This window comes from Malaclemys terrapin, chromosome 10 (assembly GCF_027887155.1).
Source record: "Malaclemys terrapin pileata isolate rMalTer1 chromosome 10, rMalTer1.hap1, whole genome shotgun sequence".
In the NCBI taxonomy this organism is placed as follows: Eukaryota; Metazoa; Chordata; order Testudines; family Emydidae; genus Malaclemys; species Malaclemys terrapin.
The window spans coordinates 43,746,313-44,315,774 of NC_071514.1; the positions used below are offsets into that span (position 1 = coordinate 43,746,313).

The following is a 569,462-nucleotide window of genomic DNA, read 5'->3' on the forward strand; positions in this document are numbered from 1 at the left end:
ACAGCATGGGGAGGAGGTGACCAGCCCTCTGTGGAAAAAGAAGTGGTTCACTACTTAGAAAAGCTGGACAAGCACAAGTCCAGGAGGCCGGATGTGCAGCATCCCAGGGTTCTAAAGGAGTTGGTGGATGTCTATAGTTATCCTTGGGGACCCAGTCTACCCCTTAATGCCATGGCTCATGAAGCCATACACAAGCACCCTGAACAGTAGTCAGGAGTTGTTCAACTATAGGCTGAGCAAGTGCAGAATGGTGGTAGAATGTGCATTTGGATGTTTAAAAGCTCGCTGGCACAGTTTACTGACTCAGTTAGACCTCAGTGAAACCAATATTCCCATCAAGTATCAGAGGGGTAGCCGTGTTAGTCTGGATCTGTAAAAAGCAACAGAGAGTCCTGTGACATCTTTAAGACTAACAGATGTATTGGAGCATAAGCTTTCGTGGGTGAATACCCACTTCGTCAGACACATGTAATGGAAATTTCCAGAGGCAGGTATAAATATGCAGGCAGGAATCAGTCTGGAGATAACAAGGTTAGTTCAATCAGGGAGGGTGAGGTCCTCTGCTAGCAGTTGAGGTGTGAACACCAAGGGAGGAAAAACTGTTTTTGTAGTTGGATAGCCATTCACAGTCTTTGTTTAATCCTGACCTGATGGTGTCAAATTTGCAAATGAACTGAAGCTCAGCAGTTTCTCTTTGAAGTTTTTTTGCTGTAAGATGGCTACCTTTACATCTGCTATTGTGTGGCCAGGGAGGTTGAAGTGTTCTCCTACAGGTTTTTGTATATTGCCATTCCTGATATCTGACTTGTGTCCATTGATCCTTTTACGTAGTGACTGTCCAGTTTGGCCAATGTACATAGCAGAGGGGCATTGCTGGCACATGATGGCATATATAACATTGGTGGACATGCAGGTGAGTGAACCGGTGATGTTGTAGCTGATCTAGTTAGGTCCTGTGATGGTGTTGCTGGTGTAGATATGTGGGCAGAGTTGGCATCGAGGTTTGTTGCATGGATTGGTTCCTGAGTTAGAGTTGTTATGGTGCGGTGTGTGGTTGCTGGTGAGAATATGCTTAAGGTTGGTGGGTTGTCTGTGGGCGAGGACTGGCCTGCCTCCCAAGGTCTGTGAAAGTGAGTGATCATTGTCCAGGATGGGTTGTAGATCAACCCATCTTAAAGGTGCCACAGGACTCTCTGTTCCAATATTCCCATCGTTATTACTGCTTGCTGTATGATCCACAATATCTGTGAGAGTAAGGGGGAGATGTTTATGGTGGGTGGGAGGTTGAGGCAAATCATCTGGCTGCTGATTACACGCAGCCAGACACTAGGGCAATTAGAAGAGCACAGCAGTGTGCGGTGCGCATCAGAGAAGCTTAGAAAACCAGTTTTATGACTGGCCAGGGGGCTACGGTGTGAAAGTTCTGTTTGTTTCTCCTTGATAAAAACCCGCCCCCTTGGTTCACTCTACTTCCCTGTAAGCCAACCGCCCTCCCCTCCCCCCTTTGATCACTGCTTGCAGAGGCAATAAAGTCATTGTTGTTTAAAATTCATGCATTCTTTATTACTTTGTCACACAAATGGGGGGATAACTGCCAAGGTAGCCTGGGAGGGGTGGGGAAGAAGGGAAGCAACAGGTGAGGTGGTGGAGGAGGGGAGGAGGGGAGGAGGGAAGGATAAGGCCACAGTGCACTTCAAAACTTATTGAATGCCAGCTTTCTGTTGCTTGGGCAGTCCTCTGGGGTGGAGTGGTTGGGTGGCCAGAGGCCCCCCTACCATATTCTTGGGCATCTGGGTGAGGAGGCTATGGAACTTGAGGAGGAGGGCAGATGGTCACACAGGGGCTGCAGCGGTGTTCTGTGTTCCTCCTGCTGCCTGTTCTGCTCAACAATACACCGGAGAATATGAGTTTGATCCTCGAGTAGCCTGAGCATTGCTTCATGCCTCCTTTCATCACGCTGACACCACATCTCCACTCGCTCGTCCCTCCTGTCCTTGTGTTCATTTTGTGCTTTCCTGGACTCTAACATTGTCTGCCTCCACACATTCTGCTGGACTCTTTCAGTGGGGGAGGACTGCATGAGCTCAGAGAACAGGTCATCACGAGTGTGGTTTTTTCGTCTTCTAATCTTCGCTAGCCTCTGGGATGGAGACGATACAATGAGTGTTGAAACATTTGCAGCTGCGGGAGGATAAAAAAAGGGAGAGTAGTATTTTAAAAGGCACATTTTAGAGAACAATGGGTACACTCTTCCACGGTGAACCAAGCTGTTAACATTACATAGCACATGTGCTTTCTTTACAAGGTCGCATTTTGACTCTTATATTGAGGGCCTGCCGGTTGGAATTCCATGTTGGAATAGTTTCAAACAGCAGCACCCTCATGTCCCATACCAAGCACCCGTTGGGTTGGCCATTTAAAATGCAATGGCCATTTAAAAGGAGGGGCTGCGGTTTTTGGGTTAACATGCAGCACAAACCCAACTAAAGCCCTCCATCCCACCCTGGGATGATCGCTTCACCCCTCCCCCCCATCGCGTGGCACACAGCGGGGATGATTTCTGTTCAGCCACAGGCAAACAGCCCAGCAGGAAAGGCCACCTCTGAATGTCCCCTTAATAAAATTCCCCTATTTCAACCAGGTGACCATGAATGATATCACTCTCCTGAGGATAACACAGAAAGATAAAGAACGGATGTTGCTTGAATGCCAGCAAATACCGGGACCATACGCTGGCATGCTTTGTTATGCAATGATTCCAGATTATGTGCTACTGGCCTGGCGTGGTAAAGTGTCCTTCCATGGCAGATGGAATAAGGCTGCCCTCCCCAGAAACCTTTTGCAAAGGCTTTGGGAGTATATCCAGGAGAGCTTCATTGAGATGTCCCTGGAGGATTCCCGCTCCATCCCCAGACATGTTAACAGACTTTTCCAGTAGCTGTACTGGCTGTGAATGCATCTCAAGTCTTCAGGGCAAATTAATCATTAAACATGCTTGCTTTTAAACCATGTACAATATTTACAAAGGTACACTCACCAGAGGTGCCTTCACTGCCTTCAAGGTCCGTGAGCCCGCCTTGGGTGGGTTGGGACGGTACTGGGTCCAGGATGATAAACAGTTCCTGGTTGTCGGGGAAAAAGGTTTTTTTCACTTCCTTGCTGTGCGCTAACTTCAATGTCCTCCTCCTCCTCTTCCCCGTCCCCTAAATCCACATCCCTGTTGCATGAGAGTCCATTGACGGAGTCAAAGCATAGGGGTGGGGTAGTTGTAGGGGCACCCCCTAGAATGGCATGCAGCTCATCATAGAAGCGGCATGTCGGGGGCTCTGCCCCGGAGCTACCGTTTGCCTCTCTGGTTTTTTGGTAAGCTTGCCTGAGTTCCTTAAGTTTCACGCGGCACTGCTGCGGGTCCCTGTTATAACCTCCGTCCTTCATGCCCTTTGAGATTTTTTCAAATATTCCAGCATTTCGTCTTTTGGAACGGAGTTCGGATAGCACGGATTCGTCTCCCCATACAGCGATCAGATCCAGTACCTCCCATTTGGTCCATGCTGGGGTTCTTTTGCAATTCTGGGACTCCATGGTGACCTCAGCTGATGAGCTCTGCATGGTCACCTGTGCTGATCAGCTCGTGACGCTGGGCAAACAGGAAATGAAATTCAAAAGTTCACGGGGCTTTTCTTGTCTACCTGGCCAGTGCATCTGAGTTGAAAGTTCTGTACAGAGCGGTCACAATGGAGCACTCTGGGATAGCTCCCGGAGGCCAATACCATCAAATTGCGTCCACACTACCCCAAATTCGACCCAGCAAAGTCGATTTCAGCGCTAATCCCCTCGTCGGGTAGAAGTACCAAAATCGATTTTAAGAGCCCTTTAAGTCGACAAAAATGGCTTCGTCGTGTGGACGGGTGCAGGGTTAAATCGATCTAACGCTGCTAAATTTGACCTAAACTTGTAGTGTAGACCAGGGCTAAGATTCTATGATTCATTTAGGTCTGTCACATTACCCGCTGTTCTCTCAGCCAACCACCAGAGAGAATCGCATTCTGGAGCAGCTCTTGGACCTGAGGGTAGTCCTAAAATGCCGCTGCTGGACCTATGATTCCGACCATCCAACTGCTGTTTGGGAAGGGGTTATGTATGCCATGTCCCTCTCTAGTGACTGGTCCATAAAGGGCACAACAGTCTACTGGTGCTACTGGTTACTCCTTCAGCTTATTCAGTAGAGCTCTGTGCTGTGGATCTAAAAGACCTAGTTCAAACGCTGCAATAGAGCCATAGTGACTGCTGATATGCAGTAGAGTCAATGTGGTTACATACGATGGCCTTTTGGGGATTTCCCCCCAACATTTTCTTTCTTTAAAGATAGGGAGGTCATGGAGTGCCCACCTTGCCCCAGTCAGATTCCTGCTGTTCTGTCCCATGCCGGTTGCTCCTTCACCCCACTCCTGCTCTCACTTATTCTGCACTGCACCCCATGCATTTGGGGCCACTTCCGGGGTGGGCGTGTCTTATTGCTGGTCTCTTTTTGCACTTCTCTGCCAGACATTTTTGCTCCACTGCTTGGGCTCTCCTGCTCTGCGGTTGAGGGGGGGGACACCAACAACGTTTGCTGCCTAGCTCGCAATATGGCTAGGCCCACTCCTGCAGTTATTACTGCTTTGCTTGGGCCACGGCCGCTCACTTCATGGTGGCAATCCCAGCACTGGTGGACGAAGCATCCCCATGGGATGTGCCTGGACTGTGGGTGCAGGAGATAATGAGCATTGCACATCAGTGGCTCTGTGCAGCGGCAGCGCTAGGTATGTGCAATCCACACTGTCTCAGGGGCCCCAGGAAAGCTAGATACAGCCCACCCGGGCGTCAGCTGCTCTGTGCCACCACGGCTCAGGATGGCACTGTGACGAACTGGGACTGTTCTTACTGTGGTGTGTGAATGCTGACAGGGGAGTGTGGCTAGGATAGTCTGCATTGGGGGATGGGAGTCTGCCCGAAGGCGAATACCTGAGCGTGTAACATGAGAACCCAGGAAGGGGTTGGAGGCCAGGTGACACCTTGGCCCGGGAAACTGAACAAAGGCTGTGGGAGGGGTCGCTGAAGGCAGAGTGTTGGAAGCGGGCTGGAGAGATGGCTGGGAGGCAGAGATGGCTTTGACCCCCCCCCCAAAGGGGGGGGGGCTGGGATGCCCTGGGACCCCAAGCTGGACCTAACTGAGGGGGGCCCTGTTGTCTGTGCCTGCAAGACCTGTCTTGGACTGTATTCCTGTCATCCAAATAAACCTTCTGCTTTACTGGCTGGCTGAGAGTCATGGTGAATCGCAGGAAGCCGGGGGTGCAGGGCCCTGAGTTCCCCCACACTCCGTGACAACTGGTGGTAGCAGTGGGATCTACTGCACCCCGTGGACGGCGCTTCCTGCAGTAAGTGACTGGGGAGCAGTAAAACGAAGGGGGATTGACAGGGACCAGGCGGGCTGAAGAGTGAGAGAGAGACGGCTATTACCCCTGGGAGTGTGTGACCAGCGAGAAGGACTTTTGCGGTAACAGGGTCCCCCGGGGGGATCGCAGCGAGTGGTCCCAGGGGCGGAGGAGTCTGCAGCTCGACCCTGGCAGAGAGGTGGTGACCTCGAGAAGGGCTGGCACGCTAGGGGTCTCCCTGGGAACTGTGGGGAGCTGTGAGCACACAGGCCGGTGAGTGGCCAGCAGGAAGATGTATGCCAAGCGGCTTAAGAGCGACCTGGTGGAGCTGTGCAAGCGGAGGGGGCTGCGCAGTGGGAGGCTCACCAAAGAACAGCTCATTGCCCGGCTGGAGGCGGGAGATCGCGCGAATGAACTGATCCCTATGTCTCAGGGAAGCAGCCTGGCAAATGCAGCGCAGGCACCAGTGTCTGTCCCAGCTGGGAGTGGTCAGCCGGCTGCTGAGGGCTTCCCGAGACCCCTCCTTCCTATGCCTAGGGGAAGGGTGGGGAGGAGCCCAGCAAATACCGAGGGCGCCGTGACCCCCCCGGCCAGCAGGGGATCCTCCCGGCGAAGCTCGCCGGCCAGCAGAGGATCCTCCCGGCGACGTTCGGCATCCGTGGAGCGGAATTGGCTGGAATGGGAGAAAGAGCTAAAACTGAGAGAGCTGGAGGATCGTGAACAACAGAGACAGCATGAACGGGAGGAGAAAGAGAAACAGAGACAGCATGAAGAGAGACAGAGACAGCATGAAGAGAGACAGCGTCAGCATGAACTGGAACTGGTGAGATTGAAGGGCAGCGAACCCCCGGCTGCGGTGAGTGAGGGGGACCCAGGACTGCACGGAGCTTTGATAAGTGCATCCTGGCCCCACGCAAGGAGGGGGAGGACATGGATGACTTCCTGGCTGCCTTTGAGACGGCCTGCGATCTGCACCGGGTTGATCCCGCGGACAGACTCCGGGTCCTTACCCCCTTACTGGACCCCAAAGCCGTGGCATTGTACCGCCAACTGGAAGAGGCAGAGAAAGGGGACTACGAACTATTCAAAAAGGCCCTGCTACGTGAGTTTGGGCTGATTCCTGAGATGTACCAGGAAAGGTTCCGGAGTCAGGATAAAACCCCTGAGATCTCATATCTGCAACTAGCCGTCAGCATGGAAGGATACGCCAGCAAGTGGGCTGATGGGGCCCAGACGAAGGAGGACCTGGTCAAACTGCTGGTACTGGAGCAACTGTATGAGCGGTGCCCATCCGACCTGAGGCTGTGGTTGGTGGACAGAAAGCCAGAGAACCCGCGACATGCAGGCCGGCTGGCCGATGAGTTTGTAAAGAGCCGGTCAGGAGATAACAGGGAGGAGTCCCAAAGGAACAGTCCCACCACAACGCAGAGAGAGAGTCACCATGGGACCTCCCCGTGGGAAAATACAGAAAAACCCCATCAAAGGGGAACATCCGGCGTCAGGACCATCCGACCTACTCAAGGGGACCCATGGGACATGGGCTGCTACCACTGTGGCCAAAAAGGCCACATACGGGCCCAGTGTCCCAGGCTCAGGGACAGACTGAACAGACCGAACCCACAGAGGGTTGACTGGGTAGAGACCCAGCCCGGTGAGAGGCAGCATTCCCAGGGAAGGGGGGCTGGCAGAGTACCACCTGCTAAGGAGGGAGGAGAGCTCCAGGGCAGCTCCTCTAGGGGGCTGGATGCTCCAGACTCAGGGGTTTTGGTTTATACGGTAGGCGCGGGGCTGTCCCTCTGGAGAGAGTACCTTGTTGCCCTGGAGGTGGATGGGAGGAAGGTCAATGGATACCGTGATACGGGCGCAGAGGTGACGCTGTCCCGGCCCGAGGTGGTGGCCCCAGATCAGGTGGTGCCCAACACCTACCTGACCCTGACGGGGGTGGGCGGAACACCAGTCAAAGTGCCCGTGGCAAGGGTACACCTGAAGTGGGGGGCCAAGGAGGGCCCCAAGGATGTGGGGGTACACCCGTATTTGCCCACTGAGGTATTGATGGGGGGGGACCTGGAGAACTGGCCAAGCAACCCCCAAAGGGCACTGAATGTGACCCGCAGTCAGAGCCGGCGAGGGGCACTGCGCCCTGGCCTTGGGGGGGTGCCTTGCCTGAGGCGCAGGACCCTAACCTGGTGGGGAGGGAACGCCCAGGGACACGGCTCAGGGAGGCTGCAGCTTCAGACCCAGCGGGCGAGAAAGAGCAGGTGGCCATCCCTGTCCCAGCTGCTGAGTTCCAGGCCAAGTTGCAGAGAGATCCCTCCTTGCGGAAGATAAGGGACCTGTCCGACCTCAATGCGGTACAGACCATGGGACGAGGTGGCCAGAAAAGGTTCCTGTGGGAGAAGGGGTTCCTGTACCGAGTATGGGCTCCCCCAGGGAAAATGGAGTCAGGGGGGATCAGGAGGCAGCTGGTGGTACCCCAGAAGTATCGCCGCCAGCTGCTGTGCCGGGCCCATGACATTCCTCTCTCAGGGCACCAGGGAACCTGGCATACCCAGCAGAGGCTGCTACGGAGCTTTTACTGGCCTGGGGTCTTTGTTACTGTCCGACAGTACTGCGGATCCTGTGACCCCTGTCAGAGGGGGAGGAAGGCCTGGGACAAGGGGAAAACAGCTTTAGGACCCTTGCCCAGCATAAAGGATCCTTTCCGGAGGGTGGCCAAGGTTAAAAGGGCGGCTCTAAACCAAGAGAGCCCAAAGCACAGACCTCCAGACTGGAATGCTGGGAGAAGACCACAGCCCAGTTGGAACCCCAGAGGTATGGGGGTGGGAAAAGGGCACAGGTCGCATAAACCTTCCCACATGCGAACTGCGAGTGCCATCAAGCACCCCCGACCTAAGGGGGGGGCGTGAAACTGGAGGGGCCTGGTGTAATTCTCACCAAGGAATGGGAGGGATGCGGGGGCATCCATGGGAACGGGGGTAGGTTCGAACTTCCCCGGGTCACTGGCTAAAGTGACCCTGCTCAGTTCGGTCTCGAAGGGGGGAGATGTGACGAACTGGGACTGTTCTTACTGTGGTGTGTGAATGCTGACAGGGGAGTGTGGCTAGGATAGTCTGCATTGGGGGATGGGAGTCTGCCCGAAGGCGAATACCTGAGCGTGTAACATGAGAACCCAGGAAGGGGTTGGAGGCCAGGTGACACCTTGGCCTGGGAAACTGAACAAAGGCTGTGGGAGGGGTCGCTGAAGGCAGAGTGTTGGAAGCGGGCTGGAGAGATGGCTGGGAGGCAGAGATGGCTCTGACCCCCCCCCAAAGGGGGGGGGGCTGGGATGCCCTGGGACCCCAAGTTGGACCTAACTGAGGGGGGCCCTGTTGTCTGTGCCTGCAAGACCTGTCTTGGACTGTATTCCTGTCATCCAAATAAACCTTCTGCTTTACTGGCTGGATGAGAGTCATGGTGAATCGCAGGAAGCCGGGGGTGCAGGGCCCTGAGTTCCCCAATACTCCGTGACAGGCACCTTTTGCACAGCCTGACTTGGCATGCACAGTCTGTGCGAAGTCATTGGCGGGGCCCTGGAATTGAGCTTTGCAAGGTGGGCTGGTACCAGCCAGGGCAGTGCAGTGAGATGTCAGGGTCTCAGCAGGAGAGATCGAGCCCCAGCCAGTTCCCACTCCCATGGCCCACACACAAGGAAGCCCAAGAGAGATTTCCTTGGAGTATCTGGAATCATGAAAGATACCTCATCAAAAAGCAACAAGGGAAAATCGTGCCTGCCTTGGGAGAATGGAGAGGCACAGCAGACAGTGCTGTGCTATGGAACAACCTGCCCCTGGGGCAAGAGTGGACAGGAGTGAGAAATGGACCTGGATCAGCCCCTAACCCCTAGCCAGGATGGGCTGGGCCTACTCCAGCACATGCCTTTTTCTTACACATTGGCACCGCTTATCATGCCAGTAAAACCTGATTCAACTGAACTGGGATTGTGCGTGTGCATGGAGGTGAGTGTGAGCAGCGTGGGTGAGAGAGTGTGTGCACGGCAGGGGTGTGTGCATGTGTGCCTCAGGGTGTGTGCACATGTGCGTCACCACCGCCCCGCCCTGTTGCAGGGCTGAGAACCCTTTCTGCGTCTCTTGGGAAGCATTTCCAGACCCAGTTTGTCTGGCAACTCCCTGCAAACAGCAGTCACAACTCTGAGTCTCCACTGAAACCAACAGAAGAGCATCACTAGCATGTCACCATGGTAACGACCAATCAGAGCCCTCCCTGTCACAGCGTCTCCATGACTTCAGCCCACCTGTAGCTTCTCCAAGTTCTCCCTTTAGCTCCCAAGCTGCTTCCCCCAACAACCGCCCCCCAGTACCGGCCCAGGGGGCTCAGCTGTGCCATGGGATCCTGGAGAGGCCTTATAAGTGCCCCATTGCAGGAGGCAGCAGCAGTGAGAGCGCAGACTGAGTGAGGAGACGGAAGCGCCAGAGCTGGGGTGGGGGTGGTGAGAGGGCTTGCTGGGTGCGAGCTCTTGGGCTGATGGCAGAGTCACCTGCTGTCTCTGCTTGGGACAATGGTACAGGATCTGTGAGCTAGAGCGATTCACTCCCAAACATGTTGTGCTCTGATTGTCACAGGGAGCGGCTCACAGCACATACACCCCCTCACACACCCTGCAAAATCTCCCTGAGCCTGGGCACCACCTCACCATGCTGCAGAGCTTCCCAGCATAGCGGGGACAGAACTTGGGACCTCCTGCTGCAGAAGGCCCGTCCCCTGCCACTTGAGCTAAAGGGGATGCCCCAATAGCAGGGTTGGATCTATGTCATGCTGCTGAGCGGGTCTGATTCTACCCAGTAGCAGGCACACTCTGGCCAGCTCCGGGCAATGCCGCTAACACCCTTTTCTCAGGTGGAGCACATGGAGGGCGAAGGCAAAGCTCTCAGGAGCAGCCACTGGTTTGGGGGCCCCACATGCAGACAGAAGAGCTCAGTATCCGGCGTGCTGCATCTCTGCGGCTCCAGCTGAAGTTGTTGGAAATTGTGGGTGCTCAGCCCCCCTCAAACTGTCACCCCCCCCCCAGGTGTCTCAAGCAGGGTCCCCAAAAGAGGGTGTGACATTCCCCTGGTGTTATCAGGACCAGTGATCTGCTAGGTCACTCCAATCCTTGACTCTGGGAGCCAGCCTTACCCTGCTCTGCTGTGAGAACCCCCACTCCTGGGCTGTTTGCACACAGCCTCTGGCATGTAAACTGCTCCTTGGATTGTGCAACCAAATGACACTAGCCAATATCTCCAGTCCCAGACACAACCCTAGGAACCTCCGTCTTGCAGTGTCCAGTTATGCCTGCTGGATGCTGCAAGCTTATATGAGTTCGTCAATTTAACAAAGAAATTGATATATACCAGGCTTGTTATCCCAAGGGGAGCCTCTGACATGCTTCAAACCAAACACACTGCTTCAGGTAGAATAAACAAATTTATTAACTATGAAAGATAGATTTTAAGTGATTATAAGTCAAAGCATAACAAGTCAGATTTGGTCAAATGAAATAAAAGCAAAACGCAGTCTAAGCTCATCTTAACACTTTCAGTGCCCTTACAAACTTAGATGCTTCTCACCACAGGCTGGCTGGTTGCTCTTCAGCCAGGCTCTCCCCTTTGATCAGCACTTCAGTCGCTTAGTGTGGTGTCTGTAGATGTAGGTGGAAGAGAGAGTGAGAGCATGGCAAACATCTCTCCCTTTTATCATGTCCTTTCTTCCCTCTTGGCTTTGCCCCACCCCTTCAGGGTCAGGTGAGCATTACCTCATCACAGTTCCAAACTGACCAAAGGAAAGAGGGTGACTCTCTCGAGAGTCCAATAGATTATTTTTTTGTTGTCTAGGCCAGTGTCCTTTGTTCCTATGAGGCTGGGCTGGCTTTGTCCCATACACACCCTGATGAGGTGTGAACTGCCTCTCTGTTCTTGGAGAGTTTTTGCCTGGGCTTGCTTTAAGCCATGAGGATACATTTTCAGCCTCATAATTATATACATGAAATTCTAACCTATAACCTTACTATAACATTACTGTAACAATTACTATAACAACCATGCTCAATGCATCATGAGCCTTCTGAAGACACCCAACATGACAAACTTTGCATTGGATACCACACAATCATTTTATAAAGATGAATATTGGGGTGTAGGGTGTTCCCCCGAGGTACAGAGCGCCACACCGGGCCCCCACTTGTAGTAACTTGGGAAAATGTGATCCAGAGAGGGCAGATCCTCTCCTCCACTAAAGGCAGCAGGAGAGCTACCTTCTGCCCACGCACTGCTGTCCTGGGCCAAGTCTCCTAAGAAAGTAGGACCAGAACCCAGGGGTCTGACCCCAATGCCCTGCTGCATTCACTGGGCCCCACTGCAGCTCTTTGGTGTGGGGTGCACGCGCGCACACACACACACACACGTGGCATCCCAGCTGCTCCATCAAGCCTTGCTCACCCTCCAGCTGCCAGCAGGTGGGTATTGGGCCTCTCAGGCCCCCACTAACCCCCATCACACCTGTACATCCACACGCACATGTAACCAGCAGCGATCCCTATACACACACAGGCTGTAGGTCACAGTTACACTTGTCATCATCCATGTATATATAAACCCCAAGGTGCAGGAGCAAGGTCCTGGCTCTCTGATCAGCAGGGACAGGTTGCAATGTGGTCCCTGTGCAGGGCCCCTGCTCTGATACAGGCTGCGCAGCAGCTCCCCAACCACCCACTTCCCCTTTGCCACAGTCAGCAATTGGGGTTCCTGTTTCCCTTTCAAAGGATCCTTTGTGACCCTGCACCCACCCAGGAGTCTGCCTTCAAAAGCCAATCACTCCCACACCTTGGGGGAGTCCAGCCCTCCATCCTCTGCCCCCACCTTCCTGGCATGAGGCAGGACCAGCTCAGCAGGCAGAAAGCTGGGAGCCCATCTCCAACCAGGTATCGGACGGGGTAACACAGCTAGCCTGTCTCAGTCAGCACAGACGCTTGGCCCTTAACAGCCCTGCAGGAGGCAGCAGCCAAAGCTGAGGGGAATTCAGGGCTAATGAACATGACGCCCTAGTGAGGGCTGGACGGGGCTTAGTGTCTGCACAGCTTTGAGTTTTATATAAAGCAACATCTTTCTCTATCTAGCCCTATACATGTCTGTCTGTCTGTCTCTCTATCTATCCCTATACACAAACCTGTCTCTTTCTCTATCCCTATACACTCCTATCTGTCTGTCTGTCTCTCTATCGATCCCTATACACACCTGTCTGTTGTCTGTCTGTCTATGGTGTTTGCAATTTACCAGCCATCCCAGCATGGTTTCAATCTTGCTTTGTTTTTTAATTCACTGTCTGCCGCACCCTCCTTAGATCTTGGGAATAAGGTATATGCAGGGATTGGTTGGTTCAGGGATTGGCATTGATCTGCGGAGCCTTTCCCCACTGGGTCAGTAGGTTCAATGCATCCCTTTGGATGCAAGGAGTAATAACTGGCGCCATCTGGTGGAAGTGAGGGGATCTATGTGACGTGCGCCACCTCCCAGTGGTCAAGGCTTTCACACAACTGGCATAGACACACAACTGTGTGGGATCCCAGGCCTGGAGTAGCAGGAGGGCTGTGGGTTGGAATTGAGGAGCACTGCAGCGTTTACCCAGCATCTGCACATTTCAAAAGTGACAATAGAACAGAATAGAAAAAAGCAAAATCAGGATGAAACATTTCAGTTTATCTAAACAGAACATCTCAATTGACCTGAAACTATTTTTGTTCCAAAAATTTCATTTCCAGGGAAATTTCCAAATCATTTGGTTTTGCTCCAATTCGATAGGAAAACGACTGTGGGAATTGCAGGCTTTCCTACAACTCATGAATTCCAGTGCCTGCCCACCTCTGTTGGCCACAGTCTGTTACTGTTCCTGCAGCAGCCTGGATTAAAGCTCCTTTCTCCTGCCCTTTGCTCTGGTCCCGAAGGTGCCTGCAGGCCCTGTGCATTCCTTGGCTCAGTCCCGGCCTGAGGAGTGAAGGTGGAGGAGGCGGAGGGAGGGAGCTATTGGCCCTCTGAGCCCCAGACAAAATCATTGCACCGTTGCCCCAGACATGCAAGCCGCTCTCACCTTTTCTTTGCTTCTAATGACCTGCCTGGGTGCTGGGGTGTGGAGGTGATGTGCAGCAGTGCATGGAGAATTCCAAAACTTTAGGAAAGCAATAATGCATTGAAAAGGTAAAGATTGCCTTCATTTTGGCAATTAACAGGAGTGGGAGACACCATGGGGAGCCTGCTTTAGGGAGTTAATGGCCATTATTCCAAGGCATCCAAGTTAATTTCTGACAGATGTACTGTAGCGGCTCCTAATGCTGACTGTGCCACACCCCATTTGGAAGCAGGAAATCGGCCAGGGTGTTAAGGGAGGAACTTCTGAGGTTCCTCTACAGTGAATTAACTCTGCCATGTAACACTCTTCCTGCACCTCATCATTTAGCAATCAATGGCTATAAGCAAGGATGGGCAGGGATGGGTCCCTAGCTTCTGTTTGCCAGGAGCTGAGAATGGGTGATAGGGGATGGATCACTTGATGATTACCTGTTCTATTCATTCGATCTGGGGCACCTGGCATTGGCCACTGTTGGAAGACAGGATACTGGGCTAAATGGACATTTGGTCTGACCCAGTATGGCCGTTCTTATGTTCACATTGGGCTAACTGGGCCATTAGCTGCCCTTAACATGCCAGCTGCTGTGTTTGCCCTCTACTGGATGGAATCAGGTCTGCTTAACTGTGTCTCACGTCCCTATACTGCTAACAGCTCCTGGGGATCCTTCTGTAGCTCAGGGCAATGGGATTTTGGAGCAGAAGGATCTGAACTCTGCCTTCCACAAAGTTCCCAGGGCCCAGCTGAGTAGATTGAGGACAAGGAAGCGAAGGGCCAGATTCAGGCAGCTCCAGAACGTCGCAGCTCAGCACCTGTCAATGGAAGTTGGACACCTAAGCTGCTTAGGCACTTCTGAAACTCCCACTGGGCATCTCTCTGCAGCGTGAGGCACCTAAACCCCTTTGTGAATCTGTCCTTATGTGACTTGCTCAAAGCCATACAGCCCAGGCTAGTGGAAGAGCCACAAAAAGAACCCAGGAGTCCTGGCTGGCAGCTCCCCACTCTAACTGCTAGGCAGCACTTACATCTGCAGAGATGAGAGCCAGGCAAGAACACATACGAGGGTGTCACTTAGTGCTTTGGGAGCTGTCCTCAGCCCTGCGTCACACTGGTCCTTCCAGGTGGCCCCATGGCACTGACTGCAGAACCTGGGCTGTCATCTTCAAAGGGATTTGGAGAGGAAGGGCCAAAGGGACCCTGCCAGGCCAGCAAGTATCATTATCCCTGCTCTAGAGAGAGGGAAACTAAGGCACAGAGGTAGCAAGGGACTTACCCAAAGATTTGTGCTAGATTTCAGGGAGGCTGAATTCTTAAATGAATGCAGCTGCACTGTGCCAGGTCCTGCACACACACAGGGAGAGACGATGCCCTCCCCAACAAGCTCAAAGCAGACAAAGCATGTGGTTTGCCCAAGGTCACAGAGCCAGGGAACAGAAACCAGATCCCCTGTGTTTCTGTCCATTCCTCTAGCCACTAGCCCACACTGCTGCTCCTAGCCTATCCCATCTGCCCGCTGTGATTTGAACCTGAACCTCTTCTGGATTGGGCTCCCAATCCAACGCCCCCGCCACCCTCCGCCCCTGCTTTGGCCCACCTATGCTGCTTACTCCAGAGGGGACTGCATCATGCCACTGGGGGCATGAGAGCTGCATTCATTTCCCACAGCGCCGCCCCCTTCACCCACACCTGGCCGTGAGCTCTGCTCATTTACTAGTCTTCTCCCTTCGCCACTCAGAGGAGCATCCCTGGCCCCAGGGAGCAAGGGCCCCCGCTGGGCACGTTTAGCCTTTACACTGCTATACAGCCAAAATGCTTCTGAAATAAATGTAGTCAAACTTTACTAATTCTGGGTCACTGAGAACGAAAATGATGCTTAAAATTGTTGATTGGCTCTAGTTTTCAAGATATGCTATTGGGTCAGTATATACGACCCTTGACTTGAGAATGGCAGAGAATAAGTGAGTTATAAAGGGAAGGGATCTCAATTTAAACCAGAAATGACTAAAATACATCTTTGACTGGATCTATGAATAAATCTATGACTGGGTTTGGACAGTACATGCTTTTTAGGTAAAACAATGAATGATGCTATCTGAAGCTGGTATTGCATCATACATGATATGAATTGCATCATGTTATTCCTAGAAGTCATGGATGATGCAATCATAACAAAGCTTACATCACTCTGCTGAACAAATTGCCCTATATCAGCTCTAGAAATCATACAGTGTCATGCTCTCTTATTTGTCAGTGTTTGATTTTGCAAAGGGACACATTTCTGTTTAGCCAAAGTGAGCAGAGATGCCTCGTACTTGTGTCAACAGTGCAGATAACTTCTGCTATGTTTGTGGTGAAGTGACTTTTGCATCACAAAAGCGCAGTATAACCACTATGGTTAAGAAAGCCTATCGCCTTTATTTTGGCGGCAAAATTGGAGATCAGGACAAGAGGTGGGCCCCACATATATGCTGCAACACTTGTGCAACAAATCTTCGCCAGCGGTTGAACAGGAAAAGGAAATCTATGCCTTTTGCAGTGCCAATGATTTGGAGAGAGCCAACAGATCATACCAACAATTGTTACTTTTGCATGGTGCCTCCAGTTGGGAAAGGTGTGTCAAAGAAGAAAAAGTGGACTGTGCATTATCCAAACATTCCATCAGCTATACGCCCAGTACCCCACGGAGAAGGACTGCCAGTTCCTGATGCACCAGAATCATTCTCACTTGAGTCAGACGAGGAAGAGGATGAAACTTCTGGTCCTGAACCATCAATGTCACAGGACCCACATTTTCTCCCATCCTCCTCCTCTGAGCCACACCTCATAACACATGGTGAACTGAATGACCTTGTCAGGGATTTGGAACTACCCAAGAGTAAGGCAGAGCTGTTGGGCTCCAGATTACAGCAGTGGAATCTCCTGGCAGGTGATGTTAGGGTTTCCAGTTCCGTGACCGTCAAAAGGATCTTGTCCCATTCTTCTTCATGGAAGGTGATCTTGTAGCCTGCAACAACATCAATGGTGTGATGGCAGCCCTCAACATCGTTCACGATCCAGATGAGTGGAGACTGTTCATTGATTCATCGAAGACGAGTCTTAAATCTGTTTTACTGCATAATGGCAATGTTTTGCCATCAATTCCAGTTGGTCATGCAGTCCATATGAAGGAAACCTATGACAACCTGAAACAAGTTTTGAAGTGCATAAACTATGACCAACATCAGTGGCAGCTTTGTGGCCATTTGAAGGTTGTTGCTCTCTTGCTTAGTCTGCAGACTGGATACACAAAGTACTGCTGTTTTTCTGCAAATGGGATAGTCGTGCAAGAGATTCCCACTACATCAAGAAAGATTGGTCACTCCGACAGTCATTGGAGCCTGGGAGGAAAAGTGTTCCGCCACTTGTTGAATCAAGGAAGATTTTGTTACCACCCTTACACATCAAGCTGGGTCTGATGAAGAACTTTGTCAAGGCCATTGACAAAACACAAGCAGCTTTCAAGTACCTCGGTGGAAAATTTCCAAGGTTAAGTGAAGCTAAGATAAAGGAAGGTGTCTTTGTTGGTCCTCAGATTCGTGAACTTCTTCGAGATGATGCATTTGACCATGCACTGCGTGGCAAGGAAAAGATGGCATGGAAAGCCTTCCAGTTAGTGGCAATAAATTTTCTCGGAAACAACAAGGCAGACAACTACAGGTTGTTGGTGGAAAACCTCTGCAAGGCATACAAAAGCCTTGGTTGCAACATGTCACTAAAGATACATTTTTTGCACTCTCATCTAGATTTATTTCCACCGAACTGTGGAGCAGTGAGCGACGAGCATGGCGAGCGATTTCACCAGGACATTGCAACAATGGAGAAACGCTTTCAGGGCAAATGGAGCCCATCAATGCTTGCAGACTATTGCTGGACAGTGACAAGAGATGCTCCATTTAATGAATACAAGAGACAAGCCAAGAAGTGCCGAGTAGACACTGAATAGGACTAAACTATGTACATAATAATTTTTTGCCTTTTGTTTCATAATAAATTTTATTTATATAACCCTTTTGCTGATTTTTAAAGTGTTACATAAACAGGACAGGTGAAATATTATCATGTAAAGCAACCATAAACACATGAAAAGACCTAGGTTTACAATTTATGATTAAAACTCTACTATCTACACAATATACATAGACATAAAATGTAAAAACTTAAATATCTTAGAAACAGTAGCCAATCAGTTGTTTTAATTGTCATATTTGAATTCAGCACAGCAAAATACATAATAAATAGCACATTTTATCTCTGAAGCAGACGACTTCTCAAAAATTGTAGACCAGTGTTATCAGCCACCCGTCACGATCTATTCCACTTCACCATTTCTGCATGGCTCAGCTGAGCAGCCGAAAGTCTCCCCCGGCTGGGTCCTGCTTGCACTGGGGGTCGTCACCCTTTGCAGGCAGTGTTCACATCTCATGGTCCCCTCAGCAGGCTCCACGCGGGGCTTCCTCTTCCCTAAAACATTCTCCTGTTGGCCCACAGCTGCTGGTGGTGCTGCATCACTGGAGTGCAATCAGGCTCAGCTGCCTCGGCTGGTGCCGCGTGTCCTCCCGGGAACAGCCTGTATCAGTGAAAGATGTAGGCATCCCCCAGTCCCTGTATTACCATTCGATGCACTACCTTCTGGGAAGATTTTTGCAGCGCATTGTGGGATACCAGCACTACTTTCAGAACATTGTGGGGTCAATTTCCCACAGTTCCTCCTGTTCCATCCCATAATCAGCTCTGGTTTTCAATCTCCCTGCCATCTTGCTGTCGTCACATGGATACTGAACAGATCAGCACAGCTGGCTTGTGTGTTTTAGAGACAGGGCAACAGATTTGTCTGCATTTGAGGAACTATGACAACTATCGCGGCACCAGGTGTGCAGCAGTGTGAACATGAGACAAGTAAGCTGGAGTGGATGCCGTGGGCAGTGAATGAAACTGACCGGATGCTGCAGGCATTCACTGACTAGCTGCACAGGATGGAGGGGCGCTGCCGAGCCGGTGAAAGGAGCCCTGAGTGCTGGGATCAGGTTGTGATGCAGATCTGAGATGTTTGGCAGAGGCTGCAGAACTTTAAGGACATAAGAACGGCCACACTGGGTCAAACCAATGGCCCATCTAGTCCAGTATCCAGTCTTCCAACAGTGGCCAATGCCAGGTGTCCCAGAGGGAATGAACAGAACAGGCAATTATCAAGTGATCCAGCCCCTGTTGTCCAGTCCCAGCATCTGTCAGTCAGAGGCTTAGGGACACCCAGAGCATGAGGTTATGTCCCTGAACATCTTAGCTGATAGCCATTGATGGACCCATCCTCTAGGAACTTATCTAATTCTTTTCTGAACCCCGTTATGCCTTTGGCCTTCACAACATACCCCCCAATGAGTGCCACAGTGTAACTATGCATTGGGTGAAGAAGCAGAGGTACTTCTGGAAGAAGGGCTTTCAGACGTGAAAGGCTACATTCCTGGATCTGCATGCTGAGCTCACCCCAGCCCTGCAGCGCAAGGACACCAGAACAAGAGCTGCCTTGGCAGTGGGCCATCACATCGGGGAAGCTGGCAAGCCTGGATCGTTATTGGTCAGCGAGCAACCAGGTTGGTGCTGGAAAGTTGATGGAGGGGGCAGTTGTCATCCAGGTGTGCAAGGCCCCCACGTGTGTCCTGTTACACAGGGCTGTGACTCTGGTCAATGTGCAGGGAATATTTTGATGGATTGAATGAAATTAGTTTCCCGATCTGTGCTGGGGGTGGTAAAGGGGACGTGTCTCTCGATTCTGGTGCCCCCCCCCCACACACACACACTTTGCTTCTGAGCACATAAACAGAAAGAGGCACTTCTCCGGGCTGTGCAGGCATTGGTGGATCACTAGGACGGTGGCTGGTTGGGGATGGTGCATGACACTTGCATCTTCAGGTACATGGGCCTTCCTGACAAGCTGCAAGCAGGGACATTTTTCACACTGGCACATTCACATTGGTGGGTGTGGCCCAGGGACCTCATTATGCTAAGTAGCAGAGGGCACTGCAGGCACAGGGATTCCCCTGGGCAGACATATCCATAATAATTCACCAAAGGGTGACATGTGAGGTCCTGCCAAGAGCCCATAGCCCACTGGGCATCAGGATTGTCATAAACATAGAAATAAGGGTAACATAAAATCCCTCCTGGGAAGCTGTACTAAATCACTTTAGCTGTAAGGGGTTAAGAACCTCAAATAAACTAGTTGGCATCTGACCAGAAGGGCAAATGAGGAAAGAAGATACTTTCAAATCTCGGGGGGAGGTTTTGTTTGTGCTCTTTTTGTTTGTTCCCTCTCCAGATGGAGAGAGAGACCAGGCAAGTGAAACATCTCCTGAAAACATACCTGAACTGAACCATCTAAAATTACAAAAATTGTAAGTAAGGCAAGGAAATGCGTTAGATTATCTTTTGTTTTATCTTGTGAATTTTCCCTATGCTAAGAGGTAGTTTTATTCCTGTTTTGTAACTGTGAAGCTGAGTCCAGAGGGAAGTCCTCTGTGTTTTAAATCTTTTTATTACCCTGTAAAGTTACCTTCCATCCTGATTTTGCAGGTGTGATTCTTTTACTTTTTTCTTTATAATAAAGTTCTTCTTTTAAGAATCTGATTGATTTTTAGTGTTCTAAAAACCAAAAGGTTTGGTCTGTGCAGACTTTGTTAACCAATTGGTTGGTATATTATTCTCAAGCCTCCCCAGGAAAGGGGGTGAAGGAGTTTGGGGGGATATTTTGGAGGAATAGGGACTCCAAGTAACCCTTTCCTAAATTTTTGTGTAAATCACTTGGTGGTGGCAGCAATACTGTCCAAGGACAAGGAAGGGAATTTGTGCCTTGGGGAAGTTTTTAACCTAAGCTGGTAAAAATAAACGTAAGGGGTCTTTCATGCGGGTCCCCACATCTGTACCCCAGAGTTCAGAGTGGGGACGGAACCCTGACAAGGATCACTGCAACATGTCTGCACACGTAATGCTTATGAAGTTACGTATCTAGGCTGGAAATTATGTTCTTAAAGCCTTGAAGTTAGAGGCAGGTTCACTGCAGGGATGTGCCTGGACCGAGTTCTGTTCAGATGCCTGCCTCTCTTGGTTTGGTCACGTGTGTACTGGGCACTGGATGTATCCCAGCAGAAGCCTGTCTGCATAACTGAGCCTGATGCTAATGAAGAGATTGTGAAATCACAAGAGATGAAAGCTGCAGGAAACAACAAAGCCAGCAGGGAGGGATTGTCAGTACTAGACAATGGATTTGGGGGGTACAGCTGGGGGGTCTGAGGTACACCCAGGATCCTTCACCAAGGAGATGAACTACCAGAGGGGTCTGTCTTACAAAAAGCGGGTCCCAGCCAGCCTGGCTGAAAAACACTGCACAGACTTTGGGTGAGCTACACGTCCTTAGCCAACCCAGTACCTTGTGAGGTAAGTCTAGGCTCCAGAAAACTTCTGAGGATTTCCATGTAAACATTTGTGTCCAGTACTTCTCTTGTACCGCTCAAGGCTCTGTTCTCTGGGAAACAAACATCGGAGTGTTCACAATATAAAACATCTGAAGTGCAGGGCATTCAGCAGGGTGGGGAGCTGCGGTGTAACTGGTTAGCTGGGGTCACCGTTCCTTTGGGGAATACCGCAAGTGCCCAGAGGCCAGGCGCTGACTGCTCCAGGGAGAGGCTCAAAGGGTGCCTCTCGCTAGCCTGCAGAGGTCACCCAGTGCCCATTGCAGAGTGGCGTGGTCAGGCGCTGGACTATGGCTAGAGACAAGCTGCTCTTCCTAGAAATGTGCAAGCCAAGATCAAATAACACTGGCCTGAAAACTTCACCAGCTGACAAAGGCAGATCCAGGCCAGGCTGAACCAGAAGCTCTACAAGTGCAGGAGAGCAGTGGTTGCCGACTAGTTCCATGGGTCAATCCCAGGCAAGCCCTCTGAGCCAACAGCAGTGTCTACCTCTTTCCTGAATCTAATGCAAGGCAATTGTTGTGTACTAGCAAAATATTATGTCTTGGACTAGCAAACCTGCCTCCAATAATGTTAGAATGGGATTTCTGCAATGCCCAGCACTGGATGGCTTGCAGGCATTGGACTGGATTTCTACTGTATTGAATTTGAATGCTCGGGAGTTGCTTGGCTTGGCTTTTGCTATCAGTTTTGAACAGCGGCTCTCAAACTTTATTACTGGTGACCCCTTTCACACAGCAAGTCTCTGAGTGCGACCCCCCTTATAAATTAAAATCACTTTTTATATATTTAACACCATTATAAATGCTGGAGGCAAAACGGGGTTTGGGGTGGAGGTTGACAGCTCGTGACCCCCCATGTAATAACCTCGTGACCCCCTGAGGGGTCCCGACCCCCAGTTTGAGAACCCCTGGTTTTGAATGTATTGAATTGAATTGCTTTTATTTTACTAGATTTTTTTCAGCCTGCAAAAGACCCTGCTTGTGTAGCCCGACGCTCCCAAATTCATATGCCCCAGACCTCGGGCACCTGGGCAAGGAGGGGGAAAGCTGAGCAGGGGCCAGTCTACCTAGGTAGAACCCCCACCCCCAGCAGTGTTTCTCAAATGTAGATTTTGGGGGCAGGGGGCTCAGTGCCCAGAGCTCTGCAGATCCAGCAGCAATAACAGCAGCTGCCTATGCATTCTGGGGGTGCCACTGATGGGACACAGAGGCCGTGGATACAAAGCCCTTCGCCTGAGGTTCTCCAGTGCCTGTCTCTTCCACCACGAGGGCTGGCTGTGCTCAGAGCCCTTTCACCCTTGCCATGCTAGGGTCATGGCGGTGACCAGTCACCATGCCGGGCTGAGTCGGAGCTCGCACCGCATGCTTTGCAGCATTGCAGCTGATAATTAATAAATGCATTAGCAGGGGGAGGCCCTTTAATGTGATGTACAGTTATGGATTTTATGCCATGGTTAAGAAGTTATGGATTTGTTTTCCCATGGGCCCGTTAAGAGCCATAAACAATCAGCTTGACCTATTCTTACTAACAGCTGTTTCTGCTTGCTTAGAAAACAGCACCCAAAGGGACAATTGACGACCTTGTTCTTCTGCTTGCGAAGCAGCCATTTTATGCCAGGTGACTCCAGCCCACACCCTATGGCCATTCTTGGCAAACAGACCGATCCCAGACAAGGCAGGAGGAAGCAAAGAAAGGGAATGCGCTGCTGAGCTACAGACTCTGGGAAGGAGACCTCCAGAAAGGAGGATGGGATGAGGAGTATTTAAAAATTTTATTAAGATGATGTTAAAAAAACAATTAGTGAACAGAGTTTGAGCATAGAAATTTCTGGTTATCCGGGAATAACATACAGATTATCGAGGGTGCAAAGTTTGGTTTAAGATAAGGTGGCATGAGGAATACATAATCTGCAATATCCCCGATTGGGGGTAAAAGGTTGATGGGTCAAAGTACAGACATTGAGATATGAGGGTATGAAGTTCATAAAGTGGCTATGTTCGGGTGTGGAGTATAATGAGTGGATATGATGATGAGGATGGATTGACCCTCATTTGGTGAGATTTAATGTTTAGGGAGTTTATGGCTCCAGTTCATATAATCCAACGAAGAAGGTCACTTGGTCCCTTTCTCGTAGTGGGAGAATGATGTCACTCTGGCTCACGCCTCCTGGTACTGTCGGTGGCCGGTGATGTGCTCAATGTAGATGTACCTGGACCATCGGATGGCATTTGAGACCATGAGGCACTGCATGAGATGTGCGTACCGTCGACCGATCCCGCAGGTCTGCAGCACACGCTAGTTGCAGGGGTCCCAGGCGCCCAGGGCTCCGACAATCAGGGCGTCCATCTGCACCTCATAGCCCTTCGCTCTCAGGGTGTCAGCCGGGGAGGGGCGTACTTTTCCAGCTTACGAGCTCAGGCTTCGCAAAATGCCGGAGTCCTGTTCTCAAAGGAGACCGTGACGTCGACGAGGATGATCTTTTTCTGGGCCTCGTCGGTGACGACCACATCAGGTCGTAGCTGGCTGTCAGTACCGGGGATGGTGCAGTTCACGGAGATCTCCCCCAGGCATGGCGCGATGGCTTTCACCAGGCGGTTCTGGATGGCATTGTGGCACAGCTGCCAGGCTCTGGAGTGGGGTTTGCAGCTGCACAGGATGTGGGGCAGGGTCTCGTTGGGGTAGCCGCACTTCCTGCAACGCTTGTCTCAGTTCCCGTGGAGGACGGCTCCATTGAGCGGGACGCAGTTGAGCCGGGCACGGTGGATGAACCGCCAGTCGGAGAAACGGGTGAAGCCGTCCCCGGCAAGGAAGTGCTTGCTGGTATCCCACTTGCTGGTCAACTCAAAGGCTTTACCCTGGTCTGGTTTACGCTTCAGGGTTTCCACGTACAGCGAGCGGATGGTGGCCTTCAGAGTCCTCTCCAGCAAGCCTCTGGCCGTCGCGGTGACGATGGTGTTGTCGTCGGACCTGATCTGCGGCACCCGGACTCCCAGCTCCTGGCACTCCTCGCACCACTTCCAGTGGCAGAGGTTGTGAAAAAATAGGGGAAGAGGGAAATCAGGGGGAAAACTGGACTTTTTTCTCTCATTTAAAAAAAATACAAAAATTTGCACACAAAATTTTCCAAAAAATGGCAAATTTGTACAAATGTTTTGTGGGTGTTTTATCCTCATTAAAAAAGAATGAAAAATGTGTATGGACTTATTCTGGACATGTTTTATGTTTTATATCAACATTTTCCCACTCAGAAAATGTTGGCTCATCTCCATTATTGTCCCAGTCTGGCTTCTCAGTGAAGGCTGTGGGTTGTGATGCTGACGCCTGTTTACTCAGAGCTGGACTCATGCTTGTGATTAATTTCCCATGGGGGAACTGATGCTCTCCAAATGGTTAGAGCTTTGGGTGAGTTCCCCACTGAGCTCAGCTAAAGATCAAGGTTCAGTTCAGAGCTGGTGGCAAAGCTGGGATAGAGGGGGAGGCTGTAGGTCACAATGGATGTTTGATCACTCGCTTGTCCTGGGTGATCTCAGGGAGATGACGAATGACCTCAGTCTGGGCCTGAAAGTGGGGACATTTGGAAACTGAACATAACTCAGCGAAGCAGGTTCATCTTGCTCAGCTCACAGAAAGGCAGGGCTCCAGGAAATGCTCCTACTCCCTTCAGGTTCTGTGCTAGGGAATCTCGCACTATCATGGGCACACTCCAGCCACAGGGCTGAGTTTACTCTGGGCCCTATGCAGGGAATCTATGGAATCTGGCACCATCGCCACTCTACCAGAAGGCCCTGAGTGACACCCAAAGTGGGCGGTGCTGGTGGAATGTGGGCATGGCTGTGGCACCGGGAGATGCATGAGTCAGCTGCCACTCGATTGTTGCAGCGGAGATGTTTGCTCCACACGGGCACAGCGCGCTTCACCGGTGTGAATTGCAGGGGTGGATCCAGCCCACATCTGGGCCAGATCCTGGGCCAGACTGGTGCAAATCAGCATTGTTGTATTGATTTCAGTGGGGTTCCCTGCATTTAACCAGCTGAGTATCTGGCCTGCCATATTTCCCAGCTGGTGCTCTAACTGGGAGAGCGGCTCACAGCTCCAGCCCACCTGTCACTCTGCCCCAGCCCAGACATTGCACACAGCCTCTGTACCACACAGACAGAGCCCCCAAATTACTTTCCTCCTAGAGCATTTCCACCTGTAGTTTGTGGCTCCTGCCTGGAATCTCCCGACACAAGCAGTTCAGGGGGCCAGGGCCCATTTTTTCCTCCTTTGTGTGTGTTTTTGTTGCTGGTCTGTATTTCTCTTCCATACGCGCTCCCCTGCCTCTTTCTTCTTCTGACTTATTTGGTTCAGAGAGTTCAAATTACACCCAAATTCACTGTAATGCAGTCAGTGCCCTGAGTGGGATTATTCCAGCATAATTGACTCTGTGGGTCATGAAAAATTCAGAACATACAGGAGCCAAGGCCCAAAGCTCTGGAGAAATTTACAAAGACAGTTCATTGGAAGACAGGAACAGAACGCGCTGGCTCAGACCCTCAGCACAATATCACAGCCCTTCTTGGCCTGTAGGATCCCGTGTCACTGCGTGGCTGCCTGGGACATGCAAGAAACAAATGCATGCAAATGCACTGGGAGAGTGGCTCAGTGATTCATGCCCTACAGTGGATCTGTGCTGTGACCAACACAATTAGTCTGCGTGTTATAACAAGACGGACAGAGAACCAGAATGGGTCCTTGCTGGAGAAGGGACCACTGGCGACACAGCAGTTACCAAGTAAACTCACAAGATGTGCTTTGCAACCATTTTCCTGCAAGACAGCATCAGCAGAGCCCTCTGGCTGGGTCCTTTGCTTGAGGTGGAAGGGGGTCCTAAGGTCATCTGGTGAATGGCTGTTCCCAATCATTGTCTCTGCTACGGAGCACACCGAGGCCAGGCTGTGCCTCTGAGGGTCCCAAGGGAGAGTCTAGATCCATCGCGGGGTCTAGACGGGGCACATCTGGGTTTCATGGCCATTTGAGTGTGGTGTGTCCTGTGGATACTGTCACCTCCGTCACAGGAACCAATCTAGCTCTCTCCTGACCCAGGCTCAGTCCTTCTTTGCCTGTGTTCACTGAGAGCCCTTCACTCCCTTTCAAGGCGGTAACGTGCACTTTTCCCCTGTGGGGAAGGCAGAGCTGAGGCTGCCTGGGAGCCAGGCTGCGCTGTGTGAGGGGGTGGTGCAGGGAGACCCCAACTACACTCACACTAACAATAAGGGCTAGTTTGGAGGCAGCACAAAACTTCCCTGCTTGAGAGACCCCAGCCAGCGGGGAGGGGCAGGATCAGATCCCTGGGGAGGGGAGAGGGGCAGAGGAGGAGGACTTGTGTTGTGGCAGCCCGTAAGGCCCCAATCAGGGAGCAGGAGGCCGTTGGGCAGACAATCCCTGACCCAGAGAGCTTCCAGTCTGGGTCGGTCAAGGGCCTGCTCCCTTTGCTGAGGACCTGCCTTCTGCCCCATTTCCCTGCAGCCTGAGTGAGCGGAGAAGGGAACACAGCCCCTCTGGCCACTGCCTATGGCTGAACTACTGTGACAGATTTCAGTTACCAATCTGCCTGAGGCGTCAGGTGATCAAGCTGAGGCCAGAGGATCGATTGGGGAGGAGATGATGAAACACACCAAGGGTTTAAATTTTAAAGCTTTATTAATAAAATAATAAAATAACAGTGGACAGTGATGGGTGCTTCCCACGTCACTCAGAGGAAGGAAGAAAGCATTAATGTCCCAAGCCCTAACCCACTTTCATACTAACACACGCTTTACCCACGGCTGGCCAAGCCTGGGTGTAACATAAGAAGAAGCGGGGGTAGGGTGGACGGGAGTTCTGTCCTGGGCCCAGGTTGTCCGGGGTCCGCTGTAATCTCCGACTTGCTTTGGCTCTTGGGAGGGTTTTTAAGTCCTGGGGTTTTTTTGGGGGGGGGGGTTGTCCAGGGCCCTCTGTTCCTGGTGCTCTTTGTACCAGTCCAAACTGGCATTCTGTGGCCTTTTCAGCTTTCCCCAAAAGACACCAGCTCCAGGGACTCACAGCTCTGCTTTGCCCCCTCCCCTTCCCCCCGCATCGTCTCGCCTGTGTTTTCCATCTCTGCAGCCCTGGTTCACTGTACTTTTTCTTTTCTCATGGCTGTCTGTGGCTGAGGAAAAAATAAACGCCACTGCAAATTTCTGTGACCTTGGACTGGAGCCAGAGTAGCATCTTATCGTCGGACTAAGCTAGCTAGCTACAGTGCTAAGTTAACCCGTTCTCTGCTCTCTTCCTTTTTTCCCCCTCTTGGCCTCTTGCTACCTGTAAAGGAATCTTCCATTCTACATTTACACCTTTGACCTTCTCTTCCCCCCCCACAAAATGCCTGGCAATGCTTACAACCACAATAGCAACATACAATGCTGATCTGTCTTCCCATGGGACCCCCTGAGGGAGGGAATCCTTGGGCCTGTGACACTATGTCCACTGATCCCCCCACCTGCCCTTCCCTCTGAACCAGCTTCACCCCCCACTCCAGCACCCCTGTTGGGCCCCAGCATGGGGCCTCCTAGTTCACTCTCTGCTGGGTTCGGCAGAGCTGGGGGCAGACTGGTCAGGACTGGGCAGCTGAGCATGCTGTGGTGAGGGGTGGGACACTGCTGGGATGTCGATGATGCACTCACATCAAAGTGAGCTTGACAGCGGCTCTGGATGTCACTGTTCCTTCTAGGCAGGGTTAGGGCCATGCAACCAGGGGTGCAGCTTTCCTCATGGACGAGCCCCAGGAAGGGTTTAACTCAGCGTCCCAAGGCAAGCGGGGGCCGTTATATGGTGGGAGGGGGTAAATGTGCCTCAGTCCTGGCCCACTGCCCCTTGGGTCCCCACCCCTCGCCCAGCCCTGCCAGTGACCCTCAGTCCTGGCCCACAGTCCCCTGCTTTTCCAGCCCGGGGTCCCCCAACCCCCACCAGTGCCCCTCTGTCCTGGCCCACCACCGCCCGCTCTCCCACCCCTTGATCTGCACCATTCTGTCGATGTCCCCTGACCAATGCACTCACACCCAGCTATTCCAGGCCTCCTGGACCTCCCCAGCTCTCCGAAGCAGCCAGGTGTGCAGCACTGTACTGGGCTTGCTCTGGCAAAGCGGCCCCCAGTGGTCACTCCGCCAGCTCATTTCCACTGGGGTCCTAAGAGGGGTCAGGAAGGATGAGGGCCTCGTCCCAGGCTTGCAATCCACCAAAGGGAGTCACACTGCAGCAGGAGCCCAGGGCTGATAGCAAGCTGCATGGGCTGACTCAGAGCTGGGAAGCTCTCCCTCTGGCAGGGAACAGGTGCTGGGTCCAGGGCTGGCCTTACCACGTGATGAACTGAGGCGACTGCCTCAGGTGCCAGACTGTGGGGGGGCGACACTAGGACCCACAGTGTAGAAAATTGTGTCTGCTGCTGGTGCATATGTATTCTCTCTGCTCTAGATGCACAGAGATGGTGGAGTGCTGTGCTAGAGGAAGGAGGGCACAAGAGACATAAGAGGCAGGCAGGAGAAAAGGTGAGAGGGAATAACAGAAAGCAGCAGGAGCTGCAGGGAGAGAGAGGAGGAGGAGCCTCTTATCTACCTCTCTAGCACCCTCAGGAGCCTGGACTGATTAACACCAGCTTCTCAGGGAGCTTCCTGTTTCCTGCTGCTTCCCTGAACCCACTTGAGGAGACCAGGCAGTCAACTGAAGTAGTAGGAGCCAGTTAGGCCCTTAAGACACTGATATCTTCCCTCACTCAGGCCCTGCTACCAACCTGCTTATTTGACCCCTTCAATTGAGTGTTGAGAGCCACTATAGCTGGCACAGAACAAAAGTCATGAGTGAAAGAAGAAAATGCCCCTCTGGGGCAGCATTCAAAAAAAGAAAGAAAGCAAAGGAAGCTTTTCTATCTAAGCAGGAAGGAGCTCTCCTGAGATACATAGACACACGTGTTCACGGTGACCCTTCCGGCCCCAGTGAGGATGTGAGTGGTGAGGAGATGCCTGATCTTCCAGTTAGTCAGAGTTCAGGTGACCTGGCAGCTACTGCAGCATCCATATCTCCATCTCAAATGGGTGTAAGAAAAGTGTAGATCAAAGAAGAGTGTGGAGGAGGTGCAAGAAACAGCTGCTGCTGAGTTTAGTTCCTTAAGTCTAGATGATCCAGGACCATGGACCCACTTGAGCAGTAGCCTGAGGGACTTCCTTGTACTGCATGGGCCACAGCAAGTGAAAAACTTCATGTTCCCCAAAGACAATGAAAATAGAAGTTTCCATCCAACACATTACTGGCGTGAAATCCCCAATGGTGAAAAAGTGGAGAGGCCATGGCTTATGTACTGAAAAACCCAGAATGCTGCATACTGTTTTTGTTGCAAACTCTTCCAGTCTAATGTTCCAGCCACATTGGGTTCTACAGGAACAAAGGACTGGAAAAATTTGGCTAGAAATCTGGCATGCCATGAGAAGGCAGCAAATCACCAGAGAGCATTCCATAGGTGGAAAGAGCTTGAGATGAGACTAAGGTTAAAGGCCACCATAGATGATCAGCATCAAGAGAAGATTGCATCAGAGTCTCTTTACTGGCAAAATGTTCTGAAAAGGCTCATTGCCATTGTGAGAATGCTTGCTACCCAAAACCTAGCACTGCCAGCTGGAGTGAGGGACCGTCCGCCAAATTGCCGCCCCTCTCCAGAGTGGCCGCCCCAAGTACCTGCTTGACAAGCTGGTGCCTGGAGCTGGCCCTGTCAGCGATGCAGCATCAGCTTCTAGTGAGGCTGCTGAATTTTTTAATGTAATTCAAAGCATCTATGTATTTTTCTCTGCATCAACTCATCGATGACAAATTTTGAAGCAACATCTGGGAACATCCTCTCTGACACTGAACGCACTGAGTGCCACAAGATGGGAAAGTCGAGTGAAGGCAATAAAGCCTATCAAACACCAAATTGGGAAGATAGATGATGTCATAGTTGCCATTATGGAGGATAATCCTATGACAGGAACTGTTCGTGGGAGAAGAGCAGCAGAGGGAAATGAAATTACCAGAAATATACATAACTTCAAATTTCTGTGTGGCTTAGTGTTGTGGCATGACATACTGTTTGAAATAAATGTTGTAAGCAAGAGACTCCAAGGTGTTGACCTTGATATATCTGGAGCAATGGAACAACTGGACAATGCAAAGTCATATCTACAGTCTTACCGGTCAAATGGGGGATTTCAAAACATTCTGAAGAGTGCACAGTTGTTGGCAGAAGAACTTCACACTGAAGCTATTTTCCCACCCATTCAAGAATACAAGAGTCACCGAAGAAGAAGACATTTTGATTATGAGGCACGGGATAATCCCATAAGAGTCCCCAAACAACAATTCGAAGTTGAATTCTTTAACCAGGTGCTAGATTGTGCAATACAGTCAGTTGAAGAATGTTTCATGCAGCTCAAGGAACCAAGCGGTATATTTGGGATGTTGTATGATATTCCAAAACTCCTCACTATACCTGAAGAAGACCTACACCAGCAATGCAGGGCACTAGAGACAGTGTTGACACATGATGACATGCACAATATTGATGCAAGTGATTTAGATGATGAACTGAAAGCCCTTTCAAGATACATTTCAGCAGGATCAACTCCAAAGGCTGTTCTGGAATATATGTGCACAAATATGATGACCACCCTCTTTCCAAATGCTTTTGTTGCTCTGCGCATACTTCTAACACTTCCTGTAACAGTTGCCTGTGGAGAACGCAGCTTCTCCAAGCTGGAGTTAATAAAAACATCTATGCTCCACAATGACACAGAAGAGGCTGGTCGGCCTTGCAATCATCTCAATAGAGCATGAGCTGGCTGAGACTGTGGACCTTCAGCAGGAAGCAGTTCAAATCTTTGCAACCAAGAATGCACGGAAAGCACCACTTTGATTATTGAAACGATAAAAATGCCAGTGTTTACTATGCAGACAAGAAAAGTGACATTTGCTGTTCAGGCGTTTGAAAGTTAAGTGTTACTTAAAATTTTGGAAAAGGCATTTTAAGTTGTTAGTTCTCCTTTATTGGGGTAGGTGGCAGAGCAGTACCATGCAAGGAGTAGAACAGGAAGAAGGCAGAATTGAGACCTTTCAAAGTTTTGGCCCAAGCAAAGGGGATGGGGGCATCATTTGAGCTCCCTGTCTCAGGTGCCAAAATGTTGTGGGCCAGCTCTGACTGGGTTGCACTCAGCCCACAATCACCCCCAGGGACTGCGGTTGAGACGGGAAGGTCTCTCTTAGCAGTTGTGTGAGCTGGAGAGAGACCTGGGCAGCTGGGGATGGAACAGATGCCAGCAAATACCATTCATTGCTTGGGCTGCATCCATATGCCTAGAGGCGAAACTTCACAAACTAATTGTGGATTTGCTTTCCTAGTGGTATCCTGGCCTGTAACCTGTCCAAGCTGGGACCAGAGCTGGGTTTAAAGAAGCCATATGCCATTTGTAGCAGCTCTCCGAAAAACATCTTGCTTGCAAAAAAACAGAGATTTGTTGAGGTCATAAATTAATCAATTCCAGAATAATTAACCTTTTTGCAGTCTCCGATTTCCCAGGCTCTCTCTGCATCAAGCGCGTACTCAGTGCTTCAGCCGTGATTAGTTTATGGAATTAGTGGAGAGACCACTCAGTCAGCAGCTTGTGCGGGTGGGAATGGGAGGCTTAGCTAGCACACCATTCACTGGGAGAGCAGCAGTGCCTTCCAGGTGGGTGCAAGAAACCAGCCAGGGTCTCCTGCCAGGGGCTGCACTAGGTTAGCACTGGAGTCCAGGACAAACTTAGGAAGAGATGGGATCCACCTAATGAAGAGAGGGAAAAGCATCTTTGCAGGCAGGCTTGCTAACCTAGTGAGGAGGGCTTTAAACTAGTTTCACTGGGGGATGGTGACCTAAGCCCTGAGGTAAGTGAGGAGCTGGAATACTGGGAGGAAACACAAGGAGGAGGGTGCAACAGGGGAGGCCTCCTGATTCATATGGAGAAAGTAGGGCAATCAGCTAGCTATCTTAGGTGCCTGTACACAAACGCAAGAAGCCTGGAAAACAAACAGGAAGAATTGGAAGTCCTGGCACAGTCATAGAACTATGATGTGATTGAAAATAACAGAGACATGGTGGGGTAACTCACATGACTGGAGCACTGTCATGGGTGGGTATAAACTGTTCAGGAAGGACAGGCAGGGGAGAAAAGGTGGATGAGTTGCACTGTATGTAAGAGAGCAGTATGGCTGCCCAGAGCTCCAGTATGAAACTGGAGAAAAGCCTGTTGAGAGTCTTTGGGTTGAGATCAGAGACGAGAGCAACAAGGGTGATGTCATGGTGGGAGTCTACTATAGAAACACCAGACCAGGAGGATAAGGTAGACAAGGCTTTCTTTGGACAACTAACAAAAGTTTTCAGATCACAGGCCCTGGTTCTCATGGGGGACTTCAATCACCCTGACATCTGCTGGGAGAGCAATACAGCAGTGCACAGACAAATCAAAGAAGTTTTTGGAGAGTGTTGGGGACAACTTCCTGGTGCAAGTGCTGGAGGAACCAACTAGGGGCCGTGCTCCTCTTGACCTGCTGCTCACAAACAGGGAAGAATTGGTAGGGGAAGTAGAAGTAGGTGGCAACTTGGGCAGCAGTGACCATGAGATGGTCAACTTCAGGATCCTGACAAGAGGAAGAAAGGAGAGCAGCAGAATACGGACCCTGGACCTCAGAAAAGCAAATTTTGACTCCCTTAGGGAACTGACGGGCAGGATCCCCTGGGAGGCTAAAATGAAGGGGGAAAGGAGCCCAGGAGAGTTGGCTGTATTTTAAGAAGCCTTATTGAGGGTGCAGAAACAAACCATCCCAATGTGCTGAAAGAATAGCAAATATGGCAGGCGACCAGCTTGGCTTAACAGAGAAATCTTCAGTTAGCTTAAACATAAAAATGAAGCTTAGAAGAAGTAGAGACTTGGACAGATGCCTAGAGAGAAGTATAAAAATATTGCTTGAGCATGCAGTGCTGTAGTCAGGAAGGCCATAGCACAATTGGAGTTGCAGCTAGCAAGGGATGTGAAGAGTAACAAGAAGGGTTTCTACAGGCATATTAGCAACAAGAAGAAGGTCGGGGAAAGTGCGGGACTTTTACTGAATGGGGGAGGCAATGTAGTGAGAGATGATGTGGAAAAAGCTGAAGTACTCAATGCTTTTTTTGCCTCGGTTTTCACAGACAAAGTTAGCTCCCAGACTGCTGCACTGGGCAACACAGTATGGGGAGGAGGTGAGCAGCCCTCTGTGGTGAAAGAACAGGTTAAGGATTATTTAGAAAAGCTGGACATGCACAAGTCCATGGGCCTGGATCTAATGCGTCTGAGGGTACTGAGGGAGTTGGCTGACGTGATTGCAGAGCCAGTGGCCATTATCTTTGAAAACTCATGATAATCGGGGGAGGACCCAGATGACTGAAAAAAGGCAAATATAGTGCCCATCCTTTAAAAAGGGAAGGAGGAGAATCCGTGGAACTACAGACTAGTCAGTCTCACCTCAGTCCCTGGAAAAATTATGGAGCAGGTCCTCAAAGAATCCATTCTGAAGCACTTGGAGGAGAGGAAGGTGATCAGGAATAGTCAACATGGATTCACCCAGGGCAAGTCATGCCTGACCAACTTGATTGCCGTCTATGATGAGATAACTGGCTCTGTGGATATGGGAAAAGCGGTGGATGTGATATATCTTGACTTTAGCAAAGCTTTTGATACGGTCTCCCACAGTATTCTTGCCAGCAAGTTAAAAAAGTATGGATTGGATGAATTCACTATAAGATGGATAGAACGCTGGCTAGATTGTCAGGCTCAATGGGTAGTGATCAATGGCTCAAAGTCTACTTGGCAGCCAGTATCAAGTGGAGTGCCCCAGGGGTCGGTCCTGGGGCCAGTTTTGTTCAACATCTTTATTAATGATCTGGATGATGGGATTAATTGCACCCTCCGCAAGTTTGCAGATGACACTAAGCTGTGGGGAGAGGTAGATATGCTGGAGGGTAGGGATAGGGTCCAGAGTGACCTAGACAAATTGGAGGATTGGGCCAAAAGAAATCTGATGAGGTTCAACAAGGACAAGTGCAGAGTCCTGCACTTAGGATGGAAGAATCCCATGCACTGCTACAGGCTGGGGACCGACTGGCTAAACAGCAGTTCTGCAGAAAAGGACCTGGGGATTACAGTGGACAAGAAGCTGGATATGAGTCAGCAGTGTGCCCTCGTTGCCAAGAAGGCTAACGGCATATTGGGCTGTATTAGTAGGAGCATTGCCAGCAGATCGAGGGAAGTGATTATTCTCCTCTATTCAACACTGGTGAGGCCACACCTGGAGTACTGCGTCCAGTTTTGGTCCCCCCACTACAGAAGAGATGTGGACAAATTGGAGAGAGTTCAGTGGAGGGCAACAAAAATTATTAGGGGGCTGGGGCACATGACTTACAAGGAGAGGCTGAGGGAATTGGGCTTATTTAGTCTGCAGAAGAGACGAGTGAGGGAGGATTTGATAGCAGCCTTCAACTACCTGAAAGGGGGGGGGGTTCCAAAGAGAATGGAGTTTGGCTGTTCTCAGTAGTGGCAGATGACAGAACAAGGAGCAATGGTCTCAAGTTGCAGTGGGGGAGGTTTAGGTTGGATATTAGGAAACACTATTTCACTAGGAGGGTGGTGAAGCACTGGAATGGGTAACCTAGGAAGGTGGTGGAATCTCCATCCTTATAGGTTTTTAAGGCCCAGCTTGACAAAGCCCTGGCTGGGATGATTTAGCTGGTGTTGGTCCTGCTTTGAGCAGGGGGGTTGGACTAGATGACCTCCTGAGGTGTCTTCCAACCCTAATCTTCTGTAATTCTATACAACAACAACAACAACTACTACTACTACTACTACTACTACTACTACTACTACTACTACTACTACTACAGCCTGCCTGCCTGCCTGCCTGCCTGCCAGGCCATCTCTCCCCCTGAGTGACTGCAGCCTCTCTCTGCAGCCACCTTCTGCTTGCAGTTGCTGGGCTTTATACAGATGCATCTTGTTCCTGCCCAGCTGAACCTCCTCTCAAATTAGTCCTCACTGCTCCCTGGCTCCTCTTCCAGGTGCAGCCTATGCAGTTAATTGGCCCACCTGGTCCCCTTAACCCCCTCAGGCCTTGTGTGGGGTGGAGCCCCCACCACATTGTTATACAGGGCATTCTGAGGCAGCACTCTCATCCCACCACGGTCACCAGAAAATCCCAGCACATATGTGTATAGCTCAGAAAACATCAGTGCCATTCCCAGATGTGGAGCACCCATGGATGGCCTGCAGGAGTTTTAGATCTGTCCATGGAAATGGAAAGGGGGGTTGTCACTGTGCACACAGATTTTCACTCACATTTGACACACCCACCCCTGTAAGTCTGGGCCCGAATGTGGATGTTTCCAGCCCAGAGCTCTCCCCTCACAGCCAGACTGGCACTGCTCACTGACTGCTGCTGTGCTTCCCTCTCCCCGTACAGCCGGTTCACACCACAGCTGGAGTCATTGTGCAGTGGGAGGCTGCCTATCCGTACACAGAGGGCCAAATTCCATGCTGCTGCCTTACGCCCCTGCAGCCCGACTGGGGCTATGAGAGGTGGCTGGGAGCAGAACTTCCCAGCCGTGAGCAAATGGAGGGGGAATTCCCCTTCTGAGTCCATGTGCCAGTCATAGGACCGGCCAGATGGCTGAGCCGACACGTCTAGGATCTTGGCTCCAGCAGCAGCTACCTTAGGATAGACCAAAAAATAACCCACAGACAGCCCCTAATGCCTAGCAGCTGTGTTTCAAATGGAGAAGGTCAAATGCAGGGCCGGCTCCAGGATTTTGGCCGCTCCAAGCAGCCAAACAAAAACAACAACAAAAAAAGCCGCGATCACGATCGTGATCTGTGGCAGCAATTCAGCGGGAGGTCCTTCGCTCCGAGCAGGAGTGAGGGACCATCCACCGAATTGCCGCTGAACAGCTGGACACGCCGCCCTTCTCCGAAGTGGCCAGTGCCTGGTAAGCTGGCGCCTGGAGCCGGCCCTAGTCAAATGCCTCCTTATTCCTGTGCGCAGGCTGATAGTGTCTCTTAACTATACCCCTGAATAACTAGCTCTGAATCCCCCAGCTCCCTCTGGGAGGGTGCCGCAGACCCCAGGTGTCTAACACAGTCCATGGCCAAGCCCAAACTAGCTCCCACCATGCTGCGCTAAGGACAGATAACGTGGCTCTTCCTGCTCCGAAGGCACTGGAGCTAACTGCTGTGCTCATTAACATGGCTATTGTACTAACACTGAAGGCCTCTGTGGGGTTGGGCCCCATTGTGCTAGGCGCTGTACAAACCAAGAGTCCAAAGACAGGCCCTGTCCCAAAGACAAGGGGGAATGGGCAGATGAGGCAGAGATGAGGCAGAGAGGTTAGAGGTGGGTGTGGGCAAGGGGGTACTACATGGCATAGCTGAGCCAATCAGTGCGCGCACCTCGCCACCCGCCATGAGTTTGGGAGAAGGGTGTCGCAGGTGGATATGGGGGTGTCAAGGTTCCTTCCCCACTCTGAACTTTAGGGTACAGATGTAGGGATCTGCATGAAAACCTCTAGGCTTCTCTACCAGCTTAGATCTGCTTTTGCTGCCACCACTCCCAATGTGCTAATTCCCTTCCCTGGGTAGCCTTGAGAGACTTCTTCACCAATTTCCTGTTGAACACCGATCCAATCCCTTGGATCTTAAAACAAGGAAAAATCAATCAGGTTCTTAAAAAGAAAGCTTTTAATTAAAGAAAAAGGTAAAAATCATCTCTGTAAAATCAGGATGGAAAATAACTTTACAGGGTAATCAAACTTAAAGAGCCCAGAGGACCCCATCTAGCCTTAGGTTCAAAGTTACAGCAAACAGAGGTAAACACCCTAGCAAAAGGTACATTTACAAGTTGAGAAAACAAAGATAAAACTAACACGCCTTGCCTGGCTGTTTACTTACAAGTCTGAAATATGAGAGACTTGTTCAGAAAGATTTGGAGAGCATGGATTGATGTCTGGTCCCTCTCAGTCCCAAGAGCGAACTCTCCCCAAAACAAAGAGCACAAACAAAAGACTTCCCCCATCAAGATTTGAAAGTATTTTGTCCCCTTATTGATCCTTTGGGTCAGGTGTCAGCCAGGTTACCTGAGCTTCTTAACCCTTTATAGGTAAAAGGATTTTGGTGTCTCTGGCCAGGAGGGATTATAGTATTGTACACAGGAGGGCTGTTACCCTTCCCTTTATAGTTATGACAGGGGGTGACTCTGGCTACAAGCGGGGTGGCCAAAGAGAGAACATGGAGGCTGGTGTCACTGGCAGAGCGAAGGCAGGCGCTAGCCTGGCGAGGAGCAAGTGGGGGGATGGGGAGGGCGGGAGGTTGCCAGGAAGGACTTTGCGTCTGATGCAGCGGAAGATGGGGAACCACTGGAGTGTGGGGTGGTGGCAGAGTCTGAGCATAGTCTGAGCAGCTGATCTTAGCAGCCGCATCAGGAATGAACTTGAGAGGGACGAGGCTGCAGGCCTCAAAGCCAGAGGGGAGGAGAGGGAAGTGCCATTACCAAGGAGCCAGAGGGCAGGGGAGGGCATTATCGAGGAGCCAGAGGATTGGGACTCAGAGGAGAGGGTGTCCGTGTGGGCAGAGAGGAAAGCATCTAGTAACTGCAGCGGTTTTCAAGGCTTATTCCCCTTCCATCATTAGAGGGCGAAACGATGGCAGCTGCTGGAGCCATTATGACATTCCAGCCAGCCAAGGGCAGTGCTGTGCGCATGTGCACATAGACGCAGAGCCTGTCCATAATGGAGGACGCTGGCACACCCTGTCATGGGGGGATGCTGGCACAGCCCATCACAGGGACATTGGCACAGCCCGTTATGGGGGAACGCTGGCACAGCCCATCACAGGAATGCTGGCACAGCCTGTCACAAGGATGCTGGCACACCCTGTCATGGGGGGATACTGGCCCAGCCTGTCATGGTGGACGCTGGCACAGGCCATCATGGGGGATGCTGGCACAGGGCGTCACGGGGGACACTGGCACAGCATGTGACAGGAACGTTGGCACAGCCCATCATGGGGGGATGCTGGCCCATCCCGTCACAGGGACACTGGCACAGCCTGTCATGGTGGACACTGGCACAGGGCATCATGGGGGATGCTGTCACAGCTTGTAATGGGAGCACACTGGCACAGCCTGTCATGGGGGGATGCTGGCCCAGCACATCACAGGGATGCTGGCACAGCCTGTCATGGGAGACGCTGGCACAGCCTGCCATGGGGGACGCTGGCACAGCCTGTGACAGGGACGCTGGCACAGCCCATCATGGGGGAATATTGGCACAGCCTGTTACGGGGGGATGCTGGCACAGGCCATCATGGGAGGACATTGGCACAGCCTGTAATGGGGGATGCTGACACAACCCGTTGTGGGGGGATGCTGGCACAGCCTGTCATTGTGGACACTGGCAGCGCCTGTCACGGAGATACTCTGACACAGCCCATCACGGGAATGCTAGCACAGCACATCACGAGGGGACGCTGGCCCAGCCTGTCATGGGGGGATGCTGGCCCAGTCTGTCATGGGGGGATGCTGGCACAGCCCATCGTGTGGGGATGCTGGCCCAGCCCATCATGGAATGATACTGTCCCAGCCTGTCACAGGGGATGCTGTCACAGCCCTTCATTGGTGATGCTATCACAGCTGTCACAGGGGGATGCTGGCAGAGCCCATCATGGGAGGATGCTGGCCCAGCCCATCATGGGGTGACTCTGTCCCAACCTGTCACAGGGGATGCTGATACAGCCCGTTATGGAGGGATTGCCAGCTCAACCTGTCACGGGGGGATGCTGGCACATGCTGTCATAGGGGGAAGCTGGCACAGAGCATCACAGGGGATGCTGGCACAGCCTGTGACAGTGATGCTCACAAAGCCCATCATGGGGGGATGCTGGCCCAGCCTGTCACAGGTGTGACGGGTTAGGTCACAGAGACCCCCCCTTGGGACTGTCACCTGATGTGATGAGACTACCTCTGAGCCCGTTTTCTCTGCCAGTTTGGGCCTCCTGAACCCTGTCTTGTTGAGCCAGATAAGCTAATCTGCTGCAACACAGACCCAGGGTCTGACCCACACCCCCAAAGCTGCAGACTTAACTGAAAATGGCTTAGCAAGTGCTCCTGTCTCTAGCACCCAGACACCCAGCTCCCAATGGGATCCAAACCTCAAATTAATCCATTTTACTCTGTATAAAACTTACACAGGGTAAACTCATAAATTGTCCACCCTCTATAACACTGATAGAAAGATATGCGCAGCTGTTCACTCCCCCAGGTATTAATCACTTACTGTGGGTTAATTAATAAGCAAAAGTGATTTTATTAAGTATAAAAAGTAGGATTTAAATAGTTCCAAGTAATAACAGACAGAACAAAGTAAGTTACCAAGCAAAATAAAATAAAACCCGCAAGTCTAAGCCTAATACATTAAGAAACTGAATACAGATAAATCTCACCCTCAGAGATGTCCCAATAAGCTTCTTTCACAGACTAGACTCCTTCCTAGTCTGGGCCCAGTCCTTTTCAGACTAACACTGTGGATTATGGCCTGGGTCCAGCAATCACTCACACCCCGATAGTTAGCCCTTTGTCTCAGTTTCTTTCAGGCATCTCTTTGGGGTGGAGAGGCCATCTCTTGACCCAGCTGAAGACAAAATGGAGAGGCTTCCAGGGCCTTTTATATTCTCTGTCTTGTGGGCGGAAATCCCTTTGTTCTTCTGTGCAAAATCACAGCAACAAGATGGAGTTTGTAGCCACCTGAGCAAGTTGCATGTCCATGAATGATTCAGCTTTTTGCAGGCTGACCCCATTGTTTATATGTTAGTTTGAACGTTCCCAGGAAAGCTCAGATGTGGATTGGTGTCTCCCAAAGTCCATTGTCAGTTAAGTGTTTCTTGATTGGGCACTTACTGAGAATAGTCCTTTCTCAAGAAGCTGACCAAATGCTTCACTGAGGCTACTTAGAATCAAACACATTGAGATACAAGTACATAGCCAATATTCATAACTTCAAATACAAAAATGATACACACATACAGACAGCATAATCATAAACAGCAAATTACAGCCTTTCTATAGATATCTAATTTGACCTCCTTTGTACAAGATTTGGTGCAACTATAGGACCGTGGTTGCGACAATGATCTATACATTCATAGTTCATGTCAATAACGTCACAGCGTGGTGACCCTGTCCCAGGGGACACTGGCACAGCCTGTTATGAGTGGATGCTGGCACAGCCCATCATGGGAGATGCTAGCACAGCCCATGACGGGAGGATGTTGGCACAGCCTGTCATGGGGGGACGCTGGCACAGGCCATAATGAGGGATGCTGGCACAGCCTATCATGGGGGGATGCTGGCACAGCCTGTCACAGGGACGCTGGCACAGCCTACCGTGGGGGGATGCTGGCACAGGCTGTGACAAAGTGGAGATTTTGCCTTGTTATGTTGTATGAGAGTCTTACTGTTTTGCACGAATGCTGTGTGTGCCTCAGTTTCCTTTGTATTGCACCAATGTCTAGGTGGTGGGAATAAGCTTGTGTGACTTTTGTGGGGGTTGCTCCAGCTGCCTGCATGGATGCTATGGCAACCCCTTTGTAACCTAAGACCCAGGAGGGGGGCAGCGAGACAAAGGCCGGAGGAGGAGCAATGGGCAAGGCAGGAGCCAGGCAGCTGGAAGCGAGTCAGTCTCTGCTGGCTTGGGGCACAGAGGACGGCCAGAGCCCTGGCTCTGGGCTCTCTTCCCCCCAAGATGGATTTGGCTGAAAGTCATTGATTTCTGTGCTAACAAGTTCTGCCCTACACTGTGTTCCTGTCAACTAATAACCCTTCTGTTTTACCAGCTAGCTGAGAGTCACATCTGACTGCGGAGTTGGGGTGTAGGGCCCTCTGGCTTCTGCAGGAGCCTCGCCTGTGCAGACTCACTGTGGGAAGCGCACGGTGTGGAAAGGGATGCTGAATGCTCCGAAGCCAGACCCAGGAAGGTCAAAGCTGTGTAAGCTTCTTGCCTTGAAGACAGTGTGCTCAGAGAGAGGAGGCTCCCCCAGAGTCCTGACTGGCTTCATAGGGAGTAGTTCCAGAGCATTGCCCCGGTGACTCCATGACGCAGGCCAGGGGACACACACACAGCCTGTCACAGGGGGACGCTGGCACAGGCTGTCATGGGAGGACGCTGGCCCAGCCTGTCGCGGGATGACACTGGCCCAGCCTGTCACGGGGCAACGCTGGCACAGCCCATCACAGGGGTACGCTGGGACAGCCCATCAGGGCGGGGGTGGGGGGAACACTGGCATATCCTGTCTTGGGGATTGCTGACCCAACCTTTCACAGGGGGACGCTGGCACAGCCCATCATGGGGGGACACTGGCACTGCCTGTCACATAGGAGGATGCACAGCCCGTCATGGGGGGATGTTGGCCCAGCCCGTTGCGGGTGACACTGGCCCATCCTGTCACGGGGGGATGCTGGCACAGCCTGTCACAGGAGAATGTTGGCACAGACTACCATGGGGGATGCTGGCACAACCCATTGTGGGGGGTATGCTGCCACAGCCCATCATGGTGGATTCTGGTACAGTCTGTCATGGGGGGGACACTCACACAGCCCATCACAGGGGGACACTGCCACTGCCTGTCATGGTGGACGCTGGCATAGCCTGTCACAGGGAGACGCTGGCAGAGCCCTTCACTGGTGATGCTGGCACAGCCCATCTTGGGTCGATGCTGGCACAACTTGTGGGGGCGACGCTGCCACAGCCCGTCGCGGGGTGACACTGGCCCAGCCTATCATGGGAGGATGCTGGCACAGCCTGTAATGCGGGATGCTGGCACAGGTCATCACAGGGATGCTGGCACAGCCCATCATGTGGGGACCTGGCACAGCCTATCATGGGGGGACGCTGACCCAGTCCGTCATGGGGGGACGCTGGCCCAGCCCGTTGCAGGGTGACACTGTCCCAGCCTGTCACAGGGGGACACTGGCACAGCCCATCGCGAGAGGGACACTGGCCCAGCCTGTCACCGGGGGATGCTAGCACTGCCCATCACAGGGGTATGCGGCTTAGAGAAGTCCTCAGAGTCCTTCACAAATAGCTTCCATAAGAGAGCTGGCTGAGAATGGCCCCAGAAGGCACTGCTGAGTAAAGGGCATGAGGGGGAGAGCTCAACAAAGCTCATGCAATGGAAGGGCTGCATGATAATCCCAATGGGCTAGAACTGCAAACAGCATAAACAATTAAACCTCATTAACTCCGCAGACAAAGAGCAAGACCCTTCTGAGAAGAGGACGCGAGAAGTACACACACTGGTTACACAGACAGCCATGAAAGGGCTCTTGAAAAAAAACACACAGCTTTACCGGGCGGCCCAGTTGGAAGCATGGTCCTCTGGGAGCCAGTCTACCAATGGCCTCCAACCTTGGAGTGGTGTCTACATTGCCTGTTAACAAGCTGCAGTGACCCGCAACCTTCTGTGTGCTTCATCAGCGGGAAACTGCGAAGGGCCCAATCCTGCTCACCATATGCACCCCAGCGGGCCCTTTATGTCTGGGGTGGGCAAACTACGGCCGGTAGGCCGCATCTGGCCCATCAGATCTTTTAATACAGCCCTTGAGCTCCCGCCAGGGAGTGGGGTCGGGGGCTTGCCCCGCTCTGTGCGTGCCGTGACTCCACGCGGCTCCTGGAAGCAGTGGCATGTCCCCCCTCTGGCTCCTACACATAGGGACATCCAGGGGACTCTGCACGCTTCCCCCACCCCGAGTGCCGGCACTGCAGCTTCTATTGGCCAGGAATCATGGCCAATGAGAGCTGCCGAGGCGGCGCCTATGGATGGGGCAGCACGCAGAGCCATCTGGCCACACCTCCATGTAGGAGTCAGAGGGGGGACATGCTGCTGCTTCCGGGAGCTGCTTGAGGTAAGCGCTGCCCGGAGCCTGCACTCCTGACCTCCTCCCGCACCCCAACCCCCTGCCCCAGCCCTGATCCCCCTCCCGCCCTCTGAACACCTCAGTCCCAGCCCGGAGCACCCTCCTGCACCCCAAACCCCTCATCCCCAGCCCCATCCCAAAGCCCGTACCCCCAGCCAGAGCCCTCACCCCCCCCGCACCCCAAACCTCCTGCCCCAGCCCAGAGCCCCCTCCCGCACCCAGAACTCCTAATTTCTGGCCCCAACCCAGAGCCCGCACCCCCAGCTGGAGCCCTCACCCCCTCCTGCACCCCAATCCCCAATTTTGTGAGCATTCATGGCCAGCTATACAATTTCCATACCCAGATGTAGCCCTCAGGCCAAAAAGTTTGCCCACCCCTGCTTTAGGGCCACGGTCTACTCACCGTTACACTGCTTATCGAGCCAGAGTTGACAGTGGGGTGACTGAGAACACCAGTGGCGTGCTGAATTCCTCTCCCTTTTGACCAGGCACAGGAGATCCCAGTCCAGGTTAAGAATTGCCTTAGGAGCCTCACCAGGAAGCTCTCCATGCGACTGAGCTCAGTCCTTGAGGGATCCCTGGTGATTATTTACTGTGGCTTTTCCTGCTCACACTTGCTGGGTTTAGGGCTGCAGAAGGCTGCCCATCCAGCCAGCCATTCTGCCTGTGCTATGGAGCTCACAGAAAATTATGACACGGCTTCTTCCCCACCCGTTGTCTGTGACCTCACAACCATCACAGCAACAGCAGGTGATGTCGCAGCTGATGATTATGACGCCATGAGGACCAGCATTTTCAAAAGTAGCCTTGGATTTGGGGCACCTCTGTTTTCCCTGGGCCTGATTTTCAGGGGTGCTGGCACCCTCAGCTCCCCATTCACTGTAATTAAAGCTGGGGGTACTTAGCGCTAGGTGCCTCAGACTGGGCACCTGACCCTGAGGCACAGGGGCTGCTGTGGCAAGTGCTGGCTTGCGGGCGTAAGTGGAGAGGTGCTGAATGCCCTGAGTTGCTACTGACTCCATGGGGCATGGTGGGGGCTCAGCACCTGTGACTGTAGGGCAGAGAAGATCTTGGAGGCTGCCCGGTACCACCTCCCCATTGCATCTCCGCCTTCCATCATCCGATCCATTTGTGAACCTTGCAAGCTGGAGCCTGATCCTGTTCCCAATGAAACCCATGAGAGTCTTTCCACTGACTGCAGTGGGCTTTGGGGGCTCCTCTGTCCCCTCATGTCTGGGCTTTTCTTTCAGGCCCCTGCTCCCGTGTGGGTTATGTGGTTAGCTACATAATATCCAGCTACTCCGGGCCCCTGCTAGTGCAGGGAAACTCTTATGCCTGCTCCCCAGGAAGAATTGCCCACTGACACCAAGCCAAGGGGCCCCCACTGCTTCCTTGTAGCAAGAGGAACTCGTGAGACCTTCCAATGGCCATTTGGGACCCAAAGACAGCCCCCTGGATGGCCCAAGGGAGGCCACTCAGATGCAGTATTGCATGCTGGACCTGTAATCTTCTCTGGCAGAGTTGGACAAGGGTGGGTATAGATTACATTGTTGGTCCCTTTGTGCATACATTTTCTGTCCCCAGTGAATGACAAGCAGCGAAAGAAGATGGTCCCTTCAAAACCCCAGCTCCTGTGTTCATGCAAATGGTCGTATCTCCTCGACAATAAAGAAGCAGGGAAGAGTCGGCCATGGTGGAGAGGCGAGAGCAGCATGTAATTATTCTGAAATAGAATGTCTCTCAGTGTTGTGCAGGAAGCATCAGATGCTCTTTAATGATGCCTGGGTTTATTTTTAAATGCCTTGGCCATCCGTGATTCGCACGCTGTATGTTCTTGTGTATCCCTTGCAAGCCTGGCATGACAAATACAAGTTAAAAATAGATGTTCTTGAAGGAATCAAACATGTGGCGAGGACACAAACTGTCGTTCCCCCTGTATGTGTGGGGAACCAGACTGCCAGGCAGATTAAACACATCAGCGGCTCGGCTGACAACGTGGTGCAGACCCGTTGAGAGGTGCGTAGTGAGAAGGCACCGTCTGGAGGTTGGTTGCTTTCCCCAGTTCAGCCATCAGGGCGGAGTGCAGCAATTAGAGACTGGCAGAGGCACTAGAACACGCCTCACAGCAGAGCTGGACAGGAGCAGATGTAGGATGGCCTCATTAGAACAAACCACTGGTGTCTGTGAGCGGGAGCATCGACAGAGACAACAGCTGAGCCGCTAACTCCCCTTCTGGTGCTTCACCTGATGCCCCGATTGCCTGCTCCTGCCTCCTGCTGCTCTTTACTTCTCTTGACTCTAGCTGACCCTTTCGCCTCTCTCCCCCAAGACACAGTCACTCTCCGAATCTTACCACTATGTGCCTTACTGCCGTGTCTCAATGACAAGTCACCCTGCTCCCTGGGCCGGGACAGCAGCTTTGTGCATGTGGGGGATGGCTATTCCGTCCCATCCTGTTCTGAGGATGATTGGTTTTTGGGACATGTCCTAGTGCTTTATGGAATGGCAGATAATACCTGCAGCAGAGAGATCATTTCACCTAGCACCTAAATGCAGTCACCTCTCAGGTGGGATGAAGCATCAGTTATGAGAATATTAGCCACGTTACAGAGCAGCTTGGGACAGGACAGGAAGAGGAAAACCTTATCTAAGTGAAGCAACAGCAGAATATTTTCACTGGCTCGGCTGGAATCTGGCCAGCCCAGCAGGGTTAACACCCTGACTCACATGAAAAAGGGCCAGGAGCAGAAGTCAAGATTCCTCTTTTATGCATCATCTGAAAGATGATGCCTCCTCCACTGCAGGGCCCCCTAAAACTAGGCTGAGGCATTGGGTCAGTGCTCTCTGTCAGAGAAGCATACCCCTGCCTCAGCCCCCCCACCCCCAGGGCTCAGCACCCAAGTACCATGTCAGTGCATTGGGCCAGTACAGCCTCTTCCAGTGTCTACCGGGTTTTTCCTTGGCAGCTCCCATGCACACACTGAGCAGACACAGATCTTCGTAGCTGATAAGCTCATGGCCCAATTTGCCAAGGACTTTCCCCAGCCATTGGGAGCCTGCAAAGCATCTCTGGATGGAGACCATCATGGCGCTAAAGCACAATAGCACCCAGCACTGATTTTCTCCTTGGGAGGATGGGGCATTCTGCACGGCTCCTCCTACCTCTGCCATTCGTTCTACTTTTAACCCCCCCACCAAAGCCACTGTGACACGGTGACCTCCTCCCAGGGTCCGTTTGTATCTGCACTGCCCCACGGGGCCACTCGACATTACACAACAATCACAGCTTGGGATCCGGGAGCAGAAGCCATGCTGGGTCCTCCCAGCCAACGGGTCTGCATGCTCCCACTAGTCATCGCAGCCAGCGGATATAAAGCACCTGTTTGATCTTGAAAGAAGTGGGGGATAGAGGAAAAAAAATAACAAATGTAAATGCAAAAGGAAGGCGATATTTACACCTGATCATAAATATCACCTAGTAATTGCCTCCCTGCAGCTTTATTGGAACAATCTGGGTTAGTAATTAAATCCCCAGCAGGGACCCAGTGTCATTGTGGGTAAACACACGATAAATTATCTGATACTTAAAGGTCAATTGCATGGAAATTTTCTTTTGTTAACTTCATGGCAATAAAGAGCTCCCCAGGGACCAGGGGAGGCTGGTCACTGGCTCTCAGCAGAAGGAGGACCAAGACGTTCTCTTCCTTCACCTTTGGGTAATCCATGTCTGGGTGCAGACCAACCCAACCCCCATCATGGGGGTGGCTGGGAAAACCTCTTGAACTCATTCTCTGGTCACAACATCTTGGAGGGCTGCTGGTGACCTTTCTGGTGCCATACTGAGGTGCATGGTTTAATGCCTGGACTCATGTAGGCCCAAATTGGGTGCTGAGCATGCGCAAATCCCATTACCTTCAACTGGAGCTGCAAGTTATCAGCCAATCTCAGGGTCATTGTTACTGCTGGGCTCTAAATCCATGTAGTGTTCAGGGATCCAACCCTTGCCCTCTTTCCTGTCTCTGTGCCTTCTCCATACAAATGCGAGAAGTATGGGGAATAAGCAGGAAGAACTGGAAGTGCTAATAAATAAATACAACTATGACATTGTTGGCATCACTGAAACTTGGTGGGATAATACACATGATTGGAATGTTGGTGTGGATGGGTACAGCTTGCTCAGGAAGGATAGACAGGGGAAAAAGGGAGGAGGTGTTGCCTTATATATTAAAAATGTTCCCACTTGGATTGAGGTAGAGATGGACATAGGAGACGGAAGTGTTGAGAGTCTCTGGGTTAGGCTAAAAGGGGTAAAAAACAAGGGAGATGTCATGTTAGGAGTCTACTACAGGCCACCTAACCAGGTGGAAGAGGTGGATGAGGCTTTTTTTAAGCAACTAACAAAATCATCCAAAGCCCAAGATTTGGTGGTGATGGGGGACTTCAACTATCCGGATATATGTTGGGAAAATAACACAGCGGGGCACAGACTATCCAACAAATTCTTGGACTGCATTGCAGACAACTTTTTATTTCAGAAGGTTGAAAAAGCTACTAGGGGGGAAGCTGTTCTAGACTTGATTTTAACAAATAGGGAGGAACTCGTTGAGAATTTGAAAGTAGAAGGCAGCCTGGGTAAAAGTGATCATGAAATCATAGAGTTTGCAATTCTAAGGAAGGGTAGAAGGGAGAACAGCAAAACAGAGACAATGGATTTCAGGAAGGCAGATTCTGGTAAGCTCAGAGAGCTGATAGGTAAGGTCCCATGGGAATCAAGACTGAGGGGAAAAACAACTGAGGAGAGTTGGCAGTTTTTCAAAGGGACACTATTAAGGGCCCAAAAGCAAGCTATTCCGCTGGTTAGGAAAGATAGAAAATGTGGCAAAAGACCACCTTGGCTTAACCACGAGATCTTGCATGATCTAAAAAATAAAAAGGAGTCGTATAAAAAATGGAAACTAGGACAGATTACAAAGGATGAATATAGGCAAACAACACAGGAATGCAGGGGCAAGATTAGAAAGGCAAAGGCACAAAATGAGCTCAAACTAGCTACGGGAATAAAGGGAAACAAGAAGACTTTTTATCAATACATTAGAAGCAAGAGGAAGACCAAAGACAGGGTAGGCCCACTGCTTAGTGAAGAGGGAGAAACAGTAACAGGAAACTTGGAAATGGCAGAGATGCTTAATGACTTCTTTGTTTCGGTCTTCACCGAGAAGTCTGAAGGAATGCCTAACATAGTGAATGTTAATGGGAAGGGGGTAGGTTTAGCAGATAAAATAATAAAAGAACAAGTTAAAAATCACTTAGAAAAGTTAGATGCCTGCAAGTCACCAGGGCCTGATGAAATGCATCCTAGAATACTCAAGGAGCTAATAGAGGAGGTATCTGAGCCTCTAGCTATTATCTTTGGAAAATCATGGGAGACGGGAGAGATTCCAGAAGACTGGAAAAGGGCAAATATAGTGCCCATCTATAAAAAGGGAAATAAAAACAACCCAGGAAACTACAGACCAGTTAGCTTAACTTCTGTGCCAGGGAAGATAATGGAGCAAGTAATTAAGGAAATCATCTGCAAACACTTGGAAGGTGGTAAGGTGATAGGGAACAGCCAGCATGGATTTGTGAAGAACAAATCATGTCAAACCAATCTGATAGCTTTCTTTGATAGGATAACGAGCCTTGTGGATAAGGGTGAAGCTGTGGATGTGGTATACCTAGACTTTAGTAAGGCATTTGATACAGTCTCGCATGATATTCTTATCGATAAACTAGGCAAATACAATTTAGATGGGGCTACTATAAGGTGGGTGCATAACTGGCTGGATAACCGTACTCAGAGAGTTGTTATTAATGGTTCCCAATCCTGCTGGAAAGGCATAACGAGTGGGGTACCGCAGGGGTCTGTTTTGGGACCGGCGCTGTTCAATATCTTCATCAACGACTTAGATATTGGCATAGAAAGTACGCTTATTAAGTTTGCGGATGATACCAAACTGGGAGGGATTGCAACTGCTTTGGAGGACAGGGTCATAATTCAAAATGATCTGGACAAATTGGAGAAATGGTCTGAGTTAAACAGGATGAAGTTTAACAAAGACAAATGCAAAGTGCTCCACCTAGGAAGGAAAAATCAGTTTCACACATACAGAATGGGAAGAGACTGTCTAGGAAGGAGTACGGCAGAAAGGGATCTAGGGGTTATAGTGGACCACAAGCTAAATATGAGTCAACAGTGTGATGCTGTTGCAAAAAAAGCAAACATGATTCTGGGATGTATTAACAGGTGTGTTGTGAGCAAGACATGAGAAGTCATTCTTCCGCTCTACTCTGCTCTGGTTAGGCTTCAGCTGGAGTATTGTGTCCAGTTCTGGGCACCGCATTTTAAAAAAAATGTGGAGAAATTGGAAAGGGTCCAGAGAAGAGCAACAAGAATGATTAAAGGTCTTGAGAACATGACCTATGAAGGAAGGCTGAAAGAATTGGGTTTGTTTAGTTTGGAAAAGAGAAGACTGAGAGGGGACATGATAGCAGTTTTCAGGTATTTAAAAGGGTGTCATAAGGAGGAGGGAGAAAACTTGTTCACCTTAGCCTCTAAGGATAGAATCAGAAGCAATGGGTTTGAACTGCAGCAAGGGAGGTCTAGGTTGGACATTAGGAAAAAGTTCCTAACTGTCAGGGTGGTTAAACACTGGAATAAATTGCCTAGGGAGGTTGTGGAATCTCCATCTCTGGAGATATTTAAGAGTAGGTTAGATAAATGTCTATCAGGGATGGTCTAGACAGTATTTGGTCCTGCCATGCGGGCAGGGGACTGGACTCGATGACATCTCGAGGTCCCTTCCAGTCCTAGAATCTATGAATCCTCCACCTCCCCACCTGCTCTAACATCTCTGTTGCAGTCATCATGCCCAGGGACTTGCTGCCCTTGAGAGCAACACTTGCAGGAGAGATGTCCCATTGTGAGGTGATGTCTCTTGGCCAATGTCGAGATGTTAGAGTTGAAACTGTCGACTTCTAGGCTATGGCACTGCAGAGAAGGATGGAAGGGTCACTGCAGGCCCCGCTGGCTCAGAGCCACCAGGGGTAGTTTGGAGATGTTGAGGATGCCCAGGGATTCTGGGTACAAGCAGCTTGCCCTGACTCTAGGGTTGTGGTCTGGTGGTATCCAACAATGCCATCCCATCCAGCCTCCCAGCACTGCACCGGAAGGGCTCCTCAGCACTCATCCTGTCAAGTCAGCCACAATGTTTCTGCCCTAAGAGAGATGCCAAGCTGGCTATATGTTGTGGTGATGAAGACAGCCTTACTACTCCTGAATGTCTCTCATCTCACACCTGATGGAGCCACCCTAGGGATGGCCCACCCCAAAATATAGTAAACCAGTTGAAAACAAGCCCATTTCCCCTGTTTATGTGGGCGGTTCTAAGGCTTTGTCCTCAATTTTCCCCAGGTTCCCATGGTTACTACCGCTAGTGGTTAGAGCCGTGAGGGCGCAAGGCTGGACTCCCACTGGGCCAAGTGACCCTGCTCAGAACTGGTCTCAACAACATGATGGCAAAGCTTCTGTAGCCGGGGCCTTCTGCCATTGTTCCAGAACAATAGCTAGTGTAGACAAGCTGAGTGTCCCGCTATGCCCCGGGTCCTGGCAGAACATGTTGCCCTGAAGGGGGTAGGGAAGCAGCTTTAACATCTGCTGGGGGCATCATAGGACCTCCCCAGGTGGAGATTGCGGAGGCCATGCCCTGGCTTAGCATATGCGCCCAGCACCTTGGCCAAGCCTTCTCCACAACCAGTGCCACTCACTCATGGCAGGTTCCTTGGTGAAGAGAAGGTTGTTGCTGCTTCCTGCCTCTGGTATAATAAAGGCAGGCTGGATTTAGCTCTGTAGCATCTGGTATGGCAGGGGACAGGCAGGACTTGGGGTCAGCGAATACAAAAGGGATCCTGTATTGAGGTTGCTGGACACAGACAACTCTAGGCTGTATAGCTCCCAGACACCACAGAGGTCTCCCTAAGTCCTGGCCGGGACTCGGCAGCTCTGGAATCCAGGCTATAGCTCTTCCCAGAGTTCCAGTCGTCTGAGCAGCTCTGGGGCAGGGAAGGATGTCACTGAGGAGGGCTGGATGGACGGCATACGGGAAGCCTGCCACCATCTCTGACCCCACCTAGATCAGCAGGGGCCAAAACTCATCCCTGGGCGTGATAGCTGGGAAACCTCCAGTCAGTGCCACATCCCCAAGCCCACCAAGGCCATCTGCACTCACTGGCCCCCTTGTGGGCAGCCCTCAAGGACTGGCTGGGCCATGGACACTGAAATCCCTTTGTCCCTCCAGGGTAGGGCTCAGGCACATGGTGGGGGAGTCTGCGCTGCCAGTGCTCCAGGTGCCCAACTCAGAATGCAGCTGTCACGGAGTGTGGGGGAACTCAGGGCCCTGCACCCCCGGCTTCCTGCGATTCACCATGACTCTCAGCCAGCCAGTAAAGCAGAAGGTTTATTTAGATGACAGGAATACAGTCCAAGACAGGTCTTGCAGGCACAGACAACAGGACCCCCCTCAGTTAGGTCCATCTTGGGGTCCCAGGGCATCCCAGCCCCCCTTGGGAGGTCAGAGCCATCTCTGCCTCCCAGCCATCTCACCAGCCAGCTTCCAACACTCAGCCCTCAGCGACCCCTCCCACAGCCTTTGTTCAGTTTCCCAGGCCAAGGTGTCACCTGGCCTCCAACCCCTTCCTGGGTTCTCATGTTACATGCTCAGGTATTCTCCTTCGGGCAGTCTCCCATCCCCCAATGCAGACTATCCTAGCCACACTCCCCTGTCAGCATTCACAGACCACAGTAAGAACAGTCCCAGTTCGTCACATCTCTCCCCCCTTCGAGACCGAACTGAGCAGGGTCACTTTAGCCAGTGACCCGGGGAAGTTCGAACCTACCCCCGTTCCCATGGATGCCCCCGCATCCCTCCCGTTCCTTGGTGAGAATTACACCAGGCCCCTCCAGTTTCACGCCCCCCCCCCTTAGGTCGGGAGTGCTTGATGGTACTCGCAGTTCGCATGTGGGAAGGTTTATGCGGCCTGTGCCCTTTTCCCACCCCCATACCTCTGGGGTTCCAACTGGGCTGTGGTCTTCTCCCAGCATTCCAGTCTGGAGGTCTGTGCTTTGGGCTCTCTTGGTTCAGAGCCGCCCTTTTAACCTTGGCCACCCTCCGGAAAGGATCCTCTATGCTGGGCAAGGGTCCTAAAGCTGTTTTCCCCTTGTCCCGGGCCTTCCTCCCCCTCTGACAGGGGTCACAGGATCCACAGTACTGTCGGACAGTAACAAAGACCCCAGGCCAGTAAAAGCTCTGTAGCAGCCTCTGCTGGGTACGCCAGGTTCCCTGGTGCCCTGAGAGGGGAATGTCATGGGCCCGGCACAGCAGCCGGCGGCGATACTTCTGGGGTACCACCAGCTGCCTCCTGATCCCCCCTGACTCCATTTTCCCTGGGGGAGCCCATTCTCGGTACAGGAACCCCTTCTCCCACGGGAACCTTTTCCGGCCACCTCTCCCCATGGTCTGTACCGCATTGAGGTCGGCCAGGTCCCTTATCTTCCGCAAGGAGGGATCTCTCTGCAACTCGGCCTGGAACTCAGCAGCTGGGACAGGGCTGGCCACCTGCTCTCTCTCGCCGGCTGGGTCTGAAGCTGCCGCCTCCCTGAGCCGTGTCCCTGGGCGTTCCCTCCCCACCAGGTTAGGGTCCAGCGCCTCAGGCAAGGCACCCTCCCCAAGGCCAGGGTGCAGTTCCCCTCGCCGGCTCTGACTGCGGGTCACAACCAGTGCCCTTTGGGGGTTGCTTGGCCAGTCCTCCAGGTCCCCCCCCATCAACACCTCAGTGGGCAAATACGGGTGTACCCCCATATCCTTGGGGCCCTCCTTGGCCCCCCACTTCAGGTGTACCCTTGCCACGGGCACTTTGACTGGTGTCCCGCCCACCCCCGTCAGGGTCAGGTAGGTGTTGGGCACCACCTGATCTGGGGCCACCACCTCGGGCCGGGCGAGCGTCACCTCTGCGCCTGTATCCCAGTATCCATTGACCTTCCTCCCATCCACCTCCAGGGGAACAAGGTACTCTCTCCAGAGGGACAGCCCCGCGCCCACCATATAAACCAAAACCCCTGAGTCTGGAGCATCCAGCCCCCCAGAAGAGCTGGCCTGGAGCTCTCCTCCCTCCTTAGCAGGTGGTACTCTGCCAGCCCCCCTTCCCTGGGAATGCTGCCTCTCGCCCGGCTGGGTCTCTACCCAGTCAACCCTCTGTGGGTTCGGTCTGCTCAGTCTGTCCCTGAGCCTGGGGCACTGGGCCCGTATGTGGCCTTTCTGGCCACAGTGATAGCAGCCCATGTCCCATGGGTCCCCATGAGTGGGTCGGATGGTCCTGACGCCGGATGTTCCCCTTTGATGGGGTTTTTCTGTATTTTCCCACGGGGAGGTCCCATGGTGACTCTCTCTCTGCGTTGTGGTGGGACAGTTCCTTTGGGACTCCTCCCTGTTATCCCCTGACCATCTCTTTACAAACTCATCGGCCAGCCGGCCTGCATGTCGCAGGTTCTCTGGTTTTTTGTCCCTCAACCACAGCCTCAGGTCGGATGGGCACCGCTCATACAGTTGCTCCAGTACCAGCAGTTTAACCAGGTCCTCCTTCGTCTGGGCCCCATCTGCCCACTTGCTGACGTATCCTTCCATGCGGACGGCTAGTTGCAGATATGAGATCTCAGGGGTTTTATCCTGACTCCGGAACCTTTCCCGGTAGTACATCTCAGGAGTCAGCCCAAACTCACGTAGCAGGGCCTTTTTGAATAGTTCGTAGTCCCCTTTCTCTGCCTCTTCCAGTTGGCGGTACAATGCCACGGCTTTGGGGTCCAGTAAGGGGGTAAGGACCCGGAGTCTGTCCGCGGGATCAACCTGGTGCAGCTCGCAGGCCGTCTCAAAGGCATCCAGGAAGTCATCCATGTCCTCCCCCTCCTTGCGTGGGGCCAGGATGCACTTATCAAAGCTCCGTGCAGTCCTGGGTCCCCCCTCACTCACCGCAGCCGAGAGTTCGCTGCCCCTCAGTCTCGCCAGTTCCAGTTCATGCTGACACTGTCTCTCTTCATGCTGTCTCTGTTTCTCTTTCTCCTCCCGTTCATGCTGATGCTTTCTCTCTTCATGCTGTCTCTGTTGTTCACGATCCTCCAGCTCTCTCAGTTTTAGCTCTTTCTCCCATTCCAGCCAATTCCGCTCCACGGATGCCGAACGTCGCCGGGAGGATCCTCTGCTGGCCGGCGAGCTTCGCCAGGAGGATCCCCTGCTGGCCGGGGGGGTCACGGCACCCTCGGTATTTGCTGGGCTCCTCCCCACCCTTCCCCTAGGCCCAGGAAGGAGGGGTCTCGGGAAGCCCTCAGCAGCCGGCTGACCACTCCCAGCTGGGACAGACATTGGTGCCTGCGCTGCATTTGCCAGGCTGCTTCCCTGAGACACAGGGATCAGTTCATTCGCGCGATCTCCCGCCTCCAGCTGGGCAATGAGCTGTTCTTTGGTGAGCCTCCCACTGCGCAGCCCCCTCTGCTTGCACAGCTCCACCAGGTCACTCTTAAGCCGCTTGGCATACATCTTCCTGCTGGCCACTCACCGGCCTGTGTGCTCACAGCTCCCCACAGTTCCCAGGGAGACCCTTAGTGTGCCAGCCCTTCTCGAGGTCACCACCTCTCTGCCAGGGTCGAGCTGCAGACTCCTCCGCCCCTGGGACCACTCGCTGCGATCCCCCCGGGGGACCCTGTTACTGCAAAAGTCCTTCTCGCTGGTCACACACTCCCAGGGGTAATAACCGTCTCTCTCTCACTCTTCAGCACGCCTGGTCCCCGTCAATCCCCCTTCGTTTTACTGCTCCCCAGTCACTTACTGCAGGAAGCGCCATCCACGGGGTGCAGTAGATCCCACTGCTACCACCAGTTGTCACGGAGTGTGGGGGAACTCAGGGCCCTGCACCCCCGGCTTCCTGCGATTCACCATGACTCTCAGCCAGCCAGTAAAGCAGAAGGTTTATTTAGATGACAGGAATACAGTCCAAGACAGGTCTTGCAGGCACAGACAACAGGACCCCCCTCAGTTAGGTCCATCTTGGGGTCCCAGGGCATCCCAGCCCCCCTTGGGAGGTCAGAGCCATCTCTGCCTCCCAGCCATCTCACCAGCCAGCTTCCAACACTCAGCCCTCAGCGACCCCTCCCACAGCCTTTGTTCAGTTTCCCGGGCCAAGGTGTCACCTGGCCTCCAACCCCTTCCTGGGTTCTCATGTTACATGCTCAGGTATTCTCCTTCGGGCAGACTCCCATCCCCCAATGCAGACTATCCTAGCCACACTCCCCTGTCAGCATTCACAGACCACAGTAAGAACAGTCCCAGTTCGTCACAGCAGCATCTCAGCAAAGTGACAGCATAATGGCCCGTTCCATGGGGCCATCTGATGGAGAGAGGGATGCAGGGGCGGGAGTGGGGCGGGTGCTCTGGGGAGACGTTTGTGTGGGGGTGGGGAGGACAAGGAGATGGCACTTGGGGATTCTGCCTTCTGGCCAGTGAAATGCCTTCCTGAAAGAGCAGCAGTGGGGCGATGCAGGATCTGTGAGCTCTGCCAGCATCACTTACCCTGCTCAACAAGGGGGCTGGGGAAAGCCACGGAAACAGCAGGAGGGGCCGCTGAGCACCTGGGCTGTTCCATGCCTCCCGGACCGCGGCAGCCTGCTTTCAGTGGGGTGTTTAACAAGCTAGTTGGAGACCCAGATGGGCTTTGAATTACCAGCGAACCACTAGCCAGGGCTAGATCAATAGTGTCATTAACAGGAGGTGATGGGAGCTGGAGAAGGGAACCGAAAGCTGCTAACAGCACAGGAGGGAGTTTGAGCAGTGTTCCGCCTGTCAGCATCGTCAATCACCTTAACGAGGGAATCGGATCCGGATTAAGGAATTGGGGAGGATAAATAATTTTTATTGGGCTTGCAGCTCCTATTTACTAACTGGGATCAATAGCAGGGCAAATTGAGTACACAACACACAGTGCAGCACAATTATTTAGCTCTGGGTTAAGATCCTTAAAGACACTGCAGCTTGCTTGCCTTGTTCCCTGTGTTTCCACCTCTTCTTTTTCTCTCGTATTGTGTGTTTCTCTCTCCCTTTTTCTTCTCCTTCTCTGCATCTCTTCCTCCCTCTGTCTCTTTCTGCATGTACATGTCCCTCTCTCTCACTTTCTAGTTTACTCTGTAATGGCTGGAGGGAGGAGGCTAGAAGCAGCAGCCTGTTCCAGGCTGCTATTTATAAATGTAATCCTGAGCAAGAAGCAATCTGCATACTTTCCAGGCGGTAAGGTGGTTTGCTTGCAGTTCCTCTCCTTGGCAAATGTGCATGGCTTGGGATCTCCATACCATAGGCTTGGTATGCAACATCCACACACCCCATGAAAGTTACCCACTAGCAGAGCAGAGCCAGTAATTCACAGGGGGTGATCTGATCTCCCAATGTTGCCCTTTCTTCTCTCCATAAACTCTTCTATGGAGCATCTTGGCCATGATCATCTAGTACAGGGGTAGGCAACCTATGGCACATGTGCCAAAGGCGGCACACGAGCTGATTTTCAGTGGCACTCACACTGCCTGGGTCCTGGCCACTGGTCCGGGGGGCTCTGCATTTTAATTTAATTTTAAATGAAGCTTCTTAAACATTTTAAAAACCTTATTTACTTTACATACGACAATAGTTTAGTTATATATTATAGACTTAGAGAAAGAGACCATCTAAAAACGTTAAAATGTATTACTGGCACGCGAAACCTTAAATTAGAGTGAATAAATGAAGACTCGGCACCCCACTTCTGAAAGGTTGCCGACCCCTGATCTAGTCTGACTCCTGCAGAGTACAGACCAGAGAACTTCTTCGCCCCATTCTTCCTGTACTGAGCCCAATAACTTGGGAAAGCCACTTTCAATTTCACAACATTCACAGGCATGATCAATGAACATAACCCACAAAAAGAACAGGAGTACTTGTGGCACCTTAGAGACTAACAAATTTATTAGAGCATAAGCTTTCGTGGACTACAGCCCACTTCTTCGGATGCATATAGAGTGGAATAAATATTGAGGAGATATGTATACACACATACAGAGAGCATAAACAGGTGGGAGTTGTCTTACCAACTCTGAGAGGCCAATTAAGTAAGAGAAAAAAAACTTTTGAAGTGATAATCAAGATAGCCCAGTACAGACAGTTTGATAAGAAGTGTGAGAATTCTTACAAGGGGAGATAGATTGAATGTTTGTAATGGCTCAGCCATTCCCAGTCCTTATTCAATCCTGAATACCATACCATCAGGGGCTCGTTCACCTGCACATCTACCAATGTGATATATGCCATCATGTGCCAGCAATGCCCCTCTGCCATGTACATTGGCCAAACCGGACAGTCTCTACGCAAAAGAATTAATGGACACAAATCTGACATCAGGAATCATAATACTCAAAAACCAGTGGGAGAACACTTTAACCTGTCTGGTCATTCAATGTCAGACCTGCGGGTGGCTATCTTACAACAGAAAAACTTCAAAAACAGACTCCAACGAGAGACTGCTGAGCTGGAATTGATACGCAAACTAGACACAATCAGCTCAGGCTTGAATAAGGACTGGGAATGGCTGAGCCATTACAAACATTGAATCTATCTCCCCTTGTAAGTATTCTCACACTTCTTATCAAACTGTCTGTACTGGGCTAGCTTGATTATCACTTCAAAAGTTTTTTTTCTCTTACTTAATTGGCCTCTCAGAGTTGGTAAGACAACTCCCACCTGTTTATGCTCTCTGTATGTCTGTATATATATCTCCTCAATATTTATTCCACTCTATATGCATCCGAAGAAGTGGGCTGTAGTCCACGAAAGCTTATGCTCTAATAAATTTGTTAGTCTCTAAGGTGCCACAAGTACTCCTGTTCTTCTTTTTACCTGGTAAGGGGCGGCGGGGGGAGCGCGGCGCGGCATTCCGCGGGGGGGGGGGCGCTCCGGCGGCGCGGCCCGGCGCTTGGCAGGGGGGTGGGCTCCGGGGGCCCAGCGCTCGGCGGGGGGCGGCGCGGGGGCGGCGCTCCAGGGGGTGGTTTCGGCGGGCTCCGGCGGCGCGGAGCTCGGCGGGGAGGGGGCGGGCTCCGGGGGCCCGGCGCTCAGCGGGGGGGCGGCGCTCCGGGGGGGGGGGTTCGGCGGGCTCTGGCGGCGCAGAGCTCGGCGGGGGGGGCAGCACAGGGCTCAGCGCTCAGGGAGGGTTCCGGCAGCGTGGAGCTCGGCGGGGGGGGGGGCAGCACGGGGCTCGGCACTCGGCGGGGGTTCCGGCGGTGCGGAGCTCGGTGGGTGGGGGGGCAGCCCGGGGCTTGGCGCTCAGGGGGGGTTCCGGCGGCGCGGAGCTCGGCTGGGGGGGCAGCACGGGGCTTGGCGCTGGGGGGGGGTTCCGGCGGCGCGGAGCTCAGCGGGTGGGGGGGCAGCATGGGGCTCGGCGCTCAGGGGGGGTTCCGGCGGCACGGAGCTTGGCGGGGGGGGCAGCACGGGGCTCGGCGCTCAGGGGGGGTTCCGGCGCTCAGCGGGGGGGCGGTGCGGGAGGGCAGTGCTCTGGGGGGGGGATCCGGCGGCGCTCGGCGGGGGGCCTCGGGGGGTGGCGCTTTTTTTGCTGCTTGGGGCAGCAAAAAAGCTAGAGCCGGCCCTGGCAGTCGGACACTGGCTGGTTGTGCCAAGTGTTGGCTCTTTGTCAGGATTCACCCTTGGAAACGCTCTGGTTCACAAAGCTCTTTGGGCAACGAACCCAAAAGGATCCCCAACACAACTGAACCAAACTTAGTTTTCAATTTCAAATGAATGTTCAGGGACTTTTTCCCTTCTCTTCTCTCATCTCTGATACCATAGGACAGGTCCCAGCTCTTACTATGAACTATTTGTATTCCCGCAGGGCCTAGCAGCTACAGTCACAAACTAGGGCCCCTAGGGACTAAGTGCTGCACAATACACAGAACAGTTGGGCCCAAAAGAGCTGGCAATCTAAACTGTGAGGCACTTGATCAGATAAGGATTTTGTACCTGAACCTCCAGCCCTGTTTCTCAGCCCCATTCAGGATTTCAGAGTTACTCTCCCCACCAAGCCGATGTGGAAATTTACCAAGCACGCCAGTGCAAATCAGCACTCTTCCTGTTCGGATCCTTTTACCCTGGTGTGGATGACCACACAAGGTCCAGGGACAATGGCGGATCTGTCCCCTCGGCCTTGTCTAGACTAGGGCACATCTAGGAGACAGGGATTAGCATGGCCTAGCGACAGTGCTGTAGCTATGCTGGCAGAACTCTGTAGGTGTAGGAACAGCACTTCCCTGAGCAACAGTAGCCAGGTCAACAGAAGTATTCTGCTGCTAGGTCGGCATTGTTACCTCATTCAGCGATGTGGATTTTTCACATCCCTGAGTGCTGTAGGGATGTTGACCTAAATTTAAGGTGTAGACCAGACTAGGATTTAATGGAGCAATGTTACAGCAAGTTACCTGGCTTCTATTTAACTATAAGGCCCAGCAGCAGCTATAACTAACTTGCTCTCCACTACCTACAACCCACTGTGGACACAGAACACAGGAAGTTTCGCCTCAAGTGTTCTGACAGACACCAACCTCATGAGTCTCCCCACATTATATAAACCCAAGGGGCATTCCGGGAAGTATCCAGGAACAGCATGAGTCTCCTGTAGCTACCATGATGATTCCTGCTGTTTAACTCCTGGCTTCGACCTCGGCTTGATTTGTACCTCGCCTCCTGACCGGGACCCTGAAACCTGACTCTGACTCCAAGCCTTGGTATCGACCCTGGCCTGGAATTTGACTATGAACTCCTCCACTTCCCTCAGCCTCAAGTTTGACCCTGCTCTGAGTCTTGGTCCTGACTGTCTTTGTCACAATCCTGACTGTAACATCTTCTAAGGCCTTGTCTTCGCTGCACCAAGGGGTGTTAGCTAACTCCAGTTCAAAACATCCCTGTTCTTCTCAGTGAAGACAAGGTCAAGAATTCTAACAATTGTACTTTAGCACATGGTAAACTGAGTCAGAACCTGTAGCGGAGCCATAACTCTCCCTGCTAAAATGGAGCTAAATTTCTAATTCTGTGTCCCCATGGGGTTTCCAGTCAAGTTAAGATGGCTAGATTTAGCTGACTTCATCAAAAATCACCTCTTTTTCTAGTCTAGGTAAGTTCTAATTTGGTCCTTTCAAAGGGAATGTCTTCACTGCACAAAACCCCCAAGGTGTGTTCTTACCCCCCATTAACTAACTTGGCTTTGAATAGCAGTGATGACCCAGCAGCTTGGCTTTTAATTTGGGCTAGCAGCTATAGAGGACCCTGGGACTGAACTGGAGCTGCTCACCCAAGATAAAACACATGTTAAGAACACATCAGGTTTTTTTACAGTGTAGATCTACCCAAAATGTTAAGCAGGTCTTGCCTGCTAAAAGGGGCGATGTTAGCACAGAAACATATTCTAACGAACACAGCGGAAGAGTCTAGTGTAGACAAGGCCACGCTGGCTTTAACACACTCAAAACTGGTCAAGTTACAGCCTCTGTTGTAACTTGACCAGCTTCTAGACAAGGCCTGTGATTGGGTTTGCCTCTGGCGCCCCCTCATGGCCCATCCAGTTACAACTCACCCAGCCACAGGTCTCAACTGATTGATCGCTGTCTCGTGCGAGGGCTGACATTGTCCTTCAACCAAGGCACGCTTGTTGACAGAAATCAGGAAAAGCCACGACTCAGAACAAGGTTATCCGATGAACCCTCAGTGGGACCCCACCCTTCTGTTCAGGACTGACTTCCAATAACCAATACTCTGGCCACTCTGCCAGGGTCTGTCCATCCCTTCCACTGGCCATCTGTTCTGGCTTGTCATACTGGCAAGTTACCACAGTCTCTGGACTTCTCTCACATAAGAGAAGCTGAGCTTAGCTTTCCTTCCTGGCCAGCCCTGAAGTAGGCTAGGTCTCCTTCTTTTAACTCCCTTTCCTGTGCCTGACATCTGCTGCAGGTGTAGCGTTGCCAGTTTTGATTGGATGTATTCCTGGAGGTTTCATCACAGAACATAATATTTAATTAAAGATTAATCTTGAATTCTTGGAGACTCCAGGACAATCCTGGCAGGTTGGCAATCCTATGCAGGTGTAGCAGGAGGGCCCAACTGGGTCCACAGGCCCTCATTAACCCCTACTTGCCAGTGTGGGGTGTATGGGCCCCATCACAAGCTGTCAGTTTAGACGAGAGCTGGTCCAAAAAACAGAACAGTTTTCCATGAGAAAATGCAGCTTCATAGAAATCGAAACATTTTCTGGGAACGTGTCCATTTTGACAACATTTTTATGGGGAAACCATCGAATGAACCATTTTGCCTTTTTCATTTCATTTTAATAATGTCAAAACAGGTCATTTTGATACGAGAAAAACATTTCTGTGGTGTTTTGCAAACTGTTACAATTACAAGCTACCACTTTAATTGTAAGGGGTTTCCTGACTGCTTCGAGGTCTGCAGGGAAGCTGTGGGATCTGGGTCTGTCAGCTGTCACTCTGCGAAGAGTCAGGAGCAGCCTGCTTTGTTTCTCTCTGTTTTTGGTCCTTGTATGTTAAGGTTTTTACATTAAGTTGTGTTACATTGCAACCTTCCAGAAAGATAAAAACATAAGTAACTAACTTCTCTTATACTGTGAACATAACACTTTTGTTTCAACTTTATTGTTTGGCTTCATTCCATTTAGATTTTTATACCATTCATTTTAATATTATAATTATATTATACTATATTATATTATATTGAAATAAAATCTTTTTATATATCAATTTTTTTCTCAATTTCCGTTCCAGGAGAAATTTCAACTTTTTGTTCCAATTCAGAACAAAAATGAATTTCACATGTAAGAGAAATCCCATTTCCCAACCATTTCTAGCCCAGACAAGGCCCTGGGACAGGAGAAAATGTGGCTGGTTGCCCTTTGGACAAACCAACTAAAAAGGCGAGGAGAAGGCTGGTCTGGAGGGAACAATGACTGAGTGATTCACACAGAGAGCCCCAAGACCTGGCTTCTACTCTTTGCTCTGTCACTGCCTTGCTGAGTAACCTTGGGTGAGTCACTTTCCTTTCAATTTCTCCCCCCTGTGGAATGGGGACAATGCATCTGACCCATGTGACTGGGGAGGCGCTGTTTGTAAAGCACTTTGCAATGCTTTGGTGGGTAGATGCACACTGCAGCTTGATTCATGGATCCTGTCTGCTGCCTGCCCAGCTTAGCAAGAGGTGTTTTATTTTTCCAGAGCTGAGTTATTTAAAGGTTCTCATTAATTTTATATCCATTTCCTTGGCTGAACCAGTTCATTTAAACCAGGGCTTCCTGCTGAGCCCCAAGGACGGATTGGCCAAAACACTGGCTGTGTGAAGAATGAATTTGCTTGTCAGGTAAATGGAACACTTAAATAGGAATGCTGCTGTGATGGAGGGTCCCGGGTATCTAGCAGCCTCCGTCCACCCTAAGCCAATCACTGCCAACAGCCAGTTCCATGTGACACCTGTCCAGGGGCCTATGGACAACCCTAAACTGAGATATTTACCCAAGTCAATCCCATTTTATGCAGAGAGAAACTCCTCCCCCAGGCCCTGCAATGATAGGGGCTCATCTCTAGAATGTCCCGTCATCACTGGGATGGAACACATCGGCTCTTTAGCAGGGTGTAGCAGCACTATATAAGAACTGTGGCCAGGAAGTGAAGAAGAATCTCCTGTGATGCTGGTAAACCAAGTGCCAGCTCTGGCCAAGGCCTTAAGTGTTAGCTAAGAACTGACAAACTCATAGCTGGAAACCAAACCAGCTCCCCTTCACGTTAGTTTTGTTCAAGATCAGTATTAATCTTATAAGAATGTATTTAGTGTTCAGACGCTATGAAATGCTTGTAAGTTGCTGCCTGCATTAATCTCACTGGTAGTGTCTGTATCCCAGGCTAGAAGGAAATACATACGTTTGTTTTATAACTTGGAAAATGTTTGTTCTGAACTTGTGAACCCAGGCACAGGAATCACACCCCCCACCCCCCATTCAGGAGGGCCTGTCAGACTAAATGGGCCATTAAGGAGCATTGCAAAACAAAGGATCGGTGAATGGTCGTCTCCTGCCTTGGAAATGTTACGTACCAGGGAGCTCGTCGCATAGCCTGGAAGGCTAAATGTAAAAGATGAAGCAGGATCACAAGAGAATTTTTCATCTCTTTGCTGTTGGAACTCTCCCAGGGCCAGAGACTCTAAACTGAAGAGAGAGAACGCCCAGGGTTCTCCTGGGTTTGCCCTGAAAGACATTTTGAATTGACAGATCACTCCAACTCAGTCACTCATAGGATTTAGATTTCAACTCATTGGTGTGTATATGTTTGCTTGCTTTAACCTGTAAATAATTCTCTTATTTCTTTTTCCTAGTTAATAAACCTTTAGATAGTTTATTATAGGATTGGCTACAGGTATTGTCTTTGGAGTAGAATCTAGGGTCCCAACTGATCTGGGGTAAGTGACTGGTCTCTTGGGACTGGGAGCAACCTGACCATTTTGTGATTTTTGGTGCAAGTGACCATTTATCACCAAATCCAGTTTACCTGGCAAGACAGACTGGAGAGCCCCAGGGGAATGTCTGTAACTCCATGATAGGACTGTTACAGTGATCCAGGAGCGCACATTTGTTATAGGGTTGATGAAATCTATAGAACACACCACCAGTTTGGGGTGTCTGCCCTGTTCCTGACAGTCTGCCCTGAGACTGGTGCTCACAGCCATGAGCCCCTCCAGACAGCGGGACACCCCCATGCAGCTGGACCAACACACGGCATTTTCCTTTCTCCTTTGACCAACAGGCTACATTAGCAGCCACACTGTCCCCAGCACAGATGGCGATGCCTGAAGACTGTTCTTCTGGCGACCCCTGCAAGCAGGGCCATGGCTGCAGCACTGAGTGCAAGGGAGGAGGGACCAACCACGTGGCCAACACCCTGGGGTTTCCCTAAGAAGGCTCCATCCTGACCTGACACCAGCCTGCTTTGCACCGGGAATCGCCATGCTCCTGCAGGGGAAGAGTGGTATCTCACGATGACAGAACAAGGCTCCTGAGAATTCATATTAGAAGGGTGCTCAGTGGCCCACCCACATAGCCTCATTAGCAAGGGGTTACTGCATGCCTCCTGCTCTGCAGGACACGTGGGTCCTAGCCCTGCCACTCACTCACTCTTACCTCGGATGAGTCCCTTCTCTCTGTGCCCAGGCGGGGAGCAGCATGAGGCTCAGTGAATGCTGGTGGAGCACCCTTAGTTCCTGGCAGGGAAAGTGCAGAGGGTGCTGACCCTGGAGGTCTCTGTGGAGCCTTAGGGCAGGTCTCCATTCCATATGAGCCCAGCAAGCCGCAGCACAGGGAGGGGCGATGAGGCAGCAATAACTAATGCACCAGTCGAGCTGCCTCTTGCAATGGGAACCTGTGAGTGGGTGAATTCTGCAGGAGCAGTAGCGCTGGGCAGGAAAAGTACACATGAAGTAAGCAGGGAGCAAAGCTGTCCACTCTGATCTGCATCCCAGCCGTCAGCAAGCAGAAGTGCCGTTGCCCCTTTGGTGACCAGGGAGTGGACCAAAGAGGAATTAAGTTAAGATCCTTATTGTTGCATCAGATCTAATCACGGTGCCATGTGGGTGTGTGAGAAAGCCAGGCAACGGGCAGGCGGCCTGACAGCGATCAATGAGCGAGAAAAGCCAGTGGAGACTAGCAGCAAGATTCTCCAACTCGTCCTGGGGAACAGTGTTATTGCTTGTGACGGGGCACCCAGAGCAACAGAGCAAGGGCCGACACGGCCAACCGGTGCCCAACATGGTCTTGTCAGGCCCAACTGAGGGAAGCAGGAACACAGAGCGTAGTCACGTCTTCCTGTCTAAAAGACAGGAGCCGGTATAGCATTGCCTGGAGCCAGGGGGTACTACAGGGAGATACGATGCACGCCTCATGCCTCCTGCTGCTGCCCCTCAATCCTGCCCCACCCGTGTATCCGACCCACAGCCCCACTTGCCATTCCAGCTCAGAGCTGTGCTAACATGGAGCCAGGGAGGAAGGCCCTGGATAGGCCCAGACCAGGTCTGCAAAGGTGGCCTAAAGCCCAGGAAACAGAGTCAGGGCCAGAGAGTCTCTACAGCCAAGGGGTGGGGGAGGGGAGCAGACTAGGAGGCTGGATGGGGCTGGCAGGTGGTACGGCAGCTATCTGAGAGGGGGATGGCCCTTGAAGAGCACATGGCCTCAGCCAGCCTGCAGTCGGTCTTGCTGGAGGCTCTGCAAGAAGCCCTCCGCTGGCAGGGATCAGACACCTCGGAAAGATGGGGGCAGGCCCAAGCTGGAGACCCCTGGATGCCCTGATAAGACTTTCCCACCCCCTGCCCCTCTGATCATGTGGCCCTCTGAGATATGGTGAGGAGGCTCATGTTCATTTCTCCTTTCATTATTGTGAGATAGGCTGGGTATTGATTGCAGACATTGTTCAGCCTGGGACGAGGGAATCTGCAACCTCAGGAATGGGATGTCTCTGGGCTGTCCCACCAAAGGTCCATGGCCCAAGAGCGCAGCCACCCTCCCGCAGCTGCACTGGGAGCAGAGAAAGACCCCTTTGCCCTTCCCCTGCACCCCTCCCCACCGCCCGTCCAACAGATTAAACAAGTTGCAAGTTTTAATGAAGTCAGACAGGCCCATAATGCAGAACAGAGGGAGAACAGGTACAAGGAGGAAATGCAGGATCAATACCCACAATCCAATTCATTAGGCAGCTTTTAAAGAGACACAACCTGCTAATAGCACTGTAGTCATCTGAAGCCCATTAACTCTTAGCGGATGGTCATCTGGCTGGGTTTGACAGGCAGAAATTGGATTTCCAGGGCCCTGCATGAGTCTTCCAATTTAAAAGGCAAAGTTACTTGGCAAGCCAGAGGGCTGGAACCAGTGCTTCATTTGTAACAAAAGAGGTGCCAGGGCTCAAACAATTAGGTGCTGGGGCGCAAGCAATTTTTTTATGTTCATAACTGATGCAGCAAGCCCAGAGGTGCTGGGGCTATGAACTGCCAGGCCCAGAGGTGCCAGGGCTATGAACTGCCAGGCCCAGAGGTGGCACAAATTAAGCACTGGCTGGAACTGGGGAAGGCCCTTGGCAGCCATGGCCTTCAGTGTAACACACATGCTCAGGCTCCCACTAGCTACATTGAAAGCCAGGCCATGGGTTCTGGGCTCGGCAGTTCATGGCCCCGGCAAGTCTGAGCTCGGCAGTTCATAGCCCCGGCACCTCTTGGCCTGCCAGTTCATAGCCCCTGCACGTCTGGGCTCGGCAGTTCATAGCCCCGGCACCTCTTGGCCTGGCAATTCAGAGCCCCGGCACGTCTGGGCCTGGCAGTTCAGAGCCCCAGCACCTCTGGGCTTGGCAGTCCTGCTACTGGAGAAAGATGGGCCATGAAATTGTTAGTTAGCACTCTGCAAAAGTGCAGGGCCCCAAGCAACTGCCTCCTTTGCTTGAGGCCCTGCTCCCTTTTTCCCAGCCACCCCCTGTGACGGTGCACTCCATATGATGTTATGAAAATATGATCATGAGTGTGAATATAATGTAACTGGAATATGCTTCATGCAAAAGGTCTCTTGTAAAGTATCATTACAAAGCTTGCATCTGAAGAAGTGAGGTTCTTACCCACGAAAGCTTATGCTCCCAATACTTCTGTTAGTCTCTAAGGTGCCACAGGACCCTCTGTTGCTTTTTACAGATTCAGACTAACACGGCTACCCCTCTGATACTTGATTACAAAGCTTATAATCTACTGAATATATTCATCCTATTTGTTTGCATGTATAATTTTTGTATTCGAAGTTATGAATATTGGCTATGTACTTGTTTGATTTTAAGTAGCCTCAGTGAAGCAGTTGGTCAGCTTCTTGAGAAAAGACTATTCTCAGTAAGTGCCAAATCAAGAAACACTTAAGCTGACAATGAACTTTGAGAGACGCCAATCCACATCTGAGCTTTCCTGGGAATGTGGCGTCTGCCTGTAAAGTTCTGAGTCATGCATGGACATGTGACTTGCCCATGTGACTCCAAAACTCCATCTTGCAGATGGATTCTGCATAGGAGAGAAGGGGGTTCCACCCACAAGAGAAAGGCTATTTGAGCTCCTGGGAGACACCTCCATTTTGTCTTCAGCTGGCTCAAGAGATAGCCTCTCCACCCCGAAGGATACCTGAAAGAAACTGGAACAAAGGACAGTAACTACAGGGGTGTGAGTGTTTGCTGGACCCAGACTAGAAGGAGGCTAGTCTGTAAAAGAGGCTTATTGGAACATCTCTGAGGGTGAGATTTACCTGTATTTAGTTTTTATACTGTATTAGCCTTAGACTTGCATGTTTTATTTTATTTTGCTTGGTAATTCACATTGTTCTGTCTGTTATTACTTGGAACCACTTAAATCCTACTTTTTGTATTTAATAAAATCACTTTTTACTTATTAATTAACCCAGAATATGTATTAATTATCGGGGGGGGGCAAACAGCTGTGCATATCTCTCTATCAGTGTTATAGAGGGCGAACAATTTATGAGTTTACCCTGTATAAGCTTTATACAGGGTAAAACGGATTTATTTTGGGGTTTTGACCCCATTGGGAGCTGGGCATCTGAGTGTTGGAGACAGGAGCACTTCTTAAGTTGTTTTCAGTTAAGCCTGCAGCTTTTGGGGGATGTGGTCCAGACCTGGATCTGTGTTTGCAGCAGGCAAGTGTGTCTGGCTCAAACAAGGCAAGGCACTGAAGTCCCAAGCTGGCAGGGAAAACAGGCTCAGAGGTAGTCCCAGCACATCAGGTGGCAGTTCCCAAGGGGGTTTCTGTGATCCAACCCATTCCCCCCCCCCCCCCCCCCCCCCGCTCTGGGAAGCAGGTGTAGGGAGCTGCTGTGCCAGCTTTACACCTCGTAGTGGCAATTCTCAGCTTGCTGAATTCACCAGGTTTCTGGCTGCTTTGCATCTCTGGAACGTGAACTGGGACATGACCCGGTCATGCTGCATGGTTTATACTGAGCCATTATCTAAGCAGCCATTCTTTCATGTGACTGCTTCTCTGTTGGGAAGGGAGTGGTGATCAGGGGATTCACGCATAGCCAGAGCTGAATCAAACAGCCCAGTCCCCCCGCCTATTACACGGGGAAGAGAGGGAGGAGGACAGCCATGAACAAGGGAGTGCAGAAGAAGGCCTAGCTGCTGGAGTACCCCTCATGGCTGGGTACGGCACAGCAGCTCTTTCCTCTCCAGCACTCCCTGCTGACAGCCACTCCAGCCCTGTCTCTCTCTTCAGAGCCCTTCAGGCAGGATCAGTCCCTTCCGTGCTAGGGTAGCAAGAAGTCCAACAAATAGTCGCAATCCTTTTCCAGGATCTTCAGCTCCAGGCCCTGTGGGACCTGCTCTCCTTCTCTCTGGGTTTTCAGTCATCCTTATTCTCTTATGTCAAGAGCCTCATGCCACCTTCCCAAGGGCTGGGTGGGAACCAGGCCCTCCCTCCACACTGGGCTCCAGTCCAGGAGCCTAGGACAAGCAGCTACGGTCTGCTCCATCATGCACCTTGCTACTGCCTCTTGGATTCCTTCGTACCTTTCTTCGGACCTTTTCCCCACCCCCTCCCTGGGCTCTTTGTGACAAGCACCACCACCGAGGGCTCCTCCCCAGCCATCTGGTTCCACCTGGTGGATCAGCTGCAGGAGCTTGCGCCAATCCTGTTCTTCCAGCTATTTTCCACCTGTCCCCTCCCAACACAGCAGGAGTCTACCTCTTCCCCTCAGCTCTCTCTAGTGCCCAGCGTGGGATGACAGAATTCTTCCCACCAGCCCCCCTCTCTTTATAGCACCCCCCAGCTGAGCTTCAGCTTTCCTTAGGCCTGGCCCACCTGCCATGTGCAGCCAGGTGAGCTAACGGGCCTCTCAGGCACACATTAACCAACACACATCCAGGAGGAAGAGTTGTGCAGAGCAGGCAGCTTCACAAGGTCCTGAAATCCAGCCAGGGAGATGTCTTGTTGCATGACTGCCATATTGCATTGTATTAACAGGGGAACACTGGGGGGATGTGTGTGTGTGTATGTGTGTGTGTATATATATATATATATATATATATATATATGGCATTAGTGAGACCATTACTCAAGGACTGTGGCCAGTTCCATAGAATATCAGGCTTGGAAGGGACCTCAGGAGGTCATCTAGTCCAACCCTCTGCTCAAAGCAGGACCAATTCCCAGACAGATTTTTGCCCCAGATCCTTAAATGGCCCCCTCAAGGACTGAACTCACAACCCTGGGTTTAGAAGGTCCATGCTCAAACTACTGGGCTATCCCTCCCCCTACATGCATCATAAAGGCTGTTGGAGATTGGAGAGGGTTCAGAGAAGAGCTACAAGACTGATCCGAGGCCCAGAAAAGCTCCCTTACAGGCAGATTCTAAAGGAACTCCATCTCTTTAGCTTATGGAAGAACAGGTGGCAAAGTGACCTGAGCAGGGTTTATGAAGGCCTGCCTGGGGGAAGATGGCCAATATGAAGGGCCCTTTAATCTAGCAATGATATGACCAGGAGCCAATGGCTGGAAGTTGAAGTCAGCAAAGTTCTATGTGGAAACAAGGCACCCATTTTGACCAGTGAGGGGAATTAACCACTGAAGAGATCCCCAAGGTATATGGTGGATTCTCCTTCACTTGGCATCTCTGAATCGAGACTGGATGTTCATCTAAATGACCTGCTATAGCTCAACTAGACGTGAGGGGCTTGAATGCAGGAATCACTGGGTGCAGTTCTCTGGCCTCTGCTATAGAACCACAGAAATACAGGGCTCGAAGGGGCCTCAAGAGATCATAAACTCCACACCCCCATTCTGAGGCAAGGTAAAGTAAACCTAGACCAACCCATTCTTAAAATCCTCCAGTGCTAGGATTCCACATCCTCCCTAGGTAATGGGTCCCCTATGCAGGAGGTCAGACCAAAGGATCACACAGGTTCCTTTCTGGCACTGAAATGTATGAAGGAAGCTGCGGTTTCATTCAGTCACACCCCCAGTTGCTATCTGACCCCTACACAGGCACCCTGCAGGACAGATCTATGGATCTTCTGCCCCCAAAACACACCCCTCCCTGATTGAAACTCAAGAGAAATCACCGCTTGCTACAGCAGTGGCAGTGCGGCACAGCCACTAGGGAGTGCACAAATATGAGATTCTCTCCTGCCATTATGGTGCATGCTGCATGTGTAAGCAGGGGAATGGTCCCGCTATTGTGGGGAACTTTCCTGGCTTCTGCACTACCCCGGTGAAGTGGGCTAGTGAAAGGATCTGAGTCCTCGCTCCCACTTCCTTTACCCAGAGGCCTCCCTGCCCTTGAGGGCTCCCCTTCCACTCTCCTATCTGGCAGAGTCCTCGTAACCCTGACAAGGCTAGGCCCAGGATTCCTGGGGGGCTCAACCCCCAACCCTGCTGTGGTCACCTAGGACAGGGGCTAGGGTGTCCCTATTCCGGGGTGCTCTCTCACACTGGGCACCTCCCTGCAGGGCCGGCTCCAGCATTTCTGCCACCCCTCTCCCTTGGCCGCCTCAAGTACCTGCTTGTTAAGCTGGTGCCTGGAGCCGGCCCTGCCTCCCTGACCCACTGATCATTTCATACAATTTAAAGCAAATACAAGTTGTTTAATTAACAATTAATTTAAAAAAAAAAAAGGAAAAATGGGAAAGGTTAAAGGAAACACATCACCCCACTCTGTGGCAGGGAACATTACAAACTGTGTCTCTAGGATGTCAGGGCAGTTCACAGTCTGTTCCTTGTAGGTCCCAGGCTGCCTCCTCAGGCCCTGGTTGTGCTGCAGAGACGCTGTGGATTGGACACTTGCTCTGGCGGTGGCCACATGTTCTCAGGCTCTAGGTGGCAGGACCCTTCTTCCCAGCATCGCCCCCCGCCCTGTCAGGGTTACGATCCCCCACAAGTCTGGCCTGCAAGGCCTCTTGGCTGAGGCGTCTCCCTGTGCTGGGCCCGCTGCCCAGAGTCCCCCTCACTCTCCCCAGCTGCTCACTGCACCCAGCTCCGGACTGCTCCAGCCCCACACTGCCTCAGCTCTGCTGCTGCTGCTGCTCTGCCTTCAGCTCTCTGGGCTGCTTGTCTGGCGCCTCTGGCTCTGGTTGCTGCAGCTCTGCTCCCAGCAGCTTAACTCAGGCCCCTGCTCTCCCCTTAGCTCTGCCCCACTCTGTCTGACTCAGGCAATTCCAGCTCACACACGGAGGATGGGACCCCCCGGCCTCCTGACTCCCTGATTAGCCTGCCTGCCCTGTCAATCAGGTTGATCTGGAGCATTGGCCTCTCCCCATTGTTCCTGGGGACTGTCAGTCTCAGGTTCCTGATTTCCCATTGACCCTTCCCCTTTTAGTGCTGGAAGCTAGCCAACCAAAACACCCCCACTGAATGCTAGTAAGGGGACAACAGTCCCCTTACATATGCAGACGGGAAACAACAGAAGAAACAGGAATGACAAGTGGGGATGGTGGGTTGTAATAATCAGCCAGATGCTGGGTCCTAGCCGCGATGGGGCAAAGCCGCTCTGAATCATCGGGCTGCCTTTCCAAGGAGTGCCTGCTTACCCTCCGTAACCAATCCGGTCGGCCACACATGGGGGCGGGGGCTCAGTGCTGAAATACAGGAGACAGGGTGAGTAGTGACTTACAAAAGGCATTAACCAGGCCTGGATTCTATTCCCAGCACTGCCACCAACCTTCTGGGTGATCTTGGGCAAGTCACTTATCTGCCTCCTGCCTCAGTTTCCCTTAGGGTTGCCAATTTTGGTTGACTATATTCCTGGACATGTCATCACATGACACAATCTTTAATTTCTGGAGACTCCAGGCCAATCCTGGAGGGTTGTCAACCCTAGTTTCCCCTCTCAACCTTTGTCATGTCTATTTAGTTTGTAAACTCTTTGGGGAAAGCTGGCAAGCTCAGGAAGTTTTGACAGGGCCAGCCATGGATCCAGCCTTCAGGGCTGGTCCTCATTTCTGGAATGGGCTGAAGTTCTGGATCCAGATTCCGTAGTTCAGGCCTCTCAGCCATCCATCCCCAGGGTATCTCCCCTACCACCACCATAGTGTCTAAGCACCTCACAGTCTTCACGGCCCAGCCTCCTCAGCAAATCCCCTTTTCACCAGCATCACTTCTTTTTGCCTCCTTCTTCTCTAACTGCCTTCTCTCTACCTCCTTTGGGCGGCTCCCAAGCCCTCTCCCCAGCTCAAGCTGCCTCTCAGTGACTGTCTCTCCCTCCATGCTGCTGCATCCCTGCTGGAGTGGGCGCTAGAGCCAGGATCAAGGACATTGCACTCAACCTCCCTTAATGGTCCATGTCCTCATGTATACCCTACTATTTTAATCATTGGATATATTTAAACCGGTGACATTCTACTGTCTTAACATACATTTAGCAGATTCCACCACTCCCAGAGCTCCGGCACTTCTACCCCAGTCACCTCTTCAATCAATCCTTTCAGAGGGATTCCCAGATTTGACCTCACACTTGCCTGGGGATTTGCCAGCGGCCCCATCTCCAATACCAGCCTGTTTTCGCTTCTAGGTGTCTGCCCTGGTATCAAAATCCACTTTTCTATCGGACCCCCACATCATTTCCCTACATCAAGAGCGGGACCCGGAGCTCACGCACAGTGCCAGGGTTCTGAGTCACCGTTTTCACTGGGAGATTAACTTCCACAGGTTCCTGTGTCCAACATTAGTCATGTGCACATTAGATTCTATTCCGATTTCGTACGCAGGTAAATTTGCATAAAGGATGTCAGTCATGATATATGGCTCAGGCATCCATCTGTCAGCTAACTTTCCACGCCCCCGTGTGTTTCAACAAGACTTTCTCCCATTATCAAGGCTCTGCACTGGCTGTTTTATCATAGTACTCTTTTGTGGGAACTTAACTTTTTCCATATTCTGTTGCACTTCGGTTCTTGCCACGTTCATTCGTTTATGCTGTTCATATACCCAATCAGACAGATTAGGGATGTTTTACTCTATCTTAATCCATAAAGCTACATCCATTGGCAACCTTCCATGTCTACTGAACATTAGATAGTATGGAATGTAACCAGTGGAGCAATGCACTGAACTATTATAGACATAAATTAACTCAGGTAATAACCTAGGCTAGTCTGCTCTCTGTTCCTGTTGCAAATTGTGAATCCTTCCAATTATAGTCCAATTCATTTTTTCACACAATCCATTTGTTTGAGGGTGATATGCTGTTGTTCTCAGTTTATGATCGCCACAAAGTGTACAAAGTTCTTTAAACAACTGGGAGTCAGAAGCAGCTCTCTGATCTGTCAACGCTTTCATTGGGTATCCTTAAGACCTTGCAAAATATGCCTAGAAGGCCTGGCCCCTAGTCTGCGCAGACAAATCCTTCACAGGAACAGCCATCACAAATGTTGTGCAATGATCAGTCATGATAAGTACCTCGGTAATTCCATCCCGGCTGTGTTCCAATTGTAAATGATCGAAGGCCACCAATTCCACTGGATAGCTCTATCAGAACTGCCGCTTTATTTGACAGGTTGCAAATTTCATATTTCTGACACCACTGTGTGATGTCTTCCTTCATCCCAAGCCCACAGAACCTCTGTTTTAAATTTAATTCTGATTTTTATGTCCAAACTGTCTAGACACATTGTGATAAGCTTCTGATGCCAGCTTTACTCTCTCTCTCTGGGCAAGACAATCAGTATTGGCGCTTTGTTAGATTTAGGATCTATAACCTTCCTTACTAACCTCCCATTCTCTTCCTGGAGGTGCTTTTGTTTTACTACCAGTTTTACTACCTCAGCTGGTAACATTTTCCAGCAATCAAACATCAGCACTTGATTTTTTCTCAGATGCCTTACTAATTCCTGGATTACCGGACTTTGTGATTGTATCTCCTTCCATAAATCTTACTGTACGTCAAGTTCTAGCTCTTCATTCCCAACCTCACACCTTACATAAAATTGGCAATAAACCCGTACCTCTTTGATAGGAACATTCAGAAATGGAGGCCTTTCCAAATCCTCCCTTTCATCTGAGTCTTCATTTGGAGTCACCTTTTGTGGAGGCCTAGACAATACATGGACATTGACATTAATTCTGCCTCATCGGTACCTGATGGTAAAGTTACAATTCACCAGATGAGAAGCGCACCATTTCTCCAATGCCCCTAGTTTGCCTGGTTGCAAATATGTCACCAGTTTGTTAACTGTAAACGCTTCAGATGGGGTTGCTATAAGATAATGGTGAAACTTTTCTGCCACTGCCCAGACCAATGCTAGGAATTCTAATTTGAAAGAACTGTATTTTTCATCATTTCTTTCAGACCCCTTTAAGCCCTGACTTGCATAAGCAATCACTCACTCCCTACTATCTTGTTCCTGAGCAAAGACAGCTCCTCATCCATTGTTGCTGGCATCAATATGCACTCTGAAAGGTAGTTCCTAATCAGGATATGCCAGGATCAGTGGTTGCACTAGGAGAGATTTTAATTCTTCAGTGCTACTTGGCACTCTGAGTTCCATTTTACCTGGGCAGCTTTAGAAATGTTCTTGTATCCAGTGTCTCATAACAATTCATGTAATGGCAGAGCAACTTGAGCAAAGTCCTTAATAAATCAATGATGCTAACTGAGAAATCCTAAGCAGTTCTGAATGTCTTATACTGAAGCAGATACTGGCCACTCCTCTGCCACTCTGCCACTGTCTGGGTCAGGAGCCTTCCCTGCTGCAGACATTGGGTGTCCCAAATAGTCACCTTTTCGGTTAGGAAATGACACTTTGAAGGTTTTATTTTGAATCCATACTGTGTGAGTCTATCAAATACAACATACAAATGTTGCAAATGTTCCCCAAAGGATTTTGAATATACAGCGATGTCATCTAGATACATTAAAATGGTATTAAAGTTCTCAGAGCCTAGACAATGTTCCACCAATCTCTGAAAAGTCCATGGAGCATTACATAACCAAAATGGCATTCTTGTAAATTCATAAAGTCAGAGAGGTGTTACAAAGGTGTTTTTTTCTTGCTCTTCTGGTGCCTCTGGAATTTGCTAGTACCCACTTGCTAAATCGATAGTAGAGAAGAAACTTGCAGACTTTAATGCCGTTAAAGAATTTTTAATTCTAGGTAAGGGATAGACATGGTTCCATTTTTGGGAATTAACACAACAGTGTCATTTCCCATCTTTTTTCTTAGCTAGCAGAATGGACTCTGACTCTCTTTTATTACATTAGCTCCAACATCTCTTTTTTCATTTCCTTCACCGGCTAAGATAAAGCTGTATCTATTGGTCAAAATCATTCCCTAATTGGAGGATGTACCCCTGTGAGTATGATGTGCTTTATCTGGGAGGCTCACCCAAGATCCAAAGGATGTTAGGAGAAAGCTTTTTCATGTTTCTTAATTAATTGTACTAATCCTTCCATCTGCTCTGCAGATACTGAAGGACTTTCCAAGTCTATTTCCTTCATCCATGCATATGGATCTATCTATTCCACCATCCCAGATCACTGTCTGACTTCCTCAATCTGTTCCCCAGGCACCAAGATCTCTGCCCAACTTGTGCACATCAGATGCCAACCACCTGATTTCTATATAGTGTCACAGGTCTGGCCCCATAATTCAGACCCTAACTCAGGAGTGGCCAACCTGTGGCTCCTGAGCCGCATGTGGCTCTTAAGAGGTTAATATGCAGCTACTTACCTAGGTACTGATTCCGGGGCTGGAGCTATAGATGCTAACATTCCAATGTGCTGGGGGGGTGCTCACTGCTCAACCCCCTGCTCTGTCCCAAGTCCTGCCCCCACTCCCCACTTTTCCCAAGGCCCCTGCCTCTTCCCGTGAGCCTGCCATGCCTTCGCTCCCCACCCCTTCCTCTCCCATAGCCTCCTGCGTATGTGAAACAGCTGCTTGTGATGGGCAGGTGGAGTAGGCATTGATTGGTGGGGGCTGCCGGCAGGCGGGAGGCACTGGGGAGCAGATGGGGGGCTGCTGATATATTACTGTGGCTCTTTGGCAATGTACATTGGTAAATTCTAGCTCCATCTCAGACTCAAGTTGGCCATCCTTTCCCTAACTGGTACTAATCCTGTTTCCACTGTGACAACACTTTTTGCCACCATTGTGGGATCTCCTTCTGTACCCCAACAAGGTTGCAGTAAAGCAATATACGCCTGACCCTGAGACCAACTTGTGGTTTACACATGAGAATGGTTTCTGTATTGGGTGTAGCTTATGGGGATGCAGATCTTTTATTCTCACTTTCCAAGCTTCCCCACATTGACTGGCAAAACATTGATAACTTCTTACAAGCCTAGTGGAGTTCTGCCAAATGTTCTTGTTTTGACTGAGGAACTGCTGCCCCTGCTTCTTTAATACTTGTAACAACTCCTTGTAACAATGCTGCCATGGATCCAGACCGGTGATTGCTGGGGGTAAACATTCACTGCTGACATTTGCTAACAGAAATACCCAGGTCTGGAGATTAAGTAGTTCCAATTTGAATATCAGCTTCCATATAGCCAGCCCATGGGATAGCCAAACCATTTCCTGCTACCAGTCTCACCCTGTTCTTGGCAGTCAACAACCAATCAGGAGCTCAATGTTTCTTAAAATGTGGCTCTGTAAGGTGGTGACTTGAGAGCCAGTATCTAGCAAAGCCCACATGTCTATCCCATTAGCCTTAACCAACACAGTCGGGCACCTCCCTACAGCAGTAGCCTGCCCTTTAATGCCATTTGGGTCTATTCTTTGTCTCCGCAAAATCCGACCCCTGATCCAGGACACTTTGAGTTTAACACCCTAGCATTATTATCCTCAGTGTAACAAGGTTCTCCTGTTTTCCCTCGCACTTTGTAACCCCTACGCCCACAGATCAGCCAGAGACCTCTTCTGGGTGCATCACCAGTGCCTTTTATTTACAATGTCAGTTCCCACCACCTTCTATTTACAGACTGCTCCAAACTGGCAAGCTGGGGGACAGCTTGCTTCTCCAGCCAGCAGGGAGAGACAGCCCTTGGCTCCTCCCTTTTCTTTCTTTCTTTCTTTCTTTCCTCTCTCTTCCCCCCCCTTCACTTCCTTCCTTCCTGCCTAACAGCCCTATATAGCCCCCTGACTAATGAGGCCCACAGGTGCTTTCCTTCTATCAATTAGGCATGACATACTCAGCCAGCCCCAATTAATGCTTCTTAATTGGAGCTGGGCTAACGGGGCCTGGGTCAGGACCTCCTGGCCAGCACCCTGTTACACTCAGACGTGCCCCTCCTTCTTATATGTCCCACCTCACCGCATCTTCTGCAAATAGGGTTACCATCATGATCAAACTTACCAGTTGTCCTGTGCCCAATTCTTCAAACCCTCTAGCTCCCTTCTACATCTCCTCTGAAAAGTATCTTCCATTGCAGAATTACCATCCTCTGACTTCTGGCTAGCCTGCACCTCACCGTGCCCAGGATCTCCCAGCTATGAGGCAATGACACATTTGTATCCATGCTGGGGACACACCACAACTGCCCTGTCTGGTCCTTTACCACCTAGAAATTGTATAGCATCCTCCTTAATATCTAGAAAGGAAATGTCTGGATTCTGTCTTTGTGACAGCCTTAGTTCTCTCTGTAAAGTATCAGCATGTAACCCCTCAACAAATATCAGGGGGTAGCCTGGCTCTCAAGTCACCACCTTACAGAGCCTATGCATCCGAAGAAGTGAGGTTTTTACTCACGAAAGCTTATGCCCAAATAAATCTGTTAGTCTTTAAGGTGCCACCAGACTCCTCAACAAATGTGTCCTTTGGCATTAATCTGTATCTTGGCCTTCAGGCAGTTCTAACTTTTCTGTTGCTTGCAAAGCCTCTTGTAATCCGTTGTGTGTTCCCTTAGACTCTACTGGACTCTGGGGAAGAACCTTTGCTTTAGCTCTGACAAGGTGCGAGTGTCCAACATATAGCCCAGTCTTCTAAATATCTGCCCTACTGCCCCTTCACTTTCCAGCCACATCCGCACTTCCCTTCTAGCTGCACCTTCTAACTGCCCCAGCGGCAGAACCTCTATTTTCTATCTTTCCAGCAGCTCATGCCATCTAAACACTGCCTTCAATTCCTCAAAGGAAACAGCCCAACTTTCATAGTCTTCTCCAGAAAACCTAGGTAACCGGGGTGCTCCAGAGAAATACGGCATGCTTAGGGGTGTCTGTCTGAGGGGCGGTTGGAACCCACCTGTCAAGTCTTTCTCCTGACTGACTCGTGTTTGTAATGGTAACCTCCTGCTTTGGACTCCTCCAATCCTATTTGTGAGGCCAATTGCAGTGACCCAGGCCTCATCTAGGCTGAGCCTGCTCTGAGGAGCGGAGGAGGCAAACCAACACAATGGAGATAACCTTCCATTTTAAATTTTATTAAAGGAAACCCCCAGAAATTTGGCAGGAGCATCAGTAACAGAACAATAGAATAAAAAATAGCATCCAACACTTGCTTAGCAAAATAATAAACTGTAAATTACCAACACCATGAAAGAAGGTTTCCAACCCCACGCTGTGTCACCCGAGGAAGGGGAGCAGCTCTTCCTCTGCCTGGCTGCAAACTCCAGTTCACCCAGTTGATCTATCTTCACCTCTCTCCAGCTTGCCATGCTCCTTTGCTCAGATCCTGCAGCTCCACCTGCAGCCCATGGCTCCTCACCTGCAGAGCCACGCCCACTCCCAGGCGCCCAAACCTTATCCCTCTATCAGTGTCCCAATGGTCAACCTCACTGGAGATAGCTCTGAGGTCCTCACAGCCCAGCTTCCTCAGCAAATCCCCTTTTCACTCAGTGCCACCTCTTTTTGCCTCCTTCCCTTGGGTCCCAAGCCCCTTCCCCAGCTCAAGCTGCATCCCAGTGCCTGTCTCTTCCCTCAGGCCAGTGTTCTGTGCTGCTGCCTCCCTGCTAGAGCCAGGCCTACTACACCGAGAGACTTGCCCGACGTTACTGGAGTCTATGGCAGAGCAGGGAATCAAACGTAGGTTTCCCATGTCTCAGGTGAATGCCCTGGACCTAATCAAATGGCCATCCTTCTCCCAGTGTAATGTGTTGCTTGTAGCTCTGGCACCAGATGACTTTGGAAAGCATGTGTCTGCACTGCAATAAAGCTGGCTCGGGCTCACGGGGCTCAGGCTGCGGGGCCATAAAATTGCAGTGCCGACATCTGGGCTTGGACTGGAGCTGGGGCTTTAAGACCAGGTGAGGGGAGAGGGTCTCAGAGTCCAGGTTCAAGCCCAAGTCTCTACACAGCTATTTTGAGTCCTGCAGAAGCCAGCAGCAAAATCATAATGGCCGCCACTGGCTCCACAGGCCCCACTGAACTCCATGGGCCCCAAGCATGCCCAACTGAGGGCAAAATCAGCCCCAGTGCTCATTCAAAGACAATAAGCCCTGCCTCATCCTCTCTGAAGCTACAACCATGGAGGCGCGGGAGCCGGCTCCCTGGATGGGCTCCCATCTCCTTAAGGATGCAAATTAAGACTCAGACATCAAAAGAATTGAGTTCCGCTAATCCTTTTACAAAGGTGTAAATTGCTAATCTAATTTCAGTGTAAGGCTGGCTGATTTGTTTAACAATCAATTGAATACAAAGGTATCCCTGGGGCGTCGAGATGCTGCGAAGCGTGGGGCTCGTCCCAGAGACAAACTGTATTATTCCCCACAGTGGCTTCTTGCTGGTGTTTGAGTCCCCCGCCCCTGACATCAGCGCCAAGGCCTGGAGTCCAAGCTGTTCCCAGTTGGAGAGGCGAGAATGGGGAGCCAGCCCCTCCCCTGACCGATCAGCGCCTGTTCCAAAGAGGAGTTAAAGGAAGTGGAGTGGCACGGCAGATATTGGCACAGCAATTGTCTTTGTGGATGAGCTCTTCGCGTGAGCATTCTCTGCGTATAAAGCGGGCTTTAATGCTCATTTCTTCTCCGTTTAGAGCCGCCATGAATAGTAATTCTCTCCATTCCCCGCTCAGAAACTGTTTGTTTGTTTCCACCTTTTGGGCGAAGAAAAGTGACTCAGAAAAGAACTGCAGTCACGGTCTCTGGTCCCCACTCTGGCATCTTGGCTGCTGCCTAGTCCCACGCAGACGCTGCTGAGCTTCCAGCAGGGACTGTGGCTTGCCTGACGGCTGTTCCTCTAAGCACACTCTATCTGGCTGGCTCTACACAGGGGTAGATGGCTAAAGCTCTCCCAGCTAGCAGTCTAGGCTGGCGTTCAGCACTCTGGTATGTCTGTGTTCACTTTCCAACACAGCAGCTGCAGCTGGAAATTATTATTATTACAGTAATACCTACAGGCTACTTAAAATCAGGGCCCCATTGTGCTAGGTGCTGTACACAGAGAAGAGCCGTGCCCCAGAGGGTTTACAATGGAAGCTTCTCTGCAACATCTTTATCCTCACTCATTGTCCAACATATAGCCCAGTCTTCTAAATATCTGCCCTACAGCCCCTTCACTTGGTGCCCGCGGGGATCCCCCCAATTCCCACACAGCCACCTGCTTCTGGAAGGCCTTCCTTGTGCAATGGGGTGTGGCGACTCTCAAGAGAGGGGTGGGCATGGCCACAAATTCCCTCAAGGTCCGGAGCCACCTCCTATTCATTGCTGATGCATGTTTCCTGCTGAGGCAGATCTGCTCCGCCACTTGAAGCAGAGTCCTGCTCGGATACCAGGGCTCACCCCAGCTGCTCAGGGCGGGGAATTTCCCTTCAGCCTCCATCTCCCTCTGGCAGTCACTGAACGCTTCCCTTTTAATTAAAGGGCTCCTTGGAGATCCAGGCCAGGATCTCAAAGCACCACCTGTGTGCAAGCCCTGGGCAGCAGGTCAGTGTCATCATCCCCGTCTCACTGATTGAGAAACTGAGGCACCGAGAGGGAGAGTGACCTGCACAGTGTCACCCAGCACACCAGTGGCAGAGCTAGCAACAGATCCCAGTGCACAAGCCCAGGCCAAGGGTGGCAGCTGGCCAGTAGGAGCCAAGGCAGGTTGCAGAGCAGCACTGCCTGTCTCACACGTTGCTCTCTCCCTTCAGGCTGGGAGCAGGAACAGCTGGCTGACATGACAGCTGTCAATCACTTGGTGACCTCATTGGAAGGGTTGGAAGGAAGGGGCCTGCCAGACACAGCCAGCGAGATCCACTGTCTCCAGCCCACTCCTGTCAGCGTCACTCTCCCTTACATCTGCATTGGAGCATGGACCCCGCTGCTGCGCTGGGATGCTGAGCAACGGGGCGTCTCGCCCAGGGGTCACAGGCAGCTGCCTGGCTAACAGAGGGAGCTGCCCAGCCGTAAGTGCATGGACCCTGTTTGACTTGGGTGCCCCCGGCAGGAGCTATTATTGATGATTATCTGCCTGGTTCCCACCACCGCAGTGTCTGGGAACACGGCCCGTGGCTCACATGAAGGCACAAACACTCCCTGGCTTAGGAAGATATGCCCCCCCCCCCACCTCCCCAAACCTCTTGGCACCAGGACCTAAAGAGCGGATGGTGGCAGAGTCACTGATCAAAGGCTTGGAGAAACAGCTGCATTCAAGGGCATTTTCTGTCTGGGGCCAGACTCAGGCTCTGAGGAACTCCTGGCCCTCGTGAGAGCCAGAGGAGGGCCCCAGCTCCTGAGGATATGCTACCCCCAGTTAACTCCATGATGCTTCCCAAGGCTGTGCGGCACCTCGCTCCAACCAGCCCTCAGCATGAAGCATGGGTCAGCTGCCTGACTCCACCAGCCTCTGGCGACACAAGCAGGCCTCGCTTGATCATCCTCCAGTGCCTCGCCCCGATCCACTGAGCACTTCCTGGACTCAGACACACTGTTCCCAAAGGAACAGCACACACCAGCTGGCAGGAGTCAGCTCAGGATCCTGGCTCTGCTTAGCACAGCACTGAGATAAAAAGAGTGAAAACAAGACTCTTACCAACAGATTTGAGCGATAGAAAGTCAGAATACTGGAAACAAAAGGCTACATATAAAACAAAATCCTAACATGCTTTCTAAAGCCTGCACTTAACTCACAAGGCATTTCCCTGTCTCCTACAGCAGTGGTTTTCAGCCTTTTTTCATTTACGGACCCCTAAACATTCTTGAATGGCGGTGCAGACCCCTTTGAAAATCTTAGACACAGACTGTGGACCCCCAGGGGATCCATGGACCACAGGTTGAAAACCACTGTTCTATGGTAACGACCACCCCCACCCCCCTTTATCTCTTCCCCTTCATTTCCTCCTGAAGCCTCTGCCAGCTCCTCATTAGCATTTGATTCAGTATGCTAATAGGCAGCTGTTGTATAACACACAATACACAATGGTCCCCCAGGGAAATAAATGTTTCTCCCCCGTCCTGCTTGGAGAAGTTTGTCTCAAGACACGCTACCTTTGAGCGACCTGCTTTTACCTACAGACGAAGAGCACAGAATTGTTAGTGTATGTATGTGTACCTCTGTGCCTTCTGCCAGTTGGCCTCTAGAGGCCTTTGGGTCACTAGCCCAGGCTGGAGGGCTGAGCAGGTAGGGCAAACTGGCCCTAGGACTCTAAGAACCTGCCCCTTGAATTCCAGGCAGCATAGAGCACAGAGCAAAGAGCAATGGGCTCCCCTAGCCAGCCCGGTGGGGAGGTGAGTGTGCACTGCTGTTGGCTGGCCCCTGCACTTAGTCCCAGGTGGCAGCAGTGCTGTAGCCCAGCATGGGTGATGGAGGTGAGACGTTCGTCACACAGGAGATCCCACGCAGGCAAAAATGTCTCAGGCCACTTTGACCATAGGTGGGGAGGGGGGGCAGATGCCCTAGAGTGCTGAGGCTATGCCAGCCTTTGCCAGGTCTCAGGATGCTTCCCCCTCCCAGCTGGCCTCACCTTCATCTCGTCCTGGTTGAGCTTAAGCCAACTGGCTTTCATCCAGGTCTGTGTCTCTGCCAGACACTGGGAGGGCAGGCAAATGCCTTTGTCTGGATCTGATGGAAAGGAGATGTAGGGCTGTGCCATTAGCATACTGATGGCCCCTGGAGCCCCTCACCCCAACAGCTCTAGGAGACCCCCCCGCCCCCAGCCAAAGGGGTCGGGCAGGCCCCTGAGATGCTCCCTGGGATCTCTGCCACAGGATGAGTGGAAACACTCTGAGCTTCAAAGTCACGACCCCTTTTTAGGTCACTCGTATTCCCCTAAGCCTGACTCCTGGATAATGCCTCCCCCGCCCTCAGATAAGCTACTGGATGAGACTCCATCAGCCACACGGCATGGTAGCAACATATGTAGTGCTGTGGGTATATTTGTACAGATCTGCACTCGCGGTCTCGTTCCACGGAACGACTTGGATCTCCCACGTGTTGGTGTGAATGACTTGGGAGCTGGGTGAGCCCATCGGGAGATCCAGATCCCTCTGAAGCCTGACGGATACACCAGTAGATCGTTCTCCCCACTCAGCCATCGACTGCCCTCACTGTGGGGTGAGCGGGTCTGTCACTGTGCCAAGGCGTGCCAGGTAAGCCTATTTTCAGGAACGGCTCCCATCTGATGGCAACTGTATGCGAGCCATCACGGCGATCGCACCAACTTCACACAGACCCCACATTGGGACGTGCCTGCCACAGAGGGCCCGGCAGCTGGCACTATCTGTGCGCCAATGGACCAGGCAGCGCCCAGATGGCAGGCAGTAGTTGCACAATGCACACAATCCCAGCAGGCAGCCCATTGCAGCCGCAGCTCAGAGGGGCCGGGGGGAGCTGGAGTGGGAGGAACTGAGGAGGGAGATCACACCTGATTGGGTCCAGCCAGACATCTAAGCCCCACCTCTTCCCACCTCCCGTTTCTCAGCACCGCTAGGGTGACCAGACAGCAAATGTGGAAAATCGGAACAGTTGGTGGGGGGTAATAGGAGCCTATATAAGAAAAAGACCCAAAAATCGGTACTGTCCCTATAAAATCAGGATACCTAGTCACCCTAAGCAGCGCTTATTGGCCCAGTGCCCTATAGCCGGGGCTCCTTTCCAAACTGGATCTCTCAGGGTATGACTAGGCCTCTCCAGAGGGGTGTCCAGAGGTCTGCTTTCCACTCCCTCTCCCCCCATGTCTTGCTTACTGCCTCCCTCTGCCCGATACTGCTCTAGGGATGGCATGGCAGCCCCAGCAGATCTGTAGCCAACATGTCCCCACAATTTCCCCAAGACTCCTGTTCTGGCACCAATTTCCTTCCCATTCACCAACCCCCATCTGCTGCTCCTGGCGCTGAAGGGGTTAACACTGGGATATGCACTACGTCAACTTGCCTGCCTTTACCCAGTCTTGGTACTGAATGGGTTAATGTTGTGATACGCACTAGCCCAGTCCCCTTCCTCCAGATGCTGGCACTGAAAGGGTTAATATGATGGTGGGCCCTAGTCCAGCTCAGCTCCCTTCCTCCCCCCTCCCCACCCACCAAAGGGGGTAGATGCCGTGGTATTCATTAGATCAGACCAGATCTCCTCATCCCACTGTTAAAGGGATATTGTTTGGAGGGATCTACCCGAGCTCAGCATGGCTCTCTACCCCCTCCAGTCCTGGCACTTAAGAGATTAATGCAGTGCTATACACTTGCCCAAGTTAGCCACCATTCTTCAGTCTTGGTGCTGACAGGGTTAATACTTCGAAATGAACTAGCCCAGCCTGGCCCTCTCCCCCTGCTCCAGTGCTCAAGGGGTTAACTCAGTGGCAGGCCCTAGCCCTCCCCCAATCTAGTGCTGAAGGGGTTAACCCAGCGGTATGCCTCCCCACATCTAGCGATGAAGGGGTTAACCCAGTGGCACGCCCTAGACCTTCCCCAATCTGGCAATGAAGGGGTTACCTGAGTGGCATGCACTAGCCCTCCCCTGGTCTGGCGCTGAAGGTGTTAACTCAGTGGCATGCCCTGCCCACATGGGAACAGACGGTCACAGCGATTTCACCTGTACTTTTCAGCGTTGACACTTAATCCATTCCCATAAATCACAGGGGCCACCTCGATTATTCCTTCATTATCTCCTTCTATTCAGGAACATGTTCCCTTGCTCAGCCCAGCCCACACAACACTGAGCCAGGCCTGGCGCATGGTGCTCTGCAGCTCCCGCCCCATCTCTGCCCCTGCCCAGCCAACCCTTTCAATAGCAAAAGGGTCACCTTGAGCTGGCCCTTGCCCCGGGACTGGGCTAGATCCCCAACTGGGCTGGCTCCCAGCCCTTTCATCTCTTGCACAAGGGAAGAGTCTCAGGCTTAGAGAACATTGCAGTCATGACCATACAGGAAACAGCTATAGATGATCCTAGACAGGCTCCTCTAGATCCTAGAACCCGCTCCTTCTTACTGCCATTGACACTTGGCAAAGGGTCACACTAGGTAAGAGCCTCTTGATTCTGTGTCCACTCATTTCTCCCTCAACAAGGAACTAACCCACACTAGGGCCTGATTTTATGTTGCTCCCCAAGGTGTAAATCAGAGGTAACCCCAGTGAAGTGGCTGGAGTTATGCACATCAGGGAATCAGTACTGACTCTTATCCCTGGCACCCAGCTCTTTCCTGACTACTCAGCAGTCATGGCGATGTAGTGTGAGCGTTGACACAGCAATATGCTAGTAGGCACAAGTAAAATGATGCCATGGTTGAATAAAAACTAAGGGATCCAGCGTGGGAGAGGTGGGCTAGCCCAGGAGAGACAGCAGAGAGCAGCTGTTAAGGAGATAAATTAAGGCCTCAATGCCTTGTTGCACCTGGGACTCTGAGCCAGTCACTCAAGCCCACACAGTTGGGAAGGAGGCTTGGAAAACTACTGATTATCCGATCAACACAGCAGATTCAATTGGTGATTCAAATGACCCGCAGCTGTCATGTCCCATTCTGCAAGTTGTGGGAGTGGGAGGAGCTAGAAAAAGTCCAAGTCCCAGCTGAAATGTCACCCTCTCGAAATGCATCAGAACTGACATGGCACCTCGGCATGATCGACTTTTGGTGCTAATTCAGACCTGATCTAGCCCCAATAGGCCAAGTGCTCTATGAATGGCTTACAAAAGACACTCAGGAATCAAGTGCAGTTGAGGATCTACAGAATCAATTGACCACCTCCCACCATTTGAATGTTATGTTGTTTTGGAGCCTACAATCATTTGGGCAGTTACGGGCAGGGTGGAGTGCTACTCCACTTATACTGAGATGACTGGGAGCCCTTAGCATGTTTTTCCAGGTGACTTTCTCTCTGCAAGAGCAGGTATCTCCTGCTAGAGAGACAGGGTGAAAACCTGGCCCCATCAAAGTCAGGGGAGATTTGCCATGTTTCCTCGATTGTCTGGTGCGGGCATGGGCAAGCAAATGGATCCTAAACTATTTTCAGGGTCTTGATAATATCAAGTTTGTGACAGACCATGAGCCACCCACACCATTAATAAACAGTAACAGCCTCGTCAAGGTGCCCTTTGGTCCCAGAGATCTCTCATGCATTTGGAGAAATTTAAACCTGTATGAATCATAGAATAGAAGATTAGGGTTAGAAGAGACCTCAGGAGGTCATCTAGTCCAACCCCCTGTTCAAAGCAACTAAATCATCCCAGCCAGGGCTTTGTCAAGTTGGGCCTTAAAAACCTCTAAGGATGGAGATTCCACCACCTCCCTAGGTAACCCATTCCAGTGCTTCACCACCCACCTAGTGAAATAGTGTTTCCTAGTATCCAACCTAGACCTCCCCCACTGCAACTTGAGACCACTGATGCTTGTTCTGTTATCTGCTACCACTGAGAACAACTGAGCTCCATCCTCTTTGGAACCCCCCCTTCAGGTAGTTGAAGGCTGCTATCAAATCCCCCCTCACTCTTCTCTTCTGCAGACTAAACAAGCCCAGTTCAGTCAGCCTCTCCTCGTAAGTCATGTGCTCCAGCCCCCTAACCATTTTAGCTGCCCTTCGCTGGACTCTCTTCAAATTGTCCACATTCTTTCTGTAGTGGGAGGCCCAAAACTGGATGCAATTCTCCAGATGTGGCCTCACCCGTGCCGAATAGAGGGGAATAATCACTTCCCTCTATCGCTGGCAATGCTCCTACTAATGCAGCCCAATATGCCGTTAGCCTTCTTGGCAACAAGGGCACACTGCTGACTCATATCCAGCTTCTTGTCTACTGTAATCCCCAGGTCCTTTTCTGCAGAATTGCTGCTTAGCCAGTTGGTCCCCAGCCTGTAGCAATGCATGGGATTCTTCCATCCTAAGTGCAGGACTCTGCACTTGTCCTTTTTGAACCTCATCAGATTTCTTTTGGCCCAATCCTCTAATTTGTCTAGGTCACTCTGGATGCTATCTCCCCCCCCCAGCTTAGTGTCATCTGGGAACTTGCTGAGCATGCAATCCATCCCATCATCCAGATCATTAATAAAGATGTCGAACAAAATCCTGAGTGATCCCATCGTTTCTTCAACTCTGGGTGATAGAGAAGCCCATGTAGTTACCACTTTGAGGGGCAGGTAAGCCATGGCAGAAATTAGACCTGATTAAACTAGCCCCTCGTGTTATACAACTAACTGTCCTCATAGCTACCAGACACGGTTGGCCCAGTCACCAGTGGGGATCCCACATCCAGCCTGTGACTCCTCTGCAATGAGACAGGAACTCTCCAAAACTGCAGGGCTGATCCCCTATGGCCATCATGTTGTAGACCCACAGACCTTGCAGGACATGACAGAAAGGCTACATGTGAGACACCAGGGCCTCACAAAATGACAGGCATGAGTCTCAGTACTGTGGCCCAGCACAGAGCAGAAAACAGTGAGGAAGGATGACCCAGTGGTTAGAGCGCTAGCCTATCGCTTGAGAGACCAGCTCTGAAGTCCGTGTTCTGCCACAGACTATGTGTGTGACCTTGGGCAAGTCACTTGTCCCTCAGTTCACCCTCTGTACTATGGGGATAATACCCTGCTTTGCCAGAGGATGGATAGATTAAGGATTTGTGAGGTGCTCAGGTACTATGGCAAAGGAAGCCCTACAAGCCCCTAAGATAGTTTGACATAAAAAGGAAGGTGGCATCACGTGACTCTTACCAAATGACCAGAGAGACACAACTCGAAGGAGCTCTTAGCATGACGTGAGAAGTTTGGAGGAGCCTAGCATGAGAGCTGTGTAAGAACCAGGACTGACCTATAAGGGAGCCATTGACCTAGGGCCATACAAATTGTACTTCACGTTGGATCACCAGGTCACAGAGCAATAGAAAGGCAACTTCTCTCCTTCTGGCATCCAGGAGGAATAACCCTGGCCAACAGGCCATTGTCTGCCCACTTCGAATGCCAACCTTGGGGGATACAGTATTTTTTCAGGCATGTTTATGCCAGCGCCCACCACCCAGCGGGGGATGGACTGGCCAAGAGAGCAGCACAGAGAATTCCACCCTAAACCCCCACACTAACACTGCTGAGTTACACCCCACCAGTCCCTGCAGTCAGCCCAGGGACTCATCAGAACTCTGCCCCGGCCCTAGATGTAACCTCCATCCCACACGGCTCTGAGGAAATGGCTCCAAATCCAAGCATACTCAGGCCTTCTGTAACTGGAGGAGTGCAGCCCGACACTTAAACCAGCTTTAGTTATCACCTGTCCTCATTGCACCCTGACACTCTACCTGGCTCAGACTGGCTGAGACTGGTACCAAGTACTCAGTGCAATAGACCAGGGCCATCCTCAGCTGCCCTGAAAGCCCATTGATTGGCCGTGTGACCCTCAGAGAAAGGGCGCTAACCCCACAGCTGGAGATTGTTATGGTGACACATGCCCTCATCCTCTGGAACAGACTTTGCACATTGGGATGTGAAGGTCCAAGTGCATCCACTAGACAAACCCAAGTTAAGGCCAGAAGATGAGTGGATCAAGGCGGGGGCTGAAGCCGCTGGCTTGGCTGGATCTCTACAGGCTGTTGGTAAGTATTTATTCTCGCTAAGAATATTCTGTGCCAAAAATGGTGGGCAAAACGTGTGTGCTGTGTCTTTGAATTGGTAGCAAGAAGCCAGGTGGGATGGGGGCTGGGGAGATTGTAGCGGAAGTGACAGAGAAGCAGGGAGAGGGAGGAGCTTCCGGGATAATGCTGGTTCCCTTATTCTAATAAAGCTCCTTGTTCAGTATTAGACGAAATTGACTCTGGGATTCTTTACCATTGGCACATAGCAAAGTATTAATCTGAGCCATTCGGGTGTGGGCAGGGAGAGCATCTCTGGAGGTGGCGGGGGCCAGGCACAGCCTTTATCTGAGCCCCTTGGGTGGGTATGGGGCAGGGTTTGAATGGTGGTGATTGGGGGGGGGGGAGAGCTGGGCACAGGATTTCTCTGAGTCCCTCCAGTGGGTGTTGAGTGTAGGTAACTAGGGAGCCAACCTTAAACAGCGTGGCCATGGCAACCAGGAGCCCGAACCGCCTGTAGTAATGAAACGCCACCTGCAGCTGGACCTGCTGCCCCCTCCTGGGCCAGGCACCTGCCAGCTTTGCGGCACGGGAACTGTTGTATCACAGCAACTGCCCTAGCAACCAGGAGGGGCCCTGCCAAGCCGCTTGGCAAGCAGCTGCTGGGAAGCCAACTGACCTCCTGGGATGTGCCCCCCCAGCAGCCGCGCCCAGTGCTACAGTAGAACGGCCCCCAGGGGAGGTGGTGCGGTGGGCCCAGAGAGTTCCCCTCTCGGCCTCATGCACAAGCAGCTGCCAGCAGGACTCCGTTCCCTCCAGCAAGTCCCCAGCATGGACCCTCCTGCCCGGCCTTGGGCCTCTCAGCCTGCTATAGGGTGGGATGGTTCCGGGGGAGAGGCGGGAGGCTTTCACTAAGTACAATGGTGGAGGAGGAAGAGGCCGTGCAGCCCAGGGTAGGCCGCTGGGAACCAGAGGCGCCTGTGAAGGGCATTCCTCGAGATCACGGGTGAGAGCATTTGGAGAGGGAGAGGAGAGCTCTGGGGACTGCGGGACAGGAGCTGGGAGGGGATGTCACATGGGATAGCCCATACAGCCCTTGGCAGAGGGGAGGGGAGCAGTCCGTCACCGCACACACCAGCATGGCTGGCTCCTTGGGGGCAGTTGCATTGAAGGCCAAGGACGGAAGGAGCCAGGGAGTGGGGTGTTCTGCCTTGGGCTGATCCCTACAGGGCAGGACAGCCTGGGGCAAGTGGGCCCTGCTGCCTGCACTGCACCTGCCCTGTGGATATGCAACAGCCGCCAGGTGCTTTTCACTCAGCATCCCCACTGCCGAGCTCTGAGCAAGGTAAATCAGCTGTCTGCTCTTCCAGTGGAGCAGGGCTGGAGGATGGAAAGGTGCATGCAAGAGCCACACACAGCGGGCACTTGGGCTCACCAGCTGTGCTCTCCAGATCTCACTCTGAGGTCCCAGCGGGCATGGAGGCCAGCAAGGTGTGGGTTCATTTCTCAGGGGGTTACACAAATGGCTGAGGCAAAATCAGGAGAGCAGCAGCTTTTATTTCAGTGGCAAATACCTTTTCCTAAGCATGATACAGAGCTCTGGAGATTTCCCAGCTCCTGGGGGGCAGGTGAGAGAGCATGAGGCTGCAGGTGGGGTATATCCAGGTGTGTTTGGGCACAGCTGAGTGACACATTGGATGTGTGCACACCATGCACGCTTAGGGGCAGAGTGTGCAGGCATACCCGCAGCTCTGTGAACGTACACGTGTGCGCACGGTGCTGTGGGCATCTGACAGCATCTGGCTGTGTAGGTAGCTATAGATCTCGGATGGTTACATGTGGCTGTGGCAGGACAGCTGGGTGAGCGTGCCTCTGGGTACATGGCTGTGTGTGCGATGGGGCATGGCAGATGCAGGTATTTGGTGTGAGCATCTTTGTGTCTAGTGCACTGGGGGCACTGACACATCTTCAGTGGAGCTGAGTCCTGCTTGCCAGCCGACAAGGGAGAGACTAAGGCTGCTCCTAAAGGCACTAGTGGCATGGGTAAATGCAGACTCCAAGGCAGAGACTGCTCCACTCCGAGGCTATAACACCGGAGGTTGTGTTATTGCCCACTCTGGATTACTGTTTGCTTCCTGGAATTTTTTTCCTCTCCAAAGAGAAGGAGCATTTTCACTCCCCCTAAACTGTCACCGTGCCGGGCTGTCAGTCACTACTGTGGAGTGCCAGTGCTGGGATGGGCTCGGCACACTGCTGATGCCATCGGTGCCAGCAGACAGGTGGTATCATTGGCTGTGCTTTGCCTCCCCCACACCAGATGCTGCAGCAATGACTAACTCCATCTGCTTCTCCCCAGCCCCCTCCATGCTGTGGCCCCTCACTTCCATCCCCTCCCATCTTCATAAGAGCCTGGGAACACCAAACCCCAGTGTGTGGAGCCTGGACTGAAGTCTGGCGTGAGCTTCCCGCCACAGGTAGCATTGGCCAGAGCCCAAACTTGCTTCACAGGGGAGGCTTCCCTGGTATCGCTCTCGGGGGAGGGCCTTGTGTGCTGGATGGGGGGGGATACATCGAGTCCCATCCATTGACCTCAGTGGTGTTACACCAGGGATGAATTTGGGCCTTGGCTCTCAACTTCCCAGGAGTCAGCGGTCACCCTCCCGAGCTGTCTCCTTGCCTTAGCAGTGTTGGGCAGCTTTCCATAAGGCCAGGCCGCAGTAGGGACAGCTTGTGGGACATCAACGTCTGCTCAATTCTGCAGCCGAACCTGGGCCCCCATCTCACAGGCAGTCCGAAGCTGTGGGTGCAGAACGGGGCGATGCTAGGTCAATCACGGCCTCCCATGTGTGCGCAGGACCATTGGCAACACCTGGGAGTTCCCCCTGAAGCACCCACGGCTGCAGCTAAAGTCAATGGGAGGTGCTGGGGCTCAGCACTTCTGACAAACCAGCCTATAGGCAGCGAGTCAGTCACTCCAAGGCCACCGCTGGAAATCTCTGAGTCTTACCTAAGCTTGGGTAAACCAAACTGATCCTGGCCTCTGGGTTAGCCCAGCCTGATATTCGCAGCAAATCCCTGATGTGGATCGGGCTGCTCTGTCCCACCTGCACCTCCATCGCATCCTATGGCCTCTGCAGCCCTGGCCAGACAGGCAGCAGACCGTCCTCATGCTATGGAGTGCAAGAGAGACAGCAAGGTAGCCCAATGGCTCTAGGAACAGGGAATGGGACAGCACCTTTGCCTCCAGGCTGGCAGGGCAGATCCAGCCCAGGCTGACACCCTTCACAAGTCAACCCCAGCAGATGGTCACTTGGTGGCCAGTGGGTGGGGTTCTGACTCCACATTACAGCTGGCCCCATATGGGCAGGTGCAGCAGAGAGACCAAGGATCAAATGGAGCATGGGAAGTCTCGTCTACTCTCTAGAGGTTCTCATACTGTGCCAGTCACCCCATGCCAGCTAGGTGGTACTCTGATGGGTACTACAGGGGAAAGTGATCCTGCTGCTATCTGTGTAGGGCCGGGCCGGTCCTGTGTCCATTTAGCTCCGTTCCCAACTCAGCTCTGGTTTGGCAGCTCCATGCTGGGCTAAAGACCCCCTTAGAGGCTGCTGAGCTGCGGTGAGGGGCTGGCCCTTAGACAGCAGTGTAAGACATTTTACCAACAGTCCCAGAGCAGCTGACACATGGGATGAAAGAGACGGTGTGGGGAGGGGAAGAGAGGCAAGAAGTGAGGGTGAAAAAGGCTGAGAGGAGGGAGACACCCCACTCTGGGTGCTGGGGTGGGGGAAAGAAAAGGCCGGAGGCAAAAGGTGAAAGGAGCAGTCAGACAGGAAGGACATATAACGGGAGGCTGAACCCCTCTCTTCCGTGCCAGACAACAAGCAAGGCCCTTTGCTACCAGAGTATGGAAGAAGCTCACCCTGCTACCCCTCATGCTGTGCACATGCTGTGGTGTAGAGAGAGCTCCCCAAGGCAGCCTTATGTTCATTGGAAAGCCAGCCTATGGGAAGTGTGTGGGTGGGGGGAGGCTCAGAGTCCAGGTAGCCAGGCCTGACAGCACAACCAGCAACCCCAGGGCTCTGCACTTCTATGGCTGGGCGGGAGGGCCCCCTCTCCTCACCCCCGAGCTCTGAAGCCAAGATCGGGCACAGTACAAGGCAACCCCTGCCAGTCAGCCTTCACCGGCTCGCACCGGCTTCACGCGGAACCAAGGCGCCTGCACTGCATGGTAACAATTTATACTGCATGGGACAAGCTACAGCTACTTTTAAAAATAGGAAGGGATGAGAATCCCTCTGCTCCATGTGGGCCGCCCCTCGCAGCTCGGGAGAAGACTCTCGTCCCCAGAGCAGCACTGCCCCCAGCTGGCACCTCAGCCACACTGCCTGAAGTACAAACAGCCATTCCAAATGTGATCATTGTCTACTGGCATCTGCGTCCCCCAGCCCTGTGACTGTGCCAGGAAGCCTAGCTGAGGGGTGACTGGGCAGGGTTACACTCTGGAATCACTGCCACAAAGGGGAAGCCAGGCATGATCCCTAGCAAAGTCACCCAGAGCTGGGGCATCAGGCCAGGCGGCGTTTGGCCTCCAAAGCAGGGAGCGGCTGACCCCAGATTGTTCTGGTCTTAGTGCTGTCTCCCTCTTCTCTCTCCCCCCCCCCCCCCCCACTGCTCCCAGTGCTTGTGCTACCATGCAGGCAGGGCCATCCCTACCAATTATGGTGCCCTATGCAGCCTAAGCACCTGCTTCCCTCTCTGCCCCACCCACAGAGGGTCTGGGCTGCGCTCAAGGCCTGCGGAGCTGAGGAGACAGGAGGCTTTGGGGGGACCCCCAGGCCCAGAGTGGCCTGGGGGATTAGCGGGGGGCCTGGCGCTGGCAGCAGGAAGTGGAACGACCCAGACCCAGCCTGCTCCAGCCGAGTCTTTGGGGGAGGGGGCTTGGGGGAAGGGGTCTGAGCCCCCCTCACTCACTGGCAGCAGGAAGCAGAGCAACCCAGCTGGGAGCTGGCACAGCGGAGTGGGCTGGAGCCCAGTTGCTCCACTCCCCACTGCTGCCGATGAGTGCGGGGCTGCTGGGGTAAGAGGCTTGGGGGGGAAAGAGGTGGAATGGGGACAGGCCAGGGGGGAAGACTAAGAAGCAGGGCCGAGGGAGTTGTCCCAGACCCCACAGCTCCCTAGGGACGGCCCTGCCCCTTGCAGTTGGCACAGCCTGTGGGGGGCCAGCTGGGGGATAGGGCTGGCCGCCGGAGCTGGTGCTGCAGCGTATGCAACACGCAACTGCTTAGGGCACCATGAAATTTGGGGCAATTTGGTGCTGCAAATTTCATGGTGCCCTACGCAGCTATGTATTCTGCGTATGCTAGGGACGGCCCTGCAAGCAGACCTTGCAACTCCCTCAGGAGTCAAAATGGCCCCAGTGCATCCGCTCTTTCTGGCTGCCGGGGGAAAGATGGAGGCAAAGGAAAGAAGCAAAATGTTGCCACAGTCCTGGCTCCCTGTTGTAGCTTTTACCTCCCCCACTCCCCATGGCAGTTATAATGGGGGGTACATGGCTGCCTTCTGAAGCTGGGCTCATGCACCTTACATCTGCCCTCTCTCTGTGCAGCACACAAACTTTAAATGGCAAAGCCCTCTCTACATGGCAAGCGGGTGTTTGGTACGTGCCCTTACAGAGCGAGCAGCATATCTCACCCTTCAGCAAACATCCAACATAATTAGGCTTGGAAGGAGTAGATTTTCAATCGATCAATGTCAGTTGAAGTCACCATACACACACAAAGTGAGGAAAAAATATTTCCATCAATAATAATCAAAATTTATAGCTAGGCAAAGTAAGAAAAATGCTGCTTGAGAACTTGATTTAAGGATATTTACTTTGTATATTTTGACATGTGATGTTGATAATTTGTGTTTTAACCATTATAAAACTAACTTTTTGAATCTCAGTATTGACTGTCATTAAATAATTGTGTTGCCCTCCCCCCCCATAATTTCCTATACCTGTGAAAATGTAAATGGATAAAAACCAAAAAAAAAAAAAAAATGCTTAAACAAACATTGATATTATCTGACAAAATTATATTAAAAGAATCAAATTCTGCTAAGCGTAAACATAACCATGGAAAGGAGTATAACACTTTATATTGCTACAAAGGCATTTAATCAAGTATTAACAATATCAAGCATTCCAAAATCATGACTCAACACCCACCCCACAAAAAAAAAAAAAAAAAAAAAAAAATGTTGGGATCTTTTTATTCCCCTTGTGGAGTTTTGAGCCCTAAGGGGTCATGTTTTCAAGCTTATCTCCGCACCAATGAGGGCTTGAAGTTTTTAAAATGAAAGCTGAGATCTCACGTAACCCCAGGACTCCAGGAGCTGGGACTTCAAGAAAAAACACCAAGTAGTGCCAGTATCACGATGAAATCATGAGAGCTGGCAACACCTTTTAAAATAAAAATGTATCTGGATTTTTCAGAAAATTTCTCTCAATAAGTTGAATGATGTTTAAAACAGTTACAAAGCTACATGGATAAAAGCAATACTATTGCCTAGCTCTTCTATACTGCTTTTCATCCATAGACTTCAAAGCGTTTTTATCATCCCCATTTTACAGATGGAAAACTGAGGCATGGAGAGGGATGTGACTTGTCCAAGGTCACCCAGCAGGCCTGAAGCAGAACCAGGAATGGAACCCAGGTCTTGAGTTCCAGTCCAGTGCTCTAACCACTAGGAAACACAGCTTTCCAGTGATCTTTATCATAAAAATCATGCATATTAAACCACTTGCAACTAAAGGTACCAATTTTTAATACTGCATTTGGGAAGTCTGCCTCATTCAGCACAGGTTGTGTGACACAATCCAATGTACTTTGAAAACAGCAGTTTCCTGTTTTCTTTTTTGTTTTGTTTTTAGTAACATACGTTGTAGGCAGTAAATTAATTTACCCCAGTCTTTAAATTAGATAGAGTGATTAGGCTGTTTCAACCGTCTTACTCTGTAGGTCACGGCACTGCCCAGATTGCTGCCTGGAAGGGGCACTCTGCTATGGAAAAGGTTGGGATGTGCAACACTATTTCATATTATAATGCAGGGTCCCTGGAAATGCTCCCTCTCCTTGCCTCCATTTAATAGCACCCTCCATGCATATGGGCCAGTACTGAGGGCTTTAGCTCGGCAGTGACTTTCAACCTTTTTTCATTTGCAAACCCCTAAAACATTTCAAATGAAGGTGTGGATCCCTTTGGAAATCTTAGACACAGACTGCGGACCCCCAAGGGTCTATGGACCACAGGTTGAAAACCACTGGCCTACATCAACAGCAGATCTCCCAAGCCAGTTCCCTAGTGGGGACAGGAAGGACTGCAGACAATCATCCCTTTAAGAATATACTCTAGAACTAGAGATGAAAAATAAATTCAAACTCAGCCACTTCCGGATATTTTTAATGAAAATGTAACAATCATAACATCTGAACAGTTGTGAGAAGTGACAGCCAGAAGTGGCTCATTTAAAGCAAAGCTGCATAGCGTTCCTGCAGTGCAGCATCTTGTCCAGTACAGAAAAATTAACCCAAAATCAGATACCAGTTGGACTTTCACCAGGAGATCCTAGCTGTCAAAGACAAGTGTCTCAACTCACTGATCATCTAGTGAACAGCTGAGGTGGTCCCTGCCTCTAGGAGTGTACAATCAATTCAAATGAAGACAAGAAGATAAATCTGAGCCAACCCTCGCTGCAGGGACTCCACCGGGAGGTTGGATACACTGACTGAGTCCTGTGTGAGGCTGCATACCCAACAAAGGGACTGGCCAGTGAGGGCCCAGCTGGGATTGTAGTATCATTGGGCAATTCCCTTAGAGCTTCCTAAAAAGGAGAAGGCAAGAAGGAAGCTGAGGGAGGAATCTGGAGTGATTGCCTCATAGAGGCTTTAGGGGGCCACACTCTTGAGACAGGCAAGAGAAGACGACAACATCCAGGGTAAGGAGCAGAGAGAGAGGCATGAAGAGGAAAGCACAACTGGGCTGTAGGCAGAGTGGTTAGGAGGAACAAAGGGAAAAGAAACAGCAGAACAAACATGGGCTGGGCTGAATGGCCTGGGGTAGCTAGCCCCCACTAACAGCTTGTGCATTGTTGCACAGAAAATCTTACATGCCAACGGTATGTCCACACTAGGAAACAAGTGGGGGGTGTTACCACACAGTAACAGTTTAGCATGGAGAAAGTAGTCTGTAGTTTTAACACCTTCAGTGGTCAAGGTAAAAGCTAGGCAGAGCCTAAGGTTTCATCTGACCAACTAAGACTACAACTGCCTGCCCCGCCTGGCTAAACCCTTTGTGCCCCCAAGATCAGTCACAAGTTATACAGTTAGGCACACAGGACGAGCCAGGCTTCCCAGCAATATCATCATGCTCAGGCATGTCCAGGGCAGGGAGCAAACCCTGAGTTGAGGCCTCTGCTCCCAGAGGTAGGCAGGCATGGAGGTAGATGGGAGTGGAGCTGTTCTGCTGCACTAGGAGTCGGGTGCAGTAGCACATGCAGTGCACAGGCAGGGCAGGGTCTGCAAGTTCCCCTGCTGGTGGGAGGTGATGGGTGTCCGCTCTGAAGTGACTCTCACACTGGTACTGTGGCGCTGCATGTGTCACTACAAAGTAAAGAGGGTTTGTAGCTGCCAACCCAGCAGGCTCCAGCCTGGGCTCTTCCACACACCAAACCCTGTGCATCCCCAGTGCGATAGCTGACTGGAGCCCAGCAAGCAACCCTGCTGCGGATGGGCCAGGAGCCTCTCACTGCCTGCTCTAGCACTGGGACAGACTGGAGAGGCACCTTCTCTCTTTGGGACTCCTCCTTTATTGTATTTAAAATTCAAACAGTAGAAAAAAAGCAAAATATCTAAATCGGCTCATTGCAAGAACAAGAGCAACAGGGACGCCCTGTAGCACATGGGAGCAGCTATCGTCAGAGATACACACACAGCATGCAGGGCGAAGGGGTGGGGGCAGCTGAGTTCTCCATTCAGAACCCACTGTATTCAGCATCACAGTATCCTGTAAAGAGAGGCTGCGCCTGGATGCCTCGCCTGGAACAGAAGAGACACAGGGATGTTACACAGAACCCAGGCATTCAGGCTTCCAGTCCTTAAAGGGGAAGGAGTTACTCTTAAATTTTTGGTGCTCTGATGAGGGCGATGTGCTGAAGTAAAGGGTTAATTTCTTCTCTCCCCGGCATACTGAAGTTTTGAGGTATCTGATGATATTTTAGGGCTCAGGAAAGTGAGGGATAAGATCAGTTTTCACAGGCTAAGCAGGGTGAAGCCTGGTCTTTACTTGAAGGGAGACCTCAAGAAAAATTCATATGCTACAAGAAGCAGTGTTGGCAACTCTGTAGGTAGTGCTCTGCCATTGAATCAATACTGAACCAATGCTTCAGCATGGCACTAGGGGTGCTGTGTTGCTGCGTGGTGCCATCTACCAGAGTTGGCAAACTAAGGTCCGGACCACTCATGGGTATTAATGATGCCATGGCACTTTGCATAAGCCCAGTGCCCTGGTGAAATCCCAGCTCCCAGTTACAGTCTGCCTCCCTAGATTCCCTAGCAGTTCCAAGAGGACTGCTCACTGCTGCTCCACTCCAGAGGTGACTCAGTGATTTCCTGTGTCTAGCTGGGGTCTTGGATGAAAGGAGCTAGGCCAGTCACCATTACCTGAGCAGCATGCAGCGGAAATCTGCCAGTCGTAGATACGCATCTTGCAGATCTGTCACCGTCTTATTGCTCCACAGCCTCTCAGCTATGGCCCCAGCTCTTGGCCTTGAGGAAATGAGATGCAAAGATGTGTTACTCTACACAGGAAGTCAGAGAGCTGCTAAGAGTAGGCACTCCCAAACACTCCTGCACTGAACTGTGAGATGAGACTTTTTCTACTAAGGCAGAAATGCAGGGATGTCAGCAGAAAAGCTGGACTAGCCTCCTGGGGAACGCAAAAGGCTACAGTAGCAATCCCTGAGAGCAGAGAGGCATTACTAACACCCAGGTCGCTATACTTTGCTATTCGTGGGGTCAGCACAGACATGATTTAACTGAACAAAAGCCTCTCCAAGGCCAGGAAAAATTGGAACAATAATGGAGGAGGTTGGGGAGCTGTGAGAAGAAGATTGTCAAATATGCCTTGAATATTATTAGTAACTATTAGTCCTTAAGACCTTAAAAGAGAAAAGCAACCATTCTATTCCCTTCTCCATGAAAACTTGTCTGTTCCAAATGTTAGTTTCTCCTAAAGCAGATGTGGGCAAACTACAGCCCACAGGCCACGTCCGGCCCGCGGGACCGTCCTGCCCAGCCCCTGAGCTCCCAGATTCATAGATTCTAGGACTGGAAGGGACCTTGAGAGGTCATCGAGTCCAGTCCCCTGCCCGCATGGCAGGACCCAATACTGTCTAGACCATCCCTGATAGACATTTATCTAACCTACTCTTAAATATCTCCAGAGATGGAGATTCCACAACCTCCCTAGGCAATTTATTCCAGTGTTTAACCACCCTGACAGTTAGGAACTTTTTCCTAATGTCCAACCTAGACCTCCCTTGCTGCAGTTTAAACCCATTGCTTCTGGTTCTATCCTTAGAGGCTAAGGTGAACAAGTTTTCTCCCTCCTCCTTATGACACCCTTTTAAATACCTGAAAACTGCTATCATGTCCCCTCTCAGTCTTCTCTTTTCCAAACTAAACAAACCCAATTCTTTCAGCCTTCCTTCATAGGTCATGTCCTCAAGACCTTTAATCATTCTTGTTGCTCTTCTCTGGACCCGCTCCAATTTCTCCACATCTTTTTTAAAATGCGGTGCCCAGAACTGGACACAATACTCCAGCTGAGGCCTAACCAGAGCAGAGTAGAGTGGAAGAATGACTTCTCGTGTCTTGCTCACAACACACCTGTTAATACATCCCAGAATCATGTTTGCTTTTTTTGCAACAGCATCACACTGTTGACTCATATTTAGCTTGTGGTCCACTATAACCCCTAGATCCCTTTCTGCCGTACTCCTTCCTAGACAGTCTCTTCCCATTCTGTATGTGTGAAACTGATTTTTCCTTCCTAGGTGGAGCACTTTGCATTTGTCTTTGTTAAACTTCATCCTGTTTACCTCAGCCCATTTCTCCAATTTGTCCAGATCATTTTGAATTATGACCCTGTCCTCCAAAGCAGTTGCAATTCCTCCCAGTTTGGTATCATCCGCAAACTTAATAAGCGTACTTTCTATGCCAAAATCTAAGTCGTTGATGAAGATATTGAACAGCGCCGGTCCCAAAACAGACCCCTGCGGAACCCCACTCGTTATGCCTTTCCAGCAGGATTGGGAACCATTAATAACAACTCTCTGAGTACGGTTATCCAGCCAGTTATGCACCCACCTTATAGTAGCCCCATCTAAATTGTATTTGCCTAGTTTATCGATAAGAATATCATGCGAGACTGTATCAAATGCCTTACTAAAGTCTAGGTATACCACATCCACAGCTTCACCCTTATCCACAAGGCTCGTTATCCTATCAAAGAAAGCTATCAGATTGGTTTGACATGATTTGTTCTTCACAAATCCATGCTGGCTGTTCCCTATCACCTTACCACCTTCCAAGTGTTTGCAGATGATTTCCTTAATTACTTGCTCCATTATCTTCCCTGGCACAGAAGTTAAGCTAACTGGTCTGTAGTTTCCTGGGTTGTTTTTATTTCCCTTTTTATAGATGGGCACTATATTTGCCCTTTTCCAGTCTTCTGGAATCTCTCCCGTCTCCCATGATTTTCCAAAGATAATAGCTAGAGGCTCAGATACCTCCTCTATTAGCTCCTTGAGTATTCTAGGATGCATTTCATCAGGCCCTGGTGACTTGCAGGCATCTAACTTTTCTAAGTGACTTTTAACTTGTTCTTTTTTTATTTTATCTGCTAAACCTACCCCCTTCCCATTAACATTCACTATGTTAGGCATTCCTTCAGACTTCTCGGTGAAGACCGAAACAAAGAAGTCATTAAGCATCTCTGCCATTTCCAAGTTTCCTGTTACTGTTTCTCCTTCTTCACTAAGCAGTGGGCCTACCCTGTCTTTGGTCTTCCTCTTGCTTCTAATGTATTGATAAAAAGTCTTCTTGTTTCCCTTTATTCCCGTAGCTAGTTTGAGCTCATTTTGTGCCTTTGCCTTTCTAATCTTGCCCCTGCATTCCTGTGTTGTTTGCCTATATTCATCCTTTGTAATCTGTCCTAGTTTCCATTTTTTATATGACTCCTTTTTATTTTTTAGATCATGCAAGATCTCGTGGTTAAGCCAAGGTGGTCTTTTGCCACATTTTCTATCTTTCCTAACCAGCGGAATAGCTTGCTTTTGGGCCCTTAATAGTGTCCCTTTGAAAAACTGCCAACTCTCCTCAGTTGTTTTTCCCCTCAGTCTTGATTCCCCTGGGACCTTACCTATCAGCTCTCTGAGCTTACCAAAATCTGCCTTCCTGAAATCCATTATCTCTATTTTGCTGTTCTCCCTTCTACCCTTCCTTAGAATTGCAAACCCTATGATTTCATGATCACTTTCACCCAGGCTGCCTTCTACTTTCAAATTCTCAACGAGTTCCTCCCTATTTGTTAAAATCAAGTCTAGAACAGCTTCCCCCCTAGTAGCTTTTTCAACCTTCTGAAATAAAAAGTTGTCTGCAATGCAGTCCAAGAATTTGTTGGATAGTCTGTGCCCCGCTGTGTTATTTTCCCAACATATATCCGGATAGTTGAAGTCCCCCATCACCACCAAATCTTGGGCTTTGGATGATTTTGTTAGTTGCTTAAAAAAAGCCTCATCCACCTCTTCCACCTGGTTAGGTGGCCTGTAGTAGACTCCTAGCATGACATCTCCCTTGTTTTTTACCCCTTTTAGCCTAACCCAGAGACTCTCAACACTTCCGTCTCCTATGTCCATCTCTACCTCAGTCCAAGTGTGTACATTTTTATCCAAGTGTCTATCCTTCCTGAGCAAGCTGTACCCATCCACACCAACATTCCAATCATGTGTATTATCCCACCAAGTTTCAGTGATGCCAACAATGTCATAGTTGTATTTATTTATTAGCACTTCCAGTTCTTCCTGCTTATTCCCCATACTTCTCGCATTTGTATATAGGCATCTAAGATACTGGTTTGATCTTTCCTCCCAGTTTTGTCCTGACCCTCCTTTCTCTCTGACAATATAGCCCACACTCCCTCTCGTTTCCGACCCATCTCCCCGGTCTCCATGTTCCCCACTTACCTCTGGGCTTTGCTCACCTGTCCCCGTCGAACCTAGTTTAAAGCCCTCCTCACTAGGTTAGCCAGTCTGTGTCCAAAATGTTCCAGATGGGGAACTTATTCCCCGGTCCCTCCCCTGCAGCCGCTCCGGCCGCGCTCTGGACCACGGCTCCCACAGGGCAGTGTGGGGAACGCAGCTGGCTCTGGCCGGGTGTCACGGCTGCGAGCTCCTGCTGCTGGTAAGGAGGCGGGGAGCCAGGGGGTTGGGTAAGGGAGTGGGGAGTTCTGGGGGGCAGTCAGGGAGGAGGGGGCGGTTGGATAGGGTGGAGGTTCTGGGTGGGCGTTCATGGGATTGGGAACATGGAGGGTTGGGAGTGGGAGTCCCAGGGGGCCAGTCAGGGGGCAGGGATGTGGATAGAGGTCGGGAGGGCAGTCAGGGGACAGGGAGCGGGGGCTCCCGGGAAGGGGCGGTCAGGGGATGAGGAGCAGAGGGCAATTGGATAGGGGGTGGGAGTCCCAGGGGGGCTGTCAGGGGACAGGGGGGGTTGGATAGGGTGCAGGGGTCCCGGGTGGGGGCGGTCAGGGGACAAGGAGTAGGAGGGGTTGGATGGGTTGGGAGTTCTGAGGGGGGCAGTCAGGGGGCAGGAAGTAGGAGGGGGCAGATAGGGGGTGGGGGCCAGGCTGTTTGGGGAGGCACAGCCTTCCCTACCTGGCCCTCCATACAGTTGCGCAACCCCTATGTGGCCCTCGGGCCAGAAAGTTTGCCCTTCCCTGTCCTAAAGGAACTCAAGACAACAAGAGATTAACATCCACCTCCAGAGTGCAAGACAAATGGGGTTAAGAAACCACAGATCCCCAGAAATAAGCAATAGGAAACAAACTCTGCAAGCTCTTGTTACTCAGACAAGTTCCTCTCATGACCTGCATGTGTATAGAGCATCTTGTGACGCCAGCTGGCTGCTATGAACACCCCATTTCTCTTGCCCATCAAATCCCAAAGGAACACCTTGCTTTCCTACAGCAGTGATCATTAGCCTGTTTCATCCTAGGAATGAATTAAGTGCCAGAGACTTTTTTTTGGGAAGGGGTTGGGGGGGAAACTGAGCAACTATAAATCAAATAAACTGTTCAAATAGTAGCTTACTCAGAAAACTAAAGGTTCCACAGGCCAAACTTCCCAATACTCCAAGAAATCCAAAACAACTAGCTTTCATCCCAAATTTGAAGCTGTACATTTGCTTGCTTTATGAATCAAATACACCCTCTCTCCAGTCTTGTTCCTTCAAAATATTTTCTCTTGTATTGCAAGCCCTCAAGGATATGAAATGCTGTATATATAAAATCAAAGAATGAATGGACTAGATGACTGGATCCACTAAATTTAGTAGAACTATAAGGGATTTTGTTGGTTTTCTTTCTCAATGATTGTTGCACTCTAGAAGTGATATTAATTGTAAAGAACAAGGAGGAAAAAGACCATTGACAGATATAAGCACCTATACAGGGTACAGCTTTGAAATATTGAAAGAAATTGCTTAAAGGGAGAAAAGTCCAGTTAACAGTAGGGATTAATAGAGAAATACAATCCTTGAAATAAAGAACAAAAACTTCTGATAAAAAAATCTCTGATGGAAAAACACCATTTACTGGATATGAGGGAAGCAGCAGGAAAACCGAGTGCTGAAATCTGAGAGCTTGTTTGGTCAGTATCCAATTGGAAATAAGAGCCACGCCTCCTCCAACACTCCTTTTACATCTTTTCAGGGACAACTGAGGTCACCGTAGGCAAGGCCGGCTTTAGGCCGATTCCCCCGAATCAGGCCCCGCACCTAAGAGGGCCCCGCGCCCTAAAGAACAGCGCCTAACTTAGGCGCCTTTTTAATTTTTACTCACCCGGCAGTGGTCCGGGTCTTCGGCGGTGGGTCCTTCATTCGCTCCGGGCATTTCGGCGGTGGGTCCTTCAGTGCTGCGGAAGACCTGGAGCGAGTGAAGGACTTGCCGCCGAAGTGCCGCTGAAGACCCGGACCGCCACCAGGTATTCGAATCAGGCCCCGCACTTTCTAAAGCCGGCCCTGACCATGGGGGGGGGGGGGGGGGGGCTCAGTTTGCTGAATCTTCTCTCCAAAAAAATGCTGCAGAAGTGAGATTCAATACCAGACACCTGACCAGCCCCTGGAATGGGAAGACTCTCCCTTTCCAGGGTTCCCAGCACAAAGGAGGGGTGAGATTTCATTTCAGAGATTGTATTTCTTTCTGTTCTTTAAATAAAAACCTGAAAGTTCCCTTGTTGCATCACCAGCCCTTCTAGTGAGACCTCAAGGAACCCGATATTGAATATATAAAATTGGCTTAAGAGAACCTCAGATAATAACTTGAAGCAATTGCTTTTGATGTTTTAAACTAGTCCTTTGTGTACCAAACACTAGGACCACACTGCTAAGATTGCCTTAAAACAAGTACATCCTAACTCTTTGCAGAATTACTTGAAATATGACAAATGTACTACAGATACTAAAGAACTGATAACTGACAATTATAAGCATAATAAAGAAATATTGGTTATTTGTACTATTCTATTATATAAACAGCATGTTGTATTCAGCATACGCTAGAACTTCAGACATCTAAACTTGACTATAAACCATTGATTATATACTTATGTGGTTCTGGCTGAATAAATAAACTTGTTGATTGGTTAAGAACAACTCAGTGTCCTGATTAGAAAAGCACTGTCCCAAGGTAAAAGTGGATCTGAAAAGAAGGCAGTGTTAATGAGTAAGCTATTGCTCCCTGTACTCAATAAAAAGGGGTTGTCTGAATTATTTTCCATTCCAATATTGGCTAGAACATTTATTCAATTGACAAATCTAGTTTGTTAGGTTTCAGCTTTAAAATCTAACTAGCACCTGAGCACATTAATAACATTGACCCATTCATGCTTCCAAGTCACTGGGAAAGCAGAGCGTCATTTGCCTGCGGGATTAATGGTGTGGCTGCAGCTCAAGCCAGCACACCCAAAGTAGCTTTAATCTATCTAGCTCAGGGCCCAGATTAGTGAAGTTGTGGGAGCATGAACTTCAGCACAGGCTGTACAAATCTTCCCACAACTGCCATGGCTTCGCTGTTACTGGAACCTGAGCTAAATTAAAGCTAGCTTGGATATGTCTACACGTGTGGCAATCACACCCTGTGATTGCAGTGTAGACAGACCCTAGAAGGTGGGTGATGGGAAAGAAGAGAAATAGGAGTCTCTTAGCAAACAGGATGTTATGCCAGTCCACAGCCAATACACTGAGTGTACTTAAGGAAACCCACCTGCTGGTTCCTCGCAGATGTTCCCTAAACAAACAGCACACTGCTCGTGTGCACCAACATGCCTATCACTGCCATACCTGGAAACAGATTGAATGGGGTGGGATGGCAGAGCAGATAACACAGGATTACATGCTCACTGACATTTTGCAGCAAAAACATGAGCCCCCACCCCTGCGTAGTAAAGTGTAAGTGGAGAAGAGGAGAAAGTCGAGCTGAGGTTGACCAGTCTTTCTATAGAGAATTTAAGACAGGAAGGTTGGCTAAATCCTGTATAAGGGCCCCTGGATCAGGTATTGACCAACAGTTATATTCATTCATTTAGAGCTTCATAAAGGGGAGAAGGCAGGAAGGAAACAAAAGGAGGACGGCAGCATGACAACCTCATAGAGGTTTTACAATGCCTCCCTCTTGGAGGAGGTAATGAGTCCCACAGGGCCAGAGAATACTACTGACCCCTCTCCTTTGCCAACTGAGCTGGGGGGCCTGGAACAGGCCAGTTTGGCGTGAGAATGACAGGAGCAGAGCAAGGCCACTGGTTTGGTGGGACAACATTTTAAGTCAATGTAATTATTTTTTATTTTTATAATAATTTAGCAAGTGTTTAAAAAAAAGCCCTTGGAAAACAAGAGCTCAAGGAACCACTTTGGGCCCAGCCTACGGTAACAGCCAGTTAACTCTGCTCCAGCGGGAACTGGAGACTGTAAATAATTAAGGCCATTCAGTTCAGCACAAGGCAGTTAGATGGAGGTGGATTTCACTGTAAGGCACAAGAACCAAAGCCTGGTACCATTCAGCACCCAAAAGATGGGGACTCTAAAGCACTGAAGCAGAGCTGCTCATCTACAAAGGTTGCATGTCGGGGTCTGTGCAGTTACACTGGATACATACCCACCTGGAAGGCCGCTGTCTGCTAAGATCTGCCAGTACATCTACATTCCGAAAACCGGGCATCCTGCACTGCATAGTCTTCCTCTCATAAAGTGTTGTGCTAGGCACAGGTCCCTACACCCTGAGCTGCTATGGATGCTGCGACGCACTCACACAACGTGGGGCTTCCCTTTTGCTCCCTTCTGTGGAGTTTCACTATATCCAAGCAGACAGTCATAAATCCAGGTTTATAGGTGAGCCAGCCACTGATGGGAGACAGATCGGGAGACCACCACACCTGCTGTACTCCCACTGAGACACAGGGGCCCAATTCTCTTCTTCCCACAATCTCACCCTATCGGCCCCAACGGAGTGGAATTCCCTGCAATTTACACAACTCAGTGGGCAATCGGGCCAAGGACAGTCGCCCATGTTAGAAGAGAAGGGCTCAAGCCAGCCCCCCACCATAGAATATTAAGGTTGGAAGAGATCTCAGGAGGTCATCTAGTCCAATCCCCTGCTCAAAGCAGGACCAACACCAACTAAATCATCCCAGCCAGGACCTTGTCAAGCCAGGTCATAAAAACCTCTAAGGATGGAGATTCCACCACCTCCCTAGGTAACCCAATCCAGTGCTTCACCACCCTCCTAGTGAAATAGTGTTTCCTAATATCCAACCCAGACCTCCTCCACTGCAACTTGAGACCGTTGCTTCTTGTTCTGTCATCTGCCACTTCTGAGAACAGCCTAGCTCCATCCTCTTTGGAACCCCCCTTCAGGTAGTTGAAGGCTGCTATCAAATTCCCCCTCACTATTTTCTTCTGCTGACTAAATAAGCCCAGTTCCCTCAGCCTTGCCTCGTAAGTCATGTGCCCCAGCCCCCTAATAATTTTCGTTGCCCTCCGCTGGACTCTCTCCAATTTGTCCACATCCCTTCTGTAGTGGGGGAAACCAAAATTGGACATAATACTCCAGGTGTGGCCTCACCAGTGCCGAATAGAGGGGAATAATCACTTCTCTCTATCTGCTGGCAATGCGCCTACTAATACAGCACAATATGCCATTGGCCTTCTTGGCAACAAAGGCACACTGCTGACTCATATCCAGCATCATCCACTGTAATCCCCAGGTCCTCTGATGGGTTCTCTTACCAGAGCCTGGGCGCCAGGTTAGTTACATCCACATATTCACCCCACATGCAGGCCTCTCCGCCAATCACCAGCTCCTTCTGCTCGAGGCTGCCTGTCAAAAGAGACACTTGTTCAAATGACAACGGATCGGAAGATGGGGTGTGACCCATGGAGCAGTGTGTGCCATGTCCCCTCTGTCTCCAGCCCACAGAGAAGAGTCTGTTACAGCCTCCAGCTACAGAGCCTGGCTCATCAGCTCAAGCCGTAGAGACTCAGGCTTCCCCTGGAGGTCCCCGATGGCAGCCATCAGCTACATGTGCTGAAGGACTGTTTGACTGTTTCACGCCAGAGGGGGGCTGTTCAGTGCCCATCCCCTGACTGGCAGGGCAGCTGCCAGTCACTGGAGCCAAAGCCACAGGCACTTGTGCTCACTTGGTTCAGCAGTAGGAAGTACTCGACTGGCCTGCTTGTTAGTTGACTGACCAGCCAGGATTGCCACATCATCCCGTTGACAGCTAGCTGTGTGTGAGGCCCTGCAGGGGAGGCTGACACAGCCCACATGCGCAAGGGACACACCTTCAAACTCCAGAGGCTCCACCTGGTAAGCTGTCTGCCAGTCCTGCCCATATGAGATGCGGTTGAGATACCAGGGGGCAGACAGCAGGGCCCTGTAACCGGCCTTGGTGACTCGAGCCACCTCCTGCTGGTACGGCCCGGCGTTCTCCCGCCACACGTGGATGATGGTGTCTGGCTTCACCTGGCCACACATGACAGAAACACACATGATGCTCCATGCAAGGGGTCAGCGTGCCCCACTCCCCTAGCACGTGAGAAGAGCCAGGCCGACAGCCCCCGAGGCAATCTGCAGCACACAGCACTGCAAGGCACACACCACCCACGTGGGGACCTTCAGCAGGGACATGGGAACAGTGCAACTCAAGGAAGACCCTCAGTTCACACTCCCCAGAGCCACACACACCCCTGAGCTGTACACACTTACCTCCTGCTAGCTCAGCCCGGGACCCTGCAGCAGAAATGGGAAGTCACTGCTGCATTGGTAATGGCAAGAGTTAGCAAGACAATTCTTCTAGACAACCACAACCTGACAGCAATGCAGCACAGGCACGCTGCGCCCTCATGTGAAACTGACCCCATGGAGGACACTTCTGTCGTCCTTCCTACTCCATGCGCCCAGCCCAAAGGGTGAACTAGGAAGGATGCTCTAGCAGTCAGGGCACTGGACTGAGACTCTGGACTTCCTACGTGACCTTGGGCAAGTGTCTGAGCTCTGCCTGCACCTCAGCACCCCAAACTACACCCCGTGCAAGCCTCCCAGTGAGAAAAGAGTGTGAGGTGCTCAGTTTCTATGGCAATGAAGGCCGGGTAAGTACCTAGACAGCTCGCTCCCAGGGGAGTCCCTGCTGCTCTTCCCCTAGCTGACACCCTCTCTGACCCACACAATCCCCTCATGGTACCAGGCAGAAGTGGCTGGCTTCAGCTGGGGAAAGAGAAGCAAAAGGGGCCTGGAGAGAGAGATGCTGGGAGTGCCTTCCCTGAGTGGGTAGCAGCGAGGCTGCAGCAGCAGGGCAGCTCTAAGTTCTCAAATGCCATGCCAGCAAATGACAGTGCCTGGTTGTATTCCTCACCCATCCCCACCACCAGGAGGGCCGTGGTGTGAGCCAGCGCCCTGCGCTGGCCTGGAGTGGGTATAGCGAGTAGCTGATACAGTAGGCTGTGACCGAATAGCCACAGGTCGCGAACAGCACACCTGCTGTGGAGGAAGCTATGGGCCCAAAGGGAGAGCGTGCCCGGGACAGGATCAAAGATCTGCCTCTTATGGGATCAGGCCACAAGGAGCCAGGGGAAGAGCCATGGCCAACAAAAGAGGGAAAAAGCCCATGGGCGAGGGTGGAGGATTTCCCCCTCCTCCCCCACCAACCCCTGGCCCAAGAGCAAACCCAGTGCCTGGCAGAGCCCAGCAGGGGATGGGGCAGGAGGAGACCATGCAGTAAGCAAACATCCCTCCATCAACACGCAGCCAGGCCCCTCCCTTCCCAAGGCACACTGGGACACACTGCACTGGTTGTTGCTGAGAGCCAGGGGCCTGTAGTAGGGAAAACAGAGCAGCTCTCACCTTCACACCATTATCAAACACCTCCTGCCACACCACGTAGCCCTTGCCATAGGAAGAGATGATATCCAGCAACCTGGAGCCAGGAGAGAAGCAGTACAGAACAAACAGGGACAGCTACAGCCAGAGCCTCCATCACTTAAGTAAGAGCCTGTGTCTAGACAGGAACATTACCTAGACCAGGTGCTTGCAGCAAGACAGGAAGTTACCTTGGTTCTCTCCCTTCCCCATTCCAAGACAGGTCCTAAGCAGGGCTCCCAGTCCATCCCCCACCCACTATCCAGAGCCATCACCAACCCTGGACCCCTTTGGGGTAAACTTCACACAAGCCTGTGCGGGACAAGATATGGTGGGGCCATACCCAGGTACCAGCTTTGGAGTGGTGGTGGGTATTCTCAAGGGGTCCTGCTCCCCAGGAGGAAATAGAGTGGTGGGGTGGATGTGTGAGCCACAGAAGGCAAACTGGTTGTGCTGCAGCTGCTGCTCTCTGTAGGCCCCTGTCACGGCCCTCACCTCTGGATGTAGAAAGACTCCAGCTTGGCGTAGTCTTGGCCAAACCCCATCTGCTGCATGAAGGCCTGGATTTCGGGATTCGACCTCCTGCACGCCAAAAAGAGGAGCAGTATAAAATCACAGGCCACGCTGCAGAGTGTCCAGTGCCCTGGGGACATGTGCCAAGAGTGACAGGAAGGAGAGCAAGTCACGGGGTTGCTATGCCACGCTGGCCCTCTCTCCAGAGTGGGAGGGATCGTCCCCGATGGCCCCATTGATGCAAGCCTGAGAGCTGTCTCTGGATGAGCTGGTGGTGTCTGCTTCCCTCAGGCAGCTGCTCAGCGCTGTCTCTTGCCTGTGTAGTTAGACAAAGACTGGGGGCTGATTTGTTTTATTAGGCCAAGAGTGACTGCTAGTGAGGAAGGATGGTCTGTGGCCATGGCACAGCTCAGGGGACTTGGGTTGTGTTCCCAGCTCTGCCACAAACACACTGTGATCTCATGCCTCTCTGTGCCTCAGTCCCCCCTCTGTGCAATGGGGATAATAGCACTGCCCTGCCTCCCTGTCTCTCTTTTCTATTTAGCCTGGAAGCTCCCTGGGGCAGGGACTGTCTCTTGCTGTGTTTACGTACAGTGCCTAGCACAGCAATGTGCCAAGCTCATTTGGGGCTTCTAAGCACTGCTATAATCCAGACCCTTCCTAGCTAGCGATCAGAGTCAACAGTCCAAGGCCATTTACTCCATGGACCTGTCCCTGCTATCCCGGCCCCCGAGCAGCTACAAAGAAGTGTAACCCACCAGCAGGTGAAGTCAACCTCGTCGCCGCCAAGGTGGAGGTAGAAGTCTGGGAACACGGTGCTGACCTCCCTAAAGAGCTCTGTCATGAACTGGTAAGTGGTGTTGAGGATGGGGTTGACCGGCCCGTAGGCCCCGGAGGGAATCGAGCCTGCATAGCAGGGCGTCAGCAAGCCCGGAGCACCTGGGTCAATACCAAAGAATGCTGTAAGGAAGAGTTTATGTGCCACCAAGCTCTGGGTCACTGGCTGGCCGATGCCGCCTGCTGCTCCCCAACACGGGAGGGGACAGCCAGGCAACTCCAGGCAGAGCAAACAAGGGGGGTCAGGAAGAGGAGAGAGCAAAGGCTCCACCCAGGACAGGCAGCTGCTTGGTTGGAGCCATCTTCTCCCATCTCATGATTCAGTGACACATATCCCAGAGCACAGCCCCCAACACCAAGCGAGCATGTCCCAGCCACAGATCTCAACACAGCGCACAAGTGGGGTACGTCCCATCACCCTGCCGGACGGGGCAGACTGTGGCACAGAGAGGGGAAGTGATGTACCTAAGGTCAGCCAGCAGGTCAGTGGCAGGACTGGGAATAGACCCAGACCACTGGACTCCCAGTCCAGTGCTTCATCCGGGTCAGGCAGCCTCAAGCATGCCAAGTAAGGCTGAACTATGCGGCTGCGCTGGAGCGGGTAGCTGGGTGCAGGGAGTCATCTCTGCAGGATGGGAAGGGGCCAGAACCTGACCCCCTCCACATCAGGCTCTTAGCCTACGTGGGGAGATGAACTGGGAAATGTAACAGTTGCATGGATTAAGGTCCCACAAGGGGGCCATGGCTCCAGACTATTGTGCTCCCGAAGGAAAGCACAATACTAACCGACTGGAAGCATGTGGACTAGCCAAGATCTGGGCCTAGACTGGATTACAGGCCCACACACACACACACCCCATCCCCTCCCTTACAAATTCAATACTTGTAAAGCAGATTAGCAAGCAATGTTCTGAGACAGGCATGGAGCAGGTCTGTGCTGAGATGAGATGAGGTGTACTGGCAGAGGCGTTGGGGGCCCACGACTAGGATAGCAAGGATGCTGTAGATCAGGAGTGAGATGCGCAGTCAGGTGAGGACAGCACAAACAGCGCCTCCCTGCACTATACCTGGTTATATCCTCCCCTGAATTCCTCACATCCACCAGACAATCAGACACGATAGCTAAGAGCAAGTTACTGGCCAGACCCAGGCTCTGACAAAGGGATGCACACACATCTAGCTAGATATCAGTGCTAAGAACTAGATCACGGAGACCCATCTTTCGGCATAACCCCAGAATCCCCAACCCACCCTTTGCTCTGGGTCCCCTGGCAGGCCCAGTTCCTTACCTGGGCCCCAAGAGAGAGTGTGGCCAGGGGTGTCAAACTCCGAAATGACTCGGATCCCACGTAGCCTGGCGTACTCGATCACCAGTTTCACGTCGTTCAGCGTGTACACGTGGGTGGCAGGATTGTAAGCCCCCTGGGAGGGCACAGGAAGCATATGTCCCTATTGCTCCAACGTACGCCCATTTAGACCCACCCCGCTCTACTGTTAGCCATTGCCACTAGTCAGCTCCCCGCTGCGCTGACAGGAAAGGCCCTGTGCCCAGCCCAAGCAACCTATAACACTGGTCTACAATTTTTGAGAAGTCATTTGCTTCAGAGATAAAATGTGCTATTTATTATGTATTTTGATGTGCTGAATTCAAATATGACAATTAAAACAACTGATTGGCTACTGTTTCTAAGATATTTAAGTTTTTACATTTTATGTCTATGTATATTGTGTAGATAGTAGAGTTTTAATCATAAATTGTAAACCTAGGTCTTTTCATGTGTTTATGGTTGCTTTACATGATAATATTTCACCTGTCCTGTTTATGTAACACTTTAAAAATCAACAAAAGGGTTATATAAATAAAATGTATTATGAAACAAAAGGCAACAAACTATTATGTACATAGTTTAGTCCTATTCAGTGTCTACTCAGCCCTTCTTGGCTTGTCTCTTGTATTCATTAGATGGAGCATCTCTTGTCACTGTCCAGCAATAGTCTGCAAGCATTGATGGGCTCCATTTGCCCTGATAGCATTTCTCCATTGTTGCAATGTGCTGGTGAAATCGCTCGCCATGCTCGTCGCTCACTGCTCCGCAGTTCGCTGGAAAAAAATCTAGATGAGAGTGCAAAAAATGTATCTTCAGTGACATGTTGCAATCAAGGCTTTTGTATGCCCTGAGGAGATTTTCCACCAACAACCTGTAGTTGTCTGCCTTGTTGTTCCCAAGAAAATTTATTGCCACTAACTGGAAGGCTTTCCATGCCGTCTTTCCCTTGCCACGCAGTGCATGGTCAAATGCATCATCTCGAAGAAGTTCACGAATCTGAGGACCAACAAAGACACCTTCCTTTATCTTAGCTTCACTTAACCTTGGAAATTTTCCATGGAGGTACTTGAAAGCTGCTTGTTTTGTCAATGGCCCCGTTTTGTCAATGGCCTTGACAGAGTTCTTCATCAGACCCAGCTTGATGTGTAAGGGTGGTAACAAAATCTTCCTTGATTCAACGAGTGGTGGATGCTGAACACTTTTCCTCCCAGGCTACAATGACTGTTGGAGTGGCCAATCTTTCTTGATTTAGTGGGAATCTCTTCCATGACTATCCCATTCGCAGAGAAAACAGCAGTACTTTGTGTATCCAGTCTGCAGACCAAGCAAGAGAGCAACAACCTTCAAATCGCCACAAAGCTGCCACTGATGTTGGTCATAGTTTATGCACCTCAAAAGTTGTTTCATGTTGTCATAGTTTCCTTCATATGGACTGCATGACCAACTGGAATTGATGGCAAAACAATGCCATTATGCAGTAAAACAGCTTTAAGACTCGTCTTCGATGAATCAGTGAACAGTCTCCACTCATCTGGATCGTGAATGATGTTGAGGGCTGCCATCACACCATCGATGTTGTTGCAGGCTACAAGATCACCTTCCATGAAGAAGAATGGGACAAGATCCTTTTGACGGTCACAGAACATGGAAACCCTAACATCACCTGCCAGGAGATTCCACTGCTGTAGTCTGGAGCCCAACAGCTCTGCCTTACTCTTGGGTAGTTCCAAATCCCTGACAAGGTCATTCAGTTCACCTTGTGTTAGGAGGTGTGGTTCAGAGGAGGAGGATGGGAGAAAATGTGGGTCCTGTGACATTGATGGTTCAGGACCAGAAGTTTCATCCTCTTCCTAGTCTGACTCAAGTGAGAATGATTCTGGTGCATCAGGAACCGACAGTCCTTCTCCGTGGGGTACTGGGCGTACAGCTGATGGAGTGTTTGGATAATGCACAGTCCACTTTTTCTTCTTTGACACACCTTTCCCAACTGGAGGCACCATGCAGAAGTAACAATTGCTGGTATGATCTGTTGGCCCTCTCCAAATCATTGGCACTGCAGAAGGCATAGATTTCCTTTTCCTGTTCAACCACTGGCGAAGATTTGTTGCACAAGTGTTGCAGCATATGTGTGGTGCCCACCTCTTGTCCTGATCTCCAATTTTGCAGCCAAAAAAAGGTGATAGGCTTTCTTAACCATAGTGGTTATACTGCGCTTTTGGGATGCAAAAGTCACTTCACCACAAACATAGCAGAAGTTATCTGCACTGTTCACACAAGTACGAGGCATCTCTGCTCACTTTGGCTAAACAGAAATGTGTCCCTTTGCAAAATCAAACACTGACAAATAAGAGAGCATGACACTGTATGATTTCTAGAGCTGATATAGGGGGCAATTTGTTCAGCAGAGTGATGTAAGCTTCGTTATGATTGCATCATCCATGACTTCTAGGAATAACATGATGCAATTCATATCATGTATGATGCAATACCAGCTTCAGATTGCATCATTCATTGTTTTGCCTAAAAAGCAAGTACTGTCCAAACCCAGTCATAGATTTATTCATAGATCCAGTCAAAGATGTATTTTAGTCATTTCTAGTTTAAATTGAGATCCCTTCCCTTTATAACTCACTTATTCTCTGCCATTCCCAAGTCAAGGGTCGTATATACTGACCCAATAGCATATCTTGAAAACTAGAGCCAATCAACAATTTTAAGCATCATTTTTGTTCTCAGTGACCCAGAATTAGTAAAGTTTGACTACATTTATTTCAGAAGCATTTTGGCTGTAGAGCAGTGTAATGACTGGAAAGCTTTGGTGCAGCGCACAGAGATCTGCCTCCCTCCCACAACAGTACCAGCTGGGCAGCAGCCACTGCCAGCACCACTTCCCACTTGGGGCGGAGGAGTCTGCATAGATAACCCCTGCCGAGTAACTGGCCACACTTTACATGCTCCCCCAGCAGGCCAGTGTGTGGTTGGGAATTCCTCCTGCCAGGCTGCTGCCCAGTCTGGGTTTCCAGCAAGTTTCCAGGAACTGCATAAGTTCTTTCCTTACATCTGTTCTGACACGGTCACGTAAGAATGAAGGAAGATGGGGAGCTGCCCCTGGTGGACTCAGATCTGTTCCCAGGGCTGCTAGCAAGGAAGCTCTTGCTCGTTACAGGTCACCAGCATTGCTCCTTACATTCTAGGGTGAAATTAGAGCAGGGGTTCTGAAACTTCATTGCACCGCGACCCCCTTGTGACAACAAAAATTACTACAAGACCCCAGGAGGGGGGACTGAAGCCTGAGCCTGCTCAAGCCCTACTCCCTGGGTGTGGGGGAGGGCAAGCCAAAGCCCAAGGGCTTTAGTCCCAGGCAGGGGGCCTGTAATTTGAACCCCAATGCCCAGAGCGAAAGCCCAGAGGTTTCCGCTTTGTCCCCGGGCAGTGGGTCTTGGGCTTCAGCCCCAGCAAGTCTAAGCCAGCCCTGATGATCCCATTAAAATGGGGTCGATACCCACTTTGGGATCTCGACGCATAGTTTGAAAACCGCTGAAATAGAGAATGCGGTTCTTAAACGGAGACCGACATGCCAGCTAAAGTGCAGCCCATGGCCACGGTCTCCCCATTCGCAGCCCTGGACCTGCATTCCCCACTATCCCAGCTCTGACCCCACACAGCATTGCCTGTGCACCTCAATCCTGCCCTAACCCCCACCCTGCTATCCCAGCCCTGGATCCCTCAGACACCAACAGTGCCAATTATGCTAAGTTATGCATGTTGCGATTCAGTGATGCAAATATTGTCCAGGGCCTGGACTGAGACCACTGGACTCATTTCACTTGTGATCCAGGCTTCTATTTCAAACCTGATCTTTCCTTGCAACACAAAGCCAAAGAACGCATAATGCTGCTGTCTCTAACAGAGGGGGTACTAACAGAATCAGGTACTGAGGGCAGCACAGAGGTTTGGCCTGGTGGCATATAGGCTGAGGACCACTTTTTACATAGAGAGCACATGCACAGACATCCATCAGGAGAGGATAAGAATACAGGGCCCACTTCTCCTTTGCAGGACACGGGATTCCCACTGGCTTTAATGGGGGCCTCATATATCAGTGGTGGGAGAATAGGACCCCTGAGGGCGCTTGCTCTGAGAGCATGTCAGAGTTTAGGGTGCCGCACAGGGAAGGGGATGGCTACCTTTCGGCTGAGCTCCGGGAAGGCTGCGCTCTCATACGGGAAGGAGGGGTCATCCACGATGTGCCAGTGAAATACGTTGAACTTGTTATAAGCCATGACGTCCTGGGGAGCCATAAGAGAGCAACAGTTCAGACAAACACACCCACGCCGTACTCTGGCAGCTCAGCCAGCCTGCTTTCACACACCCTTCTATGCCAAAGTGGCCTCCCAGTGGGGATCAGGGCACCCAGGGCTATTCCCTCTCGACTTCCATTTGGAATAAGCTGCAGACACAAGGACAGGCTCATACACACACACACGAGCCCTTCCTGTTCCCTCTGGGATCTGAGAGTCATGGGGGATCTACCCATTGTCACTGGTAAGAGGTTCTGCAGGTCAAGGGCTGCCCTTGACACTTGTGAAACCACCACAGGATCTGCACAGGAGGAACTGATGGAACATAACTGTGTTGCCAATGCAAGGGAATCCTGCACTAGCCTGTTTACCTTGGCTTGGCAGGGCTACAAGCACAGTAAAGCCTGGGATTTGTCACTAAGGTCGGCAACTAAGACTCCAAGCACAAAGGGGGCAGACCAGTAAGGGCCATTTTTCAGAGTCAAACACCAATCTGAGGAGTGGCTGGAAATATTCTATTTCAGACTAATGGTCTGGGGTCCCTTGCTAAGGGACAGAGTTACCCAGACCTTCCCACGGCTTCTTACATCTCTCCAAGCCCTAGATCACTCTCTCCTTCCCTGTCATTTTCAGAGTCAAAGATTCGAAGGGCAGAAGGGACCATTATATCATCTGGTCTGACCTCCTGAATAGCACAGGCCAGGGAATTTCACCCAGTTTCTCCTGAAGCGAGCCCAACAATTTTAATCCATCTTCTCCTCCCTTTATTTCAGTTAAGTTGGGAATCATTTAAAGAGACACTAGTCCATCTCAAGACTGCCCCACACTTGTTCCTGTAAACCGAGCTTGTCCTACTGTAGGAACTGCTTTGCATTTGGCTCTATGAAAGGGACGCCAGCATCAAGAGAGAGGTGAGAGAGATTAGGCAAGGAGGTGAACGAGTCCCTCATTTACAAAGATCCTATAAATAAGGCCAAGTAAGGAAATTCCCTAGGCACAGCACAGAAAGGCCCCGGGGTACTCCCTTTATACAGAAAAGGGAAACCCATGTGGAGGCAGGTGAGGCCCCTTCATTAGTCACACTGGTTTATAGTCCTTTACTCCCTGGGGCTGGCAGGAAACATCAATGCTCCCCAGCGGGGGGGGGGGGGGGGGGGGGGGGAGGGATGGGTGGGGGGGAGGGAGACTTGGGGAAAAGATACCAGAAGCATAATTCCAAGGGACTATCTGCAAGGATTCCATCTGGCCCCATTCTCGCTGGAAAAGCACAGAAACATCAGCCACTGTGGCTTGCTCTAAATGCAATGGGCTAGTGTTCCTACTGCCTAGAGAAAAGGCCAGCTTTGAGGGGAGGGGAAGAGTCTGTGGGGCTCTCTCTTTCTCCAATTCATCTGCACAGAGATTGAAAACAGCCCAAATGAGGCAGCTGAGAGTTCCCCAGGAAGTGAATCCACAAGGGGCCTAAGGAGGACAGCAAACCAGAAGGGGTACAAGGCATTAGGAGCATTTGTCCTTGGTTTAGATCCACCCCCACCCAACTCCCTTCCGACAGCCCCTCTCTCCACTGTGGCTGAAACCCAACAGGCAGCTTCACTCTGTGAGCTCCTCTCCTCGCCCTTGAGTGTTGCCATGGTGCTTTATCTATACCCAGCTGTAAGGTCTGGCCCTGGCTGGGAAGAACTATCTGACCCTGTAGCACCATCCAACATGTCTGCAGAGCCAATGCAGTGCCCAGGCCAGAGGCCCTCAGAAAGCCCCCAGCTGCCCTGCAGAAGGGAACAGCTAGCCAGACTGCTCTGCCTACAATGCACATCAAAGGCTGGCAAGCCTGTCAGCAAGAGAGGGCATGTGCTTGAGCACCCGGGCACACACCAGAGTCTCTAGGATGGCTCTCAGAGGAAGATAGTGGCGAGACGTGTCCAGCAGCAGGCCCCGGTGAGCAAAGCGGGGAAAGTCCACGATGTCCGTCTTGTTGAGGTAGAACTGCAAGAAAGGGCATGTGGGAGATAAGCAGCCACTCAGGAAAGGGCCAGAGCAAATACACAGACACCCTAACATCACCAGGACAGCGCTTTCTACAGCAGGGTTAGCTGCCTCCCCAGGCAGAGATCTCCACCTCCCTGGAGCACAGGAGGGCTGGGCAGGAGCACCTTCATTAGCCTGAAGATGGTACTTTGGAGAAGCCAGCTAGAAGAATCAATACAGAGCTCCAGGACATGGCTCCTTCCAGCCAGTGGCTGGGCACTATTCAGAGCCTTATACTGTCAAATCATGTGGTCCCCAGCCCTACTTGTGCTATCTCATTGGTGCTGCAGGAGTCCACTTGTGTCCCCGGTTTCAAAATTCCCCCCTGAAGCCCCAATCCTTGAGGCAGAAGACTCAAGAGAATTCTCTTTGCAGTCCATCCACAGCGCGGCCACATTTAGCAGCTAAGCAATACTTTCCCCATGAGGCAGAACAGGGCAGGGCATCCCCACCAGAGTTTGCACCAATGCCTCCCTCCAGCTCAGCAAGTGTCACACTCACCATCCCGTCCTCATCTCTCCAGACGAGCTGGCTGAAGGTCTCCAGGCCTGCGGGAAGCAGACAGACAGAGTTAGGCTTTGGGCCTGGATTCCTCTCAAAGGAGAAGAGCCCAATTAACAAAGCAAGCTAGAACACACTGGAACAGGCTCCATGCAATGGGCCTGGGAGTAGAGGCAGCAATAAGGCTCAGCAGAAAGCACTAATGGGGACAGACACCCCAAATGGAAAATGCAGCCTCACCTCGGAGAGCTCCCCAGACACTCTCTGAAGACAGCAGCGAAAGGTCCTCCGAAGTGGACAGCTTGTCTGAAACACAGCACCACACAGGATGTTAGTATCTCTAGGACAGCCCTCCCCAGCCAGGTGAACCCGACGGCGAGTTATTACAGCCCCAGCTCCATGACCTGGATTGAACCAGGCGCTGCCAAGTTTTAGATAGCTTAAAGAGGAATATTTCACCAGGAACTCTCGCTCCCACCCAGGGTCCAATCCACACTGCTTGCCTAGCTTAGTGCCTTTGGCACTCTTGGGTCACTTCAACAATAACTGGTGTACACCAACAGATGAGAGACTGAAAGGTGGACTTCTGAAATAATGGAAGATGTGTGGGAGCTAGATATAATCAACTCCCTCTCCTTAGCCTTCCCATTTATACAGTCTCAGGTGAAAATGTTTCAAGAAAGAACAGGGCAATAGTAAACTTGACTTTTGTATGAAAAGCAGCATAGCCTAGCAGATAAAGCACTAGAGATGGGGTCAGGAGACCTGGGTTCTACTCCTGGTTCTGCCACTGACCTGCTGGGAGACCTTGGGCCAGTAGTCACTTCCCCGCCTGTGCCTTGGTTTCCTCAAATGTAAAATGGAAATCATGATACTGTCCTCCTTTGTAGAGGGCTTGGAGATCTAGGGATAGAGAGTACTATATAATCCTGACAATTGTAGGCCCAGAACTAGCCCCACAGAGCCACTTGCTTGCCAGTGAGGCAGGACTCAAGATCCAGGGTATAACAGACAGAGCTCTGAAGTTTTCCACAGCAGTGACCCGGGGTGGACCACAGCAGTGTGGGTTCCAGGGAACAGGAGACTCCCTGGTTAAGTGTCTTATTGACAGCTGCCAGAAGTCATTACTCCCTAAAAGAGGGCACATTCTGTACAGCTGTGTACACACTGCATTTGTTACACTGCATCCAGGGCTTCCTGGCAATGCTATTTGGCTGCAGCATATCGCCTCCTGATTTAAAGCGGGCCTAGAACTTTGGTCCTGATCATTGCTACCCAGCCAGCCCCGTTCTTGCTTTGTGATGGACTGATGCTTACAGCTCTCCACAGAGTCCATGTTGGGAAAGCCATCACAATGCGGCGTGGCAACGGAGACCAGCAATTCAGCGCAAAGAGGCTCCCAGGGTCGCGTATCCTCTGCAACACACACAGAATATGGATTAACCAAACACTGATTCAGCACACTCTGCCTCCCAAGCCCAGCTTTGCAGGATACCTACTGCCTGTTAAGTGATGGAAATGCTGACCCCTGCTCACGTGTGTGGTAGGTGTGGCTTTTAACTACAGGCTGGGGCTAAGGAAGGTTGGAAGGGCTGTCAGGGAAGAGTGAACTAAGGTCTGGAAGAGAGGTCCTGCAGAGAAACTCTACAAACAGCCTAGTTAAGGCGACAAAATTTAGACTGAGCTGAATGTCATGTTACTATTGCTTTTTGTTTGCAGAGTAGTTCTAAGGAACCACAAAAAATACTTCCATGACAGATTGTAGGATATGAGGAGGGAAGAAGGGGTGGGTGGCAAGTTTTTTAATTTAACTCCCAAATACAGAGAGGTCAGTAACAAAGGCTGCCACATTGGCCAGGCTAGGCAAAGCAGAAAACCCAGATCCCTGAGTGTATCAGGGATGGGAATGTCCCTTTCACACAACCCCACTACTGGAGGGAGAGACACAGCAATGAACTGAAGAGGTAGGGCCTTGGCTCACCCCAGGACTCTTCCTGGGACCAAGAGAAACAAGGGACAATATTTCCCAGCCTAGTCAAGTGGAGAATCGAGTCAGGTGAATAAGGGATTTTTTTAGATGGACTTCTTTTTGAGTAGGCAGAGTGCAGGCTAATAGTGCAGGCTATAAACAGCTCTCTCCAAGTGCAGAACAATAGCTGTGGTTCTGCTCTTGCAAGGCTGAACCAATAAGGGCAGAACTGTTTCTAATGCAAAGGCCTTTCAGAATTTTCCATCAGGCATCAGCTGTTCTTGAAGCAGGCTCGCCGAGAAGCAGTAGAGTTGTCTGCTCAATGATGAACCGAGAGCTGGCAGGGCACCCACTAGCCAAACAGCCCATACGATTCTAACCTGTCCCAGAGAAAAACGAAAACCACTGCCCCAGCTCTCCAAGGAGCATGTGAAGGGGAATGCTACATGCAACAGAAGTGGGTTATGTAAAGAAAGCACTGAGCCTTGATGGAATCTCTCCCGACAACCTCACCCCAGTGAGATCTAGCAACCAACCCCACTGAACGCAGATAATCCTCTAATACAGAGAGTGCAGTGATCATCAGCAGAGCAAAGTGCACCCATATGCCTTTGAGGGAGGGCCATCCCCAGGATAGGACGAGATCCTCAGCCAGCAAGAAATTTAATGGGGCAACAATAACCAAGCAGGGCCTGCAGCGGAGTCCCACCCAGCCAGCCCCATGGATCTCAGCTAGAAAGAGTATGTTTGACTGTCAGAGAGCAAGCAAGCAGCAGAGCAACCACACCCCTTTGAAAAACATAGATAAAGCCGGCATCCAGAGGGAAGGGGACATGCTCACCATTTGAGCTGAGACCAGCTCTGGGACATGGAGACAATCACATAATAACCCTGTTGGCCAAGGATCCAGGCTAAAAGCAGTGCCAGGAAGTTGTTGTATGAATCAGCTATTGTCAAGGACTGGAACACAAGCAAGAATCTTAAAAAAACACACAATCACAGCAAATTAGGAACAGTGAAGCATCAAGGATGATTAGAACCGGGAGTGCAGGGTCCTGAGACCTGCACTGGCCACACCTGATTTCCAGGAGTTTAAGACGTTGGGTTTGATGTTGTTTGCTTTCTTCAGGCAAGTAACAGAAGTTACTAGATCACAGGCCCTGGTTCTCATGGGGGACTTCAATCACCCCGATATCGGCAGGGAGAGCAATACAGCAGGGCACAGACAAGTTTTTGGAAAGTGTAGGGGACAATTTCCTGGTGCAAGTGCTGGAGGAACCAACTAGGGGCAGAGCTCTTCTTGACCTGCTGCTCACAAACAGGGAAGAATTAGTAGGGGAAGCAAAAGTGGATTGGAACCTGGGAGGCAGTGACCATGAGATGGTCGAGTTCAGGATCCTGACACAAGGAAGAAAGGAGAGCAGCAGAATACAGACCCTGGACTTCAGAAAAGCAGACTTTGACTCCCGCAGGGAACTGATGGGCAGGATCCCCTGGGAGAATAACATGAGGGGGAAAGGAGTCCAGGAGAGCTGGCTGTATTTTAAAGAATCCTTATTGAGGTTGCAGGAACAAACCATCCCGATATGTAGAAAGAATAGTAAATATGGCAGGCAACCAGCCTTGCTTAACAGTGAAATCCTTGCTGATCTTAAACACAAAAAAGCAGCTTACAAGAAGTGGAAATGACCAGGGAGGAGTATAAAAATATTGCTCAGGCATGCAGGAGTGAAATCAGGAAGGCCAAATCACACTTGGAGTTGCAGCTAGCAAGGGATATTAAGAGTAACAAGAAGGATTTCTTCAGGTATGTTAGCAACAAGGTGGTCAAGGAAAGTGTGGGCCCCTTACTGAATGAGGGAGGCAACCTAGTGACAAAAGATGTTGAAAAAGCTAATGTACTCAATGCTTTTTTTGCCTCTGTCTTCATGAAGAAGGTCAGCTCCCAGACTGCTGCACTGGGCAACACAGTATGGAGAGGAGGTGATCAGCCCTCTGTGGAGAAGGAAGTGGTTCAGGACTATTTAGAAGAGCTGGACAAGCACAAGTCCCTGGGGCCGGATGCACTGCATCCGAGGATGCTAAAGGAGTTGGCGGATGTGATTGCAGAGCCATCGGCCATTATCTTTGAAAACTCATGGCGATCGGGGGAGGTCCCAGATGACTGGAAAAAGGCTAATGTAGTGCCCATCTTTTAAAAAGGGAAGGAGGAGGATCTGGGAAACTAGAGGCTAGTCAGCCTCACCTCAGTCCCTGGAAAAATCATGGAGCAGGTCCTCAAGAAATCAATTCTGAAGCACTTAGAGGAGAGGAAAGTGATCAGGAACAGGCAGCATGGATTCACCAAGGGCAAGTCATGCCCGACTAACCTAATTGCCTTTTGACGAGATAACTGGCTCTGTGGATGAGGGGAAAGCAGTGGATGTGTTATTCCTTGACTTTAGCAAAGCTTTTGATATGGTCTTCCACAGCATTCTTGCCAGCAAGTTAAAGTATGGGCTGGAAGAATGGACTTCACTATAAGACGGATAGAAAGCTGGCTAGATCGTCGGGCTCAATGGGTAGTGATCAATGGCTCCATGTCTAGTTGGCAGCCGGTATCAAGCGAAGTGCCCCAAGGGTCGGTCCTGGGGCCGGTTTTGTTCAATATCTTCATTAATGATCTGGAGGATGGCGTACATTGTACCTTCAGCAAGTTTGCAGATGACACTAAACTGGGAGGAGTGGTAGATACGCTGGAGGGTAGGGATAGGACACAGAGGGATATAATTAGAGGATTGGGCCAAAAGAAATCTGATGAGGTTCAACAAGGACAAGTGCAGAGTCCTGCACTTAGGATGGAAGAATCCCATGCACTGCTACAGACTAGGGACCGATTGGCTAGGCAGCAGTTCTGCAGAAAAAGACTAGGGATTGCAGTAGATGAGAAGCTGGATATGAGTCAACAGTGTGCCCTTGTTGGCAAGAAGGCTAACGGCATTTTGGGCTGTATAAGTAGGAGCATTGCCAGCAGATAGAAGGACGTGATCATTCCCCTCTATTTGGCGTTGGTGAGGCCTCATCTGGAGTACTGTGTCTAGTTTTGGGCTCCATACTACAAGAAGGATGTGGAAAAATTGGAAAGAGTCCAGTGGAGGGCAACAAAAATGATTAGGGGGCTGGAGCACATGACTTATGAGGAGAGCTGAGGGAACTGGCGGTGAAAAAAGCCAATGCGGTCTTGGGATGCATTAGGCGAGGGATATCTAGTAGGGATAAGGAGGTGCTGCTTCCGTTGTATAAGGCGCTGGTGAGACCTCATTTGGAGTACTGTGTGCAGTTCTGGTCTCCCATGTTTAAAAAAGATGAACTCAAATTGGAACGGGTGCAGAGAAGGGCCACTAGGATGATCAGAGGAATGGAAAACCTGTCGTATGAAAAGAGACTAGAGGAGCTCGGGTTGTTTAATCTGACGAAATGAAGGCTGAGGGGGGATATGATTGCTCTCTTTAAATATATCAGAGGGATAAATACAAGGGAGGGAGAGGAATTATTCCAGCTTAGTACTAATGTGGACACGAGAACGAATGGATATAAACTGGCCGTGGGGAAGTTTAGGCTTGAAATTAGACGAAGGTTTCTGACCGTCAGAGGGGTGAAATATTGGAACGGCCTTCCGAGGGAAACGGTGGGGGCGAGGGACCTGTCTGGTTTTAAGATTAAGTTAGATAAGTTTATGGAGGGAATGGTTTAATGGTAAAACATATTAGCTGAGGAATACAGAGTAATGGAAGGTAAATAGTATAATGGCTCACAAGGGTCAGGCTGGTGACTCTTGCCTACATGCTCGGGGTCTTGCTGATCGCCATATTTGGGGTCGGGAAGGAATTTTCCTTCAGGGTAGATTGGCTGAGGCCCTGGAAGTTTTTCGCCTTCCTCCGCAGCATGGGGCAGGGATCGCTGGCAGGAGGGTTCTCTGCCAATTGAAGTCACTAAAACACAGGATTTGGGGACTTCATCGGCAGAGTCAAGGGAAGGGTAGGGACGGTTTTGTGGCCTGCAGCATGCAGGGGGTCAGACCAGATGATCATAATGGTCCCTTCTGACCTTAAAGTCTATGAACTGGGATTATTTAATCTGCAGAAGAGAAGAATGAGGGGGGATTTGATAGCTGCTTTCAACTACCTGAAAGGGGGTTCCAAAGAGGATGGATCTAGACTGTTCTCACCTGTACCAGATGACAGAACAAGGAGTAATGGTCTCAAGTTGCAGTGGGGGAGGTTTAGGTTGGATATTAGGAAAAACTTTTTCACTAGGAGGGTAGTGAACTACTGGAATGGGTTACCTAGGGAGGTGGTGGAATCTCCTTCCTTGGAGGTTATTAAGGTCAGGCTTGACAAAGCCCTGGCTGGAATGATTTAGTTGGGGATTGGTCCTGCTTTGAGCAGGGTGTTGGACTAGATGACCTCCTGAGGTCCCTTCCGACCCAGATTTTCTATGACCTACAAACCCTTAAATGGTTGGGGTTCTGACTACCTAAGCAACTGCCTCTCTCACCACCTGATACCATGACAGCTGCCACCAGCTAAGGCAATTTGAGTTTACAGCCGCCTGTGTGGATGAGAGAGTACTGCTGGGAGGGTGTTCTCAGTATCAGTGTGAAACAACTCCTCCATCTGCCAAAGGCCAAGTTTAGCAACCAGGTGGTCAGGCTGCAAAGTTTATTTGTTTGAACAGGTTCTTTCAACGAGGGCAAGAGGAGGTTGAGTAGATGGGAATATTTTGGGGAGCTCACAGAGGGTTTAGTTTGTGGGCACTGGATCCTCACTCCAAATACAAATAATCCAGACCAACTAGATCAGAGTTCTGCATGGGCACATTTTGAATAAGTAGCTAATCCACATTGAAGTCTCCCCAACTCTCTGAAATATGATCACTAGGCCCCTTTCTAACTGGAACTCCACTTCAACACTAGTTCAATGGAACACAATATTCCTTTCCATATATGGCTTGGATTTTTCCCTTTTCTCTGTTATAGCTAACAAAACCTTGCAATAAGATTTTTTTTTTAAATCAACACAATTAGACAAGTCACAAGGGAGTAATTTGAGCACTGCATGAGCCACTGTACTTTGGAAAGAATGCGAAGACATGTTGAAGCTGAGGAGGAAGATGTGGGCACACACAATCACGAGCCCAAACACTAAGAAATGTTCCAAGTGATTTGATGGTCATATTTTCCTGCTGGTATAGATGGTGAAGTGTGAATAATGGTTTTATTCTTTGTTTTCAATGTAGTTGTAGCCATGTTAGTCCAAGAATATTAGCAAGACAAGGCAGATGAAGTAAGATCTTTTATTGGACCAACTTCTGTTGGTAAAAGAGATGAGATTTTAAGCCACACAGAGCTCTTGTCATAGAATATCAGGGTTGGAGGGGACCTCAGGAGGTCAGCTAGCCCAACCCGCTGCTCAAAACAGGACCAACACCAACTAAATCATCCCATCCAGGACTTTGTCAAGCCTGACCTTAAAAACCTCAAGCAGGACCAATCCCCAGACAGATTTTTGCCCCAGATCCCTAAATGGCTCCCTCAAGGATTGAACTCACAACCCTGGGTTTAGCAGGCCAATGCTCATACCACTGAGCTATCATGACAACAAGGGCTAGGGGAATATTTTTAAATGGAAGTTTAGATTCTGGAGGACATGACCACAGCCACAACAAAAAGGTACCAGCTTACTGGGAAGTCATGAGCCATCCCACACCAAGTTTCTGCCCTTCAGCACTTGATCGTGTAGCATGAACTCGGGAGTAAGTCATGTCCCCTTCCTGCCAGGATTAGAAAAACCTTGCTTTTTGTCTTGGGGACAGGGGTGCTTGACAATTTCCTGGACGGAGAGAATGTGCTGAGGATACAGATGCCTTTGTGAGGGGTAACATGTGGAGGGGAATCCTTTCAACTACTCTTCAAATAGCGAGCAGCATGTTCAGGGCCAGGGCTGTGCTAGAAAGGGAAAGAGCTGAGACAGTGGAGAAAACCAAAGCTGGTGCAGTTACAGCAGCAGCAGCCACCACAAGGGAGGGGCGGGGAAGCAAGGTAAAAAGTAGAACCCCGATTCCATGGATGGGATTTGAAGAGAATGAAAGAAACCAAGAGACCCAAGGAGAAAGCGACAGAGAACGTATTCACACATAGAACCCTCCCAGAGAGCGAAGTGAGGCAGCTGATTCCTTATTGCCTCTGCACTGACAGCATGAAGGCCTGGAACTGACCCAGCTTGTTTTAATAAGAGACTAGACCAGTAGTCCCCAAACTTTTGAAGGTCACCCCCCACCCCTGTCTACAACCACCTGCCCAAGGGGATGGGGGGAGACGCGGACAGGGGTAAGGGGGCCGAGGCTGGGGCCAGAGCTGGGAGTGGGTCTTGGGCTGGGAGCGGGGCCAATGGCCAAGCCTGGGCGGGGGAGCGGAGCTGTAGGAGGGCTGCGGTGGGAGCCGACAGCCAGACCCACAGCCAGGTGCTCTGCTCCCACCCCAGCCTCAGCCCTGGACTGGGAACAGAACTGCGGCCAGTGGCCGAGGGCGAAGTTGTGCTGAGGCTGGGAACGAGGCCAGGAGGTGGCTGGGGACAGGACTGGAGCAGAGCTGAGAGGGGCTGGGTGGTGTTCCCTCCCTGCCCCCCATAGGGGCTGGCCCAGGCCCACCGCACCCTCTCCCCAACATTTCTCCACACCCCCTATGAGGGCCTATCCCACACTTTGGGGACCTCTGGACTAGACACATTCTCCTGCAGTGAATGCCCTCCTATATTTACAACAGTAATGAACTCCAATAAAGGGCAATCCTCCAAGTACTGACCTTGGGTTACAAGCACACTTACCAGAATTGTAGGCCTCACACCATCTATGCCTAGGTTACCATCACACCCTGTGAACACCCAAAGGGGGTGTGGGTGGAATAAAATAAGTGCCACTTTCATCTTCAGAGCAGGAGCATGGGCGAGTAGTTGAAGTCTAGTGTGGAGGACTGCTCTGGATTCTGTTCCCATACTTATAAACAGTTATGAGTTTGGGCAAGTCACTTACGTCCAGATCCTCAAAGGCACTTAAGCACCTAACTCTCATTGACTTGGCGTTAAGCAAGGATCTGGCCTGTCAGCTCTGCCTGTTTCTCCATCTGTAGAATGGGGGTGACACTTCCCTGATGGGCAGTACAGGTTAATTCATTGATATTTATGAAGCACCTTGAGGCCCATGCACAAAAGGGAGGAATGTATTCAGAACAGAACACACAGGCCAATTCAGCAGCCTCATCCCATACAGATGAGAGCTCAATGAGTGTTCAGGTTACTTCCATAGTTAATCAGGTATGGTCAATTTATCATCACTCTTAGAATTAAGACTGGATTGCCAATGAAAATGGGATCTAGTGTCTGCCTGTGTTTGACAGAACTGACGAACAAGATCCAGGAAGTGAGATGGGGAGCGAAACTGCTTTGTTCACCTGTCTGGAGGCTTGGGGGTGGAGGTTTGGTAATCATTGACTTTAATAAACCAGAACAAGCTTCTTTTATTTAAACAATCTACAGTGTATTGTTTGAGTGTGCTTGAATTTTATATACACATGTTCAGGAGATGTTTGCCAAGTCACTGCTGTGCTTCATCTGGTATTAAGGATTGGGATATCTGTTACAAATGTTTAACCTGACATCTCAGTGTGATTTTGTTTGTGTTTCTTACAGTTTTATGTTAAAATTGTTAACACTTTGGTGCAGGGAGAACACTGAACTAGGAATTAGAAGACCTGGGTTTTACTCCAGCTCTAGCACTAGCCTGCAGGGTGACCTTGGGCAAGTCATTTTACCTTCCCGTGCTCCAGTTTCTCCATCTGGTAAATGAGGATAATGTTACTGACCTCCTTTGTGAAGCACTTTGACAGATACTGACGAAAAGTCTGATGTAAGAACTAGGTATTATTTTCATTCAGCAACTAGTACAATGGGACCTTAATCTATGACTGGGGCTACTAGACTCCAATAGACAACTAATAGCCAGTTTTGGTCTCAAAGGAAGCCAGTTTGGGTATGAGTCAAGGGAAGGGACCCATTAGGAGGGTTGAAGCAACTTACTTTCCAATGTCTTGAAAACTCAGAATTCACAGCACCGTACCAGATGTTTTAGTGCATGGGTTCGTTTTAAATGAGGAGCCCACTTTGGCTCCCAGTTTATCAACATATAATCTTACTATGAAATTTAACAAGATTAAGCTTTTTAGAAGACAGAAAACAGACGTGCGTGCATTTAAAGGAAGAAATTATATATTACTTGTGTGACCCAGGGAGAGGCAGCTGGGCTCATATATACAAATCTAACTGTACCCACTCTCAGCCTCCTACCCCAATTAGGCTAACATGGTTTTGGCTTGTAGTATTTGTGGGATAACAGCTATAGATCTGTGTTACAGCCCAACAAGTCCAGTACTCACTACAAATAAAAAGTTGTGTTAGAACACAGATGTTTCATAAGCTATTATTATAAAACACATACCATAGATGTGATCTAAAAGTATCACCTGAATTATTTTTGTGCAGCTGCTATTTGTTGCCCTCTATCCATACATGTTAATTTCCAACTGTAAAACCTGCCTTGAGGAACAAGGCCATGCACAGACTTTTGGCTGCTGTAACCAAAAGCCAACCCAGTGCATGCACTTTTCATAATCAGACACGCAAACACTTTGAGGACATCTTGCCCAAAGGCTGCAGTTTTGCAACTGACAGGAAGAGGGGCTACTGGTTAGTCAATACAGTCACATTATTAACCTACATTGTGATAAACCAAAGCACTCCATTTCCCTCAGTCTCAGAATCAGGAGTCATGAAGCCGGTAGCATCTTTGTTTGTAGTAATTTTTTATTTCAAGTTTGCCAGTGCTGCAAAGACTGCAGTGGAAGATGTGTGCCTGAAGAAGTGTCTCTATAGGTCTCTCTTTTAAAACTTCATGGAAATAGTGCTACTGGTCTTGAGTTTTGAAGTCCCTTGACATGCATTAATTCAATGTCCAGTGCTGACATAGAGCAAGCTATCCCAGCCCCATCAGCCTCCAGTCCAGCCAAGCACCCCACTTTACAAAAGGAGTTAGTGTTTTATTTTGCGCTTCCCGAACAGAAGGGAGGTAGCAATGTGAAGCACCCCAACACATATAAGCACTCTGGTCTGCAGTATTCCTGAGACCAGGCTGAGTACCTGCACCACAGGGGAAGCAAGATGGTACCTGGCCTGCCAGCCTCAAGTCTTCATTGGGAATACCAAAATGTGGGGGCTTCGCACACTGGGGAACCATTTAGTACAGCAGGATCACACCTTCCACTCTAAAGCAGTTCACCACATCCTCCCCCGACTATACCCCCTGCTTCACTAGAACATCACACCCCATCCCCTTCTCACCATAACCCTCTTCCAAACTCCACGGCAGCCCGCCTCCCCCCCCCCCCATACCGCTCCCCCCCACCAAGAAGCGCTATAACCGTGGAGCCCCCGCGGCCTCGGGCCCCTCACCTGGCGCGCGCGGGCCGGCGTCGCGTAGCAGCCGCCAGTAGCGCCGGAAGGCCTGGTCCAGCACCGCGCATCCCGGTCCCACCGCCGACGAGCGCGCGTAGCCGAACCGGAACCGGCCGGGGCTCAGGCGGCAGCGACCCGGCGACTCGCGAACCAGCTGGGGTTGTGGCCACACGGCGCCCGTGGGCACCAACCCCACCAGCAGTAGCACCAACGCCAGCTCGGCCATGACAACCAGCACCGGTCATGTGACTCCACACTGGTCAGGTGACGGCGAGCCGCGTGACAATCGCCCCCGCGGGCCACTGAGAGGAGCGAAGCGTCCACCGGAGAGGGTGGGGCTTCTCCAGAGGGGGCGGGGGCAGTGGCCGTGGAGTCCAGGGCTCTGGCCGCAGGAACCAGGTCTCCCAGGAGTCTGTCCAGGGGGGCCTAGAAAGCAGGGTGTTCTCCGGTCAGGGCCTCGGCTTCACACCCCATCTAGCCAAGGGTCTTGCACAGCCTCTCACCACAGCATCTGGACACCTCATTCCCTCTAACCCTTCAGCCTCCTGCCCTGGGGGTAGGGGAGCGCCTAGCCCCCTGTTACAGGAGGGTACAGAGCCTCTAGAGGGCCTAGTCCACCCACATGGTGCACATTTACCACACAAGGCTGCTTATACTGGGGCCTGGTTTCATTTGCACTTAAATATTAGATCAACCAGCTGCGTCGTTCAAGGCAGGCGCTGAGTACTGTACTAAGGGTGCATGACACTGCTAGGGGGACGTAAGAATTCTATCTGCCACCCAGCTACTGCCTCCCAGCGAGATAGATTAATTACAATGGCAGAAAGCCCCCTTCCATCGAGGTAGGAAGCATCTACAGTGCCATGTTGTAGCTTTGCTTCTGTAGCATAGATGTAGCCTTATACAGCTATTCCCCCATGGGAAGGAGAATGTGCTGTCCCAGTGTAAGAGAGCTTTATAGCTATGTCCTATGTAGGGGCTGTACAGCTATATTGGTCAATAAAAATTACACCCCTAATGGATATACCAATACTCTGTTTACACTTGACTACACTACTGGCTGGGTTTTATAATTACAGATTAGACACTGTCATTAATCTCACTTGTCAGGGGAGCCTTTCAAGGAGCCCCAAACTGTCAGTGTTGGTAGCAATCTGCAATGCCTTATAGTTAACAGGTTCAGCTGAAAGATGGCTCCCAAAGGCCTCTCGGTTGACTCTGTAACTTGCAATGACAGAAAAATAGTGCAAATAATATGTCAATGATGAAGAGAGCTGCTTGGGAGGGAATGAAGAGTTTGAACACCATGAGCACTGGAAGGGGTTGCCTAGGGAGGTGGTGGAATCTCCTTCCTTAGAGGTTTTTAAGGCCCGGCTTGACAAAGCCCTGGCTGGGATGATTTAGTTGGGGATTGGTCCTACTTTGAGCAGGGGATTGGACTAGATGACCTCCTGAGGTCCCTTCCAACCCTGATATGCTATGATTCTATGAAATAAAACAAATGTGGTTTTGGACTGGAACATGAAGCGTGACTTGTCTCTACTGCCCTGGAAATGACTTATCAGTCACATGGCAACATCCAGGGCATATTGGAGTTGGCAGGCCCCTAAGTTTCTTCTGTTTTTCACCTTATAACAATGCCACATAGCTTCACACACACACTTTTTTTCTTTTCCTTGCTCCTATTTCAGGAGGAGGAAACCACCCTCAGTTTACCCTGTATTTCTATGGTGGCTGGTCTGTCCAAAAGCAGTACTAATATTTAATCACATAAGAAGAGCGGGCTCCAGAGAAATAGCAGAACTGCACTGTCCAAACTCCAAACATCGCTATTGCCTCTTCTATCACATATTGCTATGTACAAGATGGCAAGAAGCCTTGTGACCCCTGAGCAGGTTTCAGACCAGAATTAGATGTAGGATCCATTGCTCAGCTGTTCTTTTCAGCTTTTCCATTGGGCTGGAGGGGGCTGAGCCATGGGGAGGGAACTGAGAAGTGTCCATAGTGCAGATTGGGGGTGAGTCCCCTGATTCCTGCTGCTTTGTGTTTGTCCTTGCGGAAGGACCTGTTCTGGGGATGGGGAGGGACTCGCACCCTGGTACTCTGGGCCATAGGTGGGATGGGAGCCACTTCCAGCTTGTTTTGTTGGGCAGACGGGAGCTCAGTGGTTTCTTTGGGGCCTTTGCTGGGGAGATTGGGTGGATCCCCAGGGGGCACAGAGGCTGGGGGGGGTATCAGGCTGGGGATGGGAATAGGTCAGTTCTCACTCAGTGGGGCAGGGGGCAGCCTTAACTAGGGATGAGTGGGATCTGGGATGGGGTGGAATTTGCGGTTTTCCCTCATCATATCTGCAGCTGGGCCCAGCCCATGCTTTGTGTCCCAGCTAGAGGTGCCCATGAGCAACACCAGTGTGGACAGAAGTGTAGGGTGGTTTCGTGCCTCTGCGATTTCAGGTTCTTAGGCAGGAGCTGCTTCTGACTTCGACTTGTTATTGAGCTCCCGGGAGAGGGAGAGCTGCAGTCGCTGGCACCCAGAACCACAACCAGTTCCTGCAAAGGGATGGGGACTGTGGTGAGGCCCAGAGAAGGTCAGATTGTGGGGACCCCAAAATCCCCTGGGGTCAGCGTCTGTAAGGACATACAACTCACCCCCATGGGAACAGCCCAGTGGGTCCCCAGGGCCAGTGTGACTCTTCCCAGGAGTAGCCAGGGTGTGAAGCACCTCACTACCACCTGCCCTTAGTGTGAGAAAGCTGTGTCTGTGCTGGGTGGGGGTCAGCTCCCCAATGCCACTGGCCACGGGCCCTCCGAGCACTCCCTGGAGTGTCCAGCCCCTGATCCACTGGACACTTGCAGTATTCACAGATCCGCTGCTTTCAAAACCCAGCACACCCTAGCTTACCCATCCCACCTGAGATCATCACTCTGCTTAACACACAGCACTTTGATTTGTTGATAGTGAAATCAAGGATAAGTTTATTTAGCAAAGCCCAGAGATTCAAGTGATAACAAGTAGATAACACCCAGAGTCTTTGCAACACTTTACAGCCAGGTTGGCTGTGACGCTCTTTTTATGAGACAGATAAACTGTCAGCTTGCCTCCTCGGCAAAGGGTCCCCTGTGTTTCCTTTTACCCCACATACACCAGAACAATCCTTTGTCTTTATTCATAATCAGGACCCTTGTCCCTCCTACCCCCGCTGTTTCTTTCATCTTGTAGATTTTGCAATCTCTTATGTTGCTTAGAGGCCTCCACTGTGAGGCAGACAATACACCCATGGCCAGATGGGGAGATAGTGTCAGTTATCTCCTGCCTGAAAGGAACATCTCTGAGGTATGACACCTCCTGGTGACCTGCCTTGACTCCAAGACCTTAAGAGTATAATTGGCTGTATAGATACAGTAATTCCTCACTTAATGTTGTAGTTATGTTCCTGAAAAATGCAACTTTAAGCGAAATGATGTTAAGCGAATCCAATTTCCCCATAAGAATTCATGTAAATAGGGGGGGTTAGGTTCCAGGGAAATTTTTTTCACCAGACAAAAGACTATATATATATGACTCTATGCATCCGAAGAAGTGAGGTTTTTACTCACGAAAGCTTATGCCCAAATAAATCTGTTAGTCTTTAAGGTGCCATCAGACTCTTTGTTGTTGTTGTTTTTATATATAGTCTTATATATCTGGTGAAAAAAAATTTATATATATACACACACAGTATAAGTTTTAAACAAACAATTTAATACTGACAAGTTTCAGAGTAACAGCCGTGTTAGTCTGTATCCGCAAAAAGAAGAACAGGAGTACTTGTGGCACCTTAGAGACTAACAAATTTATTAGAGCATAAGCTTTCGTGGACTACAGCCCACTTCTTCGGATGTATCCGAAGAAGTGGGCTGTAGTCCACGAAAGCTTATGCTCTAATAAATTTGTTAGTCTCTAAGGTGCCACAAGTACTCCTGTTCTTCTTTTTAATTTAATACTGGTACACAGCGATGATGATTGTGAAGCTTGGTTGAGGTGGTGAAGTCAGAAGGTGAGATATTTCCCAACCTCTAGGGCTCTGCAACAATTACACACCCTTATTCCACCACCTAGATACTTCAGACATGCATAGGGGAAACTGAAGTACCCACACAGTATTCAGAGAAAACATTAAGAACATTCCCACTTCGTCACAGAAACATCTGGCACCGGCCACTGTCAGAAGACAGGATACTGGTCCTGATGGAGTCATAGAGTCATAGACTTTAAGATGAGAAGGGACCATTATGATCATCTAGTCTGACCTTCTGCACAACACAGAATCTCATCCACCCACTCCTGCATCAAACCCCTAACCTACGTCTGAGCCACTGAAGTCCTCAAATAGTGGTTTAAAGACTTCAAGGTGCAGAGAATCCTCCAGCAAGTGACCCGTGCCGCACGCTGCAGAGGAAGGCGAAAAAAACCCAGGGCCTCTGCCAATCTGCCCTGGAGGAAAATTCCTTCCTGACCCCAAATATGGCGATCAGCTAAACCCTGATCATGTGAGCAAGACTCACCAGCCAGACACCCAGGAAAGAATTCTCTGTAGTAACTCAGATCCCACCCCATCTAACATCCCATTACAGGCCATCGGGCATATTTACCGCTAATAGTCAAAGATCAATTAATTGCCAAAATTAGGCTATCCCATCATACCATCCCTCCATACATTTATCAAGCTTAGTCTTGAAGCCAGATATGTCTTTTGCCCCCACTGCTCCCCTTGGAAGGCTGTTCCAGAACTTCACTCCTCTGATGGTTAGAAACCTTCGTCTAATTTAAAGTCTAAACTTCCTGTGTAAGGATTTTTATCTCTCTCAGGCCGATCTGATCAGAAGACTTCGGGGAGCCTTACAGTTTACCTCCTGCTGAGTCCCCCTTTTAAGCCCATCTATCAGAGCTGGATTCCAAATGAATAACACACGAAAACAACCAACAACACTTTATTTACTAAGGGACCAAAGAAAGGAAGGAAAGAGGAGTGGATTAATGATTTTGGAGATTCAAATAACACACAGGCACACACATGCACTTATAATACAAGATGTTCTTCTACCTTTACAGACGTCCGTGATAACGAGACTGCAGGATCCAGGTGACAGAAGCCAGCAATGAACACCGACCGTGGACGACAGATGAAATAGATAGGTATGTATCCCTATATTAAGTCCCACCCTAACCCGCTTTGCGTCGTCCTGAGTGCACGATTGATCTAACTTAATCGGACCAGGTCCGTGTATGCAAGTTTGCTTTCCCAAAACAACAAACAAACAACCCTAACTTAATTAGTAAGTAACCATTGCAGGCCAATAGTCAGTGCCAAGATGGTACTGCACTACGAGAGAGAGAACTGGGCACTTGAACTCCTGACCGCTTAAAAGCTCAAGAGCCCAAAAGCTCCTGACTCCTCCCCTCATTGGTCTTTATAGGGAACTGTTGCTGGGCAAGGTCAGATTCCCGCTCTTTCCATTTTCCCGCCTTTTCTGAGGAACAAGAACCCGACCCAAAATTGAGATCACCTTGTCCTTTTACCAAAAGAAAATGGCCTTTTGATTTAACTTTTATACCTAATAATTTGGCAAACATGTAAACTGAAATTAACATTTCCCCTCCTTGTTGGTGTTACACCTGTTTTAAAAGGATGTAACTGCTGACACCTATGGCTTTGCCAAATTATGACCTACCTGATGAATGAATTGTCACATAGCATAAAATTTACAGTGGACCCAAATAGTAAGTACAGTTATAGTTAAAACTAAACCCACTTCAATTAAAACTATAATAACCAAAGGATGAGAAATCCAATTTACAAGATTGGAGGATTCTCCAGGGAAGGAAAAGAAGCGATGCCACCAATAAGAAAAGGTAGCTGTTTTCTGCACTCTATCTAATATATTAGTGATGGAATTTATAGAATGATGGACTGTAGCTTCTAATATTTGTCCTTGATGTTGCAATTGGTTTAATTTAGCTTCCAATTCAAGGTGTTTGAGTAACTGATTTAGTAAACTTAAATTCATTCCCAAATGGATTGGGTTGAGATGCTTATATAGCTTATAAGATAATGATAAATGTTGACTTTCTCACATTCTTGAATTGAAATTAATATCACATCCCATCAACGTAAAGACAGAGCATAAACACAGATTACTGTCCTTTGGACTGATTACATTATATACTTGATTTACAGTAAACTTTGGACATTTACTTCGTATGCAAACACATCCCAGTTTTATGACGACTATCTCTGACATGGTATTATTTTGTATCATGAAACCATAATGGCATTTTCCCTCTTTAGCTAGACATATATGAGGACCTTTGTATACTTTTGAGGGACAGAGGTACCCTGCTTAAGGATACCACTGGCATGAGTCTGTGATGATATGGTGGTACTCCTGATTGTTATAGGTGACCCAAGGTGGGATGTCCTGCGGAATCATAAGAGTATGGTTGACATATATTCCCAGGGGTACTATTGGCCAGATTTGTAAGTTTTCTCCATCCCTAACAGTAAGTATAATATACTGTATTCCTTTTGCCTTCGGATCATATGCAAAATGCAATACTTTCCAAAATGTATGATGTTCTTGTTCAAAGGGGCTAACCTTATTTATGATGGCTTGCTTTACTTCTGGAGCAATGACTCCGTTATAACCCTCTCGAATGATATTATGCAAAATGATTTGTAACCACATCTGTATCTGAGTACATAAGATGGCCTCAGAAGAATCTCTTTGCAACTTTCCCAATTCCTGTACCACTTTATCAAAGTTGAACTCTTGTATGGCATACCAGGAGTGAAGGGTATCTATAAGGTCCAGATTCAAATGAGTGATGGAATTAAATGAATTTGAGAAAGGTTCTTTTAATTCGGACAACCTATGTCCTAGATTGGATAATTTACTGGCCACAGATCCAGAATTTAAAAGCCCTGCAACTCCTACCCCTGTTCCAATTCCTCCCAAAATTGATGCTGTGTCTCGAGTCTAAGGTGGGCAGTAGATACTGTACCGAGCCACGCTTCCCACCCAAGGTCTAATAATGGCACAAACAAAGCACATGCCGGGTATAAATTAATTACAGAGGGGGTAGTGATGATTAAAACATTTTTTATCGCAAACTGGGAATGTGTAATAACTGTTTGATTCGCTTCTTCCCTAATTGCCACAGGACCAATTAAACTAGAAATAGGAGAAGGAAGAACCAAAACGAATTGATCTATTCCTATTCCATAGGGACCTACCATAGACCATTTACCAGAGTCTGCCATTGTAATGTTAATTTTAAACTTCTCTACACAATTATAACTATTTACAGGAAAAATTAACTTTGATCTTACTTTAGTAGAAAGTTTTGCAATGAAAAGACCTCTTCCTACTTTACAACCATTTCCCTGCATAGACGAGCTATCACAACAAGGTGTAGAGGCAACGTTACATTGAGAGCCGAGAAGGAAGGACTGTGCTGGAGTACTAATTCTGAACATGGCAGTAGGACTTCCATGAACCCAGAAAGCTGATATATTTCCAGAAATCCACCCCATGGGTACATGCTTAGGTACTTCCAATTTAATGCAACCACAAATTTGAGAACTGTCGAGCACCCTAACTTTGGTACAATTCCCAAACAGAGGTTTTACTATCTCCCACTTACATGACATCTTTGGCTTTTCTATGCATCCCACAGGTGCAGCCTTATAGTTACGGTAAGTTTCTGAAATTATTGCTTGAATTATACCTGCCTTGTTTGGTCTTTCTTTGACCCATTTTAGCACACAGTACGGTTCTTCCTTGATAATTAAAACAGAAATAGGTTCATTTTGTTCCAAAGGATCCGGGGTGGCCATGGGATCCTCTGTGGCATAATGACTCCCTGTTATACAGAACAGATGGTCACCTTCAACCAAATCAATAAAAGCTTCCACCTTAACAAATACAATGCCAACTATATACACAGAGAATAGGACGATCGTACTCATGTCGATCTAGGGGTGGAAGAGAAAATATGATTAGCACAGTTAAATGGGTTGATTTCCTTTCCATTCCTTTAACTGGCTGCTATGGAACCACTTCAACTTGGTCCCCTTCTTTCCTGGTATTCGAACCTGATATACAGAGGTACTTGCTCTGTTTGTTATAATAACTGGACCCATCCAACGAGGACTAAGGACATGGCTTTTTTCTGTATAATACCGGAACATTACCTTTGTACCAACTTCCCATCCTACATCATTAACGTGGCCTAAGCGAGTAGTTAGGGCCTGGTTGTTGGCTTTTAATTGAAGAGCCACCTGATGTTGGATATTACTGATGGTGTTCAGCACCTGTCGCATGTATGAGTCTATTTGCACCCTAGGTTGGTACTCATTCGGAGGGACTCCTCCCACCCACCAAAGTTCAGGGGTACGCATTACTCTCCCAGTTAACACCTCGTGGGGTGAAAACCCATGCACAGTTTTAGTAGATCACATGGCCATTAGGATATATGGGAGTTTGTTATCCCAATCCCTTCCCTGCGCATCTATTAATTTCCTTAGAGCAGTTTTGATGGTTCTCTTAGCTCTCTCGACGATACCAGAACTTTGCGTGTGAGCAGCTATGTGCAACCGCTGTTTGATGTTTAAGGCTGCACACAGCGCTTTTGTGATTTCACCCACAAAGTGTGGTCCTCTGTCTGAATCTATTTCTGATGGGATACCGAATCGAGAAAAGGTTTGTTCCAGTAGAACCCGAGTAGCTGTTAATGCCGTGGCATTTCTTGTAGGATAGGCCTCCACCCACCACGTAAAGACATCTACCACTACTAGACAATACAGGTTAGCCTTTTTGGATCGAGGGAGGGGCCCTATGAAATCAATTTGAAGGTGGTACCAGGGACCATCCGCCACATGGTGATACATGGGACGCTTGATGGGCCTGGTATCGATGTTATTTTCCACACACCAAAGACATGATTTAATATGATTAATTATTTCTTCCTTCATATTAGGCCACCATGCCACTCTGGACATCCGTTCCAGAGTTTTGGATGCCACATAGTGTCCCTGGCTATGAGCTAAAGTCATTAGTTCTTTTCGTAGACTTACTGGCATAACCAGTACAGGTAATTCACAGTTCGGTGATGTTGGTATAATCAATCCATTGTTGTCCTTACATATAGTATATCCTTGATGTTTCCCTGCTGTTAAAAGGGCCTGGAGATCTTTATCCTGGTTTTGCAGGGTCAAGATGTCATGGCCTGCTGACACATCTGGAGACGGCATCTTAACTACAGCAGCTGCAATAGGGGTCTTATCCCATGTATATTCTGATCCTAGCCTTGCAGCTTGTTTTGCTAGCTTATCGGCCTGATTGTTGAGCATGGCCAGAACCGACCTCCCCTTTGTATGGGCTTTTACTTTCAACAAATAGGTATGACCCTCTCTTGATGAAGCTAACTGCCAAGCATGGTTTAAATAAGATGTATATTTGACAGACTTCCCATCTGTGGTGTTCATTCCTCTTTTCTTCCAGATGGGAAGCCAGCTAGTAAGGGCTTGAACCACCCAACTAGAATCAGAACACAGGCAGATGTTTTCCTCATGTGCTACCTCAGACAATACTGCCAGTACCACAATTAATTCTGCAGTTAGGCCGATGGCGGCCTAACTGTACCCTGCAACACTTGCTGTGTCCCCTCCTTGATTGCAGCATACCCTGCAACAGGATGCCCGTCGTGATAATATGCACTCCCATCGACTGCCCAGAGTGTTAATCCTTTTCCTTGTACTTCTTCCCAGGATGTTGCTAATAAGAACGGGAGATAGTAAGTCTAAATCAAGATCTGGCAACGGACATTCATGCCCATCTTTTTCGGTGATTAGAGCATAGGGAAGGATTCCCATATGGGGGACATTTTCAGTATGAATATCCCGATTGACCAGACTCAGAGTCCATCCTGCCAGCCGTGGTGAGGATACCCTGCCCTCATTAATTCTTCCAGAGATGACATATTTTACTGGATTAAATGGGAGCTTTTACACACCACAATGGGAGCTGTGCCAGTTAGATACTCTCAATGTGTTAGGGACCATACCAGGGCGAATACCTTGCATTTGCAAGCTGAAAACCTCGCTTCCACCTCACTGAGAGTTTTGGAACGGTAGGTCACCGGTCTCAACTGGCCAGCTTGTTTTTGCAGCAAAACAGCTCCAATGCTTGCCGGAGTAGTTGCAAGGTGAAAGTAAAATGGCAGGCCTTGTTTTGGATAGGCTAGCGCTGGTGCAGCTGCTAGAGCCTTTTTAAGATCATTAAAAGCATTTTCTTCTTCTGTTCCACACCTCCAAGAGGCACCCTTTTTAAGGAGCTGATATAAGGGCTTAGCAATTCCTGCATAGTTCTCAATGAATTCACGAGAAAACCCAGTTAATCCCAGAAACGACCGGAGAGTGGAAACATCTCTAGGGACTGGCAGTTTGGTAATAAGTTCTACCCTGTTCTTATTCAGGGACTTCCCTTCTTGACCCAAGGTAATACCCAAATACGACACAGTTTGTTGGACCAGTTGTGCCTTTTCAGGGTTCACTTTAAATCCGGTGTTTTGAATCGCCTTTATAACTTCTTCAAGGGCAGATAGATTTTGTTCCCGAGTCTCTGTGGCTATTAGAATATCATCGACGTAACTTAAGATGCTCCGACGACACTCCAATGCCTGACACATAGCGTACACCCACTGGTGAGAGATAGTGAGGCTGTTATGTAACCCTTGGGGAGTACGTGTGAATGTTAATTGCTTCCCTTCAAAGGTAAAAGCGAATTTATGTTGGTCAGCCTCCCTGACTGGTATGCTAAAGAAAGCATTTGCCAAGTCCAGGACGCTGAACCAGCGAGCACCTCCATCGATAGTTGCTATAAGCTTCTGGTACTTGGCTACTACTGGTGCTAAACGTGGGGTTACCCTGTTTAATTCCCGATAGTCTACAGTCAGTTTCCACGTACGGCCATCTGCTTTCCTTACTGGCCACACTGGGGAGTTACAGGGACTATTGACAACTTTTAACACACCTTGGTTTTCCAGTATCAGGGGGTAGCCGTGTTAGTCTGTATCTACAAAAACAACAACAACAAGGAGTGTGGTGGCTTGAATAGGGACTGGGAGTGGCTGGCTCATTATAGAAGCAGCTTTTCCTCTCCTGGAATTGACACCTCCTCATCTATTATTGGGAGTGGACTACATCCACCCTGATTGAATTGGCCCTGTCAACACTGGTTCTCCACTTGCGAAGTAACTCCCTGCTCTCCATGTGTCAGTATATAATGCCTGCATCTGTAACTTTCACTCTATGCATCCGAAGAAGTGAGGTTTTTACTCACGAAAGCTTATGCCCAAATAAATCTGTTAGTCTTTAAGGTGCCACCAGACTCCTTGCTGTCTTGGTTTTCCAGTGACTCTACTGCCTTTTTGACACTGGGAATGGCTTCCTCTGGGAACTTATACTGTTTTAATGATCGGGGATCTGGTCCTGGAATACTGATCTCCCCTTTTACCAACCCACAGTGAAGCTTGTGCCTAGCGAAAGCATCTGGGTATTTAAGTAGAAGCTTTTCTACTTCAAGTTCTTGGGGCGGTGCACTATACCCTTCCATGGCTTTTATAGCTGCCACTCTATGTGAGGCAGGAACAATTGTTCCCGCTTGGTTAGTACATTTTGAAGGTAGCAACTGGCAATTGGGCAAGTCAATTATCACCTGTAACCGTTTTAAAAGATCATTGCCCAATATGCCAGTGCCCCCTAAACGGTGGATGCCAAATAAAGCTGTGACAGTGAAAGGTCCCATTGTGCAACTAATTGGCACAGTGAATGGGATAGTGGTGGAATCCCCTCCTGTATACCCTTCCACAGTCTGCGAAAAGGCCACAGGAATTTGTCCCACCCTGGCGTTCCCATCCTTACAAAGAATAGACATCGCTGCCACAGTGTCCACCAAAGCTTCTTGTTTTAGGCTACCAAATTCCCCTTTAATAACTAACAAGGTGACCAGCCAACCCCAACGGTCGTTGTAAATACGGGCAGTACTAGGAATGGCAAGGGAATTGGGTAAGCGTCATAAGAGGTCAGGAGGCCCATCCCCCTGTGGTTTCATGGCCCGCTGCTGATGGTTGACAAGCCGTCTTGTCAGCTCTGGAGTGGGAAGGCCATCGATGTCCTGCTTGTGCTCGAACGCCAATAACTGTCCCCACACCAGCCTACGAAAGGCCTTCCAATCATTTTCAGGTTGTCTTTGTGTTTGCTATCTGGGTTGTTCCTTACGGAAACCTCTATTCTCAGTATATCCTTTCTGTTGGACGGATGGCTGGCTCCTTTTCCCCGTCTTTGGGCTACCACCCCCGCCTTGTTTTTCACTGATGACAGCTGCTGTTCTCTTTCTTTTGGATTAGAGAATGCACCCCTCTGCAACTCATAACCCTCCCTCAGTTTATTTTCTATTTCGCGGATGGTAAGAGAGTAGGGATCAAAGGATCCTACCACAATCCGAAGGGCTGGTGCTAACCCCTGGACCATGGAATCCTTGAATTCATTTGTATCCCAACTATTACTGCCTGCTAGTAGATATAAAAGTTTTTTCCTCCCCAAGTAGCACTCCGGACGTTCCTCTACCCTCTGTCGTTCTGAATAGAACCGACCGATTACACTACTTCTGGGATAAAAGAACTGATACAACTCCATGTACATTTGGATAGGAGTCTGCACATTGGCTCCCTGGATCTCTATTGGGAGGCACAAATACTCCTCCAGACGAATGCATTAAGAACATAAGAACATAAGAAAGGCCGTACCGGGTCAGACCAAAGGTCCATCTAGCCCAGTATCCTGTCTACTGACAGTGGCCAATGCCAGGTGCCCCAGAGGGAGTGAACCTAACAGGCAATGATTAAGTGATCTCTCTCCTGCCATCCATATCCACCCTCTGACAGACAGAGGCTAGGGACACCATTCCTTACCCGTCCTGGCTAATAGCCATTAATGGACTTAACCACCATGAATTTATCCAGTTCTCTTTTAAACTCTGTTATAGTCCTAGCCTTCACAACCTTCACAGGTAAGGGGTTCCGCAAGTTGACTGTGCGCTGCGTGAAGAAGAACTTCCTTTAATTTGTTTTATACCTGCTGCCTATTAATTTCATTTGATGACCCCTAGTTCTTGTATTTTGGGAATAAGTAAATAACTTTTCCTTATCCACTTTCTCCACATCACTCATGATTTTATATACCTCTATCATATCCCCCCTTAGTCTCCTCTTTTCCAAGCTGAAGAGTCCTAGCCTCTTTAATCTCTCCTCATATGGGACCCGTTCCAAACCCTTAATCTTTTTAGTTGCCCTTTTCTGAACCTTTTCTAGTGCCAGTATATCTTTTTTGAGATGAGGAGACCACATCTGTACACAGTATTCGAGATGAGGGCGTACCATCGATTTATATAAGGGCAATAATATATTCTCAGTCTTATTCTCTATCCCCTTTTTAATGATTCCTAACATCCTGTTTGCTTTTTTGACCGCCTCTGCACACTGCATGGACATTTTCAGAGAACTATCCACAATAACTCCAAGATCTTTTTCCTGACTTCTTGTAGCTAAATTAGCCCCCATCATATTGTATGTATAGTTGGGGTTATTTTTTCCAATGTGCATTACTTTACATTTATACACATTAAATTTCATTTGCCATTTTGTTGCCCAATCACTTAATTTTGTGAGATCTTTTTGAAGTTCTTCACAGTCTGCTTTGGTCTTAACTATCTTGAGCAGTTTAGTATCATCTGCAAACTTTGCCACCTCACTGTTTACCCCTTTCTCCAGATCATTTATGAATAAGTTGAATAGGATCGGTCCGAGGACTGACCCTTGGGGAACACCACTAGTTACCCCTCTCCATTCTGAGAATTTACCATTTATTCCTACCCTTTTATTCCTACCATTTATTCCTTCCCTCTCTTTTAACCAGTTCTCAATCCATGAAAGGACCTTCCCTTTTATCCCATGGCAGCTTAATTTACATAAGAGCCTTTGGTGAGGGACCTTGTCAAAGGCTTTCTGGAAATCTAAGTACACTATGTCCACTGGATCCCCCTTGTCCACATGTTTGTTGACCCCTTCAAAGAATTCTAATAGATTAGTAAGACACGATTTCCCTTTACAGAAACCATGTTGACTATTGCTCAACAGTTTATGTTTTTCTATGTGTCGGACAATTTTATTCTTAACTATTGTTTCGACTAATTTGCCCGGTACAGACGTTAGACTTACCGGTCTGTAATTTCCGGGATCACCTCTAGAGCCCTTTTTAAATATTGGCGTTACCTTAACTAACTTCCAGTCATTGGGTACAGAAGCCGATTTAAAGGACAGGTTACAAACATTAGTTAACAGTTCCACAACTTCACATTTGAGTTCTTTCAGAACTCTTGGGTGAATGCCATCTGGTCCCGGTGACTTGTTAATGTTAAGTTTATCAATTAATTCCAAAACCTCCTCTCGTGACACTTCAATCCGTGACAGTTCCTCAGATTTGTCACCTAAAAAGCCAGCTCAGGTTTGGGAATCTCCCTAACATCCTCAGCCATGAAGACTGAAGCAAAGAATCCATTTAGTTTCTCCGCAATGACTTTATCGTCTTTAAGCACTCCTTTTGTATCTCGATCATCAAGGGGCCCCACTGGTTGTTTAGCAGGCTTCCTGCTTCTGATGTACTTAAAAAACATTTTGTTATTACCTTTGGAGTTTTTGGCTAGCCGTTCTTCAAACTCCTCTTTGGCTTTTCTTACTACATTCTTGCACTTAATTTGGCAGCGTTTATGCTCCTTTCTATTTGTCTCACTAGGATTTGACTTCCACTTTTTAAAGGAAGTCTTTTTATCTCTCACTGCTTCTTTTACATGGTTGTTAAGCCACGGTGGCTCTCTTTTAGTTCTTTTACTGTGTTTCTTAATTTGGGGTATACGTTGAAGTTGGGCCTCTATTATGGTGTCTTTAAAAAGCACCCATGCAGCTTGCAGGGATTTCACTTTAGTCACTGTACCTTTTAACTTCTGTTTAACTAACCCCCTCATTTTTGCATAGTTCCCCCTTTTGAAATTAAATGCCACAGTGTTGGGCTGTTGAGATGGTCTTCCCACCACAGGGATGTTGAACGCTATTGTATTATGGTCACTATTTCCAAGCGGTCCTGCTATAGTTACCTCTTGGACCAGCTTCTGCGCTCCACTCAGGACTAAATCTAGAGTTGCCTCTCCCCTTGTGGGTTCCCGTACCAGCTGCTCCATGAAGCAGTCATTTAAAGCATCAAGAAATTTTATCTCTGCATTTCGTCCTGAAGTGAAATGTTCCCAGTCAATATGGGGATAATTGAAATCCCCCATTATTATTGAGTTCTTAATTTTGATAGCCTCTCTAATTTCCCTTAGCATTTCATCATCACTATCACCGTCCTGGTCAGGTGGTCGATAATAGATCCCTAATGTTATATTCTTATTAGAGCATGAAATTTCTATCCATAGAGATTCTATGGAACATGCGGATTCGCTTAAGATTTTTATTTCATTTGATTGTACATTTTCTTTCACATATAGTGCCACTCCCCCCCCCTCCCCCCCCGCACGACCTGTTCTGTCCTTCCGATATATTTTGTACCCCGGAATGATTGTGTCCCATTGATTGCTCTCAGTCCACCAGGTTTCTGTGATGCCTATTATATCAATATCCTCCTTTATCACAAGGCACTCTAGTTCACCCATCTTATTATTTAGACTTCTAGCATTTGTGTACAAGCACTTTAAAAACTCGTCACTGTTTAGTTGTCTGCCCTTTTCTGATGTATCAGATTCTTTTTTATGTGAATGTTTATCATCTGATCTGGCCCCTACTTTATCCTCTTCCATCCTCTGCTCTTGACTATAACCTGGAGATTCTCTATCATTAGACTCTCCCCTAAGAGAAGTCTCTGTCTGAGCCACATGCTCCTCTGCAGCAGTCGGCTTTCCCCCCATTCTCTTATTAGAGCAGCTATGTCTCCCACTACCAGATTAGGGATGGCCGCTGCCCTAGCCATCCAATCCAAAATGGTTTCCCTAGTTAACGGGCCCAGTGATTTTCCCAGAGCACGCGCTTGCTCAGGGGAAAACACTTTGCTCTCTTGTCTTGTTTCTCCACCTTGGCCCTGCTGACCATCTCAAGTCACCACAGTAGTAGTGATCGGAGCCAAGGGGAGTGCTGGGTCCATTGCAATAGAGGCTGATGGAGTGGTCCCCTCCCTCGCAATGTCTTTGTCTTGATGAGACTCGGGCCTCTGCTTGGGACTTCCATGGCTCTCCCCTTCACTCTCACTCTCCGAGGAACTAAACCTTTGAGGGAGAGGATCAGCCTGGAGAGCCCTGATAGTTCCCTTAGAACGGGCCAATCAAGCCCTCAGACGTGCTTCCCGTCTTTGGCAGCCTGAATGGTTCGCTGCTTCACTCATACCTTCCTGCATAGTTTTAATTAACCGACACAGAGCGGCCTGAGTTTCCTCGAGCTGCGTATTAAGGATTGCAACCTCCTGTTCTTTTCTAGATAATTGATCGGTCAGGTCTTGAATTTGACCGGTTAATCTGCCTATTTGTGTCACACCCGCTGAGGCCTGATCATTAAGCGTCTCAATTCGGGAGGACAGCCTACCTACTTCAGCTTCCTGTGCTGAGGTCTGAGCTTTAGCATTCGCTATTTGGTCGTCCTGCGCAGCAATCGTGACTAACTCCTCAGTCACTGACAGGAGTCCAAACAGTAGTGCTTGTTTTTGTTTCTTGTGAGGTGGTTTTGGTCGTCCGTCGACAAAGCCTACCCACAGTTGTTGTAAAATATTCCAGGCTTCCAGCCCCTGGAACACTCCTAGCCTCCAGGGATCATTTCCCTTTGCTAGTCTTTTTACTGCTGCCCTAATGGGTGCGTCTCCCTCTGACGTTACCCACGACCTGAAACAGTTTACCCAAGCACACATCTTAGTTAATGATCAGGTAAACTCTGGCAAAGTGTTTAACCACCCCCTAAAAGGAACCTTGGTTCCTTCCCAGCAGGTCTTGTTGTTACTGCGGCTATATGAGAGCGGTTCCCCTTCTCTCAGGCCTCTGGGATTGCTTAGTGCAGTGGGGAATGCCCACTTACACCTAAGCTAGGCGACAGCAACGCTGCACTGTCCTTGAGCGCCCCCCTACTGGACCCTGCACCAGTACTGCACTGTGTAATGAGGTGTCTGCCTGTCAGCACCCTCACCACCCCTCCTTGGGAGCGAGAGACCTCTCCCGGTTCCCTGCCAGAGAGTACACGTGCTCCTGAGGCTACACTCACTCAAACCTCCAACCATCAGCTGCTATTTAGCGATTGGTCACTGCAGAGAACTGCGTCCCGGGTAGCTAATCCGGTCACCAGTACCTCACACAGCATCCCTTCTCTTGGGCACCTCAACCCAGCCGAGAAATTGAGACCTTAAGTCTCAAAATGGCATTGCTGCGCCAGATCCACCCTCCCAGCACCGTACTAGACGGGAAGATCCAGAGGCGTAATCACCTCAATGGGGTCTCAACAGTACAGCGATTCCCTGCGGCCAAGCTGCTTACTGCCCCTCCGTACTGCCAGCCACAGTGGCTTACCCCGAACGGATTCAACGGCCACTGTCGCCGGCTGCCTTGCCACCTCCGCTCACTCCCAAATTCCACGTATGCTGCGGAACGGGACTCTCTCTTGCACTCACTCTCACAGCCCAAAGGAGCCTCGAATCTCCAGTAGTAAAATAAAATAAACAGGGACAACTGAAATAAAGGGAAGGGAGTCCTATTGACTGATGGAAAACAAGGAATCCCCTAACAAATCTATTAGGGGTCCCTTAGTGGTCGCCAAATCTGTAAGGATTTTTATCTCTCTCAGGCCGATCTGATCAGAAGACTTCGGGGAGCCTTACAGTTTACCTCCTGCTGAGTCCCCCTTTTAAGCCCATCTATCAGAGTTGGATTCCAAATGAATAACACACAAAAATAACCAACAGCACTTTATTTACTAAGGGACCAAGGAAAGGAAGGAAAGGGGAGTGGATTAATGATTTTGGAGATTTGAATAACACACAGGCACACACATGCACTTATAATACAAGATGTTCTTCTACCTTTACAGATGTCTGTGATAACGGAGCTGCAGGATCCAGGTGACAGAAGCCAACAATGAACACCCGACCGTGGACGACAGATGAAATAGACAGGTACGTATCCCTATATTAACTCCCACCCTAACCCGCTTTGCGTCGTCCTGAGTGCACGATTGATCTAACTTAATCGGACCAGGTCCGTGTATGCAAGTTTGCTTTCCCAAAACAACAAACAAACAACCCCAACTTAATTAGTAAGTAACCATTGCAGGCCAATAGTCAGTGCCAAGATGGTACTGCACTACGAGAGAGAGAACTGGGCACTTGAACTCCTGACCGCTTAAAAGCTCAAGAGCCCAAAAGCTCCTGACTCCTCCCCTCATTGGTCTTTATAGGGAACTGTTGCTGGGCAAAGTCAGATTCCGGCTCTTTCCATTTTCCCACCTTTTCTGAGGAACAAGAACCTGACCCAAAATGGAGGTCACCTTATCCTTTTACCAAAACAAAATAGCCTTTTGATTTAACTTTTATACCTAATAATTTGGCAAACATGTAAACTGAAATTAACACCTGATGGCCAGTTTATATCCATTTGTTCTTGTGTCCACATTGGTACTGAGTTTAAATAATTCTTCTCCCTCCCTGGTATTTATCCCTCTGATATATTTATAGAGAGCAATCATAGCTCCCATTCCTCGGATCATCCTAGTAGCCCTTCTCTGTACCTGTTCCACTCAGAACAGGGCCCTATCATACTGAGAGGCTCTATCCCTGTTGTGAGGAGGAGGAGGAGGTAGGCATCTGCCATGGCTCCTTACAGCTGGGACAGCTGGACATGCTCATTTCAGGAGTCTGATCCTGGAAAGTGGACAGTGACACTGGGCTAATGCTGGGCAGCAGAGTCACCACTCGGAGGGGGGGGATGGGAGAGCTCAAGTGAGCATGTTAGTGTGGACCCCATGGCAAGGGGTAACTAGGTCTCTGGGCGGTGCAGGCCCGTGGCTAGGGGTGCAATGGCCTCATGGGTTGGGCATTGGTTGCAGGAGCCCTGGCCCCCACGCTGGGTCTCATTTGCACTCATTGGCTCTTCCCTTGGCTTCATTTTCCACATTGTGGCTGTTTGGAAGCGTCAAATCCCTGGTCCAGCGGCCCAAACCCTTTGAGGATCTGGGTCTGGCTAGGGGACTCCTCTGCAGGGCTCTCAGGGCCCATCTCTGGGGGGAAGGGACTAGTGTCAGGGAACCCTGGAGTAGAGTTTTGGGCCCAGCTTTGTGGCTGCAGATAAATGACTCTTGGTTGTCGAGGTTTCCTGGGGGGAAGGTTACACTGGACGAAACTGAGGAGATACTTGGGGGAGGAGAGCTCCAACCTGATGGTTAGAGGGGGCCTTTGAGGAAAGTGCCTTACTCTCTGGGATGCAGGTCCCTGGCATTCTCCTGATTTACAATAATCTCTCTGCAAAGGCCCTAAGTGTGATCCATTAGTGTCAACCCCAAAATACAGCACAGGGTGACTGAGTTAAGGATCCTCGGGAAATGGTAACTCAGGCACTTCTGAGCTTGTGAGTGATTGGCTTTGCCACCTAAATGTCTGTTTAACATCAGGGTCTGGGGTGAAATAGGGAAAGAGACAGGGCCCAAATTTGGGGGTTTGTCTCAGGAACTAGCCCATATTGTATAATACATAAACTGATAGCAGGAGCACCTGGAGATGGGTACTTCATTGAAATCCCCACATAAGAAATGCTTTGGGAAATATCTGTTATATTTTCCATGTTTCCATGACAACTAGCATCTCTGCCTTTACCCAGGGAAGCTGCTGTTGCAGATAGTGACACTGGCCCTTTTTCTCCTCCCACTCCCTCCCCCCAGTTTCACCCCTGTGCCTGCCATTCATTTCTGTGGAGTTCCTCCTGATTCCTCTGGTGTGAGATCAGAATCAGACCTGCAGGCCCAAGTTAGGGGAACCACACTTCTGCAAATGGGGAATGTTTCTATGAATTGGCTTTTATGGCATCAGAGGCCCTGGTTCAGCAAAGCAGTTATGCATGTGCTTTATTTAAAGCATATTATAAATCCTACTGAAATTAACTGGAGTAGAGTTTAGGTATGTGCTTAAGTGCTCTGTTGAGCTGGGACCTGAGGGTCAGATTTTTAAAGGGATTTTGGCACCCAAAGATGCAGATAGGTGCCTAACTCCCCTTGATTTCCAGAGTGACCTGTGAAAATATGCCCCAGGTGCCTCCCAGACACCCAGGGCCTCATTCCCCAGGCTCCTGTGAGGAAGGGAAGCACTGAGGGCTTTGACAAGGTCACCCCAGGGTCTGTGGCAGACAGAGCTGGGGATGGAGCCCAGGTCTCCCAAGGCCCAGGCAGTGCTTCAACTACAAGCCCATTGGTCCCTTGCCGGCTATTCCAGGGGAGCCTCGTGGAGCTGGGATACTTGTTCTCTAAGTGCAGCTATATGTTCAGAGAAATGGACCACACTTTCGCTGCAGACACTGTCCAGAATGAGGCCAAAGGGCCTGATCCTGGGAGAAGCTGGGAGGGACGGAGTTTCTGTGGGAGTTAGGCATCTTGCAGGATTGGGCTCCAAAAGAGCTGGCTGATGCTGCCATGACACACCTTCATACAGCTGTGTCTCCTCACAGAGCCCCACCCCTGTGGGTAGCTGCTCCCCATTCATGCCCCAGCTCAGCAAGGCACTTAAATATGTGCCCAAATGTGCTTGTGAGGAGTCCCACTGACTTCAGTCCCCATGGCACTGGCCTATTCCTCCCATACAGCAGTGCTAGGTTACTCAATGGTGTAGCAACGCCTGTGGAACTCAGTGGGTGGAGCACAGGTTGCAGGATGCACATGGCTGGAACACTAGTTGCCCTGTCTCTGTAAATAGTTCTCTTAATGAAGAGCCAATTTAGCTTTAGAAACATGGAGTCCTCTCCTATTATTACCCAATGTGTGGTACATGAAACAAGGGGCAGATGCCCCAAAAGGTGATGCAAGGTTGGGTGTTACTGAAGGGTCTTTCAGTCCCTCTCTGTGTCTCTTCCTGCCTAAAGGCAGCCTCCAAGTTATTTAATATGGTTTGTTGCTCCCTGTTAAATATGGTTTTTGAAACTCCGGTTTGTTGTAATAATTCAGGCAAGAGTAAATGATTTTGGAGTTTCCGAACAACACTGGACTCTTAACATAAGAACACGAGAAGGGCCATACTGGGTCAGACCAAAGGTCCATCTAGCCCAGTATCCTGTTTTCTGACAGTGGCCAATGCCATGTGCCCCGGAGGGAATGAACATCCCCTATCGTCCATTCCCAGCTTCAGGCAAACAGAGGCTAGGGACACCATCCCTGTCCATCCTGGCTAATAGCCATTGATGGACCTATCCTCCATGAACTTATCTAGTTCTTTTTTGAACCCTGTTATAGTCTTGGCCTTCACAATATCCTTTGGCAAGGAGTTCCACAGGTTGACTCTTCCTCCAAGGAACTTAACCTTGTTCATGGTTTTTTAGTCTTTAACAAAAATGGGCCCTGATCACTTTTGCCCATTTTATGTCAGTGAAATTCCATTGACTTCAGTGGGGTTACTGCTGATTTACACCTGTGTGAGAGAGGAATCAAATCCTGGGAGTCAAGGGGCCTGTCTACAACCCTAAATGTTGCCCTAGTTAAAATCACACCTTTGGTTGAATCTGTGCAATGTTGTGTATAGACCAGACCTAAGTTAAACATTCTGCAACTGGTCCTCAGCAACGCTAAAGTCCCACTTTTTGTGTATTATTTTTTGTTGTTGTTTTAGGGGACTTGGTGTCTCTCAAGTGTGAGTCAGAGAATTTCACCTCCCAATCACTGGCTTAATTTGAGGCTAAGACCCCGATTCACAAAAGCATCCTTAGTCAAGAAGGATGCTTAAGCATGTGTTTAACTTTAAGCATGTGCTTAAGTCCCACAGCCTCAAGTGCCATCTGAATCCAGCCTAAATCAGTCATGGCCAAACATGGTTAGCATCAGATAGCTCTTTGATGGCCTGTGTGAAATGAATTGATGGTCTTAGTACACTACCTAGGGGAGAAGTTTGTGCCTAAAAAAAAAAAAAAAAGATAATGATAATTGGCCTCATTTGGGTAGTTATTCAGACATCCAGTACTGAATTAATAGACTGAGCCACCTTAAGCCTGGGGGTCCCTTAAGATGACTGATGAGCAAAGATGGGGGAGGGGATACTGTGGGGGATTTCACCATCGTCCATTTTGTACCTGTTGTCCAGATATTTGAAGATATATGTTGTGATCTCTTCAAATTGCATCAGCTGTGCCATGGTCCAGGAAAAGTTGCTTTAGGAAATGGTGCTGCTGAATCAATATGCGACATACTTCCCCTTGTGCCAATGCTATATTAGTGACCCAGCTGTGCTGCTGGAAGACCTGCCTGATAATAAGAATCCCTTGCCATTATTCTCAAGAGAAAGGGGAGGAACTCCACTGTCCTGCCAATTTTAAACTTGGATCATTTTGGGCTGTCTAATTTCAGTGGGATGAAGACAGTCTGTGGGCGGTCAAGTGGATCCTCTAGCTTCAGCACTATATTGTCTTCATTTTTTCGTAAAGCATAGAAATGTCTGTTATCATCTAACACTTAGGGTATGTCTATACTACGAGAGTAGTTCGATTTTACTTAAAGCGAATTTGTGGAACCGATATTACAAAGTCGAACGTGTGTATCCACACTAAGGACAGTAATTCGACTTTGTGAGTCCACACTAATGGGGCAAGCATCGACATTGGAAGCGGTGCACTGTGGGCAGCTATCCCACAGTTCCCGCAGTCCCCGCTGCCCATCGGAATTCTGGGTCGAGCCCCCAATGCCTGTTGGGGCAAAAAATGTGTTGAGGGTTGTTTTGGGTAACTGTCAACATTCAACCCTCACTCCCACCCTCCCTCCGTGAAAGCGCCGGCGGGCAATCAGTTCGCGCACTTTTCTGGTGATTGACAGCGTGGACACCACAGCACTGCAAGCATGGAGCCCGCTGCAATCATCACTGCAGTTATGGCCATTGTCAACACCTCGCGCCTTATCATGCACCTTTTTCAGAGGCAGATGCTGAGAAATCGGGCGAGGAGGCTACGGCAGCGTGGTGAGGACATTAAGTCTGAGAGGGGCACAGACCTCTCACAAAGCATGGGACCCCACGCCGTGAACATCATGGTGGCAATGGGTCATGTTGATGCTGTGGAACAGCAATTCTGGGCCCGGGAAATAAGCACGGACTGGTGGGACCGCATAGTGCTGCAGGTCTGGGATGAATCACAGTGGCTGCGAAACTTTCGGATGCGTAAGGGAACTTTCCTGGAACTTTGTGAGTTGCTGTCCTCTGCCCTGAAGCGCAAGGACACCCGCATGCGAGCAGCCCTGACTGTCCAGAAGTGAGTGACCATAGCCCTCTGGAAGCTTGCAATGCCAGACAGCTACCGGTCAGTCGTGAACCAATTTGGAGTGGGCAAATCTACCGTGGGGGTTGCTGTGATGCAAATAGCCAACGCAATCGTTGAGCTACTGCTCTCAAAGGTAGTGACCCTGGGAAACATGCAAGTGATCATAGATGGCTTCGCTGCGATGGGATTCCCAAACTGCGGTGGGGCTATAGATGGAACTCACATCCGTATCCTGGGACCGGACCACCAGGCCAGCCAGTACATTAACCGAAAGGGCTACTTTTCAATGGTGCTGCAAGCACTGGTGGATCATAGGGGACGTTTTACCAACATCAACGTCGGATGGCCGGGCAAGATTCATGATGCTCCCATTTTCAGGAACTCTGGTCTGTTTAGACGGCTGCAGGAAGGTATTTACTTCCCGGACCACAAAATAACTGTTGGGGATGTGGAGATGCCTATAGTGATCCTCGGGGACCCAGCCTACCCGCTAATGCCCTGGCTCATGAAGCCCTATACAGGCGCCCTGGACAGTGAAAAAGAACTCTTCAGCTACCGGCTGAGCAAGTGCAGAATGGTGGTGGAGTGTGCTTTTGGATGTCTGAAGGGGAGTTGGAGAAGCTTTCTGACTCGCTCTGATCTCAGCGAAACCAATATCCCCATTGTTATTGCAGCTTGCTGTGTGCTCCACAGTCTCTGTGAGAGCAAGGGGGGGACGTTTATGGCGGGGTGGGAGGTTGAGGCAAATCGCCTGGCTGCTGATTACGCCCAGCCAGACAGCCGGGCGATTAGAAGAGCCCAGCGGGTTGCGCTGTGCATCCAGGAAGCTTTGAAAGCTCCAGAATGAGCAGGGTAACCTGTGACTATTAAGTTTGTTTAAACAGAAGCTGAACCTGCCCCCGTTTCTTTACCCAGTTAATGTTGACTATCCTCTCCAGTTACCAACCCCCTTCCCCCTCTTCCAACACACCTTTAAAAATAAAATAAATGAAACTTTGTTCATTAACACCGTTTTCTTTATTAAGGATTTCGTGGTAAAGTGTTGAATCTGGGACGCAGACTGTGGTGGGGAGCGGGTGTAGTGATGGAAAGGACGCTTCTAAACTCGAGGAATGACAGGCTCCTGCTCCTAAAGTGGTTCGCAGTGGTGGACTGGTTGTTTCAATGGAGCCTGCCACCCCTCCTTTTCGGGACTCTGTGTGCGGGGCTATGTGAGTTTGTGGTGTGGGACGGCGGTTACAGATCCCCTGCTGCGTGGATCTGTCATCCAGGCTAAAGACCGCTGCATAAGATCTGTAACCGCCCTCCCCCGCCACAAACTCACATAGCCCCCCCACTCAGAACATGAAAACCACCTCCCAGACTGACCAGGGTGCCTAGTGACTGCAATGTGTGTGTGACCTTCTGCTGAACCTGCCCCCGTGTCTGTACCCTGGTAAAGGTGACTGTCCTCTCCAATTACCAACCCCCTTTGCCCCCTTCAAACACACTCTCCTCTAAAAGAACATGACGGAAACAGTAATTAACAGAAACGTGTTTTTTATTAACAACTGCACAGTTAGGGGATGAAACTGGGACGGGGGCTTGGGTGAGGTGCTTTTGGAGTGAAGGAAAGGACTTATCAAATCTTTGGGAATGAGAGCCTTCTGCTACTTGAGCAGTCTGCAGGGGTGGAGTGACTGTTTTCACAGCCCCTGCCGCCCCTCCTTCTTGGGACTTTGGGTGAGGGGGGGATGGGACTTTGTGGCGGGGGAGGGCGGTTAGAGATAGAATGCAGCGGGGCTCTGTCCTCCTGCCTCCGGTCCTGCAGAACATCTACAAGGCACCGGAGTGTGTCCGTTTGCTCCCTCATTAGTCCAAGCAGCGTTTGAGTCACCTGCTGGTCTTCCTGCCGCCACCTGTCCTCCCGTTCGCTGTGTGATCGCTGGTATTGGGACATCTTCTCCCTCCACTGGGTCTGCTGTGCCGCCTCGGCTCGGGAGCAGCCCATAAGTTCTGAGAACATCTCGTCCAGTGTCCTTCTCTTTCGTCGCCTGATCTGCACCAGCCTCTGGGAGGGGGATGCCGGGGTAGCTCGGGAGACATTCGCAGCTGTGGGATGGGAAAAAGGGAGTGAATTCCTCACAAAGATACAGTTTTGCGAACAATGAATATAGTCTTTCTCTGTGAACAAGACCATGCACAGTACCTATCACATGTGCACTCAGTACAAGGTCGAATTTTTGGCCTTCCCATTGAGTGCCTGGGGTCTTGCTGTACAGATCACACAAGCGGGGCCGGACAACGGAATTCAGCTAGCAGGCGGACATGGTAAGCCGTAGGCTTTTGGCTGCTTAAAGCTTAATTTATAGCAGTGCCCTCCTTTCACGTTCCAAGCAATGCTCCTAGCATTGGCCAGTTCCTGCTGCCGGCAATCCGGCCAGCATGAACTCTGCCCCTGTCCCACCCCCCTCGCGGCTGTCCCCGGGAAAGATCCCTGCATGCTGCCCCTGTCCCACCTCCACCGCGTGGCTGTAAACCGCCGGTTACAGTTAGGTAAAGGAACAGGCAATCAGTCCCAATACTAACATTCCCCTAATTCAAAGCAGGTCACCATGAGTGATATCACTCTGATGAGGATTTCGGAGACAGAGAAAGACCGCATGCTGCGTGAATGCCAGCAAACACCAGGGCCGTATGCCGCCATGCTTTGCGAGGCAATGATCCCGGAGTACTTGCTGCTAGCCTGGTGCGGAAAAGTTTCCTACCATGGAGGACTCAATAAGGCTGCTCTCCCCAGGAACCTGATGCAAAGGCTTTCACAATACCTCCAGGAGAGCTTCTTGGAGATGTCCCAGGAGGATTTCTGCTCTATCCCCAGACATATTGACAGAATTTTCCAGTAGCTGCACTGGCAAGGACTAAAAACTAAAGCGCCTAGGGCAAACTAATCATAAAAAACCGGTCAAGTTGACAAACTTTTCCAGTAGCTGCACTGGCAAGGACTAAAAAGTTAAGCTCCTAGAGCAAACTAATCATGAAAAACCCATTGTTAAGATACCATTCCTATTCTGTTCAAAATAAATGTTTAAAACACTTACCTACTGATCCTTCCCCTGATTCACAGTCCGGGTTACTGCCTTGGGAGGGCTGGTAGGGGATCTCTGTGAGGGTGATGAAGAGATCCTGGCTGTCGGGGAAATCAGCGTTGAAAGCGCTGTCGACTGCCTCGTCCTCCTCATCTCCTTCCTCATCTTCCCCGTCCACGAACATTTCTGAGGAAGCGGGGCCGTTGACAATACCCCATCGTCAGAGTCCACGGACAGTGGTGGGGTAGTGGTGGCGGCCGCACCTAGAATGGAATGCAGTACCTCGTAGAAACTACATGTCTGGGGCTGGGATCCAGAGCGTCTGTTTGACTCTTTGGTCTTCTGGTACCCTTGTCTCAGCTCCTTGATTTTCACGTCGCACTGTGTTGCATCCCGGCTGTATCCTCTCTCCGTCATGGCTTTTGAGATCTTCTCGTAGATCTTCGCATTCCGTTTTTTCGATCGCAGCTCCGAAAGCACAGACTCATCGCCCCACACAGCGATCAGATCCAAGACTTCCCGATCAGTCCATGCTGGGGCCCTCTTTCTATTCTGCGATTGCATGGTCACCTCTGCTGGAGAGCTCTGCATCGTTGCCAGTGCTGCTGAGCTCGCCACAATGTCTAAACAGGAAATGAGATTCAAACTGGCCAGACAGGAAAAGGAATTCAAATTTTCCTGGGGCTTTTCCTGTGTGGCTGGTGGCTGGTCAGAGCATCCAAGCTCGGATTGCTGTTCAGAGCGTCAACAGAGTGGTGCACTGTGGGATAGCTCCCGGAGCTATTAGCGTCGAATTCCATCCACACCTATCCTAATTCGACATGGCCATGTCGAATTTAGCACTACTCCCCTCGTCGGGGAGGAGTACAGAAATCAATTTAAAGAGACCTCTATGTCGAAACAAATAGCTTCGTTGTGTTGATGGGTGCAGGGTTAATTCAAGTTAACGCTGCTAAATTCGATATAACCTCCTAGTGTAGACCAGGCCTTACTGTAACATTGTTTGAATCTGCCTGTAACTAGCAGTCAGATTTAATATGTATTCCTCCCCAGCAAGAATGGGGAGAGCTAGCATAAGGGAAATAGTAAGAACTGGTTGAACAGTGGCCCAATTCAGCAAAGCACATGCTTAAGTCCCACTGAATTTAAGCATATGCCTCAATGCTTTGTGGAAATGGAGTCTAAATGAGGGTGCCGGCTGCTAAATCCGGATGGGTTTGCTTTCCACATCAATTAATATGGATGATCCTGGAGATCTGATTGGACAGCTTGCTCTAATTCCCTGTTTGCTTTGCTCTTTGAGCTAAAAGCTCCTTCAGCACACTCAGTTCTGAGAGACACCAGCTCCCAGTCTTTGCCTTGGGTCAAGTGGACCTGTTTATATGGTGGGCTGAGGACAGCACTGGAAAACAAAGTTCTTCTTTCAGAAAAGCCAGCAGCTGCATGCATCTCTCTGACTTGAATTTTGACGTTTCAGATTAAAGGGATTTCTTTTCCTACTTGCACTCCAATCACTTCTATCAATCCCTTTTAATCTTCTTTAAGAGAATTAAGAGGGAATATTTGAATGGGATTTAAAACACAATGAGGGCCCGATGCTGTGAACATTTATGCGCTGGAGGAACTCTACTCATGCCTGTGGTCTCCTGGGAGTGATAGTAATGGTGAGCCCAAGCATTTGCAGGATTGGGCCCTTATATTGCAAATCTCTGTACTTTTGGAACAAGGTAGCTCAGGACAACATCACATAAGAGCTGGAATGTAACAAGCCACCTGGATGAGGTGGTGTCTGGCATATTTGCTGTGCTATATTGGAAGTGAAACAACAAGAATGTATTTCCTTCATTGGGTTTGGAATAATTTATCTGGGAGTCAGTTCTACTAAAGTTTTTACTGCTAATACTGTATATAGTCATTCTAAATTCTGTAATGTAAGCCTATCTCTTGGATGATTAGGGTTAAGAGTTAAAGTAACTGTAACCTGAATTGGTGATGGTTATGGTTAAAAAATGACAGCTAAGTACAATGTAATACAGTTATTAGTAAAGAAAATCCTAAGCTAAAGACAGTTTTGAATTGGTTCCCGAAGGTGCAGAGAACTTTGATTGACTACCCTCTCTGTACCAGAAGCCTGGTTCTAATGCAGGGATTCAGTCCAATGTATTTTGCACCAATTAAAAAGCAATCCATGACATTGCAGCTGGATCAATTGTTGACATCCACAATATATATGGCTTCCTATTACATTATATTCTGCCGCTGAATGGTTTTAACAGATGAATGCGGTCAATTTATTTTTCAGATAGAGTGCAAGTGAAGGGACTGCTGGAGATGTGAGGGCACAGGGAAGCATGACAAAATATTAGCAATTTCAGTATTAGCAGACAGGCAATTTCTCAGCTGTGGATATATTTGTGAATGGGAGCATTTTAACAAATAGTAACTTAAAAGGCAAGTTTACTACAAAAAGTTTGGGATGAGATTTTCAAAGCCAGGGAAAGGATGTGGCTATCCAGTTCAGGCAGCTTTGGAAACCTTTACCTCAGCCTTGAGGGATATTTGCACAGTCAAAAACTATTGGATGGTTTTTTTTGTAAAGCATCTATTATTTGTGGGTGTACAAAGCGCAAACATCTTTGTTGCTTTCAGCTCACTGCTTTGTTGCTTTCAGTACTGGGCAAACTGCAAATGTTTGTATAGTATCTAGATTAGTAATACAGTGGTATTAGTTAATGAGTTTACTGGCAGTCAATTAACTAGTTAAATCAGGAAGTCAAAGTCTAGTCTAGAAAAACCCTTCCTGTGTGATCACTTCAAATCTCTCCAACTAAACCGGGGCTGGGTCAATAGTGGGAATGGAGACCTCCAAAGAGTACCTACGATGAATGCTGCAGGAAGTGATATTGATCTAGTAGGTGGCACTCTTTCCTAGGAGCAGCTCTGCTGCCTTTTGAAAGAGATGTAAAACCAGAGTCTTGACCATGTAAGTGGATTGTAAGCTCTTAGGGGCAAGGTATGTTATTTTCTATATGTTTGTACAGAACCTAGTATAACTGCATCCCGACTTGGTTGACGCTTCTAGATGCTACCACACTATTAATGATGGATGATATTAATAATTAAAGATCTTGTGCACTTGTCAGTATAGGAATGTTAACCTTCCTGGCCAGTCCAACTCAGCTAGCTGCATTCTGCATATCTACAAATTCCCTGTGCTATTTCATTTGGATACAATCTTCTTCTCTCTTTGGAACTGGTGCTGTGCACTGTTAAGCAGTTGACCTGTTCCATCCCAGATGTAGCTGCATTTTAGCACTGGGTGAAATTATTCCTATATTTCAGTATAAGTTTGTGAATCCCTTTGCTGTAATGAAAAGCATCTCATACTGTGCAAGTTATAATCCTAATACAACAAATGCATGCATGTATAAACCAGGTTAACACATCTGACGAAGTGGGTATTCACCCACAAAAGCTTATGCTCCAATACATCTATTAGGGTATGTCTACACTACAAAATTAGGTCGAATTAATAGAAGCCAGTTTTATAGAAATCGGTTGTATACAGCCGATTTTGTGTGTCCCCACATAAAATGCTCTAAGTGCTCTAGTCGGCGGACCGCGTCCACAGTACCAAGGCTAGTGTCGACTTCTGGAGCATTGCACTATGGGTAGCTATCCCACAGTTCCCGCAGTCTCTGCCACCCATTGGAATTCTGGGTTGAGATCCCAATGCCCGGATGATGCAAAACAGTGTCGCGGGAGGTTCTGGGTACATGTCGTCAGGCCCCTCCCCCTCGGTCAGAGCAATGGCAGACAAAAGATTCGCGCCTTTTTACCTGGGTTACCTGTGCAGACAACATACCACGGCAAGCATGGAGCCCGCTCAGCTCACCGTCACCATATGTCATCTGGGTGCCGGCAGACGTGGGACTGCATTGCTACACAGCAGCAGCAGCTAACTGCCTTTTGGTGGTAGATGGTGCAGCATGACTGGTAGCCTTCATCGGCGATCTGGGTGCTGGCAGCTGTGCGGCTGGCAGCCGTAGGGCTGCATTGCACCAGCCCCTTGCCTTTTGCCTTTTGGCAGTAGATGGTGTATTACGACTGGTAACCGTCCTATTACAAGTTGGATCATCGCACATTAGCAGAGTCTTCCCTGAGCAGCAGATCGTGCAATAGGCCTGAAGGCCATCATAGTACACTAACTGCCAAGCGCCCAGTATTTGCTGCCAAGCACCCAGAAGATGCCGAGGGCTATCAGTCATGCTGCACCGTCGTCTTAAGATGTAAAAAATAGATTTGTTCTGTATTCATTTGCTTCCCCTCCCTCCATGAAATCAACGGCCTGCTAAACCCAGGGTTTTCAGTTTAATCTTTGGGGGGACCATTCTGTATGACAGTTGTTTGTGTTTCTCCCTGATGCACAGCCACCTTTCTTGATTTTAATTCCCTGTACCTGTACGCCATGTCGTCACTCGGCCCTCCCTCCCTCCCACCCTCCCTCCTTCTTCTCGTCCGTCAGATACTAGTTTCGCGCCTTTTTTCAGACCAGGCGCCATAGCTAGCACTGGGATCATGGAGCCCGCTCAGATCACCGCGGCAATTATGAGCACTATGAACACCACGCGCATTGTCCTGGAGTATATGCAGAGCCAGGATATGCCAAGGCGAAACCCGCACCAGCCGAGGAGGCAATTGCAGCGCGGCGAAGAGAGTGATGAGGAAATTGACATGGACATAGACCTCTCACAAGGCACAGGCCCCAGCAATGTGGAAATCATGGTGTTACTGGGGCAGGTTCATGGCGTGGAACGCCGATTCTGGGCCCGGGAAATAAGCACAGACTGGTGGGACCGCATCGTGCTGCAGGTGTGGGACAATTCCCAGTGGCTGCGAAACTTTCGCATGCGTAAGGGCACTTTCATGGAACTTTGTGACTTGCTTTCCCCTGCCCTGAAGCGCCAGAATACCAGGATGAGAGCAGCCCTCACAGTTGAGAAGCGAGTGGCGATAGCCCTGTGGAAGCTTGCAACGCCAGACAGCTACCGGTCAGTCGGGAATCAATTTGGAGTGGGCAAATCTACTGTGGGGGCTGCTGTGATCCAAGCTGCCAGGGCAATGAAAGACCTGGTGATATCAAGGGTAGTGACTCTGGGCAACGTGCAGGCAATAGTGGATGGTTTTGCTGAAATGGGATTCCCAAACTGTGGTGGGGCCATAGACGGAACCCATATCCCTATCTTGGCACCGGAGCACCAAGCCACCGAGTACATAAACCACAAGGGGTACTTTTTAATGCTGCTGCAAGCCCTGGTGGATCACAAGGGACGTTTCACCAACATCAACGTGGGATGGCCGGGAAAGGTACATGATGCTCGCGTCTTCAGGCACTCTGGTCTGTTTCGAAAGCTGGAGGAAGGGACTTTCTTCCCGGACCAGAAAGTAACCGTTGAGGATGTTGAAATGCCTATCGTGATCCTTGGGGACCCAGCCTACCCCTTAATGCCATGGCTCATGAAGCCGTACACAGGCAGCCTGGACAGGAATCAGGACCTGTTCAACTATAGGCTGAGCAAGTGCCGAATGGTGGTGGAATGTGCATTTGGACGTTTAAAAGCGCGCTGGCGCAGCTTACTGACTCGCTCAGACCTCAGCAAAAAGAATATCCCCATTGTTATTGCTGCTTGCTGTGCGCTCCACAATATCTGTGAGAGTAAGGGGGAGACATTTATGGCAGGGTGGGAGGTTGAGGCAACTCGCCTGGCCGCTGATTACGCGCAGCCAGACACCAGGGCGGTTAGAGGAGCACAGCAGGGTGCGGTGCGCATCAGAGAAGCTTTGAAAACGAGTTTTGTGACTGGCCAGGCTACGGTGTGAAACTTCTGTTTGTTTCTCCTTGATGAACCCTCCAACCCCCCCCCCACACCCGGTTCACTCTACTTCCCTGTAAACCAACCACCCCACTCTCCCCTCCCCACTTCGAGCACCGCTTGCAGAGGCAATAAAGTCATTGTTATTTCACATTCATGCATTCTTTATTAATTCCTCACACAAGTAGGGGGATAATTGCCAAGGTAGCCTGGGATGGGTGGGGGAGGAGGGATGGAAAAGGACACACTGCATTTTAAAACTTTAACTCTTATTGAAGGCCAGCCTTCTGATGCTTGGGCAATCATCTGGGGTGGAGTGACTGGGTGGCCGGAGGCCCCCCCACCGTGTTCTTGGGCATCTGGGTGAGGAGGCTATGGAACTTGGGGAGGAGGGCTGTTGGTTACACAGGGGCTGTAGCGGCGGTCTCTGCTCCTGCTGCCTTTCCTGCAGCTCAACCATACGCTGGAGCATATCAGTTTGATGCTCCAGCAGACGGAGCATTGACTCTTGCCTTCTGTCTGCAAGCTGACGCCACCTATCATCTTCAGCCCGCCACTTGCTCTTTTCATCCCGCCATTCAGCCCGCCACCTCTCCTCTCGTTCATATTGTGCTTTTCTCATGTCCGACATTGACTGCCTCCACGCATTCTGCTGTGCTCTATCAGCCTGGGAGGACATCTGGAGCTCCGTGAACATATCGTCCCACGTCCTCCGTTTTCTCTTTCTAATGTTCACTAGCCTCTGCGAAGGAGAAACATTTGCAGCTGGTGGAGGAGAAGGGAGAGGTGGTTAAAAAAGACACATTTTAGAGAACAATGGGTATACTCTTTCGTTACAAGGTCGCATTTTTCCTCTTATAGTGAGGGCCTGCCGGTTTGGTATGAGAGATCACTCACGCAGTGCCAGGCAACAGATTTCAGCTTGCAGGCAGCCATGGTAAGCCACAGTCTTTTGGCTTTTTTAACCTTCTTAACATGTGGGAATGGTTTCAAACAGCAGCGCCCTCATTTCCCATATCAAGGATAAATTGGGTTGGCCATTTAAAATGGGTTTTCAATGTAAAAGGAGGGGCTGCAGTTTCCGGGTTAACATGCAGCACAAACCCAAGTAAACCACCCCCCCACACACACACCCGATTCTCTGGGATGATCACTTCACCCCTCCCCCCACCGCGTGGTTAACAGCGGGCAACATTTCTGTTCAGAAGACCAGGAACGGGCACCTCTGAATGTCCCCTTAATAAAATCACCCCATTTCTACCAGGTGACCATGAATGATATCACTCTCCTGAGGATAACAAAGAGAGATAAGGAATGGATGTTGTCTGCATGCCAGCAAACACCGGGACCATATGCTGCCATGCTTTGTTATGCAATGATTCCAGACTACGTGCTACTGGCCTGGCGTGGTAAAGTGTCCTACCATGGCGGACGGGATAAGGCAGCCCTCCGCAGAAACCTTTTGCAAAGGCTTTTGGAGTACATGAAGGAGAGCTTTCTGGAGATGTCCCTGGAGGATTTCCGCTCCATCCCCATACATGTTAACAGACTTTTCCAGTAGCTGTACTGGCCGCGATTGCCAGGGCAAATTAATCATTAATCATTAAACACGCTTGCTTTTAAACCATGTGTAATATTTACAAAGGTACACTCACCAGAGGTCTCCTGTGTGCCCTCAGGGTCTTGGGAGAGTTCGGGGGTTACTGGTTCCAGGTCCAGGGTGACAAACATATCCTGGTTGTTGGGGAAACGGGTTTCTCCGCTTCCTTGCTGCTGTGAGCTACCTACATTACCTCCATCATCATCTTCCTCGTTCCCCGAACCCTCTTGCCTGTGTGTTTCTCCATTGACGGAGTCATAGCACACGATTGGGGTAGTGGTGGCTGCACCCCCTAGAATGACATGCAGCTCCGCGTAGAAGCGGCAAGTTTGCGGCTCTGCCCCGGACCTTCTGTTTGCTTCTCTGGCTTTGTGGTAGGCTTGCCGTAGCTCCTTAATTTTCACGCGGCACTGCTGTGTGTCCCTGTTATGGCCTCGGTCCTTCATGGCCTTGGAGACCTTTTCTAATACTTTGCCATTTCTTTTACTGCTACGGAGTTCAGCTAGCACTGATTCATCTCCCCATATGGCGAGCAGATCCCGTACCTCCCGTTCGGTCTATGCTGGAGCTCTTTTGCGATCCTGGGACTCCATCACGGTTACCTGTGCTGATGAGCTCTGCGTGGTTACCTGTGCTCTCCACGCTGGGCAAACAGGAAATGAAATTCAAACGTTCGCGGGTCTTTTCCTGTCTACCTGGTCAGTGCATCTGAGAGTGCTGTCCAGAGCGGTCACAATGAAGCACTGCGGGATAGCTCCCGGAGGCCAATAACGTCGAATTCCGTCCACACTACCCCAATTCCGACCCGCAAAGGCCAATTTTATCGCTAATCCCCTCGTCGAAGGTGGTGTAAAGAAACCGGTTTAAAGGGCTCTTTAAGTCGAAAGAAAGGGCTTCGTCGTGTGAACATGTCCAGGCTTAATTCGATTTAACGCTGCTAAAGTCGACCTAAACCCGTAGTGTAGACCAGGCCTTAGTCTATAAGGTGCCACAGGACTCTTTGTTGCTTTTTACAGGTTAACACAATGTGTCTTTGTTGCCCTCTAGTGGCTAGACCATGTAGAGGCATCTATGAAAGCTACTCACTGTCAGTTTTTGGGACCTGCTCCTTTAATCAACAAGTAGAGGCTCATGCTTTTATTCCCAGAGGTCGCAGAGATGACCTAATCAAGGGCATCACTACATGAGAAAAGAAAAAAAGTTGTAACATTAAATACAGAGGCCTGCGCCTTCTTACAGGTAGCAGTGGAAGTTCCTCTATATTCAGGGGAGGCCTTGCAATAGATACAGTATGATTTGTATCATCTGCTATTCTTGGACTCAGAGCATGCCCCTTTGTATGTTTGTTTTGCCTACTCACTTCCAGAGGTCAGCAGCATTGGCTGAGAGGTGGACGTGTTAGTAGATCAGCTCCTGAGAATCATGGTGGCTGAGAATCTTGAATGTGGAAATTCTCAGGTCTGTGTATAGTGGGGGGCAGGGTTTATGGAGCCATGAATTGTGTCTGTGAGGCCAGTGACAGAGTTAAAGCAGCTAGCTGAACCTAAATCAACTAGCAGCCAGAGATGTACACTGGCGAATTGCTCAGTCTATAACAATATGTCTACACTACAAGTGCTACAGCAGCACAGCTGTGCTGTAGCACTATAATGTACACACTTACTACAGCGACAGAAGAGAGTTTTCCATTGCTGTAGTAAATCCACTATCTCAAGAAGAGGTAACTAGGTCGATGAATTTTTCACAACCCTGAGCGGTGTATCTGGTTGACCTAAGTTTTAGATGTAGACCAGGCCTAAATGAAATGAGTGTGTTGAAAGGCTCCAGTTCAATAAAGCAGTTAAGCATTTGCCTAACTTTACCGAGGGTGATGATTACAGTGTAATATTTCCTCTTGTAAATTTCACTATTAACAATTATTAAAACTATTCATGTAATTAATATAGAGTGAAATAGCACAGGGTGCCCACCTACATCTAAATCACATTTCAACTTGGATAGAAACATTCAAGGAAAAATGAAAAACAAGAGCAAATAAAATCCACACTTCTTCAAAAATTGTACTCTAGGTACAATTGTAACTATGCAGCAGTGTCATCTTACAAGGCAATATTCTCTCTAAGAAGTAAGTTGGTAATCAGTAAATATCAATATTATGGAATTGTGATGAATAATTAGCCCCTGGATAATTGAGTTCCATAAAATTGTATGAAAAGGAAACCAGAGAGTGTCAAAGACTTGACATATATCTTGTAGTAAATGAGTCAGTTTCTCCATGTTAAAGATTCTGTCAATCATAGAATCATAGAACTGGAAGGGATCTTGAGAGGTCATCTAGTCTAGTCCCCTGCACTCAAGGCAGGACTAAGTATTATCTAGACCAGGGATCGGCAACCTTTGGCACGCAGCCTGTCAGGGAAATCCGCTGGCAGGCCGGGGCGGTTTGTTTACCTGCAGGTTCGGCCGATTGCAGCTCCCGCTGGCCGTGGTTTGCCGTTCCAGGCCAATGGAGCCTGGAGGAAGCAGCGTGGGCTGAGGGATGTGCTGGCCGCCGCTTCTCACAGCACCCATTAGCCTGGAAAGGCAATGATGGAAAATCCCTGATGATGATGGAGATTCCACAACCTCCCTAGGCAATTTATTCCAGTGCTTAACCACTCTGACAGGAAGTTTTTCTTAATGTCCAACCTAAACTGCCCTTGTTGCAATTTAAGCCCATTTAAGCTAAATCCCTTCTCTTTCTGTAGGAGGAGAATCTCATTTTCCCCATTTGCACAAGGGCAGGAAGATGATCTCGTGGCTGTTTATAAACATTTATCATTGGGATGAAATCCCAGAAGGAAAAATTCAGGTGTAAAAGACAGCTGTGGTCTGAAACTTCTCTGTTTGAATAACAAGAAGCAGGGTGTATCTGATGTAAATCACTAGTCAGGAAGACTGGATTTAATTTTCTACATAAAAATGCATTTTTCTTGGTTGTTATAACCTTAATACATAGTCTTCACAACTCAGAGATAGATGTAGGTTTCATTTTTAGAAGGTACACACTATACATTTTTTAAATGATTTATTTTGAAAACTTTTCAGATTAGTTTTACAGCTATATCAGAAAATGAATGATTGGTTATTTCATTTACCAAAGGTAATTGAAGCAGATATTTATGAAGTCATTGGGAGGTGACTTCAATTCAACAGGTTAATCATTAATATTTGGAGGATTTTCTTGCCATGCTGTATTAGGAGGAGAACATCACCCAGACAGACATTTAAGTTGTTGTATTTAACTAAAACAACAACCAGGGCCAGCTCCAGCTTTTTTGCCACCCTAAGTGGTGAAGAAAAAAAAAAAAAAAAAGCCCAATTGCGCGGAGCAATTGAGCTGCCGCCGAAGTGCCACCGAAGAGGAAGTGAGGCACTGAAGGACCCGCTGCCAAAATGCCGCCGCAGACCCGGACGTGCCGCCCCAACAACGGACAGACCGCTGCCCCGTTCTATTGGCCGCCCCAGGCACCTGCTTCCTTCGCTGGTGCCTGGAGCCAGCCCTGACAACAACGTTATCTATTCTGGATTTTTTTCCTTTAATAGCAAACATAATATTTTAAGAAAACAAGCATATGAATTTTTGAATTTAGTTAAACATTCAAGTTTTTTAAAATCAGGTTTGTTTTTGTTAAAATTGTTTTTAACTAAAATAGTTAAATGAAATATTTAAAAAAAAAATTAAATTGATTATGTCAGCCAGGTCAACATGGGAAACTTAAAATATTGGTTTCTGCAGCTAACTCAGTCGTCTTCACCTTCATTTTCCTGTTTGTTCATAATCTGGAAAAGAATAACAAGCTTTCCTGCTTTTTCAGGTCTCAAACGATTTCTCAATTTGGAATGAATTAGTCCAAAGGAAGAAAATATTCTTTCTACATCGGCAGAAGAAGCTATTGCTGTTAAAAGTGAGATTATCACTTCAACAGTCTCTGAATCCAAGTTCTTAAGTGACTTCCACCAGTTCACTGCTATGACTTTCTTTAAAACATCATTAGCAAACATATATTTCTTGAATGGTTCTTATTCCCAAACTGGGTCTCTTTTACAGCCTCCTGCCATTATGAAGGTTTTCCCTTTTAGTGAGAAAATGGTGTGGTAGATCTCAAATCAATGAAGGCTACACTCAGAAAGACCTCAAGACTTCTGGAATATGCTGCTCAAACAGTTTCACTTTTGTTTTTACTGCTTGTCCCTCCCTTCTCACATTTAGCTAGCCAAAACAGCTAGCCAAAAACTCAAAAGGTAATAACAAAATGTTTTTTAAGTACATCAGAAGCAGGAAGCCTGCTAAACAACCAGTGGGGCCCCTGGACGATCAGGTTACAAAAGGAGCACTTAAAGACGATAAAGTCATTGCAGAGAAACTAAATGAATTGTTTTCTTCAGTCTTCACGGCTGAGGATGTTAGGGAGATTCCCAAACCTGAGCCATCCTTTGTAGGTGACAAATCTGAGGAATTGTCACATATTGAAGTGACACTAGAGGAGGTTTTGGAATTAATTGATAAATTTAACAGTAACAAGTCACCGGGACCAGATGGCATTCACCCAACAGTTCTGAAAGAACTCAAATATGAAATTGCGGAACTATTAACTATGGTTTGTAACCTGTCCATTAAATCAGCTTCTGTACCCAATGACTGGAAGATAGCTAATGTAACGCCAATATTTAAAAAGGGCTCTAGAGGTGATCCTGGCAATTACAGACCAGTAAGTCTAATGTCAGTACCGGGCAAATTAGTTGAAACAATAGTAAAGAATAAAATTGTCAGACACATAGAAGAACATAACTTGTTGGGCAAAAGTCAACATGGTTTCTGTAAAGGGAAATCATGTCTTACTAATCTATTAGAGTTCTTTGAAGGGGTCAACAAACATGTGGACAAGGAGGATCCAGTGGGCATAGTGTACTTAGATTTCCAGAAGGCCTTTGACAAGGTCCCACACCAAAGGCTCTTACATAAATTAAGTTGTCATGGGATAAGAGGGAAGATCCTTTTATGCATTGAGAACTGGTTAAAAGACAGGGAACAAAGGGTAGGAATAAATGGAAATTTTCAAAATAGAGAGGGGTAACTAGTGGTGTTCCCCAAGGGTCAGTCCTAGGACCGATTCTATTCAACTTATTCATAAATGATCTGGAGAAAGGGGTAAACAGTGAGGTGGCAAAGTTTGCAGACGATACTAAACTGCTCAAGATAGTTAAGACCAAAGCAGAATGTGAATAACTTCAAAAAGATCTCACAAAATTAAGTGATTGGGCAACAAAATGGCAAATAAAATTTAATGTGGATAAATGTAAAATAATGCACATTGGAAAAAATAACCCCAACTATACATATAATATGATGGGGGGCTAATTTAGGTACAACTAATCAGGAAAGAGATCTTGGAGTCATCGTGGCTAGTTCTCTGAAGATGTCCATGCAGTGTGCAGCGGCAGTCAAAAAAGCAAACAGGGTGTTAGGAATCATTAAAAAAGGAATAGAGAATAAGACGGAGAATATCTTGTTGCCCTTATATAAATTCATGGTACGCCCACATCTTGAATACTGCATACAGATGTGGTCTCCTCATCTCAAAAAAGATATACTGGCATTAGAAAAGATTCAGAGAAGGGCAACTAAAATGATTAGGGGTTTGGAACAAGTCCCATATGAGGAGAGATTAAAGAGGCTAGGACTTCTCATCTTGGAAAAGAGGAGACTAAGGGGGAACATGATAGAGGTATATAAAATCATGAGTGGCGTGGAGAAAGTGAATAAGGAAAAGTTATTTACTTGTTCCCATAATATAAGAACTAGGGGCCACCAAATGAAATTAATGGGCAGCAGGTTTAAAACAAATAAAAGGAAATTCTTCTTCACATAGTGCACAGTCAACCTGTGGAACTCCTTGGCTGAGGAGGTTGTGAAGGCTAGGACTATAACAGGGTTTAAAAGAGAACTGGATAAATTCATGGAGGTTAAGTCCATTAATGGCTATTAGCCAGGATGGGTAAGGAATGGTGTCCCTAGCCTCTGTTTGTCAGAGGGTGGAGATGGATGGCAGGAGAGAGATCACTTGATCATTACCTGTTAGGTTCACTCCCTCTGGGGCACCTGACATTGGCCACTGTCGGTAGACAGGATACTGGGCTGGCTGGACCTTTGGTCTGACCCAGTATGGCCGTTCTTCTGTTCTTATGTCCAGATTTCTTCTCCTTGTCCAGGTCTATTCCGCCCCCAACAATCTTCTATTTGTTGAACTTTTTGAAACTTTGCATTTTAAGAGAGAGGTAAGGGATTGATTCTGTGTACACAAATTTGCAGAGGGATAATAGGGTTGAGGTCTATTATTTCTCACCTCTCTATATTATTTATTTATTTATTTAACAACATATTTGCTGTTAACAAGCATGTTATCTCTGGAGACACAAATCCACAGTTTGAGAACTACAAAACTAAACATATCTGATGGTATCTTTTGGTATCTTTTAGACTGATCACTGAGTCCCATTGCATAGATAGAAAGATTAACCTAAATAATCTATACAGAAGCCCCTGGAACACCATAATATGGAGATATACCTATCTCATAGCCCCCTGCCTCCACTAGCAGGACCAAGTACTGATTTTACCCCAGATTCCTAAGTGGCCCCTCAAGGATTGAATTCACAATCCTGGGTTTAGCAGGCCAATGCTCAAACCACTGAGTTATCCCCCATAAGATTGGGTTCCTAATCCATGAACTATTGGAACTCATTTACAAAACTTTTCTTAAACATTACATGAATATATTGTCCCATACTATATAATTAGAATTTATAATCCCTATTCCATGATGAGATATCTTTGAGCTATAATGTATCTTCATTAAAACTATCTTTAGATAGGTTTTTTCCTCAAAAAGTATTTTATCAAAAAATCTGGTTTAAATTAAAAAAAAAAATTATCTTAAAAAAAAATCACTGATTTGTATCCACCCTGACAAGAAGGAAGAAAATCTGGAGCATGGTCACCCACAGATTTAATGGGGTGCCTCTTGGACTGCAATGTTTCTAGCAAAGAAAAGACAAACTTTAATTAGTACTTGACAGTTTGCTAGGGTTATGATCTGTTCTGAACTTAAATGGGGCTTCTTGACACAGGATGTTAAACATGTTTCAACATTAGCAACCGAGAATGGTTAAATATGTGAACATGTACTGTGCTGCTATGAAAACAATGTTGATGTATTCCTGCTAGTTACTTAAAGAGGGAATTTGATATTCCAGAATAAGACTTAAGGATGTATAAAAACTAGAAATTAAACATGTGGCGGATGAGCTAATGAATATTGCTGTTTCTTAATGTCTGGGAGCCTGGGGAAGACAATCACTGTGTAGATAGTTTGGTGGTATAATATAATCACAAAATTCTGCTCTAGAGCAAGATTTGAGGACCTCAGCTTGAACAATTTGTTTGGTTGGTAATAAACGTACAAAAAAACCAAGACAATTCTAATCACCACTGATAGCAGAGAATCAAGCATAGCTTTTTAGTAAGGTGTTCATGATCAGTTGGAGAAAAAGGCAAATTATCAAAAACAATGGTGTGATCTCTTGTAATGTTGTCCTGAATAGCAGTGGCATCTCCTGTGAATGGATAGCTTTCTAACCTAGTTTATCGCTCCAACCACTGTACACAGGGAACCTGCATAATTTAGCAAGCGTAAGATGCCACTGTTCAGTTGACGCATCTCTACCAGCCGGCAATAGAAAAGAGAGATACAGCCCAATGGTGGGACTAAAGATGAGGAAAGCTCATGATATTTGTCTTTATTAACCCCATAATTCAATGTGAAACAACATACACACCAGTCCCAGCTATCTCCCAAGGCTTGGCTGTGTCTGAGTTTCTTCCAGTGGGACTGTTCAGTCCCCAACCCCAGTTCCCTCTGATCAGAGACTATTCCTGCCTCTTTTAAGCCGCAGTCCTGCAAGGTGCTGAGCGTTCTCAACTGGTATGCTGTCTGCCAGGGGCCAGTATCTGAGACATTATGGAGGGATTGTCAGTGATCATCCAGCCTTCTGACTACTACCCCATGCTACTCATCCATGTGGGCACTAATGATACTGCAAGGTATGACCCTCAGCAGATTAGAAGTGACTTCAGGGCCCTGGGAGAAAGGGTGAAGGAATTGGGAGTGCAGGTGGTGTTCTCTTCGATCCTTCTGGTCAAGGGTAGAGGCCCAGGCAGAGACAGATGCATCCTGGAGGTGAATGCCTGGCTGCGAGGATGGTGTCGCCAGGAGGGCTTCGGCTTCTTTGACCACAGGATGCTGTTCCAGGAAGGATTGCTAAGCAGGGGTGTGGTCCACCTATCGAGGAAGGGGAAGAGCATATTTGGATACAGACTGGGCTTTAAACTAGGTTTGAAGGGGGCAGGTGACCAAAGCCCACAGGTAAGTTAAAAACATGGAGATCTGGGAGAAGGGTTGGAATTTGGGGGGAGCATAGGCTGTTATAGCAGGGATAAGAGAGAGACAAGACAGAACTGGGTGGGGAATCAAATCAGTATCTTAGCTGTATGTATACTAATGCGAGAAGTATGGGGAATAATCAGGAAGAACTCAAAATGCAAGTAAATAAACACAACTATGACATAGTTGGCGTCACAGAGACCTGGTGGGATAATACGCATGACTGGAATATTGGTATAGAAGGGTACAGCTTGCTCAGGAAAGACAGGCAGGGAAAAAAGAAAGGAGGTATTGCCTTATATATTAAAAATATATACACTTGGACTGAGGTTGAGATGGAAATAGGAGACAGACTTGTTGAAAGTCTCTGGGGTAATGATAAAAGGGATAAAAAACAAGTGTGATGTCATGATAGGGGTCTACTACAGACTACCTAACCAGGAAGAAGAGGTGGATTAGGCTTTTTTTAAGCAACTAACAAAATCATTCAAAGCACAGGAGTTTGTAGGTAAGGGGACTTCAACTACTCGACATCTGTTGGAAAAATAACACAACAGGGCACAGATTATCCAACAAGTTCTTAGACTGCATTGGTGATAATTTTTTATTTCAGAAGGTGGAGAAAGCTGGGAGAGGCTGTTTTAGATTTTATTTTGACAAATAGGGAGGAACTGGTTGAAAATTTGAAAGTGGAAGGCAGCTTGGGTGAAAGTGATTATGAAATGGTAGAGTTCATGATTCTAAGGAATGGTAGAAAGGAGAATAGCAAAATAAAAAACAATGGATTTCAAGAAGGCAGATTTTAGCAAACTCAGGGAGTTGGAAGGTAAGATCTCTTGGGAAGCAAGTCTAAGGGGAAAAACAATTGAAGACAGCAGTTTTTCAAAGAGACATTATTAAGGGCACAAGAGCAAACTATACCACTGCACAGGAAAGAGAGGAAGTATGGCAAGAGACCACCCTGGCTTAACCAGGAGATCTTCAATGATCTAAAAATAAAAAAAGAGTACTACAAAAAGTGGAAACTAGGTCAAATTACAAAGGATGACTATAAACAAATAACACAAGTATGTAGGGACGAAATTAGAAAGGCCAAGGCACAAAATGAGATCACACTAGCTGGAGACATAAAGGGTAACAAGAAAACATTCTACAGATACATTAGAAGCAAGAGGAATGCCAAGAACAGAGTAAGCTCATTACTCAATGGGGGTGGAGGGGAACAATAACAGAAAATGTGGAAATGGCAGAGGTGCTTAATGACTTCTTTGTTTCAGTTTTCACCAAAAAGGTTAGTAATGACTGGATGTCTAACATAGTGAATGCCAGTGAAAATGAGGTAGGATCAGAGGCTAAAATAGAGAAAGAACAAGTTAAAAATTACTTAGACAAGTTAGATGTCTTCAAGTCACCAGGGCCTGATGAAATTCATCCTAGAATACTCAAGGAGCTGACTGAGGAGATATCTGAGCCATTAGTGATTATCTTTGAAAAGTCATGGAAGATGGGAGAGATTCCAAAAGACTGGAAAAAGGCAAATATAGTGCCCATCTATAAAAAGGGAAACAAGGACAACCCAGGGAATTACAGACCAGTCAACTTAACTTCTGTACCCAGAAAGAATGGGGCAAATAATTAAGCAATCAATTTGCAAACATCTAGAAGATAATACGATGATAAGTAAGAGTCAGCATGGATTTGTCAAGAACAAATTGTGTCAAACCAACCTGATAGCTTTCTTTGACAGAGTAATAAGCCTTGTGGATGAGGTGAAGTGATAGAAGTGGTATATCTTGACTTTAGTAAGGCTTTTGATACTGTCTCGCATGACCTTCTCAAAAACAAACTAGGGAAATGCAACCTATATGGAGCTACTATAAGGTGGGTGCATACAGGGCCATCCCTAGCCATTTGGGTGCTCTACGCAGCCCCCCTGTGGTGGGGCTTTGTGGGGCCCCAAGCCTCCCCACTCCCAGGGTTTGGGAGGCAGGAGCTGTGGGGGGCCATGTTGCTCAGGGGAGGGGCCTTGGGGAACAGATCCCCGCCACACTCACTGGCAGCAGCAGGAAGCAGAGCAGCCCGGCCCCAGCCCACTCTACTCTGCCAGCTCCCAACCGCGGTGCTCCGCTTCCCGCCTCCGGTGGGAGCCGGGGACGGTCCTTTCCCCAACCCGAGCGACATGGCTGGGGCTGGGGCAAGGGAAGCGAAGCGGGTTGGGACTGCATTGCTCCGCTTCCCACCACAGGTGAGAGCGGGGGGCAGGCCTTTCCCTGCACTCACTGGTGGCGGGAAGTGAAGCACCATGGCTAGGAGCTGGCGGAGTAGAGCGGGCTGGGGCCAGGTTGCTCTGCTTCCTGCTGCTGCTGGTGAGTGTGGGGTCACTGGGGGAAGAGGTGGAATGGGGGCAGGCTGGGGGCAGAGCAGGGGGGAAGGGCAAGAGGCAGGGTGGAGGGAGTTGTCCAGGGCCCCACTCCCCCCAGGGATGGCCCTGCCCCTTGCAGGGGGGCCCGGCCAAGGGATAGGGTTGGTCGCCAGGGCTGGTGCTGCCATGTATGCAGCACGCAGCTGTGTAGGGCACCATGAAATTTGGGGCAATTTGGTGCCCCAATTTCATGGTGCCCTACGCAGCTGCATATGCTGCATATGCCTAAGGACGGCCCTGGGTGCATAACTAGCTGGAAAACCATTCCTAGAGATTAGTTATCAGTGGTTCACAGTCATGCTGGAAGGGCATAATGAGTGGAATCCAGCAGGGATCAGTTCTGGGACTGCAGGGCCGGCTTTAGGCCGATTCAGCCGATTCGGCTGAATTGGGCCCCGCGCCAAGAGGGCCCCGCGCTGCAGCTGTTCACCCCGCCCACTTCCCCCTCCTCCCCTGCCCTGCACGCCCCGCCCCCTCCCCTGCTTCCCGCGAATCAGAGATTCGCGGGAAGTCTGAGACTAAGCAGCAGGGGCGGGCCAGCCGGCAGCATGAGGTAAGCTGGGGTGGGGACGGGAGAAGGGCTCCGGGGAGGCGCGGCCCGTTCCCGCAGGCCCCAGCACGGCCCCCGTGGCCCGGCTCGGGCCCGGTCCCCGCGGCTCGGGCCCCCCCATCCCCCCCGCGGCGCGGCTCGGGACCCCCCTGCGGCGCGGCTGGGCTCGGGGCCCACCCGGCCCTCCTGCGGCGCGGCTCGGTTCGGGGCCCCCCCGGCCCCCCGGCGGCTCGGCTCGGAGCCCCCTGCGGCTCGGCTCAGGTCCCCCCTGCCCCCCCCGCGGCTCGGCTCGGGGCCCCCCGCGGCTCGGCTCGGGTCCCCCCGGCCCCCCCCCCGGCGGCGCGGCTGGGCTCGGGGCCCCCCCGGCCCTCCTGCGGCGCGGCTGGGCTCGGGGCCCCCCCGGCCCCCCTGCGGCGCGGCTCGGCTCGGGGCCCCCCCTGCGGCGCGGCTGGGCTCGGGGCCCCCCCGGCCCCCCCGGCCCCCCCGGCGGCGCGGCTCGGCGCCCCCCCTGCGGCGCGGCTGGGCTCGGGGCCCCCCCGGCCCCCCTGCGGCGCGGCTGGGCTCGGGGCCCCCCCGGCCCCCCAGCGGCTCGGCTCGGAGCCCCCTGCGGCTCAGCTCGGGTCCCCCCCGGCCCCCCCGCGGCTCGGCTCGGGGCCCCCCGCGGCTCGGCTCGGGTCCCCCCGGCCCCCCCCGGCGGCGCGGCTCGGCTCGGGGCCCCCCCGCCCCCCCCCGGCGGCGCGGCTCGGCTCGGGGCCCCCCCGGCAGCGCGGCGTGGCTCGGGTCCTGGGGGCGGGGCTTGCAGCAAGCCCCGCCCCCAGGAATCGGGCCCCGCTCTTGCTAAAGCCGGCCCTGTGGGACTGGTTCTGTTCAATATCTTCATCAATTATTTAGATAATGGCATAGAGAGTATACATAAAGTTTGCAGATGATACCGAGCTGGGAGGGGTTGCAAGTGCTTTGGAGGATAGAATTATAATTCAGAATGATCTAGACAAACTGGAGAAATGGTCTGAAGTAAATAGGATGAAATTCAATAAGGACAAATGCACTTAGGAAGGAACAATCAGTTGCACACATACAAAATTTTTGCGAACAGGGGCTGCTAACAGGGAGTTTCGCAAGGGAGTTCTCCAGGTGAAGGAAGAGCAATACAGCACCCTTTTGGGGTAAGTGACTGTCTATAGTGTGTGTTTGTGTTTGAGGGTTACTTGCTGTGTGCTGAGCTTGTGTTTGTCAGTCTGTTTGTTTGTTTTGGTTGTTTGAAGGACCGTGTGCTGTGGCTGGCAGTTGGAAGCTGTGAGCTTCAAAGGAAGGTTTGAAAGCTAGAAGCCTCTGTTAAGTGGCTGAGCCTTAATCATTGGGCGGGGCATTCATACAGGCCAGGGCTTTATAAAGCAGCGCACAAACGACCAGGGGCTGCTAACAGGGAGTTTCGCAAGGGAGTTTGGAAGGGGAGCAGGAAGGGGGCGAGGGTCCCTTGACGGTTCTATCTGTTTCCTCTTTATTCCCCTTAATACCTATAAACCAACTACATTCAAAACTTCTTGCTTAAACAACCCTTTCAGCGGACAGGGGGCTGCAGATGGGAGTTTGACAGAGGGAGGCTTATGATGGTTAGGAAGACCCGCAACACCTGTGCCAGCACTGCTTCTGTCTCCTCCACAGACAGAGCGCCTGAGCATGGATGCTTCTACCCAGATCCTGGTGTGGTTTTGCAGAGACTGTAACTTGCAATTTCCACTTACTGATATCCAGGCTGGGGGGAGCATCCAATGTGAGAGGTGCCTGCTGGTAGAATCTCTCAGGCAGCAGATGGGAGAGCTACAGGAGGAGGTGGCTAGGTTGAGGAGCATCCGAATCCATGAGCAATTCCTGGACAGTGTCCATGTGGAGACAGCTGAGGTAGCTGTCCCAGTACACAGGACTGCTGATACACCACTGGTGGAGGAGGAGATGGCTCAGGGTGGACACTGGCAGCTGGTTACTTCTGGCAGCAGGCAGTGCTCCACCCCTGCTCTGAACCCTCCTGCCGTGGTAATAGGTAACCGTTATGCTCTTCTTGATACAGGAAAGAAGGAATCACTCCCTACAGTAAAGGAGGAGAAGCCTCGTACCCCTAAGGCTGGGAGATCTGCTGCCACCACCGCGAATAGGAAACGTAGGGTAGTGGTGGTCGGAGACTCTCTGCTGAGGGGGACGGAGGCGCCCATCTGTCGCCCTGACATTTCATCTCGGGAGGTATGCTGCCTGCCGGGAGCCCGTATCCGAGACGTTACGGAGGCATTGTCAAGGATTATCCAGCCCTCTGACTACTACCCCATGCTACTCATCCATGTGGGCACAAATGATACTGCGCGGTGTGACACTGAGCGGATCAAGAGTGACTACAGGGCTCTGGGAGTACGGGTAAAGGAGTTTGGAGCGCAGGTGGTATTCTCTTCAATTCTTCCTGTCAAAGGTAGGGGCCCGGGCAGAGACAGATGCATCATGGAGGTGAATGCCTGGCTGCGAAGATGGTGTCGCCAGGAGGGCTTTGGCTTCCTAGACCACAGGATGCTATTTGAGGAAGGACTGCTAGGCCGAGATGGCGTTCACCTTTCGAGGAGGGGAAAGACCCTATTTGGACACAGACTGGCTAACCTAGTGAGGAGGGCTTTAAACTAGGTTCGACGGGGACAGGTGAGCAAAGCCCACAGGTAAGTGGGGAACATGGAGACCGGGGAGATGGGTCGGAAACGAAAGGGAGTGTGGGCTATATTGGCAGAGAGAAAGGAGGGTCAGGACAAAACTGGGAGGAAAGAACAAACCAGTATCTTAGATGCCTATATACAAATGCGAGAAGTATGGGGAATAAGCAGGAAGAACTGGAAGTGCTAATAAATAAATACAACTATGACATTGTTGGAATCACTGAAACTTGGTGGGATAATACACATGATTGGAATGTTAGTGTGGATGGGTACAGCTTGCTCAGGAAGGATAGACAGGGGAAAAAGGGAGGAGGTGTTGCCTTATATATTAAAAATGTACACACTTGGACTGAGGTAGAGATAGACATAGGAGATGGAAGTGTTGAGAGTCTCTGGGTTAGGCTAAAAGGGGTAAAAAACAAGGGAGATGTCATGCTAGGAGTCTACTACAGGCCACCTAACCAGGTGGAAGAGGTAGATGAGGCTTTTTTTAAGCAACTAACAAAATCATCCAAAGCCCAAGATTTGGTGGTGATGGGGGATTTCAACTATCCGGATATATGTTGGGAAAATAACACAGTGGGGCACAGACTATCCAACAAATTCTTGGACTGCATTGCAGACAACTTTTTATTTCAGAAGGTTGAAAAAGCTACTAGGGGGGAAGCTGTTCTAGACTTGATTTTAACAAATAGGGAGGAACTCGTTGAGAATTTGAAAGTAGAAGGCAGCCTGGGTGAAAGTGATCATGAAATCATAGAGTTTGCAATTCTAAGGAAGGGTAGAAGGGAGAACAGCAAAATAGAGACAATGGATTTCAGGAAGGCAGATTTTGGTAAGCTCAGAGAATTGATAGGTAAGGTCCCATGGGAATCAAGACTGAGGGGAAAAACAACTGAGGAGAGTTGGGAGTTTTTCAAAGGGACACTATTAAGGGCCCAAAAGCAAGCTATTCCGCTGGTTAGGAAAGTTAGAAAATGTGGCAAAAGACCACCTTGGCTTAACCACGAGATCTTGCATGATTTAAAAAATAAAAAGGAGTCATATAAAAAATGGAAACTAGGACAGAGGATGAATATAGGCAAACAACACAGGAATGCAGGGCAAGATTAGAAAGGCAAAGGCACAAAATGAGCTCAAACTAGCTAAATAAATAAACGGGAATAAAGGGAAACAAGAAGACTTTTTATCAATACATTAGAAGCAAGAGGAAGACCAAAGACAGGGTAGGCCCACTGCTTAGTGAAGAGGGAGAAACAGTAACAGGAAACTTGGAAATGGCAGAGATGCTTAATGACTTCTTTGTTTCGGTCTTCACCGAGAAGTCTGAAGGAATGCCTAACATAGTGAATGTTAATGGGAAGGGGGTAGGTTTAGCAGATAAAATAAAAAAAGAACAAGTTAAAAATCACTTAGAAAAGTTAGATGCCTGCAAGTCACCAGGGCCTGATGAAATGCATCCTAGAATACTCAAGGAGCTAATAGAGGAGGTATCTGAGCCTCTAGCTATTATCTTTGGAAAATCATGGGAGACGGGAGAGATTCCAGAAGACTGGAAAAGGGCAAATATAGTGCCCATCTATAAAAAGGGAAATAAAAACAACCCAGGAAACTACAGACCAGTTAGCTTAACTTCTGTGCCAGGGAAGATAATGGAGCAAGTAATTAAGGAAATCATCTGCAAATACTTGGAAGGTGGTAAGGTGATAGGGAACAGCCAGCATGGATTTGTGAAGAACAAATCATGTCAAACCAATCTGATAGCTTTCTTTGATAGGATAACGAGCCTTGTGGATAAGGGTGAAGCTGTGGATGTGGTATACCTAGACTTTAGTAAGGCATTTGATACAGTCTCGCATGATATTCTTATCGATAAACTAGGCAAATACAATTTAGATGGGGCTACTATAAGGTGGGTGCATAACTGGCTGGATAACCGTACTCAGAGAGTTGTTATTAATGGTTCCCAATCCTGCTGGAAAGGCATAACGAGTGGGGTTCCGCAGGGGTCTGTTTTGGGACCGGCGCTGTTCAATATCTTCATCAACGACTTAGATTTTGGCATAGAAAGTACACTTATTAAGTTTGCGGATGATACCAAACTGGGAGGAATTGCAACTGCTTTGGAGGACAGGGTCATAATTCAAAATGATCTGGACAAATTGGAGAAATGGGCTGAGGTAAACAGGATGAAGTTTAACAAAGACAAATGCAAAGTGCTCCACCTAGGAAGGAAAAATCAGTTTCACACATACAGAATGGGAAAAGACTGTCTAGGAAGGAGTACGGCAGAAAGGGATCTAGGGGTTATAGTGGACCACAAGCTAAATATGAGTCAACAGTGTGATGCTGTTGCAAAAAAAGCAAACATGATTCTGGGATGTATTAACAGGTGTGTTGTGAGCAAGACACGAGAAGTCATTCTTCCACTCTACTCTGCTCTGGTTAGGCCTCAGCTGGAGTATTGTGTCCAGTTCTGGGCACCGCATTTTAAAAAAGATGTGGAGAAATTGGAGCGGGTCCAGAGAAGAGCAACAAGAATGATTAAAGGTCTTGAGGACATGACCTATGAAGGAAGGCTGAAAGAATTGGGTTTGTTTAGTTTGGAAAAGAGAAGACTGAGAGGGGACATGATAGCAGTTTTCAGGTATTTAAAAGGGTGTCATAAGGAGGAGGGAGAAAACTTGTTCACCTTAGCCTCTAAGGATAGAACCAGAAGCAATGGGTTTAAACTGCAGCAAGGGAGGTCTAGGTTGGACATTAGGAAAAAGTTCCTAACTGTCAGGGTGGTTAAACACTGGAATAAATTGCCTAGGGAGGTTGTGGAATCTCCATCTCTGGAGATATTTAAGAGTAGGTTAGATAAATGTCTATCAGGGATGGTCTAGACAGTATTGGGTCCTGCCATGCGGGCAGGGGACTGGACTCGATGACCTCTCAAGGTCCCTTCCAGTCCTAGAATCTATGAATCTATAAAATGGGAAATGACTGCCTAGGAAGGAGTACTGCGGAAAGGGATCTGGAGGTCATAGTGGACCACAGGCTAAATATGAATCAACAGTGTAACACTGTTGTAAAAAAAGTGAACAATCTAGGATGTATTAGCAGGAGTATTGTAAGCAAGACACGAGAAGTAATTTTTCCACTCTACTCACGCTGATTAGGCGTCAACTGGAGTATTATGTCCAGTTTTGGGTGCCACATTTCAGGAAAGAGTCCAAAAAAGAGCAACAAAAAACATGACTTATGAGGGAAGATTGAAAAAAATGGGTTTGTTTAGTCTGGAAAAGAAAAGACTGAGAGGGGACATAACAGTTTTCAAGTACATAAAAGGTTGTTACAAGGAGGAGGGAGAATAATTGTTCTTCTTAACCTCTGAGGATAGGACAAGAAGCAATTCACTTAAATTACAGCAAGGGAGGTTTAGGTTGGACATTAGGAAAAACTTCCTAACTGTCAGGTTAAGCACTGGAATAAATTGCCTAGGGAAGTTGTGGAATCTCTATTATTGGAGATTTTTAAGAGTAGGTTAGACAAACACCTGTCAGGGATGGTCTAGATAATACTTAGTCCTGCTATGAGTACAGGGGCCTGGACTAGATGTCCTCTTGAAGTCCCTTCCAGTCCTATGATTCTATAACTTCTGTTTACTTCAGTGTCCAACTCCTCATAGGATCAAGCCCTTATGTACAGGGTGGAGATAAGAAGCTACTCCTGCCACAGTGAGACCCCAGACCTGAGTTACCATTTTCTTGCAGGTGTCCAATGCTTGCTAACAGAAGAAGCCAGCTCCCGTGTTGCGCAGCTGCAATTGTGATAGGTGTAGGCAGTTGAGCTGGAGTCCCTTTGGTCCAAACCCATGTTTCCCAGGATGTCCTTGCCTATGGAAATCACTCCCACTTTGATCCACCTGAGCACAGCCTAAGTCTGGTGACCTGCCTCACCTCTCTTCCCCGACATTTGGGAAGGGTGACAAGAGCATTAACTGTTGGGGTGGGGCTATGGAGGGTCTGAGAGGAGTTAATAACAGAGCACTGTAGTTTAGCTGGTTAAGGCAGCTGCCTAGTAACCAGAAGAACCTGGGTTCAAATCCCAGTGGTGCATGATACAGAGTTTTGGGTAAGCAGTGTGATCTCTAGTGCCTAGATAGCTACAAAAAGCCTTCCCAGTTTGACCACTAACTTGCTATATGACCTTGGTTAAGTTGTTTGCCTGACTAAAATTCTTTGGCCTGTGTGATGCCGAAGGTCAGGCTAGGTGATCATAACGGTGCCTTCTAGCTTGAAAATTATGATTACTTAGGGGATATTCCTGTATGGTGAGGGCATTGGACAGTTTTGCCTATAAATTAGTGCAGTGTTTGAATGGTGTCAACCACTTAGGGCTAGAGTTTCAAAGGTTCTTATGCACCTAAGGAAACAAACAGGCATGTAGGAGGGTTTCAAAAGTGCCAGGCACTCAATGGGAGTTAGGTCTGCTATGGTGCTTTGAAAATCCAACTGCGTGCCTGCATCTTTAGGCTCCTAAATACCTTTGACAATCTGGCCTTAGAATATTAAATAGAAAAAATGTTGTTAATGCGGTGGCAAGGCTGCCCAGTGATAACCCATGCCCTTCCAGAACACTGAGTTCAGCAAAATTCAAACCTCTGAAAAGCAGGAAATACAGAGTTAAGGAAATGTCCACACAAGGTTAGCTTGGCCCCCCGGGATCTAGCTTTATAAAATTAGCTATCAATTGCTTGCAAGCACAGTAGCTTACTTGGCAAGTTTTTATTTTATTTAATGTATCTATTTATTTATATTGTGATAGCACCTAGGAGCCCCAGTCTTGGATCAGGACCCCATTGTCCAACAGATCCTTTGTTGCTGCCTAGGCCAGTGTCCTTTGTTCCTGTGAGGCTGGGCTGGGTTTGTTCCATACACACCCTGTTATAGTTTTGGCCTTCAACATTCCCTGGCAAAAAGTTCCGCAGGTTGACTGTGAGTTGTGTGAAAAAATTCTTCCTTTTGTTTGTTTTAAACTTGCTGACTATTAATTTCATTGGGTGACCCTTAGTTCTTGTGTTATGAGAAGGAGTAAATAACATTTCCTTATTCACTTTCTGCAAAACACTCAAGATTTTATAGACTTCTGTCATATCCCCTCTTAGTCATCTCTTTTCCAAGCTGAAAAGTCCCAGTATTTTTAATCTCTCCTCATATGGAATCTGTTCCATCCCCATAATCATTTAAAAAAGAACAGGAGTACTTGTGGCATCTTAGAGACTAACAAATTTATTTGAGCATAAGCTTTCGTGGGCTACAGCCCACTTCATCGGATGCATGCAGTGGAAAATACAGTAGGAAGATATATATATACACAGAGAACATGAAACAATGGATGTTACCATACACACTCTAACGATTTCAGTTAAAAATATATATTTTTTTAGATGGGGCAACCAGAACTGCATGCAGTATTCAAGATGTGGGTATATCATGGATTTATATAGTAAAAGTGGAGGCGTTTGGTTTGCCAGACGAATCAGCAAAGCCAATTACTGACCATCTACATGAAGAGGCTGCAAAACACCATGCCTCTGGACTGTATCGACATGCACAAAGCCTTATAAGCCAGTCACTGTCAAAGCCAATTTTAGAAGTACTTAATGAGGCTGTAAAGAATGCTGGAGGCACAACACAGTTTATGCGAACAAACATGGCTGTTGCATCATACTTTCTATTTAAGCAAGAGATACCACTGTGAGGGGTTCGGTCACAGAGATCCCCTTGGGACTGTCACCTGATGTACTTTATCTCTGAGCCGTTTTCCCTGATGGCTCAGGACTCCAGAACACTGCTTGTTGAGCCAGACACTCCAGCCTGCTGCAACAAAGACCCAGGTCTGAACCACACCCCCAAAGCTGCAGGCTTTAACTGAAAACGACTCAGCAGGTACTTCTATCTCTAGCACCCAGATACCCAGCTCCCAATGGGATCCAAACCCCAAATAAATCTGTTTTACTCTGTATAAAGCTTATACAGGGTAAACTCATAAATTGTCCACCCTCTATAACACTGATAGAGATATATGCACAGCTGTTTGCTCCCCCAAGTATTAATCACTTACTCTGGGTTAATTAATAAACAAAAGTGATTTTATTAAGTATAAAAAGTAGGATTTAAGTGGTTTCAAGTAATAACAGACAGAACAAAGTAAGTTATCAAGCAAAATAAAACAAGACACGCAACTCTAAGCCTAATACATTAAGAAACTGAATACAGGTAAATCTCACTCTCAGAGATGTTCCAATAAGCTTCTTTCACAGACTAGACTCCTTCCTAGTCTGGGCCCAATCCTTTCCTCTGGTACAGACCTTGTTAGTTCCAGCAGGCATCTTAGGTAAAAAGCAGGGGATTTCACATGTCTGGGAGCCCTTTGTTCTGTTCCACCATCTTTTATAGCTTTGGCACAAGGCAGGGATCCTTTGTCTCTCTCTGGGTTCCCACCCTTCCTTCTAAATGGAAAAGCACAAGATTTAAGATGGATTCCAGTACCAGGTGATATAGTCACATGTCCTGTGAGACCCCAAGCCTCCATTCTTTCCGGCCTGACTCACATAAACACAGGAAGGCTTACAAGTAAACAGAGCCATTTACAACCAATTGTTCTAGTTAATGGGAGCCATCAAGATCCTAAGCCACCATTAATGGCCCACACTTTGCATAATTACAATAGGACCTTAGAGTAATACTTCATATTTCTAGTTTTAGATACAAGAATGATACATTCATACAAATAGGATGACCATACTCAGTAGACTATAAGCTTTGTAATGATACCTTACAAGAGACCTTTTGCATAAAGCATATTCCAGTTATATTATATTTACACTCAAAAGTATATTTCCATAAAACATATGGAGTGCAACATCACAACCACTTACTACAAACTGGAGGCCAATGTTAACTGCATTGTCACTTGTTAATCTTGAAGTTGGGCACTGGTTCTGAACAAGACTGGCAAATGCTCATTGTCTTCCCACAAGAAACTCAACTGACTGGTTAGAAGCATGCAGTGCAACAGAGAAAGACTCAGCAGTCGAAAAAGTGAAGAACTCTCTCACGTTCAAAAAAATGTCCCGACGTGGCTGATGAATGCAGCTATGCAAATGGGCATCAATTATTAAGTCACTGTGTATGTTATCTCGATGTCAGTGGTAGGCCAATAGATGCATTTCTAGATGTTCAGGTTATAGAACACACTTCGGCGGCATCTGTGAAAACCCACATCTTAGAAGAGTTAAATGCTTGTAAATTGAACCCAAAACAGATGGCTGCTTGTGCATTTGATGGAGCTGCAAAAGTCTCTGGAAGACATAGTGGAGTACAAGTTTTGCTCAGAGAAAAGTGTAACCCTAATCCCTCCTATACACACTGCAGAGGCCATCTACTCCAACTAGCACTAGTACGCATGGGTGGCAGGTTTGTAGAAATTTTGGTGGTGCCCAGAACCCGCCCCTGCCCAAACTCTGCCCCCCAAAACTCCGCCCCCACCTGCCCAAGGCTCTGGGAGGGAGTTTGGGTGAGGGACGAGGTCTGGGATGCAGGCTCTGGGAGGGAGTTTGGGGATGGGAGGGTGTGTGGAGGGAGGGGGTGCAGGCTCTAGGAGGGAGTTTGGGGGAGGGAGGGGGTGCAGGGGTGGGGCTGGGTTTGGGGTGGGGCTGGGGATGAGAGGTTTGGGGTGTGGGAGGGGGCTCAGAGCTATGGCAGAGGGATAGGGTGTGCGGTGAGGGCTGTGGGTGGGGCTGGGGATGAGGGGTTCATGATGCAGGAGGGGGCTCAGGGTTGGGGCAGATGGTTAGAGTGCAGGAGGCTGAGGGCTCTGGCTGGGGATGAGGGGTTTGGGGTGTGGGAGGGGCTCAGGGTGAGGGTAGGGGTGTAGGGCGTGAGGGCTCTGGCTGGGAATGGGGATGAGGGGTTTGGAGTGTGGGAGGGGCTCAGGGTGAGAGTAGGAGTGTGGGGGTGAGGGCTCTGGCTGGGGATGAGGATGAGGGGTTTGGGGTGTTGGAGAGGCTCAGGGCTAGAACAGAGGGTAGGAGTGTGGGGGGAGAGGGCTCCGTTTGGGGCTGGGGAGTTTGGGGTGTTGGAGAGGCTCAGGGTTGGGGCAGAGGGTTGAGGTGTAGGGGGATGAGGACTCTGGCTGGGACTGGGGATAAGGTGTTTGGGGTGCTGGAGGGGCTCAGGGCTCGGGCAGAGGGTTGAGGGTGCAGTGGAGGGTGAAAGCTCTGCCTGGGGGTGTGGGCTCTGGGGTGAGGCAGAGCTGGGGATGAGTTTGGGGTGCAGGCAGGCTGCTCCAGGACAGGGGCCAGAGAGGAGGACTCCCCCCAGCCGTTTCCCTGTCGGCAGCAGCAAGTTCTGGGGGAGTAGTCCCTCTTTCCTGCCCCCCCAGCAGCACACTCACCCCCACCACTGTCACTGCATGTGCTTCTAGGGCCCCTCTCAGGTCCAGGAATCTCCCTCGCCTCCCCTGTGGTGAGTGCTGGGGGGTGCTGCGTGTGCCTCCTCCGCTGCTATTGCCCCTGACTGTAGCCTCACTGGGAGTGAGGGATGGGGCTGCCTCTTGCCCACCATGGGACAGGAGCGGTGACTGTGGGCGGGGGCGGGGGGTCCCCTGTGCTGCTGGAGGGTCCTGCTGGTAAAAGGGAAGGGTCTGAGGGGGAAGGGCAGGCTCACAGTCAGTCTGCCCTGGCAGTCGAGATGGGGGGTACTAGGACCCTGTGGCAGCAGTTGCTGCAGGGAGGCAATGGCAGATAGAAGAGGCAGGGACGCTCTGCTCTCTCCAGGGCCCGGGGACGTGCATGGGGCAGCAAGAGGGGGCCGGGGGACACTTGGGGGAGGCGTGGGGGGGTGGCAGGTGGGGCCGGGGGGGAGACCTGGCCCCAAATATTGCTGGAGCTAGGCCCCTGGGCTCCGAATATTGCTGGTGCTCGAGCACCACGTGGGTATATAACTCGCGGCCCATGCTAGTACGAGCTGCAGACTCTTCAAAAGACATTAAAAAAGCCATAAATGTAATGTCTTAAATTATATTCTTTTTTCAGCAAGAGTCCAAAAGGACTGAACGTCTTGGAAAAAATAGAAGATACACTGGGACTGAAGTTCAAATTAGTCCAATCTGGGAAAACCTACTGGCTTTCTCATGAGCGATCCTTGGCTGTTGTCTTAAAATTACTAAACCATTATTACTGGCTTTAGAAAGTATCTACCAAGATGGGACGGATCTAAGCAGTGAGGCTAGAGGACTACTTTTGCTACTAAGTTCAGAGAAGACTATCACCATTCTCTCTCATGTAAGTCTACGGTTGAAACCACTTGGGTCATTAAACAATGATATCCAGGTATCTGGTACAAAGTAGTAGTTCTTTGTCCAGCAACAGAAGCTACACTTGGATCAATCAGAGAGATATCCATTGAAAATGTATTGGAAGAAGCAAAGACTTCAGTGCAGAAGCTGACTAATGAAGGCACTTATATTGAATCTTTAAATGAAGAGGACAAAAAGTGTTTGTTAAGCCAGCTGAAAAAGTACACAGACCTGATTCTTACAAATGTATAACAACAACTTCTGGATTCTACTCAACCTCTACATACCTTTTACAAATGCCTGTCTTATAACACACTGAGAGTTGAGTGGAGTTGAGGCATTACTAGCAATGGCGCTGCCATGTGATCAGGACAGAATAGAGAATTTGAACAGAGTGGAATGTCATATGACAAACGAATGAAGATTTGACGTCAACTTCTTCTTTATTATCACTAGTGGTTTGGCCCAATCTTTGTGCTATGTTTCCTGGGATAAAAGAAGTTGTAATTCATCTCTTGCTAGTTCCAGTCACAACAGTTGAGCATTCTTTATCCTCATTGAATACAATTTTGTGTTTTGAAAGAAGTCACCTTCTGCCTGATCATGAGCATATCATAAAGGACTGGAAGTACCAGACACACAAGAAGCTACTAAAGATGAATGCACTGCATTTGAGTAGTTCATTAAGAGTTGTGCAAAATTACAACAAGAAAGCAAGAAGGATGTAGATATAGTGCTTCATTGAAAGCTTGAGTAGCCAGCTTTAATTTGTGTGATGATTTTAAAACATGAGTTAAATCTAATAAAATGGTTGTGAAACATTTTTCAGTTTTTACTATGGTGCCATACCGTCCTCTGTCATACTCACAGTCTCACCCCTCTTTGGCCCTCACCCGCCCTAGTATATTTACCCCCCCACACCCAAATTTCAATTCCTGGGGAAAACACTGCCCCAAGGCTATGGAGAATCAGCCCCATGAAGCCGGAGGAGGAGAGGCTGGATGCTTGACTGAACTGCACAGTCCGACTGGATCTGCGGTGAGTAACAGCACAGGACAGCTGGCTGGCTGGCTGAGTTGGTAGCATTCTGTCCTCTGGGCCAGGGTGCAGACTGTTACTAACCCAAGCTGAGTCTTTTGCGAGGCCCAAGAAGGTGGTAGGAATAAGTATAGTACACACTCCCAGACTAGAGATCCACAACCTTAACATTCAGACAGCCACTGTCCAGTGGTCTGACACTAGCCCACCAGCTGTGACAGACAGAGACCGGTGCTTACAGTACCCTGAAAAAAGTGGGTGGGTCTGTCATTATCTAGAGATATGAAATCACCTGCCTGTCCCCCAGCTCTTCCTGCAGCTCCTGGGGCTCACCGTCGCCCTCTCCCTGGCAGGGGGGCTGCAGTGGGTCCCCTCTCCTCATTCCCAGGCAAGGTGGCAGAGGAGAGCAGTGAGGAGCAGAGGGGAGGGCAAAGGTAGGGTTACCATATTTCAGCAAGCAAAAAAGAGGACGGGAGGAGCCCCGCCCTAGCCCCGCCCCTGCCCCTCCCACTTCCCGCCCCCCCAGAACCCCCAACCCTCCCCCCGTTCCTTGTCCCCTGACTGCCCCCTCCTGGGACCCCTGCCCCTAACTGCCCCCCAGGACTCCACTCCCTATCTAAGCCTCCCTGCCTCTTGTCCCCTGACTGCCCCAACCCTTATCCACACCCCCACCCCCAGACAGACCCCTGGGACTCCCACGCCCCATCCAACCACTCCCCACCCCCTGACAGCCCCCCCCCGAACTCCCAACCCATCTAAACCCCTCTGCTCCCTGTCCCCTGACTGCTCCGATCCCTCTCCGCACTCCTGCCCCCTGACAGCCCCCCCCAGAACTCCCAACCCATCTAAACCTCTCTGCTCCCTGTCCCCTGACTGCTCCGATCCCTCTCCCCACTCCTGCCCCCTTGACAGCCCCCCCAGAACTCCCAACCCATCTAAACCTCTCTGCTCCCTGTCCCCTGACTGCTCCGATCCCTCTCCCCACTCCTGCCCCCTGACAGCCCCTCCCCAGAACTCCCAACCCATCTAAACCTCTCTGCTCCCTGTCCCCTGACTGCTCCGATCCCTCTCCCCACTCCTGCCCCCTGACAGCCCCCCCCCCCCAGAACTCCCAGCTCCCCACCCCCCTGCTCCTTGTCCCCTGACTGCCCCTTCCTGGGACCCCTGCTCCTAACTGCCCTCCAGAACCCCACCCCTAAGCCTCCCTGTTCCTTGTCCCCTAACTGCCCCCTCCTAAGACCCCCCCCAACTGCCCCCCAGGACCCTACCCCCTACCTGTACCCTGACTGCCCAAAACTTTCTCCACCCCCCCCCAAAAGCCCCCCCCCCCGTTTCTTGACTGCCCCCTCCAGAACCTTCCTGCCCCCGGTCCCCCTTACCCTGCTGCTCAGAACAGGGTGTTGGGCTCTGTGCGAGCCGAGCCGGACACGTGGCTGCGCTTCCCAGCACAACAAAACCCAGTCCCTGGCCGTGCACAACAAAACCCGGTCCCTGGCCCTGCACAGTGCTGCCGGACCGGGTTGCAGGAGAGGCCAACTCAGAATGCAGGGCGGCTCCGGCTCCTCTACAGCTGCTCAGGAGTCCAGCCCGGGATTTTTCTGCAGCCCTCCCAGCCGCTCGCTCTGCCGGGGGAGGGGGAAATCCCGGACATTGTGAGTGCTTTACAAATTCCCCCCGGACGCTATTTTTAGCGCGAAAAGGAGGACATGTCCGGGTAAATCCGGACGAATGGTAACCCTAGCAAAGGGTAGAGCTGCCCTGAGCTGCTATGTTCTTTCTGCTCTTCCCCACCCCTCCTGTGAGAACAGTGTCCACTCCAGAGGGTGGGGAAGGGGAGGAGAGCTCAGTCTGCCTCCTGCAGCAGCCCCAATGGGCTGCTTTTCTCCAGGAGGCAGGGCTGTGGGGAAAGCAGCCAGTTAGAGGGATTTCCATGGGTGAAACGTGCACTGTTTAGCTACAGGGCTGCATCTGTAGTGATTTAATTTGTGGGCGCTGCAACACAGTCTTTAACCCTGACAGAGGCCCAGCAGCAGGGCCCAGCATGCAGCAGAGGAGATGCCACCTTGGAACAACGCAGGATTTATTTCTCTAACCCTCATGAAGTTTTCTAGACCCTTAATCTCAAACTGCCATGATACCAGACATAAATATGGGTCAGACCAATGGGCCATCTAGCCAAGGCCGGCTCTGGCTTTTTTGCTGCCCTAGGCAAAAAAGCCCCCCGGCCTCCCCCCCCAGAGTGGCAGGGGAGGGTGCTGAGCCAGGCTGCGGGCCCGCAATCCCCGACCGGCCGGAGCGCCGGGGGGAGGGCGGCGAACCCCCGGTGGCCAGAGCGCCGGGGGGAGGGCGGCAAGCCCAGCCGGGGCCCCGCTCTCCCTGACCGGCTGGAGCGCTGCGGGGAGGGCGGTGAGCCCGCTGCGGCTCCGCTCTCCCCGGCAGCCGGAGCGCCGCGGGGAGGGCAGCGAGCCCAGTCGCGGCCCCGCTCTCGGGCCGGAGCGCCCCACCGCACCCCGCTCCCCTCCAGGCGCCACCCCAAGCACATGCTTGGTGGGCTGGTGCCTGGAGCCAGCCCTGCATCTAGCCCAGTATTCTGTCTCCTGCCGTGGCCAGTGCCAGAGCTTTTGCAATAGTAAAGATTGCGATAGTCCCTGTCATTTCAATAGTAAAGATACAGCAACAGCGGGTTCGTTTGTGGGATGGCAGTAAAGTGGGGTCCAAAATGAGCAATACACTCATTGTGAAATTGAGGAATACACTTAGACTGTAAGCCCCTTGAGACAGGGACTAACTTTTCTATGTTTGTACAGCACCTAGCGTGATGGGGTCCTGGTCCATGACTAGGGCTTCTAGGCACCTATTTTTGCAAATAAAAGATGCTGATAGGAGTGAATGGAATTTCCTATCTTAATCCCAATCCTACAAACATGCACATGCTTAACTTTATATACAGGAGTAGTGCTGCTGAAATCAAAGGGGCTGCTCACACACAGAGTAAAGCATGTGAGTAAGTGTTTGTAGGATTGGGCCTTTAGGCAAGCAGAAGCCAGGGTGTGAAGCAGAAAAACATGGTGGTTCTCTAATTCCATATCATATTTATGGCACCCCTCCATCTCCTCCTCCTATATTACACAGAGATGGAATGTTGTCAAATGTATGTAACATGCCCCCGCAGGAAGTTTTGCCTTGAGAAATATTTTCAAAGGATTTATGGTAGCCCTGATTTTATTTCATTAATACTTTTACTTTCAACTCATATATTACCTGTCATTTCTATTTAATCAAAACTGATCCAGTATTATAGGCATTTGCTCTACCAACATGAGATTACTATGCAAATATACATTAAAGGCCTTTATTTTAACATATGTTTGGTTTTTAAAGATATTTGGAACCCCAGCAGTCAATGGGCAGCAAAGCAGTCTGATAGATTGTAGTCACTGATTTACTTAAATTGACGCCATTTCCCTGCTGCACTGAAAAATCAGCACAAAGACCACACATCACATTTTTTCAGTACCTTCTCCAGTTAGAAATGGGATTGCGATTCATACCTATGGGCTGCTGGTATTTCTGAAAAGCATGAATTTCGCTATAAACTGAGCCAATATTGCAAATACAATCCACCCATTCCTACCCCAAATTACACCATCCCTACTCCAAATGATGCCAGTGCTAATCCCCACCCATCCCTACTTTAAGTCTGTACCCATCCTTATAACAACTCCCAACCCAATATCCCATCCACCCATCCCTATGCTAACCACAAGTCCCATCCACTCGTCCCTAAACCAACCCTCTACCCCAAATCCCATCCACCCGTCCCTATGCCAACCCCAAATCCCATCAACTCATCACTATGCCAGCCCCCTATCGCGAATCCCATCCACCCATCCCTACGCCAACCTCCTACCCCAAATCCCATCGACCCATCCCTATGCCAACCTCCGACCCCAAATCCCATCCACCCATCCCTACGCCAACCCCAAATCCCATCCGCTCATCCCTACACCAACCTCCTACTGTAAATCCCATCCACCCATCCCTATGCCAACCCCCTACCTCAAATCCCATCCACTCATTCCTACGCCAACTCCCTACTGCAAATCCCATCCCCCCATCCCTATGCCAGCCTGTCACCCCAAATCCCATCCACACATCCCTACGCTAACCTTCTACCCCAAATCCCATCCACTCATCCCTATGCCAACCTCATACCCCAAATCCCATCCACATGCCAACCTCCCACCCCAAATCTCATCCACTTACCTGTACACCAACCTCCCACCCCAAATCCCATCCACCCATCCCTACGCCAAACTCCCACCCCAAATCCCATCCACTTACCTGTACACCAACCCACTACCCCAAATCCCATTCACCCACCCACCCCTACGCCAACCTTGCAACTCAAATCCCACCCGCCCATCCCTACGCCAACTCCCCACCCGCCCCTCCCTATGTCAATCCTCTACTCATCCCCCTATAGAACTGCCTCCTCATCTCTATCACTAACCATCCCTAGGCTGACCCCTCCCAACATGCTATGGGATGGGGCTGCCCGGTAGGGTGACCAGACAGCAAGTGTGAAAAATCGGGACAGGGGGTGGGGGGTAATAGGAGCCTATATAAGAAAAAGACCCCAAAATCGGGACTGTCCCTATAAAGTCGGGACATCTGGTCACCCTAGGCTGCGGTGAAGTGGCCATGTGCCCTGCTGGTGGGGCTGGGCAGTGTGTGCCAGATATGGGATCACACAGCCTGAACTGGGTCCCCACACCCACACAGAGGGGTCCAATGGTGACTTAGTTGCTTAGCTACCACAGTGGACACTGCCTACCTAGAACCTTCACCGACAGACTGACAGTGCAGCAACGGGGGAGGAGAAAGAAAAGGGCTGCCACACTCAACATGGCGGATACAATGAGAGGCCTAGCAGGGTTTCGCCACATCCAACATGGCGTCCGTAACGGTGAGGAAACCAGCGAGGGGACCTTTCGCCACACTCAAGATGGCCACAACAACACCCAAAATGACAGCCGCACCAGAAACGAAACCCAGCGTTTTGCCACGCCCAAGATGGCCGTCGCAACGCTGAGGAAGGCCAGACCCTCCTCCGGCCTCACTCAAGATGGCGGCCGCGATGTAACGGCGCGCACGGCAGAGCCCCGCCAAGCGTGCGTGCGTGCGTGCCGCGGCGCGCGGTGACGGAGCGGGTCCGCCGCGTCCCTTTGTTGGCTCAGCGGCGGCGGCGGCGCTGTGTGTTGTTGTCCCGCGGGCAGAGGCAGGCCGCGGCGCAGGAGCAACCAGGAGCCCGCGCGGGGGGAGGGCTCAGGGTCGGCGCGGGCAGCCCCGGGCCGCCGCCTCGCCATGGACTCGGACGAGGGCTACAATTACGAGTTCGACGAGGACGAGGAGTGCAGCGAGGACAGTGGCGCCGAAGAGGACGAGGACGACGACGACGAGGACGACGAGCCCGACGACGATAACCTGGACCTGGGCGAGGTGGAGCTGGTGGAGCCCGGGCTGGGCGTAGGAGGCGAGCGCGACGGGCTGCTGTGCGGGGAGACGGGCGGGCTGGGCCCCGGCGGCGGCAGCGGGCTGGGCGGCGGGCCGGGCCCCGGCGGGGGCGGTGGCGGCCACGAGCAGGAGGAGGACTATCGCTACGAGGTGCTGACGGCCGAGCAGATCCTGCAGCACATGGTGGAGTGTATCCGGGAGGTCAACGAGGTCATCCAGGTGCGGGCCGGGCCGGGCGGGCGGGAGGCGGCCAGGCCGGGCCTGAGGGATCGGTTGCTGGGGTTCCGCCCCCTAGCCGGGAGCGGTGCGAGCGCGGCGGTTTCGGGGGGTGGGGGTGAAAGCAGCGGGCCTTCTTTGGGGGTGGTGACACTGGATGCGGGGCGGGTGGCAGTGGCAGGTTGGGGGATGTTCTCCGAGGTGGGTGGGATTGCCAAAGGCTAAACAATCTCTCTGCAGAATTATCAACGAGGCGGGCGGTGATCACCTTTCTCTCACTCACGATAACAGCACAGAGGTCTGAATCCCATCAGAGGCAGGGACCCCCCCTCCCCGGGAAAAAATATTCTGCTACAGCTAATCTCTTTTGTCTCTAATGTCTGTACTATCAAACTAGCTTGTTGTGGATCACCTGATCTTTGTGTCCTGCGCATCCTTGGATTTCAGCTTCAGGTTGGAATTTGGGGTGTGGAGGAATGGGGCTAAAATCATCCTCGGACTCAGCTATATCTTGGTATAACGACCATTCCATACTTGACATCTCAGGAAACTTGTTGCTTGCAGTGGCTTAATCAAGGGGGTTAAGAGATCATTTTCCCCCTGGGTACCTATCTGTCTTGGTTCTAAACGTGTAGTAATTTATTAGCTAAAGTATGGGCTGTAGTCCACGAAAGCTTATGCTCTAATAAATTTGTTAGTCTCTAAGGTGCCACAAGTACTCCTGTTCTTCTTTTTGCGGATACAGACTAACACGGCTGTTACTCTGAAACTTAGCTAAAGTATGTGGTTCTCCCATCTCCTTCTGACTTCTGTTTACCATTTTAGTTAAGTATGATATGCTGTTTACCTCTGTAGTCTAATTTGACGAGGGGATGGTAGCACATGCACAGAGAGGAACAAGAGCATGATTGCTTCTACTCACTTAAAGTCAGAAAATAAAATTTGGTTAGGAGGACAGGTTTCCTCAAATGCATGGTCTCCTGTTGGTGAATTTGGATTGTTTCTTTTGATGTAACTACTTTATCTCAGGACTGGGTGAGGCCTGCCAATAACTGCCTCTTAAAAACAAAACAAAACAAAACTCCAACAACCACCAAACAAAAAAACATACCCTCTGGTCAATTAACTGTGTTGGAGTTGAGCAAACTGAAGGCAGTTTGTTTGTTTAGTGGGTGTGGGGGAGATGGAAAAAGAATCTTTACTTAAAACATTTTTAAGATTTTTTTTTTTTTTGGTCCATCCAAAGAACTTGGTCTTTATAGACCAGTATACGTACCTTTGGCTAACATTGCAAAATGCTTGTTCTGTCTGCTTGAGTCACTATTCAATTTATACAATACAATGGAGATACATTTGATACTCAACAGAATTATTTCCTTATATCCAGGTTTGTCACCCTCACTTGTTCCTGGGTGTATTTAACAAGTTATGTAGTTAGTAAGTATGTACAATGTGAATAATGAATGTGACACTGACAAATTATTTTTTCTGGGTGTCTGGCTATAGGAAATTAAAAAAAAATAAATTAATTAATATAATGGAGTGGTCTATGTATTAAACAGTCTTCCAAACCAAACCTCTTATGTAAAAATCTTCTACATCAGAACGCTAACAACTGAAAAACTGTTATAAAGGTAACTTAAGCTATCATGCTTATGTTGGTACTGTACTATGCTGCATTAAATTATTAGGCCACTTTCAGCATGGTTCTTTGCCTAAGATATAACACTCTATCACTAATGTAAAATTAAAAAACATAGGCAATTTGAACCAGACTAGCCTTACTCTAGTTCAGTTTGCGGGCTGGATGCATTCAGTGTCCAAGGTTTTGATTACAAATTAGTAAATGGTAGGAATTCTGGTGATGGTTAAAATTTTGTTCTTAATTGAAAGAGCTGCTTCATCTACTGCCTTCAGACAATATGACAATATTTTTATACTGATGACTCACTACTTAGTCTCTCTTGATGCATTTTGTTGCATCTGAACCAGCTTCCTTACTGCTTCACAGCAATGACATGAATTTGCTTTACACAAGCCTACAAAGGCCCATATTAAGCTTAAGAGCAAGGCTATTGAATGTTATAAATCGGAGAGTTATTTTGACTATAATTTCTAATTTTCCTTTAGTCTTTTTCTGTTTAATTATGAGTTGTGTAGATGAGGCTTTGTGGGTGAACAGCAGTGACCATGAATTGATAGCATTATTATTCTAGAACCAGAGAAAAGGTTGCACAGTTGTACTCAGAGAGCTAAATCCTGTCCTGTAGTATCTCTGCCATTCCAGTGCTGATTAGGATAGATGAATGATTTTTATTGGATTTTTGTATTTAAATACATCTTTATTTTTAAACTATTTACAATTAAATTTGAAATTGACAAACTTACTATAATCTCTTAAAATTTTTAAATAAAAAAAATAAGCAGTACATATTTGTTGCTGAAGTTTTGAAGAAAGTTAGACTGCTGAACTGATGGGGAAATCACTGGCTAAGCGTCTGGAACCTTGAGTTTGTTGTGGTGCTAAGCCACTTCTTGACAGTAGTAGCCTCTTTTGCAGCTGCAGAGAGAATATTATCTTCATTTTTAGTTCAACTAGTTCAGTTTAATGACTAGTTTATTCAAAGTTGAGAAGCCGATTGGGAGCTGAAAAAGCAGGAAAGCTTGTTTTAGTGTTCTGATCTCTGGGGTAAAAAAAAAAAAAAAAAAAAAAAAAGAGGTGTGAGGAAGAGATCTACTCGTTCTAAACTCTTGAAGGACATTGTTTCTGGTCACCATCAGTTAAATACCCTAACGACAGAATACTTTCTTAGTTTAAATCTGTTTTAAATACAAATAATGTTTTATCAACTTTTTTCTTATGTATGCAGTGTATTTAAGGTAGTTTTATTTAACTAATAAAACAGTTTTAAAATACTACTTGCACATTTTAATTGAATTCCAAGTTCCATCCAAATGCATCGTTACACAAATCACAAGTAAAAAGTTAATCTGTGTTGATATAAAAAGTTAAATAAATGTCATTTACCATTTTCTAACATCATAAATGCGAAAATTAAGAATCTGAATAAATGTTTGTTATATAACTGCTTAAATAAATGTGTATAGATAAACTATATCTTCTGGTTAGGCAAAAAGTACCAAATATAGTATAAAGGCTATATATTTAGCTGCAAATCAACATGTTTTAGTGGGTGTACCAATCAAAGAGAACCAACTTTTCCTTAGGAAAATAAAGTAGAAATGCAAAACAAAATAAAAATTGATGGTTTAAATAAAGTTTCCTGCTTGCTGATTTAAATTGTGATTAAAATTGGTGATTTAAATCAAAGTGATATAAATCAGTCCTGATTCATTCCTCAGCAGTCAGCGAGTTGTACCAAGTGTGTATGTAAAGTGTAGAGGAGTATTAAAGGGCCATTGAGGACTAGATTGAAAATTGAGCTTTTCTAGACTTGAACGTGAACCACTCAGCAGCTTCTCTGCCTCATTCATTAATTTCTAAGTCAAGGTGTGGTCTTTTGTACATATCTTTCTTTTTTTTAATATTGCCTCTTGGAGCAGTAGTAATTGTGTGTGCGTGGTCACCTAGACTCCTGCAGTGGGCCTCTCGAGACAAGACATCCAGAGTTATTTAAAGTTTAAAAAAAACAACAGCAACGCACACAAAACCCCAGCCCGTCGCTCATATACATGCAAGATACCCTGATCCTTCATTACATTCATAGATTCTGAGGCCAGAAGGACCATTGTGGTCATCTAGTCTGGACAGCACAAGCCATAGAACTTCCCCAAAATAGATCTTGGAGCATGTAGTAGCAGAGAGCATTAATTTCATTGGGGCTGCACACAGGCATTATGGTCTGCCAGTCCAGAACAACTTGATCAATGTTTTTGTACATAGTTAAGCCATTTTACTGCCGTTATATATTTTTATGGCTCTGAATTAGCTCTAAGTCTGCAAGACCTTTTTGTTTAATGCACATGAGTTCAGTGCTTGGGCTAGAATAGTAACATGTAAACTTTTGACCGAAAATCAGCTTACGCACTAGAGGGAATCAGAAGAGGGTTGTTGATTTGAATGCCAGTGGATTTAAAATCTGTTCATGGGTAAATAAACTTACTTTGGTATTTATAAAGATACACAGTCAGTCTTTTTTATTTTATTTTTTTTAAATTGATTGTCCAGTGATTGCTATTCTCTACTCCTCTGTTGCTGTTTGCTTTCTGATAAAAGATTCCAGGATTCTCGTCTGCGACATTCAACCAGGATTGCTGCAGTTGTTTTAGGTTCAGTAAACCTTATTTAGGGTCACATAGTAATACTGGTCCAGATTCTGCTGCAGATCCGTGGTTGCAGTCCCACTTGTTCCATCCAGTATTAGATGTTTTGGCTTCTCTGTATCTTCATTCAGCTTACTGATAGTGTCCAATGTCAAGCAGTGGATAAAACGGGTGGGCAAACTTTTTGGCCTGAGGGCCACATCTGGGTGGGGAAGATGCATGCAGGGCCATGAATGTAGGGCTGTGGCAGGGGGTTGGGGTGCGGGAGGGTGTGGAGTGCGGGAGGGGGCTCAGGGCAGGGGGTTGGGGCACAGGAGGAGTGCAGCAGGGGGCTCAGGGCAGGGGGTTGGCAATCCCGCGGGCCATAGTTTGCGCACCCCTGGGATAAAATCACGTTTACAGTTATTTTGTAATGGATGATAATTCGTATCATATTAAAGTGAGATTTTTTTTTTTGATGAAGAGTTGCCCAATATCTGGAAAGTTTAGCATTGTCTGGCAGTTCTACCAGAGTTAGTGAATATACCTGTATCTGATCAGAATCTAGGTGCAGAAGTTAGACTGACTTTTTAGAATTTTTTGACTGAGCAAACTTGCAGTTGTAGCAAAGGAAAAATACTAATTAAAGCTGGAAAAGCTACACATGGATAAAACACAGAATCTGGCTGGTATAATTTCCATGTGCTAGCAGGTTCAATGGGTCTTTGGCCATATTAAAACATTTGCGAGAAAGTATAATAAGGAAAGTCTTAAACGGGAACAGTTTATCGGATTTGACTTGGTCTGAGCCCATGCTGAAATTGTAACTTAATTTAAATAAAATTCTAGGGCACAAGTATAGCAAACTAACTGATAAGTCTCAAAATGTGATTGTAAACAGGGAATTATCATTGAGGAGGTGTGTTTATAGTGGGGTCACACTGGGATCTATTCTTGGCCCTGCTCTATTTAACATTTTTTATTTGAGAAAACAGAATCATTGCTGATAAAATTTGCAGGTGACTCAAATTGGGGGAATGGTAAATTATGAAGAGGACAGGTCACTGAGAGCAATCTGGATTACTTGGAAAACTGGGTGCAAGGAAACAGTGTTTTTAATATGGCTGAATGTAAATGCATGCATCTAGGAACACAAACTGTAGCTCATATTTACAGGATGAGCGACTTTATCCTGGGAAGCAGTGACTCTGGAAAAGATTTGGGGGTTCGTGTGTATAATCAGCTGAACATGAGCTCCCAGTATGATGCTGTGGCCAAAAGGGTTAATGCAATCCTTGGATGCATACACAGGGGACTCTCAAGTAGTAGTGGACAGATTATTTTACCTCTATATTTGGCACTGGTGTGACTGCTGTGGGAATACTGTCCAGAACTGGTGTCCACAATTCATAAAGGATATTGATAAATTGGAGAGGCTTCAGAGAAGAGCTGTGAGAATGACTAAATGATTAGAAAACATGCCTTATAGTGATAGACTCAAGGAGCTCAATCTATTTACAAAGAGGATTAAAGGGTGACTAGGTTAGTCTATAAATACCTCCACAAGGAACAAATGTTTAATAATGGGCTCTTCTAGCAGAGAAAGGTGTAACATGATCTAATGGCTGAAAGTTGAAGCTAGACAAAGTCAGACTGGAAATTAAGAGTAGTTTACCAAGGACCAATTTACTAAGGATCATGTTGGATTCTCCATCAGTGACAATTTTTAAATCAATATTGGATGTCTTTCTAAAAGAAAAGCTCTGGGAATTAATTTGGGGAAATTCCCTGGCCTGTTAGACAGAAAGTCGGAGTAGATGATCACAATGGTTCCTTCTGGCCTTTGAATCTATGAAAACTAAATTGCAAATTTCCTAATGATAGAATTTGTCATGCTGTTGAAATGCTAACTGATTGTCACTTTTTTCTGAGGCTGGATATTTTACATTACATTAAAACATCACGTCCTCAACTCCCATCAAGAATGACCATACAATTCTAGGACCATTGTGGAGATGATTATGTTAAATCAGGGGTCGGCAACGTTCGGCACGCGGCTCGCCAGGGTAAGCCAGTTTTATTTACCTGCTGACGCGGCAGGTTCAGCCACTCGCGGCCCCCACTCGCCGCGGTTCGCCGTCCCGGGCCAATGCGGGCGGCGAGAAGCGGTGCGGGCGAGCGATGTGCTGGCCGCGGCTTCTCGCCACCCCCATTGGCCCGGGACGGCGAACCACAGCCAGTGGGGGCCGCGATTGGCTGAACCTGCTGCGTCAGCAGGCAAATAAAACTGGCCCGGCCCGCTAGGGTGCTTACCCTGGCGAGCCGCGTGCCGAACGTTGCCGACCCCTGTGTTAAATGATATAAATTCTTGGCCCAATGTCAGTGATTTAGCAATTTGCAAATTCTTGACCTTTTAATCTGAAAATGACTGCTTCCAGAAGTTCCAGACTGCAACTTCTTTTTTACCACTAGAGTCTGGGTGCAACAGAGCCAATGGAAATACTATCAAATTACTCTAAACTGCTGAAAACACCACATTTATTATATCTGCATGCTTGCACAGACATAAGCAGAATTGCAGATGCTTGGTAATGTTTGCTACATATAGCACTAAGCATTTATGTTGCTAATATCTGACTAAAAACTCACTCTTCTTTTGAGGAAGAACTATTGTGGAGTGCAGCTAACACAAGGGGAAGATGTGTGAATAAGTCACTTAATTCCAGACAGGAACAGCATGAGTTTTTCAGCTAACCAATCTTGAAACCATGGGTCAGAATGTTATCTCAGAATCTGATTGTGTACAGCACTGAACCACTTTGCAAACCACTTTGTGTTTTGATCATCAAAATAAGCATTCAGATTTCTTACATATTTTCCCCAAGGCTTTTGCAGAGTAACTTACTGGGTTAATTTTTAAATGAACATACATATGCTGGGAGATGTCTGAGATTTGATCCACTAACAGACAAGGCTTTCTTGTTAAAAGGAACACTTCTGATACAAATGACTGTCTTGCCAAGTGTTTCTTCTGTCAAATCTTTATTAATAGGATTATGCCTGAATAAATGGTTCACTAACTATGTTAGTATTGAGGCTTTTCTGTATCAGGTCACTACTTCTAGCTTTGACTCCATTTATTTGGATTCACATTTGATTTTGGTCTTCTGTGAATAATACAATTGTGAAAGTTAAGCTTTAATCTTTTGATCCATATTTCTACTAATTTTGCAGTCTCAGTAGAATGGTTGGTAATGTGGATAATTAGTTTTGTTCGTTATAGCTTTCTTCTCTTTTCATTTCAAGCAAAAGGCTTGTGTGACTTCAATCTTTTCCCCGTCTTGGTAAATAGGTTTTACTTGAGCCTCTGAATTATATCAGTAGTGCTGTAGCCAGTAGCGGAACTAGTCTTTTGCAGTCTTGGAATGGGTAAAGGTATTAAGAATATTTGACTAAAAATCCTAGGTGGCTGACATGGCAAAAATATTACTCAAGACTCATGAAGAACCCACCAACATGTAAGGGAAAAACTGTTGAGAGTCTGGCAGGGTTTCATAATTGCATAATTTGTAGTTTGGTGCTCTGTCCTGCAAGATGTTGAGCATTTTGGCCCTGATTCAGTGAAGTGCTTAAGAATGTGCTTAGTTTTAAGCATGTGCTTAAGTGCTTTGCTGGATTGGAACGAAATGCTCAGCACCATGCAGGATCCAGTCCTCGTACAAAAATACCACTATATCTTAAATTTAACATACTGGGTTCTCAGTAGTTGAACAGATGAAATATAGTATATTTGAGTGCTTATAGTATTGAAAATTGGTACCTCAGTTAGGGCCTAGTCCTTCTTCCATTGACATTAGCAAGTCTTGTTGATGTCTGTGGGGGGAGAGTCAGACCCTTACTGGATTAAAAACCTTCGCACAGAGACAAAAAATATCCAGGCCACTCCTAAGTTACAATGCAGTGTTTGTTAAAAGTATTGAGGAACAGCTTTTTCAAGAGTAACAGCACAAATGGGGCCGTGCAAATTCTCCAGAATGCTCTCTGGTAGTTAAATAGAGCTCTTTTGTAGCAAGTGTGAACTTATTGTTGCTTGGAAAAAGTGGTACTAGTAAACAATGGTTTTCCTTAGATGTTCTGGTTAGTACAGAATGTACTGATTTCTGACCATGGGATTTATGAAATATCCTCAACGTTGACTAGACTCAGTATTGCTGGCAACACAGCCAAAACGTGTTGCCCACAGTAGGATTGATTTGCCAATGGCTGCGGAAAATGCTGGTACCATACTGGCTTGTATTAAAAATCTTACCTAATGTCTGAGATGGACTCTCGAAAATGTTAAGTACTCAAAACTGCCTGATGCTAGCATTCTAAGTAGAAATATGTTGTAGGAATAGGCACTTTTAAATCTAATAGGCATTTTGTTGTGATCTGTCCTAGTAGCCTGTATGAGGTAAATTGTGACACCTTGGAAGTCTGTCTACTCAGTGAGTACTTGGCTTTTAATGAAATACTGTTTAGGGTCCTAAGCATTGTGATGCTAGAAGGAAATGCTTTATTCCTTCATGCTTCTGTCATATGGTGTTTATAAGGTGTTTCATTATAGCAGGAATGCATTGTTTCCCAGGAGTAGGGCAGCTTTCATTCTGACAAAGCTCTCCTGTAAGATCTGCTTCTTGTAATTATTGTGCAGGTTTAAAAATGATTATATGGTACTTGTTTGTACAAATTGGTCAATCGGCTCAGCTGTCAGTTAATTTCAGACATTTTCCATTGCATAAAATAGCTGTTCTTTGGAATTAAAGATTAATTTTTTACAGGATGGTTTAAACAAAACAGATCCTGCATTTTGGCAGGGGATTAGACTTGATGACCCTTGTGGTTCCTTCTAACCCTGTGGTCCTATGATTCTATATATATTTTGAATTCTTTTCTTTAGTAGGCTAGGCAAGTCCACTATATTTGTACAAGTTTACATAGTAACCTGAACTTCAGAGCTAAGTGGTATATTTGGTTAATGCCTTAGACTTCTGTCTCTAGCAGTGAGTTAAAATTCCAGCTCTGGTCATGAGTTTGTAAAAAATAAATAAATAATAATAATTTGCTGGTCTCATTCTTGCCCTTAGTATCATCTTGCAAAAATCACCACCCATCAATGGGATTGTGGCAGCCTTCACATAAGAAGCCCAGGACTGTACTAGGAGGTTGACACAGGTCAGCACTAGATGTGTTGGAGATGCTTTCATGGTGCCTGAAAACATTGCCTTACTCTAGCTCCTATCAAATCAGAGGTGGGCAAACTATGGCCCGCAGGACCTTCCTGCCCGGCCCCTAAGCACCTAGCCCGGGAGGCTAGACCCTGGCCCCCCCCGCTGTTCCCCCTCCCCGCAGCCTCACTCACTGTGCCACTGGCGCAATGCTCTGAGCGGTGAGCTCTTGCCAGGCAGCGCAGCTACAGAGCTGTGGCCTGACCCGGTGGTCTATGCTGCGCAGTGGTGTGGCTGAGTCCAGCCGGACGGCATGGCTACCTGTCTTGGTGCTCTGGGCGGCGCGGCTGTAGTGCTACCAGTGCTCCAGGCAGCGCGGTAAGGGGGCAGGGAGCAGGGGGGGTTGGATAGAGGGCAGGGGAGTTCGGGGTGGTGGTCAGGGGGCGGGGGTGTGGATGGGGTCCGGGCAGTCAGAGGGCAGAGAACAGGGGGGTTGAATGCGGGCAGAGGTCCTGGGGGGGCAGTCAGGAATGAGAGGAGGATTTGGATGGGGCGGTGGGGGGCAGTCAGAGGCGGGGGGTCGGGACAGTGAGGGGTGGACGGGGTAGGGGTCCTGGGGGAAGGCCATCAGGGAACATGGAACAGAGGGGTTGCATGGGGGAGGAGTCCCGGGAGGGCCATCAGGGGGTGAGAAGCAGGGTGGGTTTGATAGGGGGCTGGGCCACGCCTGGCTGTTTGGGGAGGCACAACCTCCCCTAACCGGTCCTTCCTACAATTTCGGAAACCCAATGTAGCCCTCAGGCCAAAAAGTTTGCCCGCCCCTGTGTTAAATGTTCACTTCCATGAGCACCAAAAGTCACAACTTAAAAAATAAAAGGATAGGTGAAACATATTTAGTTAATATATAGCTAGGGCATTTAAATGAACTAGGGCTCACCTACTAGTTCTCACCAGCTGAAATGAAAGAACTTAACATGCTAAGCTATAATGTATTACTAAATGAATGGCTCACTGTGTGCCACTGCACAGTTACAACTGAGACTGTAGTTTTCATGGAACTCTTAACTTGGAGCAGTATATGTTGTCTTGGACATCACCTTACCTGTTCAGAGGCATGAAACCATAGTTCAGGTTTTGAAGCTTGCCACAACTGAGGATCAGTTTGCTTTTGGTTTTAATCCTGTATGAATTTTAGTTTCTTATAGGAAATAAAAGTAAACTTGGTGCTTTACCATATTTTATGGTATGGCGATATAAGGCAGCCACTGTGCATCCCACTTGTGAATGTTTTTCACATCTTGCTCAGAGCTATATAGAGTGCAAAGTTAAGTTTAGTAATACAAAGCACTGAGTTTTGATATGACAGTGAGTCTCTAGTTCTGGGTATATTAAAGTTATACCTGGAAAACTACAGCATTTGTCTGAAGTGACACCATTAACTCAGATTAAAAGTAGTTTCATAAACTGCATCTTCAAATCCACCTGCCAACTGTTGTACTCTTTCACTTTCCTATTCTGAAAAGTGTTCCTCTTTCCCATTACTTTGTGAAAGCGCCATCTCAGTAGGAGAAACTGACTACGCAAAGTGGTGTCAGATGCATTAGAACAGGCTGGAGAAATTTTCTGTAATCTTTCGCCTGTACCTTTGTGTTGTAATAATAGTGGGTTAACCTATGTATGAAAGTTTTTATGTTTAGGTTGTGCCTCTTAATGCAGAATATAGTTTCTTGTTCTGTTAGCAAAAGTGACTTAGTGACTGGTACAGTTTAAAACACAAAAATTCTACATCTTGTGGATGTGCAAATACAGACTGTTGCTGGGTTTTTTAAGTGTAGTTATACAGTAGTATCTGGGTTTACAAGAAAGTTGCAATCTCATTGATTGTAAACATACACAGAAGGACTGTAGATGAGTATCAAAAACAAACAAAAACCTCTACCAAGCTTATAGGGATGCTGGTTGAAGAGTATTGTCATAAAGAGGAAGTGTCTGGCTCTGCTTTTGAAGTATTTGAATTCTGTTTTGTAGTCTGATATGAACATAATAGTTTGCCGTTGAACATAACACTATTTTGGGCTTTTTTGGTTGAGAATATTGAGAAGCCAAAGGTTTTTCTGATCAGTATTTGGCTTCTTCACCTGCCACAACTTAATTTTTTTGCACTGTGAGCAAAGTCATTTTGCGTGTGCACTCTGTTCCGTAATGTTTTTGATTGTTTCCCATGTCAACTTCATTCCAGTATAGTTTGTGTTTTTCTGGAGTTAGTGTCGTTTCCTTAGCATTTGAAATGCCCGTATCTGGAATACAGACAGGTGACTTTCAAACACTATCTTATTTACATGGCATAGTTCAGAGTACTTATTCTTAGTATTCAAAATACTTTGTGCATGCAAGTAAAATGAATTAACTTATCTGAATACAATGGCTCAAGCAACTATTTGCACTAAGCCCTTCACTTTCTCAGCGTTAGTGAACCTAGAGAAAACTTTGGCCAGTGTCTAAACTTGCAGCTATAAAACAATTTAAGTCCACATTTACATGCCTAATGCTGTGATTTTCAAAAGCATCTAAGTGGGATCTGTGCTCCTAAGCCTTTTGAAAATCCCACCCTTAGTAGCCTAGCTTTAGGCTATTTGTGAAATTTCACCTGTTTGTGAAAACTTCGACCACTATTTCAGAATCAGCGTGCACATCATTGTAACTTTTGGAAACACTAACCTTTTTGCCAGCCTCTTTTGAAGGCAGGGGCTACTGGTGCTACTGTTTCGGGCAGTGCTAGGGAGCAGATAGGCAGGATTCCTGGCTGTTGAGAATTGGGACTCTGTCTATAGTGAGGAGTCCTCCCAAAGGGCTAGCTTGTGAGTGAGGGAGCATCCCGATCCTGGTGCACATCTCTAGGAAAAGTGTGAAGTCAAACTGAGCTGCTGGCATGCAGTGCTGCTGCAAAGCCATGCCAGAGCTGTGTCCTTTCCCTGCTGCCAGGAGCTGCCACAGCAGTCCCACATTTTCCTTGGCAGCTGGGGCAGGCTCCAGTTTTCAGCAGCTCTGGGGGGAGACAAGGAATGCAAATGCTGCCATTGGGTAGAGGAGCAGTTGAGGATTTTGCAGCCACTGCTAGCAGGGGAAGTGACTGGTTCCTAACAGCAGTCTAGGAATACCTAAAGAGATCACCTGCTTTATACAAGGAGCACCTAACAAGAATTCTGCTCCTTAGCTTCTCTTGGCCCTATTGGAGTTCCCCTACTGTACTCTGTGGTTTCATCCTGAAACAGTGGAGTTCCCTCGCCCCACTTTTCAAGTAAGGTCATTTGCATCTGTCCTAAACAAAAAAAACTCTTATCAAGAAAATGTTTTAACTCAGTCTTTACTATCTGGAGACCTTGGGGAGCAGTGTGAGACTCTGGACCACTTTCCCCCAGACTCTGTACTAGGGGTAACTGTGGCTTGAATGTGAAGGCTAGAGTGAAGCATCCAGCATGCAAGTGAGGAGCCTTTTTGTCCTAGCTGGCTCACCTCCATCTCTAATTTCTTGGTCTGAGCTAGCCCACTCTAAATGTTAGAAACATCTTAAAAGCATGCCTTTGCCCTCAACAAGTATCAAGTCTGAAGAAATTGGGGAGGAAGGGGACTGGTGGCAACAGCAGCATGTGAAGCCGTGCAAAGCATGGTGGGGATCCAACTACTTCATAAATTGACATGTCAAAGGAAGCCTTCTGCACCTGCACTAACCAGTGACTTTGATTTGGTCATTGGGATGCACGTTAATTTGAAGGCCTGGCTGTAGTTTGCAGGATTCTTCATCTATTTCTTCAAGCCTTGGAAGCAGATAGTGATCTGTAAGGGAGCCAGGCTCTTACTTCTCCAGCAGACTAAGCTGGGTGAAATAAAAGGTTCCTTGCTGAGCAAGGAGAGCTGTGTGTGGGCGAAAAAAACAACCCTCTCTTGCAGTTGTTTTGCCTTTTGATGCACAACAAAAATGTGTGAGCAGTTGGCTAAACTCACTGTGCAACTGCAGAACTACATTCCAGCTGGCAAAATAACTTGTGTATTCTCTCTCAAGTATTTTAAATTTGGATCTGCCCCATCCCTTAATTCAGGGGAATGTAGGAAGAGACTACTGCAAAAATTAAAATGAAACGGTCCCAAACCTTTCCACTTTACATATTTGCTGTCTTCACTCATATCTGCTGAGTACCTTGAGAGGACCAATTTTACAGCTGTCCGTACCGCAGAGCCAAGATAGTTGCTGAAGAACTAAGCTGTTTTCTGCCTCATGGATCAATGAAATAGCCAATGAAGTTCAATTCCAGAATGTTTAATGGTGGTTATGATACGAAACAAACACAGCTTTACACTAGTAGGTACTAGATAGATTTTTTTTTTTTTTTTTTATAGTACTTGTAATTTAAGTCAAAACTTTCTTTTTGTTTTAAACATGGAAATTATACATATGGGGCGATGGGAAATAATATAATACTACCCTACTATGCTGTGTCAGGTCTACAGTAGGAATGTGTTGCCAATTTAGGGTATACTGATATCCTATGCTGGCAAAGCACACTTAGTGTATACACAGCTTGTACTGGCAAAACCACACTTTTGCCAGTAGAGCATATTTCAGCTTTCTCTTCCCACCCCACCCCACCCCCGCGGATGAAATAACAATGTCTATACTGGGGTTTTGATGACACAGCTGTCAGGTTGCACTATCATACCCCTGACTGAAATGTCCGTGGCAGCAAAAACACAAATAGAGGGGAAGGGAGCGTATTCTATTTTTAATACAATAGGAAATGGAAATGTAAATTTCCCCAGAATTACTCCTCAAACTCATCATTGTCAGTTGTCATGTTTTCTGCAGGCATGCTGAGAGAGGTAGGCCTTTAGGAGGAACTTGAATGTTATGAAGGTAGCTGAGTCCATGCCTTGTAGATGAGCTTGGGAAGGGCGTTGTTTGCATAGGGACATGACATGGTATGGGGCGGCTTGTGTGAGAAGCTGACAGATGAGTAGATGAGGCCAACATCAGTAATGGGGCCAGAGGGCAATACGGAATGAGATGGTGACTGAACCTAGAATGGAAATAGTTGACATTCTGTTTCTTCAAAAAGAAGAACAGGAGTACTTGTGGCACCTTAGAGACTAACAAATTTATTAGAGCATAAGCTTTCGTGGACTACAGCCCACTTCTTCGGATGCATTACTCTGAAACTATTCTGTTTCTTGTCACCTAGAATAGGACTTGATCTTTGGGTTTGTGGCCTCTACATCACCAAGCCCTCAGTGTGTGTGTGTGTGTGTGTGTGTGTGAGAGAGAGAATTGGAGAAGAGCTGCAAGGCTGTTCCAAAATCTTATTTACATCACAGTTGATACCATTGGGGATTGCACCTATTTTTGCTCAACAGTAGAAAGCAAACATAAGCTATGTTCTGTGGAACTTACAAAATAAAGTGGGGAACAACATGAGAGAGCCAGAATAATACGGACAAAGAGGAACTGACTCTTCCAATACGCTGTTGTAGGGAGGAAGAGTAACTGGGTGAAATTATCTCTTCATATTGATGTTGTTCATATGAAGAAAGTTCACTATCTACAGTCCATTGAGGTATTTGGATCCCTTATGCAGACTGTGGAGTTTGGAACTCTAGTAGTATGCTGAGATTAGGTGGCTGGAGAGAATGATTTGAAGAAAGATTAGGAGTTAAATAAATATATAAATCTTGGTTAGGAGACAGAGTGTGTGTGTGTTGGGGTGGGGTGGGGTAAGTGGACACAAATCTGTAAGGTTTTATATTGTGAAAGCAGGTATAACTAGAACTAGTAGGACAAAATTGAAATTGAGGCTGAATGCCGCCTAATGATGAGATTGGACTCCTGGACAGTTGCCCAAGGAAGTGTCAGAAGCCTCATTTCTTGATGCATCTTCAACCTGGACTGGACAGAATCCTAGGAAATATATCAAAGGATACAATACTGCATTGGCAGAGAAGGCCTGGATAACTTCATGTCTCTCTTATGATTCTATAAACTGTGAAGTTGTGATAACATACAGAAACAGAGTACAAGTTCTGAGTTCATCTTTCCAAACTTAACCAAACTGGTACTCGGTCTGTCTTCAACTTAACTGTCAGCTTTCACTGTTGTGGAAGGATTTTGTGTGGTAAGAACTTAAAACCATCTGGCAAGCATCTAGGACGGGGTGGGGAACCTTGTTTCTATCAGGGGCCACTGACCCACAGAGAAAAAAATCAGTTGCGGGTCGCACTCCGTCCCAGGAGAGGGGCGGAGGCTCGTGGCTTCCCCTAGGCTTGGGGGTGGGACCAAAAACGACGAGGTTGGGGTGTGAGGTCTGGGAGGGAGTTCCGGTCTGGGGTGTGGGCTCTGGCCAAGCAGTGCTTACCTCAGGAGGCTCCTGGTTGGCAGCGCAGTGGGGCTAAGGCAGGCTCCCTGCCTCTTGGGGCTCTGCGCTGCTCGCAGAAGCGGTTGCTATGTCCAGCCCCTAGGCAGAGGGGCCAGAGGAGCTGTGGAGCCTGCACTGGGGGAGCGGGCATTGCACGGAGCTTCCCTGATCGCTTCTGCTCCTAGGTGCTGCAGTGACATGCCGGTTGCTTCCAGGAGCTGCATGGAGCCAAGTGGACTTTTAGTGGCCTGGTAACCCTAGCAGCGGGCGGGATGAAATGAAGCAGCGGGCTGAATCCGGCCTGCGAGCTGTAGGTTCCCCACCCCGATCTAGGAAATGAGGGGTGGAACACTCCTGTACTATTACCATAAAAGTCTGCAGAACAAACCCACCAAAGAGCCATTGTCAATGGCCAGAGTATTTCAGATATGAATTTAAGGACTTCTGGGTGGATTGAATCAGTTTTTTTCGTTTTTATGTTTTTAGATACGAACTAGCAAGGGGTTTTTGAAAGGTTTTTTTTTTTCTGTAATAAGTATACATAAGATTTTTCTTATTTACATCTGAGCTTGTTTACCTTTGAAGGATCTAACTCAAATAATATATTAAATACATGTTCTTACAACACACTGCATTTTTACAATTCAGTATTAATTTCAGTTATCAGCAATACAGTTCAGATAAATGAGGTTCATAGCCAAGCCTGTCCTATCAAAGGTTCTTCTTCGAGTGCTTGCTCATATCCATTCCATTAGGTGTGCGCGCGCCGCGTGCACGATCGTCGGAAGATTTTCTACCCTAGCAACACCGGCGGGTCGGCTGTGGAGCCCCCTAGAGTGGCGCCTTCATGGCGCTGAATATATACCCCAGCCGACCCGGCGCCCCCTCAGTTCCTTCTTACCGCCCCTGACGGTCGTTGGAACTGTGGAGCGCGGCGTAGCTGTTCTCCACTCTCCCTAGCTTATCCAGTTATTCACAGTTATAGTTATAGTTCTAGTTGTTTATAGTATATAGTTGGTTATTCACTTGTTTATAGTTGTTATATAGTTAAAGGGGATTCAGGGGGTTCTCTCCCCCTTTTTCCCCGGCCGCGTGGCCGGGCTCATGCCCAAGGCTCCCGGCTTCAAACAGTGCGCCTCCTGCGCTAAGCCTATGCCAACAAGCGATCCGCACGACTCGTGTTTGAAGTGCCTGGGAGAGTCCCATCAAACAGACAAGTGCAAAATCTGTAAGGCCTTCAAACCGAGGACCAAGAAGGAGCGGGACTTTCGACTCCGGCAACTCCTTATGGAGGCGGCACTTAGCCCAGACGCTCCATCGGCGCGTCAGGCCCCGGCACCTAGCACCTCGGTGCGCAGTGCCCCGGCGGCACCGACCATGCCGACCACGTCGGACAAGCCTCCACGGCACCGGACCCCATCGGCACCGCACTCACAGCAAGTGCCTCGGCGCCGTTCACTATCCCCGGGACATAAAAAAATCCCATAAGGCGGGGACCTCAGTGCCGAAGACGCCGGCTCCCCCGGTGCCGGGGGTAGAGCCGCGTCCACCTGTGGAGCACCGAAAACAGGTGCCTCCAGCACCGTCGACTCCGGCTCCGAGGCCGTTGAGTCCAGTGCAGACAGAATCACCACCGAGACCGGCAGTGATACAGTGCCTCCCGTCGACACCGGAGACCTTCGCGACGGCGAGAGAATTGATCGCCCTCACGGAGCCGGCACCGCCCCAACCACCGGCACCGTCGGCACCGTTGACTCGCCCGGTCCAATCTAGGGGAAAACCTGCCTTGATGCGCCCTCCATCGCAAGGGCTGGAACCACGGCACCGGTCCAGGTCCCGAAGCAGGTCCCCACGCCGCTCGCAGTCCCGGCGCCGGATATCACCTCGGCACCGGTCGTACTCGCGGCCAAGATCATCGCGGCACCGCTCTACATCTCGGCACCGTTATGATCGTCGGCACCGATCAACGTCGAGACGTAGTTCTCGGCACCGGTACGATCGACGTTCGACGTCGAGAGGCCGCTCCCGGCACCGGGCCTACTCCAGGTCATCGTCTCGATCCAGGTCCGACTCCCGGCACCGGCGAGGTCATCAGCACCGATCGCGATCTCGGCACCGATCGCCGGCACCGCGTAGAGATAGAACATCTCTAGACCGGCACCGTACGGCACCGTATCCCACGGGATTCGTCTCGGCGCAGTCGGCACTGCCATGGCCATCGAGATCGGTGTCTCGCTCCGATGAGGACTTGTCAAGATCGGCATACCCCCCTCAGGGGCAAACCGGGGAGCAAGATTTAGGCCATTGGCAAGAGGGAGCAGAGGACCCTGACCATGGCCCATCTCACTGGTCGTTCTGGACCCCGTGGGCATACCACCAGGCGCAAGGGGCTCCAACAACCTCTCGCTCGGGTCACTCTGATACAAGGGCCCCAGAGTCCACCATCTCTCGCCCTCCTCCAGGGGGCATGGAGGCCTCTGTATCTGCACCACCTGACGTCCCGGACCCAAGGGCAGGTGATGCTCCGTCCCAGGAACAGGGAGACCAGGTTCCTCCCCTGGATCCCTTACCACCGGAGGCATCTTCCTCTTCCTCTCCGGATGAGGCAGTGGCGGGCACGTCGTGCACAGGTCCACCCCCAATAGATCTTCGAGCTCATCAGGACCTGTTACGTAGGATGGCCCGTAACATGGACCTACAGACGGAGGAGATAGTGGAGGTGCAGGACCCCATTGTAAATATCCTCGCGGCAGATGTCCCATCAAGAGTGGCGTTGCCCCTGATCCGCACGATCCAGGCGAACGCAACTACGATATGGCAAACCCCTGCCTCTATCCCACCTACAGCGAGAGGGGTGGAAAGAAAGTACTTTGTCCCTTCCAAAGACTACGAGTACTTGTATATCCATCCCCAGCCGTGTTCACTGGTGGTGTCATCAGTGAATGCAAGGGAGCGCCACTGTCAACAAGCTGCAGCGCCCAAATCAAAGGAGGCTAAGCGACTCGATTTGTTTGGCCGTAAAGTTTATTCAGCTGGAGGGCTGCAACTTAGAGCGGCTAACCAGCAGGCACTCCTGAGCCGCTACAACTTTAATTCCTGGAACTCTATGGGGAAGTTCAAGGAATTGGTTCCCCAAGAGTCCAGGGAAGAGTTTGGGGCCTTGGTTGAGGAGGGTAAGAAGGTGGCTCGGACCTCCTTACAGGCCTCCCTGGACATAGCGGACTCGGCCGCCAGAACCCTGGCCGCAGGTATCGCTATGCGAAGGACCTCCTGGCTCCAAGTTTCGGGTTTGCCCCCTGAATTACAGCAAACCCTACAGGATTTGCCCTTTGAAGGACAGGGGTTGTTCTCGGAGAAGACGGACTCTCGATTGCAGAGCCTCAAGGACTCCAGGACAATCATGCGCTCCCTGGGGATGCATGTTGCGGGTCCCCAGCGCAGACCATTTAGGCCCCAGCCTCAACGTTTTTACCCCCCTCCACCTCGTCAGAGACAGGACCCTGCCAGAAGGCGAGGGCGAGGTGGTAGGAGAAGATGGGCTGGCCCTCAACCCGGTCAGAACCAGGGGCCACCAAGACCACCTTCAGGTCCTCGACAGAACTTTTGAAGGTGCGGTCGAGGACGGCACCCCAGTCATTCCCCAGGATCCAGACCCCTCCTTTCGGGATCGCCTCTCCCACTTCCACCGTGCTTGGTCCCTTATAACTTCGGACCGTTGGGTCCTCCGCACGGTGGAGAGGGGATACGCTATCCAGTTTTCTTCTATCCCCCCCTCCCACCCCCCTTCCCGTCCCTCTTCAGGGACCCTTCTCAAGAGCAACTTCTTATACAGGAGGTTTCTACGCTCCTTGCCATGGGGGCCATAGAGGAGGTTCCTATAGAGTTAAGGGGCAGGGGATTTTATTCCCGTTACTTTCTGATCCCCAAGTCCAAAGGAGGTCTGCGGCCCATCTTGGACTTGCGCGGACTCAACAAATTCGTAGTAAAGTTGAAGTTCCGCATGGTCTCTTTGGGGGCCATTATCCCTTCCCTCGATCCTGGAGACTGGTTCGCCGCCCTCGACATGAAAGACGCATATTTTCACATCGCAATTTACCCACCTCACAGACGCTTCCTGCAATTCGTGGTAAACACGGTGCACTACCAATTTGCAGTCCTTCCCTTCGGCCTATCCTCGGCCCCAAGGGTGTTCACGAAATGTATGGCTGTCGTGGCAGCGTACCTTCGTCGACAAGGGATACAGGTGTTCCCGTACCTAGACGACTGGCTGGTACGCGGTCGCACCAAGGAGCAAGTTCAAGCTCACGTCCACATAATAGTGCACACATTCAACGAGTTGGGCATCCTCCTCAACAAGGACAAATCCACTCTAGAACCTACCCAGAGAATAGAATTCATCGGCGCAGTTCTAGACTCCAGACGTGCACAAGCCATCCTGCCAGACAACCGCTTTGGCACCATCAAGAACCTCATTCAAGGGCTCAAGGCCTTCCCAACTACCACGGTGAGGTCGTGCCTTACCCTGCTGGGCCACATGGCTTCCTGCACGTACGTAACCAGGTATGCCAGACTTCGGCTTCGCCCACTTCAAACCTGGGTGTCATCAATATACCGTCCACATCGGGACAGCCTGAACATGGTGGTCACGGTCCCGAACTCGGTCCTGACCTCCCTCACCTGGTGGCTAGATCACAATGTGGTCTGCGAGGGGATCCCTTTTCACACCCCACAACCCTCTCTGCACCTGGTCACAGACGCTTCATCTCTGGGTTGGGGCGCCCATCTCAACGAACACCATACCCAGGGCCTGTGGACTGCACCCCAGTTAGCCCTGCACATCAATGTTCGGGAACTGATGGCGGTGCGCCTGGCGTGCCAGGCATTTCTCAATCTCCTACGTGGCCGTTGTGTGTTAGTTCTCATCGACAACACCACGGCCATGTTTTACATCAACAAGCAAGGAGGAGCACGTTCGTCAATTCTATGCCAAGAGGCCATTCGCCTGTGGGACTTCTGCATCGCCCACTCAATTCATCTCACGGCATCGTTCCTCCCTGGAGTCCAGAACACTCTAGCGGACCGACTCAGCAGGTCCTTCCAGACGCATGAGTGGTCTATCCGTCCGGACATCATACATTCCATCTTCCAGAAGTGGGGGTTTCCCCAGATAGACCTGTTTGCATCTCGAGACAACAGGAAGTGCCACGTGTTCTGCTCCCTACAAGGTCGAGCTCCGGGCTCCCTCTCGGATGCGTTTCTCCTTCCCTGGAAAGACCACCTGTTTTATGCCTTCCCTCCGTTTCCTCTGGTCCACAAGGTACTGCTCAAATTGCGCAGAGACCAGGCACAGGTAATTCTGATCGCTCCAGCGTGGCCGAGACAACATTGGTACACCACACTGTTGGAACTCTCGGTTCAGACTCCGATCCCGCTTCCGTTATGTCCGGATCTCATCTCTCAGGACCACGGCCGGTTGCGTCACCCCGACCTGCAATCACTCCACCTCACGGCGTGGCTGCTCCATGGTTCACCCAGGCAGAGCAGCAATGCTCGCTCTCTGTCCAACAGATTCTGCTGAGCAGTAGGAAGCCCTCAACACGCACCACGTACCTGGCCAAATGGAAGCGGTTCTCCTGTTGGTGCGAACAACGAGCCACGTCCCCGTTGCAGGCACCCATTCCTCTCATTTTGGAATATCTCCTCTCCCTAAAACAGCAGGGGTTGGCGATATCTTCAATTAGAGTTCACCTGGCCGCTATATCGGCCTTTCACCCAGGGGAACTCGCGTCCTCGGTATTCTCTAACCCGATGGTCGTTAGATTCCTCAAGGGCTTAGACCGGATGTACCCACAACAACGTCAGCCCGTCCCGACGTGGGACCTCAACCTGGTTCTCTCCAAGCTCACAGGTCCTCCATTCGAGCCACTGGCCACCTGTTCACTTCTGTACCTATCCTGGAAGACAGCCTTCCTCGTAGCCATCACCTCAGCAAGGCGTGTTTCTGAACTCAGGGCGCTTACATCTGAGCCCCCTTACACAGTTTTTCACAAGGATAAAGTGCAGCTTCGTCCACATCCTGCCTTTCTCCCTAAGGTGGTTTCTCCTTTTCATATCAACCAGGATATATTTCTCCCGGTCTTTCATCCTAAACCACATGCCACTCGCCAGGATCAACGTTTGCATTCCCTGGACGTACGCAGGGCCCTGGCCTTCTATATTGACCGCACAAAGCACTTTAGAAAGACGATGCAACTCTTCGTTGCAGTGGCCGACCGAATGAAAGGCTCACCGGTCTCCTCACAACGCCTATCCTCCTGGATTACGTCTTGCATCCGGACTTGCTATGACCTGGCAGGTGTCTCAGCACCGCACCTCACCGCTCACTCCACGAGGGCCCAAGCTTCCTCGACTGCTTTCCTGGCACATGTTCCGATCCAGGACATTTGTAGAGCGGCGGTTTGGTCATCTGTCCACACATTTACAGCTCACTATGCACTAGTGCAGCAGTCCAGAGACTATGCTGCTTTCGGATCAGCGGTTTTGCACACAGCAATGTCTCACTCCGACCCCACCACCTAAGTTGGGCTTGGGAGTCACCTAATGGAATGGATATGAGCAAGCACTCGAAGAAGAAAAGACGGTTACTCACCGTTGTAACTGTTGTTCTTCGAGATGTGTTGCTCATATCCATTCCAAACCCGCCCCCCGTCCCCACTGTCGGAGTAGCCGGCAAGAAGGAACTGAGGGGGCGCCGGGTCGGCTGGGGTATATATTCAGCGCCATGAAGGCGCCACTCTAGGGGGCTCCACAGCCGACCCGCCGGTGTTGCTAGGGTAGAAAATCTTCCGACGATCGTGCACGCGGCGCGCGCACACCTAATGGAATGGATATGAGCAACACATCTCGAAGAACAACAGTTACAACGGTGAGTAACCGTCTTTTCTCTGTGTACTGTGGTATAGATCTTGCGGGCTATTAGAAACATAAGACATTTTGCCCTTGGCTGGGAGTGTGAGAACTCCTTAATGTGCTATTGTAACTAGTCCTGGAGTCCCATTCTGGAAACTGGCTATGTAAATAGCTCACTATTTGATTCTTGCTTCATTTTCTTCCTGGGTCTCTAGATTTCTGTTGATGCATTTTCTCACATCCTGCTGCTGCCTTTCTTTGGTTTTTGCTGTGGAACCTTCTGATGCCAACACTCCCATCTTCCTGTAAATGTGCATGTTGCTTCCTTTGTGCATAATGAGGGAAAGCAAATCCTGTCCTGCTTACCTCATTCCTAGAAAGACTGGCATTGGAATGAATGTGGGTGTGTTGCAGCAGTCTTCACTCTACCACTGGTCATAAATAAGGCTATGATTATGTCATGGAGGTCACGGAATCCATGACTTCCAGAGACTTCTGACATTTTCCACTTCAGCCCAGGGGCAGCTCTCAGCTGTTGCTGGTGGCAGGGCCCCTGTAGCTCCCAGCTGTTGCAGGTGCTGGACCCTCCTCCTTCTCCATTTTGTCTCAGATATTTTTAGTAAAAGTCATGGGTAATAACCAGAAATTCACAGAAGCCTGTGACCTGTTCCTGACATTACTAAAAATATCCCTGGTCACGAGCTTCTGTGAATTTTTGGTTATTGCCCATGACTTTTACTAAAATATCTGAGACAAAATCTTAGTCATAACAGAAGTTATTAAAACATGTTGGATATGCCAAGATGCTGCATCGTTTTGTGGTGATCTTCTTTGGATATCAGAGTGCTCCGTGGTTTGTCCCTTTCCAGTAATGGGCTTTTCATTCAGGCTAGCCACAACCTTAGTGTCTAGTAAATGGATGAGGTGGTAATAGTAACTCTATGAAAGGAGAGCCTGATATTTATTCAATGCCTAGTGACTGATTTGACCAGATACTGTCCAGGGAGCAGGTAGACTGGGCAGTCTGAAATATGGCATCTTTAATCCCATTTAAAGTATGTTGGTGATAGGAGGATAGCAGCATTTTTCCTTTACTCAGAGTACAAAAAATCCCACTATTGCTGAGTGGAAGTAATCGAAGTAGTTCAGTGGGCAGAACAACATGCATCCTGCTCCTTTTTTTTCTTCCAGAAATTCTTGGAAACCTTGACTGACAGAGACAGCAGCATTGCCATCAGACATGGGCAAACAATGACAGCCTCTTGAAATGTAGCTAGGACAGAATTAGGCAATCAACCCATTTCCAAGCTCATATGGGTGGGTGCCACATAGACTAGAGACCTCCGAGTAAGTGGTCCCAGCTGGAAAATGCTGGTGTCTCAGCCAGATAAAAATGCAAGCAATTGGAGTTCTTCACAAATTCAAATTATAGCTCCGACTCTAGGCCACATAGTTTGTTAGAATGCTGTACTATATAGTGCTAGCAAACAAACAAGTAATGATCCAGAAGAGCATTGTAATAAACCATTAATGCAACACTGTCAATTTGAAACTCAAGTTTAGAAGATTTCCCCTGCCAATCTCAATAGCTTCAGTAATTTGCAGTTTTTAAAGGTCTTGTCTTTTGTTGTGTGAAACTCTTACAATCAGGCTAATACTGACTGTGAGGAAGTAGTGAAATTGAATGCACAAACTGTCAAATGCACAAAGTAAACAGGAAAAAAAATATTTTCCTAATCTTTCTTTTATAGGAATCTTGGTGTTAGTTGCAAACAATAGGAGGTAAAATAGCTTCACAAGCTATTGTCAGATTTAGTCCTCTGCCATTTTTCCCCCTGTTCTTTGCCTCCAAAAAAAGGAGTAGTCTAGAAGAGAAACAGGTTTCAGAGTAGCAGCCGTGTTAGTCTGCATCTGAAGAAGTGGGCTGTAGTCCACGAAAGCTTATGCTCTAATAAATTTGTTAGTCTCTAAGGTGCCACAAGTACTCCTGTTCTTTTAGCAGAGAAACGTTACCCCTTATGTGAATGAAACTGCCAGATCCACAGTTCTGAGGCTACGTCTACATTGGAACTTTGTCAGCAAAACTTTTGTTGTTCAGGGTGTTAAAAACACACCCTGCCGAACGACACAAGTTTTACAGATAAAGTGCCCATATGAACAGTGCTTTGTGGGCAGGAGCGTGCTCCTGTAAAAGCTGCTGCCCAGGGGTTGCCTTACCATGAGGCGAACTGAGGTGGCCACCTCAGGTGCCAGGCTGTGGGGTGGTGCCACTAGGACCCAGAGTATAGAAAGTTGTCTGCTGCTGGTGCATATGTATTCTCTCTATGTATTCTCTAGATGCACAGAGATGGTGGAGTGCTGTGCTGGAGGAAGAAGGGCACAAAAGACATAATAGGCAGGCAGGAGAAAAGGTGAGAGGGAATAAGAGAGCAGCAGGAGCTGCAGGGAGAGAGAGGAGGAGGAGCCTCTTATCTACCTCTCTAGCACCCCCAGGAGCCTGGACTGATTAACACCAGCTTCTCAGGGAGCTTCCTGTTTCCTGCTGGTTCCCTGAACCCACTTGAGGAGAACAGGCAGTCAACTGAAGAAGTAGGAGCCAGTTAGGCCCTTAAGACACTGATATCTTCCCTCACTCAGGCCCTCTACTACCAGCCTGCTTATTTGTCCCCTTCAATTGAGTGTTGAGAGCCACTATAGCTGGCACAGAACAGCAGTCGTGAGTGAAAGAAGAAAACACCCCTCTGGGCAGCATTCAGAAAAAGAAAGCAAAAGCTTTTCTATCTAAGCAGGAAAAACTTCTCCTGAGATACATAGACACACATGTTCATGGTGAGCCTTCCGTGAGGATGTGAGTGGTGAGGAGATGCCTGATCTTCCAGTTAGAGTGCAGGTGACCTGGCAGCTACTGCAGCATCCATATCTCCATCTCAAATGGATGTAATTGTGCACATTCCTGAAGAAAAGTGTAGATCAGAGAAGAGTGTAGTGGCAGTGCAAGAAACAGCAGCTGCTGAATTTAGTTCAATAAGTCTAGATGATCCAGGACTGTGGACCCACTTGAGCTGTAGCCTGAGGGACTACCTTGTACTGCATGGGCCACAGCAAGTGAAAAACTTCATGTTCCAGCACAATATGGGGAGAAGGTGACCAGCCCTCTGTGGAGAAAGAAGTGGTTCATGACTATTTAGAAAAACTGGACGGTGTGCACAAGTCCATGGGGCTGGATGCGCTGCATCCGAGGGTGCTAAAGGAGTTGGCAGATGAGATTGCAGAGCCATTGGCCATTATTTTTGAAAACTCATGGCGATCGGGGGAGGTCCCGGATGACTGGAAAAAAGCTAATGTAGTGCCCATCTTTAAAAAAGGGAAGGAGGAGGATCCGGGGAACTACAGGCCAGTCAGCCTCACCTCAGTCCCTGGAAAAATCATGGAGCAGGTCCTCAAGGAATCAATTATGAAACACTTTAGAGGAGTGGAAAGTGATCAGGAACAGTCAGCATGGATTCACCAAGGGGAAGTCATGCCTGACTAACCTAATTGCCTTCTATGATGAGATAACTGGCTCTGTGGATGAGGGGAAAGCAGTGGATGTATTATTTCTTGATTTTAGCAAAGCTTTTGATACGGTCTCCCACAGTATTCTTGCCGGCAAGTTAAAAAAGTATGGGTTGGATGAATGGACTATGAGGTGGATAGAAAGCTGGCTAGATCGTCGGGCTCAACAGGTAGTGATCAATGGCTCCATGTCTAGTTGGCAGCCGGTTTCATGCGGAGTGCCCCAAGGGTCGGTCTTAGGGCCGGTTTTGTTTAATATCTTTATTAATGATCTGGAAGATGGTGTGGACTGCACTCTCGGCAAGTTTGCAGATGACACTAAACTAGGAGGCGTGGTAGATACACTAGAGGGTAGGAATCGGATACAGAGGGACCTAGACAAATTAGAGGATTGGGCCAAAAAAACACCTGATGAGGTTCAACAAGGACAAGTGCAGAGTCCTGCACCTAGGACGGAAGAATCCCATGCACTGCTACAGACTAGGGACCGAATGGGTAGGTAGCAGTTCTGCAGAAAAGGACCTAGGGGTCACAGTGGACAAGAAACTGGATATGAGTCAACAGTGTGCTCTCGTGGCCAAGAAGGCTAACGGCATTTTGGGCTGTATAAGTAGGGGCATTGCCAGTAGATCAAGGAACGTGATCGTTCCCCTTTATTCGACATTGGTGAGGCCTCATCTGGAGTACTGGTCCAGTTCCTACAAGAAGGATGTGGAAAAATTGGAGAGAGTCCAGCGGAGGGCAACAAAAATGATTAGGGGTCTGGAGCACATGACTTATGAGGAGAGGCTGAGTGAACTGGGATTGTTTAGTCTCCAGAAGAGAAGAATGAGGGGGGATTTGATAGCAGCCTTCAACTACCTGAAGGGGGGTTCCAAAGAGGATGGAGCTCGGCTGTTCTCAGTGGTGGCAGATGACAGAACAAGGAGAAATGGTCTCAAGTTGCAGTGGGGGAGGTCTAGGTTGGATATTAGGAAACACTATTTCACTAGGAGGGGGGTGAAGCACTGGAATGCGTTACCTAAGGAGGTGGTGGAGTCTCCTTCCTTGGAGGTTTTTAAGGCCCGGCTTGACAAAGCCCTGGCTGGGATGATTTAATTGGGAATTGGTCCTGCTTTGAGCAGGGGGTTGGGCTAGATGACCTCCTGAGGTCCCTTCCAACCCTGATATTCTATGATCCCCAAAGACAATGAAAATAGAAGTTTCCATCCAACACATTACTGGCGTGAAATCCCCAATGGTGACAAAGTGGAGAGGGCATGGCTTATGTACTCAAAAACCCAGAATGCTGCATACTGTTTTTGTTGCAAACTCTTCCAGTCTAATGTTCCAGCCACATTGGGTTCTACAGGAACAAAGGACTGGAAAAATCTGGTTAGAAATCTGGCATGCCATGAGAAGGCAGGAAATCACCAGAGAGCATTCCATAGGTGGAAAGAGCTTGAGATGAGACTAAGGTTAAAGGCCACCACAGATGATCAGCATCAAGAGAAGATTGCATCAGAGTCTCTTTACTGGCAAAATGTTCTGAAAAGGCTCATTGCCATTGTGAGAGTGCTTGCTACCCAAAACCTAGGACTGCGTGGCACTTCAGATCAGCTGTATGTGCCAAACAATGGAAACTTCCTTCAAATTGTGGAGCTGATGGCTGAGTTTGATGCTGTACTCCAGGAGCATCTAAAAAGAGTCACCACCCAAGAAATGTACACACACCACCACGTTGGAAAAACAATTCAAAATGAGATCATACAGTTACTGGCAACAAGAGTCAAACAGAAGATTGTGGCAGATCTGAAGTCAGCAAGTTATTACTCTGTTATTCTGGACTGCACACCTGACATCAGGCATACGGAACAAATGACTTTAATGGTGCGTTTTGTAACAACAACAGAACCTAGTGAAAATGTCCCTGCAATGGTGACTGTCAGAGAGCATTTTCTAGAATGTATTGACATTGATGATACTACAGGAGCTGGTATGACAAATGTGCTTCTTAAAAAGCTGGAAGATACGGGAATTGCGATAGCTGACACAAAAGGTCAGGGCTACGGTAATGGTGCCAACATGAGAGGAAAGAACAGAGGAGTGCAGACACGGATCCGAAAGTTAAACCCATGAGCTTTTTTTTGTCCCATGCAGTTTTCATTCATTGAACTTGGTGGTCAGTGATGCAGCATCAGCTTCTAGTGAGGCTGCTGAATTTTTTAATGTAATTCAAAGCATCTATGTATTTTTCTCTGCATCAACTCAACAAGCTATTCCGCTGGGTAGGAAAGATAGAAAATGTGGCAAAAGACTAGCTTGGCTTAGCCACTTGCATGATCCAAAAAATAAAAAGGAGTCATATAAAAAATGGAAACTAGGACAAATTACAAAGGATGAATATAGGCAAACAGAGGAATGCAGGGGCAAGATTAGAAAGGCAAAGGCACAAAATGAGCTCAAACTAGCTACGGGAATAAAGGGAAACAAGAAGACTTTTTATCAATACATTAGAAGCAAGAGGAAAACCAAGGACAGGGTAGGCCCTCTGCTCAGTGAGGAGAGAGAAACAGTAACAGGAAACTTGGAAATGGCAGAGATGCTTAATGACTTCTTTGTTTCGGTCTTCACTGAGAAATCTACAGGAATGCCTAACATAGTATATGCTAATGGGAAGGGGGTAGGTTTGAAAGATAAAATAAAAAACAAGTTAAAAATCACTTAGAAAAGTTAGATGCCTGCAAGTCACCAGGGCCTGATGAAATGCATCCTAGAATACTCAAGGAGCTAATAGAGGAGGTATCTGAGCCTCTAGCTATTATCTTTGGAAAATCATGGGAGACGGGAGAGATTCCAGAAGACTGGAAAAGGGCAAATATAGTGCCCATCTATAAAAAGGGAAATAAAAACAACCCAGGAAACTACAGACCAGTTAATTTAACTTCTGTGCCAGGGAAGATAATGGAGCAAGTAATTAAGGAAATCATCTGCAAACACTTGGAAGGTGGTAAGGTGATAGCAAATAGCCAGCATGGATGTGTAAAGAACAAATCATGTCAAACCAATCTGATAACTTTCTTTGATAGGATAACGAGTCTTGTGGATAAGGGTGAAGCTGTGGATGTGGTATACCTAGACTTTAGTAAGGCATTTGATACGGTCTCGCATGATATTCTTATCAATAAACTAGGCAAATACAACTTAGATGGGGCTACTATAAGGTGGGTGCATAACTGGCTGGATAACCATACTCAGAGTTGTTATTAATGGTTCCCAATCCTGCTGGAAAGGCATAACAAGTGGGATTCCGCAGGGGTCCGTTTTGGGACCGGCTCTGTTCAATATCTTAATCAACGACTTAGATATTGGCGTGGAAAGTACGCTTATTAAGTTTGCAGATGGTACCAAACTGGGAGGGATTGCAACTGCTTTGGAGGACAGGGTCATAATTCAAAATGATCTGGACAAATTGGAGAAATGGTCTGAGGTAAACAGGATGAAGTTTAATAAAGACAAATGCACAGTGATCCACTTAAGAAGGAACAATCAGTTTCACACATACAGAATGGGAAGTGACTGTCTAGGAAGGAGTAAGGCAGAAAGGGATCTAGGGGTTATAGTGGACCAGAAGCTAAATGAGTCAAGAGTGTGATGTTACAAAAAAAGCAAACATGATTCTGGGATGCATTAAGAGGTGTGTTGTGAGCAAGACACGAGAAGTCATTCTTCCGCGCTACTCTGCGTTGGTTAGGCCTCAGCTGGAGTATTGTGTCCAGTTCTGGGCACTGCATTTCAAGAAAGATGTGGAGAAATTGGAGAGGGTCCAGAGAAGAGCAACAAGAATGATTAAAGGCCTTGAGAACATGACCTATGAAGGAAGGCTGAAAGAATTGGGTTTGTTTAGTTTGGATAAGAGAAGACTGAGAGGGGACATGATAGCAGTTTTCAGGTATCTAAAAGGGTGTCATGAGGAGGAGGGAGAAAACTTGTTCATCTTAGCCTCTAAGGATAGAACAAGAAGCAATGGGCTTAAACTGCAGCAAGGGAGGTCTAGGTTGGACATTAGGAAAAGGTTCCTAACTGTCAGGGTGGTTAAACACTGGAATAAACTGCCTAGGGAGGTTGTGGAATCTCCATCTCTGGAGATACTTAAGAGTAGGTTAGATATGTCTATCAGGGATGGTCTAGACCGTATTTGGTACTTCCATGAGGGCAGGGGACTGGACTCAATGACCTCTTGAGGTCCCTTCCAGCCCTAGAATCTATGAAACTCATCGATGGCAAATTTTGAAGCAACGTTTAGGAACGTCGTCTCTGACACTGAAACCACTGTGTGCCACATGATGGGAAAGTCAACTGGAGGCAATAAAGCCTATCAAATGCCAAATTGGGAAGATAGATGATGCCGTAGTTGCCATTATGGAGGCTAATGCTATGAGAGGAACTGTTTGTGGGAGAAGAGTGGCAGAGGGGAAATGGAATCACCAAATGGAATCATCACTCTTGTAAGCAAGAGACTCCAAGGGGTTGACCTTGACATATCTGGAGCAATGGGACAACTGGTCAAAGCAAAGTAATACTTATAGTCTTACCGGTCAGATGAGGGATTTCAAAATGTTCTGTGCACTCTTCAGAAGTTGACAGAGGAACTTAACACTGAACCTATTTTCCCACCCATTGAAGAATACAAGTCACCAAAGAAGAAGACATTGTGATTACGAGGCATGGGATAATCCTATAAGAGACTCCAAACAACAATTTGAAGTTGAATTCTTTAACCAGGTGCTAGATTGTGCAATGCAGTCAGTTGAACGTTTCATGTAGCTCAAGGAATACAGCAGTATATTTGGGATGTTGTATGATATTCCAAAACTCCTCCCGATACCTGAAGAAGACCTACACCAGCAATGCAGGGCACTAGAGACAGTGTTGACACGTGACATGCACAATATTGATGCGAGTGATTTAGGTCTGAGTGGCTTCCCCCCCCCCCCCATTTGCTTCAGCAGTTCGGGCGGGAGTCTGAGCGGCTTTATTGATTGATTGCTTCGGTGCGGCGGGGGTGTGTGCTCAAAAAATTTTTATTGATAGGGGTGCGCGATCAAAAAAGTTTGGAGACCACTGATTTTGGTGGTGAACTGAAAGCCCGTTCAAGATGCATTTCAGCAGGATCAACTCCAAAGGCTGTTCTGGAATATATATGCACAAATAAGATGACCACCCTCTTTCCAAATGCTTTTGTTGCTCTGCACATACTTCTAACACTTCCTGTAACAGTTGCCAGTGGAGAACACAGCTTCTCCAAGCTGAAGTTAGTAAAAACACATCTATGCTCCACAATGACACAGGAGAGGCTGGTCAGCCTTGCAACCATCTCAACAGAGCATGAGCTGGCCCAGACTGTGGACCTTCAGCAGGAAGCAGTTCAAATCTTTGCAACCAAGAAGGCACGGAAAGCACCACTTTGATTATTCAAACAGATAAAAATGCCAGTGTTTACTATGCAGAGAAAAGAAGAGTTACATTTGCTGTTCAGGCGTTTGAAAGTTAAGTGTTACTTAAAATTTTGGAACAAGGCATGTACCTGAGAGGAGTACCGTGAGAGGAGTAGAATAGGAAGAAGGCAGAATTGAGACCTTTCAAAGTTTTGGCCCAAGTGAGGGGGCATCATTTGAGCTCCCCACCTCAAGTGCCAAAATGTTGTGGGTCAGCCCTGCTGCTGCCACTTGTTGGGGGTGCAAGTTTTTTGTCGGCAGGAGAGCTCTCTCCTGACGACAAACAGCAGCTACACTGTGCGCCTTTTAGCCTCATGGCTATAGCGGCACAGCTGTGTCGCTAAAAGCTGCAGAGCGTAGACATAGCCTGAGAGGTGTGTGTAGTACTTCAAGAGGCTTTCCAGTTGCAAGATAATCAACAGGACACTTGCTGAAAACAATCTCGCCAATATATTGCGTTTAGTACCTGAACGCGAGGGTAGCGCTTGTGAATGTGTTCCATTCACTGTCAACCTGATAGATATCTGACCTGACAGATGCCCTGTCTCCAGTTTCTCTGCTACATAAATTAACTGTGATAAAGGACAGGAGGGGATATATCTGTCCTAGTGGCCCCAGAGTTGACCAGATTGCGATGGGGCATCTCTCCAAACAGCATGGCTGTGCCCCCAAACTTGCTGATGGGTTGGCTAGTAAAAGGGAATACGTTCAAAGTGCTGAGTGGATTTCTTGAAAGGCATTTGGTGCATTGAGCTGCTGCATGTCCCATACCCCCAGGCACTAGTGCTGTGTCCTGATGTTAACCTTCCTCCTATCCCTAATTATGGATACACAGGGGCACTGTTTGGAACCTGATCCCCATGCACCTTCTCCCCTGAGATCCAGGTTGTGTCCCACAGAAGTGGGAGTCTTCAGTGCTGTCTGTATTAGAGGTGAAGGAGCAGACTCCAAGGGCTGGGGAACATAAACAAAAATATAGTCTCCAGGCAAATGCAAGGAGACTTTATTCCCTTTGTCACTTTTTCACTGTGTGATCCCACATGGTTCCATCCTCTTTCCTAATTCTTGAATGATGTTACATTGACTTCCCCAGGATGCTGCTTTTTCGAGCCAAATTGTGATGGGACTGCTAGCAGCAACTGGCTGAGAGTTGTTGACATCCAGTGCACTGTTGCATCATCTCCTGTGGAACATGAGGCTCCCAGCTAATCCTATATCCAAATACAGTCTTCCCTCCCCACTGGAATTCCAGGTCACACCACAGATTGCCTTCAGAACAAGAAAATCAGGAATAGAGAAGCAGGTTGTCCTGTGGCTAGTACAGAGGCATGGGAGTCAGGACGGATGGATTTGAATCCTGGCTCTGCTGCTAACTCCCTGTGACTCAAGCATTACACTTCTTTGGAAGCAAGTTAATGGTATTTTTGGACAAAATCCCAGTCACTTGCAATTAATGAAGGTTCAGTTACTTTTTCCAGGAGTTGGGGTTGTACATCCTCACCTCATAGGGGCTTGAGGCTTAATTAATGGTGAAGAGGATTCAGAGCCCACTTACACTGGGAAATTCAACCAGCTTTTACAGTTTTCACTTCCAACAGCCTGGGCTGGCTGGTAGCAGTGGGGTGAGAACTGCTTTTAAATGGGTTTTGAAAAGCAATTTTGAAGATTGTTTTGGTTAGAGCTGTGCCCTACCTAGCTGTTCTAGCTGAGTTATTGTGAACTTTTACAGTCTACCATTGAAAAATTACTTTAGGATGTGGTCCACTTCCCTTTGTAGATAGAACCCATAAATTCAAAGTACTCCATTAAAACGCAACCAGAGTGCCATTCCCCATGATGACGCCATACTGGCTATCTCACTCCATGATGTAACACTGATGACCACTGTCCTTTCCATTAATGTGCCGTGATAATACTGCATTATAAGTGACGTGCGGCTCGACATTTGTGATTAAGACACTGGACTAGGATTTGGTGTCTGCTTTCAGTTCCCAGCTGTAACAACCACCATAACTTACTCTGTCTGTCCCCATTTTACAGATGGGGAAGAGTGATATTTTCCCCCTACTATTTAGAATATAAGCTCTTTGGGGCAGGACCTGACTCATTTTGTGTACAGTGTTTAGCAGTATTCAGCTCCTGTCTTAACTAGGGCCACTAGGCAAAACTACAATACAACTAAGAATTGGCATCTTTTATACAAATTCAATGTACACATTACCTTACATGGGAAAAATGAGATTTGCTGGTGCAAAGCTAAGACAATCGGACAGCCAAGGCCTCCCCTAGCATCCTAGAAATCCCATACAAGGAACAAGCTCACTATTTTCCAGAGTATAGGTCTGTGCTGTACCAGCTGCTCTACACTGAGAACTTAAAACATTGACATAGTTGTATCTCTCTGGGGTGCGGATTTTCACCTTGTGACCTAACCCCGGTGTAGACAGTGCTAGGTCAATGGAATAATTCTTCAGTTGACTTACCTACCACCTCGCAGGAGATGGATTAACTGCAGTGACAGGAGAACCCCTTTCGTTGCTGTAGATTGTCTATGCTGAAGTGCTGGAGTGGCACAGCTGCAGAGGCGCACTGGTGCTGCTGTAGCGTGTTAAGTGTAGACATACCCATAGCTCTTTGTATAAGAGGCATGGTTACATGTGACAAAGTTCCTTAGCTACACCCTTCCTTTTTAAGGCAAATCTAGTCTTCCATTGTCCTTGTGAATCTCTGAGCCAATGGGATATGGTTTTCATCTAACTCTATGCTTTAATGCAGGGGTCAACAACCTTTCAGAAGTGGTGTGCCAAGTCTTCATTTATTCACTCTAATTTAAGGTTTCGCGTGCCAGTAATACATTTTAACGTTTTTAGAAGATCTTCTATAAGTCTGTAATATATACCTAAACTATTGTTTTATGTAAAGTAAATAAGATTTTTAAAATGTTTAAGTAACTTCATTTAAAATTAAATTAAAATGCAGAGCCCCCTGGACTGGTGAGTGCCACTGAAAATCAGCTTTGGCACAAATGCCATAGGTTGCCTATCTCTACTTTAATGCTTTAATAGCTATGGCTATTGTACTGGCTTGACAAGATGTGGAAATTGAAAGGGCTGCCAATCATCATTCCTGGTCTTCCAACATGAGGAAGTTGTTCTAAAAGACCATTAACAGACCAAAGTAAGTGTTATGTTGAAAGGTATTAATGGCCACCATCTGATGCCTCTTTGATTCAAAGATAATCACAGACCTAGGCCTAGTCTACACTAAAAAGTTAGGCCAACAGAGGTCCTTGCATTGACCTGTTTGTGGATGTGTCAGCGAGAAACAAATTTGAGTGCAAATGTAAGTGCCCAGTTACAGCGACAAAGTAAAACCACCTCCCTGAATTATGTAAAGACATACTCAACCTACTGATGTCCATGCTGTGCGAGGGTAGACACTGTGTGACCTGTGTTGGCTCAACAGTCCTCCAGCAGTTGTTCACATTGCCCTATTCCCTGCAACAGTGACCGCTCTGGTAGCAATTGTAACCTACAGTGTCCAGGGGCCACGAAGACTGGAAAATTCCCTGTATATTTTTTAAATGCCTTTTCCTGATTGCCCAGGTGGCTGAGCATACCTAGCAGATCTTCCTTGTTGTGTGCAGCTAGCCACGCTGGCTCCATGTACTGGATGCATGCTTGCCTGGAGTAGACAGAAGGTATTGGATCTCCTGGGAAGAAGAAGCTGTCAAGCTCAGCTGTGGATCAGCCATAGAAATGTGAACATCTATGAAAAGATTGCGCAGGGGAAGTCAATGGTGTGTCAAGCATTTTTCCAGGCTCACTGGAAGGAGCAGTTAACTACCTCCTGTTCTTTTTGTATCTGTGTCTGCTGCATACAATTGAGGGACTGCCCCAAGCACAAGGCTAGTCAGAGTTCTATGGGCCGAGAGGATTTCCCTGATTTGTAAACATGGGTTTTAATATTGGCTTTCCAGGCTCTGTGTGTTAAAAGGAGAAAGCTAGAGGAGAGCCTGGAGAAGCAGGTGAGTGTTTGATTGTTAGAGGAAACAGAGCTTCTTGGGAACAGAGCTCACTGACTTTGGCAACATCCTTGGGGATTTCTGAGCAAGGAAACTGCCTGCTCTTTCTACTGCATGCAGGGAAACAGGACTTGCTGTACACATTATTCTTTATCACCTAGATATTGATTTCCCATCCTAAAAGAAACAAACTTGCAAGGCTCCAAATATTGGTTAAATGCTTGGGTCTAAGGGGTAACAGTAGCATTTGCTAGAAATTAAAACTATACCTGGACGAAACTAAGGGCCCTCTGCACCTCAGGATTGCAAAACTCTCTGGGGTCCCAAAGTCAGGTATAGTATAGAGCTTCCAGAGCAGAAGTGGGCAAACTACGGCGGCCTGCAGGACCGTCCTGCCCAGCCCTTGAGCTCCTGGCCGGGGAGGCTAGTCCCAGGCCCCTCCCCCGCTGTCCCTTCTCCCCCACAGCCACACCGCTGTGCGGGCTGCACTCTGGCCCGCCGCTCCTGCTGGGCAGCATGGGGAGTGCAGCTGACTCTGGCTGGGTGTTGCAACTGCAAGCTCCTGCTGCTGGTAAGGAGGTGGGGAGTGGGGGGTTCTGGAGGGCAGTCAAGGAAGAGGGAACGGTTGGATGGGGTAGAGGTTCTGGGGGGGCAGTCAGGGGATGGGGAACAGGGAGGGTGGGGAATGGGAGTCCTGGGGGGCCTGTTAGGGGGTGGGGATGTGGATAGGGGTTGGGAGGGCAGTCGGGACCGGGGGATGGGGGGGGTTGGATAAGGGGGTGGGATCCTGGGGGGCAGTTAGGGGTGGAGGGTCCCGGGAGGGGGTGGTCAGGGGATGAGGAGCAGGGGTGGTTAGATGGGGGTAGGAGTCCTGGGGGAGCTGTCAGGTGGCGGGAGTGTGGGTAGGGGTTGGGGCAGTCGGGACAGGAAGCAGAGGGGTTGGATGGGGGCGGGGGTCCCGGGAAGGGGCAGTCAGGGGACAAGGAGCAGGGGGCGTTGGATGGGTTGGGGGTCCTGAGGAGGGCAGTTGGGGGCGGGAAGTGGGAGGGGGCAGGGGCCAGGCTGTTTGGGGAGGCGCAGCCTTCCCTACCTGGCCCTCCATACAGTTGCGCAACCCCGATGTGGCCCTTGGGCAAAAAGTTTGCCCACCCCTGTTCCAGAGGCATCTTATCTAAGTGGCTCATTGTGGTGCATTAATCCTTGTAGGGAGTGTTACAGCCTTAGGGTAAAAATTGTTTGTTCTTTCCTGTAATGGATATACACCTCTACTCCAATATAACGAAGGCTGACCTTTTCTTAGCGGGTTTATTTAGTGGTACTTGCCAGTACCCCTTGGTTAAGTTTAAAGTAGAGATGAATTGGGCATGTCCCAATTTTTTCAATAGCTCATTTGTGCGTGGCATTGGATAGTTGTTAGGACGAGTTACAGCATTTAGCTTACGGTAGTTTACGCAAAAGCGTATTTCCCCATCTGGTTTGGGAACTAGAACCACTGGAGATGCCCATGCACTTTTAGAGGGGCGGATTATACCCATTTGTAGCATGTCCTGGATCTCCCTTTGTATAGCAGCTTTGGCATGAGGTGACTTCCGGTAGGGTGGGGTTTTAATAGGGTGAGCATTACCTGTGTTAATGGAGTGGTATGCCCGTTCGGTCCATCCTGGAGTGGCTGAGAAAATTGGTGCAAAGCTTGTGCACAGCTCCTTGATCTGCTGTTGCTGCAGACGTCCAAGGGTTATGGAGAGGTTTACCTCTTTCACGCCACCATTCTTTTTTTTTTTGTAGTAGACACCTTTAGGCCACTCCGCGTTATGTTTTCTGGGCTGTAAACTGGCAAACGTTTAATTCTCTGGAATAAAAGGGCTTAAGAGAATTAACATGGTATACTTTAGGCTTTATGTTGGAGGTGGGGGAGGCTATGAGATAGTTAACAGCTTCTAGGCGCTTCTGGACCGTGAATGGTTCTTTTCACGACGCTTCCATTTTATGGGCCTGGAGCGCCTTTAAGACCATGACTTGGTCTTCTTCTTTGAAGGACCGTTTTTTGGAATGTTTATTATACCAGGCCTTTTGCTCTTTTTGAGCATTTTTTAGGTTTTTTTTAGCAAGGGCCAAAGAATGTTGGAGGGTGTTTTGTAGGTTGCTTACAAAGTCTAGAATGTTTGTTTCTGGAGAAGGCGTAAACCCCTCCCATTGCTGCTTCACCAACTGTAATGGCCCCTTAACCTTACGGCCATACACAAGTTCAATTGGTGAAAACCCTAAACTGGGATGTGGTACAGCCCTGTAGGCAAAAAGCAACTGCTGCAACACGAGGTTCCAATCATTGGAGTGTTTATTTACAAATTTACGTATTATGGCCCCCAAAGTTTCATTAAACCTCTCCACCAGGCCATTGGTTTTATGGTGGTAAGGGGTGGCAACCAAGTGATTTACCCCATGAGCTTTCCACAGGTTTTTTATGGTTCCTGCCAGGAAGTTAGTTCCCGAATTTGTAAGGACGTTGGAGGGCCAACCTACCCTGGCAAAAATGTCTGTTAATGCCTGGCACACACTTTTAGCCCTGGTGTTGCTTAAGGGTACTGCTTCCGGCCATCGGGTAGCAAAATTCATGAAAGTTAGTACGTACTGCTTTCCTTTGGGTGTCTTCTTTGGGAAAGGACCCAGAATATTCACAGCTACGCGCTGAAATGGGACCTCAATTATGGGTAGTGGCTGGAGAGGGGCTTTAACCTGGTCTTGGGGCTTTTCCACTTGTTGGCACACCTTACAAGACCGGACATAATTAGCAACGTCCTTGCCCATTTCCTCCCAGTGGAAGGACTTCCCCAACCGGTCCTTGGTTCTGTTCACCCCAGAATGGCCACTGGGATGATCATGGGCTAAGCTCAAGAGCTTTACCCGATACTTAGTGGGAACTACCAACTGTCTTTGAGGATGCCAGTTTTCCTGGTGCCCACCAGAAAGAGTCTCCTTGTATAAAAGTCCTTGTTTTACAACAAACCGGGATCGGTTAGAAGAGCTGAGAGGCGGTGGGGTGCTTCGCGCCGCCGCCCAAGCTTTTTGAAGGCTGTCATTTGCTTCCTGCTCGGCCTGGAACTGTTCCCTTGATGCTGGAGACATCAGTTCCTCCTTGGACTGTGGACTGGGGCTTGGTCCCTTTGGAAGCGATGCAGGTGCTGGGGCTGTTTCCATTGACAGTGCACCAGCGAACAGCGGTTCACAATGTGGTAACTCAGGCTCTGGCTGAGCCTTTTGGGTAGGGTTATCTGCTGCTTTTGCCAGTTTAGGCTTGCTGGTGCCCTCTGGCGTTGGAGTTGTAGACGGGTTTGCAAGGGCTGGACTCAGGGCTGGCAATGGTTCTGGTGCTGGTTGCGTTGCCAGTTCCGGTTCTGGGACTGGCTTTGGCTGGGTTTTTGGGATTGGATTCACTACGGCTGTTGCAGTCGTTGGCAGGGGATCCAGTTCCACCACCTTTGTCTGGGTCTCCGGTAACACAGACGGGGCCCTGGTGGACGGCTTAGGAACAGGGATGGGGGTGAAAGCTTGCTTAGCCTGACTGCGGGTGACTATTCCCACCCTTTTGGCTAGCTTCACATGGTTGGCCAAGTCTTCCCCCAGCAGCATGGGAATGGGATAATTGTCATAGACTGCAAAAGTCCACATTCCTGACCAGCCCTTGTACTGGACATGCAACGTGGCTGTAGGCAAGGTTACAGATTGTGACACGAAGGGTTGAATTGTTACTGTAGCCTTTGGGTTGATGAGTTTGGGGTCCACTAGGGATTGGTGAATAGTTGACACTTGAGCCCCAGTGTCCCTCCAAGCGGTAACCTTCCTTCCGCCCACTCTTAAGGTTTTCCTTCGCTCCGAGGGTATGAGAGAGGCATCTGGGTTTGGGGATCTTTGGTGTGATTGGGGTGTAATGAACTGTAATCGGTTGGGGTTCTTGGGGCAGTGAGCCTTTATATGTTCCAGTCCATTACATTTAAAACATTGCCCTGCTAAGGTATCACCGGGACGAGGTTGGTTGGTGGAGACTGGTGTGGTGGGGTGAGAAGGCGTCTGGGGTTTCCTTTGGGATGTGGGTGGGGCCTTGGGTTGTCCCCGGTGGTAAGGTTTTGTTTTGGCTTGCCCCTTCTGATATTCGCTCCAACTGCTACTAGTTTTTTTTTTTTCTGCCACCTCCACCCATTGGGCTCCAATTTCCCCCGCCTCAGTTACAGTTTTGGGCTTCCTATCTAGGATGTACCTTTTTATTTTTTTAGGAACACCCTCTAAAAACTGCTTTATTTTTACTAGGGAAAGCAGATCTTCCAGAGATTTAACATTTGCTCCTGATACCCAGGCATCACAATTTTTGTCAATGTGGTAGGCATGACGGGTAAATGACACATCCGGTTTCCACTTTAGGGCTCTGAACCGCCGACGGGCATGCTCGGGTGTTATTCCCATTCTGATTCTGGCCTTGTTTTTAAAAAGTTTATAACTGTTCATGTGTTCCTTAGGCATTTCAGCCGCCACCTCTGCTAAGGGTCCACTGAGCTGTGGCCTCAGCTCTACCATGTACTGGTCTGTAGCGATGCTGTATCCAAGGCAGGCCCTTTCAAAATTTTCTAAGAAGGCCTCAGTATTATCGCCTGCCTTGTAGGTGGGGAATCTTCTGGGATGGGAAGTGGTACCTGGAGGGGGGTTGTTAGCATTGGCTGGTGCATCCTGCTTAGCCTTTGCTACTTCCAGTTCATGCTTCCTTTCTTTTTCTCTCTCCTCCATCTCTTTTTCTTTTATTTTTATTTTTTTTTTTTTCAGCTCCATCTCTCTCTTGTGGGCCTTCTTTTTGGCTTTTTTTTTTCTTTCTCTCTGCTCTGTCTCGAGTTTTGTTAATTGAAGCAGTCTTTGATGTTTTTTTTTATTTTCTTCTGCTTTTAGTTTGGCCAGTTCTATTTTGTTAGCTACTTCTTTGGTAGTCATTTTCCTGTTTTCTTGTGCTGGGTAACCCCCTTTGCAGTTGACAAACTGGGAAGCTCTTAGCTCTGGCTGCTGCAGAGTTAACAGTAACTTTCTAACTAGCTACTTCCGAGGATGTAAAAAGAAAAAAAAACAATTCAGCTTGTAAATACCTTTTACCAGTCATTTGCTAATTGAACCCTTCTCTTAACAAAGGACCTGTAAAAAAAACTTAACACCTCTGCCTTCAGGCAAGGAGAGATAAGATATGCATCTATCTACTTCCAGCTCGGCTTTCCAAGCAGCTAGAAGGAAAAAAAAATCTCACTGGCTTTTGGGTTTAAAATGATCCCACCGCTATTCACCATGTCAGGACTGAGATCCCCACTTTGAACTTTAGGGTACAAATGTAGGGGCCTGCATAAAAACTTCTAAGCTTAATTACCAGCTTAGCTCTGGTTCGGCTGCCACCATTTTCAATGGATTCCCTCCCTGGGAAACCTTGAAAAACCTTCACCAAATCCCTGGTGAAAACAAATCCAACCCCTTGGATTTAAAACAAGGGGAAATTAACCATTCCCCTCCTTCCTCCCACCAACTCCTGGTGAATCAAGATCCAAAACCCCTTTGGATCTAAAACAAGGAAAAAATCAATCAGGTTCTTAAAAAGAAGGTTTTTAATTAAAGAAAAAGGTAAAAATCATCTCTGTAAAATCAGTATGGAAATCAACCTTACAGGGTAATCAAACTTAAAGAGCTCAGAGGACTCCCCTCTAGTCTCAGGTTCAAAGTACAGCAAACAAAGAGAAACACTCTAGTAAAAGGTACATTTACAAGTTGAGAAAACAAAGGAAAACTAACACGCCTTGCCTGGCTATTTACTTACAAGTTTGAAATAGGAGAGACTTGCTTAGAAAGATGTGGAGAACCTGGATTGATGTCTGGTCCCTCTCAGTTCCCGAGAACGAACACACTCCCAAACAAAGAACACAAACAAAAGCCTTCCCCCCCCAAGATTTGAAAGTATCTTGTCCCCTTATTGGTCCTTTAGGTCAGATGCCAGCCAGGTTACCTGAGCTTCTTAACCCTTTACAGGGAAAAGGATTTTGGAGTCTCTGGCCAGGAGGGATTTATAGTACTGTACACAGGACAGCTATTACCCTTCCCTTTATAGTTATGACACAGCCTTAGGGTAAAAATTGTTTGTTCTTTCCTGTAATGGATATACACCTCTACTCCAATATAATGCAATCTGATATCATACGGATTCAGATATAAAACGGTAAAGCAGTGCTCTGGTGGATCAAAGCAAGTTCGATATAACGCGGTTTCACCTATAACGCAGTAAGCTTTTTTTTTTTGGCTCCCAAGGACAGAGTTATATCGGGGTAGAGGTGTACTAAGATGCTGCTGGGTTATATTCTGCTGTAATGGCAGCCTGTCTTACAGCCCTGTGGGTAACACTACAACAGGTACTACCCATTTCAGAAATCTGGAAAGTGGATTAGTGGTTTTCAAACTTTGTATTGGTGACCCCATTTGTATAGCAAGCCTCTGTGTGACCCCCCCCTTATAAACTAAAAAAAGGGGGGGTTAAATTTAATTTAATGGGGGCTTGGGGCTGTCCCCATGGAGCTGACTACTCATGATCTGCATGTAACCATCTTGCAACCCTTTGAAGGGTTCATGACCCCCAGTTTGAGAACCCCTGGGTTAAACTGAAGAACTGTTTGCCAAGGAACCAAGATTCAATGATGCTTTGTTTTCTGTTTCTTGAAAGGTGTCCAGTGGCATTGGTCACTGTTTATTTGAAAGTGCCTCTAAATTTGTGGGACTTTCTTCTGGTGTTTTTTTTTAAAGGCGTAGCATTATATACTAAGATATGTACCACAATGAAATGCTAATAGTCAAAATATTCCTGATTGCAGATCTGTAAAAATTTCTGTTGAAAAATCTGTTCCTATTCTGAGACCATTGATCCTTATCTTATAAAAACAGATGTCAAAATCTGACCTTTAATGGCTTGCTTGCCTGCAATCCATATGCAGTTTTTAATTGTCATGATGCAGTAGCAGAGCTTATGCAATCATCTGAGACAGCATATGATTTTCGAGAATGCTTGAGGAGCTTGACAAATCAAGCTGATCTCTGGCTGAGAAACATTACTAGTGCAGAGGCTGAAGTTAACATTCCTCACTTGGGAATTCATTTGTGTATTCAGTGTTTTAAGAGCTTGATGAAGCAAAGTAACCTTTTGTGCCTATTAATGGTTAACCGAGAAGCGTTCCAGGGGGCACTCAAACAATAAAATATAAAGCAGTTGATTAGTCTTTCTGTCCATTATTAGGCTACATTAGTGATTGGCTATCTTTTTGTGCCATAACACTATATATCATTTGTAGAAATATTGAACTGAATTCCAAATCACTGCTCTGATGCACCATTACCCGCCAGCCTTTTTTCAGTAGGCACCGCAGCAGTCTGGGCCTTTAGGAGGAACTTCGGGAGGACAGTGATGATGAGCTGATGAGCTCTGGAAGGCCATTTCCAAGCTTAGGAGTGGCATGCCAGAATGCATGAAAATATTTTGAAAGTGACAAAGCAGGCAGATGAAACTGACCTCATTAGCAGGGTTGAAAACTAGAACAGGTGGGTAAGTAGGGCAGGTTAGAAGGCTTGTCTACAGTGCTCCAGCTTGTTGTTCAGTAACTTGCTGCGTGGACACTGCTATGGCGCACTGGAAGTCCCGAAGTGCGGCTTGGCTTGCTATTAAGTGTAGGGACATTACTGGGTGGCAAGCTGGTGTGCTATAGAGTCACACCTTGTTTTGCTGCAGAGTAATTTGCTGTGCAGACAAGCCCAGAGTTCAGCAGGGCTTTGCAAGTGTTAAGTTCAAACTTGAATTGGGGAGGAAAGAGAAGGAACCAACGGAGAGATTCAAAAGGGGTGACCTGGTCAAAAAGAGAGATAAGGTGTTTGATCTTAATTTAATTTAACTGCATTTTATGTGGACTGGAGAAGGTAAAAGTGCAGTCGAAGGCCAGTAAGGCAGAGCTTAGAAGAATCGAGATGAGAAATAGGATGTGAACAAGCTTCAGCTTTAGGGATAGAAAGGCTGCATCTTGATGTATGTCTACACTACGGGACTAATCCGAATTTATCTAATTCGAATTTGGGAAACAAATTGTATAAAGTCGAATGTATGTGGCCACACTAAGCACATTAATTCGGCGGTGTGCGTCCATGTACCGGGGCTAGCGTCGATTTCTGGAGCGTTGCACTGTGGGTAGCTATCCCATAGTTCCCGCAGTCTCCCGTGCCCATTGGAATTCTGGGTTGAGATCCCAGTGCCTGATGGGACAAAAAACATTGTCGCAGGTGGTTCTGGGTACAGCCTCACCCCTCCCTCCCTGCATGAAAGCAACGGACGGCAGACAACCATTTTGCGCCTTTTTTCCTGGGTGAACACTGCAGACTCCATACCACGGCAAGCATGGAGCCTGCTCAGCTCAAGACAGCAGTCATGAACATTGTAAACACCTCGCGCGTTCTCGTGGAGTTTATGCTGAGCCAGGACCAGAAAAAAGAGGCAAGGAGGCAGCGGCAGCGCAGTGACAAGCGTGATGAGGACATGGACACGGACACAGAATTCTGTCAAACCGCGGGCCCCGGTGCTTTGGAGATCATGTTGTTAATGGGGCAGGTTCTATCCATGGAACGCCGATTCTGGGCAAGGGAAACCAGCACAGACTGGTGGGACCGCATAGTGTTGCAGGTGTGGGATGATTCCCAGTGGCTGCGGAACTTTCGCATGCGTAAGGGCACTTTCATGGAACTTAGACTTGCTGTCCCCTGCCCTGAAACGCCAGAATACCAAGATGAGAGCAGTCCTCACAGTTGAGAAGTGAGTGGCGATAGCCCTGTGGAAGCTTGCAACGCCAGACAGTTATCGGTCAGTCGGGAATCAATTTGGAGTGGGCAAATCTACTGTGGGTGCTGCTCTGATGCAAGTAGCCAAAGCAATCACTCAGGTGCTGCTACGAAAGGTAGTGACTCTGGGAAATGTGCAGGCCATAGTGGATGGCTTTGCTGCAATGGGATTCCCTAACTGTGGTGGGGCGATAGATGGAACCCATATCCCTATCTTGGCACCAGAGCACCAGGGTACCCAGTACATAAACCGCAAGGGGTACTTTTCAATGGTGCTGCAAGCACTGGTGGATCACAAGGGACGTTTCACCAACATCAACGTGGACTGGCCGGGAAGGGTTCATGACGCTCGCGTCTTCAGGAACACTACTCTGTTTAAAGGGCTGCAGCAAGGGACTTACTTTCCGGACCAGAAAATAACCGTTGGGGATGTTGAAATGCCAATAGTTATTCTTGGGGACCCGTCCTACCCCTTAATGCCATGGCTCATGAAGCCATACACAGGCAGCCTGGACAGGAGTCAGGAGCTGTTCAACTACAGACTGAGCAAGTGCAGAATGGTGGTAGAATGTGCATTTGGCCGTTTAAAAGGTCGCTGGCAATTGTTACTGACTCGCTTAGACCTCAACCAAACCAATCTCCCCATTGTTATTTCTGCTTGCTGTGTGCTCCACAATCTCTGTGAAAGTAAGGGGGAGACCTTTATGGCGGGGTGGGAGGCTAAGGCAAATCGCCTGGCTGTTAATTACACGCAGCCAGACACCAGGGCGATTAGAAGAGCACACCCGGAAGCGCTGTGCATCAGAGAAGCTTTGAAAACCAGTTTCATGACTGGCCAGGCTACAGTGTGAAATATCTGTTTGTTTCTCCTTCATGAAAACCTGCCCCCTTTATTGACTCATTCTCTGTAAGGAACCCACCTTCCCCCTTCCCCCAGCTTGCTTTCAAACCAAATAAAGTCACTATCGTTTAAAAATCATTTATTCAATATTAATAGATTATAAAAAGAGGGAGGGAACCCGGGTGGGGTTTGGGAGGAGGATCGGCGGGAAGGAAAAGGCCACTAAAACAAGGTTAAAAAAATGACAGCCTTTTGCTTGGGCTGTCCACTGGGGTGGAATGGGAAGGTGTACGGAGCCCCCCCCCCCCCCCCCCCCCCGTGTTCTTACACGCCTGGGTGAGGAGGCTATGGAACATGGTGAGGGGCGTTATACAGGGGCTGTAGCGGCACTCTGTTGTCCTGCTGCCGTTCCTGAAGCTCCACCAGATGCCGGAGCATGTCTGTTTGCTCACGCAGCAGCCCCAGCGTTGTATCCTGCCTCCTCTGAGCTTCCTGCCGCCACCTCTCATCTCGAGCGTCCCTCCTGTCCTCACGTTCACTGGCTTCTTTCCTATACTTTGAAACCGTGTCCTTCCACTCATTCAGATGATCTCTGTCACTGCGGGTGGATTCCATGATTTCTGCGAACATCTCGTCTCGCGTCTTCTTTTTCCCTACGCCTTATCTGTGATAGCCTTCGGGACGGAGGAGGGAGGCTTGAAGAATTTGCAGCTGCTGGAGGGAGGGAAAAAAGGAGAGAATTTTTTAAAAATAAATTTTGCAGAACAATACTTATACTCTTTCACGGTGACCAACACTATTCACATTACAGAGCACGTGTGATTTCTGTGCAAGGTTGCATTTTGCCTCTTAATATTGAGTGTCTGTGGCTTTGCTGCTAGAGATCAGACGCAGGTCCGGGCAACAGAATTCGGCTTGCATGCGGCCATGGTAAGCCTTTGTCTTTCGGCTTCTGCGCCCTCCTTTCCCACATACCAGGCAAAGCCCGTTGAGTGCTGCGGTTTTCCTGTTAACATTCAGCAGCAGAAAACAAACTAACCATCCCCCCCATCCAATTTTCTGGATGATCGCTTTATCCCTCCCCCCACCGCGTGGCTGGTATCAGGGAAGATCCATGCTAGCCAAACGCGAAAAGCTCTGGGCCAATTCCCCGCCCACCTTTCCCCCCCTCCCGCCGTGCTTGGCTAACTGCAGGGAAGGATTTCTTTTCAGCCACAGGCAAACAGCCCCATAGGAACGGCCACCTCTGTCCCCTTAATTAAATTCCCGTATTTCAACCAGGTTACCATGAGCGATATCACTCTCCTGAGGATTACACAGCAAGATAAAGAACGGATGTTGCTTGAATGCCAGCAAACACCGGGACCATACGCTGCCAGGCTTTGTCAGGCAATGATACCAGATTACTTGCTGCAAGCCTGGCGCGGTCAAGTGTCCTACCATGGAAGACGGAATAAGGCTGCACTGCCCAGAAACCTTGTGGCAAGGCTTTTGGGGTACCTCCAGGAGAGCTTCATGGAGATGTCCCTGGAGGATTTCCGCTCCATCCCCAGACACGTTAACAGACTTTTCCAGTAGCTGTACTGGCTGCGAATGCATCCCAAGTCCTCAGGGCAAAGTAATCATTAAAAACCCTTGCTTTTAAAACAAGTTTTATGTTTTAAAAGGTAAACTCACCTGAGGTCCCTTCCATGGGGTCGTGGTCTTGGATATTGGGTTGGGAGGGTACTTCAGTCAGGCTGAGAAAAAGATCCTGGCTGTTGGGGAGAACGGAGTGCTGGGTGCTCTCTGCAAGCTCATCCTCCTCCTCCTCCTCCTCCTCTTCCCCGTCCGCAGAATCCTCAGGTGTAGCTGATGAGATTATCCCCGCTTCAGAATCCACGATCAGAGGTGGGGTAGTGGTGGCGGCCCCCCCAGAACTGCATGCAGCTCGTCGTAGAAGCGGCATGTCCGCGGCTCTGACCCGGAGCGACCGTTTGCCTCCTTTGTTTTTTTTGATAGGCTTGTCTGAGCTCCTTGACTTTCACGCGGCACTGATCTGAGTCCCTATTGTGGCCTCTCTCCATCATGCCCTTGGAGATTTTTTCAAAAGTTTTGGCATTTTGTCTTTTTGAACGAAGTTCTGCTAGCACTGAATCCTTTCCCCATATAGCGATCAGATCCAGTACCTCCCGTACGGTCCATGCTGGTGCTCTTTTTTGATTATCGTCCTGCATGGTTACCTGTGCTGATGAGCTATCTGTGGTCACCTGTGTTCTCCACTCTGGGCAAACAGGAAATGAAATTCAAATGTTCGCGGGGCTTTTCCTGTCTACCTGGCCAGTGCATCAGAGTTCAGATTGCTGTCCAGAGCGGTCACAATGGTGCACTGTGGGATAGCTCCTGGAGGCCAATACCATCGAATTGCGGCCACACTAACCCTAATTCGAAATGACAAAATCCATTTTGGTGCTACGCCGCTCGTCAGGGAGGAGTACAGAAATCGATTTAAAGAGCCCTTTATTTTGAATTAAATGGCTTCATTGTGTGGACGGGTGCAGGGTTAATTCGATTTAACGCTGCTAAATCCGAATTAAAGTCATAGTGTAGACCAGGCCTTGGTGAGGAAGGATTTGGTCGTGGCTTGAGGAGTTGTGCTAGAGAGGGAGGAGTTTTCCGCAGGTCACAAGCTTGAGTGACTGGTGGTGTTCAGTGGCAGAAAATTGGGATCACAGCATGTTAAGCTTAAACTGGCAGAGACACATTTTGGAAAGGGTGTCAGAGAGGCTGTCAAGGCTGATTCCCCCACTCTGGCACTTCGAATGCAGAAGGTGTGGGCCCGCAAGAACTCGAAAAATTAATACTGACCACTCCAGCCTTGTATTAAACTTCCAAGGTTACAGCTTTTCTCTGACCTTGGATTGGTAGATGCTGCCACCACCCAAGTGCAAAACCCCTTTGAAAGACCAGGAAGGCACACTTGGGAATTTCTTCCTGTGGGGTACCTCCAAGCCCTTTCACCCTCCTCCCTCCCCGGGGAAGAGCTGAAAAGAAAAACAAAGGAAATCAGCTGTTGCCACCAGCTAATTAAACAACATGTGCACAAATCTCTTAGGACACAAAAATCCAATCCTATTCTTAAAGGTAAATTTTATTAAAAACAAAAAGAAAGAAAATGCATTTGGAAACTCAGGCTATTGCTAGATTAAAAAAAAAAATCACTTACAAGGATTAAGCATCAAGAATAACATTCTTGATGTCCAGCTTAAAGGTTACGAGTGAAACAAAAGCATTTGGGGTTAGCACAGAGGAGTCCACGAGCCATAAAGAAATAAAAAGAGAGAAACCTGATAGCGTCTTCCTAGACATTTCCTGATCTACTTACATATCTGGGGTTTCAAATGAGTAGTTTCTAGGTATAATACCAATGAATTTTCATACCTGGCCCCAAGCTTTCTGTCTGCCTCTCCCTGAGAACAACAGATAGACAAAAGGGGAGTCTTGTTTCAATTTTAAAAAGTTCTAGTCTTCCCATTGACTCTTTTGGCCAGGTGCCCTCTCACTTCTTTTAACCCTTTACAGGTAGAGCAATTAGAGAACAGCTACTAAGAGGGATTTTATAGCTACTGGCTTGCTGGGTGTCCATAAAAGGGAGCTCTTCCCCTCTTCCCTCCCCCCCCCCCCCCTTTCATTTATCACAGAGGCAGAATGCGTGAAGAGGAGTCCGGGAGTGTAGAGACATTTACAAGTAATCAGTACAGCAATAATAGTTGAAAACATGCGAGCAGCTGAAACCACCCAGAGATGGTGTAGACTAAGAGGAGGAGGTGACTACGAGTACAGCTCTGTGTTGCCCAGGGGACAATAGGAGAGATGAAGAGGACCAGCCAGAAGACACTGAATAACTGAGCCTTCAAAAGTAGAAGCAGGAGAAGAGAATAATATCATGGAAACCCAGTTGAGGGTCTTTGAGGGTGGTGAAATCATGCTGTTTGACCCTAAAAAGGCAGAACTACAGGAGAGAACAAATCTCTGGTGGAGGAAGTCTGTGTGGTCACTGAAGACTGAGGGCTTGGCTACACTTGCAGATGTAGAATGCTGGCAGTTAAACCAGCCTTTGGAGACTGCAGCAGGGAAAATGCTGCAGTGTGTTTACACTGTCCGCTGCAAGCACACTGGCGTGGCCTCATTAGCTGCTCTTGCAGCTCCACAAAGAGCAGTGCATTGTGGTAGCTATCTCAGTGTGCAAGTGGCTGCAGCATGCTTTTCAAAGAATGGTTTGCTTTGTCCTGGAGCAGATAAGCATGCTGGCTGCCAGAAATGGAGCTTTGAAAGGGGATATCTGCATGCCTGCAGCAGAGTTCAGAACAATGGCAAGAGTGGCCACTTGACTTCAGGGGATTATGGGATGTTTCCGGAGGCCAGTCACAGCGCAGTAATGCAACACGGCATTTCAACCAGGGCGCAGGAAGTGTTGTGCTTCTCGTGGAGGTAGATTACCAGGAGCGCTCCAGCTGCAGAGTCCAGGCGCTCTATGTGCTTTGCCAGTGTGGACACCTCAGGAGTTAGGGCGCCCGGGGCTGATTTAATGCGCTCAAACTTGCAAGTGTTGCCAAGCCCTGAGTCATGCAATAGCAGTTGAGCGGTTGGAATTTGGAACTGAGCCAGGGTTGGGATTTATTTTAATAGGGTGGACTTCGTGCTGAAAGAGAAGGGTAGAGAGTCAGGTGGAGGGAAGAGGAGTGGGAGGACTTGACAAGTCTGCAGAGGCGAGGGAGGTGGCAGAAAAGTTACACTGGTGCATTTGGTGTGAGGGGTAATGTTAAATGAGAACTTAATGGTTGGTGTGAGGAAACTCTGATATGGAGAAAGGTGCAGGGGCAGTGATTAGCCATTCACGCAGCCTTGTCTTCACTATTTTGGTGAGTGGGGGCGTTGATGGGGTTTGAAAGTCAATTAAGGAAGTGTGTGTAAGATGGGGCAAATTAAGAGTAAGACGGGAAGTCTGGAACCTGAGCCCATGTGGATTAAGGTGGCAGACTGACTACAGGGCAGAGCCAGGTTTCAGGTCAGAGGAGGGTAGTTGACAGCTATGCAGGAGGGAAGAGAGGGTGGGTAGTTTGATGTAGTGTTGCTTGGAATAGGGAAGAGATGACAAGAGTGGAAGAGAAGCATGCCCTCTATCTGGGAGTAATTCATAGTGGGTTATGGGGGAGGAGAAGCCACGAAGAGTGCAGCTGCAGAGGGAACGTGAGATGGGGAAATCCTGGCTTCAGTGAGGGCAAGGAGATGTGGGGAGCAAAAATAAAAGATGTGAATGGTATTGGTTTTTTAGATGAAGCAGGTATTCGAGAATGGGGAAGGGTGAGAATGGAGCTGAGGTTGCAGATTATGGGGCGAGATAGACTGGACTGGTGGCAGGCAACGGTTGGCTGGTGGTGGAGGGAAAGCTGGCTTGAGAGAAATTACACCAAATGGGGAGCAAGGGGATGGCAAAAAAGGAGAATATAGGGGTGAGGGTGGATTGGCAGTAGGGTGACCAGATCACCCAGGTCAAATATTGGGACGTGGGCGGGGCGGGGCAGGGGGGGGAGGGAAATGGCGGCAGAGCAAAAAGAAAAACCAAGCCCCCTCCCCCCCATTCCTCCTTCCTCCGCAAGTGCTGGAGGGAGGCCCGGAAGACGCAGGGGAGCATGGGGCCGGGGTGGGTGTGAGTCTGGCCTGGCCCTGAGCAGGCAGGACTCAGGTGTGGTACCTGGAGGGAGAGTAGGTGGGCGCCCCGTGGGGCCAGGTGGCGGCTGTTCTCCCCACCTGGGCAGCGGGACTCGAGAGCAGCCTCTGTTGCAGCTCCCACTTCCGCGGGGGGAGGAAGCGGCTGCTGGCCAAGCATGTGGCGCTCAGAGGCGGCGGCTCTGGTGCCCACAAACCCCCTGGGCCTGCTACGGGGTTCCAGCATGCACGCTGTGCGTGCCCAGCCTCTGGCCAGTTGTGTCTGGGCTGGCTGCCCAACTGGTGCAATCCTGCAGGCAGCCCTGGAGTGGGGGCAGCAGGCCCCAGCCCCCCCGTCCCGCTCGGGTCCCGCAGGAGAATGAACGGGGCTGCCGATGCCGCTGCCCCAGGGCCGCCTGCGGGATTGGACCAGCTGGGCAGCCAGCCAGATGTGACTGGCCAGGGGATGGGCACAGCGTGTGCGCTGCTGGGTCCCCGCAACGGGCCCGAGTTCGGGCCCGGGTGCCAGAGCCGCAGCTGCCGAGCACCACATGCTTGATTGCTTCCTTCCCCCCGGCAGTAGGAGCTGCAGCAGCCGCTGCTCCTGAGTCCCGCTGCCCAGGTGGGGAGAACAACCGTTGCCTGGCCCCGCGGACCACCCCCCTACTCTCCCTCCAGGTACCGTGCCAGAGTCCTGGCTTCTCGGGGCTAGGCTGGACTCTCACTCACCCCGGCCCCGCGCGCCTCTGCATCTCCCAGGCGTGGCGTGCTGGGGAAGAGGTGGGGATTTGGGGAGGGAGCCAATGGGGCAGTGAGGGGGCAGGGATGGGGGGGGATTTAGGGAGGGATCCAATGGGGGAAGGAGGGAGCAGAGTCGGGGCAGGGGGGGGCGAGCCCTTCCGGGCTCCGCCTGTGTGCGGGAGCCTTGCTTGTTTGTCCAGTGTCCCAACCTAACATGGTTGGAATGCGGGACAAACAAGCAAACATCGGGACGTCTGGTCACCCTAATTGGCAGTAGAGAGCCTCTTGTGGAGGGGATGAGATTGAAGAAGGGCTGACAAAAGGATAGGAGGGAAGGGAAAATGAAGATTAGGATGGTACAAAGGCCATGTCTGTATGTACAGTACCGCTACTGCATGTGTGGTGATGACGCTCTGTGCCGACAAGAGAGAGCTCTCCCATCTGCATAAAACCATCTCCGCAAGCAGCAGAAGCTGTGTTAGTGGGAGAAGCTCTCCATGGACATAGCGCTGTGCACACGAACGCTTATGCTGGCATAATTTACATTGATCGAGGGTGCTTTATTCACCTCCCTGAGTGACATAAGTGATGCCAGCATAAACTAAATGACTGGGGATGAAGTGATTTGACAAAGATTAGGCAAAGGATTATTAGGCAGCAGTTATTTATTTGCTCTACAGCCAAAATGCTTCTGAAATAAATGTAGTCAAACTTTACTAATTCTGGGTCACTGAGAACGAAAATGATGCTTAAAATTGTTGATTGGCTCTAGTTTTCAAGATATGCTATTGGGTCAGTATATACGACCCTTGAGTTGGGAATGGCGGAGGATAAGTGAGTTATAAAGGGAAGGGATCTCAATTTAAACCAGAAATGACTAAAGTACATCTTTGACTAGATCTATGAATAAATCTATGACTGGGTTTGGACAGTACTTGCTTTTTAAGCAAAACAATGAATGATGCAATCTGAAGCTGGTATTGCATCATACATGATATGAATTGCATCATGTTATTCCTAGAAGTCATGGATGATGCAATCATAACGAAGCTTACATCACTCTGCTGAACAAATTACCCCCTATATCAGCTCTAGAAATCATACAGTGTCATGCTCTCTTATTTGTCAGTGTTTGATTTTGCAAAGGGACACATTTCTGTTTAGCCAAAGTGAGCAGAGATGCCTCGTACTTGTGTGAACAGTGCAGATAACTTCTGCTATGTTTGTGGTGAAGTGACTTTTGCATCCCAAAAGCGCAGTATAACCACTATGGTTAAGAAAGCCTATCACCTTTATTTTGGCTGCAAAATTGGAGATCAGGACAAGAGGTGGGCACCACACATATGCTGCAACACTTGTGCAACAAATCTTCGCCAGTGGTTGAACAGGAAAAGGAAATCTATGCCTTTTTGGAGCTCCAAGGATTTGGAGAGAGCCAACAGATCATACCAGCAATTGTTATTTCTGCATGGTGCCTCCAATTGGGAAAGGTGTGTCAAAGAAGAAAAAGTGGACTGTGCATTATCCAAACATTCCATCAGCTATACGCCCAGTACCCCACGGAGAAGGACTGCCGGTTCCTGATGCACCAGAATCATTCTCACTTGAGTCAGATGAGGAAGAGGATGAAACTTCTAGTACTGAACCATCAATGTCACAGGACCCACATTTTCTCCCATCCTCCTCCTCTGAACCACACCTCCTAACACAAGGTGAACTGAATGACCTTGTCAGGGATTTGGAACTACCCAAGAGTAAGGCAGAGCTGTTGGGCTCCAGACTACAGCAGTGAAATCTCCTGGCAGGTGATGTTAGGGTTTCCATGTTCCGTGACCGTCAAAAGGATCTTGTCCCATTCTTCTTCATGGAAGGTGATCTTGTAGCCTGCAACAACATCGATGGTATGATGGGAGCCCTCAACATCGTTCACGATCCAGATGAGTGGAGACTGTTCATTGATTCATCGAAGAGGAGTCTTAAAGCTGTTTTACTGCATAATGGCAATATTTTGCCATCAATTCCGTTGGTCATGCAGTCCATATGAAGGAAACCTATGAGAACATGAAACAACTGTTGAGGTGCATAAACTATGACCAACAACAGTGGCAGCTTTGTGGCGATTTGAAGGTTGTTGCTCTCTTGCTTTGTCTGCAGACTGGATACACAAAGTACTGCTGTTTTCTCTGTGAATGGGATAGTTGTGCAAGAGATTCTCACTACATCAAGAAAGATTGGCCACTCCGACAGTCATTGGAGCCTGGGAGGAAAAGTGTTCAGCATCCACCACTTGTTGAATCAAGGAAGATTTTGTTACCACCCTTACACATCAAGCTGGGTCTGATGAAGAACTTTGTCAAGGCCATTGACAAAACACAGGCAGCTTTCAAGTACCTCTGTGGAAAATTTCCAAGGTTAAGTGAAGCTAAGATAAAGGAAGGTGTCTTTGTTGGTCCTCAGATTTGTGAACTTCTTCAAGATGATGCATTTGGCCATGCACTGCGTGGCAAGGAAAAGATGGCAAGGAAAGCCTTCCAGTTAGTGGTAATAAATTTTCTTGGAAACAACAAGGCAGACAACTACAGGTTGTTGGTGGAAAACCTCCTCAAGGCATACAAAAGCCTTGGTTGCAACATGTCACTAAAGATACATTTTTTGCACTCTCATCTAGATTTTTTTCCACCGAACTGCGGAGCAGTGAGCGACGAGCATGGCGAGCGATTTCACCAGCACATTGCAACAAATGAGAACGCTATCAGGGCAAATGGAGCCCATCAATGCTTGCAGAGTATTGCTGGACAGTGACAAGAGATGCTCCATTTAATACAAGAGACAAGCCAAGAAGTGCCGAGTAGACACTGAATAGGACTAAACTATGTACATAATAGTTTTTTGCCTTTTTTCATAATAAATTTTATTTATATAACTCTTTTGCTGATTTTTAAAGTGTTACATAAACAGGACAGGTGAAATATTATCATGTAAAGCAACCATAAACACATGAAAAGACCTAGGTTTACAATTTATGCTTAAAACTCTACTATCTACACAATATACATAGACATAAAATGTAAAAACTTAAATATCTTAGAAACAGTAGCCAATCAGTTGTTTTAATTGTCACATTTGAATTCAGCACATCAAAATACATAATAAATAGCACATTTTATCTCTGAAGCAGACTACTTCTCAAAAATTGTAGACCAGTGTTATTGAAGAAGCCCCCTGGACAACTCAGTCTGAGTTTGTTGGACAGTTCACACATTTCAAAGCCATGAATCGTGGAATTACCTGTAAGGCCTAAGATATTTAACTTTGTTGGTAAGCTGAGATGCCTGTCTGTGTTTTCTATAGAAATCCCCTGTAAGAGTAAATGGCCTCTTTCATAATTAGAGCTCACACAATAGAAGTGTAAAACAAATTGAGCCTTGTTCTGGAGGTGTGGTGTTAGTATGATTCAGGCTAAAAGAAGGTGTAAACATACCGAACAACAAGTGCATGTAATGTTTAAGCTCTAATTTAGTGATGGGGGCGGTTAGGTTAACAGAAGGCTAAAATAGCACAGATGACTAGGTTATTGTTAGTAGTCAGTAGTGTAGGTTTCAAGTCAGCTACTAACCGAACAATAGAAACAGGTATATAATGTTCAGTGCCTCCTATCAGTTGCCTTCTTTTGTGTAGCAGTATGGGACTTGAGCCATTGCCATCAATACGGAGATTTAAAGCCCTCTACTCGCCTAGGTAGGACATTGGAGATTTATGGGGGTGTTTTTCTGAGCCGTTCTTGTTGGCATTGGTACACTTTTATATTGCATATTTGCATCAGTCAGTACTGACTCCCATGTTTAACTCCCCCACCCCATTAATTTAGACCACTCCAGAGAGCTATGGAAGAGTGTGCAACCCAGAGATGGTCCTGGAAATGAGTAGCTGAAGGTCAAGAAGCTTAATAGCTACCCTTAAACCGGACTGTGAATGTGCACAAATGGCTGTGGAGGGGACAGGCTTTTATATTGCTCAGGCAATTGAGAGGTTATGATAAAGCTTTATAGTTTTTTTTTTTTTATACAGGTTGCTATATGTAAATGAGTTTAGGTTTTAGTGGTAATGTTGTTAAAATACCCAAGGTATAACATTTCAGATCAATATGTGGACCTAGATCAACACTGCACAATGCTGACCTGACCTGTACACTAGTTTTATAAGACAGATCAGTGACTTGGCAGAGAGGATTTTCCACACATGCTAAAAAATGCTTGGCATGCCAATATTGGCAAACTTGTTAAAAGTTTTGACTGATTAAATATTTGCAGCATGGGATGACTGCAGTACTAGCTTGATGCTGCTTTATTAAAGGAAGATGTCTGTGGTGGTTGTACATGTGGTTGGCACAGTTGCCAACTTTCACGTGGTAAATAAGCACCCTGACTTTCACAATAAGACACAAATCAAGCTAATCCCATTTCAAAACAAGCCAATCCCCAAGAACCCCAACACTCTGTGACGAGATCCCCCCCGCCTTCCAGCGTGCAGTCTGGAACTGTGGTGGGCCCACTGTGCACCCCTGACTCCCCCCCCCCCCCCCCCCCCCCAAAGGCAACAAGCTGCAATGAGCTACAAGCCAAAAACTAGCCAACAAGCAATTCACCAGCCAATTAAGCCAAAAACTAGCCCGGTTTCTGCATTTTTCCCCGCAGGTTTGGCATGTCTGGGCTGTTTCAAGCACTTAACTTCCAGTTTTTAAACTGCTCATCTTACAGAGGCCCTGTCTTACACCAGCTTATACAAAATGTCATCGCCAGGTAGAACTTTGCATTCTGTATGCTCAAACACCTACTTTGAAACCAGCTGGCTGCCACTTGCTAAGGAATTTAAATACCACCTTTCTTAGTGTGTATGCCAGTGGAATGTACCTGAGCCTGTCATTCAAATAATTGAGCCATTCGAAGAGTTGTAGAGAGGTTCAGGAAGAGTCAGCATTTTTGAGGGTCTCTGCATGGTCAACTCATGTATATGAAGAAGTATGACACAAGGCATAGATTGCATGTTCAATCAGAAGTTGTATTAGAAAGTTTTGACCATGTAGAGTCCAAATAAGGCTTAACAGTGGCATGTAGGTTCAATTCCCTGCTGTCAATTTAATCCTTTGATGCAAATTTGTAGAAATGCAGAAGCTGCCACATTTAAATCAATGCTGTATAATGGCAATATCCAAGATGAGGAATATATCAATGCCCTGTCTTGAGGCGGTGGAGGAGTTTTGCTGGGGAGCTAAGCATGAGCTGAGTTTTATTATTAAAAGGCTATTTATGTGTACTGAACACTCAGATTGGAACAGCAGGTTCTCCCCAGTGCATGGTGAGAAGCTGATTTGTTCAAATGCATTTTTGTCTATCATCATCTAAAAGAGTTAAACTGCCTAGAAAACTTGTCTTGAAATTGAATGCAGTGACCAATCAGATACTGCAAAATGTCACTCAAATGCTGTTTTCAAAAGCCCCATTTTAAATTAATGTTCTCATAATCTCTTCTAAACTAGTTTGCAATTCATGTATTATATATCCAGGGTTTTAACTTTTTCTCTTTAGGGGAGAGGGATTTTCCTCTTTTGTGCTCCCCATATATTTGCCAACAATATATGGGAAGGTTTTATTTGGTAGCCAAAAAATTGAATCTAATACTAAGTGGATTTGTAGCTTAGCTATAAATACAATAAATCCCCCCAAATTAAGGCATTTGTACTTCAATCACCCATCACTTTGCAGTAGAAGTACTCCAAAACTCCACCAAACCTGCATTCTAAAGTTTATAGGATTCTAATCTGCGTCTTTCCTGCATTCTTCTTTTCATGTTTGCTCTCTACTTCTGCTGTATCTAAACACCAGAGATAGGAAGGTTAGAGATGCTCATTTAGAACAGATTGAGTCTTCAGACAAGTAGTGACAGTCCTTCAAATTCTGTGAAGCAGTTTGGATTTTCTTCCCTTCCTCTATAGGCAGATTTACTGTATGTATATTTTACTAGAGTTGTCAAAGCTTGTCTTTAAAGTGTTGCTAGAATTTCTTTCGACAAAATGGCTGCTTTCCTCTTTCTTAGGTTTCCCTTACTATCAAGATATCAGTAGGTTTTTTTTTTTTTTTTTTACTAGCTTCTAATGAGCATTAGGCAACCTTCTTTCTAGGTCTAAGCATGTAGAGTTAACAGGTGATTGGTCTTGTGTAATAAATATATTTTGGCTGTCCTCTCAAACATTGAATGAAAGTCTAATATTGGAACACAAGTTAGTTTCTCCCTTGCTTACCATCTGTTTCTGGCTGCTTTATTTGGTTATTAAAATGTGTTTTTGTAAACAGGAGATGTCCTTATAACCCAGTTCTTCCTGCTGCTGCTTCAGACTAAAGCCTATCTTTGTATCATCACAGCCTGCCTGTAGCAAATGTTTCTGGTGGCACAAACAAAGGATTATAATCATGTGCGCAAGAGAAGTAACTCAACGAATAAGGGAACAAGAAAGCAAGATATTATGCTGGTGGTGTCTATTAAAATGCATCAGTTTAACTGTTCTGTAAACTTCTAATTCATTGTATAGGGAATAAAAGAGCCAAAAGAGCGTGAGTAAATATATGTCCATACAGTAGTAGCAGTGTTAAAGCATTGCGCAGTCGGGTTTCACAATGAAAGTAACTTCCTTCAAAAACATAGTCTCAGACATCAATTGCACAGATTATTTTTTGTGTGTAACTTTATATTGGGCTGCTAGTAGTCACTTTTTAAGTACCACAATCCTTAAAGCCAAAGATTCACATCTGCAGTTAATTGTGGCTAAAATCACATGTTGATTTTTACCAAATTAAGCTTTTTAAACTTTTCTACTCCCTGGTTTCCAGGGTGCTGTATTGCTTAATTCATGGACAAAGATTTTATTTCTGCTAGTACAGTACTGACAAAGGGGCAAAGATGTTATGTCCTGCCTTCTGTATAAACAAAACAACCAGCTAAGTTTTAAATCTTGAATCTTTGCTGTGGAAAACAGATAACCCAGTTTTTTGGATCTGGTAGGAGCTTGGTGTGCTGCCAGTAAATCTTTGACTTATTACATTTAATTAATTTGGTAGTGAAGTAGCTAAGGGAAACTGAACCCCAGCTGGTTTGTAGAAGTGAACCACTTTTCTGACTGCAAACACATTGCAACATACTGGGTCTGTAATGTGATATCAGTGTCACAGGTATAATTCTGGTGTAGCATACCCTTTTGTGACATTGAAGTCTTCCACCATTGAAGGAAGAGGAAAATAGTTTCCTTTAGTTTCTCTTTATTGTTACATTGCTGAAGATGTCTTGGGGACCCTGACTTAGAGGATTTGATGTAGAAAGCTGCAATGCCACTTCACTGGGAAAACAGAAGAATCCACAAATGAAAATAATTAATCTTTCAGTCTTTCAAAATACTTACTGTAAAATGTCAAGTCAAACAAAAATTATTAACCAAAGTGCAATCTGTATCCAAAGCATTTGACTAAAAATTGTTGCTGATCTTCAAAATAGCATAGTCACTGGTCTTAAGATGTCTGATGTGTCTGTATCCACACTGTCCTTCTGCTTTCCCTCCTGTGCTACACAATTTATTACAAAAAGGGCCTACCTGTCCACTGCTGCTGTGTCCAATTGATCTCTGAAATGCTTAATGGGAATTTGCAGAAGTGTGAATTTAGTGGTCCAAGGGCCTAGTGGGTGCTGCAGCAGAGGGAGGACAGCACTTCAAGGTAATTAAGACAATCTTAACACCTGAGGGGGGAGAATAGGAAAACATTGCTTCCTTGTGTATCCTTCTGACCAATTCACTGCAACAGGAAATACCGTAGATTACATTTGTAAAAAGTTACATGTTTTCTTGTTGGAGATTTGCTTAGAATTCTAGTGCAAGGCAAAGCTAACTGTCTTTAAAACACATTGTTTAAATCAATGTGTGATGATGCTGGGATGATTAGCTGGAGAAACCCATATATGGCATTTGTCTGAAATGCTTGGCAGACACTGCCTGAGACACTGCAACAAACACTGCCTTATTGAAATAGAGATTTTTTCCTAAAGTACAAGTTTTAGTGATTGTAAGTGTTGAAATTGTAACTTGTGACCTAGGCAGTCTGGTGGTAAAATCAACTCAAACACCAAAAGGGCAGTGTCACACGGGGTGGCCCTTTCAAGGGAATTAGGGACCAGTCTTTCTATGATGGGCTCTGTTAAGGGGAATGAGCCAACCCGGATCCACCCAGGTGTCTGGATGGAAGTTAACTCATTAGGGAACACCTGGGCCTATTAAAGGCTTATGAGGGTTCAGTCAGCCCCAGAATGCAGAGGGGAAGCTCCTGGGAAAAGGAACTTTTCAGGGGATCTCTTAGCTCATCAGAAAAAGGGAACCTAGGAAAGGTGCTCCTGCAGGGAGCAGGTTCCAAAAAGGCTACAAGTGACAAAGCCATAGGAAGGCCCAGTCCCAACAACAGGATCTTGCTAGACAGTAGCAAGAGGCCCAGGTCGCTGGGGAACTACATGGTGCTCCAAAGAAGAGCTGCATCAGCTTGACCTCTGCAAGGGCCCTGAGTCCACAAAAGGAACCCTTCCCAAGGTGATGGCAGGAGGCCTGACTCCAGAAGAGGGTCCCAGGTTGTGAGGGCATTAGTGGTGAAGAGCCTGGATAGAGGACTCATGTGGAGAAGACAGACTGATAGTAAGTTGGATATTAGGAAGAACTTTCACTAGGAGGGTGGTGAAGCACTGGAATGGGTTACCTAGGGAGGTGGTGGAATCTCCTTCCTTAGAGGTTTTTAAGGTCAGGCTTGACAAATCCCTGGCAGGGATGATTTAGTTGGGAATTGGTCCTGCTTTGAGCTGGGGGTTGGACTAGATGACCACCTGATGTCCCTTCCAACCCTGATATTCTATGATTCACTCACCTACCCCCAAGCTAGGATACAGGGACTGAAGACTTGATTGCATGTCTGTTTGGCCTTCGATTAAATAAACAGCACCCCTGAAGAGGCACCGGTAGCTATATACAAGTTTCACTGAATTTATTGATAGTCCACAAAGGGAAACTAAGGCAGGGACACATTAGCTGCTCCACACTGGGCTGCCAAAAGAACATAAGAACGACCGTACTCTGTCAGATCAGTGGTCCCTCTAGTCCAGTATCCTGTTTTCTGACAATGGCCAGTGCCAGATGCTTCAGAGGGAATGAACAGAAGAGAGCAATTTGAGTGATCCAGCCCATCATCCAGTCCCGGTTTCTGGCAGTCCAGGGTTTAGGGACACTGAGAGTATGGGGTGTATCCCTGGCCATCTTCATTAATAGCTGTTTGTGGACCTATTCTCCATGAACTTACCTAATTGTGTGTTGAATGCACTTATACTTTTGGCCTTCACAACATCCCCTGGCAACTAGTTCGACAAGTTGACTGTGTATTGTATGAAGAAATACTTCCTTGTGTTTGTTTTAAACGTGCCGCCTATTAATTTAATTGGGTGACCCCTGGTTCTTATGTTATGTGAAGGGGTAAATAACATTTCCTTATTCACTTTCACCACACCATTCATGATTTTATAGACTTCTATCATATTCCCCATAGTGTTGTCTCTTTTCCAAGCTGAACAGTCAGGCTTTTTAATCTCTTATGAAAGCTGTTCTGTAACCCAATCATTTTTGTTGGACCTTTCTCTGTACCTTTTCTAATTCTAATATCTCTTTTGAGATGGGGCGACCAAAACTTCATGCAGTAATCCAAGTATGGGCATACCACGGATTTATATAGTGGCATTATGATATTTACTGTTGTCTTATCTATTCCTTTCCTAATGGTTCCTAACGTTCTGTTGGCTTTTTGACTGCTGCTGCATATTGAGTGGATGGTTAGTTCTCTGAAAACATGATTTCTTCAGGATCTTGAATGGTAACTGCTAATTTAGATCCCATCATTTTGTAAGTCTATTTGCAATTTTTTCCAGTGTGCATTACTTTGCATTTATCAACATTGAATTTCATCTGCCATTGCTGCCTAGTTCACCCAGTTTGTAACTTTTCGCAATATGCTTTGGCCTTAATTATCTTGAGTAATTCTGTCATGTGCCAAAGTTGGCAGCTCACTACCCCCTTTTCCAGATCATTTATGAATATGTTGAACAGCATTGGTCCTAGCACAATTCCTTGGGGGACCCCACTATTTCTCTACTGTGAAAACTGACCATTTATTCTTGCCCTTTCTTTCTTAGCTTTTAACCAGTTACTGGTATGAGAGGACCTTCCCTCTCATCCCATGATTCCTTTCTTTGCTTAAGAGCCTTTGGTAAAGGACTTTGTCAAAGGCTTTCTGGAAGTCCAAGTACACTATATCCACTGGATCATCTTTGTTCACAGGCTTGTTGACTCCCTCAAAGAATTCTAATAGATTGATGAGACATGATTTCCCTTTTCAAAGGCTGTGTTGACTGTGGCATGCAGTGTAATGCCAGTGTTGACACAGATGCTTTGAGGGCAAGCACTCACGCTATAACGGGCATCTATTTTAGTATTCAGTTTAGTTACTACAGGAAATGTTTATGGTTATATTAGACATAATTACGTGATTATCTACTGTCTGTTCAATACTTGCATCACCCCAATACTTCAAGGGCTTTTCCTGTCATTCCCATCCACTGAGAAATGGATTTTAACCCACTTTGATTTTGCTTGCTTGCACTAAACAGAAAACATCTGTGGAATGTTAACATAACTGTTGTCCAGAGCTTCCTGAAGAAACATGATTGGATTGTTGAGTTTATGTACCTAGGGTCCAAGTTGATCATGTGAGAAGGGAAGTGTAACAAGATAATGAGTCTTGTCCCTTCTGTAACAGCTAAGGTATGCTTTCAGACACCTGGTGGATGTTTGATCCTGATCTGTGGGGTATCATTAAATTACAAATTATACATAATGGGGACCACATCCTTAAAGAAATCTCTCTGGCCTTCAAACTGTCTTCCAACCATGCCAAGTTCATCATCAGAAGTAAGCTCCACATAGATTAGGACCTACCAACTCAGTGATACCAGACCCTGCCATAACAAATGCAAAGCCTGCAGACACATCTCCACCACTGTGATGAACAATACCTGCCACAACATACTTTTTAAGATCCCTAAGTCCTACCCGTGCATACAACATGTTGTGTACCTCATACAATGCACTAAATGCCCCAATAACTGTGGGTGAAATCAAACAATCATTATGCTCTCGAATGAACTCTCTCAGAAAAATGCTAAAAGACAAAAACACTATCTGTGGGTGACCATTTTTTACACAGTCACTCCACCTCTGACTTCAGTCCTCATCCTCAAAGGAAACCTGCATACCACCTTCAAAAGACAAGTCTGGCAGCTTAAATTCATAATTTTGCTAGATACTAAAAATCATGGTCTTAATGACACTGGATTTATGGCTTATTACAACAGTCTATAACCCACTAACCCAGTTTTTTTGTCCTGTGACTTGCAGGGGTGTTAACGGGCCATTTCACCTTGATTGGTTCCTTAGAATGTGTTAACTCCTTATGCTAAACAATTTTGTTCCACCTTGTATTTAGCTGTGACTCTTGAGTACCTTTCTCAGACCTGAAGAAGAGCGCTGTGTAGCTTGAAAGCTTGTCTTTCACCAACAGAAGTTGATCCAAAAAAAGATCCCCCCCCGGTCTCTTCAGTGATAAGCAGTAGACATGAAGTCAACTGCTGTGGTGACTTATATGGAGCATTGAGTCTACAACAGTTTTTTCCATTTTGCTTAAATGAATTTCTTAGGGTAGCAATTATGAAAAATGCTTATATTCAAACAAATTTTAAGCCTATTTAATTTTTCAAATGTGCTTATCTTCTTGGACTAATAGTTCACCCAGTGTGGAGATAATGAGGACAGTACAACTTGTCAATAAACATTTAGTATCCTTGGCTTCCATGTTTGCTTGTCAAGAGCCTTATTCAGGTCCCTGATCACCCATGGACTGAGTTACAAGAGTGTACTGTTTGTTGTACATTATTTTATTTTCTCTTTCTCTAGAATCCGGCAACTATCACCAGAATACTACTTAGCCATTTCAACTGGGATAAAGAGAAGCTGATGGAAAGGTAAGTCGCCACCTTTTTGGTAGACAGACACCTTTCACTTGAAACCCATGAGAAGTGCAGATAACTGGATTGATCTAGTCATGGATCAAATGAATACAACATGTATGGAGAATCTATTATGTGAGGTAGAGGAAATTTTTCCTTTTTACATAGCAGTGCACACCAGCTATTGTTTTAGCACTGATAATTTTCAGAGGCTAATGGGGAAAGTAAGTACCCAGGAGAAGTATGCCCGCTTTTTTTAAGGGGGCATTTGTTGCTCTTGATGCTTTTTTTCCATCCCCCAATTCCCTTCCAGTTTCATGTGTGTATGCTCTGGGAATTTTGTATTTCTGCAAGAATTCCAAATGCCCCAAGAAAGGGTGGGCAAACAAACTATGGCCTGTGGGCTGGATGTGGCCCACAAGCTGTTTTAAGCCAGCCCACGAGCTCCTGCTGGGGAGTGGGGTTTGGGGCTTGCCCCGCTCCGGCTGGGGCGCTGGGTCGGGGGTTGCACTGTACGGCTCCCGGAAGCCACGGCATGGCCCCGCTCCAGCTCCTAAGCGTTCCAATGGGAGCTGCAGGGGGGTGCCTATGGATGGAGCAGCATGCAGAGCCGCCTGGCCACACCTCCAGGTAGGAGCCAGAGAAGGGACAGGCCACTGCTTCTGGGAGCCACTTGAGGTAAGCGCTGCTCAGAGCCTGCACCCCGAGCCTCTCCCCACACCCCAACCCCCTGCCCCAGCCCTGATCTCTCCCCCCCTGTCCCAAACCCCTCGATCCCAGCCCAGAGCACCCTCCTGCACCCCAAACATCTCATCCCCAGCCCCACCCCAGAGCCCGCACCCCCAGCTGGAACAAACATCCCTTCCCACACCCCAGCCCTCCAAACCCCTCTGTCCCAGCCCAGAGCATCCTCCTACACCCCAAACTCCTCATTGCCTGCACCCCTAACCAGAGCCCTCTCCCCACCCCCACACTCCAACCCAAATTTCGTGAGCATTCATGGCCCACCATACAATTTCTATTCCCCGACGTGGCCCTCAGGCCAAAATGTTTGCCCATCCCTGCCCTAAGCAAGCACAAACATGTTCCTGTTATCTTGCAAATACTTATAATATTCAGATTGGGTGCCTTCTGCATGTCATCCTTGCATGTTGGTCTTTTTCTGTGTCTAACATGTTGAGTCTTGGGTGGCCAGAAATAGACTCTGCATTAATCCTGCAACGACTAAATTGCTCTTGACGGATACAGGGCATCAGTATAGTATGTGCTAGCCTGCCTTGTTTTCATCTTTTGGACACTGATTTTTTTTTTTGTCTTGTTTTTTGGGGTTGTGGTTTGAATCTTGAGTTTTCTATGAAAAAGTATTTTGCTGCCACCTTTTGATTTCTAGTCAATGTTGCCAGAGCAAAATGTTTCTTCTGAAAACACAAGGATTTATATTTTCTGAAGTGAAAGAAGGCTTTGCTACTTTGTGGTGTTGCTGTATAACCTCTGAGCCCAAATCCAGCAGCTAGATTGGTAACAAAGGCAAATATGATAGTCTCTGTAAAAGAGAATATGGGAGCCAGGAAAATCAGGGTTCTTATACAAGTTAATTAAACATTGGGACATCAGTCTAGAAACACTGGTAAGGAAAGCCGTGCTGGTTCTTTACCTCACTTTTCTCCTCCTTGCTGATGTTAGAACTCCACTAATTAAGACAAGAAAAATGTAACTTCAGAGAGAGAGAGAGAGCGCGAGCATATGCATTGCAGTAATATGGAATCTTGTAGGATAACTGCTTTTTCTGGCCTGTACTGGTTACAGGGGGATCTCTGGCCTATGAAGCGGTTTAGAAGATGTAATGATTAGGCCATGGATCACCCTATTATACATGTGGAAACCGTTTATTTGGTATGTGTTGGGACCATGTGGTCACTGATCAGTACAAGTTCAGTTAATTGGGGAAGTGATAGTGGTGGATGTCCATTCCACATAATGGAATAAGGCAGGATCTCATGTGACCCATATATAAAGTAATGTGGGGTTTAGCCCATAATGGGGGTATGGAAGGAGTCTGACTTTAGCTAATTAGTGGGTGGGTTTGCAGTTCAGATGCTCTTACGTAGCTTTGCTGCAGGATAGTAGAGGTCTGTAACAGTAGCTGAATCATATATGGTAGTCAAGGGTAAGGGGACAAAGATAAGACTGGTATTAAAACCTTAGCCATTCCCAAAGTTTTGACATTGAGATTTTCTGAACTACTGGTACAACTTTCTAGATTCATGACTTTCAAACTTAGGCTGGATCTACACTACCTGCCTGAATCGGCGGGTAGAAATCGACCTCTCGGGGATTGATTGTCGCGTCCCAACGGGACGCGACAATCGATCCCTGAATCGACGCTCTTACTCCACCAGCGGAGGTGGGAGTAAGCGCCGTCGACAGGAAGCCGCAGAGGTCGATTTTGCCGCCGTCCCTACAGCGGGGTGAATCGGCTGCGATACGTCGAATTCAGCTACGCTATTCGCGTAGCTGAATTTGCGTATCTTAAATCGACCCCCCCTGTAGTGTAGATGTAGCCTTAGTAATATTTTAAGAGCTAATATTGAAAATATCTAAAGGGTTTTTTGTTTTGAAAGAATGCAGTTATGTTGAGATCACTTAACTTGCTGTCTGCAAGCAGTAACATTTGGATTCTTCTACATAAAGCTGCTGTCTGTTTCTGTGGTCTTATTTGTCTGAATTTCCCCATGTTGAGTATTTAAGCCAGGTCAAATTCTAATCCGGCTGCCATCCTGGAGTTTTCACTTTGCAGTAGTGGACACCTAGATGTGCTTGCTTAAGCATCAACGCTTGTTCTTGGCTTTCTCGCTTACCACCTGTATGCTGTCCAGTATAAAGTAGCATCAGTTTGAGAAAGGAAGACCACAAGTGAGATTTTAAGGGGACATTGTTGTTAGATTAGGCATTTTTTTAAAGAGGACTTTACAAACCCCAACAGAAACCTTTTAAATACACATGTATTCTTGCAACATCCTTGGGTATATATCAACCTTGAGTAATGTCATTTATTGTTAAAATGCTTGTCTTTTGTGCAAAATTTGAAAATTACAACCATAAAGCAAGCTCTGTAATAAGTGATCCTTGCCAGCCAATGCTAGTAAACAATATTAACACCTTGCTAACAATATTTCCTACTACAGCAAGGGTATTAAAACAATTCCTCCCAAGCCACTATTGATGCTCCCAACCCTCTCTTCCCAGAAAAGCCCAAAGCAAAGCTGTGTAGCACTCCCCTGAAGCTCAGATGTGTGAAACCAAGGAGTGGGTGGTTGCGAGAAAGTTTGTGTTCATTCTTCATAGAGAACACCCAGCTGACAGCCTCTTTTTATACCAAGGTACTAGCTTGAGCGCTTCTGATGACTAGTTGCTGTTACATAATATAGTGGTGAGGAGATAGTCATTTGAGCATTCAGGGCTTTAAATTTCACTCTGCCTCAGTGAGTTGGTGGCAGAGCTGGAAATGAGCCCAGAGTCCCCAAACCCATCTTCTGCTCTCATCCCTCTATTTCAGTGAGAGGTTTCTATTTAAAAGAATGTGGCCACCTACTTAATGTAGATATGGTAGTCTTACAAAACCAAATACATCTTTTAAAGTCTTGTTTAGCTTTAAATATTCTCTGGCAAGTGTTAACTTGGCATTGTGCTAGTGTAGGTGATACTGAAAATGACTAGTGTTTTCCTTGTCTGAGTAGAGTGGAATCCAGAAGTCAGCCAACAAATAGAAAATAAATTCTGTTAAAATATTTCCATATTTAAGGGTATTAGATATATGCCTTTTTTAAAGAAAGTAACTTTTGTCCACTTATACATCCCCCTCTGCAGTGTTGGGGAGTCGGACAGAACAATGTTTGTAGCACTTACTGGTTCTTAATATTATCAAACTTGGGTGCCTAATATAAAGCACATAAATAGCCTGATTTTTTTCATAGATGCTGAGTACCCACATACCCTGTTGCCTTCCTTTAGCTGTATAAAACACTTCCTCTTAAATTATAAGAAGTCAGTAACATGGGTGAAAGCTATCCTGATATAGTCTTTTCTCAGAACATGGAGATCTCCTCTCTGTCCCTTGGCACATTTTGCAATTGTTATGCACATTTTATATTGAACAGGTTAATTTTTATACTTTTGTGATGCCACTTTTGGTGTGGCATTATGTAGAGTCCAAATCATGGTCTGAGTTTCTCTTATACTCAGAGCAGGTTTCAGCAGTTTCTATATAGTGGTATTAGCAAGACATTCAGTCCAGGGAAACAATTCTATCCAATGACTAAGCATCCATTGTCCTCCATGTGTCTGAAAGCAAAATTGGTGTATGGAAAGGATCTCTGGAGGATTGCGGCTTGCATGGAAGTAATATTAGATAGCAGCAGTTAACATTTGATGTCCAACATGCTGCTCAACTCCGAGAGAACAAAAAATGCTCAAGTATTGCTATTTCCCCCTCTTGATCTCAATGATTTACCGTATATCTCAATCATAAGCTGGTTCATTTATAAGCCGACTCTACTCCCCCTCCCCCCCCCAAGATGGATAAGTAAAAATGGAAAATTTTTATGACCCGTTCATAAGCCGACCCTATAATTCAGGGGTCAGCGAAACTTTGGCTCCCGGGGCATGAGGATAAGCTGCTGGTGGTCCGAGATGGTTTGTTTGTTTACCTCGAGTGTGCGCAGGCACAGAGGTAAACCTAAGTAAACAAAGTGTCGTGGCACGCCAGCTGCTTACCCTGACAGGCCAGGCCAGCAGCTGGTGGGGAAACTTTTTTTTGGGGGGAGAAGCTGGGAGTCAGGGGAGTAATCCCTGTGACACCCCTCCCCCCCACATGACCCCCACCCTTAGCCCGGGACCCCCACGCTCTCCCCATCCCATCTTATCTGGTGAGGGCCAGGGGAGGATGTCTCTGGCCTGGCTGAAGCTGCTCCGGCAGGCTGGGCAGCGCGGCTGCAGCCTGCTCCGGTGGGCCAGACCGGGCGATGTGGCCACAGAATGTTCCAGCGGGTCAGGCGGCACTGCCGCAGCTGCTTTGGAGGCTGGTGGGGAGAGCAGCGTGGCCAGAAGCGGAGAGACTCTGGCCCTGCCTCTTCCCTTCTGGCTCTGCTGCCTCTCCTTGCTCCCTCTGTTGGGGGGAGGGGCTGTGTCCCACCTCTCCCTGTCTATACCCGTTCATAAGCTGACCTTCTCTGGTGCTTCCCTTTTTTACTAAAAAAAATTCAGTTTATGAACGAGTATATACGGTGTGCTACTGTCATTGCAATTGGCAAGATGCTGATGCTTGAATTTCCCCAAAGCTTGAACATGCCTCTGGAGGTATAAACGTTACCAGTTAATTTGTGAAAGGAAAATGTACACCCTTATTCTCTATATGACACGTTTAGAAAAGACAGTAATGTGCGTGGAACTGAAGTTTTGCTACCTTCCATAATTTACACTTATGCCAGGGCTGTGAGCTGCTACATCTAAATCCCTTCACTGCTGAGCATATCAAAGATGAATCTAGGATTTTTCCATTGAAGGGTCTTCTAAATGGTTACTTTCTTCTTCGAGTGATTGTTCACGTCCATTATACATTAGGTGTGCGTGCGTCGCGTGCACGGACGTCGGAAACTTTTTCCCTCAGCGGCTCCCGTCGGGCCGGCAGGGGCCCCCCCTCCTGCCAGAGTGGCGCTCCGCTCTAGCGTATATATATCCCTGCCGGCCCGACCCTCCCTCAGTTCCTTCTTACCATCCGTGACGGCGTTGGAACAACTCTGTCTCTCGCTTGAGTGTGTCCCTTAGCGTTAATAGTTAATGTTCTTCTTAGCAGTATCAATTCTTTAGTACCTAGTGTTAATCTTAGTGTTCTTTAGTAGTAGTTAAGCTCCTTTGTGTTAGGTGTTTGGTCGATCCCAACACCGGCCCTGGGCGGCGGAGCATGCCGCATGCCCAAGGCTTCAAGGCTTGTGCCACGTGCCGCAAGCCTATGCCGATAAGCAATCCCCACGACTCGTGCCCCCGTTGCCTGGGGGAAGCGCACCAAAAAGAGCGCTGCAAGATCTGTAAGGCCTTCAAGCCCAGGACTAAGGGTAGGTCTACACTAACCCCCCAATTCGAACTAAGGTACGCAACTTCAGCTACGTGAATAACGTAGCTGAAGTTCGAAGTACCTTAGTTCGAACTTACCTCGGTCAAGACGCGGCAGGCTGGCTCCCCCGTCAATTTCTCGTACTCCTCTCGCCGAGCTGGAGTACCGCAGTCGACGGCGAGCACTTCCGGGTTCAAATTATCTCATCCAGACAAGACGCGATAAGTCGAACCCAGAAGTTTGATTTGCTTGCCGCCGAACTACCGGGTAAGTGTAGACCTACCCTAAGAAAGAGAGGGACTTTCGCCTTAAGCAGCTGCTCATGGAGGCTGCATTGCAGCCCTCCACTTCGAATCAGGCCGCAGCACCGTCAACTTCGGTGCGGAGTGCCCCAGCATTAGTTCGTGATCTGGCACCGGCAGAACACCATAAGCAGACGGCACCGGCACAGCAAGACCGCCCGCGGCACTGGTCATCTTCGCCGGCAAAATCGAAGGGCCAACTCAAGGCCCGAGGACGCTCCCCGCATAAGAGGGCAGTGCCCGCGAAGACCTCGAATGCGCCTAAGTGATTGGCGACCCCAGAACAGATCCCAGTACCAGTGGCTCCGGCGCCGAGAGGCCCGTCGAGCCCCGGGATAGGCGCATCGAGTGAGGAGAAAGGGCTGGAGGAGCTTTTGGAACAGCCCTCCACCCCAGACACGTTTGAGGTGGGCAAAGGACCTCATCGAATTGTCCACTGTGGGCCCCCTCCAAGCCAAAGATAATCCGCCAAGGCGGCCGTCCAGAGGCAAGCCGGCAATGGTGCGCCCATCACGGTCACCATCTCGGCACCGCTCACAGCGCCGTTCCCAGTCGAGCTCTGCCTCGGTGGACTCCCAGCTACCCTTGGCGCAGAGGGCCGCACAGCCGTCGGGCCCCAACAAGCGCCCGGCACCGACCCAGCAGCCCTACTCGAGTGGGCACCGGGACGTGTCAGCCACGCGATCCCCGAGACCGACCGCTAGCAGTCGTTCTCAGTCCCGAGGTCATCGGTACCGGTCCAGGTCGGCAAGACGTTACTCCCGGTCCCGGAAGTTCTGCTGTCCGACCCTGGACCGGCACCATCCCACGGCACCCCCGTGGCCATCCAGGTCACAGTCTGTGGTTTCGGAGGCAGACTCGGGCCAGTCCAGCAGATTTGCCCACAGGGCACTGGCCGGTAGGGAACACGAAGTCGCTTGGCACCCACAGTGGGGCCAGCCAGGACAATGGCCGTTCTGGACCCCTTGGGCCTATCACCAACAAGGCCCCCTGTCCAGGACCTCGAGATCTGGCCCCTCGAGACACTGGTCCCGCTCCCTGCAAGGGCGCCCCTCCTCGCGCAAGGAGGCCACGGTCTCCAGACCACCGGAGTGAGAAAGCCGACTCGGCACCAAACCCGGCACTGTCTCAGGCCCACACTATAGGACAGATCCCAGAGGAGCGCCCACTAGGTAAGGAGTTGCTGGAAGAGGATGCACAGAAGGCCCTAACCTCTTCCTCCTCACCAGATGAGGCTGTGGCAGGCACGACAGTGTCCGGCCCTCCCCCAATTGACCATCGGGCACACCGGGATCTGCTCCACTGGGTAGCCCTCAATCTGGGGTTGCAGGCGGAGGAGACTGTAGAGCAGGAGGACCCCATGGTTGTCATCCTAAGCCCGGAAGGCCCCTCCAGGATTGCACTCCGGCTCATAAAAACAGTACAGTCGAATTATAAGACAGTGTGGCAAACACCGGCCTCCAGTGCACCAACTGCGAAAGGCGTAGAGAGGAAGTACTTCGCCCCCTCTAAGGGATTCGACTTCCTTTTTTTCCCTCACCCAGCACCCTGTTCGCTGGTTGTCTCTGTGGTCAACGAAAGAGAGTGGCATGGCCAGCAAGCCCCGGCCCCCAAGGCCAAGGAGGCAAAGCGCTTGGACTTATTTGGGAGGAAGGTCTACTCATCCGGGGGCCTCCAGTTGAGGATCGCTAACCAACAAGTGATTCTGAACAGACACAATTTCAATTCTTGGGCATCAGTCTCCAAGTTTAAGGACTCCCTGCCCCAGGGTTCACAACCAGAGTTCGCTGCCCTGGTGGACGAGGGGAAGGCAGTAGCCAAAACCTCTTTGCAGGCCTCCCTTGACTCTGCGGACGCAGCAGCCAGGACAATCGCGTCAGGAGTGGTAATGAGGCGCTCGGCATGGCTACAGGCCTCCCGCCTTCCCCCAGAGGTACAAAACACCTTGCAAGACCTCCCGTTCGAAGGGGCAGCCTTGTTCTCAGACCAGACGGATTCCCAATTGCATAGCCTCAAAGACTCTCTCAAGCAACCCTCAAGTCATTGGGAATGCACGCCCCAGTGACGCAGAGGAAACCCTTTAAGCCCCAACCACCACAGAGGCAATACCACCCTCTTCCTAGACAGGAACCGTACCGCAGAAGGGGCAGGGATAACAGGTGTAGACGTAATAACACGCCTAACGAGGGCCAAAACAACGGCCAAGGCAAGCCGCAGCCGGGAAATAAGCAAGGGTTTTGAAGCTGCGTTCGAGGACAGTGTACCGACCCTTATACCGGATCCTCCTATATGTTTCAGGGACTGCCTGTCCCATTTTTACCGTGCTTGGTCCCGTATAACATCGGACCGCTGGATCCTTCGCACGGTGGAGGCGGGATACCCCTTCAGTTCTCCTCGCCCCCTCAGTCTCACCCCCATCCTCGTCCCTCTCCAGGGACCCCTCTCATGAGCAACTCTTTATGCAGGAGGTGCGGGCCCTCCTCAAAGTAGGAGCAGTGGAAGAGGTCCCTCCGGACCTAAGAGGGAAAGGGTTTTACTCCAGATATTTCCTCATTCCCAAAGCAAAAGGGGGCCTCTGTCCCATTTTGGACCTACGCAAACTAAACATTTTTGGTCAAGGCACGTTTTTGTATGGTCTCCCTTGGCGCTATTATCCCATCCCTGGACCCAGGGGATTGGTACGCTGCCCTCGATATGAAAGATGCGTACTTTCACATCGCCATCCACCCGGCCCACCGGCAGTTCCTGTGCTTCACCATCAACCAACACCATTTCCAATTTACGGTCTTGCCCTTCGGCCTAGCAACAACCCCGCGAGTGTTCACGAAATGCATGTCCGTGGTGGCAGCCTTTCTTCGAAAAAGAAAGATGCCGGTATACCCGTACTTGGACAACTGGCTCCTCGCGGGCAGATCAGAGGACGAAATCCGCTCCCACGTGGCACTGGTGTTACAGGTGTTCCGCAAGCTCGGTCTACAGGTCAATGTACCCAAGTCCTCACTGATCCCCACACAGACTGGATTTCATAGGAGGAGTCCTGGACTCGGTGGCGGCACAGGCAAGTCTTCCAGTGTCTCGGTTCCTGGCCATTCAAAGGGTCGTAAGCTCCATCCAACAATTTCCCACGACCACGGCCAGATGCTGTATGCAACTCTTGGGACACATGGCGGCTTGCACACATGTAGTCAGACATGCCCGCCTAAGACTCAGACCGTTACAGTTGTGGCTGGCCCAAATGTATCGCCCCAACAGAGACTCCTTAGACCTAGTAGTGACAATCCCAGCTCGGGTGTCGAACTCCCTCCGCTGGTGGCTCGATCAGCAGCAGGTTTGCGAAGGAGTCCCTTTCGCCACCCCGCATCCCACTCTGACGTTAGTAACAGATGCGTCTGACCTGGGCTGGGGGGCACACCTTGGGGACCTGCGGGCCCAGGGCTTATGGTCCAGGGAGGAAAAGTTGCTTCACATCAATCTGAAGGAGTTAAGGGCAGTTCGCCTCGCCTGCCAGACCTTTCACACAACCATAGAAGGCCACAGAGTGTCAGTTCTGACGGACAACACTACCGCCATGTTTTACATAAACAAGCAGGGCGGGTCCTGATCCTCTCCCCTCTGTCACGAGGCGCTCCTCCTATGGGACTTCTATATAGCCCATTCAGTCTACCTGCTGGCAGCATATCTTCCAGGGTCCAAAACGGGTTAGTGGACCACTTCAGCAGGTCCTACCGCATGCACGAATGGACTCAGAGAGGACATCCTACATTCAATCTTCCAGAGGTGGGGGTTTCCCCGGGTGGATCTCTTTGCCACCAAGGACAACAGCCAATGCCCGCAGTTTTGTTCATTCCAGAACCTCAGCCCAGGCTCACTGGCAGATGCCTTCGCGGGGCAGGAGCCTGAGGTATGCCTTCCCACCATTCCTGCTCATCCACAGGGTCCTGCTCAAGACCCGCAGGGACAAGGCGACAGTCATCCTCATTGCACCGGCATGGCCACGCCAGCATTGGTTCACGACCCTGCTGGAACTGTCCATGACCGCCCCGATCGCCCTCCCCCTCCATCGCGACCTCATCACACAGGACCAGGGTCGCCTACTCCACCCGAACCTACCGTCGCTACATCTCACGGTGTGGTATCTCTCTGGCTAAACGATACGGAACACAGGTGCTCCCACCAGGTCCAGCAAATTCTTCTTGGTAGTAGGAAGCTCTCCACAAGAGCGACCTACCTTGCCAAATGGAAGAGGTTCTCCCACTGGTGTGAGCCTCATCACATACAGCCTCTACAGGCCTCCGTCCCATCAATACTAGACTACTTGCTGCACCTCAAGCATCAAGGGCTCGCCCCTGCCTCAATTAAAGTGCATCTGGCCGCCATATCGGCGTTCCACCCTGGAGAGTTGGGGATTTTGGTGTTCCCCAACCCCACAGTAGTCTGATTCGTCAAGGGGCTGGAAAGGGTCTTTCCCTACTCGCGCCCACCGGTCCCTGCATGGAATCTTAACCTGGTACTAACTAAACTCATGGGGCCGCCCTTTGAACCCCTAGCCTCTTGCTCCCTCATGCACCTCTCTTGGAAGGTAGCGTTTCTAGTGGCCAACACATCGGCTAGGAGGGTATCGGAATTGAGAGCCCTCACCTCGGAACCCCCTTATACAGTTTTTTATAAGGATAAGGTGCAACTGAGGCCGCACCCCAAATTCCTTCCGAAGGTGGTCACGCAATTTCATATGGGGCAGGACATTTGTTTATCGGTGTTCTTCCCTAAGTCCCATACGGAGCCAAGCCACCGCAGCCTGGGATGTCCGTAGAGCCTTGGCATTCTATCTGGAACGGACCAGGCCATTCCGCAAGTCGACGCAACTGTTCATTGCCATTGCGGAGAGAATAAAAGGCCAGCCTATCTCGGCGCAACGCTTGTCAGCATGGATTGTGCTTTGCATATGCACATGCTATGAGCTCGCCAGTGTACCAGCCCCGGAGATCAGGGCTCACTCGACTAGGGCCCAAGCGTCCTTGGTGGCCTTCTTGGCACAGGTTCCACTCCAGGAAATCTGTAAAGCGGCGACCTGGTTGTCAGTGCATACGTTCACAGCCCACTACACAATCCATCATCAGACCAGAGAGGATGCGGTGGTCGGCAGGGCTGTGCTTCAATCAATTGTTCCTTGACTCCTACCTTCCTCCAATGGTAAGCTTGTGAGTCACCTAATGTGTAATGGACGTGAACAATCACTCGAAGAAGGAAAAAACAGTTACCTACCTTCTGTAACTGTTGTTCTTAGAGATGTGTTGTTCACGTCCATTACACTTCCCACCCTCCTTCCCCTCTGTCGGAGTCACCGGCAAGAAGGAACCGAGGGAGGGTCGGGCCCGCAGGGATATATGCTAGAGCGGGGCGCCGCTCTGGCGGGGGGGGCGGCCTGCCGGGAGCCACTGAGGGAAAAAGTTTCCGACGTCCGTGCACGCAATGCGCGCACACCTAATGTGTAATGGACGTGAACAACACATCTCTAAGAACAACAGTTATAGAAGGTAGGTAACCGTTTTTTCCATGATCAGATGTGGTAGTCTTCAGCTTATGGAGTAGTATGTTTAGTTTTATTGTTTTCTAATATTTCTACTTCTGAAGATGAGTTGGAGTGGGATCAAGACTACCAGACACCAGCTCTCAAGATCCTAACCCATCTTCCTTCCAGCCCTTGGCTCAACCTCTCTTCAAAGTTTTAATGGTCAGCCTGAGTTAGTCCACCTGTACATATGTGAAGTTTATGAAGTGAACAGTTGCCTTTCATGACTTTTCATATTGTGACAAAGCTCTGTCCTTGTCTCCGTGGGTTCCGCGTTTCCTGGTGGATTTCACTAGCCTCAGAGGCTCACTGTGACCCTCCATGTAACCCTTCTCTCTCTAGAGACAAGGGTCACAGCCTATTGAGCCATTTTTCATCATAAGCCAGTGAGGGAGGTGAGGAGAAACTATCCTCCATTGCACAGATTCTGTTGTCTCCCAGTCTCAGTGATTAATCGGGGGAGGTAAAGGGGAGAGTCCAGGCCCACCCTGTACTCCGGGCTCCAGCCCAGGGACCCTAATAGTATCAGCTATGGTAGCTGACCTTTTAGAAACAAGACACGTACAATTCCCGGGGCTACTTCCCCACAACAGTCCCCACTTCCTCAAGCTCCACTTCACCCTTACCTCAGGGCCTCCTTCCTTGTGCCTGATATGGTGTATACTGTTCAGTCTCTCCAACAGCACAACTTCCTCCCACAGCTCCTGACATGCGTGCCCACCTGACTAACTGGGAGGTTTTTAACTAGTTTCAGCCAGCCCCTGATTGGCTTCAGGTGTCTCAATCAACCTAGCTGTCTCTACTGCTTTCTGGAAGGATCTTAATTGGCCCCAGGTGTCTTGATTAACCTGGAGCAACTGCCATTTGGTTACCATGGTAACAGGGATTTGTTTAGCCTGGGGCTAACATACCTGTTTCTCACTACTTTCTTATAGCCATCTGGCCTTGCCCCGTCACAATATCTTTCTAGCCACTGACCTGACATCACTTCTTTGGATACTGAAAAAAGGTATACTTGTTACTCAGTCTTCAAGCGCAGCACTAGTCTGAAAATGACTGTTAAAATGGTATTGTCTGGGTGCTATGTTCATGTCTCAATGATTTTATGGTAAAAGCTTGTGGTTGACAAGGAAAAATCACTGTTTGCCCACTATATAAACCCAGGGGATATGAAAGTCAGGCTCGGTTTTGTCCTCATTCATCACCAGCAATGAACATGGTCTTTCTCCCATGATAGGGAGCATAGGTCCATTGTCTTAGGACTTGTGTTTAACTTCAGTGGTGCTGCTAACCTACTCTTGTTCATATACACACATCTCTAGCTTGAGTTAGCTGGAGCTGAAAGCACCAGCTATCTGCTCAATTGGAGGGTGGGTTGAAGCTTGAGTGCTGCTGATGCTCAAGTTAGTAATGTAGTGGGATGCAGCAGCTCATCTGCTAACCTGATCACTCTGTGTTGTTCTAGTGGTATTTTTTTAGTGTCTGCTCTCGCTAGCTTGAGTGTAGTAAATCAAGCCATCTGTTGCAGTGAAGGCAAACCTTAGTTTTGTGCTGGAGGAAAAAGAGCATTATCAGCAACTTTCATTTGTGATAACTATCTGTGTTATCACTTCATTCTTTATTTAATCGCAAAGCATAGTAGCAAATAGTGTGGTTACAGTAGACTTAGCAGCAGAGCCAGTTAGTGCCTCGTACCAGGAGTTTTGAGTCATGACAGTGAAAGAAGAACGAATTGTTTGTAGTTTCTTCAATTTTCTGTCACAGGCCAATCTAGTGTCCAGCGGAAAAATCCAGTTAGTTTCATGAGTTTGTGGAAGCTGCCTTCTGAAATTCTAGGGTCTGGATTAATGATAGTTCTGTCAAATTTGGCCCAACTTTTTTGTAAAGATGAGCTTTTAAAATACCCAGTTCCAATAGAAGTGCTTCCCTGAGATTTACAAATTCCAATGAAAGTACTTTAAACATAAATGCCCCTATTATGTTTGCGACCCAAATATTGATAATACATGAGAATACATCACACCTGTAAAAGTCATTGGCATGGCTTTCTGTGAGCTAAGGGGTGAAAACGTTTTCTACAGAGCCATATAGTCCTTAACACATTGAGTCCACTAAGGACTTCAGGAAAGGCTGACTATAGTAGTCAAATCCTTGTTGGACACTAGATAGAAATGGTTGCCTTGGTTTGCCACCGTAGAAATCAAAATATGATTAAGACAATGATTTTCAACCTCTTCTGTATTAAGACTTCATGTTACAACAAAGTGTCAGTGTCCTCCATCCAACCATAAAAAAAGGGAAGATGGTTGCAATCTGGACCTGTTTGACAGCCTATGGGATAGCCCACAGGCCCTTTTCCCGCTCTGATTTCTTTTAATCAGTAAGGCACTTGTGCCCTTTCCTTGAATTCCAAGGCATCAAACAGCTTGAATTTCCAAGGCCTCTGGCAAACGGGTAAATATCTGAAATTGCACAAAATCAGGTTGGGGAGCGAGTGTCATGTTATGTCGTCTGGTAAGATACCAGAGGAAGGTGACATGGCTTTAGTGGCACCCAGATGGTTTCTCATGCATCCCCATTCTTGATAGCAAAAAAGTCGGTTTGGGCTGATAGAAGGGATTATGTATTAACTCCTTCTCCACAGTGCCTAAAGGAAGTAGAAATCTAGGGTGCTTGATTGGTGATCTTTTAGGATGGTTCTTAGGTGGCTGCGTCACAAACCTAGTCTTCTCTGGCACATATAAGTAAGGAGCCTCTGGGGGCTGGCATAGCTGACTCAGTGAAAGATGTGTTGGCTGTATATAATAGATAAGCTGTGGCATAACATGTTTACTGTACTCTGCACACAGCAGATAACAGTTGGGGCCACAATCTCCTCATATAACCTTGCATCAAATACTGAGATTTTCAGGAGTATGTATATCTAATTTTTCTAGATTTCAAACCTTTAAAATGTTTTAATATCTTTGAAGCTTAACCTTAACAAGGAATTCTTGGATTTGTAATATTTGTTTTGGAGGTAATTCCACTGTTCCCATAATGCATTTTACTCCCAATTATTGATAGATACTCTAAATTTTAACTCTGTTAATATAGCTATTGTCTGGGAATGATATAAAATTTTCAAAGGCACACATGATGGTTAGGCACTTTAATTTCTTTTGAAAGCCATTGGGAGTGGGCACCTACTCTTTCCCTCCTTAATCACTTGAAATCTGTGTCCTTTTAAAAAAAAAAAAAAAAAAAAATTGTCCGCTGGAACAACTAATACCCATTGAGACCATTTTCCAAATGCCTCTGGCATGTTTCCATATTACAGTAAAAGCTTTTTTATCCGGCACTTCACCAACCGGCAAGCTCTATAAACTGGTATTTCTGATCTGCACTGAAAGTCCATTTTATAGTGCGGTTGATGTGGGACTGGCAGGGGGCTGAGGTGTAGGAGGGGTTGCAGGGCGTGCTCTGGGAGGGAGTTTGGGTTTGGGAGGGATGGGGGGTTGGGGCACGGGAGGGGTTTGGGGCACTGGTGTGGCTCAGGATGCCAGATGCGGGGGGGAGGGGACTCACTTCTGGCTGCTCCCCGCAAGTGGCTCCCCATCCCTGCTGTTACTGGTGGAGGCATGGCCAGGTGGCTCTGCAGGCACACTGCCTCCATCCCCCCCCTTCCCGAGCGCTGACTCCATGGCCAATGGGAGCTGTAGGGGGCACCAGGAGCAGCAAGGGCAGGGAGCCGTCGACGGTGAGCGACGGCGACCTCCCCCCGCCCATTCCGGCACCCCGAGCCCACACTCCAAACCCTATCCCGGACCCAAACTTACTCCTATAGCCTGTTTCCCATAGCCCCTCCCACGCACCTCTCCCAAACACCAACCCCCTCCCTCTGAGTTAACCAGCATTTTTAATTTACCGGCACTGCCCCCGTTCTCCCAGCATGCCGGTTAAAAAAGCTTTTACTGTATTCAGATCTCCAGTCTAAGTACAGTATTTTGTTACATGGAAGAAAATACCTTTGAATGTAAAACTTTTCATGTACAATTGCGATCAGAATGACTGTTTACTAAAGATTAGTTGAAACGGGAACTCGAAAATGCATTCACACTATCGTATGCTAATAACTCCCATTAAATCAGGGAAGTTGCTTAATAGCATGTGAGTTCTGAGATTGAGTTTTGTTGTTACTAAGAGGATCATAGAATCATAGAAGATTAGGGTTGGAAGAGACATCAGAAGGTCATCTAGTCCAACCCCCTGCTCAAAACAGGACCAACCCCAACTAAATCATCCCAGCCAGGGTTTTGTCAAGCCGGACCTTAAAAACCTCTAAGAGTGGAGATTCCATCACCTCCCTAAGTAACCCATTCCAGTGCTTCTGGTGAAATACCCTCCTAGTGAAATAGTTTTTCCTAATATGAAATAGTTCTTCCTAATAGTGTCCTTGAACCTCATGTAGACTAGATGGGCAACAAAAATGTTTTAGTTAAAAGATGGACTCCCTAATGCCTGTAGTCCCCAGTGAGCATAATTCTATCAAGTGTAAAGAATGGGCCTGATTTAAATTCTCTACATCTAAAACTAGATGTTAAGACCCTGATTCAGTGCTGGATAGCCTATATCCTACATGCTCATAAATGGGAATTCATGTGCTATATTGGTGGACACTTACCCAAATTAGAATTCATATAATTCCATTGCACAGGAATCTGGATCAGATAGTTAATGCAAAAACTTAAAATACAGCATTGTTAGAAACAGCATTACAACTTTGTAAGAAACACTCAATTGGAGACACTACATAAGACTCAATACTACCATGTCAGACTGTTTCTACTCAGATTTTCAGAGCTTGAGAAATGACTAAATGCCCTAGCCTGAAGGTCTTTACTACAAATTTGTCTGATACATTGCTGTTTACAGTGGAATGTAAATTGTCCTGTTCTTCTGGGATTAACATTATCTTCTGTTCTAGTTATGTTTCTGCAAAAAGAAAAAATGTCCTTAAAATAGAGATCACTGAATATATATAGGGAGCAGATCTCTTCTTTCACTAAGCAGGTGCTATTTTTACATAGTCCCTTTCCAGAGTGAGAGACTCACAAATACAGTAATCCTGTACTAGGAAACTGTGGTTTTTAAAAACACTGACCTGGATATCCAAACTGCCTACCAAATCCTTGTAACTAGTTGTCATGTCGTGCATCTTCATTGTCTGTTTGCATATTTCTGTAATTCTCTTCATGCAGCACCCAAGAGTATTTAAATAGTCACATCAGTTTCTTCAAAATGATGTGGCTAAAAGTCTTGAAGCCGGAAATAGGTGGAATAAAAATAATTTCATTTATTTTGAGCCTTCCAGATACAGCATAGCTGAGAGTGAGCTGAATTTTACTTCCTGTGTATCACAGTTGTTTACAAGCCTGCAGTTAGAGTGGTAGTTAGTTACTCACCCAAATCCTCTGAAAGTAATGGGGTCAGAGCAAAGTCTGGCCTACAGAATCTCCTTCTGTCAATCCCACCAGTGCATGATTTTAACACTGCCAGAAGGGGCCTACCTGAGTCAACTCCCTGACCCTTTTTTTGAGGATCATGTATTACCAAAATGCTTGAAACTCTGGTTGAAGAAAGTTGAACATGTGACTTGTACTTCGAGGTATCTCAGTACTTCCAAATCTGCTCTGAAATCTGCCAAAGAATTCCAGTTTACTTGTGTCTCTAACTCTGAGCCAGCTTTATCCCCAACCTTTAGTGAAGTGTGACATGTTGAGGATCATTTTAAACTTTTCACGTTGTAACAGTGTAGCTGTTGTTGACAAAAATTGAAAGGAAGGAGGGAGGGGAAATAGTCGTTCTGAAATTGTTACTAATTTGGCATTTAGAGGAGGAAGACCACCTCAGGTGAAAAGTAGTGGTTAGTGTTGAAAAGATAATAATCAATTGGACACAGTAATACCAAGGTACAAAACATATACAAATGACAGAACGGGTCATGCTGCTGGAGGAGTGGTACTATATATGAAAGAAAACGTAGTCAAATATAATAAAAACCTTAAATAAATCAAACTGTACCACTGAATCTCTATGTATAGAAATTCCATTCTTGAATAATTGTATAGCAGTAGGAATATACTACCAACCCCTGACCAGAATGGTGACTGTTATTGTGAAACGCTAAAGTAGATTAGAGAGGCTATGAAAACAGAAAACCCAGTAATAATAGGGTCGGGGGGGGGGGGTTGATTGTCCCCATATTGACTGGGAACATGTCACCTTGGGATGGGATGCAGAGATAAAATTTCTAGACACCATTAATGACTGCTTTTTGGACCAGCTAGTCCTGGAATCCACAAGGGTAGAGGCAATTCATGATTTAATCCTAAATGGCACACGGTCTGGTCCAGGAGGTGAATATAGCTGAACTGCTCGGTAATAACAGTTATTAAGGATATAATTTGGTCACAAAGGTGATGGAATCCATGACTTTAACAAACCTCAGTGACTTCCACATCAGGCCCGGGTGGTGGGGCTCAGGCTGCTGGCCTGTGAATTTTAATAAAAATCACTGTGCCAAAATCTTAACCCTAGCGATCATAATGAAATTAAATTTTATATACGTGGGGGGGAGAAGGGGGGAGATACCAGTGAAACCCACCCAATAATGTTTAACTTCAAAAAAGGGAACTACACAAAAATGAGGAAGAAAGTTGAACAGAAATTAAAAGGAACGATTACAAGAGTGAAATGCCTGCAAGCTGCATGGAAACATTTTTAAAACACCATAATAGAGGCTCAAACTAAATGTATATCCCAAATAATAATAGTAATAAAAACAGAGGACCAAAAATGCCACTATGGCTAAACAGAGTAAAAGAGGTGGTTAGAGACAGATATCCATTAAAAATTGGAAATCAGATTCCACTGAGGAGAATATTAAGAAGCATAAATTCTGGCAAGTTGAGTATAAAAATGTAATTAGGCAGGCCAGAAGAGAATTCAAAGAGCAACTAGCAAAAGACACAAAAACTAACAGCAAAAATGTTAAGTACATCAGAAGCAGGCAGCCTGCCAAACAATCAGTGGGGCCACTGAACAACCGAGGTACTAAAGGAGCACTCAGGGAATACAAGGTCATTGCAGAGAAGTTAAATGATTTATCTGCACTAGTCTTCACTGAAGAGGATGTGAGGGAGATTCCCACACCTGATCCATTCATTTTAGGTGACAAATCTGAGGAACCGTCCCAGCTTGAGGTTTTGGAACAAAGTGATCAATTGAACAGTCACTAAGTTCTAAAGGAACTCAAATATGGAATAACAGAACTACTAACTGTGGTATGTAACCTACCACTTTAATCGGCCTCTGTACCAGATGATGGGAATATAGTTAATCTGACACTGACTTTAAAATCAAAGGCTCCAGGAACTCTATTGGCAATTATGGGCCAGTAAATCTAACTTCAGTACCAGGCAAATCGGTTGAAACTATGGTAAAGAACACAATTATCAGACACATAGATGAACATATGTTTGGGAGGGGTGGGAAGAGTCAACATGGCTTTTGTAAATGGAAATCATGCCTCCCCAATCTATTAGAATTCTTTGAAGGTGTCAACAAGCATGTGGACAAGGGTGATCCAGTGGATATAGTGTACTTGGACTTTCAGAAAGCCTTTGATAAGGTCTCTCACCAAAGGCTGTTAAGCAAACTAAGAATTCATGGGATAAACGAGAAGGTTCTCTAATGGATCAGTAACTCGTTAAAGGCTAGGAAACAAAGGGTAGGAATAAATGGTCAGTTTTCACAGTGGAGAGAGGTAAATAGTGGTGTCCCCCAGGGACTGCGAAAAATTACAAAGGGATCTCACAAAACTGGGTGGCTGGGCAACAAAATGGCAGATGAAATTTAGTGTTGATAAATGCAAAATAATCTGCGTTATAAATCTAGTTGGGAATATTTTTCCCAAAGTGATGGGGTCTAAATTAGTTGTTACCACTCAAAAAAGAGATCTTAGAGTCATTGTAGCTAGTTCTCTGAAAACATCCATTAAATGTGCTGCAGCAGTGGGGAAAAAAGCTAACAATGTTGGGAACCATTAGGAAAGGGATGGATAATAAGACAGAAAATATCATCATCCATGGTACGCGCACACTACTGCTGTGTGCATTTCTGGTCCCCCTATCTCAAAAAAGATATAACTGGAAAAGGTGCAGAGAGGGGCAACAAAAATGACTGAGGGTACAGAACAGCTTCCATATGAAGAGAGATTAAAAAGACTGGGACTGTTCATCTTGGAAAAGAGACTATTAAGGGAGAAGATGATAGAGGTCTATAAAATCATGAATGGTGTGGAGAAAGTGAATAAGGAAGTGTTATTTACCCCTTCACATAACACAAGAACCAGGGTATCAGGGGGGTAGCCGTGTTAGTCTGAATCTGTAAAAAGCAACAGAGGGTCCTGTGGCACCTTTAAGACTAACAGAAGTATTGGGAGCATAAGCTTTCGTGGGTAAGAACCTCACTTCTTCAGATGCAAGCTTCCTGCTTCTGATGTATGTGAATTTTTTTTTTGCTATTTTTTTTTCGCTAGTTGCTCTTTAAATTCTCTTTTGGCCTGCCTAATACTTTTACACTTGACTTGACATTGCATACCCATTATATTCATTTATTTTATCAATGAGTTTATTTATTAAAGCATTCTAGATTTTTTGGCTCCATATCTTTACTATATTTGAAGAGAATTACAAGCCCTGATCAAATTTAGTCTCTTAACTAACATCAAAAACTGTGCCAAGGCCCAATGTATTGTGGTGTTCCCAAATTTACCACTTCCTGCAGAATTCAGAAATTTTACACTGAGCTCTAATGCCTATGCAGCGTTTATCTGAGTCTGCAAACCCCTTCAAACAACTGCTGTAACAGATGTGAACTGGCCCCATTATCTTAATGGTATGTTAACTCATAACCCTAACAACATTTGAAATGTCAGCATCGTTATATAAACTGCTGGCTGGTGTGGCGTAATGCCAAATTAATATGCTCATTTGTTGGCTGCAATGGTGGATATTGAGATTGGAAATAGTGGGGTAGCAGCTGGCTGTTCGGCTGGGGAAACTAGAAGTTCAGGTCTCCAGCCTGCCCTTAAAGGAGAATGGGGGAGACAGACATCCCCATCCCACTCCTAAAAGCCTCAACACCTTCTTGTGAGGGGACAGATCCCTAAAATCTCTCCCAACACTTTCCCAGGGATCAGAAGCCGGTTCTCCAACACCACTGCCAGAACGCCATCTCACATAAGTGTAATTCATTAAAACTCAATTCGTAAATTTCGCTGAATCTGTGGCCCTGCAATGCTACAAATCAAGGTCCTTGCTGCAACACTTATGACCAGCTTGTAGGTAGGGTCCTCTGTAGTTTCTTGGGTGTCCTACACACTGAGAAAATAGCTTTGCTGAATTGGATTGTTATAGTTGATACATTGGGGAAATGGACTAAATGAGCCCTAATAGGATGATTCTGACTTAATTTTCTGAACAGTTTTCAAGTACATAAAAGGATGTTACAAGGAGGAGGGAGAAAAATTGTTGTTCTTAACCTCTGAGGATAGGACAAGAAGCAATGGGCTTAAATTGCAGCAAGGGCGATTTAGGTTGGACACTAGGAAAAACTTCCTAACTGTCAGAGTGGTTAAGCACTGGAATAAATTGCCTAGGGAGGTTGTGGAATCTCCTCCATTGGGGGATTTTTAAGAGTAGGTTGGGCAAACACCTGTCAGGGATGGTCTAGATCAGTGTTTCCCAAACTTGGGACGCCGCTTGTGTAGGGAAAGCCCCTGGCGGGCCGGGCCGGTTTGTTTACCTGCCGCCTCCGCAGGTCCGGCCCATCGCGGCTCCCACTGGCCACGGTTCACTGCTCCAGGCCAATGGGAGCTACGTCCCTCGGCCCACGACACTTCTAGCAGCTCCTATCTAGCACTGGTCTAGATAATTCTTAATCTGCCTTGAGTGCAGGGGACTGGACTAGATGACCTCTCGAGGTCCCTTCCAGTTTATGATTATACCATAAGAAGTTTGCTCATGTCCTTAGTATCTTTTCTGTTGTGAATGTTTTGATATCCCTTTGGGGCTCATTGAATCAATTTTGGTTCTCATTTTACATCCTTCCTTTGTAATTAGAACTTGCAAACAATTCTGGTGTACAAGCAGCAGAATTCTTACAGTTAATGGTGGTAGAGAATAGAATTTCATTTACAAAATATGAATAGGCTTTTAATTTGGCGTGTAAAGCCTTTTAATACATGTACAGCTGGAGGAGAATTGCTGAAAACTCCTGGGCTCTAGAACAATTGAAGCAGCCTTAGCCCCACCTGATGGGAAGGAGAGGTTAGCTGGTTATTCTTCCAGCTGGCATAGTCCCAGGCTTTTGTGTGAGACAGGTGTTTCTTTCCAGCAAGCAGCTTGGACTGCCCAGTGAGAGGAGGCTTTGTAGTTCCCACTAGGGACTAGCATTCAGATGTCGTGATTTGGGGCAAATTAGATGCATGGTTTTTAAAGACTCTCTCTTTGACCATGATTGGTTCTCCACACACCTAGCTACATGGACAACTGTTTGCTGGAAATAGAATTAAGACTATCAAAACCAGTTCTACAGAATCACTATCAAAGGGTGGTGACTTTAGGGCAATTGCCATCTGGGTTGGATTTAACTGTCCGACTTTTGTTGGAGAGGAAGCGCTGTCACAACAAATAGCCCTTTTTGTTCCCCCATGTTGAGCCATTTACAATGAACTGAGTTCATCTGTCTGGCTTGGTGAGTCACTGGGAACCTGCCACAGCCTCATGGAAGTTCTTGTGATATCTTGATGTTATGTTTTCAAAGTCAAATCCTCTTGCTGCTTTGTAATTCATGGAGAAGGGAATGATGATCTTCCTGAACCCTTCTGCCAATGCGGTCTTCAACTTGCCAGCCTTGTGATGGAGGAGGAGGAGGGGCATGAAAATACTGGGGTAACAGTGGCTGTGAGACTTGGAAGAAAAGTGATGCTTTTTTAAAAAGGGAAGTGGGGTGGGGAATGAAGACGAAGAAAGAATAATGGCAAATTGGCAATCACTAGGGAAAATTTTTTCTCCTTTGGTTTTACTAGTGTGTTTTAACCAGTAACGAGCATGGAAGGGAGGGGGGAGGAATAGCTCAGTGGTTTGAGCATTGGCCTGCTAAACCCAGGGTTTTGAGTTCCCTCCTTGAGGGGGCCATTTAGGGATTTGGGGATTTAGTTGGGGATTGGTCCTTCTTTGAGCAGGGGGTTGGACTAGATGATGTCCTGAGGTCCCTTCCAACCCTGATATTCTATGATTCTAAGCCTCTCTGCTTGGGACACCACTCAGCTAATAAAACATTTCATGGTGGATTAGATGCTACTGGGGGGCATTCTGCCCTAAAAAAATCTGCACACAATATTTTAAAATTCTGCAAATGTTTGTCAAAATAATGCTACATAATCATGCTAGTTTCAATTATTTTGGTAATTCATTTCCAAATACCTGTCAGCAAGTACGTCTGTAACAATAAAGACGCACACACAAATTTGACAACCCAGTTCCTGTCTCTCTGCCCCTTCCCCCCCAGAGCCCAATTGGAGGGCCAGATACCCACAACCTCTCCCGCCCCCCCACCCCCGCCCCAGAGCCCGCCTATGGGGGGCCCCCAGCCAATATATATGAACCCCCTCCTCTCCAAAACCCAACCATGGGGGGGACCCCTTGCCCAGATACCCACACCCCTCTCCCACACTCCGAGTCCAGGGATTCAGAAGGAGAAACAACTTGATGCTCGATCCCAGGCTTGTACTGAGTTTCCCGCACACCATCCTCTCCTTCCCTCAGGACATGCTGGGAACTGCAGCTGCCAGGAACCCTCTTGCTCCCTCCCCCTGCAGTCTCTTCTATGTGCAAGCTGGGCTCTGCCGAGTCCAGTGGCCCCTAGTGGTGGCTAGCAGCACTGCAACCCATTTCTGGTGGGGGGTGGGGGGAGGAAATTCTGCATGCACAACATTAATTTCTGCAAAATTCTGCATTGTGAAGTGGCACAGAATTCCCCCAGGAATAATTAGAGAGGAAAGAGAGTGTGGTGGTTAGGGTGCTAGCCTACAACTTTGGGAGTCCTAGTTCATTTCCTGGTCCACCACAGGCAACTTACTTAGTGTTTGTGCCTCTTTTATACATATCTCATAGAGGTGTTAGAAGAATAAATTCATTATTGTAAGGCATTCTGATAGTATAATAATGGGGGGCTATATAAATTCCATAGTTTGTTCATTTGTCATAGTACGGATTTGAAGGCTGGAGAGACTTTCAACATTTGTCTCAAACTTAGCTTCCTGTAGAATTATTTTAGTAAGAATTCTGCTGCTTGTGTGCCAGAATTGTTTTTAAGTTCTGATTACAGGGCCAGTTTCACTTAGGGAAACCCTCTGAAGGGAGTGAATTGCACAGGGGATTCTGAATTCTAAATTCTGAGCCAGATGCACTTGCTTTATTATGTCAAGTAACTGGCTCTCAGCGTCCTTGGGTTGATCTGATAGTGATACTGTGACAGAGTAGAGCGCTTCAATCTGCCACCAGAAGTAAGCACAGTCTAACTTCCACGGTGGTAGTAAACATCTAATATTTATCTGGAAAATTTAAATTGCAGTACAGTCCTAAGATAAGAAAAGAAAACCTTTGCTAATACGTAACTAGCACTGGTCAGAACATTTTCATCCGATTTTGGCAAACAGGTAACTTTTTGACAGGTTTGATATTTTTCTTCCGGCTCTACCCACAATTTCTTTACTTGCTGCAAACCTGAATACCAGGTAGGACAGTGATGCAGGGAAATGGAGCGTACAAACTCTGCTTGAGACCTTGGGATGGATTTGGCAATAAAAACTAAAGAGAAGTTACATGCTTGGGGGCAGATTTAGGCTACAAACTTGCATCAGGGCAGCTGCAGCACTTCTGGTGAAGACTGTCTAAGCCAATGGGAGAGAGCTCTCCTGTCAGCTTAACTCCACCTCCACAAAAGGCGGTAGGTATGTCCATAGGAGAAGCTCTTCTGCTGACATAGCACAGACTACACGGGGGAGGTGGGGTTTAAGGTCAGTATAACTATGTTGCTCGGGGTGTGTATTTTCACCTCCCCGAGCAATGTAGTTACACTGAGTAAGTGTGTAGTGTTGATCTGGTTTTGGTCTCTTTTTTTTGTTTTCCTGTCTGAGTGAGTAAGGCCTGTCCCTTTGAATAAGGACATAATTACTGTTCTGGAACTTTCCTGTTGATGAGGCTGGAGCTCACAGACAAAATAAACCAGATAACCATTCCTCTGGGCGTGGCTACACTTGCAGATGTAGAGCGCTGGGAGTTAAACCAGCCTTCGGAGTCTGCAGCAGGGAAAACGCTGCCGAGTGTTTACACTCTCAGCTGGAAGCGCACTGGTGTGGCCACTTTAGCAGCTCCTGCAACGCCACAAAAAGCAGTGCATTGTGGTAGCTATCCCAGCGTGCAAGTGGCTGCACCGTGCTTTTCAAATGCAGGGGGTAGAGTGTGACAGGGAGTGTGGTGTATGGGGGGGGGGGGAGAGGGTTTTTAGGGTGCTGAGACTGTGTCAGCATGCTGTCTTGTAAGTCTTCCCCTCCCCTTCCCCCCGCCTCTCTCTCTTTCACTCACAGCAAGCAACATTCCACACTAATGGCTTGCTTTGTCCTGGCTGTCAGAAATGTCAGCATGCTGGCTGTCAGAAACGGAGCTTTGAAAAGGGATATCCGCATTCCTACAGCCGATTCCAAAACAATGACAAGAGTGGCCACTTGACTTAAGGGGGATTATGGGATGTTTCCGGAGGCTGATCAAAGCGCAGTAATACAACACCTTGTTCACACTGATGCTGGGGTGTTTCAGCCGAGGCGCAACAAGTGCAACAAGCATTATGCTTCTCATGGATTACCAGGAGCGCTCCAGCTGCAGATTCCAGACGCTCTAAATACCTTGCCAGTGTGGACAGGTTGGGAGTTAGGGTGCCTGGGGCTGCTTTAATGCGCTCTAACTTGCAAGTGTAGCCAAGCCCTCTGTTTCAGTCTATTTACCTGGCACAAAAGGCTCCAAGGGTGTCAAACTAGTGTAAAGACATTGAATTGTATGAAGAACTCTTCCCATTGCCCCTTTAACTTAAGCTTCTTTTGATCAAAGGGAACTGGAATATACATTTACTTGGACTTTCTCTGTGGTTTCATCTGTAGCTTTCTATGCTAATTGCCTATTAGTCTTTCAGCTGTCAGGATGGAAACTGCTGTCTGTGGGGCTGAAGCACTCTAATCAAATTCTCCTGTCAACTTGTTTGCCTGTCTCATTCTCATTGCCCTATACAATATCAATTTAAAAAAAACAACTTGCTTTTTTAAATAGCAGGTGACTCTGTCAGAAAACCTAACTAGCTTTTTGATTCCAAAACACATCATCACTTCTACTTTACTGGCCCTGAATCAAATTGTCTAATGAAATTTTATTGAAGGATGCCTTTGTTCATGTTTCCCAATTCAGGCAATATCTAGTTGTCACTCAAATTCATAACCATACAGTCTAAGTTTTACTTTATTATAGGAAGGTGAAGGTTAAACATATGCTTGGTCTTCATCTCCCTCAGATTTGTGTACTAACTTGGCTGGAATTCACATGAGGACTTTGCAATGCCCTGTGACACACCCATAGGTTTCCACAGGAAATGGATTCAGGCCCCCAAATCTCCTTTAAGTTATACATTTGCCAGTTTTTAAAGTCTTTGTAGTACAGTCCTGGCCAGTGTTCCAATGAAGGGTTATTGTCTGGACCTATTCTTTTTAAAAGTAACAGGGTTTCGAACAGTTTTTTTCTGAAACTCTGGACATAACTGTGAATTTAGTACAATTTACTCAAAAGCACAACCTGATCAAAGACACTAACACAGAATTTGAATTAAAATTGTCTTCTGGTACAAGCAAAATTATTTAATTCGTCAAAAATTAGGGTCTAGCTTGTTTGAAAAGAAATAATTGTTAGATAATTATGCCTCTGTTTTATTTCTGTTCATATTTTTAAGTGTGGTGGCTACATTCTCATCCCCTTCCTGTGTTCATCATGCAGGTATTTTGATGGCAACTTGGAGAAGCTTTTTGCTGAGTGTCATGTAATTAACCCAAGTAAAAAGTCTCGAACACGTCAGATGAACACAAGATCATCAGCCCAGGACATGCCTTGTCAGATCTGCTATCTGAACTACCCCAACTCGGTGAGTACCTGGCAGCTCAAGGCACAGAGCAATTGTTTATAGCCCAGTGCAAGTCTCTTTTCTTAAATTGAAGAATCACCTTTAGTCAGAGTGAAAACTTAATTGCATGTTTTATGGGCAAACTGATTACTTTAAATGTGTTACCACTTAAAACCTGTGTAAGCACTGAGAAATAGGAAAGCTGCTCCAAACAAAAAATTACCTTTGCAAAGGGACATTGAAGTCACTAGGGCAGGGTCTCTCAAACGTTATTGCACCGTGACCCCCTTCTGACAACAAAAATTGCTACGAGACCCCAGGGAACCGAAGCCTTAGCTGTCTCTTCCCTTGCCCCCTCTCTCCACCCCCCTACCCCTCCCCCCACTCTAGGGGGCACCAAAGCTTGAGGGCTTCAGTGCTGGGTGGTGGGGCTTGGACTTTGGACTTCTGAAGTCTCCGGCCCCAACAAATTTAACAGCCCTGGGGACCCCATTAAACGGTCGTGACCCACTTTGGGGTCCCAACCCACAGTTTGAGAACCACTGCACTAGGTGTTGAAACTTCTAATCTAGGTAAAACTGAAAAGCCTTTGTTTTCCAGGATCAGAGTTCAGGGTGCTATTTCTCCTGCAACAGTTATACTTCACAAGTATTGTAGGACCCAGTTTCCTATAGCAGCACATTAAATCCAAATTACATGGCAGGGACTATGGAATTGTGTAATCCTCTCCTCCTCCCCAGGAATCCTCTACTTTTAATTCCCGCTCTTCAGTTCAGTACAGAATGTTTAAAAACCAATTTATTTCCTCTCTTAATCATTGGTTTTTAAAAATAAGCTCTAAAATTTAAAATTTTAACTATTTTAGATTTTGTTTACAGTGAAAATAATCTCTAGTTTCTTGTCATCTTGCTGAAAATCAGTTTCCGATTTTGGATCTCATGTACTAGCACAAGGATGCAATGAAGCGTTTGGAACACTGCAGAGGAATAACTTGTTTCCTTGGATTTTTTTAAAGTGAACACTATTTTTCAAGTTTCAAGTTTGCTAAATGTGACAGGACCATATTTGGGGGATGACTGTTCTTGAGAAATAAGAATTTCAGACTATAGGATATAATTTTCTCTTCATTCTGCTGTGCTACTCCATATGACTAAATATAGGGTTTCCCTACCAGTGGATGGAGACAGATTAGTTACTTTTAATTAAGGCCTAATATTTGCAATATGAACATGAATTGAGGAGGGGATGGTAATTCATCAGAGAAGCAAAAAGGGATACAAGCACATCTTCAAACTTCAAAATTTTGCAAATGCCAGTTCTGATTTTTCATGCAGATACAGTAGAACAGGGGTGGGCAAACTATGGGCTCCCTGCCTTTGGGGGGGCAGAGGGCTCCGCATGCTGCCCTCACCTACAGGCACTTCCCCCCCCCCCCCCATCCCCCGCCCCAGCTCCCATTGGCCGGGAACGGGGAAATGCAGCCAATGGGCGCTTCAGGGGTGGTACCCACAGGTGAAGGCAGCATGCGGAGCCCTCTGCTCCCCCCCCCCCCCCCAAGGCAGGGAGCCTTCCTGAGTGCTCCACTGTCACCCCGGGGCTGCTCAAGGTAAGTGGTGCCAGGCCAGAGCCCACACCCCAAATTCCTCCTGAACCCCAACCCCCTACCACACCCTGCACCCCTCCAGCACCCCAGCCCCCTCCCCTGAGCCCCCTGCTGCACCCCTTTTGCACCCCAACCTCCTGCCCTGAGTCCCTTCGTACATCCTGCATCCCTCCTGTGCCCCTTCCTGCACACCACACCCCTTCCCACACCCTGCACTCCCTCCTGCACCCCAACCTCCTGTCCCAGCCCTACATTCATGGCCCTGCATGCAATTTCCCCACCCAGATGTGGCCCTCGGGCCAAAAAATTTGCCCACCCCTGCAGTAGAACCTCAAAAATATGAGCACCAGAGTTATGGACTTAATGGTGAACCAGACCCTGTGGAATGGGAAGTCCTCAGTCAGTCAGCAGCGCAAACCAAAGAAAAGCAAAAGCTCAGGGCTTCAGCCAGGGGATTGGGGCTGCAGCTTCCCCAGGGAATGGCGGGGTTGTCAGGGCTCCGAAGGGGAAGGGCTTGGAGCTTTTGACCCTCGGGAGCACAGGGGTGTAGGGCTTTTGAGGGGGGTGGGAGTGCAGGGGCTCAGGCCAGGGCCACCCAGAGGGGGGGGCAAGTGGGGCTATTGGCCCTGGGCCCCACGAGCCCTGGCCCGACAGCGGTCTGGCTCTTCAGTGGCGGGGCCCCTTCAGTGGTGCCGAAGACGCGGAGTGACTGAAGGGCCCCCTGCCGCCGAAATGCCCCACGAGCCCTGGCCCGGCGGTGATCCTCTTCGGCGGCAGGGGGCCCTTCAGTGCTGCTGAAGACGTGGAGCGACTGAAGGTCCCCCGCTACCGAAATGCCACCGAAGACCTGGACCACCGCCGGGTGAGTACAAGCGCCACAGCTCCCCCGCTTTGCCCCAGACCCCCTGAATCTTCTGGGCGGCCCTACTCAGGGCTTCAGTCCTATGGTTCCACTCCTGGTTTCAGCCTTGGGGGGAGTGCCGGGGCTCAGGGCTGTCAGGTTGTGGGCAGCAATGCAGTAAAGCCATTCAGCAAAGCACAGACGAAACCATTAGATCAAATTATTTTTTAAAAGGTCAGATACACAATGAGACATGCAAAGAAATGTCATGAGTCTAAAACTCAGAGTGTTGTAAAAAACACTGGAGGAGAAGCTGATGGATATAACTAAAGTAGGACAAGATAGAAAACTTTTTAAAAGAGTACATGATAGGATAAAACTGAAATGGGGAGTCTAGGGAAATGACTGGAAAATAAAATTACACAGTCTTCTGCAGTGAATAAAACTAGCACATGTGGAATTATCTAATTCTTTATACTATATGCACAGTGGGTCTGTGTTCGTGGAATAGCTTGGGTGAAATGGTCCTCCAGTGGCTGTAGTTCAGCCTCCTGAGTTGTTGTGGCAGTTTACTTTCCCAAATGTCAGTATCAAGGATTCAGGGCTGCTGTGTGCTGTGCAGACAAATAACATGACAATTCCCATCCCAGAAAGCTGACAATTTGGGTATTGGGATACTACAGATGGACAGAACAAACAGGGAGAGGGAGGATAAGATCGGTAGAAAAATGTAAGTCTGAAATACATTCTGTGGCTTTGCCAGCAATCAACATCCATCAGAAACTTTGTTTTCTTTATTTGAACTTACAGTTCCGTATGGAGTGAGAATGATCTTCAAAAACAAATGGCACCCTGGTTTGATCTCTTTTGAAAACAAGAAACCCTTATATAATCAAGACATGAGAGCTTTCCATTTTTATGCTGGGTGTGTTTATTAGCCTACCTTTCAGGTCTCCATTTTGCACTTTGGTTTTATGAGCTGCCTTAAAGCGTACTGTGTTGTTGACTGGCATGGCTGCAAGACTTTCCCCAGAGAGGAATTGGCAGTGCGAGCTCTGTGTGGAAGGAAGAGCAATGCACAGATTCCACCACCTGGGAGATTCTCAGCATTGTGTTGTACTGGAGGAATTTACCATTGGGTACTCTCTAGCCAGTAAGGAATAAAACATTGTCTCCAGAAATGCAAATAAATGGTTGAGGAAATATAGACTTGCCCCGTCCTCCTCCCTTTGTATCTTCAGAGCCTTCTGCACTCCTTCTTTGCCTTTAAAGGTGAACTGCAAGGGAAAAAAAAGTATGTGGATCCGCTTTGTTGTATAAAGATATTGAAAAAATCTGCTTGAGTAGAAATTCATACTTGTTTTTCATTAGAAATTCATGTCTAGTCTACCTTGGAAAAGTTAAGTGACTGAAGAGTTAGTAGGGTTATGACATTGCAGTATTGAGAAAGTGAAACCTGGCTAAGAGCGAAATGATTTTGATTGACTATAAAACTGCCTAACTTAAATAACTGAGAAGGGACATCTTTACTTACTTTTAAATATCGGTGTTCTTTTGAGAGTTCCAGCAAGTCTAGCAAAGCCAGGGACAGCCAAACTTAGCATTCCTAATAGAGTTCTAAGAAAGCAAAGAAGCCACCTTAAACGTTGAGTACCTTTTATCATAGAATCATAGAATCATAGAATATCAGAGTTGGAAGGGACCTCAAGAGGTCATCTAGTCCAACCCCCTGCTCAAAGCAGGACCAATTCCCAGCTAAATCATCCCAGCCAGGGCTTTGTCAAGCCGGGCCTTAAAAACCTCCAAGGAAGGAGACTCCACCACCTCCCTAGGTAACGCATTCCAGTGTTTCACCACCCTCCTAGTGAAATAGTTTTTCCTGATATCCAACCTGGACCTCCCCCACTGCAGCTTGAGACCATTGCTCCTTGTTCTGTCATCTGCCACCACTGAGAACAGCCGAGCTCCATCCTCTTTGGAACCCCCCTTCAGGTAGTTGAAGGCTGCTATCAAATCCCCCCTCATTCTTCTCTTCTGGAGACTAAACAATCCCAGTTCTCTCAGCCTCTCCTCATAAGTCATGTGCTCCAGACCCCTAATCATTTTTGTTGCCCTCCGCTGGACTCTTTCCAATTTTTCCACATCCTTCTTGTAGTGTGGGGACCAAAACTGGACACAGTATTCCAGATGAGGCCTCACCAATGTCGAATAAAGGGGAACGATCACGTTCCTCGATCTGCTGGCAATGCCCCTACTTATACAGCCCAAAATGCCGTTAGCCTTCTTGGCAACAAGAGCACACTGTTGACTCATATCCAGCTTCTCGTCCACTGTGACCCCTAGGTCCTTTTCAGCAGAACTGCTACCTAGCCATTCGGTCCCTAGTCTGTAGCAGTGCATGGGATTCTTCCGTCCTAAGTGCAGGACTCTGCACTTGTCCTTGTTGAACCTCATCAGGATTTTTTCTGCCCAATCCTCTAATTTGTCTAGGTCCCTCTGTATCCGATCCCTACCCTCTAGTGTATCTACCACGCCTCCTAGTTTAGTGTCATCTGCAAACTTGCTGAGAGTGCAGTCCACACCATCCTCCAGATCATTAATAAAGATATTAAACAAAACCGGCCCCAGGACCGACCCTTGGGGCACTCCACTTGAAACCGGCTGCCAACTAGACATGGAGCCATTGATCACTACCCGTTGAGCCCGACGATCTAGCCAGCTTTCTATCCACCTTACAGTCCATTCATCCAGCCCATACTTCTTTAACTTGGTGGCAAGAATACTGTGGGAGACAGTATCAAAAGCTTTGCTAAAGTCAAGAAATAACACATCCACTGCTTTCCCCTCATCCACAGAGCCAGTTATCTCATCATAGAAGGCAATTAGGTTAGTCAGGCACGACTTCCCCTTCGTGAATCCATGCTGACTGTTCCTGATCACTTTCCTCTCCTCTAAATGTTTCATAATTGATTCCTTGAGGACCTGCTCCATGATTTTTCCAGGGACTGAGGTGAAGCTGACTGGCCTGTAGTTCCCCGGATCCTCCTTCTTCCCTTTTTTAACTATCATAATGAAGCAGAAAGGGCACATGTCTGATTTCTCCCCCACCCCCTCACTTACAGGTCACCTTACCTCTTAGAGTGTGCATGCGCAACCCCCATAAAAAACGCTTTCCAGTGTTCTATATTGAAAGTGGAGCATAGTAAATTCAACTCAAGCCTCCTGCCCTAAGTGGGCTCCTCGCCCATATCCGTACTGCCGCTACATATTTATACTTTGCCCATCACTGTGACATCTGCCATAGCCCCTTCTCCACATGCTGCTTTTAAGCATCTGGGTATTAGTCAGTGTCCATGAAGTTAATATCTTCACACTTTCAGGCCCTGGATTGTTTGGACTGTTTTCTTGGCTGAGGAATGGGCACTACTTCCTCAATATCACAGTGGGAAATTATCTAGTTCAGAGATTCTCTATCTTTTTTCTTTCTGATTGCCCCCCACCCCCACAACATGCTATAAAAACTCCATGGCCCACCTATGCCACAATAACTATTTTTCTGCATATAAAAACCAGGGCCGGCTTTGGGGGGCAGCAAGCAATGCAGTTGTGTGGCCCCGCAAAGCTAAGTTGCTCAGGCTTTGGCTTCAGCCCCGGATGGTGGGGCTCAAGACCCTGGGCTCCAGCAAGGCTAACGCCAGCCCTGCTTGATAGAGGCCCCCCCCCAAAACCTGCTTGTGGTCACCCAGGGGGCCCTGGACCTCTGGTTGAGAACTGCTGATCTAGCTGAAAGTGTGGAAACATGGTGTGGTGTTACTCCTGCTCCCTGGTTTTTCCAAGCCTGTGCTTTGAATACATTTGCCAGCCTCCATGCATGTCTTCCGGTGCTCTTCATAAACTTCCTGTTCAGTAAAATCTCGCCCTTTTTTCCCCACAGGCAAATACACTATCTCAGTATTCTGCTTTCCGGGGGCGGGGCGTGTAATTGCTTCAGTTCTTTCAGCTTCCAGTAAATCTTCCATAAGTAATATTTTAAAGCAGTGACAGACTGCATTTGTCAGTTCTGTTTCCTGTATCACCATGGGAATACCAGTGAGTTAAGTATGGAGGGTTTTACACACAGCAAGCTCAGCACAGTTGGCAGTAGCGTGTTGGCCAAAACAATGTAATAACTGAATTGCCTATCACTCTTGGAATAGGGGTTCTCACAGGTCAGGATTGAAGGGAAGGGGGCATCAGATAATGTTCTGGAAATTTCATACTGACACTTGACATGGATTTTCATGTGGCCAAAGAAACCCCTGAGGTTAAATAAAGTTACTGTGCTATGAACAGCAAAGGTAAAACTTACGACTGCAAGTCCCCTCCCTGTCACCATTTTGGGACCAGTATATTGGAACACATACCAGGGAGCATACTGTTTCATTTGCTCCATTTCCTGTTCTCTCAGGTAGCCTGAGTGCTCACTGTATGTGTTTCTGCTTTCCTTTGTACCTTGAGAGCAGTATTGTAGGGGTTAGTAGGAGAACAGTCTAGTCCTTAGCTTAGCTGGAAGGAGGATAGTGTCTGTTAGGGAAAGCCTCCAGGGTGAGGGTATAAAGTTTAGGCAAAATGGAAGGAGATCCTGTTTTTTTTCAGCATATGAAGAATCTGGGGGAAATGGTGCAGGAAAACTAGGCCCGTTAATCTTTTTTTAAATGAAAGGCATGGGTCTCCTGTTCATGTCTGCGATCACTGTCAGCCACCTAGTTTGGATTTGAATTCAAGCTTTTGCATTGGGGCTGTGGCTGTGCTGTGCACAGTAGGGATTACTCAATGAGGGGTGGAGGAACGATAACAGAAAATGTGGAAATGGCAGAAGTGTTTTGTTTCAGTTTTCACCAAGAAGGTTAGTAGCGATTGGTCTAATATAGTGAATGCGCCAGTGAAAATGAGGTAGGATCAGAGGCTAAAATGGGGAAAGAACAAGTTAAAAATTGCTTAGACAGTTAGATGTCTTCAAGTCACCACGGCCTGATGAAGTACATCCTAGAATATTCAAGGAGCTGACTGAGGGAGATATCTGAGCCATTAGAGAGTAGCTTTGAAAAGTCATGGAAGATGGGAGAGATTCTAGAAGACTGGAAAAGGGCAAATATAGTACCAACCTACAAAAAGGGAAATAAGGACAACCCAGGAAATTACAGACCAGACAGCTTAATTTCTGTACCCGAAAAGATAATGGAGCAAATAATTAAGTAATCAATTTGCAAACACCTAGAAGATGATAAAGTGATAAGTAACAGCGTGGATTTGTCAAGAACAAATAATGTCAAATCAACCTGATAGCTTTCTTTGACAGGGCAGCAAGCCTTGTGGATGGGGGGGAAGTGGTAGATGTGATATATCTTGACTTTAGTAAGGCTTTTGATACTGTCTTGCATGACCTTCTCATAAACTAGGGAAATGCAACCTAGATGGAACTGCTATAAGGTGGGCACATAACTGGTTGGAAGACCGTTCCCAGAGAATAGTTATCAGGAAGGGCATATTGAGTGGGGACCCACAGGGATCCGTTCTGGATCCGGTTCTGTTCAATATCTTCATCGGTGATTTAGATAATGGCATAGAGAGCACACTTACAAAGTTTGTGGACAATACCAAGCTGGGAGGGGCCGCAAGTGTTTTGTAGGATAGGATTAAAATTCAAAATGATCTGGAGAAATGGTCTGAAGTAAAAAGGGTGAAATTCAATAAGGACAAATGCAAAGTATTCCACTTAGGAAGGAACAATCAGGTGCGCACATACAAAATTGGAAATGACTGCCTAGGAAGGAGTACTGTGGAAAGGGATCTGGGGGAATAAATTGCCAAGGGAGGTTGTGGAATCTCCATCACTGGAGATTTTTAAGAGCAGGTTAGACAAACACCTGTCAGGGATGGTCTCCAATCTTTTTATGCCCAAGATCACTTTTTGAATTTAAGGGCAACCCAGGATCTACCTTGCCCTGCTCACTGCATCCTCACCCTCTCTCCGTAGCTTGCTCTCCCCTACCCTCATTCACTTTCACCAGGCTGGGGCAGGAGGTTGGGGTTCGGGAGGGAGTGCAGGTTCTGGGCTAGGGTCGAGGGGTTTGCAGTGTAGGAGAGGGCTCCGGGATGAGCCTGGGGCAGAGGGTTGGGGTACAGGACGGGGTGAGGGGTGCAGGCTCTGGGAGGGAGTTTGGGTGCAGGAGGGGGCTCCCGGCTGGCACAAGGGGCTGCAGTGCAGGAGGGGGTATGGGTTGAAGGAGGGAGTATGGGGTGCTGGCTGTGGGAGGGGCTCACAGCTGGGACAGGGTCTTGGGGTGCAGGAGTGGGTATGGGGGGGCTGGCTCCAGGAGGCTGCAAGTTGGGTGGTGGAAGAGAAATGCTGGTCCAGCATAGCTGGGCCTGCTGTACTCATGCTACTCCTGGTCTTAATGCTGCAGAGCCATTCAGAACCTGCCCATTGAAGGGGGCGGCACTTACCTCAGGCGGCCCTGGCTCCACGCTGCTCCCGGAAGGGACCAACGTGCCCCTGTGGCCCCTGGGGTGTCCCTCTCTGCTGGCACCGCCCCCACAGCTCCCATTGGCCACGGTTCCCTGTTCCTGGTCAGTGGGAGCTGCAGGGGCAGTGCCTGCAGGCAGGAGCAGTGCAGAGACCCCTGCCAGCCACGGGGGCATGCTGGGTGCTTCCAGGAGTGGTGTGGGGCCGGGGCAAGCAGGGAACCTGCCTTAGTGGCCCCTCTACACCACTGGAGATCACAATTGACTGGGAGAGTCTCCAGGATTGACCAGTGGATCGCGATTGACCGGTTGGTGACAAGTGGTTTAGATAATACTTAGTCCTGTCTTGAGTGCAGGGGAGTGGACTAGATGACCTCTTGAGGTCCTTTCCATTCCTCTGTGTGTGTGTGTGTGTGTGTGTGTGTGTGTGTATATATATATATATATATATACACTATAAAGAGAGATTTTTAAAAAGTGAACATTTAACCTAAAAATCCCAGAATCTTTACCTACTTAATTTAGAACAGCTTTGATTTATTTCCCAGGTGATCCAAAACACTGCAGTTTTGCTAAGAGTTCCTTCCTGCTTTTAGAATGCTGGGGATTTCAGAGGTTTTAAATTAAAAAAAACGCTAGAAATTCACAAGAGATAATTTGTGCAGAGATTGCAGATGGCATCGCGCTCTGCCTTCTCTGACTAGTGGGAGTGTAGATTTTGTGTTCCTTTATAGTAACCCATCTGGCCTGTTCAGGAGAGGTTTTGATTGAATCCCAACTTCTACTGGCAGAATGGTGGCCACCATGACACACGTTTTGAGAATGGTGGGGAATACCTGTTGGAGAAGAGCCTTTTGCTGCTATGTCACAAGTCTGAATCCAGCAGTGCCAGTTTGATGGCCTAAGTGAAACTTGTTGATCTGTTTGGTTCCTAATGGATTGGTGTCAGACAGTAATCACACTGTGAGCCCTTGTTGGCAGTCTTAGAGGTGAGGACAAGAATTGAGAGGGCTAGGTAAACAGAACTTCGTCCTGCCTCCTGCCCCAATGTCCCTTCAGGTCAGGTTTGATGGGAGCATTAACAGGGTAGTGTTTCTGGGAAGTTTGTTCTGTAGTCCATGTGGTGCACTTGTTCTGTGGATATATAGATGGCTTCTGTGGATCTGTCACTGGTACCTTTCACTGAGCTATTTACTAAAGAAGAATAATGTTTTGAGTGGAGCTGCTCTCGAAAATGTCAGTCTTGGATCAGCAGAGTCCTTGCTGTGTTTGCTCAGTTATTGCTTACAAAAGAGCAGACACTGATATCAAAAGGTAGTAAAATACCGATGCTAGAGTTCTTGCAAATAGGAATATGCAAAAAGCAGGAAAATGACTCTGTTCCTGGCCCCCCAGATGAGGTCATTAGAATTTCATCAGTATAGAAAGGTAAGGTGAAAGTAAGGTAATGTCTGCCCATGACATACCATTTTTGGAACAGAATTGTTACTTATCAGCTGTCACAATTGCCGGGTGTGTGTGGAGGAGACAGCTTTATTGGTTCTTCTCAGTTTGCCTGAAGCTGACTGGCAAGAAGGGAAGTTCCTCAAAGTAAAGAAATGGCTAGATAGAGAAGCAGTTGTTCTGTACAGCTTGGGAGGAGGCAGTGACTGACAATGAAATAGGGAGCTGCTAGCTTACTTGCTGGAAGCCATCAAAATCAGTCTTGCACTAAGGACACACATTTCTCTTTTCTCTTTTCTGGGGATGTTGTTTCCTTTGGTATAGTTGCTTGTATAAGGATAGTTAAAGGATATACTTGTTAATGATAGTTTTAGGCTGTGAAACCCCACCCCATACAGATGAGCCTTCTGTGCCATGGTAACCATAGATCTGGAGTAAACCAGTGCAATCTTCAAATCTGTAGTTCCACCCAAATGTGCCAGAGACTTCTCGAAACCTCAAAAAAAAAAAAAAATCCTTTCCATTTGACTGAAGCTCCATCTCCAGGGGAGTATTGTTTGAGCACAGGAATGTTTGCAGAGCCTCAGATGTCATCTTGAATGGGATGTTCAAATAATAATTTAAAATTGAACCAGGTCTTCTCCCACGTGGAGATTATGGCCCTATAGCTGCCTGCATCATTGATAACGGAGTGCTGACAGAAGATTAAGGTCTTCTCCCACAGGAAGCTTCCACTTAAAGGCAAAGCCCTGTGTAGATGTCCCTTGGCCTGCACTTGAGCTGTCTAGGTTAATAGAGGAGACGGAGGAGTGGACCTGAGAATGACTCCAGGCAGAACTACTAATCTAGACAGCTCTAGTGGAGGCCAAGGGACCCTCTAGCAGGGCCTTGAGAAGAGTGTGTAGGTGAGTGCCCCCCAGAGCGGTACCTGAGTAGGGTGGTCATGCTAGTGAAGGAAGTGTAAACTAATTATACTCCAGTGTCAGATGCCCAAAGTAAAGAAATGTAAAACTTGTAATCTTGAATGTTCATAACAATACTTTTCTGAAAAAGTGATTTTTTTTTTTCAAGTTGAAGGTCTTTTAATTGACACAATCTTGCTTCTATTGTATCATCCTGCTGTCCAGGAGACACCCTGTTATCTGTATAGCCTTATGCAAGTGTATGGTGCTTTACAGGCAGAATATAAAATGAGGGTTCAATTAGAACTTGCACAGTGGCAGTGAGGGAGATTTTTTTTCCCTATGATTTGAAACATAATTGTCCTGTCTGAGTCTCATTTATGTAGTACCATCACTTCAAAATTACTCTTCTCTAGCGGTCCTATTTATTGCTCTTTAGTTCTTTTTTCCACCCCGCCTCCCCCACCTAACCACTTGAGTCCCAAAAGGTGTTTTGGCACACTTTGTGTAGAGGATAATGCACAAAAGTCAAAGTTGTTCTTGCTGGGTCACTGTCTGCATGATAAACATTGTATCAAATCTCAGTTGGTAACTTATTTCTAACAATAGGTTCTTCAGCCTTCTGATCAGATGAACATCTGGATTCCAAAGGGGCTAAAGAGTACCAAGCAAGTTGACATACTCAAAGTTAACTTTTTTCATTCCATGCATCTGATGAAGTGGGTAATAGCCCACAAAAGCTTATGCCCAAATAAATTTGTTAGTCTCTAAGGTGCCACAAGGACTCCTCGTTGTTTTTATTGATGCAGACTAACACAGCTACCCCTCTCAAAAAGTTAACTGTATGCGTCAGACCTAGTGCTGTAAACTCCTGTTACTCAATGTTAGTCCCATAACCCATCCTATTCCCTCTTTTTTCTTTGCTGCTTCTACCTGCGTCGGCAGTATCTTAGCTGCCTCAGGCAGAATGTGGTTGGTAATCATTGTGGAACTGTGAGCGACTGAGTGTGATCTCCAAGTGGAGGGATGTGAGTGCAGGAAACAAAACTGTGGGTATCGTTTTAACTCTAACCCTAGTTCCTGATGCAGCATTTGTTAGTGAAGGCTAAGATTTAGTCATGGGTATTTAAGTAAGTCATGAACAGGTCATGGGCAATAAACATTCACGGCCTGTGATCTGTCCCTGACTTCTACTACATAAATACCTCTGACTAAAACTTAGCAGCTTCTGGGGCCCCGGAGGCTGATGGCTAGCCCCTGCACTGGCTGCGGGGGCTGACTGCCCCCAGGCAACTAGTTGCTCCAAGGCCTCCAGGACTGCTGCTCGGGCCTCCTCAGGGCCAGCCACCCCCAGGACTGCTGCTCGGGTGTTTCCCCGGGGCCACCTGAGCAGCGGCTAGTGCGGATGACTCCAGGCTGCCCCTGAGACCACTGCTTGGGGGCTCTCTGTGGCCGCCTGAGCAGTGACCAGTGTGGCTGGCCCCCAGGGCTGCTCCTGGGACCGCTGCTCGGGTGCTCCCTGGGGCTGGCTTCTCCCGGGGCTGCCGGTGCAGCTGGCCCCGGGGCACCCAAGTAGCTACTCTGGCGGCCCTGAGGTCAGCTGCCCCAGCCACTGTAGCTGCAAAAGTAATGGAGGTCGCCAAAATCACAGAATCCATGACTTCCACAACCTCCGTGACAGAAATAGCAGCCTTACTTACAATAATAAAGATAGGAAAAAAGGTCTCTCATACTGGGTGCATGAGTCAAAAGCTACATCTAGCTAGAGGTGGGGTGTGATTTCCAGCTCGAGTAGACATACTCACACTAGCTCCTCTTGAGCTAGCATGCTGAAAATAGTAGTGTAGCTGTGGTAGCATTAGCATTGGAGGCATGGTCTAGCTTCCTCAAGAACATACCCCTGGAGTCCAGGCAGGTTTATACTCGATGGGGGCTAATCTGTGCTGCTACTTTTGCTACCATGGCTACAGTACTATTTTTAGCACACTAGCTCAATGAGAGCTAGCATGAGTATGTCTGCTCAAGCTGGGAATCACACTCCCGGCTCTGTGTAGACATAACCTAAAATGAAGGACAACTTAGAAGTATTTGAGGACGGAGGGGTAAATCCTACTTCTCCATTTTTCCTGCTGCTGTTAGGGATGCAGACTGCAGCTACATTGAGTGCACATTTAAAGCTGCTGTAACAATGTGGTGGTGTGATGCAAAGTAAACAATACGGTATTGTTGGAACAGTCAGATTCTGTACTGCAAGTAAGAGATGAATAAGCAAAGCTGCACAGCTCCAGGAAGGACGGAATGGATACAGTGTCACATGTCTTTATTGTTGCAGTACTTTACTGGCCTAGAGTGTGGACATAAGTTCTGTATGCAGTGCTGGAGTGAATATTTAACTACCAAAATAATGGAGGAAGGCATGGGACAGGTAAATATTGGATTTACGTGACTTCTGCTGGTCTTGTGTTGGGGAAGAGGGAAGGATGGGATGGAGGCAGAGGTCTTTTCTAACAAAAATGAATAAACAAGTCTTGGAGGTTGACTTCTTCATCTACAGAGTGCATGTGGGTTTCATAGGGAACTGTATGGACTCTAAGCATCTCATCCCTGGTTGAACATGGTCATGCTGTTCAAGGAGGTATGTATCTGGAGTTCTGATTTTGTTGAGCCAATATGGCTAGTTTGCAATAAAATCCTGTGGGGTTGCTGATGAGGATAAAGGGGCACAAAAAACATTCCAAGACCTTACTTGACCCATTTTTCCTTTTTCAGACTATTTCGTGCCCTGCTCATGGCTGTGATATCTTAGTTGACGACAATACAGTTATGTAAGTACCACAGTTGAAGGGTGGCATCATGTTACCCGTCCTCTGTTAATGTTTTTCCATTTTCCCCTCCAGTAAATGTTGTATGTATGAAATGGCTCATTTGAAGCTCCGTGTAAAGAGATTGATGTTCAAGGAACTGCCCTGTGTTGGTGTACCGATTCTCAGCTCTGTGCTAGAAGGAAGACTCCCTGCCACACTTATTAAACTTACAAATAGAATAAATGCACTTGCACGCTATCACCAAATCCCCAGTTAATTGCCTGTACAGTTGTTTGTTTCATCTCATCTGACTAGGAATATAGAACTTTCTACAGCAGGTCAACACGCTGGTCCATCAAGTCCTGTATTCTGCCTTGGGCAGTGAAAAATACCTGAAGCTTCAGAAGACCACTCCTGTAATGCGTTTGGCCAGCTCTGCAGTGCTGCCCGTCCCACATAGGCTGTTGTGAGAGATGCCTTCCTGACCCCTTCGTAGCGAATTGTATTAATTACACCCTGAGTCATGAGATTCAATTACCCTTTTATGTTAGCCAGTGTGGGGTGGAGTGAGGCACATTGTTGTGTTGCAGTGAAACTTGATTTTAGTTTTTGCACAGTATTTTAGATCCCACTTTTTAAGTAGACTTTATTTGTAGGGATCTTGTATTTCTGGAATCCAAACTTACCCACCAGTGTGACTTAGACTACAACAGTGCAAAATGAGACTTGGCTAGAGGCATGTATCTACACTAGGCGCTTGCAGCAGTGGAGCTATGTCTCTCTAGTTCCACCCAGGAATTATTCTTCTCTGAACAAGCACTTGGATTTTAAATTCCTATTTCCTTCTTCCCTAATCTTGCAGAAGAACCTCTGGAAAGTCTCGGAGGTGTATGAGCCCTAACACCTTAAGTGAAAGTGTGAAGGATGTTGTTTTTAATAGTCTGACTAAAAAGCCCTTCCCTACCAACTTTCATTCTTAGCTCATGTGATGTCACCTTTCCTCTAGCTCTCCAGCCTTAGCCTTCCAGACTACACAGGACCTGAATTTCTATTTCTATTTTAAAAAAAAGAAAAAGGAAAAGGGAAAAAAAAAGGCATATTTAAAAGAAACACTTTTCGGGGCTTCTTTAACCACCATTAAAGCAGAGAAAGCACAGTCTCAGTTCCATCTTCCCCAGCCTATGAAGCAGTGGGCTCTCTATGCTGCTATACCTGTGAGCAGGCCAGTTTCAGCAGTGAAGATAGACTTTCCCAGATCCATCACTGTGTAGCTATATTCTTGTCAGTTATGCTTCCTATGGCTTTTATAGCTATTGATCTTGTGGGGGAGAAGGAAGAAGGTTGTCTTAAATCTTTCAAGACCTTCAAACCAGCTAAAGGTAATCTGTTCTATCCCTTCCTCACCCTATCTAATGCTGCTGGTAATTGCTTTAACCTACATGCCGTGTTGTTGCTTTCATTAATAAGCACAGCAAGCTGCCTTTATTACTGGTGCCAAATGGCTGCTGCTGTCATGTAGCCTCTGCAGTCCAGTAGCAACTGGCTAGAATCTTCCTTCTCAGCTTCTCTACAACTTCTGGTGACATCTATGGTACAACAGTATGTCTCGTTCCCATTTGGCCTAGTGCTAAGAAAGTTCAGACAAAATTGAAAGGACAGTGTTGAGGAACTCTGTAAAAGAGGGGAGGATGCAGCAAGTCAGAAGTGCTTACTCTCCAGCATTAGTGCCTTATTTTTATCCCCACCATGTCTGCAGTCACTAGTGGTGGTCAGGAGGCCACTACTGAGCAGACAGCACCAGTTGAGTTTTCAATGTAGGGTGCTATGATCCAAATTGGCTACTTCTTTCCATAGCATATGCATCATGCTATATTTCAACTGCTCTAGGTCTTAAATTCCTTAGACAGCAAGAAATTTGGTAGTGCGGTAATGTTGTAAACCTTATAAACTGGTAAAGAAAACTACCACAAAGTTAAAGGACCACTTAAGGTGAAGTTTAATGGAGCTGTTGTAAAAACATTTCCCCAGTATATAGGATTTATTTCCTGTCCTTTTGTTGCCAGTAGACGTTAGTGGATAACAAATTGTCAAGCAGCTGCTTCTCCTGCTTGATTCCTTCAGTGAGGTCAGTCTGTATGTGTAACTTAGTTTGTTAATGAAGGAAGAAGGAAGCATGGCTAGTTGGCTAGTGCATGGGGGCTGGGAATTGGAAAGAGATGGGTTTTATTCCAAATGACTATTGATTTGTGACCTTGGGCAAGTCACTTACCCTGTTTCTCAGTTTCCTTGTCTGTTAAATAACCCACCACCACCTTACAGGAATTTGTGATCCTCAGGTGAATAGCACTATAGAAATGCAGTTGTCACTTTAAAGTGACGCTTTCCAATACAACAGACAGGAGCAGGGTGCAATTGTGAAGGTGGCTTATTTGCTTAGTTTGGTAAACAGCACACATAAGGGATTCTAGTGCCACACTAGCTGTATTCTAGTTACATTTGGGGTGGCTCTTGCATCCTAAATTTTGTCTTTGATTATGTGCAGCTTTTGGAAAACTTGGGGCTGAAATTTATCATTCCTATTCTCATCCCAGAGGTGAACTTCTTAGTAAAGTTCCATACATGTATATTATGAGTTAAATTAAAATTCATTGTATTCTCAGATAACAAATGGCTTCATTTAAAAACTGGTAAATTAGCCATGGACTTAGTCCTCAATGATAAGTTTTTGACATGTTTGAAGACATTTTAGTTCAGAAATACTTACAAAGTTGAAAATCCCATTCTGCGTATGCACAATTCTGTGTTTTTCATTAGGTGAAAAACTCTCAGTACTTGTATGTGCTAGAGTTAGTCTGAAATGCTGTACGATTCAATGCAGGTTCATTTCAATCTTTATTATGAGTTATGTGAAAGCTCATTTGATTACACCATGAAATGAACACACATCTATGGGTGAAAAGTCCTACATAAGAGCTAGGTACTATAATATTTATTACTGTGTGCTAGTTTCAGTATTTACTTACTTCTAAGTGGTCCTCTGGATATAAACAGATTAGTGTGCATGTATGTAGTAAAAGCTTTTTAGTGTTTATTCCAGCGTGTGATTACAAAGTGATTATTTTTAACAATAACTTGTGCAAAGTGTAAATCATTTCAACTTCATAGGTTGAGATTTTAAATACTCAAAAGGAAACTGTCATAGTCCTCAAGCAGTTATAAGTGTGCTGCCTTATACACATGAAGGCTTTAGGTCTGTCAAACAAAAAAAAGGCAATTGTGAGATTTAAAAAAAAAAAGTTGCAATTAATTGCACTGTTAAAGAATACTGATTTAAATCTATTATAAATATTTTGGATGCTTTTCTACATTTTCAAATATATTGATTTCAGTTACAACACAGAATACAAAGTGTACAGTGGTCACTTCATATTTTTGATTATAAATATTTGCTCTACTTATCTAGTTAATTTGTTTTGCATTAATTGCTTGAGTTAACTGCGATTAAGTGACAGTCCTAAAGTCTTGTTTGTGTGAGTGTTTCCAGTAATACATAATTTAATGTCGTTATTTACAATGCACCAGTCCTAAACTCAGTATATACACAACATAATTATAAAACCCAGAATCATGCAGATTGGATCAATAAATATAACTGAAAGTGCTCCCGAACTCCCCTGAAACAATTGAAATGATTAACTTAAAGTGAGATTTTATTTTATTTTGCCACTGTCCAGAAGACCATGTATTTTGCTGATATTGCAGCTTTAACTTATTACCTTTCTGTATATGACTATATCAGCAATATCCCATTAACATTTAAGCTGATGGCCATTAACATTCAGTTGAAATCCAAATAACATTTGGGCATACCTGGTGCTGGTCAGTAGTGCAGCGAGTGCTGTTTGGAGCCTTTGAAAGCAGTTTATAGAAAATATGCAAATCTGACATGAATAGAAATTAGCAGAATTGTTTACTGTACTTCCTGGACTCTTCAAGAAAGCTTTAGAAAAATGTAGCTTACACTCCTCAAAACAGTCTTGTTTGAACTGTACAACTTTCATTTGTGCTTCTGTATTAAGAATCCGAAATGAAAGCTGTAAGGTTCAAAGTGTTTGTATTGTGTTGTAATGTTACACAAGTAGGAAACAGGTAAGTGTTCCTGGACTGTGGATCCTGATACATGTTTGTGTAACTCCAAGCATATGGGAAAGCAACCACATTCTTACACTGTCTCCTCTTTAGTTGTTGACTGCGTAAATAAATGAGTTTTCTACTACAATGAATGTTTCTGCATTTCTCTCATTTCCATAGGCGTCTGATCACAGATTCAAAGGTTAAATTAAAGTACCAGCATTTAATAACTAATAGTTTTGTAGAGGTGAGTTTTTTTTATTTGAAATTCTTTAATGAAAGAAATAATTCTGTTCTAATCTTTTTATTCTTCTACACAGAAACAGTGAGACCCCTTTGTTACCCAGCTTTGAATATTTCCATTTATAGTGGTGTGTTGAACACGTTTTTGATTGAATTATGACTCAGTGGTTGGAGCTGCGGGATGGGGGCTTGCTTCTGTTTAAGTCTAAAGGCTCATTGTTAACAACCTTTTGTTTTAATTAGGCCGGGTGCTCTTGTGCTGGGGGACAATGTAGATTTCTAAATTGTGATAGGATATAGGCATGTGAGAGCTAGTAGTCAACATTTTTCCTTTTGCTATGTTAACGCTTTCTTGAAATGGGCAAGCATTTGCCATTGAAGGCTGAGCTTGCATTGACTCTTTTATGGCAATATGCTGCAAGTCAGCAGAAAATGAAGAGCTGCCCAAGTTTAATGGCTATAGACTTCGGTACAGGAGATGATCTAATCAGTTGTAACAAGGTAGCGCTCTTGCAGCAAGTGTGTTTAAGCCATTTAGTCTATGCGCAATTATGGGGAAAATATTAAACCCAGTGTACCAAGAAGACACATGACCCAGAAAACTATGTACTGGGTGAGGGGGAGACACAGTGGAACATTACTTAGAAATTTAGAAAATTACTGTCAAAGTAGATGAGCAAAATGCAGTAGGTGTTACATAAGTCCTGAGAAGGATTTAATGGTCCTTGTCTTTCCAGTGTGGTAATCACTGTATTTGGGTAAGCTTTTTTCAGCCTCAAAACCAGGACACACGAAGCATTAAAGTGTAAAGGGCACCCCAAGTGCCAGTCTGTAAGACATGTCGATGTATAACTGCTTTGAATAAAACATGTCAGTGTTCTGTTAACTACTGGCTCCGTAACTGACAATTAAATAAATGAATAAACCTAGATACAGGAACTAAGATTTAAAGATGCAAGTTGGGAAATTTTAATTGTATTAACTCCCTCACTGTACCTGTGTTACAAATATTCAAGTATACTGTAAATAGCCTGTTCAGTAATCAGAAATAGCTTGAGAAAGTTTAAGGTTGCAGTCAAACAATAACTTCTTGACTCTTGTTTAAATTGGTGGTCTTGACATTGCACTAATGTAGCATTGGAGATGCACAGTTGTAACAATCCACAAAGGTTTATAATGGTTAGAAGAAGTCCTAGAAGTCCATTGGTGGCTGCAGTAAAAATGCAAACAAAGCAGTGGGATGTGTTACCAGAGGGATTGAGAATGTGAATGGCTTGTAAAAGTGAGTTCCTGGACACAGCTGTAGGTAGACAGTGTTTCATTAAAAGAGTATCACTGCAGCACAGAGGTTGGGAGATGGGCCAAACTGCTCAATATTAGTTTGACCAATACTTCCCCAAAGGAAAGCTTAAACATTTTACACTTTCTTCATGAAAAGTATCTTCCAGGTGGCCTAGTAGATGCATTCAGAATACAGGAGATAAAAGTGGGACAGCAGTAACTGTTCACACTACTGCTTGTTCAGAAAGAAGATGCAACAGTGAAGTAATTGACTGATTTATTCAGTCACTTGTTCTGTGGGGATAGTGTGAACATGTAGAATAAGCAGACACGTGAGGCCACTGTGGATAGGCGTATAAGACAGGAAGGGTATGTCTACATTGCAGTTAGACTCCCATGGCTGGCCCATGCCAGCTGACTTGGGTTCAGGCTGGAAGTCTACGCTGCAGTTAAACAGCCCTGCAGCTCAAGTCCCTGTGCTCAAGTCAGCTGGGATCGGCCAGCTGTGGCTTTTTTATTGCAATGTAAACACACCCGAAGACTCTTAAGGTTAAAGAATACTGGGGCAGTGGGATACAGGGGGAAAGGAAGATTTGTTAGGGTGAGTGTCCTTTTCTGGGTAGTTCTTCGTGCCATGTTTTCTCATTTTATTTTCTAGTGTAATCGACTGTTAAAATGGTGTCCTGCCCCAGACTGCCACCATGTTGTTAAAGTTCAGTATCCTGATGCTAAACCTGTTCGCTGCAAATGTGGACGTCAGTTTTGGTAAGAACACTCTTGTGAATTAATTCAGAGCTTCCATTCAAAAGTTAAGAGTTAGGTACTGTATACATATCTTGTTGAGAAATTGTTTAAGTGCCAGAGGAGCCAATAAGCTGGGAGAGCTTAGTAACCATTTGGAAGAAGGGGAGAGGTTTTAAAAGCAAAGATTAGTTTTGTGGTTCATCTTTCTTTTGCTTCAGTTGAAAATGTTCTTGCCCATCTTCCTAATTAGAAAATAAAAATGTCTTTCAAGTGAAAATGTCTAGCAGCTGACAGGGAGAAATCTCTCTCATAGAGAAATTTCTGGGGCAATTCCAAATCCCTTGGCTCCTCTCCCTCAATTGATTCACTTAACGAAGGAATGGGAGTCATGTTCAGCAAACTGAAGCTGCTTAAGTCAGTTCCCTCATTAACCGAATAATTCTGAGAGCACTTGGTGATGGGCATATATGAAATTAAAAGCTAAAGCTGGGAAATGTATTGATAAATGCCTGGAATTTCATTTTAGAAATGGCAAAATTAATGTGTTGACAGTGTAGGGTCATCTTGTGGGTAACACCTAGGACTGAGAATCAAGTCAGTCCCATTACTCACTCAATGGCCTTTGAAAATTCAGTCATCCTCTCTCTACCTTGGTATCCCATCTAAAGTGAAGCTAGTTCATGTTCACAGGCAGGTTAAGGCTGAATTAATCAGTTTGCCAAGTGGGAGAGTGCCTCATATTGGAGGCACCTACAGCAAAGGATTATTATTTATATTTTGCATAAAGTGCTTTTAAAAGGGGCTTTCACCCTAATTACATCTTTCCACTTTCAATGAGAGTATCAACAGCTGTAGCCAAAAGCCAAGAAACAAGTTTTTAAATGCTCTTGAAATGTGTTGGGAAGGAACTTTGCCTGAGACCTGAATTACATGGAAGTCTGCAAACTGTTTCGGCAGTTAACCTCATTCAAACAGATGTTGTTGTTTAGTAGAGGAAACACTTTTGGGGGAAAAAAGTCTGAAAACAGTTAGACATGGAAACTCCCTATAAACTAAGGGGTCTGTTTTTCTACCTCTCTAGCCATTTGAAGGGCCATGCATAGATGAAGTTTCCATGTTCAGCATTATGCTTTTTATTAAGAGCCCAGATGTCTGTTTTATTTTACAAGGCAGCCTTCTACTTCTGGATGGAAAACTAATCCATTTCAGATCTAATGTTAGTAGCTGGGCCCCTTTGGGAAAACTAAAGTGTGTCATGCACCCATCAGGGGGCATGGGATTCTAGTTTAACTGAGAGGGATAGCTGGGTTAGTCTGTATCCACAGAAACAACGAGGAGTCCGGTGGCACCTTAAAGACTAACAGATTTATTTGGGCATAAGCTTTCATGAGTTAAAAACCCACAAGAAGTGGGTTTTTTACCCACGAAAGCTTATGCCCAAATAAATCTGTTAGTCTTTAAGGTGCCACCAGACTCCTCGTTGTTTTAGTTTAACTGAAACACACTTACAGTAATGGCTTTCAGCAAGATCTGGTGCCCAGACCCTTTCAGTGGAGTAACCCAAAAGACAAAAACTACTGTAAGAGTAAGTTTAATGGAGTTATGATTTAATTACAAGCATAGTGTGATAGCTAAACTTCTGTGAATTAATTCTCTTTTTCACGTACAGCTTTAACTGCGGTGAAAATTGGCATGATCCTGTTAAGTGCAAGGTGAGCATGTCCAACTTCCTCGCTGAACCCATGGCTTTGCAGAATTAAAGGGCTAAAGTCAAACTGCTTGCAGGATCCCTGGCAAAGTAGCATGGTACTGTGTGTATTTACAGTGTCTAGGTACGAGCCCATAGCTGCCTTACAATAACCACTCGCACCCATGAGCTTAGTTTGGGCGGGTGTAAGCGGGGCATTGCTCCCAAACTGCAAGCCTCGGGCAGGTGCAGAATTTGCCCACCCATGCGTGGCCCCATTGGCCTGACTGGAGCTGAGAAGTCTAACTACGCCTATGCTCACACCAAGGGGCACTGTAGGCTTCTGCCTCTTCATATGAAGGAAGTGACAAGCAGCACCTGAAGTCTGCTAGTAGTCTTTACCGTCACAACTCTGCGTTGCCTTCATGAAAAAAGCATTTTAGTGCAGCTATGTGGAAGATTTTGTTGTTGTAGGAAAATGTTATATCAGTAGAGATGGGTGACCTCAGGAATAAACGCTTCACTCTACAAGGAGTATTCCTATTCTCACAACACTCCTGTGAGTGCTTTAATACCTTAGTAACCTCATAGATTGCTTCTGGTTTTAATATTTAACCTCAGTGGTCCTGATTTCAGGTGCCCCTGCCACCTAGGAAGATCTGTGGAAAAGATGGATGATTATTTTAATACAGTAGCACCCAGAGGCCCTAATCAAGATTGTGGGACCCCCGTGGGTTAGGCACTGTGCAAACAAACAGGAAGACATGTTCCATGCCCTAAAGAGAATACAATCTAAGATCTTAAATGTAAGAATGAGTGCAGTTAGCTACCATTGGGGCAGTAAAGGATGGGGCGGTTGTAGCTAAGTTTTCATTTCCATGAGAGGTTCAATCAGTTCCTGATCTGCAAGGTATAAGAAGTCCCATTTTTTCTTCAGTGATTTAAATCGTTGGCTTGGCACTGTTCCTCTAGAAATGTAGGGAAGTAGGTGAAAGTAAAGGTTGTGCAGGCTTTCCAAATAGCCCCAATGTGCATCTCAAATGCAACACTTGCAGCAGCTTTAATACAAAAAACAATTTACAGGAGGGAATATGTAATTCTCTCATGACATAAAACTAGCTAGGACATCGTAGGAGACTTATCCTGTGGAGGCTTTGCATCTTTGAGTTTATGCAGAGAAATGTTTGAACACTGCTAGGCAATGGAATTTAGCGGTTGAAGATTCCCAGAGACCCAACATAGCATATCGGGGTAATACACATTATCATTAGAGAAGAAAAGCAACCCTGTTGTACAGCCTGCCAGAATATCACAGCTAATGTGAAAGAGCAAAAAAAATAGTGTTAGTACTCTTTCCTTGCTTTTCTTAGCTGGTAGACTAGCAAAGGGAAACTGAGACTTGTTACTTTAGTCTGTGTGCTTCTACTAACTGGACCGTGTTGGTATTCGGGGCAGAGCCTGCACAGAAGCAAGTTACATCCAGGGCTTGCCTTCCAAAAACTTCTTGTTGTTCTGGACTCACAAGTAAGACAGTCCCTAGAAGATGGCATTCTGGTATATCTATGGTCCTATAATACTTATATACTTACTAATATTTATTTATTTAATTTAATTTACTCTTTTCTAGGGTTTAACTAGTGATTCTGGCAGACAAATTTTCTGCCACAAAAGGAATTGTCAAGTTAAAGCTCACTCCACCCTGCTTGGCAAACAATGTCATTCAGGTGTACCTTTGCAGCTCTCCTTTTATGTTAAATGCTTAGTGTTAGCTTATTGTAATGTCTGTGCTAGAAAGATTTAAACTGTATAAAGTCTATGGATTCTATTTTTTCACTTTCTGAACAGTGGTTAAAGAAGTGGATTAAGAAGTGTGATGATGACAGTGAAACTTCCAATTGGATTGCAGCAAACACAAAGGTTGGTTTCAGTTTCCTTCATAAACATACTACGCAGAAGCGCTGATGGAAGCCAGAACAGCAGCTTAATCCGTTGGCACTAGGAGTATGCTCCACCCCAGCACAGTGTTATGGTCAACATCAACCACTAACGACACCAGTAAGATAAAATGGTCATCCTAGGTGCAAGCAGAAATGCTTCTGCTAATGGATGGGTAAAATTCTTCATATTATAGCCGAGGGAATTGGATTTGGTTATTTGCTTTTGTACTAAAGAGTTAATTGGAAACCCAAAGCAAGCTGAAGCTATTGCTTTTAGGGCTTCTGTCCAGCACTGATTATGTCCTTCAGCAAATTTGTGCTTCGTTCTGGTGTAAGTGTGGGAGATGTTTATGCTCCCCATGGCTTGGTTAGGCTGGGTTAATTTACATCTGCCTTTAAAAATCCCCCTGGTTTGGCTTTTCAGGGGTTGTTCATTTCTGTTGGGCAGGATTCCAGATGGAGACTGGCAAACCAGCTGTTAAGGTTTTATTATGCAAATATATTGGTTCCAGCCAGCCCAACTTTACATAAAACTTCAGTGGTCTGTTTTTGTGTGCTTTGTGAGGAGTGAAAACAAGGGTTGGCATGGTAGCAAGGAGGCAAAACATGTAACTATCATGTGGAGAATGTAGTTTAGGAGCAAACCTGGGCCTTTGCCTGTGAAGACAAGAGGGTGTGTGTGTGTGTGTGTGTGTGTGTGTGTGTGTGTGATTTTGCGGGGAATGGTGGGGAGTTAGGAAATGGCCACTCTGTTTTCTTATTAGTTTTGCAGTGTAATCTGGTAACAGCATTGTTTGCTGCAGACAGCTGCTCCTGGTCTGGGGCGTGCATTGCTTATTTTCTGTTTAAGTGGAATCAGATACATTTAGTGGGATCAGAACTACCCACTGTACTGTGATGTTTGGTTGAAGTGGTGTTTCCATTGCAAGACCCTGTTCATTTTCTGACTTCCTCAAATTCTGAAACTTGCTCTGCTTGTGCTCAGCTTTTAGGCAAACTTCTGGGAATTTCTCAGTAAAACTATTTTTTTTTTTTTTTTTTACTTCTGTGGAAAATAAAATGATTTCCTAATGCGTTCTGAAGCAGTGGTTCTCAGCCTTTCCAGGCTACTGCACCGCTTTCAGGATCTGATGTGTACCCCAAGTTTCATCTCACTTAAAAACTACTTGCTTACAAAATCAGACATAAAAATACAGAAGTGTCACAGTACACGATTATTGACAAATTGCTTCCTTTCTCATTTTTACCATATACACCTCTACCCTGATATAACGCGACCTGATATAACACTAATTCGGATATAACGTGGTAAAGCAGTGCTCCTGGGGGGCGGGGCTGCTCTCTCCGCTGGATCAAAGCAAGTTCGATATAACGCGGTTTCACCTATAATGCAGTAAGATTTTTTTGTCTCCCGAGGACAGCGTTATATCGGGGTAGAGGTGTAATTATAAAGTAAATCAAATGGAATATAAATATTGTACTTGCATTTCAGTGTATAGTATCTGGAGCAGTATAAAACAAGTCACTGTCTGTATAAAATTTTAGTTTGTACTGACTTCATTAGTGCTTTTTATGTAACCTGTTGTAAAACTATCTCTAGATGAGGGGTACATGTAAATCTGCTTGCGAACTACTGTTCTGAAATATACTCACAACAGCAGACACCACTATGTTCAAACTTTGCTTGCTCCTTAGAGTTCACTAAAGCCAAGCTTGAAGGAAATTAGTTCCGTAGCTTTGATGGAATCATCAAAAATATATTTTGTTCTAGGATTTTTTGCTTAACCTGAATCTGAAAGGTTGGGGGACACAAGCATAGTAGACTTAGATGCACAATTAGGATGACCAGATAGCAAGTGTGAAAAATTGGGGTACCTTTTCTGGGAGGCGGGGAATATAGTTGCCTATATAATACAAAGCCCCTAATATCGTGATGTCTGGTCAGGCACAATAGACTTTGCTACTCAGTACTGTTAATTTAAAGTAGCATTGAGGATTGGTAGTACCATGAAGTGCTTTTGTAAATACTTCCTGTCTCTCTTCTAATCTTGAAAGATGGGGGTGGTCTTCCTCAGGACTCTTAAAAATGTTTAAAAAGGGAATCTTACCTTTACCTGGATCTGAAATCTATTGCATGGGAGCCATACCTAGTAGTGGTGCTGAGAGCTGGAGCACAATGGTGTGGTAAGATCCAGGATCTACCTGGAGGGGCAGGAAGCCTCTGTAGGAACACACATCCACAGAGGGTGGGGGGAAAGGAAGTTGGGGGCTAGCCATGCTAGTATTAACCCTGCTAATCTGTCAGCTCCTGAAGTTCTGAGCTAGCAACAGTGAGGTGTGTGTCCTAGAACATCCCTGATTTTTTTAAGTTACTCTTTATAATATAATTGTACAAGACACATCTACAGCAAGAAAATACTTTGATAGCCCAGACTGTGCAGTAGCAACAAAAACCAGTGTACGGTAATTACTTCAGACATCTGAGCAGACCCACTGCCACGGAGTCTTATGGTATGTTTAGCAATTGGTTTAACTACAGGACAATGTCACAATTCTTCTTCTCATAGAAGTGACTGGATTGAATTGAGGAAAGCTGGCAGGAAATGTAATCTACCCCCATTAATAAACTCTTGCCTGCTAGTGGGCAGTGAAGTCATGGAAGATTATAATTTTACTCGAATGATTAAGTACTAGCAATGTTGACTGGAACACACACAGGTTGAGCCTTGTCTGGTGATTATTGGTATGCCTCAGGAGAACCAGAGCAGTACAACATTCTGGCAGGGCTGCAGGCTTGCCAACAACCTTCCCCACTCTCCCCTTCTCATTCCTCCTCCCCCGGCTGGGTTGCCCACTGGCTGCAGTCCAAATTCCCAAAGAAACCCGAGCTCACATCTGACTGTGGCACATGTTTACCACCAGTCAAAAAGGAACTAAATATTTGTATTCTAAAAAAATCCTTTCCTGCTCAAGCACAAGGGAAAGAAACAGCCACACACAATGATTCCAAAGGGCTTTTAGGCCCAGAATAATTCTGCAATTTATAAACTCAGGCACTTCTTAAAGCAAAGGGCCTTGAAAGGAACTGAAAAAATCCAATTTTGAAACTCCCTCTTGGGTGAAATAGTCTCACTCCATCAAGTCTTATGAACAATCTAACTTTAATGTTGAGTTTCATTTACATTGCCTTATTTTCGGCCAAAGATATTGCTGCTGCTTTTAGCCTCCAAAAAATTATTGCTGTCCTTATGAGAGAGAGCCTCATTGGCACAGAAACCTATGGTAGTGTTCATTCTTTATGGCCTTCTCTCTGTGCGGGAAAACTCCCTAAATTTTACCAAGGCATAATTTGGGAAGATAGCAGGCCCTGTGTTCTGTATATTCAAATTCATCGTGATCTTTTTGCAAATACACCAGGATAACATGGAATATATTTTGTTCAAGCTTGCCTTATAAGAAAGGAGTTCCATTAGGCTTTAAGGAAAGAAATGGTAAGGGGAAACCAAACAACTGCTCTGTGAGAGAACACAAATGAAACCCAGCTTAAATGTGCTTTGCATTCAGGAATTACTGTGATCTGATGCATTCTTCTCTATGAATGAATTGATCGGATTTAAAGTGAAGATTGTTGTTAAATTATGTTTAATATTGGGGTTGGCCTGGAGGCTTCTAGCAGGAGTTAGCAAAACTTTATCCTTTGGCACATTGGAGCTTTATCAAATCACCTAAAAAATGGCTGAAAATACCACTTAGCCTCATCTACATGTTAAACCAGTGAAACTTTCCCTAAATCAGCTTAAAATTACACCAATTAAACAAGTGCAACTTCATGTCATTAAGGCCTTCAATTCTCTCTTCTTGTTTGGGGAAGCCAGGAAGTTGAAGAGGCTTTTTGTATTCCTTGCTCTGTTCTCAATTTCTATCCGGTTCTAACATCATAGTATCTGAGGATATGTTCATCTAACCTTTTAGACATGGTTTTGGGCACGAAGACAACTTCTGTGCTAAGAAGACTAAATGTTTCTTTAAAGCAGACCTTTAAAACTGGGTTTGTGCTTCCTTATCGGGAAGGCCTGAAAAAAGCGTGTAAATTTCTGCTTGTTTTTACTTTAAATACCAAGAATGTCAAGTCTGGCTTTCCCTGGCTTTTTCTGAAGGATGCCTGGAAAGTCTTAGCACATGATATGGAGGGAGCGAGGACACTGAATTTTTAACACAGGCTTCCTTTATCTGAAATATTGTTAGTCATTGAAGTTAATAGGTGTTAGCAAAAGCAGCGTTAATCTGATTAAAAATTCCTTCCCTTCACAATTACTCCACTCTTCTTCTGCTGGTATGATGTCACACTTTCACTGTCCTCCAATCACCATAGTGTCTTCCAGGATGGACAGGAGTCAAGTTTCTAATGTATAAAACAAGCAGTTTTTGTCAGACCTTTATCCGTTATAAAGAAGCCCAAACCCAGTTCTTTCTTTTCAGGTCACTTTTTTAACATATGAATTTGTGTCCCACTCCCATGTTGTTTGGAAATACTATATTTCTATTTATATTATATACTATAACAAGTCCTCTTTGGAACCCAGCTCCAAACTAAGAAGTTGTCCCTTTCATTTCTTGCTACTGCAGTTCAGTGTAGAACCATGAAAAGAATCTTGCCTCACATGTGGGACTGCCATCTTTTTTTCTCATTTCAGATAAGCAAGAGTTTTTTGAAGCAGCCCATTTAGCTGAATAATTTCTAGGTGGCATTGCTTCAAGCTCTTACAGCCTAATTCTAATAAACAAGACTCAACAAAACCCAGAATGGCAGGAGACCTGCTGAAATGTATCAAGCTGAGCTGGGCATTTGACAATCCATTTTTTACATCTGGAACATAAGTACAGGTATTTTTGTGGCAAGAACTAGAATGCAGACCTAACACCCTTTTTCCTGTGAAGTGTTACACAGGATTTGTCAGGGGAATAGCTCTTCTCATGTAGTGTTGCTGCAGGAAGCATTGCCACTCCTTTGCCTACATTGAAATAGGAACTGCATTCTCGCCACGTGCACCAGTGCCAGAAGTTTTCCCCCTAGCAGTACCTGTAGGGGAGTGCCCTTAGCGACCCCTGGAATGGCGCCTCCATGGCGAGTATAAGGGGCGCTGCGTGCTCCCCCCACCCTCAGTTCCTTCTTGCTGCCTGTGAAGGTGCTTCGGAACTGCTCTGCTCCAGCTTTGCTGTAGCTCATCCCCAAAACTGCTTGTTGGTTCAGTGTATGGTACCTGTAGTTAGCTAGTAGTTTAGTTTAGCTAGAGCGCCCAGGCCGGGGCATGCCCCTTGCCCTGGGTTTTAAGTCGTGCGACACTTGTAGGCATTCTATGCCATGAGTGATCTGCACGCGGACTGTCTGCGTTGTTTGGGGGAAACCCATCTCAGCAATTGCTGCAAGATTTGCAAGTTGTTTAAGCCTCAGACCAAGAGAGAAAGGGACATCCGTCTCTGTGCTATTCTGATGGAGTCAGCGCTGACCCCAGCTCCGGCGTGCCGCTCCGAGTGGGCACCGCGGTGTCGGTGCATGGTGACCCTTCGGTGCCATCGACTAGTCGGCACTGCTCCCCGTCCACGGGGCACGCCAAGAAGACTATAAAGAGGCCGCCTTTGCCGCGGAACCAGAGCAAATCCGGGATGGAGGCTAGACCCATGTCGGGCAGTCCTTGATCCCCACTGGCCACTAGGCCTCAGACGCAAGTCGAGCGGAGTAGCCTGGCCCATTAGGAGCGGGCCTCTCCGGATGTCCGGATGCCGTCCATGCCAGTACAAGGAGCACCGCTGATGTCGGCCCCGCGCTCCAGAGGCAAACCACCGCTGGGATCTCCAGTCGCCCACAGCTCAGTACCGGTTTCGATCGAGGGAACGTTCCCAATGCCGTTCGCTGCCCAGTGACTGGTCAGAGCAAAGTCCACGTGGATTGCCCTTGACGCCCACCCGGCTCTCGGGTTGGGTTCCATCTGACTGAGACTCTCTGCACCCCTCTGCCTTGAGGAGCGAACACCGAAGGGACCGAGGCAGACGTCACCAAAGGCCCTCCTCTCGGAGGGGTTATCATAGCTGGTCATGGCTCGGACATTGACATCGTTCCCGTTCGGCATCCTGCTCTGGGACCCTGCCACGGCACCGCCTCCGCAGCCCCGGGAGTCAGTTGCCGGCATCTCGCTGTCGCGGGTCCACGCGCCAGAGCTGATCGCGGAGTAATTGTTACCGATGGTACCAGTCCTCCACATTGGGATTGCGGTCCCGTGGTCGGCACTGCTCCCAGCGCTGCCACTCCTCCTGGTTTGAGGACAGCGCCAGATTGGATGTCAGCCCAACCTGGCCTCCCTTCATAGTTGTCCATCGATGGGCCAGGCCGGACAGCTGGCCCTGCAGTGGCACCAGGCCCCGTGGCTGGCGCAGTGGTACCAGTGGGCACCGTGGCCTCTGATGCAGCCCTCAGTGGGAGCTCCTTGGTGGCTGGAGCCTCAGAAGGACCATCGGCCTCCCTCTCCAGACCTCCAAGGAAGGAGTTGGTGGGATGTACATCCTCAGCACTGTGCCCGGAGACCGACCAGGTAGTGGAACCTCCGGTGCCGGTGGACACCCAAAGTACTGTGCCGGCCTCCTCGCCCTCCCTGGATGAGGCGATTACGGCCCCACCTCCCTCCGTTCCGCAGGAGGACCTTAGGGCCCACCAAGAACTCTTAAAAAGGGTGGCATCAAGCTTCCACCTCCAAGCAGAGGAGATGGAGGAGCTCTCGGACTCCCTGTTTAATGTGCTGTCCTCCTCGGCACCGGGCAGGGTGGCCTTGCCTCTCCATGAAGGGGTGGCAAAAATTTCAAGTGCCCTGTGGCAAACACCGGCCTCATTGGCCCCATCTCCAAGAGAGTAGAATGCAAGTATTTTGTGCCTGCCAAGGGGCATGAATACTTACACACCCACCCTGCTCCTAACTCCCTGGTGGTTGAGTCAGTCAACTACAGGGAACGGAAGGGCCAGCCAGCCCCTATCCCGAAAAATAAAGATTTGTGTAGGCTGGACTCTTTTGGAAGGAAAATTTATTCGTTCTCAAGCTTGCAGTTATGGGTGGTGAACCATCAGGCTCTCCTGGGCTGGTATGAGTTCAATCTGTGGGGCTCCCTGCCCAAGTTTGAGGATTCCCTCCAGGAGTGCGACAGGAAGGAGTTCAAAGCGCTAGTGGAGGAGGGTATAGCAGCTGCCAGGGCAACCCTGCAGGCAGCTTCAGATGAAGCAGACATGGCCGCGCAGTCCATGGGCTCAGCGGTGTCCATGAGAAGGGTGTCATGGCTCCTGCTCTCTGGGCTGTCCAGTGAGGCGCAGACCTCCCTCCAGGACCTCCCGTTTGACGGCAAAGCTCTGTTTGTGGAACAAATGGATACAAAGTTGCATGGCCTGAAAGACTCCCGCACGACTCTCCAGACTCTGGGTCTCTATGTTCCGGCTCTGGCTAAACCTAAGTTCAAGCCACCGCAGTCTCCCGCTCAGGCCACACACCCAAAATATGAGACCGCTTGTAAGAAGTCGCGGGACTGTAAGAAGTGCCTACAGAGGCAGTCTCGCCCTGCCCCCCAGCCTGGGTCCTCAAAGGTAAGCAGGCGGGGAAAAGGCGGTTTTGACAGGATGCCTGGGGGTGCCCTGCCAGTCCTTATAAGGGATCCACCCCCAATAAAGCTTCCCTTCTCCAATCGGTTGTGTGCTTTCCTCCTGGAGTGGTCACGGCTGACCTCAGACCGATGGGTCCTCAACACCATCTCCCGGGGCTACACCCTCCAGTTTACTTCCTCTCCGCCCAACCAACCCCCACCCCCGTCCCTCCTGGGGGACCTCTCACATGAGGCCCTGCTCAAGCAGGAGGTGGGGTGGCTCCTGGACCTAGGAGCGATGGAAGCAGTACCCAGGGAGTTCAAAGGCAAGGGGTACAACTCCCGCTATTTCCTTATCCCGAAGGCCAAAGGGGGGCTCAGGACCACCTTGGACCTGTGCGGCCTAAACCAGTACATGGTGAAGCTCAAGTTCTGCATGGTGTCCCTGGCCTCCATCATCCCCTCCCTGGATCCCGTGGACTGGTACGCCGCCCTCAATCTGCAGAACGCATACTTCCACATTCATATATTTGAGGGGCACAGACACTTCCTCCATTTCATGTTGGGGCAGGAACACTACCAATTTACGGTCCTCCCGTTTGGCCTGTCCACTGCCCCCAGGGTATTCACAAAATGTATGTTGGTGGTGGCGGCCCACCTCAGGCGCCGGGGGGTCCAAATCTTCCCCTATCTGGACGACTGGTTGGTCAAGGACAACTCCTGTCCATGTGCACCACTTTGGGCCTGTTGGTATACAACACCAAGTCCACGTTAGTCCTGGTTCAATGCATAGAGTTTATTGAGGGCGGTCCTGGATGCCTCATTGGCCAGTGCCTCCCTCCCATCGGACAGGTATGAGATCCTGAAGGGGCTCATCAACACGGTCACAAGGTTTCCGGTGACAACAGCCAGAGCGTGCCTCCAGCTCTTGGGTCATATGTCGGCGTGCGTGAATGTGGTCCATCATTCCAGACTCAGGATGAGGCCCCTCCAGCTCTGGTTGGCCTCGGAGTTCTCCCAAGCCAGGAACCGGATAGACAAAGTCCTCATGGTACCCGAACCAGTGATCACCTCCCAACGGTGGTGGTCCTCCTCAAGAAACATGCTCCAAGGGGTCCCGTTCAGGGGCAGGGCCCTGTCGCTGGAGCTGGTGTCAGACTCGTCGGACCTGGGATGGGGGCCCATGTGGGGAACGTTCAGACCCAAGGTCTGTGGTCGGCTCGGGATCTGACCCTCCACATAAACGTCAAAGAGCTCAGGGCAGTACAGCTGGCGTGCATGGCCTTCCGCTCGCACCTGGAGGGCCGGGTGGTCAGGGTCCTCATGGACAACACTGCCTCAATGTTGTATATCAACAGGCAAGGGGGGGCCGATCCTCTGCCCTCTGCTGTGAAGCCCTCAGGCTGTGTATAGCCCATGACATCTGCCTACAGGCCTTCCATCTGCCGGGCGCCCGGATCGCTTGAGCAGGGAGTTCTCCTCTCAGCACGAGTGGTCTCTCCATCCAGAGGTGGTGCAGAGGCTTTTCCAAGTGTGGGGAACTCCCCAGCTGGACCTGTTAGCGACTTGGCAGAACCGTCGCTGTCCCCAGTTCTGCTCCGGGGGCGGCTGGGATGGGGCTCTGTTTCTAATACCTTCCTCCTGTCCTGGTCAGGCCAGTTTCTCTATCTTTTCCAGGACCTTGCCAATCAGCGGGAACGGGGGAAAGGCATAAAGATGGACAAGGCCCAGGTCCTTCTGATTGCCTTGGCGTGGTCCAGACAACATTGGTAGGGGACCCTCACGGACCTGGCGGTTGCCCCACCATGGCCATTGCCATCCCGCCCGGACTGCTTTCCCAGTACCAGGGCCGCCTCCTCCACCCCAGCCTAGCGGCACTCCACCTCATGGTGTGGTTGCTCAGTGGTTAGGGAGGAAAGGACATGCTCTGAAAGGGTTCAGTGAGTCGTCCTTGAAAGCAGGAGGCCCTCCACACGCCGAGCCTACTTGGCAAAGTGGTCTTTTTTTCCAGATGGGCAGAGGAGCGGGGCGTTTCCCTGGTGGCAGCCCCGATCCAGCTTATCCTGGACTACCTTCTTCACCTTAGAGCCCAGGGCCTGGCGCCCTCATCGGTTAAGGTGCACCTGGTGGCCATATTGGCCTTCCATCCGCCGGTGCAGGGCCACACAGTATTCTCCTATGCTATGACTGGCTGATTCCTTAAGGGTTTGGTCGTCTCTTCCCGCATGTTAGGTCCCCAGTCCCGCAGTGGGACCTAAACTTGGTGTTGGCCCGTCTCACGAGGCCCCTGTTTGAGCCACTAGCCAAGTGGTCCTGGTCACACCGCTCGTGGAAGGTGGGCTTCCTGGTTGCGATCATGTCGGCTAGGCGGGTCTTGGAGCTCAGGGCCATGACCTCCAAGGTCCCATACATGGTGTTTCATAAGGATAAGGTTCAGCTCCACCCACACCCCTCGTTCCTCCCAAAGGTGGTCTCCGCCCTGCGGTCCTCTTCCCCTAGCCCCATGCATCCAGTGACGAGCGCCGCCTCCACACACTGGATGTGAGACGGGCTCTAGCTTTCTACCTGGAGTGGACTAAGCCATTCAGAAAGTCCACGCAACTGTTCATTGCCTTGGCCGAGCGCATGAAAGGTCAGCCGATCTCTCCACTCAGTGGCTCTCCAACTGAATCACCTTGTGTATCCGTACCTGTTATGACCTGGCGGGAATCCCTCTGCCACCAATTGTGAAAGCACGCTCGACTCAGGCGCAGCCTGGTCGGCTGCCTTTTTGGCCCATGTCCCCATTCAGGACATTTGTAGGGCTGCCACATGGTCTTCAGTTCACATGTTCACCTCACACTATGCGATCGTCTCCCAGACTTGGGGGGGGGGGATAGCTCAGTGGTTTGAGCATTGGCCTGCTAAACCCAGGGTTGAGTTCAATACTTGAGGGGGCCATTTAGGGAACTGGGGTAAAAATCTGTCTGGGGATTGGTCCTGCTTTGAGCAGGGGGTTGGATTAGATGACCTCCTGAGGTCCCTTCCAACCCTAATATTCTATGACACCGGGTTTGGCAGAGCTGTGCTCCGTCCTGAGAATTTGTGAACTCCTACCCACTTCCAACAGATATAGCTTGGAATCACCTATTGTGGAATACACATGAGCAATCACTCGAAGAAGAAAAGACAGTTACAGTGTCCGTAACTAGTGTTCTTGCTCATGTCTATTCCACATCCCGCCCCTCCTTCCCCTCTTTTGGAATTGTCTGGCAAGAAGGAACTGAGGGTGCGGGGAGCTTGCAGCACCCCTTATACCACGCCTACAGGGAATGCTAGGGGAAAAACTTCTGGCACCGGTGCACATGGCGAGCATGCACATCTATTGTGGAATACACATGAGCAACGCATCTCGAATACCAGTTACAGAAAAGGTAACTGTCTTATCATACACTAACTTGGGTTTGAAGAACCTTAATGGGGTTACTTCCTGCATCACAGCAGGGTAGATCATCTAGCCAGAATAATCCACTAGCCTGGTAATTTGATTTCCTGACCAGATGTGTTATTGCTTGGCCATAGTTCTTTATGTTCAAATCTTCCTTCCCTTAGTCCCCCCCTTCCCCTCTGCTGCTTAATCCATAAATGATCTCTCCCATGCATTTTTAGTGACTTGAATAGTTACTACTATTGGTTTTTCTGCTACTGTTCAGCATTTCTTCAGTGTGTATTCTTTAATGGCCTGTTTCCTTGAAAGTTTAATAAAATAACAATGTTGTTCTCACTTTTACACTTACCAGTCTAATTGGGGAACTCCTTCATAGACATGCTGATCTTGCTGTGTAATTCACCTTCCTTGGGCCTTGAAGGAGTATGGAGATTTCAGTGATGTGATGAATCAGGTAGCACAGTGGTTATAGTTAGGGTCTTTGTACTTGTTTGCATTGTGGCAATTTAGGATTCCCAGTCCTGGGCCCAAGGCCACATTTGGCCAGACACTGCACAAACACATAATATTGAACAAGCAAGTGATCTGAAAGTTCCACCATACAGTTCCCAGATGCATCTCATTCCTGAACTGTCCTCCTGTTTCAGCTCTAAATGGATCATAAACAGGGACTGCCACCCCTACTGATTTGTAATTCCTTGTGCTTTTTTTAATCTGTTCCTCCCCCCCCCCCCCCCAAAGAACACAATACAAGCATTCATCTGAAACCAAATATATATTCAAAGGGAATTTTTCATAATTGCACCAGACACCCACTTCCACTCCAGAGCAGCATACTGTAGGACCAATATTTGGTTAATTGTTGGACCAGTAACATAAAATGTTTTTTAATTTAGCAGCATAATAGAAACAGATATGTTGTTCAAAAGTCTCAGCAAAATTATGCAAAAATTGTGGCTTAGTTGTCTTGAGTCTTTCCATGGAAGTGTGAAAGGTATCCATGTGGTAAATCACTTTTGACTCCCCTGCATTTAAACGAAGATGGCAGGAGAGAGAAAATGAGATCTCGCTAGAAAAAAATGATATTAAAGTCCCCATTGTAAGCTAAAATGTTGGATACCCTCCTGGAATGGAGACCTGTCTGAATCTCTGTGGCTCATAGAGGTGGAATAAGAAGCCCATACGGGTGGATGCTTCCCAGCCATATGATCACCCGGTGGATAGCCTGGCAGGGCATCATAAGGTTCTTGTGCATAACTATTCATACTGAAAAAAGAACAGGAGTACTTGTGGCACCTTAGAGACTAACAAATTTATTAGAGCATAAGCTTTCGTGGACTACAGCCCACTTCTTCCGATGCATATAGAGTGGAACATATATTGAGGAGATATATATACACACATACAGAGAGCATGAACAGGTGGGAGTTGTCTTACCAACTCTGAGAGGCCAATTAAGTAAGAGGAAAAAAAACTTTTGAAGTGATAATCAAGATAGCCCAGTACAGACAGTTTGATAAGAAGTGTGAGAATACTTACAAGGGGAGATAGATTCAATGTTTGTAATGGCTCAGCCATTCCCAGTCCTTATTCAATCCTGAGTTGATTGTATCTAGTTTGCGTATCCATTCCAGCTCAGCAGTCTCTCCTTGGAGTCTGTTTTTGAAGTTTTTCTGTTGTAAGATAGCCACCCGCAAGTCTGTCATTGAATGGCCAGACAGGTTAAAGTGTTCTCCCACTAGTTTTTGAGTATTATGATTCCTGATGTCAGATTTGTGTCCATTAATTCTGTCATTAATTATTCATACTGAGACTCCCATGTGGCCTTCTCAGCTTTATTCTTCTAGATCACTTTCGCTTAGTTATGTGAGTTTTCTTTGCTCTTTGTGGATAGGATGGTTCCATTTCTGGTTAGAAACCTGAATTTTGGCCACTTTTATTCACGGAGGAGCTATAGGACCACCGGAATCCCTTCGCTGCTCAGCCAGTGAAGATATCGGGGCCCTTATTGAGGATGGATTGGAAGGATGCAGTGACACAGTTCCAGCTTCTCATACAGTAGCAGTTAGACCCCTCTCTGGAAGTTGATAGTATCATCAGTTACCACCCAGTTTCTCTCTGATCTTTTCCCAAAAAGGGTTGGAAGGTGGTGATGCATCTTTGTTTGTGCATAGAGTACTCAGTTTTCCTTAATCCTGGTCAATTTAGTTCTGGGCTTGAATGTAACAGATGCAGCCCTGGTTTCCTTGGCTGGTTGGGTTTCTGGGGATGGAAGAAAACAAAGTGTTTGATTCTCCTGGGTCTATTTGCTGTCTTTTCAACTATTGACCATGAAGTCTGGTTGGGGTGGAGGGATAGCTCAGTGGTTTGAGCATTGGCCCGCTAAACCCAGGGTTGTGAGTTCAATCCTTGAGGGGGCTACTTGGGGATCTGGGGCAAAAATCAGTACTTCGTCCTGCTAGTGAAGGCAGGGGGCTGGACTCGATGACCTTTCAAGGTCCCTTCCAGTTCCAGTCCAATTAATCTCCATTAATTTATTTAAAGTGTTACTAAGTTGGAGACCCTGCTAAGTTGGAGACTCTGGCATGGATACAGTTGCTCTCGGCTGGCTTAGTTTCTTCACTTCCATGTGACCTGGAGTGTTGTGTTGGATAACTGTTCAGCTGCACTGTTGGCTCTCGTGGGGTCCCACAGGGTTCTGTATTGTCACGCATCCTATTTATGTGAATGTGAAGATAGTGAAGAACTGAGATTTCTTGTGAATGGTTTGGCTCTATTTCTGTTTTGTTTGACTTAGCTAGTGCAGTTGGTTGGCTTGTCCAGCATCCTGCTAGGATCAAGGTTTTGATTAGGGTAAGTTGGCAGTGATTCAACCTGGAAGAGTTGGATTGTGCTATAGGGGAACCAACTGGAAGAAATAGCAGGGTTGATATTTGCTTCCTTTGTTGTAGGAAATCTGTTCTCTTACCATGTTTTGCAAACTTGGTGTCCTCCTGGATCTCCAGCTATTACCAGGTGGCCACGTACCAACAGAAGGGTAAAGCACCTTTTAATTAACACAAAGGCGGTGATATCTTAGTCAGTGACCTTCTCTCAGCAATCTAAGCCATTGTCATAATAGGATTACTGCATGTGGGACAACACCTAAAGATGGTGCAGAATGCCACAGACTGTATTTCTTGAAGAGAGAATCATAGAATATCAGGGTTAGAAGGGACCTCAGGAGGTCATCTAGTCCATCCCCTTGCTCAAAGCAGGACCAATCCCCAACTAAATCATCCCAGCCAGGGCTTTGTCAAGCCTGACCTTAAAACCCCTAAAGAAGGAGATTCCACCACCTCCCTAGGTAACCCATTCCAGTGCTTCACCACCCTCCTAGTGAAAAAGTTTTTCCTAATATCCAACCTAAACCTCCCCCACTGCAACTTGAGACCATTACTCCTTGTTCTGTCATCTGCTACCACTGAGAACAGTCTAGATCCATCCTCTTTGGAACCACCTTTCAGGTAGTTGAAAGCAGCTATCAAATCCCCTCCTCTTCTTCTCTTCTGCAGACTAAACAATCCCAGTTCCCTCAGTCTTTCCTCATAAGTCATGTGCTCCAGCCCCTAATCATTTTTGTTGCTCTCCGCTGGATTCTTTCCAATTTTTCCACACCCTTCTTGTAGTGTGGGGCCCAAAACTGGACACAGTACTCCAGATGAGGCCTCACCAACGCCGAATAGAGGGGAATGATCACGTCCCTCGATCTGCTGGCAATGCCCCTACTTATACAGCCCAAAATGCCGTTAGCCGTCTTGGCAACAAGGGCACGCTGTCAACTAATATCCAGCTTCTCGTCCACTGTGACCTCTAGGTCCTTTTCTGCAGAACTGCTGCCTAGCTACTTGGTCCCTAGTCTGTAGCAGTGCATGGGATTCTTCCATCCTAAGTGCAGGACTCTGCACTTGTCCTTGTTGAACCTCTACAGATTTCTTTTGGCCCAATCCTCTAATTTGTCTAGGTCTCTCTGTATCCTATCCCTACCATCCAGTGTATCTACCACTCCTCCCAGTTTAGTGTGTTCTGCACACTTGCTGAGGGTGCAATCTACGCCATCCTCCAGATCATTAATGAAGATATTGAACAAAACCAGCCCGAGGACCGACCCCTGGGGCACTCCGCTTGATACCGGCTGCCAACTAGGCATGGAGCCATTGATCACTACCCGTTGAGCCGGACGATCTAGCCAGTTTTCTATCCACCTTATAGTCCATTCATCCAGCCTATACTTCTTTAACTTGCCGGCAATAATACTGTGGGAGACCGTATCAAAAGCTTTGCTAAAGTCAAGGAATAACACGTCCACTGCTTTCCGCTCATCCACGGAGCCAGTTATCTCATACTAGAAGGCAATTAGGTTAGTCGGACAGACATGACTTGCCCTTGGTGAATCCATGCTGACTGTTCCTGATCACTTTCCTCTCCTCTAAGTGCATCAGGATTGGTTCCTTGAGGATCTGCTCCATGATTTTTCCAGGGACTGAGGTGAGGCTGACAGGCCTGTAGTTCCCCAGATTCTCCTTTCCTTTTTTAAAGATGGGCACTACATTAGCCTTTTTCCAGTCATCCGGGACCTCCCCCGATCGCCATGAGTTTTCAAAGATAATGGCCAATGGCTCTGCAATCACATCCGCTAACTCCTTTAGCACCCTCGGATGCAGCGCATCCGGCCCCATGGACTTGTGCTCGTCCAGCTTTATTAAATAGTCCTGAACCACTTCTTTCTCCACAGAGGGCTGGTCATCACCTCCCCATGCTGTGCTGCCCAGTGCAGTAGTCTGGGAGCTGACTCTGTTCGTGAAGACAGAGGCAAAAAAAGCATTGAGTACGTTAGCTTTTTCCACATCCTCTGTCACTAGGTTGCCTCCCTCATTCAGTAAGGGGCCCACACTTTCCTTGACTTTCTTCTTGTTGCTAACATACCTGAAGAAACCCTTCTTGTTACTCTTAACATCCCTGACTAGCTGCAACTCCCAAGTGTGATTTGGCCTTCCTGATTTCACTCCTGCATGCCTGAGCAATATTTTTATACTCCTCTCTTGTCAATTGTTCAATCTTCCACTTCTTGTAAGCTTCTTTTTTGTGTTTAAGATCAGCAAGGAATTCACTGTTAAGCCACGCTGGTTGCCTGCCATATTTACTATTCTTTCTACACATCGGAATGGTTTGTTCCTGCAACCTCAATAAGGATTCTTTAAAAAACAGCCAGCTCTCCTGGACTCCGTTCCCCCTCATGTTATTCTCCTAGGAGATCCTGCCCATCAGTTCCCTGAGGGAGTCAAAGTCGTCTTTTCTGAAGTCCAGGGTCCATATTTTGCTGCTCTCCTTTCTTCCTTGTGTCAGGATCCTGAGTTCGATCATTTTGTGATCACTGCCTCCCAGGTTCCCATCCACTTTTGCTTCCCCTACTAATTCTTCCCTGTTCGTGAGCAGCAGGTCAAGAAGAGCTCTGCCCCTAGTTGGTTCCTCCAGCACTTGCACCAGGAAATTGTCCCCTACACTTTCCAAAAACTTGTCTGTGCCCTGCTGTATTGCTCTCCCTGCCGATATCGGGGTGATTGAAGTCCCCCATGAGAACCAGGGCCTGTGATCTAGTAACTTCTGTTAGTTGCTGGAAGAAAACCTCGTCTACCTCATCCTCCTGGTCTGGTGCTCTATAGCAGACTCCCGCCACGACATCACCCTTGTTGCTCACACTTCTAAACTTAATCCAGAGACTCTCAGGTTTTTCTGCAGTTCTGTACTGGAGCTCTGAGCAGTCATACTGCTCTCTTACATACAATGCAACTCCTCCACCCTTTTTGCCCTGCCTGTCCTTCCTGAACAGTTTATATCCATCCATGACAGTATTCCAGTCATGTGATTTATCCCACCAGGTCTTTGTTATTCCAATCACATCTTAATTCATTGACTGTGCCAGGACTTCCAGTTCTCCCTGCTTGTTTCCCAGGCTTCTTTCATTTGTGTATAGGCACTTAAGATAACTCGCTGATCGTCCCGCTTTCTCAGTAAGAGGCAGGAGTCCTCCCCTCTTGTGCTCTCCTGCTTGTGCTTTCTCCTGGCATCCCGCTTCCCCACTTACCTCAGGGCTTTGGTCTCCTTCCCCCAGTGAACCTAATTTAAAGCCCTCCTCACGAGGTTAGCCAGCCTGCTTGTGAAGATGCTCTTCCCTCTCTTTAAGTGGAGCCTGTCTCTGCCTAGCACTCCTACTTCTTGGAACACCATCCCATGGTCAAATCTAAAGCCCTCTCTCTGACACCACCTCCGTAGCCATTCATTGACTTCCATGATTCGACAGTTTCTACCCGGGCCTTTTCCTTGCACAGGGAGGATGGACGAGAACACCACTTGCACCTCAAACTCCTTTATCCTTCTTCCCAGAGCCACGTAGTCTGCAGTGATCCACTCAAGGTCATTCTTGGTAGTATCATTGGTGCCCTCGTGGAGAAGCAGGAACGGGTAGCGATACGAGGGCTTGATGAGTCTTAGCAGTCTCTCCATCACATCGTGAATCCTAGCTCCTGGCAAGCAGCACACTTCTCGGTTTTCCCAGTCGGGACGGCAGATAGATGACTCAGTCCCCCTGAGGAGGGAGTCCCCGACCACCACCACCTGCCTCCTTCTCTTGGGAGTGGTGGTCGTGGAACACCCTCCCCCCCCCATCCCTAGGACAGTGCATCTCATGCCTTCCAATCAGTGGAGTACCCTTCTGCTCCCTTCCTTCAGATGTATCATCTAGTCCACTCTCCACATTAGTACCTGTGAAGAGAACATGAAAACGGTTGCTCACCTGTATTTGCATTCCTGGTACATGGATGCTCCTCTTTCTTCTTCTGAAGGTCACATGCTGCCAGTTTTCTTCACTGTCCTTCTGTTCCCGCTGCGCAGCCTGCTCTGATTCTTCAGAATGTCCTGGTCCACCACTAGGGAGCTATGGTAATAAAAATAAAAAATTAAACTAGTGCAGGTCATGGGGCACTAGCTTTGTAATAGTTTCCTAGTGCAACTTAACTCATTGTCTTTAACCTAGAAAGCCTTAGTTGCATTAGGGTCTGGTGGAGATACTTTCCTCTTGGTGTGATACTGTGGAGATCAGAGGCACTTGAGCTAAGTGCTCCCTGTGCAACTGTGAGGGGAGAGAAGAGGAGACAGTTTTGGTGAGATTTTGACCTTTGGGTCACACCTCAAGGTTTGCTTGCTCTTCCTGTTTTTTCCTAGGAATAAGGGTCATAGGTGGATGATGGGAAAGGCTTTGGTTTTGGACAGAGTGACTTGCAGGGGAGGCTTGGTTTTGGATACTGGTCCTTAGTTGTATTTTAAATGTGGACATGTGCTCAGAGTAGTGGGTGGGCACTCCTTTAAAATCTGAATGAAGAAGAGTGCAGACTAAGCAAAAGAAAAGCCATCTACTTTATAGACTGAATCTTTTTCTTTGAGCGCCTTCTGTGCAGGGGATGTGTATAGAAAAGGAATAATTCAAACGTCTGAAAGTTTAAACTTAACATTTTAGAGGAGGGCAGGTCCAGTGGTTATGGCACTAGCCTCGGTCTTGGGCGATCTGGATTAATTTCCTTCTTTACCACAGATTTCCTGCATGACCTTGGGCATTCACCTTTGACACTCAGTGTTTCAGTTCCCCATTTGTAAAACCGAGGTTTTATTGCTGCTTTACCTCTCAAGGATGTGAGGATGAGTACATTAAAGTCTGAGGTGCTTAAATACTACTCTGATGGCAGGGTAAGGGGCGGCCAAGTACCTAGGAAATTGTTTTCCTGACACTTCTGAGGAGCTGAGGAATTGGGGAGAATAGTTACCTGCTTGTTCACTCGGTTCTAATGCAACATGGCTAACCTGGGATCGGGGAGCTTAAGGAAGTTTGATTGGCTGCGCGGTGCTCTGAAACAGAGAAATAACATTTTCTTCCCTGTTCCCAAGCAGGAGTTACATTTAGAAACATCCTATTTCTGTCTCAAGAACAGGAGTACTTGTGGCACCTTGGAAACTAACAAATTTATTTCAACATAAGCTTTCATGGGCTACAGCCCACTTCATCAGATGCATAAAATGGAACACACAGAAGATATTTATCCATACAGAAAACATGAAAAGGTGGAAGTAGCCATACCAACTGTAGGAGGCCAATCAATTGAGATGAGCTATCATCAGCAGGAGGAAAAAAAAAACACTTTTGAAGTGATAATTGAGGTGACCCATAGAATGTCACAGAAACACCACCCTATACCGGAAACCTACTGACCGCTATACTTACCTACATGCCTCCAGCTTCCATCCAGGACACACCACACTATCCATTGTCTACAGTCAAGCTCTAAGATACAACCGCATTTGCTCCAATCCCTCAGACAGGGATAAACACCTACAAGATCTCTATCAAGATTCTTAAAACTACAATACCCACCTGCTGAAGTGACGCCACTAGCTGTCACCTTCAGCCCCCAACTAAAACCTCTCCGGCGCATCATCAGAAATCTACAACCTATCCTGAAAGATGATCCCTCACTCTCACAGATCTTGGGAGACAGGCCAGTCCTCGCTTACAGAGAGCCTCCCAACCTGAAGCAAATACTCACCAGCAACCGCACACCATACAACATAAACACTAACCCAGGAACCTATCCTTGCAACAAAGCCCGATGCCAACTCTGTCCACGTATCTATTTAAGTGACACCATCATAGGACCTAATCACATCAGCCACGCTATCAGGGGCTCGTTCACCTGCACATCTACCAACGTGATATATGCCATCTTGTGCCAGCAATGCCCCTCTGCCGTATACATTGGCCAAACTGGACAATCTCTACACAAAAGAATAAATGGACACAAATCTGACATCAGGAATCATAACATTCAAAAACCAGTGGGAGAACACTTAACCTCTCTAACTACTCAGTGACAGACTTGAAGGTGGCAATTTTGCAACAAAAAAAACTTCAAAAACAGACTCCAAAGAGAGACTGCTGAACTTGAATTAATATGCAAATTAGATACAATTAACTTAAGTTTAAACAGAGACTGGGAATGGTTGGATCATTACACTAATTGAATCTATTTCCACATGTTAAGTATCCTCACACCTTCTATGGGTCATCTGGATTATCACTTCAAAAGTTTTTTTTTTTTTTTTTTTCTCCTGCTGATGATAGCTCATCTCAATTGATTGTGGTAATGCAAGGCCTTGATTGGGGTGGCATGTGAGGGGAGAGGAGAGTACAACAGGAATGTTGAAAGCATTACAGGGAAAGTGTATATGGGGTGGGAATCCTTAATTCCATTTTATTTTATTGTAGGCATATTCGGTGAACTAATGGCCTGTTTAGTTGATGGGGCGGGGAAGTTGAACTTTAGAAGGAGGAACTTTTCTTTGTGTCTGAGGTTTTCAGATACTTTTTTAGATGAAATGTGATCACAGTTGTTGTCACTGATCCAAGACAGCCTCCAGGGCCTTTAAGCTCTGATATTGAGTCTATGTGCTGGAATAGACCAAAAGTTTTGCTGTGAAGAAAGCAGGTTGCTGCGAAAGCACTTCTGGTGTTCATTACAAGAACTGTCTGCAAAACAAACTCTGCTGCCTAAATTGGGATGTTGAGACGTTCTGCCCAAACAGAGGAAACATTTGAGTACAATAGCTCTTTATATGTTGGGGACGACTTTAAAATAACTGTTTACATCAACACGGATTGGCTTCTATAATTGGCAGCCAGATATTTAAATACTTCACAATTTTCAGCCAATCCAAAAAGTCTTGCTAGTGGAAGTCTATCTTGGCCTATCTCAGCCTTGGTCTTCAAAGTTTAAAAAAAAAAATACATCTCCCAACATGTGTGGAGCACACTTAGTCTTACTACAAAATATTCTCTGTTTTGTGAGCCACCCCATTAGCTGCTGGTAGCAGTAGAGCAGTTGTTGATTTTACTGAGGATCATAAAATTACCTTTTCCCCCAGGAGTACCCGGGCAATATTGGCAAGTCATCTTACAATGACTAGTCATGTAACCGGATGAGTTATTCTTCAAGCTTTTATAGTCATGCCTCTTCAAATATTTGAAAGTCTCTTGGGGCCTGACTCAGGAGAGAAGAAGATCATATTGACTTTTCTCCTGCCCATTTCATTTCTGAGGGCGTGTAATTTTTCACAGCTCCATTGTGAACTGAGTTGACTGTATTAAGTTCATATTTGTGTTGTGTTCCAACAAGATCTGAAAGATTAGAGCACATGTCCTGTTTCTAACATTGATAGCAGTGTCTATTCTGTTCACAGGAATGCCCAAAATGCCATGTGACCATCGAAAAAGATGGAGGCTGCAATCACATGGTCTGTCGGAACCAGAACTGTAAAGCAGAGTTCTGCTGGGTGTGTCTTGGCCCTTGGGAGCCACATGGATCTGCCTGGTAGGTTTAGAATCTTAAACTGGTGGAAGACAGGGCAGTTGTATTGCCAGCATTCTACATGTTTTAACTTCAGCCCATGAATTCACTCTTTTTTTCAGGTACAACTGTAATCGCTACAATGAGGATGATGCAAAGGCAGCAAGAGATGCACAGGAGGTGAGTACATAACTCTTGGTGGGGATTGAAAGAACATCCAGTTTTGAGGAACAATTTCTTTTGGGTTTTGTAAACCTTTAAATACTTTATATTGTCACTTCTTGTTAAAATACACAAATAGTGAAGGTTGACAGTGAACCTCCAGGAACTGGATGAGCCAAAGTCCAAAAGACATTTAAATTTGATCACAACAATGAAATCTTCCTTTTGGGATAAAGTCAATGTACAATGTCCTCAGAACATTTTAAACTGTGCTATTTGCTGCCTGCTGGTTTGTTGATTGCAGACATCGCATTCACTGAGATGTTCTTGAAAGCAGGCTCACTGAATTGCAGCTGGGTTAAACATTGTAGTGTGAATATGGGTAATGCAACCAGGAGGACTCTCTCAAATGGAGGGATTGCACCCTGTGTATTGCAGATTGCAGCAATTCATTTCACCCACTTTGGCTAAGTATTCCTATAGCTGGTAACTAGCATATTTCCTGAAACACCCTCTACTACAAATGGCTGTAACATGTACTGAAGTATATAATAAGCCATCTTCTTCGCATCATATTTATCCTGTGCATGTCATTAGTACCTCAGCTAATCTGCCAGTGAAAAGAAAACTAGGATGCATTTGATTCATGCCTGTACTATTAATCAGTGATGCATTTCTCCATACTATATATATATTGCACCTCTTTCTCATACTCTGAGATCAGGTTTTTCCTTGATATAATGTAAATATCGGTATTGTGAAACTATTTAATATTTCATCTCTAGGTGCTAATCTGAAAATATAATTTAAAAAAAATATTTTTGGCTGTACAGTCAATCTTGGTCATAGGTATTATTTCTAACAGCCACATTGTAGTAACCTATAAGCAGCACTTAACTTGGAAGGGTGTAAATCAGTGTTCTAATTAGGATATTAATTTCCTGTGTGGGTTGGACCCAGAGGTTGCAGTCAGGATCAGGCCCTTGTGTGCTGCACTGTACACACATATACCGGAATGAAATGACCCCATAGTGGATCACTTCCTGTTGTTAAATTCCCGAAAACAATTGTTGAATGTTCATAAGGAGATGATTTTGACATCCCAGTGATCTATCGAGCGTCTAACAACTGTACAAAGCAACAGAGAGTCCTGTGGCACCTTTAAGACTAACAGATGTATTGGAGCATACATGCATCTGACGAAGTGGGCATTCACCCTCGAAAGCTTATGCTCCAATACATTTGTTAGTCTTAAAGGTGCCACAGGACTCTCTGTTGCTTTTTACAGATCCAGACTAACACGGCTACCCCTCTGATACTTAACAACTGTACAGAAGATGTGGGTTTACTTTGTGGGTCTAACAGCATGGAATGGCAAGAATTAGCAGTGATGCTGAGGCAGAGAAGAGATTAATCACCATTCTGGTCTGGTTGGGGTTTTGAGTGACAATCTTATTTTCCACTTAGAGGCAGTAGTGGCCCCAAAGGAGCTAAGGTTGAAATGGGGGCACAGATCTTCAGGTATCCAATGGGAACAGAGGGCCTCCTTTAAAAAATAAATAAATAAATAAAAGTTCTTCCTTAGATTTTGTTTTTTGGGTGCCAGCATGCACGCAGTCCTGTGCTTCATCTACAGGTAACTGGCTTTGTAAGGAGATGCATGCTAACTAAGGTCTTGTGACAAAGACATGTATGTCTACTTGTCAAGTGCCATTTAAAGGGTATGTAATACCAGATGACCTGTAACGAGTGATCAATACAGATGAGTTGTAACAACCCCTCTGATACAGTTGCCTAACTCTTCCCATTATCAAAACTTCTCTGGCAGTTTTTTTGACCTGCTGTAATGTCTGCTTGGTTTGCAGCAGGGATTTGAAATCTGCTGGGGGATGGCCCTGTGGTCAGAGGGGTGCCTTTTGCTGCCTGGCAAAAATCCATTTAGGGATTGGATAAAATGAGCTTTGAAGGGATAAGAAGTTGTTTAGGGCCAACCCTGGCTGGCTAGCCTGCCTTTCTTGTGTGTCTTTAATGCTGTAGGGACAAGGTGGGTGCCTGTTTAATATTTAATGCTGAACAAAATTCCCACTCCTGGTTTCCACTCCCCACATTTTCTTGTGCTCACATGTGCATACAACAAAACCTCTGGCTAGGGGATACGCCACTGCTCTTCCTTCTGCTGCTGACATGGCCTCTTCCCTGTCTATCTCAATATTTTTGACTTAAGGCATGAATTCTCTGACTTCCTTCCCTCTCCCATAACTAGGTGGGAGTGGGAGGCCCAAAACTTCTGTTGTAACCTGGGTCCAGAAGAGTTGTGACCGCGCGTGCGCGCTCTCTCATGATTTGATTCCCCCACCTTCTGAAACTGAGGTGGGTCATGATCTAGAAAAGGTTGAGAACCACTGACTTGAATGAAGATACACTTGGCTGGGAGCAAGTGAGGTTCTAGAGTTATGTTCCTTGCTGACTGTTGTTGGTGTTAAGTTTGTGAAGGGTACAAAATTTATTAAGAGCAAAGCCTCATACTCCCCTGAGATTACACAAGGTCACTTCTGGCAGAACTGGGAAGAGACCCACTATCTCCTCCATAGTGGAACACAGTCTTACTTGCTTAGCCATACTGCCTCTCAGAATCTGCCATATCTGCACTTGGCTATGCTGTCTGTAAAATGGGGCAGCTCTTGCATATATAACCTACTGCCTTCAATGTGGTGCTCATTGTCCTTCGGTGGCTGTTCCACAGAGGATAACAACCTACTCCTGCTGACAGCTACTGAAGTTACTCTGTTAGCTCAGGTGCAGAAGGTCCAGAGTTCAAACCTTGCTGATAATTGGGGTGGGGTGTTAGTTGTGCAAAATAAAATGTTTTTTCTTTTTAAAAACCTACAAAATTACATACAAAAATCTACATTGGATTGTTAAAGAAAAATCAAGCACTCAGCAGTTAGTAAATGCCAGAATTAAACCTGCTATTGTGCATGTGCACTAACACATTCCTCCATGCTCTGCTCTGCTCTCCTCTCCTCTCCAAATAGGAACCCTGCCTTGTTCAGTGCTTGGCATGACAACCTGTGTGTGTGTGTACTGTAAATGGATTGTGTTTTAAAAGTGTGGTTTAATTCTTCTTCTAAATGTCATGGGTGGGATTTCCTCCTGAAGTGCCAACGCCCTCCGTGTGACCTGGTTTTCCTCAGAGGGTGTGGACCTGCTTACTCAGAGCTGCACAATGACTGGGTGTGTTTCAGTGGTGCCCTGGTCCCATCTGAGCCTGATCTTTTGAAAGGTGCAAAAACATCTTTCGAATGGAAACTCTCTGGTCTGTTGGTCACAGTTGGATTCCTTCAGACTATTTGTTCTCTCCTAGTTTTCAGCCATTACTTTGTTGTAACTATTTATTTTCTTTTCCCTAATGGGAATTAACACAGCGATCCAGAGCAGCCCTGCAGAGGTACCTGTTCTACTGCAACCGCTATATGAACCACATGCAGAGCCTGCGCTTTGAGCACAAACTCTATGCTCAGGTGAAGCAGAAAATGGAGGAGATGCAGCAGCACAACATGTCGTGGATTGAGGTGCAGTTCCTGAAGAAAGCAGTTGATGTCCTCTGCCAGTGTCGTGCCACACTCATGTACACTTATGTCTTTGCCTTCTACCTCAAAAAGAATAATCAGTCCATTATCTTCGAGGTAGGGAAAACACATTTGTACTCCTTACTTCAAGCAAGCAACACTACTGGGTACCACGGGGGGACTTGATCCATGGAAAGGAGTTACTCAGAGGCCATACAAATATGGGTTTATTGAGTATTCTTGAGTGCTGGTGAGACTGTGTAATAATCAGAGGTCATCTAGGATCACATAAACATTCCCTGCTGAGGAAAGGGGAAAGTAAAGTAAACCGGCACTGTAAATCATTGTCTAACTGCTGTCTCATGCTATAAAATAATCACTGTATTATGAGACCTACAAAAAGCAAGTTTTAGGTTTGATCTGTTGAAAGTGTCACCTAGATCTTGGCTTTAACATTGTTTATCTATCCAATATTCCTTGGTTTCAGGGCAGTAGCAGTAGAATAGTGCTCAAAATCTAAAACAGTTCCAGAGCGTATGCTACATAGATAGAAGCAGTGATGGCTGTTAACTTAAAATCATTCACCATTATTCATGCAGGACCTAAGCAAAATGCTGTATGGCCTACAGTCTGTGGAAGGAGAGTAGAGTAACAGACCAATATTAAGCTGTGCTTTGTCATTGATTATGGACGCACCAGCAAAGATGTTGTTAGTGTTGAGCGGAATTAATGTACAAAGGATAGGAGGGGAAAGGATTCTGCTTGCCCTACAGGAAAAACCAAACAGGGAAACAAGCATTATATTAAAAAAACATAAAGGAAATTTTTGGTTGAATTGTGAAATGCATTCTCCTTTTCAGCTCTGATGTGTAGAGGAGCACACTCTGAAGTATAGAGGGGTAGCCGTGTTAGTCTGAATCTGTAAAAAGCAACAGAGGGTCCTGTGGCACATTTAAGACTAACAGAAGTATTGGAGCATAAGCTTTCGTGGGTGAATGCCCACTTCATCAGACCAGATGAAGTGGGCATTCACCCACGAAAGCTTATGCTCCAATATTTCTGTTAGTCTTAAAGGTGCCACAGGACCCTCTGTTGCTTTTTACACTTCGAAGTGTTATCCAACATAATTGTCCCCACCTACTTCTCATTTAGGTTAGGATTTCTAGTTGATTTGAGGAAATGTCTAAAAAAAAAAAAAAAAAACTGGCCCGACTTTCTCTTTGCAGAATAACCAAGCAGACTTAGAGAATGCTACGGAGGTGCTTTCTGGGTACCTGGAGCGAGATATATCCCAAGATTCGCTGCAAGACATAAAGCAGAAAGTACAAGATAAGTACAGGTACACTTTGAAATGAGTTTGTCATATATTGCACAGACCCTGACATCATCCCTCTGTAGGTCACTTTTGATATGGTAGGTAAGAGCCTGTGGAGAATGCACATGTAACAGCCAGGCTGCAAGTTTCTTCCGGACCTTATCCCTTCTGAGAGTCTCACTCATTGTTGGCCTTCTGCTCTGTTTCTTGATCAGATCTCTGACCAGTCAGCTAAATCCAGCAGCAGGCTGATCTCCAACACACCCACACCCAGCATTAGCAATGCTGGATTCCTAGTGGAGACAGGCTGCCAGCACAGTTTACAACATGGTCATCTGGCCCTCTTGGGAGCAACTTGAACTGATGTGGTGCTGGAGGGAAGCCCACAGCAGGACTGTCAGCACTGTTAACTCCTCTTCTGCTGAGCAGTAGTGGGAAACTTTTAAAGTGTCCCTAGTGTAGATAAGGCTCCTCTGTAAAGTATGGTTGCCTTTGGACCATGCAGTTGCTGCAAGGAAGGAGATTCTGAAAAAGACCAAGGAAGGTTCACGTGTAGTGAAGGGAGAGGGATGAGTTGGTTTAATGTTGTTTTCCAATAATTTTGCCTTGGGATGAGTCAACCATAATGTTTTTGTAGTTGGGCAGCTAGACTCCATTGCATCTTTGCCCTCCCTGACTGTAAGCTAACTAATGAATAGGCTATAGTGAGAGAAGAGAAACATGGAAGAAAAGGGGGAGAGTCATGTACTCCCTCACCACTGCCTCTTAGAGAGATGGGGCTTAGAGGGCACATATCTCACTGCTCCTGAAAGTCCTTGAGGAAGTGCTCCTACAATATGGAAAAATTAAAACTATAAACGTAGATGGGTCACAGTACTATGGGCTTCAGTTCTGAGGCAAGAGGCCAGAGTTACTAAATGTCTGTTATGTCTAGCAGGAAAAACAAGCCACTGCACAAGTAAAATGAGCTCTACTGACTAGGAAGTTTCCCCTGTGAATATAAACACTCATGAGTGTATGATAAGAGGTACAACCCACTCCTGTAGTTGCTGGCAGCACTACTAGAATGGAACATTTCCATTAGACTCTGGTTTTGAGGAGTTTGTAACTTGCTCATTTTAACTGGCATTAGGCTGTTATTTTGGCTCTGATGCAGTTGCTCTTAAAATTTGTTAATTCTGTTATCAACTATCCAAAACAGACAAATTAAGACTAAACATGGTGTGGATTGCCTGAAAACACAGCATCCAAACCCACCTTTATATTTCTGGGGAGACTGTGTGGCCTTCCAAGCATGTGCAGGTCCTTGATTAACCAGATACTACCTTAATCACACAGCTTTAAAGAATTCTTTTGGGGAGTTCCAGTGAATGTCCACCTTGTTCATTCAGCTCTAGCTGTTTTTGGCCTATCAGCTTGTGATGCCCATGACATTTCTGGAAAACAGGAGTTAGAAAAAGCTAGCAAAATAACTGAAGATTGGAAAGCAATTACTATACATGTTCCATTTATCACGTGTTCCATGAAATCAATGGGACTTTGTGCTATGATTTACATTCCAACAGCTGATACCAGTGGGAAGAACTAGAATAGGTTCATTCAGATAAATCTATCAGCTGGATCAGATGCTGAGGATTAAGGCAAGACAATTCTGAGTGCTGCCATTCTGTGGCTTTCCCTCTTGTTCCTAGATATGGTAACATATGTAATCGAGGCTTGTTGGCTGTTTGAAGATTCCTGCAATAGACATACAGAGACAGCTTTTTTTTTTCCTTCTGCTAATGTGTATCTTGCCTTAGCTAGGGTGAGAGGTATTTCGCTTTTGCAGAGAAGAAGACATGGCTCAGCTGTGAGAGCCCTTCAGATGACACTGACAGACAAATATGCCTGGAAACTGAACTTACTGCTCTGGTCACATGCCTCTCTACCTCCAGTGGGAGTCTTTAACTCATGAGTTGGTTCCTAAATTCTAGCTTCTCATATTACAGCTCAACATTTCTGTGCAACTGAATGGATTTGGCTCAGCTAACTGCTTTTCTGCTAGTGGTATTCTACCTGTGCTGTCAAGCTGCACTGATTAGCCATGGAATCAGTGGCATGGTCATGCCTGCTGTACTGAGAAACAATTAATGAAGTAAAGGTTTTTTTGTCCCTAACATGCAAGTGAGAGGGGGCAGAACTTGACATAGCCAGTGAACAGCATTTATCTCCGGAAATGTGTCAATAAGTAACATTAAAGGGACACTGAAGACTTATTTCTCATCTTTCTAGTTGGCTACTAGACCTGAAATTAACATGGTTCCTTTTGATTCATTGCTTTGCCCCAATGTCATTGATATTGGTAGGAGTGTACCTAGCTCTGGGATCAGTGTTAATTGCTGCTTCACCAGCAGGGAAATCATCATGTTTTGAGTGTATGCAGATTGGAGAGACTTTTTAGGACATAGTGGGCAAACGTTTCAGGCACATGCGGTGGTGTGATTCCTAGGGCAGATCCTTGGTCCAGCTAGGCTAACCAGCCATTGCTTTGTCTTTATTGCTTCCATCTTTACTATTTTGGAAGTGAACAACATTGGACCCAGTCCGTTTGTGTTATATTGGCTTTTCTCGTCTGTCATCGTAACGTGGCCCAGTGGCTAGGGCACGAGGCTGAGAGTCAGCAGAACTTGGTTTCTGTTTCCAGCTCTGCCACTAACCTGTGCTGTGTTGTAGGTATGCCACAACCCCTCCATGTGTCCATCTTTCAGCTTGTAAAATAGGGATAATGCTGAGCTAGCTTTACAAATGACTTCCTTCTCTGCAGATCAAAGCACTATATTACACATGTTTATGATGTGTACCTCACAGATCTCTTGATTGACTCCCAGGACTTGTCAAACCATGTCAAAGCATGACAGTCACTTGTGTATAGTGGCTAGAACAGCATACATACAATTCCTAACCAGCATCTCAATGTGCTTTCCCCCTTTGCTGCAGATACTGCGAGAGTCGACGAAGGGTTTTGTTGCAGCATGTGCATGAAGGCTATGAGAAGGACCTGTGGGAGTACATTGAGGACTGAGACTAGCCCTGCATAAAATGAACTCTGAAAACTTTACCATCTAGAGTGCTCATGCAATTAAAACAAAACACACACAAAAAGAGGCACTACGCCTATTACACCGCTGGGTCTGTAGTACCGGGATTCTGTTTTTCTAACAGAAAATTTAAGTAAATTATATTGTAATAAAAAAGGTAGATAAACCATTGTACAACAGTATTCTAGGCGGCCAATAAGAGTGTGACGGACGCACTAAAAAAACCCTCCAACTTTAACTTGTAACGTAGCTTCATTCTCCAAGCCGACTCCTTTTTTTTTTCTTTTCTTTTTTTTCCTGTGTGTAGTACAGATGAAATTTAAACCAGTTTCTTGACACCGCTTTTCATGTCCAAACCAGCCATTTTGATGTACTTTGGTAAGGGGTTCTCCCTCTCCCTCCTCCTCTCATACACCCAAGTTCATGAATGAATGTTGATTGGCTCATTGTAAAGATGATTCTTGGGGAAGGGAGGAGGGGGGTACACAGCAAGGAAAAAACTTTGTATATGACTTTTAAAACAAAAAGAGGACAACACAGTATTTTTCAAAATTGTATATAGCGCATATGCATGGACAAAGAGCAAGCGTGGCACGTGTTTGCATAATGTTTAATTACAAAAAATATTTATTCTTTAAAAATCTTCAAGATTATGTCTATTTGCTGTGCATTTTCTTTGTTTGCTTTTTTTAAGCCCTGGGATTGGGGTGGGGGAAATGTGTGCTGGTGTAGTGACTCTTTTGCAGGTTTTTACCTGAGAAGTTGAATTTCTCCTCTTCCTGCATCTTTGATTCCCTGGCCTCCATGGTTTGTGTGTCCATTGCTGGCAACGGAACCACCCCTTCAAATTTCCAGCTCCTAACGCAAACTGATTAACTTGGTGTGCGTTTCATTAGAGATGAATGTATGTTGTGATGCAGGATGCTTTCTTTTTCACCCAGAATGTCACCACAATCAAGCCATTCCCATGCACCCAGGACATGCGCTCTGAACCTGGCTGATGTTCAAATCTATAGGAAGTGTGTGTTAGGAATTTTTCTTTTGGAGGAAAAGGAGGATTCTCTCTTACACCACTTCTCAAAGAGCATTGAAAGAATTCAACTGTGGATCTCCTCTCCCTCCCCCTTTAGCTATCAAATGGAACATTCCTTGCTGTTTTTAAGTTTCACTTACATTATTACAAATCGTGACGTTGAAAAGGAAGATGGTGGAATTGTCTTTGTTTGTTTTGGGCTCAGTTATTGGGCAAACTGTCCTGGCAAGTATTAAACACTCCATCTAGTGCAGTAGCAATTGAAATCATTGGGATATTTTTTTTCAATTAAAAGGGGGTAAGAACTAATGAGTTTTAGCTACTGAGTCCATTTTTTATTATTTCTGTAACAAGAGCTATGTTAAAGTACACAATTGGTGGTGGTTTTATTAAATTTACTTCTGTATAGGAATCCCTTCTGTGGTATTTTTCACCAGGCCAGTGTCCTAAAAGCTTGCTGATAACCTACCAAGTTAAGGGGGAAGGAATAAAGAGGGGTAGCTGAGGCAGTCTACAGAGGTCCCTAATATGAAACACCTGTTTCTGCTGAGGTGGTCTTAGCCATTTCCTTCAGCTCTCTTGCACCTGGAGGGGATGCTGCTAAATGCTGACACCTACAGAAGGTTAGCTTTGGAATTCCACTCTTGCTGTGCATCAGCTTCTGCTGAAAGGGCTTGTTTATCTCAACCCCCCTTGCAGAATTGCACTGGAGCAGAATGACCACATGCACCCTCACAACTTGTGTCCTGTGCACTTTTCTTTAGAAGGCTGTGAGGGAAATTAATCCGAGGGTGTATCTCTGTGTATACAGTGAAGAGCTCTGTTCTGCCAGGCTGGGCACACCACAATGTGGACATCACTAAAGGATATCTGGTCTCACTTCTCATTAAAACTGCTCTATCCTTGCAGCTCTCTAGCACCCAAATTTTACTGATTGGCTTTTGAAAACATCAGGCCCAAAATGTATATTTCAGGTTAAAAATGTAAATCAAAATGCTTCCTAAAATAGCATCTCCACCTGGAGTCAACTGAGGGGCACATCTAGCTGTGCTTTGTGGGTGGATGGGAGTCCCCTGAAATGAAATGTTCCTCAGCTGTTTACATTTCCTGTGGTCAGGTTTTAGCCTATTTGCTTACTGTCCCATCACCTGAGAATTGAAACCCTATGTACACATAGGAACTTCAGCTCCTAAAGATTAAGGGATATATTGTGTTCTTAAATCTTGATCTCTGTAGACCTCATTTAAGACAACTGCTTAAAACTACCATCTCCCATGTAGTGTTTAAGTTCTGCATAGGCTGTCACTATTCACTTACTTGCTGACCCTTTATCACAGCTTTCAATACTCTAATTCTCCATATTTATTGAAAATTACCTTTTTCAGTAATGCGGGCTGGGCAGAGTCCCTTGCCCAGTTTGAGACTGTTTGATCATTCACATCAGCTGGCAGGCCCTTTCCTTCTTTTAAGGGCAAATATTTGCAGTTAGAATGTATGGACTGGATGCTTGACAGCAGCAATACGCAAAATAGTGAATGGGCCTCAATAACTTACACTGGGCTAACTTTATGACTGGGTCCTACCACCAGAAAGCAGAATAGCAACACTATTAGCTTGCCTTCAGAACCCTAAATCCCCTGTAACTCACTGTTGCTCTGGTTTCAGAGTAACAGCCGTGTTGCTCTGGTGTTTTCTATACTATCTGGATCAATGACTGTTTTTAATTAAGTTTTAGTATAACTGCTGTATTAGAAGTTAAGAGTGATGTAGAGCCACCTCCACAAAACACACACACACTCTATCTTAACTGAGCTTTCAGCTGACAGGGCCCTATTAAGCACTTAGGGATGGTGAGACAATCAGATTGGTGGGTTGATTGATCCAGGACTCTTAACCTCCTATTTTCCATAGAGAGAGCACCTCATGCTGTGGAAATAACTCTTCTTAGGCAATTTCATTGTAACTGCTGGACTGTTCCATGTTAAGGTTACAGAGGGAGAGAGAGCATTCCTAATGCTAATAAACTTTTATTTTGTTATTTCATTAGTTATTTTTGTGTTTGTCATAAATTCCTCAGGTGCCCTGAAGGTACCTTGAGTGGTGTTGTAGGTAGGGTGACCTATTCATAGTTTGTCTACTGAATGACACAATTCTATCTAAAATAGTGATTTTGACATCATAGTGTGTGTGTGTATATATATATATATATATATGTATATATATATATATATATATGGATTTTTCTTATTAAAGTGTCCACTCAGATTCTGATGTCAGACCCATGGCTGAGTTGTCCAGGACAATGAAGTTTCTTAACATCCATATATTATAAACGCACTGCCAAGCACTAACAGTGACAGAGATGGTGGCAGCCCATAAAAGCAGTTGTGCCGGTCTCGTGGGGAAAGAGGGATGTGTGAGTCAGAGCTGGGTGGCTACCTCCCACAGTTGGAGCAAACAGGGACAAATTGCACTGTCATTCTAGAAATGGGCCTTTATAGCCTCCAGTAGTCTATCAGCAGTGGAGAAGCTTGCAGTTGATTAGCCTTCCTGATGACTAATGTTTGACATCTGGCTGCAGATTTCAATAATAATGCTGTTTAGCCTCTGCATCCAAAGCTGGAGTTCTTGTATTTACACAAAATATCAGTGTCTGGGTATCTTCCTCCCCTCTTATGAACTGACACTGATTTTCATTTGTCACTACTTTACTTGGGGTAGGGGAAATAGTGTAATGACTTCTGAGTTCAAAGGAAGACATACAATTAGATGGGGGAATGGGATTAATTCTTTTATAAGAGCTTAGAGCAACGAAAACTTTGGGATGAGGTAATTAGCCCTTTTTTCAAAAATGTTCGAAATTGAAAAAAATTGAATGTTAAATGTCATCACTTCAGAATTTAAAAATCCTATGTCCCTAGTTGGTTGAAAACTGCAAAAATTCCCTTTGTGCTTCTGTGATATACCGTTCTCTGTCTAAAAGACCCACCTTCTGTAAGTTCCAAAAGGAGAACAATGGAATCACTGCCCTAGGTGCCAGATCATGTGAACCCTTTTCTCCCAAGGTAAATCATACGATAAGAATACACAAGCCATTTAAACAAGCTTGCTGGGCCCACTTAGCTTTTAACACTACTAGAGTATCACTAGTTAGCCAACTTGACCCCACTCACTGTGGGTTTTTGGTTTTAATCACCTTCAATTTTGTCTCAATCCAAGTCTTGCCCGAAGGAACCTTTGACAAGAAATGACTAGCATGTTTTCAATTGTCTATACTGCCACTTATCTAGTTTAATGTTTGACTAGCCACTCTTTCTAATTAGGCCTGGATTCTCAAAGGTATTTACATGCCTGAATGAATTTCAATAGGAGTTAGGTGCTGAATACCTTTTGACCATCTGGCCCTTAATGACTGCGTGCCCTTATGGGGTTCTAGGTTTGTGTCTGATACCAGCTTGAACTTGCTCGTTTTATAAGTGAAAAGATTTTCCAATTGTTAGCTGAGCAATCCCAGATCGGGGATGTACGAGTCAAGATGGTTTATCTTCTAATACATCACCAGCCACAAGAGGTTGTTCAGGTCACTGCATATCGTGCAGCCAATTGAGCCCATTGCTTTCAGAGGCATTATGCAATGTAACTGAGGCCAAACTTTGGGCCTGTAGTTGAAACTTGGTAAGCTATTCTAAAAGCATAAACAGGACTAGAATCCAGCCACTTTTAGGGTTGTTGAGGGGGCTCAGTGCCTTGCTAAGGTGGCCACACAGACCTAAAAAGGGTGTGGGAGGAGGGTGTGACGGGTTGGATCACAGAAACCCCCTTGGGAGCTGCCACCCGATGTGCAAAGACTACCCCTGCTTTTGTTTTCCCTGCCAGCTCAGGACTCCAGCACCCTGTCTTGCTGAGCCAGACACTCCCGTCTGGCTCCAGACACAGACCCAGGGTCTGAATCACTTGTCCCAAAGCTGCAAGTTTACCTGAAAACAGCTCGCAGTAGCGTGCTTGTCTTTAGCACTCAGATGCCCAACTCCCAATGGGGTCTAAACCCAGATAAATCCGTTTTGCCCTGCATAAAGTTTATGCAGGGCAAACTCCTAAATTGTTCGCCCTCTATAACACTGATAGAGAGATATGCACAGTTGTTTGCTCCCCCAGGTATTAATACATACTCTGAGTGAATTACTAAATAGAAAGTGATTTTATTAAATACAGACAGTAGGATTTAAGTGGTTCAAAGTAGTAACAGACAGAACAAAGTAAGTCACAAGCAAAATAAAACAAAATGCGCAGATCTATGCCTAAACAAACTGAATACAGATAATTTCCTCACCAGTTCCAGAATGCTCCCTTTTACAGGCTAATCTCCTTTTAGCCTGGGTCCAGCAATCACTCACACCCCCTGTAGTTACTGTCCTTTGTTTCAGTCTCCTTCAAGTATCCTGGGGGGGGGGGGGGGGTGGAGAGGCTCCTTCTTTAGCCAGCTGAAGACAAAATGGAGGGGTCTCCCACAGGTTTAAATAGACTCTCTCTTGTGGGTGGAGACCCCCCTCCTCCCTCCTATGCAAAGTCCAGCTCCAGGATGGAGTTTTGGAGTCACCTGGGCAAGTCACATGCCCCTGCATGACTCAGTCTTTGCAGGCCGATGCCATTGTCCACATGGCATCTTGCATGTCTCCGGGAAGACTTCTCATGTGGATTGGAGCATTCCAAGATGCATTGTTCCCTAAGTGTCTCCTGATCAGGTACTTAACCTGGCGAATTCCTTCCTAAAGAAGCTGACCAAATGCCTCACAAAGCTTACTTAGAAATCAAGCAAGCATACAGCCCATATTCTTAACCTCGAGTAGAAAATGATATATATGTACAAATTGGATGAATAGATATAATAGACCAGAACCTTTACGGAGATATGTTACATGGCACAGGCAGCACAAAACATATTCCAGCTATGTCATCCATACATTTATAAGCACCCCCTCCCCATAAAGCCTTATAGGGTACACTGTCACAGAGGGATTTTAAAAGTCATGAAATCAGTGGCTGGTAAGGAAGGTGCCATTTTCACATAGCCACTTTTTAGAGCAGAACAATAAATTTCCTTGTATTATGCTATAGACTTTCCAAACTTGCATATTGTTAGTGCTTTCTGTTTCTTACGGGTCTGGATGGTTTTATTGGTGAGTGTGAAAAGCAGCCATACATAAGCAATAACTTACTATATAGCTTGCCTATAACTCATGGCTGATTGTACCAGGTATTGGTACTCTTTCCACTTTGTTTAAGATATGTGCCTTCAGCCACCTTGGGATTGCTGGTGTGCCAGGTAACTAGCCTCCTTGAAGGAAACATAGGGTAGCTTTACTAAAAGCTCATTTCTTTCAGCTGCTTCAGTATTTTTTGTAAACTTTCCTCCCTTAAATTCTAACAGCATGGTGGGTGCTAGGTAAAGAGAGGCATTTTCCTATGAGCCAGCAGCTGATCTTGGCAAGAGATTCTAACACAGCTGGTGCCTGCGGTTTCCATGGCAATGCTACATTTTCTTCCCAGAGCTGTTATCCAGTTCTGTGAATAGAAAGACAGCGAATAGCTGAGGCGTTAAGACTTTCACAGCCATTTCTGCCAGGGGTTTGTAGGTGTTCTCTTCTAACTAGTACCTGCAAGCTATAGGATACACATGGCTCCTACAGGCGGTTTTAAACTGTATACAAACTTAGTCTTCCTACTGTTTAATTGTAGAGTTTGGGCATTTCTAAGCTACAGCTACTACAACGGCACAGTAGTATAGACACCTCCTACATCGAGGGAAGGGTTTTTTCTGTGTGTAGATGCAGTTAATCAATTTCTTCAAGATGTGGTAGCTAGGTGGGGGAAAGAATTCTTCTGTCAACTGTCTCCATAGCAGCAGTTAGGTCCACATAACTATAAATTTTTCATAACCCGGAATAACATAGCTAGGTCAAGCTAAATTTTTAAGGATCAGGCCTCAGGTGAAGTGACTGTCTGAGTTCTGTCTATGCTGTTCAGTTTAGAATCATAGCATATTAGGGTTGGAAGGGACCTCAGGAGGTTATCTAGTCTAACCCCCTGCTCAAAGTAGGACCAATCCCCAGACACATTTTTACCCCAGTTCCCTAAATGGCCCCCTCAAGGATTGAACTTACAACCCTGGGGTTAGCAGGCTAATGCTCAAACCACTGAGCGATCCCTCCCCCTGAATAATGTGGAATAAAGTTTACTCAGTTTAAGTATAAAGATTCGGTTTTAATTAGTTCTTTTATGTTCTTTATTCAGACTTGCTCATGTGTAAAGTCAGAAGCAAGGAAAATTACTACTCTAGCCTTAATTCTAACCAATGATTTGGCTCCATAGAGTATACTGAGCTGATCCTGCATTCCCTGAAGTTCATGGAAATTTTTGTATCATTATTGGAAGTGGGTCCACAGAGAGTAGAATAATTCAAGCTTTTACTGTTATCAGCTTTGGTTTAAGTTCACGCAGGTGTTACCACTGCCGTAGGATCACCCATTGACTAGAGTATTTTACATTCGGTTGCCCTACCCAATCGTTTTGCTGCTATTCTAAATAATGGAGCCTCCACTAGCTCAGACAAAACAAAGTAGACCCAGATCCTCAGAGGGCTCTAGGCCCCCTCACCTGCATTCAAATTAGTGGGCTAGAAGTGCTGCCTATGTGCTCTGGGGCTTTAGCCCTTACACCAGGGGTCAGCAACCTTTCAGAAGTGGGGTGCCGAGTCTTCATTTATTCACTCTAATTTAAGGTTTCGTGTGCCAGTCATACGTTTTAATGTTTTTAGAAGGTCTCTTTCTATAAGCCATTAATATATAACTAACTATTGTTGTATGTAAAGTAAATAAGGTTTTTAAAATGTTTAAGAAGCTTCATTTAAAATTAAATTAAAATGCAGAGGACCCCGGACTGGTAGCCAAGACCCAGGCAGCGTCAGTACCACTGAAAATCAGTATGCGTGCCGCCTTTGGCACATGGTGCCATAGGTTGCCTACCCCTGCCTTACACCCTGCTGAATGCAAACAGCAGGAAAGCACTGACCTAAGCTTTATGGGACAAACAACACAGGAATAAGAACAGGTGTACTTGTGGCACCTTAGAGACTAACAAATTTATTTGAGCATAAGCTTTCGTGGGCTACAGCCCACTTCTTTGGAAGTACTCCTGTTCTTTTTGCAGATACAGACTAACACTGCTGCTACTCTGAAACCTACACAGGAATAATCAACGCTGCAGTGAACTGGAAGTGAAAACTGATAACGACTGCCAGACCTGCTCCTACGGCCGCCCTCCCCTCTGTCCTAGCCTACTCACAGTCAGGGCCCTGTGCCCTCTACCCAGCCATTTCCCCTGGGAGAGATAGCTGAGCAAAGTCCTCAGCTCGCTTCCGCTACCCACTCCCGGAGATTCCTCCCCCAACCAGCTCCGGATTCACTTCACCCCACCCCGCCAAGCCGGGGATCCCCCACTGGCTCCCGCGCTCTCAGGACAGGCTCCGAGCTCGTGAGCGCTCGGCAGCACTGAGCTGGGCCCGTTGTCGTCACCGACCCCCCTAGTGCCCGCGAGCTCTGGCGGCTGGTGGCGGCTCCCAGCCAGCCGGGCCGAGCATCGGGCGCAGCACCCAGCAGGGGACCGTTGCCTGGGCAGCGCCCAGGGGTGGCTCCAAGATTAACTTGACACAGCGTGGAGGCCCCAGCCGGCGCCGGCCCCGCCACCAGAGGCCAGTGTGGGTAGGGGCGGGGCTCCCCGGCCTGAGGCGGAGAGACGCGCCCTCCGCGAGGGGGCGGGGCTTCCTCTGGGGCGCCTTCTTGCGGTTTGTTCCTCTCTATGGCTCCTCCTCTAAGCTCTTCCGTGTCAGCTGGTAACCTTGGTAACGGACAACTTCCGATAAGCGAGACCTGGGAGTAGAGCGATGGCGGAGCCGAGACTTGGAGCCGAGCTGGTGAGGGGCGGGGACCCTCAGGAATCCCCTTCCTTGCTGGGACCCTGCTGCCGAGGCCCTCTTTCCTCTGCCCCTCCCCCATGCGAGCTCCCTGAGGCGCGGCCCTGCACCCAGCTCTCCGCAGAGCCCCGAAGTCCCATTAGCCCCGCTCCGGCCGCAGAGGCCTTGACTCCCGGGGCGCTGCTGTGCACGGGCCTTCGGCGCTCAGCGGGCGCGGGGCTGAAAAGACCAGGTCAAGTCTCGTCTGTAAGGAGGCTTCCCCCCTCCCGCGGCGTTAGCCATCGTAGGGTCCCGCTCGGCCTGGCTGCGCCTGGAAATTAGACTTCGTACCAATCTAAGTGTCTTGATGCCCTTACGGAGGAGCCAGCCCAAGGGGTGGGAGGCGCAAAATGAGGGATCCTTACAAGGGGGGTCGGGGTGGATCTCTCTGACTGGGAATGCTGGGGAGTGGGATGGGTGCAGATGCAACATTAGTACCTGTGATGCAACAACAGGGCAGCTGCACCAGTACTAATGCTGGTGTAAGCTCTGCTGGAGACAGGGGGCTCTGGCATTCTCCCACCACCTTATTTAGATGATTTCCTAACCCAGTCCTGAAAAGGGCCCAGGTGCACTATTGCTCTGATGGGGACGGTGACCTAAGCCTTGAGGTAAATGGGATACTGGGCGGAAATACGAGGAGGGTGCAACAGAGGGTGCCTCCTGATTCATACTGAGAAAGCAGGGCAATCAGCTAGTTACCTTAGGTACAAAAGGAGCACTTAAAGATGATAAAGTCATTGCAAGGAAACTAACTGAATTCTTTGCTTCAGTCTTCACGGCTGAGGATGTTAAGGAGATTCCCAAACCTGAGCCATCCTTTGTAGGTAACAAATCTGAGGAATTGTCACATATTCAAGTATCTCTAGAGGAGGTTTTGGAATTAATTGATAAACTTAACAGTAACAAGTCACCGGGACCAGATGGCATTCACCCAAGAGTTCTGAAAGAACTCAAATGTGAAATTGTGGAACTATTAACTATGGTTTGTAACCTGTCCTTTAAATTGGCTTCTGTACCCAATGACTGGAAGATAGCTAATGTCACACCAATATTTAAAAAGGGCTCTAGAGGTGATCCTGGCAATTACAGACCGGTAGGTCTAATGACAGTACCAGGCAAATTAGTTGAAACAATAGTAAAAAATAAAATTGTCAGACACATAGAAGAACATAACTTGTTGGGCAAAAGTCAACCTGGTTTCTGTAAAGGGAAATCATGTCTTACTAATCTATTAGAGTTCTTTGAAGGGGTCAACAAACATTTGGACAAGCGGGATCCAGTGGGCACAGTGTACTTACATTTTCAGAAAGCCTTTGACAAGGTCCCACACCAAAGGCTCTTAATTTATGTAAGTTGTCATGAATAAGAGAGAAGATCCTTTTATGGATTGAGAACTGGTTAAAAGACAGGGAACAAAGGGTAGTAATAAATGGTAAATTTTCAGACTGGAGGGAGGTAACTAGTGGTGTTCCCCAAGGGTCAGTCCTAGGACCAATCCAATTCAATTTATTCATAAATGATCTGGAGAAAGGGGTAAACAGTGAGGTGGCAAAGTTTGCAGATGATACTAAACTGCTCAAGATAGTTAAAGACTAAAGCAGACTGTGAAGAACTTCAAAAAGATTTCACAAAACTAAGTGATTGGGCAACAAAATGGCAAATTAAATTTAATGTGAATAAATGTAAAGTAATGCACATTGGAAAAAATAACCCCAACTATACAGATAATATGATGGGGGGCTAATTTAGCTACAACTAATCAGAAAAGAGATCTTGGAGTCATCGTGGATAGTTCCCTGAAGACATCCATGCAATGTGCAGCGGCAGTCAAAAAAGCAAACAGGATATTAGGAATCATTAAAAAAGAGATGGAGAATATCGTATTGCTATTATATAAATCCATGGTATGCCCCATCTTGAATACTGCGTACAGATGTGGTCTCCTCATCTCAAAAAAGATATACTGGCATTAGAAAAGATTCAGAGAAGGGCAACTAAAATGATTAGGGGTTTGGAACGGGTCCCATATGAGGAGAGATTAAAGAGGCTAGGACTTTTCAGCTTGGAAAAGAGGAGACTAAGGGTGAACATGATTGAGGTATATAAAATCATGAGTGGTGTGGAGAAAGTGAATAAGGAAAAGTTATTTACTTGTTCCCATAATATAAGAACTAGGAGCCACCAAATGAAATTAATGGGGAGCAGGTTTAAAACAAATAAAAGGAAGTTCTTCACATAGCGCACAGTCAACCTGTGGAACTCCTTGCCTGAGGAGGTTGTGAAGGCTAGGACTATAACAGAGTTTAAAAGAGAACTAGATCAATTCACGGAGGTTAAATCCATTAATGGCTATTAGCCAGGATGGGTAAGGAATGGTGTCCCTAGCCTCTGTTTGTCAGAGGATGGAGATGGATGGCAGGAAAGAGATCATTTGATCATTACCTGTTAGGTTCACTCCCTCTGGGGCACCTGACATTGGCTGCTGTCGATAGACAGGATACTGGGCTGGATGAACCTTTGGTCTAACCCAGTACGGCTATTCTGATGTTCTTAGATTGACAGAGCGAGACTTGTAAGGTAACTCCCTTCTCTTCATGTGCCGATATATATTTATGCCTGTATCTGTAATTTTCACTCCATGCATCTGAAGAAGTGGGTTTTACCCATGAAAGCTTATGCCCAAATAAATCTGTTAGTCTTTAAGGTACCACCGGACTCCTCGTTGGTTTTATTAATGATCTGGATGATGGGATAGTTTTGTACCCTCAGCAAGTTCATGGATGACACTAAGCTGGGGGGAGAGGTAGATATGCTGGAGGGTAGGGATAGGGTCCAGAGTGACCTAGACAAATTGGAGGATTGGGCCAAAAGAAATCTGATGAGGTTCAGCAAGGACAAGTGCAGAGTCCTGTGCTTAGGACGGAAGAATCCCATGCATCACTACAGCCTGGGGACCGACTGACTAAGCAGCAGTTCTGCAGAAAAGGACCTGGGGATTACAGTGGATGAGAACCTGGATATGAGTCAGCAGTGTGCCCTTGTTGCCAAGAAGGCTAACGGTATATTGGACTGCATTAGTAGGAACGTTGCCAGCAGATCGAGGGAAGTGATTATTCCCCTCTATTCGGCACTGGTGAGGCCACATCTGGAGTATTGCATTCAGATTTGGGCCCCCCACTACAGAAAGGATGTGGACAAATTGGAAAGAGTCCAGTGAAGGGCAATGAAAATGATCAGGGGGCTGGGGGCACATGACTTACGAGGAGAGGCTGAGGGAACTGGGCTTATTTAGTGTGCAGAAGAGAAGGGTGAGGGGGGATTTGATAGCAGCCTTCAACTACCTGAAAGGGGGGTTCCAAAGAGGATGGAGCTCGGCTGTTCTCAGTGGTTGCAGATGACAGAACAAGAAGCAATGGTCTTAAGTTGCTGTTGGGGAGGTCTAGGTTGGATATTAGAAAACACTTTCACTAGGGGGGTAGGGAGCACATAACAATCTTCAAATATGTGAAAGGTTGTTTGAAAGAGGACTGTGATCAGATGTTCTCCATGTCCACCGAGGGTAGGACAAGAAGTAATCGGCTTAGTTTGCAGCAAGGGAGATTTAGGTTAGGTATTAGGAAAAACTTTCTAGCTATAAGTAGTGGTAAGCACTGGAACAGGTCATGTAGGGAGGTTGTGGAATCCCTGTCACTGGAGGTTTTCAAGAATAGGTTACACAGACATCTGTCAGTGATGATCTAGGATTACTTGGTTCTGCCTCAGATCAAGGGGCTCTGGACTAAATAACTTCTTGAGATCCTTTCCAGCCCTATATATTTGTGAAGTCAATTAACAATTCTGTTAATGATGAGTGATTTAGAACAGAATCCAGCTTGCTCACTCAGGGCTCTGCCAGGCTATTATAAATAAAATGTAGTCACTAAAATGAGCAAGTTCTGAATACTCTTGGAGGATATTGGTTGAGTAAGGTATTGCTCAATAGAGTAGTACTTTGCTCTAGCAGTGGGTTCGTAAGGAGGGCATCCATCCCTACTTCCTTTCAGAGGTGGAGTGAATCACTGATGTTAAATGTTATAGACATTTTGGTACCCACAGCTGCAGAGTTTGACTAGTAGCTGGGCTCTCAGTGAATTCATTCCAAGATTGATTTTCAGATGAAAATCAATTTAATTTTGAGTCTTTAATCGTTTAATTGCTGTGTTTCAGCTTGGCATGACATACCTGGTAAAAGGATTATGCTCTGAGAGCCAGTGTGTGACCTAGTTTTATTTAAATCACTTGAGCATGTCGTTAAGAATTTTTCAGTTTGGCCTTACAGTCTGAAACTACTAACACTTTGATCTATGAAAAGTACAATGCTTATCACAAAGCAGCATCAAAACTTAAATGTGTCACTTCACTGCTTGTGCTAGATCTGTTGTCCCATATGTTCTTTACTTAAATGTCCCCCAGATTTTCTTTTCTTTGTGCTACTTTTGTGGACAGTAATATTTATAATGTAATAGACATTGAATCGTACTCTAGGTTTCAACAGGGGCAAGGGTATTCTTCATCTGGAGAGTTTTCCTTTGCCTTGACACCCGACAGGTAGTCTAACTCTGTCACCCTCTGCTCTCAGTATAATCAGCTTATGTTTTAATCTTTGGAGACCTGAAAGAGATTTATGAACTGATTACAACAGAAATTTATTCACCATAATTAGTTTCTTCACTGAATCTAAGACTTTCCCGAAGGTAGAATCTGTCCACCATGGAGGTGGAGAAGGTCTTTTAATAGCACCTGACAAGCACGCTGCATCATGGGAGCTCTGAATTTTTATCATCTCACCTGGGACACGGAGCTTCAGCAATGTTGCTTGTTCTCCACTGAGTTGCTTCCAGTGTAAAAGAGAAGAATGGCCATACTCCAGTCTAAATGGATTCAGCACTTCCAACAAGTGTGCTGAAGTCTAGAGATGTAGCAATCTTGGATGGAATTGGATAACGTTGTGTGGTGTGGCTAATTCTGTGCTGTGACATAATCTGGGGGGATAGTAACATGAAACATAAACATGAGATTCAGACATTGTAAGCCTAGACTCCCCAAACCAGTAGAAAATGTACTGTAGGGAATGATCTTGTACAGGGCCCTGGGAAGTGGCAGGACACGGCACAGTAGACAACTTTCTTCACCCACCTTTGTGAATCTATAAGAAAATGCCTAATAGGAAAGACTGGTGTTTGGATTTTTTGCATTACTGAAAGTCTGAACTGTGGAAGTGAAAGGAGTTGCTAGTCAATTTAGAGAGAGAGAGAGAGGGAGTTTTTCTATTTTTACATCCAAACTTCTGTTTAACTCTTTCCTGAGTGTATGATTAACAATTTGTAGACCTGCCATCCCAAGACAGATGTGATCATATAAAATGTTCACAGCTAGGCACTGGGATGCCAAAGGGAGATTTACAAAAGAGCTGCCACAATCTCCAGTGTTGTAAGTGGCAAAAATTTGTCCTAGATTGAGGCCTGGTCTACACTTACAAGTTAGGTTGACATAGCTACAGTTAACAGGAGTGTGAAAACTTCACTCCTCTGAGCATCATAGTTAAATGAACCTGACCCCTGGTGTAGACATGGCTAGGTCAATGGAAGAATTCTGCCATTGACCTAGCTACTGCCAGTTGCTGTGGAAGAAGCATTCCACTGCAGGGAGAGCAGCTCAGACACTACCAGAGAAGCAAGGCCAGCTCACATGAGTGGGGATGAGGGGGCGGAGAAAGGGATGTAGGGGTTGAGATCCCCCTAGAGGGACAGGGGAGCCCCCATATCCTGGAACACTTATACCAGGGGAGAATGTGGGGTGACAGGCACCCTTGCATCTATTCTCCCCCAGTCTCCCTTCCCAGTGTCCCTCCTCTGAACCTCTCCATCCCTCTTACCTCCCTCCTCTGAACCTCTCCATTCCTCTTACCTTCCATCCCTATTTATTTATCCCTCTCCCCTCGATGCAGCCCCAAACCCCTCTCACTCCTCTTCCCCCTAAAATGTCCTTCACTGGAAACAAGCATTTGCGCATCTAATTTTATTTTACAAGAATACTTTATTACATTTCCCACCCATTCCCCGCCCCCCCCCAAAAAAAAACCTCCAAACACTGATGCACAGATTTTAAGCAATATGCCCTGAGACCATGTCCAGATTTCGCCCAAGATTGGGCTCAAACTGACACTGGCTGTGTGGGTTAGAGTTAAAGAACTACTGCTTATCTCGAGCTATCCAGGTGATGTGAAATTTTGAAGGCTACACATTCTGTTAATTCTTCTGTCCTTGTCTGCACAGTGTAATCTATTACAGTGGTTTTCAAACTTTTCTGGCGACCCAGTTGAAGAAAATTGATGCCCGTCACCCTACGGAGCTGGGGACGAGGTGTTTGGAGTGTGGGAGGGGCTCAGGATTGGGACAGAGGGTTGGGGTGAGGGCTGTGGGATGGGGCCGGGAATGAGGGGTTCAGGGTGTGGGAGGGGGCTTTGGGCTGAGGGTGGAGGCTCTGGGGTGGGGCTGGGGATGAGGCGCTTGGGGTGCAGGAAGGAGCTCCGGGTTTGGGGGGGCTCAGGGCTGGGGCAGGAGATTGGGGCGTGGAGTTGGGGCGTGGGCTTACCTAGGGTGGCTCCCGGTTAGAGGTGCAGTTGGGGTGCTAAGCCAGGCTTCCCGCCTGTCCTGGCACCGTTGACCGTGCTGCGCTCCAGAAGCGGTCAGCAGCAGGTCTAGCTCCTAGGTGGAGGCATGCAAATGGCTCCGCGTGGCTCTCGCCCGCAGGCACCGCCTCCCCCCCACCAGCTCCCATTGGCCGATTCCTGGCCAATGGGAGTGCGGAGCTGGTGCTCAGGGCGGGGCAGCACACGGGACAGGGACCGCCCCCTGCCTAGGAGCTGGACCTGCTGCTAGCCCTTTCCAGGGCACAGCACGCTGTCAGAACAGGTAAGAACTAGCCTGCCTTAGCCGGGCAGCACCACCAACGGGACTTTTAATGGCCCGGTCGGTGGTTCTGACCAGAACCGCTGTGACCCAGTGCCTTACATTCCGCGACCCAGTACTGGATCATGACCCACAGTTTGAAAACCACTGATCTATTACGCATATGATTTCTACCAAAAGGCTGGTGGGTGCCAGGCACTGTATTGGGGGAAGGGTGCGTGATCTCAGCCCTGGTTTAATTCCTATGGCAGCTGTTCTTCTAGGGCTATTCAAAAAACCTTGCCAGAATGAAGAAGAGGTCAGTGTAGCTGGAAAACTTGTCTCTCTCACCAACAGATGTTGGTCCAATAAAAGTTATTACCTCATCCACCTTTTTGCTTTAACATCCTGGAACCAACATGGCTACAACAACACTTCAAATTGTCAGAATGTGTCAACTTTAAGAAAAGCAGTTTTTTTCCAGGGGCTATATCTTGAGAACCTCTTGATCAAATGGTTCCAAAATTCGATCACTGACAGAACCCTGAGACCCTATGAAACGCATCTAATTTCACAGCAATCAAGGTAACCAGGCAGATTTTAGAGCACTTAGAGTCGAGCTTTAAACAGAAAGCTGGTCTTAACCTTAACTGTTGGTGATGCAGGAGATGAAATAGAAGCTAGCTCAGTTGTATTGGCTTGCAGGAGTTAAAAAGCAATCAAACCTAACTTTGATTGTTAAAAATGGCAGATCTGATCCTAGATGCACACAGGAAGTAGATCTGTTCAGTGTTTTGATTGTAGAAACCTACTTTGAGTCAGTCATGCTTTTTGTGTCTAAAGGATGTTTCCTGTTTGTCAATGCCTACCTTCACTTCCTAAGTGTCTGCCTTAGCTCCAGGGTGAGAGTCAGATGTAAGAATAGCAAAAGGATTTTTGTGATCTTTATATGAATAATTCTCTCCTCTTTGCTGTCAACAGGATACCTACAATATCTGTCAGGTCTGCTACAAGCAGCACTCTTCTGCTTGAGATTTTGACGTGTTTGGAATCAAACGTTGGTGTACTGCAGGGATTGGCAACCTATGGCATGTGTGCCGAAGGCGGCACATGAGCTGATTTTCAGTGGCACTCACACTGCCCGGGTCTTGGCCACCGGTCCAGGGGGCTCTGCATTTTAATTTAATTTTAAATGAAGCTTCTTAAACATTTTAAAAACCTTATTTACTTTACATACAACAATAGTTTAGTTATATATTATAGACTTGTAGAAAGAGACCTTCTAGAAACGTTAAAATGTATGACTTGACTGGCACGTGAAATCTTACATTAGAGTGAATAAATGATGATTCGGCACACTACTTCTGAAAGGTTGCTGACCCCTGGTGTACTGTCTTGTGTGCAGGGCTTTGGCATTTCTTTGAAGCATTTACCGTTTTGCACAGTCAGAGGCAGAAGTCTGGGCTAAGTGTGCCTTTAATCTGCTCCAGTGCATTGCTATGATTCTAGTGTATATTCTCTCAATGTAGAAAAGATCTCATCTTCACTAATGCTCAGCAATTTCACAATTAGCTTTGCATCAAAAGCAGTGGGAGTGGATGTCTCTAACTGGCCAGGGATGCTAAGAATGTATCCTCCATCTGGCAACATAGGCGCAGACTTCCCCTCTTTCCCCTGGGAGCTTGACACCTCCTCTGCCCCCAGCCCCACCCCCACTCCTTCCATGAGGCCCTGCCCCACCCCTTCCCTGCCCCCATTCCAACCCCTTCCCCAAAGTCCCTGCCCCAACTCCACCCCCTCCCTGCCAATATTCCAACTCCTTCCCCAAATCCCTGCCCTGGCCCCGCCTCCTCCCCTGAGCATGCCACATTCCCACTCCTCCTGCCCTCCCGGAGCATGCTAAGCGCTGCCAAACAGCTGTTTGGCGGTGGCCGGGCGGGAAGCGCTGGGAGGTAGGTGAAGGAGCGGGGACACGGCGTGCTCAGGGGAGGAGGAGGAGGAGGTGGGGCGGGGGGTGAAGGGAGCTTGGCTGCTGGTGGGTGCAGAGCACCCACTAATTTTTCCCTGTGAGTCGGCGCCTATGTTTGCCAGTGCCAAGAATAGAAAGGGGGTTAATAGATCTCCCCACCATATCACAGCAGAGTAGTTTCCATAGCTTACATTTCCTCATCCAGAAAAGGTGGTATGCTACGGTACAAGAATTAGACCACCCTCTTCCAGCATCAGACCCTACCAGTGATGTCTTCAGAACAGCACAGAGAGCCTTTTGAAACACCTTGTTAATCAAATGCCTCTCACAGTTAATATTAGGACTCCTTTCCTTAGGGCCAAATCCTGCAAACCCTTGCTCATGTGAGTAGTTCCAGCGAGTCCCATGGGACTACTCATTACTACAGAGAAGTTTCCATTCTCCTTCCCCGAACCACTTCAGACCCACAGTGCTGTAATTAGCTGTGTAGGCAGCTATTGTTCTTGTGTAATGGACTTCTGCCATTCCCTCTGATTTTAAGGAGCTTTTTATATGGTTGCATTTTCAATAAGCAAAATACGCCCATGTAATTCTCACTTCCCAAACCCTAATAAATGTAGGTGTTCTAACTATACTGATGTTAGCTAGCAGTAAAAACACTTGTACTTATTAAGATCAGAGATTTTTCTTAATCTACACAAATAGCAAAAGTCTAGATTGAGCTTCCAACAGAAATGACTAGCATCTGGCTGGTACAGTAGATTCTGTTTAGAAGAGATGCTGCTATTTTTGCTTTGTTCTTTGACATTTGCCAGCTGTCCTTTTGGGGAGTTTTGTGGGGGAATTCCTTGAAGAAGCCTTGCCATTTTAACACTATTATTTTTTATCATTTCAGGCTTCACCATTCCCAATAGCTACAGAACCTCAGAAACCCCGCCCAAGAAAAGGTTTGTTTAAGGATGTGCTTACAATAGTATTACTTAGGTAGGAGAACGTAAAAATATTGCTCTATGATGTGTAAACCTGTCTGAGGAGCACACATGTCCACTACTAAACTTATTCCCACTTGTGATCCAATCTGTATATGAATCATTTGTTTCCAGAGGTGAAAAGCGAGTATACTCATTTACTGCACCATCTGGTCTTTAATCACTTGTTTGTATGGCAGTGGTGGCCAAACTTCCTGACCCTCCGAAGTTCAAGAGCTGGGGCGTGCCTGCCAGTTGCTTGGGGCTTCAGCCTTGTGGCAGGGTGATGGGGCTAGGGGTTTCTGCCCTGCAGGGAGGGGGATCTTGGGGATTCAGCCCCATGGGAGGCACCTGTCTGGGCTCAGGGCTTCAGCCCTGCTTCTGCTGAAGCCCTGATCCCCGGCAGGCATGCCCCTTGTGGTTGAACCCTGAGACACCCCCCATCCCTGCTGGGCAGAAGCCAGAGGCAACATGAGCGGTTACATGCCCCTTCCCCCCCCCCCCCCCCCCCGATTTTTGCCAGGATTTGCTGGCCACACTTGGTCACACGGTGCGACTGGGCTCCCTCCCTGCACAGCAGTTGCTGGAGCTAGCAAGCTGGAAGCTGCGGTCATGGGGAGAGGCAGTGGCAAAAAGCTGGGAGTTGCAGGGAGAACTGCTGAGTGTAAGAGGGGGGTGTTCCTGGGGGGCAAACCTTTAAATTGTGGGCCCCTCGCCTCAGCAGGCACCAGTTGTCTCTGGCAGAAGTCCAAGCCCCACCACCCTGCAGCAGGGCAGAATCCCTGAGTATGCACAGCCTCTCCCCCCTCCCTTTCCCAGTCTGGTAGGCGGAGAATGGGGGTGGACGACACTGCAAGCCGCACTTTAATTGTAAAAGAGCCAGATGTGGCTCGCGAGCCACAGTTTGGTCATCCCGGTGTATGTTCTAAGAAAGCATTTATTTTATTAGATATATACTTACTGGGCTGTTCTGCAGTTTGATTTTCATTTCCCTCTTGATTGATATGGGTTTGCTCATTATCTATTCTATAAATTCCTGGATTCTTTAAAGTGATGCTTTACCCTAAAGAAGCCATTGTGGAACTTCAGATTCATTAAGCTTAATTGATTTTTTTCATATAAAATTTCCTTGATTTGGAGGTAAAGTGATGTTTTTGTAACTGCCCTCCTCAAACTCGTTGTGGTATTTAAGTGGTTTGCACAGATTTAAAGGAAGGCCTCATTTGGCCTGCAGAGCCTCTTAATCGTGATGCTATATGAAATGGGAGGAAAAATGCAGCTTGACTCTCAAATCCCTGAGGGTTTGTGGCGCTACCAGATAGAGTATTATTATTTTACTTGCAAACTGAGCAAATTTGTTATGGAAATTGGTGAGAGAATTAATACTGAACTCCACAATGCCATTAATCCCTTTTCAGGGCCTATCACTCATTTAAGACAATTCAGGGAGCACTCAGCTTTGCTTCCAACACAGCTATTGATGTTTGGAATACGTTCTACCTCCCTCTCTGTGGGAAGTCCAGGCTGTAGTTCTAAGTGCCCTGTGATGCAGAGCCTTAGTGCTAACTGTCATCCTCTCTCTTGGTTCTCTATTTAAAGGGTGTAGATACAACATGAGTACTAAATGGGCACTTATTTGCAATCTTAATGGCAGCAGGATAATGTGTTATAACCTTTGACTTCTAAAGGCAAAGCTCTTCGTTTGTTATATTGGAATTCTGCCATGGCTGAACTCAGGAGTTCAGAGAAACCACTTTGTTTCTCCTGAGGGGGAGGTCAAACTAAATGAAAGAAGGCTGTTGAGTCCTGTCAGCTGAATTCTAGCGCTGGAACAGGATATGAAGCAATATCCCAAAGCTGCTACTCTGTGGTTTCAGAACCCAGATCTTAAGGTTGCTGACCTGTGCATTGAGTTCAAGCCTCCATACAGCCTTTAGAAGTCAAAAGTTATGACACATTATCCTGCTGCCATTAAGATGGCAAATTGAGTTCAAGCCTCTGTACAGCAGATACCAGTTTTCATGTAGAGCTGAGAGGGAGAGACTGTTAGAGCTGCAGGGTCTCTGTCAAAGTAGTTTAGCCCCAAAATGCCTTTCCCCTGACAGCCTTCTGTTCTGGGGTGCAAATGATGGCTGGATCATCCTGAAATGACTGACCCATGTCTTCCTAGATAGGCTGATCCTCCCACTTCCTGTGTGCTATGTTCCTTTCCTGGTCCTTCACATCCATCCTTTTCTGTGAAGCCTCCTACTCTGATCTCCTCTCCCGTGATGCTCCCACGCCTGAGTCGTTTTGCAATGTCTTGTGTGTGCATTATGTAATATTTGTATGAATTACATGGGGGTGGGGACATTGTCTTTCTGTTTCTAGAGCACGGTGTACACTTACAATGCTCTAAAAATAGCAACTGTAGAGGGCCACAGATTTGATGTGAAGTTTGTCAAAAGACAAACTTTTGCTTCAAGGCCCTTTCCTGTAGTGCTGAGATCTATTAATCCATTCCTGCATAATGAATTTGTAAATTTAACAATCCCCCCAAAAAATGTTGCCATCAACCTAACACACCAGTGGAGGTGGGTTGTGGTTGAAGATGGCATGCATTAGCTTAGTTGTTAGCTTAATTGTTAAATTGAGAGTCAGATGTCTTGCATCTGTTTGTGTGAATTTACGTTGATCGTTTGGGGAAACATGAGCTCCAGCAGCTAAGACTTCCTTGATGGGACCACCATTATGGCAGGTGGGATTTTTGTTCTGTGTAACCCCCTGACCATGTGCTATTTAATAATATTTTAGGAAAACCTCTCCGAAATCTTGAAAAGTCTCCATACTAATTCTGTGAACTTTGTTGTTGTTGCTATATTAGAAGACTACTCTCTGTGTCAAACTGAGAGCCCATCTCTCAGTCCCAGAAGACCCAACATCATTCAGTCTGCTATATGAACTTAAAGTGGAATTGGAAATGAGCTTTTTAATAATTAAGGATTTTTCTGAAAGCTTAGTGAAAATTCAAATGAGGGAAGCACTTGGAGCAGTGATAGTGAAAGAGACGTAGGGGTGACAGTAGCCAGATACTCAGATAGGACTTTACAATAAATTGTTTGGGTAGCAGGTAGGTGGATAGTCGATGTGGTTCTGGTCAGAACACACCTGAAACCAGGGTGAATTTGATTTAATCACTAGCCAGGAAGACTGGATTTAATCATGGATTTCTACACAGAAGTGTATTCTTATTGGTTGTTATAACCTTAATACATATTCTTCACAACTCTGAGATAGATGTAGGTTTCATTTTTAGAAGGTACACACTATACATTTTTAAAGTGATTTATTTTGGAAACTTTTCAGATTAGTTTTAAAGCTATATCAGAAAATGAATGATTGTTTGGTTATTTCATTTACCAAAGGTAATTGAAGCAGATATTTATGAAGCCATCGGTAGGTGAACTATCTCCAATACAACAGGTTAATCATTAATATTTGAGGATTTTCTTGCCATGCTGTATTAGGAAGAGAACATCAACAGACAGACATTTAAATTGTTTTATTTAACTAAAACAACAATGCTATGTATTCTGGATTTTTTTCTTCAACAGCAAACATACAATATTTTAATAAAACAAGCATATTAATTTTTGAATTTAGTTAAACATTCAAGTTTTTTAAAATCAGGTTTGTTTTTGTTAAAATTGTTTTTAACTAAAATAGTTAAATGAAATATTAAAAAAAAAAATTAAATCGATGCTATGCCAGCCAGATCAACGTGAGATTGGCTTCTGCAGCTAACTCAGTCGTCTTCACCTTCATTTTCCTGTTTGTTCATAATCTGGAAAAGAAAAACAAGCTTCCCTGCTTTTTCAGGTCCCAAACGATTTCTCAATTTGGAATGAATTAGTCCAAAGGAAGAAAATATTCTTTCTACACCGGCTGAAGAAGATACTGCTGTTAAAAGTGAGATTATCACTTCAACAGTCTCTGAATCCAAGTGCTTAAGTTATTTCCGCCAGTTCACTGGTGTGATTTTCTTTAAAACATCATCAGCAAACATATATTTCTTGAATGGTTCATCCTTAGCTCTGAAGTTTATTATAGTTGGTATTATGGAGGGATGATTGCTGGATGTCCATGTCATAGCCAACTCTTCTTCTTCAGCAGTTAAGGTTTGGCCCTGGTACCGAATATTGAGAATATTTGGAAGAAAATGAGATAGAGATAGTGCTTGTCCCATTCGTTGTTTTTTTTTAATGCTTGTAATTTAACTCTGTCATTGCATATTTCTCTTTTTAAGATCTCGCTCAGTTCCTTCCAAATTTCAACAGTGTCAGCAATAAAACAGCTATTTCCCAGCATTTTGTTCAAGGCTGCAGAAATAGGCTTCAGGGTACTCCGCATGTGTTCAACATTTCTCTTAAGCCCAATGTTGAGAACTTTGGCTGTGACAGTGCCATCTATTTTTTCATGATTTTGTTCACAAACTGTCATCAGATTAGTAAAAGCAGCAGAGTGTCCTTTGGCACCTTATAGACTAACAGATGTATTGGAGCATGAGCTTTCGTGGGTGAATGACCACTTCGTCAGATGCATGCCGACAAAGTGGGTATTCACCCACAAAAGCTCATGCTCCAATACGTCTGTTAGTCTATAAGGTGCCACAGGATACTTTGTTGCTTTTACAGATCCAGACTAACACGGCTACCCTTTTGATACTTGTCATCAGTTTAGGCCATTCTTGATATAGTGCTCAAAACAGTCCACTACTGAGTTCCATCACACGTCTTGTGGGAAAGTTAGCTTGGTTCTTCCCACTTTTTTCAGAGTAGCTGCTGCAAAGTGGTTGTTACAGAAGTATTTTTAAATGTCAACATTAGCCTTTATTTCTGGAACACCGAAGTCTTTGGCTAGGAGGTGCATCAACTGAGCACTGCAACCGTATGTTATTAGCTTGGGACTCTCTTCGCTTTCTTCTAAATTTCTTCTCATCTTGGGTACATTTGCAGCATTGTCTGTGACCAAGCTGCATACTAGACATTTGATTTTTTTTCACAGTTTGTTATAGCTTTTTCTACTGCTGCTACTTGTAAGTATTCTGCTGTGTGTGCATTTCCTGATGTATCAATTGTTTCTGTAAGGAAGACATTCCCTTCTTCTGTTGTCACACAAGCACATACAACAGGATCATTGTGGACATTGCTCCACCCATCAAGACTCAGGGTAACAACTTCATCCTCTACACCTTTGCACACTGCTCAATTTCTCTTTCATATACTTTATCCAGCAATTTGCCTGCAACATCTGCTCTGTTGGGTGGACTGTATCCTGGTCTTAATGACTGAACCGTGTTAATGAAGTGTGGGTTCTCAATCCTACGGAAAGGAGAGTCTGTTGCATAAACAAACTGGGCAATTTTTTCATCAATTACTTCTTTTTGTAATCTGCTGGTTCTCATCACAAACTTATCTATGGTTGCTTCTGGTGATGGAGATTTTTTTTCTTTTTGATACAGGTGATATACTGTGGCTATGTGACATACATGATGTGACAGAAACACTATCATTGGCAGATAACTATGAAACTATAGAAAATGATGGTGATCTTGAAGGTGGATAGTCCTCAGAATCCTTTGTTGAGGATGGATTCTCCTAAACAAAATAAGCCAATGCATTTTTTTTTGTTATTATGACCATATTACTCATTGCATTCACTGACACTGAGTACTACTTTAAAGTGAAATTGTAAAAGGAAGATCTGCCTATTTCAGCTACCGTATTTTCCGGCGTATAAGACGACTGGGCGTATAAGACGACCCCCAACTTTTCCAGTTAAAATATAGAGTTTGGGATATACTCGCTGTATAAGACTACCCCTCTTCCAACGCACACCAAATAAAAATTAAAAAAACATCATATTTGATTTCAATATGGTAATTTTAATTCAAATGCTTATGACATGCAGGTACTTAGCAGGAAAACTGTCACTTATAAACATAAGGCTGTTTGTCATCAAACATGTAAACATAAAACAGTGCAAGTGGATTAAACTTTTCCTAATTCACTCTAAAGCTGAAAGGAAGGATAAGACAATAAACCCATGGGAGCTGCCATGCTGTTTGTTTTCTAAGCTGTCAACCAAACTGGAACTGATGATGATAGGAGGAAGATAACAAACAATAGAGAGAGAGCAAGTGCCGGGCAAGTCCCTGGCGAGTTAGCAACGCCCATCATAACTGCAAGCTACGGTATTTTTACAGGTTTTGCTGGCGTGACAGTTTCCCTTTAAAAGCCTTCAAAATCCTCCTGTTCATCATCTGATATCATAAGTACATCAATGACATCTTGTGATACATTTGTAAGGCAGTCATCGTATGGATCGAATTCCGTATCAGATGGTGTGGTCTCAGCTTCGGCTTCCTCTTCATCTTGCCACAAGTAGTCGTCCTCCATACCATCTAATGAATTTGATATGCCACACTTCTTGAAAGACTTGATTACTGTTTCTGCATCAATATAATTCCAGGCTTTTATGACAAACTTGGACAAAACATCCAACTGTGGAGCATGCATGTTTCCTCCTTTTGTGAATGACTTTTTGCCGCTAACCATCCATTCACTCCACTGTTCTCGAATGCGATCTTTAAATGGCTTGTTTAGGCACACATCCAGTGGCTGTACGAACGATGTCAATCCTGCAGGAATAACTGCCGCATCTGTGTTTAGTCTTGCAAGCCTCTGCTTGGTGCTGGGAGTTAAATGAGCCCTGAACATATCCCACACCAGTAGACTACATTTTTGAATAAGTCCACCTGGTCGCCTGCTCCATACATTATCAAGCCATAGCTTTACCCCTTCTTCATCCATCCAGCCTTTTTCATTCACATGTACAAAACAACCAACAGGGAACTTGAGTTTCGGCATTGTTTTTCTTTTAAAAATAATCATTGGTCTCAGTTTGGCGCCATCAGCTGTGCATCCTAGTACCACTGTAAAACTGGACTTCTCATATCCTGTTGTTTTAATTAAAATTGTTTTTTCACCTTTTTGATGGACAGTTTTATTTCCAACCATATCAAAATTCATTGGAGTTTCATCCATATTTCCAATACTACTTAACGCATAGCCATGTTTAGTGCGCTGTTGTATTATGTATCGATGGAAACTATTTACTTTGCTATCAAGATCTGCAGGTAATTTTTGGGCAATTTTCGTCTTTTGCCTCAGTACCATATTATGCCTTTCCATGAATCTAGTACACCAGGATACAGTGGTCTTAAATCTGTTGCTGTGATCTGGGTTAGATTTGGCCCACTGAAGTGCAAACAAACATATTTTATTTCGTGTCACTACATAACCGTTTTGGCGATGCTCATTCACCATGTCTGCTACATGTTTTTCGAGTTCTGGCCAATGTGGGGTGCCTCTTCTTAATGCACATTTACCCCTTGGCATACTCTTTAATGCTTTTTCATTTGCTTTCCAGTCCCGAACCATCTTTTCTGTTACTCCATATTGTCTTGCAGCAGCGCAGTTATTATGTTCCATGGCAAAGTTTACAACTTTAAGTTTGAAACTGGCTTCATATTTCTTTCTTCTTGCTGGTGGAGCCATGATGGGGTTTTGACTGTTGGACATTTGTATACTGTACTGTATGTACTGGTGCTGTACTGTATGAACAGGTACAGATACTGGTGCTGTACTGTATGTGGTACCCAGTATACAACAACCAGCCAATCACGGCAAGCGATGTACCTTACCGGCGATTGGCTGGTTGTTGTATACAAAGCCTGCTTGGATTGGTCAGCTCTCCCTGCCTGCCCAGCCCTCCCTGTCTCCAAGACTATCAGAGCGGTAGCGCAAACACGCCTCTTTCACCCGTCTGGCCCGCCCTTGTATCCTATTACCTCCTTCTCTGCCTCTCAGATCTCGCACATGCGCACCTGCGCCGCTTCACTGCAGTCCTCAGGAGCGAGATCTGAGAGGCAGTGAAGGAGGTACGGTAATAGGATACAAGGGCGGGCCAGACGGGTGAAAGAGGCGTGTTTTTCTGGGCACAGCGCCGCTCTCTCTCTTTTTGCCATACCCCGGGCGTCCCGGACGCCTGCAGCTTGCTCTGCCCTTGCCGCTTTCATGCGGCCGCGGCCGTTTTTGAGCTCCCCCCACCATATGCGGTGACCGCAGATTCTCCAGTCCAGCTCGGAAGTTTCAGCACCCGCCCTATAAGACGACACCCGGCGTATAAGATGACCCCCGATTTTTGAGAAGATTTTCCTGGGTTACAAGGTCGTCTTATATGCCGGAAAATACGGTATTTATTTTTTATCACAACTATATCTAAAATGGTAGTACCATAGAGTAACTACTATATTTTTTGCTCAAACATGCGAAGTCAAGAATGGTCTAGAAGGAAGAGAGGCAGTGCTTAAGAAAAAAGTATGAAATAAAAAAGTTTACCAACCTGAAGATCCTGCATGTTCAGACATGTTCCTTTCATCATCTTCAACGCAGCTTCCTCCTGAGAATGAACGCGTCTCATGATGTTTAATTCGGGCAACGAGGCCTTGCATTTCTTTGTTGCACTGTTTGCATTGTGCATGCATGCCTGTCTTACCCACAGGTAGAGGAACTTCATTAAAATATTTCCAAACTGGGTCCCTTTCACGTCCTGCTGCCATTATAGGTTTTCCCTTCTAGTGAGAGAATGGTATGGTAGATCTCAAATCAATGAAGGCTACACTCAGAAAGACCTCAAGACTTCTGGAATATGCTGCTCAAACATTTTCACTTCTGTTTCTATTGTCTGTCCCTCCCTTCTCACATTTATCTCCAGACTTCTTCTCCTTGTCCAGATCTATTCCGCCCCCAACAATCTTCTATTCATTAACTTTTTGAAACTTTGCACTTTTAGAGAGAGGTAAGGGATTGACTTTGTGTACACAAATTTGCAGAGGGACAATAGGGTTGAGGTTTGTTATTTCTCACCTCTATATATTATTTATTTATTTTAAAACATTGTTGCTGTTAACAAGCATATTATCTCTAGAGACACAAATCCACAGTTTGAGAACTGCAAAACTAAGCATCTCTGATGGTATCTTCTAGACTGATCGCTGAGTCCCATTGGGTAGATAGAAAAATTAACCTATATAATCTATACAGAAGCCCTTGGAACCCCATAAGATTGGGTCCTTAATCCATGAATTATTGGAACTAATTTACAAAACTTTTCTTAAACATTACATGAATATATTGTCTCATACTATAGAAGTAGAATTTATAATTCCTATTCCATGATGAGATACATTATAGCTCAAAGGTATCTTAATTAAAACTATCTGTAGATAGGTTTTTCCCTCAAAAAGCATTTTATCAAAAAAATCCGATTTAAATAAAAAAAATCTGTTTTTTGTTTGTTTTGTTTTTTTTTTAAATCATTGATTTTTATCCACCCTGCCTGAAACATTGTGTTCAGTTCTGAGTACCACATTGTTAGGAAGATCTTGAAAAATGAGGGGAAATTTACTTTTGTTGCTCATCTCTGATTAGAGGGCTGAATCAATGGATTTGGGAGGAAAGACTCGAGAGCAACATATGTGTAGCTTGGCTAAGGGTACGTCCAGACTACCCGCCGTATCAGCGGGTAGCGATCAATTTATAGGGGATCGATATATCGTGTCTCGTCAAGACACGATATATCGATCCCCGAACACACTCCCCGTCGACTGAGGAACTCCACTGGAGCGAGCGGCGGTAGTGGAGTCGATGGGGGAGCCGCGGCCGTCGATCCCGCGCCATGAGGACCCAAGGTAAATCGATCTAAGATACTTCGACTTCAGCTACGCTATTCACATAGCTGAAGTTGCGTATCTTAGATCGATTTCCCCTCCACCCCACCCCAGTGTAGACCAGCCCTAAGTGACAACTAACAAGAAACAGGAACATTCTCCTCTCGTTTATAGGCCTGATTCTCCTTTCCACACCAGTGTAACTCTGACTTCAGCAGTTATACAGAATGTATACTGCTGGGAGAGGAGAGTCAGGTCTGTGCCTCTTTTTTTATATCATGGCAGTGTCCCTTGCACTAAAGGTGGGCATCCTCTCTGCAATACCTGGCATGGCTCAGGTAGTGTTTGAGGGGGAAGTTTTGGAAGGCTCCATTTTGCCAGATACTGTTTGCCTCCATTGCTTTTAGTGCAGTGAGCAAAAGCTTATTTGATCAGCCTGTTTGTTAATCTCTGGAAAATGAGGGCAAGAGCAAGATTTGTAATGGGAAGTGACATAACAGTGTGTACTGTTTGTGTGTGTGTGTGATGGGAAGGGAGAGTGGCGTATGGTGTGTACTTTTACAGAGAGGATTTGGGGAAGGGGAACAGAGCAATATTCCTTTTCAGTGATTCATTCTAGTACTTTACTAGAGTCTCTTGATGAGGCTCCTGCATTAACCAAGAAGCTTATTCTAATTCAGCTGAAGAGTCAATGATTTAAATTAGGGGGCTAGAGACATCTGCATAAGCTTTGCTCTATAAAGAGGTGTGTTTGCGCTTGTTTTAAAGGAGCACTGTCAAGATACTCAAGCCTGAAAAGGTAACATTATCTTGTAGCAGTTTCCCTTGTTTTAGATATGTATTTTATTTTAAATAAATAAAATACAATCAAATCAACATCAGTACAAGCAGAGCTACAAATTGATGGAGACCAGTTAGTGTGTTAATTGCAGACCCAGCCCACAAGCTGCTCTAACTGAGTGAACTTCTGTGCTCACATGGAGCCTCACTGACTTCAGTAGGGCACTGGTATCCGCCTGCAGACAGATGCTTGCAGGATCAGGGCCTTGGAATGTCAGCTGTTTGTTCAGCACTTGGTACACTGGGGCCCTGATTTTGGTTTAGCACCTCTGGGCTTTACAGTAGTACAGTGCGCGTCAGGAAGTTTTCTCTCGGTTGATCAGATATGGTAATCATGTAACTAGATTTATCACATGGTGGTAGCTGAGATGTTGCATCCTGGGCACGTTACCTCAATGAACGTGAATTCTTTTGTCTTATGGGGAAAGTATTTTGCAAGCATGAGGAGTGAACTTACTTTCTACTCTTTTGCCCTAAGCTAGCCCTACTGTAGTAGGTATTCTCATTCAAGTCATCTAGTCCAGTCCCCTGCACTGAGACAAGACTGAGGGCTTGTCTATACTTATGGCTAAATCTGCACTGCTGTGATTGATGCAGTGGTGTCGATTTAGCGGGTCTGGTGAAGACACCCTAAGTCGATGGCAGAGCACTCTCCAGTCGACATCTGTACTCCACCTCCCCGAGAGGCAGAAGTTAAGTCACCGGGAGAGCATTTCCCGTCAACATAGTGCGGTGTAGACACCAGGGTAAGTTGATCTAAGTCAGGGGTTCTCAAACTGGGGGTCAGGACCCCTCAGGGGGTCATGAGGTTGTTACATGGGGGGTCACGAGCTGTCAACCTCCACCCCAAACCCCACTTTGCCTCCAGCATTATAATGGTGTTAAATATATAAAAAGTGATTTTAATTTATAAGGGGGGTCGCACTCAGAAGTTTGCTGTGTGAAAGGGGTCACCAGTAAAAAAAGTTTGAGAGCCACTGATCTAAGTTACGTCGACTTATGGCTTTAGTGTAGACCAACCCTAAGTATTAGTGTTTGTCAAATCTGTTCTTAAAAACCTTAAGTGACAGAGATTCCACAACCTCCCTAGGTAATTTGTTCTAGTGCTTAACTACCCTTATAGTCAGGAAGTTTTTCTTAATGTCTAACCTAAATCTCCCTTGCTGGAATTTAAGCCCATTACTTCTTGTCCTGTCCTCAGTGGTAAGGAGAAAAATGTATCACCCTCCTCTTTATAACAACCTTTTACATACTTCAAAACTGTTATCATGCTCCTCTTGTTCTTCTCTTCTTCAGACTAAACACACCCGATTTTTTCAATCTTTCCTTTTTTGTCATGTTTGCTAGACCTTTAATCATTTTTATTGCTCTCCTCTGAACTTTCTCCACTTTGTAGACATCTGTCCTTCCCAGTCTTTGGTGCAGTTCTTGGAAAGTTTCAGGGAAAGGCACTGTAGGAAACATTGCACTTTTTTTAATGAGGCACTAGTATCTGAGCGGAACTTGGCTGAGCAAATCTGCTTCTCCAAAAGAGCAGAGGCAGGGAGTGGGTTTCAGAGTACAATCCCCTCTCCTTTGCCTGCACAGTAATGGTTGCTGGCTGCATCCATTTGGGACTAAAGATCCACAAAGGAAGAACTGAAATAATGTCTTCTCTGAGTAGACTTTTATATACCAATATATGCAGTCTGACTATCAATGCCTTTTAAAAGCAGTGTTTCCTGATGGGCAGAGCACTCGACTTTGACTCAGGAAACCTGGGTTCTATTCCCAACTCTGCCACTGTCCTGCTATGGCACCTTTGGTGAGTCCTTTCCCTTCTGTGCCTCAGTTTCCCCATCTGTAAAAAGGGGATCTCCCCTTTGAGATCTACTTATGAAAAGTTCAACATAAGAGCTAAGTAATATTATTATTTATTATGCTGAGCTGAGATCATAAGATTGCTTTTTTTTGTGCTGGGTAGAAGACTATTAAACCTTCTTTCCTGACTGTGGATCATATTTGTGATACAATTTAAAAGCTGGTTATATATTAGCTATTTCTACATACAGTGTGCAAGTGACCTGGTCCTAGATCAGTGGTTTTCAAACTTTTTTTCTGGCGATCCTCTTGAGGAAAATTATTGATGCCCGTGACCCAATGAAGCTGGGGGTATGGGAGGGGCTATGGGCTGGGGCAGAGGGTTGAGGTGCAGGGGTGAGGGCTGCAGCCAGGAATGAGGGGTTTAGGGTGTGGGAAGGGGCTCTAGGCTGGGGCAGGGGTTGGGGTGCATGAGGGGGTCAGGGTTCTGGGCTGGGGATGCAGGTTCTGAGGTGGGGCTGGGAATGAGGGGTTTGAGGTGTGGGAAGGGGCTCTGGGTTTGGGGCGGGGCTCAGGGCAGGGGATTGGGGCACGGGCTGACCTTGGGTGGCTCCCACTCAGCAGCAGTGCTAAGGCAGGCTTCCTGCCTGTCCTGCCACAGCAGACTGTGCTGCGCCCTGGAAGCGGCCAACAGCATGTCCGGCTCCTAGATGGAGGTTCCCAAGTGGCTCTGTGCGGCTCTTGCCTGCAGACACTGCTCCCCTACCCCTGCTCCCATTGGCTAGGGACCAGTTAATGGGAGTGCGGAGCCGGTGCTTGGGGCAGGGGCATTGTACGGAGCCCCGTGGCCCCCTGCCTAGGAGCCAGATCTGCTGCTGGCCGCTTCTGGGCACAGCACGATGTTGGAACAGGTAGGGACTAGCCTGCCTTGGCCAGGCAGCACCGACGATGGGACTTTTAACAGCCCAGTCGGTGGTGATGGCCAGAGCTGCCGTGACCCAGTGCCTTATGTTCCACAACCCAGTACTGGGTTGCGACCCGCAGTTTGAAAACTACTGTCCTAGATAAGGCTCCACAGAATACTGTTACTACAGATCTTTAGAATCCAGAGACTTCCTCCTGGTGTTTTTGCAATGGCTTCCTCATTTTGATGCAAAGCTGAAAGTTTGCTCCTGTCTTTGCAAACTTGTGCTACAAGACAGGAGCAGTAAGAAACTTGAAACCAACATCTTCCAACCTGCTTTTAGGTTCCTTTAACAAAAGATTTACCCTGGGCTGAAAGAATTGTGGTTTGAATTATCTGCCTGTCAAGGCTAACCTGTCACATGGCTCTTCGACAGCGGAAGATTTGAAGGTTGAGATTAAAGGGTGGCCCTTTTACAGACAGTTCAATCTAAAAAGGAAATGATGAGATCATTGTGTGAGTGTATAAATAAATGGTCTGGGACAGGTTGTCGGGTTGTGGGGGTGATGCAGAAATCAGGTTAGAAATCTCTAAATCTGACCTTAAAGAGACTGGTGGGAAGTGAACACCTCAGAGCAGTGTTCTGTGGCAACCATTATTCAGGAACTGACATGTTTAGTAGTTAAAACCATTCATTATTTTGTCCTTTATTCCCCATGGGGAGAGTTGCTCTGAAAATCAATTCCCTTTGTTGCCACATCAAGATCTATAACTCTCTGTGTTATTTATTTTTCCCAAGCAAATGGTGATAGAATACAGGGAGCTCTGCTCCTCGAATCAGGATGGAGATAATATCAGCCTGCTGAGAGGGGATTTTAATCTCCCTACTGCATTTTAAATTAATCAGATATTTTCTGAAATGCTTTACTGGTTTTGAATTGAAATTGACTGGCTTCCATCTTTCCAATTTCCTTTCCTCAAGCACTCCAATCAAATCATTTTACAGTAACTGATAATACTATATAGGAGAAGGCACTTTTCCCAGTGTGTATTGTTGGTCTTACGGAACATAACTCCAATTTATTTCCTTTTGTCATGGAAAAGGTTATTTAGAAAATGAAGTTTGGCCTCTCCTGTTAGTCTAGTCACGGCTGATAGGTTTGTGGACTAACTTTAAATACATTTTGAGTCATACAACAATGTTTGACCCAGGCTTTGGTTCATATATATCAATAGCATTTTACGGTAGGGTAGAAAAGCTTTAAATGGGAACCTGAATATGTTTCTGAATGCAGTAGATAGAGTATACATCCAGTAACGTTAGTGAATATTGAGCATATACTTCTGTTGGATTATGAAGAAGCAGGTTGTTTGATAGATACTCTCCTTGAGCTGTGCTTACTCAAAATGGACTCCTGTAGATCATTTTCTAAATGACGATCTTCTCTTATGAATTTCAATGAAGCAGTGGATATAAAAGCTGAAGTGTTCCCCCAATTCCTAGCCCTTCTATTATTTTATGGAAGTGTTGTCTAGTGGTTAGAACAGGAGATTTGGTTCTGTTCCTAATTCTGCTTCTGATTTCCTGTGTCCTTGGGCAAATCACTTCACCTCTCATTTTCCCCATCTAATATTTAGTTACCACACAAAAATGAGGTAGGGTTTCACTAATGCTAGCAAAGCACTTTGATACTGTAGATTAAGGATGCTATATAATGTACTAAGTATTATAATCTAGAACTAAGTCTTGTACAATTGCTGCTAAAGGAGTAGCATATGGTGTTGCAGGGTGGAGGCAGGTTGCATGGGCATAGCAATGTAGGGTAGTTTCAATCTGATACGATGCAATAAAATCTAGCTAGCTAGGCATTTATACCATGCTCATCACAGCAGGGAATCACAATTTAGGGCTCTCTCAGCATCCCTTTTTCACAAGGACTCCAATAAAAAAAAAATCCAGCACCCAAAAATGTAGAGAGATAACTATATTATAATATAACTATATTATAGTTATTATTATAAAAATAACTATATTAACCCTTTAAATTGAGGAAATTGGTAACTCCTGGATTTTACTTAGCATCCTTAACTACCATTATGATGTTTCCAAACATCACATGTAGGGACCTGGACATTCAGTAAGTCCCCAATTCAGCAAAACACTAAGCATAGGCTAAACTTTGCTGAATGGCTTTGCTCTGAATTGGGGCCTAATTTTATTTATATGCCTTGGGTATTGGTTTGTTTCTTTAGAATAAACGGTGTCTGGATATTTCAGGTCCTGCGAATTTGCTTCTGTTCTATACAGCTTACAAGGCAGCTAATCAAAACACCTCATTGAGCCACTAGTGCTGGAACTGAAGTTCGTTCTGTCTTAATGTATTCTCCATCGCTGAGACTGTCAAGGCTCCTTCCCCACTCTGAACTTTAGGGTACAGCTGTGGGGGCCTGCATGAAAACTTCTAAGCTTAACTACCAGCTTAGAACTGGTCCACTGCCACCACTCCCAATGTGCTAATTCCCTTCCCTGGGTAGCTTTGAGAGACTCTTCACCAATTCCCTGGTGAATACATATCCAAACCCCCTGGATCTTAAAACAAGGAGAAATTAACCATCCCCCCTCCTTTCTCCCACCAACTCATGGTGGATCAAGATCCAATCCCCTTGGATCTAAAAACAAGGAAAAATCAATCAAGTTCTTAAAAAGAAGGCTTTTAATTAAAGAAAAAGGTAAAAATCATCTCTGTAAAATGAGGATGGAAAATAACTTTACAGGGTAATCAAACTTAAAGAGCCCAGAGGACCCCCTCTAGCCTTAGGTTCAAAGTTACAGCAAACAGAGGTAAACACCCTAGCAAAAGGTACATTTACAAGTTGAGAAAACAAAGATAAAACTAACACGCCTTGCCTGGTTGTTTACTTACAAGTTTGAAATATGAGAGACTTGTTCAGAAAGATTTGGAGAGCCTGGATTGATGTCTGGTCCCTCTCAGTCCCAAGAGCGAACTCTCCCCAAAACAGAGAGCACAAGCAAAAGCCTTCCCCCCACCAAGATTTGAAAGTATTTTGTCCCCTTATTGGTCCTTTGGGTCAGGTGTCAGCCAGGTTACCTGAGCTTCTTAACCCTTTACAGGTAAAAGGATTTTGGTGTCTCTGGCCAGGAGGGATTATAGTATGGTACACAGGAGGGCTGTTACCCTTCCCTTTATAGTTATGACAGAGACAAAGCAAGTTACTGCACTATGTTTAAAACAATTGATGAATCAGGTTTATCAGAGATAAACACACTAGGATCCAGCATAGTAGGAACTAGCTGTTGCAGATAAATTTAATGGGAATATAGGAAGCATGTAATGTAAAAATGTCTTAAAACTGTAGTTTAAATCTACTTATACACTAATTGGTACTGTAACTGTCCCTATGTATAGCTTAAAACTGTTACTTATTCAGCATGCAGAGATATGATTCACATGTGGATGACCTCTATAAAGTTTTCACAGCTAATTCTAACATGTCAGAATATAGTTTGCTTTTTAGACTCGGGTGTTGAAATCTTCTCAAGCAATTTATGTTGTTTTTGTCCAGCTAAGTTGTCTGTGTCAGCATTTAACACACAGCAATATTGATAGTTCATTATTTTTTGGACTGGCATAGAGCTGGTCTTTGAAGTGGAGGAAATAGTTAGTGATTAAAAATGTATATTTTTAGAAACCATACTTGCAGATTTGACAAGCAACAGCACAAGCCCCATCTTCTCTAGTATTGCCCCTTAATGATAGCTAGGGAAGTACGCTTACGGATAAGTAATGCAACTCAAAATACACACTTTGTCTCTCAGCTTTTAGTTAATAAAATAGCTTTAGCTTTTGCAGAAATTGACACATGTCTGAAGTTTATGATCTGTCCATGGGATGCATCTGACTTTCTCTCCAGGTACTCCCCACGCTGGCAGATCAACAGATGGGAATCTCTCCTGCTCCTGGAAACATGCTAAAGGATCAAACGCACTGAATATCACTAATGGTTTAGTACCCTGATAAGTTGACTTTGTGCATTGCAGAACTGGTCATTTCTGAACTCCTAATACTTTCAAATTAATATAAATCCGTTCTTTGAGTCAAATTCAAAATTGCCTTTGAAGTTCTGAGAGCGAAACTCTGCCTGAAAAATCCAGATTAAAAGCACCACCCTAATTAAATTAATTAATGCTTTTAAAGTGTGCTAAATAGAAAAGAACTTATTAGAAGAAATATCAGAAAGAAATGCCACTGCAAAACACAGTATCTTGGTATAAGGAAAAGGGGAACTCAGGAGACCTGGGTTCTATTCCTGGTTCTGCCACTGGCCTGCTGGGTAAAGCACGTTACTGCTCGGTGCCTCAGTTTCCTAATCAGTAAAATGGGGATAACGATACTGACCTTTTGAAATGCACTTTGATATCTGGTGATGAAAAGTGCTCTATAAGAGCTCACTATTGTCATCATCCAAATTATTATCCAACTTTTTGTGAGTTACAAACGGAAATAAGATTTTGGCCCATCTGGACCTAATAATCCTGGAGGGGGAAATAATTTAAAATATGAGTAAATGCTTCATGTATAATATATATGAAATATGCTTTTAACCTTCTTATTGAAATTGTGCACTTTGATTCCACATCTGATGTAAATGTTACAGTGTGGAATAGAGATTTTAATTAGTTTTTTTTCCCCTGGTAGAATATTTCTTATCAAGAGTATTTTCATTGCATTTTCCTGACTACAGTAAATCTGTAGATTTTATCATAGATTTAAATGCACAAAAAGTCATGGTTGTGACATAAATCACTCAAAAGTCAGGGAACGTCAAAGTGAAGGTTCAATGTGCTAGAACACCTCTGCGCTCTTGTGCCAGTATATTAAAATCTGTAATTACGTGATCAAGCACTATTTCTCAAATAATACAACATCATTTTTTTTTTTCTGCTGAGGTTGGTGTTGCCTAGTGATTTCAGCACAGGACTGGAAATCAGGAAGTTCAGAGTTGTAATCCTGATTCTGCAGCTGTTGGCAACTCACTTAGCCACTCTGCTTCAGTTTCCCAACTTGTAAAAATGAAGATCCGTATCTACATCACAGGTCTGTTATGAGGTATATTTAGATAATGATTGAGGCTTCCTACTTTTACAACTTTAGATAAACATTGAATTTCAGATAACATCTTATCATATAATCAAAGAGTGTATGGTAATATATAAGCAGCAGGTGGCAGAGTTAAGGATGATTTCCTGGCTTTTAATTGAGTGTGCAACTTTGCCATTGCTGAATTCATAAAAGGTTTTATTTATTTATGCAATTTCCTAGGTTGTTTTGTTTTATTTGTTTTTTTGTTATCGAAATGAGAAAAGTGAGGTGGCACAAAGAAGGAGCCTTAGTCTCCCAGGCTTTCAATCTCCTTGAAAAATCCTTAATCCCAAGCAAATTCCCTTGTGTAATTTACAAACCCTACCAGCTTTACATCTACCTTTATGTGCACCATTTAAAAGTAAACAATATTTCCAAATCTGCATTCTCAAGTCTGCATTTTCAAACATTCACAACTTTATTTTAATTACGTACAAAGCTAAACAAATAACCCTATGTTGAGAGAACATTAACTTTGCAACTCAGAAGTTAGGAAATGCCAGAATTAAGATTGCACTGCAACCGTAGTTCACCACTCTTGTATGTATGCATTATGCTACAGTCTTCAATGACATGCACATATTCAGTTTTTTGGCCATGTCCCCGACCTCAATCAGTGCACAGAAACAAAGGTGCTCCCTGAATGGGTAATTATTCAATATTTTATCCTCATCATTCAGTGTGTGGCCTAAGTCTTATTTACCTTATACTATCCAAATTCTTTGTTGATTTCAAAATTATTAATTTCCTCATGGGCTTTTCTATGGAGCTCATCACTGAGGTGTCTGAGAGCTTTACAAACATTAAAGAATTTATCTTCACAACACCCCTGTTAGGTAGAGTGGTGTTGTTTTCAGTTTACAAGGGAGTTTTGTGGTACAGAGAGATGAATGGCAAAATTGTCAAGTGTCCTCTAATTTGGGTGCTCAATTTAAGATGCCTACGGTCTTATTTTTCAGAGAACTTAGTATTTTTATAACGCTTTATATGTTCACAGCAGAGCTCCCTTGCCCAGCAGCATATAACAATTCTGGGGCAGAGTCAGGGATAGTATCCAGTTCTCTAGGGTAGCACTGGACTGTCTTAAAAGAAACCACCCTTTTTCTTCCTGCAATTTCCTGCATCATTCAGTGTATGCCTTCCAATTTCTGCAACCGATGAGGCAGGGGTCCTGTAAACAGCTTTATTCACTGCACAGTCCTGATTCATTTGCCTGAGCCCCATCTATCTTGTGCGCTGAATGGGGCAAATATCCTGTGTGGGGAAGAGAGCATGGGGAGGAAGTATGTAATCATGCAATTAAAGACTGTATCATAATGCATATATACAAGGGGGAGGAAAAAAGTTTGCATAGGCAAAAGTTCAGCCTGAGACAGACATGTGACATGGAACATTTTAGCTGGAATACTTAAAGTTTGGCACAGTGATAAACAACTGAAAACTGGGTTTTATAACGGAAAGTGTTAGGCTAGGTCTACACTACCCGCCTGAATCGGCGGGTAGAAATCAACCTCTTGGGGATCGATTTATCGCGTCCCGTTGGGACGCGACAATCGATCCCCGAATCAACGCTCTTACTCCACCAGCGGAGGTGGGAGTAAGCGCCGTGGACGGGAAGCCGCAGAGGTTGATTTTGCTGCTGTCCCTACAGCGGGGTAAGTCGGCTGCGATACGTCGAATTCAGCTACGCTATACGTAAATTCAGCTATTCGCGTAGCTGAATTTGCGTATCTTAAATCGACCCCCCCCCGTAGTGAAGACCTGCCCTGAGACACCTTAAACTATAGGCATTGCTGCCAGACCTGACTGTTGCACATTCTTTTTTTTACATTTAGCAAAGCAAGTATAGTTTACTGGGGATTGTTTACATATCAGATGTGAAGTTTCAAAGAAGTCGTTATTGAATTACCACACCTCTTCCATCTCAGTATTTTCTTCAATATTTCTTTTATCATAACTGGAAAATGGCTTAATGGCTTTAGCTCGGTCCACCACACAAAAGAGACCTTTCAGCAGAGACCAGGCACTGAAGAATTCAGGCCAAAGGATGGATGCATCTTTCCGAAAGGGAACGGAGAACTAGACTGGAAACTTCTGCAACACTGATCAAATCCAGTACTCCTGCTACTATAAATAATAAGCCGGTTATGCACATTACAATAGTAATATCCATTCAGGGTTATAAGTGTTTCTTTTAAGAGGGATATATTCTGCTTCATGGGCTGTGGGGTTTACATGGTAATCATCTATTGATATTAATGTCAAAAACTGCACCACTTAGACCTTAATCCTGATCTCATTGCACAGTCTATGCAGCTTCCGTTATCGCACAAAGCTACTCTTTTCACAGTAAGTGTCTCGCTGTAAGGTGGTAGTGAAGACTGCCAGCTTTGAACAGGCAGGATGTCTCCCCTTGCTGATGTGGTTCCATATGATGATGTCCATTTCAAACCACTCTTCAAGGAGGATTTTATGGCTAATGAGTTTTGGAATCAGTATTGCAAAAATAATCCTGAAAAGGAATATGCGGCTTCTTGGGAGAGTGCTTAGCTGTCCAATTCCATCTCCCTACCTGTGATTTACAGACCATGCAGATTTTATTCCCTACAGATTTGTCCTCTCTTCTTTAACTCTCCTATTTTCTTTGTCAAAAAACACTATACTTTTTCTCGCATTGTCTCTCATAATCAATGGGTCATCAAACATGCTAACTGTTGACTCAAGTTCCTTTCTCCACCTCCATCCTGGATTCTCTCCAATCTGCCTATCACCCTTTCTACTCCGTTGAAACTTCTCTCACCTAAATTCCTTAACTTCTTCCTGGTCAGATCACAGGGCCTCTTCTCTATCCTCATTCTTGACCTCTCTGCTCCTTTGACCTGGATCTCATCTTATTTCTCCAACATCTCCTCATGAATGTCACATCAACAACTTAAACTAAACATAGTGTGACGTTGCACTCCATATGTTTTATGGAAATATGCTAATGAGTGCAAATATAATGTAACTGGAATATGCTTTATGCAAAAGGTCTCTTGTAAGGTATCATTACAAAGCTTATAATCTACTGACTGTGTTCATCCTATTTGTATGTGTGTATCAGTCTTGTATCTGAAACTAGGTATATGAAGTATAACTCTGGGGGTCCTATTGTAATTATGCAAAGTGTGGGCCGTTAATGGTGATGTGGAAGCTTGATGGCTCCCATTGACTAGGAAAATTGGTTGTAAATGGTCTGTTTACTTGCAAACCTTCCTGGGTGTCTGCAGGCCAGCCTGTGGGTAATGAAGAATGAGGTCTCACAGGACATGTGACCATGTCACATGATACTGGAATCCATCTTAAACCTGGTGCTTTTTCCTTTAGAAGGGTGGGCGGGGACCCAGAGAGACAAAAGATTCCCGCCTTGTGCCAAAGCTATAAAAGGGAGTGGAACAGAACAAAGGGGCCTGCAGTCATGAGAGAACCTCTAGTTTCCACCTAAAATGTCTGTTAACAAGGACTGTGCCTGGGGAAAGGATTTGGCCCAGACTAGGAAGGAGTCTAGTCTGTGAAAGAAATTTATTGGAACATCTGAGGGTGAGATTTTACCTGTATTCAGTTTCTTAATGTATTAGGCTTAGACTTGTGTGTTTTTTGCTTTATTTTGCTTGGTGACTTACTTTGTTCTGTCTGTTATTACTTGAAACCACTTAAATCCTACTTTTTATACTTAATAAAATCACTTTTGTTTATTAATTAACGCAGAGTAAGTGATTAGTACCTGGGGGAGCAAACAGCTGTGCATATCTCTCTATCAGTGTTATAGAGGGCAGACAATTTATTAGTTTACTCTGTATAAAGCTTATACAGCTTATACAGCTTATACAGAGTAAACTCATAAATTGTCCACCCTCTATAACACTGATAGAGAAATATGCATAGCTGTTTGCTCCCCCGGGTATTAAACGGATTTATTTGGAGTTAAGATTCCATTAGGAACTGGGTGTCTGGGTGCTGGAGATAGGTGACCTGCTGAGCAGTTTTTGGTTAAAGTCTCAAGCTTTGGGGGCATGGTCCAGACCTGGGTCTGTGATGTAGCAGGCTAGCATATCTGGCTCAACAAGGCAGGGTTCTGGAGTCCCAAGCTGGCAGGGAAAACGGTCTCAGAGGTAAATTCAGCACATCATGTGACAGTCCCAAGGAGGTCCCTGTGACCGAACCCGTCACACATGGCCATACTGAACTCTTTATTTTTTCCTCTAAATCTCTCCCCATTCCTCTTTCTCTAACACTACTGATGACAACACCACCATCCGCTGTCACTGAATCCCACAAACTGAAAGCCATGTTTGACTGCTCCCTCCCTCACATCCAGACTGTGTCTAAATCCTGCCATTTTTGCTTCACAGCATCTCTAATATCTGACTTTTCCTTTCTGTTCAGACAGTCAAAGTTTTCTTCTAAGCCTTATTAAACCTTCCACATGGATAACTGCAACCTCCTCCTCTCTGGTCTCCCTAACACCCAGTTAGTCCCTACTTCATTCCATTCAACCCACAGCTACCAAGATCATCCTCCTTGCTCAGTGCTCTGGCAAAGTCAACAGACTCTTAAACTATCTCTTCTAACTTTGCCACCACCACATCAAGCTTCTTGTTCTTACTGTCAGTACCCAGTGTAACTGCACCCCTCCTTGCTTACCTGACCTTGTCTTTTCTTTTTTTTTTTTTTTTTTTGGTATCTCTATTCAGACCTCCACTTTGCCAGTGATGCTGACCTTGTTGCCCCATTCATCCATTTCTCCCATAGCCACCTTCTGTCTCTTGTACTCTACCCACATGCTTGGAATACTCTGTCTGAGTTAATGCACCGGGCCACTTACTCTCTGATAATTCAAAACCCTCCTCAAGACCCTTTTCTGCTGGGAAACCTACAATAAATGAACCAGCTAATAATTGATGTGTTGGAGGGCAATTGGGGTAATTTATGCAAGTAAATACAAAAATAATGATGCGACCATTGCAAAGATGTTAACAGGCCATTCTATGGTTCCTTACACTATGTGCCAGCTACACAATCTGTTCCACCTTGCATTTTGCTGTGACACTGCAAGTTCCTTTCCCAGACCTGAAGAAGAGCTCTGTGTAGCTCAAAAGTCTGTCTCTCTAATATCCTGGGACCAACATGGCTACAAATACACAGCATCCAACCACCTCCTGTCCATTCTACATGCATATTTCATCTCCTTCCCTCCACCTTTGTCCAGTTATTTTGTCTTTAAGAGTCTAAGCTCTTTGGGATAGGTACTGTCTTTTTATGTCTCAGAAAACACGTAGCATAGTATAGGTACTATCACTGTCTAAGGCTATGGCTACACTAGAGTGTATGGCTGCACCACTGTAAGCTCTCTGTGTAGCCGCTCTCTTTTAAGGTACTCCAGCCCCCACGAGCAGTGGTAGTGTGTCAGTGGGAGAAGCTCTCCCACTGACTTAGCACTGTTCACACTGTTGCTTAAATCGGTATAAATTATGTTGCTCAAGGGGTGGCTAGTTCAGACCCCTGAACAACATAACTTATGTCGACTTAAACTGTAGTGTAGCCATAGCATAAGGAAATAATTAATAAAGAAAAGACATAAGCAAGATATACTCTGATGCCTAGTTATATTAAAAGTACTATCACCTTGTGTTTATTCTTAATGAAATAAATAGAAACTGAATACTCAGCAGTGACCCCTCTTCTCTGTCCAATTTAGGAGCACCATTAACCAAAAGGGAAGCCCAACGGGAGCTCCACCCATTTCTTGGCTAGCAAGATGGTGAGCATGAGACAGGATCTGAGCATAGAATGCTTTAAATAGGAGAAGTTTTCAAGGCTGAGCTCAGGATTTAGAGGACCCTCAAGAATGGTGGGAGCTAACTGTCATGGTAAAGATAGTTCTCCTTCCAGATTAACTTGACATTTAACAAAAATACCAATGTTTGTTTTAGATTCTTGTTTTTCTTACTGGTAAGACTCAAGTTCATGTTTCTGTGTTACGAATGCAGCTCCCTGCACTGCAGTTTTTGTTGTTTATCTCATTGGTTCATGCAGGGAAACAGAGAATTATGAGCTCAGGTTCTGGCAGGAAAGTAAAAGAGCAAATAATTTTCAGATTTTTTTATTTTAAGATGCATATGTTTGTAATTTAGTTTCACCCATCTTAATGTTTTTGGATCTGAAACAGTATTTTGTATTGTAATAAGCAGGGAAGTGCATGTGTGCCATTGCCTTTTGCTGAATATCAGAGCTTGTCCAGCCCTGTGCTGCTAACAACTAGTAGAGATTCTTCAGTAACTCCAGTGTATTTTCACTGAGTTCTAATGTTGTGAATTTCCAAATGGCTGTGGCAACGATGAAGGCCTAGGTAGCCAAAGGTTATTTATTTTCAGATCCTCCCTATTCACCTTTAATGGGTGAAATATAAGTAGTATTTATTGCCAAAATGTTCCTTTTAAAATAATTAACGGAGCTATTTGCAAATTACAAATAAAAACATTTTTACTTGGAGTAAATCAGAGTTGTAATTGTCTTAAATGAGACACAGACTATTTAACTTTAGGCTAATATCTTGTTAGTTATGCAAAGTAGCCTAACAATAGAAATTCTCCAAATTTGCAATTTTCCCCTTTAGCTTACTGAAGGAGTCTGAAGATACAATTTTACAGTAACAGAAAGCTCTTGTATTTAACTTTGGCTTATTTTCCACTAGGGGGAGGTGTAGAGTCAGGAATGTTTGCTTTTTGTTTAAAACTGGTTTTTATTATTATTATTTAGTTTCATTCCAGTTTTCTGTGTCAAGTGAAGCTATTAATATATGATAGTGAGATCACAGCTCTGAATTATGGCTTTCTTACCTGCATCAAAATTGTATATGACAAGTTTTATTAACCCCAGCTGACTGTAAATGACTAAACACCATACAGGTTTATTGTTTGATTTTAAAGCTACTCTGGCTTCAGTTTGCAAAATAGAAAGAAGGGGGAAGTGAACAAAGAGAGGATGGCTACAGCTCAAGGAGCAGAAAGGTTTAAAAGATATTTCTCATCTTTTCATGTGTATGCATTTGTATATGCATTATGTGTGTAATTTTATATGCGAATATACTCAGTGTGTGGTGTGCAATATCTAAAATTTCCTGTTTAGTGTTTTTATATTTTGAGCTATTTTTCTGATAGCATTAATGAGTTTCTGAAGACCGTGTGCCCTTGATTATGATGTCCTCAACCCCCAAAGATGGGTCTGTGTATATCATGGGCTGTGTTTTTGTATTGATTTTCTTTTAAAGTTTTTACTATATTGTTACAGTCTGAATATAAACCTTTGGGAGAGAAGCAGAATCTCTGTGTTAAATCCATCTGCTTACCTGCCCAGCAAGGGATTCCAAAAACATTCACCACCTGCAAAGCAGTAGTTTGTTTCTAAATCAAAAAATCTCAGTATTAGAGTTCAAAAATGTTTTCTACCCGCCATCTGTACTTTACTGATGAGAAAGCAATCCACTGGATATTTTGAGGAGTTCATTGTATCTCTTTGATTTTGTACCTTATCATTTTGTTATGTTAAAGTTCTTTAAAAGATCCTTGTTACCATTATTACCACTATTATTTTAAAATTGTATTTTAATTCACTGCACTGGCAGATTTGGAAGCTGAAGCAAGAAGGAGAAATGCACAGATGTTTGTAACCCTCCTTCCCTCCAGTATTTAAATAAATATGGCAATGAAAGCAAGAGGCTTGAATTTGGAATGTTACCACAGTTCTTCCCAGTAGTGAACTGTCCCCAAACTACATGACAATTCTGAAAAAAATGTAAGCCCTGGTTGTCTTGCTCCAGTAGATTAAGAAATTGAAATCATTGCTATAAATTGTTGGAGCATCTCTCGAATTTCAGAATGCTTATGGAATTACTGCCACATTCCAAACTTAGTTTAAAAATAAAATTAATGTTTTAAATGAAAATGTATAGGATTTCTTTCCCCACCATGTTTGGTCCCTGGAGGGGGTATCTGTATAAATAGAAACTTGCTTCTTTTAAATTGGTCAATATGACACAAACACTGGATTATGGCATCCCTTTTTTATTACTGACGTGTAATATGTCAACATCACCACTGCACTAGTTCCTCCCCCCCTTTGTGGGCAGTGTCAATAAAGTGACCACAAGCTTAATGGGCCACAATGACTGAACTCCTGTGCCATCCCTGAGCTGGTCCATCCCCCCAACTCTGGTGATGGTCAGATCAAGGTACAGCACTTACCTTTTTGACAGAGCCTTCCCATACCATCAATGCTCCAATTCATTTTAAAAACACTACACAAAGTCTGCCCCAAAGGAGCAGAGAGAGAAAACCACCTCTTTGTTCAGGTTTTTGTTGTCATTAATTTTGTGAAGCACTTGGCTACCATGGTGACAAGTGCTATATAAAAGCCTCAGATAACTCTGTCTCAGGGCAGTTTGGATTCTTGTTCACCCCGCTACAAGTGGCATTAATTGTAACCCCCTGCACTAAAGTCTGGACCAAATAGGTCGTGGAGACTGAATTCTCCTTTCTCTGCAGAACTGGTTTGAGGCATGTTGGTGCAAGGTAGTGTGTGAAAAGTTTTCACTCCCACTGTCCATTGTGTAAATCCCCAATAGCTACACTGAGGTCTTCAGGCTCAAGAACTGTCAGGCCAGCATCTTCTACCAGCACTAACTTTTGCCACTTTTTGATTTTTAATTTTTGCCCCTTAGGGTAATGTGACTTCTGTTATTACTTTGATATCTCAGCATAGCCTCCACGGACTCCTATTGATATCACGATGTTCTCTCCATACACGTGCCCATACACTGGCATGAGTTCATTGTAAAGTCAGTTGGCAGCTAGGGTTTTAAAATAATAATAAAAAAAAAAACCTCTGACAAAAGAACTATTCAGTACATTCAGGGTGCAATCTTGGTCCCACTGAAGTCAATGGCAAAACTCCCATTGACTTCAATGGGGTTAGAAGTTCAAGCTAAGATACCCTAGGGACAAATTCATCCTTATTATAATCCCATTAATTTGAAAAAAACATAGTTACAAGAGGGATGGACTTGTTCAATTATGTCAATTTCTCTTAATTTTAAAAACACCTAAAAGCCCAAGCTCCTAGGGATTGATTGCATGGTTCATTTTAAAATGTAGCCTTTTTAGTTAGAACTTGGCAAAAAGCAATTGAATCCATTTCCAAATTCAATGTTTCCTATTCTCTCTAATAGTACAACTGTTCCATCTTTTTCAATTTTTTTCTCTTGCTAAAAAAAAATATTTGGGTACCAAAGTGTATACCCAATGTTAGCCCATCTGGATTTATCCAAGGTCTCTAATGGAGTTGCCAAGTTTCATTCCACTATAGAGATGCTATTAGAGACAGTACAGTAAGTAATGTACAGAGGGCTTTAATTTCAAGGCAGAATCACGTGCACAAACCCACCGTCAAATGAGAGGATTCAAAAATTAAATGGAGAAGTTTTATTTCTGAATTTCTTATTCCGATTGGCCTAGTTTATTGCAATAAGTAGTTAAATCAGCAGCTGAGAGAAACTCGGGTACAATCCCCTGTTGATGATGGCTGGAAGTGAGCATACTAAGACTGCTGCTTATTATAAATAAATTGGATAGCTTCCCTGTTATCTTGTCCTCCTCCTCATTTATCTTCACCGGCTGTCTCTCTTCATATGTCTAGATTGTAAGCTTTAGGGAAAGGATGATCTTTGTATTATATATGTATACCATGCCCAGCACAATGGGGTTCTGATTAGGACCTCTGGGTGCTACTGCATACAAATAATGCATTTAATAAGAAATCCTGATTCTGAAATGAAGTTCTTCTCTTCTGTTTGTACTCTCTCTCTCTCTCTCTCTCTCTCTCTCCCCGGTGTCCATGTTCTGGGATTTTGAGATTTGTGGTTTTGATCCCCATCTTTTAACGTGTCCTCTGTGTGGTGGTTCTCTCTTCCTCTTTACCCCATCTCCTTGTGACTCCTGTTTGCTTGCCTCTTGTCATGATTGGTGGCCTTCCTCCCAGTTTCACCTCAATCCACTAAAGCTTGGCTTTCAAAGCTCATTTGGGGGGGAAGGTGAAATGGAGCAGGGCTCAAAGTATCTCAAATAAACAGAGGTGCTAGGAGAGATGAGCATATTGAATGGGGCCATGACTCTGCCCCAGTTCAGTTCTTCATTCAGTGAGGCCAGCAGCTGAGAGCCTGGGTGCAGGAAGCATCTGTGAATCTCTTCTCCACCCCAAGAGGAATGTCTGGACATCCATTGATCAAAGCTCTGAGCTGGAACAATGCTAAGGTCCCCCAGTTGGCTGGCACAACTGAGAAAATGTGGGGGCAAGTGAAAAGTCAATTTGAAGGCCTGTGTACTCTAGCCATGTTCACAGTATAAAGGCAGTTCTTTTTGGCACCTGGCATCCTCTTCTTCTAGAGAGTGATTGCTGCTCTTGGAATCATTTCTCCTGATATTCCCTGTATTTGGAGCCTTTCAAGATATTTCTGACACTCCAGTGGCTTCATAAGCCTTTAATTAAAATTGAAGAGTGCTGTTTAATGGCTTGTATATAAATATGCTGCAATTACACAATATGAAGAATCACAAATAAATTAATTTCATGTGGATGTTTTCACAGAAGGTATGAATTCTGAGTTTCAGTCCTTGGAGAAAAATCTCTAATAGGGCAAGCAAAATGAAGAGAGATGACAGTGCTGCGAAGACACACAGTTCTGGACATCTTATACTGTTCTGTCTGTCTCTTCCACTACAATTAGTTTCTTAAAGGGACACTGTCAGAAAAATCACGTAGATGGAAGTGGGCTGTGCAATCAATCACTGGCCACCGGGAAAACAGTGAATCTGGACGGATTCCCCTTTTGATTCCATCAAACCACATCGGAGAATCTGGCATCTGCGTTGATTGAAGTATTTGAGCATAGGCTGAGGCCAAAATCGCTGCCTGATTCACTGAATGAGACTTGCATTTGTAATCTCATAAGAGAGAAGCCCAGAAGATTAGGATGAAAGTCACGGAGCAGTCTCCCTCCTTAACACAGAGGTAAAAATTCAGACCAACTCTGACCTGGGTCTTGGACAAACTGCTTCACAGAGAACAGTCTGTTTTATATCTGGCTGGAATGCTGTAGAACCTGTGTGAGCAGCTTGATAAATGTACTCCACTGAATCTGGCAAGGGCCCAGCCACATTCAATAGTCTCTCTCAGTGCTGAGAAGACCATGAGATCAAGTCAAGTGAGAGTATATGTTTCGGTCTCCAATTAGGATGGAATTCCAAATACATAGTATGCCATGTAGAGGTGTCCAATGTGCTGCTATAATAAATAGTTTCTGATCTTTTTTCAAATTCATTAGAGGGTTGAGACATGGTGAGAGATAAAAAGACTTCCTTTAAAAAGTGGAAGTCAAATTCTAGTGAGACAAATAGAAAGGAGCATAAACACTGCCAAATTAAGTGCAAGAATGTAATAAGAAAAGCCAAAGAGGAGTTTGAAGAACGGCTAGCCAAAAACTCCAAAGGTAATAACAAAATGTTTTTTAAGTACATCAGAAGCAGGAAGCCTGCTAAACAACCAGTGGGGCCCCTTGATGATCGAGATACAAAAGGAGCGCTTAAAGACGATAAAGTCATTGCGGAGAAACTAAATGGATTCTTTGCTTCAGTCTTCACGGCTGAGGATGTTAGGGAGATTCCCAAACCTGAGCTGGCTTTTGTAGGTGACAAATCTGAGGAACTGTCACGGATTGAAGTGTCACGAGAGGAGGTTTTGGAATTAATTGATAAACTTAACATTAACAAGTCACTGGGTCCAGATGGCATTCACCCAAGAGTTCTGAAAGAATTCAAATGTGAAGTTGTGGAACTGTTAACTAATGTTTGTAACCTGTCCTTTAAATTGGCTTCTGTACCCAATGACTGGAAGTTAGCTAATGTAACACCAATATTTAAAAAGGGCTCTAGAGGTGATCCCGGCAATTACAGACCGGTAAGTCTAACGTCTGTACTGGGCAAATTAGTCGAAACAATAGTTAAGAATAAAATTGTCCGACACATAGAAAAACATAAACTGTTGAGCAATAGTCAACATGGTTTCTGTAAAGGGAAATCGTGTCTTACTAATCTATTAGAATTTTTTGAAGGGGTCAACAAACATGTGGACAAGGGGGATCCAGTGGACATAGTGTACTTAGATTTCCAGAAAGCCTTTGACAAGGTCCCTCACCAAAGGCTCTTATGTAAATTAAGCTGCCATGGGATAAGAGGGAAGGTCCTTTCATGGATTGAGAACTGGTTAAAAGACAGGGAACAAAGGGTAGGAATTAATGGTAAATTCTCAGAATGGAGAGGGTAACTAGTGGTGTTCCCCAAGGGTCAGTCCTCGGACCAATCCTATTCAACTTATTCCTAAATGATCTGGAGAAAGGGTAAACAGTGAGGTGGCAAAGTTTGCAGATGATACTAAACTGCTAAAGATAGTTAAGTCCAAAGCAGGCTGTGAAGAACTTCAAAAAGATCTCACAAAACTAAGTGATTGGGCAACAAAATGGCAAATGAGGGTGGAGATGGATGGCAGGAGAGAGATCACTTGATCATTGCCTGTTAGGTTCACTCCCTCTGGAGCACCTGGCATTGGCCACTGTCGGTAGACAGGATACTGGGCTAGATGGACCTTTGGTCTGACCCCGTACGGCCTTTCTTATGTTCTTATGGTGCCCCCATTCATCTATGCTCTTTGACCTCTCACTGCAACTCTCATGGATTGGTCTGGTCAAACCCTGCTATTTAGGCTATTACGAAGTCTCTGTATGTGTAGGTGACACACTGCTGTTGCTTGCCAGCCCAGCTCACTCTAGTTCAGATGTTCTGAGAGCTGATAGGTAAGGTCCCATGGGAATCAAGACTGAGGGGAAAAACAACTGAGGAGAGTTGGCAGTTTTTCAAAGGGACACTATTAAGGGCCCAAAAGCAAGCTATTCCGCTGGTTAGGAAAGATAGAAAATGTGGCAAAAGACCACCTTGGCTTAACCACGAGATCTTGCACGATCTAAAAAATAAAAAGGAGTCATATAAAAAATGGAAACTAGGACAGATTACAAAGGATGAATATAGGCAAACAACACAGGAATGCAGGGGCAAGATTAGAAAGGCAAAGGCACAAAATGAGCTCAAACTAGCTACGGGAATAAAAGGAAACAAGAAGACTTTTTATCAATACATTAGAAGCAAGAGGAAGACCAAAGACAGGGTAGGCCCACTGCTTAGTGAAGAGGGAGAAACAGTAACAGGAAACTTGGAAATGGCAGAGATGCTTAATGACTTCTTTGTTTCGGTCTTCACCGAGAAGTCTGAAGGAATGCCTAACATAGTGAATGCTAATGGGAAGGGGGTAGGTTTAGCGGATAAAATAAAAAAAGAACAAGTTAAACATCACTTAGAAAAGTTAGATGCCTGCAAGTCACCCGGGCCTGATGAAATGCATCCTAGAATACTCAAGGAGCTAATAGAGGAGGTATCTGAGCCTCTAGCTATTATCTTTGGAAAGTCATGGGAGACGGGAGAGATTCCAGAAGACTGGAAAAGGGCAAATATAGTGCCCATCTATAAAAAGGGAAATAAAAACAACCCAGGTAACTACAGACCAGTTAGTTTAACTTCTGTGCCAGGGAAGATAATGGAGCAAGTAATTAAGGAAATCATCTGCCAACACTTGGAAGGTGGTAAGGTGATAGGGAATAGCCAGCATGGATTTGTGAAGAACAAATCATGTCAAACCAATCTGATAGCTTTCTTTGATAGGATAACGAGCCTTGTGGATAAGGGTGAAGCGGTGGATGTGGTATACCTAGACTTTAGTAAGGCATTTGATACGGTCTCGCATGATATTCTTATCGATAAACTAGGCAAATACAAATTAGATGGGGCTACTATAAGGTGGGTGCATAACTGGCTGGATAATCGTACTCAGAGAGTTGTTATTAATGGTTCCCAATCCTGCTGGAAAGGCGTAACGAGTGGGGTACCGCAGGGGTCTGTTTTGGGACCGGCTCTGTTCAATATCTTCATCAACGACTTAGATATTGGCATAGAAAGTACGCTTATTAAGTTTGCGGATGATACCAAACTGGGAGGGATTGCAACTACTTTGGAGGACAGGGTCATAATTCAAAATGATCTGGACAAATTGGAGAAATGGTCTGAGTTAAACAGGATGAAGTTTAACAAAGACAAATGCAAAGTGCTCCACTTAGGAAGGAAAAATCAATTTCACACATACAGAATAGGAAAAGACTGTCTAGGAAGGAGTACGGCAGAAAGGGATCTAGGGGTTATAGTGGACCACAAGCTAAATATGAGTCAACAGTGTGATGCTGTTGCAAAAAAAGCAAACATGATTCTGGGATGCATTAACAGGTGTGTTGTGAGCAAGACACGAGAAGTCATTCTTCCGCTCTACTCTGCTCTGGTTAGGCCTCAGCTGGAGTATTGTGTCCAGTTCTGGGCGCCGCATTTTAAAAAAGATGTGGAGAAACTGGAAAGGGTCCAAAGAAGAGCAACAAGAATGATTAAAGGTCTTGAGAACATGACCTATGAAGGAAGGCTGAAAGAATTGGGTTTGTTTAGTTTGGAAAAGAGAAGACTGAGAGGGGACATGATAGCAGTTTTCAGGTATATAAAAGGGTGTCATAAGGAGGAGGGAGAGAACTTGTTCACCTTAGCCTCTAAGGATAGAACCAGAAACAATGGGTTTAAACTGCAGCAAGGGAGGTCTAGATTGGACATTAGGAAAAAGTTCCTAACTGTCAGGGTGGTTAAACACTGGAACAAATTGCCTAGGGAGGTTGTGGAATCTCCGTCTCTGGAGATATTTAAGAGTAGGTTAGATAAATGTCTATTAGGGATGGTCTAGGCAGTATTTGGTCCTGCCATGCGGGCAGGGGACTGGACTCGATGACCTCTCGAGGTCCCTTCCAGTCCTATAATCTATGAATCTATAATCATCAATATAGAAAAATGCCTGGCTATTGAACCAGTAGTCCTTGAGGCAGAGAAAAAAACAATTTGCGGTATGCCTTTTCTTTGTAGTTAGGGACACTGAAACAGCTAGGGATTCATATCCTTTCCTGTTGTATCTGTAAATTATCTCCCTTTCCTTCAGAAAATGCACACTGACCCCTGGCACTGGAAAGATCTCTGTTAGCTGTGAAAGTGAATATAGTCAAGATGGTTACTCTTCCTTGTTTTATCTATCGTACTACTATGCTCTTTATCAAAATATCTTTTTTGAGAAAATTAGCTCTCTTATCTGTTTGGAAAGGTGGGAAACCTAACTTAAAGTGGTCTGTCTTTTGTGGCCTTGGAGAGATGGGAGGACTAGAACGCTCTAATTTTAAACTGTATTACTAGGCTTTCTTGCTCAGTGCAGTACAACACTGGCAAAGTATATTACAGTTTTGACTATGGCTATTACAGTTTTGACTATTGATGATCCTATCAGGCTAATATGTATTGGGATTTAGAACTGGGTAGTGGCCAATTTACTACACCTTTTGTGATTTACAGTATCTTAGTTTATAACCTTGCCAACAATGTCCTATAAGGAGAAGGTTTTGTTGGACTATTGCATCGTAAATAACTTGCACATGAAGGACATTATAGAACTGCAGGCATCCTGCATAACTGAAGAGGATTGCAAAGTGACAGCTCTACCCTGCCAGACCTCCTAATGAATCAACAACTTTGAACAAATCAAGAACTATTTAAGCAACAACTTAACTCTGCCCTTGTAGTGACCCAAAGGAGGAAAAAAAAAGGAAACCCTTCAAAACTTAGGCTCAAGTAATCGGGGACCACAAATGCTAAAATGCCTTAAACATAATTAAGGATATGATTTAACATGGAGGTCATGGAAATAATAAATTCCATGACTTTACCGGATTTCCGTGACTTCTTTGGCTTCAGCTGTCAGTGGCTGTGTGCCCGCATGGCTGCGACCAGGGCTGGAGCTGGGACTGTGCACGGCTGCACTGGAGCTGCAGCTGTGCACCTGCAGCTGGAGCCAGGGCTGTGTGCCCGTGGCTGGAACTGGGGCTGTGCACCCCTGCAGCTGGGGCTTGGGCTGTCAGTTCCCCCATGCCCCATGACAGGACTTGGGCTGTCAGTCCCCCCCTCCCACCATGGGGCTCCAGCTGTCATTCTCTTCCCCCCCCCACTTCCAACCCTCCCCCCGTTTATTTTTAGTAAAAGTTACAGACAGGTCATGGCCTCCCATGAATTTTTGTTTATTCCCCGCAACTTGTTTGTGAATTTTACTAAAAATAACAGTGACAAAATCTTAAACATAATTATAGGGTCATTGCATAGTGCCACAACAGGGCAGAGTTAGGGTTGTTTGGGTGCCCAAATGTGCATTTCCACACCTTAACATATTTTGACTTCTTTTAAGTCTAACTCTGAATTTCCTGGGCTTAAAATTCTAATTTTTTGCAGTAATTAAATCGTCCCTGTAGTGTGTGTTATCGTAGAATATCAGGGTTGGAAGGGATCTCAGGAGGTCATCTAGTCCAGCCCCCTGCCCAGACAGATTTTTACCCAAGTTACTGATGTGTTCTGTTCTTAACTGTACTGCCATTTTAACAAAGATTTGTCTGGAAATGTAGTGTGAAAAGCAAATTGGCTTTTAAAATTTTTTTCCATTTCAATTATTCGAAGTGGTGTTTGTAACACAGCTGGAGAAACTTGTCAGCTAAAATGGAGATGGGGGGGCGGGAAATTGTGGTGTTTTCACTTGTTTTTAACCTGCATTCTTTAAGTACTCTCTGCGTCTCACATGTTGTAACAGTGAGCTGTGAGAGACTGCCACAGTGGTAGTATAGAATGCATGTTTCCTATTCGCTGCAAATCATAAAGTTAAAAGTAAATTAGTAAATTACATTAGTAAAGTTAAAAGTTTCTAAAAGATGATAATACTTGGATCTCCTGCCATGATCCACTCTGGATTTCTGAAATCTGCTGGATTCCCTCTTTCTCCTATCTGATCTTGACCTGTGCTGAAAGCTGGTGGCAGTTGCTATGGAAAATTTAAAGTGGTATTCCTATCTGTCTGTGCTGTCATTATGAAAGCCAAGTGCACACCTCTATTTGACAGTTGTATAGATGGATCTGCATTCCATGGGGTGAGGACAGGGAGGAATGTGTCCTAGTGCTCTATCATCCTTTCTGCTGCTGCAACAATCTTTGCCTTGCTTTGCTTCTACTCGTCTGTCATTATACTGACTTGAAAACATTTAGCTTTTTTGCCAGTTGCTATGGTTACTTCTGGGCTGCCAGCATCTGCACTGCAGAAATGAGAAACAAATAATATATTCCAAGTCTTAAAGAAATGTACAGGAATGGGTTAAACTTTTAAACCCAACATGAGCATTACCAGCCAAGCAATACCCATTTGTGATTTGCCATGACTGCTGCAGGCTCCTAACAATTGATTTACTGAAGCATATTTCTCTTTCTTCTTCACTACATCAAAAAGATTTTTCATCAGTGGCTTCACCATATCCCACAAAGGTGTGACATTTTGTAATCTTGCACAGTTTCAAAGAACTAATTTGACTTCTTTAAATTATTAACCGCTTCCTTAGCATGTCTATTCCCCAAGCTCTTTCTGTGTCTGTGGAAGCCCAAAACCGAACAAACCACTGTTGGCATTAGACCAGCGTTTCTCAAACTAGGGTCCACGAGGGTATTCCAAGGGTCCGCGGGCCCCGCTGATCAACTTCCCTCCCCTTCCCTCCCTCATCTTCTCCCCCTCCCTCCTATCACCTTCTGCATGCCGGGGAACAGCTGAGGGAAGTGGTGCAGTGGGGGCAGGGCCTGGAGCTGTGTGGGGGCTTGGGGGTCAGTGAAAAAATTTTGAATCAAAATTGGGGGTCCTCAGATTGCTAAAATTTGAGAACCTCTGCATTAGACTACAATGTATGCAAAGGCAAGGTGTTGGCATTGCTTGCTCCAGCAAGCTGCACTGGAAGGAGCAGATGTCTCACGTCTTATGAAGTGCTATTGTTCGGATTTTCAGTGAAAGAGGCTTATTTAGGCTATTCATTGAACAGTATGGTCTATCTATCCGTTTGGAAGTCCTTTTGCTTTCTAACACTTAAAGGCAGACTCCCAGCTTTGAGTCAAGAGACTAATAGTGCTCCCTGGTGCAGATCTAGTTTAGGTTGTCCTGCATGTGGAGATTTTCCTTACCAAAGAGAAATTTTTCTGGCCTGATGTGTGTAGGGTGACCAGATAAGTGTGAAAAATTGGGACACTTTTTGGTGGGGGGGGGTGCGGGAAGCATAGTTGCTTGTATAAGGCCTTGTCTACACTGGGGGGGAGTGATCGACCTAAAATACGCAACTTCAGCTACGAGAATAGCATAGCTGAAGTCGACGTATCTTAGTTCGACTTATCTTGCGTCCTCACGGCGCAGGGTTGATTGCCGCGGCTCCCCCGTTGACTTTGCTTCCGGGGGGTAGTGTAGACGTACTCTAAAACACAGCCTCTAAAATCGGGATGGTCCCAATAATATTGGGGCATCTGGTTACCCTACATGCGTGAGTGTTCTCTGCTGGATCATTTCTCAATGTTGTGTATGTTCTGCTAATGTTTTCCACACAGTGCCAGAGCTGCCAATCTTGGAGAGAAGGAACTGGCTGATACACCTGCACTATATCCGCAAAGATTATGATGCATGTAAGGTAAGAACTGGTCATTGGGAAATGGTTTACTTGTTTCATTGTTTAGTTCCTAAGCCAGATCTGTATTTTCTATAGGAAGTCTGAGTTGTGGTAAACATGTTCGGCTAGGGTCTCAGCTGGTGTTAATATGTGTAGCTCTATTGATCTCAATGGAGCTACGACAATTTATAGTACTTAACGATCTAGACCTCTGGTTAGCATTTCTAGGTATAAAACCTAAGGGGAAAAAATGGTATTTGCGGAATTACTCTTCTTAGGTAGAGAGTAGTATGGGTCCCAACTACATTCTTTCCTGAATTGACAGAAAATGTAGGTAAAGCAAATGTGAAAACTACTTTTTGTCTGTCTATATTTTGCCTTGTTTACAAATCTGTACAGTTTTAAGTTCTTCAAGTGCTTGCGTATGTGCATTCACAGTAAGTATAGGCATGCCTTGTGCACCAGTGCGAGAGAGTTTTCCCTAGCAGTAACCATAGGGAAGGCCCCATCCCTGGTCACACTCCTACTTACCGTTGGTGGTCAGATCATTGGTGCTCTTTGAACTACTACTCAATCTAACTAGTGTTTCTCAAAAGCCTTTGGACTTATTTTCTTTTCTTTTTTCCTTTATAATTTTAAGTTTATTTCATTTGATTTAGTGCTACTTTAGGGATTTTTCCAGCTGGCGGGTCCCTGGGATTCAAACCGTGCCTAGAATTCAAGAAGTTTACACCTGTTAATGACCCTCACTCCTACTGCCTCAAGTATTTGGGTGATGGCCACATCAGAGATGGGTGCTTTATCTTTCATGGCTTAAAGACTAGAACTAAGACACTAAAGCCACCTTGTTCATCTAAAGGAAGCTCTTTGAAGTGCTCCTCCGGTCATATCAGCTGAAAGAGGTCTCGGAAGATCCCCATCTCTGGGTCCGTCCTTTTCAAGGCCTAGAGAATCAGAGTTGTAGCCTCAAAAGTCCAAGCAAAAGTCTGCATCCAGCTTCTCGGCGTCTAGGGTGCAGGACTCCTCCCACAGAGGGTCAGTCAGGTACCAAAGGTAGAGGGTGCCCTGTGCCTTTCTACTCCTCGGTACCGGGTCACTCAGAGACCTAGGTCATCAGCTCCGGTGCCCTCTCAGGGACCATCAAGACAGGCTACTTTGGTGACAGATCAGTCTTCCCTGATCACTACAGATCAGCCGCTCATGTTGGTATCAACTATGATGGAGGCTTACATCACGGCTAGAGATTTACTATGCCTGTTGGTGCTGCCATTGTCTTTGCTTCAGAGCGAAGACCTTGTGCAGTACCAATGCAGCCTTCTAGAATAGATCATCGGCACCACGTCATTCATCCATAGCACTGTTTGCCTTGGGCTTGATACTGCCCCCTAGTGTGGAACTGGCTCTGGATTCCTTACACCATATATTAACAGCAGCCAGGAAGCCATCCATGCTGCCACTGGTACCATGCTTCTGACATAGGTCCTGATTAAGATTGCCAAAGACCCCTCCAGCTAACACGCCACCCTTTTTCTCCAAGTCATCATCAAACTCTGAAGTCAACTTTCAGGTGTCCTGGTACCCAAAGTCTAAAGCTTACTCTAGTAATTGCTGTCATTATTGTGGCTTTGAGAAGAGATTGTCCAAGAATTGGGACGCTTGGGCCAGACAAGCCTGGGGCCTGGTATTGTACCAGGGGAGTGGCCTTAATAGTTGCCTTGGGGGAAAACACCTCACGCCTCTTCCTCATCACCTGACGAGGTCCTGGTATGGGAGGCATCATCCCCAGTACTGGATGACTAAAGTATGCCAGGAGTTACTCAGGAGAATGGCAGCCTCTCTGGAACTTGTAGAGGAGAATACACACAAGCTCATTGACATTCTCCATCTTTCTGCGGAAAAGTAGCCCTGCCTATGAACAATGCCATCATGCAGCCAGCTGAAACAATATGGCAGACCTCTTCCTCCATTCCTCTGGTGGCCAAATTAATGGATCAGAAATACCAGGCTCCATCCCTGGAGTTTGAATAGTTCTGTCTACATCCTAGCTGTGGCCACAGTGAATGGGAGAAGTTGTCAGGGCCAAGCTAAGACTACCTCCAGGAGAAAAAAGACTAAAAAAGCTTTGTCTTTGGCAGAAAAAATTATTCTATGCCAAGTCTACAACTCTGGATTGCCAACTATCATACCTTTTGGTTGTGCTATGACTTGTCCAACTGAGAAGCCATATCCCACTTTGTCACCAAGCTGCCTGAAGATTCAAGGGAGCAGTTTGAATTCGTCATGGCTGAGGATCGCTTCATCACTCATTCAGCTCTGCAGACTTTCCTGAATGTGGTAGATTGCAGCCAGGATCATGGCGACAACTGTAAGAATGCACAAGTCCTCCTGACTGCATCTCTGAAGAATTGCAATAGACAACTGAGGATTTCCCCTTCAAAGGGTATTCCTTGTTATCATCCAAAATAGATCAGGCTTTGCATACCCTGAAGGACTCGAGAATAGTTCTGAAATCCTTGGGCCTCTACTGGCAACGACGAGGACAAAATATCATTCTCCATACCAATCTAGACATCAATGCTACCTCTTCTGTCAGGTTGACAAGCCTAAGAAAAAGCAAAGATTGCAGAAGACATAGATGCCTTCCACTTCCTTCGGGTTCGAGGCATCCCATGGGCTTGAAGCAGTAGATTTGACTCTTTTATGTAGAGGACAGCATGTCCCCCAACCTAGATCTCTCTGGCCCTTCCCTGCATTTCCAGGTCAGGTTATTGCATTTCCTACATGCCTGGTGCAGTCCATCACCTTGGACAAATAGGCGATAAGTACAGTGGAATCAGGATATACCTTGCATTTCCTTGCTATTCCCACCCCTTTTCCCAGTCCCTCTTTAGGGATCCCTGTCATGAGTCTGTACTAAGGCAAGAAGTGCAGATTCTACATTCTTTGGGAGCTATAGAAGAAGTGCCCCCTCCTCAGTGGTCAGGGTTTTTTATTCCCAACACTTTCTCATTCTCAAAGCCACAGGAGGTCTCATATCAATCCTAAATCTTTGGAACCTGAACAGGTATGTCAAGATGACGTTCTGGATGGTTTCCCTGGCCACAATTATCTTTTCTCTAGGTCCAGGAGACTGGTTATTTCAACATCTTCCAAGACATTTCTGCCTCTCTCCAGGTTTCAAACTCCGCAGGACCTATGTGTGTTCCTCAAGGAGCATCCCTGGACCACTGTAAGGGATTGCCTCAGGATTCTAGATCATGAGGTGGCATGTATATACGTCACCCCGCACACCAGACTTCAGACCGCTGCAGGCATGGGTCAGCTCGGTCTATCATCCTCAAATTCACCTCTGAGATGAGCTATTTTGTGTTTCAGACACCATGTTGTCTTCTCTGAACTGGTGGCTGAGCCAACCCAACATGTGCAAAGGAATTGCCTTCTCTCCCATCAATGACTATGGTAACACATGCCTTAGCCATGGGATGGGGAGCACATCTGTGATAAATGAAGGGGGGGAGATAGCTCCCTTTTATGGATACGCAGCCAGCCAATTAGCTACAAAATCCCTGTTGATAGCTGTTCTCTACTTGCTTTACCTGTAGAGGGTTAAAAAAGCCGATAGGTAAAAGGAAGGAGTGGACACCTGACCAAAAGAGTCAATGGGAGGGCTAGAACTTTTTAGAATCGGGGAAAAAAACTTTCCCTTTGTCTGTCTCTGGTTGTTCTCTCAGAGAGGAGACGCAGAGCAGCAATGCTGTAAGACACTTTAAGCCAGGTATGGAAAAGACCATCAGATCATACCTAGAAACTCCTCATTTGAAACCCCAGATATGTAAGTAGATCAAGAAATGTCTAGGAAGACAGAATTAGGTTTATCTCTTTTATTTCTTTATGGCTTGTGGACTCCTCTGTGCTAACCCCAGGTGCTTTTGTTTTGCTTGTAACCTTTAAGCTGGACCTCAAGAAAACCATCCTACTGGCCATGCTGGGGTGAACAGAACCAAAGACTGTTTGGGGAAGTCATTTCACTGGGAGGGAATGGGCAAGGACATTTCTATCTATGTCCAGTCTTGTGAGGTGTGCTAGAGGGTGGGAAAGCCCCAAGACCAGGTCAAGGCCCCTCTCCAGCCACTCTCCATCATTGAGGTTCCATTTCAGGGTGTAGCTGTGGATATTCTGGGCCCTTTCCATAAAAAGACACCCAGAGAAAAGCTGTACATACTGACTTTCATGGATTTTGCCACCCGATGGCCAGAAGCAGTAGCTCTAAGCAACACCAGGGCTAAAAGCGTGAGCCAGGCATTGGCAAACATTTTTGCCAAGGTAGGTTGGCCCTCCGACATCCTTACAGATTCAGGAACTAACTTCTTGGCAGGGACCATGAAACGTCTTTGGGATGCTTATGGGGTAAACCACTTGGTTGCCACCCCTTACCACCATCAAACGAATGGCCTAGTAGAAAAATTTAATGGGACTTTGGGGGCCATGATATGTAAATTTGTAAATGAACACTCCAATGATTTGGATCTAGTATTGCAGCAGTTGCTCTTTGCCTACAGGGATGTACCACATCCCCGTTTGGGATTTTCAACCTTTGAACTCGTTTATGGCCACAAAGTTAAAGGACCATTACAGTTGGTGAAGCAGCAATGGGACGGGGTTACATCTTGTCCAGGAACTTAACGTTTTGTAACCAACCTGCAAAACACCCTCAAAGACTCTCTAACCCTTGCTAGGGAAAACCTACAAGAGCAGAAGGCCTAGTATGATAAACGTGCCAGAGAACGTTCCTTCAAAGTAGGTGACCAAGTCATGGTCCTGAAACTGCTCCAGGCCAATAAGATGGACGCATCGTGGGAGGGGCCATTTATGGTCCGAGAGCGCCTGGGAGCTATTAATTACCTCATAGCATTCCCAGGCCCTACCCTAAAACCTAAAGTATACCATGTTAATTTTCTAAAGCCCTTTTATTCCTGAGAAATCAAGGTTCTCCAGTTTACAGCTCAGGAGAGAGATGACGCTGAGTGACTTGAAGGAGTGTACTATGAAGGAAAAAGCAACAGTGGCGTAGGGCATAAGCAGCAACAGCAAATCCAGGAGCTGCGCACCAGCTTCACGCCAATGTTTTCAGCCACCCCAGGACAAACAAAACGGGTATACCACTCCATTGACACAGGTGATGCTTGCCCATTTAGAGCCCAACCCTACCGGATGGCTCCTGAAGCCAAAACCTCAATAGAAAAGGAGATCAAGGACATGTTACAGATGGGTGTAATCCTCCCCTCTGAGAGTGCAAGGGCCTCCCCAGTGGTTCTGGTTCCCAAACCCGATGGGGAAATCCGCTTTTGCATGGACTACTGTAAACTAAATGTTGTAACTCGCCCAGAAAACTATCTAATGCCATGCACAGATGAGCTATTGGAGAAACTGGGACCTGCCCAGTTCATCTCCATCTTAGACTTAACTAAGGAGTACTGGCAAGGGCTGCTAGATGACCCCGCCAAGGAAAGGTCAGCCTTCATCACCCATGTAGGGCTGTATGAATTTAATGTGCTCCCTTTCAGACTGCAAAATGCACCCGCCACCTTCCAGAGACTGGTGATAACCTTCTGGCTGGAGTTGGGGAATTTGCAGTCGCCTAGCTTGATGATGAGGCTGTATTCTCAGATTCCTGGGTAGAACACCTGGAACATCTCCAAGCTGTCTTCCAGCACATAAGGGAGGCAGGATTAACCGTTCAGGCTAAAAAGTGTCAAATAGGCCTAAACAGGGTAACATACCTTGGACACCAGGTGGGTCAAGGAACTATCAACCCCTAAAGGCTAAAGTAAATGCTATCCAAAATTGGCCTGTCCTTAAGTCAAAGACGCAGGTCCAATCCTTCTTCAGCTTGGGCGGGTATTACAGACGATTTATACCACACTACAGCCAAATTACCACGCCACTGACAGACCTGACTAGGAAAAAGCAGCCAAATGCAATTCAGTGGACTGAAAAGTGTCAGAAAGCCTTTAACCAGCTTAAAGTGGCCCTTACGTCTGACCCTGTACTAAGGGCCCTGCACTTCAACAAATCTTTCATCGTAATCACAGATGCGTCCGAGCGTGATGTAGGAGCAGTTTTAATGCAGGAAGGACCAGGTCAACAATTCTATCCTGTCATGTTCCTCAGCAAAAAACTTTCTGAGAAGGAAAGCCACTGGTCAGTCTCAGAAAAAGAATGTTACACCATTGTGTATGCTCTGGAGAAGCTACGCCCATACATTTGGGGACGGCGTTTCCACCTGCGAACTGACCATGCTGTACTGAAGTGGCTTCACACAGTCAAAGAAACTAACAAAAAACTTCTTCGGTGGAGTTTAGCTCTTCAGGACTTTGATTTTGAAATACAACACATTTCAGGAGCCTCTAACAAAGTGGCTGATGCACTTTCCTGGGAAAGTTTCCCAAAATCAGCCTGGTAAAAATGTTCCTGTATTCTAAGTCATTGTAGTCTTTGAAATGTGAAAAATACTGTTTAGTTCTTCATGTAATTCGTAGTAAAATTAGAGGTGCATGTATCTTATTAACTCTGTTTCTTAAACCTCCAGGAAGAAATCCCAGCCGGTGTGGACCCGACCTGAACCAGTCTGGCCAGCACCGTCTATGATTTGGGGGGGAGGGGGCGTATTATAAATGAAGGCGGGGTAGCTCCCTTTTATGGACACCCAGCCAGCCAGTTAGCTACAGAATCCCTGTTAGTAGCTGTTCTCTACTTGCTCTACTCTGTAAAGGGTTAAAAAAGCCCATAGGTAAAAGGAAGGGAGTGGGCACCTGACCAAGAGAGCCAATGGGAGGGTTAGAACTTTTTAAAATCGGGGAAAAAACTTTCCCTTTGTCTGTCTCTGGTTGTTCTCCCAGAGAGGAGAGACAGAGCAGCAATGCTGTAAGATGGTTTAAGCCAGGTATGGAAAACCATCAGATCATACCTAGAAACTCCTCATTTGAAATCCCAGATATGTAAGTAGATCAAGAAATGTCTAGGAAGATGCAATTAGGTTTATCTCTTTTATTTATTTATGGCTTGTGGACTCCTCTGTGCTAACCCCAGGTGCTTTTGTTTTGCTTGTAACCTTTAAGCTGGACCTCAAGAAAACCATTTTTGATGCTTAATTATTATATTTGTTCTTTTTAAATCTAGCAAGAGCCTAAGTTCCAGATGTATTTTTTTCTTTTTGTTTTTAATAAAATTTACCTTTTTTAACAACAGGATTGGGTTTTTGTGTCCTAAGAGGTTTGTGCATATGTTGTTTAACTAGCTGGTGGCAACAGCTGTTCTTTTGTTTTTGTTTTTCTTTCTCAGCTCTTCCCCGGAGGGGGTGTGTGAAAGGAGGGTACCCACAGGAAGGAATTCACAAATGAGCCTTCCTTGTTTCTCAAAGGGGTTCTGCATTTGGGCGGTGGCAGCATCTACCCATCCAAGGTCAGAGAGAAGTTGTAACCTTGGGACTTTAATACAAGCCTGGAGTGGCCAGTATTAATTGTTAGAATCCTTGCGGGTCCCCACCTTCTGCACTCGAAGTGCCAGAGTGGGGAATTAGCTTTAACAACATCCAAGCCCTGTCCAGGCCCAGGGGTTGTGGACTGCCCACTAAGCCAAGCTCCATATAAATGTTTGAGTTGCAAGTGATACTTTATGCATGTTAGTAGTTCCAGTCTCACATCCAAGGCAAGACTGTCCAGGTTCTCACCGATAACACCATAGTAGTGTTTTATGAGAACAAGCAAGGTTGCGCCAGACCCAACAGCCTTTGCCAGGAGGCAGTCAAGTTATGGAACTTGTTTATTTGGAACTCAGTCACTCTCAAGGCATCTCACCTACTAGGGGTTCAAAATGGCCTGGTGCATTGTCTGTGCAGATCCTTCAACGTGGACCACAAACGTCTCTCAACATGAACTTTCTAGTTTGGGTGTTTCACGTAGGGGGCTTTCTGTCTGTGGGACTATTTATGACTCGGTCAAACAGGAGGTGTCCCCATTTCTCTTCCAAGGCAAGTCACAGACGTGGGTCAGTATTGAAACCTTTCCTGTTTCCGGGGGACGAGGACCTCCTCTATGTGTTCTCACTAGTGCTCCGATTCCCAGGGTCTTCATCAAACTCAAGCAAGATCACAGCAGAATGATCCTTATTTCTCCAGCTTGTCCAAGAAAGACTTGGTATTCAGACCTCCACAAACTGTCCTCTCGGGAACCCTTACCATTGCCAGTGACCAAAGACCTCCTAATCATAGAATATCAGAGTTGGAAGGGACCTCAAGAGGTCATCTAGTCCAACCCCCTGCTCAAAGCAGGACCAATTCCCAGCTAAATCATCCCAGCCAGGGCTTTGTCAAGCCGGGCCTTAAAAACCTCCAAGGAAGGAGACTCCACCACCTCCCTAGGTAACGCATTCCAGTGTTTCACCACCCTCCTAGTGAAATAGTTTTTCCTGATATCCAACCTGGACCTCCCCCACTGCAACTTGAGACCATTGCTCCTTGTTCTGTCGTCTGCCACCACTGAGAACAGCCGAGCTCCATCCTCTTTGGAACCCCCCTTCAGGTAGTTGAAGGCTGCTATCAAATCCCCCCTCATTCTTCTCTTCTGGAGACTAAACAATCCCAGTTCCCTCAGTCTCTCCTCATAAGTCATGTGCTCCAGACCCCTAATCATTTTTGTTGCCCTTCGCTGGACTCTTTCCAATTTTTCCACATCCTTCTTGTAGTGTGGGGCCCAAAACTGGACACAGTATTCCAGATGAGGCCTCACCAATGTCGAATAAAGGGGAACGATCACGTCCCTCGATCTGCTGGCAATGCCCCTACTTATACAGCCCAAAATGCCGTTAGCCTTCTTGGCAACAAGAGCACACTGTTGACTCATATCCAGCTTCTCGTCCACTGTGACCCCTAGGTCCTTTTCTGCAGAACTGCTACCTAGCCATTCGGTCCCTAGTCTGTAGCAGTGCATGGGATTCTTCCGTCCTAAGTGCAGGACTCTGCACTTGTCCTTGTTGAACCTCATCAGGTTTTTTTCGGCCCAATCTTCTAATTTGTCTAGGTCCCTCTGTATCCGATCCCTACCCTCTAGTGTATCTACCACGCCTCCTAGTTTAGTGTCATCTGCAAACTTGCTGAGAGTGCAGTCCACACCATCCTCCAGATCATTAATAAAGATAATGCAGAACCATGCATCCATGCTGCACCTGAATCCTCTAGTACTGCACCTCACCACTGATGAATCATGCTGTTGGGTGCAGAGGAAGTGCATTGGTCATTTGCTGTCCAGAACGTTCTTCTTAATAGCAGAAAACCTTCCCCCAGAGCTGCCTACCTAAGTGGAAACATTTCTCCATTTGGGGAGCCTCCCATAATGTGTGTCCAACTCAGGCCAGCATTCAGACAATCCTAGACTGTCTTTTGCAAATTAGAATTCAGTCTAGCATTCAGCTCTGTTAGGGTACATCTGGTGGCCATTTCAGCTTTCCATCCTCTGATAAATGGCAAGACTGTCTTAACTCACCCCATCACTTTCAGATTCTTGAATGGTCTGGAGAGATTATTCCCACCGGTCTGAAAACCAGTACCTTCCTGGGATTTGAATTTGGTGTTGTCTGCACTAATGGAACCTCTCTTCAAGTCTTTGGTGTTATGCTCTTTTTTGCACCTATCAGCAAAGGTATCATTTTTAGTGGTCATTACTTATGTCAGGAGGTAGGTGAACTGAATGAATTGGTCACTGATTTACCGTATACTGTTTTCTACAAAGTCCATCTTAGATCACACCCTCACTTCCTCTCCAAGGTGATCTATGAATTCCCATGAACCAATTTATGTACCTGCCAGTTTTCTTTCCAAAACTGCATGCACACAGGGTGAGAGAAGGCTCACCACTCTCGATGTTTGTCGCTTGTTGGCTTTTTACCTGCATAGGAATGTATGTGGCACCATCTAGTCACAACTCAGAGACTTTCCAAATGGATCACCAGCTGCATCGCGGTGGCTTATGTTGCTAAAGGAGTAATGCTTCCGGATAGACTCACAGTGCACTCAAGCAGAGCACATGCAACCTCAGCAGCATTTCTGGCACATGTCCCATCGTGGACATCAGTACAGCAACAACATGGTCCTCAGATCATGCTTTCACCAGACATTATGCGCTCTCTGCCACTTCAAGGTAAGATGCAAATATAGCAAGGTGGTCCTACAATCTCTCTTCCAATGAGGCTCCGAGCTCTACCTTGTGAGGTATACCATGTACCTACAGTGTAATTGACATATGCAAGCACTCAAATAAGAAAAAACAGTTACTTACCTTCTCGTAACTGTTCTTCAAAATGTGTTGCATATATCCATTACATGACCCACTCTCCTTCCCTGATGCATCAGAATCTACTAACAGGTTCCAGTGTGAAGGAACTGAAGGTGGAGCAACTCTGCCCTTTATATCTTGCTCATAGCACAAAGAGCTAGATAGTGAGCAGGGCCACCCCTACATGTACCACTAAGGAAGACTCTCTGGCACCGGTGCACAAGGCATATACACACCTGTAGTGTAATTGACATACAACACATCTTGAAGAACAGTTATTCTTAACTGTGGTTTTTTTTCCCCCCAGTTGATTCTCCTTGCAGCCTTGTAAAACTCAAATATCAAAATGAATACAGGATTCCCTTTTTTTCTAGTGACAAATAGGTTTTCCCAGATAATTATAACTCTATTGCATAGTGCAGAGTCTCTCAAAGATGCTGCAGAGGCAACAGAAAGACATTGCATTGGGCAAACACCTCCCATAAGAGAGTGAGAGGAAAGGTCTTGACTTTGCTTGATTGAAGGTCATTCGTTTTACACATAATATGTTGCACCTTTTGATATGTCTTCAGTTTGGTGAATTAGGCTGGAACTGTTCAGTGGTGCAGAACTGTAACGCAGAGCAGACAAAGAGTATAGTAAGTCATTTAAACAGTATGTTCTCTAGACAAGATTAACACAGTTCATTAAAGGGGACCTGCAAAGGAGTAGGAGGAGGGGAATTGGCGGTTGGATTGGTTTTTTGCTACTCCTGCTTGTTTCCCTCCTTCTCCCCACCTCCCTTTTAGAAATGTCAGGGATGTCCGGTCTTGGCTTTCCCTTGTCTTTGTTGGAGAACTTCTTGGCTGACTGAGAGCTCACTCAGCTACTAATTGAAGGTGCACTTTGAATCTTTAACACAGAAAGCTTTTCTCTCAAATCTTGGCGTTAAATAGGTGTAAACAAAATCAGTGCTGACAGTCTGAATAAAAATCACTTCCCCTCTCTATTAAGCTGGTTGCATTTAAAGAGGAACAAACCTAACTTTCTTTTCCTTTCTAGATCAGTTGTGAAGCAGCAGCTCTCACACTGGTCTGTGAAGCCCCAATAGTCTGTAAAGTCTTGGTGGCTCACAAAATGAAACATTGAGAACAAAGTCAGAAGGATTGGTCAGGGCTACGGCCTACGAAAGGATATCCCTTTCTCTCTTGCTCATGAATGTGCTCATGTGCACACACCTGTGGGTACATGCTCACAAAGCAGACTCCAGAAAGAAGTATATAAAGGTCTAGTGTCTTAAAGAATGAGGGAATGAATGGATCAGCCCCTCCCATTGTCACAGCCACAGTGATATAGTCCACTGCAGACCATGAGGTTTAAATAGTGTTTGGGTTATTCCTTAAAAATCCATTATTGCACAGATATTTATTGAATGAACAGTTGCCAGGGCCGGTGCTACCATTAAGGCGAACTAGGCAGTTGCCTAGGGCGCCAAGATTTGGGAGCGGCAAAAAGTGGTGCCCCCAATTTTTTTTTTTTTTTTTTTTTTTTACAGCGTTCCTTCCCGAGCGCGCAGTCGCCGCTCCACTTCTCCCGCCTCCCAGGCTTGCAGTGCCAATCAGCTGTTTGGCGCCACAAGCCTGGGAGGGGCTTGTGCTTGGGGAGGAGGCGGAGCAGAGGTGAGCTGGGGTGGGGAGCTGCCGCGCGGCTCCCGGGGGGGGGAGGTGCTGTGGGGAGGGTACCTCAGGCCGGGGGGGTGGGTGGGAAGCTGCCACAGGGCTGGGGCGGGGCGCAAGGTGGAAGTTTCTCCTAGGGCGCAAAACTTCCTTGCACCGGCCCTGACAGTTGCCCTGTCAAGGCTTAGTTAAGAAGTGACTCTGATCTGTAAACTCTGATGGCAACAATCATTTCTTTATCAGCTCTTGGAGAGAGGCATCCTCCTTTGCATTAGTTCTTGATTTTCATAACTTTGACCTGAATTCTGCCTGACTTTTCCCCCCGACTTCTGTCTATTAAAGAGTTTTTAAAATCCCCATATTTTCCAATGATGCTAAGCATCATTGCAGAATGACTTGTTCCGTCACCTACACCTTCCAGAAATGAAAGGGTTAACTTGATTAATACTTTTACACTTCCACTCCCTCCAATTTTGTTTTGGTGTTTCTGAGGGTTTTTTTGGTAAATTTTACTGCTTGTTGAAATAAGAGACTGATGGTACTGGCTGTTAAATCCTGATGCCTTGGAAGCCGGCCAGATGCAAGACAAACTTCTGTACACAGCCCTAGGCTGTGACACCCTCTGCTATTCCTATACAGTCAGTAGCATAGGCATTGGTGCCAGACTGTGTTCAGTAGTTTTGTGATGCAGATACACACTTACCCAAGAGTAAACAGAGATTGTCAAAGACTTCACTTTGGGTATGTCTACACTACGGGATTAATCCGAATTTATATAATTCGAATTTGGGAAACAGATTGTATAAAGTCGAATGTATGCGGCCACACTAAGCACATTACCGGGGCTAGCGTCGATTTCTGGAGCGTTGCACTGTGGGTAGCTATCCCATAGCTATCCCATAGTTCCCGCAGTCTCCCGCACCCATTGGAATTCTGGGTTGAGATCCCAGTGCCTGATGGGACAAAAAACATTGTCGCAGGTGGTTCTGGGTACAGCCTCACCCCTCCCTCCCTCCTCCCTGCATGAAAGCAACGGACGGCAGACAACCATTTCGCGCCTTTTTTCCTGGGTGAACACTGCAGACTCCATACCACGACAAGCATGGAGCCCACTCAGCTCAAGACAGCAGTCATGAACATTGTAAACACCTCGCACGTTCTCGTGGAGTTTATGCTGAGCCAGGACCAGAAAAACGAGGCGAGGAGGCAGCGGCGGCGGCAGCACAGCGACAAGCGTGATGAGGACATGGACATGGACACGGACACAGAATTCTGTCAAACCGCGGGCCCCGGTGCTTTGGAGATCATGTTGTTAATGGGGCAGGTTCTATCCATGGAACGCCGATTCTGGGCAAGGGAAACCAGCACAGACTGGTGGGACCGCATAGTGTTGCAGGTGTGGGATGATTCCCAGTGGCTGCGGAACTTTCGCATGCGTAAGGGCACTTTCATGGAACTTTGTGACTTGCTGTCCCCTGCCCTGAAACGCCAGAATACCAAGATGAGAGCAGCCCTCACAGTTGAGAAGCGCGTGGCGATAGCCCTGTGGAAGCTTGCAACGCCAGACAGCTACCGGTCAGTCAGGAATCAATTTGGAGTGGGCAAATCTACTGTGGGGGCTGTTGTGATGCAAGTAGCCAAAGCAATCACTCAGGTGCTGCTACGAAAGGTAGTGACTCTGGGAAATGTGCAGGCCATAGTGGATGGCTTTGCTGCAATGGGATTCCCTAACTGTGGTGGGGCGACAGATGGAACCCATATCCCTATCTTGGCACCGGAGCACCAGGGTACCCAGTACATAAACCGCAAGGGGTACTTTTCAATGGTGCTGCAAGCACTGGTGGATCACAAGGGATGTTTCACCAACATAAACGTGGACTGGCCGGGAAGGGTTCATGACGCTCTCGTCTTCAGGAACACTACTCTGTTTAAAGGGCTGCAGCAAGGGACTTACTTTCCGGACCAGAAAATAACCGTTGGGGATGTTGAAATGCCAATAGTTATTCTTGGGGACCCAGCCTACCCCTTAATGCCATGGCTCATGAAGCCATACGCAGGCAGCCTGGACAGGAGTCAGGAGCTGTTCAACTACAGGCTGAGCAAGTGCAGAATGGTGGTAGAATGTGCATTTGGCCGTTTAAAAGGTCGCTGGCGATCATTATTGACTCGCTCAGACCTCAGCCAAACCAATCTCCCCATTTTTATTTCTGCTTTCTGCATGCTCCACAATCTCTGTGAAAGTAAGGGGGAGACCTTTATGGCGGGGTGGGAGGCTGAGGCAAATCGCCTGGCTGGTGATTACGCGCAGCCAGACACCAGGGCGATTAGAAGAGCACACCCGGAAGCGCTGTGCATCAGAGAAGCTTTGAAAACCAGTTTCATGACTGGCCAGGCTACAGTGTGAAATATCTGTTTGTTTCTCCTTCATGAAAACCCGCCCCCTTTATTGACTCATTCTCTGTAAGGACATGGAACATGGGGAGGGGGAAGGGGGGTTATACAGGGGCTGTAGCGGCACTCTGTTTTCCTGCAGCCGTTCCTGAAGCTCCACCAGACGCCGGAGCATGTCTGTTTGCTCACGCAGCAGCTCCAGCGTTGCATCCTGCCTCCTCTGATCTTCCTGCCGCCACCTCTCATCTCGAACGTCCCTCCTGTCCTCACGTTGGTCCCTCCTGTCCTCACGTTGGTCCCTCCTGTCCTCACATTCACTGGCTTCTTTCCTATACTTTGAAACCATGTCCTTCCACTCATTCAGATAATCTCTGTTACTGCGGGTGGATTCCATGATTTCTGCGAACATCTCGTCTTGCGTCTTCTTTTTCCGATGCCTTATCTGTGATAGCCTTCGGGACGGAGGAGGGAGGCTTGAAGAATTTGCAGCTGCTGTAGGGAGGGGAAAAAAGAGAGAATTTTTTAAAAAGATACATTTTGCAGAACAATGCTTATACTCTTTCACGGTGACCAACACTATTCACATTACATAGCACATGTGATTTCTGTGCAAGGTCGCATTTTGCCTCTTAATACTGAGTGCCTGTGGCTTTGCTGCTAGAGATCACAGGTCCGGGCAACAGAATTCGGCTTGCATGCGGCCATGGTAAGCCATTGTCTTTCGGCTTCTGCGCCCTCCTTTCCCACATACCAAGCAAAGCCCGTTGAGTGCTGCGGTTTTCCTGTTAACATTCAGCAGCAGCAGAAAACAAACTACCCCCCCCCCATCCAATTCTCTGGATGATCGCTTTATCCCTCCCCCCACCGCGTGGCTGGTATCAGGGAAGATCCCTGCAGGAACCAAACTAACCCCCCAGCCCCTCCCTCCCGCCATGAATTCTCTGGGATGATCGCTGTACCCCTCCCCCAACCGCGTGGCTGGTAACAGGGAAGATCCCTGCTAGCCAAACGCGAAAAGCTCAGGGCCAATTTCCCCCCCTGCGCTTGGCTAACTGCAAAGAAGGATTTCTTTTCAGCCACAGGCAAACAGCCCATTAGGAACGGCCACCTCTGTCCCCTTAATTAAGTTCCCGTATTTCAACCAGGTTACCATGAGCGATATCACTCTCCTGAGGATTACACAGCAAGATAAAGAGCGGATGTTGCTTGAATGCCAGCAAACACCGGGACCATACGCTGCCAGGCTTTGTCAGGCAATGATACCAGATTACTTGCTGCAAGCATGGCGTGGTCAAGTGTCCTACCATGGAGGACAGAATAAGGCTGCACTGCCCAGAAACCTTGTGGCAAGGCTTTTGGGGTACCTCCAGGAGAGCTTCATGGAGATGTCCCTGGAGGATTTCTGCTCCATCCCCAGACACGTTAACAGACTTTTCCAGTAGCTGTACTGGCCGCGAATGCATCCCAAGTCCTCAGGGCAAAGTAATCATTAAAAAACGCTTACTTTTAAAACAAGTTTTATATTTTAAAAGGTAAACTCACCTGAGGTCCCTTCCATGAGGTCATGGTCTTGGATACTGGCTTGGGAGGGTTGGGAGGGTACTTCAGTCAGGCTGAGAAAAAGATCCTGGCTGTTGGGGAGAATGGAGTGCTCGGTGCTCTCTGCAAGCTCGTCCTCCTCCTCCTTCTTCTCCTCTTCCCCATCCGCAGAATCCTCAGGTGTAGCTGATGAGACTATCCCCGACCCGGAATCCACGGTCACAGGTGGGGTAGTGGTGGCGGCCCCCCCTAGAATTGCATGCAGCTCGGCATAGAAGCGGCATTTCCGCGGCTCTGACCCGGAGCGACCGTTTGCCTCCTTTGTTTTTTTGATAGGCTTGTCTGAGCTCCTTGACTTTCACGCGGCACTGATCTGAGTCCCTATTGTGACTTCTCTCCATCATGCCCTTGGAGATTTTTTCAAAAGTTTTGGCATTTCGTCTTTTAGAACGAAGTTCTGCTAGCACTGAATCCTCTCCCCATATAGCGATCAGATCCAGTACCTCCCATACGGTCCATGCTGGTGCTCTTTTTCGATTATCGGACTGCATGGTTACCTGTGCTGATGAGCTATCTGTGGTCACCTGTGCTCTCCACGCTGGGCAAACAGGAAATGAAATTCAACTATTCCCGGGGCTTTTCCTGTCTACCTGGCCAGTGCATCCGAGTTCAGATTGCTGTCCAGAGCAGTCACAATGGTGCACTGTGGGATAGCTCCTGGAGGCCAATACCATCGAATTGCGGCCACACTAACCCTAATTTGAATTGCTAAAATCGATTTTGGCGCTACTCCGCTTGTCGGGGTGGAGTACAGAAATTGATTTAAAGAGCCTTTTATTTCGAATTAAATGGCGTCGTTGTGTGGACAGGTGCAGGGTTAATTCGAATTAAGGCTGCTAAATCCGAATTAAAGTCGTAGTGTAGACCAGGCCTTCGAAATCCAGCTCTTCATTGTGTGCATCTTCATAGATTATTTTGCAGCTTCAAATCCAGTTTCTTCCCCCTTCATCCATTTTTAAAATCCCCTCCGTTTTCTGTTACACACAAGGAAGGAATAATTAAAATAACCACATGTTTTTAATTCATTAAATTCACCCTGTTTGTTCTTGTACCAAGATTCCTAAATTCTGTCAGCAAGTTAAGGAAAATTGGGGAGGAAAAACGGATTATAGTTCATTGTCTTTAGCACAAGCACTTTTGTGATGTGATTTTTCAGGGCTTAAAGAATTAAATGTCTCTAAAAGAGAGCTATCTGTTGCCCTCTCTTGCTCTAAGAGACTGATACTGTGTGGATGGAAAAATGTGCTTCCCATAATCAATAAGAGGGTGTTACCCAGGGCTTTCTGAACCCAAAATAGTGATCTTAACTGTTTCTCTTCAGGAATAAATGCATGAGACACAGCTCCTCCATCTGATAAATGATTGGTACAAACAAGAGTGCTTTTACTTAAAACTACTTTTTATTAGCTTTCAAGCACATACACACACTCATGCTGTAGCAGTAGGTTTTAGAGCATTCCAAAACTTTATAGTTACCCAAAGTTTCAGATGGTTTTGAGTAATCAACAGCCAGGCTTCTGGGGGCCCTTCTTCTGTCCAGCTGCTGGGGAGTTTAGGTGTCAGTTTCTTGCCCAAAGAAAAGCTCCCTTGGGCTGTTCCAAGGTGTTTACTTTTACTTTTTTATAGCTAACTTTTACAAATCACATAATTTATAGTAACCCCTAGTGGGTTACCAGTTTTTCTAGTTTTAGCAAATTGCTTATTATTTTTATTAATAAAAAACTCCTAATGTTTCTAGCCATAATAAACTTATATATTAGAGGCACCCAAATACAAGATTGCTATTCATTTTTATTTTTATGGTTTTATGATTTGTTAACGTTTTCCCCTCCTCACATTTTAATTAGCAAAACTGCAAACATGCAGCTGTTTGTCCTTGTCTCTTAGCTAGGAATAATTTTTAGGACTCTGTGGTGTTTGGTTTTCAGCTAGCAGTGGCTGGATATTAGGGTGACCAGACAGCAAATGTGAAAAATCGGGATGGGGGTGGGGGATAATAGGAGCCTATGTAAGAAAAAGACCCAAAAATCGGGACTGTTGCTATAAAATCGGGACATCTGGTCACCCTGCTGGACACACACAATGGCTGACTACAGTTATGTTAAGTTCTGGTGTTACAATGGGGTATTTAGAAATGGGTGAGAGATCTTCTTATGAACATCTAATACTAAGCTAATCTGTAAATGCAAAATTACAGATTTGTGGGAGGAGTCTGTTTAGCTAAAAGATCAGCAGATACAAATCCAAGCAGAAGAGCAGCGTGGGGTTTCTTTTCTCTTGTATTGTCTTGCTGTCTCACCCCAGGTTTTCTTTCACCTTGGATCTTAACATATGCATCTTCCATCCACACATGCTAAAGTGAGAGTGTCCTTATTTTCGACCCCACAAAACATTTCACAGTGATAAGGTTTCACTGTAATAACCTCCCCACTCATACTCCCTCAAACTCCTTATGAGCTAGATTTTAGGTCAATTCCCCCCGCCCCTTATTTCCAGTCCCTTCGTTCAGCTCCTTGCTTGAAGTGGGGGTTGCTGGTGCTGATAACATTGCTGGCAGGAGTATCAGAGCAGCACCAACTTACTGCAAGAGTGGAAAGAGACAAAGTCCCCTTTCCACCTCTCCCACTCCAATCTGCTCCACTCCTAAGGAGCCAGTTTGTGGGTGAGGGAGAAACCTCAGAGCCCCTCTTCTGTGAAAGATCAGTGCAATCAATTCTTAGTTATACTCCTTGTCCTCTCAAAGGTCCAATCTGGTTTTTGAAATGTTTTCATTCTGTTACATGACCAGAGTATAGTAGAATGAAATCTTCAGATTATCTGACACCATGGAGTATCTCCAGCCTGATCCCGGACCGTCAGTCACATGAACATAGCCAGTAAGGGTTTGACACTTTTATCAGTTCCTTCCTCCCCTTACTTCAAGAAGTATCACTTGTTCATTCTGCTTTTGTTGATTCAGTTGCAGCTGCTCCACTTTTATTCATTTCTTCACAAAGCACCTCGAGTGGAGGCCTCTGTTAGCACGGGATGTTTTTATAGATTCCATGTGGGATTTTCTCTGGGGAATATCTAATTATCTTTGGCAATAGGAATGAAGGGAGCAATAGTAAAAGGGCCACAGTACTGCCGGTGCAGTTCTCCCATATAGACTGTAAAGGGGTTCTACTGAAACTTTCCCTGATAGAGAGCTTCTGTCTTGGATTTCTTCTCCCCATTCTTCTGTTGTAGGTTACCATCTTTATCGTGAACAACCTTCCCTCACATCCAGAAGGGTGATCAAAAATATTCCTTTAAAAAAATCACACATCCATGCACACACTGCCTTCAGTTTCTCAGGTCCAGTCCTGTTACTGCAAAAGTGCTGTGTGATGGAAATAAACATTCTTTGAAAGCTGAGCTCTGCAAATTACAAGTATTGAGAATTTAGTTATGGTTCTTGATAGCACCATTGTTAAAATTTTGGAAGTCTAAAACATTAATAGAACTGGAGTTTATCCCCAGGAATTTGCTACAGCTGACGGGTGAAGTAGAAACATTTATTTCAGAAGTCATTTTACAGGGCAGCTCAGAGCACAAACTCTGATTGATGAACATTATTGTTATATTGCATGCGGAAGTTACCTAGTATCTCCTTTGCCAGATCCATAAGTGGAAGGAAATCAGCAAGAGCAGTGCAGTAAGGCACTGTATGGTGTTTGTTTTCAAATTCAGTTCGTTAAATTCAGGGTAAATTAAAGATTGAAGATATTGTGCCTTTGTGTTATGAGCACTGGTGTAATGCAGTTGAGTTAATCACAGTACATAGAAAACATGCTTTCCAACTAGATTGGCGTGGATATTTAGCCAGGCTGAAATAAACATCACCTTAAACATACAGTTTCTCTTTACTGAAATACTGATATCTGAAGGATTTTTATAGGGTTTTTTGTAAACTATTATATTATTGGATTGCCTATTTCTTTAATATAAGGGAATAATGTTCAACTGTCCAACAGATGCTCTGGTGACAGGAATTCTGTTTGATATAATTTTCACTTCATTGTTTCAGATTGCTATCAAAGAGCAACTCCACGAGACTCAGGGAATGTGTGAATATGCAGTCTATGTTCAAGGTATGCCAGATGAAGACTATGAAAATAATCTGTCATCCTGAGTTACTTCTGCTTTGAAATGCAATTCTCTGTTTTAAAAGAAACAACCCACAAATATAAATACCATATGTGAACTCTAGCAGGATTTAATGAAAATGTGGTTGAGTGAATAGACATGCGATAACTTCTGAAATGTTTCTACTTGCCTGGTTTAATTTTGAAATCCAGGGTTATCACTTTAATGAACAGATGAGGATTGGTGGTTCTTGTGAGTACATGGGTTTTTCTTGGTGACCTGATATCTTCAGATCTTCCTGGAACAGCTGATGCTTGGCTCTGGTTATAATTGGCCCTCTGCATTTGACTGTGTCATGTGAAATGTGTTTTTTGTTAGAGCCATGTTCTCTAAGGTAACTGTTTGGTTATGGTTTCCTTTAAGGACGCATTAATGTTCAGTATGCAGTGGCTGCTGTATTTGCTTACACAGTCAGAACATAACCAGTGCCAATTCATTGCCTTGGAATGTTATGAAAATGAAAAGCATAATCTCAAACCGCCCTCGATTCTTTAGAGTACCACAATCTGTTCTAGAGATGTAAAGGAACATGGCCCTGAAGGCTGAAGTTCCCTGTGTCATGTTGGCAGAATGCAGGCAGGGGGATGATCTGAAGGTCTTCAGTGGGCATCAGTGCTGCAGTTCAAATTGCAGTACACTGGAGCATTTCAGGGGCTAAGAGAATTTCAGACTTTCTGTTATTGAAGACTTAGGGCTCCCTCCCCTCTAAAGTGGTTTTCAGCCTCGAAGCAAACACAGTCCTTCCTGTGTGCACCCTAGCTCAGTCAGCGCTGGCACCTCAGCCCGCTCAAATGAAAGTTTCTGGTTATGTTGCTGTAATAGAGGGAGCAACTAAGTGGAAACTGTTACAGTTCATCTGTCCTCCCTGTACAGTCGAGACCTGCCAGTGATGTGGCTTGTCTTCCCTACAGGGTAATGGACTAATTTGCCTTGTGTGTGTTGCTTTGCAGCCTTGATACTTCGTTTAGAAGGGAAGATTCAAGAATCCCTAGAACTTTTTCAGACATGTTCCATTCTAAATCCTCAGAGTGCTGACAACCTCAAACAGGTGGCGCGATCATTGTGAGTGTAATTTTATTCCTACAGTCTGAAGTGTCACACAGTACATGGCAAGCTTTGTTTTTGTTCCAGACGCAAAGTTAATACCATTTAGATCCCAAGTATATTTCCTCACCATTTCCTTAGATTGGTTTCCATAGACGAGAACTCCCTATTAAATTAGGATCTCTAGCACAGTGCATCTGTCTAGTTGTAATCATTGATGCTCTTTCATGACTTTTTTCTTCGTTGTATTTTTAATGCTTGGGGGAAAAGTAATACTGATGATTAGATCAAGAGCTGTTAATGCAGGTATGTGCTGTGCAGGTTTATACCACAGAGCCCTGCCTGTGTGCATGTGATTGTGTTGGGCACCTGTCTCTGTGGGAGTTAGTCCCAGATCTGCAAAGATTATTAGGTGCCTTTCTCCCTAGATCAAGGGAGTATTGCAGAGGCAGTGCATTCATGCCGATGAAGGGAGCACTCACTTCTCTCATCAGTGATCCTCTGGCTTGCTACAGCTCAGCATTGACTCACTACAAAGAGATCCTCTTCCTACTTAGATTGTAGACTTCTTAGGACAGAGATATGTCATTGGTAGATTGCAAAGCAGTATGCAGACCTTTGGGGTATGTAAATAATATCATTCTCCTTGGCTGGTAGGTTGGTGGCTGCACAGTGTGGCTTCACACTTAAAGGGCAGAGAAAAGTAAAAATTGAAATTCTTTCACAGGTTTCTGTTGGGGAAACACAAAGCAGCTATTGAAGTATACAATGAAGCAGCTAAACTCAACCAGAAGGATTGGGTAAGTACAGAGCCTTTTGCCATATGTAGCTCACTAAAATCTTTCTTGAGGCACAGTCAAACATAGACCCATGCAACATGTTTGTATTCTGCAGGAAATCAGCCTTCCAGTCAAACCCTGCATAGCCATGAGCTAGATTACTTCAAGGGTAGATACGGAAAGCACCTGTCCAGTCCAGAAACCCTCCAGTACCACTGATATAGAATCATAGAATATCAGGGTTAGAAGGGACCTCAGGAGATCATCTAGTCCAACCCCCTGCTCAAAGCAGGACCAATCCCCAGACAGATTTTTGCCCCCGAGCCCTAAATGGCCCCTTCAAGGATTGAACTCACAACCCTGGGTTTAGCAGGCCAATGCGCAAACCACTGAGCTATTCCTCACCATCCTGTGGGTAATTGGGTAACTTGTTCCACTGGTACCTAAAGTAGTGTAAAACCGCCCCCAAATAACCGATGGGCTGCACTGAGTATTGTCTGTCTTTGTAAAATTCAGGTCCACTGTTACAGGACTAGTAATAAATAAAACCCTCCCAAGTAGGAGAAGAGCTGAAAGAAGAGATCTACAAAGAGCAATGAGTGTAAAGTGAGCTGGCGGGAGGTGAGGAAAGAGAGAGGTCGTGGTTCACAGATCCTTGAGAACAGCCTCCAAGGAAGTGCTGTGTTTCTGCACATGAGCTCTCATGCTGCAAGCCATTGATCATATGCACGCTTAAAACAAAGTGTATTGGGCCTGATTCCGAGAGGCTCAGGCACCTGCAGCTCCCATTGACTTCATCTGTGCCTTTAGGTGTTCAGCACTTCTATAAATTAGGCCCAATATTTGTGGGTATTTGGTACTGCTTTCTCTTCTTCCACCCACTCTGTGCTGAACAACGAGTACAACTTTTTCCTGGAGCTGTGCAAATGATGGAAGTTTCAGGACGCTGGTAATTCTGAAAAATCTAAAAATAGTTTCAGGTCAAACCAAAACGAAAGTGGGTTTTTTAAATTTTTGATGAATCAAAGAGTGTTTTAAAAAAGAAAATGAATAATTTTGGGTTGAACAATATGTTTCATTTTGACAAAATAGCAATGTTTCAGCGTAAACAAACATTTGGACCATTTTTAAACCTTTTTGATTGTTTTAAAATAAACATAAAGGAAATTTCTACATGCAAGTTGTTTCCAACTGAAAAATCAAAACATTTTGATTTTTTTTAAAAAAAATTTTTCCACTGAAACAATTTGTCAAAACCAACAGTAATTTGGGAAATATTTTGGGGTCTTTGAATCTGCATTTTTACCTGGAAAATGTTTCAGCCAAAAATTGTCACCCAGCTCTGCTTTTATCAAATAGATTGCCTTTCAACCCCATTCTTTCCCAAGGATAGGTTTGCACTGCAGTCAGGAGATGTGATTGCAGTGTGTGTAGGCCCACCCCAGCTATCTTTGATCTAGCTAGCTCGAGTAACAATAGCAGTGATGCCATGGCAGTAGGGACAGCAGCTGCATCCTAGGCAGGTGGCGCTAGCCCATGCTGCTGCAGCTTCACTGCTGTTGTTCCTCGAGCTGGCTTTGATTGATCAAAGCTAGTTTGAGTATGTCTCCAAGTGCTGCAAATATACCTCCTGATTGCAGTGTAGACCTACCCTAAGAAAACAAACTATCTGTGGCATGTGCTGGGCATGGCTTTAAACCTATAGTTTACTACCCCATCTGGCAGGCATCAACAGGTATCTCCATAACACACTCAGTGCTGGAGTCAGAGTTGATACTTTCACTTTCCTTGTATGGAAGCACCCTACCAACTCAACCCAGCCTTGAGTTGTGCTTTGTGTCTTTACCGTTCTTCACAACTGGAAGGGTTGTGCATACGAGAGGGCCATTCTGTTGTGATAGGAGGGTAAAATAGTCCATAGACTGCATTCTCCCTGCTAGAGATCTACCTAGGGAATGTAGAGAATTTCTACACTAGTAAAGTGGGGTACGTTTTTAGCAGAGGAAGAAGGGAAACTTATGGGGTTGCTCTGCTGCTTGGCACTGTGCCTCACATCCCCCAGAATGGGAAAAGACAGCATGTAGCTTGTCTGTTAACAAATTCTTAGTCGTGAACTGGATTGGTGTAAATGTTTCCTATGGTGCCACCAGCATATTTAGCATGCTGAAAGGATTTCAGCCTCTCTGGTACAGGACCTGTATTCTGGTCAGCTAGGTCCACTTTCAAATTGTGTTTATCATAGGTTAGGGATGTTTTGAGAGGGCCTCTTGGTATAATAGAGGTCACATGTGATGGATTCATATCTCCCCACTGGGAATCCAGTGCAGTCTCAGCCAAGTATAGATCCCTTTGCACAGGCCTTCCCTCTTTTATCCTCACTGCTCTCTTGCTGTCACCTCCCCTGGGATGTACTCTTCTTTATGCTGAGGATCAAACCAAATAGATTATCAAAATGGCTGAAGTGTAGCAAGTTCTTTGAACTACAAAGTCCATGGAGGTTCCCATCCAAACCAATAACTGTTACTAGTCTCTTTCTGATTATCCAGTGTCAAGTTCACCCTTATGCAGCTTTTTCCTTTATACGTAGGAGATCTGCCACAACCTGGGCGTGTGCTACATGTACCTGAAGCATTTCAACAAGGTAACTTGAGTGCTTGTCTTGTCCAAACAACATCACTGAGAGCCTGTCTACGTGGTGTGGCAGTGCACACCATATGGGTGTGAATTCTAATGTGTACCAACGTGTTGTGCACTAACTAGTCCGTGTAGACCTTGCTGGTGTGCACTAAAACTTCTCACATTAGGGAAGTTTTAGTGTGCACCAGCGGGGTCTACACAGGCCAGATAGTGTGCAACAGAATTCACGTGCTGTAGAGTTCATACCCCTCTGGTGCGCATTACCCCACCATATAGACAAGCCTTAAGACATCACTAGAGATTCTCTTTTCAGTAGTTTTACTAATAAAGGGATTACGTACAGTCAGTCTAGTTTCTTAGCTGTTTCAAATGTTTGATCTGTTGTGATAATGGAGTCTACAAATTTACACCTCTACCTCCATATAACACGACCCGATATAACACAAATTCGGATATAACGTGGTAAAGCAGTGTGTGGTATAACGTGGTAAAGCGGGGCGGGGCTGCGCACTCCGGTGGATCAAAGCAAGTTCGATATAACGCGGTTTCACCTATAACACGGTAAGATTTTTTGATTCCTGAGGACAGCATTATATCGAGGTAGAGGTGTACCCTAATTGTGAGTGCAACTATAAGAAGTGAGTGAAAGTTTTATAAAATGTCACAATACCAATAAATGTTGATGGGAAAAGGTACAAAATGGAGACACAAATCTAAATTAGTCAAACAAAACGGCCTATTGACATACCTCAAGGATTGTTGAGATCATGCCTAGTAAACAAGAGAAGTGTGGGACTGGAAATCCGTGAACCAAAATAGGTCTGTTAGAAATTAGGCCTAATTGGTGGACGAAATAATGACGGGATAATCTACCCATAACTTGACTTGTGGGGCTCTCAAAAAGAGACTTTGAGAGATGAAAATAAGCAGAGGGGCTACCGCAATGCTGACTGACAGACAGGAAAGGAGCAAGCTTCACTATCATGGCTGCCATCCCCACCATCTCCAGGGACCCCAGACTTTCTTCATCCTAATACTGAGAGATGGCCTGACCAGACTGAGCCAGAAAGAGGGACCCGGACGACACTGCTACCTCCATCGGCTTGGCTAAATCTTGAACACTAACTGGGATGTGAGACTTCATCTGCCCCACTCCCTTTCTTGTGTGTTCTTTTCCTGACCCAACTTATTTCTTCTCTTTCCTATCTTTCTCTTGCTTTATGTCTAATAAGAGTATGGCTCAGCTGGCCAAAACTGAATATTTTGCAACACTTCTGTAAATCTGTGACCACAAAGAGGCAGGTAAAAACAATGCCCTAAATAGCCTGATGCTGGTGCAAGTTTGCCAACTCTCTCAGTAGCTGATAAGACTGTGCGCTGGGCCTGTGTTTTTCCAGCAGTGAGGTTGTAAGTAAGAATCAACACCAGAGACCGAAATTGCATTTCCTATCTTTGCTGTTCTTTTCTTTCCCCTTCTATGTGTTTGTCTTGTTTTGCCTTCTAGGAAACAGGATCAGACTTTAATGACAGCTCCAGCCCATCTCAACTAACTTGTCTTTTCCCCCAAAGGACAGTTATTACCATCTTTAATACCATCTAGGAGACTTTCAAACAAAGGAGAGTTTTCTTCTAAAAACTCTCTACAGCTAAAGGGAACAAGAGATGTTAAAATGAAAGCCTCACTTAATACTTTTAATTTCTAATGCTTTAGGTGTTTTTCCCTCCTTTTTGTTTCTGTACTGAAAGGTTACAAAGAATTTTTAATGGTGTGTTTACCGTGGCACTAAGCAGACTGAGGTCTCTGTATACCAAACCCTAAGCCTTGTTTAAAACTGTTTAATGTTGCACAGTTAGGGTATATTTACACTGCAGTTAAACACCCACAGCTGGCCCATGCAAGCTGGCCCAGGCTGTGGAGCTGTAAAATTGCAGTGTGGACATTTAGGCTTGGGCTGAAGCCTGAGCTCTGGGACCCTGCGAGTGGGGAGGGTGTCTAATTGCAGTGTAGACCTACTCTGATGGTCATGTTAACACTTTTGATTCTTTGGGCCTATTTATTCCATCTATATCAGGGGCAGGGCCGGCGTAACCACTAGGCAAACTAGGCGGACACCTAGGGTGCCAAGATTTGGGGGTGCCAAAAAGCAGGCCCAAAATTTTTTTTTTACACTACAGTGGAGTCACATCTTATGCGGGGGGTTAGGCTCTAAGGTCAAAGCATAAGAGGAAAATTGCATATAGTGAAAATTACCATAAAGTACAGTACACACAGTATACACTAGAACAGGGGTCCTCAACTTACAGCACGCGTGCCAAAGGTGGCACGTGAGCTGATTTTTTATTTTTTTTTATGGCAGGCTGCGGGTCCAGGTCACCGCTGAGCCTGCTGCCAGTCTGGGGTTCGGTCCGCCGGCTCCTGCCAGCCGGGGTCCTGGCAGCTGGCCCTACTCAGCCCGCTGCCAGCTTGGGTGAATGGTCTGGGGTTCTGTTCACCCAGGCTTCCATCCACCGGCCTGTGGTTCCATTCACGGGCTGAGCAGGGCCGGCGGCTGCGACCCCAGCTGGCAGAAGCCTCTGGATGAAACCCCAGACTGAGCAGTTCAGCTCGCTCCTGGTCTAGGGTCCTGGCCGCTGGCCTGCTCAGCCCGCTGCCAGCCCCACTCAGCCCCCTGCCGGCTGAGTGAACGGAACCCCAGGTCGGCAGCAGGCTCAGCGGCGGCCAGGACCCACAGCCTGCCATTAAAAAAAAAAATTGGCTCGCGTGCCACCTTTGGCACATGTGCTGTAGGTTGAGGACCCCTGTTCTAGTGTGTACTGTGTATACTGTGTGTACTGTACTTCATGGTAATTTCACTATATGCGATTTTCCTCTTACGCGCTGACCTTAGAACCTAACCCCCGCGTAAGGTATAACTCCACCGTATTCATTTTTGAAAGTTTTTATAATAAGCGATGCTCCAGGGAGTGGGGGTGGGGATGCAAGGTGGAAGTTTTGCCTAGGACACAAAATATCCTTGCACCAGCCCTGATCAGGGGTTGGCAACCTTTCAGAAGTGGTGTGCCAAGTCTTCATTTATTCACTCTAATTTAAGGTTTCGCGTGCCAGTAATACATTTTAACTTTTTAGAAGGTCTCTTTCTACAAGTCTATAATATATAATTAAACTATTGTTGAATGTAAAGTAAATAAGATTTTTAAAAAGTTTAAGAAGCTTCATTTAAAATTAAATTAAAATGCAGAGCTCCCCCCTCCCCCCCCCCCCGGACCGGCGGCAAGGACCAGGGCAGTATGAGTGCCACTGAAAATCCGCTTACATGCTGCCTTCAGCACACGTGCCATAGGTTGCCTACCCCTGATCTACATTATAAACAGAGAGCTCTATTGTATTAAACTCACAAGAGCAGCTACATCAGTAAAATTCTGGCATTCAACCCTTTACAAATCAACCACTAATGAGTCTCTAACTAACAGATGTATCCCCCTGGCAGTGTGCAGAGTGAAGTGAGGTTTGGAGGTGGCCGAAAGGGGATGGTGGAAGCCTCCCAGACCCTGTCTAAACTAGACTTCTTGGTCATGCTCTAACTCAAGATTGACACTTCACTCAAGTTAACCAACAGGACTATAACTGCAAATGTGGACATCTTCCCAAATGTTTGTGTTTCACTCTAGGCTAAGCCATAGAATAAACTTCATTTCCTGTTTAAAAGCAATGTGGGGTGTTTATATTTGCCATTGCAGTTGTGGGAATTAACTTGAGTAAACTGGCAACCAGTGAACTTGGGTTACAAAGCGACCAAGAAGTCTAGTCTAGACAGGGTCCGATGGGCCTTGTCTGAACTCGGATTTTCCAGAGAGTATTTCCATTTTTCAAAGAAGACTTCTAGCTATTCTGAGATGACCCCTAGAGTTTGCATGTCTATCTGGATAACAAACCACACTCTGACATGAGGGGATGCTCCTCCTGTCTTGGAGCCTTTTACAAAGGTGTAGATGAGTTTCTAGCCTCATGGAGGTGGTTATAACCCGTGGGATGTACCTTCCTGAAGATGGGAATGATGTAAGGCCGAAATCCTGGCCCCAGCATACGGTCCAAGCAGCTGGGCTCAGTGGTGGGAAGTTCTCAGGGGCTGAGGAAGGGCTCTGCACAGGGCTGAGGGCAGGATTTGGAGATTCCATGTTGGAGGTACCAAGGGGTCCTGTACACTGCAGAGCAGCTGAGCTGGAGGGGCTCACCTCTTTTCCCTGCCTCCATGGCATGGGCTTGCTAGTTGTGTGGAAGCTACTCTCACAGGAAGCCTGGAGCAGAGGTCACAGAGCAGCCCCGCTGCTGTGGAGTGGCTGGATGGGGGTGGATGCATTGGCAGTGCTTCTGGCGCTTAGCAACTAATAAAAGAACACCTAGGAAATTTGAAATTGGACTCTTGATCCTCTTGCACTCCCTCCAAACATGTCATTTTATGCTACTCACTTAGATGTCACTGCATGGCTTCCCCTGATGAGAACTGAGCTGCTGGTGTTGATTTTGTGAGGTGTCCATTTGAGATGGAAAACACAGCATTTCAAGGGAACGATCGGTTCCCAATTTGATCTTCCCACTCCCCGCCTCTAAAAATGTAAAAATTCTCTTACCAATCAATCCCTGGCAGAGATTAAATATTGTCTGCTGCCTCAGGTGGGAGCTGTATTCATCTTAAAATCAGTATTGAATTACACAATCCAAGTGCACCATCAAGCAGGGTGGTGGACTCACTGTATCTGTTACAGTCGGCATCACAGCTAGGTTGTACTTAAGTCAGGCCTCCTTTAAAACTGCTTTTATTAAGAATACTGCAATCCTCGTGTTGAGCTCATACTTACAGCCCTGCACGGATACAAAATTTGTATCTGCATCCGATCTGCAATCTGCAAACATGGTTCGGGAATGTCCACATCTACAGGTGTGCAGGGCTCTACTCATACTCCTTTCCCTATCATTGCAAAGCAACAGCGAGATGTTTAGAAGGTAGGTCCATATCTGGGACCTGCCATCTGTGATGATGTCTGTTCATTCATTTGGCTTATGGGGAAAATATATGTATATGAGACTACGTTTGAAAGAAAAAAGTACCTCAAATTTGGGACCTGTTATGCTATAAAGTGTCCCATTAGTCTGACAGCCTTACCTCTGGGGAGTGCATACTTCTTACATAACATCACATGGACGTATAAAATATAATGAAGTCCCTGGAGACTGCTGGCTGTTTCTGTCTTTTACCTTATCAGCATCTCTTCTTTTAATGTGCCATGTGCTAGAAAGCTGCAAACTTTTATTGCCCTCCCACTGGCTTAGCTTGGAAGGAAGAGGAAGATGTTATAGTAACAAGAGTTTGGAAGTGTTCCCCATTGGAGGGGATTTACGTGTGCCTGGCTAGAGCTGATGAATTCTTTCTGCATTTACATGGCAATCCTGGCTCTTTGCTAGCATGAGCATTTTGCAGAGAAGTGAACTGTAAATGCATATGTTAAGGTAACAAACTTAGCAGCCCCCAAGGGATCTCGGATACCGTACAGGAACAAACAAGCCTCTGTACTCTCTTGGCAGATCAATACGTTTTGCTTTGGCTTGAAGTGCTCAGCTTTGAAGTGCTCTCCCTAAAAACTCGTGACTCCTGTTGCAGAGCTTAGTTCAACAACCACCTCATAGGCTGGGCCTTTATAATAAGATTCTTCAAGCTTGGCTGGAACCTTTGATCCCTTTCCTCTCCATGTAGTATCACGAGGGTTGGTGCTCACAGCTGACAGTTTTTGGGTCATTGCTTCACTGTGAACTCTGCAACCACATTGATTTTACTCTCTCTGTTCTGTGTATGGTTTTGTGTGTAGGCGAAAGACCAGCTGAATGATGCCTTGCAGCTCAACAAGCATGATCTGACATACATGATGCTGGGAAAAATTCACCTGCTGCAAGGGGAGACCGACAAAGCCATCGAAGTCTATAAGAAAGCAGTGGAGTAAGAATTTCATCCCCCCACCTCTTAGGAGAATTTTGATTGGTGAATTCAGGAACGTGTCTTATGTTTTTAAAATGACAGTGCTTCCGGGCAGATCTGGAATTTCCCAGCTATGTGACCATCTCTGCTCTTGGCTGCAGTACTCTTACTCCAGCTGACACTGTGTCAGAAACAGAGGTACCTCTTTGAAGCCCTTGCCAAGAGAAGAGTGGAAGACACATGAATGGAGGTGCTGGGAGCAAATGTATACAAAATCCCCTTCTCAAATCCCATGATTCATGTGCTGAAGCCTGAAACACAGAGCTGAATGATTGCTATTCACGACTGTCACAGCTTTACTGTTGGCAAGAGCAGTGAGCAATCAACGACCATTTTGAACTTACTGGATTGTTATATACTTCACTGGGTGAAGTGAGGGTCTAAAAGTGAGGCTAGAGCCAGGCTGGTGCTGTGAGTTTTCCAGCCCAGTCCCTCAATCCTGATCTGCATTGTCCCACACCAGCTAAATTAGCAGTGGTTTTGCATAGTGGACAAATATCCAGGAAAGACTACTGGCAATTACTGCTGTTCATTGGAACTGTGCACACAGCTAGTCTGAGCTAAAGCAGCCTATTTTTGTTACCCAATCCTCTCCTGTTTCTCATCCACCTGTCAGTGGTGGTGTAATTTAGTATTTGTATTATCATAACCAAACAGAGAACAAAAAGACCTTACAACCTAAGTATGCCTTGCTTGTTGTAGATTCCAAACTCTGAGAAAGGGACAGTCCTTGCTTTATCCTTGTACAGCACTTTGCACAATGGGATTTCAACCTGGTTGAGACCTATAGGTGTTAGCACAATGCACCTTCCAAACTGGGGTTTGAAACCTAACTCTCTGTATAAGCAGCTAGTTCATTAGTATGTGGTATCCCCAACCTGCTTTTTCTCTCTTTGCTGCTCATTATTCATTATATTTATTATTTGCTTGAAAGGCCTTGAAAATGGGGAGGCTTTTTAAAGAGCCTACAAAACTGTACATGAGGTAGAGTTAGAGGTGAGGGCTTGGGAATCACAAACTGCAATTGAAAACACGTGACACGTTCGTTGTAAGTGTCCATTTTGGGTGAGTCAGTGGTGTTCTCCATTCAGCTGAATGGGGTAGTGTATGTTACCCATCAACCACAAAGTGATCGCCTGCATTCTGCCTTGGGAAAGGTGACCTTGTGGTTAAAGCAGATCTGTTTCCAGCTCTGACACTGACTCACTGAGAGATCTTAAGCAAGTCATTTAACCTCCTGCACTTCATTTTACCCACATAAAATACTACCTATTTCCCAGAGGGGCATGAGGAGAGATTAATTTTTGTAAAACATTTTGAGGTGCTCAGATATAATACGTGCCATAAACACCACGTGGTGGTGGTGAGGGTGATATTATTAGTTGGTTATATTAGCAGTAGTAAGAGGGATATTTCTTACATTGAGTGGCGTCTCAGGGGTTCCATACTTCACCTTGTATTAGTACTGCCAAGACATTGTAAAACTTTGGGTTTTGTATTTCAGGTTTTCTCCAGAAAACACAGAGCTCCTTACGACCCTGGGTTTACTCTATTTGCAGGTACTAAACACTGTTGCTACTATGTGGACCTAATTATATTTTAAATGGCCTGGCAGGTGCATATGGAGTAAATTTCTATTCATCTCCATGTGAGTTTGACATATTTCTCAAAAGGCCACATCAGACAAGATGTGGCTTGCTCCTCTGTCTCTTCTTTTCTCATTTGGCTCCCAAAGGGGAGTAACTTGATTTTCTGGTTCTGAGCCAGAGCAGGAATTCTGTTTGGCTACTGCCCTAATTGTGTTACTCATTCTCCCAAGTACAATAAAACATGACTAGTCATTACCTTGTTTCTGGGGATGGAGCTTAGCGAGTTATTCTCCTAGAAAAGCAGCCATGAAATTGTTTAACACTAATGCACCTTGGAGAAAATTGGAATTGATTTAAATAACACAGGCACGTTTATCACTAGGGACTTGGGTCATGAGCGAAAGATCATCTGTCTCCCAAACTACCTCCTCATTGCAGTATTTGGTACAGCTGTCATCCTTTGCTCAAGGGGGCTGCAGGCCAAGATTGAAGGACATCAGTAGAGCTGTGGAGGGAGCAGGAGAGGCAGAGCAAAGTATGGTGCTTGGGCAGAGTAGCATGGGCAGAAACTTGCACAACTGTCCACACTGCGACTTTCCTTGTTTGTGGTGTGTCACATCCCTGGACTCCAAAATTCACTCCAAATACCTTGCCAGTCTTGATTGTCTCCATGAATCACAGCAGGGTTAGATCCCTTCTGTCAATAGGCACTGGTGCAGTTGTGGGGGAGGAGGAAGGTAATGGAGTTTGAATAAATTCATGGACCAACACGAGTCACCATGGGTTGAATTTATATTTTAATTATACCGGTGTAATTCCTGAGTATCTCCATTGAATCCAGTGGGACTTTAGTATGTGATCAGGGTTAGCCTCACTGCTGTATGGGCCTGCAGTGCTGCTGAGCACTCAAGTCCCATTGACTTCAGTAGTTGAGGGCAGTCTAAGCAGATAGACTTTGGGGCATTTCTGTCCAGGGAAGGGCACTGTGGAGAGCATGGGGAGGGAGGAAAAGTGGTCAGGGAATCTGTTCTGTGGCTGATGGTGCTCAGGAAGTCAGTCCCTGCTCCTTTGTAGAAAAATCTCTCCAGATAGTTTTTATTCCCCAACACAACTATATAGAAATCTATTTACTGGGCTAGACAGTCTGCATCAGGTTGAGTTGTGTTCCCTCTGTTATCAGAGGAATCCATTTTGTTCCAGCTGGTTGTGGATTGTGAAGTAAGAACACTGCACATGTGAGAATGTAACTGCAACAGAATAAAGCTAACTCTTCTGAATCTCTTACTTTAAGTTAATACCAAAAGCACTGTTTGTTATTTGCATGTTTAACCCTTCTGTGCCTGCATTTCTGACACTCCTTTGTCTTTTCCCAGCTTGGGGTTTATCAGAAGGCATTTGAACATCTTGGAAATGCACTTACATATGATCCCACCAATTATAAGGTACCATAAAGAATATATACAAGCCAATTTAAGGATGACATTAGGCCCGTAAAAACTAATTCTTGTGTAAAATATCCCCAGTACCAGAGCATGGGTTGAAAAGGGGACCATGCTCCCAAAAAGCTTGTTCCAAAACGCATTTCTGTGACCTCCATCTGATGAGGATAGAGGATGTTATCTATGGGGCCTATTTGCTTTTAATAGAAAGTTTCATATATTTTCCATACAAGAATTTTTAACAAATGGAAATTGCTTTTCTCTAACTTATTACTTCAAACTGTTGCAATTCATCACAAGAACTGTGCACCACGTTCCTGGGAATTCAGTGTACCTCTGCAACTTTCTGGAGCAGAACACAGACACAAGTGAATAAGGATGGTGTGGTGGAACATCATTTCTTTGTTAGTCTGCAAAGATCATAATTCATACACGGTCTCTCTCCCAGCTATAATGAGGGGTAACTTTGGTCTAGCTAGTTGAGGATGGGATCTGAATAATGGGGATAATGTAAATCAGTTTGAGATCTATGGATGGCAAAGCAATGAATAAATACAAACCAATTATTATTATAAAGACTACATTACTTTTCCAGACTTTACGCCAGTTCGCTGAGAAGTATTACAAATAATTTATTGGACAAATGTAGTTTAGTTTAAACTAAGTTAATTTTGGTGCAGTATCTTTGATTTTCTTTTTAATCACATATGTTCAGTAGTTTGCTGTCACCCTCAGCCAGTAGTGTGAACTGTCCAGGGTTTGCTGTATATGCCTTGGAGTTAAGGAATGTTTTCATCTCCCCTTAAGTTGCCCTGGGAAGGTTTCTGTTCCAGTTTGTCATATAAAAGAAACAATTAGTATCTGGACCTTTTCAGAGCCCAGACTTTTAGAAGCTGTTATTGTGAATCACTGAAAAAGTATTAGCTAGTCAGGATGCAGCGTTTATTAGCCACGTTGATCAGGAAAGAGAATGTGGGAAGCGTGGGACCCTTCCCAGTGCCCTGCCCTCTCCTAGCCAGGATGTAGATTTCCCAGTTGTTCTCAATTCTCTAGCAAAGTTCCCCAAAGAGAATCTTCACTCGGACCATTGGCCTTGTTTTTAGTTTAATAACTTTATAGCATTTTCTCCTCACCAAGTTTGGGGAAGCTCAGTGCCTCAACCACTCACTGTCGAGTTCTTTTGAAGGCTATCTTGGCAGCTGGCAGTATGATGCAGACTCACGGTGATTTTGATGTAGCCCTCACCAAGTACAGGGTAGTAGCCTACACCATGCCTGAAAGCCCCCCATTATGGAACAACATTGGAATGTGCTTCTTCGGCAAGAAGAAATACGTGGCAGTAAGTGCCTGGTTCCCTTCCATTTCCATCTATATTTAATTTGATTTGTGTAAGAACAAATGTAAAACAAGGATCCTCCCTCTGTGGCGGAGACTGGAGAAAGTCTTGACCACTCAGGGCATGTTACTAGCAGTGTTGTTCCTCTTTGCAGGCTATTAGTTGCCTGAAGCGAGCCAATTATTTAGCTCCCTTTGACTGGAAGATTCTGTACAATTTGGGGCTAGTCCACCTGACAATGCAGCAGTATGCATCTGCTTTCCACTTTCTCAGCGCTGCTGTCAACTTCCAGCCCCGGATGGGAGAGCTCTACATGCTGCTGGCAGGTAAATGACCCTTCCCTTCTGCCCTGTCCCCTTACTCCTACCCCACAGGGCTGCATGAATATCATCTTTGGGAAATATTGGATTTTAAGGTGGGAAAGCAAGAGGTGATGCAAGTTGTTATCTGAGACTGGATAACTCAGCACTCTGGTATTCAAAAGTTTTACATCACCAGGTCATGGACTGGTTTGAAATCAGATCAGCAGTGACCAAAAGTCAGTGCCTTCTCACTCGCCGAAATACAGTTCTTGCTATAGACTAGTGTGTACGTCCCGTCCCCCCCCCCCCCCAAACCGCCATGGCTGGTCCCAGCTTTTGTGGGAGGACCGTTGTGGGGTGATGCAGAGAAGTTTGCACTAGTGCTGCTCATGCAATGACTTCTGTGATTAGAGCACTGGGGTTTCTGTGGTATCCTCAGTCTGACACTCCTCACCAGCACTAAATCCAAGGTTAGAAAAACTAGAATCCAGGCATTGCAACTCCAGTGGTAAGGGGATTGTGTACATTCAAGAGGGGGATTCACCTTGTTCTCTCTACTCTGGCAGAGGCGCTGGGAGATTTAACGACCTGGGTAACCTCAGAGGTGGATTTACAGTAAAACACAGGGTGCCCTAGCATGGGAGCCCCCAACGACAGAGGCCCCAAGAGCCAGGCAGCTGCGGGGGCAGAAGCTTGGTCCTGCCGGCTCCTGGGGCTCCTGCTGCAGGTTCCGCACCCACTGGCAGCCAAGCTCTCCCCTCCCCCGCTGCCTCCTCCCCAAGCGTGCCGCTTCCCCCGCCGCCAAATAGCTGTTTGCTGGTGCTTTGGGAGGGAGGAGGAGGAGCGGGGCCACAGCACACTCAGGGGAGGAGGCGGGGGCAGGGCCTTGGGGAAGGGGATGGAATTGGGGCAGGGCAGAGCAAAGGTGTGGCCCCCGCATTCACCCTACACATACCCCCCCAACCCACTGCTGTGAACCGCTCGGGGTAGGGGGCTGGAAGCACCCCCAGAACCCCATCCTCCTGCCCTGACTCCTGCATCACCCCTCCCCCAGCCCTCCCTGATTACTGCACCCCACACACATACCCAGCCACCAAAGCCCTGACTCCTGTACCCCCCTATATCCCCACCCTTAGCACCAAACGGGAGCTCCTGCACCCCCTCCCACATTCCCACCTGCACCCCTTTGCACCAAATGGGAGCTGCCCCAGGTAAGCGCTCCACACCCCAACTTCCTGCCCCAACCCTGAGCCCCCTCCTGCATCCTAATTCCCTCCCAGACCCTGCACCCCCAGCCATGACTCCCGCACCTCTCTCGCACACACCCAGCCCCCCCACACCCTGTGCCCTGACTCCTGCACCCCCCCACATCCCTGCTGAGCGCCAAACAGGAGCTCCTGCACTCCCCCCCCACATTCCCACCTGCACCTCTCGCACCAAATGGGAGCTGCCCCAAGTGCTCCACACCCCAACCCTGAGCCCCCTCCTGCATCCTAATTCCTGGCCAGACCTGAGCCCCCTCCTGCACCCTAACTCCCTCCCAGACCCTGCACCCCCAACCCTGACTCCTGCACCCCCCTCACACGCTCCCAGCCCCCTGCCCTCACTGACTTCTGCAGGCCCCTGCCCACCCTGACTCCTGCACACAACCCCACCTGCACCTCTCGCACCAAACGGGAGCTGCCCCAGGTAAGTGCTCCACACCCCAACCCCCTGCCCCAGCCCTGTGCCCCCTCCCGCACCCTAACTCATGGCCAGACCCTGCACCCCAGTGTTTTTTTACCCATTTTTTTTTTGAATAAAACGTTCTTATCCAAAGCGCTTTACAATAGTTAGTTAACGGTACAAACAATATTTGGAAAGATTATTAAGTGGTCCACTGAGACACTCAGCGATTTTCAAGTGGTCTGTGGAAAAATAAGTTAGACTACAAAAACAATCAAGGTACCTCACTTTATTTTCATTTACTTCATAAAAGGATAAATAGGCACAAGTCAGATATTAGGAATGGCAATATACAAAAACCTGTAGGAGAACACTTCAACCTCCCTGGACACACAATAGCAGATGTAAAGGTAGCCATCCTATAGCAAAAAAAACTTCAGGACCAGACTCCAAAGAGAAACTGCTGAACTTTAGTTCATTTGCAAATTTGATACCATCAGCTCAGGATTAAACCAAGACTGAATGGCTAGCCAACAACAAAAGCAGTTTCTCCTCCCTTGGTGTTCACACCTCAACTGCTAGAAGAGGAGCCTTATCTTCCCTGATTGAACTAACCTCATTATCTCTAGACTGATTCTTGCCTGCATATTTATACCTGCCTCTGGAAATTTCCACCACATGCATCTGACGAAGTGGGAATTCACCCACGAAAGCTTATGCTCCAATACGTCTGTTAGTCTATAAGATGCCACAGGACTCTTTGTCGCTTGAAGTCCTCAAATCATAGTTTAAAGACTTCAAGTTACAGAGAATTCACCATTTTCTTTCCATTTTCTTTCTTTACTGCAGTTGGCTGGGTGTGGGAGGTGTTCGTAGTGGTATTGGTTTCTGCATATAAGCAAGGCATGCCGTGGAGTGGGCATAGCTAGCTACAAAAATCTTGATTGACAGGTTTAATAGGAACCTTCTAACTCAAGAATGTTTGTCCCATGCTTTCAGCTAGCTAAACAGTTTAAAATCAGTTTCTCTGGAGGTGCCATTGCTGTTCCTGATTCTGATGCAGGGGCTCCAAGAGCAGTGGAATAAAGCATTGACATTCAGAACTATCCTTTGCAAATAGGCTCTATGCCTGGGAAAGCAGAAAAATCCATTTCTGAGGAGTGCATTGGAGGCTTTGCATTGCTAGTGAGCTTATTTGTGTTCCTGTGTTTCTTCGGACAGTGGCTCTGACAAACCTCGAAGATGTTGAGAATGCTAAACGATCCTATGAGCAAGCTGTAGCGCTGGACCAGTAAGTCTTAATCGTGATGGTCATTTGAGCAAGCCGCTTCCCCCCCACTGCTTATCTGTTTCCCTTTTTGTCCCTCTGGTCTCTTTCGATCGTAAGTTCTTCAGGGCAGAGGCCATCTCTCATTAGGTCTACATTCGGCACCTACAGCAATGGAGCCCTGATCTTGGTTGGGGCCTCTAGGCATTATGTTAATACTGATAATAAGGCTATAAGGAGAGCCATCACTAATGGTAAACATTTAATCTGTAATGGCCACAAGGTGAACCACACAGCACCAGTCTTTTAGTCTCCTCTCTCAAGAGCTGGATGGCAGTGGTGACGGGTAGTTTTCCTCTGTGGAGCCTTAGAAATGATAGAAGTCCCAGAGCCTATAAAAAGAACAACAGGGTTTTAAATACGTTTGATATTTTAGTGCAGTTGTGCTCTGCAAAGTGACCGTGGACACAGCCCCTCACTCAGCACATATGTATTGAGAGTTGACCTGTTCGCTTTAGTAGCAAAGTTCTTTCCTCTATTAGCCCTACACAGCACTGGGAGAGACAGCTGGAGTCTCTTCCCAATCATGCATCAGCAGAATTGTTAACTGTGGTCAAATCGTGTGGACAAATCCTGCCCTCAGTTTCCACTACAACCATGCAATCTCATTGAAGAAATGGGGCCTGCATAATGTTACTTATGAAGAGGTGTAGGGAAGAAAATCTCAGGCTGACTTAGGGAACCCGATGAGAATTTGCAAGGCTGTTTGAAAGCTCATAAACTGAGCACATTTAGACAGGAGTTATTGAGAGACAAGGTACACAGTTCCCCACTGTGCTCTTTTTACTGAGTTGCTTTTCAGAGTAGAACTGCACCTTTGCCAATAACATGTCATAGGTAACTTGTGAACACTACACAATATACCTACAATAAGGGAGCACGCTGCATGTCTGAAACAAGCATTCAAACCAAATTCACTGCCCACCAAGTCCTTTATCTTTCTCCCAGCTTTCAGAATCAAAGCCCTCTGTGATTTGTCAGGGGATCAGATGAGTTAAGGAGCGCATTCTGGCTGCTTGGTAGTGTGTTCTGTGGGTAGATCAAAGCGCATGAATTAGAATTCAGCTTTACAAATGCTGCCTAACTACCTGGCACTCTCATGATGCCTCAGCCATGTAGAATTAGCAGAAAAACAAAACCGCATAAAAGCTGACATTAAAGCCAACGGCTATTGATTGCTGGGAGGCAAACTCAGGCTATTTAAGCCTTGGATCTCTGTGGTTTGTTCAGTTGACATCCCTTGTACTTTCTCCAGTTTTCCCATTCCCACGGATATTCTCTTCTGGCATATCTCACACAGTTTGTCTGGGGAGATGACTACAGTTTCTGTTTCCATCTCCATAAATAATTTTTATAGCAGCAGCAGCGTGATATTTGCCCTGGGTGCCAGACTGAGGTCTGGAAAGAAAAGGAGCTTGTGGGTGTCTTTATAAAAGATGTCTCCTCTTTCTGGCAGTGGCTAATATATGGGTCTCCTTTCTCCCATTGCTTCCTTAAATAATGATTGTCTTACCTGTCCACCTCCTTCTCTGCTCTTTGGAGACAGCTCATCTAAATCAGCTCTCGCTTACCCCTACCCCAGTGTTTTTTGCATAAATGTTGTTCTCCACGGTGTATCTATTTCCTGGGCTTTGACAGAGGCAGTGAGGTTTTTAGATGTGGGATCAGTTCTTTGGGAATAGCTTCTGTGTTGAAGGAAGTTAATAAGTTAGGTCCTAAACACGATCAGATCACTTTTTTAACAGTCTCCTTTGTTATGGCAGTGTTGCATTCCTTACCCATGACACATAGTCATGGCCTAAGTTCCTGCTAAGCTGCACAGCTGCCTATTATACAACGTGCTGGCGCTCAGGGCTGTGGCAGGGAGAGATGCCTCTCCTCAAGCTCCAGACCTGCTGCCGCACCCCTCCCCCTTCCCCCACCCAGCCTGGCCCCGGACCTGCCGCAGCCGGGGGAGAGGTGCCTCTCCCCCCTAGCCCAGGTGCTGCTGCGGGGAGACAGAGCTGGGGGGAGGGGAGTCAGCTCTCTCCACCGTAGCCCCAGGGAGCCCTAGTGCATCCCAAACACCTCATCCCCAGCCCCACTCCAGAGCCTGAACCCCCAGCTGGAACCCTCACCCCACCCCGTGTCCCTACCCTCTGCCGCAGCCCTGAGCCCCTCATCGCCCGCACCCTCAGCTAGAGCCCTCAGCCCCACACCTCTACCCTCTTCCCCAGCACTGAGCTCCTCATCCCCTGCTCCACCCCAGAACCCGCACCCCCAGCCAGAGCCCTCACACACCCCAACCCACACCCTGCACCCCAACCCTGAGCCCCCTCCCACACTCTGAACCCTTCATCCCCACCCCACCACATGAATTTGTCGTCACACATCACCTCCCTATTGGTGCACATAATAAAATTTATTCTGCACATGGGTGGGAAAAATTAGAGGGAACACTGGTAATGGTCTGCACACAGTCTGATTTGCTGCTTATCAGACAATGTCTGCAAAGCTTCAGTCTCCAGCACTTGAACCTTTCACAAAGAGTGTGGCCTCTGTCTTGTAGAAGAGAATAAAGGTGCTGGTCTCCTTGGCCAGCACCAACAGCCTCTTTTCACACCAGGACTGAGTGCCAGCCCCCTCACGCGACTTTATTGATCAACGTTCAGAAGCACTGCCCACTTGCTCTGCATGTGTTGCGATGGATGCAGATGCTTCATCCTTGCTCTTACATGCAAGGTCATTCTCCCTGGGGGAGAAATACAACTATAAATTGTGCCTCTAATCCACTCGCTTATTAGTCTCCCTCCCCTTGGAAGGTGATTTTGATTCTAAAGAAGGCCTGGCCAAACACAGCCCATGGCTCTGTATCTCTCAGCCTGCAAGTCAGAATGAACTGCAAGCATCAGGCCACTTGGATCAAGACAGAGCATTGCCTGCTGGGACCTGTTGTCTCAGTGGATTACCTGTTTGTATCCACAAGGAGGCAGTCACTTTGCTCAGTTTTCTACAAAGCTTGTGCCGAGTTCAGACTCCTAGTGAGTTGTCAGTGCAGCCCTCAGGCAAAATGTGGGAATCTCAGTTAGAATGTAAGCTGTGTTATCTATTCAAGGAAGAAAGGGGACCTGGCCACTGATGTCCATAAACCAACAGAGAGCAGAGGGAGTCAACTGTTTCGCTTGTTTAGCTTGCCCACACAACTGGCACTGTCAGAGCACTGCAGGGACTGCCAGAGGGAAAGGTACTGCATGGGGTTACTGTGCGTTAACTAAGAGCCTGGAAGTTTTGGAGACTGAGAATTCTGGGAGCCAAACTGCGTTTCTGAAATAAACACTCAGCATTGCATCCAGAGAGTGGTAGGACCGCACTGCACAGCACTCCAACATCGGGGAATGCCACAGTGACGGTGCCTCTTTGTGCACACACATTAAGACAGTCCTCAGGTACAGGACCACCGACTATTTCTCTTAGACTGTATAGACATAAAGGAGCAAAGTTAATCTTTGACACATTTTTAACATTGTCCTTGTATGGAACTTCTTACAGACTTTTGGCATGGAAGGGAAGGAAGATGGGGAAAAAAGGATGTGAGAGCTTTGTTCTGTAGCATCCTGAGGCTCTGCTGGCTTGTCAAACACTGTCAGTGGCATGTGTCAGTTCCAGAACCTGGAACCATGTGGCCTCACGCCACCAGCTTGTCTTGTCCCACAGTTGTGAGGAGAGAGCTCTTCTCCTGCAAATCTTCAGAGCAGCGGAAGCCTTATATGGATCAAAGCAGGGTTCTCCCAGCACAGTGTAAATACCCCACCACACTGAACCACTGTGCACTTTGAGATTTGCGGGTGTTCAGACAAGGGGTCCATAGGATGCTTCCTACCGCCTCCTGTTGACAAGCAGCCTGACTTCGCAGCTGCCAATTCACTCAGCTCCGCAAGGGGCAGAGGATGGGAGACATGGAGGAAATTTGTACAAAGGTGCCACACAGTGCAGCTCCAAGCACCACTTAGAGGCACTTACTCCAGCTGCAGATCTGCTAAGGAATGCAACAATGGGGCTCCCCTCCAGTGGTCCTTGCATGGTCCTCGGGTACAAAGACACTTGGCCAACCAGGTTTAGCTTGGAGAGAGGGACTTTAGCAGGAGGCTAAGCAGTCGGAGGAGCCATTAACATTGAAACCAGGTTTGCGTGGAATACTTCACTCGCTCAGTGCACAAAGTTCACTGAGCACAAAATTTCCCCACCAAACTGGTGTGTGCCTGCTGCCATTTTGGAATAAGTTGTATACAACTGTGCACACAAACCCAATTTGTGTTCATGGCTCTCCTGTCAGACAGGCTTCCCCAGCTGCCTCCATAGCTACACACCTGCCAAGAAGCACAGAAGCTCACCCTGCCCTGGTGTTCTCTATTTGCTCTGCAGCAAACCCACTCTTAGCCAGAACACACTCATGCACGCTGTCTCTCTGGGGCCATTCCTGCACCCCACTGTAAGGGACAGTGCCAGCCATTTTGCCTGTAGAGCTCATCCCAAATGTTGCACAATTTTTTAGTGGGTGAGGAAAGTGTATTATTTTTTCCTACTTCAGAATTGCTGAACCAGATGTGCTCGGTCTTTCAAAAACAACTTGCTTTCCAGCAGAGATCAAGCATGGAACATTACATGTCAGCCTGAAAGGTTAGGAGCAGCAGAAACCAGGGGCTTCAACTAGAAACAGCTGAACAACCTTAACGGTACACAGCACTTGCTTCCCAGGAAGGTTGCCATGGTTATATGCAGAGTACCTGGAGGCTGTTTCGTTTAGGCTGTGTAGCGTGGGATCTTCAGCTTTGCTGGGTGTAGCCAGCTCGGCACAGTGCTAGTATCAGGTTCTCACCTGAAATTTAAGAATGTTACTCTTGGCAGTGTATGTTACTGATCCTGTGGGCTATCTGCTGCAGGTGTAATCCCCTGGTCAATCTGAACTACGCGGTGCTGCTCTACAACCAGGGGGATAAGAAGGGAGCACTATGCCAATACCACGAGATGGAGAAGAAGGTCAATGCCCTGAAAGAGAACAGCGCTCTCGACTTTGATCCTGAGGTACGTTAATAAGAACAGCCAGCTGGAAGCAAGTAGCTGGTGATCCTGTGCTGTAAGAGGACTTGTCTGCATGGTGGGGTAATGTGCTGTACGGGGATGGGGGGGATTTCTGGAGTGCACTGATGTGGTGCATTAATTGGTCTTAGTAGACCCTGCTGGGCACACTGAAGGGTCCCTAAAGGTTCTGAAGTGCATCCTAACTGGCTCAGAACCATTAGGGAACCTTCACTGTGCCTCAGGAGGGTCTGCATGGCCGAATTAATGTGAACCTTTCAATGCTCTTCGGAAACTACGCTTCCGTACAGCATGTAACCCACCACATAAACAAACCCTGACTGGTATCCAGTGAGCAGGAGGGTCCCTATACCTTTTGGGACCAGAGTCCAGTTAATAGAGAATGGGTCAGTTATCTAGACACACCTAGCTGGACCAGGTGCCCAGTGAAAGCTACTTGCTTCATCTCTGCTATTAAAATAGGCTTTTCAATCTATGAACAAAAAGTCAGGATTCTTTCTGAAGTGAATGGATTGTCAGAGCTGTGCTTCTCTACAGCACTGTGGCTATGCTAGCCAGTTATGTTCAACTCTGTGCAGTGTATTGTGACACTGGAATCTGAGCTCGTAGCTCCTGGTAAGAAACAAAATGCAGTGTCTCCTTCCAGCTCCCATCCTCCAAGTGTTGAGATTTGGGGAAGAAGTCAGTGACCTCATCTGAAACCTTCACAATCAGCTCCTCACCCAGGTTTCTCAGGGCTGAGTGTAGAGTGTAGTGTATTGCATTCTTTTTCAAGAAAGGCAGGCTGTGCACCTTCAGCAAGGGGCACCATTTACTCCTGCCGCCTACCACCAGAGTGGAGGCCACTGTGAGTTGCCATCTCCTGTTGGGAAACCCTTACACTGTGTGTCACGTTCCCTTCAAGCTGGTCACGGCCATTGCTGTAAGCAGCTCTAGAGTGAAGCTGCTGCTGCTAAAACCCACAGATGGAAGCTGAGGCATAGTGGTCCCCGCTTGGACAGGCGCTGCTGCCCTGGCTCCTGCCGAAAGTGTTCCTGGTGGTGATTTTCTCCTCTGTTTCTTTCTGTTGCACGAGAAGATGGTGGATGTGGCCCAGAAGGTGGGAGCTGCCCTTCAGGCGGGGGAGAGTCTGGTCTGGACTAAACCCATCAAAGATTCCAAATCAAAGCAGCAAGCCGCTACATCTAGCAAACCCTCCAGCACTCAGCAACCTCTGGGCTCTAACCAAGCCCTGGGTCAGGCCATGTCTTCAGCAGCTGGGTATGGAAAGACTATGCAGCTTTCTACAGGTAGGTCTCTTTTGCATCTCTGTATGGCATGAGAGGAGAGGGTGTTGGGATTAGAGGAAGTATTCACTGCCAAGTGGGCACATCTGTCCCACTCCCTGTACCCTGGGATATGGAGTACAGCAAGACACTTACTTGGTGGCACATGTAGGCACAAGAACTTGGCATGTGACAAGCCCAACTCCATGAGTTAAGTGTGTGTGGAACAAAAGTGTTCTCTCTATGGAGTAGGAGCATTCCGTTATAGTACCGTAATGCTCCTGTGAGATTGCTGAAATCAAACAGTTTCTCTTCCTGTCCCAGCCATGCTGGCGAGTGGTGAGATCAGTTTCCTCCCTTGGCTCTGGGAAGGAGGTGGTGTTAACAGTGGGATCCCTTGTCTTCATTCATTAGAAAACAGATGGCTGAGATTGGAGGGGGCAGAAGAGAAAGGCAGGCTCCTGGTAGAGGGGAGAAGACTGAGGGGGGCCATCCTCTCATTCAAAAACAAACACTGGGCTGTTCCAGGTGACTCTAGCAGCAGCCAGACCCCTCCCTTTTAGTGAGTTCCATCCTACTGCAGATAGAAAATAGAATAAAATCATCATCAGTCAATGGGCAACAGCGAGACAGGCTACTCCTTGTTGAAGCTGTTGGGGCGTGTTGTGTTAATGTGGATGGAACAGATGGTCCTATAACGGAGTACACTCGCCTCTCACAAGCACCCTGGTCGAGTGTGTGTTTGTGCACCTGCAGTGTTCTCAATTTTCTCTGCTCACAGTGCCCCCTGTTGGCTACTGCGCTCCTCAGGCAAGTCTTTGGTGATGCAGCCCTCTGGCCGAGTCTCACTCTGTCCATGTGTGCAACAAACAAACCCCTCCCGGAGTACACAGTGCAAAATGTCCCCAGTGTCCTGCAGCCCTCCCTGGGCACAGTCTTCTAAAACAGTCCAGCAGGGCCCATCGTGGACCCTCAGTTGGTGTGTCCTCCTCTGCAGCCCTGCCTGGGTTCAGTCTTTAGCCAGTCCAGCAGGGCCCATCACAGTATCCTTGCTTGGTCCGGCTAGGTTGCAAGGCTCCTACTCTGGAACTGAGCAGTGCCCCAAGGGCTTCTTCCCTGGGAACTCCTTGCCCGTACTTGAGTCCTCAGTGACCCCAGCTTCCTGCTGAGCCACCCCTCTTGGGCTCAGTTCGCTGACCACAGCTCCCTGCTGAGTCAGTCCCAGTGTAGCCTGCTTCCGTGGGGTGCCCCAGTTCTAATTCCCTCCCTTCCCAGTCCCACCCACTACTCTGGGTCCCAATCCAGGGAACCTTTTAAGTATAGCAGCTTCATGCTGCGTCTCTTTAGTAATTGCTGCTCTACATTTCCCTGGGCCACTTCCCCATGGCCCAGCAGCCAGCTCCTTCCTCTCCCCCGGTTCCTGTCAGCAGACTGATCTATCCAGCCCGCTGCCGTTCTAGGCAGCTTGGAGGACCTTTCTATTGCTTTTTTCTGGGGGGCAGGCCCACGAGGCCTCCAGCAGGGGGCCTCAGGGCCTGGTCCACCTGGTCCCAGGTCCCAAAGAGTCAAAGGTGTGAACATGACTCTGAAACTGTCCAAAATGAAACAGCATTAAACACGATTCAGTGTTTGACATACAGAGACCTCAGCCTGCCCAGTACATGGCAAACACATCATTGAATGTCTTTGGAACCTTTCAGTAAAGATACAGAAAAAGAAGGAAAAACAGTTAAAGCCTTTGAAATGTAAAGCATTAAACAAGGCTTTTGTTTTAACAACAGCCCTTTCCTTTATCTGGAGAGCATTTTTAGAAGAGTTATTAACATGGTAATAACTGTCCTTTGGAGAGAAAAGAGAAGTTAGTTGAGCTGGGCTGGAGCTGCTGTTGTTGCTAAAGTCCGACCCCATTTCCTAAGAAGACAAAACAAGACACAAACAGACAAAAGAGGAGACAAAAGAACAGCAAAGATAAAAATGCAGCTTCTGTCTCTAGTGTTGAGTTTCACTTGCAAACTCACTGCTGGAAAAACACAGGCCCAGCACATGGTCCCATCAGCCATTCTGATACCTGGCAAACTTGTACCAGCCTCGGGCTGTTTAGGGCATTGCTTTTCATTTCCTCTCTGGGCACAGGCTTACAGCAGTATTGCAAAATATGCAGTCTTGGCCAGCTAGGCCAGACTCTTATTAGACAGAAGGGAAAAGGAGAGGGATAGGAAAGAGAAGAAATAACGTGAAGAAGGAAGAGAACACACAAGAGGTGACATGTAACATTTGTTGTGGGGGGCATGTGACCACTCCATGCATTGCCTCTGGCCTTTCCCACTCCCCCCATGCCTCCGACACCCGCTCTAAGCTGGCACCACTTTGCCCCCACACCCCTTACAACTCCTTCCCCACTTACTGTTGAAATGGTGTTTGTTAAGAACAGAAGATGCAGAGCTGGAAATTAATGAATGTGTCGGATACTAAGCCTAACTGGTGGACACAATAATGTGGGGCTGGGCTGGGGTATTCCACCCACCACTCCCTTTCTGAGTCCTTAAAAGAAAGATTTTGTGGGAAAAGTATGAAGGAACAAAAAGAAGCGGGAAGAACAATCAGAGGCTACTGGAGCGAGCTCCACCATCATGAGACCCCAGGCCTGCTTCATCCTGCTCCTGAGAGGTGTCCAGACGAGGCCAGGGAGAGGGACCCAGACAATATCACCACCTCTGCCAGCTCCAGCTGAATCCCAGCAGTCACCAAGGATGAGGGGACTTTACCAACAGCAGCAATAACAACAGCTTCAGCTCACCTCAACTAACTTCTGCTCTGTTTCCAAAAAAGACAGTTGTTGCCATCTGTGATACCATCAAAGAGACTGTCAAACCAAGCCTTGTTTAACACTGGTCAGTGTTGGACAGTGACTGGGCTGTGTTAATGCCTTTAGCCCATATAATCCATCCAAATTCATACAACATGCCTAGGTCACAGCACAGGCACAGCCTTTTGCTTTAACAATTAGATGCCATTTCCTGTGGCATAAAGAGGAGTGTATGGGACCATGGCTGTAACCCTGTGTTGTATCATCAGGTGCTGGAGCATCGGCTCCCCTTGCAAAGCCCCCGTCGCTGCCTCTGGAACCTGAACCGGGCTCAGAAACAGGCCCTGAAGAGACCATATCCCCTACAGAGCCCCAAGAATGGAGAAAAGAAAAGCGCAAAAGCAGGCTGACCACAGAATAGAACAGCAGCACTGGACGGGCTGGGCAGGCGCGGGGCCTGCTGGGCTGTTGGGAGCAAAATCCTCACTGCCACCCCTTAACTCAAGAGCGGGGAAGGGCAGCTGCCCCCAGCATGGCCTGCAGTGACTTCACCATACTGTGAGCTTAGGCAAAATGCAGCTGGATGCCGATAGTGACATTAGCACCTGACCTCATCCTTGTCTCAGTGATTCTTTGCTCCATGGCACCCAGAAGAGGTTCTGATGAGCTGCCCACTAGTGCTGCTGTGGGACTGCATGAGGTAATGGAGGTGCAATCCCCTCCTTCCTTGAAGGAGGGGCTGCAGTAGCATTGCACACAGTGCTTAGGTGCTGAATCACTGAGATGGGCTGAGTCAGCAGGATAGTTTAGCAAGGCCAACTACAGTGACTGTACAGCTTTTAAAGCAGTTGCTTGGATCAGCTCTCTAAATAGAGCCCAGAGAGGATCATGTCCCTTTAGCAAGTGAGCCTTTTAGCTGGCTCAGAGGGAACTCTACTAGCCCCCTGTAGTAAGGTCAGTGGAAGAACTGGAGGAGGGGAGAAGCTAGAAAAATTAACAGGACAAGTGAGTGGAAGCCAGATCAGTCCAAGGAGTGAAACAACCCTAAACGCAGGCCTGGAGGAGGGGCACCAGTTCAGGCCATGCTCATTGAAAATAATGTGAGAGGCTACTCTGCATTGCTCAGAGGGAGATGTGTGCAACCTGCATGCCTGTTTACCAAAGCCCAGCCTCTCATCAGGGTTGTCAAAAAACCTGGGGAAAGCATTTCCAGCCCCCTTTCCTCAGGCAGCTAGCTGCAAGGCCGCCTGCCCTAGGTTGGGAGAGGAGCTCCCTCCCTCAGAGCTGTTCGCAGTGCTGTCAGTCCTGCAAGGTAGAGGTGACGGATTGGGAGGGAGCAAACTTCTTCAGCATTTAGGTGCAATACAGTTAAACATGGGCAGAGGAAGACTTATTAATTTTATAAGCAAAACAAAGTTGCTTTAATCCCTCTTGTTGATGTACTACTTTGTACCTTACATTAAAACCCCTTTCAGACTAGGGAAGGGACAGCCACTTGTGATTGTACATAAAATAGGTGACCAGACCATGGAATGGTGGTGACTGTCTATACCTATGGGAAGGTAATCCTCCTGCCCCAAATACTAGTCTCCATGGTAGTGAACTGTTAATCTTAGTCTGAACGGTGCTTGTGGAAGCAGAGGAAGGAAAGGGGTGGGGAAAGGACTGTGAGGGCTGTTTCTAGCAGGTTATGAAATACATTTGCTACACTTAATTGATTCTAGCAGCTGCTGTCCCACTGACAGTTTCACAATGTGGTGGGGCTCATGAGGAGCCACAAACCTTGATCTTCAGAATAGAGGAGATACTTGAAGAGCTACACCCTACTTGCCCTGTCCCCAGAAGTGTGTAGCCCCTTTTTTAGGCTCCTCGATGCTAAGATCGTCTGATGCTTTTACAGTAGGGATTTCATGTTTACAGAGTACACACAGCAGTGGTATACTGAGAGATGTTTTAAATAGCCTTTGGGGAGAGGTAGGCAGAGAGGATCAAACAGAGCATTCTCCTTCTGTGGACTCAGACTGTGGGTCCTTGTTACTCTCGAGACTTGGGATGAGCGAAGAAGGAATATAACTTTGGGGAGCATTTTTAAATGTGTAAATATAGACTGTAGATGATGAGGATAATAAATGGAACTGGAGCTCAGCATGTGCTTTTGCATACAATGGATTCACAGTAGTACTCTCCAAATTTGACTTGGCTGATGGAGAGTGATGCAAGACTGGTAATGAAAGAAAGGTAAGTGTAGGGATTTTTCAGTGGAATTTATGCTGTTTTTGTTCCCCTTCCCCCCCAAACAAGCTGCTGCCCTGAAACATAATACTGAAGTGAGAGTTTTCCTTCTCTTTCCATCAATACGTATGTCAGAGGGAAACAGCAGCAGGTCAGAAAGAGCTGAGAGTTTGATTTCTAGAGCCCGGGGTGCCCCTGGCTTCTTTTAAGCACATCCACCCTGCAGACCAGCTTACACTGTCCATCTAGCTTCCACGTAGGCAAAAGACAGGCGTGCTAAGCCACCTCACAAGAACAGGTGCTAGAATAAGTAGAGCCCTGCAAATTTATATCCACAGATGAGGATATCCATGGATCATGTTTGCAAATACAAATTTTGTGCCCACATCGGGCTCTAGTAATAGGCTCTAGGGGAAAGGATATGCAGCAGAGGCTGTCATTTCAGCCAAGAGTAGCCTAGAACTCAGTCACACACATGCTGTTCCAAGCTAGGAAGATGGATTTGCACTTGGCAGAGCCCCTTCTATGAAGACAGACAACTTTGTAAGCTGATTGGGGAAAAAAAGCTTTACTAAAATAGTGTGACAAACTCTATACAGAAATGCACTACAAAAATCAAAGCATAGCATATAAAAAGTACTTCACGTCCCAGGATATTTACAATAGAAAAGACACATTAATTTTACCTCAAGGAAGATTCCCCCATGTGTTCTCCCCTCCCACAAATCAAACTGCACAGAAACAGAATTTCCCCGTGGCAGTGCTTCACAGATATTTTACAGTGGAAAAAAGATAGGCTCAGACGCTAGTTCAGGGATCAACAACCTTTGGCACGCAGCCTGTCGTGGAAATCTACTGGCGGGAAGGGTTGTTTACCTGCAGTGTCCACAGGTTCGGCCAATCTCAGTTCCCACTGGCCACGGTTTGCTGTTCCAGGCCAATGGGGGCTGCAGGAAGCGGCATGGGCCAAGGGATGTGCTGGCTGCCCCTTCCCGCAGCCCCCATTGGCCTGGAACAGCAAACCGCGACCAGTGGGAGCTACGATCGGCCAAACCTGCGGACGCTGCAGGTAAACAAACTGTCCTGGCCTGCCAGCGGATTTCCCTGGTGAGCCACATGCCAAAGGTTGCCAATCCCTGCAGTAGTTTGTATTGTCGAACAGCAGCTTTCCTGAGAAGTTCTTAAGGAAGCTTTTTGGCTCTTGCATTTTAACAAGCTCATTCACCCCTAGGTGCCACGGCTTGTTCTTCAGATGCCATTCCCGATGCAGGATGACACCAGATTAAGTTTTAAAAGTCATAGCTGGTTTCATATATGCCTTTCCCATTGCTGGTTCTGAGATAGCAGATGCTGTGTATACAATAGCCAACCTGTTTGTTCCTTTTGCTCAGGGAAACCCAACAGACAGAAGTCTGACATCCCACAATTCCCTGAGATTTCAGTCTGGTCAAAGGTTATATCCTATTTGAGCTATTATGCAAGAAACTTCATTAGAACATAAAACTGGGTGCCTGGGCAACAAAATGGCAGATGAAATTCAATGCTGATAAATGCAAAGTAATGCACATTGGAAAACATAATCCCAACTATACATATAAAATGATGGGGTCTAAATTAGCTGTTACCACTCAAAGAAATCTTGGAGTCATTGTAGATCGTTCTTTGAAAACATCCACTCAATGTGCTGCAGCAGTCAAAAAGGTGAACAGAACATTGGGAATCATTAAGAACGGGATAGATAATAAGACAGAAAATATCATATTGCCTCTATATAAATTCATGGTATGCTCACATCTTGAATACTGTGTGCAGATGTGGTCGGCCCATCTCAAAAAAGATATATTGGAATTGGAAAAGGTTCAGAAAAGGACAACAAAAATGATTAGGGGTATGGAACGGCTTCCATAGGAGGAGAGATTAATAAGACTTGGATTTTTCAGCTTGGAAAAGAGATGACTAAGGGGGTATATGATAGAGGTCTATAAAATCATGACTGGTGTGGAGAAAGTAAATAAGGAAGTGTTATTTACTCCTCATAACACAAGAACTAGGGGTCAATTAATAGGCAGCAGGTTTTAAACAAAAGGAAGCATTTTTTCGCACAACGCAATCAAACTGTGGAACTCCTTACCAGAGGATGTTGTGAAGGCCAAGACTACAACAGGGTTAAAAAAAGAAACTAGATAAATTCATGGAGAACAGGTCGATCAATGGCTATTTGCTAGGATGGGCACGGATGCAACACCATGCTTTGAGTGTCCCTAGCCTCAGTTCACCAGAAGCTGGGAGTGGACAACAGGGGATGGATCACTCAACAATTGCCTGTTGTGTTCATTCCCTTTGAAGCACCTGGCACTGGCCACTGTCAGAAGACAGGATACTGGGCTAGATGGACTTTTGGTCTGACCCAGGATGGCTGTTCTTATGTAGTTTGAGAACATTCCTGTTATAAACCCAATGTAGACGGCACCAGCCCCACGTATGTATTTAGGCTTGGAAAGATTAGTCTTAGTGATCTCACTGTACACACAGAAACCTATGAAAAAGTAATTCCAGCTATGATGATCGAAATGTAGATAGCCCAAGTAAAACCATCTTAATGTGTATAAAACGTATTGTATTGCTTGCATTAGTGCCATTTAGGTAACCAATGTTTTGAATCTCATTAATTAATATTAATATTGTCATTAAATTATTACTCTGACCCCCAATAATTTCCCACAACTATGAAAATTTAAATTAATAATCCAAAAAAACCTTTTAGAATCAGTATCTAACTATAAAAAAATCAAATTCAGCCAAGCCCCTGTGTGTGTGTATATTCTATTAAGAAAAGAGAGAAGGCAGCAAGAAGAGATCCAACTCCATTCATATATCCAGTTTAGACTTCCCAACCTCACTCAGAGCTGGAAGGGGGCTTGTCTCATCTATTTAGTAATCTCTCTGCTGTATTCTCACATCTGTCATTCAAATACAGTACTTTGTTGTAGCCACTGCTTTAGTTGTCTGGTGAATGACAAAGGGTTGTAAACAGTAAGTCTCACCCAGTGCAAAGGAAAATAAAGGCAGTGGATCTGCTTTGAGAGGCAACAGTTCCTCTGGCTTGCTCAGCCATTTCTTATTGCTGATAACTGCTTGGTGCAGTATCCAGACTGAGTACAACTGCTGCATGTGTGTTTTTCATGCTTTTCAGTAGACTACATTCTAATAACACTGTATTATATTAGCTAGTAAGTAGATACCTATATTCTAAAACAGAAGCAACACCCCTACCGCCCTCCTCCAATGGCTTGGTTTTGGGCCAGAAGTACTTGACAGTACCACTTTAAAATAATTTGGTCTATGCATGTATACCAGCACCTATGCCAGATATCTCAAGATTAATGCAAAGAACCAATAGGATATCTACAAATGAATAGTGTTCTTTTCCCAGCTAATAAGCGCTGAGAAAAAAATATGCAGAAATTGGTACAGATTACTAATGTAATCAGACTGGGTTATGCTATGCTTTTGCCATTCTCTCAAGAGTCTGTTCCCAATTGCCACCACCATATTTCAGAAAATTATTGAAAACTGCCTGTGGCAAATAATTACTCAGTTGTTCCTGAAAGTTGAATACATAATTAAAACATGTAAATCACCAAGGCAGAGCACAGCCATTACCAATGGATTTCACAGTCTAACATAGGACGTACCTTTTATTTTGCTTATAATGCCTTGTATTTCAGTGTTGCACATGCCAGAACCAGCAGCCTATACCTTAAAATTCTTAACCATTCTTAAAATAACTTTCTTGAGAGAGCGAGACAAACCCACATGCCACAGGTTGCACCACATTAAGTGTTACAAAAAGGCCACAGGTGTCTACAGAGACACAGAATTGGCATCTCCATAACTGCAGCTGAGTGAAATCAGCAGACTAGGTTCCATCAGCTGATGCAGTCTCTATTGAGAGGTACTAAAAGCTAAGGTAAATGATAGGACAATTTCAGGACCTGCTTTCCCCTCCCCCCCTTCCTTTTAAAAGAAAGGCCTACCAAGTGAAAAGTGGACCTAGCTAGCTTTCCCACATTGCACAGGGAAAGAGCTGAGACACAGGAAGAAAAGTAAATCGTTTAGTGACACTCATGTGGCAAGAAAACAGCCCTTAAAAATGGAGCCCTAGAATTTAAATGGCTGAGTCTGGAATCAGCTCTATCCTTGTAGGGCAGGGATCACAGCACCAAGGCCACTGTGAAGCAACTTCAAGGGCTATCTGCCCTGCACTGATCCACAGGCTATTTTTGCCAGACTTTATTTTAAACAGTTTAAAGCAAGGTTTAAATGATGGATTGTTTTGATCAAATTTAAGAAAGGATAAGGGTAAATTTTGCAGCTGTATAGTTGAGCAAGTTCTGTGCATAGAAATGAACATATCACAAACGCACTTGCCCTTAACCAGCAACTAACAGCCACAGGCCTGCTGGCTTAATGCCATGCTGTTGAGGTCAAGTATTGTCAGTAGCAGTTGGAAGGTAAGACACTGCCTAGCCTACAGAACATCTGGGAAAGTCCTGCTCAGGAGCCTAATGCTAATCAAGGTTTGGATCATCTACCTATGTGGGTTTCATGGCATGATTCATAGCAATATAGAGAAGAGAGAGAAATGCAGGTGTGAACAGTTTCAAAATTATTTTAAAGCATATTTGATACTCCAGCCTTCCCTTCACAAAAGTGAAACAAGTACTGGATTTCTTTTTTTTTACAGCCCATTTGGCTAACATTCATTCACATGCCCACAATACAGGGCTTAATCTTCTACAAAAATGAAGCTACGGTTTAGGGGATTTTTTTTTTTTTTTAATGCTCATAAAGAAAACCAGCTTTTAAATCTGCTGATTCATTTTCTAGCTCAAAGTTTCAAAGCAATAAGACAACTTTGATGAGTATAAGTTAGAGCTGGCAATAATGACATTGCAGCTGGGATAACTGAAATAACAGCATTTGGAATAGCTAGAGTAATTTTTCCACTTCTATTACTCAACAAAAGCAGTTCAAAATACCAAGTAGTGGTGATGAGCTGGCACGATTGCTATCAGATATAGGAAGGAGACCCTCATAGACATACAGTGCCCTACAAATGTATGAGAAATGTTCTGGGTGAAACTCATGTTTTGTGTATTCCATTGTTTAGCCTGGAAAACCACATTTGAGTTAAGTGGAGCTGGAGTGAGGAACTGCAGGATGCTGCCTTCCAGTTTCAGCTGGTTATTGTGTGGGCTCTTTCAACAGGTAGCCAGGAAGATAGTGGCAACATTTATCAACCATTAAGTCATACTGATTAAGGATTATTCTCACTAAGCAAATTTGGTAACTGTGAACCCGTGAGATTAATTTAAACTGCCTAACCTTAAAGTATCATGTGGCTGCTTCATAATATGGCAAGAGCACCATCAGTTCCATCATAAGCTGGTCTAACTCAAAGCACATATTAAAGTTGTAACAGTTATGCCAGGTCACAAGAAAGCCCAGGAAGAAATATTAGTGGATCAGAGAACCTTACTAACAAACTTTACTTTTTACTCCCTAGTTTATCATTTTTCAGGGTTTTGTTTCTAAATTAAAATGAATTCAAATTCAGATCCTATTGGGTGTAAGTCAGTAGTATCTCTATGGTATCTCTAGTATAACTAGTGTAAAACTCATCTGAATGGGAAGAAAATCAGATCCTGGGTCTTTAAGATGGGTAGAATTTTAAGTGTTCGTTTTGATCTATGGGAGCGGCCTATTTAATGGGGTTAGTCAAAATAGCTAAGTTAAGATTTATTTTTTGAAAATATTTTTAAAACTCCAGGATTTTAATGTACTCTGCCCTATGCCCATGCAATCTTAGGTTTTGTCCTGAAAATCTAAGGTCTTGACACTTTTTTTGGAAGAAATGTGTAAAATATCACAGCAGTCAGGCTTGCTCTGTAACCAACAGCCTGTACATATTTTTCTTTTGTCTCGAGGTCAAAAATCCACATACTTTGCTGGCTTTGAATAAATTTGCACCTGCCATAAGCAAAGGATTAATTCCTAAATTGGCAGGATGCATGGTCTTTGGTAGTGCTACTGCTTTGGTGCCCGCAGTCTATGTTCACAAAGGTTGCACAACAATGTACATTTATCCTAATGGCAGCTGCCTCAGACCAGTTAGTCAAAGAAGCAAATTGGCCTTTTTTACAAAAATGGTAAAACACTGTCCTTCAAAACTAAAGATACAACTTACTGAAGGAGGAGGAGTTTGGATATCAATGAATTCTTATTCAAGTCCCCTGACTGAAATGAATATCAAACCCCAAGGCAAAGCTAGAATGAGACACTAACTGTAGGATGTGCGCTACAGGGCTGGTTCCTTCCTCTTGCCCTGGTGATGCAGAAGAGACTCAGACTTTAAAGCCCATAGGGACCATCATGATTATCTTGAATCCACAAGCCAACAGTAGTTACAGGTGGACTGGACACCATTTTGTGTGGTGTCGGGAAGGCATGCAACAGTTCCTAATTTATACCCTCACACAGCACCCTCTGAGGCTTATCTGATTTTAAATGTGTGACACCCACAAGTCCATGTTACATCAGTCCTCTGGTTTTCCCTACAGGAAAACTCCACAGACAGCAATACCAGCATGATGAGAGACTGGCATTAGCCACCTTCTGCTAGTTTTACAATATGTGGGAAGAGGTTTGCGGTGCCAGATTCAACCAACCACAACTACAGCCAATTATATCAGGTAGATTCACTCTAAGAAATTCAATCTGGTCCCCTTACAGGACAGGGATGCTTTTACAGACTTGGCCCCAATAGGTGAACTGCTGACTTATACAGTTCCCACAGGGCTACATGACTCTAGGGTCCTTGCTACAAACCTTAGATCTACTGTGCCACACAGGAGACATGGCTTGGAGAGTAACTGTTACAGATGGATTTTTAATTGTTCAGTTGTACCAAGCTTTATGCTGCAGGGTACAATTGAAAGATTCAAGTCCTAACCTGTCTCCATTAGATACTACAGATACTCTGGTTTTCTTGATGATGTTTGTGGTAGGCCTAAATAATTGAGATGAATGCATGGCCAAGCTGAACAGATTGTGGTTTGTAAGAGTAGAATTCTGTCCAATGATTTGGATAGATTAAGGACAGAGAGAGAGAGACCGCCTTTTCCCTTAAGAAAATGTCTCTCATTAAAGCTGCTTCTGAGTGCAGCAATCTGTTTCACTTTTCATTCATATGGCAACTAAAAACATCCTCTTCCTATCATAGTTTCCTCAGACTCCACACACAGCAAATTTTGCAGCTACTTGGTATAATCATTGTTTGTACCTTTACCAAAATTTTTGGAGTCCAGCATTTTTAAACTTAACAAATCCGTTCCTGAATGCAGAACGTCTGCAGTTGTGAGTCTTACATACCTATAGTGGGGAAAGAAACTGGATTACATAGACATGCCAGTCATATTGAGTTTTCAATCAACACTGAAGTAGACTTGTATTTTGCTTCTGTGCAAGCGTTGGCTTACAGTTTCAGCTAATTCTCAAAGGGAAGCAGGCAACACAAGTGCTACCAAGAGAAAAATGATTCTCTAAACAACATGTGTAATAAAAAAAAAAATGCTAAGCTAAATATATGCTACAATACAAGGCAATTTTCTTGTTGTGCTGACAGTAAGATGCGCATGCTCTGTTCCTGTGAGGTTGCCTAAAGCAGTGGAATTATATGGCGATAGGCAATTCATAATAAATAAACTGTGCTACACACACCAAACATACTTCCAATCTCAACTGGAAGTCATCTTCCTAGCATTTCTCACTAGTACCGGAAGAGGATTTCTAGCATGTGAAGGACAAGTCAGTTCAGCTACCTTAAAACCAGTAATGACTTACCTAGCCAGAGACCACCTGAAAGAACAAGACCCCTCCAAATCAAAGATATGCAGGTCCAAGAAAATTATGCAACAGCACTAGCATAAAAATAAATCAAGTCTTCATCAGCAATAGCCTATCCATAAACTGGAGGATGAGGCTGACATGAGCATACACCACAAAGGAAAGAATAAATGGTGAGCCTCACTAGCTGAAACACAGGCGATTTCTGTGCAACTAAGCCACATTTAGATTTGAGGCTCATTTTAAGGTAAACAAGCACCTAAGCTATCTCCCAAAAGACAGGTCTTCAGTATCTTACTCTGACCTACCCAGAAATTAAAAAGGAGCTTGTGTGTGTTCAGTCTTTCATCCCCAGCTACACAGATACCTAAAACAATTTACAGAGCTTCCAGTAAAGCTCTCTCCAGCTCTGTGCAGTTAGGGAATATGTACAGTACGTATCACATTTCAGCTGTTTACACTCTGGCTCCCTCCTATGCTTGGGGTGCTGAGGTTGAGAGGTAATTTTGTCAATAAGCGATATGATCACAATACTGAGCAAGTGGAAGGGTTGTTCTTGCCATGTAGCAATATGCTGCTAGGAGATAATGCAAGAGCCTTTTATTTTTGCTTTATCAGAAGCAAGACAGGGCTGAGGACTGCTGTGTACTCCCTGGGATTCATAAGCATGAAATTCTGTCTGGCTGCCTTGCTTTCAAGCACTATAGACATGACTGGCTTAAATTAACAATCAGCAACTCTGTTCCAAACAGGGATTTTGGTATCAGTTTCCCTCCTCCCGACATGCTTAAGACAAAGACAAAAAGCCAGTCTCTGAATTAAAATCCTACAACTTTTACATTTACATGAGAAACACTCTCAAGTCACTGCCAAGTGGTTAGAATATATTCTTTGGCTCTTCTCAGATAATATCCAGAGACTGTTTAATATCCCAAATTCCACCCCCCACCTTACTGTCTGAAATCCCCTTGAGAACACCATATTTCCTCAGACGCTATATTCTTGGAGAAAAAGGCGTCTCGTTTCCATAGCCTACTGAGGGTATAGTTCTGAATATAGGAGTCCTTCAGCTGAAATAGCATCTCCAAGTCCCACGGTCCGGATGGGATCTTTACACACCAAAACAGGGGTGAAATGGAATGAGATTCCCTCTCTGTGCCAGTGTGCCACTGGATCACCTGGATTTAAAGAGATTTTGGAGGGTGCCTCTGTACGGGAGGTCACAAACTCCAAGGGAGCTTTAAGAAAGACTCTGTCAGTAACAATGGTTTCAGTTGCACAAGCCTGTGTCCCTGCCACTCTGGCTCCAGCAGCCACAGCAGCTATCTGGTTGCCCCAATACCCATCCACTGTAACCAGAATGTGATAGGCCAGTGTGTGGAAGTGGATGCGGGTAAGATCAGATGCCTTGTCCATGTTCCTTCCATGCTTCTTCAGGATCCAGAAAAGGATGTCACTGACAATGCCCACATCTGGAACTCCATTCCAGGAACCAAGGGAGGCATGAGGACCAGAGGCTGACTGGGTGAGGAACAGCAGCTCCTGTTCATTTAGCCCGACAGAGTTCACCAGGGGGAAGACCTGCTAACAGAAACAGAATGAACGACAGTTTTTCTTCAGACTTAGAGGAAGAATCAGATTTCCCAGCTTCCTAATTTTAAAAATATTATGTTGTCACAGTACACTCTTAGCTATTGTGCATAACGGAGTGGAGGTGGGGTCTCCTGGCCCTTAGGGCCACAGATTGTGTGCACACGGGGAGGAAATAAATTTGGTTTCTTGGGAAGGTTGACGCATATTTCTCTGCACAAGCACCCTATCCAACTGATTTATACTAAGGCAATAGAAGAAGCCAGGCATTCTACTTCCAACTGAATACATGTGGAGAAAAGGAAGGGGAAGGTTTCAGTGACAACCGAGGCTGTGGAGGGGACAGAAATCATGTCCAAGCTGGGGTGAGTTAGCTTTGCCCTTATCTGAGAGGAGCAAGATCAGAATACAACTAAAAAACATCCACCCAAGACTCTACTCACTTTTACTACAGGAATACAAAAAAAAAAACCCAAATTCACTCCTCTTAATACAGCTGTGCAGCAGTTTGGAAGAGATGGATCAATCTGTCAAGGCCCAAATGTGGGACACAATGTCTGACAAAGATCCAAAATAAGGGACACAAAATAATTATTCATGCAAGAAATGTAACATGCTGTGGAATTCATTCCTTCAGCGTAGATAAGTTTCTGTAGCCTAAATTTCGTCATTTTATTTCCAATATAAATAACTTTCAACAATGAAAGCAACAGAATACGAAATCCATATGAAACATAGATAGGCTTGGCAGATTTCAGTTTTTCCCCTATAATTTTGACAGATAATACTGACAGATAATGTTGATTTTTAAGGTTTTTTAGATTTTTATCTATTTAAATGTTCACAATTGTGCAAAATTATGGGTTTTAAACATTTATTTTTACCTTCAGTAATTTAAATGTTCATAGTTATAGAAAATGGGGGGGGGGGGGGGGCTCAACCATTTATTTAATGACAGCGGCTGTTGAGATTCAAAAAAGTTAAAAAACTTTATAACCATTAAAACACACATTGTCAACATCGCATGTCCAAATATACAAAGTAAACAGCCTTAAATCAAACTAATAATTTCTCAAGCAGCATTTTTCTTACTTTGCCTGTCTGTAAATTTTGATGATCATGGATGGAAGTATGTCAGTTTGTGCATGCACAGTCAAATTTATGTTTATTGACATTTTAAAATAAAAATCTAATCCTTCCAAGCCAAAACATATGTAACTTGGGGACTAAAAGGAGTGACATCCCTTTAAATGAGGGAGCATGGAGTTGTATGTATGCAAAAACATATGAAAGAAGCTTCAGAAGCCTAAGTATTTATTTTAAAACCAGCTCCAGTTCAAATCATGGTTCTATCAGAAAGCTATAGGGCTGCTAAATCTGAAACAACTGTCTGAGATTACTCATGTCAAATCATCTGAATCTACAGAGAGTTCTTGTTTCATTTCCCTACTGCAGTTGCAAAGGAGGTTTATAGCTGTGAGCAACAAGGCAGTAGAATCCAAGTGTTTCCCTACAGTAAATCATGCAACTTCAGCTGCTGAGTACATTCATTTTTGCACACATCACCTAACGCTGACCTCAGAACATTTCGGAAAACAGAGTGTTGATTGGCTGAGAACATCGGTTGATCTCCTCTCAGTAGGATATTCCATTAAGGTGTTTCCAAGACAGATATTCCCTTTATACTGAAGAAAACACTCTGTCTACTACCAATTATGAAAACATAGATTGTTACACTTCTCCTGTTAATGCACTGTTGAGGGGTGTGGGAACCTCAGCAGAGCAGTGACCTCGGCCGGAATACAAGTACAAAATGGCTCTGCAGGCTTTAAACCCAAGATACTCATTGCTCTCAGAAGAGGCAACCCCAATCCTAAATTTCCATTTATGATCACTCACCAGTCAGTCTGTGTGCTGCACCAATGATGGAGTACAGACAGAGAGTGAAGTGGGCATGTCCTGTCATTTTGCTTACCTGATTCATAATCTTGCTCATGAGATCCTGGTCAGTCATACTGGCCAATTCCAGATGTATGGGGATATCAGTGGGGATATCAGAGATGGAAGTCACAGCCTGCAGAAGGAAAGGCAAGACATCTTTAAGAAACAGAATGAATAAAAGCTTTTGGGCTCAAATTATAGGCACCCTAACCTGCTCATGTCTGGATGCAGTCAGATTTCTATTTCTAAATGATCTAGCTGGCAAAAGGACTATGTTGCTCAGAGGAAGAAATAGGAGCAGCCTCTAGCTTTCTGAATCTCAGAGCACAACAGCATCAGACCATAATCTAGATCCAATCCCGCATTCGTCTAACTGCCCAATGCAAATGACTTTCCAGACATGAAGCAGCCCCAAATGCTTGTTCCTGAAGCACAAGAGAACAGATGAATCAGGAGGCAGTCAGCTGTAAGATATCAGAGGGGTAGCCGTGTTAGTCTGGATCTGTAAAAGCAGCAAAGAGTCCTGTGGCACCTTATAGACTAACAGACGTATTGGAGCATGCATCCGACGAAGTGGGTATTTACCCACGAAAGCTCATGCTCCAATACATCTGTTAGTCTATAAGGTGCCACAGGACTCTTTGCAGCTGTAAGATAAACAAACAGCAACTTCCACTCAAGAGAGGCTCAGTGCAGCTTCTGCTTCAAGCAGGAAAGAATCCCTTTTGGATTACCTGACACAGCTACTGCCTACAGAATACAGGGGTCTCAGTTGCAGCCTTGACTATGCTAACGTGGGATGGAACACAGTGCATTCAGCCACTGGATGAGGCTCCAATAACTAGATAAATCCACCACAGTCTGGCCACCAGAGTGGCAGCTTCTTCTATCAAGACTCCACTGGATCCAACAAACAGTAATGTCAGTGTTAGAGGATCTCAACCAACCCATAAATCTAGAGCTCATGATGTTAGCTGTACTGTTTCAGATTACAAGTCTTTGGCCCATGATAGGAGGAAGAGCAGCAGGCAAATCGAGCAAAGACATCCTTTAACTGCATGCTGAATTCTCAGGAAGTCAACACCCTGTGCTACAGTGTTTACTGGGGCTGGAATTAAGGAGATGGTACAGTGCTCAGGTTCTTACCTCCAGAAGTCTCTTCTCACGCACTTCCCTGCTCTGCCCTTCCATCATGTGAAGCCCTGAGAGCACTACAAGGTCTGGCTGAAACTCATCCAGGCTGGACACAAACACCTCCAGCATGTTCATGGCTCCATTTGATAGGTCATGGGAGAAAATAAAGCGGTTTGCATTGGGAGCTCTCAACTGTCCCCATTCTTCACCTAGGAAGAAATCCCCCAATCAACAATAAAACAATTAAGCCAAATAACTACAAGATAGTTTCTGGATCCTCACTGGAATCCCAGCATCAATCAGAGCAGTCATGACTCCCTAGAGACCTAGCTAGGCAGAGTTTGACCACCTGATCAATACTTGACACTTGAGCTGTGCGTCATATTTAGGCCTGAATATATATATACAAAATGGTTCCACCCATCCCTACTGGGTACCTCTGAACACTGAGGTAAAGGAAAAAATTAGGTAAATTTGTGTTAGAGTCTAACAGGGACACAGATTATACAAACCACAGTCTAATTGATCAGCTGTTCACTAACTCCCAGCTGTCTACAGATATAACCTCAACCCTGGAGTACACACACACAAAAAAAAAAAAAATCCATACACCAGCTATGGTAAATGGGTTGTGGCGGGGAATGTAGGGATAGAGCGGGGTGGAAGGACAAAAAGTGTTACTTGTATTGCTACCTGCAATTTGAAGGGAGGAAAGATTACGAGACTGAAAGTTGCCCAAGCAGGAGCATTTATGAAGTAATCAGGGAGAGAACCTCCAGGCCTGAGAGCCAGTGAGTGAGTTTGTTTGCTCAGATCTTACAGACTGATGGAGGATGAAATCAGTGTCTAGTTAGGCTGTTTTCATGCCGACATCTAGCCAACAACACTGGATTTAACTCAAGTTGCCCATCAGAAAAATGTTATAAAGAGCTTCACAGTGCAGTATGTTCAGGTCTATGGAGGACACAACATCCATAGCTCAACTGGTTCCCACAAGGGAACTACAAAGCAGTGCATTTCACACCAAAGCAGCATCTAGGAGAAGACAAAGGTGCCCATTATCCACATGGAATGTGTACTTCATACATGCAAGATCCACACAAAGCAAGCAGCGTGTTTTCCATTGGCTATGAGACAAAGACATGTCAACTGTGGTTAGCTGGCCCATATCGAGAGTTCTGGAGGAAGAAAACTTTGAGGAAGAAAGCTCTCAGTTCATACAAACAGGATGCAATAAAAAGGGAAGTACTAGAGAGTTTAATTAGCATAGGCTTTTGTAAGTGTTGAGGTCATTCTGGAGCCTGCTGCTACAACAGAGTAAACTTTTTAACCACACATGCAGCATTTCAGATACCTATGAAAGTCCTGCTCAGTTTCTGTTTGGAAAAGACAGCTGTCACTCGTTGTCTTGTTCATTGCCACTATGCAAAAGAAAGCCAAGTAGTCTTAGTCCTTGGGTTACAGGTAGCCACATGCAGAAAGAGTTCAGACTATATGGTGCCCTCTTTTTGAACTCAGGAAGGCTGTCAGTCTATTTTAATGTTAACATATAAGTCCAGGTGTTTTGTAATTATACCCATAAACGTTGCTTAGGATGCACACTTCTAATCAAACCTTCTAAGCTAATACTGTTTTAGGGCAATGGTGAGACTATTTACATTTCTCAGCTTACAGCACACAGAAATACATAGCTCTGAGTGAAATCTGATAGGAGAGCAATATTGCAGCATTGGACCAGGATACAGCATTTATAGGGACCACAGTTCAAAGGAAAAAAAGAGTTTCAAAACAGTTTAAGATGATTGTTCACCTAGCAGGCTACCGCAGCTCACAGAATGGATGGAGCTACCAGATTAGCTCCAACACTGACAGCTGCTAATACTGATAACTTACACAGTTCTTAAGTTTACTGACATGCAGAAAGCTTTAAAATACATAATAAAACCAGAAACACCTTTGAGTTTTGAATAAGGTATCTATCACCTTGATACTTCACCACCACAGTGCACAGGTTTTGGTTTTTTAAATCTCTGAAAGTTTGGGAAAAAACAGGACAATTGTCTCACCTGTAAATTGGTGCCCTACAACAGACTTCTACTAAGTCAGATCTACTACTGGGAAGCCGAAACCACTTCAACTTGAGAGGCAGGTTTATGCCAGTATATTTTTCATTACAGTTAAATCTAACAGGCTGTGGTACAGCATCAGTTCCTGAAAATATTTCCAAAGCTAAAGACAATCTAAAAGACAAGTAAAGAAGCTCTGGATTGGTGATCTCCTCTGTCAGAAGACCCATTCACAGGTAGCTAGATGTCCGGTTCTATGCAAGTGGCCACCACCTACCAATACAGACCTACTACTGGGACATACAAAGAGCTAGACAGGGAGGAAAACATAATGAGAACAGGCAACGTTAATAACTAGGTGCAATCAAGGCTTCTTGGCATAGCCCCTTCATCCAGAAAGATCCTAAAACAATTTACAGACTACAGTGGGATCATCGATCATTGAAGCAAAAACACTGGGAATGGAATATGGCAGCTATTCTGTATCAGCGAAAATACACAACAGGTTTTAGGAAGGAAAGTGAAGAATAGCTTCTTCAACTGAAACCACAGGTGGAAGTTTAAGAGGCAAGATGTAATGCCCCCAGGTTAGGATCCGATCAGCATATTTACCAGATGATACAATGACCACAAAGGGTCAATAGTTTGGTTTTATACTGCATTTCAAAGATGGCACTCTCTAGGAACACAGTGCCCAAGTCATGACTCTGGGGTATCTGGTTCAGGGGCACAGTGCCACTTAGTGAATCGTAAGTGCTACTTACTGCCACGTCCAGGTTTTCCTCAGAGATCTCCCAAATGACTAAATACAATCCTCTAATTTAAGGGGGAACACCGTGCAACGGGAAAGGTACTGTTACTGCAGTGGTTTTCATGCTCTATGTGAACTATTTAATAAGGAAACCATCTTAGGGATTGTCTCTTCTGAACAATCCCACACATCCTTATAGCAGATGTAGAACCTGATTGTATGAAAAGATAAAATTAAGACAGTATAAAAAGACAAGATGACTCGCCTGCTTTGATGCAATGAATATGGCTGGTTGGTTCCATTCCCACCATTTCCTCTCTCAATGTACAGTAGGACTTTTAGTATGGAACCATTTTTCCTTGCCTTCTCTACTCTAGCTCATTTTACAGTTTGGTTCTCTCCTCTTGTCACCACCACTCCAATTCTGGAATCTGTATATCTGGGGTTGAATTTACACCAGAAAGAAATCCCAAAGATTAATGAAATAGCTACATGGAATTTTGGCAGGGGGATTTTTTTTTTTTTTTGAGTTGATGAGTCAAACAAACCTCTGGAAATCCTTGATTGGGCTGCAGTAGAAAATATTTGGCAATGAACTAGACCTAATCAGTTTTTTACCCCTTTAATGTCCAATGTACTGCAATATTCAAAGTACCTGCTTGATACTCCAAGATAAGGTGGAATTCATCAGTTTCCTGCATAGATTCTGGTGGGACAATTACATTATCATCAAGTAGTTCATGGAGTTTAGGACCAACTGGACCACAAAGAAGGATCTAGAAACAAAACAAAACACAATCTAAACAAGGATGCAGTGGCATGTCCTCTATGAGCAAAATCTGTAATCATCTTCTCTGTACTCATGTTAAGTAGCACTCTTCATATTTTTCTGAAGGTAACAAAGTCACTCTGACTGCTCCCAGATTGACTCACCTGTTTGCTTAGCAGTAATGATGGGGGGCAGGAGGGGCATGTATGCAGACAGTGCACAATAGTTTCTCAAGGCTTATTTTTTAATTTTTTTTTTTTTAAGATTTGAATCATGGCTACCAGTTTCATTAAAGAGAGGGGCTGATGATCAACTGCTGTACAAGTTTCTCAAGACTATTCCAATAATGCATATCTGTTCCTACTTGCAGCACCCTTAATATTCCAATACAGTCTAAGAAAGAGGGTGGGGGAGGGACACTCTCCAAAGACTGCTAAACTGTGCAATAAATGTTACATGAAAAAATGCCTATTAGAAATACCTTCTAAATTTGAAATGTTTCCTTAGATGAGACCTGAAACCATGGTGAATTGCTAGTACATTCACCCAGTGACTTAATTTGCTTATCAATATAGCTAAATTTCTGTATGAAACAATATTGCCTAGAATTAATATCTGTATTTTGTATTGTATGGAAACTCCAACTTCAGGCATCACAGGACTAAAATAGGAAGTGTAGCAGTTGCTCCACAGTACCATACCGAGAGCCATCAAATACACCCATGGGTGAATTTGTTTCAAACAAACAATCTGGCTCCTACTCACTGCACCATAAAGCATTCTTGAATTTCATAGACCTATCCTACAGGATAGCAGAAATTAGAGGAGGACCAAGACCAACCAATCATGCATATTTGGTCTATTAAAGACCATGTCAATACATAATCAGTGGTGATAGAAAGACTAACTCACGGGATACAGCAAAAAGAATGTTATTATTAAGACAAAATATATTGGATATAGAGAAGCTTACAAACCAGATACATTTCCTCTTTGTGTAGCGTAACAAGCACTTGTGCTGGGTCAGACTCAGCTTCCAATAAGGAACATAATCTTGTGGTGTGATCCCCAGAATATACATACAAGTGGTTTGGAGCCTGATTACAAACAATTAAATAAAACCAGGTTTTTGAGACACTTACCTTCAGGTTTGGATTTCTTGCAAGTTTCTGACCAATTAGGGCAGCATTTCCTCCCACATAGAGCTGTAAGAGATAAAGCATATGTGTGTAACATTAATAGTTTTATAGATGGAGTTCTACATATCTGCAATAACTTTGTCAGAACAAATGAAGTTAACAATGTGCTTTCATGGGACTGCGTCAGAATAATTCCACAGTTCTCTGTCCAAGACTGTTTCCTCCAATTTAACAATTTTTGTCCCAGGATGTTATTTAGCCAGTATTAGCCTTCTGATAGCCCACTCAACCATACATTTCAATTTGTTCACCCCCTAAGCATTCCCAAAAGCTGTCCATTTAATTTGTTATTTTTATTTGGGGGTGAGATGTTATGTTTTATCCTTATTAGTGAGCTGTGCAAACAATCATTTTAAGATATAAAAAAGATTTATCAAGCTGAAGGCCAATGTGCACAAATGAGAGAGACTCTGACAGACATCATAAGCCAAGCTGATGCCAGAATTCCAAGTAATTGAAAAATAAAGCAAGATATACTGAGCTATTGTGATTAACTGTTTCTGTTGATACCATTTTGCTAGATATGGAGCTCCTTCAGGTAAATTCATTACCACTGGCACCACAAGACAAAAGTTGTGAAATTCATAATCCAGTCACTGTGAACATGTACAAGACCAAACCCACAAAGCACCTAAACCACAATATGAACTTGTTTTAGATCATAGAATCATAGAATATTAGGGTTGGAAGAGATCTCAGGTGGTCATCTAGTCCAATTCCCTGCTCAAAGCAGGACCAACACCAACTAAATCATCCCAGCCAGGGCTTTATCAAGCCGGGCCTCAAAAACCTCTAAGGGTGGAGATTCCACCACCTCCTTAGGTAACCCATTCCAGTGCTTCACCACCCTCCTAGTGCAATAGTGTTTCTTAATATCCAACCTAGTCCTCCCCAACTGCAGTTTGAGACCATTGCTTCTTGTTCTGTCATCTACCACCAGTAAGAACAGCCTAGCTCCATTCTCTTTGGAACCCCCCTTCAGATAGTTGAAGGCTGCTATCAAATCCCCCCTCACTCTTCTCTTCTGCAGACTAAGTTGATCTTCAACTTCTCCCCACCTTGCAGTGTAGGAATCAGGGAATTGGTCAAAAGCTATAGGAATTATGAGAACTAGTTTTAAGAGAAAAATAGATGGAAAGCCAGAGACCAGAGGAAAATGAAATAAAGAGGACTGGAATGTCTAGAGAAAGGGTCACTTAAGAACATAAGAACGGCCGTACTGGGTCAGACCAACGGTCCATCTAGCCCAGTATCCTGTCTACCGACAGTGGCCAATGCCAGGTGCCCCAGAGGGAGTGCACCTAACAGGTAATGATCAAGTGATCTCTCTCCTGCCATCCATCTCCACCCTCTGACAAACAGAGTCTAGGGACATCATTCCTTACCCATCCTGGCTAATAGCCATTAATGGACTTAACCTCCATGAATTTATCCAGTTCTCTTTTAAACGCTGTTATAGTCCTAGCCTTCACAACCTCCTCGGTAAGGAGTTCCACAAGTTGACTGTGCGCTGTATGAAGAAGAACTTCCTTTTATTTGTTTTAAACCTGCTGCCTATTAATTTCATTTGGTAACCCCTAATTCTTGTATTATGGGAACAAGTAAATAACTTTTCCGTATTCACTTTCTCCACATCACTCATGATTTTATATACCTCTATCATATCCCCCCTTAGTCTCCTCTTTTCCAAGCTGAAAAGTCCTAGCCTCTTTAATCTCTCCTCATATGGGACCCGTTCCAAACCCCTAATCATTTTAGTTGCCCTTCTCTGAACCTTTTCTAGTGCCAATATATCTTTTTTGAGATGAAGAGACCACATCTGTACGCAGTATTCAAAATGTGAGGAGACCATCGATTTATATAAGGGCAATAATATATACTCCGTCTTATTCTCTATCCCCTTTTTAATGATTCCTAACATCCTGTTTGCTTTTTTGACCGCCTCTGCACACTGCGTGGACCTCTTCAGAGAACTATCCACGATGACTCCAAGATCTTTTTCCTGATTTGTTGTAGCTAAATTAGCCCCCATCATATTGTATGTATAGTTGGGGTTATTTTTTCCCATGTGCATTACTTTACATTTATCCACATTAAATTTCATTTGCCATTTTGTTGCCCAATCACTTAATTTTGTGAGATCTTTTTGAAGTTCTTCACAGTCTGCTTTGGTCTTAACTATCTTGAGCAGTTTAGTATCATCTGCAAACTTTGCCACCTCGTTTTTTACCCCTTTCTCCAGATCAGTTATGAACAAGTTGAATAGGACTGGTCCTAGGACTGACCCTTGGGGAACACCACTAGTTACCCTCTCCATTCTGAGAATTTACCATTAATTCCTACCCTTTGTTCCCTGTCTTTTAAACAGTTCTCAATCCATGAAATGACCTTCCCTTTTATCCCATGACAACTTAATTTACGTAAGAGCCTTTGATGAGGGACCTTGTCAAAGGCTTTCTGGGGAAATCTAAGTACACTGTGTCCACTGGATCTCCCTTGTCCACATGTTTGTTGACCCCTTCAAAGAACTCTAATAGATTAGTAAGACACGATTTCCCTTTACAGAAACCATGTTGACTTTTGCCCAACAATTTATGTTCTTCTATGTGTCTGACAATTTTATTCTTTACTATTGTTTCGACTAATTTGCCCAGTACCGACATTAGACTTACCAGTCTGTAATTACCGGGATCACCTCTAGAGCCCTTTTTAAATATTGGCGTTACATTAACTATCTTCCAGTCGTTGGGTACAGAAGCTGATTTAAAGGACAGGTTGCAAACCATAGTTAATAGTTCCGCAATTTCACATTTGAGTTCTTTCAGAACTGTTGGGTGAATGCCATCTGGTCCCGGTGACTTGTTAATGTTAAGTTTATCAATTAATTCCAAAACCTCCTCTAGTGACACTTCAATCTGTGATAGTTCCTCAGATTTGTCACCTACAAAAGCCGGCTAAGGTTTGGGAATCTCCCTAACATCCTCCGCCATGAAGACTGAAGCAAAGAATTCGTTTAGTTTCTCCGCAATGACTTTATCGTCTTTAAGCGCTCCTTTTGTTTCTCGGTCATGGAGGGGCCCCACTGGTTGTTTAGCAGGCTGCAGAATTCAGAGCTTTTCCTGGCTCGGAAGAGCATTTGGAAAACTCTACATAATTTCTGCAGATTATTTATCTACCTTAACATTAAGTGCCAAATGGACACATGGCAAAAAACTCCAGAAGGCCCAATGTACATCGGAGCAGATGAACCAACTAGGAGACGGGTGTTTTAGAAAGACTGCCTATTCTCTTTAGCTCTCTCTAATGCCAGAGAGATGTGCATTTCCAAGCCTTATATCATGGAGCTTCTGAAATTTATGGAAATGTTTGCAGTTCTTTATTCTTGGATCCACCCTCTCACCACCTGTACCATTTAAAAAAGTTAGAGCCTTCTTTGTGGTATCAGCCCTGGCCTTCTGTCATAAAACAGACATTTCATTTGTTGCCTACATTATATTCAACAGCATTCTTGTGAATGCCATTTAAACTATCAGAGCCAAAGTATATGCTATGCTATGCAGATTTTGGCAGGCTGGGATGTGCAGATGGAAGAGACAACTCAACATTCTGCGATTTAGGATCATACCAATAGGCAGAGTTAGAGAAGAATTACATTTTCAAAGAAAGAATCTGTGCATTAGCAGAGTGTTTAGATTCTTAGCAGCTTCACATAAAGTGATCAAGTTTTTCTAAAGTTAATATAGTAAAGCAGCAGTGTAAATTTTTATTTCCGGAATCTCTTGCATGATCATTTTGAAGTATGAAAAGGGCCATGAAAGCTGCTATACAGTTTGTCCATGTACAAAGGATAAGCCTTCTCAGTCTAGCCCTAAAATAGAGAACACACCTGTGCCCCAGGGTACTCTGACGCTGCTCGTGCAATGTGATCGAAGGTCTCCGCATCACTGAAGAAGCGCTCAGCAGCTGCCCCTTTCTGCATGAAATGGATGAAGGCTTCTTTCAGGTCCTTTCTGGAATTCAAGACAGCATGATCTTTCCCATCCCCAGGATCAAGACCAAGTGCCTGCAACAGCTTCACACCGGAGACGATTACATCTACACAGGCATTGACTCTGGAGAAAGAGGACAGAAAGGAAAAGTGAGCTGGGAAAACCAGAGAAAGAGAGACTTGGGGGGACGTCTAAAAGTTCTGGGAGAAAGTTGCTATGTTTTGGCTTATTGAAATTGTTAGCACTCAGATTCCAGAGAATTTTACAAGCAGCTTCAAGAAATGCATCAATCATTGCTTTAACTGACAAAGTGGCCTGCTTTTGACCCATTTTTATTCAACTAAAAGACTGTGGACTAGGGACAGATTTCCAGCTCTATTATTCAAACCTCACACAGGCATGAAACACAAAATGGGCACAATAGCAGTGCTTATTACCTGTCAGGGTTGGTAAAAATCAATGATTTTTTTTTTAAATCGGATTTTTTTTTCATTTAAATTGGATTTTTTTGATAAAATGTTTTTTGAGGAAAAAACCTATCTAAAGATAGGTTTAATTAAGATATCTTTGAGCTATAATGTATCTTATCATGGAATAGGGATTATAAATTCTAATTCTATAGTATGAGACAATATATTCATGTAATGTTTAAAAAAAGTTTTGTAAATGAGTTCCAGTAGTTCATGGATTAGGGACCCTTATGGAGTTCCATATGCTTCTGTATAGATTATTTATCTTTCTATCTACCCAATGGGACTCAGTGCTCAGTCTAGAAGATACCATCAGAGATGCTTAGTTTTACTTTTCTCAAACTGTGGATTTCTGTCTCCAGAGGTAACATAATTGTTAACAGCAACAATATTTTTTAAATAAATAAATAATATATAGAGGTGAGAAATAACAGACCTCAACCCTATTGTCCCTCTGCAAATTTGTGTACACAGGGTCAATTCCTTACCTCTCTCTAAAAGTGCAAAGTTTCAAAAAGTTCAATGAATAGAAGATTGTTGGGGGCGGAATAGATCTGGACAAGGAGAAGTCTGGAGAATGTGAGAAGCAAGGGACATTTGCTTGTTTTGTTAAAATATTATACGTTTGCTGTTGAAGAAAAAATCCAGAATACTTAACGTTGTTTTAGTTAAATAAAACAATTTAAATGGCTGTCTGGTGGTGTTCTCCTTCTAATACAGTATGGCAAGAAAATCCTCCAGATATTAATGATTAACCTGTTGAATTGGAGATAGTTCACCTCCCAGTGACTTCATAAATATCTGCTTCAATTACCTTTGGTAAATGAAATAACCAAACAATCATTCATTTTCTGATATAGCTGTAAAACTAATCTGAACCGTTTTCAAAATAGATCACTGTTTAAAAATGTATAGTGTGTACCTTCTAAAAATGAAACCTACATCTATCTCAGAGTTGTGAAGAATATGTATTAAGGTTATAACAACCAACAAGAATGCACTTTTATGTAGAAAACCATGATGAAATCAAGTCTTCCTGACTAGTGATTTAAATCAAATCCACCTTGTTTCCCGCTAATGGATGCGGGGTGGGAAAAGAAACAAGACTGGACTGGAACTGGGTTCTGTCTGATAAAGACTTACCCTCATTATCACATTCCGGTATAGAATAAAGGAATGTTTCTTATTTCTCAATAGTTTTGAGGACACTGGTCTTCCACTCTGACCCAAGTTTTACCATTTTATATTTGTTCACCGTTCCAACCCCCAGAGAAGTCAGTCAGCTCTCTGCTACAGGTGAGAAAATCTATTTGGGACACGAAGATCCCAATGGTGCATAGGGATGGACGAGCATACGTATGCAAAATGTCTGACGTATAAGCATAGAGCAGGCACTTGTTTATAGCCCCAGAGAATTCTGCCATTCTAAAAGGCACTTTGATATCGTGGTGATGATAGTGCAAGAGCCTGAACAGAATCAGTAACAGTGCTTATACTTATAATACATCTGTAAGGGGGACTAGATGGCTCAGGAGATCAGCAGTGACACTCAGAACCTTTCAACTACAGGTCACTGATTCAAACCCACATCAGCTCAGTAACTGGTGTGGCTTTAACCCAGTTCCCCATCACTTCCACCCTCTACCCCCAAACACACAAAATTTGCAACCTTGTAGTCAATCTCCAGAGAGGCTAAGGAGATGGGCCCACTAAGTCATGATTAATTTACAGTAGACAGCATGGGAAAGCTTGCATTGATACTACTCATACTGCACCTGTTCGGTGAATATACAGGACTTCACACAAGCAAGGAAAAAGGGAGAAGAGACAGAGACTCCGTGAAGTCCAGCAGGGATTTTGTTATTGCTGCTAATTTTATCAGAAGGCATTCTGATACTATGGTGATGAGCAGCAGTATAAAGCCCTAAGATAACTAGCTGGAATACAGCACCTTTCACTAGCACTGAAATTCACACACCTAACTGAAGAGAAAATTCGTTAAAGCATATTTATGGTTCTGAAAATTCCTCTGCCAGTATTACATACATATTTAAGTGCAAGAGGTTACAAAGGTTTGCCAATATACTTAATATAATAAGGAATTGTTTTTTGTTTTACTTTTGAGGTTTAAACACGTGTGCAATTTAAAGTTGCTAATAATAAAACAAAGTTTTTCCCAGCTCAAACTGTCTGACCACCACGTTTAGGCCAGTGTCAAAGAACACTAGTGAATGTTGCTAGTAGTTGGATCCATTTGTAAGGAGCTAGGAGAGCATCCTCAGCTGGAAGATTTGAAGATCATTTGTACAACACACAGATAACACCATTCCAGGCTCCTGGAGGTACCATATCTTCCTCTCTCCATGAATGAAACAGGAGCCAGTATTACAATATTTAGCTATTTGCAAGAAGTTTTTGGGACAAATTCAGAGTTGGATGTAAGGAAGCCTAAATTGCTGTAGCATCTTCCAGCCCCTTCACCATATAAATTACATCAACAATTCCATGAGATTCACACCCACTTACCATGTGTAATTTACACCCCATTACATATAACCTCTGGATTTGACCCAATGAGTCCAAGTTAGTGTAACCTACATACCGAGGGGCTAGAAGAGAGAGGTATAACAGGAAAAGCATCTAACACAGGGGTGGGCAAACTTGTTGGCCTGAGGGCCGCATCAGGTTTCGTAAATTGTATGGAGGGCTGGTTAGGGGAGGGGGTTGTGGCCCGGCCTCCACCTCCTATCGGCCCTCCCCCTGAGACTCCTGCCCCATCCAACCCCCCCTGTTCCCTCCACACACCCCCGCTCCCTGTCCCCTGACCGCCCCTGGACCCCCGCCGCCGCCCCATCCAAGCCTTCTCATTCCTGATGCCCCCCCCAGGACCCCTGCCCCATCCAACCACCCCTTCTCCCTGTCCCCTGACTGCCCCCGAAACCCCTGCCCCAACTGCCCCCTCCTTCTTGACTGCCCCCCTGGGACCTCTGCCCCCATACAACCCCCTGACCCCTACCACCACCCCAAACTCCCCTGCCCTCTATCCAACCCCCCCTGCTCTCTGCCCCCTTACTGCGTTGCCTGGAGCGCCGGTGGCTGGCAGTGCTACAGCTGCGCCGCCCAGCTGGAGCCAGGCCACGCCGCCACCACGCAGCACAGAGACCTGGTCAGGTCAGGCTCTGCAGCTGTGCTGCCCCAGGAGTTCAGAGCAGCAGTGGAGCAAGTGAGCTGAGGCAGCGAGGGAGGGGGAACAGCAGGGATGGGGACGAGGGTAGCCTTCGAGGCCAGGAGCTCGGGGGCCAGGCAGGATGGTCCTGCGGGCTGTAGTTTGCCCACCTCTGATCTAACAGGAGGAGAATGTAAGAAGGTGTAATTTGCAACAGTCTAGACTCACCTCTGAACTGGGCCCTTTTGTTGCTACAGAAAGAAGTTGAGCAGGCAAAAATGTTTCCTTTCCAAATACATCCCACATTTAGAACATGGCTAGATAGGGCTAGTGAAAATGATATTCATATTTCAGTGTCTTGCCTACATTTGAAGGGAATGGAAAACAGTCTGAGGTCTGGTCTATACTAGAAAATTAGGTCAGCATAATTATGACTCTCAGGGGTGTGAAAAATCCACGCCCTGAGCAGTGTCGCTAAGGGCATGTCTTCACTAAGCGCTGCCGTGGCAGCGCTTTAACATGGCTGTGTAGTCGCAGCACCAGCAGTGGGAGAGAGCTCTCTAAGCGCTGTAAAAAACCCACCTCCATGAGGGGAGGAGCTACCAGCAGTACACTGTGTACACTGGCACTTTACAGCACTGAAACTTGCAGCGCTAAGGGCGGTGTTTTTTCACACCCCTGAGCGAGAAAGTTGCAGCGCTGTAAAGTGGCAGTGTAAACAAGGCATAAGTCCCTGTGTAGAGAGCACTAGGTCAACAGAAGAATTCCCTCCCATTGGCATAGAAAATGTCAACACTGAAGCACCACAGCAGTGCAGCTGTGTTGTTGTAGCATTTTAAGTGTAGACAACCATCAGATTAGTAGTTACAAATCTGTCACTCTTGGTGAGACAGTGCATGGTACCACCAAAGATTAATACCTTGGGGAAGGTGACTAAGAAAAATCCATATGCACCCATTGTCACACATTTCAAGGGTATGGATGGGGTGAAAGGGAACCGGAGAAGTACCATTAAATTGATTATTGACTGAAAGTCATGCAAATACAATCTCCAGCCTAAAATTAAACAATTTGATTCCCATTCACCAAGGTCTCTCTCTTGAACTTTTGGTTCCACTGACTCTTCTACCAGCCCCACAACCTTAGGTTTCTTTTTGTTTCACTCTTTCCCATTTGTTTGAGGTTCTCCTGCCCCCATTGCCAACTTGATCTCAAAGGCCTGGAAAAATATGGGAAACAAAAAACTACACACAACACAGTGCCCACTTCTCCAGGCCTGGATGCAGCTGCCAGCATGATCAATGTTATACCTTTGGCTGGCCAGAATGGGTTGTTGGGCTGAGGGAACACACTCTCTTCCCCTAGGATGGTTCCAGCCCTTGAGAAGAGCCTTGTATAGATCACTGGCATATTTTAAGGAATGTTTATGTGAACATTTTTATTCATTGTGTTTGTCAGCATTTCTCAGATACCAAGGAAGGACAATTACTGGGGCAAGTCAAGCAATTACTATACTAGCTTCTCTCTGAATGCAGCTTTCAATCACATCACTTCCCCATACCAGGAATTCTAGCCATCCACACAGCTAGTGCAGCACATCCAGTTTACACTGTGTTCTTACATGGCCCTAATTACCTGGATACATGAGCTCCTACACATGCACTTTCAGTCAAGAATGAGAAGGATAAAAGTGGTAGACAGACTCACTAAGCACTGCTCCATCTCGGTGACCTTTCTTGCCTGATTTGCACTGCCCACAAGTGAATGCAGCAAGACACAAACTAAAGGACATTAAAGGCCTGACGAGTTCTCAGAGTATGAGCTTCAGTACTTTGTGAACTATCAGAAACTCCTCTGTATCCTGCAATGAGCTTATATACTATAGAAGCGAAAATCCACACACACACACACAATAGGAGCAGAATGAAGAAACAGTAAGATCAATCAACATTTCTACCTCAAAGCCACCGGAGCAAAGGTCAGCAGCCCTGTGTTTTAATATACACCATCAACAATGCAATAATGACATGAACCAGTTATGGTGTTTAAAGTGAGAGCTGCTCCTACACCTCTAATAATTTTCCAGTTATCTTCCTTCTGCCTCTCACCCCATTTCTCTACCACACCCCTCCATGCTGTTAATGTACTCCCTTAATGTTAATGCCTCTGTATAGTTTGAGCTCTATTAAACTTTGAAGCCACAGGTGTTCAGTGTGTGCATCAATAGATCAACCTCTTTAGCGCAGACTCAACTGAGAACTAAGTGATTTATAAAATGTTTTCTTCCACTCTAAGCATGGCAACAACAACTACAAAAATCAGACATCAAAAATAACTTCACACTGTATTTGCCAACTTCAACTATTTTACTATTTTTTAGGAAAGATCTGCATCCATTGTGAAAAGTTTCACTCTCATACAATTTCAAATGACCAAGACATACCCTGCCCAACTGTTTTAACACCAGCCACAAAATAATAATTTAGGGTTGAAAAGAAATTACGTCACACCTGAGGATTAGTCAACTAGCCATGGTATAATTGTGCTGTCATGCCCTGAAATGTAAAGGAAGTAGAAGCAAGTATTGATTTAGTTGCACCTTCATCAGTCAGTCCGGTGAGGCATACCAACCGCACCTATTGATTTCTGGAAGGAGTTAATGAGAGCCTGTGGGCTCAATCAGCCTCATCACCCTGGTGCTACACCTGCAGTAGGTATCAAGCCTGGAGGGAGGAGTTAAAAAAGCTGAACAACCCAGTTCACCTGGGGGTTGATGAGAAGAAGAGTAGGTTGCCGCCTCTCAGTGATAGAAAGCTGGTGACAATCATAGAGATGAGTTGGACTGCAGTATAGAGCCTCCTGGAAGACAGGCAGGCTGGCCAGCAACAGGAAGCCCAAGACTGTTGGGAAGGAAAGTGAGTCTGCCAAGAATTCTCTGTACTATGGGGGTCTGTAGGCAGCAGCAAGGGCCCTGTGGAGCCAGGGACTGCCCTTCCAGGGGAGTAAAAACTCTCCTGCAGCAGAACCAGCTAGGTGAAATAAGTACTAAGCAGCTCTACAGCGAGCCTGTGGAAGAAGCTTAGAGTGGAGCTGATACACTGGGAGCCCTGGAAGAGGCTCTGACAAAGGCTCAAGACAGGGCAAGATAAGAAGTGATCTGGGGAGGCAGCAAGGAATCTATGTTGTCAGGCTTTGATTGTTTATTTAAGGGTCCCTAGACTGGAATCCAGGGGAGAGGGAGGACCTGGGATCTTCTACCAGCCCTCTAAGGAAGGTGGAGCAGAAAAACACTAACAAGCGATATGGACTACTAAAACTCTGTTTTGTATATGGGGTAAGGACTAGTGAGTCCACAGTTGGACTAAAAAGGCCCAAAACAAGGTGGATGGACTACTGTTTGCTGGACTACTGGTTTACCCCAGAAGAGGTGGGACTATATCTGACCAAGCCAAAGGGCTGAGTCACATGAAGAAGCTAATCACTATTGGCCAAAGAGGCTGTCAACAGGGGGTGCCCAAGGAGGGGAGTATGCTATGCCATACCCAGCCACAAGGGGGTTCATTGTCTGGTGAGTCACATGCATACAGTCAGCTTTTACATTGATAGTTAAACTAGGGCTGTTAATTAATGGCAGTTAACGCATGTGATTAACTCAAATTAATCGTGATTCAAAAATTAATCACGATTATTGCAGTTTTAATTGTACTGTTAAACAATAGAATACCAATTAAAATGTATTAATATTTTTGGATGATTTTCTAGGTTTTCAAATATACTGATTTCAATTACAACACAGAATACAAAGTGTACACTGCTCACATTATATTTTATTACAAATATTTGCACTGCAAAAATAACAGTATTTTTCAATTCCCCTCATAAGTATGGTAGTGCAATCTCTTTATTGTGAAAGTGCAATTTACAAATGTAGAAATTGTTACATAACTGCACTCAAACAAAACTATGCAAAACTTTAGCATCTACAAGTCCACTCAGTCTGTCTTCTCGTTCAGCCAATCGCTCAGACAAATAAGTATGTTTACATTTATGGGAGATAAGGCTGCCCAATTCATTTACAATGTCACGAGAAACTGAGAACAGGCATTTACATGTGACTTTTGTAGCCGGCATTGCTAGGTATTTACATGCCAGATATGCTAAACATTCGTATGCCCCTTCATGCTTTGGCCACCATTCCAGAGGGCATGCTTTCATGCTGATGATGCTCATTTAAAAAAATGTGTTAATTAAATTTGTGCCTGAACTCCCTGGGGGAGAATTGTATGTCTCTGGCTTTATTTTACCTGCATTCTGCCATATATGTCATGTTAGTTGTCTCAGATGATGACTCAGCACATGTTCATTTTAAGAACACTTTCGCTGCAGATTGGTATCTTCTTTGCATTTTGTCAAATGTGAGATTTCTAAAGATAGCTACAGCACTGGACCCAAGATTTAAGAATCTGAAGTACCTTCCAAAATTTGAGGGATGAGGTGTAGAGTATGCTTTCAGAAGTCTGAAAAGAACACCTCACTGATGCGGAAACTACAGAACCCGAACCACCAAAAAAGAAAATCAACCTTCTGTTGGTGGCATCTGACTCAGATGATGAAAATGAACATGCGTTGGTCCGCACTGCTTTGGATTGTTGTTGAGCAGAACCCTTCATCAGCGTGGACGCATGTCCTCTAGAATAGTGGTTGAAGCATGAAGGGACATATGAATCTTGAGCGCATCTGGCATGTAAATATCTTGCCATGCTGGCTACAACAGTGCCATGCGAACACCTGTTCTCTATTTCAGGTGACATTATGAACAAGAAGCTGGCCACATTACATTTGCAGGAGATAAACAAACTTGTTTGTCTGAGTGATTGGTTGAACAAGAGATAGGACTGAGTGGACTTGTAGGCTCTACAGTTTTATATTTTATGATTGCAGTTATTTTTGGTACATAATTCTACATTTGTAAGTTCAACTTTCATGATAGAGATTGCACTACAGTACTTAAGTGAATTGAAAAATGCTATTTCTTTTTACAGTGCAAATATTTGTAATCAAATATAACATGAGCGCTGTGCACTTTGTATTGTTATAATTGAAATCAATATAGTTGAAAATGTAGAAATTATCCAAAAATATTTAACAGTGCAAGTCATCAAGATTAATTTTTTTAATCACTTGACAGCCCTAATTTAAACATAACTTAATACCTCTATGCTTGTGTCATAACTATAAAGGGAAGGGTAACAGTTCTCCTGTGTACAGTATTATAAAATCTCTCCTGGCCAGAGACTCCAAAATCCTTTTACCTGTAAAGGGTTAAGAAGCTTAGGTAACCTGGCTGACACCTGACCCAAAGGACCACTAAGGGGACAAGATACTTTCAAATCTTGTGGGGGGGGGGGGGGGGAGGCTTCTGTTTGTGCTCTTTGTTTGGGAAGTTGTTCGCTCTTGGGACTGAGAGGGACCAGACATCAATCCAGGTTCTCCAAATCTTTCTGAACAAGTCTCTCATATTTCAAACTTGTAAGTAAACAGCCAGGCAAGGCGTGTTAGTTTCTTTGTTTTCTCAACTTATAAATGTACTTTTTACTAGAGTGTTTCTCTGTTTACTGTACTTTGAACCTAAGGCTAGAGGGGGGTCCTCTGAGCTCTTTAAGTTTGATTACCCTGTAAAGTTATTTTCCATCCTGATTTTACAGAGATGATTTTTTACCTTTTTCTTTAATTAAAAGCCTTCTTTTTAAGAACCTGATTGATTTCTCCTTGTTTTAAGATCCAAGGGGTTTGGATCTGTATTCACCAGGGAATTGGTGAAGGTCTCTCAAGGCTACCCAGGGAAGGGAACTAGCTTTGGGATGGTGGCAGCGGACCAGATCTAAGCTGGTAATTAAGCTTAGACGTTTTCATGCAGGCCCCCACATTTGTACCCTAAAGTTCAAAGTGGGGAAGGAGCCTTAACAGCTTGTATTATACCCTTGCTTTTCTTTATTAGTGGGGAGTCTTCTTGCATCTTCATCCATTTCCTTTTGCTTTCTACCTCCACCCCTTATTTTCCTTTTTCCTGCTCTACATCAGGGATCAGCAACCTTTCAGAAGTAGTGTGCCAAGTCTTCATTTATTCACTCTAATTAAAGGTTTCGCGTCCCAGAAATACATTTTAATGTTTTTAGAAGGTCTCTTTCTCTAAGTCTATAATATATAACTAAACTAATGTATGAAAAGTAAATAAGGTTTTTAAAATGTTTAAGAAGCTTCATTTAAAATTAAATTAAAATGCAGTTCTCTACCTCCATATCTGAATTTCTTTCCTTCCTACTCCCACAAAAATCCTCCTCAGTGCTCTACTTTGTCATCCTACTCCCCACATACTCCTTACTCTCAGCTCTCATCTCTTATCTCCAGGGAATGAGCCAGTAGCTCTCCAACAGCCATTCAGCCCACTAATATGCCCAAGATTTGCACTCGCTTTCAGCAAGAAGGGTTTTCAACCCCAAAAAATATGATTCTTACACAGACCCTTTTATCTAATGGTCTCTTTGTAGTCCTGTGACTTTTATAACCCTTTTACAGAAAAGTAAACTGATGGCTCATCTATGGGCACTATCCCTAAGACATACTCTCAAATCTATGATCAAAAATAGAAAAGCCCTGATGCTTTCTGCACAAGTGGTCTCTAAACGCAGAAAGACACTAGTCTGTACAGTCTTGGCCTTCCCCACAGCTCTGCCAACACATCTGGCCAAGAGTTACAGCCTACTTGTCTCTTTCCTCTCATACCTCTTGTGCAGAGATTAATACTGATGTCAATTTGTGAGATCAGGATGAAATCAAACACTTCTGACAAACAGAAATTAAATACAGCTCTCCAAAAAAACACCCATAATCAGCAGAACCCTGATTATAAATGCGATACACTATGCCTTTCACATTTCTTCTCTAACACCGTACTCTCCAGGGATGGACACTGTTCCCACTGTCACTTCTAGCTTTATTTTCTACTTTCAGCATGCATTTTGGCATAACCTCTTAACAGTTCTGTATTCCTGCAGCGCCGCTGTGAGCGGTGATAGAGAAAGACGTCCAACCCGTTGACAAAGCACAAACTCGGACAAGACACAGCAGGCCTGTGTTTATTTCACAGCGGCTGCCCAGTCTCTGGGCTGGCTCCCACCGAGAGTCCAGCCAAAGGTCTCTGCCCCGATAGGCAAAGCTCGCCCTGCACATCGCCCCAGCTTCCTGCAAGAGCGTCTCTGCCTCGGCACTGATCACTGCCCTGCCGCCAAGAGCACTAGGTGCGAGGTGACTCCGGCAGGGCCCGGGCCCAGCCCCAGGGACCGGAGCCCAGCCCAGGCCTCCGCCCGGGAGGGAATCCGCGCTCCGGCCCGGCAGACCCGCGCCGCCCTGCGTGACTCACCCCACGGCCACTCTGCTCCACGGCCGGGCGGGCCGGGTGATAAGCGCCTCCCAGGCCGCCGCCATGCTGCTCTCGGCCGGCTCGGCCCACAGGCGGCCGGCCAGGTAGCGCAGCGCCGCGCCGGGTAGCTCGGGCTCTCGCACGAAGAGGTAGCCCGCGGCCAGGGCCAGCAGGGCCACGCACACCGACCGGGGCCACATGGCGCGGTCCCGAGCCCGGCCCGCCCGCCGAGAGCCGGGGCAGGGGGCAGCGACCGGGGTCGGGGACTCCAGCTGTCTGGCCCGGGGCGCGGCGGCCCCCGGCAGGCGGGTCTGGCCCCAGCCCAGCTGCCCGGGGGTCTCCTGCCTTCTCGTTCAGGCGTCTCTGTCTGGGACTCTCCACGTCCTAGCAGCAGGAATCAATTGACGGTCAGCGGGGCCTCCCTACGCTATCTCCGTAACGCCCCTCCGGCACGCGCCCCGACCTGCCTTAAACAGTTTGGGGAATAGCTACCAGCTCTATAGGAACAGCGCAACCCGTCCCACCGGTATCTGCGTAACTTCCGATTTACCCTAGACTGGCTCCGGTCGCGCAGCCAGAACACAGCAGTAGCCGCGGAGTACGGCAACCAGCTTGCATGTACCAACAGAGGAATAGAGAGAGGGGGAACACGAATGTACCACTAGGGAGAGGGGTATAAGACTGCATCCTTTGGAGATGAGGGATAGTCCAGGAGGTGCACGTAGATCAGGGCTCTCGTAGCAGCCTGTTCCTGTGCCCCCAGGGCTGGATTTAGGGGCAGGTGACCACCTGGGGTGCCACGTTTGGGGAGAGCGGGGGGTGCCAGGCTCTGATTGCTGTGCCAGTCAAGGAGCTATAAGAATGAAGTGATGTGAGACGACTCAAGCCCAGCTGTGGTATTGTGAACCTTGTGTAATTGTGAAAGTGTACTTGCATTTTAAGATTTGAAGAGTATAAGTAGCGACTAATAAAGGACATATTTAATGAGATGCCAGAGATAGCTACTGAACCACTATCTACGCTGTGCTTCAATTCGCGAGGACAAAGGTGAGAAAAGTGATCTTTTGAACTGAAGGACTAAGGTTAATATTCCAAGGCTGTCACTTACTGTAACACTAATACATTAGTGCACAGTTCAGTTTCTTGATGTTAGTACATTTCAGTTATTCTTAAAATTAAAAAGTTTCTATAAGCTTAGAGAAAAAAAATTATTTGCTTATATGTGGCATGACTAAATACAGATTTACAGATCCTAGCGTGCAAATTTATCATCTTATATGACAGGGATAAATCACACATGCAAATCATGCATTAAAGTCATGAAATGCAATAAAAATAAGGTACTCAAAAGTTTAACAAATGGTGAGGGGGCGCTGAAGACACTCCTTGCCTGGGGTGCCATTTGGTCAGAGACAAACACCTACAAGATCTTTATCAAGCATTCTTAAAACTACAATTCCCACCTGGGGAAGTGTGGAAACACTTTTTAAAGTTCTTGTACAAATAAGCCCTGCTTTGGGTCCCATATGAGGAGAGATTAAGGAGGCTAGGACTTTTCAGCTTGGAAAAGAGGAGACTAAGGGGGGATATGATAGAGGTATATAAAATCATGAGTGATGTGGAGAAAGTGAATAAGGAAAAGTTATTTACTTGTTCCCATAATATAAGAACTAGGGGCCACCAAATGAAATTAATGGACAACAGGTTTAAAACAAATAAAAGGAAGTTCTTCACACAGCGCACATCAACTTGTGGAACTCCTTGCCTGCGAAGGTTGTGAAGGCTAGGACTATAACAGGGTTTAAAAGAGAACTAGATAAATTCATGGAGCTTAAGTCCATTAATGGCTATTAGCCAGGATGGGTTAAGGAATGGTGACCCCAGCCTCTGTCTGTCAGAGGGTGGTGATGGACGGCAGGAGAGAGATCACTTGATCATTACCTTTTAGGTTCATTCCCTCTGGGGCACCTGGCATTGGCTGCTGTCGATAGACAGGATACTAGGCTGGATGAACCTTTGATCTGACCCAGTATGGCCATTCTGATGTTCTTAGATTGACAGAGCAAGACGGGTACCCAGAAGTCACCTACTACAGGACAGGTCCAACAAGGAAAATAATAGAACACCACTGTCCAGCACATACACCCCCCAGCTGAAACCTCTCCAGCACATCATCAACAATCTACAACCTATCCTGGAAAATGATCTCTCACTCTCACAGACCTTGGGAGGCAGGCCAGTCCTCACTTATAGACAGCCCCCCCCCACACACACACACACACAACCTGAAGCAGATACTCACCAGCAACTACACACCACACCACAGAAACACTAACCCAGGAACCAATCCCTGTAATAAATGTCGTTGCTTACTCTGTCCCCATATCTACTCTAGCAACACCATCAGAGGACCCAACCACATCAGCCACACCATCAGGGACTCATTCACCTGCACATCTACTAATGTGATATATGCCATCATGTGCCAGCAATGCCCCTTTGCCATGTACATTGGCCAAACCGGACAGTCTCTACATAAAAGAATAAATGGACACAATCGGACATCAGGAATGGTAACATATAAAAGCCAGTAGGAGAAAACTTCAATCTCCCTGGACATTCTATAACAGATTTAAAAGTAGCCATACTTGAACAAAAAAACTTCAAAAACAGACTTCAAAGAAAAACTGCTGAACTAAAATTAATTTGCAAATTTAACACCATTAATTTCGGCTTGAATAGGGACTGGGAATGCTGGTTCACTACAAAAGCACTTTCCCTCTCCTGGCATTGACATCTTCTCATCAATTATTGGGAGTGAACTACATCCACCCTGATTGAATTGGCCCTGTCAACACTGGTAAGGTAACTCCCTTCTCTTCATGTGTCAGTATAATAATGCCTGCATCTGTAATTTTCACTCCATGCATCTGAAGAAGTGGGTTTTTTACCCATGAAAGCTTATGCCCAAATAAATCTGTTAGTCTGTATCTACAAAAACAACGAGGAGTCCAGTGGCACCTTAAAGACTAACACGGCTACCCCCTGATATTTGGTCTAGAGCCAGTCTTGTGTGCCCTTGTGCAGTGTCTCATAGGCATCAGGCTACAATGCCTCAAACCAGATTGAGCCCCTTCCTCTCCCCCCCCACCAAACCAGTCATCCCCAGGATAACCAACCCCACACCTGAAAAGATCATGAGTCTGACCCCCAAAAGTCATGAGACTGACTTAAAAATTAGATTTAAGAATAATTTGTGTGTTTTTACCAAGAAGTGGCTGTTGTAACAAAGGGCAAAATTCACAAGTCATGTCAGAAATGATGGGAAATGTAAAAAAACGTGGAATAGCTTGATACTTGTGATGACAAATTGCAAGTGGGTGACTGTCAGTGGCTGGCTAGTGTGGGGAAGAGAGGAAGTTATACCTAGGCTTGGAAAGACTAGATTTTTACTGGTAAATGTAGGTGTAACTCTTCTGCCAGTCAGAGTTCACAGCAAGAAGGGCTGGGTTCAGTATCTAGCCGTTCCTTTTCAACAATACATCACAAAACCAACTCGAGCCCCCACCCAGTGACCTGGGACAATTACGCACCACCCTCTGGGCACCTCTCAGAGGCAATACTTCCCCTCTCACAAGCACAGCGTCTGAGTGTAGCAAAAAAAATTAATAAAAGGAGAGAAGTAATCCAGCATTAATTTGGGGAAACACCACAACCAGGGCTCATAAACATAAACCATGAGCAAAAGACCCACCCCTCAGGTTCTTAAGTCCAGCAACCCAAAAGTCACTTTAACGTGCCCGTCCCTTCTCTGCACCCCACTCACAGTTGTTGTCCTTGGACAGTGCAGACCCAGAGTTCCGAGGTGCATCTGCAAAGTTCACCTCCCATCTGGGTGGAGGGAGGGGTAAGGAGGCACCTTACTTGCGCCGCTGCTTGGGTACTCACTTGCTGCTGCCCCTCTCTGCAGGGCGCTGCTTTGTAGGGTGACCAGGTGTCCAGTTTTCAACCGGAACACCTAGTCGAAAAGGGATCCTGGTGGCTGCAGTCAGCACCGCTGACCAGCCCATTGACTGTCTGGTTGGCAGCACTGCACAGCGGGGCTGGCAGCCTCCCTGCTAGCCTATGCACCCCACGGCTCTTGGGAAGCAACCGGCATGTCCCCCCTCCGGCTCCTATGCATAGGAGCAGCTGGGGGGCTCCGCATGCTGTCCCTGCTCCAAGAGCTGCAGCTCCCATTGGACAGGAACCGCAGCCAATGGGAGGTGTGGGAGCGGCATCTACAGATGGGGCAGTGTGCAGAGCTGCCTGGCTGCACCTTCATGTAGGAGCCAGAGGGAGGACATGCCAGCTGCTTCTGGGAGCTGCTTGAGGTAAGCGCTGCCTGGAACCTGCACCCCGATCCCCTCCCAGGCCCCATCCCCTGCCCTCTGAACCCCTCAATCCCAGCCTGGAGCACTCTACTGTACCCCAATCCCCTCATCCCCAGCCCCACCCTGGAGCCCTCACCCCCCCACACACACCCCAACCCCCTGCCCCAGCCCTGATCCCCCTTCTGCTTTCTGAACCCCTCAAGCCCAGCCTCGAGCACCCACTGCTGGCCACTTGCTGCACCTCTCTACTACCACCCTGCTGGCTGCTTACCAAGTTGTCTTCAGGACCCACCACTTAACACAGCTCTCAGTGATTTCAGCTGTTAGTGTAGGAGCCTTACTGCTGGTACACACTGGACAATCTCTTGTATCAGAGACACTATCTCAAAGCAGGTTTAATACTTAGACATAAGTATCAGTGATTTTAGCTCTGTAGTATGTAACAAAACTCTCAATTAAGTGTAAATTAGCTCTACTATGATACAGCAGATAAAGAGAAGGTTAAATGCTACATACAACCACCCCACCAAACACAAATGCCTGTTTCTACTCACTAGGCTTTGGAACTCATGTCCCCTGCCTAGCGAGTGCCATTTAGTTGAGAGTGAGTCCCTTAATTGGGAAATGCCAAGTACAGTTCTGCTGCCCTTGATTCACACAACAAGGATAACAACCCTTTATTACTCCTGCCCCAATAACCATGAGACTGGGGATCCCACACCAGCCAAAAGTGACCATTTGGGCAAGCAAGCCCATCATGCTGAGTTCCTATGCAGGGTGGGTGTGCCCATGCAAACGAGATCAGTTCCTGAAGTCCTCTTCCACTAGATGTCATCCACTAGCTCATCACTAGATGTCAGGGGAGAGTTCATTCAGACTCTGCTTACATAGGTAAACACCAATTTCACTGTATACACACAAACCAATGAAAATATATTTCCATTGATAATCAAAATTTGTAGATAGGCAAAGTAAGAAAAATGCTGCTTGGGATCTTAGAGTTTTATTTATGGATATTTCCTTTGTATGTTTTGACATGATGCTAACAATTTGTATTTTAACAGTTATGAAGCTTTAGTTCTTTGAATCTTGTCTATTGTCTTTAAGTAATTATATGAACCCCCCATAATTTCCCACAATTGTGAAAATTTAAATTGATAAAAATCAAATAAAAATCCTTAAAACCCTTAATTTTACATGCCTCTTGTATGACAGTAGCACATCTCCCCTCCCTCTCTCCTTCTTCTGCCCACACATGACAATGTCAGCAAGGTTGAGGATGGAAGACATGGAGGGAAACTTGAGAGTACAAGTTATTATAATTTACTAGTTGCTGAAAGCCTGTGTAATTCATAATGGGTGTAATTCGTAAAATCATCTGTGTACAAAAACTGAAAATGGGGGCTCTTGTTTTCCATGTGCTGTGTTGTCATGAGCAGTGTTGCTGTTTGTACACATTCCCCATAGTTTGTGGATGAAGCTGGCCCCTGGCTGGCGGCACAACCACTGCATAACTGTTACTCCCACTTTCTGTGATCAGTGGTCACATTCCAAGTGCCGCAAACCCTTTGGACTCCAACATTCTCACTGATGATTGAACCCTGGTCCTGTTCTAAACAAAAAAAACCCTCAGTCATGCTTGTAGCTGTTTCCTTTGCTTCCCACTGACTCAAGTTTCTCTCATTGCAGCATCTGGTCTTCAGAGCTGATCAGTTGCTGGTATGCATGTGCCCTCAGTGATAAGTATACATTGTGTGGAGGCATCAGCATCAAAGGAGTTCATATAAGATGGGGAGGGTCCTCCAATTCAACCAATTGTACCCTGCTATGTGAGTATAACAGAAATACCTGATAAAACCATTCAGTGCAATCAAGTTTCAACCTGGGGGAGCATGTTTATTTATAGCCCTGCCATAGAACATCATAATTAGACATGCCCATAAGACAGTTGCAACTCATTACATTGGTACAGTTCTGGGATTCCATTGTTAGCACCATTTCACCTGAGACTTGGGTTACAGGCAGATTCATAGAATATCAGGGTTGGAAGAGGCCTCAGGAGGTCATCTAGTCCAACCCCCCTGCTCAAAGCAGGACCAAAACCAACTAAATTATCCCACCCAGGGCTTTGTCAAGCCGGGCCTTAAAAACCTCTAAGGTAACCACCCTCTAGTGAAATAGTGTTTCCTAATATCCAACCTAGACCTCCCCCACTGCAACTTGAGACCATTGCTTCTTGTTCTGTCATCTGCCACCACTGAGAACAGCGTAGGTCCATCCTCTTTGGAACCCCCCTTCAGGTAGTTGAAGGCTGCTATCAAATCCCCCCTCACTCTTCTCTTCTCCAGACTAAATAACCCCAGTTTCCTCAGCCTCTCCTCATAAGTCATGTGCCCCAGCCCCCTAATCATTTTAGTTTTCAAATGATTCGTTTACGACTCATTGCCTACATTATGACATTAATAGGTGGTTAGCCAGAATCCCAATTTGGGGAGATTATTTTTTAAATCTGATGCTGCTGAAATGTGCTGGATTGTCAGCCCTGGAAACTAAAGTCTTCTCTTTTCCCACAGAACAAATACCACACAGGCAGCTTTCAAACCATGTTCTGCGGGAACGACCTCTAGGGATAACTGGAGTTCAGTCTCTATGGTCCATTCCATCACTGGACTCTATGGCCCATTCCATCACTGGACTCTAATGATACTACCAGTTAGAGATAACTGAACAATTAGTTTTATGATATTGACTCCTGCCTGCAAAAATACAAAACAAAAACAAAACTACAACACACTTGCCCTGCAAAGTCATTTCACTTAAGGAGCCAAAGAGGCATCAATTGGTAATTACTTCTAGCCAGTACAGAGCTGAGATTGATTCGAACTGCCAAATGAGAGGTGAAACAGTCAGTTTAGAAGTGAAAGTCTGTCCCTTATTCCCAATCCTCTGAGCCATCTGGCTTCCCATGTATTTTTGTATTGGGGTGGGGGTGTATAAATGGGGGTTGGATTAATAAAGAGCTGTGGCTCAGGCCCAAGAAGAGATAAAACGTTAATAAAAACCTTGTTTACTTCTACAAACATTACAAAGTTGGGGTTCAACATTGTGTGATATGTTAGCAATAGCTTACCCCTATTGTAAGAACCACCATTTGTAACTTTTTCTTAAACATGTAGAAAGAAGGGGGTGGGGGGAGAGTTAATGCATGTGAAACTTAAAAAGTGAAATAAAAACTCCATTTTAACAATTTCCCCTAGTCCCTTCTGTGTTGTTATTCTTTTATAATGAAAACCCTCTCATTGATAGTTTTTGATGGTATTAACTGTTCTCGTTGGGGGAGGAAATAAAAAAGAGGAAGCCAGTTTAAATGGTCTTGAGTTATTGAAGGCGGCTGAGCCTGTTTCGACAAGCTCACACAAAATGGGAGAAAGGAGTATAGTAGGGATAGACAACAGATGCATTTTCCTCTTTGCTTGCAAACTAGCTGTGGGAAATTACAGGCACAGCACATGGTTCTCATGGTTCTCACTCAGAACTGGCACACTTTTACCAGTGTTGAGCGGTTAAAGGCCTTTCTTTGAGCTTGCCTTTCTGATCACAGGCTCACAGAAGGTTTGCAAAAGGTGGCCAAGTAAGTACTGCGTGCAGCTAAGGGAACGAGCTGCTTTGGAGATGTTTGCAATTCCCTGATCCCGAAACTGTCCATGGTATAGGAAACCTCAGCTCTTCAGTCCTAGTCCGCTTAGTACTGAAGTGGTACAAAGGGTGCAGAGGGGAGAGGGGAGCCCTGATCTCATTTCCACCTATTCCCCATTTTGCACCCTACATTCTTCTCATTTTACTGCTTCTTTTGTTTTATGCACACTTGGCTTTATGCCTTTTATCATGCTGGCCCCATACACCTGAAGCTACATCCCACTTGTCTGCCTAACATCCGTTCTGCGCTATCAAACCAATCCTTTTACACCTACTTCCTACTTTCTCTTCTCCAATAACCTTTCTACAACCTTCCCTTTGAGTTCATGCCTTGTTTAATTTGGGTTGTAAATGCTTTGGGGCAGGGACCATGTCTTGGTTCCTGTTTATGAAATGCTGTGTGAATTTCTGGCACTTTTTATGTGATGTTTCATAATAGCCAGTGGCTATGGAGTGGGATTTGTCTGTTAGCCAGTGGTATCTGTTCTAGATAATAGAATATGTCACAGGAGTAGGAGCTTTTGGGTAGGATGCTAACAAACATTCAGAAAGAAACAGTGTGAGTGGAACTGTGCAGAAGAACAGGTAAACACTGATTAAAACAGGAGCTTTGTGTGTTCTCAGAAACTGGGCAAGGTTCCCCATCTTCGCTCTGCCAACGTACCTCAATCCTGAAGTGCAGCACCCCCTGCTAGTCTGCTCCATAAGACACACAGTGCTGCTAATGCATCTCACTCTTGATCTGCAGTACCCCCTGCTATTCCAATCCTACCAACTGTACTAAATTGTGCCAAGTTGTTTGGTTTTGGCCACAAAACTCATTTTCACCTGTCTCCTAACAAGACACCGAGTGACTTTCATCCAGGCACTGTCAGCAACACAGAAAAGGAAGAACATGTGAACACCCAGCCTCCTGCTAAATTCTCTAATTATATAGTGATGTGTTAATAACAACACTTTCAAGCCTTGGCAATCGCCAAATGCATGTCAGCACTGTAGTCTATCAAAAGCAGGATCACACAGGAAAGGTGTGTCTGGTTTTAAATCACTTCATTAAGTAGCTTAACAGTCTGGACCCAGAATTTAAATTCCGAATAGATATCTAATGTAAAGCCCTGAAATGTCAATTGTTTAAATGTTCTACAGAATCTGGGATCATCATGTTAGATGCATGTGCTTTTGCAGAAGTGAACAACTCTGAGCAGATAGTTTCTTTTCCCCACTCCCTTTAACTTTAAATGCTGCTGGTTTTAGAAGATGAATCATTTAAAATAGGGGCATCATTTCAGAAAAATTCTTGGGTGGGTGGGCAATGTTGTGCCATCATATAGAATATCATATGGGATTATATTATATCCCGCAAAGTCTGGGGTAGGGTGGGGCAGGGAGGCAAGAAGTAGAAGATATCACAGAGCACATGGATCTATGAAAAGTCTGGGGGGAGGCATCTGCCCCATAGCAAATGCTGCTGCTAATTTAAGTCCTGTTCTTTTAAGAACTCTGCAGTGCTGATGTGATGGCTGTCAGCCTGGCTGAAATGCAAGGACTGAACTGGGGACCTTTAGAGCTGAAAGCATGAGCAGCTATAGCTTAGCTAAAGGGCTGCCCTCTGTAGGTGGGGCTGTAACAGACTCACATCCTCTGTGGATCAAGCATCAAAGGGAACACAACACACACTGCAGCTAAAGCAAGCATGAATTCGAGATGATGATGAAAAACGCAGCAATCAGAATTAATGCCAGTGACAGGATCTCACTTTATGGAGCAAAGGGTTAAGATCAACAAAGCTAAAAGAATTCAAAGTCTCATCAGAAGAGAGAGGTAAGGAAATTGTATCAGTAATCTCAAAAAAGGTGTGGAGAAGTTTGGGAATCAAGGTCACTTGGCTCTGTCTCCAGTCCTGTCATATTTGGCCAGGGCCGGCTCTACCATTTTTGCCACCCCAAGCAAAAAAAAAAGCCGCTTGGACTGCCGCCGCCCGAACTGCTGAAGCAAAAAAAAAGCTGCCCAGACTGTGCCGCCCCAAGAATGGACGGAATGCCGCCCCTTAGCATGTGCCACCCCAGGCATGTGCTTTCTCCGCTGGTGCCTGGAGCCAGCCCTGTATTTGGCTGCAAACTATTGCAGACCCCATCAGATGGACTAGATGAAGGACGCTGCTTCCCTTTCAAGCCATCTGGAAAAAAAAAATCCGTGGAAAAGATTAGTAAGGCCCAGAGCCTCAAAGGCAATCAGACACCTAACTCCCTGTGACTCCAATGGGAGTTCTTCCTCCAAGGACTTGCCCCTGCCACTCGCTCCTTGCCCATCCCCATCACTCGCTGGGTTGTCTCCACCTCCCTCGTCCCCTCCCCCCCAGCTGGGCTTCCCCTGCTCCAGGGCTGGGATGGGAGCTGCTGCAGCCTGACAAGGAGCCTGCCTGCAGGTAAGAGGTTGCCCCGTCTGAGCAGGGTCTGGTGTAGGTTAATGACCCAGTGCCTACTCCTGCCCTGCGGTAACTGGACTTTTGGTGTCCAGTCAGTACATCTGACTGGATAGTGCCTGGTCCCCTTTTCAACCAGAATTTCCGGTCAAAAACCAGGTACCTGGCAACCCTAAATGGCACCTGGACAGAGAAGCCAAAAAATGGGCTGTCCAGGTAATACCCGGACAGGTGGCAACCCTAAATTAGACGCCTAAATATCTTTGAAGATCTTGACCCAGAGTCTACAACCAACATGCTCAGGGGAAAATAAGTAGAAGGGAAAGAACAGAACAGGACAAGAGACAAGGAAAAGGAGGCAGGGACAAATGTGAGTAGTTAGGTAAAGACTCATTAGAAAGAAGGGAGGGAGAGGGAAATGTAATTTGTGACAGAACATCAGCCCCAAGGCTGAAGAGGGTGGAATAAGCATTAGGGGGAGGGGTGTGTGGGGGCGAGCCCAATCAGAATTTTGCTAAGAAGAGAACCCAGGTTACCTGCCCAGCTGACCAAAATTTGAATGGTTTTGTGACTTCATCCACCAGGCCTCAAGGCCACTTGTTCAAATTTGTCATCCCAGCAGGGAAGGGGCTCTGCTGTTATTCCACCAGCTCCAGTCAGGAGCCACGGGGGAGGAGGGGGGACTGGACCCCCACCCCCACCCACACATTGTGTCCCTATGAGTATGGAAAAGCTGGAGCGGGGGATGGCCTGAGGATGTGCTGCTCTTCAGGTCTTTCCACTTGCAGAGGGGAGGCTGCATAAGGGCCTGTTGAGTTTACTCAGCCACTGCGCTTGTGTAGTCTTAATGGCCCTCTCACTGCACAACTGTTCAGTGTCTGGCTTGAACATCCAAACTGGACAGTAGCCTTAGGACTGGGGTGGGCAATTCTGGCCTCCTGTCCTATGCCCATTCCAGGGGCATACGGGAGCTGTGGGCAGGGAGAGAATTGCCCTAGTGGAGGAGAAACATAGGGCTACTGACATGAGCCCCATGCTGCTCTTCTCACAGATCCCGCAACAGAGGGCATTCCTGGGATGTGCCCTTGCCCTGCGAGGAGCCCCACTGCCACCTTTGCCCCCTTCTCTGCACCTCTGAGGTAACCGAGCACAGAAACCGTGCCAGGGACTGAAACAACAGCAACTGGAAACAGTAAAAATCAGGTCCCAGGGCCTGCTTCCAGCACACAGACAGGATCTTCTGACTGACATAATTTGACTTTTGCAATATTTTTTGTCAGGCACCTTTCAACACACTCACTGAAAAATAAAATAGGATTTTGCCATGAGCCTATGCAGTGTTCAGCCGACAGATGGCTGTTTCAGAAACTTCACTGGGGAGATCCCCAAAACTATTGGTATTTTGCATAGTCCATATTACAAACTACTCACAGACATCATGGTTAATATATATTAACTGACACTATTCAGAGAAACTGGTGTGTAACAAAGATTTCTTCCTAATGTCTATTTACTACAGGTTGAATAGCTTTGTTTGTTTACCTGCTGCGTCCACAGGTTTGGCCGATCGTGGCTCCCAGTGGCCACAGTTCGCTGCTCCAGGCCAATGGGAGCTGCTGGAAGCGGCAGCCAGTACGTCCCTCGGCCCACGCCACTTCCAGCAGGTAAACAAACCGGCCCGGCCCGCCAGGGGCTTTCCCTGCACAAGTGGTGGAACAAGTTTGGGAACCACTGTGTTAGACAATTACTATGGTAACAGAGATACCTTCAGTAACCAGGCCCAGCTTGGCTGTATCCAAAATTATCGATTTGCTTTTCTCAAGGTAAGTGTTGTGACAATAGTCAGTTTCCCCTTAACCATTAGAAGACGTCAGTCAAGGGCTGATGGCCCACCTCGGACAGTTATCTTCCCTTTGAGGCAATCTAACCTCTCCTTTTACAGCTACATGGACAAACATCCCAAGAAGGAGGGCATCTGGGCCCAACACATAACTTCCCCAGGAGGTCTATGTCACATGCATCTTACAAGCTCAGAGAGAGCGCAGGTGACGTTGCAGAGGTCTATGTCCGTATGCAAAATCTTCAGGCTAAGGCATTACGCGCTCTGCTGAGTTACAGTGACCCTCATGTCACATCTAATATTGTTTCCCTGTTTCATTCACAGGACAGAGGACTCACCCGGTGAAGGCTCCAAAGACAAAGACAAAAAGACAAACTGGACCAATGAGAAGACAGTAGGCAGTGTCTATGTTAGAACGTGAATGCACTGATTATGATGGAATGTGTAACTGTGGCTGAAGTATGTGGGGTTCAGGGATCACTCTGGGATCAGGGGATCCCCAAACTTCCTGTCTCTGAAGCTAAGTTGCCTAAAGGTACAGTTCTCAATATCACAAAGTAAGCCACGTGACTGAGTTATACTATGGGTTGCTCTTTTGAGTCTTTACTGTTTTAGTTAACATTATTTGATATAGAGTGGCAGCTAAAGGTCCTGACAAGATCAGGGCCACATTGTGTTAGGTGCTATACAAACACAGTTAAAAACGGTCCCTGTTCTGAAGAGCTTACAATCAAAATAGACAAGATGGATAATGAGTGGGAGGGGAAACAGAAGCCCGGAAAGATGACGAGGTTTGCCCAAGGTCACATGGCAAATCAGTGAAGGGGCAGGGGCCGGTGCAAGGAAGTTTCGTGCCCTAGGTGAAACTTCCACCTTGCGTCCCCCCCACCAGCTCTGTGGCAGCTCCCCACACCCCCCTGCCCTGAGGCGCGCCCCCCCGCGGCAGCTTCCCCCCCCCCTCTGCCTTGAGGCCCCCCCCCGTGGCAGCTCCCCCCCGGGGAGCTGTGTGGCAGCTCCCCACCCCAGCTCACCTCTGCTCCACCTCCTCCCCAAGCACGCCGCCCCCGCTCTAATTCTCCTACCCTCCCAGGCTTGCGGTGTCAAACAGCTGATTAGCGCCGCAAGCCTGGGAGGCGGGAGAAGTGGAGCAGCGATGGAATGCTCGGGGAGGGGGCGTAGCAGAGGTGAGCTGGGGTGGGGAGCCCTGCGGCAGCTCCCCCCCCGCCCTGAGGCACCCCCGCCTGCGGAAGCTCCCCACCCCCCCGGCCCGGGAAGCCATGCAGCAGCTCCCCACCCCAGCTCACCTCTGCTCCACCTCCTCCCCAAGCATGCCGCCCCCGCTCTAATTCTCCTCCCCTCCCAGGCTTGCGGCGCCAAACAGCTGATTGGCGCCGCAGGCCTGGGAGGCAGGAGAAGTGGAGCGGCCGCTGTGCTGGGAGAGGGAGTCTGAGCCGCACATGTCAGCGCACCGCCGGCAGTCCAGCCCAGGAACGCTGTAAAAAAAAATTGGGGGCACCGCTTTTTCGCGCCCCCAAATCTTGGCGCCGTAGGCAACCGCCTAGTTTGCCTTAATGGTAGCACCGGCCCCGTGAAGGGGTAGGAATTAGACCCCAAGTTTCCTCATTCCCAGTCCAATGTCCTAACCAATGGATCGCATTGTTTTTCATAATGGTGCTCTACACAGGTGCAGGGGTCCACTTGAGAGATCCAATTGCAAAATCAGCACCTTGGAGTTTCCAGGACCCGTGTTTTTTCTTGAAGAGCCTGGGGAGGATGTGAATTCCAGTGTATCATTCACTGCAATCTCACACGTGAGTAAAACCTTTATTTTTAAATGTATTTTTATTGGATTTTAGGTATAGAGAAGAAATAATAGCAATAAAACCTATAATACAATAATATTAATACTAATACCTAACTCTTATATAACTTTTTTTAAATCCAAAAATCTCAGAGCACTTTACAAAGGAGTTCAGTATCATTATCCCCATTTTATAGAATAATAGTAATGTAGGACCGGAAAGGACCTCAAGAGGGCATCAAGTCTAGCCCCCTGGGCTTAGGCAGGACCAAGAAAACTAGACCATCTCTGACAGGTGTTTGTCTAACCTGTTCTTTAATACCTCCAGTGATGGGGATTCCACAAACCCCTGTGGAAGATGGAGAAACTGAGGCACAGGAAGAAGAAGTGCCTTGCCAAAGGTCACCCAGCAGGCCAGTGGCAGAGTTAGGAATAGAACCCAGGTCTCCTGAGTCTCAGTCTAGTGCTCTACCCACTAGGCATGTGCCATAAAAAGAAAGCATTGCACAGCAAGGGGAAAAAAGAATACAGAAATCATGATACTGTATGTACCCTCCAAGCAATGACAGTATATGTTATCAAATTTAGACCCACAAGATTAAACAGAAATTTCAACATCATGGGCCTATTTTATAATAGAACCCTAGGAACACAACACAACTGGGCCTGAAAATTGGATCGCAATATCCTGGTAGTCATTTTCATTGGTGTGGAATAGACTATTTAAAAGTTATGGATGATTTAAAAGTTACAAAGCCTGGATTAACAATAAAGAAAGAGAGCACACAGCAATGCGGCAACAATTCAGAATGGGTAGTGTGATGGGGTGTATACCCCACACTAGCAGAGAAACAGTTAACTGGAGCCAGAAGCAATTAGTGCACCCAGTTACATCTGGAGGATGGGCCAGGCCCAATTTAGAATAAGGCCCATGTGGGGAGGACCTGGGTGACTGAGTCCCGTGGGGGGGGAGGTGACTAATAAAGGACTTCAGGGCAGAAGAAAAGAGGCAGGAGTTCAAGGGGGATAATAGGTCTTGGGATCTTCCCCTGAGAAGGGAGCTCTGACAAAGGGGCCAGGAGAGAGAGACAGACACACAGAGAGCCTGGGGACAGGCAGACAAGAAGCTGGACCCTGGAGATAAAGCTCTGGGAAGTGTTGCTCTATGCAAGATCAGGAAAGAATGCTACAGAGCCAGGGAAGGGGCAAGGGCCCAGATCCACAAAGGTGAGTAGGCATTACAATACTGAGCATCACAACACCTGACTCCGAGGCCCCTAGAAAATCACTGGAATGCACAAACCCCCTAAGTTAGGTGCTTAGGCTTCCTATACAATGCATGGGGAGAGACAGGCACCTGAGAGCAGGATCCAGAAAAGCCAGTATGCTAGGTGGGGAGTCCCCTTAAACAGCCACTGGGTGATGCTGCTGAGAGCAGTGTGTGCTAAGCCCTGCGAGGCAGGGCTGGCTCCAGGCACAAACGAAGGAAGCAGGTGCCTGGGGCGGCCAATAGAAAGGGGTGGCACTCCGTCCGTTATTGGGGCAGCACGTCGGGTCTTCGGTGGCACTTCGGCAGCGGGCCCTTCACTCCGTCTCTTCCTCTTCGGTGGCACTTCGGCAGCAGCTCAATCCGGCTTTTCTTTTCTTTTTTTTTTTCTTCACCACTTGGGGAGGCAAAAAAGCTGGAGCCGGCCCTGGAGAGAGGTGCTGAAATCCAGGCTGCACCTATCTCTGCTTGCGATCCACAGCCAGGAGCCTCTCTCCAGGAATCACAGGGCCTAGACACCTGGCAAGAACAGCTTAGGCATCTGCCTAACCCCACACAAAACAAGCCGCGAGGGCAGGGCCGGTGCAAGGAAGTTTCGCGCCCTAGGCGAAACTTCCACCTTGCGCTCCCTCCAGCCCTGCGGCAGCTCCCCCCCCACACCCTGAGGTGCCTCCCCCTGCGGCAGATCCCCCCCCAGCTCACCTCTGCTCCACCTCCTCCCCAAGCACGCCGCCCCCGCTCTAATTCTCCTCCCCTCCCAGGCTTGCGGCACCAAACAGCTGATTGGCGCGGCAAGCCTGGGAGGCGGGAGAAGTGGGGCAGCGATGGCGTGCTCAGGGAGGGGGTGGAGCAGAGGTAAGCTGGGGTGGGGAGCCCTGCGGCAGCTCCCCTCCCCACCCTGAGGCACTCCCCCTCCCCACGGCAGCTCCCCACCCCTCCGGCCTGGGGAGCTGTGCGTAGGGTGACCAGATGTCCCGATTTTATAGGGACAGTCCGATATTTGGGGCTTTTCCTTACATGGGTGCCTATTACCCCCCACCCTCTGTCCCGATTTTTCACACTTGATATCTGGTCACCCTAGCTGTGCGTCAGCTTCCCACCCCAGCTCACCTCTGCTCCGCCTCCTCCCGGAGCATGCCACCCCCGCTCTAATTCTCCTCCCCTCCCAGACTTGTGGCGCCAAACAGCTGATTGGCGCTGCAAGCCTGGGAGGCGGGAAAAGTGGAGCGGCCGCTGCGCTGGGAGAGGGAGTCTGAGCCGCACGTGTCAGTGCGCCGCCGGCAGCCCAGCCCAGGAACACTGTAAAAAAAAAATTGGGGGCACCGAGCATCACTCTTCACAATTGAAACTTTAGGCGGGGGAGTCCTAACTATTTGCAACATAAATTGACCTCTTCTGAGGTAACAATTTGCAGAAGATCATGGGGAAGCATTTCCATAATTCAGGGTACAGGAACCAAATGCTCTGGAAAGCCCAGAATTTGGACACTTTGAGCCCTCCCTTAGCTTTCCATCGTTGCTGGTCAAGAACTATTTTTTACTAGAAATATTGCCAGTTTAGAGTCCCACAGTCTTTTATAGTCTTAATCTCAGTCTTAACCTGGCTCAGTCACTGCTCAGGACCAGTAAGGCAAGCCCTAAAAGAGTAATAGATTCATATATTTTAAGGCTAGAAGAGACCATAGTGACCACCTAGTCTGACCTGGAGCCCCTTCCCCAGTGATTCCTGCATCCACCCATAACTTCTGTTTGAACTAGAGTGTGTCTGTTAGAAAGACAGCCAATCTCGATTTAAAGACTTCATGTGATGAAGAATCCACCACATCCCTCGTTAAGGTGTCCCAATGGTTAACTGCCCTCACACTGTTAAAAGTTTGCCCTGTATTTCTGGTCTGAATTTGTCTAGTTTCAGCTTCCAATCATTGGATTTCTTATACCCTTTTCTGCTAGATTAAAGAGCTGTTTACTATCAGAAATCTCTTTCCCATGCAGATTGTGATCAAATCACCTCTCAACCTCCTCTTGGATAAGCTAAATAGACTGAATTTTTTTAGTCTCTTACTATAAGGTAGGTTTTTCCAGACCTCGAATCACATGTGTAGTTCTTTTCTGAACCTTTTCAATATGTCAACAATTGGACAAGTCCCACATGGATTCCATCCTTCCTTCTACAGAAGACACTGATTATTATAAAATATCCGATTTAACCTCGAGGGCAGTGATCGGTTCTTTGAGGGACTGGCCTTCCTCCTCTCCTGCACCTCCTAAGGAATACAATGATGCCAGTGCCCTCCACCCCAGGAGTTAGTGGACTGGAGAAGTTAGCCCAACCCCTCAGGGTTGGCCTTACTTTCCCCATTTCCTTTGTGATCTCTTACTGGTAGGACAGAGAGGAGATCTGACACCTTCAGAAGAAACATGTTGAATTGTTTTTTCCACAGGGAATTGGGGAAGATGGTGATCCCAGTGCTGAAATCGCTCTGCTGCACAGCTGTGGCTGCTGGTGCCAAGCTCTGGCCTCCAGTGAAGCCTTGGGTAACACCATTTATACTTCTCTGAATTGCTGCAACTGTTCATAGAAACAGAGGGGACAGGACATGTTGCAGGAAATGAGGCCTGAGATTGTGAGGAGGGATTCAGCTGCCTGCAGAAGTTGAAAGGCCACTGTGGATTTGGCTCAGGTTTTGGGATGTAATGCTTGGGAGTTACCTGCTACCTTTTCCCTTCAATGGGAGCTGCAGGAGCTCAGCACCTGTGAAAGCAACTAAGCCAGAGTCCGTGGAGTGAAGGAAATCTGACTTGTGATGGGGGGAAATAGGGAGGGATGGAAATTGCAGATCTGGCAGATGAGGGAATTCTCATAAAGTCACAAACGAGCAGAACAGGCAGCACTGTGTGTGTGCACACAAGCGCACGATGGTTGTGGATCTTGTATGTAGTTGTGCCCTGAGGGCTGCAGAAGCTGGAGTGTGGCCAGAATGCACTAGAGGGCACTGTGTGCTTTCCATTCTGTTCCCTCCCTGTTTCACAGCATGGCAAATCCTATTTTTTTTCTGCCAGTTTTATTGCAATAGCACATATTCCATGGATTAGGGACAATATGCTGGATAAAACAGACAATAACAGGCAGAAAATAGGAGTGGAAGATTCACCTTGAAGCCCAGTGATTCCAGAATTTAGCAGGAAAAAATAAAATGCTAGAAACCTTAGATCTGTCCAGCCCAAAGGGAAAAGTGGACAGAAAAACAATTTGGTTTCAAACCATGATTGTTAGGGAATTTTGTTACAATTCCATCAGCTAGTTATCTAGACACTGCCAGCCACAGTCACAGTCTGAACGGGAGAGGGGTCTGAGGTTTTTGTTCTCCTCCCATTTTCGTGGAAACATCTTTTGGATCTTTAGGGGTTTGGATGCGTCATAAAGCACCCTGGGGAAAGTGGCCCTGCAGCTCTGCTGGGGCACTGCCTAGCTCCCCCATCCAGGAAGGGGTCCTGGGGACAACACATGTCACCAGAGTGCGTTTTGGCATCACCAGAGTTGTGAGGTGCCTGGCTAGCCCCTAAGCAGTGCCTAATTTGTTAGTTTTAAAAATAATAAAGAGATGAGATTTGTGATACCTCTTCCTACCCTGGTTTAATCCTCCCATTCCCCCATCTTTCCCAGGGCCTGGGCCCATCCCACTGTGAACACACTGTACACCACAGGGTAACATTTTTAATTTCCTGGGGGGAGCACATGTCATGCCAACTGACAGGCTTTTTTGTTCTGCATCAGGCCTTTTATTAACCCCCTGCTAGAACATGCGCTCTCTCTGCCTACCTACACCCGCTGCGTTAGTGATGAGAGTGTTTGTAACAGCAGGCCTGCCTTGGGAGATTATGGAGTCCTGTGGGCAGCGAGCAGTGGGTTGGCCGGCCTGTGTGCACATAGATTGCTAGCTGGAGCTTTGGCTCCATCTGCCCTCTCTGTTGGGGGGCGAGGGAGGGGGACACCTTTCATTCTTCCTCCAGCTCCAGCAGTTTCATTTCAAATCCCACCAGAGCTGCCCCAAATCTCCTCACTTGCAGATTTGGTGTCACACCTGTGAGGTTGGCTGGATCCTGGCGGAGGGGTGGATGCTGAGAGGCATATGGGAGGTGATGTTTTGCTGAGGGATGACGAGAGGGTTAGCTAATACAAGGACATCTGCCATTTTCCTAAGCGCTCTGCTATCCTTCACCTTCTAGTAACCGACATCATTCATCTTGCATCTCAAGCAAAACCTGAGCATTTCCGATCAATAACCTCATCCATTTCCCCTCACGTATTTAGTGCCTTAGTTCCATAAAACGTTTGTCTTACACAGAAACAAAGAATTTATGGGGAAGACCTAGGACTGCTGGATCATTCAGACAAATGGATTTGGGACACACATGCACACACACACACACCCCTCCATGTTTCCCTCCCACAACACTGCAATTTCCAAATATCATCCTACCAAAACATTTAAGATACCTGCCCCGCAATAATTATCCTCCAGGCCAACACAGCACCTCTTAATCTGAGATCAATACCATCATCTGACAGCCACGATTAATTAAACTAAATACCACATTCAGCACTTTGATTCATATCATCCTAGAACAGCCTTCTATGTATTATAATCCATACATGAGTCTAATAATGTCCTCAAGAGAAAGGGAGGGAAAGATTGACACATCAGAACAACTTCATTAAAAATCTGAATGATATAGGAAATCTCAGTCTAAGACAAGTGGTAAACAGATGATCCAGATCTTTCTCTACTGCTTATATGGCTCACACCATGAGCAAAATCCTACATCCAGGGAGTAAGAGCAGGGCCAGCTCCAGGGTTTTGGCCGCCCCAAGCAGCCACAAAAAAAAAAAAAAAAAAAAAAAAAAGCCGCGATCGTGATCTGCGGCGGCAATTCGGCGAAAGGTCCTTCGCTCCTAGCGGGAGTGAGGGACCGTCCGCCGAATTGCCGCCGAATAGCTGGACCTGCCGCCCCTGTCCGGAGTGGCCGCCCCAAGCACCAGCTTGCCAAGCTGGTGCCTGGAGCCGGCCCTGAGTAAGAGTAGCAGAATTAGGCCTATGATGATTATTCTGATCTCTAGCCAGCCGCTGAGGCTGTATTTTATCTCACATTTTGTTCTCATGTTTGCTAGTGAGGTTGTTTTAAAATTGGAGATGGGCCTGAACCAGAATTTTGAATCCAAACCCTCTTCCCCTGAGCTATGGGGGGAATTCACATGCAGATCTGAGTTTCCCAGCTCAGGACTGTCTCTGTGACAGACCAAGGCAGAACATCAAATAATAACAGCAATGGAAAAACTTTTTACTTCTAGAGCACTTTTAGCTGGGCACTTCAAAGTGCTTTATAATAAGCTCTGATTTTACAGGTGGGGAAACTGAGGCAGGTAGTGCTGTTGTGCCAGATGATACAGTGAGTCAGTGGCAAAGGCAGAAATAAAATCCAGGAGTTGGATCCCTCCTCCATTCTGCTGCCTTCCTCAAACTGGGCAAAGTCTCGCATGTAGATCTGGATCTGCATCCAAAAGCTGTGATCTGAGCCCAGCTCTAGTTTAACCTCAAAGCAATCAGCCAGGTCTCCTCCTCACACATGCTGCTTATGTGTATGGTTAGAAAAAGCCTCTCTGAGAAACCCTGGTTTCAAATTCTTTTTAAACTCATCCTCCACTCATCCTCTCACAGCTGCTCCTTCTCAGATGTGATTTAGAGTCCTTTGCACTTGCTCCCACGGAATTTCAAATGACATGCCTGGGAACTAGGGTGCAGTGGTTTGTGGGAAGCTCCTAGTGTCTGCGTGGAACCGGTGACTCAGCAAATCTACTTCAACAGAAGTGCTGGGAACCTCTCTGTATGTAGCATAGCTACACTACAGAGACTGTACTGGCATAGCTGGCATAAACCCATAGTATAGCTACCCCCAACCCCAGTGGAAGGGGTTTTTCTATTGGAGTAGGACCACCACCTCCCGGTAGGCTTGCCTACACTACAGACCCTACAGTGGTCCAGCTACAGCACTGGCTGCTATAGCACCATAGCGTAGACACTTGCTATGGTGATGATGGGTTATTTTGTCGCTCCCACAGGCGCCGACTTTCTAAGGTGTGAGGGGGTACTTGACCCCTGGCTCTGCCCCCAGGCCCTACCCCCTCTCCACCCCTTCCCCCAAGGCCCTGCCCCCACCCTGCCTCTTCCCACCCCCGTTCCACCCCTACCCCACCTCTTCCCGCCCCCTCCTCCATGCCCTTGCCCCTCGCCCTTCCCTCCCAAATCCTCCTGCATGCCACGAAACAGCTGATCGCAGCAGGGAGTGGGAGGCACTGATCAGCGGGGCTGGTAGCTAGGGTGACCAGATGTCCCGATTTTATAGGGACCATCCTGATATTCGGGGCTTTTTCTTATATAGGTGCCTATTACCCCCCACACCCTGTCCCAATTTTTCACACTTTCTATCTGGTCACCCTACCACCGGCGGGTGAGAAGCACAGGGAGGGAGAGGGAGGCACTGATTAGTGTGGCCTGCCGGCAGGTGGCATAACTGATGGGGGAAGGAGGCAGCTAATAGAGGGGCTGTTGGTGGCTGCTCAGCACCCACTATTTTTTCCCCATGGGTGCTGCGCCTATGGTTGCTCCATAGCTAGGTCAACAGAAGAATTATTCTGTCAACTTAGGGGGTGTCTACACTGGGGTTTAGGTTTGCTTACCTATGTCTCCAGATGTGTGAATTTCTCACTTCCTTGAACAACATAGCCAGGTCAACCTCAGTGTTGGGGTAGGCCAGGCCTCAGTGACAGTAGCTACATTAATGGACATATTTGTCTGTCAACATAGCTGCATCTATACTGCATCAGCTGTCAGTCAGGGGTGTGGGTTTTTTCACACCCCTCGCTGATGTAGCTATGTTGACCAAACTATGTAGCTAGATTTGATGTAGCTATGTAGACCAGGCATGAGAGTCCTGATCCACAAGACTGAGAATGGCAGATCTAACCACCCCTAAGCGCTCTGATAGGTCTGACATCTGATTTCTCCAGTGCAGCCATCTGGGAGATCCACAAAGCATGCAGCATCTTCCAAATTATACATGTGTTTCCTTTCTGCCCTTGTAGGACAAATCACCATGTATAGTCACTGAAGGGAAAAACTCAAGCTTCTAGGTCGACTCCAGATCCATGTTTCCTCATTAGAAAGAGGCTATGCTTTCCTAAAGAGCACACAAACAAGAATGTGCCCCTGAGGCTGCCAAGGAGTGACATGCTAGACTAGGGCTGGGCATTTACACTATGGTGTCCATAATGGTTGGAGAAAACAACAGAGATGTGCCAAGGCTAAGAGCCCTATTCTCAGTTACAACAGCTTCAGGGAGCTTCAAAACCTGAGGCATTCAAAACTTGAACTTAACAAAGAGTGAAAAAATGTGTGCATGTCCATTTGAATTTGAAAGTGCTTTCCAATTCAACCCCATTAGTAGTGCTTTCAGGTTTGCTTTCTGCAGACTTTCTAGCAATCAACCTCTACCAGCATGAATACTTGAAACAAGCAAAGGTGAAAGCTTGAATGTTTGTCAAAAGCAAATTTCATGAGGGAAGAGAAATGATAGCATGTGATGTATGTAAGTGACCTGGTGAGCATGAACATTCCCTGCTACTAGAGAATTGTTCCTTGTAAAAATTTGCAAATTATTTTGTGCTCAGCTGAGAATTTTGCAAATCAACTGACAGAGAAGAAAAATCGTGAATTCTGCAAAATAAATTATTTATTGGGAATTCTCTTCTCCGCTCAATTTAAACCCCTGCTCACACCCTCATGTTGGAACACAGGACGGATCCCTTGTTGTTACTTGCACTTGTTGTTAAGTGTCAGTTCATAAATAGCAAATCCTGTGTTTGCCAGCAGGCTGATTCTCGGTACGAATGAGCCAAAAAAATACAGATCTCTATCCCTCCTTCCTGAGGAAACTGGGGTTGTGGCTGGAGCTGCAATACAACACCGTGTGTTTCTGGATTAAAACTGCTAGCCTTAGGTTCATTGCACATCTGAGTAACAAAGGCCATTGTGCTTTCATCAGCCACACAGTGCAATTCCCCCTCCCACACGCACACAGTGAAAGGCACTGCTGGTGAGGTTTTACTGCCAATATAAAATGAAAATTATATACAAAATAAAGAAGAGAAAATTCTTATCTCTGCATTGTACTATTGTTCAGGGTATGACATCACCGGGAGCCAATCAGCAAGCACCGTTTGTGCCTGGACTTCTAATAAAAGCCACTTCGTCAGAATAATTTACAGTAATAATTTATTCACCTTCCACAGAGTGATACTGCCCAGTCCTCGCCCTGCTACAGAGAAAGCTGAGCACCTCACATTGGATGACTGCATCGCCAGGCTTGCATCCAACTAGAGATTTTATCATCAATAATAATTGTTTGTATTGCTGTAGCACTTAGAAGCCCCAGTCATGAACCAGGACCTTGTTATGGTAGGTGCTGTACAAACACAGAATAGCAGCGGGAACCGGTATAGAGCGCTGGTATTGGAAAGGCAGCGTAACAGAGCCAGCTGCTGAACTATGGGGTTCACTGCCACCCCAAAACTCAGTCAAGGATCATTGGGGTTTCAGAATCACTTGGTGAACCTGGGCTGTGGTGGGTGAGCACCTCACTCTCCTTGGGCATGAGGGGAGGGGCAATTGGTTTTTTTTGGTGGGAACCAGGAAAAATTCAACACTTTTGGCTGAGATTCATTTTGAATTTAGGGGGTTGACTGAATGCAGAAAAAGTGTGTGACCCAAAACTGCAGAGAGGCTCGGCAGCGCCTGTGACCCAGGTGTGTGCAGCTTGGCTTGCTGGGCTGCAGCTGCACTGTACAGAGAGAATACTAATGCTCAAAGTAGTCCTGAGGACAGCCACGACTAGTCAGGTAGCTGCATTAGTCTCCGAGCATCCCCTTGGAGCCTCCTTCAAACCTGTAATGTTCTCCTGAACGATCCTGAGGCTGTTAGATGTGGCAACCAGTCTGCTCTTCCCAGCTAGGCACAAGAGCCCTGCAAGCAAATGTGCAGCCTTCTGCATCCACATGCTCAGGGCAAACGTGTAGGGGCAATTCAGGAGTAGGTAAAAGCGAGATGCAGAGCCCTGGGGATTCCTCAGTCTGCTACACCAAATAGTTGCTTTGAGCTGCAGACGCGGTTCCATGGTCATTTGAAGAGGAAAACTCACTGGAAGTGCAGTGGCAGCCCACACATTGTATTGCTCTAAAGCCATTTGGGTCTCCCATTCGATGTCTCTACGAAGGAGATTTGCCGTCTCCAAATTCCTTGTCCTGGTGTCTGTGATTGGAAACTCTTGAGGCATATTCAGTGGGCTCGAGTGTGCTCCAAGGCTCATTGCACCTGACAGACTGGCACCAAATACCTCCCTGAGACCTGGGGAGCACCGGGGGAAGTAGGCCACTGCTGCAGCACACTTTAATTGAGTGACCAGATAGCATGTGTGAAAAGTTGGGCTGGGATGGGGGTAATAGATGCCTATATAAGATAAAGATAAAGATCTTAAGATAAAGCCCCAAATATTGGGACTGTGCTAATAAAAATCGGGACATCTGATCACCCTAGCTCCAAGCAGTGGTCAATCTTTCCCTGTCCCTTTGGAGAGATGCACTTTGGAGAGCAGCACTTGACTAGATCTTAAAAATCCAAATAATTCTTTACTGCAGCCAGAGCCCTCCAGCAGCAGGGTTTGTCTCCCCTACCACCTGCAGCAGTGCAACCCCCTGAAAAGAACACATGGTTGTATTGGCCATTCCCCGTGCCTCTCACCAACCTGTAGCCCAGCCAGTGTGGGCGTGGACACCAACTGCAATACCCTATACACTCATACCCCTTTTCAATACACTTGCCAGATGTTAATGACTTGACTCGCACAAACTCCTCCAGCAGGTATTACACCCATTCCACAGAGGGAAGAAGGAAACTGAAAAGTATAGGCTCAGATTTTCAAAGTGACCTCTTATTTTGGGTGCCTTTAATTTTTGGGGCCAAGATGAGATGGTCTGAGCCTGCTTTTTTAGAGGTGCTGGTCTCCCATGGGCTTCATTTGTACTTGTGCTCTGCACCTCTGAAAGGCAGGCCCTAGCTGCCTCAAATTGGGCATCCAAAATCAGTAAGTAATTTGCTTTAGGTCACATGAGAAGTTAGTGGCAGATCCAGGAACAGAATCCCAGCATCCTGAATTCCCACGCTGACTGCTAGAAAACCATTCCAGTATTGTCACTGATCTGTTGAAAGTGCTCGTGAATACATTTTTTCTGAAACACAGTTGGGTTAAAAATGTTTGTTTTTAAGTGGAAGGAGTTTGGCACAGCACAGACGCATGAGTCAGTTACGAGGGCAGCAACCAATGGGAATGCAGGGATTTGTATGTGTTCCAGTGACTGACACCAGTGTTAGTAGCTAATCAGAATGCAGGCATTTGTAGAATATGGCACAGTTAGTGAAAACTGCCAAATTATCATGTGTCCATAATTGGACAACATCTTTCCTCTCTGATTGGCCAAGACAATGCCATTTTAGCATAATGGGCCACCATAGGGACTAATCACTTTTGCTCCTTTGAATTTCAAAACAAACAAATTCAATGAGCTAAGTTAATTTGCTTTCGAAATCCTTTTGCAAACACACCCAGCTAGGCTTTCTGCTGGACGTTTCTTAAGTAATTTTAGCCCCTCAACTTAATGTGCTGCATTGATCTCAGCGAGCAGAACAACCCCACAGGATAAATAATCTGTCTCTCAACAATTCCTTAATGAAGTGTTTAGCCAACAGTCCATAAAGCTCTGAAGGAGTCTAGTGTAGCAGTCTGATAGGAGCCCACCCGGGCTATAATCTTGCTCCACTGAAAAATTATTCTTTTAGGGCTGGATTCTGGCCTTCATACAAGTGTACAGAGGGGCAAGAGGAATGTACACAAAGCCACCCTGAGACAGAACAGCTGCCAGAGCTTCCCTTAGGGTTACGTTGTTCATCCCACCCCTAACTATGGGCTGTGCCTGACCTCTTCCATGGGTTCCACTCTGCATTGTTACCTTCCACATGATAGGAACTGAAGGGCTGATTCTGACAGGTACTGAACACCCTAATTGCAAACAACTTAAGCAGGAGTTCTTGATGCTCAGCACCTTTCAGGATCAGATTGTTGGGCTGAGCCCTGAGATCTCTGTTCAGTGTCAATCCTTATCACTCTGGCAAACACCCATGGGGCCATGTCAAATTTCAGGGTAACTAACTGTGCCTTGTTTCCCCCCCCCCCCCCATGGTCCCTTGAGGTCACCCACAAAAGGTTTCAGGCTCCCAGACATCACCTCTCTTGGCTAGAGACCTGCATCTCTCCCTCCTGACCAGCTCCTTGCCTTACTCTGGGATATCCCCAGCAAGCCAGCCTGCCTATAGGTGATCACCTGTGGGTTACTTTCTCATCATCAGCTACAATCAGCATATGGCCTGAAGTTACTAGGTACCATCAGCTCTTTCTAAGCAAGCACTTTATTCTTAGGGTAAAAGCATTATGGAGAAAACATAAAAAACAATACAGTTCTTATGTGCATGCTAGAAGCTCACCAGAGCTCACCCTCAGTCTTATGGGGCCCTACTAGGCCAAAGTCTTTCCAACTCTTCTGCAAGGGTTTGGGAACCCTGTTTAGGGAGATGGTGCTGTCCATTTGACTCAGGGTCTTCTCTCTGATCCAGCAGTTTAAATCCAGCCTTTTTATATCAAAAGCCCTTTCTTTGTCTGTTGGTCTCTGGAAAAAACAGTTTGAACCATTCTATGGAAACCCTACCCACCCCTCTTCGGGGAGTGGTACCTCTTTGGAAGTGTTTATAACCTAAGCGGTTCACCTTAATCCACACCCACACCACCCTCTTTTGGTTCCTGGAGGAGTGTGGTGACTCTCCCTGCCTTGGAGTTACATACACTCCCTGGCCCACAGTCAGACATGCATTTAATACAACAGGGGCCCCAATGATATCACATGGGATTGAAATATCTGTCACTAGCTGCATCCCAGAGTCCTTGCACCGCCTTTACGTAGTTCTTGCTCAGGCAAAAAAAAAAAAAGTCCACGAAAGTGTCATCGGGTGGCTGCCTCCCAGGTGCTCTCTTGTGGCATTAGGTCAGCTGTGTGAGCAGCTCCTGCCTCAGTTTCCCACTACAAGGGGCTTTTCAATAACTCACAAACTCTTTTGTCCATTCAGGTTCTGGTTTATTAAATTAACAAAACAGTAAAAATAAAGTCCTCAAGTCCCCCTCAAACCCATCCATTTCCCTCCTCAGCAGGTCCTCACGGCCTTTTCTGCCTGAATCTGCCTCCCCAAGTCCAAGGTTTCTCTGCTGGAGCCTACTCACACCCTGAAGCCTCTCTCCTCCCTAAGAACTCTCTTCCTCTGCAGCTACTAGCTGCCCTTTCTGGGGGAATCAGACGATCCCTGGTCAGGTGTGCCTCCTTCATAATCAGGGTTGGGAGCCCCCAGGCCTCTAGTCCTTAAGGGACAAGTCATCCTGTTACAGGGAGTTTTGCCTGAGTAAGGACTGATCATGGTTGTCAGGCATCCAAGAGAGATGCCTGCTTCCTCCTCAACACTCTCCATGTCTAGTTGTGTTACTTTGACAGGTGCTAGGTTGGACTTTAAGTCATTAGTCACCCAGGGTGAAATCCTGGCTCTGTTGAAGTCAATGGGAGTTTTGCTATTGAAAGAGTTAAGTGGAGTCAGGATTTCATTCCAGGCATTTCAGTCCAGACTCCTTAGCTGGTTGGACTATGTCTGTGCCTGTAAGCAATGTTCTGACTAAAGCAGTGCCCTGGCGTGGAAGAGGAAGACACAAGAAATGGATGGGGGGGGGGGGCAGGAACTTGAGAGGGAGGATTACTCAGGTATTCCATCTCCCTTGTTACCTGCAGGACCCCTTTAAGAGTTGTGTATTGATTTACTTGAAACTACATCCCTGGCCTCACACGAGTGCAATCAGAGGAAATGGCAGGCCAGCTTTGAGGAGTTCATCGCACATTTTCCAAGAATTGCTTGTCATATTTGAAGATAAAATGAGAGGATAACCTACCCACACACAGAGATTGAGGCTGAAGGCTGTTAGAGTACACAGAAATTAGTTTCAGAGCATGGGGGTGATATGATGAAATCCTATAATAGGAATGAGAATAAAGCTGTGCTTGATAGACTTAATGCTCTTGTAAATGGAGCCATGTTGAAAGTATCAGAATTGTTGGTGCAGCGCAGAATATGGAAACACTGGGCCAATTTATCTATCACTTCTTGGCTGTGTGAGGAATTGCAAACATCTCATTTGTCTTGAATGCACCTGTCTTGTAAGACCAAGGAGTCCGTCATTGGTCTTGCTCAATGGCAGAGGTCCACCCTTTCCCACTGTGATGGAGTGTATAAACTCTTGAATGTGCTGTTGCAGAAAGGGATTAAAATAGAACCAGAGGGAACCGGAGTATTCCAGTTGAACCCAAGTGCAGCTGAGGATATGAAAAGACCTGTCTCTCAGTAGTCGGGTGCTCTGGGTAGAGCAGATTTCAGAGTGGTAGCCAGGTTAGTCTGTATCAGCAAAAACAACGAGGAGTCCTTGTGGCACCTTATAGACTAACAAATTTATTTGAGCATAAGCTTTAGGGGGCTAAAACCCACTTCATCAGATGCACGGAGTGGAAAATACAGTAGGAAGATAATATAACAATACATGAAAAAATGGGAGTTGCCTTACCAAGTGGGGTGTCAGTTCTAATGAGACAATTCAATTAAAGTGGGATATTATCAACAGGACAAAAAATCACTTTTGTAGTGGTAATCAGGGTGGCTCATTTCAAACAGTTAACAAGAAGGTCTGAGTAACAAGAGCGGGAAATTAGCATGGGGAAATTAGTTTTTAGTTTTTGTAGTGACCCATCCACTCCCAGTCTCTATTCAGGCCTAATTTCATGGTGTGCAGTTTGCAAATTAATTCCAGTTCTGCAGTTTCTCATTGGAGTCTATTTTTGAAGCTTTTTTTGTTGAAGAATTGCCACTTTTAAGTTTGTTATTGACTGTCCAGAGAGGTTGAAGTGTTCTCCGACTGGTTTTTGAATGTTATAATTCTTGATGTCTGATTTGTGTCCATTTATTCTTTTGTGTAGAGACTGTCCGGTTTGGCCAATGTACATGGCAGAGGGGCATTGCTGGCACATGGTGGCATATATCACATTGGTAGATGTGCAGGTGAACAAGCCCCTGATGATGTAGCTGATGTGGTTAGGTCCTATGATGGTGTCCCTTGAATAGATACGTGGACAGAGTTGGCAATGGGCTTTGTTGCAAGGATAGGTTCCTGGGTTAGTGTTCTTGTTGTGTGGTGTGTAGTTGCTGGTGAGTATTTGCTTTAGGTTGGGGGGCTGTCTGTAAGCGAGGACTGGTCTGTATCCCAAGTTCTGTGAGAGTGAGGGATCGTCCTTCAGGATAGGTTGTAGATCCTTGATGATGCGCTGGAGAGGTTTTAGTTGGGTGCTGAAGGTGACGGCTAGCAGGACACTTACACTGAGAAGCTGAGCAGTAGGACTTACTCCTGCATGGAGTGAAAGAACTTGTGTAGGTCTGAGCCAGAAAATGCTCCTATACCCAGTGGAGAGAAGGAGCCTGCTGCAGGAATGGATGTTAAGGTCTGCTGAACTTTTTCAGAAGCTTCAATTTCCTCGACCCTTTGCAATTTGCTGCATCTATCACATTCACAGACCGTCTAGTGACTTAGACCACTCCCATGGCTCTCTAGAATTATCTGGGCATGCAAATGAACCAAGCAGGAATAAGACACTTTCTCGTGCCGTGACTTTTCTTATTCTCCCCACATGGCAAAATCACCCCTTTTATTGCCTTTCCTTCATTACAGCCTTTTAGACTCATGAGTTAGTGTCACAAACACATCCTGTGCTGTTGATCTCTGAGTTGTTTGTCATGCTGTAATTTGTCTCTTTTACCTTCAGAGGAAGAACTCAAGTTCCCATGCTGCCGCATCTTGTCCTTTCATGGCCCTCTGATCCAGAGACGGATTAGGGGTTTTGGGGCTGTGGGCCAGAGCAAGTGGGAGCCCCTCCCCACCCCTTCTGCCTGCAGTCCCCCTGTCTCCCCGTTGTGCCTGCCAGCGGACGGGGTGGGGCTCAGGGCGGAGTGCGGGGACTTGCCATGGTCCCTGGCAGGAGCACCAGGCAGGCGGGTGGGGAGAGTGGGGCAAGCCCCTATGCCCTGTCCCATTCTCAGGCAAGAGAGCCAGGTGGGCAGAGCACATTGGGGCACCGGGGTGCCCATTTTTCTGGGGCCCCCTCATTGGCCGGGGCCACTGGGAATGGGCCATGTTGGCCCAGCGGCTAATCCGCCACTGCTCTGGTCACTGCTTGGCTTCTCATACATTCAGAATTAAGGTTCACCAGTAAGGTTTTCTCCAGAGTCAGAACTGACTCTAAGTGCCGTTTCTGGGAAAGTACTTTATCTAAGATTCTGGTGACATGTTTGTTTCCTACGGGCTCCCACTCAGCCTCTCCAGACTCACAATTAACTGGCAATTTAGATGAACTCATAAATGTTTCTGTTGTTTCTACAGGTTTCTTGCTTCTCTGGTAGTAATTCTCGTGAATTAGGTACATCTAGAAATAAAGAATGTAGGCCATACATTCAGGATGGGGGACTCTGTCCTTGGAAGCAGAGTCTCTGAAAAAGAATTGAGAGTCAAGAAGGATAATCAGTTGAACATGAGTTCCCAGTATGATGCTGTGACCAAAAACATTAATGCAATTCATGGATACATAAACAGGGGATCTCAAGTAGGAGTAGAGAAATTATATTACCTCTGTGTTTGGCACTGGTGGAACCGCTGCTGGAATACTGTGTCCAGTTCTGGTGTCCTCAATTCAAGTAGATTGTTGATAAATTGAAGAGGGTTCAAGAGAAGAGCCACAAGAATAATGAAACGATTAGAAGACATGATAGACTCAAGGAGCTTAACAAAGAGCAGGTTAAGGGGTGACTTGATTGCAGTCTATAAGCACCCACATGGGGAACAAATACCGGATAATGGGCTCTTCAATCTAGCAGGCAAAGATATAACAGACTCCAGTGGCTGAAAGTTGAAACTAGACAAAGTCAGACTGGAAATAAGGTGTAAATTTTTAACAGAGAGTGTAATTAAACACTGGAACAACTGACCAATGGGTGTGGTGGATTTTCCATCACTGGCAAGTTTTTTTGGTAGTTTTTCTAAAAGATCTGCTCTAGTTCAAACATAAATTAATTCAGGGCAGTTCTATGGCCTGGGCAACACAAGAGGTCAGACGAGATAATCCCTTCAGCCTTAGAATGTGTGAAAACAGGCAGAATCCAATAACACAGCTCCCGGCTCAGCCAGATGCTGAAGTGCCTTCAAGGAACCTGCTGCAACCACACCCTGCTTTTAGCAGTGTTCAAGCCTTAAAGAGACAGAGCATAGGAAATATGCTCTGAGGAAAACAAAAATATTATTCTGCCTCATCCCTCAACCCCCCACCCTCCAACGAGGCACCACTGCAATGTACAGTTATTGTTGAGTGCTGCACAGTCAGACAAGCTTCAAAACTGTGTCCAGTCAGACCTTTGCAGTTTAAAATTCCTTTCTCTTCTTAGTGCTAATGATGCACTGTGTACTTCCACTGCCATAGAAAACAAAAACAGGATATCGAAATTGGCTGCCAGCAACCAACACATTCCCATTCCCAACACCCCTGGACCTGAGATGATATTACAGGCAATGCTCATACTGTGCTGGATGTGGAGCTGCTATGTACTAATCTAGACATACTGCACTGTAACCATGGGGTGAATCCTGGGGGTGACCTGGTCAAGGAGACAGTCACTGTATAGCTATACCGTGGTGTTGTGCTTTCCTCTATGAATATATTGGTTTAGTTTAGTAGGGGGCTCTTGGAAAAACAAATAGGAAGGCAACACAACAGCTATAGATAAGTGGCCTCCCAAGAAACACTTGGGAACAATTCCAAGATCTTAGTGAAGATGCTACTTCCAGGCTCCAGCCCAGAGTTACACGGCTGCTTGCCAAGGCTGGGAGCCCAGAGATCAAAGGGACACTAAGCAGTTAAAAAGACTCTGTGGAGAGACAAAAGAGGAATGGTCAGTGAGTGTGGCGAGATGGACACGGACACAGATTGCCTTAGACTGGTCCTGTGTCTGAAGCAGTTGGAGCCTTCTATGGCTCCTCGGGGGATGGTGAATCTTAGGGGGAAACAGGCAGGCATGCATGGAGATGGTTTGTTGTTTTAAGATCTCAGTAAATAATACTTTGCTTTAAGGCGGCTGCTTGGTATCTGGATACCATGGTCATTTCTCCTGGAGGGAACAGAACAGCAGAGTCTGAACCTAAGTTGGACCTTCTGCAGTGACCATGGTTAGCACCTGGGGAGGGGACTGCAGCCCAAGGCCCAGTCTGAGGGGAGAAAATCACATGATTCCACCCCGAGAGAGGTGATAGCTTGAGGCCTGAGACCTGAGGTTCAGGTAGCCTGGGAACTCTGACAAACCCATCCTCACTAAAGGACCCAGGCCCCTCCTGTTTACAGACGACTGCTACTTAGTGGCACACAAGGCTGACATTTTAGGTTTATTCTCCCCACCACCACATACACACTATAGTCAGAGCACTATCTGATGCCAGGGACTGAACGTTACATCTGCATTTTGTTACATGTCCATTCCAGTGTCTCTTTGGAAGAGAGGAAAAGCCCATGGGAGTGAACATACAAAGATTGCCCAGAAACCATTGGCCAACACAAGATTACTGTCTGCAATCTTCAAACCTGAATGAGGACAACCAAATCCAGCTCTTAGCTAATCATGTTGACATGTATGTGATTTGAGCCTGCACCTATTAAAGTGCCCTTGTTGGAGAGCTTTGCGCACAATCCATAGCGAGGAGCTGTTCAGTTTTCAACTTTCCAGCACTCAAGATGGAGCTATGCCAAATCCTGCAATCAAGCATGGCCTATACTTTGAAGGAATTAGGATCCAGTTGATCTGGATCTGAACTCCTGTACTTCACACACATAAAGGAAATAACTTCCATTTTTCTTTATTTTAATATCTTCCTGTGTTGTAATAGCAATAATGACCTCCCAGTCAGACATTTCCGGACATTTACTGACAATCTATGATAAGGTTTCTTCGCTTCACCTCAGATTCTCCAACTGGTCATAAACTGCCAGGAAACGTCTGACCCCAAAATTATTACTGGTGAGCACAGAAGCACTAATGTTACCTGGGGTTTAGCAAGGTAAAGACTTTCAGCATCATTCCTTTTACTGCCTGAATTCTGGGCTAGCTGGGTTCACATACGTATTTATACAAGCAGAAAATGTCATTATTCTGTCCAATTATAATCCCAAATTAAAAAAATTAATTGAAGCATGGTTTGAATAAGCAAGATATTGAATTGAGCAGGTTTTGCCTAAGTAAATATTTTCCACTTTGAAACCTAATCTATTCATTTAATAATCTAAAGCTCACTTTTATTAATTTATTTCCCACCCCCCCTGCTTTTTTTTTTTTTCGGTTTGCAGGAAAAAAAAAAGTCTATTCCATTAGGAACGGTCACTGGCTTAAGAGGATTTTACTCCACATTTTATAGTTTGACTCAAAGAAAATTTATTCTTGCAATAGGTTTAACAGTTCTTAGCTAAAGTCATCTTCCCAGCTGCAATAAAAAAAAGCTTTGGCTTTTGTTAGACTTGCACATTCTTGGCTGCCAACAATGATTAATCTTTCCCCTCCTCAAATTCAGCTCATTACTTAGGAGTGCCTATTCCCTCTAGAGCTTGAGTCAGGCTTTCTTGCAAGGCTCCACCAATGTGCTGCAGGTGTGACCATGGGTCCCCAGTTGTCCTCCCTTCTTTCCAGGCTGCCTTTGCACCCTAACACCAATCTGCAGCACCCTCCATTAGAAACATCCAAAATGGATTAAGCTAATTTGAAAGACAAGCACTTTCATTCCAGAATAAGATTGTCCAGACATGGAATTATTCAGGAAGTTATTCTGGTATAGCGGTTCTTGAATAGCTATTCCGGAATATCTCCATGTGTAGACAAACCTTAGAAGGCCTAGGGCTCTTCTGGAGAGAGAAGCCTGGCCAGCAGGAAGGATAGTCCAGTCATTATGGAAAGAGGAAGACTGGTGCAGAGAACACAGGTGGCCCAGTGATTATGATGCTAAACTGCAATCAGGAAGATCTGGATTTAAGTCTTTGCTATCCTACATCCTGCCTGTGTGATTGTGAGCTAGGTGCCCCAGTGCTGGTTTTGGCACCACTGCAATGCACAGAACTCTCCTGCACTCTGTAAACATATAAAGCACCAAAGCTTTCAAGATAAAAGCTCCCTCAGCACCTGCATTCCTGCCTCTGAGCATATGCACAGCTGCCTCCCTGTAGGTGTTCAGGTGCACATTTCCTACTGAAGCCCCAAGGCAATTCACAAAGCAGTGGAAGGTAAGTGTTCAGTCACCTAAGTCATATATGGGGCCTGATCCAACAGGTGCGCTCAGAGGCCACCAGCAGAATGGGTCCTGTTCAAAACAGGGGTGCCGCTTACAACTTTTAGCCTAGTGGTTAGAACACTCACCTGGGAGATGGGCAGCCCCAGGTCCAGTTCCCCCCTTCTCTGGGGCGGGCGGATCTGAACAGGGGTTGCCTACCTCTCCCGTGAGTGCTCTGAAGGCTGAGCTAGAGGATACATTGGTGGGGAGCGGGGACTTAGTCTCTTCTATTGGAGGTGTTCCACTGTGGATAACTAAGGAAAGCATGACTGGAGCAGGGGGACTGAACCTGGGGCTGCCCCATCTCCCAGGTGGGTGCTCTCACCAGCAGACTACAGCGGTTCCCATTCATGGATAGCTAAGCAGAGACAGGCACCTCCCTGCACCTGGACTAAGGTTCCTACCTGTCATCGGCATCTCCCATTGGCTGGCTTAGGCAGCTCCCTGCCTAGCGTGCTGCCTTTAGTGAATCACATTCGAAGGCACCAATCTCTCCCCATTCGTGGTATAGGGAGCTGGGTGCCTCACTGCAGCTTTGTAGATCACAGAGTTGTTCCTCTGATTTTCTAGCTGCCTAAAAGTTAGGCGCCATGATGCTGAGCGCTGCAAAGCAGAAGACCCTTCATGGATGCCACCCTTAGTCTCTCTGTGCCTCAGTCCCCACCCACCAATCTATAAAATGGGGATAACAAAGCTGCCCTATCTCACCAGGGTGTTATGGAGCACTCAGATGCTAAGGCAACAAGAGCTGGTCACAGGGTGGCTAGCCGCTTTTAGGGGAGTCAAGACCCAGTCTACCCAGAAAGGACTTCTTTAAGGAGAACGAGCCCACCTGCAAGTAATTCAATGCCTAGGTGGCTGGTTGGCAGCTAATTGACTAATGAGCACTTGGACAAGAAAAGGCTACCAGAGCTCAGCTGAAGGAGGAGATGCTAAGGAGAGGAGCTCCAAGGGAAACAGAGTAGAAGTCCCAGGGAAATGAATGTAGGGCAGGACCTCCCCAGATAGTTGCAGGAGGCCCAGACTGCAAGGAGCTGTGGACTGCCAGGCTGCCTGAAGGGGACTCTGCATCAGCCAGCATAAGGAGAGAGAGAGAGCATTATAAGGAGCTACTCTGCGAAAGGGGCCTGAAAGTAGGAAATGGCCCAGGGAAACAGCAGCAAGTCTGAGGGCGTAGGCCTTAGCTGCTTAGTGTGGGGCATCTTGGCTGACACCCAGAGTAGAGGGAGGGCTGGGTTTTCCTACTGACACCAAAGGAAGGGGATGCAAAAGCCCCCTGAGGCAAGGGGGGGACAAGGACTATCAAATGCAGGGTGGGGCTGAGATCACTAGACTTCTGCTTTGCTAGACTCTTTGCTTCCCTGAAAAGGATGAGGACTAGAAGTGGCTGGGCTGTAAGGCTGAGTCTGAGAAGGCAAAAATCACTACAGGCTTGCAAGGGCTGTCAATAGGAGGCTCCAGAGTTGAAGAGGCTGCTGCACCATGCCCAGCAAAGAGGGGGTGTGCTGGCTGGCATGTGATCTCCTTGACTTTAGCTAGACAGCATGTCAGTGAAACTGTGACATGAAACCTTGTGTTAACAAAACTGATGTTTTAATTGATGGCCAATTCTGATAAACAAATGCAGCCCTTTAATGGCTTTTATAGATTAAAGAAAAAACATGGGAGGGAAACTGAGGTACTCAACCCGCTTTCCAAGAGAGACCTTTGGCATTACAAAGACACACACTTTTTATGAGCACTTTGATTCACATTAGAAGTGAATTAGTTAGTTATGAATCTGCTGCTTTCGCTCTTGCTCTTAACACCTGTATCCTTTCAGCTTGGAGGATTGTAAAACACTCTGCATAAAGAGATCATTTCACCCATGTCTGAAAAGCAGCCACCTCTGGGGTGGAACATGGCAGCTGTTTAGTAGTACCACACAACAGTTTGCAAGAGGGGAAGTGAAAGTAGAATAGGAAATGTACAAGACACCTGAGCTAGCATCTGTATGTTTTCAGAAAGGGTTTGTTAATAAGCACAAGGGGTCGGGACCATTGTTTTACATCTTCTTAGATGCCTGCTCCATGCTAGAAAATATCCCTGTGCTGACAATGGCTGTCAGCAATAGGAGCTGCTAAGCCGGTGCTAACACTGCCTAGCTCCAAGCACAGGAAAAGACAAGCTGTGTTCAGGGCCAGTTGAGAAAACAAGATTAAGTGCCAGGCTGGTCAGAGCAGCTCCTAAAACAACAAGCCCATGTGAGCACAAGGAGAAGGCACCAGTGCTTTTTGGAAGGGAAACATGAAATTTCTAAGTGCTTATTATAAATCATAAATTCATTCCCACAAGAAACACTTTGGGCACCTAAGCCACCTCCAGGCAGCGAGTTCCTGCTCATGGATTGCAAAGCTTAGAGAGGCACCTTCCTGCAGTCCAGACTTACCCACCGATTCTGGGAAAGGGGTGGGGCTTAATACACACCCCTCTGCTCGGCACCTCCCATTGGCTAGTTTAGGCAGCTCCCTGCATTGCCTGCTGGCGTTTATAGCTTGCAGCCTAAGGTAGCATTCTCTTCCCATACCTTGTATGGGGAACCTAGGTGCCTTACTCTGTTTTGTGGATCACAGTGTTTGTTCCTGTGACTTTTCTAGATGCCTAAAAGCTGGGCGCCATGATGCTCGGTGTTGAAACATCTAGATCCCTTTCTGGATCTGCATGGGTGTCCATGAGATAATGCACTTTGATAAGAGACATGCAGTCTGCGCTGGTGTCATAGGGTGGCTGGCACCTAGAAATGAAGCAACTTTAATGTGCCCAAATAGATACTCCCAGACTGGCCAATTAAAACAGCAGGGCAGTTCCTGGAACCATGAAGAGCCAGGCTGTCAGTAAGGAAAGGGGAGATAGAGCAGCAAGGAATTCCCTTAGAGATGCAGCCAGGGGAGGCCATGGGAACCTACTGGTGAAAGCCCCCAGGCAGAAAGCCCTGGATGGCAGTGCTCAGTTAAAAGAGCACAGAAGAATCATGCAGCTGACTCTGAAGCAGGAGGGACTGAGAGAGGCAAAGGGGCAAATCCCCTGGGAGCTGTAGCCAGGGGTGAGCTGAGGACCTGTCTGGAGTTTTTACCTATGTTTGGAAAATAAAACTGTCCAGAAAGAGAGACTGGGTGTGACAGCAGGTCCTTCATGGGCTGGGGACAAGCAAGCGCCTTACAACTGCTTTGTGCAATGGGTCATGGAAGGGGTAAAATATAGTGATGTAGCATGGATTTCACACACAGTACATGGCTACTGTCAAAGGAGGTTGGTTAGGGCTTAGCAGCCCTGACAGTGTCCCTTAAATCTCAGGAAAGTCTTGCCTGTGAGCAGTGCCTTATCACCCATTGGTGTCAGCAGGAGTTGGGAGTCAGGACAAATGTGGAGGGGAACCATATAGTGTCCATGCCCGTGCTGTCTGTCTGATCTGATACCCATCCCTCTTTTCATCCATCTAGCCCTCCTTTCTATAACTACTTAGCCCTCCTCACCGTAATCACCGGGTGCCTCCTATTTCTTAAGGGTTGCCTGTATTTTCTCTCTCTTCCTTCTTTTGTTTTTCTCATGAACGAATCAATGAGAATACTCTCAGGGAGGAGGAGGGGGGAGGAGGCATTCACAGGTGTGTTTTATATATGGCTCTGAGAGTGGCAAGATCAATGGCCAGTCTCATTTCCTCCAGCAATAAGTTCCATATTCTTGGTCTGGCTCCCATGGAAGTTCTGTCACCGGTTGTCACAAGCCTACTGGCCAACAGCATCATTGTATCATTGGAAGGCAGCTGTCAGGTCCTCATAGCCAAGACCAATTCCATTTGCCTGCTCTCAGGAAGTTTCCATGGCTGTCAATCTCCCACTGTTCTCTAGTACTGAATTGACCGACTGGTCCTGAAGACTCTTCTATGTACTTTCCTCATTTGCACCCTCATTCCAAGTGCGTGTCAGCTTTACTCCCAGACAAGACCTGGGAAGAACATGGCCCCATCTGCTGCTCCTCCATCGTTCCTTATCAGCCAAGTAAACAATTTACAAGGGGTTTATACACAGAATGGTTTGTTTAGGATATTGTCTGCATGTCAGCCTCAACAGCTCCTCATCCTGCAGGGCAGCAGGAACTCTACGCTGACGTCTGCATGTCTGTGGCTGATCTAGTCGGAGGAGGCAAAGGGTGCAGTAAGGAACAGCTGGGACCCAGCAGCTTGTCAAAGGAGTTGGGATCACTTTGGCTGAGCCTTGGGCAGCACAGTCGAGGTGGGGGGAGGGGCAGTGCATGTGGATAGCATGTGCGGAGTGGAAGTTTCTAAGAGAGGAAGGAGTTGTGTACACCCATGAATTAGCTGGGAGCCTGATGGATTTAGATGATCACAGCAGGGTCACACGCACACACCATAGCTGGAGAGGAGCTTCTCTGTGTTGAGATGAAAAGAAAAGTTGGCTTGTGATGCTGCACCCTTTGTTGGACATGGTTACATGGGAGAATGGAACAAATCTGAGTGGAAAGTCATCAACTGTACACCACGTAGGTGCTACCCTAGAAGTGGTACAGGAACCTCCAACATCTACAGCTGCATTTGAGAGAAGCGGTGACTACTTGGGCATTATCGGAACTTGTTCTGAATCTCTCTGCCCATAGCCCATTTAGGAAAATAAGGCAGTTAAATCAAAAACTCCTGCATCCCAGGAGGTTAAGGTTCTAAAATGCCCATTCTACATGCAGTCCATTCACAGCTACTAATTCAGTAACCAAGGAGCAATTTTCCACTGTGCTGTGTCATCTCTTATTACACCTACTTGGGACAAATATATGCCACGCAATCAGAATAACTTTACACCACTTTGCACCCCCCACACTGGTGTAAATGAGGCTATGGTCACATGGCAATGGAGAATGGCATGGATAGGGTAGTTCTTCTTACTAAAGGATAGTTGCAGGGGGAGTTGCAGCCCAGTTAGCAAAGTGCCATGCTGAAGTGGGCAATCTCTAAAGCAGCAGCAGGACATCCGGAAGGGCTCTCAACAGATAAACCCACAAAGGCACTTTGGGGTGCCCCTTATTGAGTGCATATGTGGCTAAGGAGGATTACAGTACCCTGTCCCTAATGTCAGTTGTGGGGGGAGGGGGATTCCTACCATGCCTGAGAAAATAGCATAGTGTGTTTGCCAGCTCCCCCAAACTGTGTCTCACCATCTGAATAGGGACTTATGCCACGCACATCAGCAGGGTCTTTGATCACTTCACAAATAAGCAGCAAGGTGCGAGAGCAGGCTGGGTAAGAAGATGCATGTGCCCACCTCTCTTCCTAGCAGAACTGTACCCGGCACTGCCACAAGGAGCTTTTCACACTGGAGCAGCATTTACCCTTGGCCAGAGACTAAACTTCAAATGTAGAGACAGCATTAAAAAAAAAAACAGTGAAATCAACAGGGGCAGATTTCAGAGTCAGAGCACGGCCAGCAAACATGCAGCCCAATGATCACATCACCTTAGGCTTTTTTAAATATAAAAAGTTTAAAACAAAGCCCAGTCCTAAACAAAAGCTGTGTCTCTCTCCCTCCCGCTTGTGTAGTTCCAATTATTGCAACCTTGCACCCTGGGGACACTCTTCCTTGGTACATTGTTCTATGATGCTGTCCAGCTCCAACCTTGCAGTCTCATTTTTCTCAACTGCAAGGAGAGCAGGGTCACTCAGCCATGTCTGTGAGAGTGTCAAACATGTACTTTTTGACACGTCTTCATGGGCTCATTGTGTGTTCAGCACTAACCATTCCATGGCTAGTGGTGAGAAACAGTCGAGACAACATTTCCATTTCTGCTAAAATGTTATCAAGAGGACTTGACACCATGAAATTCAAGTAGCTCTGGATTCCAAGAGGCAAATTGATCATCCCGCTGTCTTTTGTAAAATAATACATCTTGAAAGACAATCTCATGAATTGAGTCTAAAGAAAAATATGAATATTTTCCCATATTAACAAAGCAAAATGGCCATTTGATCAACATGGCTAATATCCATGGTTGCATCTGCAATCGCAGTAAAAGCTTAGCTTATGTGCAGCTATTAACTATGTGCCTCCTGGTTTCAGATGCTAAAAGACCCAAAGTTCATCAGTAATTGTCTTGCTCAAGTATTTGATTCTCTTGGTGTCACTGATCTGTTGGGCAAAAATTGGATTATGTCTGGCAAGTAGCTTAATGATGCTCAAGTAAATACCACAATTGTTGCTCTCTAACATTTCATGCTGACCATGGAAAGGGAGACTAATCAGCCACAGACTCACCCAGCAGCACCTCCTGCTGGTCATCTCAGGAATTAGCTCACCAGTCATCAGAGCACCCTCTGCAGGCCAGGTGTCCTGCCTGTCATTGGCCCCCTGTGTCCCTCCCGGACCCCAGTGCCCTTGTCTTGGGTGCTGCCCCCCGGCAGTACCCCACTCTCTCTGGGTCTCCCCACCCAGGGGAACCCCCACTCCCTATCTCCACATCACCTCAGTCATAGCTACTGCCAGTCACCATCTAGCCCCCGCACCCTATCAGCCAATCATCACAGGCAACAAGGGGTTCAGACTGGCTGCCTTTACCCACCCTCAGGCTGCTCCTCTGCAACCCCAGTACCTACATGGGCCTAGGACCAGGTCCTGCAGCTTGGGGCATTGCCAGCCTAGGGCTTCCCAGCCCTGCCTCACTCTAGGTCCCCAGGTGTGTTCCCCAGCAGCCAGGCCTGTCTCTCTCTCCAGTCACAATGAGACTCCTGAGCTTCTGGCTGTCCTGGCCTTCTTATAAGGCCTAGTTGCTCAGTTTGGGGCATAGCCCCAGCTGCAGCCACTTCCGCCAATCAGCCGGGGTTTTGCTCCTTTCCACAGCCCCAGCCCTCTGCAGGGCTTTTCCAACCCTTTCAGGGCAGGAACAGGTGTCCACCCCACTACAGAGCGTGCTCAGTGTCCTCTGTGGCTACCCTGCTGGCTGGAGCTCTCCCTCCTTCTCCTCCTCTTCACCTGCCCTGCTAGCTGGAGCTCTCCCTTCTCCCTTCCTTCCCTGTGTTGCTGCTGCTGGCTAGAGCTTCTTTCCTGGACTGCTGCTGCTGCTGCTGCCACTGCTACTGAGCGTGGGGTGGGGGGGCCTTGCCGGCCAGCCCCCCCTCCCCACCATCTCTGGAGGGAGAAGCCAAGACCCCACCTTTACCATCACCACTACCACCTGTGGGGGGTCCTTCCTGCCTGGCTGCCAGGGTTGTTGGAGCTGCTGCTGCTGCTGTTGCGTATGTCCTGGGGAGCTGCTGGAACCTGGAGGAGGAGGAGGAAGAGGACTACGTTGACGATTGGCTGCTGGGGGAGCGCCCGGGACTCTGAAGACCACTGTGGAGGGGGCTGCTCAGGACTGAGTAATTTTTGAACTGTGCTCTAGTGGTGGGGGTCTAGACTGTGTTTGTGGGGACACAGGGGGTGTGGTGTGGAGCCTGCCCCCTGGTCCATCTGTGTCCCCCCCAAACCCCCACCACCACCGTTGCCCCCTCCACCCCCACCCCCACAGCCCATTTACCATCTGCCTCCGCTCCTGCCTCTGGGACTCTGCTGCTCTCCTGGCCTGCCGTGCCCTATTGACATCGTTTGGGCCTGCAGCGGCAGGCAGCCGCACATAGACTTTCCGCAAGTGCTCATGGGCGCACCTACCCCCCCTGGACTTACCCATTTCGCTGCGGTTGGGGTCCGTGCTGGAGGACGTGATCCACCCAGACCAGACCTACACCGTCCCGGGCCGTAGCATCTTTGATAACCTCTACCTGGTCCGGGATCTTTTGGAACTTGGGTGTAGGGATGGTCTGTCGTTCGCCCTCCTGTCCCTGGATCAGGAGAAGGCGTTCGACAGGGTGGACCACGGGAATCTCCTGGGCACTCTGCAAGCGTTAGGCTTCGGACCCCAGTTTGTGGGTTTTCTCTTTGACCGCACTCCTGTCCCTGTTTTTACATTAGTTGTCCCTCGTAATTATTTGAGTTTCAGGCCCTGTGGATCCTCCCCTTAGGCTGAGGGGGGACCCTTTAGCAGTGGGCGGGCTTACGCCCGCCCACTTCCTGAAGCCCAATAGGTACAGAGACCTAAATTAGCTAAAGTTTTGACTGTGTCAAGCAATATTTTTATTACTTGCCACTTCCTAATATTTTCAGATACTTGTGTATCAAAACATGGATTGATACTATGGTCCTTCTGCATATGTTTTTGCTTCTCCCATGAACAGACATTGACTTTAGCATATTCTTCCAATCTTTGAAACCTGTTATAAAATCTCAAAGATCAACCAACAAATGTGATAGTATGCATAATCTGAAAGATAGGCGTATGCTAGCCACTTGACACACAAATTGTCATGCAGTGCATTTGTCATTCTGTAAAATGAAGATGGAAAAATGGTGGCTTGTTTGTGGGGAAAAAGGAAACTGTTCATTTGGCATATCATTTTCAGTGGACTGGCAAGGAACAATCTGTACAAGCATACACAATTGCTCTGGTGATAAAATGGAATCTTGAAAGTAGAGGTTACCAGATGGGAACTTTAAACCTATTTCAGCAGGAAGACTGCTTTGACCTGCTTCATTGTTGAGCTGCTCATCTACCGGGCCTTTGGCTTTGATTGTTTCAAGTTCATCTCCAGGTCTTTGAGTCTTTTGATTTTAAGATAGTCTATTGGATCGTTGGTTTGTAGCTCATCTCAGGGTCTTCAGTTGTGCTGGTTTCAAGCAAATTTTTTCAGGAAATATCATCAGCTACTATTATAGGTGCAATTTCAGTGGTACTGAGTGAGTTGTTTTCCTGACTTAAACCTTGACACGACAGATTTATGCTTGCTGAATTGAGATCCAGTCCTGGACTTTCTATTTCATACTGTGGGGTTGACCCGGAAGTTTACAAAACAAGAGTTGCTGCTTTTTAGGATTTTTGGAGGCAGCTCATAATAACAAAATCTTTCTTCTCATTTTCTAAACTTGGATTTGTATTTATGGTTTTCATTTTCAGATAGTTATTCTCATATTGGAACATAAGTTGGAACTATAGGCCTAAATAAAGTGTATTTTTGTGTTGCTTAATTTATGCTTCAGTTATGGAGATAAATCACAGGATTTATTTTCTATGCAGAGTCTAGCAGATTCTATCAGTAGACCTAGAGTGGGGCGGGGGGGGGGGGAGAGGCCAGAGAAGGCACACTTACCTCTCTGTGCCCCATGGCAAGAGGAGGATATGGAAAGAAATTACATTCTCCAACAGCAGCCCCTTCAGCACTGCAGCATGGCCAGTGGCTGCAACCCCTGCAGGATGGGTAAGAAACTCCTACTACTACTGGGCATGCTCAAGTGCTGTGGGATTTTGCAAAGGCATTGCAGGACAGGTGGGTGGGGTCCCCTGTGACCCCTATAAAAATGGGGGCTGATGGCCAGGGATAGTATGACACATACAACCCATGCAATTGAATAAGCCCTGATGCAGGGAGGGGGCCCCTTGGAAAGGTTACTGACTCAGCTACTTGTGAGGGTGGGGCCTCAGAATCAAGTGGGGCAGATGGCAGTGACAGAGGAACAGGAGGTGCAGCTAGGGTTCCCAACTTTCTAATCACACAAAACCAAACGCCCTTGCCCTGCCCCTTTCTCAAGGCCCCTCCCCTCACTCACTCCATCCCCCTCCCTCTGTCACTTGCTCTCCTCCTCCCTCACTCTTGTTCACCAGGCTGGAGTAGGGGTTTGGGGTGTGGGAGAGGACTCTGGCTGGGGGTGCAGGCTCTGGGGTGGAGCTGGGGATGAGGGATTTGGGATGTGGGAGGGGGCTCATGGCTGGAGCAGGGGGTTGGGGTGCAGGATGGGGTAGGGGCGCCGGGAGGGAGTTTGGGTGCGGGAGGGGGCCTGGGGCAGAGGGTTGGGGTGTGGGAGGAGGTAAGGGCTCCAGCTGGGGATGTGGGCTCTGGGGTGGGGCCAGGGATGAGGGATTTGAGGTGTGGGAGGGGGCTCAGGGCTGGGGTAGGAGGTTGGGGTCCACGAGGGAGTGAGGGGTGTGGGCTCTGGCAGGACAGCGCTTACATCAGGCAGCTCCCAGAAGTGGCCAGCATGTATGGCTCCTAGGCGGATGGGCAGCCAGGGGGCTACGCGGTCTGCCCACGCTGGCAGGCGCCACCCCCACTGCTCCCATTGGCCGCAGTTCCTGGCCAATGCGAGCTGCAGCGAAGCTGGCACTTGGGGTAGGGGCAGTGTGTAGAGCCCCCCTGGCCGTCCCTGTGTCTAGGAGCTGGACAGATCTGCCGCTTCCAGGAGCTGCGCTGAACCAGGGCAGGCAGGGAGCCTGCTGCGCCACCGTCCGGACTTTTAGCAGCCTGGTCCCTTTTCAACTAGCCGTTCCAGTCAAAAAATGGATGCCTGGCAACCTTAAGTGCAGCCCCTGAGGGCCCCTGCACTTGGAGGATCCCTGCAGCTCAGGGCTGCTCAGCACATGCTGGTCCAAGCTGCTGCCAGTGTTTTCAGCCTGCTGGAACGTCTTGGGAGTGCAATGTGCCAGTCCCCACTGCCACATTTGAATTTGTGCCTCCAAAACGGTGGATCTGCCATGAATTGTGATGAGTGGGACCGCCAATGGCAGAGCCTCCAGCTTGGTCGGAGGCCCCTCCTCTCCTCCCACTGCCTGGGAAATTCAAATGGGGAGCAGGACCCGGCATGCTGCTCTTCCCAGGAACTCTGACTCTAGCTCTGATGGGAGCAGCTGCGGTGTAGGTTAGTTGCTTTGGCTCCCACAGCAGCAGTTCTGGCTCTGGCGGGAACAATGGTTATGGCTGTAGTGGTGCAGCGCCCCAGGCCAGAGGGAGCACATGGCATGGCATGGGGATGGGCAGGGATGAGGATAGGGATGAGTGTGGGAGGTGGGGGCAGTGAGAGGTTATTTAAATGTGGGACATGTGGTGGCAGGTGGGACCCCCCAATAAAAACCTCTTGTTCCTCTGCCACTGGCAGATCGGGGGGCTGGATCATGTGAGGCCTCATCAGCATTTGCTTACACTGTTAAATCTGCCACTGGAATTCAGCCCTCCCTCTGCAGGTAAAATAAGTTACTTTCCCATAGTGCTGCAGCCACAGGGCTGTTACAGTAGGGTGCACTGTAGTATGCTTAGGTATAGGATGATAGCTAGGAACTTATGTCTACACTGCAATCAGAGTGTGATTGCAGCTCAGATAGGCATACCTGCACTAGCTTTGATCTACCAACCTAGCATGGGTAAAAATAGCAGTGGGCATGCGGTGGCATGGGCTGCAGCCCAGGTAACAACCCAAGTATGTACCCTGGGTTACTGGTGAGCTTCTACAGCCCACACTGAAGTTTGTGCCACTGCGTCTTCACCGCTGGTTTTACCGTGCTAGCTAGATTAAAGGTAGCGCAGGTATACCAGCCCGTGCTGCAATCATAACTCTGTTTGCAGGGTAGACATCCCCTTAGAGAACATCGCTGTCAGGAAGTGCTTGATGGGAAAGGACAGCATACACTGAGGAAGGAATAAAGCCTGAATGTTGCACTGTCCTGCTGCCTGGTTTTATGCTTGTACAATAGCCATTAAGCTCTCTGTTTCTCATCATTCTTAACACTCAGCTCTTCTGAGCATCAATATACCACAGGCCCCCCCCAGCCACAAAATCTAGATCTAAACTTCTCCCAAAGCTCCGAGGGTAGGGTGTGTGTGGGGGGAGATTGGTTTCAGACAGATTGACATCATCGTATAGGGTGGGGCCCGAAAGCAATTGTGTATTATTATGCAATTCCTTTTCTCATTGCCCCCCCAGCCAACAAACAGTTTGAAGTTTGAATCTAAAAATCCTGATTTAAAAAGGAAGAGATTCCAGAATTACACTTCTAATCCATAGCTGAGTGATCTAGCTTCCAGAAGCAAATAGATGGACAAAGCCAAACATCATTAGAAGCCAGATCCGACCACGTTTTCTATCTACAGCATCACACTTTCCAAATATTTCATTCAGTGTGGTCACCAGCAGCGATTCCAGAGATAATCCACTGTCTCCTGTTACAATTTCCGCCACGACTGGGGCTCAGCACTAGTGTGCCATTATTCATTTGCTTCAACATCATCCTTAAAGAAAGGTCAGCAATTTCTTCCTCCTTCTTGTGTCTGAACTTCTCTCTTAATGCATGGGATGGCCCTGGAGTGACCTGAGAAGAATTTTGGAGGGCTGCATTTTGGACATTTCTGTGGATTTTTAAAATATTCAATTAAAAACATATTTTCCATTGAGGGAGAGTGGCTATTTGACTGCTGTCCAGCAGGAGCCTAGCTTTACACCGGGCTTTCACTGTAAATATTTAAACAAAAAATAATCTTGTCTAGCTAAATTAAATCTGGTTTAAGTTACATGTGGAAATGAATCTGGTAGTTTCAGCCTAGCCCCTTGTGGCTGTTTGTTCGCTTCATCGCAGAAACCACCAAATAGTTTGTCACAGTTGGCAGTCTGTGCTCCAGCAAGAGCAGTAGGGGCTGCAAATCTGGACTGAGGTGCATTGTCTGAGCTGTAGGAGGCCCAGGAGTGCAATAGCAGGATGGCTGTAGGCTACCATGGATGTGCATTGGCAGACTTGCATGGTGCTGAGGGCTGGCATATTGGGGGGAGCTGCATGTCAGGAATGGGGGGAGTGGGGGGTGGGGCAGGGCTGGAATAGCCAGGAGAGGTAGGGAATGAAGTTCGTCAGCCAAGCGACATGGGCACCAGAGCTGGAATAGCACGGGGACTGCAGGTCAGGAATGGGACACTGGTGGAAAGTCACTCCAATATGGTGACAAATATTTTTCAAACAATGAAGTTTTTGCATGATCAATAATAATCTGTGATAGGCAGCTGCACCCACAGCGCTTTGGGTATCTTGAAAAAGCCACTGTCATTTACAATACCCAGGTGAGTTGCCTGATTGGATTTCTTGAGTGGAATCTGGAAAGCCCAAATGCACCCTACAAAAGGAACCACTAGAGAGGGTTAAACATGGCCACTGCCTCTGCGATGCAGCTGCTTTCCCAGAGCAGAATTAGGGTGACCAGGTGTCCTGATTTTATAGGGACAGTCCTGATATTTGGAGCTTTGTCTTATACAGAGTCCTATTACCCCCCACCCCTGTCCTGATTTTTCACACGTGCTATCTGATTACCCTGGGCGGAGTAACCACTGCATAGGAGCTCTTGTAGTCTGATGATGCAGCCAGTGGGGCAAAGTTTAAGTAACATTATGGGCAGTAAGGCCTGATTCTCTGCTTCCTTGCCCCTTGTGTTATCATCTGCCTCTGCGCAAAGTGAGCATGAGACGCTACCGTAGCAGAGTGGCATGTTCCATGCCCACTTGGCACAGGTGTAAATGACAATACCTGGAGCAAGGAAATAGAAAATCAAGCCCAGTGCGAGACCTGGTGTGGATTTTATCCAGAAGATTGTAGGGAATGAGTTAAACCTCTCCCTCTGCCTCCCTTCCTCTGTGAGGCTTGGCTAAAGTTACCACATATTTGACCTTTGCTTTAGACCTTGGCGGCATCCAGTGTGCCTCACCCCCTTACTCTGCATTTGGGCTGAGGGAAGCCCTGTTGTATGTGCGTTTGGCCTTGAAAAAGGGAGGATATTCTTTCAAGCTATGTCTATGTTGTACAGTAAAGCTCGCCATGCAGCTGTCCAAGCCCCTCCTAGGCCCACAGTGTCCTTTACTGCTGTAGCTGACCTTATGGCCTTATCTTGTATATCACCACAGCAGGGAACTGGTGACTGCACCAGCCTGAGAAATCTAATAGTTCACTGAAGTTATCAGGCTACTGGTTAAGACATTGCTAGCAGCCTGAAATTTTTGAATGAACTCATCACAGCGTCTGCTGTAAAAGGGAAAGGCGAAGGGGCAGTGATGGGAAGCTCAGTATGAGGTGGTGCCGGAAGTGAAGGAAAGTCAGAAGACCCCCCCCCACCCCCCACAATCAGTCTGCCTTCAGTCTACCTGGATGGAGACAGGTAGGAAGAGGATGAGCCAACATCTCAGTGACTGAGTCCCCTCCACCACAAAGAGGGACTTGGAGCTCAGCTCTCAGTCTGCCAGCACTTCCTTGGCAGAGAGGGTGCCCCTTGTGCCCAGAAAGCCCATAATCAGCATGCAGCTGGGGGCGGGGCGGGGGCAGGCACAGGCCAAGGGGAAAAGCCCAAAAGGTGCATTAATGAAAAACAACTGGGTTTGAAAAGTGATAGTAATAAAATGATGCCATTGGGTCAAAGCAATGCTGTGGATTACAACAGGGCCATCCCCGGCCTATGGTGTCAGGCAAGAGAGCCCCAGAGCAGGAGCAGTTCGGCCCTCTGGCCATGTTTTACTGTTCTTGCCTTTCAGAGCTCAGCCAGTGTGTGTGTTACAGGGTCGTAGCTGAGATGGTAACCTTTTGGTGGGGAGCAGTATGGTGAATGGTTGGAACACACAACTGGGAGTCAAGCCGTTTCCTTTCCAGGCTCTGCAACCGCTTCCCAGCTAGGAATTATGAGTTAGCATTGGTAACATGTCTGGAAGATGGAAAGCGCAATGTAATTGATAGGGATGATGATTAATAACAATGTAGGAAGCAAAGGGTGATTAATGTTTTGCAAATCCACTTTAGGAACCCGAAAGTTCCCTGAATTTTATGAATATACACATAGTATATTGGGACTATTGTGCACACATCCTGTTCTCTCACACTGAGCCGTGCGTGTGTATGTTACTGCCCTGGCATGCCGGGCCTGGTTCCAGAGGTGTGTACTCTACATGCATACAAACTGCTTTGTGTTTGGATGCATAAGAAGCTGTAATGATTCCCATTTGGGTTTGACCTTTTGCTCGATATTAAGTCTCACTGTGACTCACTGAGATGAACACTGCAGTGAGTACAATTCCTCACGATGAAATATCTCTCCAGTGGGTAATTCCAGCCTCATCTGAGCTATTTTTTCCCCCACTGAATCATTTATTCCTGGTGTCAGAAAAGTGCAGAACGACTCTCCCCACCGGCTCTCGGTGCTCAGAGCCTCATTGATTCCTCAACTCTTATGCCTGCAAATCTGCTACCGCAGCAACCTCCTTCCAGATAGATTTTTTTCCCGGGGGATGTTGGGAGAAGGGGAGGATCCCAGGAAGGGGAGAGCTTCTCTAACAAGTCCATTCACAATCAAGGGGAAATGTGGTTTATTTAAGCTTCCTGTTCCCCAGTCCATGTCTTTCTGTTTGGAGGCTTTTCACACTAGTCCTGTTGCTGTGAAATACCTTCTCAGTACATTAGAGAGGCAACATGGGTGAGGTAATTTATTGGCCTAACTTCTGCTGGTGAAAGAGACAAGCTTTCGAGATTACACAAAGTTGTTCTTCAGGTCTGGGAAAGGTACTCTGAGCGTCACAGCTAAATAAAAGGTGGAATAGACTGTTTAGCATAAGGAGTTAATGTTGTAAGAGACCATTCAAGGTGAAGTGGACAGCTTACACCTCTGCAGTCATAGGACAATGGAGGGTTAGTGGGTTATAGATTGTTGTAATCAGCCATAAATCCAGAGTCTTCCATGAATTTTGGTGTCTAAAATTATGAATTTAAGATCCTAAATTAAGAATTTAGGCTTGTCTTATGAAGGTGTTGTATAGATTTCCTTTGAGGATAAGGATTGAGAGGTCAGATGTGGAGTGATCATTTTGTGAACAGTGTTCACCCCCAGGTGATACAGTGTTTTTGCTTCTTGTCATTTTTTGTGTGAGTTAGTCGAGAGCATAGTGGTTGTCTGGTTTCACCCACAAAGATGCTATTGGGACATTTAGGGCACTGGATGAGATACCTATCACAGCATGTGGTGTATGTGTAGGACCCATGGATCTTGAAAGGTGTGTTGGGGGGGGATATTGATAATTGTAGCAGTGGAGATATGTCTGCAGGTTTTGCATCTATTGTTCTGGCAGGGTCTGGTGTTGCTTTGAGTTGTGGGTCTTGGTGTGTGGGGAGCTTGCTTCTGAGGATGAGCTTGGCGAGGTTGCGGGGGCGGGGGTTGAAGGCCAGAAGAGGGTCTATCAGAATGTGGTCCCCATCGATTATGGGTTGTAATTGTTTAATGATACCCCCTATGGATTCCAACGTTGGGTGGTAGGTGACAACAAAGAAAGTGAAGTCAGAGGGTTTTTTCCATATTGAAGCAGGGTCTGTCGGGTATTTGGGTGGCACATTCCATGATGCAATCTAATTCTGTCATGGAGTGATCTTGTTTGGTGAAGGCGTTTTTAAGTGTGTTAATGTGCATATCCCAGACTTTCTCCTCAGAGCATATTCTGTGGTATCTGAGTATCTGGCTGTAGATAACAGATTTCTTGGTGTGTTTGGGGTGGCTACTGGATCTGTGAAGAGAAGTGTGGTGATCCATGGGTTTCTTTGTATATAGCTGCCTATTGTGGAAGCTGATTGTGGTGTCCAGGAAGCTGGTGCTAGTGCAGAAATGTTCCAGAGAGCGTTTGATGGATGGATGGTGGTTGTTGAAGTTGTGATGGAAGTCTGAGGGAGTTTAGGTTGCCTGTCCAGAGGATGAAAATGCCATAGATGTATCTGAGGTATATAATTTGTTTTGTGCTGTATTTGTCCAGAAATTCTTCCTCAGGATGACCCATGAAGAGGTTGGTATATTGAGGAACTATCTTGGTGCCCAGGCCTTTTCCCATGGTTTGCCCAAAGTGTTTGTTGTTGAATATAAAGTTGATGCAAATGAGGATGAAATGGATGAGTTTGGCGATGTGTTTGGGGTGGATCTCTGAAGGTTGGCCATTGTCTTGTAGATATTTGAGGCAGGCAGCGGTGCTGTCTTCATGGGGGATGTTGGTATACAGGGAGATTACATGTATGGTGGCAAGGATGGTGTTCTGATGGAGGTTGTTGAACTTGTGGAGTTTCTGGAGGAAGTTGGTTGTGTCCTGGAGGAAACTAGCCCTCTGTATGGTTAGTGGTTTGAGGAAGTCTTCTATGAGTCCTGATACCCCGCCACTAAAGAGTGCTGTGGCCAGATATGATGAGTCTGCCTCGGTTCCCTTATTTGTGTATCTTGAGATGCATGTAGAAGGTTCCTGGGATGGATTTGTGGGGGATGAGATTATAGAGTTTCTCTTAAAGTTGTTTGGGGAAGGATTTGATGATATCCTTAAATCTCTTTCAACATGTAAACTCCTTATGCTAAACAATCTGTTCCACCTTGTGACACACTGAGTTCCTTTCCCAGACCTGAAGCAGAGCTCTGTGTAAGCTTGAAAGGTCGTCTCTCTCTCCAACAGAAGTTGTTCTGATAAGAGATTTCTTCACCCATCCTGCCTCTCTAATATCTTGGGACCAACACTGCACACAACAGTGGAAGATATTGAATTTTCTCAGTACATGGCTCCCATTGTGGGCTTGGAGACAGGGCTTGTCAGAGCTTCTGTGTAAAGCACATTATGCTGGAAGGTCATATTTTCAGGAATATGAATCGTATTCCTCAGTCCCAGGCTAATAGGCCCAGTTTTAGGCATTATGCAGAAACTAATACAGTTCACGGAAGGCTGGGGCAATTACTCAGACAAGAGTGGTATCTCTGGGTATAAATAAGCGGAGATGCATTAGCACAGTGAATCTGGTTCCCAGGCACAGGGTTACACAGAAGGTCAGGTGTTTGTGTGTGGGGAAGGGGGCACATTGTACTCCTCCCTCTGGAGCACTAAGCAGCATTGTCTATGAGGATCAGGCTGTGTGTATCATACACAATGGAATTCCTGGGATTGCAAAGAGCCCTGAAGAACCTTGGCCTTTCCTGGCTTCTAGTCTCATGCTTAACAGGCTAACTCCATTGCTCACAGCAGGGATGAATCTGAGCCACTCTGCTCAGGGGCAGAGAAAGCAGCTCCTTTCTATGGTAGTGAGCAAATACAATCGCTCACACACCCTCCATGCAGGAATGAGAGCATGGGGACCTCTGGACTTGCCATGGTCAATCTGTTTTAGGCACTTTGTCTGGCCACCATCACCATAGTACCTCCCCCTCTTTAATGCATTTACCCTCCCAGTACCCCAGGTGGTAGGGCAGTGCTACTATCCACATTGTACAGGTGGGGGAACTGAGACACAGAGGCTAGATGACTTGCTAAAGGTCCCACAGGGAGTCTCTGGTAAAGCAAGGAACTGAACTCAGGTCTCCTGAATCCCAGCCTAGTACCATATCCAGTGGACCATCCTTCCAACTGGTTAGGAGCCTGCCTGGGCTTTCAAATAAGACTGATGTGACCCTGGTACATTAATTTGCTCCTCTGGAACCATAAGCTGTTTTTTCCTCATTCTCCATTGGACACTGGGATTCCACCATCCTTCAGCATTGCTTTCATTTCACAGAATAACACACCCAGGTTAGTGAAATCCTCCTTGGCGTTGGTCAGTGCAGTGCAGTTCCAGAACAATTGCACAATGAGTCCTGTCTCCTAAACCCTAGTGCAACTTCCGTGGTACTTACCTCTCTGCACCCCCTTGGTGTCATTATCCAGTAAACTGCAGGAACTTGTCATTAGTTATGAGGTGTTTATTAGGGATGGGCAAAATTGTTTGGATAAAGCAAGAGCTGAACTGCCACCCAAACAGGAATCTGAACCCCAGACATTTCTGAAGTTCAGTGCAGCTGGGCTAACTTTGCTTCTCATCACTCTGCCTTCCCTGGATGTCACTGTGCCCAGAGGCAGGGCTGGGGAGGAGAAGGTGCTGGTGCGCTCTGGGGCCCAACTGGCAGCAGGAATTTAAATGCCCCAAATCACCTCTTCTGCTGAGATTCCCAGCTGTGGTTTACAGGTACAGAGCCACTTGAGGTTTACTCAGTACTAGATTTACTTTGTATTTAAAGAAGGCTTTTGTATTCTCCTGCGGATACCCCCTTTGGATTCCTGACTGGGATTTTGGAACAACCAGAGAAGATCGTACCCTCTGGAGAATTCAGCTATTCTCCCCTGTCTTGCACCTTGTCACTTACACATATGTGATGTGAGAGTCCACCAGTCTTTGGGAGGTTAGTCAGGGCTGTCTGGGTGCCCATGAGGTGCCAATATGATCAGAGAAGGTCACAGTCAGGCACTTCACTACTGAGTCTCAGGGCTTTGATTAAAAAAGTTCCCAGCAGCCTGGCCCTGGACACGAAGGCTGACTTGATTTCCGTGCCCAGGAACATTGTGTTCCCATTATTTCTGTTCTTAACCATACTTTACCATCTACAGCGTGCCCACAATGTGACCCTGCTTTTCTCCAGCACCTCTTCTATCCTGGCTCAACCTCTTCCATCCTTTTCTTGAGTGTTTGAAGACAAACACCAAAGGATGTGTGAAAAGGGCAATCTCCTTAGCCATCTCAGCTGCCCCCATGTTGTGAGACATCCAAATGCACCTGTGCCTCACTGTGACACAGGACATGGGCTCCACCTGTTCAAAGGTGGTTATGCAATGCTATAGACACTGTAGTGGCATGGTACTCAATGGGTTAAGGCAAATGCAAGAACAATAGCAAGTGCAAAAATGTACCAGCTAGCAATTGTGGGGGAGATGGGGCTAAAATTAGAAAGCTGATGCATATCAGAAGCTATGGAGGCTGCTCAGCTTTGGCAGATACTTAAGTCACTGTTTATTGCAGTGCTGCATGGGAACAGAAAAGATCAATATTTATTAGTCACAGAAAGCATAACTTTGCATGAAAAGCATTGATCGGCCTGCTATCTGAAACAATGGCTTTATATCTTCTTTGTTATTTGGTCTGGATTCCCTTTAAATTAGAGTACTGCCATCTTGACAGACAAAGATGGGAAAGGAAAGCAGGACTCGGGGAAACATACAGCGAGGATACGCTCTAGGGGGGGACCAACAATCTGCCTGAGGTTAGGGCTGCTATATTGCTGTTGGCAATGGGAATTGGAAGAGGAGTCCTGGCAAGGAGCTGAGGTGGCACATTTATGACTCACTCCAAGGTCTCGTCTTTGGAAATAGAGGGCAAAATTCTGGGATCAGGTCAGGCTCCCAGCCTATAACAAGGAAGTGTACACTAGTGGTTAGTGCAGAAACCTGGTCTCTTGGGTTCCACTCCTGTCTCTGCTTCTAACTCACCTGTGCAGGTCACTTTCATAGCATATGCACAACACTGGATTTGAACATAAACGAATCACCATTTTGGTCACCAGTACGCTTTGTATATTAAGTTTTCATTGTTGTAGGTCCAACAACAAAACAAAAAACCCACACTCGGCTCCCCCTTGTGCCTGTGCAGAAGCAGTGAAACTGCTATTTCCAGAACCATGCTGGCATCAGTAGAGACGCTGGTGCACAAATAAAGGTGATTTTGCAGGAGTCTGAATCAGGACTTCTAGGTTCTATTTCCAGGCCTGCCACTGACTCACTGTGACATTTGGAGCAAGCCACAAGGTAACCTTTGTAGGCTACACTTTCAAGAGGTCTCAGTACCCACAGTCAGGGCCAGATTCCAAAAGAACCCCATTCCCATTTAGACAACAAGCTGTGTCCTGCTTATCAAAAGAGCTGAGCATGTTGGGCACTGCGGGTATGTCTACACTACAAAATTAGGTTGAATTTATAGAAGTCGATTTTTTCGGAAACGATTTTATACAGTCAATTGTGTGTGTCCCCACTAAGCGCATAAAGTCGGTGGAGTGCATCCACAGTACTGTGGCTAGCGTCGACTTTTGGAGCGTTGCACTGTGGTAGCTATCCCACAGTTCTCGCAGTCTCGGTTGCCCATTGGAATTCTGGGTTGAGCTCCCAAAGCCTGATGGGGCAAAAACATTGTCGTGGGTGGTTTTGGGTACATGTTGTCAGTCACCCCTCCCTCCATGAAAGCAACGGCAGACAATTGTTTCACGCCTTTTTTCCGTGTGGGTGACATATTGCTTTCAGCAGACGGTGCAGTAGGACTGCTAACCGTTGTCCTCAAACGACCGATTCTGCTGCCACTCTGCTCTCCTGCTCTCCTAGTGCCATGAATCCACTTCACAGGTCCTCTTGTCATTCTAAATAAATATCTATTCTTGTGGCATCCGCTGCAACTCTGCTCTCCTGTTCATGTCTCGCCATACCACGGCAAGCGTGCAGCCCGCTCAGCTCAGCTAACGGACATCGCTGCTGTTGTGTCCTGGCAGCAGACGGTGCAGTAGGTCTGCAAAACAACCACCACTTCTGCTGCCACTCTGCTCTCCTGCTCTTGTCTCGATCAATAGCGAATTTCTCCATGTTGGCTGTCATGGGCTCCCCCTTCTGCTGCAACTCTGCTTTCCTGCTCTCATGAATCCACCTCGCAGGTCCTCTCGCCTTTCTCTATAAATATCTATTCTCGTGGCATAAATCTATTCCATCATCCACCGCTTCCGCTGCAACTCTGCTCTCCTGCAGACGCCATACCACAGCAAGCATGGAGCACGCTCAGATCACCGCGGCAGTTATGAGCACTGTAAACACCTCATGCATTATCCTGCAGTATGTGCAGAACCAGAACCTGCAAAAGCAGGTGTGACGTTGTGCAGTCTATATGGTTTTATAAAAACTTGATAATAAGTCAATATAATGTAACTGAGATAGTTTTAGAGAAAATACGGTAATAAGTGAATGTAACGTAACTGGGATATGCTTCATGCAAAAGGTCTCTTGTAAGGTATCATTACAAAGCTTATAAGCTACTGAGTATGATCATCTGATTTGTATGAATGTACCACTCTTGTATTTAAAACTAGAAATATAAAATGTAACTCTGAGGGCCTATTGTAATTGTGTAAAGTGTGGACCATTAATGATGGTTTGGAATCTTGATGACTCCCATTGTCTGCAGATGGCTGTATTTACCTGTGAGTCTTCCTGTATGTGTGTGTGCTGGCAAGTGAGTAATGAAGTCTTGCAGTGACATGTGATCATGTCACCTGAACTGGAATCCATCTTTAACCTGGTGCTTTTCCAGTGAGGGGGGGTGGAAACCCAGAGAGACAAAGAGTTCCTGCCTTATGCAAAAGATATATAAAGGGGTGGAAGAGAACAGAGAGGGAGAGGAGCCATCATGAAGAATCCCCTAGCTACCACCTGAGCTGCAACAAGAGCTGTACCAGGGGAAAGAATTGTGCCCAGGCCTGGAAGAAGTCCAGTCTGAGAAAAAACTTACTGAAGCATCTCTGAGGATGAGATTATCTGTATTCAGTTTGATTAGGCATAGATTTGCGCATTTTATTTTATTTTGCTTGGTGACTTACTTTGTTCTGTCTGTTACTACTTTGAACCACTTAAATCCTACTGTCTGTATTTAATAAAATCACTTTCTATTTAGTAATTTACTCAGAGTATGTATTGATACCTGGGGGAGCAAACAGCTGTGCATATCTCTCTATCAGTGTTATAGAGGGCGAACAATTTATGAGTTTGCCCTGCATAAGCTTTATGCAGGGTAAAACGGATTTATCTAGGTTTAGACCCCACTGGGAGTTGGGCATCTGAGTGCCAAAGACAAGCACACTACTGTGAGCTGTTTTCAGGTAAACTTGCAGCTTTGGGACAAGTGATTCAGACCCTGGATCTGTGTCTGGAGCCAAACAGGAGTGTCTGGCTCAGCAAGACAGGGTGCTGGAGTCCTGAGCTGGCAGGGAAAACAGGAGCAGGGGTAGTCTTTGCACATCGGGTGGCAGCTCCCAAGGGGGTTTCTGTGATCCAACCCATCACAGCAGGTGAGGAGGTGACGGCAGCGTGGTGATGAGAGTGATGAGGACATGGACACAGACTTCTCTCAGAGTACGAGCCCCAGCAATCTAGATATCCTGGTGGCAATGGGGCAGGCTCATGCCGTGGAATGCCGATTCTGGGTCCGGGAAACAAGCACAGACTGGTGGGACCACATATGTTGCAGGTCTGGGATGATTCCCAGTGGCTGCGAAACTTTCACATGCGTAAGGGCACTTTCATGGAACTTTGTGATTTCCTTTCCCCTGCCCTGACGCGCAAGAATACCAAGATGAGAGCAGCCCTCACAGTTCACAAGTGAATGGCAATAGCCCTCTGGAAGCTTGCAACGCCAGACAGCTACTGGTCAGTCTGGAAACAATTTGGAGTGGGCAAATCTACTGTGGAGGCTGCTGTGATCCAAGTAGCCAATGCAATCACTGAGCTGCTGGTATCAAGGGTAGTGACTCTGGGAAATGTGCGGGTCCTAGTGGATGGCTTTGCTGCAATGGGATTCCCTAACTGTGGTGGGGCGATACATGGAACGCATATGCCTATCTTGGGACCGGACCACCTTGGCAGCCAGTACATAAACCAAAATGGGTACTTTTCAATGGTGCTGCAAGCACTGGTGGATCACAAGGGACGTTTCACCAACATCGAAGTGGGATGGTCGGGAAAGGTACATGACACTTGCATCTTTCATAAATTCATAAATTCATAAATTCTAGGACTGATTCTATTGACAAATGCAAAGTGCTCCACTTAGGAAGGAAAAATCAATTTCACACATACAGAATGGGAAAAGACTGTCTAGGAAGGAGTACGGCAGAAAGGGATCTAGGGGTTATAGTGGACCACAAGCTAAATATGAGTCAACAGTGTGATGCTGTTGCAAAAAAAGCAAACATGATTCTGGGATGCATTAACAGGTGTGTTGTGAGCAAGACACGAGAAGTCATTCTTCCACTCTACTCTGCTCTGGTTAGGCCTCAGCTGGAGTATTGTGTCCAGTTCTGGGCACCGCATTTTAAAAAAGATGTGGAGAAATTGGAAAGGGTCCAGAGAATAGCAACAAGAATGATTAAAGGTCTTGAGAACATGACCTATGAAGGAAGGCTGAAAGAACTGGGTTTGTTTAGTTTGGAAAAGAGAAGACTGAGAGGGGACATGATAGCAGTTTTCAGGTATCTAAAAGGGTGTCATAAGGAGGAGGGAGAGAACTTGTTCACCTTAGCCTCTAAGGATAGAACCAGAAACAATGGGTTTAAACTGCAGCAAGGGAGGTCTAGGTTGGACATTAGGAAAAAGTTCCTAACTGTCAGGGTGGTTAAACACTGGAACAAATTGCCTAGGGAGGTTGTGGAATCTCCGTCTCTGGAGATATTTAAGAGTAGGTTAGATAAATGTCTATCAGGGCTGGTCTAGACAGTATTTGGTCCTGCCATGCGGGCAGGGGACTGGACTCGATGACCTCTCGAGGTCCCTTCCAGTCCTATAATCTATGAATCTATGAATCTATAGGTTTAGCAAGTGCAGAATGGTGGTAGAATGTGCATTTGGACGTTTAAAAGCGCGCTGGCGCAATTTACTGACGCACTTAGACCTCAGCGAAACCAATATTCCCATTGTTATTACTGCTTGCTGTGTGCTCCACAATATCTGTGAGAGTAAGGGGGAGACGTTTATGGCAGGGTGGGAGGTTGAGGCAAATCGCCTGGCTACTGATTATGTGCAGCCCGACACCAGGGCGGTTAGAAGAGCACAGCAGGGTGCGCTGCGCATCAGAGAAGCTTTGAAAACAAGTTTCATGACTTGCTAGGCTACAGTGTGAAAGTTCTGTTTGTTTCTCCTTGATGAAAACCCACCCCCTTGGTTGACTCTACTTCCCTGTAAGCCAACCAAGACCTCCCCTCTTCGATCACCACTTGCAGAGGCAATAAAGTCATTGTTGTTTCAAATTCATGCATTCTTTATTAATTCGTCACACAAATAGGGGGATAACTGCCAAGGTAGCCCAGAAGGGGTGGGGAAGGAGGGAAGCACCGGGTGGAGTGGTGGGGGAGGAGAGAAAGACAAGGCCACACTGCACTTCAAAACTTATTGAATGCCAGCCTTCTGTTGCTTGGGCAATCCTCTGGGGTGGAGTGGTTGGGTGCCCGGAGCCCCCCTTAGGCGTCTGGGTGAGGAGGCTATGGAACTTGAGGAGAAGGGTGGTTGCTTACACAGGGGCTGCAGCGGTGGTCTGTGCTCCTGCTGCCTTTCCTGCCACTCAACCATACGCATATTAGTTTGATCCTCCAGTAGCCTCAGCATTGCATCCTGCCTCCTCTCATCACACTGCTGCCACCTATCATCTTGCTCCAGCCATCTATCCTCTCGCGCATCCCTCCTGTCCTCGCATTCATTTTGTGCTTTCCTGGACTCTGACATTGTCTGCCTCCACGCATTTTGCTGAGCTCTTTCAGTGCGGGAGGACTGCATGAGCTCAGAGAACATTTCATCACAAGTGCGTTTTTTTTTGCCGCCTTATCTGTGCTAGCCTCTGGGACGGAGATGATAGAGAGAGCATTGAAACATTTGCAGCTGCAGGAGGAAATAAAAGGGAGAGGAGTATTTAAAAAGACACATTTTTTAGAGAACAATGGGTAGACTCTTTCGCGGTGAACCAAGCCGTTAACATTACATAGCACATGTGCTTTTCGTACAAGGTCACATTTTGCCTCTGAATGTCCCCTTAATAAAATTCCCCTATTTCAACCAGGTGACCATGAATATCACTCTCTGAATGCATTCCAGTAGCTGTAGTGGCCGCGAATGCATCCCAAGTCTTCAGGGCAAGTTAATCATTAAACACGCTTGTTTTTAAACCATGTATTATATTTATATAGGTACACTCACCAGAGGGGCCTCCTCTGCCTTCAAGGTCCGGGAGTCCGCCTTGGGAGATGGTTGGGAGGGTATTGTCTCCAGGGTGATAAAAAGTTCCTGGCTGTCAGGGAGAACAGTTTCTCCGCTTGCCTACTGTGTGCTATCTTCAACCTCCTCCTTCTCCTCTTCTTCCTCGTCCCCCAAATCCTCATCCCTGTTGTGTGCGGCTCCCCCCTTGCAGGGGTCCATGAACAGGGGTGGGGTAGTGGTGGGGCACCCCCTAGAATTGCATGCAGCTCATCATAGAAGCGGCGATGTCTGGGGGTCTAACCCGGAGCGGCCGTTTGCCTCTTTGTTTTTTTGGTAGGCTTGCCTGAGCTCCTTAAGTTTCACATGGCACTGCTGCGGGTCCCTGTTATAGCCTCTGTCCTTCATGCCCTTGGAGATTTTTTCAAATATTTTGGCATTTCATCATTTGGAACGAGTTCTGATAGCACGGATTCATCACCCCATACAGCGATCAGATCCAGTACCTCCCATTCGGTCCATGCTGGAGCTCTTTTGCGATTCTGGAACTCCATGGTCACCTCTACTGATGAGCTCTGCATGGTCACCTGTGCTGATCAGCTTGCGATACTGGCCAAACAGGAAATGAAATTCAAAAGTTTGCGGGGCTTTTCCTGTCTACCTGGCCAGTGCATCTGAGTTGAGAGTGCTGTCCAGAGCGGTCACAATGGAGCACTCTGGGATAGCTCCCGGAGGCCAATACCATCTAATTGCATCCACACTACCCCAAATTTGACCCGGTAATGTCGATTTCAACGCTAATCCCCTCGTTGGGGAGGAGTACAGAAGTCGATTTTAAGAGCCCTTTAAGTCGACAAAAATGGATGGGTGCAGGGTTAAATCAATCTAATGCTGCTAAATTCAACCTAAACTCGTAGTGTAGACCAGGGCTGAGATTTCTTGAAACTCTGGCCGTGTGTGTCACAAAAGGAGTTGCCAGTTCTGAAACCCCAGCCCTGCCTGTGGGTGCTGAGCCCTTGGAAATCTGGCCCTAAATGTCTGATTTTTCTGTCTGTGAAATGAGGATGACAATACTACCCAGCAGTGAGCTTGAACAGATGTGTCTGGGAAGTTGAGTGGTTCTGCCTGGTTATCTGAACAATGAATTTGTTGTCCTTTCATTCAAACAGGAGTGAACTTGTGCACAGGTTATGAAACAAAATTTTTGAAATGCTGTCTTTTCTCGCCCTAATGGAACCGCCCATTGTCACCTAAAACACTAAAGGCACTCAAGAAAAGTCTGGCACACTTAGATGAGGCATTGGGGAAAACACCTGAGAGCCTGAATCCTATGTATATTACAGCTTCCACCATTGCTACCACCACGGCAGAGGAATTATGGGTCTCATTTTTGCTAGTGTCGATACAGTCTAAGTGGCTGGACGCACGCTCCCCATGAGGGCTGAATTGTGCCAGAGCTCCTGAGATGTCAGGCCCCTGAAGCCAAACACAAAGGGTGTAAAGAGGAGGAAAGTCACTCCCAGGCTAGATTAAGCCCCAGCCCAGCTCTGTGGCTCCCAGGAATCAGTCAGGCAAAGGAAATGTTCTGGTAACACTTAGGGTGACCAGACAGCAAATGTGAAAAATCGGGACGGGGTGAGGGGTGGGGTAATAGGAGCCTATGTAAGAAAAAGACCCCCAAAATGGGACTGTCCCTATAAAATCAGGACATCTGGTCACCCTAGTAACACTTCTCACTCCAGAGCAGTCTGAAGTGGACCATTTAGCAATAAACTGGCTTATGTATGGCTAATTCTTCCATGAGTCCTACATCAACTGAGGGTGGCAGCACGGTCTAGGAGACTGAGCCCAGCACAGGGATTTCAGGAGTTACTACTAACTCGCAGGGTAACTTTTGGGCAAATTTCTTCTCCACTCTGCCTCAGTTTCCCACTCTGGAAAAGGGGGAAGAGTAACTGACCCACTCCATGGGCTGTTGTGAGGATCTATTTGTGTCTGTAAAGCATTTTGACACAATGTCATCCTGGCATTGCTGCTTCTGGCTGCTGTAGCCAACTCTTCTGCATCATTCTCCAGACTCTTCCTAAGAAATGCAAGTGTTCAAGTCACTCCTTGTACGTTTTCCCTCAGAGACTGAAACCAAAGGATATTTCAGGCTGGGCTGTCTAATTACATCACCACCTGGCAAAGAGGTACAGCGAGATGTGAGAAGAACACACAACTTCGCTGCATGGAGTCTTGTTGAGAGAGCTATAAATTTTGAATTAGGATATAAAAACTGCCTGAGCTGAACAGACCAATATTCCATCTAGCCGGTATCCTGTCTCCAACAGCGGCCCATGCCGGATGCCTCAGAGGAAGGCATAAAACACCCATAATGCACCTAATTGTGCAATTCTATCCTATGGGGGGAGATTTTGAGCTGACCCCAGCTGGTGAGCAGTTCTTGCCCTGAAGCAGAAGAATCAATAGCCTTTATGATATTCATCTTAGCTAGTGTCACTGTGGATGCTGTTCTTACTCACATAAATGTCCAATCCTGTTGAGAAACTTACTAATGCTATTTGTTCTATTGCTCTTTCGATAGCCTGTTCTGGAGCTGGTATTCTCATACTCAGGGACATGTGCGCAGGCCAGATCCTAGGTAAACTGCTGCTGTTTGCTGTCTGACCCAGAAAGGGGTTTAATCCCCACTCTCCTTCCTCCTATTGATTAGTGATTAACCTCCCACAGGTTCCCTCTATAAAGAGGCCAGGATGTGAAGGAGGGGGATTGGTGGGCCTTGCTGGGTGAACTGATTTTCTGCTGGGGCAAGATGTGGCACACAAGGGGTTAAGTTCCTTTGACTCTTTGTTATATCCAGAGCCTTACAACACTCCTTAAAGAGATGGACACAGGCGATCTGATTCATTGTTGGCAGGCTGTGATCCCCTCACTCCCTACACCTGCTTGGGGTCATGGCTTATGTTTAGAAAGCATTTCCACTGTCTGGCAACACCCTGGTCTTGTTACCCCTTTGCTTGACAGGTGTTTCAGCCAAACCCTGCTGTCTGCTGGGCTGCAGGGGAGAGACAGGTCAGCTCTTCAGCCAGCATCAGCAATCTGACAGCAAAGGCCTCTTGTGACACTTCCTGCCCATGAGCTGAGCTGCCCATGCCAGGACTGGACTCAGTCATGCAGTAGGCACGGGTGTGGTGGAAACTCCGAGGGACTTCTGCAAAGGGAACAGATTTGATTCTACAGTCGGGTGAGGGAAAGTGTCCTGTTCAAAGAGCCCTGTCAGCATCCCTCACAGAGGAGGCTGCTCTTGTTTATCCTCCCCCGCACTCCCTTCTGTTCCTCTGCGCACACAGGCCTGAAAGGATTCAGTGAGGGCAGTGGATGGAAATTAGAGCTAAAAGTGGCTCATCAGGGGACCAGTCGGTGAAGGTCTGCACTGCCAAGTGGGCGACCTGGATTCTGCTCTCTGTGTGGGTCTCTTGCTCTCCATCGGGGAGTGCTGGGGGCAGGGAACTCAGCCCCTGGGTGAAGATGGTGGGTGCCTCAGAGTCCACCACCAGCAGGGAGCACTCAGGCCAATGTCGTGGTAAGGTGACGAACTTCAACGATAGCCTCATCTGTTCCTCAGGAGTCCTGAGCTGGGAGCAGCCTGGAGCATGGGAGAGGGTAGAGAAAAGGGGAAGGTACAGGAAACAGAACCCAGGAACAGTGGAGTTGTGCTTGCCTATTAGCAAAAACAGCAGAGCAGAATTGAGGGAGGAGAGCATGTCTCAGCAGGGGTACCAGGCAGGGAGCTGACTGAGTCCACGCTAATTAGACCATTAAATCTGGCAAAGACACAGACACTCGCGCAGCATGGCTCAGAGAAATGAGCATCCACTGGTAATTCCCCAATAATAAATGTCTCCAGGAATTGTTCTGTTCAGCCAGTACTGGCTATTGTTGGTTATGTTCCTGGCCAGATTCTCCTCTCACCTCCAGGCAAACCTCACTAATGGTCGCGGAGATGCACAGGTGTAACTGGCTCTGTAACTCAATTCACATGCCTCACATTCCTACCACGTGTTCCCTTTGTTTCTTTCTCCTATTAAGGGCTTCATGCCTTCTCTTGTACAGCGCTTCCACACACACTTTCATGTACCATGGAATAGCTGCCCCCTTCCCAGGCACCAAGTAACCGTCTCTCCTCCTTAAATCCCATGTTTTCCATGAAGAATTCCAATATTGCATGCAGCAGGCCTCAGAAAATCATGAGATTTGCTTTAAAATGATGAGAGTTTTAAAGATAATATTTTTAGATTCTTTTTATTTTCCTTCTAGTTTGAGATCTAGGGGATGTTACCTTCTCAGACTTTTCCCTGCAACCATGAGAGCTAGCAACAAACTTTTTTATTAACACAAGTTGAGAGTCTCACCTGACCACATGACTCCAGGAGCTGGGGCTTTAATAAGAACACCAAGTATCACAAGATTCACAATAAAATCTCAAGAACTGGCAATATTGGAATTCCAGGGGAGATCTGCCTGGGGGTGGCATCATTACAGATTCTTAGCATGAACTGTTACATTTGTCTGTTAGGGTTTGGTTGTTGCTCAAGTTGCAAAATTTGCATCCAGGTTTTGAATACCCCAAACTGCTGAGGTGTTCAGAGCTCAGGTTAGTTTCAGGCTGCTATAAAGCTAGGGGCCTGGTCAGATGACAGATTCAGATCCAGATCTCTGGGTTCCGAGTGCAAAGATCCACAAAGTCCAGTGGTGTTTCAATGCAGGCAGGTACTCTGGAGCGATCTCTAATTGGCAACTCTCCAGGGCAGAGGCTGTATCTGTCTGCATGTCTGTAGAAGCACTAAATAGGCTACCCCTGGGGGGCATTCTGCACCAAAAAAATAAAAATTCAGCGCACAATATTTTAAAATTCCACAAAATTCTGCAAATTTTATTTGTCAAAATAACACTACATAACCACATCAGTTTCAAATATTTTGGTAATTTATTTCAAAATACCTGTCAGCAAGTATGTCTGTAACAATACAGACACACACAAAAATTCCCCCAGGAGTCAAGAGTTAAAGAAACCCTTATGACAACGCAGTTCCTGTTTCTCTGCCCCCTTCCCTCTCAGAGCCCAGCCAGGGAGCCAGATACCCATAACCTCCCCCCCCCGGAGCCCAGATGCAGTGCCCCCCCAAACCCTGTCCTCCTCCAGAGCCCTGTCGTGGGGCCCCCATGGCCAAGAAACCTGCACCCCCTGCCCCCAGAGCCCAGCTGCAGGCCCCCCTTGCCCAGATACCTGCACCCCCTGCCCCAAAAGCCCAGACACTCCCTCCTCTCCCTCCCAGAGTCCAGAGATCCAGGGGGAGAAACAGCCTGATGCTTGATCCTGGGCTTGTGTGGAGTTTCCTGCATGCCGCTGTCTCCTTCCCTCAGGGCATGTGGGGAACTGCAACTACCGGGAACCCTCTAGCTCCCTCACTTCCCCCCCCAGCAGTGTCTTCTATTTGTGAGCTCAGTCCAGCAGCCCCTAGTGGCGGCCAGCTGCACTGAAGCCCATTTCTGTGGGGGAAAGGAAATTCTGTGCACACAGCATTAATTTCTGCAAAATTCTGCATTGCGCAGCGGCACAGAATTCCCCCAGGAGTAATAGGCTTATGGCATGTCTACACTGCATTTTAAAGCCTGCAGTAGCAAGTCTCAGAGCCCAGATCTACAGACTTGAGCTTACAGGACTTGAGCTGCGGTGTTAAAAACAGCTGTGTAGGCGTTTGGGCTCAGGCTCTGAACCCAGGGAATGAGAGGTAGGCTTCAGAACCCAAGCCACAACATCTGCATAGCTGTTCTTGGTGCTGTAGCGTGAGCCCAAGTTTATAGATATGGGTTCTTGGACTCATTGTTGTGGGGTTTAAAAATGCATTAGAGACATATCATAGAATATCAGAGACCTTGGGAGGTTATCTAGTCCAATCCCCTGCTCAAAGCAGGACCAATCCCCAGACAGATTTTTGCCCCAGATCCCTAATGGCCCCTTTAAGGATTGAACTCACAATGCTGGGTTTAGCAAGGCAATGCTCAAACCACTAAGCTATCCCTCCCCCCTCAATGGGTGAGTGGGTCACCCCTGCTCTGGGCCCTTTATGCTGGGCAAAGGGCCTGGAGTGCCATAAAGGGGCTTTAAGAGCCCTGGATCTGGCTCAGGGAGAACGCATGTAGCCCCCCCCCGAGATTCTGACCTACCCTGCTGTAATGTAGACAGCCTCCTGGTTGACTGGATTACATGGGAATCACTTTGGATTTGGGAGCAGCCTAGAAATGGGAGGGTGCAAGTGTGGCTTAACATAACCTTAGTCTCCGCTTCCCAGTGGGTGCAGCATAGACCCTCACCCAGTAACTCCATAAACAAAGCATCGGAACACCACTGGAACTGAATTGCAGCAGCCAAGGAAAGTGACTTTTTCCCCTAAGAACAAGTATTCTTGTCTTTAGTGTTGCTAGTTTAAAAGTATGCATTGCAATCCTTGGCTGAAGCCGTCATACCTGGGAATACTGCAGCCTTCCTGAATTCTAATGAATGAGACTGGTTTCTGAGAACAGCTACCATGTTTGCACGACCAGTTAGTCCTTTGTGAATGGCATTTACAATCATTCTTCAATGAAGAGCAATTTCTTTTTGCATTTCTTTTGGAGCTAACATTTTGTCAGTCAGGTACTGCTTTAATTAGTGTGGCTTTCTCACTGAGGTACGTGCTCCCACTGGCAGCAATCGGCACGTCTTACAAATTGGAAAAATTAATGAATCAAAGGGCCACCACCATCTTGAAAAATCATATTTCTGCCTGAAAAGCATGGTACCATTGCATCAAACTCCTAATGTGACTAATACTGAAAGAATTAATATATATTTTCCGTTTGTTTCCTCTTGTTCGTTGGACAGCATTTTGGAAATAGTCTGTTTCACTGTTTCCCTGTATAATTGGCTAGGCCGCAATCCTACAACCATTAATACAAGTGAGTAGTCATGTTGCATAGATACCCGAGAGTGCATAGGCATTTGTGGGATCCAAGCCTTTGAGAGTCAGATTTTTCCCTTGCTAAAAGAAACCTTGTAAAGAATCAACAGGGGAATAGAAAAACCCTTACATTTTTGTAAAGCATTTTTATTTAAAATTTTGCTGCCAGGTGTGGAATTAAAAAAAAAAAATTAGTCAATTTTAAAAAAAATCAAGTTTATAGTGTCCCTTTTTTAGCCATATTAGAAAATATTGATCCTGCACTTTTTACTTGGGCAAAATTCTCCCTGAGATCTGGAACGTGAGGCTGGTAGAATGGCCAGGGGGTGGGGAGGCACTAAAAGATTTCCATGTTTTGGGGACCAGCTGGAACATCATGGTTTGGGGTGTGTCTGGATGCTAGCCATGACCTAAGGGTGGAATGATGTCCTTATTGGGAGGGGCGGGGAAGCAGGGGGAAGATTGAGGGTTGTAGGAGGGGTTGTTTATTTGCCAGTATGAATGACAGCTCTTTCCAGAGTGAGTCGCTTCCTTCACATTCAGCTTCAGGTGTGATTTAAATCTAAATAAATTGGACCTATTTAATTTGGTTTCTGAAAATATCAGAAACTCACCACCGCCACCACTTATGATGTGGTGTAATTAGGGATTCCACTTTGAACAAATTGGCCATGTTGCATCATTGTCATGGTTACAAAGTTGGATGCACCTCCAACCCCTCTCTGAGTGCACCCCCATAGGAGACAGGCCTGGTGTGGTTAGCTCTTCTGGGGTGGAATTAGGTGACTCTCTGTGACACATAGTGCTGGTTGTAACATCATGGTCACTTAGGTAATTTTGTAACAGAGAAGATTACAGGCTCAGCTGGACTCAACCTGTTAGGTGAGGATTCTTGACACTTGTGGGCAATGACTGGGCTAATGAGGTAATTAGTTCAATAACAGAGCTATATGATTGGCAGGAACAGGAAGTAAGGGAGAGTGAGCTGGATGTGGTAGAGAAAGCTGGGTGGAAGGTTCTTCCTGACAGGTCTGTGCTATGTTCTGCAGTGCTTGGAATCTGATTAAAAGTATACCTGCGGAAAGGAAATGCACTCTGTAGGTCATGAAGAAGAGACTATGTAAATGGGCTAGGCAGTTCATCACACTGGGTAGCTTAGGGAGCACCCAGTGACACTTCCGCTCCTAGACTGGGTCCTGGGTTGCAGCATCCTGTGGGTCAACCTAGCTGGTGTGACTGGGTTTAGTGTTTGCTGGCCTTCCCTTTGGGAGTCGGTGACCAATGGTGAATAGAGTTGGGATGCTGGCCAGGGCTGGTGCAAGGATATTTTGCGCCCTAGGCAAAACTTCCACCTTGCACCTTCCCACCCCCCTCCTCCCCAGAACATCGCTTATTATAAACTTTCAAAAATGAATACAGTGGAGTCACACCTTACGTGGGGGTTAGATTCTAAGGTCAGTGCGTAAGAGGAAAATCGCTTATAGGGAAAATTACCATAAAGTACAGTAGACACAGTATACTGTGTATGCACTAGAACAGCTGTCCTCAACCTACGGCACGTGTGCCAAAGGTGGCACAAGAGCCGATTTTTTTTAATGGCAGGCTGCGGGTCCCGCCCACCGCTGAGCCCGCTGCCGGCCTGGGGTTCCGTTCACTCAGCCGGTAGCGGGCTGAGTGGGGCCGGCAGTGGGCTGAGCGGGCTGGCGGCCGAGACCCTAGACCAGGAGCAGGCTGAACTGCTCAGTCTGGGGTTCTGTCCGCCGGCTCCTGTCAGCCAGGGTCCCAGCCGCCAGCCTCGCTCAGCCCGTGAACAGAACCACAGGCCGACGGACGGAAGACTGGGTGAACGGAACCCCAGACCGTTCACTCAGGCCGGCAGGAGGCTGAGCGGAGCGACCGGCTGGGACCCCGTCTGGCAGTGGGCTGAGCAGGGCCGGTGGCTGGGACCCGCAGCCTGCCATTAAAAAAAAATCGGCTCGCGTGCCACCTTTGGCACGTGTGCCGTAGGTTGAGGACCCCTGTTCTAGTGTATACTGTGTGTACTGTACTTTATGGTAATTTTCACTATATGCGATTTTCCTCTTACGCTCTGACCTTAGAACCTAACCCCCGCGTAAGATGTGACTCCACTGTAGTGTAAAAAAAAATTTTGGGGCACCGCTTTTTGGTGCCCCCAAATCTTGGCACCGTAGACGGCTGCCTAGTTCACCTAGTGGTTACACTTGCTGGCAGACCAGGTGTTAGCTGGTCTCACCTGAGCACTGACAAATATGTAGCTGGAATCAGTCTGGCTCAGCTGTGTGCTATAATAATAAATGGAGATATCCTATCTCCTAGAACTAGAAGTGACCCTGAAAGGTCATCAAGTCCAGCCCCATGCCTTCACTAGTAGGACCAAGTACTGATTTTTGTCCTAGATCCCTAAGTAGCCCCCTCAAGGATTAAACTCACAATGCTGGGTTTGTAAAAAGCAACAGAGGGTCCTGTGGCACCTTTGAGACTAACTTCTGTTAGGCCTGGTCTACACTACGGGTTTAGGTCGACTTTAGCAGCGTTAAACCGAATTAAGCCTGGACACGTCCACACAACGAGGCCCTTTCTTTCGACTTAAAGGGCCCTTTAAACCGGTTTCTTTACACCACCTCCGACGAGGGGATTAGCGATAAAACCGGCCTTTGCGGGTCGGAATTGGGGTAGTGTGGACGGAATTCGATGTTATTGGCCTCCGGGAGCTATCCCACAGTGCTTCATTGTGACCGCTCTGGACAGCGCTCTCAACTCAGATGCACTGACCAGGTAGACAGGAAAAGACCCGCGAAGGTTTGAATTTCATTTCCTGTTTGCCCAGCGTGGAGAGCACAGGTGACCACGCAGAGCTCATCAGCACAGGTAACCGTGATGGAGTCCTCCCAGGATCGCAAAAGAGCTCCAGCATGGACCGAACGGGAGGTATGAGATCTGCTCGCCATATGGGGAGATGAAGCAGTGATAGCTGAACTCCGTAGCAGTAAAAGAAATGGAAAAGTATTAGAAAAGATCTCCAAGGCCATGAAGGACCGAGGCCATAACAGGGACACACAGCAGTGCCGCGTGAAAATTAAGGAGCTACGGCAAGCCTACCACAAAGCCAGAGAAGCAAACGGAAGGTCCGGGGCAGAGCCGCAAACTTGCTGCTACTACGCGGAGCTGCATGCGATCCTAGGCGGTGCAGCCACCACTACCCCAACCGTGTGCTATGACTCTCTCACTGGAGAAACACACAGGGAAGAGGTTCGGGGAACGAGGAAGATGACGATGGAGGTACTGTAGGTAGCTCACAGCAGCAAGGAAGCGGAGAAACCGGTTTCCCCAACAGCCAGGATATGTTTGTGACCCTGGACCTGGAACCAGTAACCCACGAACTCACCCAAGACCCTCAGGGCACACAGGAGACCTCTGGTGAGTGTAACTTTGTAAATATTTGTAAACATTACAAAAAAAAAGCAAGCAAGTCTGTTAACGTGTATGGGGATGGAGCGGAAATCCTCCAGGGACATCTCCAGAAAGCTCTCCTGGTTGAAATGGGGTGATTTTATTAAGGGGGACATTCAGAGGCGCCTGTTCCTGCTCTTCTGACCAGAAATGTTCCCCGCTGTTAACCACGCGGTGGGGGGAGGGGTGAAGTGATCATCCCAGAGAATCGTGTGTGTGTGTGTGGGGGGGGGTGGTTTACTTGTGTTTGTGCCGCATGTTAACCGGGAAACCGCAGCCCCCTCCTTTTACATTGAAACCCCATTTTAAATGGACAACCCAATTCATCCTTGATATGGGAAATGCGCTGCTGTTTGCAACCTTTCCCGCATGTTAAGAAGGTTAAAAAAGCCAAAACACTGTGGCCTACGATGGCTGCCTGCAAGTCGAAATATGCGACCTTGTAATGAAAGAGTGTACCCATTGTTCCCTAAAATGTGTCTTTTTTAACCACCTCTCCCTTCTCCTCCGCCAGCTGCAAATGTTTCTCCTTCGCAGAGGCTCGTGAACATTAGAAAGAGAAAACGTAAGACGAGGGACGAGATGTTCACGGAGCTGCAGATGTCCGCCCAGGCTGATAGAGCACAGCAGAATGCGTGGAGGCAGTCAATGTCGGAGATGAGAAAAGCCCAATATGAACGAGAGGAGAGGTGGCGGGCTGAATCGCGGGAAGAACAGAGCAAGTGGCGGGCTGAAGACGATAGGTGGCGTCAGCTTGCAGACAGACGGCAAGAGGCAATGCTCCGTCTGCTGGAGCATCAAACTGATATGCTCGAGCGTATGGTTGAGTTGCAGGAAAGGAAGCAGGAGCAGAGACTGCCGCTACAGCCCCTTTGTAACCAACAGCCCTCCTCCCCAAGTTCCATAGCCTCCTCACCAAGACGCCCAAGAACACGGTGGGGGGCCTCCGTCCACCCAGTCACTCCACCCCAGATGATCGCCCAAGCATCAGAAGGCTGGCCTTCAATAAGAGTTAAAGTTTTAAAATGCAGTGTGTCCTTTTCCATCCCTCCTCCCCCACCCATCATAGGCTACCTTGGCAATTATCCCCCTACCTCTGTAAGGAACTAATAAAGAATGCATGAATGTGAAAAAACAATGACTTTATTGCCTCTGCAAGCGGGAGGGGAGGGGAGGGGAGGGTGGGGTGGGGTGGTTGGTTTACAGGGAAGTAGAGTGAACCGGGTCGGGGGGGGGGGGGTTGGAGGGTTCATCAAGGAGAAACAAACAGAAGTTTCACACAGTAGCCTGGCCAGTCACAAAACTCGTTTTCAAAGCTTCTCTGATGCGCACCGCGCCCTGCTGTGCTCCTCTAACCGCCCTGGTGTCTGGCTGCGCGTAATCAGCGGCCAGGCGAGTTGCCTCAACCTCCCACCCCGCCATAAATGTCTCCCCCTTACTCTCACAGATATTGTGGAGCGCACAGCAAGCAGCAATAACAATGGGGATATTCTTTTCGCTGAGGTCTGAGCGAGTCAGTAAGCTGCGCCAGCGCGCTTTTAAACGTCCAAATGCACATTCCACCACCATTCGGCATTTGCTTAGCCTATAGTTAAACAGGTCCTGACTCCTGTCCAGGCTGCCTGTGTACGGCTTCATGAGCCATGGCATTAAGGGGTAGGCTGGGTCCCCAAGGATCACGATAGGCATTTCAACATCCCCAATGGTCACTTTCTGGTCCGGGAAGAAAGTCCCTTCCTCCAGCTTTCGAAACAGAGCAGAGTTCCTGAAGACGCGAGCATCATGTACCTTTCCTGGCCATCCCACGTTGATGTTGGTGAAACGTCCCTTGTGATCCACCAGGGCTTGCAGCAGCATTGAAAAGTACCCCTTGCGGTTTACGTAGTCGGTGGCTTGGTGCTCCGGTGACAAGATAGGGATATGGGTTCCGTCTATGGCCCCGCCACAGTTTGGGAATCCCATTTCAGCAAAACCATCCACTATTGACAGCACGTTGCCCAGAGTCACTACCCTTGCTATCACCAGGTCTTTCATTGCCCTGGCAAATTGGATCACAGCAGCCCCCACCGTAGATTTGCCCACTCCAAATTGATTCCCGACTGACCGGTAGCTGTCTGGCGTTGCAAGCTTCCACAGGGCTATCGCCACTCGCTTCTCAACTGTGAGGGCTGCTCTCATCTTGGTATCCTGGCGTTTCAGGGCAGGGGAAAGCAAGTCACAAAGTTCCATGAAAGTGCCCTTACGCATGCGAAAGTTTCGCAGCCACTGGGAATCGTCCCATACCTGCAGCACGATGCGATCCCACCAGTCTGTGCTTGTTTCCCAGGCCCAGAATCGGCGTTCCACGGCATCAACCTGCCCCAGTGACACCATGATTTCCACATTGCTGGGGCCTGTGCCTTGTGAGAGGTCTATGTCCATGTCAATTTCCTCATCACTCTTGTCGCCGCGCTGCAATCACCTCCTCGCCTGGTCCGGGTTTCGCCTTGGCATGTTCTGGCTCTGCATATACTCCAGGACAATGCGCGTGGTGTTCATAGTGCTCATAATTGCCGCGGTGATCTGAGCGGGCTCCATGATCCCAGTGCTAGCTATGGCGCCTGGTCAGAAAAAAGGCGTGAAAGTAGTATCTGATGGACCAGGAGAAGGAGGGCGGGCGGGAGGGAGGGAGGGAGGGAGGGCCGAGTGACGACATGGCGTACAGGTACAGGAACAGGGAGAAACACAAACAACTGTCACACAGAATGGTCCCCCCAAAGATTAAACTGGAAACCCTGGGCTTAGCAGGCCGTTGGTTTCACGGAGGAAGGGGAAGCAAATGAACACAGAACAAATCTATTTTTTACATCTTAAGGTGGCAGCCAACGGTGCAGCATGAGTGACAGCCATACCAGTATGACGACGATGGGTACCAATCATAATATACCATCATCTGCCAAAAGGCTATGGGGCTGCTGCGTAGCAATGCAGCCCCACGTCTGCCAGCCCCACGTCCGCCAGCACCCAGCATCGCCCTCGGCCTCTTCTGGGTGCTTAGCAGACAATATTGGGCAATTGGCAGAAAATAGTATATTACGACTGGTAACCGTCATCATCAAAACAGTAGCATGTCTGCCCAGGTGGCCATGATTGACAGCCATACCAGTATGACGACGACGGGTACCAGTCATAATATACCATCGCCTGCAAGGGGCTGGTGCAATGCAGCCCTACGGCTGCCAGCCCCACGGCTATCACTCATGCTACACCGTCTACCGCCAAAAGGCAGTTAGCAGCTGCTGCTGTGTAGCAATGCAGTCCCACGTCTGCCGGCACCCAGAGGACATATGGTGACGGTGAGCTCAGCTGAGCTGATCGGGCTCCATGCTTGCCGTGGTATGTTGTCTGCACAGGTAACCCGGGTAAAAAGGCGCGAATCTATTGTCTGCCGTTGCTGTGACGAGGGGGGAGGGGCCTGACGACATGTACCCAGAACCGCCCGCGACACTGTTTTGCATCATCCGGGCATTGGGATCTCAACCCAGAATTCAAAGAAAAGGCGCGAACCGCTTCTCGGCTCTCTGAGCTGTGGCGCAAACGTAGTATCTGACGGCCTAGGGGAAGGAGGGAGGGGGGCCGAGTGACGACATGGCGTACAGGCACAGGGAATTAAAATAAAGAACGGTGGCTGTGCATCAGGGAGAGACACAAACAACTGTCACAGACTGGTCCCCCCCAAAGATTAAACTGAAAACCCTGGGTTTAGCAGGCCGTTGATTTGACGGAGGGAGGGGGAAGCAAATGAATACAGAGCAAATCTATTTTTTTACATCTTAAGACGACGGTGCAGCGTGACTGATAGCCCTCGGCATCTTTCTGGGTGCTTGGCAGCAAATACGGGGCGGTGTATGACGATGGTCTTCAGGCCTATTGCACAATCGGCTGCTCAGGGAAGACTCTGCTAACGTACGATGACCCGACTTGTAATAGGATGGCTAACAGTCGTAATACACCATTTACTGCCAAAAGGCAAGCCCCACGGCTGCCAGCACCCAGATCGCCGATGAAGGCTACCAGTCTACTGCACCGTCTACCGCCAAAAGGCAGTTAGCAGCTGCTGCTGTGTAGCAATGCAGTCCCACGTCTGCCGGCACCCAGAGGACATATGGTGACGGTGAGCTCAGCTGAGCTGAGCGGGCTCCATGTTGTCTGCACAGGTAACCCAGGTAACCCAGGTAAAAAGGCGCGAATCTATTGTCTGCCGTTGCTGTGACGGGGGAGGGAGGGGCCTGACGACATGTACCCAGAACCGCCCGCGACACTGTTTTGCATCATCCGGGCATTGGGCTCTCAACCCAGAATTCCAAGGGGCGGCAGAGACTGCGGGAACTGTGGGATAGCTGTGGGATAGCTACCCATAGTGCAATGCTCTGGAAGTCGACGCTAGCCTCGTACTGTGGACGCGGTCCGCCGACTAGAGCACCTAGAGCATTTTATTGTGTGGACACACACAATCGGCTGTATACAACCGATTTCAATAAAACCGGCTTCTATAAATTCGAACTAATTTCGTAGTGTAGACATACCCTTAGTCTCAAAGGTGCCACAGGACCCTCTGTTGCTTTTTACAGATTCAGACTAACATGGCTACCCCTCTGATACAATGCTGGGTTTAGCAGGCCAATGCTCAAACCACTGAGCTATCTCTCTCCCCTAGTGTTGTTAAAATAGGGATTGGAATTATAAGAATGTATTTAGACTTTATTGAATGCTTGTGAGTTGCTGCAGCATTAATCTCATAACATCTGTATCCATATTGTAAGGTAACATTTGAACTCTTGTATTGTCAGCCTCTGTATAAATTGTGACTATGTAAATCACAAGCCAGGAAGGAGAAGGGGTCTTGTAACACTGCCCGAAGTAACTTGAGTGTGAATACCACCCTCAGGGAACATAATACTGTATTCATAATACAGTTAGGAGCCAGGGCACAAACCCCAAATTGGTTGTGAGTTCTCTACTTAGATTTCACCAACCAATTATCAGTATGCTTGGTTAAAAGGCTAATCTGTATGTTAGCAACAGAATGCTTAACACTTCTTTAACTATGCCATGGAGGTTGGCTGTAACTAGAGCCACAAGCCAACATAAATTGCTTCTGTCAATGTTTTATTGGACTACGTCAAAGTAAAATCGATGAAGATTTAACAAAAATAAACCAACTGATTTGCTAGACCAGACTAAGTCATAAACAGATTAGTGCGCTGTGGAGGGCTGGCTACCGCATGCATATGTGAGCAGGTCTGTCTTCTGGGGTGATTTCCCTTCCATCAGGCTGATGGAGGTGAAGGAATTAATAAAGAGACAGTCAGTGCTTAGCCATAAGGGGATCTGGGTTCATAATGTCTCTAATTTTGCTATTGCCCTTAATGTCATAAGGTATCAATGATCTACCTACAGTTAACATAGAGGCAAGCTAGCATACGATTATTGTGTTAGAGGTTTGCTGGAACTTCATTAATTGACAATAAATTCAGACAAATTAATTTCTAAAATGTAGCTTATTTTCAGTGGCTTTTTTGGGCATGCTTTATAGGCTCATGTGTGAAAGCGATTTCCTTCACCATCTTGTAACAAAAAGGCTGAGCTGGCTATGTGCATTTTGCAAGAAAAATAGCTGCTCCCTGGAAGAGAAATTACACAGTGAGGTTTAGGCCCAAAATGAATTCAAATATCTGCAATATAAATCTTGGGGAAAAAACAGGGTTTGTAATGGAAATCTTCCCTCATCTTAAATTACAGTGATGCACATGTGAACATGAAATTCATCCTGCAGTATCCAGGCAGCTCCCCGGGCTGGCCACGTGTCCCCACAAATAAAGAGAATAGCACAGAATACCTGCAAAATGACCTTTCTTCTAACAGCTCCAATGCTTTTGTGCTGTAAGAGGCAGGATAAGATACATGAAGTGACAGATTGCTACTGACAGTGTAAGGCTATTTCAGCTGCGTTTCTCTACAGCCACAACGATCTATCCAGGGGTTTGTTAGGAGAACAACAGTACCTGCCAATAACCAGGTGGTTTAAACCCTAGAGATAGGCTGATCATAATATATTTGCTATTTTGGTGGAATTACTATCTATAAAATCAATAGATATACATGTGTATAAATGTGTAGGTTATGTATTTATGTGTATGTACATCACAGGCAGGGTTGAAAGCACTGCCTTTATTAAGGATGTCCAACAATTCCCATTTTAAGACCTTTGGCCAGTTGCTTAATTTTGCCAAATTTTAACTGGTTGGGCTGAATTTTCCCATCCTAGGTGTCTGCCTCAGGCTGAAAATTTCCAGAAAGTTTCTGTGGAAATGGCTCAGATGTTTCTGAGGATAAGGCTAGGGGCAAACACATTGTTTTGCCATTTAAAAAAAATTGGTAACTTTTTCTTTGCAAAGCTGTGGTGCCCCCAGGCTGTGGAATAGGGATTTGAAATTTGGCACAGCGGTGGCCTTTATGTGAGGGTTGTGCATTGGCTATTCCTGTGCAAATTTTGCTAACTTATAAGTCTGGAAAAATTTCAGTTCATACATGCTCAGTGGAGATGTCTTAGAGTTGAATAGCTAAGATCACCAATGATTCAGCCCTTGCTGAACATGCTCCATCCCTTCATAGCTCCGAAATGTGATCGGACAACACATGTGCAATTGAGCATGCTCCATCTCCACTCTGCTGCTCTGGGCTGGGGTGCAATCAGGCACCGGAGCTGAGAGCAGGGGGCCTCTCCTTCCTGTGCTCTCATAGACCCACCCTTCTGGACCCAGGCAGTGTGGTGGAAGAAGGCACCTGACTCAAATGCAAAGGGGCAAGAGCTGGATAGGGAAAGGAATAGATCAGGTCAAGGAGCCTGATGAGACAGGGACAAAGAGAGAAGAGAAAATGAGTCTAGGAGCTAGGGGGTTGGGGTGAGAAACTGATTCTTGTTGGGCAAGGAGACTGGGAGCCAGGGGAAGACTGGGACTGGGAAACAGTAGGTGGAGGAAATGGGATGGAGGTAACAGATTTTACAAGTAGCTGAGTTATGTGGGAAAGACTGGGACTGGAGTAAGGAACTGGAGCGGGTGGGAAGAATGAGATTAGATGAGGACCCTGGAGAGGGAGCCTGGGACTTGGGAGCTGCTGATGAACCATGTGGGTGTCAATATAATGCCACATGATGGAATTTCTGATTTTTTTTTCAGTTTTCTTTTTTTAAAAACCTAGGCAATTGCACGTGTGTGTGTGCACATGCACCCCCCCCCCCTATGTTAAAAGAACATTCAGGTTGCAAAGTCAAGCACTCAAAAATTAGAAAATGACACAATTAAGGATGAAGGGGGTGGGGGGAAACTGACTGGTTGAAGAGAAAATGTAGCTATATTAGTGGCTGTTGCAAATGATGTAATCAGCTAATTTGGATATTTGAAAATAATTGCCATTATAACCATAGATTTGTTGTTTTTAATGCTGAAGAAGGTTGGCATGGACAGCCATGGTGAATGGAGCCCTCTGTTTATCTAGGCAGCAGCAGGACAAGGTTCTCACACACATTACCCTGCCAGCTTGCCTCAACCCCGAGATGGGGTGGGGACACTTCCTCGGGGGTAGCAAGCATAGTTTGGTCTCCATGGCCTATGCAGTTCTTGGCCTCTCTGCTGAGTCATCCAATGGGTGCAAAAAGTGGTGTTGAGTTTATGATGGGAGAGCTAGAAATGAGACCCACCAAACTCATCTCACATAGGGGCCTCTAAAAATCCATTAGATGGGAAATACTTTCAATCTCTACTGAGCTGAGCTATATTCAAACTGGCAACCTACCGGTGAAAGGCTCCGTAATCTATTAGCATTGCCCTGAGACATCCAGTCCCCCAGTAAGTGCTAACTTAACAGGAAGGCTTACATAAATAAAGTATGAATGAGGATGAAGAGATAGACACTGAATGTACAATAGATAGATCATGCCTATACATTTTATATGTAGTATTAAAGGAGAATTAAAATGGCAAAAGTTAGAAAATCCAAATTAAGATGAATGAGGCAACCTTAACTCTGCCCTCTTGCATAAGTGCAACTACAAAAAAGTGGGGGGGATGGGATGAGTGGAGTAATTTCTTTAACCCCAAAATTGCAGGGACAAGGTGCAGGCTTCACAGATGTGCTTGTTTCCTCCCTCTGCCTCCCCATACCATAAGTGTGCATGTGCCGATGTCTGTGCACACGTGCAGGGCTCTGTGTCCCTCTGTCTTCTCTCTCTCCTGCCTCCCACCAGGAGGAAGTCCATCTGTATCTGGGTTTCCTCCTCCCCCTGCATGCAGCGCTGCCTGTGGTCACTTTGGTTCCTGTGATGTCAGTTGGATCGCGCCTAGGGTAAATTACAAACATTTATAGCCTAGTACAAAAACAGTGTGGAGTGTCCAGACCAGCTTGAACAAACATGTTCACTGCCTTGAGTTAGCTGGCAATCAATTAACTTGAGGTAAAAGTGTAGACACAGCCTCAGTTAGCATAAGTAAAATTTTACATTTGGAGTAAAATTTTCAAGAAGTGTCACTTTGAAGCCTCCATAATTGAAACGGTTTGGGCAATTATCATCAAACTTCCAAAATCAAAACATTTCTAATGTGCACTGAACGTAAATCACAGCCATACTTTTCCTGTGTAACATTGTAAGGGGCAATGATTATGGGGGTTATAATAGAGCCTGGGTTACATCCTAACACTGGTGCTGTTGCTGAGCAGTTTATAGCTAGTGAGGTTTTTTTTTAATGGTCTGTAACTCACAAACTGCTCAGCAATTTTCTCTAAACTTGAAAAAATAAATGTAAAAAATCCTTTGCCTTTAGAAAAAGCCTGGATATATTCAGACCAAATCAATTTTGCCAACCAAAATTTTGGGGCTAAGGGTGCTAAATATGTGGCTTATAATGGAATCTGGCAGCAACCTTTACTACGGAGAGACTATTGTTTCTCCATAATAATTCAGCTTCCTATAAGGAAACCAACACACACAAACCTCCCTCTGTTGACATTTGCTGCTGGAGAGATTTATTTCTGTAATAAGTTCTTTGCAGCAAGACTTAATAAAAAAACAAAGGGGAAAGTTTATTAATTATATCTTTTACAGCTAATGAAACGTAATATTCAATTGAAATAATTTCAGGCATCTACTGTGATAGCACGATCCATTTTCAATAATAAATGGTTTGTGCTTTCCCCTGTTGGCCTGCTGGATCAATCTGTTATAATGACAAATCTGCCCCTTTCCCCATATTTTGGTTCAAAAGAAGATGAAACCTTCTCCTGCCCTGCCCATAAAGAAGAGGCTGGAGCCAAATTGTTAGCTTTTTAATACTCAAGAAGTCCCAAAGAAATCAGTGCTCTTTATTTAATGTTCTGGTGAAATTGGTGCTCATGAAATAGTGCACCAGTATCAGGGTGAGAAAGGGGAGGTAGGTGTGCTGCTCACATACTGCTCTGCCTATGCACCACAGTCCTGGCCTAGGCCACCCCATACTGCCCCATCCCTGGCAACCCCAGCACCACTTCTCCAATGCACTTCTCCAGCACCTTCTGCTATTGCAGCCCTGGAGCCTCTTCTAAGCAAAGAATGTCAGCTTGTACTGAAATGCCATGCAGGAATGAGACTCATCAAACTCACTTCAGCTTGCTTTCAAACCCCCTTCACCAGAGGTGACAGGTCAGTGCATTAGATGCCCCTGTAATAACTCAGCTAGTCACTGAAGTTGCTCATGTTCAGTATCTGATGTAAATGGTGGATGTAAGCCATCTCTTACACTCTGACATTTGTTGCCCATGAGGGCCAGGAAGTTCCTCCTTTAATATTGCTCTGATACTTTGCTACACTGCTGCCTCCTTCCTGCCAGAGTGGGGGCCTGTACATCATATACTGGCCCTGCCACTCGAGCCAAAAACAGAACCTGTTTGCAGTATAGGGCCTATGTCACACACTTGAGTGATTCTGATTCTATCCGCTTGGGGGCAGTTGCTTACAACCTGCTACACTGCCATAGTTTATTGCAAACGGTCCATTACACTTCACCTATGACTGAAGTGCAGCCACCTCTAGGGTAGAACATATTTTTAACATCACACAACAAAGCTACAGAACAGTTTAGGACAGGAAGTGAGGAAGAAATCTGTATCAGAATTGTAACCATGCAGATATTTTATCACACAGAATTAACATATATCCCAACTAAATGCAAATACACATCCTATGTGACATTCACTCTCATTTTTACTTTATAAACTATCAGTACAGTTGGTGGTTTTTCCTCATGGGGTTCACTGCAAATAAACGGTGACAGGTGAAGTTATTAGCTCTAATGGCTATGGACACCTCAAGACAACAGTCCTTCATGCATAAGAGGTTGCTTGGAAATTCTAAAAGAGGTGTTTATACAATGGCATGCCACAGGGGTTGGTGTTCAGTCTGATTTTATGTAATATCTTCATTAATGAGCCGGGCAAGGGAGTAAACAGCATATTAATGGCATTTACAGATGACACTATATTAGGAGGTGAAGACAGAAATAATGCAAAGGTAGGTTAGAAACAAATAACGGAATGGGAGGTTGGAAACAGAAGCAGGCCTGGAAATAAGGAGATCTGCGTCCTATCTGCTGCTGGCTTTCTGATTGGGTCAACACCAATCTTTATTCTGACAAAAAAAGGGTGGAGCCTAATGCTGAACATGACCATTGGGCATATTAAAACATGGTGTATTTTTTGAAGCTAGACGTGCTCTTTGTGGCCCCAAACATGCAAATGTGTAAGCACACAAGTAAGTTTGCTCAGGTGAGTAATCCCAATGGAGTGTCCTTGTTCTCCCCCGTCGGTGTGTCTGTAGCCATCTGTTGTCTCTTGTTTGACACGTAGATTGTAGCTCTTTGGGGAAGGGATGTCTTTTTGGTGTGTGTGTGTGTGAACAGCATATAGCACACTGAGGTCCTGGTCCATGTCTGAGACTCCTAGGGTCTATGGTAATATTGCTGCTGCTGCTGCTACTACAATAACAATGAGCTGTGATAGTCGTGGGAGCCAATGCTGAGATGGCATGGAGGAGGGGACGATAGGGTGTTTGTCTTCCTCACCCCCTGCCCCTCCCACAAACTAGAATGCTTTCTAGAACCTCTTTTGTCCAAAGATCTCAAAGCAACTTTCCCAGCATTACTCAGATGAGCCGACCAACCCTCCTCAGAGGGTTAGGTGGGGGAGGGCTGGGCTGTGTTCTGTTTTTGGATAGTATGTAGCTCATTGTACCTAGCACATACTTATTGCTATATGTATTTTTGGATCACCCCCATCTTAGAGGGGCAAGCAGAGGGCTAGTTAGTCCTGTGAGTATGCGCTCACTAGTGTGAGTGAGGGCTCCACGTGCAATCTTATCCTTAATGTTTGCCCAGCAGCAGTCAGCAGTAGAGGCAGGGATGGAAGCCAGGATCCCTCACCCCCTGCTTCAAGCACTAGCAAATGCTTCCTCCCCCTCTCCACCGCGGAAATCCCTCTGCAGAACCACCCGCGCAAGAATGGCTTTGTCCTTTGGCAGTGGGATGGGCACCACCGTAGTGAATGGCCAGGCACATTTTTGGGGTTGTGTGTTGACTGAAAACTTGGCTGTGCTGGGCCGGGGAGAACAAAGGATTGTTGTTCAGCCACCAGGAATTGGCATCTCAGTGCCTGTCTGTGTACATAGATCTGTAGATTTAGGCTGGGCTGTGTGGAATGGCTGTGGGTCAGCAGCCTGTTTGTATTAGCAGTCATGGCTCTCCCCTGTTATAAATGCATCCCTTGTTACGAGTCCATGCTGACTCTACCCTGGCTTCTCAGGCCCTGTGTAGTGACCTACTTGTCCAGTTAGCCTCTGGGCTCTTGCTATTGCTGATGTTGGTGTCACTAGGCATAGTTACCAGGTAACTCGGGAGAGTGGAAGGCCAAAAGTGCCGATGAAGCTCTTCTGCTCTGGGCCTACCTGAACCACAAAACCCCATCTTGTGAACTCTCACCTACTTCTGTGCTAACGGCTTACATGCTGAAGCAGAAATGTAAGGGTCAGCTTTTCTAGCAGGCAGCTGCTGTAAACAGGCCTTGCAAGGCCAAAAGATAAGCAGACGAATGGGAACTTTTCTAATTGTAACTGCTACAGAAGGGAGGGGTGGGAGGGGTAAGAGGGAGTAACAGGACAAAGGCTTGCACAGAAACGGCTTGGTTTATAAAAGGGAAAATTTGTTTGAATTTGTTGCACTTGATTTGAGACATGCTGGTCTCCTAGTGCCATTTCAGAGCTCTGAAATAAACTTGGCTTGCTTTCTCCCCTCGGTGTCTTTATTGGTGCCAAGCACACCGGGCAACGAACCCCTGTTTGCCATCTCGGGGCCCAATTCTTAGACAGTGGAGAAGCAGTTGCGGGCAACGGTGGGGAACCGGTCCCGTGGATAGGGCGATGGTGCAGAAGCGGACCCTTGGATAAGGTAGGAACAGTCCAGTGGGGACTTATCTGTTGTGACCTGGGGACGCCCAGTGTCTACCTGTTTTGACCTGGGGACGCCCAGTGTCTCCCTGTGACGTTATTGATATACTTTGGGACCATATAGATCATTGTTGCAACCAAGGTCCTGTAGTGGCACCCAGATCTTGTATAAAGGGGGTCAAATGGGGTGTCTAAGACAAGGTTGTGGTTTACTGGTTATAATTATGCTGTCTATATGTATGTATCAATTTTGTGGTTGAAGTTAGGAATATTGGCTCTATACTATCTGCATTTCAAACTTATGCTATGCTGCTGGGTGACATCCCAGACAACATGGTGTTAGCTCTGCCTAGCATGCTTGATGGCCCATTAAGGACCATCAGCTATACAATGGACCCATTGAGAGAAGGCAGATACGCCTTGTAACTCAGCAAAGTATGCAGGGACTGGCCCATGTGACTCCAGACTCCATTTTGCTGTAATTTTCCACGGTAAGAACAAAGGTGTTCTTACACCTGGAAAAGACTATATAAGGCTGATGCCTCATCTCCATCTTGTCTTCAATCCTGCCTCATATCGCTGGAGGAACTTTGCTACAAGCTGAAGCTTTGAACAAAGGACTGAGGAACCATCCCAGCGGGGGATGTATTCCAGAGACTTGATTTGAACCTGCAGTTTATTCCATTGCTGCTGCAAGCCTGAACCAAGAACTTTGCCATTACTGTATGTAATTGATTCCATTTAACCAATTCTAACTCTCATCTCTATCTTTTTCCTTTTATGAATAAACCTTTAGATTTTAGATTCTAAAGGATTGGCAACAGTATGATTTGTGGGTAAGATCTGATTTGTATATTGACCTGGGTCTGGGGCTTGGTCCTTTGGGATCAGGAGAACCTTTTTCTTTAACTGGGGTATTGGTTTTCATAACCATTTGTCTCCATAACGAGTGGCACTGGTGGTAATACTGGGAAACTGGTGTGTCTAAGGAGATTGCTTGTGAGACTTGCGGTTAGCCAGGGGGTGAGACCGAAGTTCTCCTAGTCTGGATGGTTTGGTTTGCCTTAGAGGTGGAAAAAAAACCCAGCCTTGGGCTGTAACTGCCCTATTTGAGCAATTTGTCCTGAGTTGGCACTCTCAGTTGGGTTCCACCAGAACCGCATTGTCACACTCCCTATGGGGCAGGAACAGAGTACAGCCGGCAGGGTACAGTGTACACCCCTAGAATGCATTCTGGGGAACTGGAAAGTGTCTGGATCTGACCAGTTGATTAAAAGTAAATTGAAAAGGTTCTGTACAGTTGATTGGCTTCAGTATCAGCTAGAGTGCCGAGAAAGGTGGCCACCGGAAGGATCACTCAATTACAACACAATCCTTCAGTTGCTTTTGTTTTGTCAGAGAACAGGTAAATGGAATGAACATCTCTATGCGTATACGTTTATGGTGTTAAGAGATAGGACTGATATTTTGCTCAAGTGCCATTTGACTCCGACAGGCTCGGTAGTAACGGCTGCTAAACCCCAGAACCCTCCCACTGTTGTAATGGCAGAATCGGTGTCCCCTTCGGCTCCTCCACCCCCACAGGCTCCAGAGAGTATCCCCTCGGTGGGATTGTATCCGTTGATTACTGAGAATGTGGTAGCCCATCCAGGAACCCAGGATCGTGCAGCCCAGATTGTGTCAGTGTATTCTTATGTTGCTTTTAACCCTGTACATCTAGCTGCTTTCAGGCAGAGGCAGGGGAGTTCTCGACGAATCCAAGCAGGTTTATTTCAATCTTTGAAGGGTTTCTGGCTAGCCATAAGCCTGACTGGGATGATTGCAATATACTTATGAGAACCTTGTTGTCTGAAGTGGAGCAGAATCAGGTTATAGCCAAGGCTAGGGAGGAAGACAGAGAAGGCATTTCAAGTTTAAAAGGGAAAGCTATTGGATACCAGAGGTTGTGCAGAGTGGAATCCTCAAAAGTGAGTGTGCTCGTCCTGGTTTATTGTTTCAAAGCGCTGTACAGAAGTTATAGTACTGAAAGGATGTATAATGGTAATGTGTATGTGTTAATGGTTGGAAAAAAGGTGTATGAGTGAAGAGTGGAAGGTTCTTTTGGAAGTTAGAAGAAGCCGAGAAAGGGAGAAGGAAAGAGCACAGAATGAGTTAACTGAGAGGAAAATACAGCTAGCAGGCTCAGTCCAAGGACATTGTTCACAGCCAAGACTTGGCTGACAACCAAGAGAAAGGGGGGCCTGAATGTGACCAAGCAACTGTGAGATCTGCAAAATACTGCAAGGCATAATGAGGACAACAGAAGGGTTAAGAAGCAGCTTTGCTGGACAGTATTGGCCCAGGGATTTAAAAATTCCCCCACTCTGTTCGGCCAGGCTCTGGCCAGAGACTTGGAGGAGTGGGATAATGAGGACAAAGCCCTCCTTCTGCAATAGATAGATGATTTGCTAATTGCTGCTGTGGGTCTGATCCCTTGTCTTAGAGCTACTGTGAGTCTCCTGAACTTTATTGGACTCCGAGGATACAGGGTAGTGGACTGTGGGCTAAACCTCTGTATGCATGTGCTAAGGGAGAGGATCATGACCCCTTTCACTGGTCCCCAGAAGCGGACAGGGCATTTCAGTTACTAGGTGCCTGGAAACGTCCCGTGGCATATTTCTCTAAGCAACTGGATCAAGTTTCAAAGGGATGGCCAGCCTGTTTGAGGGCGGTCGTAGTCACTGCTCTAGTGCTTGGGAAAGCTGAAAAACTGACACTGGGAGGAACTGTGCAAGTGTATGTTCCCCTTATGGTTCAAGTCCTGCTGGATACTAAGGGTGGTCTCTGGCTCACACAGGCTCGGGTTGCTCGGTACCAGGCACAGCTGTTAGAGAATCCTGAAGTTGCCCTGCAAACCTGTCCCTCCCTTAATCCAGCTACCCTGCTACCAGAGACAGAAAAGCAGGAACATGACTGTCTGGAAATCATAGATGCCCCTCTACTCTAGCCACCCAGATTTAAAAGATCAGCCAATCCCAAATGCTGACTTGGAATGATATACAGATGGAAGTAGTACTGTGGTGGATGGGCAAAGGAGGGCGGGTTATGCTATTGTGTCTCTTCATGATACCGTGGAAGCTGAGAGTTTACCGGCAGGGACATCTGCCTAACTTGCTGAACTAGTGGCCCTGACTCGTGCACTCAAGCTGGCAAAAGACAAACGGGTTAATATCTTTACTGACTCAATGTATGCTTTTGGGGTATTGCATGCTCACGCTGGTTTGTGGAAGCAAAGGGGAATGCTAACAGCCCAAGGTTCTCCGGTCAAGCATGGGTCTCAAATTCTCCGGCTGTTAGAAGTGGTACAACTCCCCTCAGTAGTAGCAGTGGTACATTGCAAAGCCCATCAAAGGGAAGATCAAGATGTAACCAAGGGCAATGCCAGAGCAGACAAGGAAGCCAAGCGTGCTGCTACCCTGAAATCACCAACAGAGGAGAATGTCCAAATGCATGCCCTTATCCCATCAGTAGGTGAGCTTGCAGCTCCTCAGTACTCTCATGATGACAGAAACCTGGCTGACAGGCTCTGTCTCCAGGAAAAAAGAGGGATGGCTTTATTCCACAGAGGGAAAATCCTCCTGCCCAAGGGCCTGATCCGACCAGTGTTGCAGAAACTGCATCAAACCACACACGCAGGCAGAGAGGCTCTTATCCAGCTTATGAATAAATATTTTCTAACCTCTAGATTTAAACCCCTAGCATCACAGGTACAGGCTGAATGTTTAATCTGCCCAAAAAAACAACCCTCGACCAGGAGTAGCAGTGCCACCAGCCACCCTGGAACCTACCCCAGGCCCAGGATTAGTGTGGCAAATAGACTTTACTGAGTTTCCCAGGACCCAAGGGTACAGGTACCTCCTCGTCTTAGTGGATCGATTCAGTGGATGGCCTGAGGCCTTCCCATGTCGTAACAACACTGCCAAGACAGTGGCTCTTAAGTTTGTCAAGGAGATCATTCCTCGCTTCGGCCTCCCCCAGTGGATGGAATCTGATAATGGAACACACTTCACATCTCAAGTTGTTCAAAAGATATCAAGTGCTCTGCAAATCCCCTGGAAGCTCCACACACCCTGGCGACCACAAGCCAGTGGAGTAGTGGAACGCACAAATCAGACACTCAAGCGACACCTCTCAAAGGTCTGTCAGGAGGCCTCTCTTAAGTGGCCTGATGCTTTGCCCCTTGTGTTACTCCGCATTCGTGCTCTCCCCAAGGGTCGGTTAGGGCTTAGTCCCTTCGAGATTATGTTTGGAAGGGCATGGCCTTTGAATGGTACACCGGTTCTGGCAGGGGAGTGGGAGATGGGGTGTGGTTTCTTGTCTCAGTACATGTGCTCTCTGTCTGCTGTTCTTTCTTTTCTTCACAGATACACCGAAGATTCACAGCCTCTTCTTCTGGATACCCCTGTCCACTCCCTGCAACCTGATGACTCCGTTCTCATGTGGACCTGGAAGGACGAGCCCCTCCAAGAGAAGTGGGAAGGGACCCCACATCATCCTGCTTGTTTCCCACACAGCGGCAAAGGTCAAAGGACACAAGAACTGGTTTCATCACTCTCTACTGAAAGCAGTACCCGCTCCTGAACAGTGGACTGTCCAGCCTGCTGAGAAGACTGCTAACGACGATTTGGGACTTAAGCTGTTATTCAAAAGACAGTAAGGGTCATTGGGAATGCTTTGTGATATCTCTCTGAACAGCCACAGCACACTCCCCGCAAGAACCCTGAGCATTGGTTTTTGCCAATGATACCTTGGCCATAGAGAAACGCATAAGTGCTGAGCTGTACCAGCTTCGACTGCTGGCTTTGCAAAACCGTCAGGCCCTAGATTATGTGTTAGCTTCACGGGGCAGTGTATGTGCCCTTATTGGAGAAGAATGTTGTACCTATGTCCCAGAGTTTTCACAGGATATTAACAAGCATATCTTGTCAGCTAAACAGGCCTTGAACCAGTGGAAGGCCCAGGAAGGGTAACCCACTATTTTGGATTCCCTTTGGGGTTGGTTACCTGGTTTAGGGGAACTAAGGGTATAGGGGGAAGCATTGTTCGCATCTTGCTCACAGGTGTTGTGATATGTTTTGTCCTTTTCCTTTTGCTCATTTGCTGTAAAGTGCTCATATGTAAGATTTGTACCTCCCCCTTCCCAGAGGTTCCTTTATATTCTCTCATTGATAATCCTGATTGTATGGAGCTTAATCGCATTTTGTTTTTAGAGTATGAGAAAACTCTGACAAAGGTTTGTTGAGTGTTCTCAAAGGAGGGATTGTTGGTGTCACTAGGCATAGTTACCAGGTAACTCGGGAGAGTGGAAGGCCAAAAGTGCCGATGAAGCTCTTCTGCTCTGGGCCTACCTGAACTACAAAACTCCATCTTGTGAACTCTCACCTACTTCTGTGCTAACGGCTTACATGCTGAAGCAGAAATGTAAGGGTCAGCTTTTCTAGCAGGCAGCTGCTGTAAACAGGCCTTGCAAGGCCAAGAGATAAGCAGACAAATGGGAACTTTTCTAATTGTAACTGCTACAGAAGGGAGGGGTGGGAGGGGTAAGAGGGAGTAACAGGACAAAGGCTTGCACAGAAACAGCTTGGTTTATAAAAGGGAAAATTTGTTTGTATTTGTTGCACTTGATTTGAGACATGCTGGTCTCCTAGTGCCATTTCAGAGCTCTGAAATAAACTTGGCTTGCTTTCTCCCCTCGGTGTCTTTATTGGTGCCAAGCACACTGGGCAACGAACCCCTGTTTGCCATCTCGGGGCCCAATTCTGGGCAGGCAACACTGAGGCATTTTTTTTTAAGAGCAACTCCTAAAGAACTGGCTCCTTCACAAGTGACTCACTCTTGGGACTGGTTGTCTCCTAGGAGACAGGTAGGGTGAAAGTGTAAAGATCACAATGGGGTAATAGGTGGGGGGGCAGGGCTGTCTGGAGTGAGCCCCACCTGCAGCCCATCAGGAACGCTAATTGATTTCTAGCCAGCACCTTCCGCCTCCCCCCTTCGCCCTCCGCCTTCCCAGCCAAAGTGACTTCCTTCTCCCAGTCCTTCACCTGGCCCAAGGACCCAGCAAAGGGAGCCAAACGGGGCAAGAATGCATATCCTAGGAGGGAAGAATGGACCCGAGCTGGGAGGGGAGCTACCAGCAGAAAGGGCATACTGGGAGAGCAGGAAAGTAATCTGCTTAGGGAGGGGACTGCAGGTGGGGCGCTCATCAGGAGGTTGCTGTAGAGACAAGTGGTGGCTGAGGCCTGGCTCTGTTGGGAGGAGAGAGAAAGGTCAGAAGATTGGGCGGGGAGTGGGGGGGGAGGAAGAAGGGGAAGATTAAGCACATTTTATTCTTCATAAATTTCAGCTCCTTGGCATGGTGCGGGAAGGGCAGATTAGCTCCTCAGCACTGCACGGTTTAACGAGGCTGTTAGTTAATAAAAGCAGATGAGAGGCATTTCCACTGTGTAACTGGCTGTCAACTGAGAGATTGGCTAATGGGATTTTTTTTTTTAAGTCATACGTCCTAACTCAGCATTAGGCTGAGGCTGGGCACCACAGGCACCTGGCTGATCCAGAGGGACATGTTCCCCTGGCACTCTAGCTCAGCCTGACAGTCATGTTGCTTCTTTAAAGTATCTGATTTTATTTGACTTCCGAAAATATCTCTGGGTTCTGCTGTACCTGTGGCTGCGGACACGGGGCACTCAATGATCTGAGCAGAAGTCCATCAAATCATTCTGTATCTCAGATCTGGAGAGATGGAACCAACCACATGTCCTCCCACTATTTTCATCTAGTTTTTGGAGGGCTTAAGCACATCAGAAGGATCTGATGGCTCAAGATTGAGGCCTGTCCCTCCCCACCCTAGGAGGAGCATTGGAGCTGTGCTCTTCAGAGGGTTGGGTTTGAGATGTGCATTCCAGGATAATTTCCCTTTAGGACATTGCCCCTTTTGCCAAGGAAGGACTGTTGTCCAATGGAGTGTGCATTTGAACAGTGCCTTTGCCAGCAGTGTTCGGCACCATCAGTAGGGTTGCCAACTTTCTAATCACACAAAACCAAACTCCCTTGCCCTGTCCCATCTCTGAGGCCTCGCCCCTGCTCATTCCATCCCCCCTCCCTCCATTGCTTGCT

General features: G+C 47.0%; 4 protein-coding genes and 2 long non-coding RNA genes across 17 annotated transcripts; 4 read left to right on the forward strand and 2 right to left on the reverse strand.

Moving 5' to 3' along the window:
- Positions 1–96,583: 96,583 nt before the first annotated feature.
- HEXA (hexosaminidase subunit alpha) lies at positions 96,584–131,140 on the reverse strand. 3 transcript variants are annotated; one of them, XM_054041670.1, is made up of 14 exons: positions 130,894–131,140; positions 120,703–120,801; positions 119,626–119,691; positions 119,386–119,432; positions 118,732–118,842; positions 116,746–116,847; positions 112,520–112,652; positions 111,152–111,332; positions 110,376–110,462; positions 109,866–109,938; positions 108,308–108,488; positions 107,753–107,843; positions 98,858–98,962; positions 96,584–98,233 (listed from the first exon to the last, which is right to left on the reverse strand). In XM_054041670.1, the coding sequence occupies exons 1-14, from the start codon at positions 131,120–131,122 to the stop codon at positions 98,170–98,172; spliced, it is 1,569 nt and encodes a 522-aa protein (XP_053897645.1). In that variant the 5' UTR covers positions 131,123–131,140; the 3' UTR covers positions 96,584–98,169. The 3 variants fall into 3 exon arrangements, with proteins under 3 accessions (XP_053897645.1, XP_053897646.1, XP_053897647.1); XM_054041671.1 differs by lacking the exon at positions 130,894–131,140 and adding an exon at positions 120,181–120,288 and having other exon boundaries at positions 120,703–120,788; XM_054041672.1 differs by lacking the exons at positions 119,386–119,432; positions 130,894–131,140 and having other exon boundaries at positions 120,703–120,735.
- Positions 131,141–194,790: 63,650 nt separating this feature from the next.
- On the forward strand, positions 194,791–341,828 carry ARIH1 (ariadne RBR E3 ubiquitin protein ligase 1). 2 transcript variants are annotated; one of them, XM_054041243.1, is made up of 14 exons: positions 194,791–195,316; positions 259,373–259,440; positions 286,549–286,693; positions 300,298–300,390; positions 300,735–300,790; positions 305,081–305,147; positions 307,083–307,189; positions 308,838–308,880; positions 310,701–310,772; positions 332,160–332,290; positions 332,389–332,445; positions 335,841–336,114; positions 337,224–337,336; positions 340,289–341,828. In XM_054041243.1, the coding sequence occupies exons 1-14, from the start codon at positions 194,948–194,950 to the stop codon at positions 340,371–340,373; spliced, it is 1,680 nt and encodes a 559-aa protein (XP_053897218.1). In that variant the 5' UTR covers positions 194,791–194,947; the 3' UTR covers positions 340,374–341,828. The 2 variants fall into 2 exon arrangements, with proteins under 2 accessions (XP_053897218.1, XP_053897219.1); XM_054041244.1 differs by having other exon boundaries at positions 194,792–195,316; positions 332,389–332,446; positions 335,854–336,114.
- Positions 341,829–349,255: 7,427 nt separating this feature from the next.
- Positions 349,256–468,730, forward strand: BBS4 (Bardet-Biedl syndrome 4). Of its 9 annotated transcripts, none has more exons than XM_054041745.1 (16): positions 349,256–349,391; positions 359,227–359,278; positions 396,497–396,576; positions 416,577–416,640; positions 417,646–417,757; positions 418,467–418,539; positions 421,106–421,159; positions 427,018–427,145; positions 428,689–428,743; positions 430,147–430,215; positions 431,399–431,551; positions 431,703–431,874; positions 434,737–434,806; positions 439,762–439,903; positions 440,997–441,207; positions 466,504–467,559. In XM_054041745.1, the coding sequence occupies exons 1-16, from the start codon at positions 349,362–349,364 to the stop codon at positions 466,554–466,556; spliced, it is 1,518 nt and encodes a 505-aa protein (XP_053897720.1). In that variant the 5' UTR covers positions 349,256–349,361; the 3' UTR covers positions 466,557–467,559. The 9 variants fall into 9 exon arrangements, with proteins under 9 accessions (XP_053897720.1, XP_053897722.1, XP_053897723.1 ...); XM_054041747.1 differs by lacking the exon at positions 466,504–467,559 and adding an exon at positions 462,645–463,312 and having other exon boundaries at positions 349,257–349,391; XM_054041748.1 differs by lacking the exon at positions 466,504–467,559 and adding an exon at positions 455,567–455,653 and having other exon boundaries at positions 349,257–349,391.
- On the reverse strand, positions 446,774–467,633 carry ADPGK (ADP dependent glucokinase). Its single transcript, XM_054041752.1, has 6 exons — positions 467,466–467,633; positions 463,523–463,585; positions 462,267–462,387; positions 458,807–459,003; positions 457,695–457,793; positions 446,774–455,713 (listed from the first exon to the last, which is right to left on the reverse strand). Exons 1-6 carry the CDS (start codon positions 467,556–467,558, stop codon positions 455,162–455,164), a joined length of 1,125 nt encoding a protein of 374 aa, XP_053897727.1. The 5' UTR covers positions 467,559–467,633; the 3' UTR covers positions 446,774–455,161.
- A 10,451-nt stretch (positions 468,731–479,181) lies between the features above and the next one.
- LOC128844220 (uncharacterized) lies at positions 479,182–486,185 on the forward strand. Its single transcript, XR_008446451.1, has 4 exons — positions 479,182–479,671; positions 481,367–481,484; positions 484,687–484,826; positions 485,571–486,185. It is a non-coding gene; the product is annotated as an uncharacterized LOC128844220 (long non-coding RNA).
- A 75,845-nt stretch (positions 486,186–562,030) lies between these two features.
- LOC128844892 (uncharacterized) lies at positions 562,031–568,038 on the forward strand. Its single transcript, XR_008446544.1, has 2 exons — positions 562,031–562,311; positions 566,714–568,038. It is a non-coding gene; the product is annotated as an uncharacterized LOC128844892 (long non-coding RNA).
- The last annotated feature ends 1,424 nt before the right edge of the window (positions 568,039–569,462 follow it).

Coding starts and splice junctions, on each gene's coding strand:
- HEXA (XM_054041670.1), bottom strand. CDS start 131,122: ATGGCCGAGCTGGCGTTGGTGCTACTGCTGGTGGGGTTGGTGCCCACG. Junction 116,848..118,731: donor GAGCCATCCTAGAGACTCTG/GTGTGTGCCCGG, acceptor ATGGCTCCCCAG/GACGTCATGGCTTATAACAA. Junction 98,234..98,857: donor TTCCGCTGCATGCTGCTCAG/GTAATGGTGACT, acceptor CTTCTGTTCCAG/GCGAGGCATCCAGGCGCAGC.
- ARIH1 (XM_054041243.1), top strand. CDS start 194,948: ATGGACTCGGACGAGGGCTACAATTACGAGTTCGACGAGGACGAGGAG. Junction 300,791..305,080: donor GTTGACGACAATACAGTTAT/GTAAGTACCACA, acceptor TCATTTCCATAG/GCGTCTGATCACAGATTCAA. Junction 332,291..332,388: donor GAGCCACATGGATCTGCCTG/GTAGGTTTAGAA, acceptor TCTTTTTTTCAG/GTACAACTGTAATCGCTACA.
- BBS4 (XM_054041742.1), top strand. CDS start 349,362: ATGGCGGAGCCGAGACTTGGAGCCGAGCTG. Junction 359,279..396,496: donor GAAACCCCGCCCAAGAAAAG/GTTTGTTTAAGG, acceptor TTTTCCACACAG/TGCCAGAGCTGCCAATCTTG. Junction 418,540..421,105: donor AACTCAACCAGAAGGATTGG/GTAAGTACAGAG, acceptor CTTTATACGTAG/GAGATCTGCCACAACCTGGG.
- ADPGK (XM_054041752.1), bottom strand. CDS start 467,558: ATGCAGAAAGGGGCAGCTGCTGAGCGCTTCTTCAGTGATGCGGAGACC. Junction 459,004..462,266: donor TATCTTGGAGTATCAAGCAG/GTACTTTGAATA, acceptor ATTTCTTCCTAG/GTGAAGAATGGGGACAGTTG. Junction 457,794..458,806: donor GTGAGAAGAGACTTCTGGAG/GTAAGAACCTGA, acceptor TTCCTTCTGCAG/GCTGTGACTTCCATCTCTGA.